This window comes from Pseudophryne corroboree, chromosome 12 (assembly GCF_028390025.1).
Source record: "Pseudophryne corroboree isolate aPseCor3 chromosome 12, aPseCor3.hap2, whole genome shotgun sequence".
Classification (NCBI taxonomy): domain Eukaryota; kingdom Metazoa; phylum Chordata; class Amphibia; order Anura; family Myobatrachidae; genus Pseudophryne; species Pseudophryne corroboree.
In genome coordinates, this window is record NC_086455.1 from 53,903,081 (window position 1) to 54,402,727 (window position 499,647).

Below are 499,647 nucleotides of genomic sequence, written 5' to 3' on the forward strand. Positions count from 1 at the left end.
GTCGTTTTCTCCGTAATGTGACCGGAAACCTCAATTAGTGCACTGTGTCCCCTCGCATGGCTCGCTTCGCTGGGTTACCGTTCCCAATTGTAGTCCACGTGGATCGTAAAGTATGAAAAACTTCAAAAAAATGCAGACATTTTTGAAAAACTGTATGAATACATCAGTTACAGAGGGAAAAGGGCCCTAATTTGCACACCTTAATTAGGTAGTGAGGTGCTACTCTGCTTGAGACTAAGTAAAGTGTACAGAGGGAAAAGGTAGCAGGTGCACTATCTCACACTAGCTTAACCTGTAGTAACCAGAGGCACTTAGCATATTCCTGGCCAGGGCTATGAGCTTACCCACCGCATCAAGGTAGCCTCTCACCTTGATGCGGTGGGTAAGCTCATAGCCCTGGCCAGGAATATGCTAAGTGCCTCTGGTTACTACAGGTTGAGCTAGTGTGAGATAGTGCACCTGCTACCTTTTCCCTCTGTACACTTTACTTAGTCTCAAGCAGAGTAGCACCTCACTACCTAATTAAGGTGTGCAAATTAGGGCCCTTTTCCCTCTGTAACTGATGTATTCATACATTTTTGAATGTAGGAAACACCTTCACCCTAATTTAGCACCCTGCCCCACCCACCACTCTGATTTTAAATAGTCCAACACTCTAGCCTTTACATTTGGAATGAGCACACTGAGGTAAGACTCCTACATTTTGTTTAATATGGCAGTCCATAATGGGGGGAATTCTCTGGGGTGCGGGGCTCCCTGTGCCTACCGTGGCTGGGTGTCCCTGGGGCATCGCAATTTAACACTATTTCATCACTCCATGGCACTTATAGTTTGTTTTATATATATGTAACACCTTCGCATAATTTTCCTTTACTCCTCACATTATTCACACATGCAGCAACAGCTGCTCCTACCTCTTTAACCCTATATGTTTATCACTCCTGCGATGCCCTGGGGTTGTCTGGCTGGGTGGCTCTAGGGTGTCCTACCCCCCGGACCTGAACCCCTATAGTTAGTGTTAGGGACTTACCCAATGAGAGGCTACCTTGATGCGGTGCGTAAGCTCATAGCCCTGGCCAGGAATATGCTAAGTGCCTCTGGTTACTACAGGTTGAGCTAGTGTGAGAAAGTGCACCTGCTACCTTTTCCCTCTGTACATTTTTGAAAAACTCATGTCGACTTTTTTCCATGTTGACCCTTTGTCCATGTTGACATATTTCAGGTGTCGACCTGGAGTCCGGATACCATCCAGATCCCTCCAACTGGATCTGACCTGTTGGATTCCAATAAAAGAAACTAGGGGCCTAGTTCAGAGTTGATCGCAGCAGCAAATTTGTTAGCAGTTGGGCAAAACCATGGGGGTAATTCTGAGTTGATCGCAGCAGGAACTTTGTTAGCTGTTGGGCAAAACCATGTGCACTGCAGGTGGGGCAGATGTAATATGTGCAGAGAGAGATAGATTTGGGTGTGGTGTGTTCAATCTGCAATCTAAATTGCAGTGTAAAAATAAAGCAGCCAGTATTTACTCTGCACAGAAACAAAATAACCCACCCAAATCTAACTCTCACTGCAAATGTTATATCTGCCTCCCCTGCAGTGCACATGGTTTTGCCCAACTGCTAAAAAATTTCCTGCTGCGATCAACTTGGAATTACCCCCCATGTGCACTGCAGCGGGGAAGGGGGGGTGCAGATATAACATGTGCAGAGAGAGTTAGATTTGGGTGGGGTGTGTTCAAACCAGGGCCGTAACTAGGTATATGTGCTGTGTGCCTTGCACACATCGCAGGATGACCTGGGGCGCAACCAGCAGCTATCTATACTAGACAGCGCCGGTGTCTGAGTCAGCTCCGCCTCCCACCTCCCCACGCCGGAGCTCAAAGTGCAGCTGCAGGAAGGCGAGAGTAATGCTTGCCCCCGCCTCATGGACTGAGCCATGGCCCGCGGAGCAACTCTGCCAGCATTATTGCCTGCCCCCCCCCCCTTTCCGGTACCTTACACCAATCTCCTGGCACCTCACACATGCAGGAGGAAGACGGGTGCTGTCTTCCTCCTGCATGTGTGAGGTGCCGGGAGATTGGTGTAAGCAGCAGTACCTCCGGCTGGGAGCTTCTCTGCTCCCTGGTCCGCGGCTGTCTCAGCCCCACTGTGCTCCCCTCCATGGCTACCTCCACGTCCTGCCCGGCTCCTGTGTGAAGATGACCGTGCTGCATAGGGGCTATCTGAAGCCTCCAGGCTGGAGGGGGCCACACAGCTGCTGAGGGAGCTCCGGCCCAAACTGGAAAAAGGAGGTGGTCACCAAACAGGTGTGTGTATGTGTGGGGGTGGGGGGACGACGACACAGGAGGACTATGGGGTTTGAGTAGTTAGAAGAATATGGGGTGAATGCGGGGGACGGGTTCTAGGGGATAAGGCCAGAGGTTATGTGTGTGGTAATAAATGGATGGCTGTGTGCTGCAGGATAGGGCTCCCAGGGGCAGGGCCATAACTATGTGTGTGCCTGAGGGCGCAACTGCCGCATCCCTGTGATTTTACTCAGCGGCATTGTAATGAGTCAAACTGACTCATTACAAGCCACTTGAGCGAGGAGAGGAGCAACCTCGGGGGCAGGGGAGAAGGAGGAGGGGTACTCGGGAGCCGCAGCAGCGCACTGTAATTTGCCTTGTGTAAAAAGGGAGACTCTGTCTGCTGTAATGTGTAAAAAGGGGGGTGCTGTCTGCCGTAATGTGTAAAAAGGGGGACGCTGTCTGCCATAATGTGTAAAAAGGGGACGCTGTCTGCCGTAATGTGTAAAAAGGGGGGCACTGTCTTCCGTAATGTGTAAAAAGGGGGCGCTGTCTGCCGTAATGTGTAAAAGGGGGGAAGCTCCGGTCGCTGTCACATAGTGACTCTTTTCTGTCGTTCCCTGACCGGCGTGTTAGACCAGATGTGCTTTCTTCTGGTCCCCAACATTCTCTTCTCTCCCACTTGCCCCCAATTCTGTTTCCTTTGTTCTTTTTTCTTTCTTCTCTCGGTCAGTTATGTAAAGATGTGTGCCAATAGTTATTTCCGTTTATAATGTTTCTTGTTTGTTTTGTTATAGAGGTGTGGAATCCGGAGGGAGGACATGAGGCGACCCGAAGTGACGAATGTCATGGCTCTTAGGTTATATTCACACAATGTTAAAGGTTTGAACAGTCCTTCCAAACGCACCAAGCTTTTTCTCTCACTTAAGCGGGCCAGGAGTGATATAGGGGGTAATTCTGAGTTGATCGCAACAGAAACTTTGTTAGCAGTTGGGCAAAACCATGTGGACTGCAGGGGAGGCAGATATAACATGTGCAGAGAGAGTTAGATTTGGGTGGGGTGCAGTGTCGGACTAGGGCATGAAGGGCCCACCGGGGGAATGCTGCTGTAGGGGCCCATGCTTAAAGGTGTAGCCAGGTTCCAATGGGGGCGTGGCAAGCCACCCCAGAGGTTTGGCTAACCATTACATGTTCTGTGCCCCTTGGTAAATATATAATAAACCAAATTATTGTGAAGTATAATGTAACATATGTATAATGCATAAATCCAGTGCACTAGGATAATCTGGAACTTGATTCCTAGAGGAGGAGGAGGGACCACAGGCAGTAGGGCCCACCAGTGGTTTCCCCTGTGGGCCAGTCCGACCCTGGTGGGGTGTGTTCAATCTGCAATCTAAATTACAGTGTAAAAATAAAGCAGCCAGTATTTACCCTGCACAGAAACAAAATAACCCACCCAAACCTAACTCTCTCTGCACATGTTATATCTGCCTCCCCTGCAGTGCACATGGGGGGTCATTCTGAGTTGTTCGCTCGTTGACGATTTTCGCAACGGAGCGATTAAGGAAAAAATGCGCATGGTTCGCAGTGCGCATGCGGTTAGTATTTTAACACAAAACTTCGTAGATTTACTCACGCCCGAACGAAGATTTTTCATCGTTGAAGTGATTGTAGTGTGATTGACAGAAAGTGGGTGTTTCTGGGCGGAAACTGGCCGTTTTCTGGGAGTGTGCGGAAAAACGCAGGCGTGTCAGGGAAAAACGCGGGAGTGTCTGGAGAAACGGGGGAGTGGCTGGCCGAACGCTGGGCGTGTGTGTGACGTCAAACCAGGAACGAAACTGACTGAACTGATCGCTATGTGTGAGTAAGTCTCGAGCTACTCAGAAACTGCTAAGAAATTTCTATTCGAATTCTGCTAATCTTTCGTTCGCAATTCTGCTAAGCTAAGATACACTCCCAGAGGGCGGCGGCTTAGCGTGTGCAATGCTGCTAAAAGCAGCTAGCGAGCGAACAACTAGGAATCACCCCCATGGTTTTGCCCAACTGCTAACAAAGTTCCTGCTGAGATCAACTCAGAATTACCCCCATAGTTTTTTTTTACAGGAAACCCATTTTAAGAAATCCCTTCACCCTGACCTAAAATCTAAATCCTACCCACTCACATTCCATGCTTGTGATACCACACGTAAGAAACGGGGTTTCCATTTTGATGGCTGCTCACCTCACATTTCACCTATTAGACAGTCATGTGGACAGGTCAGGTAGATGGCTCATTCTGTTAGGTTCCTGGTGCTCAGAACAAGGGAGATGTTGTGTAATGAGTCCTGAGCACCAGAACGTGACGCTAAAATAAGGTGTGGTGTGGAAATGGGAAGGAAATAGCCCCTAGCACCCTACCTCCGTTGTCTTACCCGTGTTCTCAATTCACGCCTGAATGACTATGGTTTCTTGGGCCCATGGCAGCCGCGTTTGATTGGCGGATTAGGTCTGCCCAACTCCGATGCCCCCGCAGGTCTTAAAGGGAGACAAAGCGTGAACTGAGACAGGGTAATAACAAGGGGACCTCTAACTGAAACAACCAAAGCCAGGGGCTACTGACTAGCCTAAAACTAAATGTATGTGCGGCTTGCCGCCAAAGGAAAAGAACAACCAAAGGAAATGCTGTCCACACGCCGACACAATACTTTTGTGTACCGGCAGTGACAGCATAAGCAGAACCCTCTGCAAAACACCAGTAACTAAATATAACAAAGGAATACAGCGGCCTAGGCCGACGGACGCGGCAAAGCCGCTACTCACAGAACCGGTACAAATACTGGCAAACGGACAGGAACCCCCAATGCTGCCGACACACTCTCAGAACTGGAGGACAGGCAGAATCCCAAATGACAGACCGGTGGACACCAAGAAGCCAGAAACTCGACCAGGCACAGGCAAAGCCACAGGACTTCTGGACAGGAACACTTCAGGGCAGGACACAGGAACCAACACTGGAAGCAGCTAGACAGACACTGCTAGACAGGAGCTCAGGAACTGGCAGGGACTAGCTCAGGACGCAAGAACTCTGGAAGCCTGGAAATATCACCAGCGTCTGTGAATTGCACTGAGCCAGAATATAACAGCGAGTCTTAATTAATTATGTCGTGCAGCTGACCTGCTGCTCAACTGAGAGGTGCAATCAACAGACAGGTGAGGCTGAACACATGGGAACAAGCTGCAATTACACAGACTCACCACCGGTAGCAAACAAGAGTATTCTTAAACCAGAGCAACGGGAAATCCTGGCCTGCAAGACAACTATAAACATAAAATAGGAATGAACCACTACCTGTGGTTCATAACAGTACCCTCTCTTTAAGGGTGAGCTCCGAACACCCCATGACACCCACGGGGAACATAAACAGAAGTGTAACATAAAATACATAACCAAAATGCAAAAATAAGAATTTACTTACCGATAATTCTATTTCTCGTAGTCCGTAGTGGATGCTGGGGACTCCGTAAGGACCATGGGGAATAGCGGCTCCGCAGGAGACTGGGCACAAAAGTAAAGCTTTAGAACTACCTGGTGTGCACTGGCTCCTCCCCCTATGACCCTCCTCCAAGCCTCAGTTAGGATACTGTGCCCGGACGAGCGTACACAATAAGGAAGGATTTTGAATCCCGGGTAAGACTCATACCAGCCACACCAATCACACCGTACAACTCGTGATCTAAACCCAGGTAACGGCATGATAACAGAGGAGCCTCTAGAAAAGATGGCTCACTACAGCAATAACCCGATTTTTTGGTAACAATAACTATGTACCAGTATTGCAGACAATCCGCACTTGGGATGGGCGCCCAGCATCCACTACGGACTACGAGAAATAGAATTATCGGTAAGTAAATTCTTATTTTCTCTAACGTCCTAAGTGGATGCTGGGGACTCCGTAAGGACCATGGGGATTATACCAAAGCTCCCAAACGGGCGGGAGAGTGCGGATGACTCTGCAGCACCAAATGAGAGAACTCCAGGTCCTCCTCAGCCAGGGTATCAATTTTGTAGAATTTTACAAACGTATTTGCTCCTGACCAAGTAGCTGCTCGGCAAAGTTGTAAAGCCGAGACCCCTCGGGCAGCCGCCCAAGATGAGCCCATCTTCCTTGTGGAGTGGGCATTTACAGATTTTTGGCTGTGGCAGGCCTGCCACAGAATGTGCAAGCTGAATTGTACTACAAATCCAACGAGCAATAGTCTGCTTAGAAGCAGGAGCACCCAGCTTGTTGGGTGCATACAGGATAAACAGCGAGTCAGATTTCCTGACTCCAGCCGTCCTGGAAACATATATTTTCAGGGCCCTGACAACGTCTAGCAACTTGGAGTCCTCCAAGTCCCTAGTAGCCGCAGGCACCACAATAGGTTGGTTCAGGTGAAACGCTGAAACCACCTTAGGGAGAAACTGAGGACGAGTCCTCCATTCCGCCCTGTCCGAATGGAAAATCAGATAAGGGCTTTTACAGGATAAAGCCGCCAATTCTGACATGCGCCTGGCCCAGGCCAGGGCCAACAGCATGACCACTTTTCATGTGAGATATTTTAACTCCACAGATTTAAGTGGTTCAAACCAATGTGACTTTTGGAACCCAAAAACTACATTGAGATCCCAAGGTGCCACTGGAGGCACAAAAGGAGGCTGTATATGCAGTACCCCTTTTACAACGTCTGAACTTCAGGGACTGAAGCTAGTTCTTTTTGGAAGAAAATTGACAGGGCCGAAATTTGAACCTTAATGGACCTCAATTTCAGGCCCATAGACACTCCTGTTTGCAGGAAATGTAGGAATCGACCCAGTTGAATTTCCTCCGTCGGGCCTTACTGGCCTCGCACCACGCAACATATTTTCGCCTAATGCGGTGATAATGTTTTGCGGTTACATCCTTCCTGGCTTTGATCAGGATAGGGATGACTTCATCCGGAATGCCTTTTTTCCTTCAGGATCCGGCGTTCAACCGCCATGCCGTCAAACACAGCCGCGGTAAGTCTTGGAACAGACAGGGTCCTTGCTGGAGCAGGTCCCTTCTTAGAGGTAGAGGCCACGGATCCTCCGTGAGCATCTCTTGAAGTTCCGGTTACCAAGTCCTTCTTGGCCAATCCGGAGCCACGAATATAGTGCTTACTCCTCTCCATCTTATCAATCTCAGTACCTTGGGTATGAGAGGCAGATGAGGGAACACATACACTGACTGGTACACCCACGGTGTTACCAGAGCGTCTACAGCTATTGCCTGAGGGTCCCTTGACCTGGCGCAATACCTGTCGAGTTTTTCCCAACGGTTTATAATCCTGTGGAAGACTTCTGGGTGAAGTCCCCACTCTCCCGGGTGGAGGTCGTGTCTGCTGAGGAAGTCTGCTTCCCAGTTGTCCACTCCCGGAATTGCTGACAGTGCTATCACATGATTTTCCGCCCAGCGAAGAATCCTTGCAGCTTCTGCCATTGCCCTCCTGCTTCTTGTGCCACCCTGTCTGTTTACGTGGGTGACTGCCGTGATGTTGTCCGACTGGATCAACACCGGCTGACCTTGAAGCAGAGGTCTTGCTAAGCTTAGAGCATTGTAAATGGCCCTAAGCTTCAGGATATTTATGTGAAGTGATGTCTCCAGGCTTGACCATAAGCCCTGGAAATTCCTTCCCTGTGTGACTGCTCCCCAGCCTCGCAGGCTGGCATCCGTGGTCACCAGGACCCCGTCCTGAATGCCGAATCTGCGGCCCTCTAGAAGATGAGCACTCTGCAACCAACACAGGAGGGACACCCTTATTCTTGGTGACAGGGTTATCCGCTGATGCATCTGAAGATGCGACCCGGACCATTTGTCCAGCAGGTCCCACTGGAAAGTTCTTGCGTGGAATCTGCCGAATGGGATTGCTTCGTAGGAAGCCACCATTTTACCCAGAACCCTTGTGCATTGATGCACTGAGACTTGGCTCGGTTTTAGGAGGTTCCTGACTAGCTCGGATAACTCCCTGGCTTTCTCCTCCGGGAGAAACACCTTTTTCTGGACTGTGTCCAGGATCATCCCTAGGAACAGAAGACGAGTCGTCGGAACCAGCTGCGATTTTGGAATATTGAGAATCCAATCGTGCTGCCGCAACACTACCTGAGATAGTGCTACACCGACCTCCAACTGTTCCCTGGATCTTACCCTTATCAGGGAATCGTCCAAGTAAGGGATAACTAAAATTCCCTTCCTTCGAAGGAATATCATCATTTCGGCCATTACCTTGGTAAAGACCCGGGGTGCCGTGGACCATCCATACGGCAGCGTCTGAACTGATAGTGACAGTTCTGTACCATAAACCTGAGGTACCCTTGGTGAGAAGGGTAAATTTGGACATGAAGGTAAGCATCCTTGATGTCCCGAGACATCATGTAGTCCCCTTCTTCCAGGTTCGCAATCACTGCTCTGAGTGACTCAATCTTGAATTTGAACCTCTGTATGTAAGTGTTCAAAGATTTTAGATTTAGAATCGGTCTCACCGAGCCGTCCTGCTTCGGTACCACAACAGTGTGGAATAATACCCCGTTCCCTGTTGCAGGAGGGGTACCTTGATTATCACCTGCTGGGAATACAGCTTGTGAATGGCTTCCAAAACTGTCTCCCTGTCAGAAGGAGACATCGGTAAAGCCGACTTTAGGAAACGGCGAGGGGGAGACGTCTCGAATTCCAATTTGTACCCCTGAGATATCACCTGAAGGATCCAGGGGTCTACTTGCGAGTGAGCCCACTGCGCGCTGAAATTCATTGAGATGGGCCCCCCACCGTGCCTAATTCTGCTTGTAAAGCCCCAGCGTCATACTGAGGGCTTGGCAGAGGCGGGAGAGGGTTTCTGTTCCTGGGAACTGGCTGATTTCTGCAGCCTTTTTCCTCTCCCTCTGTCACGGGGCAGAAATGAGGAACCTTTTGCCCGCTTGTCCACGAAAAGACTGCGCCTGATAACACGGCGTCTTCTCATGTTGAGAGGCGACCTGGGGTACAAACGTGGATTTCCCAGCTGTTGCCGTGGCCACCAGGTCTGAAAGACCGACCCCAAATAACTCCTCCCCTTAATAAGGCAATACTTCCAAATGCCGTTTGAAATCCGCATCACCTGACCACTGTCGTGTCCATAACCCTCTACTGGTAGAAATGGACAACGCACTTAGACTTGATGCCAGTCGGCAAATATTCCGCTGTGCATCACGCATATATAGAAATGCATCTTTTAAATGCTCTATAGGCAAAAATATACTGTCCCTATCTAGGGTATCAATATTTTCAGTCAGGGAATCCGACCACGCCAACCCAGCACTGCACATCCAGGCTGAGGCGATTGCTGGTCGCAGTATAACACCAGTATGTGTGTAAATACATTTTAGGATACCCTCCTGCTTTCTATCAGCAGGATCCTTAAGTGCGGCCATCTCTGGCGGGAAAGGATATAATGCCAATAACATTTTAGAAATTATCAGTTGTTATCGGGGGAAACCCACGCATCATCACACACCTCATTTAATTTCTCAGATTCAGGAAAACTACAGGTAGTTTTTCCTCACCGAACATAATACCCCTTTTTGGTGGTACTCGTATTATCAGAAATGTGTAAAACATTTTTCGTTGCCTCCATCATGTAACGTGTGGCCCTACTGGAAGTCACATTTGTCTCTTCACCGTCGACACTGGAGTCAGTATCCGTGTCGGCGTCTATATCTGCCATCTGAGGTAACGGGCGCTTTAGAGCCCCTGACGGCCTATGAGACGTCTGGACAGGCACAAGCTGAGTAGCCGGCTGTCTCATGTCAACCACTGTCTTTTATACATAGCTGACACTGTCACGTAATTCCTTCCAACAGTTCATCCACTCAGGTGTCGACCCCCTAGGGGGTGACATCACTATTACAGGCAATCTGCTCCGTCTCCACATCATTTTTCTCCTCATACATGTCGACACAAACGTACCGACATACAGCACACACACAGGGAATGCTCTGATAGAGGACAGGACCCCACTAGCCCTTTGGGGAGACAGAGGGAGAGTTTGCCAGCACACACCAGAGCGCTATATATATACAGGGATAACCTTATATAAGTGTTTTTCCCCTTGTAGCTGCTGTATTTTTAATACTGCGCATAATTAGTGCCCCCCTCTCTTTTTTAACCCTTTCTGTAGTGTAGTGACTGCAGGGGAGAGCCAGGGAGCTTCCCTCCAACGGAGCTGTGAGGGAAAATGGCGCCAGTGTGCTGAGGAGATAGGCTCCGCCCCCTTATCGGCGGCCTTATCTCCCGTTTTTCTATGTATTCTGGCAGGGGTTAAATGCATCCATATAGCCCAGGAGCTATATGTGATGCATTTTTTTTGCCATCCAAGGTGTTTTTATTGCGTCTCAGGGCGCCCCCCCCCCAGCGCCCTGCACCCTCAGTGACCGGAGTGTGAAGTGTGCTGAGAGCAATGGCGCACAGCTGCAGTGCTGTGCGCTACCTTGTTTAAGACAGGACGTCTTCTGCCGCCGATTTTCCGGACCTCTTCTGTCTTCTGGCTCTGTAAGGGGGCCGGCGGCGCGGCTCTGGGACCCATCCATGGCTGGGCCTGTGATCGTCCCTCTGGAGCTAATGTCCAGTAGCCTAAGAAGCCCAATCCACTCTGCACGCAGGTGAGTTCGCTTCTTCTCCCCTTAGTCCCTCGATGCAGTGAGCCTGTTGCCAGCAGGTCTCACTGAAAATAAAAAACCTAAAACTAAACTTTTCACTAAGCAGCTCAGGAGAGCCACCTAGTGTGCACCCTTCTCGTTCGGGCACAAAATCTTAACTGAGGCTTGGAGGAGGGTCATAGGGGGAGGAGCCAGTGCACACCAGGTAGTTCTAAAGCTTTACTTTTGTGCCCAGTCTCCTGCGGAGCCGCTATTCCCCATGGTCCTTACGGAGTCCCCAGCATCCACTTAGGACGTTAGAGAAACAGGAATGAGCCACAGCCGTGGCTCATAACACATTCTTGTTGGGAAACTTAATAACACCCTATGCACCCTGGTAAATATATATGCTCCGAACCAAAGCCAGGCCTCCTTTTTTAGGTCCTTGAACTCCCGTTTGACTAAACTCCGGCAAGGGGAACTCATTGTGGCGGGTGACTTTAACGAAGTCCTTGATGCCTCCCTGGATAGATCATCCCCTTCCTTTCCTCTTCCTTCTACTCCCAAACCTCCATCTTCTCCATCTTTGGCTTTGCTTACTATTTTGAAACAACAGCAACTACTGTATATGACTCTTATAGATTAATGGAACCTCTGACTAGGGACTATACATTTTACTCCTCTGTCCATAATTCCTATTTTAGGATTGATATGATCCTACTCAGCCGGGACCTATCCCCTAAACTTACCTCTACACATATACTCCCTATGATATGGTCCGATCATAGCCCGGTCACTGTTGATCTCCTCTCTATAGTACCTCGTCCCCCTCCTGCCTCGTGGAGGCTAAATGACTCCCTTACATAGCCCAGAACTTGCTGCCCAAATTAAACAATGTCTCAATGACTACTTCTTACTTAATGATCTCCCAGGGATGTCTCCTATTACTTTATGGAAAGCTCATAAGGCTGTTCTACGCGGCCATCTGATCTGTCAGGCCTCCAGGTTAAAAAAATCAAGAGAATCCCACTTCCTCTCTCTCTCTCTACTAGGCTCCAGACTCTTGAGAGACAACATAAACTTTCCCCCACCCCTAGTAACTTAGACCTTTTGCTTAGGGCGAAATCTGAGGCTTCGCTTTTTCTTTCAGAGTGTACAGCAAAGACTCTTCAGAGGCTTAGACAGACTTTCTATGAGAGGGGGGACAAAGCTGATAGCATTCTAGCATCCCGTCTCAGGGCACAGCGCTCCCAGAACAATATTCTGGCTATACATACTGACTCTGGCGAGGTGACATATGCCTCCGATACCATAAATAGGGCATTCCAGGACTACTATACTAAACTCTATAATTTAAATTCTACTACTCTGAGTCCTGGCCCCCCAAATGTTTTGATCTCAGAATTCTTACGGTGAGCTCACCTCCCTAGACTAGAAAAAGGGTGTGTACCTGCGCTGGCTGTATGTATTAAATTAATACATTAAATAAAGACAATAATAATGATAAATAGTAAGAATAACAATAATAATAATGAAAATGGATGGTTTGTTCTATATAAAAAAGTAACAATTTAATCATAACATATCACATAAAGCAATTATTAAAAATAGGGAATTCCTCTTGCCACAAGGTGGTAGTAAAAACTTGGATTAGCTTATCTGGACAGTAATGAGTCAAATGTTATGGTCTCCAATATTAGAATTGTCCATTCCTATAGGCTAGGACAGCCTCCCTCAGAGCATGCTCCTGAGGAAGCTGGATCTTACCAGTGAAACGCGTTGAGCTTTCTTTCATTGGACCTGAGTATATTTGCTTTTTCTGGACTCCGTGCTCCACAGCGGCCTGCAAAAGCCGTGTCCTCCTTGGCACAATTTGGACGCATCTCCCACCACTGGATCTTATCTCTACCTGGATTCACCCCTACAGCTATACAAAGGACTTGTTCCAAGGCTGATGCTTACCAACGAGGGGATCTGGTAAATACATATTAAGTACAGTGAATGCGCTGAGGGAGGCTGTCCTAGCCTATAGGAATGGACAATTCTAATATTGGAGACCATAACATTTGACTCATTACTGTCCAGATAAGCTAATCCAAGTTTTTACTACCACCTTGTGGCAAGAGGAATTCCCTATTTTTAATAATTGCTTTATGTGATATGTTATGATTAAATTGTTACTTTTTTATATAGAACAAACCATCCATTTTCATTATTATTATTGTTATTCTTACTATTTATCATTATTATTGTCTTTATTTAATGTATTAATTTAATACATACAGCCAGCGCAGGTACACACCCTTTTTCTTTTATTGTTTAATCTTGAGGAATTGACCTTCCTCCTACCTGCTGCTGTTGGCCGCGCACCTGTATACTCCTTATTGCACCTCCCTAGACTGTCTGAACTTGCCTCTTCAGAGTTGAATAGCAATATCACGGATGAGGAAATTGCTGCGGTATTGAAGAACCTTAAATCCTCCAAAGCTCCGGGACCTGATGCTTTTCGGCATCATACTATAAGAAATTTGCCTCTGTCTTGATCCCTCATCTTAGAATATTGTTTAATGCAGTACTTCATGGCACCCCGTTCCCCAGCACTATGCTGGAGGCTAGAGTGATAGTAATACACAAGGAAGGCAGAAACCCTCAAGATTGCGCTAACTATAGGCCAATAACCCTATTGAATTTGGATATTAAACTTTACGCCAAAATACTAGCTACTCGTCTTAATAGTGTTCTCCCGGGTCTTATACATTATGATCAGGTAGGATTTATTCCTGGATGTCAGGCCAGGGACAACACTAGAAGAGCGATAGACCTTATACAAATATTGAACCGCAGACTTACGCCATCTATTATGCTCTCGCTCGATGCCGAAAAGGCGTTTGACCGCATCTCATGGCCCTTCTTATTTCAAACCTTGCAGGCGTTTAGTATATCGGCAGAATTCCTAACGGGAGTCTCGGCTCTATATTCCTCCCCCATAGCTAAAGTTCTTACTAATGGGATCCTATCCGTCCCCTTCCCATTGTCTAATGGTACGAGACAGGGTTGCCCTCTCTCCCCCCTGGTGTTTGCCATGGTCATAGAACCCTTGGCTGCTATAAGACTTTCTGACAGGATACAGGGGGTGAAAGTTGTCCCGCAGGAATTTAAGATCTCGCTATTTGCAGACGATGTACTATTATCCCTTACTCAGCCGCAATCCTCTCTTCCAGCCTTGTATCAGATTATACAGTTGTGCTCATAAGTGTACATACCCTAGCAGAATTTGTGATTTTCTGGCCATTTGTCAGAGAATATAAATGATAACTCACAAACTTTTCTTTCACTCATGGTTAGTGGTTGGGTGAAGCCATTTATTGTCAAACAACTGTGTTTACTCTTTTTAAATCATAATGACAACAGAAACTACCCAAATGACCCTGATCAAAAGTTTACATACCCTGGAGATTTTGGCCTGATAACATGTACACAAGTTGACACAAACGGGTTTGAATGGCTACTAAAGGTAACCATCCTCACCTGTGATCTGTTTGCTTATAATCAGTGTGTGTGTGTGTATAAAAGGTCAGTGAGTTTCTGGACTCCTGAAAGACCCTTCCATCTTTCATCCAGTGCTGCAGACGTGTCTCCCACTCACGATGGACCCGTGGATATTTTTATTAGCCTGTCCATTTTCAGATCTAGACCCACTCCTGAATAAATTGTTTTCCCATATTTTGGTGACCGCTAAATCCTTAATTGCTAGGAATTGGAAATCTCCCACTGTGCCTACGATTCCCGCATTGAACAATTATGTTTGGTTTGTCGCTACTATGGAGAAAATTACTTATTTTCTACATGACTGGCCCCACAAATTTTACCTAGTTTGGGGTCCCTGGTTGCTTGCAATGTCTCCTTCCCACTGATTTTCATTTAGTGTAGGTCCTAAAACCTTTGGACTCGCTGAAGATGTCTTCCTTGGGCTCTCCCTCCGGATGTCGTCCTAGCCTCCTGCTATACTTCCTTTTTATAGAAATGTATTGTCCTCCGCTCCATGCTTAGTTATAATTGTGTTATTCATATTGTTACACTGTGTTTTCTACATTCCGTAGCCTACACTGACCCTGTTCTTTTCGTTTATCTTTGTTCTTTCTCCTTTCCCCGCTCTTTTCTGTCTTTTATCTCTCCCTATTTCTCTAATCCCTGTATTGTCCCCTCTTGTGGGACATCTCTGTTTGTCTATTGTTAAAACTGAAAAACACCAAAGCGAATTGTTTGTACCTTGTATTGTTGTTCCTATGTTTGTTTTGAACATTTTTCTCTTTCTCTTTGCACAAATAGAGTTTAAAAAGAAAAAAAGGGGGCGCTGACTGCCGTAATGTGTAAAAAGGGGGCGCTGTCTGCCGTAATGTGTAAAAAGGCTACGCTGTCTGCCGTAATGTGTAAAAAGGGGCTCTACCTGGTGTAGTGGTGCTACTGTGCGGCATAATTTGAATAATGGAGACTACTGTGCACCTTAATATGAACTGGTATTATTTTGTGGCCACACCCCTTCCCCATGAAGCCACGCCCCCATAAAATTATGGACGCGCCCACGGTGAGCACTGCCCGTTTTCACATAACGGGGGGGGGGGGGGGGGGGGTGCTGATGCCGTTTCTTGCACACAGCGCTAAAATGTCTAGTTACGGCACTGGTTCAGACTGAAATCTAAATTGCAGTGTAGAAATAAAGCAGCCAGTATTTACCCTGCACAGAAACAAAATAACCCACCCAAATTTAACTCTCTCTGCAAATGTTATATCTGCTCCCCCCCTGCAGTGCACATGGTTTTGCCCACCTGCAAACAAATTGGCTGCTACGATCAGGTCTGAATTACCCCCTATATTCAGTAGGCATTACCTTAGGGCACAAGGTGTTGCAGGCTTCTGTGTCTTCTGACCATAGTGGCTGCTAGTCTGCATCATTCCTTGTTTCCACCCTTTTTGGCTTTAGGAATGCTTTGGATTCCCCAATCCTTCTCTTGTGTAGACTGTTGGGAGATACAGGGCTATATCGCCCACCTTGGTTAGATCAGAGGTTTTATTCTGCGTTTGGCATGTTGCCTTCTGTCTTTTTATTGATGATGGTCACTATACAATAGCTTTCCTCCTAAATTGTGTTTTTGATTTACCGATTAATAGACCCAGGATTTTTAGGCTCAAAAAACTAAAATTCTTTTTTTTTTTTTTTTTTCAGTCCATGTTTTAGAATTTTATAGGTTTTCAACATTTTCAGTTTAGGAAGTTTTATATGTTGTAAAACAAAACAACGCAACATATGTGTGAAACCCTGTGCCTTTATTACAGATGTGTCCTGCTACTTCCTTGCAGTGGGCGCTCCCATGATATGCTATGCCGAGGGAGGCTGCAATCCATTTGCAGCCGCAGATTTCCTATAGAAGCGAATAGGTTGCAGGTGCGTGCTCTCGTAGACATGAATCTCAGGTGCCGGCAGTCGCAATGCGTATGCTACGCAGCAAGACTAACAGGATGCATATGTATATATGAATTACATATGGACTGCTCATTATGCACATTTCTACAGTATATTTCATCTTTTCGGTTCTAACGGTCAGAATCGGTCATTTTAGGTCCTGTAGAAGTTAAGATCTGTTATTCCCTGGTACATAAAACCTAAAAGGAAACTAACATTTTGTGTAATGGGAAAGGATTAGAACATAAGAATCCTGGGTTTATTGATTATAAGCTATTATCATTCCTGAGAGCATGACCTGCAGATAGAACCTTGTACTCTGTTATATTCACTAATGAAACCCCCTTGTAAACCATCTAATAGAGCACAAACCCCACCATATTTTCTGTTTAATATCTAACATGTGACCCACCACCGTCTGCCGTATAGGGATCTATGGCGACTGGTGTAATAGGGTGAGAGCCGGGGGCTATGATCGCCCGTACAGCAATACGGAGAGAGTGATAATAATCCATGTATTAGTAACCTGCCTTCAGGTATCAGGCGTATAATGGTCTCCAGCACTGCCGCGTTTTATTCTCCTCTCTCACGGACTTGTGTTTTGTTTTTTACTAAATTATATTTTATTGATTAAAACATTTTGTGTTTGATAAAGAGGAATGGCTGAGAGCTGTACTGCATTGTGGTATTTATCTGCTCCTGTAAGAACGTGCGCCAAGCCTCAATACCACCCTGGCGAATGCTCCTTAGAGGAGAGACGGGTGCTCGTACAGTTATTATACTGGAAATTCTTGGTATAATATTGTATTACTGTGTAAAGGGACTCTAACCTCATACCTCATCTGTGGTAATACTGTAATGTGTAATCCAGCGGATACATACAGTAGATGAGATTATTCCTCAGTGCGATCTATGGGCTGACTAGTGGGACCGACCAACCCCCCCCCCCCCCACTAAAGTGCTGCGTGCCTATTCCTGCTCTACAGACCCTGCACAGAAAGTACCCAAATAAGGTCCTGTATTTACAAAGCGTTTCAGGGGGGTCTGCGCACGCTGGTGATTGTAAACTGTTCTACACTCTCTATGTACCCCATCTGTATCACCCCTGTCTGTCTACCCCTCCCCTTTAGAATGTAAGCTCTCACGGGCAGGGCCCTCTTCCCTCATGTGCTTATCCTTTCTTACTTTAATAATCTTCAACTGCACCAATTCCATCAGTCTTCTGCCACCTGATACTTATTCCAGTGTCATCTGCTGATGTAGCTATTTTTATTTACCCTGTACTTGTCCTATACTGTCATCAACAGTAAGTTGCTGTTTTCCTGTTTGATTATTTGTTTATGTACTCTGTAACTGGGCGCTGCGGAACCCTTGTGGCGCCATATAAATAAAGGATAATAATAATAATAATAATAATAATAATAACAACAACAACAACAACATGCTGCCACCCAGTACACATTATTACTGTCTGACCTCTCACTATGTCCAAGCTGCAGCATTTACCATCTTACTGCAAGCCGGGCACTCTATACTAGCGGCCAAACCACCGGAAAACCTGAGCGGCATACTAAGTTCCAGCAACACAGAACTATCAACTGTCCGAAGCTTTTCAACGGTTAAACATGCTAGTCCACTGCATCACCACTCATGGGAGTGCCCAAACTTGAATCACTGCTCCCTAGAGTATCAGAATTTATTTCACGGCACTCCCAGGACAACAGTTTCTTAGTGAGAAATACAGAAATCAATTTAGAAAGAAATATGAAATTAAGTAATTTACTAAATCTAATTGGGTGTTTCCGTGTGGCAACAATGTGAACGCACATAAATTAGCCTCTTTGAGGGCATGTGCCCAGAGTTGCGTCCTTCAAGGGGACACGTTCATTAGATGGAACTCTGGCACCCAGCATGGAGTAGGCACAAATGCCACTACTGGCGACAGCGGCCATGACCACGGAAGGAAAACGCTGGTAGAGCGCGATATGTGACCGGACGCTTCCTATCCCTCACCGACTGCGTCCAGTGGTCATGGAATGGGCTTGGGTCACACGGGACGTGACCAATTATGTGATTCCCGCTAAGCGTTAGTAACCACCTGTTACTGACTCCACCCACTGCTGCCACCACCAGGCTCCTTATTTCCACGGCACCTGGAACGTTTCTGCTCAGGCTTCTACTGCCAGGAACCTGGCAATCCTATTGCTGCTGTGTATGCGTCGACCTGCTACTGGCACACCTCTGAGTTGGCCGACTCCCACTGGTCACTGACCATGCTGCTGCACGGTAGCTGGCAGAAAGTGGAGCTTGGAGACGCTATGGTCTTACCAGGACAGGCGAAAAACGGGGCTGAGTTTGGTATATCCCAAGATGAAACAGTCGTCTTGAGGCAAAAATGTTCATTGCTCAAATTAAGTCCCAAGAAGGACCCTTCCTGTTTCCAGGGCAATAGCATACAATAAGATGTTCACAGCAGGATGAAGGGAGATGGAATGCCCTCTTCTGTGGATTGCAGGCCTCCTCTTATCCCAATTCTACACACCATACCACGTGGGTAAGCCCTCTCTGTTCTCTCTCCGACAAATTAATGCATGTGTCTTGCATGCCCATCTTTAATATCGTCCTCTATGGACTGTGGGGGGTCGTCACTCCCCTTTGCCCGTCACTTCTGGGAGCTTTGGTTGCCACCCAGGAGTTGGTCTGTCTAGGGCTGGTTGAAGTTTCCCAAAGAAAATACTTCCAGGAATCTGCCCAGGGACCCAGCTCACCATCTCTAGCCTGAAAAAGGAGTTCCAGAGATGGGCAACCAAGGTCCCCAATCCGAGTCTTCTGGCTGCAGGTGGTGGTCAGGGGGACCACGCAGCAACAGAGTTCTGGGTTCCCCCTAGAGCACCAGGAAACAAGTACATTTTTACATACATTTTAAACACATTTTTACACATAATTAGCCTGAGCCTGTGTCCTGCTGCAGGCTCTACCAGGCACACACTGCAGCCAGGGTTCAGCTTTCCCTAGCTCAGTGTTATACATACACCCTTAAATTACATTAAAATACATTGTATTTTAACCCTTTTGTACTCTGTGCCTAGGGCTCAGCTCCCCTAACTACCGCCCACAGTGCTCTGAGAGTCTCAGACCTACAACTGCGGCTCAGTGCTCCTTGCTGGAGCGGTTCCCCTGTGCCTGGCAGCCCCCGTCCCTCTAGGGCAGCCTTTTCTGGGGGTTAATTGGCGCTGCAAAGGGAGCCGGCTACTCCGGTGCCCCGTAGGCAGCGGGCAGCCCCCGGAGCTGATCCGGCCTTCAGCACACCACATTGGCCTGCCGACGCCCCCAATACCCCAGTGCGGCGCAACTGAAGCCGGAGGTCCCGGTCTCCCAGCCGCAGCGCCGTGCAGCCTCCTTCATCTGCCACACAGGGAGCCGGATAGCCCGGTATCCCCTGCGGCAGTGCAGCGGCTCCCCCCTCCTCCGGCACAGCATGCCGGGGCTTAACACACATCGCCGCGGCCCCCGGAGAGATCCAGGACCGTGGCGTAACACCATAACACCACGGTTGCGCCTAGATTCTTTTCGTGCAGAGGACCTTTCCCATAACCCCCTGGGTCCATGTCACAACGTTTGTGTGAGAGGACTGGAGGCGGTAACATCACAGGTCATCTCTGAGACGGCGGTGAACATCCGCCATCTTGGAGGAGGCATACCGGGAAGGAGCAGGGCAGTCTGTAACCCCATTGGTGTGAAGCGCTGGGGCTCTGTGTGTACCAGGCTGTCACTTCCTGCCGTGACGTGTTACCGGCGGCGCGTTGATTTCAATCTCCCCAGCTCATGTAGCGGTTATGTAGTATGTGTATGCCGGGGATGTATATACCCAAGCGGTCTCCTGGGCCATGAACGGGAAGCAGAGGACCCTGTTCCAGACATGGGGTGCTGGTGTGGCCCCTGAGTCCAGGAGAGGCGCGCAGGCCCCGACCAAACAGAGTAAAGCGAAGACTGCAAGAAAGGGGAGGGGTGGCAGGTGCCAGGACCCCTCCCTCAGGGCCACCCCCCCAATCCTGCACCCAGCAGCCCCTCAGCATGAGGTGGGGGAAGATGATGATGATGTCATGCTTGTGGCTGTCTATGAAGCTGAGAGAACCTTCCATCAGTCTGTTACCCCTGACAGTCACCATGCCCAAGGCTTGTCTGTGCCCCTGGGCAGCTGCAGCGACCCCCCTGCCTGCCCTCCCCCTGAGGCCACTCACATCCAGAATTTGCCAGGCTTTGACCTGTCTGCTGGCAACATATGGATCTACCCCACCAACTACCCAGTGCGGGGGTACCAGTTCAGCATGGCTCACGCTGCCCTGTTGCACAACACTTTGGTCTGTCTGCCCACGGGCTTGGGCAAGACGTTTATCGCTGCGGTGGTCATGTATAACTTCTACCGGTGGTACCCATCTGGCAAAGTTGTCTTTATGGCCCCTACCAAGCCACTGGTGGCACAGCAGATTGAATCCTGTTTTCGGGTCATGGGGATCCCTCAAAGTCACATGGTGGAGCTGACAGGTAATTTATAGTGGTTCTGGTACACGTCCATATGAATATGCCCAGCTCTTTTTAGACGTGAAACTGTTCCATGTTGAAGTATCTCAGATGTCGGATCACATACTGTAGGTATGAAGGCGCTACTATGACCAATATCCATGATGATACCATGGACATTGGCCGATATGTCCTCAGCTTTTATACTTCACTGATCTGTGCAGTTACATCCCTTTGCTGGTAGATGTCACTTTTACAGACTATATTTTCTGTTTAATTTCATTAATTGGCTTGTACATGCCATCCGGTAGCTTTGATTAAATAAATTGATGTATGTTCCTGCACTCCCTGAAAATCCCCATTTCCCCCTCCCCTTCTGCTGCCAACATCTTGTCCACCACCATTTTTGTTGGTTTGGTTTAAAGTACAACTTTCTTCCTAACAGAGAAGATATTATAAGAGCAGCTTCTGTTGTACTGTAAGTAGGGCAAGTGCTAGGGTGTTCAACGTTCCCCCTTGCAAACAATAAATTTGTGCCTTTCTACACCTTAGATAGGCACAGTGCGCACCAAAGGCGCATGCATCAAAAAGGGGTGTGGTCTCAAAAGGAAGGTGCGTGGCCACACAACAGTACCCCCATTTCAGATTACTCCACAGAGTTGCAAAATCTTATTTACAGTACTCAGCAGGTAGTGCCCGATTCATATTACACCACATAGTAGTGCCCCTTATTCACATTAAACAACACAGTAGGGCCCCTTTATACACAATGTCCACAGTAGCAGTGCCCCATATACACATAATGCTCACAGTATTAATGCCCCATATACACAATGCTCCCAGTAGAAGTGCTGTAGTGCCGCTTACACACACAATGCCCACACTAGTAGTGCTGCTTACATAATGCCCATAGTAGTGCCACTTATACACATAATGACCACAGTAGTAGGGCCCCACCCACACATAATGCCCACAGTAATGCCGCTTACACATTTGGCTTACCACCTCCAGGGAGTGCAAGTTGAAATGCAGGCGCAGGCAGCTGTTCGCAGCCGAATCGGGCAACAGTTGAATTGTTCTGTCGGGCAGGGAAAATAATTGAATTCTGCCTTTATCAGTCTCCGGCATGTCTCCCAGTAGCGTCACCTGTCAAACAATGCGCTACTCTCATACTACTTAGTGTGCGTTATATGGGTGGCGTCGGTATGCTGCCGGGATCCCGGCGTCGGTAAGCTGACCGCCGGTCAGCCATACTACACCCCGTTATATACAGGTAGTGTTGTTCTGAATATGAATGTTTCTGAAAACAGTCAGACTTATGGTGTGTACACACGGTGAGATCCTTGCTATGCCCGACTTTCACTTTGCGATTTCCCCGGAGCCCAGCACCACCGATTTTGACTAACTTTTCTTTTCTTTTCTTTTCTTTTCTTGAGATATGGACTATGTGTGCTTACGATTTTGGCTTATGTGACATTTTGGCTTATGTGAGATGTCATTGACATGTGAGATGAAGTAGATAGTACACCGATCTAGCAAGGATTGACTTGCCTGCACAGTCTATCTTTTCTTGTGATCCCGACCTGGCGGGACCGCGCATCGGGATCGAATCGGGATTGCAAGGTAACTTTCACCTTGCGATCTGCACTAACTTTTCTTGTGATTTTGACTTTCGAAAGAAAAAAAATCTCACTGTGTGTACACACCATTAGGAGAATGGTCTAGAGCAGGCATGTTCAAACTGCGGCCCTCCACCTGTTGAGAAACTACACATCCCAGCATGCCCTGACACAGCTTTAGCATTCTCTGACAGCAAAACTGTGTCAGGGCATGCTGGGATATGTAGTTTCACAACAGCTGGAGGGCCGCAGTTTGGACATGCCTGGTCTAGAGTATCCAACATGTAGCACACCAGCTGTAGTGAAACTACACATCCCAGCATGCTCTGCCACAGTTTTAGCATGGCCTAATAGGAAAATGGTGGTAGGGTATCCTGGGATTTGTAGTTCCACAGGAGCTGTTGCACAGTGTGTTGAATACCCCTGGTCTAGAACACTGCTGTGGCATTGTAACCTCAGCATTGCCACCGGGGTGGGTGCTAGACTCCAGATGCCAGCCAAGTAGAATTAGTCACTGTAGCATAATTTATTGAATTATTTAAAAAAATGTATAATTGTTTTGAGTGAATTTAATTTTTTAAATCCGGAGATTGGCTTGATGTCTTTATTATAAAAATGCTTACTAGGTGTAACAAGTGCCGCCTTATGCTTATCTTTTGCTATATACAGTACGTGTATATACATGCATTCTAATTTTTCTATTTTTTCGTTACCTATCTCAGCGACTGTTTTACAGCAACTCCATCCCGTTTTTTAATGAAGGCAAAGGAAATACTCCATCACACTTTCAGTTCAACCGATCTGCATATTACTTTTCTGCTATATATGCAGTGTATGATAATGTGTCCTCTTATAACGAGAAGTAATTTCCATCTGTTTACAGGCAATATCCATGCCCAAAGCCGTAAAGAAATGTGGCAGAACCACAGAGTTTTCTTCTTAACTCCACAAATCATGGGGAATGATCTGAGCCGTGGTGCCTGTCCTGCTCCTGACATCAAGTGTCTTGTCATAGATGAAGCCCATAAGGCCCTGGGCAATCACGCATATTGTCAGGTAATATATGCTGCTGTTGTGGTAACACCAAGTTTCTGTCACCTGAGTTGTGAGCAAAGAAAAGAAGAGCAGGTAACTGTGCACTTGGGTAAACCCATGCTGCTCTGCAGGTGGGGCAGATATAATGTGCAGAGATTTAGATGTAGGAGAGGGCAGTGGCGGAACTCCCAGAGACAATGGAAGCATTGGACTTGGTGCCAGCTGTCAGGAGTGTGTGTGTGGGTGGGTGGGTGGCACGGAGAGATCTATCTATAATATAGGCGTGGGGGGGGGGGGGGGGGGTCAGGCGTGGGGGCTGGCGCCGAGGAGACAGACGAGGGGGCTTTAGCTGCAGAAACATGGAAGCATAGTTCCCTAATAATCTCGTGCCTATCCTTGTGATATAGTTTTTCTTTTCTCATATAGGGGGTAATTCCAAGTTGATCGCAGCAGGAATTTTGTTAGCAGTTGGGCAAAACCATGTGCACTGCAAAGGAGGCAGATATAACATGTGCAAAAAGAGTTAGATTTGGGTGGGTTATTTTATTTCTGTGCAGGGTAAATACTGGCTGCTTTATTTTTACACTGCAAATTAGATTGCAGATTGAACACACCACACCCAAATCTAACTCTCTCTCTGTACATGTTAAATCTGCCTCCCCTGCAGTGCACATGGTTTTGCCCAATTGCTAACAAACTTACTGCTGCGATCAACTCAGAATTACCCCCATAATCTAGTATTGGTAAAACTGACCCTATAGGTAATTGCACAGTGGGTCACATGCTTGTATCCTTCTAATGCTGCACACAACAGTTCAGTGACTTTGTGGTAGTCTGCTGTTTCCTAAACCGTGCCTGCAAGATACATCACACACTTACTGTCACCCCCATATCTATCTCTCTGCCTTATACCTACATGTCTATTTTCTATCTCATATCTATCTCCCTACCTTATATTTATATATCTATTTTCTACCTCATATCTATCTTTATACCTATCCCTTATATTTCTGATATTTATCTCGTATCTATCTAAGGGCAGACTATAAAATTAATATGATAGTTTTATTTGTGAATGTAAAATTATTCTTTTGCATTAATCTGGTTTTACTCTTTACCCAGGTTGTACGAGAGCTGAGCAATAATACCACACAGTTTAGGATCTTGGCTCTAAGTGCCACTCCAGGAAGTGATATCAAGGTAAACGCTAGCTGATGTAGTGCGTAATGTAGCATGGGATTCTACTACTTTTTTTTTTTTTTTTTTTTTTAAATATATATTCTCTAAGATGATGCAGCCAAAATAAACTCTGGGCTTGTTTTAGGAGAATGGTTCACTAATATGCTGTAACTCGCTACAACCAATAACACGCTTTTTCATTTTGTAAACTGCCCTACGAACATGGCAGAATCTGGTTGGCTGATATTTGTTACAGCACTTGTTATATATAGCACAGTAGTGGTTTATGTTACAGCGTTCCCTACATTCAGGCATCATGTTACAAGTAAAATTACGTACAACTGCATTTAAAGGGGTTGGACACTTCTGACAACAATCACTGTCACTGTGGCTCAGTAATATGTTCCAGTGTCCGATGGAGCTTTATTGAGTGATCGTGTTCATTCTAGCAGCACCCTGCACCTGTCACAGTTCATGCAGTTTCTCTTTCCTGCCTGGGGTGTCGCTTTCGGCTCTGGTGCTTCTATCGCACTCTGGTCTGTATCTCAGAACTAGAAGCACCAGAGTAGAGAACGTCTTCCCAGGCAGGAAAGAGGAACTGGACGTGTTGTGACAGGTGCAGGGTGATAGAATGAACACTAGAGTGAGCAGCAATTTGATTGTGTCCCTACTTCAAATAACAGTAGGTAGCCCATCTCCACCTTGGCTACGTATATTGGCCCTCATTCCGAGTTGTTCGCTCGCAAGGCGATTTTAGCAGTATTGCACACGCTAAGCCGCCGCCTACTGGGAGTGAATCTTAGCTTCTTAAAATTGCGAACGACGTATTCGCAATATTGCGATTACACACCTCGTAGCAGTTTCTGAGTAGCTTCAGACTTACTCGGCATCTGCGATCAGTTCAGTGCTTGTCGTTCCTGGTTTGACGTCACAAACACACCCAGCGTTAGTCCAGACACTCCTCCGTTTCTCCAGCCACTCCCGCGTTTTTTCCGGAAACGGTAGCGTTTTTTCCCACACGCCCATAAAACGGCCTGTTTCCGCCCAGTAACACCCACTTCCTGTCAATCACACTACAATCGCCTGAGCGAAGAAAAAGCCGTGAGTAAAAATCCTTACTTCTTAGCAAATTTACTTGGCGCAGTCGCAGTGCGGACATTGCGCATGCGCACTAAGCGGAAAATCGCTGCGATGCGAAGAAATTTTCAGAGCGAACGACTCGGAATGACCTCCATTGAGTATCCACTTCAAAACCAAACGTACAGTTGTCCATGCAGAGAGTTTGTAGTCTAGGAACATGCTTAGTTTTACAGATAAGTGTAAGATCCCTACATTTTTATTTTGACTTTTTGATGTATTTTTCATTTTAACAATTTTCTTTTTCTGTGCCAAGTCACATATTAGCTGAAGTATTTATTGTGGTCTGGGCTCAGTAGAGGTGTCAGGTAATTATGTGAATTGGATTTTGGGATGGTAGCTTATAGTAGTAAAGTTTTTTTGTTGTTGTTTTTTGTCGTTTTAGTCAGTGCAGCAAGTTATAACAAATCTGCTGATCAGCCGGATAGAGCTGCGGTCTGAGGACTCCCCAGACATTCAGGCCTACTCCCACGATAGGCAGCTGGAGAAGTTTGTTGTGCCACTTGGTGGTGAGCTAGAGGCTGTGCAGAAGTCCTATTTACAGGTAACACATAAACATGTTGTGTATCCACTAGAGATGAGCGGGTTCGGTTTTACTCGGTTTTACTCGGTTCTCAAAACCGAATCTTATTGGCTATCCAAAACACGTGACATCCGTGAGCCAATTAGATGCCGTTTTGAGAACCGAGTAAAACCGAGTAAAACCGAACCCGCTCATCTCTAGTATCCACACTTGTGTTCATTCTCTGATATTTCCTGTGCTACGCTACAGCTTTGGGTTTCTGAGCTTGTGCTGTATCGGTACCTGGATAGTGACAAAGATCTCTAAAGTGCACCGAAGATGCTCTACAGTTCAGAAAATCTTCACATGGAAAGATTATGGAGAACGTTGGGGGAATCCTAGTTAGTGTGAAGCTGGAAATCCTTGTTGAGGGCAGATTATAGAGAAAAGAAGGTAAATCCACGTTAGAGATGTGGCAGCAAGAGGAAGGAAATGTATAGTATGAAGTTTGGAAAACATTGAAGTGTTATAGTACGGTATGGCGAGGTATAAGCAAGTAAGAATAGCATATGGAGGGAGAGAGAACAACAGGGCAAATCATAACCTTGCGAGCTAGAACGGTGGAAAAGTTGTAGCTTCAGATATTGGACGCCAACATGGAGCATATAATTGGATGGTCAGTGAGTGAAGGGTGAATATTAGTGGGGGTGGATGAGAGCAAGTAGGGTGAGTCCTACGATGGGTGGGAGTGAGCAGGCTGTATCGTTCACGGGTGGATGAGAGCAGGGAAAAAGCCTTGTTTCTCTGACGTCCTAGTGGATGCTGGGAACTCCGTAAGGACCATGGGGAATAGCGGCTCCGCAGGAGACTGGGCACAAAAGTAAAGCTTTAGGACTACCTGGTGTGCACTGGCTCCTCCCCCTATGACCCTCCTCCAAGCCTCAGTTAGATTTTTGTGCCCGGCCGAGAAGGGTGCATTTAGGAGGCTCTCCTGAGTTTCTTAGTAAAAGTTTAGTTTTAGGTTTTTTATTTTCAGTGAGACCTGCTGGCAACAGGCTCACTGCATCGAGGGACTAAGGGGAGAAGAAGCGAACCTGCCTGCTTGCAGCCAGCTTGGGCTTCTTGGCTACTGGACACCATTAGCTCCAGAGGGACCGAACACAGGCCCAGCCTCGGAGTCCGGTCCCAGAGCCGCGCCGCCGGCCCCCTTACAGAGCCAGAAGCAAGAAGAGGTCCGGAAAATCGGCGGCAGAAGACATCAGTCTTCACCAAGGTAGCGCACAGCACTGCAGCTGTGCGCCATTGCTCCTCATACACACTTCATACTCCGGTCACTGAGGGTGCAGGGCGCTGGGGGGGGGCGCCCTGAGAAGCAATAAAAACACCTTGGCTGGCTAAAATTACATCACATATAGCTCCAGGGCTATATGGATGTATATTAACCCCTGCCAGATTACAGATAAAAGCGGGAGAAAAGTCAGCCGAGAAGGGGGCGGAGCCTATCTCCTCAGCACACTGGCGCCATTTTCCCTCACAGCCCCGCTGGAAGGACGTCTCCCTGACTCTCCCCTGCAGTCCTGCACTACAGAAAAGGGTTAAAAAGAGAGGGGGGGCACTAATTAGGCGCAGTATAAATAAAATTATCCCTGTATATATATAGCGCTCTGGTGTGTGCTGGCATACTCTCCCTCTGTCTCCCCAAAGTGCTAGTGGGGTCCTGTCCTCTATCAGAGCATTCCCTGTGTGTGTGCTGTGTGTCGGTACGATTGTGTCGACATGTATGAGGAGGAAAATGGTGTGGAGGCGGAGCAATTGCCTGTAATGGAGATGTCACCCCCTAGGGAGTCGACACCTGAGTGGCTGAGCTTATGGAAGGAATTACGTGACAGTGTCAGCTCTTTACAAAAGACAGTAGATGACATGAGACAGCCGGCTACTCAGCTCGTGCCTGTCCAGGCGTCTCAAAAGCCATCAGGGGCTCTAAAACGCCCGTTACCTCAGCTGGCAGATACAGACGCCGACACGGATACTGACTCCAGTGTCGACGATGAAGAGACGAATGTGACTTCCAGTAGGGCCACACGTTACAGGATTGATGCTATGAAAAATGTTTTACATATTTCTGATAATACAAGTACCACTAAAAAGGGTATTATGTGGTGAGAAAAAACTGCCTGTAGTTTTTCCTGCATCTGAGGAATTAAATAAAGTGTGTGATGAAGCGTGGGTTTCCCCCGATAAAAAACTGATAATTCCTAAAAGGTTATTAGCATCATACCCCTTCCCGCCAGAGGTTAGGGCACGTTGGGAAACACCCCATAAGGTGGATAAAGCGCTCACACGTTTGTCTAAACAGGTGGCACTACCGTCTCCTGATACGGCTGCCCTTAAGGAACCTGCTATCAGAAAGCAGGAGAATATCCTAAAATGTATATACACTCACACGGGTGTTATACTGCGACCAACAATCGCCTCAGCCTGGATGTGCAGTGCTGGGGTGGCTAGGTCGGATTCCCTGACTGACAATATTGATACCCTAGATAGGGACAGTATATTACTGACTATAGAGCATTTGAAAGATGCATTTCTATATATGCGTGATGCACAGAGGGATATTTGCCGACTGGCATCAAGAGTAAGTGCGCTGTCCATTTCTGCCAGAAGAGGGTTATGGACGAGGCAGTGGTCAGGTGATGCTGATTCCAAAAGGCATATGGAAGTATTGCCTTATAAAGGGGAGGAGTTATTTGGAGTAGGTCTATCAGACCTGGTGGCCACGGCAACTGCTGGGAAATCCACATTTTTACCCCAGGTAGCCTCTCAACATAAGAAGACGCCGTATTATCAGGCGCAGTCCTTTCGGCCCCATAAGGGCAAGCGGGCAAAAGGCTCCTCATTTCTGCCCCGTGGCAGAGGGAGAGGAAAAAGGCTGCAGCAAATCAGCCAGTTCCCAGGAACAGAAGCCCTCTCCCGTTTCTGCCAAGTCCTCAGCATGACGCTGGGGCTTTACAAGCGGACTCAGGCACTCCCCCTTGCCGTTTCCTAAAGTCTGCTTTAATGACGTCTCCCTCCGACAGGGAGGCGGTATTGGAAGCCATTCACAAGCTGTATTCCCAGCAGGTGATAATCAAGGTACCCCTCCTGCAACAGGGAAAGGGGTATTATTCCACGCTGTTTGTGGTACCGAAGCCGGACGGCTCGGTGAGACCTATTTTAAATCTGAAATCCTTGAACACTTACATACACAGGTTCAAATTCAAGATGGAGTCACTCAGAGCGGTGATTGCGAACTTGGAAGAAGGGGATTATATGGTGTCTTTGGACATCAAGGATGCTTACCTCCATGTCCCAATTTACCCTTCTCACCAAGGGTACCTCAGGTTTTTGGTACAGAACTGTCACTATCAGTTTCAGACGCTGCCGTTTGGTTTGTCCACGGCACCCCGGGTCCTTACCAAGGTAATGGCCGAAATGATGATACTCCTTCGAAGGAAGGGAGTTTTAGTTATCCCGTACTTGGACGATCTCCTGATAAGGGCAAGATCCAGGGAACAATTGGTAGTCGGGGTAGCACTATCTCAAGTAGTGTTGCGGCAGCACGGTTGGATTCTCAATATTCCAAAATCGCAGCTGATCCCGACGACACGTCTTCTATTCCTAGGGATGATCCTGGACACAGTCCAGAAAAAGGTGTTTCTCCCGGAGGAGAAAGCCAGGGAATTATCCGAACTAGTCAGAAACCTCCTAAAGCCAGGCCAAGTGTCAGTGCATCAATGCACAAGGGTCCTGGGAAAAATGGTGGCTTCCTACGAAGCAATCCCATTCGGCAGATTCCACGCAAGAACTTTCCAGTGGGACCTGCTGGACAAATGGTCCGGATCGCATCTTCAGATGCATCAGCGGATAACCCTGTCACCAAAGACAAGGGTGTCTCTCCTGTGGTGGTTGCAGAGTGCTCATCTTCTAGAGGGCCGCAGATTCGGCATTCAGGACTGGGTCCTGGTGACCACGGATGCCAGCCTGCGAGGCTGGGGAGCAGTCACACAGGGAAGAAATTTCCAGGGCTTGTGGTCAAGCCTGGAGACATCACTTCACATAAATATCCTGGAGCTGAGGGCCATTTACAATGCCCTAAGCCAAGCAAGACCTCTGCTTCAAGGTCAGCCGGTGCTGATCCAGTCGGACAACATCACGACAATCGCCCACGTGAACAGACAGGGCGGCACAAGAAGCAGGAGGGCAATGGCAGACGCTGCAAGGATTCTTCGCTGGGCGGAAAATCATGTGATAGCACTGTCAGCAGTGTTCATTCCGGGAGTGGACAACTGGGAAGCAGACTTCCTCAGCAGGCACGACCTCCACCCGGGAGAGTGGAGACTTCACCCAGAAGTCTTCCACATGATTGTAAACCGTTGGAAAGAACCAAAGGTGGACATGATGGCGTCCCGCCTCAACAAAAAATTGGACAGGTATTGCGCCAGGTCAAGGGACCCTCAGGCAATAGCTGTGGACGCTCTGGTAACACCATGGGTGTACCAGTCAGTGTATGTGTTCCCTCCTCTGCCTCTCATACCCAAGGTACTGAGAATTATAAGACGGAGAGGAGTAAGAACTATACTCGTGGCTCCGGATTGGCCAAGAAGGACTTGGTACCCGGAACTTCAAGAGATGCTCACAGGGGACCCGTGGCCTCTACCTCTAAGAAAGGACCTGCTCCAGCAAGGACCCTGTCTGTTCAAGACTTACCGCGCCTGCGTTTGACGGCATGGCGGTTGAACGCCGGATCCTGAAGGAAAAAGGCATTCAGGAAGAAGTCATTCCTACCCTGATCAAAGCCAGGAAGGATGTGACCGCAAAGCATTATCACCGCATTTGGCGGAAATATGTTGCGTGGTGCGAGGCCAGGAAGGCCCCAACGGAGGTATTTCAACTGGGTCGATTCCTGCATTTCCTGCAAACAGGAGTGTCTATGGGCCTAAAATTAGAATCCATTAAGGTTCAGATTTCGGCCCTGTCGATTTTCTTCCAGAAAGAACTGGCTTCAGTTCCTGAAGTTCAGACGTTTGTCAAGGGGGTGCTGCATATACAGCCTCCTTTTGTGCCTCCAGTGGCACCTTGAGATCTCAATGTAGTTTTGGGGTTCCTAAAATCACATTGGTTTGAACCACTTAAATCTGTGGATTTGAAATATCTCACGTGGAAAGTGGTCATGTGTTGGCCCTGGCTTCGGCCAGGCGCGTGTCAGAATTGGCGGCTTTATCCTGTAAAAGCCCTTATCTGATTTTCCATTCGGACAGGGCGGAATTGAGGACTCGTCCTCAGTTTCTCCCTAAGGTGGTGTCAGCGTTTCACCTGAACCAGCCTATTGTGGTGCCTGCGGCTACTAGGGACTTGGAGGACTCCAAGTTGCTGGACGTAGTCAAGGCCCTGAAAATATATGTTTCCAGGACGGCTGGAGTCAGAAAATCTGACTCGCTGTTTATCCTGTATGCACCCAACAAGCTGGGTGCTCCTGCTTCTAAGCAGACTATTGCTCGTTGGATTTGTAGTACAATTCAGCTTGCACATTCTGTGGCAGGCCTGCCACAGCCAAAATCTGTAAAAGCCCATTCCACAAGGAAGGTGGGCTCATCTTGGGCGGCTGCCCGAGGGGTCTCGGCTTTACAACTTTGCAGAGCAGCTACTTGGTCAGGGGCAAACACGTTTGCTAAATTCTACAAATTTGATACCCTGGCTGAGGAGGACCTGGAGTTCTCTCATTCGGTGCTGCAGAGTCATCCGCACTCTCCCGCCCGTTTGGGAGCTTTGGTATAATCCCCATGGTCCTTACGGAGTTCCCAGCATCCACTAGGACGTCAGAGAAAATAAGAATTTACTTACCGATAATTCTATTTCTCGTAGTCCGTAGTGGATGCTGGGCGCCCATCCCAAGTGCGGATTGTCTGCAATACTTGTACATAGTTATTGTTAACTAAATCGGGTTATTGTTGTTGTGAGCCATCTTTCCAGAGGCTCCTCTGTTATCATGCTGTTAACTGGGTTCAGATCACAGGTTGTACGGTGTGATTGGTGTGGCTGGTATGAGTCTTACCCGGGATTCAAAATCCTTCCTTATTGTGTACGCTCGTCCGGGCACAGTATTCTAACTGAGGCTTGGAGGAGGGTCATAGGGGGAGGAGCCAGTGCACACCAGGTAGTCCTAAAGCTTTACTTTTGTGCCCAGTCTCCTGCGGAGCCGCTATTCCCCATGGTCCTTACGGAGTTCCCAGCATCCACTACGGACTACGAGAAATAGAATCATCGGTAAGTAAATTCTTATTTTTTATGGCACAGGGAAATGTGTCCATGTAGCAGGATGAGAGAGAAATGTATAGACGGCGATTGCACATAGTATTTGCCTGGTTCACCTTTCACTTTTTATCTCCTGATCTCTTGGATGTCCCCTGTTTTGTAGTGGAAGGGTTTTGTCTATAATTGGTGTCAGAGCAGCAGAATATATAAATGAGGCCTGATAATGTGGGAATAAGACACCTGTCCTTTCCTGCCATTATGTTACAGCTGTATGAAGGGAGCACTGGGATGATGTGATCTGGAAGGGACTGAGCATTTGCTAATACATGGTTCTGCTCACAATGCCTTAGTGATGTCAGTATCCTGATGCAGGGAGCGTGTGGTGTCCTATACACCACTATACAAAACAGGTTTCCTTTTTGCAGATGCTGTCACTCCATAATTCTCCGTAATCTCACTGTGTGTTTGTATTGTGTCCATGATATAATCTATATGTTCACAAGATATTATTGATAATGTACGATGAGAAACGCTTCTATTACATGAATACTTATTGCTGCACAATACTTGTCCCCACACTCCAGAGGAAGCCTATTACACTTTGGGCAGATTCGGCATATTTCTGTGTTTGATGCCTAGTGGAACAGTTTTTTTTTCACCTGTTTTACTAATTTTTATTTTTTTATTTTTTTTGTGGCTGAAATAATAGTTGTACAATCTAGCTGTGTCCTCTACTGTCAGAGTTTAGTAGGTAAAGTGCTGTTACATCCATGTGATATTAGGAGGGATATTTTTACTATTTTTTTGTACCTTGAATCTGCTGTATCATTAGTTTCCTTTATTCCTGTATTATCCTTCTATTTTCATCAATGGGTCTTATTAAAGTATTGAAAGAGGAGAAGGGTACAATAAACTAATTGGGGAGGGAGAGAATATTCAGGATGGGGGGGGGGGGGGCAGTGCATAGTTATAATTATGAAGATAATTTGTATATTTGTATAGGAGACGCAGGTCTCCATAATTCCTACATCTACGTAGCACATTCTACAGGTGGACAGACGTTGCAGTCACTTATCTTTATTATGCAATGTTTCTTGATCTGTAACGCTGTAGATTACTTATTTCCATTACTACTGTGCTACAACGCATACAAACCCCAGACATTCCTCACTGACAGTTTAATGGCAGATCTTCATTGTGAAACAGGCAAACGGAAAATCCGCTTCTTGGAGAAAATGTATTTTATTATTTTTATTGCTCTTATTATTCCCTAGGGGTCCTCAATTGTACCTCGTCGCTTTTGACATTTTTCTCTTAACTTTCTTCTTATGGTCCTTTATGAAACAATACAGCACAAAACGAGATCTGCTTACTACTTACTTATGCGGACATCCCACTGTCGTTAAGCCATCATTTAGTCTTTTGGGTCAATCCATAGTAAATGGTGCAGAATAAAATGTAATTGGTTGTGTGATCATTTTTTCTAAATTTTATTTTTAGTGAGTGATGTCCCCTGTAAGCTACTATTCAGACATCACCATTACTTTGCTTGTCAAATCTTTGAGTATATAACTATTTCCAAACAAAATGACAGCTCAGAATTTTTTTTTCTTCCCACTGAAATTCAATCCAAAAAATGGACATTTAAAAAAAATCTCAATTAACTGTGGCCTTAAATTTCAGTCATTACAAAGTGAGATAGGGAAATGGTTATTTGACAAGAAATATAACTTGAAATGTGCTGAAAATAATGTTGTTTTTTATCCCAGCTTTCTGCAGCGGGGTACACTGTGTTCCACAGGGAAAATATTGGGGGTCTCGAGTGCGATTCAGGCAAAGCTTTGACTGTCCCAGGATGCATCTACAACTCCACCTCCAGTTTCGAGTGGTGCCTACAGGCAGCAGGTCACCTAACAGGCGGGCTGCACTGTGCAGCCCTGAAAAAGCTTAGAAAACTTCAAGGGCCGCAGCACTGTTATGCAAGGGTGACATTCAGTGCTGCATCTCCGTCACCTCCCAAGCGGCGTCGCATACTTCCGTGGCTCAGATCCCGGGTACTTGCTGCAGGGACGCTTAGGCACACCGTCACAGGTGCTCTCCTGGTTCGCGTGGCTTCTACGAAGGTAGGAGGTAAGAGGGTCCCCCACAAGGGACCCTCTACTAAATCACGTACCTTGTCGCAGTCTAGGGAGATGGACTGCGATGCTGGCGTGGACTCTGCCACCGAGCAAGGACCCCACTATATCTGTCAGGGCATAGAACAGGTCGGGTTTACTATTGCCCCTATTGGTAATGCTCCATAGTACCGGCGGTGAGGCCTAGCATAGGGGAGTCGGCGCTTGGCCTGTTAGGTTCAGGCGTTAAAGGAAGAGCTGCCTGTGACAAAGCCCTGAGCTGCCTGTGACAAAGCCAGACAATACCTGTCTCACATATGCACCGCCGCCTATTACATTCAGGAGGCGTCCTCTGAGGTGGGGGTACTGGCAGCCAAAGCGTCATACGCGTCTTTCTTGGCTCACTGCATACTTTGGTTAAGGTCATGGAAAGTGGATTTGGACTCCAAGAAGACCTTGGAGGTACTCTTTTTTTTTACTAGGGACATTTTATTTGGAGAGGACCTGAATAAAATAATGTCTGAATTAGCAGCTGCTAAGACCTCTTTTTTTCCTCCTACTAATCCTTCCACTCAGAAAGCGAAGACTACCATTTTTCGTTCCTTTTGAGTTCAAGGGAAAGCCAGGGGTCAGTCTTACCCCAGACAATCTCGTGCTCCCAAGATGAAACAGTCCTGGGCAGCCCGTCCGCCTGCTTCGAAACAAGACAAGCCTGCCCCCCCCCCTCACACACACACACACACACACACACACACACACACACACACACACACACACACACACACACACACACACACACACACACACACACACACACACACACACACACACACACACACACACACTCTCTCTCTCTCTTCTACAGTTCGCCCACTTCAGACGCTTGGGTACTGGAAGTTGTATGTCACGGGTAAGCTGTCTTATTCAAGAGATGTCCCCCTCACCAGTTCTGCTCAACGGTATGGCGGCCACTTTTGTATCATGGCGTATGACAATTTTCACTGTTGCGGACTTTTGGGGTAAATGCAATATCTCAGCTCATAAACGTTATAAAAAAGGAGAGTTTTATTTAATCATTCACCTCGGTTCCTGCCCCAGTAAAGCTTTTTTTAAATTCATGCCCACGGGAGTGAACTGTAGCACATGAAGAAACCCCATGCAAACACGGGCAATATGTAACTCCCCTGGGGGTGCCCCAGTCCTGGCTCTGACCAGCATATTGAAGGGGTGGGGTAGATAATGTAAATATACTGAGCACAGATAATCATGTAGCATTGTGTTATTTGTCCATGGACTGCTTTGTTTGCAGATTAGTTTAGGATATTAGTGCCTTGATGAAACAGACACTGCCTTCCATTCTGCCACAGGCTGTCTGGTGGTTGACAATGCAGGACATAAGTGTGACATTCCATCTTAGTAATTACAGGAGACTGTATAGGTACGGACACAGTTGGGGCAGATGTGTTAAGCCTGGAGACTGCATAAGGAAGTGATAAACCAGTGATAAGTGCAAGGTAATAAATGCACCAGCCAATCAGCTCCTACCTGTGAATTTACATATTGGAGCTGATTGGCTGGTGTGTTTATCACCTTGTACTTATCACTAGTTTATCACTTCCTTATGCCTTCTCCAGGTTAATACATCTGCCACAGTGTCTTTTTGACCGTTTACTCCCAGAGTGCTTTGCAGGCACTCTACCTCATAATACAGGCTGCTCCGTTGATACGTATTGGAGAAAGTAAAGAGCAGCGCCGGAGGTAGGGATGGGCGCATTTTAGGTAATTGTCAGGTATCTGGCAAAAAACAACTACCTGGCTAGCTAGGCCTTATTGGTGTATGATTTCCTAGTGTTTTAGAGGTGAGTTGTTAATTATTGTTTTCTTTTCAATAAATGTTCCTTTGCAGTATGGAAAATTATGATTTATTGTTAAAAATAGTAATGGCTTTATGGAGCAGGTTCTTCCAGCCCGTGGAGGTTATACGGTGCAGGCCCACCAAAGCCCTAAAAGCAGTTGCTTTTTATTGAGCCAACGTCAGCCCTGCGCAGTCAGGTGGAAGGAGTTATCACACCTGACAATATGTAGAGTGTCTCTCCCCTGAAACCATTGTTAAACATTCTTTTATTGCAATATCTGTATTTTATCATAGTGCCATTTGATATCCATAAAGTCTCAAACAATTGCAATACTACAAAGTATATTTCTCTTTATTTTAAAGCACAAGAATCATTGGTTTGTACAGATAAAATCATTCACACGTTATCCAAATCTAGATCTCATTTAAAGTACTACTACTAAAATATGTATCTAGCACAGATAAATAACATTTTGCAATATTTTTTTTTTTTTTAGACTACTGTATACGGATGAGTAGGTGTATCATGTCCTGTTTATATTGCAGTGTTAATGTACGCCTGTTATATACCTGTATACGGATGAATAGTTGTATCATGTCCTGTTTATATTGCAGTTGTTGATGTACGTCTGTTATATACCTGTATACGGATGAGTAGGGGTATCATGTCCTGTTTATATTGCAGTGTTAATGTACGTCTGTTATATGCCTATATACGGATGAGTAGATATATCACTCCATGTTTATATTGCAGTTGTTGATGTACGTCTGTTATATACCTGTATACGGATGAGTAGGGGTATCATGCCCTGTTTATATTGCAGTTGTTGATGTACGTCTGTTATATACCTGTATACGGATGAGTAGTTGTATCATGTCCTGTTTATATTGCAGTGTTAATGTACGTCTGTTATATACCTGTATATGGATGAGTAGGGGTATCATGTCCTGTTTATATTGCAGTTGTTGATGTACGTCTGTTATATACCTATATACGGATGAGTAAATGTATCATGTCCTGTTTATATTGCAGTTGTTGATGTACGTCTGTTATATACCTGTATACGGATGAGTAGGGGTATCATGTCCTGTTTATATTGCAGTGTTAATGTACGTCTGTTATATGCCTGTATACGGATGAGTAGATATATCACTCCATGTTTATATTGCAGTTGTTAATGTACGTCTGTTATATGCCTATATACGGATGAGTAGATATATCACTCCATGTTTATATTGCAGTTGTTGATGTACGTCTGTTATATACCTGTATACGGATGAGTAGGGGTATCATGCCCTGTTTATATTGCAGTTGTTGATGTACGTCTGTTATATACCTGTATACGGATGAGTAGTTGTATCATGTCCTGTTTATATTGCAGTGTTAATGTACGTCTGTTATATACCTGTATATGGATGAGTAGGGGTATCATGTCCTGTTTATATTGCAGTTGTTGATGTACGTCTGTTTATACGCCTGTATACGGATGAGTAGATGTATCATGTCCTGTTTATATTGCAGTTGTTGATGTACGTCTGTTATATACCTGTATACGGATGAGTAGGGGTATTATGTCCTGTTTATATTGCAGTTGTTGATGTACGTCTGTTTATACGCCTGTATACGGATGAGTAGGTGTATCATGTCCTGTTTATATTGCAGTTGTTAATGTACGTCTGTTATATGCCTGTATACGGATGAGTAGGTGTATCATGCCCTGTTTATATTGCAGTTGTTAATGTACGTCTGTTATATGCCTGTATACGGATGAGTAGATATATCACTCCATGTTTATATTGCAGTTGTTGATGTACGTCTTTTATATACCTGTATACGGATGAGTAGGGGTATCATGCCCTGTTTATATTGCAGTTGTTGATGTACGTCTGTTATATACCTGTATACGGATGAGTAGATGTATCATGCCCTGTTTATATTGCAGTTGTTGATGTACGTCTGTTTATACGCCTGTATACGGATGAGTAGATGTATCATGTCCTGTTTATATTGCAGTTGTTGATGTACGTCTGTTATATACCTGTATACGGATGAGTAGGTGTATCATGCCCTGTTTATATTGCAGTTGTTAATGTACGTCTGTTATATGCCTGTATACGGATGAGTAGATATATCACTCTTTGTTTATATTGCAGTTGTTGATGTACGTCTGTTATATACCTGTATACGGATGAGTAGGTGTATCATGCCCTGTTTATATTGCAGTGTTAATGTACGTCTGTTATATACCTGTATACGGATGAGTAGATATATCACTCCATGTTTATATTGCAGTTGTTGATGTACGTCTGTTATATACCTGTATACGGATGAGTAGGGGTATCATGCCCTGTTTATATTGCAGTTGTTGATGTACGTCTGTTATAAACCTGTATACGGATGAGTAGATGTATCATGCCCTGTTTATATTGCAGTTGTTGATGTACGTCTGTTTATACGCCTGTATACGGATGAGTAGATGTATCATGTCCTGTTTATATTGCAGTTGTTGATGTACGTCTGTTATATACCTGTATACGGATGAGTAGGGGTATCATGTCCTGTTTATATTGCAGTTGTTGATGTACGTCTGTTTATACGCCTGTATACGGATGAGTAGGGGTATCATGCCCTGTTTATATTGCAGTTGTTAATGTACGTCTGTTATATGCCTGTATACGGATGAGTAGATATATCACTCCATGTTTATATTGCAGTTGTTGATGTACGTCTGTTATATACCTGTATACGGATGAGTAGGGGTATCATGCCCTGTTTATATTGCAGTTGTTAATGTACGTCTGTTATATACCTGTATACGGATGAGTAGGTGTATCATGCCCTGTTTATATTGCAGTGTTAATGTACGTCTGTTATATACCTGTATACGGATGAGTAGATATATCACTCCATGTTTATATTGCAGTTGTTGATGTACGTCTGTTATATACCTGTATACGGATGAGTAGATGTATCATGCCCTGTTTATATTGCAGTGTTAATGTACGTCTGTTATATACCTGTATACGGATGAGTAAATGTATCATGTCCTGTTTATATTGCAGTGTTAATGTACGTCTGTTATATACCTGTATACGGATGAGTAGTTGTATCATGCCCTGTTTATATTGCAGTGTTAATGTACGTCTGTTATATACCTGTATACGGATGAGTAGATGTATCATGTCCTGTTTATATTGCAGTGTTAATGTACGTCTGTTATATACCTGTATACGGATGAGTAGGTGTATCATGTCCTGTTTTATGTTGCAGTTATTGATGTACGTCTATTATACGCCTGTATACGGATGAGTAGGTGTATCATGCCCTGTTTATATTGCAGTGTTAATGTACGTCTGTTATATACCTGTATACGGATGAGTAGATGTATCATGCCCTGTTTATATTGCAGTGTTAATGTACGCCTGTTATATACCTGTATACGGATGAGTAGATGTATCATGCCCTGTTTATATTGCAGTGTTAATGTACGCCTGTTATAGATGTATCATGTCCTGTTTATATTGCAGTGTTAATGTACGTCTGTTATATACCTGTATACGGATGAGTAGATGTATCATGCCCTGTTTATATTGCAGTGTTAATGTACGTGTTATATACCTGTATACGGATGAGTAGGTGTATCATGCCCTGTTTATATTGCAGTGTTAATGTACGCCTGTTATATACCTGTATACGGATGAGTAAATGTATCATGCCCTGTTTATATTGCAGTGTTAATGTACGTCTGTTATATACCTGTATACGGATGAGTAGATGTATCATGCCCTGTTTATATTGCAGTGTTAATGTACGCCTGTTATATACCTGTATACGGATGAGTAAATGTATCATGTCCTGTTTATATTGCAGTTGTTGATGTACGTCTGTTTATATGCCTGTATACGGATGAGTAGGTGTATCATGTCCTGTTTATATTGCAGTTGTTGATGTACGTCTGTTATATACCTGTATACGGATGAGTAGGTGTATCATGTCCTGTTTATATTGCAGTGTTAATGTACGTCTGTTATATACCTGTATACGGTTGAGTAGGTGTATCATGTCCTGTTTATATTGCAGTGTTAATGTACGTCTGTTATCTACCTGTATACGGATGAGTAGGGGTATCATGTCCTGTTTATATTGCAGTTGTTTAATGTACGTCTGTTATATGCCTGTATACGGATGAGTAGATATATCACTCCATGTTTATATTGCAGTTGTTAATGTACGTCTGTTATATACCTGTACACGGATGAGTAGGGGTATCATGCCATGTTTCTATTGCAGTTGTTAATGTACGCCTGTTATATGCCTGTATACGGATGAGTAGGGGTATCATGCCATGTTTCTATTGCAGTTGTTAATGTACGCCTGTGACATTGCTGACTGTATAGCTGTAATAGGAACAAGTATTGTGAAATCACATATTATAGTCACATGTCACCAAGGCCTCCGGACACAGGAACACTAATGCGAGATTAGTTATCAGCATATTTTGTATTGCTCTGGCTGGGCCACCTTGGGGCATCACCACCTTACATTTACTTTTAACACTTATATCACATTGTGTTTGTTTTATATTTATGTCGCTTTTTTCACATATCTCTTACACTTATAACACTGCTCAGCTAAACTTCACATTCTGATACTTTACTGCTGTCCTCCTCTTTTCTTTTATATTCAGCAGCCTCTTTCATTTGCTTAACACTGATCTTTCACTTCTATCCTTTTTCTGTGTGATGCCCTGGGGTGGTTTAGCTGGGGTGGTCTGGGGGTGCTCTGCGTCCCGGAGGTGAACCCCTATAGTGTTAGGGACCTGTCCGATGAGGTCACCGTGAAGCAGGTGGGCAGGCTCATATACTGGCCAATATATGCCAAGAACCTCGAATATTATATTACGGTTATAATAATTTTAATGGTGTATGGTGCACCTGCACCCTTTGTTCCTAAGTTGTAGTACTACAGTACTTAGTCCCAGCAAGGTAGCACATCCCATTATAATAAGCCAGGGTGTGCAGTCCAGGCCCCGTTTCCATATATTTCCAGGAGCACCCTTGTCTCGCTCACCAGTGGTCACACATGGGCTACCAAACAAGGCTGACTTACCATAGAGACGTAGAATCTGACAGCAGATAAGATCGTAGCTCTAATGACTGTATGTAGGAGTTACTCAGCAGGACAAATGGCCTTGTATATAAAATCTGAGGTACAAAATGTTGCAGGTATTCCTTGCCATGGGTGAGCAAAGGTTTTTATCCTATTCCCAGGTGTACAATGGAAGCAGCCATTCTTGTGGCCTGAACCAGTACTTCTGAGGTTACAGCCTAATAATTCTGTAGGACCTAGTGACCCCACCAAGGAATGACGTACTCTAGACCCATGGGTTACTTTATGTGAGGTGTGAATATATTTCTTAGACGTACGTGGTGTAAGTTACTCAACTGACAAAAACAAAATGGCATGCGATAATAGTGATCTAAGGGGAACATGTACTAAGCAGTGATAAGAGCGGACAAGTGGCCCCATCAGCCAATCAGCAGTTCTGTATCATTGTATAGTATGCAAATTATAGATGTTACTTCAGTGCTGATTGGTTGCCATGGGCAACTACTCCACTGGTTCACTCTGCTCTTATCACTGCTTAGTAAGTGTCCCCCTAATACACATGTGGAGAGCCGTACATATCTCAGTGTGTATGCCAAGCCGCTATTTCCACCTTCCCTGAGGCAGGCTTTTGTGTGTTTCCACAGGGCTACATGAGCCTCATTTTTAAGCGCCTTGAATCCTATTGGAGAAAGAGTGCTATATAAATAAAATTATTATTATTATTACTGCAGTAACACGCCTTAACTGTTCTCTTACACCTACGGCAGACTTATCCTTCATTCCCATACCGCCTTTCCAGCCAAAAGTAGTCATCGGATTCAGGTGTGAGCAGGTCTGCAATCACCCAAGAGTGTGAGATCTCTATACAAGCATGTGCGGGGCAACTATGCTCAGTGTACTGTACGCTACACAAACTGTTGTAGCCCTCACTCTCCATCAGCCACATTATGTCTACATGAAAGTGACGGTGGCTTGGGTAAATGGTAACACGCAGATGCTCAGCGCTATAATGAGTGCACTGTTATGCCACAGCGCTGGGTTACAGCTAGTGTTACCGCCGGTAACCCAGCGTGTCTCGGTCTCTGTGACATTACAGTATGTAGGCTTTGCCAGGATACCACATAGGAGTTTATTCCATTTGCCTGCAAGTGGGATGTGTTGCCCTCCTCATCGCCCGATCTCGCACCGGACTCACTAAGTTTTGTTTGCAGCCCCATAGGAAGTTCCGTAAGTGCGGCATATAGCTACGTTTCGTTGCACCACCAGCCGACTGCTGGCTAATTGAATTCCCCCATAGCTGCCTATGTTAAGCCCATGGACGAATCATGCAAATTTACATTACCGGAAGTAGTGACCAGTAAGTCGCCCGAGGGGCTGACAGACTGGACCAATCACATTCTGCACATTCTGCCCTGCCACCGTTTTAGCATTCCCCGATAGCAAAACTGTAGCAGGCCATGCTGGGACTTGTAGTTTCACAACATCTGGAGAGCCACGGGTTGACCAGGCTTGTTTTAGGGCAGTTGATGTGACTTTCATTTGTTTCCATGATATCATCAGCTGATCTGGCCAGTGCTTACACACTGAGCGAACAATCTGCCGGTCACTTATCTAGTCAGAAGGCACCTGTTATTGGCAGAGTAAGGAGTGGACCCAGTGCCTAAACGTGTTGCTGGCCTCATTTTGTTTGTTGACCCAACAGTTATGAGACTGCAGCCTATCTGTTCTCTAAGATCCTGCTCTTTGTGCCTCCAGTACTTAATGAAGATAGTTGTTGCCACATACCGGTTGGCGTTTCTACATGTAGATGATGATTGCACCTTAGCTTCATGCTGCCCAATCTGTTGATTATTTTAGATTGTGTACTCCTTATGTGGCCCCTTCCATGGACACTGTTGGAGCTACATACGTTAGGTCTCACTAGAAACCTGCAGCTTCACAGATAATACAGGGCAGCGATTCAGGAGGAATCTGTAACATCACCAGTACATCCTCATTAATATTGGCTTAGCTTACGTAGGGGACTGTAGCTTCAGGGCTCACTCACACTTAGGGCCGGATTCAATAGCTGCGCTAGTTACTGCGGGCTTGTAGCAGTGGCTGGGGATATTTACTTACAGCCCGCGATAAGCCTTCAGACTGCACTTAACGCAGATTTCTGTACGAGCCTGAGGGAGAGTCAAATAGAAATCTTCGATAAGTTGGAGCTTTGTGCCCTTATCGCAGGTGCCGCAGACACGTTAACCCTATAGCTACAGGCACTTATCCCAGAATCTATGGGTTTAGGTGCGATAGCTGCGGATTCGCTGCACAAGGAAAAGGGCTTGCAATTAAATAGCTTTGAACTAGAGATGAGCGGGTTCGGATTTAACGCCACAATTAACGCCAGTTCGGTTTTATTCTGATTTTTCTTATTGGCTATCCAAAACGCGTGACATCCGTGAGCCAATAAGGTGCCGTTTTGAGAACCGAGTAAAACCGAACCCGCTCACCTCTACTTTGAACATAAAGGCAGAGGTCTCAGACACTTTTCAGCACGTGATAATTGGCTTGGCTAATGAAATCTGGCCCTTGCCCTGGGTAAACTTTGTTTCCATGCACTATTTATGTATTTTACTTTTACCAATAAAATAAATTGCAATAAAATTTCTCTAACGTCCTAGTGGATGCTGGGGACTCCGTCAGGACCATGGGGAATAGCGGCTCCGCAGGAGACAGGGCACAAAAGCAAGCTTTTAGGATCACATGGTGTGTACTGGCTCCTCCCCCTATGACCCTCCTCCAAGCCTCAGTTAGGTTTTTGTGCCCGTCCGAGCAGGGTGCAATCTAGGTGGCTCTCCTAAAGAGCTGCTTAGAAAAAGTTTTTAGGTTTATTATTTTCAGTGAGTCCTGCTGGCAACAGGCTCACTGCATCGAGGGACTTAGGGGAGAGATTTTCAACTCACCTGCGTGCAGGATGGATTGGAGTCTTAGGCTACTGGACATAGCTTCAGAGGGAGTCGGAACACAGGTCACCCTGGGGTTCGTCCCGGAGCCGCGCCGCCGATCCCCCTTACAGATGCTGAAGATCGAGGGTCCGGAAACAGGCGGCAGAAGGCTCTTCAGCCTTCATGAAGGTAGCGCACAGCACTGCAGCTGTGCGCCATTGTTGCTACACACTTCACACTGAACGGTCACGGAGGGTGCAGGGCGCTGCTGGGGGCGCCCTGGGCAGCAATATTTAATACCTTTGATGGCAAAGAATACATCACATATAGCCATTGAGGCTATATGTATGTATTTAACCCAGGCCAGATATCTCAAAACCCGGGAGAAAAGCCCGCCGGATAGGGGGCGGGGCTTATTCTCCTCAGCACACAGCGCCATTTTCCTGCTCAGCTCCGCTGTGAGGAAGGCTCCCAGGACTCTCCCCTGCACTGCACTACAGAAACAGGGTAACAAAGAGAAGGGGGGCATATTTTGGCGATATTTATATATTTAAAGCGCATATAACAAAAACAACACCTTTTAGGGTTGTTTATATACATTTTATAGCGCTTTTGGTGTGTGCTGGCAAACTCTCCCTCTGTCTCCCCAAAGGGCTAGTGGGGTCCTGTCTTCGATAAGAGCATTCCCTGTGTGTCTGCTGTGTGTCGGTACGTGTGTGTCGACATGTATGAGGACGATGTTGGTGTGGAGGCGGAGCAATTGCCGGTAATGGTGATGTCACCCCCTAGGGAGTCGACACCGGAATGGATGGCTTTAATTATGGAATTACGTGATAATGTTAGTACATTACAAAAGTCAGTTGACGAAATGAGACGGCCGGAAAACCAGTTAGTACCTGCTCAGGCGTCTCAGACACCGTCAGGGGCTGTAAAACGTCCCTTACCTCAGTCAGTCGACACAGGTACCGACACAGATGAATCTAGTGTCGACGGTGAAGAAACAAACGTATTTTCCAATAGGGCCACACGTTATATGATCACGGCAATGAAGGAGGCTTTGCAGATCTCTGATACTGCAGGTACCTCAAAAAGGGGTATTATGTGGGGGGTGAAAAAACTACCTGTAGCTTTTCCAGAATCAGAGGAATTGAATGACGTGTGTGATGAAGCGTGGTTTAACCCAGATAGAAAACTGCTAATTTCTAAGAAGTTATTGGCATTATACCCTTTCCCACCAGAGGTTAGGGCGCGCTGGGAAACACCCCCTAGGGTGGATAAAGCGCTCACACGTTTATCAAAACAAGTGGCGTTGCCGTCTCCAGATACGGCCGCCCTCAAGGATCCAGCAGATAGGAGGCTGGAAACTACCCTGAAGAGTATATACACGCATACTGGTGTTATACTCCGACCAGCAATAGCCTCAGCCTGGATGTGCAGTGCTGGGGTAGTGTGGTTGGATTCCCTGACTGAAAATATTGATACCCTGGATAGGGACAGTATTTTATTGACTCTAGAGCAATTAAAGGATGCGTTTCTTTATATGCGAGATGCTCAGAGGGATGTTTGCACTCTGGCATCGAGAGTAAGTGCGATGTCCATATCTGCCAGAAGAAGTTAATGGACGCGACAGTGGTCAGGTGATGCGGATTCCAAAAGGCATATGGAAGTATTGCCATATAAAGGAGAGGAATTATTTGGGGTTGGTCTATCGGATCTGGTGGCCACGGCAACTGCCGGCAAATCCACTTTTTTACCTCAGACCCCCTCCCAACAGAAAAAGACACCGTCTTTTCTGCCGCAGTCCTTTCGCTCCTATAAAAACAAGCGGGCAAAAGGACAGTCTTATCTGCCACGAGGCAGAGGAAAGGGTAAGAGAGGGCAGCAAGCAGCCCCTGCCCAGGACCAGAAGCCCGCCCCGGGTTCTACAAAGCCATCAGCATGACGCTGGGGCTTTACAAGCGGACTCAGGAGCGGTGGGGGGTCGACTAAAGATTTTCAGCAATCAGTGGGCTCGCTCACAGGTGGACCTGTGGATCCTGCAGATAGTATCTCAGGGTTACATGTTGGAATTCGAAAGATCTCCCCCTCGCCGTTTCCTAAAGTCTGCTTTACCAACGTCTCCCTCAGAAAGGGCGACGGTATTGGAAGCCATTCACAAGCTGTATTCTCAGCAGGTGATAGTCAAGGTACCCCTCCTACAACAGGGAAAGGGGTATTATTCCACACTATTTGTGGTACCGAAGCCGGACGGTTCGGTAAGACCTATTCTAAATCTGAAATCCTTGAACCTGTACATACAGAAATTCAAGTTCAAGATGGAGTCACTAAGAGCAGTGATAGCGAATCTGGAAGAAGGGGACTTCATGGTGTCCCTGGACATAAAAGATGCTTATCTGCATGTCCCAATTTACCCCTCACACCAAGGGTATCTCAGGTTCGTGATACAAGACTGTCATTATCAGTTTCAAACGCTGCCGTTTGGTTTGTCCACGGCACCTCGGGTCTTTACCAAGGTAATGACCGAAATGATGGTTCTTCTACGAAGAAAAGGCGTATTAATTATCCCTTACTTGGACGATCTCCTGATAAGGGCAAAGTCCAGAGAACAGCTGGAAGTCGGTGTAGCACTAACCCAAGTAGTGCTTCAACAACACGGGTGGATTCTGAATCTTCCAAAATCTCAATTGTCCCCAACAACACGTCTGCTGTTCCTGGGAATGATTCTGGACACGGTTCAGAAAAAGGTGTTTCTCCCGGAGGAGAAAGCAAGGGAGTTATCCGAACTTGTCAGGAACCTCCTAAAACCAGGAAATGTGTCAGTACATCAATGCACAAGAGTCCTGGGAAAGATGGTGGCTTCTTACGAAGCAATTCCATTCGGCAGATTCCATGCACGAATATATCAGTGGGATCTGCTGGACAAATGGTCCGGATCGCATCTGCACATGCATCAGCGGATAACACTGTCACCAAGGACAAGGTTGTCTCTCCTGTGGTGGTTGCAGAGTGCCCATCTGTTAGAGGGCCGCAGGTTCGGCATACAGGACTGGGTCCTGGTGACTACGGATGCCAGCCTACGGGGCTGGGGAGCAGTCACACAGGGAAGAAACTTCCAGGGTGTATGGTCAAACCTGGAGACGTCTCTTCACATAAATATACTAGAGCTAAGAGCGATCTACAATGCTCTAAGCCTGGCGAAACCGCTGCTTCAGGGTCAGCCGGTGTTGATCCAGTCGGACAACATCACGGCAGTCGCCCACGTAAACAGACAAGGCGGCACGAGAAGCAGAAGAGCAATGACAGAAGCTGCAAGGATTCTTCGCTGGGCGGAAAATCATGTCATAGCACTGTCAGCAGTGTTCATCCCGGGAGTGGACAACTGGGAAGCAGACTTCCTCAGCAGACACGACCTTCACCCGGGAGAGTGGGAACTTCATCCGGAAGTTTTCCACATGATTGTGAACCATTGGGAAAAACCAAAGGTGGACATGATGGCGTCTCGCCTCAACAAAAAAACTGGACAGATATTGCGCCAGGTCAAGAGACCCTCAGGCAATAGCTGTGGACGCTCTGGTAACACCGTGGGTGTACCAGTCAGTGTATGTGTTTCCTCCTCTGCCTCTCATACCAAAGGTACTGAGAATTATACGGAAAAGGGGAGTAAGAACAATACTAGTGGCTCCGGATTGGCCAAGAAGAACTTGGTATCCGGAACTTCAAGAGATGCTCACGGAAGATCCGTGGCCTCTACCTCTAAGAAGGGATCTGCTTCAGCAGGGACCTTGTATGTTCCAAGACTTACCGCGACTGCGTTTGACGGCATGGCGGTTGAACGCCGGATTCTAAAAGAAAAGGGCATTCCAGAGGAAGTTATTCCTACCTTGATTAAAGCTAGGAAGGAAGTGACCGCACAACATTATCACCGCATTTGGAGAAAATATGTTGCGTGGTGTGAGGCCAAGAAGGCCCCAACGGAAGAATTTCAATTGGGTCGATTCCTACATTTCCTGCAGGCAGGATTGTCTATGGGCCTCAAATTGGGGTCTATTAAAGTTCAAATTTCGGCCTTATCAATCTTCTTCCAGAAAGAATTGGCTTCAGTGCCTGAAGTACAAACTTTTGTCAAGGGTGTACTACATATACAACCCCCAATTGTGCATCCAGTGGCACCGTGGGATCTAAACGTAGTTTTGGAATTTCTCAAATCTCATTGGTTTGAGCCTCTCAAATCGGTAGATTTGAAGTATCTTACATGGAAAGTAACCATGCTATTGGCACTGGCTTCAGCCAGGAGAGTTTCAGAGTTGGCGGCTTTATCGTACAAAAGCCCATATCTGATTTTCCATTCGGACAGGGCAGAACTGCGGACACGTCCTCATTTTCTCCCTAAGGTGGTTTCGGCTTTTCACTTGAACCAGCCTATTGTGGTGCCTGCGGCTACTAGCGACTTGGAGGACTCCAAGTTACTGGACGTTGTCAGAGCATTGAAAATATATATTTCAAGGACAGCTGGAGTCAGAAAATCTGACTCGTTGTTTATCTTGTATGCACCCAACAAGATGGGTGCTCCTGCGTCTAAGCAGACGATTGCTCGTTGGATCTGTAGCACAATTCAACTTGCACATTCTGTGGCAGGCCTGCCACAGCCTAAAACTGTAAAAGCCCACTCCACAAGGAAGGTGGGCTCATCTTGGGCGGCTGCCCGAGGGGTCTCGGCATTACAACTTTGCCGAGCAGCTACGTGGTCAGGGGAGAACACGTTTGTAAAATTTTACAAATTTGATACTCTGGCTAAAGAGGACTTGGAGTTCTCTCATTCGGTGCTGCAGAGTCATCCGCACTCTCCCGCCCGTTTGGGAGCTTTGGTATAATCCCCATGGTCCTGACGGAGTCCCCAGCATCCACTAGGACGTTAGAGAAAATAAGAATTTACTTACCGATAATTCTATTTCTCGTAGTCCGTAGTGGATGCTGGGCGCCCATCCCAAGTGCGGATTGTCTGCATTACTTGTACATAGTTATTGTTACAAAAATCGGGTTATTATTGTTGTGAGCCATCTTTTTTAAGAGGCTACTTCTTTGTTATCATACTGTTAACTGGGTTCAGATCACAAGTTGTACGGTGTGATTGGTGTGGCTGGTATGAGTCTTACCCGGGATTCAAGATCCTTCCTTATTGTGTACGCTCGTCCGGGCACAGTACCTAACAGAGGCTTGGAGGAGGGTCATAGGGGGAGGAGCCAGTACACACCATGTGATCCTAAAAGCTTGCTTTTGTGCCCTGTCTCCTGCGGAGCCGCTATTCCCCATGGTCCTGACGGAGTCCCCAGCATCCACTACGGACTACGAGAAATAGAATTATCGGTAAGTAAATTCTTATTTTCTGTTCCGTTGATTCTATTTTCACGTTTTTTTAAAATGTCTTTTGTGTGTATGATACAAAAGAAAATTATGTACCGTGCCTGTGAACCTGCCCCCCCCCCCCCCCCCACCTTTTATTCATTTAGTCAGATCTTAAGTAAAAATTCATATAAAAGCACGAGATGCTATATATATATATATATATATATATATATATATATATATATATATATATATATATATATATATATATATATATATATATATATATATATATATATATAAATGTGGTTATTGTTTAACATTATAATACATTTTATTGTATTAGTGAACATCATTTCAGAATTTAGTAGGTTGTTCATCTGTTTCAAGGATAGTAATGCTGATAAATATGAGATGTGAGCAATGTAAATTGTGCATGTTGTGTAATTCCTGATTCTGGAAGAGATCACCGACTGGTGGGAATAATTATCTGATCGCTCCTGGGCTACAATTTGTTGATTATACACCCATTTAATTTTTATTTACAGTTTCAGTTCTCACGCATTAACTCTTAAGAATCCACACCAATCCACTTAGTGTTTTTATTTTCGAGGTATTAATTTTAAAGCTCATGTTACCTTGATGAGGTTAATCCCTTCCCCCACCCCTACATTAGTGCATATGGGATGTAAAGGTCAAATGTAATCCTTCACATATAATCTTGGGTGATAGCAGAGATGCTTCTTGCTTTCCAAGTCTGCTTGGACTTCTAAAGCTTGCCTATTACCTTAGCACACAACTGCTGTAATTTCACATTTCATTGGTTAATCGACAGACTGCATTGTCATGAGTAATGATCTGACACCACAATATGGCTGCCCGCACATTCTCGTTACCTTACAACCATAAGAGTTTCATGCCTCCTTTTGAATTACTGAATGTGTTAAAATGGGGGAGGGGGGGGGGGGGGGTGGAACAACAACTAGAGGCTAGATTCACTAAGAAGGAAAAAGTGCAGGTGTTGCCTACATCGTTCTAGCTATCCTTTATCTAGTATATTCTAGGGAAAAACTAGAATCTTGTTGCTATGGGCAATAAATCCAAATTTTTCCTTTTTAGACATTTTAGTAAATCTACCCCCTAGTGTTGACTTGTATACAACATACTTTGGATCAAATTAAATAAAAATAATGTTTATGTGCAAATACGTACTTTTCCATACAGGGCCTAATATTTTCTTACATTTTACCAGTTTGCAGACTTACTGAAGCAGACTGCTGATTGGTTAGCTGTAGAGTAGTGTGCTGTGTTGGGAAATCACCCTTTATGTCGGTATAATAGGCAAAACGCTGGGATGGAGGGGGGGGGGGTTCAAGTTGCCCGGAAGCCCCCCTTTCCTCACAGCCTGGCTTGCGGCCACATCATTCAGTATAAAAGGCGTAATGGAGTCTGCTGTGTGTCTCTGGGGATCTGAGTGCTCAATCATTACACCAGAGAGAATCCGGTAAGTGGCTTACCGTGATCATTAGGCCTGCATAAGTTACGGTGTTACACAAACTGCACTTTGTTTGGGGCAGACTATGGGGAGTATCCAACTAACCTCCCCGAAGCGATGCAGTTATCCGCGGTAAATGACTGCGGGTAATCGGTTACACCCCTATAGCTTGTTACATGCTAATTATGCATCTTTCATGGGCATTTGGAAATCACCCTCCAGAAATCCTGCGTTTGCCATGAGTATACAACAGAGACAAATACATTCAGTGCTAGTCCACTTGGGAACCGGTATCCGGTCTTTAGGCCGACAGTAAAAAGGTCAACAGTCAGTAGGTCGACCATTATTGCCCGACATGCATTAGGTTGACATGGTCAAAAAGACGAAATGCCAGTGGTCGACACAGCATATTGTCGACATGAGTATTTTCCAATTATTTTTTCTTTTTTACTTAACCATCCTCGTGGACTACAATTGGTGTCTGAAGTATGGCGAGCTAAGCGGTGCACTAATTGAGGGTCCAAATTGACACCCCAAAAACTGGAGGAAAAAAAAAAAGTGTTGACCATTCTCATGTTGATTTTTTTGGTTGTGTCGAACTTTTGGTGTCGACCTTTTTACAATCTATCTAATGAACCATATCCCTGGGAACAGATGCCATGTTTTATTGTGTAATTGTGTCCATATCCACCGGGGGCAGCATTAGTTGCTACTGAACATCCTCCACCTCTGCTGGCTCATGACCTCTGTAAGAACCAAATCTCGTTCTGTCTGTTGGCTGCCGCTGGGTTTGTATATCCCGCAACAATAAATGTGTCCTGTACACAGAGATCTGGAGACTCGAGCAGCTCGGCCAGCAAGGAAATTTCATGCATTATTGACTCCTCATTGGTTGCTCCGGTAAAAGCTCTGTAAGAAGAGGATATAGTGTCAGTCTCTATATAAGCCTTCATGGTAAACAGGTGGAGATGGAAAAATGGCTGTAACAAATCTTGATAGAATAGCAACCTATACGATCAGTAGAAACCAGTGACATCATGGAGGCTTGAGCCTTGAAGTGCCTCCTATGATAACATGATTAGGAGCTTGGGTTCAGCCTGGAAAATGCTTACTGCACTGTGTGTATGAGAACGGTCCACTCAGGAGGATCATGTATCCACACCACGGAAAAAGAGACCTTAGTTTTGTACTGGATGATGTTGCCATCTGGGATGTGACCATTGTTTATTGTGTAACCTCAAATCCATGCAATTCGTTGTTTGCGTGGATGTAACGATAATGCAGTATTATTACATGAGACATATAACAATATATCCTGTTGTCGTACAGCGGATCATGCAGTGTGTACAGCAATGCAATATTGCTGGGTCACACCATCATTCAGGTGTGGACCCAGTTTAACATTTAAATTGTCATCCGATTCATTGGGAATCCCTGTGAAGTGAAATTAATTCTGATTCTAAGGTTGCAGAATTTACTCTATATGTAGGTGGCAAAATATGGGTTGAGAACTTTTCTGGTTTTACTGTGGCCTTCAAGAAGATGACAACTGTACAGCTGGTAGACAGTGGCCACCATCTGACCATACTTACTGCTATATCCTACCATACTGCTATATCCTACCCTTAGCGATGGTGATTCAGTCTTGCCTTGTTGTTGCACTTACAGCAATATTGCACCAATTGCTGCGTTTCTCTGGCTACAGAGAGTGCTTTATTACTTCAGGTGCTGAATACATGGTGTTGAAGCCGTCTTCAACTATAGTGTGAAGTAACCTTGGCATCTACTTATTTTGTGCACAAGCTGTTTGGTTGCCGCTTTCAGCTCTTTGCTTGTAAACACTTCTTTTGGTGACACCACCTAGGAAAGATAGGGAAGCATTTTTAATGAAAACGAAAGAAAGATAGAGGAAGAAAATGCGCTGTTCACGGCTGCTATGAATGCTGGTGCTTTTCCAGGTAGAAAATGATAGCCGCATTCGGCGTACTCGATCCCTGGTGCAACAGTTTGTAGTAAAAAAGTGAATGCTCCTCACCTGTCATATGAGATTTATTAACACTGAGAGCAGAAAATTCTCCATGCAGCATTCTGCCTTGTGCATTAAGGGCTTGATTCAAAGTTGGACGCAGGTATTGTGTCCCACGAAGATTGCAGATCATTGGGAATCTGCAGGCGCGCAAGGTCCATTCTGCGCATGTGCAGAATAGGACTTGCGTTGTGGCACAGAGTTCCCCTCTGCCACTGCCTGATTAACCGGCAACGGTGTTGAGGGGGCAGGGGGAGGCCTGCATTTCTGAAAATGGGGGCATGTCGCCCTGTTTTCTGGGAGGGCAGAGCCAAGGGTCTGCTGGTCACCACACAGACTTCCTCGCAGCCCCTGCTTCCATTGGCCAGCTGTGCAAGCAGGGGCTTACCCAGCTAGCCATCTGCGTGAAACATTGCGACCGAAGGATCGCAGCTGCATGCAGGAGGCGTCTCTTCTACTGAGACGTCTACTGCGTGTCCCTCCTAGAGATTGTATGGAAATGCTAAGCTGCTTGCTTGAGACATTGAGCTTCCATCCATCAGACTGACGGGCATTTTATCTGACCCTGTAGTTATCACAGGCATACACTGTTAAATCTCTCTCAGTGTAAGTCACATGATATTGGTGCTCCGCCCCTGGGGAGGATACATTTCCCCGTTCCTGCCCATGTGAAGGAACAGGGAAATGTCCGTCGGTCGGCCGCTGCAGGGCATACACTGCCCGATGCGGCCGATATGCCACTTTCAAAATATCGGATCTGAGGGATATGCTGGTCCGTTATGTCTGACCGATTTTGATATTATCGGAACGGTTGCCCGCGTACACGCTGCAAATATCTGGTCGATCTACCGATATCGGCTACGATAGTTGCTTGTATGCCTAGCATTAGCTAAGGAGTGAATAGGATGTGAACATATACAGCAGAAGGTTGACATTAATGTCGACATTGACGGAATCACGACATAGAAAAAGACATTACAACGATGTCGGCATTGTGAATGTCTAACATATATACCGAACCACTTTTAACACTATAAAATTTATGCTACACGATTGGTTATATAATGGGTTCTATGGGGGTCATTCTGAGTTGATCGCTCGCTAGCTACTTTTAGCAGCCGTGCAAACGCATAGTTGCCATCCACGGGGGAGTGTATTTATGCTTTGCAAGTGTGCGAACGCCTTTGCAGCCGAGCGCAGCAAAAACATTTTGTGCAGTTTCAGAGTAGCTCTGGACTTACTCAGCCCTTGCGATCACTTCAGTCTTTTTGGTGGCGGAATTGATGTTGGACACCCACCCTGCAAATGCCTGGACACGCCTGCGTTTTCCCAAACACTCCCAGAAAACGGTCAGTTGACACCCATAAACGCCCTCTCTCTGTCAATCACCTTGCGTTTGGCTGTGCGAATGGTATCTTCGCTAAATCCATCGCCCAGCACGATCCTCTTTGTACCTGTATGACGTGCCTGCGCATTGCGGTGCATACACATTCGCAGTTTTGACGTTTTTTTACCTGATCGCTGCCCTGTGAAAATCGTCAGCGAGCGATCAACTCGGAATGACTCCCTATGTACTAAGCTTTGGAGAGAGATAAAGGTACCAGCCTATCAGCTCCTGTCATTTTTCAAACACAGCCTGTAACAGGGCAGTTAGAGCTGATCGTAGATGTGCGAAAAAAATGTACATCTACGATCAAAATCTCTGACATTCAGGAGGACGCCCAGCACAGGACTAATCCGCCCGCATGCCAGGCCCTACCCACCGTTCCCCCGCAGACGTGCAAAAGCATCGGCACAGCGGCGATGCCATCACACCTGCCGAGTAGCTCCCTGCCTACGCAGCCTAGCTGTGAGGGCAGGCGGCTACCCTCCATGTTCAAGGTCACAGTGGCTGCGTGTGACGTCACGCAGCCGCCCGCAAACGGGACGAACTGTACCCCACCAATGCCGCCGACACGCCCCTCCCGCCCCGCGACCTCCTCTGTCAATCAAAGAGAGGCGATCGCACAAGTGAGATGCAGTTGCAGTGTGTCTTCTGTTAATGCGCACACTTCACCGGACATCAGGCAGCGTACCAGTCTGATTCAGGCCCTAAGCTGGGACTTTATATCTCTCTACTTTATCGCTCATCAAGGCTTAGTAAATAGACCCCATAGTTCTCTGGCTTTTCCATGGTAGCAAAATGGCTAACCATTGGCTGGCTGGATATGTTGTTTGTCCTGATTGCTTGAAGCATGCTACGGCATTCAATATCTATATTTTTTTAAAGTACATATTATGAGAACCCTAACTCTACTCAGGCACATGCAGCCTAAGGGGAAGTATGTGTATAATCGGGGATAAGGCGGTTTTCTTTGAACTGTCTAGTACAGCGTGTGATACTTCAGTATGAATCCGTCACAGAGGTTTCATCAGTCTTATTAGTAGGCAAGATTATACTTGTCTCACCGCGATATTCGTCTGCGCGCCTCTCTGCTTGCTGCTGGTTCCGAGCAACGCTGATTGAAGCACTCCTAAGGGACTAGTGCTGAGTTGGGTGTATGCCTGTTTGCTTAGTATATGACATATACAATATGCAAGTGTGTAAAGAGCGTGCTCACATAAAGTGATGAAACCTATGAAATTCTGTCATTTGTGCCTCCTCACGATGGAGAGTCGGAACCGAAGAGGTAAGAGGCGTGCAAAGACAGACTGCTTGCAGTAAGGGTGTGCTCATGTAGCAACAATATGAGGCAGACTCTCACTGACACATGCCTCAGTAGCCAAGTTTGGATCGACCTCTACATCCCAATGTTGAGAATCCCAACAGGGGAAGGGCAGTGGGGATTCCGGCACCAGGCTTGTGATCCTATTCGGGATGCCTGTGTCAGCATTCTGAGTAGTATCTATTTCGATTGCCAGGATCCTGACTGGATCCCCACTAGCCATATCAATTGTGGCTGCCTCAGGGCTGGTGCAAATACAGGTTAATGAGGATGAGGTTAATGAGAATGCAGCATTAGCTGCGTTCACCTCAGCAGACTTGTTACAATTGGTTGCTTGCATTTCTGCAGGAGTAGGAAGATCATACTGGTTGTATTATAGACAGATTTTTTTTGTTTTGTTTAAACCCCCCCCAACAAAAAACAAAACAAACCCCCCCCCCAAAAAAAAACAACAACAAACCATATAGTAAATCTATATTTAGCCATCAAATGTAAAAAAAAAACAAACAAAATCTCCCCCTACTCTTGTGCGTCTGACCTAGTTGGGGTGTAAGTACGCCTGGCACATACATTACCGGTGCAGACAGCGGGCTCGGCATATGGGCGTAATTCAGTGGCACTGTTCTTACTTGGGCCTTTTTAGAGAATTATTATTTTCACGCACGTGCCTTGAAGTGTTCATGTAAAGAATTAAAATATCCTCTCCAGACATTTGCAGAGTATAATCTTTCTTATGTAAATACAATGAGAGGGGGGGGGGGGGGGGGGGGCGGTTTAGGGTCAAACTGTGGTAACAGAGGGTTATGGTAGGACTACTTTATGTACCAGGACTACTTTATGTACCAGGTGTCGGGATGCCGCTGATGGTACTCTGACCACCAGTATCTCAGGTGCCGAGATCCCGATACCATCCCCTATTTTGCTGGGTCAATAATTACCCCACCTACTTCCGTAGACAGAAATCCTCCGCACATGACCCGTTGTGGGTATTTGAGTGGTTCAGGTTGTGAACCGCTGATGTAATTCATAAACTCTTTATTTGCAGTAAATAAGCACATGAACCAAAATGTTTATACATTACAATAATGTCCATGGTAGTCGACACCCCCAGTCTTGCAGACCGATGTAGAGACAGTGGGTTCTGTACTGCTGGGTACACATTAAATGATGTGCAGACGACACGATGCTCGTCTGGATTTCCTTTCAACCCCCAGAACAAGCGACATAGGGGCAGATGCTGGAGAAGGCATAAGGAAGTGATAAACCAGTGAAAAATGCAAGGTGATAAACGCACCAGCCAATCAGCTCCTAACTGTTAATTTACATATTGGAGCTGATTGGCTGGTGTGTTTATCACCTTGCATTTATCACTGGTTTATCACTTATGCCGTCTCCAGGTTAATACATCTGCCCTATAGTGCATACACACTGTGCAATCTTTCAAACAACTGAACAATATATCTTGCATCCTTTGATCGTTAAGATTGCTGTTGAATATAAGGCGGCAATCGGTTGTTAGGCAGGTTCAGCCTTAGAATGGATTGCCGCTTTGAATTCAGAATCGGTTGTGCTGAAATTCAGCTGCTACTGTGAAATCAACACACATTACCTAGCTCCCTGCAAGTCAGATCTATAATCCATTGTGGGGCATTGGAGGGCACCTGGGATTAGTAGTTTGAATTTTCATTTGCGGGTCGGAAAATGCACTATATATTCTTTCTCTAACGTCCTAGTGGATGCTGGGGACTCCGAAAGGACCATGGGGGATAGCGGCTCCGCAGGAGACTGGGCACAAAAGTAAAAAGCTTTAGGACTACCTGGTGTGCTCTGGCTCCTCCCCCTATGACCCTCCTCCAAGCCTCAGTTAGATTTTTGTGCCCGAACGAGACGGGTGCAGGCTAAGGGGCTCTCCTGAGCTGCTTAGTGTAAAAGTTTAAAGTAGGTTTTTTATTTTCAGTGAGACCTGCTGGCAACAGGCTCACTGCACCGAGGGACTAAGGGGAGAAGAAGCGAACTCACCTGCGTGCAGAGTGGATTGGGCTTCTTAGGCTACTGGACATTAGCTCCAGAGGGACGATCACAGGCCCAGCCATGGATGGGTCCCGGAGCCGCGCCGCCGGCCCCCTTACAGAGCCAGAAGAGTGAAGCGGTCCGGAAAATCGGCGGCAGAAGACGTCCTGTCTTCAATAAGGTAGCGCACAGCACCGCAGCTGTGCGCCATTGCTCTCAGCACACTTCACACTCCGGTCACTGAGGGTGCAGGGCGCTGGGGGGGGCGCCCTGAGACGCAATAAAAAACCTTTTTTTGGCAAAAAATACATCACATATAGCTCCTGGGCTATATGGATGCATTTAACCCCTGCCAATTTTTCCATTAAAAAGCGGGAGAAAGGCTCCGCCCCCTTCTCGGCGGCCTATCTCCTCAGCACACTGGCGCCATTTTTTCCTCACAGCTCCGTTGGAGGAAGGCTCCCTGACTCTCCCCTGCAGTCCTGCACTACAGAAACAGGGTAAAACAAGAGAGGGGGGGCACTAAATTGGCATATTAATATATACAGCAGCTATATTAGGGAAAAACACTTATATAAGGTTATCCCTGTATATATATAGCGCTCTGGTGTGTGCTGGCAAACTCTCTCCCTCTGTCTCCCCAAAGGGCTAGTGGGGTCCTGTCCTCTATCAGAGCATTCCCTGTGTGTGTGCTGTGTGTCGGTACGCTGTGTCGACATGTATGAGGAGGAAAATGGTGTGGAGGCGGAGCAATTGCCTGTGTTAGTGATGTCACCCCCTAGGGAGTCGACACCTGACTGGATGGTCTTATGGAAAGAATTACGTGATAGTGTCGGCACTTTACAAAAGACTGTTGACGACATGAGACAGCCGGCAAATCAGTTAATACCTGTACAGGCGTCTCAAACACCGTCAGGGGCTATAAAACGCCCGTTACCTCAGGTCGATACAGACACTGACACTGACTCCAGTGTCGACGGTGAGGAAACAAACGTATTTTCCAGTAGGGCCACACGTTACATGATCACGGCAATGAAGGAGGTTTTGAACATTTCTGATACTACAAGTACCACAAAAAAGGGTATTATGTGGGGTGTGAAAAAACTACCCGTAATTTTTCCAGAATCAGATGAATTAAATGAGGTGTGTGATGAAGCGTGGGTTTCCCCCGATAAAAAACTGCTAATTTCTAAAAAATTACTGGCATTATACCCTTTCCCGCCAGAGGTTAGGGCACGTTGGGAAACACCCCCTAGAGTGGATAAGGCGCTCACACGCTTATCAAAACAAGTGGCGTTACCGTCTCCTGATACGGCCGCCCTCAAGGAACCAGCTGATAGGAAGCTGGAAAATATCATAAAAAGTATATACACACATACTGGTATTCTACTGCGACCAGCAATCGCCTCAGCCTGGATGTGCAGTGGCTTGGTCGGATTCCCTAACTGAAAATATTGATACCCTGGACAGGGACAATATATTATTGACTATAGAGCATTTAAAGGATGCATTTCTATATATGCGAGATGCACAGAGAGATATTTGCACTCTGGCATCAAGAGTAAGTGCGATGTCCATTTCTGCCAGAAGAGGATTATGGACGCGACAGTGGTCAGGGGATGCGGATTCCAAACGGCATATGGAAGTATTGCCGTATAAAGGGGAGGAGTTATTTGGGGTCGGTCTATCGGACCTGGTGGCCACGGCAACTGCTGGGAAATCCACCTTTTTACCCCAAGTCACCTCGCAGCAGAAAAAGATACCGTCTTTTCAGGCTCAGTCCTTTCGTCCCCATAAGGGCAAGCGGGCAAAAGGCCACTCATATCTGCCCCGGGGCAGAGGAAGGGGAAAAAGACTGCAGCAGACAGCCTCTTCCCACGAACAGAAGCCCTCCCCCGCTTCTGCCAAGTCCTCAGCATGACGCTGGGGCCTTACAAGCGGACTCAGGCACGGTGGGGGCCCGTCTCAAGAATTTCAGCGCGCAGTGGGCTCACTCGCAAGTGGACCCCTGGATCCTGCAGGTAGTATCTCAGGGGTACAAATTGGAATTCGAGACGTCTCCCCCTCGCCGGTTCCTGAAGTCTGCTTTACCAACGTCTCCCCCCGACAGGGAGGCGGTATTGGAAGCCATTCACAAGCTGTATTCCCAGCAAGTGATAATCAAGGTACCCCTCCTACAACAGGGAAAGGGGTATTATTCCACGCTGTTTGTGGTACCGAAGCCGGACGGCTCGGTGAGACCCATTTTAAATCTGAAATCCTTGAACACTTACATAAAAAGGTTCAAGTTCAAGATGGAGTCACTCAGAGCAGTGATAGCGAACCTGGAAGAAGGGGACTATATGGTGTCTCTGGACATCAAGGATGCTTACCTCCATGTCCCAATTTGCCCTTCTCACCAAGGGTACCTCAGGTTTGTGGTACAGAACTGTCAATATCAGTTTCAGACGCTGCCGTTTGGATTGTCCACGGCACCCCGGGTCTTTACCAAGGTAATGGACGAAATGATGATTCTTCTTCGAAGAAAAGGCGTCTTAATTATCCCTTACTTGGACGATCTCCTGATAAGGGCAAGGTCCAGGGAACAGTTAGAGGTCGGAGTAGCACTATCTCAAGTAGTACTACGACAGCACGGGTGGATTCTAAATATTCCAAAATCGCAGCTAATTCCGACGACACGTCTGCTGTTCCTAGGGATGATTCTGGACACAGTCCAGAAAAAGGTGTTTCTCCCGGAGGAGAAAGCCAGGGAGATATCCGAGCTAGTCAGGAACCTCCTAAAACCAGGCCAAGTGTCAGTACATCAATGCACAAGGGTCCTGGGAAAGATGGTGGCTTCTTACGAAGCGATTCCATTCGGCAGATTCCACGCAAGAACTTTTCAGTGGGATCTGCTGGACAAATGGTCCGGATCGCATCTTCAAATGCATCAGCGGATAACCCTGTCTCCAAGGACAAGGGTGTCTCTCCTGTGGTGGTTACAGAGTGCTCATCTCCTAGAGGGCCGCAGATTCGGCATTCAGGATTGGGTCCTGGTGACCACGGATGCCAGCCTGAGGGGCTGGGGAGCAGTCACACAGGGAAGAAATTTCCAGGGCTTGTGGTCAAGCATGGAAACGTCACTTCACATAAATATCCTGGAACTAAGGGCCATTTACAATGCCCTAAGTCAGGCAAGACCTCTGCTTCAGGGTCAGCCGGTGTTGATCCAGTCGGACAACATCACGGCAGTCGCCCACGTAAACAGACAGGGCGGCACAAGAAGCAGGAGGGCAATGACGGAAGTGGCAAGGATTCTTCGCTGGGCGGAAAATCATGTGATAGCACTGTCAGCAGTGTTCATTCCGGGAGTGGACAACTGGGAAGCAGACTTCCTCAGCAGACACGATCTTTACCCGGGGGAGTGGGGACTTCACCCAGAAGTCTTCCACATGATTGTGAACCGTTGGGAAAAACCAAAGGTGGACATGATGGCGTCCCGCCTCAACAAAAAACTGGACAGATATTGCGCCAGGTCAAGGGACCCTCAGGCAATAGCTGTGGACGCTCTGGTAACACCGTGGGTGTACCAGTCAGTGTATGTGTTCCCTCCTCTTCCTCTCATACCAAAAGTACTGAGAATCATAAGAAGGAGAGGAGTAAAGACTATACTCGTGGCTCCGGATTGGCCAAGAAGGACTTGGTACCCGGAAATTCAAGAGATGCTCACGGAAGACCCGTGGCCTCTACCTCTAAGAAAGGACCTGCTCCAGCAGGGACCATGTCTGTTCCAAGACTTACCGCGGCTGCGTTTGACGGCATGGCGGTTGAACGCCGGATCCTGAAGGAAAAAGGCATTCCAGATGAAGTCATCCCTACCCTGATCAAAGCCAGGAAGAATGTAACCGTACAACATTATCACCGTATTTGGCGAAAATATGTTGCGTGGTGCGAGGCCAGGAAGGCCCCTACAGAGGAATTTCAACTGGGTCGATTCCTGCATTTCCTGCAAACAGGACTGTCTATGGGCCTCAAATTAGGGTCCATTAAGGTTCAAATTTCGGCCCTGTCAATATTCTTCCAAAAAGAACTAGCTTCTGTTCCTGAAGTTCAGACGTTTGTCAAGGGAGTACTGCATATACAGCCTCCTTTTGTGCCTCCAGTGGCACCTTGGGATCTCAATGTAGTTTTGGGTTTCCTTAAATCACATTGGTTTGAACCACTCACCACTGTGGACTTAAAATATCTCACATGGAAAGTGGTAATGCTGTTAGCCCTGGCTTCAGCCAGGCGTGTCTCAGAATTGGCGGCTTTATCCTATAAAAGCCCTTACCTAATTTTTCATACGGACAGGGCAGAATTGAGGACTCGTCCTCAATTTCTCCCTAAGGTGGTTTCAGCATTTCACTTAAACCAGCCTATTGTGGTGCCTGCGGCTACTAGGGACTTGGAGGATTCCAAGTTGCTGGACGTAGTCAGGGCCCTGAAAATATATGTTTCCAGGACGGCTGGAGTCAGAAAATCTGACTCGCTGTTTATCCTGTATGCACCCAACAAGTTGGGTGCTCCTGCTTCTAAGCAGACGATTGCTCGTTGGATTTGTAGTACAATTCAACTTGCACATTCTGTGGCAGGCCTGCCACAGCCAAAATCTGTAAAAGCCAATTCCACACGGAAAGTGGGCTCATCTTGGGCGGCTGCCCGAGGGGTCTCGGCTTTACAACTTTGCCGAGCAGCTATTTGGTCAGGGGCAAACACGTTTGCTAAATTCTACAAATTTGATACCCTGGCTGAGGAGGACCTGGAATTCTCTCATTCGGTGCTGCAGAGTCATCCGCACTCTCCCGCCCGTTTGGGAGCTTTGGTATAATCCCCATGGTCCTTTCGGAGTCCCCAGCATCCACTAGGACGTTAGAGAAAATAAGAATTTACTTACCGATAATTCTATTTCTCATAGTCCGTAGTGGATGCTGGGCGCCCATCCCAAGTGCGGATTGTTTGCATTACTTGTACATAGTTATTGTTACAAAAATCGGGTTATTATTCTTGTGAGCCATCTTTTCAGAGGCTCCTCTGTTATCATGCTGTTAACTGGGTTCAGATCACAAGTTGTACGGTGTGATTGGTGTGGCTGGTATGAGTCTTACCCGGGATTCAAAATCCTTCCTTATTGTGTACGCTCGTCCGGGCACAGTATCCTAACTGAGGCTTGGAGGAGGGTCATAGGGGGAGGAGCCAGTGCACACCAGGTAGTCCTAAAGCTTTTTACTTTTGTGCCCAGTCTCCTGCGGAGCCGCTATTCCCATGGTCCTTTCGGAGTCCCCAGCATCCACTACGGACTACGAGAAATAGAATTATCGGTAAGTAAATTCTTATTTTACGAGTGTTCTCCCCAGGATTTTCTGGAGTATGGTGTTGGTGTTGTGGGGGCACCTTATACTCGCGCGCACGTAACGGTGGCGTGGCACTGCTGGTGTCACTATTGGGGACAGGCCGGCCCCCTCGATGTCACTAGTACGGGTGTGCCCAGCCCATCGCATCACTAATGGGGGCGTGGCCAGCACCTATGGCTTCACCCATGCTCTCCTTTGAATGCGCATGGCATCTATTCACAAGACGGCAGCAGGCACCGGGCAGGCTGTTTTAGCAGGGCACGGCAAAAGGGACAGGGCGCATTTTCCCCTTTAAAAATTGGGCGGGGTGTGCTAAAACAGCCTAGCGTGAACACTACTTTACTGTGCCAGTGGACTTTAATAAATCTCTGCACAGTGAGACAGAGCTGGTGCTTGGCCTCTGTACCATTAATTGATTCTGTACCCATGCACCACGATAGGGGGAGAATGCTGAGCGGGGTAATGGTAAATGGAACGCATGTATGAAGAAGTAACTCATATTCGCTTTGATGATATGGTTCATTTTGCAGATTTTCCCCAACCCCAGCAATATAAACTCCGCCCAGAGCTGCAACCCACATTACAGTCTCTGATACGGTTCTACGTAAATGGGGCGGATGTAACATTGTGCAGGAAATAATAAAATTTAATAAAAGTGACGCTGAGGCTGAGCTGTAATTTGTTCCTCATATAGACAGGTACAGACGTGGGTAGGCATTTAGTAGCTGTAGCACATTGTGATTAAATCCTGTGGAGATGACAAGTAAATTCAATATACCACGTCTTTGTAGACCAGACCCAGTTCAATTTTGTAAATAGATGTCCTCTGGCGTTATTGTGCCCTTCCTCATTATCTCTGCGGCAGGGGGGTAGTACAGGTCAAGGCGCTCTCCGGGCGCTTATTACTTATTATTCTTGCAGCCGAGGGTGTTATTGCTCATCCTTATAAGGCCTGAATAGAAGCCCTACATTTCAGGTCACTTAGACCCTTGCCTTATGTGCAGCTCAGTAATTATTTGTAATATGAAAGTGAATTTCAAGATCAGAAAGTGCCTGGGGAGTGAAGAATGTGCTAATTACGTTGCCCTTGTTCTCTTAGGATGGAAAGGACACATGCTGGCCAAATGGGTTTAACTTTATTAGGACTCATTCTTATCTAAAGTGTTATTTAAGAATAAGCTGCACTAAACGCCTGGCCTGGCCTTTGAGTGCTCGTCTTGAAAGGGATTAAGCATCTCTTGTAAAGCAGAGAATACCCAACACGAGAATTAGAATTGCACCTAAATCCTACCCGTGTACTGTACATAAAAGGTCTTGTAAACATATAGCATCCGGCTGTTGTGATTTTTTTTTTTTATGTCAGCGGCCTGCAGAAGGTTTGTGATCTGCTGGAAGAGGGTCATTCTGAGGACTGAGATTGCCACGACTCCTTGGCATGTCAGGCTTCTAAGAATTCTAACAGTAATAATTTAGTTAAGTATGAACATATTAACGTTTGTTCTTAGCAGAAAAAAACAATTCCGCAACATGTTCTACATGATCTCCAGCTGTATAAGTTGCTAAATATACGTAGCACTTGTGCACTGTTTACTGATAACACCTAATATAACTTTGGCTTCTTTGTAATGAAATCTTAAGGCCAGTACTCACTGGCCGATGCGGGAGAGATGTTTGCTGAGCTAACCGCTCAGCACACATCTCTCCCGCCGCTCAGCACAGCGCGGCAGGCCAATCTAGCGATAGCGATGCGCGGGGCTGCGCATCGCTATCGGTGTAGGGGGTACACACGGAGCGATCAGGCTTAAAATCTAAGCAATCTAGTCAGTTTGCTTAGATTTTAAGCAGCGATCGCTCCGTGAGTACCCCCCTTTAGGAGCGTATCCAATTAGCCATGATCGTTGGCAAAGTTATCACACCTGTTGGCCGAAAAAAACTGCTTATCGCAGGTATGCACACTTCCGGTTTTTGGCCTATTCTATTAGAAAATAACGAAAAATGGGTGACCTGTGATGTGTTAACCAGCAAAACGTGCAGGTCAAAATGGAGAAATCGGCCTGTGCCCCCAAAAATGCCTAAGAATTTTTTTAAAACGCCTAAAAAGTTAGAAAAGCAAGCTTTTTTTGTGTAAAATAAATACTCTCATTCAATTTGAGGTACATAAATATGGGTATAAGTATATATTTGGTCCAGTTAAAGGCACTTTTAAAAACCTTGTCAAAATTACTGATTACTCCCACCTGCAAGCCTAAAAACAATTGTTCCACTCATAAAGCACCCCAATATACATGTCCCTACCTTGTACCCCAATTTCAATAATTTTTCACCCCAAAACGGACATCTTATTATTCGTCCTATATAATAAAAGGCTAAGGCTGCTCCTCACCTTATGAGTGCTGGCTAGAGGCCACCCCAAGGACCAAATGACTTATTTGTGTACTGCAGCTGTGAAAGTGATCATGTATGGAGATGTGACGGGCTGCTGCTAATTCATTTTATTAATCTATCTATGTAAAAGGCGAACGCTGCTGTGTGGACGGAACCTGACGGAGCTCTGTTCGGGGTGGACACACACTGTATATGTATGGTGCACCCCCCACAGTATACTGCCCCTATATACACACTGCTCCCCCATACCCCTCCATATAGTGCCCCTTTATACAGGGCACCCCCATCCTCCATATACTGCTCCCGCCATATACTGCATACTCTGCACCCCCTCTGCATATACTGCATACTCTGCACCCCCCTCCTCCTTATACTATGCTGCAAACCCAGGTTTCATGCCATCCTGAAACTCTGCAACAAGTAGCAGCAGTAACCCAAAAAATATGGGTTCAGTATTCTCTTGTAACATTGCTGCTTATAATAATAATAATAATATTGCTGTAAATGTGTACTGCTATAATATATTGGTCATCCCTATCTTCTACATGTACTGTACATATGTGTACTATGTAGAGGGGTGATATGGTGGTGATGCTACCATTAGTACAGTGAAGCATGCATACTGGAGGGTGATTTCACACAGTACATTAACATTATCGGTCAACTTCAGCGTCAGCACCTGGATAGAGGGGCAAAAGCAGAACTTGTACCTGGTGAAGACCATGGTGGGAGGCCATTCCTCAATCACTACGTCCTGATCTGCTGGTTGCGGCGGGTCATCTTGAAGGTGTGTGGGGATATAATACGCCAGAGTCACACTGCGCAGGAGTCCAGTTCGCGCTTCATCTGTGTGCACGGTTGTCAGGATTGGGATGGTCATACCCAGGAATGAGCCTAGGAATAAGGGCACAACCCCGTGTATTGTTTTTATCTTAAACCTTATGATTTGTCCAATATAAATCAAACACCATTAAATAGAAACATTAAATAGAAGTCCAATAGCCTATTTGTTGCACTGTCATTGTTCCTGACTTTAGGAATTTCCTTACAGGTGTACTAAACCACTCCTCTGCCACCTGATGCCACTATCCTTGTGTCTCTTACTATAGGGTACCTATCCTCTAGCCAGCCATTGCATTACATGGCCTCTGAGAGAACGTTGCCTGTATCTAAAGTAGGGCCCAGTGACAACATTGAGATATTGGTGATGTCACTGGTTCCAGGTGATTTGCTGGGCGCTGTTCTCATGTATTCTTTCATCCCACAAAGTGGTTACATCTTGTGTATGAAAGAGACATGGCAACTGTGAAGAGTAAACCTTCTCAATAGGGTTTGTACATTAATGAAGTGATAACTGGACACCTCTTACCTGACGAGTTCTGCTCACAAATGTATCTCATAATCTTCATAAACCCCACGCATATACTCTGCTCATAGCGCTCCTCGTGCACCTTGATACAGGCCCATTTGGCTTTTCCGTATTGTCGTTTCTCGTACAGCACTTCCCCACACTACAAGCAAGGCATCAAGTATTACATGGAAACTGTAGTCAAATGAATAAACCTTCCTACATCTTAAATGAAACCTTAAATATGGGTGATTTATTATTCTAAAGGAGCCTGTCCCCTCCTTCTTTATTGTAGTGTCTTGTGCTTGCCTGATGCTGATATAATGTTATTGGGCATTGTGCTTGCCTGATGCTGATATAATGTTATTGGGGATTGTGCTTGCCTGATGCTGATATAATGTTATTGGGCATTGTGCTTGCCTGATGCTGATATAATGTTTTTGGGCATTGTGCTTGCCTGTTGCTGATATAATGTTATTGGGTATTGTGCTTGCCTGTTGCTGACATGTTATTGGGCATTGTGCTTGCCTGATGCTGATATAATGTTATTGGGCATTGTGCTTGCCTGATGCTGATATAATGTTATTGGGCATTGTGCTTGCCTGTTGCTGATATAATGTTATTGGGCATTGTGCTTGCCTGATACTGATATGTTATTGGGCATTGTGCTTGCCTGATGCTGATATAATGTTGTTATTGGGCATTGTGCTTGCCTGATGCTGATATAATGTATTTGGGCATTGTGCTTGCCTGATGCTGATATAATGTTATTGGGCATTGTGCTTGCCTGTTGCTGATATAATGTTATTGGGCATTGTGCTTGCCTGATGCTGATATAATGTTATTGGGCATTGTGCTTGCCTGTTGCTGATATAATGTTATAGGGCATTGTGCTTGCCTGATACTGATATGTTATTGGGCATTGTGCTTGCCTGATGCTGATATAATGTTGTTATTGGGCATTGTGCTTGCCTGATGCTGATATAATGTATTTGGGCATTGTGCTTGCCTGATGCTGATATAATGTTATTGGGCATTGTGCTTGCCTGTTGCTGATATAATGTTATTGGGCATTGTGCTTGCCTGATGCTGATATAATGTTATTGGGCATTGTGCTTGCCTGTTGCTGATATAATGTTATTGGGCATTGTGCTTGCCTGATGCTGATATAATGTTATTGGGCATTGTGCTTGCCTGTTGCTGATATAATGTTATTGGGCATTGTGCTTGCCTGATACTGATATAATGTTGTTATTGGGCATTGTGCTTGCCTGATGCTGATATAATGTTGTTATTGGGCATTGTGCTTGCCTGATGCTGATATGTTGTTATTGGGCATTGTGCTTGCCTTATGCTGATATAATGTTGTTATTGGGCATTGTGTTTGATTTGGATCCAGCCACAATGGTTTCCACTGGTTTGGTATGAAATGTCAACATGGATGTTACAGTATATCGACATTCACAATGTTGACATAGGGGAAAATTCAGCTGCAGGACCAAGGGTGGCGTATAAACGCTGGCAGTGGCACCGCATCTCGCACCCCTTGCCCATCCATCCGACTTCACACAAAAGTGCTCACTATCCCTGTAGAGGGCTGCCACCAGTTTTGCGCAAGTTTGGGCTGCCGTATAGTGCGGCTATACAATTAATGTTTTCTAACTGATGAAAACGAAATATTGAGGTGTGGTTTAGGGTCATTTTACAGTACTTCTGTGTATGTTGCTGCTGGGAGTTAGAAATGAATGACTTACCTTTTCTTTGCAGCTGAGGAGCAGGTAGGGCACTCTCTGTCGCTCCTCACTTCGGCTGTTCCTTGTTAACTGTTGAATGGGTTCTGCCATCTCTATAATAAAACCAAGATGGATTAGGCATTTGGTATCTGTGGACACACAGATTCATGTCTCACAGAGTCTTAAGGCCAGTACTCACGGCTCGATGCTGGAGAGATGTGTGCTGAGCGAACCGCTCAGCACACATCTCTCCCGGCGCTCAGCACAGCGCGATCTGTGCTGAGCGTGCGGGGGGAGACGGGGGGGCCGCTCACTTCACCCAGCGGGTGAAGTGAGCGACCCGCTAGATTGGCCTGCATGTAGGCCAATCTAGCAGCAGCGATAGCGATGCGCGGGGCTGCGCATCGCTATCGCTGTTAGGGCTCCGTGTGTACCCCCCTTTATACACTCCCCAGAGAACCAATTTAGGGCCTAATTCAGACCTGATTGCAGCAGCAAAAGTGCTAGCTAATAGGCAAACCCATGTGCACTGCAGGGGGGGGGGGGCAGATATATTTGCAGAGAGAGTTAAGGGGGGTACACACGGAGCAACGTTCACTTAATTTCTAAGCAATCTGACTAGAAATTAGGAACACATTGCTCCGTGTGTAGGGTTGCCGGCGACAGTGATGTGCGGTCCCGCGTGTTGCTATCGCTGGTCCTAGATTGGCCTGCATGCTTATTTCACTGCTGGGTGAAATAAGCGGTCCCCCATGTCTTCCCCCCTCGCTCAGCACACATCGGCTGTGCTGAGCGGGGGGCAGAGATGTGTTCTGAGCGGGGGGCAGAGATGTGTGCTGGGCGGGGGCAGAGATGTGTGCTGGGCGGGGGCAGAGATGTGTGCTGAGCGGGGGGCAGAGATGTGTGCTGAGCGGGGGGCAGAGATGTGTGCTGAGCGGGGGGCAGAGATGTGTGCTGAGCGTGAGCGGGGGGCAGAGATGTGTGCTGAGCGGGGGGCAGAGATGTGTGCTGAGCGGGGGGCAGAGATGTGTGCTGAGCGGGGGGCAGAGATGTGTGCTGAGCGGGGGGCAGAGATGTGTGCTGAGCACTTTGCTCAGCACACATCTCCCCTTCTATACGGCCCTTTAGATTTGGGTGGGTTTATTTTTACACTGCAATTTACATTTCAGTTTGAACACACCCCACCCAAATCTAATTCTCTCTGCACATGTTATATCTGCCCCCCCTGCAGTGCACATGGTTTTGCCCATCTGCTAACAAATTTGCTGCTGCGATCAGATCTGAATTAGGCCCCTAATCTGTTGTGGCTAAACATAAATGACAGTGGACAGATCTGCAATTTTCTAGCTACAGGTGGTCTTGTACAACGCATTGGGAAAATATAAACCCTCCTAAATCACCAGAAAAAAAGATTGTATAATGAGTTGTATGATTTAGAGCAGAGGTTCTCAAACTCGGTCCTCAGGACCCCACACAGTGCATGTTTTGCAGGTAACCCAGCAGGTGCACAGGTGTATTAATTACTCACTGACACATTTTTTAAGGTCCACATGTGGAGCTCATTATTTCAATTGTGATTCTGTGAGGAGACCTGCAAAACATGCACTGTGTGGGGTCCTGAGGACCGAGTTTGAGAACCTGTGATTTAGAGTAATAGCCCTACACACTGGGTGATATTACTAAAAGATATGAACGATCTCGTTCATTAATGAACGAGATACCGTTCATATCTTTGAGTGTGGAGGCACCAGCGATGAACGATGCGCGGCCCCGCGCTCGTTCATCGCTGGTGACCCGTCGGCTGTGCATGCAGGCCAATATGGACGATCTCGTCCATATTTGCCTACACTTCTATGGAGCCGTGTGATGGGGGGAGTGAATTAACTTCACTGCCTCCCCACCGCTGGGTCGGCCATATCCGCCGTCGGGCAGCTCGGCGGCGGATCTTTAAATGTGTAGGGCCCATAACTGTGATCTGCCATGATAAGATTGCATGGAGATAGCTGCACATTTAACATGACGTAATTAGTTCCCTAGTTAATTTGATTATACCATTTGTGCACAATCAAGGATATCTTTAAATCCTGGACTGTCAGGTTACCTTGAGGACTGAGTTTGGGAACCCAAGCTCCAGAGAGCAACATCAAAAACTCTATACTACAAATATTTATATATTTTTAGTGATTACACCGTTTTAGGTTTTAGATTGTTGAGTCCAGTGGTTCCCAAACGCGTTCCTCTAGGCACCCAGACGGTCCAGGTTTTAAGAATATCTTTGCTGAGCACAGATACTTAAATCAAAATGACAGAGGTACTAATTAATTCACCTGTGCTTAATCATGGATATCCTTAAAGCCTGGACTGTTTTGGTGGCTTGAGGACCAAGGAGGTGATTTAGATCTGATCGCTGGGCTGCTAATTTTGCTGTCATGCGTTCAGATAGTCGCCGTCTCCAGGGGGAGTGTAAATTTGCTGTGCAAGTGTGCGATCGCATGTGTACGCTGAGCTGCAAAAATCCACTTAGTGCAGTCTCTGACTTACTCCTCCACAGCACAGCACCGATCAGGTATGAGTCAGGCCCCATGTTTGGGAACCACTGGTTTAGTGCATAAGTATTTAGAACATGTCTTTTTGTGTATTTATTAATTCTGAAGGGCTCTTCTCACCAATCTGCTGCTAATGTGGTTTCCAGTCACAAATCCCCAAAATCCTACTAATTAGGTTCTCTAGTTTCCTTTTTTAAAATGTTTGTTATTAGCAATACACATTATTTATGTATTAATAGTAATTTTATAGTGCACATATTCTGCAGCGCTTTACAGACAATATTTGCGCATTCACGTCAGTCCCTGCCCCAGTGGAGCTTGCAATCTATACTCCCATCACTTGCACACACACATACACACTATGGTGGATTTTTGTCGAGAGCAGATTGACCTACCAGTGTATTTTAGGATTGTGAGAGGAAACCCTTGCAAGCAAGTTCTGGGAGAACATACAAACTCCTCACATTATCATCTTGCTAGACTGTGTGAACGTGGCAGGCATCAGAGCTGCGCTACACTGCCAAAGTCGGCGTTCATTTACATGCCTGTCACTCGCTTTGCCAGTACTTGTGTGTGAAAACAATTTCTAAAGGCTCAAAATGCTTTTTTTAGGGCGAAGCTTTTTACTTTGTGTAAGAGAAGGGGTTTGGTTCATCGAGATGATATAAACTTTTAATCAATTGAGCAGTGATTATTACAGTTTAAATTCAAATTTGATTTTAGCTGTTGGAAACTAAGGAGAGCCATGTCACTCTGAATGCTGAATGCCCCCTGTATTCCTTTTTATTGTATTATTACAGTACATCTGCTTTCGACTTTGCTCACAGTGACCAAGGTTTTTTCCTGTTTTGATTTGAGTATTAATATTTTTTTTCTTTGACCTGTGAAGATTTCCTAAACCCCCATACAGTAATTATTTTGTCTCCAGCCACTGCCAGGCACGTCTGAGACCGGCAGCTGGTAATCTCATTGCGATATTCAGGTCATGCTGGCATTAAGTGCTGTCTAATAACCAGTGAATTTCATCTGATTCCGAGAAATTAACAAGTTCCCAAGGCCCTGCTTTTTCCAGGGAGGATCATTTAGTGCAAGCGAACCTAGAACACTGACATTACAAGCTATAAGAACTTTTGTCGCCCGATCACATGTGTGATCAATGTGAAATCAGTCAAATTGGTGCACAAGTGAGTGATGTCACTCTTTCCTCGTAATTCCATGCTCTTTTAATGGTTCAGCCAATTAAAAGGCTGAACCTGCTCTGTGTAGGTGACATTAGTACAACCCAAAGTAAGCATACTTTATTTATCCACATGCTAAGAAGCTTTCAAAACTGGATTGGTATATCAGAACACTTATGGTCCCTACACACTGGCAGATAATACTGAAAGATATGAACGATCTCATTCATTAATGAACGAGATACCATTCATATCTTTCAGTGTGGAGGCACCAGCGATGAACGATGCGCGGCCCCCCGCTCATTCATCGCTGGAGCCCCGTCGCTTGTGCACGCAGGCCAATATGGACGATCTCGTCCATATTTGCCTGCACTGCTATGGAGCCGGGTGACGGGGGGAGTGAAGAAACTTCACTCCCCCCGTCACTGCCCCCGGTTCCGGTATAAAAGATAGATGGTGTCTAGTTAGACAGTCAATAGATAGACACCATATGTTAGACAGACATTATGTCGACAGGGTCAAAAGGTCGCCATGAAAAAGGTCGACAAGTCAAAAGGTTGACATGAAAATGGTCGACATGAAAAAGGTAGACACCATTTTTTTTTGTATTTTTGTGGTTTGTGTGGATAGTTTTGTCATCTGGGACCCCCAATTGTAGAAAGGCATACCCTCGCGTGGCTCCCTTTGCTCGCCACGCTTCGGGCACGGTGGCTCGCTGCGCTCACCACAAGGTTTATAACCAAATCTATGCCGACATGGATAGAGAAAGTATGAAATAGTCCAAAAACATGTTACATAAAAAAAATATATTTGTCTATCTTTTTTTATGTCGACCATTTTCATGTCGACCTTTTGACCCTGTCGACCTAATGTCTGTCTAACATATGGTGTCTATCTATTGACTGTCTAACTAGACACTGTCTATCTATCAAACGGATACCACTGCCCCCCCGCCACCGGGTCGGCCGTATCCGACGTCGGGCAGCTCGGCGGCGGATCTATCAGTGTGTAGGGCTCATTAGTTTCTAACCCTATGTCTGGTCTCCACTTTAAGCACCACTAACTCTAAAGTGCAGGTTGCGAAAGGATGTGGTGGTTCTGACGGTGCTGTCCTAAAGGGTGGAATGCTCTGCTGCCTTTAAATAAAGGTTCCCCCTTTATATAGCATATAGAAAGCCGAAAGGATCCGATCCTTTCACCTTTCTGTATTCTAAAAGTTGTCTTATGTAAAATAATAATCCATGATGTTTGCTTATGCAGGCATGTAACAATGGGGGTAATTCAGACCTGATGGCTAGGCTGCGTTTTCGTACAGCCTGCAGGAGTATCCAGGCGTTTGGAAGGAGGGTTTCTGACGTCAGCTCTGCTCCGATTATCGTAGCGGCTGAGTAAGTCTTGGGCTGTGCAGAGACTTTTGTTTGTGCAGCTCTCTGCACATGCGATGGCACCCCTGCACGGCGAATTCCCCCTCCCCCTGCAGGCGGCAACTACCTGATCGCAGGGATGGAAAAAAAACGCACCCTATCGATCAGGTCTTATGTTCCTACCTTACCAAACTTTACATGTATAGTGGTTGTTTGCAGGGTCATGTGATGAGATTACGGGCAGGAAGCCCAATTTGTATGGCGCCACCTACCAGTTTGTTTTTGAACTGTGGGATGAACCCTCAAAGGAAACTCACACAATCACAAGGAAGAAGCTAAAAATAGATGGGGCCCTGGTCAGAATCAAAGGTGGGAAATACACTTACCCGACCTGTCTGCAGACCGCCGTATCAGCGCCCGGGTGGATGATTCTGGGAAGAATACACATTTACCGATCCGCTGCTTGATGTGTCTGCGCACAACTGGGTGGTCTTTGTCCGCCCAGTTGAGATGTCAGTCACTGGCGATCTCTGCAGTAAGTGTATGGGCAGTCAGATACACATCAGATGCGCCAATATATCTGCAGATATATATGCTGGGCATCGGCTGTGCTGCAGGGCTGACGCAACATGTCCGTAAACACCTGCTGATCCACACACAATATATCGTTCGGTGTGTACGCAGTGTTTGTTATGGCTCCAGTGTTGTGAGGCTGCAATGCTAACCACCGTGCCACAGTTCATTGTCTGAAGTGATAAGGAAAGACTTTTTATTACGCACAAGTTTTAATAAGCTTCCATAAACTCTTCCATGTATATTTGTGATCAGTAATATCAGCTTTTCAGTTTAATGCTTATTCAAATTTGTGATTTCCCGCTTTCAAAATTGTCTAATACTTGTTCCCTGGAGAGGATAGTAAAACTTGCTGTACCGGTTGTGCAGGAGAACGGTATTTGATATCCGGCTGGGGTGTCTGAACTTCTCATCAGCTAGATCTGTACAAATCACCAAGCTCGGGTGGGTTATTGTCTACATTGTATTTCTTTTTTTTTTTTTTGTAAAAAATAAATATATATATGTGTGTGTATGTATGTATGTATGTATAATATATATATATATATATATATATATATATATATATATAATAAAATGGATGTCTGTATGCATGTTCCAGCATAACTCTGGAATGCCTGGAGCAATTTACACCAAACTTGGTACACATATGACTTACAGTCTGGAAAAAAATTACTGTGGGGGTTGGAGGGGGGTGACATATAAAGATCAATAGTTTTGGGTGTCGTGGAGATGAATAGTGACACTCCCGATGCTGATTAAAGGGGGTCATTCCGACCTGATCGCACGCTGCAGTTTTTCGCAGCGGTGCGTTCGGGTCTGAACTGCGCATGCGCCATGACCGCAATGCGCTGGCGCGACACTGACCGGCGACAGGTAACGCCGGGCACCGTGGGACCTTACGAAGAAAGCGATCGCAGCGGCAATTGCAAGGTGATTGACAGCAAGAAGGCGTTTCTGGGTGGCAACTGACCGTTTTTTGGGAGTGCCGTGGAAAACGCAGGCGTGTCCAGGTATTTGCAGGGCGAGGGTCTGACATAAATTCCGGGACCAAATAGGCTGAAGTGATCGCAGTGGCTGAGTAAGTTCAGAGCTACTCAGAAACTGCACAAAAACTTTTTGCACAGCTCCCCTGCACAAGCGATCGCACACTTGCTATGCTAAAATACACTCCCCCATAGGCGGCGACTCCCTGATCGCACGGCTGCAAAAAACTGCTACCATGCGATCAACTCGGAATAACCCCCTAAGTCCAAGTTGAGCCCCATCAGCATGGGAGGTGAGAAGGGGTGAAAACTAAAATGTCCAAAATGAACGACATTAGTGTGAAATCCATTGTTTTCGGGGTTGCTAAGCTGATCGCATTGTGAAAATTGATACGTTCCTTAGACTGGCCGTAAACATATAGGCTATGTATCATCACGCTAAGGGCGGGATGTACCAAGCTGTTCCGCTGCGCTATTAGCCCTCTTACTGCTCTGTTCTCATCTCCACTGTTACATTACTTCTCACCTCTCGGCGCTGCCATTCTGTACCGTTGTTTTCCGCGACAGTAGCCGGTATGAACTAACGGATGCCGCGCTGCTCCTCCGTTGCGGTCACTCAGGGATCACCGTTGTGGATGGAAGCTGTTAGTAGCCGGGCAAAAGTGCACTTACTGAATGAGGGGAGGTTACAGGTCTCGTACGTTATTGCATACGGGTGGTCTTCAGTATGCCGGCTGTCGGGATCCCGGCGCCGGCATACCGACACTTATTCTCCCTCGTGGGGGTCCACGACCCCCCTGGAGGGAGAATAAAATAGCCCACCGTGCCCGCAAGGGGCTCATTTGCGCTCGCCACACTGTCGGTATGCCGGCGGTCGGGCTCCCGGCGCCGGTATGCTGGTCGCCTGGAGCCCGACCGCCGGCAAACCATACTACACCCATTGCATACGGGGCCAGCGAAGGACCAATGGGCAGACTATCGGGGCAGGTAACGTAACAAAAAGATAACGTGATGTGGAAAACAATGGGACTGAATTACAGCGCCGGGAGGTGAGGAGGAATCTAACAGTGGAGATGAGAACGGAGCAGTAAGAGGGCTAATAGCGCTGTGGAACAGCTTAGTACATCCCATTGACCTTAAGTGTTGTGCAAATTTTTTTTACCTGTTTTACCTCAAAGGAGGAGCCCTAAGGAGAGCGAGAAGCTAAGCAATAAGACCTAGGACCCTTTGAAATAGAGTCAGCCTGCAAACCTTACATATTGAACATACAGCGTGCGGACCTTAGCCTGTCGTCCAAGCATTTACAGCACTGAGCAGGGCAGCATAAGAGGCGGGACGGGGCAGAGAAGGAGGCGGATTACTCTCCTCAGCACCAGCATTTTTTACAGCATCAATCCGGGGAAGCCCAGAGGTGCAGCCTGACAAAGATTGGCATTATTCTTTACACTCTGTAGCGAAGCACGGTTATTCATCTAGTGTGTTTGTGTGTGTATCTCTGTGTGTGTGTGTGTATGTATATATGTGTATATGATAACACACCTATCTAATCACACAGCCACAGATTGGACTGATCAGAGGTGGGCACAAGTTGGCTCAGTGCTGTATGTTCAGTGGCAGCGGTTCTGAGACGTTAAGCAGATGCAGTAAATCCACCACCGGCTTCTCAGATCCACTGGACATGTCAGTCGGACATAAGGTTGCTCAGATTGTCTGCCACAACTAATTTGCCGGGTTGGGTTCGCCACACCTCCGAGATGGCGCTGACAGGCCACTCCCAGTCACCGCACCCAAATGCCTGCAGTCTGTCAATTAAACTGATTAACAGCACATCCACTCTGTGGCGCCAAAGCTTGCACAGGCCACAAAGCATTGGTCTTTTGTGATCGCGCATAAACCGCGTCCACCACTGAATCAGGACCATAGACCGCTAACGGAAATCTATTTGATGTATTGTTGGAGGAAATGACTCCAGTAGATGAAGCAGTATCTATTGACTTCTTTACATTTAAAAAAAACTAACAAAAAACAAACAAAATAGAAATGCACTTCTCAATTCATCTGATCACCTACCCCACATGTCCTGTGGGAAACCCAACGTATACAGGGAGACCCTATCCCAGCTTCCCTTGTACCTGTCCTGTATTGCATGGGGTCATTGCTAGTCCTGTGGAGTAACTGCAGACCCGTGCCTGATTTCCTGTAACTAGTTCACATACCTAGTGAAATGTAACTTTATTGCAGCCTCTTCCATTGAGTACCGTCTGCTAATGTGACCTTCAGACCAGAAATGGTTGTGCCCCCCTTACTAGCTCATTTGGCTATGGGGCACCTCTCCATCCTACCAGGCACTTAATACATCTGATCAGAGGACACTACATCCCGTCCAACCGCACTACCCTACTTGAAATTCTTCTATTAATTACAGGTTCTCATGAAGAACTTTTATGTAACCTTTAATAACCTTGTATTTTAGCAGAGGGTGTTATTCACGTAAAAGAAAAGTGATGTACTGTAAGTTGTAATATATCTAATAGTTTACAGCAAGCTGTATAATTATTCCATACAATACACAGGAGGCCGGTAGACGGAAATCCGGCGTCGGAGTCCCAACAAGCGACCAAAATGCCGGCGCTAGAACTCCGACATCACTTGGAATGCCAACGCTGGAATCCCACTGGCAGAACATAAGTATGCCAAAGTTAGGTTTAAGCTGCGCGGGAAAGGGGCAGGGGAATTAGGGTTAAGCTGCGGGTAAAGGGAGGGTTAGGGTTAGGTTGTGGGAAGGAGGGGTTAGGTACCCCCGGGGAGGGTGAGACTTAGGCTGCATGGAAGAAAGGGTTAAGGATAAGGAGGTGGGTTAGGTATAGGCACCACAGGGGAGGGATAGGGTTAGGCTGTGGAGGAGGGGAGGTAGTGTTAGGCTGGGGGGGGCGTTTAGGGGGGAGGGTAAGGTGAACATCGGGATGATGGTGCTGGCTTTTTGATCACGTACAGAGATCACATTCCACCCCTTATTGCTACTATTATAAACAAATGCACTATACTGTAGTTTTGCAGCAGAGTGCATTTGTTTCCATCTCACTCAGCACCGTGGCAGAGAGCGTGTCGTTATAAACCAGTTTCTTGGTGCTGATTCTCTGTTCCGCATCTGTGCTGCGACATCACATGCCGGAAGATTTCCACTATGTGCACTGTGGAATTTCCAGCTTGTGTCCTTCCCGGAAGGGTTACCAAACATGGTGCATGTGAGTGTGATTTGTCTAGTTAATGTTATACCAGTAGTTCTCAAAATCGGTCCTCAGACCCCCAACAGTTCACATTTTGTAGGTCACCTAGCTGGGTACAGGTGTATGACCAGCAGGCACGTTTTAAAGATAGACAGGTGACCTGCAAAACATCAGCTGATCAGTGTTCTGAGGGCCGAGTTTGAGAACCACTGAGTAACGTTGGGTACACACTAGAGCAATCATGGCCCGATATTTAGTTTCTGGAGAAATCGGAACGACATATTGTCCGGAACGTCCAGTGTGCACGCCCAATCTGTGCCCTCCTGCAGTTGCATGCTATATTTTCCGGTCAGTCTTGCTGCACGGCCAACTGGGTCAATGCTGCATGCGGCACTGTGCATTGTAATGAAGGACGGAACGATCCTTCATTACATCCATCTGATGTGTACAGCGGATAAGATATTTTGGCCCGTCGGTTGTCATATTGTCTGGGTTCACATTGTTGTAGTGTGTACAGGCCATTGACTGTAAAATAAAAACCCATTCCCCCTACTCCCCCACCCTGCTCTGTACAGGATTTTGTTGCACAATGAAAGCATCACACTGTAACAGGCATTCTGACATTCTGTGACCATGATCTGTTTGAAAAAACGGCGGCTGGGAACCCGGCCGTCTGTATACCGACAGCGGGATCCCTGCCACCGATGTGCCAGGAGTGCGATGAGTAGTATTAAGCCCCTTGCCGGCTCACTGCGCTCGCCACTCTGCAGTCACGGTGGCTCGCAGTAGGTTATATTCTCCCTCTATGAGAGGGAGAAAAGCCCGTGGCCGCCGGTATTCCGGCTGCGTTTTTTTCACCGCTAGCATTGTGAAGTCCGGGATTCACCGCTAGCATTGTGACGCCCGGGATCCCGAGTAGCGCTATTGTAACCGCTTCCTCTGTGACCATATTGCATAAAAAGGCTGATAAAGGACTGCTGTATCGCATCCAGCGTCACAGGCTCTGGGAGCTCCTGACTCCCTCTTACTGCTTTTGTGCACAGTATAGACTGGTACCTTAAGACTCATTGAGGCAGATGTATTAACCTGGAGAAGGCATAAGGAAGTGATAAACCAGTGATATGTGCAAGGTGATAAAGGCACCAGCCAATCAGCTCCAATATGTAAATTAACAGTTAGGGGTATATGCAATAGCGGGCGAATTGGCAAAATAGGCGAATTCCGGGCCGTTTTCGCCTCCAAAAATCAATTCGCCTATGCAGTGCAGTCATTTTTCGCAAAAAAAACGGCCCGTCAAAATTCGCCTTTTCTCAATTCGCCTTTTTCCGAATTCGCCTTTTCTGCAATGGTACAGATGCTGCAATTCGCCTCCAGCATATTCAATTCAAGTTTGGAAATTCGCCTGCAGTGCTTTTAGACAGCAAATTCGCGATTTTCACTCCGCCACACTTTGGAGGGTGAAAACAAATAAAAAATTTTTAAACATGTTTTTTTTTGTGTTTTTTTTTTTTTAGGAATAGCAGATCTATTTATATTAGAAGGGATTAGGTTTTTTTTTTTTTTTTGGGGGAGGCACAAATATTATTTATATATTTTTTTAAAATAATATTTTTATTGTTTTATTTTTTTTATTGCTGGAACGGTAAAATCCGGGAAAAAAATGGCGTGGGGTCCCCCCTCCAAAGCATAACCAGCCTCGGGCTCATTGAGCTGGTCCTGGTTCTAAAAATGCGGGGAAAAAATTGACAGGGGATCCCCCGTATTTTTAAAACCAGCACCGGGCTCTGCGCCTGATGCTGGTGCCAAAAATACGGGGGACAAAACGAGTAGGGGTCCCCCGTATTTTTAACACCAGCATCGGGCTCCACTAGCTGGACAGATAATGCCACAGCCGGGGGTCACTTTTATACAGTGCCCTGCGGCCGTGGCATCAAATATCCAACTAGTCACCCCTGGCCGGGGAACCCTGGGGGAATGGGGACCCCTTCAATCAAGGGGTCCCCCCCCCCCAGCCACCCAAGGGCCAGGGGTGAAGCCCGAGGCTGTCCCCCCCCCCATCCAATGGGCTGCGGATGGGGGGGCTGATAGCCTTTGTGTTCAAAAAAAAAGATATTGTTTTTTCCATTAGTACTACAAGTCCCAGCAAGCCTCCCCTGCAAGCTGGTACTTGGAGAACCACAAGTACCAGCATGCGGGAGAAAAACGGGCCCGCTGGTACCTGTAGTTCTAATGGAAAAAAAATACCCAAATAAAAACAGGACACAGACACCGTCGACAGTAAAACTTTATTACACACTGCCGACACACACATACTTACCTATGTTCACACGCCGACATCGGTCCTCTTCTCCATGTAGAATCCCGGGGTACCTGAAAATAAAAGATCAATTATACTCACCTCAACAGGCTCCAGAGATAAATCCACGGACTTGGCAAAAAAAGAAAGCGCATTTACCCGCACCAAAAACGGACTGAAAGGTGTCCCATGCTGACACATGGGACACCTATCCACGATTAAGATCTGTCAGTGACAGTTGTCACTGACAGGTCTCTAAGCCAATCAGGAAGCGCAACTTCGTTGCGCTAACCTGATTGGCTGATCGCTGTGACAGCGCATCGCACAGCTCCCTCCATTATATTCAATGGTGGGAACTTAGCGGCTAGCGGTGAGGTCACCCGCCGGTCAGCGGTGACCGGCGGGTGACCCCACCGCTAGCCGCTAAGTTCCCACCATTGAAAGTAATGGAGGGAGCTGTGCGAGGCGCTGTCAGAGTACAGACGGCGTCCAGCCAATCAGATGAGCGCCACGGCAGTAGCGCTTCCTGATTGGCTGAAGGGACATCAGTGACAGGAGTCACGTGATGTCCCGGCATTCGGGGAGAGGGGTCCCATGTGTCAGCATGGGACCCCTTTCGGTCCGCAGGTCCGGTTGTTCGTTTTCTTTTTTTGCCAAGTCCGTGGATTTATCTCTGGAGCCTGTTGAGGTGAGTATAATTGATCTTTTATTTTCAGGTACCCCGGGATTCTACATGGAGAAGAGGACCGATGTCGGCGTGTGAACATAGGTAAGTATGTGTGTGTCGGCAGTGTGTAATAAAGTTTTACTGTCGACGGTGTCTGTGTCCTGTTTTTATTTGGGTATTTTTTTTCCATTAGAACTACAGGTACCAGCGGGCCCGTTTTTCGCCCGCATGCTGGTACTTGTGGTTCTCCAAGTACCAGCTTGCAGGGGAGGCTTGCTGGGACTTGTAGTACTAATGGAAAAAACAATATCTTTTTTTTTGAACACAAAGGCTATCAGCCCCCCCATCCGCAGCCCATTGGATGGGGGGGGACAGCCTCGGGCTTCACCCCTGGCCCTTGGGTGGCTGGGGGGGGGGACCCCTTGATTGAAGGGGTCCCCATTCCCCCAGGGTACCCCGGCCAGGGGTGACTAGTTGGATATTTGATGCCACGGCCGCAGGGCACTGTATAAAAGTGACCCCCGGCTGTGGCATTATCTGTCCAGCTAGTGGAGCCCGATGCTGGTGTTAAAAATACGGGGGACCCCTACTCGTTTTGTCCCCCGTATTTTTGGCACCAGCATCAGGCGCAGAGCCCGGTGCTGGTTTTAAAAATACGGGGGATCCCCTGTCAATTTTTTCCCCGCATTTTTAGAACCAGGACCAGCTCAATGAGCCCGAGGCTGGTTATGCTTTGGAGGGGGGACCCCACGCCATTTTTTTTTCGGGTTTTTCCCCGTTTTTTCCCGTTTTTTAAAATCGCGGTAAAATCCGCAAAATCGGCCGATTTTCGCCCGCGACTCTGGCGAATCCGTTTTTCATTGCATATGGTGAATTCCGGAAGCCACCTTCCGGAATTCACCTGGCGAATTTGGTCGAATTGAAAAAACGGCGATAATTGCCGCGATTTCGCCCGCTATTGCATATACCCCTTAGAATCTGATTGGTTGGTGCCTTTATCACCTTGCACATATCACTGGTTTATCACATCCTTATGTTTTCTCCAGGTTAATACATCTGCCCCATTATTTTTCGGCTTTCCAATGCACTCTGACGCATGAGTGACACACTCAAGCAAATTGGCTAATTATTTGAAAAAGCATTAACTCCCCGTTGCTTTGCTTTACCTTGCACTGACAAGAGATGTATGTAAGAAGCAGGAGCAGATTTTCTCCACCCTTACTGTAATTTACCATGTACATCACTCTTCTGGGACACTGCCTATTGTAACACCGGTACTTTGGTAGATAAAATCTCTTCCAAATTGTACCTAGCGTTACCTCTCTGTACCTTGAGAGTTGTTAGCAAACCACTAATGGGAAAAACCATGCTGCATTGCAGGTTGGGCAGGTGTAACGTGCAGAGAGAGTTAGATTTGGGTGTGGTGTGTTCAAACTGAAATCTAAACTGCAGTGTAGAAATTAAGCAGCCAGTATTTACCCTGCACAGAAACACTATAACCCACCCAAATCTAACTCTCTCTGCACATGTTATATCTGCTCCCCCCCCCCCCCCCCCCCCCCTGCAGTGCAACATGGTTTTGCCCAATTGCTAACTGTTTTGGTTTGCTAAGAACTTGTGGGGATCTGGCCATAGAAGATTGAGAAGCTACAGAAAAGCATTGGAAATACCAGAGGAACAATTGGGCGAAGTAGATAAATTTGTTTACTTTTAAAAAACGTGTGTATGCCCTTATGCCTCTTTACCTTCCTTTTGTGCTTTTTAGTTGTGTATTTTACCTTTTGCTCCAATGGGATATATAGCGCCAGTGTTTTTCCTGCGCCTGGATACAATTCTAACCAGAAAACAACTGTGTGTTGTGTCCCTATGCAATGAATGTAAATCTGCCACTTGGCTAAAATTCACTAAATATAAAAGGGGGAGCACATATTGTGTGTATGTATGTATATGTGTGTGTGTATATATATATATATATATATATATATATATATTTGTGTGTGTGTATATATATATATATATATATATATATATATATATATTTGTGTGTGTGTGTGTGTATATATATATATATATATATATATATATATATATATATATATATATATATATATATATATATAAGCTTCAGAATCAAAATCATTAGAAAATAAGCACAGACGAAGACAAGCTTACGGGGAGATTTATAAAAAGCTTGGAGAGAAATGAAGTACCAATCAATCCGCTCCTAGCTGTCATTTTGCAAACACTGCTTTTAAAAAGACAGGAGCTGATTGGTTGATGTATCAAGCAGTGAAAAGAATATAGGAGTGGGCCAGGGGTTCAGCTTTGAGGAAGCATTTATCAAGAGTACAGTATAAAATGATAGGTCGGTTCTAATTGGTTGCCATGGGCAACATCTTCACTGGTTCACTTCCGCACTGTTTTCACTGCTTGATACATGAATCCCTTTATTATCTTTCTCCACTCTATCTCTCCAAGCCTTGATACATCTCCCACTATTATATTGGCAATGTTGTCCCCTCTCCTTATAAAATTCCTTTATTGGTCACAGTGCTAAGTGCGCTGTAATTCCGGGGCTCAGATAGCTCTTTCCATCCTGCCCTTCTTTTCATATGAAATTCAAAAGTACTGTGGGCTTAATGCAGGGCTAAGAGATTTTCTGCGATTTCCGCAAATCCTCTTATTGTGGCAGCTTACACTTGAAGCAGCCATGGAGAGCGGTGCTGGAGCTTGTAATTCAGTGTGCATGGTTACAGAATGCAAGGTCACTGCACGTACTCCGTTCTCTCCCCCCATTGTGTTATCTGGAGTGGTACAGGAATGATAGGCATGTGTTCCTATGCTGAGAAGTGTCTGATACAGTCGCCACTTTCTCAGAGGGCTCTCCATACAGGTGTTCTCCCAAGACAGGTTCAAGTATTCCCACTACCCAACCTATCAAATCAGTGGGAACTAGTTCTTAATGAATTGATTGACTGCTGTCCTTGGTCGCCTCCTGTGCATTGTACAGCACTTGTTTTCTAGTTCTGTAATTGCGACGATCACCTCTGTTTCCTTTCCAGCTTCACATAGTGTTTAATCTGCCCCTGACCACCTACTACTGTAGTCTAATAGCATTACCATACACCATAGTCCGATTGGGACACATCTCTCAAGCCAGGGAGCCAATGTTCCAGTGTTTCCTGTTGATGTCAGTGGATGCACTTCCCTGCCTGGGAATCCCAGAATTCTCCGACCTCTGAATATTACTTTAGTCTGTCCACCTTTAGATTATAGGCGATGTTGGGAAAATAAGACGTTCATGTGTGCTGTATGGAGTGTATAGTCTTTACGGGGTTCACTACGGCTGGCCGGCGGTCGGGCTCCCGGCGACCAGCATCCCGGCGCCGGGAGCCCGACCGCCGGCTTACCGACAGCGTGGCGAGCGCAAATGAGCCCCTTGCGGGCTCGCTGCGTTCGACACGCTACTGGTACGGTAGCGCGCCACACTATTTTATTCTCCCCCTATGGGGGTCGTGGACCCCCACGAGGGAAAATAAGTGTCGGTATGCCGGCTGTCGGGCTCCCGGCGCCGGTATACTGAGCGCCGGGAGCCCGACTGCCGGCATACAGAAGACCACCCGTCTTTACGATGTTAAATCTCTTGTTAACAGTTTTGTGTGTATTGAGAGATGGAACATCTAAAGTAACAGAGGGGTCTATTTACTAAGCTGTGGATGGCGATAAAGCACCAGCCAACCAGCTCCTGTCATTTTTCAAACCTAGCCTGTGACATGGCAGTTGGATACTGATTGGCTGGTGCTTTATCGCTGTCCACTTTATCTCTGTCCAAGGCTTAGTAAATAGACCCCAGAATCTCTTCTAACACTGGACTCACTGTAATACAGAATCTATCTATCTATCAATAAATATATATCTGGTAAAATGGATCCCCCCCCCCCACACACACACCTTATTTAGCCATGTTTATTGGACAGTCCCGACATGCAGGTGGCACGTGTGTAGCACCAGTGTTTTATTTCAGTGAAGAACGATAAAGTCTGCATTACTTATGTACTTTTCTACAGTGAGAATAAAATGCACAAATCTGATTGGACCAATCGCATAGGTAATTTCACTAGACATGTAACCCTATGTAGACTTGGTGACAATCTGAATGTTTTCATACATTTTATACATTGATTTTAACTTCTATTCTGCGCTTAATACCCCAATGTCTGTAGCCTTCACCACCTGAGACACCTGTTTCCAGCACTGTGACCTTTGTATTTTGTTCTAATCTACAGGGAGTGGGGGAAGGAACAACCAAAGACAAGCGTGCGAGTTTACACAGCCTACAGGAAATGATGGCGAAATAGTTTTCTGTAGTAGTTTTCACTGGATTAGTCAGACATTTATTATCTCTATTAGATTGTAAGCTCCTTTGGGCAGAGCCATCTTTACCTACTGTTTCATGTCATTGTGTGCATTCACCATGTGCCCCCTCCTCCAGGTAGTCACAAACCACAGAAGGGATATAAACTCTTGTAATGTCACATGGGGCTGGTAGACACCTGTGTTTTGCTTTGTTTGCACGTTTTGCAGGTTAAACACTGTAACCCAGACTAATGAATTAATGGCGCTCTCTCCAGCACTGCGCTGTAAGGTGATTACTACATCTAAACTTGCTAGAACACAGCGTAACCTGTTTGTCACAATAGACTGCAAAAAGCAAACCACATGAAAAGCACATAAAAGTGAAACACACATCACTAAAGTAGGTGCAAACCACATGTCTTGTGCTTTGAGCCATTTTCCTAGTGCATGTGTGAACGAGTCCTAGTAAGAGTTTGTGTTTATAAGCGACTGTGATATGTGCCTATTGTATCGTCACTCGTCTGTTAATACAGATCTATCGTTAGTTCCCCCCTGATGACATTGAACCCTGGTCCTTACCATTCGGCACCTCCACTTCATGTCCTCGCCCTACAGTCTGCCAGTAGTTCAGCAGCCGATCTTGTTCGGCATCTTCCATGGGTTCCAACTTCTCCTCGGTGCTCCCGTTACTGTTGTACGCAGAGTCAGAGCCCAAATCATCCGCCATGTTGTCCAGGTCGTCCAACGTGATCATCCCGGCTGCAGCCGGCTCCGGCAACCCGCCGCTCATCCTACACCCTTCACGTTGCATGTTTATCCACAGAACAGGATTCCAAAGCTACAGACAGGACCCAGTGCTATGAATCCAGTCTGCTCTCTCTGTCTGTGTGCTCTCTCTCTCTCTCTCTCTCTCTCTCTCTCTCTCTCTCTCTCTCTCTCTCTCTCTCTCTCTCTCTCTCTCTCTCTCTCTCTCTCTCTCTCTCTCTCTCCAGCCAAGCTTAGAGATTATTTCTGGGGGAAGCAGACGAAGGACTCTCAGCTGTGCCAAGACTATAACCTAGCCCTAGACCGGTAATGCTACTAGCCCTGGGATACAATATCAACGAGACTATTGTATCCAGATTACACTGAACCTTAGCCACAATGCCTGAGCTATATCTTGGATCAGCTGAACTTGTTCAACTTTCCCAGAATGCAGCAGGGCAGAGCAGCCAAACCAATAGTGTCTCAAGCGAAAGTTTGTGTAGTTGTTGTAGTATGTAAGTATTCTAGCACTGGCCTGAATACTGCAACATGACTGGAGCTTCCTCCCTCCCTCCCTTCCGTCCTTCCTGTCACTAGTAGCAGTAATGTGGCAGCGTTCTGTGTTGCTGTGTGTGTGTGTCTCAGCAGCTGCTTTTAAAAGCTGAGCTTAAAGGAGGGTTCGGGAAGCTCTTGAGGGAGGGGTGAGGCAGACACATGCTCCCAGTCAGGTGGAGGAGGCGTGTATTGTCAGCTGCACTTTTAACTCCTCCTGCACCAGATCACTGACTGAGCCTTTAAAGATGCATCTCCTGTGTCTGAGTATTGCACTTGTGTTTATGGGTACAGTAAAGTGTCTCTTTGGAGTATACACTGTATAAATGCACAGTACAAAACACATTTGTCTGGAGTTTCTGCCTTAAGGAAGGTCACCTGGGCACCTTAGAGCTAGGCAGCACCACCCTGTTCTCCGATTACATGTGTGTAACCTGTGCTCACCACTGCGGGCTTGTGTGTAATGGTATACCTACAACTGTCAGCACGGACACGAATTGTTTTATAGCTGTGTAAACTGCCCAGTATCCTTTCCATAGCTGTCAATGATCTAACACTAGGCTGCAGAGTAAATAACCTCTATTGCTTTCCATCGTGAGAATTGCAATCACTAAGCAGAATAAGGTAAACTGTACCGTGCCCTTGTTTGGTATTGAACAACAGGGACCACTCCTAGGACAGATGTTTAAGCCCTTGCACGGTCCCTGGCAGCGGGGAGGGGGGAAGGGGGGGGTGCTTGGTGAGTTTTGCCGCTTTCTCTGACCCAAGCTGTGCGCAGCCGAACGTTAAACGTTATTTTTATAGTAAAATAATTTTCTCTAACGTCCTAGTGGATGCTGGGAACTCCGAAAGGACCATGGGGAATAGCGGGCTCCGAAGGAGGCTGGGCACTCTAGAAAGATTTAGGACTACCTGGTGTGCACTGGCTCCTCCCACTATGACCCTCCTCCAAACCCCAGTTAGATTTTGTGCCCGGCCGAGGTTGGATGCACACTAGGGGCTCTCCTGAGCTCTTAGAAGAAAGATAGTCTTAGGTTTATTATTTTCAGTGAGACCTGCTGGCAACAGGCTCACTGCAGCGAGGGACTAAGGGGAGAAGAAGCGAACTCGCCTGCTTGCAGCCGGATTGGGCTTCTTAGGCTACTGGACACCATTAGCTCCAGAGGGATCGACCGCAGGCCCAGCCTTGATGTTCGGTCCCGGAGCCGCGCCGCCGTCCCCCTTACAGAGCCAGAAGCAAGAAGATGGTCCGGAAAATCGGCGGCATGAAGACATCAGTCTTCACCAAGGTAGCGCACAGCACTGCAGGTGTGCGCCATTGCTCCTCTCACACTTCACACTCCGGTCACTGAGGGTGCAGGGCGCTGGGGGGGGGCGCCCTGAGGCAGCAATAAAAACACCTTGGCTGGCAAAAATACCTCAATATATAGCCCCAGGGGCTATATATGAGGTAAATACCCCTGCCAGATTCCATAAAAAAGCGGGAGAATAGGCCGCGGAAAAGGGGCGGAGCTATCTCCCTCAGCACACTGGGCGCCATTTTCCCTCACAGTTCCGCTGGATGGAAGCTCCCTGGCTCTCCCCTGCAGACTACTCTACAGAAAAGGGTAAAAAAGAAAGAGGGGGGGCATTTAATTTGGCGCAGTATATAGTTATATTAAAAAAGCAGCTATAAGGGACATAACTCAGTTAGTCCCTGCCTTATATAGCGCTCTGGTGTGTGCTGGCATACTCTCACTCTATCCCCCCAAAGGGCTTTTGTGGGTCCTGTCCTCTATATAGAGCATTCCCTGTGTGTGTGGAGTGTGTCGGTACGGCTGTGTCGACATGTTTGATGAGGATAATGAGGTGGAGGCGGAGCAGATGCCTTTAGAAGGGATGTCACCCCCTGGGGGGCAGACACCTGAGTGGATGTGCTTATGGAAAGAAATGAGTGCACGTATAGACTCATTACATAAGAAATTTGACGACATGCCGACTGCGGGACAGCCGAGTTCTCAGCTCGTGCCTGTCCAGGTGTCTCAAAAGTCATCAGGGGCTCTGAAACGCCCGCTATCTCAGATGGCACAAGTAGATGTCGACACGGATACTGACACCAGTGTCGACGACGATGAGTCAAATTTAATGCCCATTAAGGCCATTCACTGCATGATTGAGGCAATGAAAGAGGTGTTAAATATCTCTGATTTACATCCAGGTACCACAAAAAAGGGTATTATGTTTGGGGAGAAAAAACTACCTGTAGTTTTTCCCCCGTCAGATGAATTAAATGAAGTGTGTGAAGAAGCGTGGGCTTCCCCTGATAAGAAATTGGTAATTCCTAAGAAGGTACTAATGGCGTTCCCTTTCCCGCCAGAGGATAGGTTACGTTGGGAAACACCTCCTAGGGTGGATAAAGCGCTCACACGTTTGTCTAAAAAGGTGGCACTACCGTCTCAGGATACGGCCGCCCTTAAGGAACCTGCTGATAGAAAGCAGGAGGCGATCCTGAAGTCTGTATATACACACTCAGGCATTATACTTAGACCAGCTATTGCGTCAGCATGGATGTGCAGTGCTGCCGCTGCGTGGTCGGATAAACTGTCAGAAAATATTGACACACTAGACAGAGACACGATTCTGCTAACAATTGACCATATCAAAGACTCAGTCTTATATATGAGAGATGCACAGAGGGAAGTCTGCCGGCTGGCATCTAAAATAAGTGCATTGTCCATCTCTGGACAGGTGATAATCAAGGTACCCCTACTTCAACAAGGCCGGGGTTACTATTCCACACTATTTGTGGTGCCGAAACCGGACGGTTCGGTGAGACCCATTTTAAATTTGAAATCCTTGAACACATACATAAAAAAATTCAAGTTCAAGATGAAATCGCTCAGGGCGGTTATTGCAAGCCTGGAGGAGGGGGATTACATGGTATCCCTGGACATCAAGGATGCTTACCTGCATGTCCCCATTTACCATCCTCACCAGGAGTACCTCAGATTTGTGGTACAGGATTGCCATTACCAATTCCAGACGCTGCCGTTTGGACTCTCCACGGCACCGAGGGTATTTACCAAGGTTATGGCGGAAATGATGATACTCCTTCGAAAAAAGGGAGTTTTAATTATCCCATACTTGGACGATCTCCTAATAAAGGCACGATCCAAGGAACAGTTGTTAGTGGGAGTGGCACTATCTCAGGAAGTGCTGCGCCAGCACGGCTGGATTCTGAATATCCCAAAGTCACAGCTGGTCCCGACAACACGTCTAATGTTCCTGGGAATGATTCTGGACACAGTCCAGAAAAAAGTGTTTCTCCCGGAGGAGAAAGCCACGGAGTTGTCTTCTCTAGTCAGAGACCTCCTAAAACCAAAACAGGTATCGGTGCATCACTGCACGCGGGTCCTGGGAAAGATGGTAGCTTCTTACGAAGCAATTCCATTCGGCAGATTCCATGCCAGGATTTTTCAGTGGGACCTGTTGGACAAGTGGTCCGGATCGCATCTTCAGATGCATCGCTTGATAACCCTGTCCCCAAGAACCAGGGTGTCTCTTCTGTGGTGGCTGCAGAGTGCTCATCTTTTGGAGGGCCGCAGATTCGGCATACAGGACTGGGTCCTGGTGACCACGGATGCCAGCCTACGAGGCTGGGGGGCAGTCACAAAGGGAAGAAACTTCCAAGGACTATGGTCAAGTCAGGAGACTTCCCTTCACATAAATATTCTGGAACTAAGGGCCATTTACAATGCCCTAAGTCAAGCAAAATCCCTGCTCCTACACCAGCCGGTGCTGATCCAGTCAGACAACATCACGGCAGTCGCCCATGTGAATCGACAGGGCGGCACAAGAAGCAGGATGGCAATGGCAGAAGCCACAAGGATTCTCCGATGGGCGGAAAATCATGTACTAGCACTGTCAGCAGTGTTCATCCCGGGAGTGGACAACTGGGAAGCAGACTTTCTCAGCAGGCACGACCTCCACCCGGGAAAGTGGGGACTTCATCCAGAAGTCTTCCAAATGATTGTAAATCAGTGGGGTCGTCCACAGGTGGACATGATGGCGTCCCGCCTAAACAAAAAACTAGAGAGGTATTGCGCCAGGTCAAGAGACCCTCAGGCGATAGCTGTGGACGCTCTAGTGACACCGTGGGTGTACCAGTCAGTTTATGTGTTCCCTCCTCTACCTCTCATACCAAAGGTATTGAGAATAATAAGAAAGCGAGGTGTAAACACAATTCTCGTGGTTCCGAATTGGCCAAGAAGAGCGTGGTAACCGGAACTTCAAGAGATGATCTCAGAGGACCCGTGGTCTCTGCCGCTCAGACAAGACCTGCTACAGCAGGGGCCCTGTCTGTTCCAAGACTTACCGCGGCTGCGTTTGACGGCATGGCAGTTGAACGCCGGATCCTGAAGGAAAAGGGCATTCCGGAGGAAGTCATTCCTACGCTTATTAAAGCTAGGAAAGAGGTTACAGCAAATCATTATCACCGCATATGGCGGAAGTATGTTGCATGGTGTGAGGCCGAAAAGGCCCCAACAGAGGAATTTCAACTAGGTCGTTTTCTGCATTTCCTGCAAGCAGGAGTTAATATGGGCCTAAAACTAGGCTCCGTTAAAGTACAGATCTCGGCTCTGTCGATTTTCTTTCAAAAAGAACTAGCTTCAGTACCTGAAGTTCAGACATTTGTGAAAGGAGTGCTGCATATTCAGCCCCCATTTGTGCCTCCTGTGGCACCTTGGGATCTCAACGTGATGTTGAGTTTCTTAAAATCACATTGGTTTGAGCCACTAAAAACCGTGGATCTGAAATATCTCACGTGGAAAGTGGTCATGTTATTGGCTTTGGCTTCAGCCAGGCGTGTGTCAGAATTGGCGGCTTTATCATGTAAAAGCCCTTATCTGATTTTCCATATGGATAGGGCAGAATTGAGGACTCGTCCCCAATTTCTCCCAAAGGTGGTGTCAGCGTTTCACCTGAACCAGCCTATTGTGGTTCCTGCGGCTACTAGGGACTTGGAGGACTCCAAGTTGCTAGACGTTGTCAGGGCCCTGAAAATATATGTTTCCAGGACGGCTGGAGTCAGAAAATCTGACTTGCTGTTTATCCTGTATGCACCCAACAAGCTGGGTGCTCCTGCTTCTAAGCAGACTATTGCTCGCTGGATTTGTAGTACAATTCAGCTTGCTCATTCTGTGGCAGGCCTGCCACAGCCAAAATCTGTAAATGCCCATTCCACTAGGAAGGTGGGCTCATCTTGGGCGGCTGCCCGAGGGGTCTCGGCTTTACAACTTTGCCGAGCAGCTACTTGGTCAGGGGCAAACACGTTTGCAAAATTCTACAAATTTGATACCCTGGCTGAGGAGGACCTGGAGTTCTCTCATTCGGTGCTGCAGAGTCATCCGCACTCTCCCGCCCGTTTGGGAGCTTTGGTATAATCCAAATGGTCCTTTCGGAGTTCCCAGCATCCACTAGGACGTTAGAGAAAATAAGAATTTACTCACCGGTAATTCTATTTCTCGTAGTCCGTAGTGGATGCTGGGCGCCCATCCCAAGTGCGGTTTATCTGCAATACTTGTACATAGTTATTGTTAACTAAATCGGGTTATTGTTGAGCCATCTGTTGAGAGGCTCAGTTGTTTCATACTGTTAACTGGGATTCATATCACGAGTTGTACGGTGTGATTGGTGTGGCTGGTATGAGTCTTACCCGGGATTCAAAATCCTTCCTTATTGTGTACGCTCGTCCGGGCACAGTGTCCTAACTGAGGCTTGGAGGAGGGTCATAGTGGGAGGAGCCAGTGCACACCAGGTAGTCCTAAATCTTTCTAGAGTGCCCAGCCTCCTTCTGAGCCCGCTATTCCCTATGGTCCTTTCGGAGTTCCCAGCATCCACTACGGACTACGAGAAATAGAATTACCGGTGAGTAAATTCTTATTTTTTCTCTACATATTTGGAACATGCCATTTTGTATACATGTTCAGCCAGACTCAGAATATAGAGCTTAACAGTCCTATACAAAAGCAGGCATATAGCGGAATAGCCACCGCCTCTGCTTTATCATCCTATTCCATAGTTGCCATTGGTCCTTCATTTCCAGGGACATTCCAAGGGGGAGAAACTGTATATCAGACCTTCTAAAGAGGACAGTTGCCCTTAGCAACCAGCTGCCATGTTATAGAGGGTAACAGATACATCATAGCAGGGATCTAGTTGCTAATGGCTAGACATCTACTTGTCCTTTTTCAAATGTTTGATACCCCCTCCCACCTGATGATGTCCCTGTTTATCAGTACTGACCATAACGTTTCTCTCTTCCATCACATTAGATGTGAATCTTATTATGTAGTCTTAATTGTGAGTATGCAAGATGCCAAGATACACATTACTATAAAATGTAGCAGACATGACAAGCCGCACACCATCACCGTGTAACGTGCTTAAATGCGCCGGCTCGTCCGAAACTTTGCCAACCATGACATGTCTATTTTTAGTACCTTCTGGGCATGCAAAGATTTATTGCAGCAAGATGGCGCCCACTGTGATACAAGCAAATGTTCTCCAAATGTAATATGGAAGCTGGTTTTTGCACGGTTGGAATGGGACATCCAATATAGAACGTGGAATGAATATAGTAATATCCCTATCTATGGGCCTGATTCATATTTGTAAGCAAACCCAGTGGTTTGACATGCTGCCCAGTGTTTGGGGGGCGGCACCCAACGCCGTTTTTCAAAATAACATGATGAGTCCACACAGATTTCCTGGACCCCAGTGTCCGGATCCTATGCTCAAGCCTGAGTAAGCTTTGGCGTACGCAGGCTGGCCGGTGCCTGTAACCATCCCGAATGACGACTGATGGCCGCAATGGTGATCCAAGGCTGTTTCCTCAGACGCAGCACTCAGATCCTCTGTCTCCTACAGACTACTACTGCTGCATTAAAATGTTAGACACGGAATTGTATAATTCCATACAAACATGAATCGTGCCCTTTGTTCCCTAGTGCAACAGTGATATCTCATTTTTGTGGCATCCTGTCTTTTGAGCTGAGTGGATTGAAGTGTAAAGATTTGAGACATAATAGCACATACAGGAATATTTCTAAATTGAGAGCCAACTCACCTGGAGAAACCCCTAAAACTTCCAACTGGCACTACAAGGACCAGCATGACCCCCAAGTGCTGGTCCAGTTCATGCCTATCAGAACAACAATATAAAATGGTTGCTGTTCAATCAATTTAATAATACCTCTCAAGTGCATGAAAGGGAGGGGTTATTCTAAACAAGAAATAAAGAGGTTTTCCCCCAGCACACTACAAATTATCAGCAATAAGATGTGAATACTACATAATAGAACATTCAGATATCTCAGGTGCATATATATGCAAAGGTATGATTAAGCCGCAAGGCCACGTCAAGGCTTCTCTGATACTGGCAGTCCCTAACCCTGCATGACGATAGCACCCACTCTGTTTCATATAAGTGATGGCACAACGAAGCAGAGAATCCCGACAGGGGTTGGTTGAGCATGCTTACCCCACCCTTTCCCCCCAGCAGCCTAACCCTAACCCTCCTTGAGGGTGCCTAATCGCCCCCCTACCAGCATCCAAACCTTAACCCTCCCTTCCCTGCAGCCTAAACCTAACCGCTCCTTTTCTCTTGTTTTATATAACGGATAAAGGTATGCTCTGAAATCTTTTGTATGTCACATGATTTAACATGGCTGTTTACACTGTGGGGTGGAGGAAAGCCAGAATACTCTTCCCCAAGCTGCTGCTGCAACCAGTACCACTCCACCTGTATTGTAGGTAAGCAGCATGTTTTTAGCCTTTCCACGTTGTATCAGCATTTGGCTGCCTTGCTGAGTGCTTTACAGGAGACTACATGAATAAGCAGGAGGACTGAGTGGTTGTGCTTGTAACAGCGGTCACTTTTCACACTTGGGGCAAACTGGGTGGCATTAACACACTACGTTCTATTACTTTTTTATGTTGAATTGACTGTGTACTTAACATGTGGTTTACTTTTGATCTGTGTACTCTGCTTCAGTATTTTGTCAGTATGGTTAGCTTTACTGCTAATGCCAATTTATTTACTGATTATTTTTTTACCTGATAACTTGTATTTATTTTTTATTTTTATTTATTTGATGCATTACCTGAAGCTGGTCTTGCGTGAATGGACAAGGTTGTAAGGGGAAGCAAAAAAAAAAAGAAGAATTTTCCAATAGTGGTGCATGGTCTTTCCACAAATGAACAACACAGGGGCAATTCAATTAAGCGCAATGTTGATTAGCGCTGGGAATGAGTTCCCAGAGCTATTCAATTGTCTGCAATGTGTCAGGGGCTTAGTTGCAGTAAACAGCATGATGTTAGTGCACGCAGTAAGCCTGCAACTAACATAGTCGCAGGTTTAAAGTGCGGAATAGCTCCCTGCACTCATTCCCCGGGCTGTTCACGTGCCTAATTGAATTACCCCCAAAGCATGTTAACTTTTTAAGACTACAAATTACACACTCACCTCAAAACGCAATTCATAGCTACAGAATGTTCTTCTATGTTAGTATTTATATTGATTGTTTGCGTTGATTGTTGATCCGTGCCCTTCTAATACCCCTTTCACATTGCAAAAATAACCCGGTATCGACCCAGCATATTGCCGGGTCGACACGGTTCAGTTTGCGATGTGAAAGGGGCCTTTGAGAATTCTCGGGTCGCCTGACCCTTTAATTTAAAGCTGGTAATAAGAAGGGTTATTCCCGGGTTGAATACCCGGTCATGTGCAGTGTGAATAGGTTGCCGGGTCGATGCGACCTGGTACCCAATCATAGCATAGGGAGAGGCGGCATGGAGAGGAGCTCATCTGCCAGTGCTGCCTCCACCCCTGTTCCCGCTACAAGCTCCGCCCCCCGCCGCTATGGCATATTGCCGGGTCGGAAAGCCAGCAGTGGCAGCACAGAGTCTCCAATGCTGGTACCCACCCGGGAAGGACCCATTTCCAATTCCCAAGTGGGATGCGGCAGTGGAGATGTGAAAGGGGTAATAGGCAAAAGTGTTGATTTGTAAATTAATACAATCGGAAAACAAACCCACAGAGAAAATAATATAGAAATAGACAGCCATTCTATTGTAGGCTGGTGTGAGCATCCGTGGTGTCATTTTATGGACATTGATTTTTGAGTGGGGACCAGTATTAACACACAGAACATGACCTTGGATGTGTGACTGTCAGATCATCTGTAAAGAACTACAGTTTTCTGTATGGTTTGGACAATCCGTTCAGGATGTTACATCTAACATATACTAAGTTTGACATCTGCTAGAACAAGATTTGCTGCCTTGAAATCAGGAAAAAGAAATTTATCCTCTTTTTACAGCAAAAAGAAAAAAAATCATTGATTCTTTAACACTGCAAAGTAGAGCCCTTCATCTTCAAATGTTTTTGAGCAACTCTACAAAGAAATATTCAGTTTCTGGGATTATTTGGAAAGCTTTTAATTTCTCTTCCATAATTGTCATTAACAATGCTTCCTGCTGATTTGTCACTAGATGGTGCACTTCCAATATGCTGTGTTGCTGGCATTTTATCTCTCCAGATGTGTCTGTATGACCGCACTTACTCATTAATAACAAATTTCTACTGTCTTATTGTTATGATTATTATTATATTAAATTAAACTCCACACTGTTGAAGATTTGAGTTTAATTCTGACCAGAGTACAATTTGTGTGGCGTTTGTATGTTCGAAACATAGGGGTCAATTCAATTTGCCGACAGTTGAATAGTGCCAGGAATTAGCTCCCGGTGCTATTCAATACAGCGCCATATGACACTTAATTGTCGGGAAATCCTCTTGCATCCCGGGGGGGAAGAGCAGAAATCCGACAAAAGTGCTGACGTGTGGCCGGCGCAAGGCTGATTCTGTCGGGAATCGGCATCGCGCCGGGCAGTTAAGTCGGAGAATGTCTGTTCTCCCGACAAATCAACCTGTTAAGTCCGGGAGAATGGGCATTCGCCGACTTAACATGAGCAGAATTGAATAGCGACGGGAGCTAGTCCCCGGCGCTATCCAGCTGTCGGCAAATTGATTTGACCCCATAATGTTGATTTCTCCCTGGTGCTGTTGATTTCTCCGTGGTGCTGTTGATTTCTCCCTGGTGCTGTCGACATGTCCTGAATGTTGACATGGTCATAATGTTGACATTGTGGATTATGAAAATGATCATGTCGATATAGCGCTTTTCTAGAGTTAAAATACCTAAGACTGTACTGTCGAAATTCACATTGTCTACATGGATCCACGCCACCAACCGAGTGGGACTAGAACCTTATGGTGAGCACAGCGAGCCACTGGGCCCGATGTGTGGCGAGCGCAGCAAGCCCACGAGGGGACTCGCTGCCAGCATTCCGGAATGCCGCTATTGGTTTAGTGACTGGCGGCATCCTGTCTGCCAGGATATCATATGTATCCCCTTCCGCTGTGCTGCTCGTAATACAAATCTAAGATTTAGCTGCTGAACTTGCTCGTTAATGTTTTTCCACATTGATTATAGGCAGCAGTACAGGGGTTCTGTAGCATTGTTCTACTAGTTGGGGACAGCCACAGGAATGAATTCTAATTGGTTGTCATTGGTTACAGCTCAGATATTCCCCATTGTATTATGTATATGAGCATTATTGTGCTATCACCTGCCACACACAGTGTATTTGTGTATGTTACTATCCGCCAGCTATCACAACGCATGGCCTGCTCGCTCCAATCTTTCCGTTATACTAATATAGATTGCTGGATTGGGAGAGGTGCTTACAGACCATAGATCCGTGTGGCATATTTCCTCACAGTAACAGATAATTGTGTTATACGGTTTGCCAAGAGCCTGTTTACACTACTTAGCTAAGGGTACAGGGTTGCTGTGCGACGGGCATCTTGGTGTAGAAAATACGGAGGCATTAGTTGGCATTTCAATCTGCAGTGGTTCTGCTGAGGCTTGGGGAATTTAGGACTGTCAGATCATGTGTACTGAGAGCAACGTCTTTCATCCCGATCCAAGATGTCCCATTTCGGCAGTGCTGTTCACTGAACCATATGGCCACCTCTGTTCTCCCTGGGTATCACATGTGTTCATGGCTTCAGAGTGCAACAAATGTGGTAATAATCTAAGTTGTGAACAAGGCCTTTTTTGGTTGCAGTATTTCTTTTCCTGCACTTCGTGGCTACAAGTCTGTTGCTATATGTATATATGTATACACAGAGGACAAAAGGCAGCGGCAGTCCAAGACTTGTTTGCAAAAATAAAATGTATTAAAGCTCTCTATATGCCGACGTTTCAGAGACACATCAGCTCTTTTTTAAAGGCAGAGCAATCCAGCAACACAGATAGTAACAGAACATACATATGTTCATCTTTTCTGCTTCTGCGTCTTCACTTACGGTCTTTCTCCATATATATCGTGGTGTGGCTCAGTGTTGCCCCGTTATTACCCACAGCCCTGGTGTAACTGTTCCGTGGTGATGGGACTGGCAGGACTGGTGTGCAGGCATGTAATCATGGAGTTACTTATTTATTTCTGAACAGTTTCTTATATAGCGCAGCATATTCCATTGCGCTTTATGATTGGAAATAACAGTGCTAAAACAAAACTGGGTAATAACAGACAGACATAGGGGGGTATCATATTACGTGCCATTTTTTTCGACTAGTCGAAAAAAACGGCACTCTTTCGACACCGGGTAATCAATTGCGGGTACTTTTGCCCGTTTTTTAATCCATTTTCGCTGATACACCTGGTTTTCGCCAGTGCCGGATATTTCGACTAATTAATATTGAATATCCCCCGAAAGGCCCTGCTTGCAAGCTTACACTCTTTACAAATATACTGTACAGTCTACTACCAAATCTGTCTTGGCTGTTGCCTTGTGGGACATTTTATGGTGGTTGAAAGAATTCAAACTAATCTTAAGACAGTCTGTTATTTCTTGTATAGACTTGTTTATTTATGTATGGGTGGAAGAATCCACTGTTAGGGCTGTAACACACACTCCGGTTTTTCCCGGATGGCAAAAAGCCGGACAAACTTTGTCCGGCTTTTTGCCATCCGGGAGAAACCGGCAGAGTCTGTCACACAGGACGGCTTTGAGCCGTGTATGATGCTGTGCGCATGCGCAGCATTAGACACGGCTTGGGAAAAAAACGTTGTGTGTGAAAGCTCCCCTTCACACACACGGTTTACTGGCTGCAAAGACGGGCAGGCGCCCGCCCGGCAGCCGGACCTTCCAGTGGTGAGACCCGGCTGCAACCCGGCAGCAGGGCCGGGACCGTGCTGTGTGTAAGGACACATTGCGCTGCATGTGTCTTTACATCACGGCAGCGGTTTAAAGCCGGCCGGGTGTTTGCTGGGCGGCGCCAGCCGGCTTGTGTGTTTCGGCCCTTATACTGTGTGTTTATCGGTCTATCCCTGTGTATGTATGTACTGTATGATACATATTTGTGTGTGTGTGTATATGTGTGTGTGTATATATATATATATATATATATATACACACACACTGTACGTACACACACACACACACACACACACACACACACACACACACATTGTGACACAAGCTACTGAATTGTGTGGTTGGATATGGTTTGCAAAAGTTACCATAAATATGCAGTCACTATAAACCTGTAGTCCCGTTAGAATTAATTTGCAGGAACCAGTGAGAGATGATAATGGCATCAGCTGTACTAAACAATATGTCAACATAGCAAAGATGGGGGGGGGGGGCGTGGAAACAGGTTTGTAAAAAAAATGTTTTTAAAACCCCGCTTTTTTGTGTTTAAACCGCTTTTTTTGTGTAAACCAATCTTTTTTGTTTTCTTTTTTTTATTTTATTAATGTTTTAGTGATCATTTTTTTTTTTTTAAATATGTATTAGAAACCTCGACAAACCAGGTTTTACTTCTACATAAGGACTGCATAGTGTGTTCAGGAGCAACAATTAATTGAATACAATCCCTGAACACAATATATCATGTCATCGTTCAAATGACTGCGGTGTGTGTATGCTAGTAATCGTGTTTTCTCTAACGTCCTAGTGGATGCTGGGGACTCCGTAAGGACCATGGGGAATAGACGGGCTCCGCAGGAGACATGGGCACTTTAAGAAAGATTTTAGATTCTGGTGTGCTCTGGCTCCTCCCTCTATGTCCCTCCTCCAGACCTCAGTTTGAATCTGTGCCCGGACGAGCTGGGTGCTTTTCAGTGAGCTCTCCTGAGTTTGCTGAGAGAAAGTATTTTGTTAGGTTTTTTATTTTCAGGGAGCTCTGCTGGCAACAGACTCCCTGCATCGTGGGACTGAGGGGAGAGAAGCAGCCCTACTCTCTGAAGATAGGTCCTGCTTCTTAGGCTACTGGACACCATTAGCTCCAGAGGGATCGTACACAGGATCTCACCCTCGTCGTCCGATCCTAGAGCCGCGCCGCCGTCCCCCTCGCAGAGCCGGAAGACAGAAGCCAAGTGAGCATAAGAAGCAAGAAGACTTCGAAATCGGCGGCAGAAGACTCCAGTCTTCACTGAGGTAACGCACAGCACTGCAGCTGTGCGCCATTGCTCCCACACACTTCACATACTCCGGTCACTGTAAGGGTGCAGGGGGGGGCGCCCTGGGCAGCAATTGGGACCTCTTTGGCAAAAGTTTAGCATACATACAGTTGGGCACTGTATATATGTATGAGCCCCCGCCAAGTAAATGTATACTTAAGCGGGACAGAAGCCTGCCGTCGAGGGGGCGGCGCTTCTTCCTCAGCACTCACCAGCGCCATGTTTTTTCTCCACAGCACCGCTGAGAGGAAGCTCCCCAGCTCTCCCCTGCAGTTACACGGTAGAAGAGGGTAAAAAGAGGGGGGGGGGGGCACATAATTAGGCGCAAAAATCGATATAAACAGCAGCTACTGGGTTAACATTAAGTTACTGTGTTATTCCTGGGTTAATAGCGCTGTGGTGTGTGCTGGCATACTCTCTCTCTGTCTCTCCAAAGGGCCTTGTGGGGGAATTGTATTCAGATGAGCATTCCCTGAGTGTGTGGTGTGTCGGTACGTGTGTGTCGACATGTCCGAGGTAAAAGGCTCCCCTAAGGAGGAGATGGAGCAAATGTGTGTGTGAGGGGTGTCTCCGTCGACAACGCCGACACCTGTTTGGATATGTGTAATTAAGTGCTAAGGTGAATTTATTGCACAAAAGATTAGAGAACACACAGGGAATCTACCCATGTCTGTCCCTATGTCGCAGAGACCTTCAGAGTCTCTCAATGCTCACTATCCAAAATAATAAACACTGATATCGACACAGGGTCTGACTCCAGTGTCGACTACGATAATGCAAAGTTACAGCCAAAATGGCAGGAAAGTATTCAATATATGATTATTGTAATAAAAGATGATTTGCATATCACTGATGACTCATCTGTCCCTGACACAAGGGTACACATGTTTAAGGGGAAGAAAGCTGAGGTAAATTTCCCTCCTCTCATGATGAAATAGAGCGGGAATCTCCAGACAAGAGACTGCAGTTTCCCACAAAGAATTCTCAGGGAGTATCCTTTCCCTACTAGGGCCAGGATACGATGGGAATCTTCCCCTAGGGCAGAGGTTCCCAAACTGTGTGCCGTGGCTCCCTGGGGTGCCTCGGGACACTTGCAGGGGTGCCCTGGGTTGGTGGTCCAGGACCAATTCAAATTATTCATGGTCAATATAATAGGCAAAACCAGTGCTGGTGGCTGCCAGTCATAAAATATGTGGCCAAACAGAAGCAAATCTTGTCCCTCACCACACAACTGACCCTAAGGATGACATATAGACGCGATCTACTTAATGTAATATTTCTTTCTAAATTTCTCAATAAGAAATTTTTGCCTAGGAGTGCCGTGAATAAAATTCTGATATTCTAGGGCGCCGTGATTCAAAAAAGTTTGGAAACTACTGCCCTAGGGTGTCACGTTTGCCCAAAAGGTAGCCCTGACTTAACAGCTATCCTCAGGGATCCTGCAGATAGCGTGCACATTCTGGTACACTACTCAGACCGGCGATTGTGTCGGCATGGGTTTATAGCGCTGTAGCAGCGTGGACAGGTACCTTATCAGCAAAGATTGAGACCCTAGTATGTATATATATATATATATATATATATCTAATCTGTGCAGCCCGGCACTCCACTGATCAAGGGAGAAGATTGCCCCGGTGCCTTCCGTGTGGGATCAAATGATAGAGGAAAATAGCCAGCGGCACTCAGGGTCTTGTTGCGGAGTAGATTGTATTTAAAACATCAATACAAGACCATCAACGTTTCGGGGATTTAAACCCCTTTGTTCTCACATCTTGACAAAGGGGTTTAAATCCCCGAAACGTTGATGGTCTTGTATTGATGTTTTAAATACAATCTACTCCGCAACAAGACCCTGAGTGCCGCTGGTTATTTTCCTCTATATATATATATATATATATATATGTATATATAGAGATATATATATATATATATATATATTAAAGATGCTGTCTTAAGAGATATATATATATAAAACATGCCCAAAGAGACATTAGTCTACTGGGTTCTAGAGTCAACGCTATGTCGATTTCTGCTTGACGTGTCCTGTAGAATATGCAATGGACAGGTGATGCCGACTTAAGAGGCATATGGAAGGCTGAGGATTGTGTGGAGAAGGGATCTCGGACCTGGTCTCCACAGCTATAGCTGGTAATTCTGATCTTTTGCCTTATATTCCTGCACAGCCTAGGAAAGCACGACATTATCAAATGCAGCTTTTCGAACACAAAGAAACAAGAAAGTCCGAGGTGCGTCCTTTCTTGCCAGAGGCAGGGGCAGAGGAAAGAAGCTGCACAACACAGCTAGTTCCCAGGAACAGAAGTCCTCCCCGGCCTCTACAAAATCCACCGCATGTCGCTGGGGCTCCACAGGCGGAGCTAGGCCCGGTGGGGGCACGTCTTCGTGAGTTCAGCCAGAAGTGGGTTCACTCCCTGTTGGATCCCTGGGCAATAGATATTGTGTCTCAGGGATACAAGCTGGACTTTGAGGAGATGCCCCCTCACAGACGGCCCTGCCGGCTTCCCCCCATGAGAGGGAAATAGTGTTAACTGCAATTCACAAATTGTATCTTCAACAGGTGGTGGTCAAGGTTCCCCTCCTTCAACAAGGAGGGGGTTATTATTCGACCATGTTGTAGTCCCGAAACCGGACGGTTCGGTCAGACCCATATTGAATTTAAAATCCCTGAACATATACCAGAAAAGGTTCAAGTTCAAGATGGAATTGCTAAGAGCGGTCATCGCAAGCCTGAAAGGGGGAGATTTTATGGTGTCTCTGGACATAAAGGATGCATACCTTCATGTCCCCATTTATCCACCTCATCAGGCGTACCTCAGATTTGCGGTACAGGATTGTCATTACCAATTTCAGACGTTGCCGTTTGGTCTCTCCACGGCCCCGAGAGTCTTCACCAAGGTGATGGCGGAAATGATGGTGCTCCTGCGGAAGCAAGGTGTCACAATTATCCCATACTTGGACGATCTCCTCATAAAAGCGAGATCAAGAGAGCAGTTGCTGAACAGCGTATCACTTTCTCTGGAAGTGTAACGGCAACACGGCTGGATTCTATATATTCCAAAGTCGCAGTTGGTTCCTACGGCTCATCTGCCTTTCCTAGGCATGATTCTGGACACAGACCAGAAAAGGGTTTATCTCCCGATAGAGAGAGCTCAGGAGCTCATGACACTGGTCAGGAATCTATTAAAACCAAAACAGGTGTCAGTGCATCACTGCACTCGAGTCCTGAGAAGGATGGTGGCATCATACGAGGCCATTCCCTTCGGCAGGTTCCATGCGAGGACCTTCCAATGGGACTTACTGGACAAGTGGTCCGGATCACATCTTCAGATGCATCGGTTAATCACCCTGTCCCCCAGGGCCAGGGTGTCACTCCTGTCGTGGCTGCAGAGTTCTCATCTTCTAGAGGGACGCAGATTCGGAATTCCGGACTGGGTCCTGGTGACCTTGGACGCTAGCCTCCGAGGGTGGGGAGCAGTCACACAGGGAAGAAATTTCCAAGGTCTGTGGTCAAGTCAAGAGACATGCCTTCACATCAACATCCTGGAACTAAGGGCCGTATACAACGTCCTACGTCAAGCGGAGCACTTGCTTGCACTTGCTCAGGTGAACCGCCAAGGCGGCACAAGGAGCAGAGTGGCGATGGCAGAAGCCACCAGAATTCTTCGCTGGGCGGAGAATCACGTAAGCGCTCTGTCAGCAGTGTTCATCCCGGGAGTGGACAACTGGGAAGCAGACTTCCTCAGCAAACACGACCTCCACTCGGGAGAGTGGGGACTTCATCAGGAAGTCTTCACACAGATCACATATCGGTGGGAACTGCCACAGGTGGACATGATGGCATTCCGCCTCAACAAAAAACTACAGAGGTATTGCGCCAGGTCAAGAGACCCTCAGGCAATAGCGGTAGACGCCCTGGTGACACCGTGGGTGTTCCAGTTGGTCTATGTATTTCCTCCTCTTCCTCTCATCCCCAAGGTGCTGAGATGATAAGAAAAGGAGGAGTGAGAACAATCCTCATTGTTCCAGATTGGCCACGAATGACCTGGTATCCAGATCTGCAAGAAATGCTCATAGAGGACCCGTGGCCTCTTCCTCTAAGACAGGACCTGTTGCAACATGGGCCCTGTCTGTTCCAAGTCTTACCGCGGCTGCGTTTGACGGCATGGCGGTTGAACGCCGGATCCTAGCAGAAAAGGGCATTCCGGACGAGGTCATTCCTACGCTGATAAAGGCTAGGAAGGACGTGACAGCTAAACATTATCACCGTATATGGCGAAAATATGTTTCTTGGTGTGATGCCAGGAATGCTCCTACAGAGAAATTCCAGCTAGGCAGTTTCCTTCACTTCCTACAGTCAGGAGTGATTTTGGGCCTAAAATTGGGCTCCATTAAGGTCCAGATTTCAGCCCTATCCATTTTCTTTCAAAAAAGTTGGCTTCTCTACCAGAAGTTCAGACGTTTGTAAAGGGAGTGATGCATATACAGCCTCCTTTTGTGGCACCTTGGGATCTTAACGTGGTGTTAAGTTTCCTGAAATCCCACTGGTTTGAACCACTTAAAACGGTGGAGTTAAAATATCTCACGTGGAAGGTGGTCATGCTATTAGCCTTGGCTTCGGCTAGGCGTGTGTCAGATTTAGCGGCTTTGTCACATAAAAGCCCCTATCTGGTTTTCCATATGGATAGAGCAGAATTGCGGACCCGTCCACAATTTCTGCCAAAAGTGGTGTCATCTTTTCATATGAACCAACCTATTGTGGTGCCTGTGGCTACTCGTGACTAGGAGGATTCTGAGTTACTGGATGTGGTCAGGGCTTTGAAGGTTTCTGTAGCCAGAACGGCTAGAGTCAGGAAAACGGAGTCACTGTTTATCCTGTATGCATCCAACAAGCTGGGTGCTCCTGCTTCAAAGCAAACTATTGCTCGCTGGATCTGTAACACGATTCAGCAGGCTCATTCTGCGGCAGGATTGCCGCTGCCAAAATCAGTTAAAGCCCATTCCACTAGGAAGGTGGGCTCTTCTTGGGCGGCTGCCCGAGGGGTCTCGGCATTACAACTATGCCGAGCTGCTACTTGGTCAGGTTCAAACACTTTTGCGAAGTTCTACAAGTTTGATACCCTGGCTGATGAGGACCTATTGTTAGTTCAATCGGTGCTGCAGAGTCATCCGCACTCTCCCGCCCGTTTGGGAGCTTTGGTATAATCCCCATGGTCCTTACAGAGTCCCCAGCATCCACTAGGACGTTAGAGAAAATAAGATTTTACTTACCGGTAAATCTATTTCTCGTAGTCCGTAGTGGATGCTGGGCGCCCGTCCCAAGTGCGGACTTCTTCTGCAATACTTGTATATAGGCCCTCATTCCGAGTTGTTCGCTCGGTATTTTTCATCGCATCGCAGTGAAAATCCGCTTAGTACGCATGCGCAATGTTCGCACTGCGACTGCGCCAAGTAACTTTACTATGAAGAAAGTATTTTTACTCACGGCTTTTTCTTCGCTCCGGCGATCGTAATGTGATTGACAGGAAATGGGTGTTACTGGGCGGATACACGGCGTTTCAGGGGCGTGTGGCTGAAAACGCTACCGTTTCCGGAAAAAACGCAGGAGTGGCCGGGGAAACGGTGGGAGTGCCTGGGCGAACGCTGGGTGTGTTTGTGACGTCAACCAGGAACGACAAGCACTGAAATGATCGCACAGGCAGAGTAAGTCTGGAGCTACTCTGAAACTGCTAACTCGTTTGTAATCGCAATATTGCGCGTACGTCGGTCGCAATTTTAAGAAGCTAAGATTCACTCCCAGTAGGCGGCGGCTTAGCGTGTGTAACTCTGCTACATTCGCCTTGCGAGCGAACAACTCGGAATGAGGGCCATAGTTATTGCTGCAATAAGGGCTATGTTATTGTTGCATCAGGGTTGAACTGATGCTCTGTTGTTGTTCATACTGTTGACTGGGTAAGTTTATCACAAGTTATACGGTGTGATTGGTGTGGCTGGTATGAGTCTTGCCCTGGATTTCCAAATTTTTTTCCTTGTACTGTCAGCTCTTCCGGTCACAGTTTCTCTAACTGAGGTCTGGAGGAGGGACATAGAGGGAGGAGCCAGAGCACACCAGAATCTAAATTCTTTCTTAAAGTGCCCATGTCTCCTGCGGAGCCCGTCTATTCCCCATGGTCCTTACGGAGTCCCCAGCATCCACTACGGACTACGAGAAATAGATTTACCGGTAAGTAAAATCTTATTTTCTCTGACTATATGATTAAAACCAATTTCATACAGTTTTATTCCCATTACATCTGAATATATGTGGATAGGCTAAACATATTAATGCATACAAAGTACACTCATAGATAGATGAAATTGAAAATTAGAACAAGTTAATGTTAAGCATTAGTCTTACTTATTCTAATTAAATAAATCCGAATAGAAATACAAAATGGAAAATGGAAAAGCACTTTTCAGATAAACACACAGAAAAAGGAGGAGTTAAGCATTAGCATCAGGAATGTTACTGGCATTAAACATTTTGAATAAAATCACAATTTTTTTGTAAACATTTTTTCTTAGTATAATAGGCTTTTTTTTTTAATAAGTCGCGGTGCCGTGCCAGTACTAACAGCATAATAAAAAAAACAGAGTGGTTTTTATAAAGGAAAAAAAACAAACATTTGGTTTAAAACATGGTTTAACCCAACCAACCCTGCAACATACATAATAAAAATTGTAAGCTTGCGAGCAGGGCCTTCCTACCTCTGTGTCTGTCTGTCTTTACCCAGTTTTGTTCTATTACTGTTCTAATTGTAAAGCGCAACGGAATATGCTGCGCTATATAAGAAACTGCTAATAAAGAAATAATATCGACATCAGAGGGGTGGTCTTCAGTTTGCCGGTTGTCTGGATCCCGGCCCACAGTATACCGGCGCCGGAATCCCGACAGAGGGCATACCAACACTTTTTCTCCCTCTTTGGGGTCCACAACCCCCCTGGAGAGAGACGTGGCGTACGTAGCACAGCGAGCCCGCAAGGGGCTCATTTGCACTCACCCAGCTGTCGGTATGCCAGCGGTCGGGATTCTGGCGCCGGTATGCTGGTCGCTGGGAGCCCGGCCGCCGGCATACACTACTACACCCCATCAGAGGGTGACAGGCAGGTTTGCAAACTTGCTTTGCTGTAATTCTCTATGTGTATTGGTGCATTCATTCACAGGGGCGAGGACAGTGACTGGCCAGAATCTCGTTGCTGTACTCTCTGGTTTGTAACTACGACAGATCCTTGTTGCATTGGCGCTGTGTGATAAAAAGTTATCCTAGCCCCTGGTTACAGGGTCACTTTAAATGCGTCACATTGTACTATGTAACGGAGCCGCTGTCTAGCAGATTTACACAGGTAAGAGGCGAGGAAATAGGTTATGTTTACTGGCTCCAGTGGATTTTGTTACCCGCCTGTGTCTGACATGAGTGGATGGTATCAACTCCCCCAAGTCCACATAATCTGTCTTTCAGAAACGCCTTATAAAAATAAACTGTTTAGCAGCCGTTTCCTCTGAGAAGATCTGTAGTTGCCCGTCGGGCCACTACAGCCCGAGACTTAAAGGATTCAGAGGATGCATTTACAGAATTAAATGGTTTTCCAAAAAGTAGATGTGAGTTTACGTAAGAGACGGTCTGCAGCGCTTCCTTTCATTTTATTAAGACAAATCTAATTTTCTAATGTCTCTGTGATGTGAGGTTGGCTAGCATTTCTTACAGGGCTTATATAATGTAAAGACTGCTGGGAGATGTAGATTATATACAGGTGTGAGCCGCACAGCGGTACTTGCCTCTCTTTGTATTACAGGGGTGCGTGACAGTGTCAGTAAGATTGTGCTCAAGTACAGCACATTGGGGCTCATTTATCAACGAGTGATAGAACTCGTTGTGAATGATAAAACTCGTTGTGTATGATAAATAGTGCTCCAGCCAACCAGCTCCCAACTGTCATTTGTTTCAAAAACATGATAGGAGCTGAACACATGAAAGGAGCTCGAGCACCACTTAATAATGCGCAATGAGTTTTATCATTAACAATGAGTTTTATCACTCTCTGATAAATGAGCGACATTGTTGTCTCACACTTCCAGGCTGGGTTGTAAATTACATCATTGCTCCCCAAAATGTATCCAGGGTCCAACGTTCAAGGTCTTCGCTGTTGCATGCCTGCTGACCAGCAATAGCGAAGAGAGTGCGTCAATCATAGGTCTTTTCACACTAGTGATGTGTCGTCCACAGACAACCAACTGCCAGCAGAAGCATTTACTTCTCTTTTCAACAGTATCAAGACCTTTCATATTATACCAAGTGTAAAAGCCCTTTAGTTTGCAGATAACCTAATAGACCACTTACAAATATACAGTGTGTGTGTTTATTGCACAGAAGTTTAATATCCCGTATACCAATGATGGGCAGCTTGTGGCCCTAGGGATTTTTGTGACCATCCTAAACCTTACCTGTGGCCCCCAGCTCCTTCTTATATGGAAACCGAACTTGACAGCAGCTAAGAACCACATGGCCCATCTAGTCTGCCCCATAGAGCTAGATAGATAATAGACGTTAGTCAGATGATGTGACAGCGACACCATACAAGGGACACGTGCTGAGTTTTTCAGGTTCGATCAAATAATTTATTCTGTAGGATGACACGGAGACCAACAGTCGACAATCGCAGAACTTCCTACGCCACTACCAGTAGCTAACAGAATTCACCTCTCTAGCCACCGGCCAACTGGTTCAGTTTCAGACAAATACCCCAGACAAGTTTAAATACATTGGGCTCCTCCCCCTTCACCAGATTAACAGGCAGGTGACACCTCCATCTCGTAATAATATTGCTGTCTGCAATACTCTGTTTCATGTTTGCAACTGTTTGCTATATTTCTTTTCTTCTCACTCAACACAATATACATAATAAATATGATGCCTAAGCAATGAATTCTAAATGCAAATTGACCTTCTGTGAATTCAGCCTTAAACATACTGTATATATCTTGCTGCATCGACTGGGAATACATTGCGAAGTATGTTTTTTGGCGTATTAGTCATTATTTCGTTGTGCACACTGGACTGTCTGCAACTTGTAGGCCCTACCTGTATGTATTGGCTGTACTGTTTTCCATACTGTACCTTTTATAGCATCCTCCAAATAATACAGACACCAGATACTCTAATGAAATACCACTTATGGTGTATACACACGGTGAGATATTTCCTTACGATTTTGACTATATAGTCAAAATCGTAAGAAAAGTTAGTGCAGATCGCAAGGTGAAAGTTCAATGCCGATGCGCGGTCCCACGTGGTCGGCATCGCAAGCCTAGATAGACTGCAGGCTAGTCAATTTTGACTATCTCTATAGAAGAGATAGTCAAATTTGACAGCCAAATTGCACATAGCCAGTATCGCAAGCACATTGATTATGTGCTTGCGATGCCGACCTAGCCCCTGTCGCATAGTGAGAATCGGGCATAGCCCGAATCTCACCGTGTGTATGGGCCTTTAAGATGTGTACACACGGTGAGAGAAATCTGTAAGATTTTGACTATATAGTCAAAATCTTATGAAAAGTTTGTGCATATCTCATGGTGTTAGGCAGCTTGCGATACAGATTCGATCCCGATGCGCGCTCCTGTGGGGTCGGTATCGTAAGGCTAAATAGACTGTGCAGGCAAGTCGATCTTGACTGTCTAGTGTACTATCTAGTACAAAGTATAGTCAAAATCGTACATAGACAAAATCTCAAGCACAGATAGTCAAAATCTGTACAATCTGTGCTATCTGGGCTCTGGGGGAGTTCAAGGGAAATCGCAAAGTCAAAATCGAACATAGCAGGGATCTCACCGTGTATACTCCAATCTGATTGTTATCTGCTATAATACTACAGCATACTTACCGGTCACATGAGCTACTTTAAGGAATTATGGGGCAGATTTATTAAGCCTGGTGAAGTGATAAAGTGTAAGGTGATAAAGTACCAGCCAATCAGCTCCTAACGTCCATGTTACAGTCTGGGTTTGAAAAATGACAGGAGCTGACTGGCTGGTGCCTTATCACCTTCCACTTTATCACTTCATCTGGCTTAATAAATCTACCCCTGTGTTTGGGATCCTGATTATTAACAGTTTCTTTTATAGTGCAGCATATTCAGTTGCGCTGTACAATTTGGAACACACAGTGATAAAACAAAACTGGATAATAACAGTCAGTCATAGAGGTAGGAAGGCCCTGCTTGAAAGCTTACACTCTATATGGAAAAAGGCATTGATCCACAAGGCTAGGTACCTATTGCATAATGATCCAGCCAGATTGCAAAGGTTCTTGGTGGGCTGTGTGATAAAGTGCACAGCAATGCAAGGATCAGTCACTTCACATAGACAAAAACAGAGAATTTTACGGCAGATAAGAATCGCATAGCCCCTTCCAGTCTGCCCTTTAGGCTTAGGGTATTAGGGATAGGGTAGTAGGGTTGGTTCCCCCCTTTACACTGACATTAATAGATGTCCCCAATAGATCTCCACCCCACCCCCACCGGTGAAGTGTTAGGGTTGTTTAGAGGTTTTTCTTTCTTTGTCAGTTTATGTTATCATAGCAAGTAACAATTGTGTTACTTGCCTGCCGATACATTATTACAACTAGAGGTCTTTCCTTAATTAAATGTATTGGTAACATATTATTGAGATTGAGGAAAATGTTCAACCTTTTAGAAGGTTATGGGGCCGCTATTTGACCCATGAAGTTCATCAGGTTGTCCATCACTGATGTAGACAGATTCTTTTTTTGTGTTCTTGAATACATCACATTAGTGCTGTGTAGGTACAGTTATAGCCACAAATGTCCACCTTCCTGACATTTTAGCAGCATTTTCTTTTAAGCCTTGCTATATACATTGTACATGGATGGTAAGTGTAATAAAAAGTTCAGGAGAACAGAACCCTACGGCTAACAGTAACATTATAGTCTTTATTGCTTGTGCGCTGTTAAGGGCCCCATACACTAGAACGATAATGCCCGATTTCATCCAATTATCGGGCATTCGGGCCGATATATCGGGTGAAATCGGGCATTTTGGAGGTGTTTCCGATCCGATGTGGGTTCCCGTGAGAGTCGGATCGGTTCCCCTAGATCAGGGGTGGCCAACCTGTGGCTCTTGAGCCGCATGTGGCTCTTTCTTCCTTTAAATGTGGCTCCCGACACTTGAAGTCACATTACCACAACAGATCTGGTAACCACTGCACTCCAGAAAGACACGCGGAAGCATTATGAGGGCTGTGGACTGTGGAAGCCAGAAACTAGAGATAAAACACCCACCGTCAAACAGAGGATCCTTAAGCCCCTTTCACATTGCCAATGCAGGATCCCACCCGGGAATTAGAAATGTTTTTTCCCGGGTGGGATCCGACATTAGACCCAAACAGGTGGCTTCCCGACCCGGCAATTTGCTGGTTCGGTTGCCATAGCTGCAGGTGGGGCGGCAGCGGGGGTGGAGGCGGCGTTGGGAGATGAGCTCATCTCCGTGCCGCTTCTCCCTATGTAGTAAACGGGTCCCATCGACCCAGGAACCTTTTTACGCTGCCACTGACCCGGTATTCAACCAAGGAATAACACTGCTTCTAACCCGGGTTGAATTATCGGGTCAGGCGACCCAGGAATTCGACCATGGCCCATTCACACTGAACACCAACCCGTGTTGACCCGGGTCGATACCGGGATACTTGTGCGGTGTGAAAGGGGTAATAAGGAGCTGCTACAATGGCATGAGTTGGGGGGGGCTCTGAAGTGACACATGAGGGTGCTAGCAGGAGTGACATGTGGGAAAGCTGGCTGGAGTGACACATGGGAGAGCTGAAGTGTACTATGTGAATCGTCTTTCATTATATTTTATATGGTTCTGGCTTTTTCAATTATTTTACGCTGAAGTGAATTCTTCAATGTATTTTATGTTGGATCTGGCTTTAAAAATGTATTTATGTGGATCTGGCTTTTTCAATGTATTTTATACCAGGGCGTGGCCTAGCGGGCACAAGGCCACACCCCATTTTTGCATGCTCGCCTTCGGCTCTTTGACGTACCTAACAAGATTTTTTGGCTCTTTGTCTCTGGCTGGTTGGCCACCCTTGCCCTAGATCGTTAGTGCTGCACTCGTGATATGTCGGTTCCCGCAGGCATGGCTGGGATCGCATAAGATATATCACATGCAAAATGTACCAAATCGTATGGAATCGTATGGAACCACTCCCGGGAGAGTTCAAGGGAAATCGCCTCCGACTTCAGCCTCAGACATATCGCTGTAGTGTATGGGGCCCTTTACAATGCCTGCTATGTGAATGTAACTACAGAGCACATGAGCTTGCTTCATTAGGTGGGTACAGAAAGACCTACAGTATGTGACTGGTAACATTGTACCAGTGACACCGATTGGTATAACTGCAACGTACTGTAGGCTGATACTAGACGTTTGGTTGCTTTGGGCCACGTTTGTGTTAGTTGCACAGTGTTCTTAAATGTGTCCTTGTGCATTGATTGCAGTCCGGGTAGAGCAGACAATGTTTGTTGTACCTGTTTCTGGTTTTTATTGTGTTTTTGTTTTTTCATTTAAATAGCAGGCAACAAGGGTCTCTGCATGCCCCCCTGAGGCATAATACATAGCCCAGTGTCTCACGTGGCACATTGGCAGTGCACAGAAATGTGATGCGTGCTTGCTTTTGATGGCAGTAGACAGAATCCTCTGATCCAGGGCACTCAAACAAAGTACATCGCGTCTTTTCGCTGGGTACAATCTGTTTTTACATTTTTTTGTCTAAACGTTGTTGACTCTGTTCATTCATCTGGGTGCAGAGTAGAATTATCTCAGACTGAAAACACATTCTCTACTTGCAGCTCGGTGAATTTTAACAAGGAGGAAGGTTTCCATAGAGATCAGTGATCTATGTGAATTATTATTAACTGATATTTATATTGCGACCGTTTATTTTACAGTGCTTTAATCCTTCACACAAATCCTTTTTTTTTTTTTTTTTTAAACACAGTTTACCATAATAATAGCAGTTTATATGGTATAGTTACAACACCGATATTCCGGTACAGTTGGTTCCAGCACTGTGCTTTTTTGATTAACGGTAGTATCAGTGACATCCCGACCCCCCCATCTCCCCTGCAGCCTAATTCTACCCTATCTCCCTCCCTCGCAGCACCTAAACCTACCTGCAGCCCGACCCCTCCACGCAGACCAACTTCCTCCTGCAGCCTACCTAATCCATTAATAGAGGTGCTGAGTAAACGATGTTGTACCTGTATATTGTAGTGATGGACAGCAACTGTTGTACCATCGATTTGTTAGAAAAGCATCAGCGGTTGTAAACCATCAATGTTCGAGCTCCATACCTAGTACACAGTGCTGAACTTTAAACACTTTCAAACTATTTATGATAATTAGAGGCCATGAATCGATAGTCTTGATCGATGCTTAAGATTTTAAGCTACCACGAGCAGGGCCCCTTTCCCTTGTGTGCTTTCCCTCCCCTCATTTATACCATTGTCTCCTCCCCATCACCTACAATGGCTTCAAACCCCTGGTTGCTGCCTCACTACTGCTTATTTCAGCGTCATGTGATGCAGCTATGTTTATAAACCTTGTACTCATCCTTCATGGTCTTGTTCTGTAAATCACTGTTTTTTTATTTATTTTGTTCTTACTGTTCCGGTTTTTGTTCCTTATAAGGCTCTGCGGACCCCTGGTGGCACCATTTAAGTAATGGATAATGACATGGGACAGACATAATCAAAATTATCCATGAAATTAGCTTTCTCAATAATAGATATTAAAATAAATAAATTGGAAAACAACAACAAATATCGGTAATGGAGACTCTAGGCTGGGGTTATTACCGTGTTTCTACTTCCCCTGCAGCTGCCAGGTGTAAACACAGGTGGCAGCACTGGATTTCCCTTGCAGCTGTTCCTCTTTGCAGCCGCCGGGTGGGGTGTGCCCCTGGGCTACCCAATCACTGCTGGCCACACTCATCAGGATACACTGTGGGGGAGAAGCCGTGGCTACCATGAGCAGCGGCTGTTTTGCTTACTTTGCATTCCAGCCGCTCTGCAGCTCCCGGGTGGGGGTGGGGGACGCAGGACTACCCAATTACTGCATCCGAAGGTGCAGAGCGGTCAGGAGGTTGCCCCTGAGATTGGCAGCTGCTGAAAGATTATCTTCCAGCAGGCGCTCAAGGGACATTTCGGACTGGTCATATCAGATGCAACTAAACCAGGCAAGTGGTTAACTAGAGCACAAGACAGGAGTGGGGACTATCCTATGGCCTAATGGCACAGTCCATGGGGTGACTCTCTTATTAACATTTCTTTACATAGTGCTAGTATTTACTGTGGTTATTTGTTAATTAGCAACTCCAATAACTCCCATGTCTAGTCCAATTTGAGCTTTGGAGAAGACTCACCACCGTAGTCACAGAAGTCATTATGGATGATGCATACATTATTTCCAGGCGGAAATAGGAGTGCTGACATGCAGTGTTTCTCACGTACTGCTAGGTGTCGCCACTGAGCTGTGACACTTTTCTATGATATGTAGGATTTTAAAAAAAAGATCATATTTTGTGAAAAAAGTGCTCAAGGACATTCAATTAATTGATAGATGAATTACTCCATGGCCTAAATTTGTGTATAGTAGTACAGGTTGAGTCTCCCTTATCCAAAATGCTTGGGACCAGAGGTATTTTGGATATCGGATTTTTCCGTATTTTGGAATAATTGCATACCATACAGAGATATCATGGTGATGGGACCTAAATCTAAGCACAGAATGCATTTATGTTACATGTACACCTTACACACACAGCCTGAAGGTCATTTAATACAATATTTTTAATAACTCTGTGTATTAAACAAAGTTTGTGTACATTGAGCAGTCAGAAAACAAAGTTTCACTATCTCACTCTCACTCAAAAAATTCCGTATTTCGGAATATTCCGTATTTCGGAATATATGGATATGGGATACTCAACCTGTAGTACATAGTCTCCCCGTGCTTATGTTAGATTACGTATGTGTCCTGTGTGTTTTTCATCTTTCCTTATACAGTCTGCTTGGTCACATGCATTGTGTGCTGATGCATTAGAGACCTCATTTTTTGGCTTGTAATAGACTTATTTTCTGCGCTAATGGTAAATATTATATTATGCACAATGAGGAGCACAAGCTGCAAATACTGCTCTCACAAAGTGTGTTTAGAATCAGTGCTTTTAGCTTAGTAACATCATTATTATTATTATTATCATCATCATCTTTTTTTCCTCTAAACTGGGAGATGGAGGAAACGCTCTGTACACAGACATCTGTACACATGCCATGCCTTGCAAGTATACGAGTTAGGTTCCGGGATGCCTAAACCTAACCCCTTCCCCTGCAGCCTTACTCTCCCAGTGGTGCCTAACCCCCCCCCCCCCCCCCCCTACTTGCAGCCTAAACCTAACCCCTTTTAAGAGAAATAATTACCCAGGGAGCGCAATCAACAATTTAATACAGTTAAAACATATATATAAAAAACACATTAAATACACATGTATGGAAAATGTTAATTAAAACAACAATTAATAAACAGTATTCTGTTCCTCAGTCTCCAGCGGAAACAACAATGATCTCACTATAATTTGAATATCCCTCAGTCCATGTGGTGCTTATATTCAGATATATCAACTTATATTTCTCTTAGGTCCCAGAGGATGCTGGGGTCCATATTAGTACCATGGGGTATAGACGGGTCCACCAGGAGCCATTGGCACTTTAAGAGTTTAACAGTGTGGGCTGACTCCTCCCTCTATGCCCCTCCTACCAGACTCAGTTTAGAAAATGTGCCCGGAGGAGCCGGTCACAGCTAGGGGAGCTCTACAGAGCTTCTTTAGAAAAGTTTATTTTAGAGTTTGTTTTTTTACAGGGAGGCTGCTGGCAACAGCCTCCCTGCATCGAGGGACTGAGGGAGGGAGGGGGAGCAGTGTCTGCGCCACTGTCTCTGCTGACTGGACACTGAGCTCCAGAGGGGATATATTGCTCCCCGCCGGAGGGGAACGCTCACCCCAGCAGCATGCCGCCCCCCCCTTACAGTGCTGAAGTGTGGCGAGTGAGTCATCGGCTCCCTAACAAGCAGGGAGCCGATGTGAAGATGGCGGCTACAGGGTAGGAGCGCAGTGGTACTAGGTGCGGCGCTGTGAGGGGCACCCTGAGCCGGCGCATTAACCCTACACTGACCAGAAAGCCTGTCTGGGTCCGCGGATCTCAGCCAGCACAATATCCTCAGGCCAGTATAATCTTGGAAGAGCAGGAAGACAGTGCCATTAAGGGGGCGGAGCTTCTCAGAGCGGACCCAGCAGCGTTCAGCTTCGTTTTCCTGCCTGCAGACACGCTGCCAAACATGTCTAGAGACTATGTCTGATATGCTGCAGAGGATTTATCTTCTCAGGAAGAATCCCATCCCATGTAATCAGGATTGCACTGTTGTAGCGCAGATCCCAGCTAGAGAACCGGAGTGGTTAACCTCTCTTAGGGGGCTATTTCTCAGATTTCTGAAAGGGTTACAAGGACTGAGCATGCTACTCAGGTATTGCAGTCCTCTATGGCAGTATGGTCAGATACTGCTCCCTCGGGGCCCCCTGTGGTACATTCTCACAAACGTGCTCTTGCCCAGATTATGCAGGATGACACGGATACCGATTCTTACACAGCAGACAGTGATGGGGATGTGTCGAGGGGGTCAGCATCACTTGCTAAGGGGGTGCAGTTGATGATTGAGGCCATTCGGGATTTGTTACATATTTCTGACACACCTCCTGAGCAGGTTGAGGAGACCTTTTTCACGGATAGTAAGAAAGACCTTCTCGGGATCTAAGGAATTAGATGCTATATTTGAAAAAGAAAAGAAAGAGATCACAAAACGGAGACCGTTTGTGATAACCCGGCGCTGTAATAGTGTAAATAGTTATATATTTGAGATGTTTCAGCAGCTAAGCATAAACAACTTGCCAGGTTGCAACGTTAAAATCTAGAGAGAAAAAAAGGAGGGGAGTATGCTTTGCGCTTGAAACAATATATCAAAAATTAGATGTGCAGTCGGACAAAGAAGATAGACTCAGTACAACTTCAAAATGATAATAAAAAAACACTTTTATGGTATCAATTAAAGCAGAGTATGCCACATATAGAATGAATTAAAATAATGACAGTTTTACAATTTGTTAGATAAACTAGACTGAAAATAAAAATAAACATAAGAATAAAAATAAAACAGTTAAATGATTATATTCAAATGGTGATAATAAAAAAATCACAACACTGGCGTCCCAGTGTATTATTTTGGGTTTGTAATTCCCGCAGGGATAATTGACAGTCTCACAGTCTCAGATATTAATATAGTTCTTTAAAGGAAAGGTGCAATCTGTAATTAATGCTCCCGTGCTGGTTCCTGCGTTAGTGTAGAAACAGGGTCCTCATTAAATGAAATACACGAGGAGTAATAATGTGTGCTTTATTTCCTGTTATAATTACAGCTGGTAGTTGCCGTCTTTCCCGGTAAGGTTTTGTTAATTATAAATATAGCAGCAATGTTCAATTTAGATGGATTTAGCCGCCGTGAACAAACTACTGGGAACGGTTGTTAGGCCCCACAGCGGGGGTCACACAGAACTCACCCGACCAGTGTTTGTACAGCCGTGCGGCAATGATGAATCCAGCGTGCGGCAAAAAGCTGTGACCGAAGCTGTCACGGTTATGCTGAGCTGCGGACTGGGTCCTTTCGGCGGGTATCACCAAGTGAGAAGTGTATCGAGAGTGGGCGTCAACGCGTTTCGTCTCCTAGCAACGGAGACTTCCTCAAGACGGATACTTCCCCTCTCTATGATCACAAATATATACCTGTCTGATTGCTTTCATGGCAATCAGTTGTGGTTAATTGATACTTAAAGTTATTATAAACGATTAAACACAAAATAAGAAACATACTGGAGGTTAAATCTTAATGAAGCTTTAGATTATTCATGTCTAGATTAAATTTATAGGTAACCCTTCATCTGTAATAGTGTATTACTCCTCGTGTATTTCATTTAATGAGGACCCTGTTTCTACACTAACGCAGGAACCAGCACGGGAGCATTAATTACAGATTGCACCTTTCCTTTAAAGAACTATATTAATATCTGAGACTGTGAGACTGTCAATTATCCCTGCGGGAATTACAAACCCAAAATAATACACTGGGACGCCAGTGTTGTGATTTTTTTATTATCACCATTTGAATATAATCATTTAACTGTTTTATTTTTATTCTTATGTTTATTTTTATTTTCAGTCTAGTTTATCTAACAAATTGTAAAACTGTCATTATTTTAATTCATTCTATATGTGGCATACTCTGCTTTAATTGATACCATAAAAGTGTTTTTTTATTATCATTTTGAAGTTGTACTGAGTCTATCTTCTTTGTCCGACTGCACATCTAATTTTTGATATATTGTTTCAAGCGCAAAGCATACTCCCCTCCTTTTTTTCTCGCTATATTTGAAAACGCCTGGGAAAACCCGGAGAAAAAATTCCAGATCCCTAAAAGGGTTCTCTTTGCTTTTCCCTTCCCGAAGGATGATAGAAAAAAATGGGAGTCTCCGGCTATAGTTGACGTCTGTCTCTAGGCTGTCAAAACAGGTGGTCTTACCAGTCCCGGGATCTACCGCGTTGAAAGATCCGGCAGATCGCAAAGTGGATGCTACGCTCAAATCCATATACACGGCTTCAGGGGCTATACTGCGGCCTACTACTGCCTGTGCATGGATTTCAAAAGCTATAGCAAAGTGGTCAATCACTCTGCAGGAGGACTTGACTACGATGGATTAAGGTGACGTTGATTTATTTTTATGTAACATACAGGATTCTGCAGGTTAGCTGGTAGAATCCATGAAGGATCTGGGTTCCGTGGCTGCGGGAATCTCCTCCATGTCCGTCTCGGCTCGCAGGGTTCTCTGGCTGCGCCAATGGTCTGCGGACGCGGAATCCAAGAAAAGTGTGGAGAGCCTACCCTATACAGGTCAGGCTCTATTTGGGGAGAAGCTGGATGCGTGGATTGCCACGGCTACCGCGGGTAAGTCTCCTTTTCTCCCCTCAGCTGCACCGGCTACGAAGAATCCTTTTACTCCCAACGCATCCCAGTCCTTTCGGCCCGTGAAGCCTAGAAAGAACAAGCCGTCTCGCACCTTCTTTAGAGGTGGTCGTGCCAAATCCAAAAAGCCTGCTCCCGCAGGTTCCCAGTACCAGAAGCCTACTTCTGGTACCTCGAAGTCCTCAGCATGACGGTGGACCGCAAAGCCTGGAGGAAGGTCAGGTGGGAGCAAGACTCCGGCATTTCAGCCACGTCTGGGTGTCGTCTGGCCTGGACCCCTGGATGCAGGATATTGTGTCCCGGGGGTACAGGCTGGAGTTTCAAACTCTCCCACCTCACAGATTTTTCAAATCGGGCTTGCCGGCTTTGCCGGCAGACAGAGCTATTCTACTGGACGCTATCCGAAAATTTATAGTGTCCGATGTCATTGTTCCAGTTCCACCTCATCAGTTGACCAAAGGTTACTATTCGAACCTTTTTGTGGTTCCGAAGCCGGATGGTTCAGTAAGGCCAATTCTGAACTTGAAATCTTTGAACCCTTATCTCAGGGACTTCAAATTCAAGATGGAGTCTCTGAGGGCAGTAATCTCAGGACTGAAGGAGGGGGAGTTCCTGGTGTCCCTTGACATTAACGGATGCGTACCTCCACATTCCCATTTGGTCGCAGCATCAGGCTTATCTCAGGTTTGCACTGTTAGACGATCACAATCCGTTTCAGGCACTGCCGTTCGGTCTCTCCGCGGCACCGAGGGTCTTCACCAAGGTGATGGCAGAGATGATGGTTCTCCGCAAGCAGGGGGTGAACATAATTCCGTATCTGGACGATCTGCTGATCAAGGCATCGTCCAAGGAGAAGTTTTTAAGATCCGTTGCTCTCACGACGCATCTGCTCAAGGAGCACGGTTGGATTCTGAACCTTCCAAATTCTCATCTGGAGCCGACAAGAAGGCTGTCTTTCCTGGGGATGATCCTCGACACGGAGGTGCAGAGGGTGTTTCTACCGGTGGAGAAAGCGTTGGTGATTCAAACCATGGCTCGGGATGTCTTGAAGCCTGCCAGGGTGTCGGTTCATCAGTTGATCCGCCTTCTGGGGAAGATGGTTGCCTCCCATGAGGCTCTGCAGTAAAGTTTCATGCTCGCTCCTTTCAACTGGATCTCTTGGACCAGTGGTCGGGATCTCACCTACACATGCACCAGAGGATACGTCTGTCTCCGAAAGCCAGGAATTCGCTCCTCTGGTGGCTACAACTACCACACCTTCTGGAGGGCCGAAGGTTCGGAGTCCAGGACTCGATCCTTCTATCCACAGATGCAAGTCTAAGAGGTTGGGGAGCAGTCGCTCAAGGGGAAACCTTCCAAGGAAGGTGGTCGAGTCAGGAGTCCCTTCTTCCAATAAACATTCTGGAGCTAAGGGCCATATACAACAGCCTTCTTCAAGCAGCACACCTTCTACAGGATCGGGCTGTTCAGGTGCAGTCAGACAACGTTACCACAGTGGCCTACATAAACCGACAAGGCGGATCAAAGAGCAGGGCTGCAATGTCGGAGGTGACAAAAATCCTCCTCTGGGCAGAAAGGCACGCTGTAGCGATGTCAGCAATCTTCATTCCGGGAGAAGACAACTGGGAAGCGGACTTCCTCAGCAGACACAATCTCCATCCAGGAGAGTGGGGCCTCCACCCGGAGGTGTTCGAGGAGGTAACCAGTTGGTGGGGGGTTCCTCACATAGACATGATGGCCTCCCGCCTCAACAAGAAGCTGCGGAGGTACTGTTCCAGGTCGAGGGACCCACAGGCAGTGGCGCTGGACGCACTAGTAACACCGTGGGTGTTCACGTCAGTGTATGTATTCCCTCCACTTCCTCTAATTCCAAGAGTTCTACAACTTGTAAAAAGAACAAAAGTTCTGGCAATCCTCATTGCTCCAGACTGGCCAAGGAGGGCTTGGTACGCGGATCTGCTGGATCTACTGCTGGAAGATCCAAGGCCCCTACCTCTTTGAGAGGATCTTCTACTGAAGGGGCCATTCACGTATCAAGACTTACCGCGGCTACATTTGACGGCATGGTGGTTGAGAGACAGATCTTAGCTCGGAAGGGTATTCCGAACAAGGTTATTCCTACCCTGATACAGGCTAGGAAGGGGGTTATGTCTAAAAATTACCATCGAGTTTGGAAACAATTGTGTCTTGGTGTGAATCCAATAAATTTCCTGCGGTGGAGTTTCAACTTGGATGTTTTCTCCTTTTCCTGCAAGCAGGTGTGGATATGGGCTTAAGATTGGGCTCCATCAAGGTCCAGATCTCAGCTTTGTCCATTTTCTTCCAGAAACAATTGGCTGTCCTCCCGGAGGTTCAGACCTTTTTGAAAGGGGTTCTGCACATCCAGCCTCCCTTTGTGGTGCCAACGGCACCATGGGATCTTGATGTGGTGTTGCAGTTCCTGCAATCGGATTGGTTTGAGCCTCTACAGGAGGCTGAAATCAAGTTTCTCACTTGGAAGACGGTAACTTTGTTGGCCTTGGCTTCTGCTCGACGTGTGTCGGAGTTGGCCGCTTTGTCCTGTAAAAGTCCCTATCTGGTCTTCCACGAAGATAGGGCGGAACTCAGGACTCGTCCTCAGTTCCTTCCTAAGGTTGTGTCAGCTTTTCATATCCAACCTATTGTGGTGCCAGTAGCTACTGACTCCTTAATTGCTTCAAAGACCTTGGATGTTGTGAGAACTTTGACGATTTATGTGAAGAGGACTGCTCGTCTCAGGAAATCTCTCTGTTTGTCCTCTATGATCGCCGTGTCCAAAATCGGTTAAGGCCCACTCTATTTGTAAAGTGGGTTCTTCCTGGGTGGCTGCCCGGGGTGTCTCAGCCTTACAGCTTTGCCGAGCTGCTACTTGGTCTGTTTCGAACACGTTTGCTAAGTTTTACAAGTTCGATACTTTGGCCTCTGATGACCTCAAGTTTGGTCAAGCAGTTCTGCAGGAGCCTGCGCGCTCTCCCTCCGGTTCTGGGAGCTTTGGTACATCCCCATGGTACTAATATGGACCCCAGCATCCTCTAGGACGTAAGAGAAAATAGGATTTTAATTACCTACCGGTAAATCCTTTTCTCGTAGTCCGTAGAGGATGCTGGGCGCCCGCCCAGCGCTTCGTTTTCCTGCATTGGTTTTACAGTTCAGTACTGCCTGGTTCCTAGGTAAGTTCTGCGTTATTTACTGTTTCAGTACTGTTTCAGCTGTTGCTGAGTTCTCCGGCCTGTTGGCCGGATTTGCCTTGTTGTGTGAGCTGGTATGAATCTCGCCACTATCTGTGTATTTCCTTCTCTCGAAGTATGTCGTCTCCTCGGGCACAGTTTCTTCTAGGCTGAGTCTGGTAGGAGGGGCATAGAGGGATGAGCCAGCCCACACTGTTAAACTCTTAAAGTGCCAATAGCTCCTGGTGGACCAGTCTATACCCCATGGTACTAATATGGACCCCAGCATCCTCTACGGACTACGAGAAAAGGATTTACCGGTAGGTAATTAAAATCCTATTTTCTCTCCTGGGCCAAGTTTAGTACTCGTATGATCTTTAGCCCATATAATGCACTGAGAGTCCACTTGTAAAAGATACTTGCAGCAGTTACAAAGTGTCTGTTAATGCGGCTTTTAGTTACTATTTGAAAGTTTCCCGGGGAGGCCGTATGTGCACACTGGTAATCACAGTGCTAGGTACAGACCTCGTCCCCGCCGCTGCTGCTCGTTTGTAGTTGATCCCATACACTCGCAGCCGGAGGAGAATCCTTTACTGGCTAAGACCTTCACTGTCAGGTCGGATGCATGCCCCTCTTCCTCTGTGCAGTACGGCGGATTTGGGGATCAGTCACTCAGTGCTGTGAATGCGTCCGCTGGAGAGTCATCTGTATCAAAGTCCAGAATAATTTATCTTCATTCCTTACTCTTTTCTCTGCTATTTTGATCCTCTGACGAAACCGCGGCTTCAAAATAGCTGAGAAACGCGTAAGAAAGAAGCTGCGGCATGACATCCTAGGACACACAACTGCAACATGCATCACCGTTATATTTGAGCGTGCCTTGGCAATATTTCAATCTTGTTCAGTGTGCCGCGAGTTGTAAAAGGTTGAAAATCTCTGATATACATGTATGTAACACCCTTTTACCTGGGATTACTTGGTAATGGTGTGTAGTTGTGGTGTGGCTCACCTTCTAGCTTATCAGTGCCTCCACCCAAACCTTGACTCATAGCTCTCTTGGGGTAATGTCTGGGACCACACGAGACGTGGGGGACCCACTGTACTGCCATTTACTTAGACCGCGACTGTCACAGGGATGGATCACACAGTCACCCTGTCCTATTTATTATTGTGGTACCGTAGGAGAACAAAAAAGAAGAAATGTACGTTACAATAGCCTCTTTTTTTCCCTCTTTAATGTCTGTAAATGGACAATATATCAAACTGTAAATGATGCACACCAATCACAGTTGAGCATATAAACTTCAATAAGCAGTATGAAGAGATAGCAATCTTATTCATGTTTGCATTTCTATATACTCCCTCACTACTGTGCATAGATACTGACAGCATGAAGCTGGGCAGTGATAGAAAGCATTGTCACTGTATGGTAGCACATACACTCTCTGCATTCAGCATAGGCAATATTGATCACAGCTGTGTATAAAGCACTTCACTGGGCTTGTATGTTCTGTCCGCTATCCTGTGAGCATAAAATTGCATGGAAGACTATCAGTTGGCGCTCAGAGTTTCTACCATTGCATAAGATAAAAGGGGATTAGTAGTTCCACAGATATATTGGTAGAAAACACACAAAGCCAGCTGCTCTCATTAGTGATGCTTCCAAAACCTGACTGTACACCTTCCCTACCAATCTTCATCCAAGTGGCAGTCTCGAGGTGCCCAAAGCACATCCGCAGAATGCATACACACGCACACCTTCAGGGATAATCCCCACTATCCCAATCTTCCCATAATAGCAATGTCAGTCACAGCACAAATGCTGACCACTCAGTTCCTAATGGGTATCCTCTGGAACCCACTCCTTTTGGTGTCCCTCTCTGTTTCATGGAGTATCATTCCAGTATCTCTACTCTGACTCTCTCACACTCCTCTCTCTGGAACCTCTAGCCCACCATGGATGATGATGTTTGCACCATTTAGGCTCCACCCCCTTTCCTTGACTTTCCTGTCCAAGACAATTGCATCCTGAGGGCTATAGTGTACGGCCCTGGCTGACGACAGCATTCTAGTTGACTGTTTACTGACAGCATGGCTTTGGGGGGTATCATATGAGATGTTTATCTGGAACCTGTTGGCTAGACAAGTATGAAAAACAGGAGATATTGCTGTATATGAAAAGACCGGATTAAGTGGCCTCTCCTACAGGAACTGTGAGGAGTACTGCTAAACAGTTTAAAGTTTGAAGTGACAGGGGCAGTTTGGCGGTAAAGGCCAATACACACTTGCCAATAAAATTAGCGACGACGCTCATTTTCCCCTCCCTGAGCGACGTCGCATATTTTATCGATGCGCGGCCCCGCGGGTCGGCAATGATCGCCGCTGTCGGTAGTGCATGCATGCAGGATCTGGACTGTCGTCCAGGACCTGCATGCACGGCTGGCGGAGGCGTGACGTCACTGAGCGATATGAACGGTCATATCGCTCAGTGTGTACAGTCGGCCGCCGACCTGCCGGCCCGGGAAGGGAAACATTAGACGACGTCGCTCATAGAGCGACATCGTCTAATGTGTACGGACCTTTAGACAGAAGTCATTTCAATTTTTTTTTTTTTTAGTTATATTTCAATCATGATGCTCCATATTACAGTAGATACCTTAACTGGTAAGTAGTCAATGCTCAACGAACCAAAAAAGGTCCTTCTGGCAAAAGTACACCAAAAAGGATATTCTGCAATATGTATTTTGCGTCCGTTGTCTATCAGTAAGATTATTCATATATATGCAATTTCATCTACAGGTCATAGAAGCAGTTGCTGGACGACTGATACAAACCAAACTATTAATGCGGAAAGAGATTCCCAATCTAACAAAATACCAAGTCATTCTGTCTCGAGATCAGTTCAGAAAAAACCCACCTTCTAATATTGTGGTAAGTGTGCAAAGAGATAATTTTATTTCTAAAGTACAGTCTAGAAAGAGCTGGAAGTGTTCCCCTGGTAGCACAGGAAGTTCAAAGGTGTACAATCCATTAAATACATGTAACTAAAGGTTCTTGATAGTCCTTTTATTTTTGGATTTAATAAACACTATACTTTATAGTGACACTGTGATCTTAGCAATGTTGTACTATTATCACTTACCTTGTCCACATTGACTACAATTTACTAGGGTTTTTTTGTGTTTTGTTATGCCATATCTCCTTGAAAATGTGGTTAATATTCTCTTTTTTTAGTTCTGGTTGCAATTTCTGTAAACATATCACAACATCAATTTATTGAAAAAGTACGTAAAACAGAAGAAGCTAGCAAATGAATTAAATGAATGAAAAAGTTGGCATTTATAACCCGTCCCTCCAAGCAGTAAAAAACAAGAAAATAAAATTAATAAAAAATACTGTGTGTGTATATGTGTATATTTATAAACAATAAAGTGCTCAATAGATGTAGAATTGATAGTTCATGGAATCAGTATGAATAACTTGAAAGCTCCCTTTATAGTTGGGTGGTAGTAAGTAAGCCGGCTGTTGGGCTCCCGGCGCTCAGTATACCGGCGCCGGAATCTCGACACCCGGCATACCGACAACTGTTCTCCCTCTTGGTGGTCCACGACCTCCCTGGAGGGAGAATAAATAGCGTGGTGCGCGTAGCACGCCACCGTGTCCACAGTGGGTGAGCATAGCGAGCCCGCAAGGGGATCATTTGCGCTCGCCCAGCTTCCAGCATGCCTGCGGTCAGGATCCCGGACGCCGGCATAACATAAGACACCCTTATAGTTGACCATGTGTTTCAGGAAATGTTATAGATTCCCACACCTAGTATCTTCTCGTTGGATAAAGGGGGAATTCAATACCGTGGGTGAAAAAGGATGGTAGCCTTGCATTTTAACGACTGGGCTATTCAATTGCAGACCCTTTTTCAACCAAGCACTTTGTTAATGCCCATTAAATTTACGTGTTAACGAGCGTTATTTATGAAAAGTTCATGGATTCGTGTGTTAATATGGTTGCGGCACTCGCTTACCCTTAGTTAGTCCGTTCAGACACGTAAAAAGTCCCAGTAAGTGGTGCTGGTGGGCTCACTTAAGGTCTAAGTGAATACCCTTGGGGATCAATTCGGCACGTGGTAAATTACCGTGGCTAATTGAATCCCCCCTAAATCTTTAACTCTCTAAAGTTTGTGTATAAAGCCTCTGGCTTCACACTTACTATGTCTGGCCATACCCCTGATGAAGTCATATAGACAAAGAGCATAGGGTGATTAACTGCACAAATAACCACCACTAGGGTGACTACTCTGTCAAGAGCTCACGCCCACCAGACAGAAAGCCTATTGTTATCACACCGCAAGTGGGGTCGTTGCATTGTATGAACAATATGTCAGCTATTTATACATACATTTTATTACCAGAAATATGTTAGAATAAACTACATTTGGAAACTATACACCAGGCATGTACAAACTGCGGCCCTCCAGCTGTTGAGAAACTACACATCCCAGCATGCCCTGACACAGCTTTAGCATTCTCTGACAGCAAAACTGTGTCAGGGCATGCTGGGATATGTAGTTTCACAACAGCTGGAGGGCCGCAGTTTGGACATGCCTGCTATACACTGAGGCTTCTGGCCATTTCTTTGGGTGCTTCTGGTATAAGGGTTTCAGTCCAGAATCGTTTTGACTCCAGAGACTTTATACATGAACTTTGTGAATTGTAAATTTTACCCCATCATTATTCTGTCAAGACTCTGTAACCTTCCCTGAAGAATGCGGTCAGTCATAAAGTGATAATTACACCAGATCCATACAGATTCCATGAACTATCAATTCTATGCCTTCCATACACATTTATATTTGTATGATTTTTAGATCTGTTGCTCACAGGAGATCTGCCTGGAGGAGCTTCCAATTTGTTGTTGCAGGAGAAAACTACAGGGAAGAGAGAAAAGAGTGGGTGATTGACATGGTGGGGGAGAGAGAGAGGAAATATGAATAAAGAGATAGATAAAGAGAGCCAATTAGATATGACTGGTAGAGACAGACACAGAGAAAGGGAGAACAAAAAAAAAGTCTCCGCCGGCCACACAACAGTCAGTGACCCACTGAATAACTGGTCATTCATACTGTACTAGCATATTTTTATTTGTTTACTTTTCTTTTTTTATTTTGTGTCCTTTTAAATCTTTAACTTGCTTTATCTATTTTTCTTTTCTTTTTTTCTTTTTTCTTTTTTCTTTCTTTATTTGTTTTCAGGTTACTTTTATTTATTTGGAAAGGGAAGACTGAAAATAAATAAATATATATATATATATATATATATATATATAAATATATATTTTTTTAGTATGAATAACTTTTCTGGCTAAAACAGTAGTAAATCTCATCACAGGTTTAAATTTAGCGACCGGTAAACTGTACAGAATTTTTTACTAGGTTAGCTCACTTCCTACAATGCATCCGGAAAGTATTCACAGCGCTTCACTTCTTCCACATTTTGTTATGTTACAGCCTTATTCCAGAATGGAATAAATAATTTTTTTCCCTCAAAATTCTACACATAATACCCCATAATGACAATGTGAAAAAAGTTTTTTTTTTTTTTTTTTTTTTAGATTTTTGCCAATTTTTTTTTTTTTAAAAGTAGATTTTTATTCAAAAAAGGAAAAGTGGCAGTTACAGAATATAGGAACACAGGTAACAAATTACAGTACGCGAATGAAAGTACAAGCATTTTCTAAAATGTTAGCGATCCATTGTATAGGCAAAATACATATTGTATCAGTACAAAATATTCACAACTTTGTAGATCAATAAACAGTGTACCATGAATCTGCAGTTTGTATGTGTCATCAATTATAAGGTATTTTTATTGATGACCACAACTAAACCAAACTAAATTAACCGCTGCACTAGTGCCAGCAAAACATATAGTATGGTAACAAACAAACAAACAAGCCTAGAAAAGGTAGGGGGGGGGGGGGGGAGGGGGGCACAGATAAGAAATCAAGGCGATCGGCAGAAACAGACTCGGGTGTACAGTCCACAAAGCGTTGATCACATAATTCACAGACCAGATGTGCAGTGGAGTATAAAGGAGCATGAGAGAAGGCACAGGAGTGTTATATGAAGAGAGCAGGGGAGGAATAAACAGATCCTAGCCAGGGGGACCATATTTTTTCAAATTTGTGACTAGCATTATTTTGCATGTAAACATAACGTTCAATCATTCACTAGCGCCTTGAAAGCGGGAAAGGTTGGACTTGTATGTGCCATCCATAGTCGTGCAATACAGACCTTGGCCAAAGTGCATATATTGTGAGTGTACAACTCCTCCCACCGAGATAATGAGTCAGAACCCCCTATCCCCAGAACACACAGCCGTGATGTAAGTGCACACATTGGAATACCAGTATTCTCCAGAACCAAAACCCCTGTACGGGTGGACACTCCCAAAGAAGATGCCAAAAAGTACCAGTAACTGTAGCACACTTAGGACAAATACCAGAACTCTCATTCCACATCTTAACCAACCTAGCCGGGGTCATGTAGGACCTATGTAATATGAAAAACGGAATCTGTTGGAATTTAATAGCCCGTGTAGCAGAGCGTGGGCATTGCAGAGCACAATCCCACTCTTTCTCGTCAATGGGACCCAAATCACCTTCCCACCGCACACAAAGTCTAGAGAACGAGTCAGCATGAAATATAGCTAGGAGGTATAGGTAAGCAACCGAAATTACTTTGGCTTGGCCCAGATTGATAACAAAGGACTTAACAGGATATGAAAGGAGTATAGGTGGAGCGTCCCCAAATTGTGCATGCAATGCATGCCTAAGTTGGAGGAAACCATAGAAATAGGAGTTGGGTAAGTTAAACTCGAATTTCAATTGCTGGAAAGATTTCAGTGTACCGTCGCAATATAGTTGGGATACTGATATTACAGACTTGTGGGACCACACCTGACGTCCACCCAAGGACTGAAGCTCAGGCAGCCAGTGAGAGTACCAGAGGGAAGTATCCAGGTCAAGAGCATCAAATTTAGTTAACACCCGTGGCGCCTGCCAAATCTTGGCAGCCTGAAAAACAATGTGAGGAGAAAACTTAGAAATATTACCACTTAGCGGAACCTGTGTAGGGGAGAGGCCGGGGTACTAACAGTGGATAAATACATTGTGCAAAGAACACTCATCGGTATCCTGTAGCCAGGTTCTCATGTGCACAATCTGAGCAGCGTAATAATACAGTTGCAAATTGGGGAGCGCCAGCCCACCATCCATCCTAGTTCTGGTGAGAGTATTGAACTGAACTCTAGGTCGCCTGTTAGCTCAAACTAGAGAAGACAGGACACTATTTAATTTTCTGAAAAATACAGGGTATATATAAACTGGAGACTGTAAGAGGATATATAGAATCTTGGACAATAGCAACATTTTGATAAGCTTGACCCTGCCGGTAACCATCAGTGGGAGCCTACACCAAGACCTAGATTTGCGAGTAATCACCTGCGTTAATGGATCTAAATTTAATGGAATGAAGTCAAATGGGTCATTAGTAATTTGGATGCCTAGATATTTAAATTGGGTAGTCCAACAGAGAGGTAAAGGGATTTTAGGGACAGCAGGGAGAGGGCCAATCACTGGCATTATAAACGACTTCGCCCAATTGATACAAAGGCCAGAAATGCTACCAAGTTCCTCAGTTACCTGTAGAAGTACAGGCATAGATACAGCGTAGTCCTGCAAAAATAGTAACAGGTCATCTGCATAGAGGGTAACTTTGTCAGATCTAATGCCAGTACTGATCCCTATTATACCTGGGTGTGACCTGACAATGCACGCCAAGGGCTCATTGGCAATGGTGAACAGTGCAGGAGAGAGAGGACAGCCTTGACTAGTACCGCGAGATAAAGAAAAAGAGGAGGAAATACAGGTTGAGTATCCCATATCCAAATATTCCGAAATACAGACTTTTTTGAGTGAGACTGAGATAGTGAAACCTTTGTTTTTTGACGGCTCAATGTACGCAAACTTTGTTTAATGCACAAAGTTATTAAAAATATTGTATTAAATGACCTTCAGGCTGTGTGTATAAGGTGTATATGAAACATAAATGAATTGTGTGAATGTAGATACACTTTGTTCAATGCACAAAGTTACAAAAAATATTGGCTAAAATTACCTTCCGGCTGTGTGTATAAGGTGTATATGTAACATAAATGCATTCTGTGCTTAGACTTGGGTCCCCTCACCATGATATCTCATTATGGTATGCAATTATTCCAAAATACGGAAAAATCCGATATCCAAAATACTTCTGGTCCCAAGCATTTTGGATAAGGGATACTCAACCTGTATAGCCGTTCACCGAGATCCTGGCACTAGGCTGTTGATACAGCAATTTAGTCCAGCGTAAGTAATTCGGGCCGAAACCCATACTGTGCATAACCTCCCAGAGGTAACGCCACTCCACACTGTCAAAAGCTTTGGCCGCATCTAGGGAAACAACAACCGAAGCAGAAGGGAGGTCATGCGGGGCTTGAAGAACAGTGTACAAGCGGCGTAAATTGACAGAAGTGGACATGCCCGGCATAAAGCCAGACTGATCCGGGTGGATTATAGTTTTAATAGTATTAAGCCTAACAGCCAGGATTTTGCCAGTATCTTGGCATCAGTGGTAATAAGAGAAATAGGCCTATAGGAATCCAAGGACCTAGGGTCCTTTCCCAGCTTCGGTATCACAACAATAATAGCCTCAGACATAGAAGGGGGAAATACATTTTCCGTAAAAAGATCAAGGAATAGTTTATGTAACAGGGGAGCGAGAGTATTAATGTGTTGTTTGTATAGTTCAATAGAGAGACCATCGCTGCCAGGGGCTTTACCGCTCGGGAAAGAATTAATTGTCGCTACTACCTCATCCACAGTTATAGGGGCCTCCAGGAAGGTATAGGCCTCGGAGGAGAGTGTAGGTAAGGCAATGGCTGACAGGTAGTGAGACAATTCTTGGTCTGAACATGTTAAGCAGGTCTCTTAAAGTTCTGTATAAAATAGTTTAAAAGCCTGTGCAATATGTGGTGGTTTGGTGACCGGCAGGGCCAACTATCTGCGGAACCGCCTTCCCAGGGCGATCATAATGTAGTAAGTGAGCCAGCAGGCTACCGGGTTTATCCGCTTGCATATACAGATTGGTCCACGTTTATCTTGACCTTTAATAGGATTAACTGAGACTGGCCAATCAGACTTAATCCCCTGCTGTAATGACTTAATCCCCTGCTGTATTGTTCTCTGTATTGTGTTGCAGCTGAGAACAATAGATGAAGGGTTTATGCTAATAAGTCATATTGTGCCTAGGCACAGAAAACTAGTCAAGATAACCGTGGACCCATCTGTATATATTATTAGCACGGAACATAAGGGACCGAGAGTTTTTGTCAGAGAGGTAAGCTAAACCACTCAGATTGGGCCAACAACCAACGTGTTTTAATAGGAGATAAGCCATCTTGTAAGTATTGCAACTCTAGAGTCCGAAAATCAGACTCTAATTCCTGCTCAGTTTTCCTGTGTAGGAGTTTAAGGGCGGCTATTCGTTTAAGGATCGTACCCATCATATAGGCCTTAAATGAATCCCATAGTACAGTGACGTGAGCAGACCCAGTATTAACAGCAAAGTAATCCTCCCACTGTTTCTCCAAAGCAGGGTCAGCGCCCAATTGGGACAATCAGTACCGGCGCAACTTCCAATAGGACTGGCACCTAACATCTAACGACATAAGCAGGGAGGAGTTGTCCGATACTCCCCTCGCCTCATAGTGAACATCAGTAAGCTTGGGTAGAAGGGAAGGAGACACAAGGCCATGTCGATTCTGGAGAAAGAGCCATGCGTCTTACATAAACAGGAGAACTGTTGGAGTGTGGGATGAAGGTATCTCCAATCATCCACCCACCCCAAATTACCGACATAGTCAGCAAATTTTGTGGGACCGCCACTAGGTAAAGGGACAGGGGGAGCCCTCCAGTTATCCAAGGGAACATCTAAGGTACTATTAAAATCCCCTAGGCAAATAACAGAGTTGTGAGGAGAAGAGGCAATAAAGGTAGCAGCCTTTTGCAAAACCTCGTACGTAAAAGGAGGAGGGATGTAAATCGCTAAAATAAAAAAGGGTTGTGAGCATATTTTACAATCAATAAATACATATATACCATAGGGGTCAGAATTAACCAAAAGTAACTCAAATTGAACAGATTTCTTTATCAATACCGAAACTCCTCTAGAAAAGGAAGAATGTGAGGCGTGATAGGCCCAGCCAACCCATGGTCTACGGAGTGATAATAGCCTATTACCTTCTAAATGCGTCTCACTAAGGCATGCAATGTCCGGGTCATACTTCTTAATCATTTTCAAAACTAGGGAACGTTGAATTTTATTATTGATGCCACGAACATTCCAAGCCAGGAATTTCTAATCAGGCATAAGGTCATAAAAAAAAAAATATCCCTAAGTATAATAAGGGTATAGGGCCTCCGCATCAGTCGAGCAGCAGCAATGGCTATAAAGCCATGGGAAAAATAGAGGGACAAGCTACAAACGTCTAAAGCGGAGAGAACGGTACCATAGCGTGGCCGCAAGGGACACTGTAGAATTGTACAAAGTCTGCAAACAGAAAGTGCTATAAAATGCAAAAGAGGACATGGAATACCCAACTCAAAGGGCCCGATAATTAATATCTCAGCTGTAATCAAGTGGCAATGGGTAACGACCCTACCAGAGCATCCCAATTTACTAAAATACAATAGCTGTGCACACCAAAAATATCAAACAGTGGTATACCCATATAGAGAATAAAAAAACAGAAAAATGAAGAAGCAAAAACAAGAAAAAAATACCATAACCATTACCCCCCCACCCCGTATACCTCCCCCAACAGTGGCATACTTGTATCCTGACCTAAACCCTGGAAAAACAAGCTAGTAGCTAACCATAGGAAACGAAGAGGCTATGGATATATAAGACCACCAATGCAAAAGAACTCGCCGGGAACAGTAAACAAACATTAAAAACAAGTACCCGACCCCTGTCATACATGTGAGAGTGACCCAGTGCCTAAATAGCAGACGGAGCACCATATTCCCCATATTTGCAAATAGGGACAACCAACCAGGAGCTAAATGTGAGGTACAGCGATTAAGGCCACACAGAGCAGGTATAGCTATACGGAAAGAAACGAGGATCAGTCCGGAGCCAATTGGCGGCCACTAGGAGCAAAGCGATCCAACCATACAGACGCCTCTCGTGGGGTGTTGAAGAATTTTGTCTCGCCATCTGTGATAACCCGTAGCCTGTACAGAAGTAACATAGAATATGACAAATTAAGTTCACGGAGCCTACGTTTAACCGAAACAAACTGAGCTCTGTCCTTTTGGACGTTGGCAGCAAAATCTGGGAAGGTGGAAATCTGTACCCCATTTCTCGTCAGGGGACCCTGAGTGCGGCTGAGCCTCAGAACAGTGTCTCGGTCCTTATAGTGTAGGAACTTCGCAATAAAGGTGTGAGGGGGTGCGCCAGGTGGTAAAGGACGAGTTGGAATCCTATGAGCACTCTCCACAGCGAAGTAGGGGGTGAAGAAATCTTTGCCATACCTTTCAAGTAGCCAGGATTCCAGAAAGGCTTCTGGAGAGGAACCTTCCTCCCTTTCTGGTAGACCGACAAAACGCACGTTGTTTCTGCGCAGACGCCCCTCCATATCTAGAAGCTTAGTATGCATGTAAGAGACTTGTTGTGATAGGGAAGAAAGATCATATTTTAGCGGGTTATAAGCATCTTCCATTGTAGAAATACATGTCTCCGCTTCGCCAACTCATTCTCGAATGCATTGCACATCTTGTCATAGCAAAGATACGTCACACTGTACTTTTGCAATTTTAGCGGATAACCTCTGTTCTGAGTTTGTAATAGCCTCAAGCACTTGCTGCAGAGATACCTGTGGTGGGGAGGAAATGATAGGAGCAAGGTCTTGCGAGATCTCTGAGTCACACGGTAGCAGACGGACTACTAGCAGCAGGAGGTGCAGGAGCCGGAGTAGCATTCTGCCTTGCAAACTTCTCCAGCTTGGCAGCTGCAGACTGATGGTGATGTTTCACCATGTCTAGCATAGACAGTAAAAGACACTATAAATATGAAACAGGGAATGTGCACTGTGTAAAAGTGCAGAAAAACACTGTTCCTGTGTGCACTGTAGGAATCTGCATATAAAGATGGCCGCCGCTGCCCCAGTCTTAACCCCACCTCCAGTATACAGTGAGCCAGGATCAGGGCGCCGAGAATAGTGCAACAGCGGGGACACCCAACCCCCACTCACCTCTCGTTTCCCTACACTCCCGCTGCTAGCCGCAGCAGAGGATCCATGAAGGGCAGTAGGCTCCATGTAGAGCAGTGCACTCGGGCCAGGGCAGCACCGGAAGGGAAGAGAAGCCGCGGCGTCCCCCGGCCAGCCAGGCCGCACGCACCGGGAACCGCCAGCGGGCAATCCAACAATCGGACAGGGCAGCGGGCAGAATCTCCAGTGGCAGCAGACACTGGGCAACACAGGTGGGCAGAGATTGGAGTGGAAGCCGGCACAGGATAATAAGACAGGATGGGTGTCGTGGCAACGCCCCCCAGATTTTTGCAAATTTATTAAAAATAAAAAACAAATCACAAGTTTTCACAGCCTTTGCCATGAAGCTCAAAATTGAGCTCAGGTGCATCCTGTTTCCACTGATCATCCTTGAGATATTCCTACAGCCTAATTGGAGTCCACTTGTGGTAAATTCAGTTGATTGGAAGTGATTTGGAAAGGCACACACCTGTCTATATAAAGTCCCACACTTGACAGTGCATGTCTGAGCACAAACCAAGCATGAAGTCAAAGGAATTGTCTGTAGACCTCCGAGATAGGATTGTCTCGAGGCACAAATATGGGGAAGGGTACAGAAAAATGTCTGTTGCTTTGAAGGTCCCAATGAGCACAGTTGCCTCCATCATCCGTAAATGGGAGACGTTCGGAACCACCAGGACTCTTCCTAGAGCTGGCCAGCCGTCTTAACTGAGCGATCGGGGGAGAAGGGCCCTAGTCATGGAGGTGACCAAGAGCTGGCCAGCCGTCTTAACTGAGCGATCGGGGGAGAAGGGCCCTAGTCATGGAGGTGACCAAGAACCCAATGGTCACTCTGTCGGAGCTACAGCATTCCTCTGTGGTGAGAGGAGAACCTTCCGGAAGGATAACCATCTCTGCAGCAATCCACCAATCAGGCCTGTATGGTAGAGTGGCCAGATAGAAGCCACTCCTTATTAATAAGCACATGGCAGACTGCATGGATTTTGCCAAACTACCCCTGAAGGACTCTCAGACCATGAGAAACACAATTCTCTGGTCTGATGAGACAAAGATTGAACTTTTTGGCGTGGATGCCAGGCGTCATGTTTGGAGGAAATCAGGCACCGCTCATCACCAGGCTAATACCATCCCTACAGCGAAGCATGGTGGTGGCAGCATCATGCTGTGGGGATGTTTTTCAGCGGCAGGAACTGGTAAACTAGTCAGGATAGAGGTAAAGATGAATGCAGCAATGTACAGAGACATCCTGGATGAAAACCTGCTCCAGAGCGCTATTGACCTCAGACTGGGACGACTGGTCTTTCAGCAGGACAACGACCCTAAGCACACAGCCAAGATATCAAAGGAGTGGCTTCAGGACAACTCTGTGAATGTCCTTGAGTGGTCCTGCCAGAGCCCAGACTTGAATCTGATTGAACATCTCTGGAGAGATCTGAAAATGGCTGTGCCCCGACGCTTCCCGATGGAGCTTGAGAGGTGCTGCAAAGAGGAATGGACAAACTGCCCAAAGATAGATGTGCCAAACTTGTGGCATCACATGCAAAGAGACTTGAGGCTGTAATTGCTGCCAAAGGTGCATCAACAAAGTATTGAGCAAAGGCTGTGTATACTTATGTACATGTGTTTTCTTAGTTTTTTATTCTTGATAAATTTGCAAAAATCTCAAAAAAACTTTTCACATTGTCATTATGGGGTATTGGGGGTCATTCCGAGTTGATCGCACGCTGCCGATTTTCGCAGCGCATCGATCAGGTCATTACTGCGCATGCGTGTGCACTGCAATGCGCACGCGCAGCGTACAGGTACAAACCGCATCGTTGCTGAGCAATGCTTCCAGCTATGAATCCATTTGCACGGGTGATCGCAAGGAGATTGACAGAAAGAGGTAGTTTATGGGTGTCAACTGACCGTTTTCTGGGAGTGGTAGGGAAAATGCAGGTGTGTCCAGGCGTTTGCAGGGCGGGCGTCTGACGTCAATTCCGGGACCGGACAGGCTGAAGTGATCACAAGGGCTGAGTAAGTTCAGATCTACTCTGAAACTGCAAAAAACGTTTTTGTCCCGCTCGGCTGCTCATGCGATCGCACACTTGCAAAGCGAAAATACACCCCCCGTGGGCGGCGACTATGCGTTTGCACGGCTGCAAAAAGTAGCTAGCGAGCGATCAACTCGGAATGAGGGAAAAATGAATTCATTCCATTTTGGAATAAGGCTGTAACATAACTAAATGTGGAAAAAGTGAAGCGCTGTGAATACTTTCCGTTTGCACTGTATATATGTTGCAGATCTTTCAGTATTTAGACAGTAATGCTCTGCAGTTCTCATTGCATTGCTGGACACGTAATTAATCAGTTACAATAAATGCATTTAACGTAAGAAAGGCAATTGCTGTAGATTTAACAAAAGTTTAGAAACTGGCGAAGGGGAATTATACCTGAGTAACATAGTATTAATGGAAGCATTGTAATTTATATAATCGTTATAATGCATTCTGATGTCTGACAGGTTGGGCAGAGCTATGGGGTGTTCTATGTTGAAGAGGCGGGTTCACTACGGCTGGCCGGCGGTCGGGCTCCCGGCGACCAGCATACCGGCGCCGGGAGCCCGACCGCCGGCTTATCGACAGTGTGGCGAGCGCAAATGAGCCCCTTGCGGGATCGCTGCGCTCGCCACGCTACGGGCACGGTGGCGCGCTACGCGCGCCACACTATTTTATTCTCCCTCTATGGGGGTCGTGGACCCCCACGAGGGAAAATAAGTGTCGGTATGCCGGCTGTCGGGCTCCCGGCGCCGGTATACTGAGCGCCGGGAGCCCGACCGCCGGCATACAGAAGACCACCCGAAGAGGCATGTAGTGGAAATGTGTGGGACTTAAGACATGGCAACTTTGACTGATGGATTTAAAGCAGAAACTGCAATAACTGCTAAACCAGATTGAAGTAGCATTTATGTCTATTGCTGCTTTAGGAATAGACGCCTTTGATAAACCAACAAATAGTAAATCCCAGGGATTATATTCTAACAGGACCAATTACTCCTATCTTTGATGCAGCAGACCCTACAGTGTTTATTAAAACTTATGCAAAGCACCCAGTACACAATCAGAAGTGGCAGGGGTTCAGAGAAATTTGAATATTTTAAGATTTAGGCTATAGGTGAAACATTGGAACCTGCCTCCGGTTTATAATTGGTCAAATCCATTTTAGCCTCCAGTTCTAAAATAATAGGCTTTAATTCAGAATCCTGATCTCAGTGCTGTCATAAGTTTCAAGTGTGCCAGTCATGAGGCAACCTGAGGCGTTTGTCAAGAATGCAAGTTCTGTTTTGTATTTTGTACATAATAAAATAAGTCCGTTTTATTCATTAAAGTTTTATCTTGTGGTATTTTCTTTGTTGGTAGATCTAATAATGCTTGGAAAAAAGTAAACACAATTTGCATATATGTGTTTATTAGGATCCGGTATGAAACACCAGCAGACGGGATGCCTGCTGTCAGTATAGCGGCAGCAGCATTCCGTCTTCCGGCAGCAAAGGCCGCTGCGCTCGTCACAAATTCTATTCCTGCTTGGTGGGTGGCGTGGACCAACCAACAGAGTGGGGATTCCGGCGTCGATATCCTGAATGCCGGGATCCCGACAACCGGCATTTTAACGGCATCCCGTTTATTATAGCTTATGTTACAGCTGATGAGGCAGTTTCAGTTGCTGCCTCTGGCAGAAGAATGACTAGCCATTGCTCTGACATTCTGATGAAACGGAAACAATGTAGGGGGGCTCTGTTCTGGTCCTGGTCCCCGGCTGTGAGAATTGCGTGCAATCCTAGTGAAACAGACATAATTATTATTGGAGTCGCCACAGAGGTATTCTAAGCTCCGTGGGTGGCAAATTATGAAGACGCTTGAGGGACCTCATTTCCTGTACTACAGAGAGCCACCTGTAAAGTAGCTCTGAGAACGTTTGGGGGTCAATCCATATGAACTGTTCCAATTATGAACTTTCTGGTTGGTTGACCTTTTTTTTTTTTTTTTTTTTCAACAGTTATCTCCCCTATTTTTTTTAATAGTTCAGACCCACTATTTTGTTTTTGTTTATTACTTCTGATTTTTAAATCCTGACTGATTTTCGTGTTTCTAGGGCATTTACGCAAACATAAATATCAGCACTGGGATGGGGTACAGCATTGGGACAAAAACCATTGTTCCCAGCCAAGTTTGGGCTATATTTGATGCATAGATTACCTTGTTTCACTTTGCTTGTGAAAAAGAGGGCCCAAGGAGAACAAAGTATTTGCAAAAATATTACTTTTCGGGGTGCCATTATCTCCGCTTGGAGAGAAATACAAGTTTTCAGTTTTTTGTGAGAGGTACAGATGTAGCCACGCTCATCTAGCCTGCGGCTCGGCCGCACAGCATGTTTTCCTATGGACGCGTGTACTTGCTCACACGTGTTCTATTCATGGGCACACTTGCTGCACTTGGATTGCCGTGAATATGGCAAACTGCTGTCTGAGATTTGTGTCTTACTGTTTTTATTCGATTTTGAAAATTGCATTATTGAACATCTCATTCCAAGACCATGGACATTAACATGGAGTTAGTCCCCCACTGTTCGGGGAAAACTTCCCACTATATTTTCGTTATGGCTGCAGGAATTCTCATCTATTCAACTGCAGGAGTATTTTGTTAGGTTGGGAACTGATGTTTGGTGATATGGCCTGGAGACCATTCAGTGTTCCAATTCACCCCAAAGGTGTTCAGTGGGGTTGAGGTCAGGACTCTGTGCAAACATCAAACTTGTCCAGCCATTTTATTTGATGGCCCAGGGGCTCTGTCATGCTCTAACAGGAAAGGGTATTTTCACAAGCTTCAGCACACAATGGTCCTCATAGTTTGCATACAAGTCTGAAGGTGGGAGGACTATGGGGGTCATTCCGAGTTGATCGCTAGCTAGTTTTAGCAGCCGTGCAAACGCTATGCCGCCGCCCAATGGGGAGTGTATTTTAGTTTAGCAGAAGTGCGAACGCTTGTGCAGCCGAGCTCTGCAAAAACAGTTTGTGCAGTTTCAGAGTATCTCTGAACCTACTCAGCGCTTGCGATCACTTCAGCCTATCCGTGTCCGAGTTTTATGTCCTACATCTGCCCAGCGAACGCCCAGCCACGCCTGTATTTTTTCAGACACGTCTGCGTTTTTGCAAACACTCCCTGAAAACGGTCAGTTGACACCCAGTAACGCCCCCTTCCTGTCAATCTTCTTGCGGCCGTCAGTGAGACTGAAAACTTTGCTACAACCTGTGCCCAACCACAACAGGCTTTGTACCCGTACGATGCGCGTGCGCATTGCGGCCCATACGCATGCGCAGATATGCCGTTTTTTCACCTGATCGCTGCGCTGCGAAAATCGGCAGCGAGCGATCAACTCGGAATGACCCCCTATGTACATTGCATCCATCTCTGCATCATGCCCAATGTTGGAAGCACACAATTCTCTAGAATGTCAGGGCATGCTGTAGCAGTAAGATTTCCCTTCACTGGAACTAAGGGGCCACTACCAAACCATGAAGAACAGCCCCAGCCCATTATTCCTGCTCCATCAAACTTTATAGTTGGGAGGATTCATTGTTCAAGCTTTACACGTTCTCCTGGCATCCGCCAATCCCAGATTAGTCTGTCAGGCTTCCATATGGTGACCCGTAATTCATCACTCTGGTGAAAAGGCGTCCACCGTTCCAGATTCCAGTGGTGATATCCATAAAACCGCTGCAGCTGCATGGTGATCTAAGGCTTGTGTGCGTCTGCTCGGCCATGCCGACCCATAAATCCATGAAGCACTCGACAAATAGCTAATGCAGCAAAGAAGAAATCTGATGAACTGACTGGTTGGAAAGGCTGAATCATATGACAGTGCCATGTTGTGAGATATTGAGCCGTTCAGTGCAACCCATTCTATTGGTAATGATATTCAGACTAAGGGGTCTATTCATGAAGCAGTAAAAAGTCTTGAGAAGTGAGCCAGTGGAGAAGTTACCCATGGCAACCAATCAGCATTGACGTGACAATTATAATTTGTATACAGGTTGAGTATCCCATATCCAAATATTCCGAAATACGGAATATTCCGAAATACGGACTTTTTTCAGTGAGAGTGAGATAGTGAAACCTTCGTTTTCTGATGGCTCAATGTACACTGACTTTGTTTAATACACAAAGTTATTAAAAATATTGTATTAAATGACCTTCAGGCTGTGTGTATAAGGTGTATATGAAACATAAATGAATTGTGTGAATGTAGACACACTTTGTTTAATGCACAAAACTAGTAAAAATATCGGCTAAAATGACCTTCAGGCTGTGTGTATACGGTGTATATGAAACATAAATGCATTCTGTGCTTAGACTTAGGTCCCATTGCCATGATATCTCATTATGATATGCAATTATTCCAAAATACGGAAAAATCCGATATCCAAAATACCTCTGGTCCCAAGCATTTTGGATAAGGGATACTCAACCTGTACTATAAAATTATACAGAGCAGCTGATTGGTTGCCATGGGCAACTTCTCCACTGGCTCACTTCTTCACACTTTTAACTTCTTCATGAATAGACTATGGCTGTATACTTGATTTTATGTCACTGTTAACAATATGTTGTGGTGAAATGGCTACACATAGTAGACAGATGAAGTGCCAACATTCGTTTGTCTATATGGTGTTTCACTATGAATTGACTGGCTGATTGTTTTAGAAGCCATGATATAACTGCCTCTGCTCTCCCTCCGTATGCGACATGTACACATCAAGCATCAAAGGTGAGTAAACATTAGAGTACTAGATTGAGAATCGTCATGATCTGAGGCATCGACTGCACAATGTATTATTATACACTTATGAGCTAAGCGCTCCTAGATTTGTGGAATTGACACACAGGTCCCAGACTAGGAGATCTGGGACCTAGAGGTGGTGCTATGCTCCATGTTACTTTCTATACAGGGTTATTCAAATGTCTGTGCAGGAAATGGGAAAACTGTGTACTCCAGTAAGGTATGGGTGAGGTGGAATAACATGGCCTCCTTCTTGAATCTAAGTCAGTTCTTTCAAATGGAAAGGGGATCGTGTAACATGTCAAATAACATCAGAATTTGCCGAAAAGTTGCAACACTTTGTTTTTGTTGCAGGTAACTGAAGAGGAGGTCTTTTTTGGGTGTTGGTTGTTAAAATCTGCAGCTATGACACAGAAACTTAGTTCTCCAAACATTAAAATTACCTCAGTTCTCTCCTCTTTTGTCAAAGCCATCTTCAGTTACCTGCAACAAAAAATGTTGTAACTTTTGAACCATAACTGCTGTTTCAAATCTGTTCACAGCAATACAATTGTCAGCAAATTCTGATGTTGTTTGACATGTTACACGACCCCCTTTCCATTTGAAAAAAACTGACTTAGATTCAAGATGGCCGATTTCAAGATGGGGCCCATGTTCGGTACTACCCTATAAGATATCCCACCTCACCCATACCTTACTGAAGTGTTCAGTTTTACCATTTCCTGCACAGTTTTTGAAACAAAAGGGTGTACTGCGACTTTTGAATCACCCTGTATTTATATATGCTACAGAACTATTTTATAACATGATTTTATAACCTATAGAAAGCAGTAAGGTACACACGGTGGGGAGGTTCGGATACGGGCTGCGTAGAACTATAAGTTCTGGGTCATTTGGACTTCTATGGTAACATTTCAAAAAAAATTGCATGTGCTATGTTTTAATACTGCCTGAATGTAATAAAGCTAAAGGCAAGTTCTGTATTGGGGAAACAATTTTCACCTCTGATGAGAAACAGGATTCCATACACGAATATAGAAGTTCCAAATGACTGGTTTATTTCTCCACAGTTTCTAAGACAGGCAGACCTTCGCACAATGTCAGCAGGTTACAGGCAAGTCACAGGTTATAGCACAGGTCACAGAAAGTGACACAAACAGCAGATTCGGGACTCCTAATACTAGCCACCCCCTGGCCTATCACCTAGGCAGCTAATTCACCATCAGGAGACCTTTCTCTGGTGACTGAAACCTTTTTAAAACAAACTGACAGGTGTCTGTAACCATGCCTGCTGCTCCTCAGGCTTATACACCCTAAATACCTGGACTGGATTTTACATCCAGTTGTGCTATACCCATGTCAGATTTTGTGTTTTCCCTGTCACACTTCTCTCTCTCTCTCTCTCTCTCTCTCTCTCTCTCTCTCTCTCTCTCTCTCTATATATATATATATATATATATATATATATGTATATATACAAAATTTATTTAGTTATTTCTGCAGCAGGGTACACTGTGTTCCACAGGGAATACATCCGGGTGTAGAGTTGGATCTTGATCCTAGGCACCAACAAGGGGGGGGGGGGGGGGGGGGCTAGACAGCCCTGAAAAGAGCTTTTTTAGTAGACTTCAAGGGCCGCAGCACTTTCTATGTCATTCTGACTTCATCACCGCCCCTGCAGCGCTGCATGCTCCCACGGCCGGTTCCCGGGTACATGCAGCGGAGGCGCATCGGTTCACAGGCACACCGCCGCTGATGCTCTCCAGGATCGCGTGGCTGCACATCAGGGAGGAGTTAAGAGGGTCCCCCAGGCGGGAGCCGCCGGTAAATCGCTTTCCGGTCACGGTCCCAGGAGACGGACCGCGACGCTGGCATGGACACTGTACTGCACAATATCCACCAGGGCAAGGAGCACAGGTCGGATTTTAAGGAATCTGTATTACATAGGCTTCACAGTACCCGGTGGTGAGGACCAGCAGAGGGGATAAGACGCTTACCTGTAGCCCCTCCCCCAGCTCCAGGAACCATCTAGTGCTGGTGTTCCCGCCCTGGAGCTGCTTTTCACACTCCCTGACTGAGATCTCGGCGCCATTTTCTCACATGGCTGCGTCTGGTCTCCAGGACTGCAGGGCTAAGTCTCATCTGTAAATCCGCCTTCTTCATCAGCGCTGTGATTTTACAGTCACTTAAGTATTCTACATGTCATTTTAGACAGTGTTAGTTAAGAACAAGTGTGCTTCTGCCTGAACATTTAGTACAAGTGTTCTGAGATATACATCCAGTATCTACTGTGCATTGTTATACAGTATCTGTGTATACATATATTTATATGTGATTTTACTAGTCCAGTGCAGTTTTAATGTTTGCCTGAATTAATTTCTGCATTGTAACTGTAAATGAGTGTGCCTGTAGCTGCAGTGTGGATTTCATTAGTGTATCCCACCTATTGCTATCACTGTATTCTGTACCCTTGGGGGCTAGGTGCGTCAGGGTCTCATACATAGTGTTACACAGTATATACTATTTAGTGTGTTTTAATGTGTGTTTCAGTCACATCATACCGATTTAATCCTCTGTTTCTCATACGTCCTAGAGGATGCTGGGGACTCCGTAAGGACCATGGGGTATAGACGGATCCGCAGGAGCTTGGGCACACTATAAAGACGTAAACTGGGTGTGGACTAGCTCCTCCCTCTATGCCACTCCTCCATGCCCCTCCTCCAGACCTCAGTTAGACTTTGTGCCCAGGAGTGATGGGTCACACACTAGGGGAGCTCTCCTGAGTTTCTCTGAAAGACTTATGTTAGGTTTATTATTTTCAGGCAGACCTGCTGGCTACAGGCTCCCTGCATCGTGGGACTGAGGGGAGAGAAGCAGACCTACTTCTTCTTAGTTCAAGGGCTCTGCTTCTCGGCTACTGGACACCATTAGCTCCAGAGGGTTCGATCACTTGGTGCGCCTAGCTGCCTGTTCCCGGAGCCACGCCGTCACCCCCTCACAGAAGCCTGAAGAAAGAAGCCGGGTGAGTATTAGAAGAACAGAAGACTTCAGTAACGGAGGTACACCGGTCGCGCTGCGCTCCATGCTCCCACACAACGGCACTCACAGGGTGCAGGGCGCTGGGGGGGGGGAGTGCCCTGGGCGGCAGGTTACTGTTGTTTTAATTAGACTGGCTTTGAAAACGTGTTCGGTGCCGGGGGCACCGGGTCTCATTCCCCCGCCAGCATGGTAGAGCACGCTACGCGCCATTGACCCCCCGCCGCCGGCGTCCACGGGTGCAGGGCGCTGGGTGGGGCGGAGCGCCCTGAGCAGCAAATTACAGTTTTGTTTTTTTTGCGGGCAAAAGGGTTTTGCGTTGGCGCTGTCGGGGGCTTCGTGTCCCGGACCCCCGCCAGCGCGTGTTAGCGCACTGCGCGCCTTCTCTCCCCCGCCGCTGGCTCCCACAGGTGCAGGGCGCTGGGGTGGGGAAGCGCCCTGAGCAGCATATTGCATTTATTTTTTGTGTTGCGGGCAAACGGTTATGTTGGCGCTGCCGGGGGCTCCGTGTCCCGGACCCCCACCAGCGCGTGTTAGCGCACTCCGCGCCTTCTCTCCCCCGCCGCTGGCTCCCACGGGTCCAGGGCGCTGGGGTGGGGAAGCGCCCTGAGCAGCATATTGCATTTATTTTTTGTGTTACGGGCAAACGGTTATGTTGGCTCTGCCGGGGGCTCCGTGTCCCGGACCCCCGCCAGCGCGTGTTAGCGCACTGCGCGCCTTCTCTCCCCCGCCGCTGGCTCCCACGGGTGCAGGGCGCTGGGGTGGGGAAGCGCCCTGAGCAGCATATTGCATTTATTTTTTGTGTTGCGGGCAAACGGTTATGTTGGCGCTGCCGGGGGCTCCGTATCCCGGGCCCACGCTAGCGCGTGTTAGCGCACTGCGCGCCTTTTCTCCCCCGCCGCCGACTTCCAGGGGTGCAGGGCACCGGGGGGGGGGGGGGGCGCCCTGGGCAGCGTATATAATATGTTGTTAGGAGCCCCCGGCGCGCACGCAATACGCCAGTCATGGCAGCGGTCCCGCGCTGGTGCTCCCACACACCAACGTTTTACCTGGGTGCAGGGCGCAGGGGGGGGCGCCCTGAACGGCAGTTTTAGATAGTGTATCTACACTATATACGAGGCCAGCCAGTATATTGATGATAAGGGGCTGGAGAGCGCCGGGAAGGGGCGGAGCTTAGCCTTCTCAGAGGAGTCAGCGACATTTTCTTCAAGATCCCCTCCAGGACTTGCTGTATAGTAAGATGGAGGGGGGGCACAGTGTTTTTAATGCTATAAGGGTGTCATATAGCATTAAGTTTGATAATGGACGCATATTCCTTGTTGTAATAAATAATTTCCCTGTTTCCCTGTTTGTTTACCCACTATCGGTTGGTCGACATATGTCGGCAGGTGTGAGGGCTTTGTCACGAGCTGCTGTGGGGTAAACTGTCGGCTTCGCCGGTGCATGGCGATACTTGATTCGGGAAATTAAGTAGTAGCAGATTGGTGTTTGTGTGCTTAAAACATTAAACACGATAGGGGAGATACAGTCGTTTGTGGATGCCCTGTCGGCATCAACGCTATTTCCTGGGTAAAAAAATTGTCAGGCTGTTATTGCCTTGTACCTGTATATATATGTGTATTTATAGGTATATGTGGGGGGAGTGTTATCAAAATAGTTTTGTATGCTTCCCTCAGACCCCTCGGGGTTCCAAGATTATTATTATTTTTGCCCGCTTACTATTCCTGGAGGTCGACATTTACTATGTTTCTGTCGAACATAACGTTCCTGGTAGATCCACATCGGGGGCATATCGGTACATGGTCATACACGTTAACAACACATTACTGTCACTAGGGACCTGATAGGTCTGGACACTCCACTTGCGTATAGGTTATATCTATATGTGTGTATATGTAGATATATGTTTATATATGCATGGTTACGATTTATGTGTTTTATTGTGCATTACATGATGTATATCCAGGAATGCTGAAATAATGGTATTCTTATCATGTGCTGGTCGCTCTGTTGATTAAGCTCTAGATTGGCCGTGACGAGTTGGTTTTCGATCCTCTCGAGGAGTCCGAATATTATTCTCTTCACAATGCGGAGAGAAATTTATGACAGTCAACTCCTGGTCGACACAGAGCCCGGTCGCAAAGGATCATACACAGGCAGCTAAGTGAAATTTTATTTCTATACTCTGACCTTATTTGCACTGTATGCACTTGAGGGAGTGTTGTAGTCGGGCAGGCATCCGATAGAATTATCCTACCCAGAGTGGGTAGGCTTGCCTATGTTTATTCTTCCTTGTAACATTACAGCAAGCTGCCACGTGAGAGCAGGAGGTGTGACCGGGAAAATGCGGAGGATGTCTCCGGGAGATGCTGGTGGGAGGTATACAGCTGTTTGGTGTGGCCTCTGTTCAGTCACTCTCGGCGGTTTCCACTGGTAAGTCTAACTTAATGAGTTAGCCTCCTTCACACCGGTTGGTGACGCATTCTTTTGTTGGATGCAGTCGTTTTAACCGGTTCGATACCGTTCGTTATTCCTTTTCTGTGCAGACAGTGGAAGGTGGAAAGGTAAGTGTTCTGCAGCCTTGTTAGGTTCGCAGAAGTGGATGTCGTTTTCTGTTGCCACTACATCCACCACTTGTCGCTGAGTCTATCTGGCTGGTCCCAACTCAAATGACCACTTGTCTACTAAATTTCAGTTAGTCCAGGAATAGACTAGGACCTGTGAGTTATTTATAGAAGTCAAAGGGAGAACATTCTGAGTTACGGTGGTTTCCCCTTACTGTTTTTTCTAATAGAGCTTGCCTTTCCCCTCTGGAAGGGGAGGTAGTGCGCGACGCCATACAGAGGTGCGTCAGGTTCAGGACATTGTCTGGTTGTCCCTGTATAAAGGTGCAAATCGTTGTTTCTCTCTGACTGTTCTTCGGCACAGGGATTGGCTGTTGTTCCCAACGACGCAGATGTCAAAAGTGGGTTTCAGGGTCGATACTGACCGGTTAAGGTACGGTGTTTTTTCCTGTGGAAAGAGGTCTGAGGATCCAGAGTTGGATCGGCTTTGAGGTGACACCTCATCAATATGTTCCGTTAATAAGACAGAAGGGGGCGGCCTAAGAGGCCTTTTTCGGTGAGCAGGTCTAATACCAGAGTGGTTTTCATGGGACCAGTTGGAAATGCGGTCCGGGTCTCGCCTGCACATGAACCGGAATATATTCCAAACGGCCAGGACATCGCTCCTGTGGTGTCTGCTCGGTTCTTTTCTTCTAGAGCAATGAAGGTTAGGGATCCAGATTTAGATCCTGGTGTCCGTGCATACGGATATCCGAATCTGGGGAGCAGTCCGTTGCAAGGGACGTATTTCCAGAGGATTAGGTCAAGTTGGGAAACTTGTCTGCTGTAAGCTTTCTTGAATTAAGAGCTATTTTAGACTAACGTATTCTTTGTGTTCTACCCGTGTTAGTTCTGCCAGACGACTTGTCAGCAGTGGCGTAAGTAAGCCGCTATGGTGGAACAAGGAGCAAAGCGGCAATGGCGGAAGATGCACAGTTTGCAGTTGCGTGGGAAGTCTGGTAAACGCTATATTAGCAGTCTTCGTTCCGGAGGTAAACGACGGAGACATAGATTTCCTCTGCTGACCCGATATCCAGCCGGGAAAAATTCAGTCATCATCGAGAAGCTTTCCCAGACGTGACAAGTCTTTGAGGAGTGTCAAAATTGGACATGTTGGCGTCTCACCTCAACGAGGGGCCTCAAGGAGATGATCAAAGGTTCCGGTGATCCTCTTGAATCCGGTCTAGCCAGCGGGGGTTGGCTATCCAGTTTTTCATGGTTTACTCATAGAAGATTACTGCCCTCTTCCTCTGCGTGAGGTAATGTTACAACAAGATCAGGGCGTGTATCAGGACGTACCGCGGCTGCGTCTGACGGCGGGGCGGTTGAATGCCATCTCCTAAGCCGAACGGGTGTTCCCAGGGAAGTCGTTTCCTCAATTCTTCAGGCCAGGAAAGAACTAACTGCAAAGCGTTACTACCGTAGTTGGTGTAATTATGTGTCTCGGTGTGTATCCAGGAAGGCTCCTAGGGAGGACTTTCAGCTAGGTTGTGCTTATCCATATGTTACAAGCCGGTGTGTAGGCAAGCCTAATAAGTTTCTTTACAAAAATTTCTCTCTTGGAACGTGGTCAGGCTATTGGCTTTGACGTCCGCAAGGCGGGTGTTGGAAATGTGGTGGTTGTGTCTCACAAGAGCCTTGTTTGATCTTTCAGGTAGATAGAGAGGAATTGAGTACTCGGTTGGTAGGTCTACCAAGAGTGGTTTCTGGGTTTCGCTGAAATCGGCCTATTTTGATGCCGGTGGTTACTTAGTCTTTAGCTGATTCAAATTCCCTCGATCTGGCCAGGGATTTGAATATGTAGGTCGTCAATTTGGCTCAGTTTGGAGAAACAGGCTCTGTTTGTCTGGTATGTTCCCAGCATGGTTTGGGAGACTGCGTTATGCAGTCTGTTACACGCTGAATCTGTGAGGCGGTTTGGCATGTTCGTTCTACGGCTGAATTGCCGTCACCGAAGTAGGTGGAGGACCATTCTTTTGGGAAGATGGGTTTTTCTTGGGCGGATGCCCGAGGAGTCTCGGCGGTTCAACTTTGCCGAGCGGATTCTTGGTCGGGATCAAACGCTTTTGCTATGCTCTACAAGTTTGATACCCTGGCTAATGAGGACCTCATGTTTGCTCAATCGGTGCTGCAGAGTCATCCGCACTCTCCCGCCTGTTTTGGAGCTTTGGTATAATCCCCATGGTCCTTACGGAGTCCCCAGCATCCTCTAGGACGTTAGAGAAAATAGGATTTTAGTACCTACTGGTAAATCCTTTTCTCTTAGTCCGTAGAGGATGCTGGGCGCCCGTCCCAGTGCGTACTGTGTCTGCAGTTATTGTTTTTGGTTACACTCTAGTGGTGTTTCTTCTCTGTCAGACTGTTGCGGACCTTGTTCATGCCATGGCATGCGGTGTCTTATTATTGGTTGTGTTGGTACACAGGTAGTGTTACATATTCTCTCAGCATGTGGCTGTGTATTTTTCATGCCGTCGGCTGGTTTTCTATTGAGTTCCACGTTCTGCGTTGTGTTTGTGGTGTGAGCTGGTATGACACTCACCGTGTTTATAAATTCTTTCCTCGAAATGTCCATCTCTCCTGGGCACAGTTTTCTAACTGAGGTCTGGAGGAGGGGCATAGAGGGAGGAGCTAGTCCACACCCAGTTTACGTCTTTATAGTGTGCCCAAGCTCCTGCGGATCCGTCTATACCCCATGGACCTTACGGAGTCCCCAGCATCCTCTACGGACTAAGAGAAAAGGATTTACCGGTAGGTACTAAAATCCTATTTTGTGTCACATAACATAAGGGGGTTATTTGCAGGTATTGTTTTTTTATGGCTATTTTGTACTGTTTAGCTCTGCGACTACATCTACTAACATGTCTGCCACGCAGCGGACGCTTCAGCATCATGCAAGGCGTGTACCATGGATTTACCTGAGGGGGAAGTTATAATTGATGGTTTGTGTACTGAGTGCCGTACATCTCCCAGTCAGCCCACAGCTCTCGTAGTCACTCAGGAGCCACCTTGGCAAGCGTTCTCCAGTATGTTGCATACGCTGGCGTCACGTCTTACGCCCCCTGTGGGACCTCCTGTGCCATTGCAATCACAGATTGTTCCTGTAGTTAATCCACCCTGGACAGACGCTCTGTCTGCCCAGATACAACAATTAAATCAATCTTTGGTGGTACAAAAGCCTACCTCACGCCCCGCTGGGTTCAAGAGGTCATCTAAGCGGGCCACTTCCTCCTCACAATCCACTAACATTTCAGATAATTCTTCTGATGAGGATAGGGAATATACTGATCCGTCAGACACTGAATCAGTTGCTTCTGATGAGGAACCTACAACTCAGGTTGATGTCCCTGACCTAGTGGAGGCTATTAAGGTGATTCTACAAATTGATGATGAGGTAGATCCCACTATTGTGTCTTAGAAACATGATAAGTTTAAACGTCAGAAGGTTGCTAAAGTAGTCTTACCGCATCCTGACCATTTAATTGACATACGTCAGGAATCCTGGTCTTCTCCAGGAAAGAAATTCTTCCCGTCTAAAAAGATGCTAGCTCGTTATCCTATCCCTGCTGAGTTGAGTAACAAATGGGAAAATCCACCGCCGGTAGACTCTCATGTCGCTCGTCTTGTGGTGTCATTTACCCTGCCTGTCACCACTGTCACCTCACTGAAGGAGCCGACGGATAAACGCGTGGAGGGATGCCTGAAGGGGTTCACTACGGCTGGCCGGCGGTCGGGCTCCCGGCGACCAGCATACCGGCGCCGGGAGGCCAACTGCCGGCTTACCAACAGTGTGGCGAGCGCAAATGAGCCCCTTGCGGGCTCGCTGTGCTCGCCACGCTACGGGCACGGTGGCGCGCTACGCGCGCCACACTATTTTATTCTCCCTCTATGGGGGTCGTGGACCCCCACGAGGGAAAATAAGTGTCGGTATGCCGGCTGTCGGGCTCCCGGCGCCGGTATACTGAGCGCCGGGAGCCCGACCGCCGGCATACAGAAGACCACCCGCCTGAAGTCTATTTACTCCCTTACCGGAGCTGTACATAGACCCACTATAGCAGCCTCCTGGGCCGCTAAAGAAATTGAAGCATGGGTTCAGGCATTGGAGGAAGAGCTACCTCAGGATATATCTGACACTGCCAGACAATATCTGTCTCATATTACCACTGCCTCCCACTATATTCAGGAGGCGTCCTCGGAGGCAGGTGTTATGGCGGCCAAGGCGTCTACCACGTCTGTACTGGCTCGCCGTATTCTGTGGTTGAGGTCCTGGAAGGTGGACCTGGACTCCTTTTTAAGGGAGACATCCTCTTTGAGGAGGATCTGAACAAAATTGTGACTGACCTGGCGTCTGCCGTGACTGCGTTTCTCCCAAGTACTAATCCTTCTGCTCCGAAGACGTACCCGAGACAGGCTCATACTTGAAAATCCACTAAGCCCAAATCTAAACAATCCTAGGCTGCCCGTCAGACTGCTTCCAAACAGGACAAGACTGGGCGGGCCTCCTCCTGGGGGATCCCAGGATGGGAGGCCGACTTCTACAATTCGCCCAGGTCTGGTTAAAGACCACTTCAGATGCATGGGTGCGAGAAGTTGTCCCTCACGGGTACGCAGTCTCTTTCAAGAGACGTCCCCCTCACCAGTTCTTCACGACTGTTCTTCCTTCGGATCCGTTGAAAACGCAGGCTCTACACCTGGTTGTACGATCCCTCCTGGACACAGCAGTGGTAGTTCCGGTACCTCTGTCCCAGATAGGCAAAGGATACTATTCGACTCTGTTTCTAGTTCCGACACCCAACGGGTCCTTCCCGCCTATACTCAATCTCAAATCTTTGAACAAATTTGTGAAAGTGTCCAAATTCCGTATGGAAACCCTGCGCTCTATTGTACTGGCCATGGAACCCGAGCACTATATGGTATCCCTGGACATACAGGATGCTTACCTGAATATACCTATTGCCATTTCACATCAGCAATATCTGCAGTTTGCTATTGGCAACCTACATTATCAATTCCAGGCTCTGCCATTTGGATTAGCCACGGCCCCTCGGATTTTCACCAAGGTCATGGCCGTGATGACTGCTCTTCTCCGCCGTCAGGGTGTCAGGTTCCTGCTGTGTCTGGCCAACTTGCTGATCCTGGCGAACTCCCAAGATGTTCTCTCCGTCATCTGAACTGACGGTACAATTCCTGCAAGCCCACGGGTGACTCATCAACTGGAAGATGTCCTCGCTGGTCCCTGCTCGGAGCATGGTGCACCTGGGGGCACTGCTAGACACACACAGCCAAAAACTGTTTCCGTCTCCAGAGAAAGTCCTGAAATTTAAGGACAGGATCAGATGCTTCCTTTCTCGCCCACACTCAGCAATGCAAGTACTAGGCCTCATGGTGTCGGCTTTCGACATGGTAGAGTATGCTCAATTTCATTCCCGCCCTGTGCAGAGGTTAATCCTTTTGAAGTGGGACGGCCTGCCTCTTCGGATCAGGTCTCAAATGATCTCCTTGACTCTGGAGGTCCGTCTGTCTCTGAGCCGGTGGCTACAGGACCGACAGCTGAGCAGGTGCTCTCTCTTCTGGATCCCCGACTGGGTCCTACTGACTACAGATGCCAGCCTGCGGGGTTGGAGCGCTGTGTTGGAGCAGCACTCTCTCCAAGGTCGGTGGACCAAGGAGGAATCTCCCCTCCCGATTAAATATTCTGGAATTGCCTTGACTCTTGCCCTGCCTCTGATACAGAACAGGCCTGTTCAAGTACAATCAGACAACGCCACCATGATGGCATACATAAATCATCAAGGCAGCACTCGAAGCTTCATGGCAATGTTGGAAGTGTCAAAAATCCTTGGACGGAACGCCATCTGCCAGCAATATCGACAGTGTTCATTCCCAGAGTACTCAACTGGGAAGTGGACTTCCTCAGTCGTCAGGACGTTCGCGCCGTAGAGTGGAGCCTTTATCCGGAAGTATTTCAACTCCTAGTGGACAAGTGGGGCCTACCAAATGTGTACCTGATGGCGTCTCGACACAATCACAAGTTTCTGGTCTTCGGATCAAGGACAAGGGATCCTCAAGCAGCTTTCATGGACGCACTGGCAATTCCATGGAACTTTTGGCTGTCATACGTGTTCCCTCCAGTGTCACTCCTGCCCAGGGTACTACAGAAGTTCAAGCAAGAAGGAGGAATACTACTTCTAGTTGCTCCAGCATGGCCCAGACGGCATTGGTTCTAAGACCTGCAGGGTCTATCGATAGAGCATCCTCTTCTACTTCCTCAACGCCCAGACCTCCTCGTTCAGGGCCTTGTGTCTACCTGGACCTGGCCAGGCTGGCTTTGACAGCGTGGCTCTTGAAGCTTCGCTCCTGAGAGCCAAAGGATTCTCAGAGGCAGTTACCCAAACTATGCTGAAGGCCCGAATACTGGCTTCGGCACGGATTTATTATAGGTTCTGGAATTCTTACTTCACCTGATGTGCTACTAAGAATTACTATGCATACAAATTCAGAACTGCCAGACTTTTGGCTTTTCTGCAACAAGGTCTAGACTTAGGCCTTCGTCTGGCCTCCCTCAAGGTTCATATATCTGCCTTGTCGGTATGATTTCAGAGAAAAATTGTATCTATTCCTGACGTTCATACTTTCACTCAGGGTGTTTTACGGATTCAGCCTCCCTATGTCCCTCTTGTGGCTCAGTGGGATCTAACTGTTGTGTTGAATGCCCTACAAGAGTCTCCATTTGAATCTCTGGAGTCTGTGGACCTTAAATATCTTACACTTAAGGTTGTGTTTCTGCTAGCTATTGCCTCTGCTAGGAGGGTGTCTGTCTTAGGCGCTTTGTCCTGTCGTCCACCCTTTCTGATTTTTCACCATGACCGGGCAGTTCTTAGAATTCGCCCCGGTTATTTACCTAAGGTGGTGTCATCTTTCCATCTTAACTAAGAGATTGTGGTTCCGGCTTTTATTTCGTCTGGTTTGTCTTCCAAAGAGCGGTGTTTGGATGTGGTACGGGCTCTTCTTATTTACGTTGAGAGGACTGCCTCGCTCAGGAGATCAGATACCCTTTTTGGTTTTCACAAACGTGGCTGGCCTGCGAATAAGCAAACATTGGCCAGATGGATTAGAATGTTGATTGCACAAGCATATGCACAGGCTGGTCTTCCAGCTGCTGCTGCTATTAAAGCCCATTCTACTCGGTCTGTTGGACCTTTTTGGGCAGCCCGTCGAGGCGCGTCCGCTGGACAATTGTGCAAGGCGGCTACGTGGTCCTCAGTGAACATGTTCATTAGGTTCTATGCCTTTGATACTTCCGCCTCCCAGGATGCTTCCTTTGGATGCCGGGTTCTTGTGCCCGCTACGGTGCGTCCCCTCCCATGAGGAACTGCTTTAGGACATCCCCTATGTATTCCCTGTGAAACACCGTGTACCCCGCTGCAGAAAAGGAGATTTATGGTGGACTTCCCATAGTTAAATCTCTTTCTGCGAGGTACACTGGGTTCCACAGAGCGCCCACCCTGACGCACCTTGCTTCTTTGGGTTTGTATGGCATTAGCCGCTGTTCCCTTCTCCAGTCATGAGAATGTGGTTCTATGTGACTAACATCTGCCGTCTTTTACCTGCTACTGCATTGGACTGCTTAACGAAACAGAGCTCCAGTATCTGGAGGTGGGGTTATAGAGGAAGCGGTGCAAGGCATCCTGGGAACAGTCAAAGCTTTAGCCTGTTGGTAAATCTACCATAAATCTCTCTCTCTCTATAATATATAATATATGTGTGTATATATATATATATATATATATACACACACACACACACACACACACACACACACACACACACACACACACACACACGGCACTCAGAGGCTTTAAATCACAACAAACGTGTATTTGTGCAAATCACGTTTTCTACTGTGTATCTGCAAGGGACGATTTCCCTGGGGAGGGCACCGGAGCAAGACTGTCCTTTGCGTGGACGTTTTGAGTGCCGGAGGATTGGAGACTATACAAGACTTCTTTAGCTTTTGTCCATCATTTGTTTCGGTTATTTTTTGCGACTACTGAACCTACCAGTGATTTTACGAATCTGTCGCTCCAGCTGCAGTGAACACAGCAGCTGTACCTAGCAATCAGTTTGAATCCCCATATAGGCTGATATGACATCACCCACTACAGCGGGATCTCTGTCATTTATCGAACTCAAACAACATCTGGCAGAGACACTTAGTTACAATGAAGCACAAGCCTCGCAGATCCTGTTTGGCACCGACCTCAATGTTCAACCAGAACCACCTTCTACGGAGGAGATCTTCCAAACACTCCTTAAATTGCGGAACAAAGAGACCGATTACCTCCTACATGGCACATCATTATCCGACTATTATCGAGCTAAAATGATTCCACGTGGCTTCAGAATAAGAAACATGCCAACTATCGGCCGCAATAGTGCCGATTTTTGCCATAAATGGATCTCAATCCTCAATAAGTGTAGCTCAGATCTAATGTTATTGGTCATCGACGAGGCCCGCACTATTCTAACCGAGACCAGATCTAAACTTGCGGAGGCTACCCTGAAATTCAAACCTCAACTAGACGATAAGAGACTACAAGCGCAATGGGACCGATTGGAACAACAGTGTAACACCTACAGACAAGATCTTGTAAAATTCAAACAGAAGAAACTCACAACGGTCCAAGCCGATTATGAAGACCAAAGGGTATATCGGTGGTTGAACGGCACAGACCCACCACCCCGCTCTAGATCTCGGATCTCTTGGAAAGATAGAAATCCACCAAATAGGAGAAACAGGTCACAATCCAATAGTGACAGTGATTTTTTAGTCACCGACTCGGAAGACCCCCAGACAACACGGACGGTCCCTTTAGCAAGGGCCACACGTTCAAAAGTCGACATGCGCGACCAGGAAGAACGCGACGTGGGGGCCAAAATCAAAGGATCTTCCAAGCCTCCCATCAACAGAGGGAGGAAGTAACATTTAATTTATCATCCCGTATCTTTTCACCCACTGAATTAAATGTGCTAAACAAAGGTTTATCCTTTGTTCCTACCCACCCCCACCGGGACCTAGATTGGAAGATTGATCTATATGGCCTTCATAGGTCTTTAAAAACCAAAGAATTTTTCCAACACCAACGTGACAATGTGCCCCTTCACCAAACACCGGCAGTGTATAAAAAAACCAAGTTTGATCCTGTCTCGACAAATGCTTCTTTGAAGACATTTAATCGTCTGTTAGATACAGCAGTTACCAAATTCCATGCAGCTCAACCCACTGTTCATACCAACTTGACTCGAGCTGAGCAAAAAGCACTTCAGGATTTGTCGAAGTATCAGGATGTCATCTTCCGCCCCGCCGACAAGGGGGGCGGCATCGTTATACAGGATTCTCAAAAATACATTTCCAACATTGACCTCCTATTACAAGATTCCTCCACGTATCATCGTCTCCCTCAGAATCCCACGGAAGGGTTCAAACGAGACCTGGACTCTGTCCTGTTGGAAGCTCACCAAGCTGGACACCTTGATAAGAAAATATACAATTCATTACTCACTCCTTTTCCCATCACTCCAGTGTTATACACTATCCCTAAACTTCACAAAAACCCGGTGGATCCACCCCCCAGACCAATTATTTCAGCACGGGGGTCACTACTTCAGCCCATTTCACTGTTCCTAGACCAGCTTATCCAACCATACATCATGGATCAGCCGACCTTCCTCAAGGATACCACACAACTCCTCACTAAACTCAATCATTTCACAACAATACCAACTAATATGTTGTTATGCACTCTAGATGTCAAGAATCTTTATACTGTAATTCCACATGATAGCGGCTTAGCCGCCATGGAACTATTCCTGTTCAGACACCATTTTGATGCCATCCCCATTCCTCTGTTTTTGTCTTTGCTGTCAAAAACTTTAAAACAAAATTATTTCCTACACAATGGACAGTACTTCATTCAAACAACTGGGTGCGCGATGGGGTCCTCAGTGGCCCCATCGTTCGCTAATGTATTCATGTTTCTACAAGAGGAGGAATTCTTTTTCTCATCAAGAGAGATAACCAATAAAATAGCATTCTACTCACGGTACATCGATGATTTACTGATCTTTTGGACGGGAACTGAACTTGAATTCATCACCCTCATTGAGCACATCAACTCACGTAAGTCACCCATTAAATTCACGTACCAGACCAGTTTCACAAGTATCAACTATCTGGACGTCACTATTGAAATCAAAAATAATGCCATCCACACTAAATTATTTTCCAAACCTACGGACCGCAACACGCTTTTACACCACAGCAGCTGCCACCCCCCAGCACTCAAACGTGGATTACCCAGATCACAAATGCTTCGTGCAGCAAGAATTTCTAGTGATCGTACCACTCTAGTTACGACCCTGGAACAGATGATCTCAAAATTTGCCCATAGAGGATATAAACTAAGGGAGCTCCAACAGGCTAAGAATGAAGTTCTCCAAATTCCTAGAGAACAATTGTTATATAAAGTTCCTCAAAAGCCATTACAATCCCGGATTCCATTTGTCACCCAGTTTTCCACAGCTAGTATAGTTCTTCCACGCGCCACCAAAGGCCTATGGCCCATTGTGTCTGGAGATAAGGACTTACCCTGTTTCAGAAATACCTCTCTGATGCCTAGTTACAAGAGGGGCCCTAACCTCAGGGACCTATTAGTAAAAACGAACATCACTCCAACCCCTAAGGCTTCGATGCAAGTTAAGAGACCAGGATGCTACCGGTGTGCAGCTTGCACTACCTGCAAATATTTGGAAACAGGCCACATCTTCAACAACCCACACACAGGCAAGCAATTCAAAATCAGACATGTGGTTACCTGCACGACACCATTTATCGTATACATCATCATCTGCCCATGTGGCTTACTATACGTTGGACAGACAATTCGGAATCTCAGGGATAGGATGGCACTGCATAGATCGGCCATTAAGGCATCTCTTATGGGCAAACCTGTGGACCAACCGGTTGCACGTCATTTCAAGTCTCAAGGCCACTCACTTGCCAGCTTGCGATATAAGATCATCGACCACATCCCTAACCCTGTGAGAGGGGGCGACCGTCATACAGCATTATCCAGATGCGAGTCGAAGTGGATTTTCTTGTTGGACACTCTGTCACCAAATGGACTTAACGAAAAATTCACTTGGAATGTGTTCTTGTAAATAATTTACTTGAAAAGTGTTCTTATAACAATATACCTACCAATCTTGATCCTTACCCTTCTCATTCCCCCTTCCCTATCTTTTTCCTCCTTACCCTTCTCCTTCCCCCCCTCCCCCCTGCCCCCCCCCTTCCATCTTTTCCCCTTATTCAAACCAACCTAACCCCCCCCCCCCCCCTTCCCACATAGCTCCCACACCCCACCCCACATTTTCCTTGTCTTCCCCAACTCTGGGTGCTGCAGCCCAGTGGGGACTCATCCTGATCACACCACAGTCTGCTAGCCCATTTGGGCCATTTGCATAATTATCTTGCATGCATTTACACTGGCTGATAACACGGTGTTCCTTTTATGCTATATTTCCTTTGTGCATCTACAGTGGAGCTCCAGTTTTTAACCTCTTAAATGCTTTTAATGTTTTTTCACATTCACTCTCATTGTTCACCCTCTCTGGGTGTCGTACATTCTAGTCTAGCATCACTCTCATTTACATTCTTCCTCGACACGACGGGTCTCCCCGGCGCCTGTGCGCATTCTCGTTGCTTAGCAACGATGACGTCAGCTATGCGTCACTCGGGCGCCGCACCCGGAAGTCCCGAACACGGACGCCGGGAACACCTGTCTCAGCACGTCTTTAAAAGGTGAGTTTTTTCCTTGGTATGTTTGGTTCTCGCTGCTTCTCACTACACGCTCTACATGGGTCACCTTACCTGAAGAAAAGGCTTGCTGCCTTGAAACGTTGTAAGACCTCCATGTTTGTTTGATTGTTTGCACATTTTTTGCTATGCGTTGCACATAAAGTAATTTTCAAAGTCCTTGGAGTGCCGCCTCTGTCCCTTCCAGATATACCTGAGCCACAGGTGGGAAAGGCACGCTACCTATATATATATATATATATATATATATATACACACACACACACACACACACACACACACACACGGCACTCAGAGGCTTTAAATCACAACAAACGTGTATTTGTGCAAATCACGTTTTCTACTGTGTATCTGCAAGGGACGATTTCCCTGGGGAGGGCACCGGAGCAAGACTGTCCTTTGCGTGGACGTTTTGAGTGCCGGAGGATTGGAGAAAAAATAATTATATATATATATATATATATATATATATATATATACACACATACAGTGTGATTTTGAATTTTGGATAAGGGATACTCAACCATATATATATATATATATATATATATAAAGCGAGAGAGCGAGATAGCTATAGATATATAAAATTACCTATGCCTTCAGTTTCTGTTGGTTTATATTTGTAATAAATCATCAACTTACAGTTTTGTTTTTTTCTTCAGGGGGTTCAGATCGGAGTGGTTGAAGGGGACTTTGCGCTCTGTATAAGTTTGTATCACGGCTATGAACTGCTATTACAGATGGGGACACGTTCTCTGTACTACTTTCTGCGATCAATGATGGATGGGTCAAAAGGTAAGTTTACTTTTAGGCAATATATCAGCAATATATTGCTCAATTCTAGCACCACTTTCCCCTGATCGTTAACCCCATGAATTATCATAGGATTCGGATATTGATGATGAGATATGGTCAACCATTAGGTCCAGGAATGCTAAAGCTTCCATCAGTGTGGCTTTTCGGGAAACATTCTTTAAGGTCTATAGTAGATGGTATGTTGTGCCATCTAAATTGCACAAGATGTTCCTTGTGACTTCAAATACCTGCTGGAGACCAATGCGCACAAAGAAGAAAAAGGCTGCGCCTATGGTGCTATTAGTAGAACATAATTGTGGAGAGCTGACAACCAAAGTAATTATAAAAAAAACGTTTTTTATTAAAATAATAACACACCAATAAAACTTTATACACAGTGTATAAGAAATTATGGGTTTATATATACTCTGAAAGAACCGTACATAGTTACAATAAATAAAATATAGTATCCTCAGATCAATTTGTTATTCTAGTATTTGAAATCGTTGAATAAATGCAATAGAAACTGGCAACAATGTTTAAGAGTGTAAAGTTATTGCAACTGCTCACTAAAACTGTATCACTCTAATACAGGCTTTTTCAACCAGTGTGCCGTGGCACACTAGTGTGCCGTGACCAGTTGCAAGGTGTGCCGCGGAGCCAGAGCAGCTTCCTGCACCTTCAGAGTGAACTGTCGGCCTGAGCTCTTCTTAGAGGATCAGTCGTGCTCCGGCCATGACCTATGCCTTGAAAATGATGTGATATCATAGATCACAGCCGCCGCGTCTCACCAGCCAGCCCACCCGCCTGCATACACGTTTTCCAGTTCCCGCCTGCATACACAGCTTTCCTTCCCACCCACATCTACACCTGCCTGACCGCCCACTGCTCAGTATTCGCAGAACTCCACTATGAACAACCCCTGCCACTGAGGGACAGGGAGGAGGACAGCTGATATTTATTTTATTTCTCCTGTGGGGAACAATAGGATTTCAATAGGATTTATGTGGGGAGAATAAGAATTTATTGATTTATGGGGGGAACAATGTGAATAATTCATGTGTGAAGCAATAGGATTTATGTGGGGAGCAATGTGATTGATTTTTCTGTGTAGGCCAATGTATGTGTGGATTTTTTTATTTTTTTTTTACTGTGAGGGCCAATGTGTATGTTTTGTTTTTTTCTGTGGGGAACCGATGGTGTGCCTTGGCAATTTTAAAATATTGTTCGGTGTGCCGCGAGTAAAAAAAGGTTGAAAATCACTGCTCTAATATATAAGTATTGAGTGTCCTGCAAGCTTTCTTATAAAAGCAGAGGTGACTGACACTTGGAAACTCTCACATAATGGAAGTCCCAGCAGCAAATAGATTGGTAAATATGAGGATATATACAGTTACCTCTCTTGGGCTAATGACACCGAGCGTCCTCGGTGAAGTCCACTAGAGCCCGCTGATTATGTTAAAAGAAAGAAACGAGCACAATTGCTCTAGGCTGTGATTGCTCCTGTGTGTTGATTATCCAGGCTCCTCCCACCTACACTCTGATACCGATACTGCTACATTGGTTTGGCTCACTAACGGGGATGCTCCCCGCCACTCATTAGAGGACTCTCCTAATCACCGGAAGCCGCTCCGGCCAGCGTGATCACGCAGCACTCCTCTTTGCTGCCAGCGGCTGTCTGCTCCTGCCCAGAGGACATCTCCGGCGACTCCGGCCAAGGCTAAGGCATAGCTCACCCTTCTGCTGCCAGCGGCTATTTATTCCCGGTAAGAGGATATCCCCGGGTAACAACGGCGGCACCGGTCAGCGCCTCATACAGCGCATCATTCTGCTGCCAGTGGCCGTCACTATTTGCAATTAACGGCGGCGCCGGTCAGCAATATTATACGGCACTTCTAACTACCAGCGTTTGCCGATAACATCTTCCTCTGGGTCATCAGTTGATAATTTCCACCCCTCCATCTAAGCAGGCACATTAAAGGATTTTCACCAGCCTGCAGGGGTTAATTGGAATGCCTGGATAATCAACACACAGGAGCAATTACAGCCTAGAGCAGAGGTTCTCAAACTCGGTCCTCGGGAGCCCACACAGTGCATGTTTTGTAGGTAACCCAGCAGGTGCACAGGTGTATTAATTACTCACTGACACATTTTAAAAGGTCCACAGGCGGAGTTAATTATGTCACATTGATTCTGTGAGGAGACCTGCAAAACATGCACCGTGTGGGCCCCCGAGGACCGAGTTTGAGAACCTGTGGCCTAGAGCAAAAGTGCTCGTTTCATTCTTTCAACATAATCAGCGGGCTCTAGTGGACTTCACCGAGGACGCTCGGTGTCATTAGCCCAAGAGAGGTAACTGTATATATCCTCATATTTACCAATCTATTTGCTGCTGGGACTTCCATTATGTGAGAGTTTCTAAGTGTCAGTCACCTCTGCTTTGATAAGAAAGCTTGCAGGACACTAAATACTTATATATTAGAGTGATACAGTTTTAGTGAGCAGTTACAATAACTTTACACTCTTAAACAATGTTGCCAGTTTCTATTGCATTTATTCAACGATTTTAGATACTAGAATAACAAATTGATCTGAGGATACTATGTTTTATTTATTGTAACTATGTATGGTTCTTTCAGAGTATATATAAACCCATAATTTCTTATACACTGTGTATAAAGTTTTATTGGTGTGTTATTATTTTAATAAAAAATATTTTTTTTTATAATTACTTTGGTTGTCAGCTCTCCACAATTATGTTCTACTAATAGCACCATAGGCGCAGCCTTTTTCTTTTTCTTCTTTGTGAACAATTCTAAGGCACATACACAGTGCCTTATAAGGCAGCGCTTTGGTGCTATTTAAAATAGATTTTTCTTTCAATATAGGCGCTTGAAGCAGATTTTGTCCCAGTCTGGAGACCAATGCGCATTGATACCGTGTCTCTAAAAATCTGGACCAAGTGGGGGTCCATACTTGTAACCCTGCAAAATCTTTAAATCTTTAATAGCAACAAGAAGTTTGGTAACTGCTCTTATCCAATTAGTAATGTCATCCAAGTGCATGAAAGGGAGGGGTTATTCTGAATAAGAAGCACTAGTATCCCCCAACACACTGGATGACATCAGCAACAGGATTTGGTAACTACATGGTGGTAGAAATTACAGAGAAATCGGTTGCATACATTTGCAAAGGTATGGGAAGCCCCCAGGCCAAATACAAGGCGTCTTTGAATACTGGGGGTGCCTAACATTAAGTTTAAGTCCAGGGCGTGACACCCCACAAACAGGCAAGGGACAGACACTCCGGGGCAGCACACCAGTGTGAAGTAACATCTAATTTAACACTTTGTATATCACTTTAATATAATTTTCTACTATTATCACTTTTCATCTGTATCTTCTTTTATGTTTAGCCTCTGCTTCCGAATATTCACTTTCACTTTAACTTTTCACTGGTGTGCTGCCCTGGGGTGTGTGGCACTTGCCGGTTTGTGGGGTATTGTACCCCGGACTTAGACTTAATGCTAGGTACCCCCAGTATTCAGAGACACATTGTAGCTGGCCTGGGGGCTTCCCATGCCTTTGCAAATGTATGCAACTGAGATCTCTGACATTTTTACAACCATATAGTTATCAAATCCTGTTGCTGATGTCATCCAGTGTGCTGGGGGATACAAGTGTTTCTTGTTCAAATCTGAGAACTGGACGTCTCCCATGTTACCGTCATTGGAGGCCCTTCAGGTCCGGGTTTATTTTATAGGCTCAATGGAGTATATTATATGCTTGCAAAGCAATTTCGTGGCCACTTAGTCTGGTTCCCATCGTATCTTTCTCATATGTCCTAGAAGAGGATACTGGGGTCCATTTAGTACTATGGGGGTATAGACTGGTCCACTAGAAGCCATGGGCATTTTAAAAATTTAATAGTGTGGTCTGGGTCTTACCTCTATGCCCCTCCTACCAGACTCAGTTTAGAAAATGTTTCCGAAGGAGCAGGTCACGCTGAAGGAAGCTCCTGAAGAGTTTTCTGCATTTATTTTATATGTTTGTTGTTTTCAGGCAGGGCTGTATGGCACCAGCCTGCCTGCTTTGTGGGACTTGGAGAGGGTAGGGGGGCCAACTTCTTGAAAGGTTAATGGTCCCGTTCCCCGCTGACAGGACACTGAGCTCCTGAGGGACCTTTTCTCAAGCCCATCACGGCGAGCGTACAGTCCCGCAGCACGCCGCCACCCCTAACAGAGCCAGAAGAATGAAGATTGGTGAGTACTGAGCCGGCGTCCCGGCTTGCGGGGCGCCGGCTAGTATGGCAGCATGAGGGTACGGAGGCGCACGGCTTCTACACGGGGCGGAATGCGTCTCTAGACTGTACACAGTACCCAGACTGGCACAACAGCCTTAAAACGGTTCTCTCCATTTTAAGCACAAAAATTACCTCAGCCAGTATAAAAAAAAGCGGGAAGACCGCGTGCCATTGAATCGGCGGGGCTTCACTATGAGAGGATCCAGCAGCTCACCAGCGCCATTTTCCCTCTGCAGTGGATACAGACGCTAACTGACAGGGACGCGCAACTCCTCCAGTGTGACTCCAGATTACCTCAGCGGTACCAGGAGGTCATAGCAGGGGGGAAGCGATTACTAGTGTACTAAGTCCCCTATCTGGGTACTTAGTCTGTGACCCGGCTAAGCTTGGCATTAGCGAAAAGGGCCCGGTGGGGGCTGGCTCCAAACATCTCTGTGTTTCCCTGGAAGGGTCTTTGTGGGTTAATTGTGCTTAACCTTTCCTGTGTGTGTCTGTGCTTTCACATTTACATTATGTCAGGTAAAGAGTATGTGTCTTGTACCGCTGAGTGTTCCTCTTCACAAGGGGGTTCTCTACTGGGTACTCAGGGTTCACAGACTAGCGGGGCTGAAGCGGAATGGGTTAATTCTCTTAAGGAAATGATCTCAACTCTTTCTACAAAATTGTCCCGCAATGAGTAGGAGACGCAATGCTTAAAACAGACTGTGGATGAGTTTATGAACAGTCCCCAGGACAGCATCTCGGTCCGCTACCATTTGTCCGCAAAAGCGATCTCTGGACAATATCCTGCAGTCTGACGCTGACAGGTCAGACATGGAGGAGGGGGGGTGGACTCAGAAGGGAGGATTCAGCTCTGTCACAGGGAATAGAGGCTCTTATAGAGGCTATCAGAGATGTTCTGCATATTCCTGATAAGGTGTCAGAGGAGTGGGAGGAATCTTTTTTTTCAAAGGAATTGAATACCCTGTTTGAAGAACCATGGTTTATTCCTGATAAGATGTTTAAGATCCCTAAAAGGTTGTTCTCATCTTTTTCTTTTCCTCTGGAGGACTGGAAAAAATTTGAAAATCCGCCGATAGTGGACGCATCAGTCTCTAGGCTATCACGTAAAATCGTATTGCCTGTTCCTGGTGCAGCCTCCCTGAAAGACACTGCTGATCATAAAATTGAGACTTCACTCAAATTATTGTACACAGCTGCTGGGGTGGCCCAGAGACCACTATTACATGTGCGTGGATCACACAAGCCATTGCGAAATGTTCAGGTAACTTAATTGAGGGGTTACATTCCTTATCTAGGGGGGATGTTGTTTTACTCCTGCAGCATATACAGGACTCTGCAAACTTTATAGTGGAAGCCATAAAGGAAATAGGAGTGTTTAACGCACGCACCACCGCTATGGCAGTGTCGGCACACAGAGGCTTGCGGCTACGCCAGTTTACTGCTGACGCGGATTACAGAAAAAGCGTGGAAGGCCTACCATTCGCCGGAGAGGCCTTGTTCTTAGATGAATTAGACAAATGGATCTCCATATCTACTGCGGGTAAGTCTACGTATCTTCCTTCCGCAGCCCCCCCAACCAAGAAGTCTCATTCAGCTTCTAAGTTACAGTCCTTTCGGATGGTCAAGTTCAAGGGCAAATCCAGAGGTGCTTCTACGTCCTCCAGCGGCGCAAGTGGTAAACCACACAAACCAGCAACAGCATGTGCTCAGGAACAGAGCTCAGGCTCTGCTTCCTCAAAGACTTCAGCATGATGGTGGACTGCAGTACCTGGAAGGATGTCAGGTGTGACCTCGCCTACAATTCTTCAGTCAAATTCGTGCCAGGATCCCTGGGTCATAGATCTTATTTCCCAGGGCTACAGACTGGAGTTCCAAGAGCTCCCACCTCACAGATTCTTCAAATCGGGCTTGCCAGTTTCACAAGAGGCAAGTATAAATTTACAACATGCCATCCAAAAACTGGTACAGACTCACGTCATTGTTCCAATTCCATCTCATCAGCTAAACAAGGTGTACTATTCCAACTTGTTTGAGGTACTGAAACCGGACGGTTCGGTAAGACCAATTTTGAACCTCAAGTTGTTGAACCCGTACTTACGAGTGTTCAAATTCAAGATGGAGTCTCTGAGAGCGGTGATCTCAGGTCTGGAGAATGGGGAAACCTAGTGTTTCTGGATATCAAGGATGCGTACCTTCACATTCTGATTTGGCTGCCTAATCAGGCTTACCTACGGTTTACATTGCAGAACTGTCACTACCAGTTCCAGGCCCTGCCATTTGGTCTCTCCACGGCACCGCCAGTGCACCAGAGGATCCGTCTGTCGCCAAAAGCAAGGGTCTCCCTTCTGTGTTGGCTACAGACTTCTCACCTTGTTGGGGGTCGGAGTTGAGAATTGGATTCTTTTAACCATAGACACAAGCCTCAGAGGTTGGGGAGCAGTCACTCCGGGGCTGCAGTTTCAAGGAAGATGGTCCAGTCAGGAAGTCCTCCATCCAGTCAGCATTCTGGAACTCAGGGCCATATACAACGCGTTTCTGCAGGCCTCACATCTTCTTCAAGATCAGGCCTTTCAGGTCCAGTCGGACAACGTGACGGCAATAACGTACATAAACAGACAGGGTGGAACGAAAAGCAGAGCAGCAATGTCAGAGGTGTCAAGTATTTTCCTCTGGGCAGAGAGAAACGCTGTGGCGTTGTCAGCAGTATTCATTCCGGGAGTAGACAACTGGGAAGCAGACTTCCTCAGCAGACACGACCTGCACCTGGAGGAGTGGGGCCTTCACCCGGAAGTGTTCAGGTGCTTGACAAGTCGATGCGGATTTCCACAGATCGACCTGATGGCCTCTCATCTCAACAAGAAACTCAAGCGGTATTGTTCCAGGTCAAGAGACACACAGGCAGTTTCAGTAGACGCCATGACGACTCCATGGGTCTATCAGATGGTGTACGTGTTTCCTCCACTTCCTCTGATCCCAAGAATTCCAAAAAGAATAAAAAGGGAAAAGGTTGCAATCAATTTTAATTGCTCCGGACTGGCCAATAAGGGCCTAGTACGCAGACCTTCTGGAGATGCTCTTCGAAGATCCGTGGCCTCTTCGCAAGGATCTTCTGCAACAGGGCCCGTTCGTCTATCTGGATTTACCGCGGCTACGTTAGACGGCATGGAAGTTGAACAGCTGATTCTAGCCAGGAGAGGGATCCTTATCAATGTTATCCCGACAATGATTCAAGCCAGGAAGGGGGTAACGTCTAAGCATTACCATCGTATTTGGAAGAAATACGTCTCTTGGTGTGAGAGCAGAAAATTTTCTGCGGTGGAATTCCATCTAGGATGTTTCCTGCTTTTTCTATAAGCTGGAGTGGATGTGGGCCTGCGTCTGGGCGCCATAAAAGTACAGATTTAGGCCTTGTCCGTTTTCTTTCAGAAAAAAATTGGCTTCTCTCCCTGAGGTCCAGACGTTTTTGAAAGGTGTTCTGCATATTCAACCTCCCTTTGTGCCACACACGACACCTTGGGATCTCGATGTGGTGCTGCTTTTCCTCCAATCGGACTGGTTTGAGCCTTTATAGGAGGTGGACGTAAAATATCGTATGTGGAAAACCGTCACACTGTTGGCCTTGGCTTCAGCAAGACGTGTGTCGGAGCTGGGGGCTTTTTCTCACAAAGTCCCTATTTAATTTTCCATGAGGACAGAGCTGAACTCCGCACTCGTCAGCAATTTCTTCCTAAGGTGGTGTCTGCATTTCACATCAACCAACCTATTGTGGTTCCGGTTGTCACCGACACCTCTTCTACTTCAAAATCTTTGGATGTCGTGATGGCTTTCAAGGTGTATGTGAAAAGAATAGCTCGTCACAGAAAGACGGACTCGCTGTTTGTTATTTATGATCCCAATAAGATTGGGTGTCATGCTTTAAAGCATACAATTACACGCTGGATCATACTTACTATCCAGCATGCTTATTCCACGGCAAGTTTGCAATGTCCAAAATCTGTACAGGCCCACTCTACTAGATCAGTGGGTTCTTCCTGGGTGGCTGCCTGGGGTGTCTCGGCTTTGCAGCTCTGCCGAGTGGCTACTTGGTCGGGTTCGAACACGTTTGCAAAGTTCTACATGTTCGATACTTTGGCCTCTGAGGACCTTCAGTTTGGTCAATCAGTTCTGCAGGAACCTCAGCACTCTCCCACCTGGTTTGGGAGCTTTGGTACATCCCCATGGTACTAAATGGACCCCAGTATCCTCTAAGACGTAAGAGAAAATAGGATTTTAATTACCTACCAGTAAATCCTTTTCTCGCAGTCCGTAGAGGATACTGGGCGCCCGCCCATTGTTTCGATTTTCCTGCACTGTTACTTGGTTAAGTAATTTTGGTTCAGCCATTGCTGCTCCTGTTCCAAGTTTGGTTTGCTTGGCTTTCCTCTTGTTGTGTGTGCTCGTTCAGTGGTTTAAGTCAGCACAGGAGGTCAGCGCTTTCCAAGCAGCCCCTCCCCCAGCGCAGGGCGCCATTCCACTGCGGTCTTCTCACCTTGGTCTGCTCCTCCCTCATCCACAGATACGTTGGGCAGCCACAGCTGAAAGCTTAGCAAGTCTCCAGGAGTGTTGGGCAGAGTATCTCTGTATACCTCACCTCACCGCAGGTTTTATACAGCACTGCATCCTACCAGCCTTCTCCACATGGCTGAGTAGTTGATATCAGTGCCCATTGTAGTAAAAATTATATTTTTGCATTGTATGTGACTTATGCTAGTGCTGCTTCTTGATTTTTCCCCCCTCTTTTCTACAACGTACAATTGGTTTCCCTGTACTTTCTCTCTTAAGTGACCCTTGAATACTGGTGTGTTTTGGGTTTACTCTGCAACACATTACATTGTATTTGTGAAGGCTCTGTCTGTCATATACTGCTCCAGTTACATTACCATATTGTGCGTGTACACTCCTCACAGTCATATTTAGCAAATCTAAGCAGACTGGAGCTCCTGCTCTGGTAGCATGTGGTACCTGTAACATGGAGGTTTTACCTCAGGATATATCACAGGATGGTTAGTGCACAGCTTGACTGATGCCTCCGAGCACGTCGGCTCCCCCAGTGCCAGCACAAGAGCCTCCATTGCCTTATTTTTCTAATCTGCAGCTAAGATTACTAGCCATATTGCTGCCCCACCTGTGGCCCCCCCTATGGGTACACCACAGCCTATACAGCCCCCTATGGGATTCCAGCAGCCATTGCAGCCTGTTTATCAGACTATTGCAGTCCCCACCTGTCCCTTATCCACGGTTGGACTCATTCTCTAACTCTTTACAGGGTTTGGCGGCTTCCTCTGCTGCATTTCAGCAATATAGTACAGTGCCTGGTTGCACTGCCTGCACCTACTGCAGCTAAACGTACCGTGCCTTCCTCACAGTCTACGCCACTATCTGAATCGGAAGAATCCTATGCTCCTGCAGATCAATTGGAGAGTTCTGATGCAGAATCCCCCTCTGTGAAGGAGGAGGCAAACCCCAAATTTCATGTGGCTGAATTGATTAGGGCGGTTAAATTCTCACTTCAATTAGAAGATGCTGATTCAGTCCCTCTGTCTGAGGATACTCTGCGCAAGCAGCAGGAGGTAGTATTAGCGGAGTTTCCACACTCTGATCACTTCTCAAAAGCTAGGAATGAGGCTTGGAAAACTCCTACTAAGATATTTACGGTTCCCAAAAGGCTCAGCTCCTTTTACTTGTTACCCAAAACAGATTGTGCAAAATGGGAAAATCCGCCTTCAGCAGATGCTCATGTGACATATTTAATTTAAAGTTACATCCTCCCTTATCCTGAATGCGTCCTCGTTTAAAGAACTGACGTATAGACAACTGGATGTGTGTCTTAAATCTCTGCACTCCGTGACAGGAACCGCAGCCAGACCGATTACGGCTAAAGCCATAGAAACATGGGGCCTAATTCAGACCTGGTCGCATGCAGGCTATTTTTTGGGGGGGATTTGCTGTGCAGGGCTGCAAACGCTTGTGCAGAGAGCTGCACAAATAAAAGTTTGTGCAGTCTCTGCACAGCTCAGGACTTACTCACCCGCTGCGATGAACCAGGACGGAGCTGACGTCAGGATCCTTCCCTGGAAACGGCCGGGCATGCCTGCATTTGCATGGACACTCCCTGAACACGGTCAGTTGACGCCCCCTGAACGGCCTCTTCCTGTCAATCTGTCACCAGGGAGTGACGCGCAGGCGCACTTCAGACCTGATCGCACCGCTGTGAAAAACGGCAGCGTGCGATCAGGTCTGAATGACCCCCATGGGCTGACAAACTTGAATGCAGTTTCACATCTGAGCCTACCACAGAACAGTTGGCTCTTATTGCCAATATCAGGGATGCAGCTTATTAAATTGGTGAAGCTGCTTTGGATTCTGTTTTGTTATCCTCCAAAGCTTCCACTATTTCCATTGCAGACCACCACATCATGTGGCTCTGTTCATGGAAGACGGGTTCGGACACCAAGAAGGCCCTGGAAGCTCTGCCATATACGGGCGATTACCTATTTGTCCCGGAACTGGACAAAATTGTAGAGAAACTGTCAACCTCCAAGACATTTTGCCTACCTTCAGCGTCTTCAGTGTGGCCTAGGACTTTGTTATTTCGGTCCTTTTGTCGACAGCGCAAGGCCAAAGGTTAGTCCTTTCCACAACTATCTTAGGCAGTCAAGGCCTCCAAACCCAAAACCAAGCAAGCCTGGGTGACTAGACATCCAACTACCAAGCCAGAGGATAAACTCTCAGCCTGAAGGGCTGGACCTGCTCAGTTTTCCCATGCATGGCGTCAAATCACAACAGAAGCCTGGGTTTAAGAAATGGTCTCTCATGGATACGCTCTCTCCTTCCTGAAGCATCCCCTCCTCCCCTGGACAATCCTTTCCTACAACTCCACCGACAAAACACTGGCAAAGCTCAGGCGCTGCAGAGTATAGTTCACGCCTTGCTACGATGGGGTCTCATTATCCCTGTCCCACTGTCTCAACAGGGCCAGGGGTTCTATCCCACACTCTGTAGAGTCCCATTCTAAACTTTTAAAGTTGCTGAACAAATACCTCAAGTTTCTCATGGAAACACTGCGCTCCATTTTCCTAGATATGCAAACTGGTGATTTTATGGTCTCCCTGGATATCCAGGATGCATACCTACATGTCCCTATAGCACCCTGTCATCAGCAATATCTCCGATTTGCTGTCCTGCATCTGCATTTACAATTCTTGGCCCTACCCATCGGCCGGTCCACAGCTTCCTGGGTGTTCACCAAGCTCATGGCGGTGATGGCAGCCCATCTCTTGCGAAAAGGGAATTTAAATTCTCTTACTTTGACAACCTCCTTCTGGCACAAACCCAGGAGGTACTGTACCGTCACTTACAGAAGACAATGTCATTCCTGCGGGATCACGGATGGCTGATCAGTTGTGCCAAATCCGTGCTCATCCTCTCTCAAAGCATCCTCCACCTAGGTGCACTGTTTGATGCCCAAGTACAATGGATCTTCCTCAGGACAAGGTGGCAGCAGTACAGTTGCGTATCCACAATCTACTTCACCAGCAATGGGTCCCAATCCATTCCACGATGCAGATCATAAGTTCCATGGTATCCACCTTCGACATGGTAGAATACGCCCAGTTTCACTCCAGGCCTCTACAGCACCTGATAATCTCCAGATGGAATGGTCTACCACAACTTATTAAATTCCAAACATTAATACTACTGCAGGATGTTTGAGCGTCCCTCTGATAGTGGCTCCAAACATCCAACCTGGACAAGGGATGTCCATTCTGGACCCCTCACTGGACGTTTCTTACCACAGACACCAGTCTCCGGCGGTGGGGAGCTGTCAAAGGCAGTCACTCATTTCAGTGCCGCTAGTCTCTGGCAGAAAGGGATCTCCCGATCAAATCCTGGAACTTCTGACAGTGTACTAGGCCCTTCAAATGGCTCAGGACCTTCTACAGGGTTCTCCAGTACAAATCCTGTCAGACATTGCCACCGCTGTGGCTCTTGTAAATCAACAGGGAGGCCCTTGCAATGTGGCAGCGATGCAGGAAGTAACTTGGATCCTAGTCTGCGCAGCTCTCCATTTTCCGTCCGTCTCTGCATTATTAATTCCGGGAGTTCTTAACAGGGAAGCAGACTTTCTCAGTCTACAGGACGTTCATGCTGGAGAGTGGTCTCTTCATCCAGACGTCCTTCAACTTCTGGTACACAAATGAGGTCTTCTGGACGTGGATCTCATGGCCTCCAGATGCAACCACAAAGTCCCAGTGGACGGGGCGAGGACACGTGATCTGGAAGCGAGCTTTGCGGACGCCTTTACGCTCCCATGGACCTTTCACCTGGCCTCTTTCTCCCCTCCAGTGTCCCTCCTTCCCAGAGTACTTCGCAAATTCAAGGAGGATGACGGCAGACTCATCCTCGTAACTCCGATATGGCCCAGGCGCCACTGGTTCACGGGATCTTCAATGTCTCTCCATAGACAAGCCCTTTCCTCTGCCTCTTTGACCAGACCTGTTCTCTCAAGGGCCCTGCCTACATCCGGACCTTCCTCGCTTGTCTTTGACGGCTTGACTCTTGGGTCATCCCATCTAAGGGACAAAGGCTTTTCCGGGGCGGTGGTTCAGACTGTGTTTCAGGCTTGAAAACCTGCCTCAGCACTATCTCACTGTATCTGGCAGTCTATATCACTGTATCTGGCACTCCTACTTTTAGTGGTGTGCTCATCATAACTACAGTCCTAAAGTTTTGAGGTTCCCTCGGCTGTTAGCCTTCTAACAGGTGGGACTAACTATGTGTCTTCGCCGGGATTCTCTGAAGGTCCAAGTCTCGACCTTGTCTGTTTGGTTCAAGCAGAGACTGGCTCTCTTACCAGATGTGCGTACCTTCCTCCAGACGGTACTCCGGATACAGCTTCCATTCATCCCTCCATTTGTTCGTTGGGAGCTTTCCTTTGTTCTTCAAGCCTTACAACGGACTCATTTTGAACCATCGGACACAGTGGACCTCAAGTGGCTCGCCGCTATAGCTTCAGCCTGCTGAGTCTCTGACTTGGTAGCTTTCTTCTATTGCTATTCCTTTTTGATTTTTCACCTGGACTAAACGTGGATACCTACCTAAAGGTAGTGTATAAATCCCATATCAACGAACCCATTGTGATACCGATCTTACAGGAACCTGGTCCTTCACAAGAGGAAGCCTCGTTGGATGTGGTCAGGATCTATGTGGACCGTACTTGTTCCATTAGGAAAATGAACTCCTTATTCATCCTCTTTGGATTCCACAAGAGGGGCTGGCTTGCCAGTAAGCAAACATTGGCACGTTGGCTCTGCATTACCATCTCATAGGCTTACACACAGGCTGATCTTGCTGTCCCAAATACAGTATCTGCTCACTCTACTAGCTCTTTGGGTCCTTCGTGAGCAGCACGTCGTGGAGCATCTGCTGAACAGTTAAGCAAGGCTGCTTCGTGGTCTTCTACCCACACATTTCTTAGGTTCTATGCCTTTGATATGTTTGCCTCTCAGGATGCAACTTTTGTCTGCAATGTCCTCCTTTCCTCTTAGGAGTGTTCCCTCCCTATTACAACTGTTTTGGGACATCCCAAGGTTAAGCCTGTGGAGACCATGGACCCCGAAGAAGAAAACAAAGAGTTATGGTTAAACATACCTTTGTTAACTCTTTTTCTTCTAGGTCCATGGGGTCCACAGTGCGCCCACCCTGACACACCTAGCTTCAATGGGTTGCCTTTACGGTCAGCAGTTCCCTTCTCTTCTCTGAGAGTGTGATTTCTTGTGTGTACCATTCTTCCTTCTTTCCTCTTTCCTGCTCCTGCTTTGGGCTTGTTAACTAAAACTGAAGTGCCTGAGCATGGAGTCTGGGTATGAGGGGAGTGGAGCCCGGTGCATCCTGGGAGGCTCACATGTTTTGCTGTTCAGTGCCAGTCCTGGTCTCCATCAGCCATACCCAAGGTTAACCCTGTGGATGACATGGACCTCAAAGAAAAATAGTTAACATAGGTAAGTTTTACCATAACTCTTTGTTTTGTTTTTTTTGTTTTTTTAAAAAGGTAAGTTTACTTTTTCTGCCCACTTTTTCTACCCAAGCAGATTCTGAAATCTCATACTGCCCTAAGTGGGTAAACTCTGAACAATGCCTGTCAGAGGTTCCCAAACACTGGCACAGTAACGGTCCAGGTTTTAAGGATAACCAAGCTTGGGCACAGGTAGCTTGTGTTGGATATGAAATGCCGGTGGCATTTTGACAGTGAGAATCCCGACATCAGAGGGGGGTAAATACTCTCTCCTCGGGCCCTAAACCTAACTTCCACTCCGATAACTTTGGGCTCTTGGTGTCCCGGTGCCAGTTTCCTGAGGGGTCTCAAAGTTTTCAGCATCGGTCAAACGACCGCTGGCATCCTGACCGCCAGGATGCCAAACGCATCCCAGTGTCTTAATTAGTACTTCAATCAATTTGATTTAGCCATTTGTGCTCAGCCACGCATATCCTTAAAACCTGAACTATTATGGTGGCTTGAGGATCGCGTTTGGAAACCTGTGGCCTAAGTAGAGTCCAGCCAGCTGACCAAACCCAGTTGCTGTGTCACCAGATCTGTGGCTCATTTGGACATGTGTGGATGACAATGTAAAGCTACAGATGCGTCCTTGGTCATCCATCCTGTGAACTGGTTGCACATGCGACTGTTGCAACTAGCTACGCCTGCGTGCAACCCGTTCACGGGTGTGCATACACCCTTGCAGTCCTAAGGACTGCAGATACTTACGCTAATGGTCATTGGAAAGATGAGCCAGGACTCGTCTGTATCTACTTCTGGTTGGCCAGCGTCTTTGCTTTGTCCGATCTTATCCATTTGGATTGGTTTGTCTATTGATGGTTTAGCATGACTGACTGTGTGGTCACACATGGTATAGTCTTCAAAATATTTGGTTTAAACTTACCATGTTTGGATACCAAATTTGTAGATTTGTGGCCAGCATTGGAAGTGTGTTGAATTCATGCAATGGACAAAAAAAGATAAAAATTAACCAGCGACATCACTGTCAATGCATTCCACTCGATTTGGTTTAATTCCAGGTGAAATTCATTGATAGGTGGGATTGTTTAATGCATTATGGCACCAAAAGGAAATGTTCAAAATTCCAGTTCCAAACGCATGGTACAGTTCTGCAAATTCTGCTCCTTTATATTAGTTGAAACATTCATTTTACAACTCTCTAATCCTGCTTTATTCTTTTCTCTAAAACTCAGCTTTAAAAGTAGTAGTTGATCTCTCCCTTCATCTTTATATCTCAGGGATGACTCGCGCAAGAAATGAGCTTAGCCGAAATGCCGACTTCATGAATCTATATCAGCAACTGGAATCCATGTTTTCTGCTTCTGACGGTACATGATAAATCTGCAGTCTTCTGTTCTTTCAGCTCTCAACGGTTTATCTGTCCCCAAATGTATTAATTAGCACTTTCCAGCTTCTCGTAAAATGCTGCTACCTTCTATACAGATCGAACTGTTGATTGATCTCTTATTTTGTCAACCTTTATGGCCTTTAATGATAAAGGGGGGAGGAGGACTTCACTGCACGGGATCCGGTCTGAAGATCGACAGTGTCTAGGTCGACAATGTTTAGGTCGACAGTCACTAGGTCGACACGGATGGAAGGTCGACAGGGTTTCTAGGTCGACATGTGCTAGGTCGACAGGTCTAAAGGTCGACATGAGTTTCACATTTTTTTTTTCATACTTAACGATCCACGTGGAATACGATTGGAACGGTAAAGTGTGCCGAGCGAAGCGGTAGCGGAGCGAAGGCACCATGCCCGAAGCATGGCCAGCGAAGCGAGCCATGCGAGGGGACGCGGTGCACTAATTTGGGATCCCGGTCACTCTACGAAGAAAACGACACACACAAAAAAAAAAATTCCTCATGTCGACCTTTAGACCTGTCGACCTAGAAACCCTGTCGACCTTCTATCCATGTCGACCTAGTGACTGTCGACCTATAGTGGTCGACCTAAACATTGTCGACCTAGATACTGTCGATAAAACGAACCACACCCCACTGCACACCCTATTTCCAAACATATTAAGAGGTTCTACCATGCTAAAGCTTCTAGTACACACAATTAAAATGGACTATAAACTAAGTTCTTAGCACACATTTGCACAAATATGTGAGCCCATCCACCGCTACCAGATGACTTCATTAGATATCTCCCTAACATCTCTAATACTATCACATTATATACATTTATCCAGATCTTACCTTAAAATAGAGCCCTTATTAATGTGTGGTCCGCAATGTAGGAACCTGTGCTAATTAAAACACCTGTGGCTTTAATGACTCTATTAAAATTACTCACATAAGTAGCCTTTGTTGGGTTAGTTGTGCTAACCATATTGTATATTTCCAGGTGACAAAGGGTGTCATTGTCTAAGCCATTAAGGGGGTTATTCAGTGTTAGCAAGCCAAAAAAGTTAGCAACTGGGCAAAACCATGTTGCACTGCAGGTGGGGCAGATGTAACATGTGCAGAGAGAGTCAGATTTGGGTGAGGTGTGTTCAAACTGAAAATGAAAAAGTATAAAATAAAGTAGCCAGTATTTACCCTGCACAGAAACAATATAACCCACCCAAATCTAATCTGTCTGCACGTTACATCTTCCCCACGTGCAGTAGGGTGCATCAAACGCCCCATGAATTTTTAAAAGTAAGAAAAATGATTTGTCCCCATGCTACATTTTTTAGAATTGTTAAGGATATATTGCATACAAATTTTGAAGAATCTGAGATGATATTTATGTGGCCCACCATGCCCCTGAAGATTAAAGATTTCTATTTATTTCTGTTTTTATTTTTTTATTATTTTATTTCTATTTATGTCTATAAATTTCTATTTATTTTATCTGAAAAAGAAATAATGATTTGATTAATGATTTGTGATTTGGATGGGAACAGCAACGATAGGCCCATGAGGCTTCATGCTGTTCCCTTTCTTTGTTATGACAATTTTTGGGTGTGGAGGTGGACCACCTAAGTCAAATCGTGCATCAAAAAAAATTTTCACAGTTGTTTCTATGCTAAAAAGGTACATTTTAAGAATAGGGACAGCAAGCATTCCGAATGTCGGGGCGTTTGATGCACCCTAACGTGCAGTACAACATGGTTTTGCCCAGTTGCTAACACTTTGGGTTCGCTAACAACTCTGAATAACCCCCTAAGTACATTAAGGGTTTTCGCAAGTTTCAGGGATGGGGTATTTTGTAGAAAATGTTAAACTCTAGGTGCTGTTCATGAATCGTTCAGCTGATGTAGTTGTAAAAACTACAGTAAAACAGTTTAACCACTCTGGGAGATCTGTTTTCCTAGCTGAAATAACTGGTTTGTCCTGATAGGATGATTAAGACACCTGTCCAGTGTGAAAGAGTTACTAGTCTACTCCTTTTCCACCAAAATCCCGGCTCTGTTCCAGGATTTTTTACCTGTCATTTTCCCGGTTTAGACCCCATTTCCACTGCACCCTCGACCAAGTTTTCCTGGGTCACCTCCATTTCCACTGAACCCATGTAAGCCCAGCAAAACCTGTGGTTGTCATTTAAATTGACCTTTATTCAGGCTCATAAAGATGAGGTCACAGAAAGGGTACGAAAGGGAGGGGTAGGGACCAAAGCAGAACAAGTGTAAACAAAGATATAAAATGAAAATATGTTATTAGAATGAAAATAAGTACAAAACGTGCATAAATACCACCATTTTAATGTTCCTTTTAACAAATATTACCACTTGTAAATTGCCAGGTGAAGTAAACTTTTACACTGCCTCGTTTCCATTGATCTGAAGTTATTTTGGATATATAATTTCTCTGACGTCCTAAGTGGATGCTGGGACTCCGTAAGGACCATGGGGAATAGCGGCTCCGCAGGAGACTGGGCACAACTAAAGAAAGCTTTAGGACTACCTGGTGTGCACTGGCTCCTCCCTCTATGACCCTCCTCCAGACCTCAGTTAGAATCTTGTGCCCGGCTGAGCTGGATGCACACTTGGGGCTCTTCTGAGCTCCTAGAAAAGAAAGTATATTTTAGGTTTTTTATTTTCAGTGAGATCTGCTGGCAACAGACTCACTGCTACGAGGGACTAAGGGGAGAAGAAGCGAACCTACCTGCTTGCAGCTAGCTTGGGCTTCTTAGGCTACTGGACACCATTAGCTCCAGAGGGATCGAACACAGGACCCGACCTCGATCGTCCGGTCCCGGAGCCGCGCCGCCGTCCCCCTTGCAGAGCCAGAAGCAAGAAGATGGTCCTGAAAATCGGCGGCAGAAGACTTTGGTCTTCAACAAGGTAGCGCACAGCACTGCAGCTGTGCGCCATTGCTCCTCATGCACACCTCACACTCCGGTCACTGATGGGTGCAGGGCGCTGGGGGGGGGGGCCTGAGCAGCAATATTAACACCTTGGCTGGCAAAAAAAAATCACAATATATAGTCCTAGAGGCTATATATGTGAAAAATACCCCTGCCAGAGATCCATAAAAAAGCGGGAGAAAGTCAGCAGAAAAAGGGGCGGGGCTATCGCCCTCAGCACACTGGCGCCATTTTCTCTTCACAGTGCAGCTGGAAGACAGCTCCCCAGGCTCTCCCCTGTAGTTTTCAGGCTCAAAGGGTTCAAAAGAGAGGGGGGGCACTAAATTTAGGCGCAAAAATTGTGTATTATAGCAGCTATAAGGGAAAAATCACTGTGGGTAGTGTGAATCCCTGTATTATATAGCGCTTTGGTGTGTGCTGGCATACTCTCTCTCTGTCTCCCCAAAGGACTTTGTGGGGTCCTGTCCTCAGTCAGAGCATTCCCTGTGTGTGTGCGGTGTGTCGGTACGGCTGTGTCGACATGTTTGATGAGGAAGGTTACGTGGAAGGCGGAGCAGATGCCGATAAATGTGATGTCGCCCCCTGTGGGGCCGACACCAGAGTGGATGGATAGGTGGAAGGTATTAACCGACAGTGTCAACTCCTTATATAAAAGGCTGGATGACGTAACAGCTGTGGGACAGCCGGCTTCTCAGCCCGCGCCTGCCCAGGCGTCTCAAAGGCCATCATGGGCTCAAAAAAACGCCCGCTACCTCAGATGGCAGACACAGATGTCGACACGGAGTCTGACTCCAGTGTCGACGAGGTTGAGACATATACACAATCCACTAGGAACATCCGTTGCATGATCTCGGCACTGAAAAATGTGTTACACATTTCTGACATTAACCCAAGTACCACAAAAAAGGGGTTTTATGTTTGGGGAGAAAAAGCAGCCAGTGTTTTGTTCCCCCATCAGATGAGTGAATGAAGTGTGTGAAGAAGCGTGGGTTCCCCCGATAAGAAACTGGTAATTTCTAAAAAGTTACTGATGGCGTACCCTTTCCCGCCAGAGGATAGGTCACGCTGGGAGATATCCCCTAGGGTGGATAAGGCGCTCACACGTTTGTCAAAAAAGGTGGCACTGCCGTCTTAGGATACGGCCACTTTGAAGGAGCCTGCTGATAAAAAGCAGGAGGCTATCCTGAAGTCTGTAGATACACACTCAGGTACTATACTGAGACCTGCAATTGCCTCAGCATGGATAGTGCTGCTGCAGCGTGGTCTGTTACCCTGTCAGGACAGGGATACTATTTTGCTAACCATAGAGCATATTAAAGACGTCGTCTTATATATGAGGGATGCACAGAGGGATATTTGCCGGCTGGCATCCAGAATTAATGCAATGTCCATTCTGCCAGGAGGGTATTAGGGACCCGGCAGTGGACAGGTGATGCTGACTTTAAAAGGCACATCTGCCTTATAAGGGTGAGGAATTGTTGGGGATGGTCTCTGGGACCTCGTATCCACAGCGACAGCTGGGAAGAACATTTTTTACCTCAGGTTTCTTCACAGCCTAAGAAAGCACTGTATTATCAGGTACAGTCCTTTCGGCTTCAGAAAAGCAAGCGGGTCAAAGGCGCTTCCTTTCTTCACAGAGACAAGGGAAGAGGGAAAAAGCTGCTCCAGACAGCCAGTTCCCAGGATCAAAAATCTTCCCCCGCTTCCTCTGAGTCCACCGCATGACGCTGGGGCTCCACAGGTGGAGCCAGGTGCGGTGGGGGCGCGTCTCGCGAACTTCAGCGACCAGTGGGCTTGCTCACAGGTGGATCCCTGGGTTCTGCAAGTAGTATCACAGGGATACAAGCTGGAGTTCGAGGCGACTCCCCCTCGCCGTTACCTCAAATAAGCCTTGCCTGCTGCCCTCGGAGAAAGGGGAGGTAGTACTGGCGGCAATTCACAAGCTGTACTTCCAGCAGGTGATAATCAAGGTACCCCTCCTTCAACAAGGCCGGGGTTACTATTCCACAATGTTTGTGGTACCGAAACCAGACGGTTCGGTGAGACCCATTCTAAAATTGAAATCCTTGAACACTTATATACGAAGGTTCAAGTTAAAAATGGAATCGCTCAGGGCGGTTATTGCAAGCCTGGACGAAGGGGATTACATGGTATCACTGGACATCAGGGATGCTTACCTGCATGTCCCCATTTACCCTCCTCACCAGGAGTACCTCAAAATTGTGGTACAGGACTGTCATTACCAATTCCAGACGTTGCCGTTGGTCTGTCCCCGGCACCGAGGGTATTTACCAAGGTAATGGCCGAAATGATGATACTCCTTCAAAAAAAAAAAGGGAGTTATAATTTTCCCTACTTGGACGATCTCCTTATAAAGGCGAGGTCCAGGGAGCAGTTGTTGGTCGGAGTAGCACTATCTCGGGAAGTGCTACAACAGCACGGCTGGATTCTGAATATTCCAAAGTCGCAGCTGGTTCCTACGACGCGTCTACTGTTCCTGGGTATGGTTCTGGACACAGAACAGGAAAAAGTGTTTCTCCAGGAGGAGAAGGCCAAGGAGTTGTCATCTCTAGTCAGAGACCTCCTGAAACAAATACAGGTGTCGGTGCATCAGTGCACGCGAGTCCTGGGACAGATGGTAGCTTCTTACGAAGAAATTCCATTCGGCAGGTTCCATGCAAGGATCTTCCAGTGGGATCTGTTGGACAAGTGGTCCGGGTCGCATCTTCAGATGCATCGGCTGATAACCCTGTCTCCAAGGGCCAGGGTGTCGCTGTTGTGGTGGCTGCAGAGTGCTCATCTTCTAGAGGGCCGCAGTTTCGGCATACAGGACTGGGTCCTGGTGACCATGGATGCCAGCCTTCGAGGCTGGGGGGCAGTCACACAGGGAAGAAACTTCCAAGGACTATGGTCGAGTCAGGAGACTTCCCTACACATAAATATTGTGGAACTAAGGGCCATCTACAATGCCCTAAGTTAGGCTAGACCCCTGCTTCAACACCAGCCGGTGCTGATCCAGTCAGACAACATCACGGCGGTCGCCCATGTATACCAACAGGGCGGCACAAGAAGCAGGATGGCGATGGCAGAAGCCACAAGGATTTTCCGATGGGCGGAAAATCATGTGTTAGCACTGTCAGCAGTGTTCATTTCTGGAGTGGACAACTGGGAAGCAGACTTTCTCAGCTGGCACGACTTCCACCCGGGAGAGTGAGGATTTCATCCAGAAGTCTTCCAAATGATTGTACACCATTGGGAAAGGCCACAGGTGGACATGATGGCGTCCCGCCTCAACAAAAAGCTAAAAAGATATTGCGCCAGGTCAAGGGACCCTCAGGCGATAGCTGTGGACGCTCTGGTGACACCGTGGTTGTACCAGTCGGTTTATGTGTTCCCTCCTCTTCCTCTCATACCCAAGGTACTGAGGATAATAAGAAAAAGAGGAGTAAGAACTATACTCATTGTTCCGGATTGGCCAAGAAGAGCTTGGTACCCGGAACTTCAAGAAATGATCTCAGAGGACCCATTGCCTCTGCCGCTCAGACAGGACCTGCTGCAGCAGGGGCCCTGTCTGTTCCAAGACTTACCGCAGCTGCGTTGACGGTATGGCAGTTGAACACCGGATCCCGAAGGAAAAGGGCATTCCGGAGGAAGTCATTCCTACGCTGATTAAATCTAGGAAAGAAGTGACCGCAAACCATTATCACCGCATTTGGCGAAAATATGTTGCGTGGTGTGAGGCCAGGAAGGACCCAACGGAGGAATTTCAGCTGGGCCGTTTTCTGCGCTTCCTACAGTTAGGGGTGACTATGGGCCTAAAATTGGGTTCCATTAAGGTCCAGATTTCGGCTCTATCGATTTTCTTCCAGAGAGAACTGGCTTCACTACCTGAAGGTCAGACTTTTGTTAAGGTAGTGCTGCATATTCAGCCCCCCTTTTGTGCCTCCAGTGGCACCTTGGGATCTCAACGTGGTGTTGGATTTCCTAAAGTCACATTGGTTTGAGCCACTTAAAACCGTTGAATTAAAATATCTCACGTGGAAAGTGGTCATGCTGTTGGCCTTGGCTTCGGCCAGGCGTGTGTCAGAATTGGCGGCTTTGTCATGTAAAAGCCCTTATCTGATTTTCCATATGGATAGGGCAGGATTGAGGACTCGTCCCCAGTTTCTCCCTAAGGTGGTATCAGCTTTTCATTTGAACCAACCTATCGTGGTGCCTGCAGCTACTAAAGACTTGGAGGCTTTCAAGTTGTTGGACGTAGTCAGGGCCCTGAGAATTTATGTTTCCAGGACAGCTAGTGTCAGGAAAACTGACTCGTTGTTTATCCTGTATGCACCCAACAAGCTCGGTGCTCCTGCTTCAAAGCAGACTATTGCTCGCTGGATCTGTAGTACGATTCAGCTTGCACATTCTGCGGCTGGACTGTCGCATCCTAAATCAGTGAAAGCCCATTCCACGAGGAAGGTGGGCTCTTCTTGGGCGGCTGCCCGAGGGGTCTCGGCTCTACAACTTTGCCGAGCAGCTACTTGGTCGGGGTCAAACACATTTGCTAAATTCTACAAGTTTGACACCCTGGCTGAGGAGGACCTAGAGTTTGCCCATTCGGTGCTGCAGAGTCATCCGCACTCTCCCGCCCGTTTGGGAGCTTTGGTATAATCCCCATGGTCCTTACGGAGTCCCAGCATCCACTTAGGACGTCAGAGAAAATAAGATTTTACTCACCGGTAAATCTATTTCTCGTAGTCCGTAGTGGATGCTGGGCGCCCATCCCAAGTGCGGATTGTCTGCAGTACTTGTATATAGTTATTGTTTAACTAAAGGGTTATTGTTGAGCCATCTGTTGAGAGGCTCAGTTATATTTCATACTGTTAACTGAGTATAGTATCACGTGTTATACGGTGTGATTGGTGTGGCTGGTATGAGTCTTACCCAGGATTCAAAATCCTTCCTTATTGTGTCAGCTCTTCCGGGCACAGTATCCTAACTGAGGTCTGGAGGAGGGTCATAGAGGGAGGAGCCAGTGCACACCAGGTAGTCCTAAAGCTTTCTTTAGTTGTGCCCAGTCTCCTGCGGAGCCGCTATTCCCCATGGTCCTTACGGAGTCCCAGCATCCACTACGGACTACGAGAAATAGATTTACCGGTGAGTAAAATCTTATTTTTCTCTAACATCCTAGAGGATGCTGGGACTCCGTAAGGACCATGGGGATAGACGGGCTCCGCAGGAGACATGGGCACTTTAAGAAAGACTTTAGGCTCTGGGTGTGCACTGGCTCCTCCCTCTATGCCCCTCCTCCAGACCTCAGTTTGATACTGTGCCCAGAGGAGATGGGTGCACTGCAGGGAGCTCTCCTGAGTTTCCTGTAAGAAAGTATTTTGGTTAGGTTTTTTATTTTCAGGGAGCCTGCTGGCAACAGACTCCCTGTGTCACGCACCTCGGGCAGCGGCGACCGCGCTTGTCCCTGCGGGTGGCCTGGTCTGCCCGGCGCCTCTCTTCTCCTGGCGGTCTCCGGCTTCGGCGGCGGGTCGGCGCGTCCCTCCGGCGGCTTCCCGGAAGCAAGGACGCCGCCATCATAAGCGAGGGCAAGGAGGCGGAGCAGGTCTGACGTCACCTGCCTGCTCCGCCAATCAGGCTAGGGCGGGGGATTTAAAACCAGACACCAGGCAGAGATCCGGTGCCTGAGTATCTTCGTTTCTCCTGCGGAAGCTGTGATTCCAGAGCTCCCTCGTCCCTGTGATCTCCTGTGCCTACAAGCATCCTGTGCCTCCAAGCATCCTGTGCCTCCAAGCATCCTGTGCCTCCAAGCACCCCGTGCCTCCAAGCACCTCCTTGCCTCCAAGCACCTCCTTGCCTCCAAGCACCTCCTTGCCTCCAAGCACCTCGTGCCTCCAAGCACCTCGTGCCTCCAAGCACCTCCGTGCCTCCAAGTACCTCCGTGCCTCCAAGCACCTCGTGCCTCCAAACACCTTGGTGTCTCCAAATACCTCTGTGCCTCCAAGCACCTCGTGCCTCCAAACACCTTGGTGCCTCCAAACACCTCTGTGCCTCCAAGCACCTCCGTGCCTCCAATTACCTCGTGCCTCCAAGCATCTCCGTGCCTCCAAGCACCTCGTGCCTCCAAACACCTTGGTGCCTCCAAACACCTTGGTGCCTCCAAACACCTCTGTGCCTCCAAGCACCTCTGTGCCTCCAAGCACCTCTGTGCCTCCAAGCACCTCTGTGCCTCCAAGCACCTCTGTGCCTCCAAGCACCTCCGTGCCTCCAAGCACCTCCGTGCCTCCAAGCACCTCCGTGCCTCCAATTACCTCGTGCCTCCAAGCACCTCCGTGCCTCCAAGCACCTCCCTGCCTCCAAGCACCTCGTGCCTCCAAGCACCTCGTGCCTCCAAACACATCTGTGCCTCCAAGCACCTCGTGCCTCCAAGCACCTCCGTGCCTCCAATTACCTCGTGCCTCCAAGCACCTCTGTGCCTCCAAGCACCCTCGTGCCTCCGAGTGCCTCCCAGCACTCCCAGCACCTCAGTGCCTCCAACACCACAGTGTCTCCAACACCACAGTGCCTTCAATATCTCAGTACCTCAGCCTTCAGTATTTCTACAAGTCTTGTCTTTCAGGAGACCTTCAAGAATTCCTCTGTGCTTCCTGCCTGCCGTCTTAATCCTGCATGAGGAAGACCTACATCCGGCCATCTCTACTGCGACCCAGTAGCGGTTCCTCTTCCCGGTCATCGGAAGAAGCCCCGAGTCCACAACACTCCCAAACCAGGTCAGTGATACCCTGCATCGAGGGACTGAGGAGAGAAAAACAGCCCTACTTCTCTGAGTTTCAAGGTCCTGTTTCTTAGGCTACTGGACACCATTAGCTCCAGAGGGATTGGTACGCAGGTTTCATCCTTGCCGTCCGTCCCAGAGCCGCGCTGCCGTCGTCCTCGCAGAGCCAGAAGATAGAAGCCGGGGGAGTATGAGAAGAAAGAAGACTTCAGAGGCGGCAGAAGACGTCTGATCTTCATTGGGGTAACGCACAGCGGTGAAGCTGTGCGCCATTGCTCCCGTTCACCTCACACACTCCGGTCACTGTAAGAGTGCAGGGCGCAGGGGGGGCGCCCTGGGCAGCAGTATAAACCTCTCCTATGGCAAAAGCATATATATACATGTACAGCTGGGCACTGTACATGTATATAAAGAGCCCCCGCCATGTTTTGATAGATTTTGAGCGGGACAGAAGCCCGCCGCCGAGGGGGCGGGGCTTCTTCCTCAGCACTCACCAGCGCCATTTTCTCCACAGCACAGCGCTGAGAGGAAGCTCCCCGGACTCTCCCCTGCTTACTGACGGTGACAGTGGGTTTTTCAAGAGGGGGGCACATAATTGGCATGTATAAAGTTATAACAGCGCTACTGGGTAAAACATTCTGTGTTTTCTCTAACGTCCTAGTGGATGCTGGGGACTCCGTAAGGACCATGGGGAATAGACGGGCTCCGCAGGAGACATGGGCACTTTAAGAAAGAATTTAGATTCTGGTGTGCTCTGGCTCCTCCCTCTATGCCCCTCCTCCAGACCTCAGTTTGAATCTGTGCCCGGACGAGCTGGGTGCTGTTCAGTGAGCTCTCCTGAGCTTGCTGTAAGAAAGTATTTTGTTAGGTTTTTTTATTTTCAGGGAGCTCTGCTGGCAACAGACTCCCTGCATCGTGGGACTGAGGGGAGAGAAGCAGCCCTACTCTCTGCAGATAGGTCCTGCTTCTTAGGCTACTGGACACCATTAGCTCCAGAGGGATCGTACACAGGATCTCACCCTCGTCGTCCGATCCCAGAGCCGCGCCGCCGTCCCCCTCGCAGAGCCGGAAGACAGAAGCCGGGTGAAAGAAGCAAGAAGACTTCGAAATCGGCGGCAGAAGACTCCAGTCTTCACTGAGGTAGCGCACAGCACTGCAGCTGTGCGCCATTGCTCCCACACACACCCACATACTCCGGTCACTGTAAGCGTGCAGGGCGCAGGGGGGGGGGCGCCCTGGGCAGCAATTTAGGACCTCTTTGGCAAAAGTTTGCATATATACAGTTGGGCACTGTATATATGTGTGAGCCCCCGCCAAAAATTGTATATTAAAGCGGGACAGAAGCCCGCCGCTGAGGGGGTGGGGCTTCTTCCTCAGCACTCACCAGTGCCATTTTTTCTCCACAGCTCCGCTGAGAGGAAGCTCCCCAGGCTCTCCCCTGCAGATACACGGTAGAAGAGGGTAAAAACAGAGGGGGGGGGCACATAATTTGGCGCAAAAAGCAATATAACAGCGGCTACTGGGTTAACATTAAGTTACTGTGTTATTCCTGGGTTATAGCGCTGGGGTGTGTGCTGGCATACTCTCTCTCTGTCTCTCCAAAGGGCCTTGTGGGGGAACGGTCTTCAAAAAGAGCATTCCCTGTGTGTGTGGTGTGTCGGTACGCTTGTGTCGACATGTTTGACGAGGAAGACTATGTGGAAACAGAGCGGGAGCAAATGAATGTGGTGTCTCCGCCGACGGCGCCGACACCTGATTGGATGGATATGTGGAAGGTTTTAAATGATAATGTTAATTCCTTGCATAAAAGGTTGGATAAAGCTGAAACCTTAGGACAGTCAGGGTCTCAGCCCGTGCCTGATCCCATGTCGCAGAGGCCGTCAGGGTCTCAGAAGCGCCCACTATCCCAAATTGTTGACACAGATACCGACATGGATTCTGACTCCAGTGTCGATTACGATGATGCAAAATCCATTGGCTAAATCCATCCGTTATATGATTATAGCAATTAAGGATGTGTTGCACATCACAGAGGAAACCCCAGTCCCTGACAAGAGGGTTCATATGTATGGGGAAAAAAGGCAGGTGGTGACCTTCCCCCCCTTCACACGAGCTAAATGAGTTATGTGAAAAGGCTTGGGAATCTCCAGATAAAAAACTGCAGATTTCCAAACGGATGCTTATGGCGTATCCTTTCTCTCCAACGGACAGGTTACGCTGGGAATCCTCCCGTAGGGTGGACAAAGCTTTAACACGCTTATCCAAGAGGGTAGCCCTGCCGTCACAGGATACGGCCACCCTAAAAGATGCTGCGGATAGAAAGCAAGAGGGTACCCTGAAGTCCATTTATACACATTCAGGTACCTTACTAAGGCCGGCAATTGCGTCGGCCTGGGTGTGTAGTGCTGTAGCAGCATGGACGGATACCTTATCTGAGGAACTTGACACCTTAGACAAGGATACTATATTAATGACCCTGGGGCATATAAAAGACTCTGTCCTATATATGAGAGATGCTCAAAGAGACATTAGCCTACTGGGCTCTAGAATAAATGCAATGTCGATTTCTGCCAGAAGGGTCCTGTGGGCTCGGCAATGGACAGGTGATGCCGACTCAAAAAGGCACATGGAGGTTTTACCATACAAGGGTGAGGAATTGTTTGGGGAGGGTCTCTCGGACCTGGTCTCTACAGCTACTGCTGGAAAGTCAAATTTTTTGCCATATGTTTCCTCACAACCTAAGAAAGCACCGTATTACCAAATGCAGTCCTTTCGATCACAAAAAGGCAAGAAAGTCCGAGGTGCGTCCTTTCTTGCCAGAGGCAGGGGCAGAGGAAGGAAGCTGCACAACGCAGCTAGTTCCCAGGAACAGAAGTCCTCCCCGGCTTCCACTAAATCCGCCGCATGACGCTGGGGCTCCAGCTAGGCCCGGTGGGGGCGCGTCTCCGAAATTTCAGCCACAAGTGGGTTCACTCCCAGGTGGATCCCTGGGCAATAGATATTGTGTCTCAGGGATACAAGCTGGAATTCGAAGAGATGCCCCCTCACCGATACCTCAAATCGGCCCTGCCAGCTTCCCCCTTAGAGTGGGAAATAGTGTTAGCTGCAATTCACAAATTGTATCTTCAACAGGTGGTGCTCAAGGTTCCCCTCCTTCAACAAGGAGGGGGTTATTATTCGACCATGTTTGTGGTACCGAAACTGGACGATTCGGTCAGACCCATATTGAATTTAAAATCCCTGAACATATACCTGAAAAGGTTCAAGTTCAAGATGGAATCGCTCAGAGCGGTCATCGCAAGCCTGGAAGGGGGGGATTTTATGGTGTCTCTGGACATAAAGGATGCATACCTTCATGTCCCCATTTATCCACCTCATCAGGCGTACCTCAGATTTGTGGTACAGGATTGTCATTACCAATTTCAGACGTTGCCGTTTGGTCTCTCCACGGCACCGAGAATATTTACCAAGGTAATGGCGGAAATGATGGTACTCCTGCGAAAGCAAGGGCTCACAATTATCCCATACTTGGACGATGATCTCATAAAGGCGAGGTCCAGAGAGCAGTTGCTGATCAGCGTAGCACGCTCTCTGGAAGTGTTACGACAACACGGCTGGATTCTAAATATTCCAAAGTCGCAGTTGATTCCTACGACTCGTCTGCCCTTCCTGGGCATGATTCTGGACACAGACCAGAAGAGAGTTTATCTCCCGATGGAGAAGGCTCAAAAGCTCATGACACTGGTCAGAAACCTATTGAAACCAAAACAGGTGTCGGTGCACTCGAGTCCTGGGAAAGATGGTGGCATCATACGAGGCCATTCCCTTCGGCAGGTTCCATGCGAGGACCTTTCAATGGGATCTACTGGACAAATGGTCCGGATCACATCTTCAGATGCATCGGTTAATCACCCTAGCCCCCAGGGCCAGGGTGTCTCTCCTGTGGTGGCTGCAGAGTGCTCACCTCCTCAAGGGCCGCAGATTCGGCATTCAGGACTGGGTCCTGGTGACCACGGATGCAAGCCTCCGAGGGTGGGGGGCAGTCACACAGGGAAGAAATTTCCAAGGTCTTTGGTCAAGTCAGGAGACTTGCCTCCACATCAACATCCTGGAACTAAGGGCCATATACAACACCCTACGCCAAGCGGAGTCCCTACTTCGCGACCACCCGGTTCTGATTCAGTCAGACAACATCACCGCAGTGGCTCATGTAAACCGCCAAGGCGGCACAAGGAGCAGGGTGGCGATGGTAGAAGCCACCAGAATTCTTCGCTGGGCGGAGAATCACGTAAGCGCACTGTCAGCAGTTTTCATTCCGGGAGTGGACAACTGGGAAGCAGACTTCCTCAGCAGGCACGACCTCCACCCGCGAGAATGGGGACTTCATCAAGAAGTCTTCGCGCAGGTTGCAAGTCGGTGGGAACTGCCACAGGTGGTCATGATGGCATCCCGCCTCAACAAAAAGCTACCGAAGTATTGCGCCAGGTCAAGAGACCCTCAGGCGATAGCTGTGGACGCACTGGTGACGCCGTGGGTGTTCCAGTCGGTCTATGTATTTCCTCCTCTTCCTCTCATACCCAAGGTGCTGAGAATTCATAAGAAAAAGAGGAGTGATATCAATACTCATTGTTCCGGATTGGCCAAGAAGGACTTGGTACTCAGATCTGCAAGAAATGCTCACAGAGGACCCGTGGCCTCTGCCTCTAAGACAGTACTTGTTGCAACAGGGGCCCTGTCTGTTCCAAGACTTACCGCGGCTGCGTTTGACGGCATGGCAGTTGAACGCCGGATCCTAGCAGAAAAAGGCATTCCGGATGAGGTCATTCCTACGCTGATAAAGGCTAGGAAGGACGTGACGGCTCAACATTATCACCGTATATGGCGAAAATATGTTGCTTGGTGTGAGGCCAGGAATGCCCCTACGGAGTAATTCCAGCTGGGTAGTTTCCTTCACTTCCTACAGTCGGGAGTGACTTTGGGCCTAAAATTGGGTTCCATTAAGGTCCAGATTTCGGCCCTATCCATTTTCTTTCAAAAAGAACTGGCTTCTCTGCCTGAAGTTCAGACGTTTGTAAAGGGAGTGCTGCATATTCAGCCCCCTTTTGTGCCTCCAGTGGCACCTTGGGATCTTAACGTGGTGTTGAGTTTCCTGAAATCACACTGGTTTGAACCACTCAAGACGGTGGAATTGAAATATCTCACGTGGAAGGTGGTCATGCTACTAGCCTTGGCTTCGGCTAGGCGTGTGTCAGAATTGGCGGCTTTGTCACATCAAAGCCCTTATCTGGTTTTCCATGCGGATAGAGCAGAATTACAGACCCACCCACAATTTCTGCCAAAAATGGTTTCATCTTTTCATATAAACCAACCTATTGTGGTGCCTGTGGCTACTACTGACTTGGAGGATTCCGAGTTACTGGATGTGGTCAGGGCTTTGAAGGTTTATGTAGCCAGAAAGGCTAGGGTCAGGAAAACAGAATCTTTGTTTATCCTGTATGCTTCCAACAAGCTTGGGGCGCCTGCTTCAAAGCAGACTATTGCTATAAGTTTGATACCCTGGCTGAGGAGGACCTTGTGTTTGCTCATTCGGTGCTGCAGAGTCATCCGCACTCTCCCGCCCGTTTGGGAGCTTTGGTATAATCCCCATGGTCCTTACGAAGTCCCCAGCATCCACTAGGACGTTAGAGAAAATAAGATTTTACTTACCGGTAAATCTATTTCTCGTAGTCCGTAGTGGATGCTGGGCGCCCGTCCAAAGTGCGGACTTCTTCTGCAATGCTTGTATATAGTTATTGCTTAAATAAGGGTTATGTTATAGTTGCATCAGGGTTGATCTGATGTTCTGTTGTTGTTCATACTGTTAACTGGGTAAGGTTATCACAAATTATACGGTGTGATTGGTGTGGCTGGTATGTATCTTGCCCTGGATTACCAAAATCCTTTCCTTGTACTGTCAGCTCTTCCGGGCACAGTTTCTCTAACTGAGGTCTGGAGGAGGGTCATAGAGGGAGGAGCCAGAGCACACAAGAATCTAAAGTCTTTCTTAAAGTGCCCATGTCTCCTGCGGAGCCCGTCTATTCCCCATGGTCCTTACGGAGTCCCCAGCATCCACTACGGACTACGAGAAATAGATTTACCGGTAAGTAAAATCTTATTTTTTCCTTGGTCATATAGCGCTGGGGTGTGTGCTGCATACTCTATCTCTGTCTCTCCAAAGGGCCTGGTGGGGAACCTGTCTTCAGAAAAGAGCTTCCCTGTGTGTGTGGGGTGTGTCGGTACGCGTGTGTCGACATGTATGAGGTTGAAGGCTCACCTAAGGAGTGTATGAATGCAAGGTCTCCGTCGGCAGCGCCGACACCTGACTGGATGGATATGTGGAATGTCTTAAGTGCTAAGGTGAATTTATTGCACAAAAGATTAGACAAAGCTGAGGCTAGGGAACAGTCAGGAAGTCAAACCATGCCTGTCCCAATGTCGCCGAGTCCTTCGGGGTCTCAGAAGCGCACACTATCCCAAATTGTTGACACAGATACCGACACGGATTCAGACTCCAGTGTCGACTACGATGATGCAAAATTACAGCCAAAAGTGGCTAAGGGTATTCGATATATGATTATTGCAATAAAAGAGTTTTTGCATATCACAGAGGAACCCCCTGTCCCTGACACGAGGGTACACATGTATAAAGAGAAAAAGCCTGAGGTCACCTTTTCACCCTCGTATGAGCTGAACGAATTATGCGAAAAGGCTTGGGAAACCCCAGACAAGAGACTGCAGGTTTCCAAAAGGATTCTTATGGCGTATCCTTTCCCGCAAAAGGATAGGATACGATGGGAATCCTCTCCTAAGGTGGACAAGGCATTGACACGCTTATCAAAAAAGATAGCGCTGCCATCCCAAGATACGGCTACCCTCAAGGATGCTGCTGATCGCAAGCAGGAGGTTACCATGAAGTACATTTACACACATTCTGGTACAATACTTAGACCGGCAATGGCGTCGGCCTGGGTTTGTAGTGCTGTGGCTGCATGGACTGATTCCTTATCAGCGGAGATTGAGACCCTAGATAAGGATACCATTTTAATGACACTAGGGCATATAAAAGATGCTGTATTATATATGAGGGATGCTCAAATAGATGTTTGTTTACTAAGTTCCAGAATAAACGCTATGTCTGTTTCCGCTAGGCAGGTCTTATGGACCCGACAGTGGACGGGGGATGCCGACTCGAAGAGGCATATGGAGTTTTTGCCTTACAAAGGTGAGGAGTTATTTGAAGAAGGCCTCTCGGACCTCGTCTCCACAGCTACGGCAGGTAAATCGAATTTCTTGCCTTATGTTCCCTCACAGCCTAAGAAAGCGCCTCATTATCAAATGCAGTCCTTTTGTTCGAATAAAAGCAAAAAAGTACGTGGATCGTCCTTTCTTGCCAGAGGTAAGGGCAGAGGTAAAAAGCTGCACACAGCTAGTTCCCAGGAACAGAAGTCCTCCCCGGCCTCTGCAAAATCCACCGCATGACGCTGGGGCTCCCCTGAGGGAGTCCGCTACAGTGGGGGCACGTCTTCGACTTTTCAGCCACATCTGGGTTCTCTCACAGGTGGATCCCTGGGCAATAGAAATTGCTTCTCAGGGATACAAGCTGGAAATCGAAGAGGTCCCCCCTCGCCGGTTTTTCAAATCGGCTCTGCCAGCTTCTCCCTCAGAGAGGGAGTTAGTGTTAAATGCAATTCAAAAATTGGATCTTCAACAGTGGTGGTCAAGGTTCCCCTACTGCTACAGGGGAGGGGATATTACTCAACCCTGTTTGTGGTCCCGAAACCGGACGGTTCGGTCAGACCCATTTTGAATTGAAAATCCCTGAACCTATACTTGAAAAAGTTCAAGTTCAAGATGGAGTCGCTCATAGCAGTCATCGCCAGCCTGGAAGGGGGGGATTTTATGGTTTCCCTAGACATAAAGGATGCGTACCTTCATGTTCCAATATTTCCACCTCATTAGGCGTTCCTGAGATTTGCTGTACAGGATTGTCATTACCAATTTCTGACGTTGCCGTTTGGGCTTTCTACGACCCCGAGGATTTTCTCCAAGGTACTGGCGGAAATGATGGTGCTCCTGCGCAAGCGAGGTGTCACAATTATCCCATACTTGGACGATCTCCTCATAAAAGCGAGATCTCGGGAGAAGTTACTGGACAGCGTGTCACTTTCATTGAAGGTGTTACAGCAACACGGCTGGATTCTCAATATCTCGAAGTCGCAGCTGGTTCCTATGACGCGTCTGACCTTCTTGGGCTTGATTCTGGACACAGACCAGAAAAGGGTTTTTCTTCCGACGGAAAAAGGTCAGGAACTTATGACTCTGGTCAGGAACCTATTGAAGCCAAAACAGGTGTCAGTGCATCACTGCACTCGAGTCCTGGGGAAAATGGTGGCATCATACGAAGCCATTCCCTTCGGCAGGTTCCATGCGAGAACCTTTTAATGGGACCTGCTGGACAAGTGGTCCGGGTCACATCTACATATGCATCGGCGGATCACCCTGTCCCCCAGAGGCAGGGTATCTCTCCTGTGGTGGCTGCAGAGTGCTCACCTCCTAGAGGGCCGCAGGTTCGGCATTCAGGACTGGATCCTGGTGACCACGGACGCAAGCCTCCGAGGTTGGGGAGCAGTCGCACAGGGAAGAAATTTTTAAGGTCTTTGGTCAAGTCTAGAGACTTGTCTCCACATCAACATCCTGGAATTGAGGGCCATATACAACGCCCTACGTCAAGCGGAGGCATTACTTCGTGACAAACCAGTTCTGATTCAGTCAGACAATGTCACCGCAGTGGCTCATGTAAACCGCCAAGGCGGCACGAGGAGCAGGGTGGCAATGGCGGAAGCCACCAGGATTCTTCGCTGGGCGGAGAATCATGTCAGCGCACTGTCAGCAGTGTTCATTCCGGGAGTGGACAATTGGGAAGCAGACTTCCTCAGCAGACACGATCTGCATCCATGAGAGTGGGTGCTTCATCAGGAAGTCTTCGAGCAGATCGTAAGTCGGTGGGGACTGCCCCAAATAGACATGATGGCGTCCCGTCTCAACAAAAAGCTAAAAAGGTATTGCGCCAGGTCAAGAGATCCTCAGGCGGTAGCTGTGAACGCCCTGGTGACACCGTGGGTGTACCGGTTGGTCTATGTATTTCCTCCTCTTCCTCTCATACCCAAGGTGTTGGAATAATAAGACAAAGAGGAGTGAGAACAATCCTCATTATTCCAGATTGGCCACGAAGGACCTGGTATCCGGAGCTGCAGGAGTTGCTCACAGAAGATCCGTGGCCTCTTCCTCTAAGACAGGACCTGCTGCAACAGGGGCCCTGTCTATTCCAGGACTTACCGCGGCTGCGTTTGACGGCATGGCGGTTGAACGCCGGATCCTAGCGAAAAAAGGTATTCCGGATGAGGTCATTCCTACACTAATAAAGGCTAGGAAGGACGTGACATCAAAACATTATCACCGAATATGGCGAAAATATGTTCTTGGTGTGAGGCCAGGAATGCTCCTACGGAAGAATTCCAGCTGGGCCATCTCCTTCACTTTACTACAAACTGGAGTGAATTTGGGCCTAAAATTAGGCTCCATTAAGGTTCAGATTTCGGCCCTATCCATTTTCTTTCAGAAGGAATTGGCCTCTATTCCTGAAGTACAGACGTTTGTGAAGGGAGTACTGCATATTCAGCCTCCTTTTGTACCTCCGGTGGCACCTTGGGACCTTAACGTGGTGTTAAGTTTCCTTAAGTCACATTGGTTTGAACCACTCAAAATGGTGGAGTTAAAATATCTCACTTGGAAGGTGGTCATGTTGTTAGCCTTAGCTTCGGCTAGGCGAGTTTCGGAATTAGCAGCTTTATCACATAAAAGCCCCTATCTGGTTTTTCATATGGATAGGGCGGAATTGCGGACTCGTCCTCAATTCCTACCTAAAGTGGTCTCATCCTTTCATATGAACCAGCCTATTGTTGTGCCTGTGGCTACACGTGACTTGGAGGATTTCGAGTCCCTTGATGTGGTCAGGGCTTTGAAGATTTACGTGGCCAGAACGGCTAGGATCAGAAAAACAGAGGCACTGTTTGTCCTGTATGCAGCCAACAAGGTTGGCGGCCCTGCTTCAAAGCAGACTATTGCTCGCTGGATCTGTAATTAGATTCAGCAGGCGCATTCTATGGCAGGATTGCCGTTAACAAAATCGGTTAAGGCCCATTCCACTAGGAAGGTGGGCTCTTCTTGGGCGGCCGCCCGAGGGGTCTCGGCACTACAGCTGTGCCGAGCTGCTACTTGGTCGGGGTCAAACACCTTTGCAAAGTTCTATAAGTTTGATACCCTGGCTGAGGAGGACCTCCTGTTTGCTCAATCGGTGCTGCAGAGTCATCCGCACTCTCCCGCCCGTTTGGGAGCTTTGGTATAATCCCCATGGTCCTTACGGAGTCCCAGCATCCTCTAGGACGTTAGAGAAAATAAGATTTTAAACCTACCGGTAAATCTTTTTCTCGTAGTACGTAGAGGATGCTGGGCGCCCGTCTCAAGTGCGGACTACTTCTGCAAGGCTTGTATATAGTTATTGCGTACATAAGGGTTATGTTATAGTTTCATCGGTGGTGGACCGAGGCTATGTTGGTTTTTCATACTGTTAACTAGATAGTATATCACAAGTTATACTGTGTGGCTGGTATGAATCTTGCCCTTGGATTACCTAAAATCCTTTCCTTGTACTGTCCGTCTCCTCTGGGCACAGTTTCTCTAACTGAGAAGGAGGAGCATAGAGGGAGGAGCCAGTGCACACCCAGAGCCTAAAGTCTTTCATGAAGTGCCCATGTTTCCTGCGGAGCCCGTCTATCCCCATGGTCCTTACGGAGTCCCAGCATCCTCTACGGACTACGAGAAAAAGATTTACCGGTAGGTTTAAAATCTTATTTTTTTTCAACATAAGCTAAATTATTAGTATAGACACTCCTAAATTCCTTGTCAATCATTTCATTATAGCAGCATCATCTGTTTGAATATATAAGCAATTCCATCATCTAATTATTGGGAGGATAAAAACCCTGCTTGATACCCAGGCAGAAATCCTGGGTCAGTAGACCCAGGATTTTCCCCTAGGAGCCATGTCCCTGGTAGACACGGCAATTACCCAGGTTTTTTAGGCAGTGGAAAAAGGGTATTAGGTAAACTGCCTAGGAAGGTAGAAACATCCCTTTAATAGATTAAACGTCCAGATTAAATTGTACAATCTGGTCTTTATTACCGACATTTACTGATAGTTGTCCATATTCTAGGTTTCTTTTTAGCGTGCAACACCTCAGAATTTATTATAAATCTTATTCACTTTGGAGCTCTCTTATCTGTGATGTATTCTACAAGGAACACTGTGCCATCTTTACATCTGTGTATCCCAGACCGCCCCCCACCACCACCACCACCACCATATCGCCTATTCTGATTTATTTTAAAACAAGCAGTTTAAAGGAATTTGTGATGTGGGTTAATCTGAGTCTGCATCCAGTTCTGTCCATAAAGGTTTCGATCTATATATACATACATATTACAACAGTGGTTTTAATATGTATTTATCCTGCTGTAAATCCTCCACCATTGTATCAGCTGTTCCTGGGATTCGGCAGACTAATCTTATCCTAGCCTAACTTTCCATAGGGTGAGGTTTTAAATTTCATCAACTAGGTTTACGATTTGTTCAACCGAGGATCACATCTGGCGTCTTGCAGTTGCAAACATTTTCCAAGTATTTCAAGTATGTTTCAGGGCTGCACAAACATCAAAAATAGGGATACGCCAGAAGCAGTTGTCTTTTAGAGTTAATTATAATGACTACATGCCTCTCTTTTTATTTTGTCTTAGAGGTAGACATATGCATTTTTTGGTGCGTACAGTATCTAACAATCCCAGATGTCACGTAGTGTGGCTAGCAATCCCAGATGTCACATTGTGTGGCTAGCAATCCCAGATGTCACGTAGAGTGGCTTGCAATCCCAGATGTCACGTAGAGTGGCTTGCAATCCCAGATGTCACGTAGTGTGGCTAGCAATCCCAGATGTCACGTAGTGTGGCTAGCAATCCCAGATGTCACGTAGTGTGGCTAGCAATCCCAGATGTCACGTAGTGTGGCTAGCAATCCCAGATGTCACGTAGTGTGGCTAGCAATCCCAGATGTCACGTAGTGTGGCTAGCAATCCCAGATGTCACGTAGAGTGGCTAGCAATCCCAGATGTCACGTAGTGTGGCTAGCAATCCCAGATGTCACGTAGTGTGGCTAGCAATCCCAGATGTCACGTAGTGTGGCTAGCAATCCCAGATGTCACGTAGTGTGGCTAGCAATCCCAGATGTCACGTAGTGTGGCTAGCAATCCCAGATGTCACGTAGTGTGGCTAGCAATCCCAGATGTCACGTAGAGTGGCTAGCAATCCCAGATGTCACATTGTGTGGCTAGCAATCCCAGATGTCACGTAGAGTGGCTAGCAATCCCAGATGTCACGCAGTGTGAGTAGCAGTCCCGAATGTCACATAGAGTGGCACACAATTCTGGATGTCATGTAGCATGGTTAGGCATTCCAAATGTCAGCCCCCCCCCAACAATCCTAGCTGCCATGTAGCCTTCCCAGCAATCCCAGTAGTCATGTAGCATTCAGCAGTCACGTACTGATTCCAGCAATCCCAGCAGATATTCCCAGCCATCCCAAATGCATAGTTATAATTCCATTCATCAAGAAAGCTTTGCCCTATTTTTTAGAATTTACATATATACATAGTGTATATATTCACAAGTTCTTAATTTACTGGTGTCATTTGTACACAGGTTTGCTCTTTGAGATTATTACTCTGCCCCAAGTCGTAGAAGATTTAACATTTGTCATCTTCTTTATATAGGTGCTAATGGCAAACAGCCATTTATCTACAGTCATCCTAAATTAAGGAAGTTGGAAGAAGTTGTTGTCCAACATTTTAAATCTTGGAATAAGCAGGGTAAGTTGGTTATACTGGTGCAGGTCTTTTTATGTAAAACCAGTATAAAATTGCCTTTCATGTATGTTGAGATTAATGTTGCATTTTGATTTGCGCAGTGCATGGATTTTAACCTGTGAGAAAACAGCGAAAGGCTGTCCCACTAATTACCCGGGTCCGTGCTTGCCACCTTTGTCCCATATATTCCTGGAATTAAACCCAGACCCAAGTTATTTGAGGCAGCAGCGCTAACCACTCTCCCACCATGCACATTGTCCCCTGCAGTTTGCAATGTATTAAATTCATAATTTTTTTGACCTTTTAATTCCAAAATATATACCTGTACTTATTTTTATTTTGTTCTCTTGTTACCTCCAGTGGAGTTTGTCAGAATTATAGGTACATCAGTATACCTAAAATCCAATCAAAATCAATTGCCGTTTTTGGATAGCAGATGCCATTAGTGCGGCCTGTATTAGTGATGCTGGCATTTCACACTTGTCTAAAGTCACCATGGCAAAACAGAAATGACTGGCGACCGTTAGGGATTTTTAGCAAACTTTGGGCCTGAGTCCTGCACTGTTGTAACCGTGTATTTTGCCATAGTGGCACCTATGACTTTATGCCAGTGTTTGTATCGGGTGTGGTTCGTTTTATCGACAGTATCTAGGTCGACAATGTTTAGGTCGACCACTATAGGTCGACAGTCACTAGGTCGACATGGATGGAGGGTCGACAGGGTTTCTAGGTCGACATGTGCTAGGTCGACAGGTCTAAAGGTCGACATGAGGATTTTATTTATTTTTTTGTGTCGTTTTCTTCGTAAAGTGACTGGGATCCCAAATTAGTGCACCGCGTCCCCTCGCATGGCTCGCTTCGCTCGCCATGCTTCGGGCATGGTACCTTCGCTCCGCTAACGCTTCGCTCGGCACACTTTACCGTTCCAATCGTAGTCCACGTGGATCGTTAAGTATGAAAAAATCCAAAAAATAAAATAAAAATGTGAAAAACTCATGCCGACCTTTAGACCTGTCGACCTTTCGACCTGTCGATCTAGCACATGCCGACCTAGAAACCCTGTTGACCTTCCATCCATGTCGACCTAGTGACTGTCGACCTATAGTGGTCGACCTAAACATTGTCGACCTAGACACTGTCGATCTTCAGACCGGATCCCTTTGTATCAACCCCATCTCTGACATACAGCCGTACGCCTGAAGGTGCAAGGACCAGGATGACCTTTAGGAGGTGCATGCATGAATCTCTGGACAGGTTGTGCGGGTTTATCGAAAGACCAAACAAAGTGGCATTATGTATTGTATGATTTAAGAGCCCTGTTACCACTCATATCCTTTGTGATTTACTATTATGTCCAGAGTACACACCAAAAATATTCTGTTTATTTTAAATAAGGGAAAGCATATTAGGCTTTTTATCGTTGTCCTGGCTTTTTTTTGGAGCATTTTTGTTTTAGTGCATCAAGTAATTTTTATATTTGAATCAATATTTGGCCAGAGTACACACTTGAGTGAATAAAGTTTCATGTTCAAGCGTCACTCTTTTGATTTCCCTTCCGCCGAAGAAAACCGAACTACATCTTTTAAAATTGGATAGTGTATACTATTAATTCTAAGAGGTCGAAAGGCACTTGAACAACATTCTCCTTTTGTCTGCGCAATGCTTTCAAAGCTGAGTGATTTGTGTAGCCATTATTGAACTACGGATTTTTATCTAGGTCATCTCACAGCGGATAATTTCAAGGAAATCAATTTGTATGATTTGTCCATTGTGTCATGTGAGACGGTTAATTGTACAAAAAGCGCGCTCACTCCTGGCTCCTATTGATTGTTTATGTAGGGCACTTGGGATAGAGTAATTATAATGTTGTTAATTTGTCTTCCTTTTCCCCGTCTATGAACCATCCTATTAAAGTTTGTAAACATACAAACTTACGTCTCATTAACCATCCATCTCCTGTGCTATTTGTTCATTTTTAAAGTGGGTGGAATTCTTAGCGAATTTCTTTGTGAACCTCACAGAAATGAAGACCTTCAGTCTAGCAGCTGCCTGTACAATGGAAAGAGACGTTTTGTGAGCTAGAGCAAAGATCATATACTAAATTTTTTTCTACAGCATGTGCCACTATGTTTTGGAGCTAGCAACGATGTCACATTGCAATCAGAATTACTGCATAGTTTCATGGGAATCCGTATAATATGCCAGCGCTGGGTATCCCGGCGGTCAGAAGACCGACACCGGGAACCCGAAGCTTGGAATGCCGTCAGGAGTGAGTTGGGGCTGTTCTCCTCTCTCCCCTGCCCCCTAACCCTCCCTTCCTGATTCTTAACCCTAATCCCCCCCCCCCATAGTGCCCAAACTTTTTGACAAGGATTTTAAAATGTTAGGTGTTTTTTTTTTGCGCTTTGTTTAGATTTAGTCAGTGAATCTCTATTTTCATTTTAGTCCTGAAATAAAACTTAGTCGACAAATACCTTTATACCCCTTTTCCACCTGAGTACCGGGTCCGATGCAGGGTGTTTTTTCCGGCTACAACCCGTGTCGGCCCTGCCGTTTCCACTGCACTTCGACTCGGGTTATTCCCGAGTCGGATCTGTTTCCACTTAACCCGGGTAAGCTCTGTAAAAGATACTGATGTCACTCGTTACTCGGTTTCCACAGCACAATTACCCGGGTCATTACCGTGTTACCGTGTTCTACCCAGGTAGCTACCCGGGTAGGATTCCAAGGTCACTCAACCCGTGTTAAGCCATTTCCACTTACTAAAAACCCGTGTTGATGCGCGGCCCCGTGCAAAAACACGGGTAAATTTAGCTAGTGGAAAAGGGGTATTCGTCATAATTTTTGTTGACAAAATTAACACTGGTGGCTTGCTCTGCTCCTTTCTCCACAGGTTACTCATCCTAATAGATGTTAGTGGATAGTACATAAAGCAAATGTTGAAAACATGTTAACTATTTTCATGTAGACCTTTTGTTCCAGTCGACCTAATGACTATCAACCTTTACATTGTTGATCTGTCTTCACATTACCAACGCCGGAATCCCAAACGCTGAATAGCCCGCCGGTCGGCATGCCGCCCAACAGGTACTATTCCCACTTCTATGGGTGTCCAAGACACCCATAGAGTGGGAATAGAATCTGTGGCGAGCCCACAAGAGGCTTAATTGCGCTCGCTCCTGTTACCGGCAATCTAAAAGCCAGGATCCTGGCGTCAGAATGGTGACCGGCGGTCTCCCAACCCCTTCCGGATACCTGTATTTTCTCCGGCAGGATCCACAGGTTATCCACAGGATAACAATGGGATAGGATGGAGCGACAGCGGATTGGCACCAAACGATCACAAGCTTTCAGGCCTCCCAGGATGCAACGGGCCCGTCCATATATCCCCGCCCACTGGCTCAGGAAAATCAGTTTTTTGTTTGGTGCGGCAGGAGCCGGACCATGGTCAGAGGGCTGCTGTTCTATGGCAGCCCTAAGCTTTCTTATTTTATTTTTATAGTCTTGCTATGTTTTTGAGCGATCTTTCTTAACAGCGTCTTATACGCATATTGGAAAGAGTCGCTCCACCAACTCTCCGCCGGGTTGCAACAACGCTTACCCATGTGTACAGTGCTGTCTCGGCGGGCGTCTGTGTCGGATATACTAGCAGGTCCAGCAGACGTTACCAGGCTGTGGCCGGAACACGGGGAGAAGGTAAGGCATCGGTTCCCCGTAGTCGGGGAATACGGACACAGCCGCACTGTATTGGAAGGAGACTACCAAACAGTAGCTGACGCGCCGCCACCCCGGGTGCTCCAGCGCTAGGCCTTGGGGATCATAAGGCACCAGGAATAGTATGAGGCTGCAATCCCTAGGGTTGATGTCAGCGGTGGGGAGTTAGACCCTCTCCTGGTCTCCTGGTCGCCCCTCCCACCAGTTCATGACCAGTTTCCGCGAGTCTCCCTCCATGAACTGTTTCCCGCTTCCATCTCAGACGCTACCACGAGGGGCCTCAGTCATAGCATAGGCCGCTGCGTCTGTATTCACTAAGTGCTACCGCGAAGAGACTCGGTCGCAATACAGGCGTATGTATGCACAGTGCAAACACTAAAAGTTCCCGGAGCAGCGGTGTACACTAGTAGCGTCTGGATCCACTCAGCGTTCGCTAACGTATTGATCGATCTTGGAAGTGAGGTGAGTCTCCCTGTATCCCACTCTACTGACTACGGGTTATACAGCACTAAATTTCTATCTACTTTTTGAGTATGAATAGTTAAATTTAAGTGCCTATTGCATATGAGTCTGTGTACATTACTGTGGTTTTCTTCGCATTGCGTCTGAATACGTTAAGATCTGTATAAAACAGAATTCAGTAATATGTACTCCTACATACTTTAAAATGTGTTCATAGTTGATTATGTGCTCATAAGACTAATATATAACATGTGACTGACTGCTAGTGTGATTGTTGACTTTTATATATGTTTGTCAGTTGGTCTTCTGATCCTCAATGCGGGTGCATGGGTCAGATTGATATCACTTTAGGACGATAAAGTGGTTACAGTCACAAATTGTGTAGTACATTGTGAAAGTGCTGATTATTTATCATGTCTAAGAGCGGCAAAAGTGACGAGAGTACAGTAACACCAATACTCATATCATGTTGTCTTGCAAAAACTGTGTTATTCTCTCTGATCTGGTACAAAATGGTTTGCTTTTCAGCATAATACAAGGCAGATCCCTGATCTACGTCAAGTACAGATATATCCCCCTTCGGTGATGTTTGCACAGACCTTGTCCAGTATAGCTAAAAGGTTAATTCCTACAGCGTCAATACCAGGAATAGGGTTCACTATTAACCCATACATGCAGCTCTCTACCTACGCTATTCCCAACAGCTTCTCCAATTAAACAAGCTGATAAACCGAGTGTAAATAAATCATCAACTGCACAGGCTACACATGATGATTCATCAGACGATGAAAGCTCTACATACTCTACTTCGGCATACAAAGAACAGGCAGAGGTATCAGCTCAGTGAATATAGCTGAAATAATGAGAGCAGTAAAGGCCTTTCTGTCCTCAGAGGATCAGCAGAGCCTGTGTTAAAAATAAGGTACCTATGTTTAAATGTTCCAAAAAATAGGTCCTCCTCATGGGGGACCCCAGCAGCTGATACCTGCAAGGGAGGAAATCATGAAAAAGGTTTGGGTTATACCCAATAAGGAATATGGGTTCCCAGTAAATGGGATTCCAAATATCCTTTCTCTGACGTCCTAGTGGATGCTGGGAACTCCGTAAGGACCATGGGGAATAGCGGCTCCGCAGGAGTCTGGGCACATCTAAAGAAAGCTTTAGGATCACCTGGTGTGCACTGGCTCCTCCCCCTATGACCTTCCTCCAAGCCTCAGTTAGATTTCTGTGCCCGACGAGAAGGGTGCACACTAGGGGCTCTCCTGAGCTCTTTGTGAAAGTTTTAGTTTAGGTTTATTATTTTCAGTGAGACCTGCTGGCAACAGGCTCACTGCATCGTGGGACTAAGGGGAGAAGAAACGGACTCACCTGCGTGCAGAGTGGATCGGGTTTCTTAGGCTACTGGACATTAGCTCCAGAGGGACGATCACAGGTTCAGCCTGGATGGGTCCCGGAGCCGCGCCGCCGGCCCCCTTACAGAGCCAGAAGAGCGAAGAGGTCCGGTGAAATCGGCGGCAGAAGACGATCCTGTCTTCAGATAAGGTAGCGCACAGCACCGCAGCTGTGCGCCATTGCTCTCAGCACACTTCACACTCCGGTCACTGAGGGTGCAGGGCGCTGGGGGGGCAGCGCCCTGAGACGCAATAAATCGATAAAAACCTTATATGGCTAAAATAAATGGATCACATATAACTCCTGGGCTATATGGATGCATTTAACCCCTGCCAAAACATACAGAAGAACGGATGATAAGGACGCCGAGAAAGGGGCGGAGCCTATCTCCTCAGCACACTGGCGCCATTTTCCCTCACAGCTCAGTTGGAGGGAAGCTCCCTAGCTCTCCCCTGCAGTCACTACACTACAGAAAGGGGTTAAAAAAGAGAGGGGGGCACAAATTAGGCGCAGTATAAACAATACAGCAGCTATAAAGGGAAAAACACTTATATAAGGTTATCCCTGTATATATATAGCGCTCTGGTGTGTGCTGGCAAACTCTCCCTCTGTCTCCCCAAAGGGCTAGTGGGTCCTGTCCTCTATCAGAGCATTCCCTGTGTGTGTGCTGTGTGTCGGTACGTTTGTGTCGACAGGTATGAGGAGAAAAATGATGTGGAGACGGAGTAGAGTGTCTGTAATAGTGTTGTCACCCCCTAGGGGGTCGACACCTGAGTGGATGTACTGTTGAAATTGCGTGACAGTGTCAGCTTTGTATAAAAGACAGTGGTTGACATGAGACAGCCGGCTACTCAGCTTGTGCATGTCCAGACGTCTCATACAGGGGCTCTAAAGCGCCCGTTACCTCAGATACAGACGCCGACACGGATACTGACTCCTGTGTCGACGGTGAAGAGACAACCGTGATTTCCAATAGGGCCACACATTGCATGATTGAGGCAATGGAAAATGTTTACACTTTTCTGATAATATGAATACCACCAAAAAAAGGGGTATTATGTTTGGTGAGGAAAAACTTCCTGTAGTTTTCCTGAATCTGAAAAATAAAATGAGGTGTGTGATGATGCGTGGGTTTCCCCCCGATAACAATTGATAATTCTAAAAAGTTATTGGCAGTATACCTTTTCCCGCCAGAGGTTAGGGTGCGTTGGGAAACACCCCCTACAGGGGATAAGGCGCTCACACGCTTGTAAGAACAAGGGCTCTACCCTCTCTTGAGATGGCCACCCTTAAGGATCCTGCTGATAAAAAGCAGGAGGGTATCCTAAAATGTATTTACACACATACTGGTGTTATACTGCGACCAGCAATCGCCTCAGCCTGGATGTGCAGTGCTGGGTTGGCGTGGTCGGATTCCCTGACTGGAAATATTGATATCCTAGATAAGGACAGTATATTATTGCCTATAGAGCAATTAAAAGATGCATTTCTATATATGCATGATGCACAGCGGAATATTTGCCGACTGGCATCAAGTATAAGTGCGTTGTATTCTACCAGTAAAGTGGTCAGGGATTCCAAACGGCATTTGGAAGTATTGCCTTAAAAAAGGGGATGTACCCGAGGTCGCCTCTCAAAATAAGACGCCGTATTATCAGGCGCAGTCCTGGTTGGCAAGCGAACAAAAGGGTTCCTCTTTTCTGCTCGTGACAGAGGGAGAGGAAAATGGCTGCAGAGATCAGCCAGTTCCCAGGAACAGAAACCCTTTTCCGCCTCTGCCAACCCTTAGTATGACGCTAGGGCTTTACAAGTTCAGGCACGGTGGGGGCCCGTTCTCAGTGAATTTCAGTGCGCAGTGGGCTCACTCGCAAGTAGACCTCTGGATCCTTCAGGTAATATTTCAGGGGTACAAATTGGAATTCGAGACGTATTCCCCTCGCCGTTTCCAAAAGTCTGTTTTACCGACGTCTCCCGCTGACAGGGAGGCAGTTTTGGAAGCCATTCACAAGCTGTATTCCCAGCAGGTGATAATTAAGGTACCCCTCCTGCAACAGGGAACGGGGTATTATTCCACACTATTGTGGTACCGAAGCCAGACGGCTCGGTGAGACCGATTTTAAAATCTAAAATCTTTGAACACTTACATACAGAGGTTCAAATTCAAAATTGAGTCACTCAGAGCAGTGATTGCAAACCTGGAAGAAGGGGACTACATGATGTCTCGGGACATCAAGGATGCTTACCTTCATGTCAAAATTTACCCTTCTCACCAAGGGTATCTCAGGTTATGGTACAGAACTGTCACTATCAGTTCAGACGCTGCCGTAGGGATGGTCCACGGCACCCCGGGTCTTTACTGAGGTAATGACCGAAATGATGATATTCCTTCGAAGGAAGGGAATTTTAGTTATCCTTTACTTGGACGATTCCCTGATAAGGGTAAGATCCAGGGAACAGTTGGAGATCGGTGTAGCACTATCTCAGGTAGTGTTGCGGCAGCACGATTGGATTCTCAATATTCTAAAATCGCAGCTGGTTCCGACGACTTGTCTTCTGTTCCTAGGGATGATCCTGGACACAGTCCAGAAAGAAGGTGTTTCTCCCGGAGGAGAAAGCCAGGGAGTTATCCGAGCTAGTCAGGAACCTCCTAAAACCGAACCAAGTCTCAGTGCATCAATGCACAAGGGTTCTGGGTAAAAAATGGTGGCTTCCTACGAAGCAATCCCATTCGGCAGATTCCACGCAAGACTTTCCAGTGGAACCTACTGGACAAATGGTCCGGGTCGCATCTTCAGATGCATCAGCGGATAACCCTGTCACCAGGGACAAGGGTATCCCTCCTGTGGTGGTTGCAGAGTGCTCATCTTCTAGAGGGCCGCAGATTCTGCATTCGGGACTGGGTCCTGGTGACCACGGATGCCAGCCTACGAGGCTGGGGAGCAGTCACACAGGGAAGGAATATCCAGGGCTTATGGTCAAGCCTGGAGACATCACTTCACATAAATATCCTGAAGCTAAGGGCCATTTACAATGCTCTAAGCTTAGCAAGACCTCTGCTTCAAGGTCAGCCGGTGTTGATCCAGTTGGACAACGTTACGGCAGTCACCCACGTAAACAGACAGGGTGCCACAAGAAGCAGGAGGGCAATGGCAGAAGCTGCAAGGATTCTTCGCTGGGCGAAAAACCATGTGATAGCACGGTCAGCAGTTTTCATTCCGGGAGTGGACAACTGGGAAGCAGATTTCCTCAGCACGACCTCCACCCGGGAGAGTAGGGACTTCACCCAGAAGTCTTCCACATGGTTATAAACCGTTGGGAAAAACTCGACAGGTATTGCGCCAGGTCAAGGGACCCTCAGGCAATAGCTGTAGATGCTCTGGTAACACCGTGGGTGTACCAAATCAGTGTATGGGTTCCCTCCTCTGCCTCTCATACCCAAGGTACTGAGATTGATAAGATGGAGAGGAGTAAGCGCTATATTAGTGGCTCCGGATTGGCCAAGAAGGACTTGGTTACCGGAACTTCAAGAGATGCTCACGGAGGATCCGTGGCCTCTACCTCTAAGAAGGGACCTGCTCCAGCAAGGACCTTGTCTGTTCCAAGACTTACCGCGGCTGCGTTGACGGCATGGCGGTTGAGCGCCGGATCTTGAAGGAAAAAGGCATTCCGGATGAAGTCATCCCTATCCTGATAAAAGCCAGGAAGGATGTAACCGCAAAACATTATCACCGCATTTGGCGAAAATATGTTGCGTGGTGCGAGGCCAGTAAGGCTCGACGGAGGAAATTCAACTGGGTCGATTCCTACATTTCCTGCAAACAGGAGTATCTATGGGCCTGAAATTGGGGTCCATTAAGGTTCAAATTTCGGCTCTGTCAATTTTCTTCCAAAAAAGAACTAGCTTCAGTCCCTGAAGTTCAGACATTTGTTAAAGGGGTACTGCATATACAGACTCCTTTTGTGCCTTCAGTGGCACTTTGGGATCTCCAGGTGGTTTTTGGGTTCCAAAAGTCACATTGGTTTGACCCACTTAAATCTGTGGAGTTAAAATATCTCACAGAAAAAGTGGTCATGCTGTTGGCTCTGGCCTGGGCCAGGCGCGTGTCAGAATTGGTGGCTTTATCCTGTAAAAGCCCTTATCTGATTTTCCATTCGGACAGGGCGGAATTGAGGACTCGTCCTCAGTTTCTCCCTAAGGTGGTTTCAGCGTTCACCTGAACAAAACCTGTTGTGGTGCCTGCGGCTACTAGGGACTTGGAGGACTCCAAGTTGCTAGACGTTGTCAGGACCCGGAAACTATATGTTTCCAGGACGGCTGGAGTCAGGAAATCTGACTCGCTGTTTATCCTGTATGCACCTAACTAGCTGGGTGCTCCTGCTTCTAAGCAGACGATTGCTCGTTGGATTTGTAGTACAATTCAGCTTGCACATTCTGTGGCAGGCCTGCCACAGCCAAATATCTGTAAATGCCCACTCCACAAGGAAGGGGGGCTCATCTTGGGCAGCTGCCCGAGGGGTCTCGGCTTTACAACTTTGCCGAGCAATTACTTGGTCAGGAGCAAATACGTTTGTAAAATTCTGCAAAATTGATACCCTGGCTGAGGAGGACCGGGTGTTCTCTCATTGGGTGCTGCAGAGTCATCCGCACTCTCCCGCCCGTTTGGGAGCTTTGGTATAATCCCCATGGTCCTTACGGAGTTCCCAGCATCCACTAGGACGTCAGAGAAAATAAGAATTTACTTACCGATAATTCTATTTCTCGTAGTCCGTAGTGGATGCTGGGCGCCCATCCCAAGTGCGGATTGTCTGCAATACTGGTACATAATTATGGTTACCAAAAAAAATTCGGGTTATTGCTGTAGTGAGCCATCTTTTCTAGAGGCTCCTCTATTATCATGCTGTTAACTGGGTTCAGATCACAAGTTGTACAGTGTGATTGGTGTGGCTGGTCTGAGTCTTACCCGGGATTCAAAATCCTTCCTTATTGTGTACGCTCGTCCGGGCACAGTATCCTAACTGAGGCTTGGAGGAGGGTCATAGGGGGAAGAGCCAGTGCACACCAGGTGATCCTAAAGCTTTCTTTAGATGTGCCCAGACTCCTGCGGAGCCGCTATTCCCCATGGTCCTTACGGAGTTCCCAGCATCCACTACGGACTACGAGAAATAGAATTATCGGTAAGTAAATTCTTATTTTTCCAGCTGGGCATTGTTTAAAAGTAGGAAGTGCCTCCTAAAGTAGATACACATATCATTGATAGTGCGAAAATCCATATGGCCTTTGCCATCAACGTTAAAAGAGGGATGATTTTCTGAAAACCATATTGTCTCTGTCTGGGGCAGTCATAAGGCCAGCCATGACTTCACCTTGCAATCTATACTCACACCACACTGGATAGGCCCAATCTCACTAGATCTTGGAAGCTAAGCAGTGTGGGACCTGGTTAGTTCTTGGATGGGAGACCACCTTGGAATACCAGGTGCTGTGTAGGTACACGGGTCTGAGGTACTGGAAGACAGGTTTTCAGAGCCTGCAAGGGAGCAAGAATCCCATATAGCTCATATGGACACTAATGTTCTAGGGCATCAGCATTAACAATAGCTGCTCATAGAGCAGTTTTGCTTACATACATGGAAAGCTGGTTCAGAATCAAAGAAGGTTCTGGAAACTTTGCCTTTGGCTGGAAGTTTCTGTTTGGGAAGGAGTTAACAGATATTCTGGAGTCAGAACATACTCCAAGAAGGTCACGTTTCCTTCCACATATAACCCCAAACCTAGGGGTCCGGTTTCGGCCTTGTCGGTCATAAAGGAACGTAACAGCCCCAATACAATAAGTTTTGTAAGGCAAAGAAGCAAAGGCAACCAGAGGGCCAGCTTACAAACCAGAGGATAAGCCATCAGCATGATGGTGCGGGCCTCCTTCTGGGGGACCCCAAAAGGATAGGGAGCCGACTGCTACCAGATCTGTTTGTAGACTGCTACCAGATCTGTGCAAACAGATGCCTGGGTTCAAGAAGCAGTATCTCTAGGTTATGCTTTCCCTTCTAGAAGCATCCTCCTCGAAGGTTCTTCTATTCCAGTCCGTCTCGGGTTGAGGCGAAGGACAGGGGTTTGCAAGAAGCAGTTCAGAAATTGCTTTTGTCAGGAATAGTCATTCCAGTAACCCCTGCACAATAGGGACAGGCGTTTTTACTCCAACTGGGTTTGTGTTCAGAAGGATCCTTTCACCCCATTCTCAAAATCCCAAACAGATAAGTTTGGGTACCACAGTTCACATGGAGATGTTGCGCTCCGTCGTTTTTGCATGGAGCCATGAGATTACATGGTATCCCTGGATAGTCAGGAGGTTCCTATAGCACTGTTCCATCAGTGTTATCTCAAGGTTCTCCATCCTCCAGCAACATTTTCAGTTTCAGACCTTACCCTTTGGGTTAGCCACAGCCCCCAGAGTATATACCAAAATTATGATGAATATAGCAGCTTATCTCCGCAAGAAGGGGATAAGAAAATTGCCATACCTCGACCGCCTTTTTTATCCTGGCACAATCGCAGGAAAAGCTTCTGTGCTATCTTCAACAGACAGTGACTTGTCTGCAGAGGCACGGGTGGTTCATAAACTGGGAAAAGTCATCTCTGGTTCCGTCACAACGGATGACTCACTGTGGGGCTGTACTGAATTCAAGTCTCCAGAAAATGGATTACCTCGGAACAAGATATCCAAGGTACAAGTACTCAGGAGTTGTTACACAGTCAAACAATATCAATCCATGCAGCTATGCGACTGATGGATTTGATGGTGTCAACAATCGACATGGTGGAGTATGAACAATTCCACTCAAGACCTCGGCAGCGTCTGATTCTGGCCAGATGGAATGGAATACATCAGATAATAAAGAAACAGACTATGGTACTTTCACACAAGGTAAGAAAGTCATCAGCCTGGTGGCTACAGACATCCCATCTAGACAGAGGGAGAACCTTTTTGGATATCAGATGGGGGATCCTGACAACAGATGCCAGTCTTCAGGGCTGGGGAGCAGTGTCCGGAAGATTATGGTTCCAGGGACAATAAGACCACAGAAGACAGTTGCCTGCCAATAAATCTGTTAGAACTTCGGGCCATATACATGGCAATGATTCAGGCAAAGTACACTCTTCAGGGAAGACCAGTCCAGATACGCTCGGACAATTTAACGGCAGAGGCGTACCTCAACCATTGGAGGAACGCGCAGCCAAACAGCAATGAAGATGGTAAGACACATACTAAAGTGGGTAGAACTCCATCTTCCAGCATTGTCCGCAGTATTCGTTCCGGGAGTCCTAAACTGGGAAGCGGACTTTCTCAGTCGAAACGCCATTCAAGCAAGCGAATGGGCTCTACAACCGGAAGTCTTTTAGACTCTGGTAGACAAGTGGGGTTTGCCAGAGATAGATCTCATGGCGTCCCGTCTGAACATCAAAGTGCCCTCATACGGGGCAAGAACAAAGGATCCTGGAGCGATCTTTGTGGACACCTTGTCAGTGAAATGGGATTTTCATATGGTGTATCTGTTTCCTCCGATCATCCTGCTACCAGGTTTGTAAGGAAAATTAAGTAAGCAAAGGGTGCCGTGATTCTAATAGCTCCGGCTTGGCCCAGAAGGCATTGGTACACAGATCTGCAGAGAATGTCCATGGATGCTCCACTTCTGCTCACTCAACGTCCAGATCTACTAATGCAGGGTCCTTGTTATCACAGATATCGGGATCAACTATCGTTGACAGCGTGGCTCTTGAAACCTCTATCCTGAAGTCAAGAGGATTCTCGCTACAGGTAATTTAAGCAATGCTCAGAGCGAGGAAACCTTCCTCCGCTCGCATTTATCACCGAATATGGTAGGCCTATATTCATGGTGCAGTGAAAGAAATATGGATCTGAAATCTTTTCAAGTTTCCAGGGTCTTAGATTTCCTTCAGGCGGGAATGGATAAGGGTTGAAAGGTGGCTTCCTTGAGAGTACAAGTATCAGCATTGACTGTATGGTTCCAAAAGAAAATTGCCAATTACAGATGTGCGTACTTTTTCCAGGGAATTCTGCACATTCAATCTCCTTTTGTTCCTCCTACAGTGCCTTGGGACTTAAGTTTAGTCCTCAAAGCCCTTCAAGTTGCTCCGTTTGAACCACTTAATAAAGTGGATCTTAAATGGTTGACAGCTAAAGTTATCTTTCTACAGACTATGCATCAGCTAGAAGAGTGTCAGATTTTGGAGCGCTGTCATGTTGTTCTCTTTTTCTGATATTTTTTTTTATCCAGATAAAGCAGTTCTCAGAACTAGATCTGGGTATCTTCCTAAGGTGGTGTCTAAATTCCACCTTTAATGAAGAAATTGTAGTCCCGGGTTTCTCAGGTATCGGGACTTTCTGCGGGAGATGCGTCGCGGGACGTAGTCCGAGCATTAAGGATCTACGTGGATCGCACCAGTGCCATCAGAAAGACAGATTCTCTCTTCATTTTCTAAGGAATTCACAAGAGAGGATGGCCTGCTAATAAATAGATGCTGGGTAGAGGGCTTCGAATGACTATTTCGGAAGCATATTCTCAAGCGGATCTCCCTGTTCTGGCTAATGTCTGTGTTCACTCTACTTGTAAGGTAGGTCCTTCATAGGCAGCACTACATGGTGCTTCAGAGAACAGATATATAAGGCAGACACGTAGTTTTCCATTAACACATTCATTAGACATTATGCTTGGATACTTTTGCTTCTCATGACGCTGAATTCGGGCGTAAGGTTCTCCTGTCTAATCAGGAGCGTCCCCACCACTAAAATTGCTTTGGCAAATCCCATTGTTATCCTGTGGATAACCTGTGGACCCTGCCGGAGAAATATACGTTATGGTAAGAACTTACCGTTAATAACGGTATTTCTCCTAAGTCCACAGGTTCCACAGGGATCCCACCCTGACGCATCTGATTTGAGGATCTTGCTACTCACTAACCTCTTCCTTTTTGTACGGAAGGGTGTGCATGTGTGGTGTTCTCGCCTGATTAGGGCTCTACATGATGCTTCTGCCTAGATGCCTTGGAATCCAACTGATTTGCCTGAGCCAGTGGGCGGGGATATATGGATGGGACCGTTGCATCCTGGGAGGCCTGAAAGCTTGTGATTGTTTGGTGCCAATCCGCTGTCGCTCCATCATATCCCATTGTTATCCTGTGGAACCTGTGGACTTAGTAGAAATACCGTTATCAACGGTAAGTTCTTACCATAACGTATATTTGTACCTCGAGGGGGGAATATTCTCTCAAGAGCTGATAAACAGTAGTCTGATTCCCTCGATCAATCCCCTAAATTTCTTGATTCATTGTAATAATTGATGTTATTCTATGGGTTACAATTTCTACATTCGAACGATCCCCACGGTGAAAAATCTGTGTTGGTAGGGAAATATTGGCTGTTCTAGTCACAATAGCTGTTCCCTTGTCTGCTGTACATCTTTATTTTGTCAGTGTATATATCTTACTTAGGTCATCTTCAAGGTTTGTCCACCCCCCCCCCAAAGTAAGCAGCACCAGTTTGTGAAGCCTTTGATTTATAAAGTAACCCCTCCATCTCTGAGCCACCTTGTTTCCTCTAAAGTCCTTTCTACCCAACAATCTCCATAAACCGTAGTTATTTAGGACCTGGTTTTGACTCAGACCTGTCTGTAGATAAGGACGCATCTCTCAGATTTCAGAAAACGCATGTGCCAAAGAAAGACATCAGTGACCACTCATAATCTGAATCAGCCATAAGCTTACCAACGGATAGCGCTACTACAAGCAGAATGAAGTGATCATGCTTTGCGAGAAATGGGCGTTTTTGTACAGCGATTGAGCAACGTCCTTGCACAGGCATGGGACTGTTCCATCTCATGTGAGTGTGTAAGCCGACTCTTTGTTTCAGGAAGTAGGAAGCCACTGCTGTACGGAAAAACGGTCACAGTTGAATACTACTCAGCCCTTTAGTGTAGCATACATATTCTCAACCAGCCTTCACAAATTTAAGCGCACCCTTAAAATATTATTTCTCTTACGTCCTAGAGGATACTGGGAATCCATTTAGTACCATAGGGTATAGATGGGTCCACTTGGAGCCATGGGCACTATAAAAGTTTGATAACGTGTGCTGGCTCCTCCTACCAAACTCAGTTTAGAAAATATGCCCGGTGGCGCCGGTCACATCTCTGGAAGCTCCTGAAGAGTCTTCTGCATTTATTTTTAAAGTTTGTTATTTTCAGGCAGGACTGGATGGCACCAGCCTGCCTGCTTCGTGGGACTTAGGGGGGGAACGGCCCAACCCCACTAAGGGTTAATGCTCCCATTCCTCACTGACAGGACGCTAGCTCCTGAGGAAACTATTGCCAAGCCCCACCACGGCAAGCGTACATTCTCGCAGCATGCCGCCACCCCTAACAGAGCCAGATGAAAGAAGACTGGTGAGTACTAAGCCGGCGTTCCGGTTAGCCGGTCGCCGGTCATTATGGTGGCACAAGGGTACAGAGACGCACGGCTTCTACACGGGGCAAAATGAATCTCCAGACTTAGTACACTGTAGTGTACACAGTACCCAGACTCGCAATACAGGCTTAAAATGGGGCTTACTCCATTTTATCCACTCAGACACATAAAGCCAGTATAAAGAAGAGCGGGAAGACCGAGCGCAATTGACGGGGCGGGGCTTCACTATGAGCGGATCCAGCAGCTCACAGGCGCCGTTTTACCCTACTGCAGCTACACAGATGTGGACTACAGGGACACACAACTCCTCCGGAGGGCCTCCAGATTACCTCAGCGGTACTAGGGGTTCATAGCAGGGTGGAGCTATATACTAGTGTACTGAATCCCTGATCTAGGTACTTAGTCTGCGACCTGGCTAAGCTTGGCTTTAGCGATAAAAGCACCGTGTGCTGATTCTATCTTCTCTGTGTTTCTCGGGAAGGGATCTTTGTGGGTTAATGGTGCATTTAACCTTTTCCCGTGTGTGTGTGCTGTCACTGCTGCAGTATGTCAGGCAAAGAGTATGTTTCATGTAAGGCACAGTGTTCCTCTTCTCCAGGGGGTTCACTAGTGTGTAGTACCCCTTTTCAGGCTTGTGGGCCAGAGCCAGCATGGCTGGACTCCATTAGAGGGTTGATTTCCACCATCTTTACTAAATTATCTTGTAATGAGAGACGCAGTACTTAAAATAGTCTATGGCTGAGTTTATGTAAAAGGACTCGGTACTCAGACCAGCGTTTCAGTCCTCTACCATTTACCGCAAAAATGTACCTTGACCCATATCCAGCATTCTGACTCTGATAATGAAGGGTCAGAAATGGATGAAGGTGAGGTGGACATAAAGGTAGAGGAGGGTACTCTGTCGCAGGGTGTAGAGGCTCTCATAGATTCTATCAGAGAAATCCTAAGTATCTCTAATAAGGTGACCGAGGAGTGTGAGAAATCTTACTTTAATATAAAGAAACAATCCTCAGCCACTTTTCCCGTATCAAAGGAACTAATTGCCCTGTTTGAAGAACCGTGGGCTAATCCAGATAAGAAATGTCAAATTCTTAGGCGGTTATTATCATCTTTTCCTTTTCCTCCTGAGGATAGGCGAAAATGGGAAAATCCACCGATAGCGGATACATCAGTATCCAGGCTCTCACGTAAAATAGTACTACCTTTTCCTGTTGCAGCCACCCTAAAGGATACAGCTGATCGTAAGATTGAGGCTACACTTTGTTCAACTAATTGAGGAACCAACTAGGTTCCTCAATTAGTTGCAATCTTAGACCTGGTATTAACAAACAATGGGGATTTGGTATCAGGTATTATAGTAGGGGAACCCATAGGAAACAGCGACCACAATATGGTCACATTCAATATCAGTTTTCATAAACAGCCCTATACTGGCTCAACTAGGACTCTAAACTTTAGAAAAGCGAATTTTGAAAAGATGAGGGTATTTTTCAGGGATATTGAATTGGAAGGTTTGTTTTTAGGAAAAAATACTACGGAGAAATGGGAGGTACTAAAATTCCTGCTAGCTAAAAATACTCTCAAATTTATTCCTACGAGCAGCAAAAAAAGGAATAAAAATCATAAACCGATGTGACTTAACAAAAAGACAAAGGAACTTATGGGCAAGAAAAGGCGAGCATTTAAAAAATACAAATCTGACGGGGAAGCAGAGTAATTTCAGCACTACAAGGAATGTAACATAATATGCAAAAAGGAAATAAGAGCGGCTAAAGTAGAAACTGAAAAACTAGTAGCAAAGGAAAGCAAAGCGAATCCCCCAAAATTATTTAAATACATTAATAGCAAGAGATTAAAGGAGGAGAGTATAGGCCCTTTAAAAGTTGGGAGTCTTAAGCAAAAATGATAATGACATAGCGGACACACTAAATGAGTTTTTTTCAACAGTATTTACTAGAGAGGACCCAATTCAGGGACTAACACATAATCTCAATAATGAGAATATCCCACTGATAGGTACTTATTTAAGCGAGGAAGTAGTCTGTGACCGATTAAAACATTTAAAGATTAATAAGTCACCAGGTCCCGATGGTATTCACCCAAGGGTTCTAATGGAGCTTCACTCTGAACTTGCAAAACCGCTATTTTTGATCTTTAAGGATTCAGTAATATCAGGTATGGTTCCCAAAGACTGGCGTATAGCGGAAGTAGTGCCTATATTCAAAATGGGAAGTAAAGCTGAACCAGGTAATTATAGACCAGTTAGTCTTACATCTACAGTGGGGAAAGTATTGGAAGGTATTCTAAGAGATAGTATTCAGAAGTTCCTTGAAGTCAATAAGGTCATTAAAAGGAATCAACATGGGTTTATGAAGGACAGATCCTGTCAAACCAACTTACTTGGCTTTTATGAAACAATAAGCGCAAACCTAGATCAGGGTAAAAAGGTGGATGTAATCTTTTTAGATTTTGCCAAAGCATTCGACACTGTACCACACATGAGACTTATCTACAAGCTACAAGAAACAGGGCTAGGAAGCACAATATGCACTTGGGTCAAAAACTGGTTAGATAATAGGGTGCAGCGCGTTGTGGTTAGTGGATCTTTTTCAAATTGGACTGAACTACTAAGTGGTGTGACGCAAGGCTCAGTATTACGACCGCTATTGTTCAATATTTTCATTAACGACTTAACAGAAGGTCTAGAGAGCATGGTGTCAATTTTTGCAGATGATACCAAATTGTGTAAAGTTATAAATGCCGAGGGGGATGCCAAGTCGCTTCAAAACGACTTAGTTAAATTAGAAGCTTGGGCAGCGAAATGGAGAATGTGCTTCAATACAGACAAGTGTAAGGTAATGCACTGTGGTAACAAGAACAAAAATAACACCTACCTACTAAATGGGGTAAAATTAGGGGATTCTGTACTGGAAAAGGACTTAGGTGTCCTCATAGATATCAAACTAAGCCGTAGTACCCAAAGTAGGACTGCAGCAAAGAAGGCTAATAAGATATTAGCATGCATAAAACGGGGAATTGATGCTAGGGACGAGAGTATTATACTCCCGTTATATAAATCACTTGTGAGGCTACACCTTGAATACTGTGTACAATTCTGGGCACCTTACTACAAAAAGGATATCCTGGAGCTAGAAAAGGTTCAGAGGCGGGCGACCAAACTAATTAAGGGTATGGAGACGCTGGTATACAAGGAAAGGCTTGCAAGACTAGGCATGTTTACACTGGAAAAGAGGAGATTAAGAGGGGACATGATCAACATTTACAAATATATAAGGGGACAATATACAGATCTTGCGCAGGACCTTTTTTGGTTAGATCAACACAGAGAACTCGTGGACACTCGCTCAGGTTAGAGGAGAGGAGATTCCGCACAATACGGCGTAAAGGCTTTTTTACGGTAAGGACGATACGTGTTTGGAATTCCCTGCCTGAGGGAGTTGTAATGGCCGACTCAGTCAACACCTTTAAGAATGGGTTAGATAAATTCCTAATGGATAATGATATCCAGGGTTACAGGGCATAGTCACGCACTATGGTTATTATAAAAAAGAGGGGTAAAATGTAACGGCAGTCATCAACTTCAGTCAAAATTTTATACAAAATAATCGTGCATAGGAGACCACAAATAGGTTGAACTTGATGGACAATTGTCTTTTTTCAACCTTAGATACTATGTTACTATGTTAAATCTTTGTATGCAGCTGCAGGGGTGGCCCAGAGACCCACTATAGGATGTGGGTGGATTACTCGAGCCATTGCTAAATGGTCTGGTAATTTATTTGAGGGGTTAGACATCTTACCCCAAGAGGAAATTGTGTTACTCCTGCTGCACAAACAAGACTCTGCAAACTTTATTTTGGAAGCTATTAAAGAGATAGGTTTGCTTAATGAGATAGGTTTGCTTAATGTACGCACTACAGCTATGGCAGTGTCGGCACGCAGGAGATTATGGCTACTTCAGTGGACTGCTGACGCGGACTCCAAAAAAGGTGTGGAAGGCCTTATGTGGCGACAAACTCGACAAGTGGATCTCACGAGCTACTGCGGGTAAGTACACTTATCTACCTTCTGCAGCTCTGCCAGCTAGGAAGGCCTACTCAGGACCCAATTTACAGTCCTTTCAGACTGCCAAGTTTAGGGGCAAGGCCAGAGGTTCTTCTACGGCTGCCAGAGGTGCTAGAGGTAAACCACGCAAACCAGCGACTGCTGGTTCACAGGAACAGAGCTCAGGCACTGCTTCCTCAAAACTTTCCACATGACGGTTGACTGCGATGCCTGGGCCGCAATGTCAGAGGTGTCAAGAATTCTCTGGGCGGAAAAACAAGCCGTAGCATCATTGGCGTTCTTCATTCCAGGAGTAGACAACTGGGAAGCAGACTTCCTCAGCAGACACGACCTGCACCCGGGGGAATGGGGCCTCCATCCAGAGGTGTTCCAGTGGCTTACACATCGGTGGGGGTATCCACAAATCGACATGTTGGCCTCTCTACTCAACAAGAAGCTCAAGCAGTATTGTTCCATGTAGAGGCACCCACAAGCTGTAGCGGTCGACGTCCTGACAACTCTGTGGGTTTACAACAGACAGAGAGGAGGGGGGTGCAAATCCCCACCCCTAAATTCCCTTCCGCACACTGAAAATTACCTGTAACCATCCCTGAACCTATCTGGTAATAAAATTCAGAGAATTAGTCACAAATGTTTGCAAACACATGTTTAGCTGCTGGCCACATCAAGGCTTCTCCGATACAGCAGTCCTAACCTACATAATAGCAGTGCCCACATAGGGCCATGTAATTTGTCACAGTAGGCCTCATGATAAAGGCTATTACTAAAACACTTCCAGACAGAGAGCTAACTTACCCAGGAGCCACCCCCAGGATCTCCCATTGGCACTACAAGGAACAGCATGCCTTCCAAATGCTGCTCCCATTCAATGCCTCTTGCACACAAGCAGACAAACAATTTGGCAGTTGCTCAATCATACCTGGAGATAATTATATATCAGGTGCTGGAAGGGGGAGGGGTCACAGACAAACAACAGACAGAGAGGAGGGGGTGCAAATCCCCACCCCTAAATTCCCTTCCGCACACTGAAAATTACCTGTAACCATCCCTGAACCTATCTGGTAATAAAATTCAGAGAATTAGTTACAAATGTTTGCAAACACATGTTTAGCTGCTGGCCACGTCACGGCTTCTCCGATACAGCAGTCCTAACCTACATAATAGCAGTGCCCACATAGGGCCATGTAATTTGTCACAGTAGGCCTCATGATAAAGGCTATTACTAAAACACTTCCATACAGAGAGCTAACTTACCCAGGAGCCACCCCCAGGATCTCCCATTGGCACTACAAGGAACAGCATGCCTTCCAAATGCTGCTCCCATTCAATGCCTCTTGAATGGGAGCAGCATTTGGAAGGCATGCTGTTCCTTGTAGTGCCAATGGGAGATTCTGGGGGTGGCTCCTGGGTAAGTTAGCTCTCTGTCTGGAAGTGTTTTAGTAATAGCCTTTATCATAAGGCCTACTGTGACAAATTACATGGCCCTATGTGGGCACTGCTATTATGTAGGTTAGGACTGCTGTATCGGAGAAGCCGTGACGTGGCCAGCAGCTAAACATGTGTTTGCAAACATTTGTGACTAATTCTCTGAATTTTATTACCAGATAGGTTCAGGGATGGTTACAGGTAATTTTCAGTGTGCGGAAGGGAATTTAGGGGTGGGGATTTGCACCCCCCTCCTCTCTGTCTGTTGTTTGTCTGTGACCCCTCCCCCTTCCAGCACCTGATATATAATTATCTCCAGGTATGATTGAGCAACTGACAAATTGTTTGTCAACTCTGTGGGTTTACCAGCTTTACCAGCATTCCTCTGCTCTCAAGAGTTCTCAAAAGAATAAAAAGGGAAATAATTCAAGCAATTCTCAATGCTCCGGACTGGCCGAGAAGGGCCTGGTATGCGGATCTTCTCGAGATGCTAATCGAAAATCCGTGGCCTCTTCGGGAGGAGTCTTCTGCAACAGGGCCTGTTGATCTATCAAGACTTACAACGGCTACGTTTGACGGCATGGAAGTTGAACAGCCGATTTCTAACCAGGAGAGGGATTCCTGACAAGGTTATCCTGACTATGGTCCAAGCCAGGATGGGGGTAACGTCAAAGCATTACCGTTGTATCTGGAAGAAATATGTCTCTTGGTGAGAGAGCAGACATTATTCCATGGTGGAATATCATCTGGGACGTTTCCTGCTTTTTCTGCAGCCGGGAGTTGACGTCGGCCTAGGCTCCATAAAAGTTCAGATTTCGGCCTTGTCTCTTTTCTTTTAGAAACAATTGGCTTCTCTCCCTGAGGTCCAGACATTCTTGAAAGGTGTTCTGCACTTCCAACCTCCCTTTGTGCCTCTCACGGCACCTTGGGATCTCAATTTGGTTCTGACATATTTCTCCAATCTGACTGGTTTGAACCATTACAGGAGGTAGATGTAAATTATCTTACGTGGAAGACCATCACACTGTTGGCCTTGGCTTCGGCAAAGCGCGTGTCGGAGTTGGGGGCGTTGTCTCACAAGAGCCCCTACTTGATTTTTCATGAGGACAGAGATGAACTTAGTGTTGAAATATGGACAACAGACTATGGTTTCGTTTATATGCATGTAGTTACCGTACAGGGGCAGCAGATGGCGCTGTATAGTTACAGAGATGTAGTGTTTGTCTGTTGCATATGTTATGTACTTGTTTTGTTTTACCTCACATGTGTTATTCTAGAAGAGTCTCTGAGGGAGAAAGACATAAGCTGATGATACTGAAACCTGTTGTATTGATCCTGCTATTTCAGTACTATATAAAGGAGATATACATCTCAAGTCTCGTTCTGTCTGTATACAAGGTAACTCCTGAGGTAATACTTTATCTAAGGCTCCCCACTGCACACCTATGGTATCGATCCATCGCACTATACCAACAGGTTATGGGCCCAGACTGGAGTCTGTATAAGATAAAGTTTTCAGGAGTGCATCCTAAGCAGCATCCAGATCACGAGTCGCACTGCAAGTCCCAGCAGGCGCAGACAGCAGACTGTGTAACGCACAAGAAACAACCCAGGAGAACCTTGGAAAGAAAACTGTGAGTAAAACAAGTTTAATACCACAGAAGAATAGAGAGATCTATACAAGGAAGGGTTATGGCAAATTACACAGATCTCAGACTAGCTGCAAGCAAGCTTTCTAATGAGAACTATCAAACATGGAAGTTTAAAGTAGAAATGCTATTAACCAGAGATGATTTATGGGATGTTATAAATGCAGACAGACCTGAAGGAGAGGATCAGCAGTGGATTAAGAAGGACAGACAGGCAAGAGCCACTATAAGTTTACTAGTGGAAGATGAACAGCTTATACACATCAGACAAGAGAGTACAGCTAAAGGCATGTGGTGTGCTTTGCAGAGAGTGCATGAAGGAGCAAGTTTGAACAGCAAACTATTCCTATTAAGAAAATTATATCAAATGAGATTTAATAAAGGCAAGACAATGCAAGAACACATCAGTGCACTACTAGAGATAACCATACAGCTCAGGTCAATGGGAGAAGAAATCAAAAGCAACCACATAGCAGCCATCCTCCTTTGCAGTTTACCAGATACATACAGTGCACTAATAAACGCACTAGAAATGAGACCTGAAGCAGAAATCACACCAGACTTTGTGAAGAACAGGCTCATAGAGGAGTATCAACGCAGAAAGGAGCTTACAGAGTGCAATACTGAAAGTGACACAGAGAAAGCACTTAAAATGGCGGACACTAAGCCACACACCAGGGAAACAAGAGCATGTTTCAGATGCAAGAAAGTGGGTCACCTGAAAAGAGATTGCACCATATGGAAGACAGAGCAGCACAAACCACCAGAAAGATTACACAAACAAAGAGCCAAAGCCACACTTACAGATACAGGAGCACACAAGTGGAATGGAACATTTAAAGCGACAGTAAACCAATTATCAGAAAAGTGGTATGTAGACTCAGGAGCGACTAGTCACATGACAAATAACAAGGACTTCTTTACTGAACTTGATTTGAACCATAAAGAAACAATCTACCTAGCAGATGGAACAAATATCATTGCAGAAGGGAAAGGGAATGGTAAATTCCTATGCTCCAAGGGTAATGGCAGCTATACAGAAATACCCGTAACAGATGTGCTATATGTTCCCAAGCTTGAGGGAGCACTGCTATCAGTAAAGAATCTAGTAGAAAAAGGACTTACTGTAAAGTTTCAGAATAATAAGTGTTTTATCCAAAACGGAAGAGAAACACTAGCTACAGCCAGAATAAAAGAACATTTATACTGTCTGGATATCGCAGCACAGCAGGCAAAGCTGAGTACACAGAAACACGCTGACTGTATTCATAAGTGGCATAGAAGATTAGGACACAGACACCCAGATTGCATAAAGGAAATGCAGAAGAGAGACCTAGCCAGGGATCTCAAAGTGTCAGACTGTTCAGAAATGATGAAGTGTCAATGCTGCATAAAAGCGAAAGCGACAAGGATAACAATTCCTAAGAAAAGTGAAAACAGAGCTTCCAGACCACTAGACCTGGTACATAGTGATGTATGCGGACCCATGAAAACGCGAACCGTAGGAGACAAAAGGTATATACTGACATTCATTGACGACTACTCCAGGTTCACAGTCACTTATCTAATAAAAAGTAAAGATGAAGTCTTTGAAAAGCTGCAAGACTACGTGAACATGACCAGAAACAGGTTCAAGAGGAATATGCTAACTCTACGCAGCGACAATGGAGGCGAGTTCACAGGACAGAAAATAGAACGGTACTTAAGAGGACTCGGTATTGAGCATCAGAAGACAGTACCATATACACCAGAGCAAAATGGCGTATCTGAGAGGAAAAACAGATCACTAACAGAAATGATAAGGTGCATGCTTACAGATTCAGGACTACCTGATAAATATTGGGGTGAAGCAGCAGCAACAGCCACCTATCTTCAAAACAGACTACTTTCCAAAGCAGTAAGGAAGACACCATATGAGCTGTGGCACGGTAAGAAACCCAGCTTAAAGCACATTAGAGTTTTTGGATGCAGAGCCTTCGTTTACATTCCTGCTGAAAAACGAAGCAAGTTGCAGAACCGAGCAGAAGAGGGAGTTCTAGTCGGTTATAGTGAACATTCAAAAGGCTACAGAATCTTAAATCCAAGAACTGGAAAAGTAGTTATAAGCAACAGTGTGACATTCATAGAAGAAACACGAGATGATGTCATAACTCCAGTAGACTCTACTGAAGAAGAAGAAAGCACCAAATCCAAAGAAACAGATGATGTAGAGATCACTCAAGAAGTTGAAGTACAACACAAGACAAATACCAGCGACACTCATGAGAGTGCATCCGAGGGGGTGAGACGCTCTTCAAGAGAAAACAAGGGAAAAGCACCTACACGTTTATCTTACAAAGCAAAAGCCATTAACATACAAGAACCTGCATCATGGGAAGAAATTGCAAATTTTTCTGAAAGAGAAGCACAGAAATGGCTAGGAGCCGCAAAAGAAGAAATGGAATCAATGGAAGACAATCAGACATGGACATTGACCAGACTACCATTAGACAAAAAGGCCATAGGATGTAAATGGACTTTTAAGGTCAAGTATGATTCTGAAGGAAAAATAGAAAGATACAAGGCAAGACTGGTTGCTAAAGGATATTCACAGAAATTTGGAGAAGATTATGATGAAACGTTTGCTCCAGTTGTGAAGCACACTACCATTAGAACCTTACTCCTAACAGCAGCCATAAAGGGTATGAAAGTGAAACATTTCGATGTAAAGACGGCTTTCCTACATGGTGAACTAAAGGAAGATATATACATGGAACAACCACCAGGCTTCGTGAATTCTCAGAACCCAGATCATGTATGTAAACTGAACAAGAGTATATATGGTCTTAAACAAGCAGCAAGAGCATGGAATACAAAGATAAATGGAGTTCTGACAGAAAAGGGATTCATCAGAAGCAAAGCAGACCCATGTCTCTATACAAAGTTGATAGAGGGAAGATGGTTCTATATATTAATTTACGTGGACGATTTGCTAGTTTGTTTCGAACAAGAAGGGGACGAAGTTGAATTGCTACAAGAACTAAACAGTCAGTTTGAAACAAAAGACCTCGGCTACATAACGCATTACTTGGGAATGCAAATCTCAAGAGAAGGTGATGGAACATTCACACTAAGTCAAGAAGTGGTATGGTTAATGCAACTACTATCAGACCTAGGAATGCCTCAAGAAGAACCTATCAAGATATATGAGGATAATCAAGGATGCATTGCATTAGCGCAAACAGAAAGAGTGAACCCAAGAACCAAGCACATTGATGTCAAGCATCACTTCCTGAGGGATCTACAGGAACAAGGTCTTATAGAGTTGAACTATTGCCCAACAGAAGATATGACAGCTGATATCATGACTAAGCCTCTTACCAGAGAGAGACATTGGAGACTTACGTCAAAGATGGGTCTAACTGAAGAAACCCAGTCTGTTGAGAAGGGGTGTTGAAATATGGACAACAGACTATGGTTTCGTTTATATGCATGTAGTTACCGTACAGGGGCAGCAGATGGCGCTGTATAGTTACAGAGATGTAGTGTTTGTCTGTTGCATATGTTATGTACTTGTTTTGTTTTACCTCACATGTGTTATTCTAGAAGAGTCTCTGAGGGAGAAAGACATAAGCTGATGATACTGAAACCTGTTGTATTGATCCTGCTATTTCAGTACTATATAAAGGAGATATACATCTCAAGTCTCGTTCTGTCTGTATACAAGGTAACTCCTGAGGTAATACTTTATCTAAGGCTCCCCACTGCACACCTATGGTATCGATCCATCGCACTATACCAACACTTAGGACTCGTCAGCAATTCCTTCCTAAGGTGGTGTCAGCTTTTCACATCAACCAGCCAATTGTGGTCCAGTTGTTACTGACACCTCTGCTACTTCAAAGTCCTTGGACGTTGTAAGGGCTTTGAAGGTTTATGTAAAGCGAACTGCTCGTCACAGGAAATAGGACTTGCTGTTCGTTCTGTATGATGCTAACAAGATTGGGTCCTGCTTCAAAGCAGTCAATTGCTCGCTGGATTAGGCTCACTAACCAGCATGCTTATTCCACGGTAGGCTTGCCGATTCCGAAATCTGTAAAGGCTCACTCTGCTAGGACGGTGGGTTCCTCTTGGGCGGCTACCCGGTTTGTCTCGGCATTACAGCTCTGCCGAGCAGCTACTTGGTCGGGTTCGAACACATTTGCCAAGTTTTACAAGTTTGATACCTTGGCCTCTGAAGACCTTCAGTTTGGTCAGTTAGTTCTGCAGGAACCTCAGCACTCTCTCACCCGGTTTGGGAGCTTTGGTACTTCCCTATGGTACTAAATGTATTCCCAGTATCCCCTAGGACTTAAGAGAAAATAGGATTTTAATTACCTACCGGTAAATCCTTTTCTCGTAGTCCGTAGAGGATACTGGGCGCCTGCCCGGTGCCTCGTTCTTCCTGCATGGTTGCTTGTTTAACTACTGTTGTTTGGTTCAGCTGTTGCTGTTTTTTTTCTAAGTTTGGTTAGCATGTCTTTCCTCTTGTTCTGGTTGTGCTGTTTCGTAATCTCACCACTTTCCTTATCTATATCCTTCTCTCAAAGTATATCCATCTCCTTGGGCACAGTTTCCTAGACTGAGTCTGGTAGGAGGGGCATAGAGGGAGGAGCCAGCACACGTTATCAAACTTCTATAGGGCCCATGGCTTCAAGTGGACCCTTCTATACCTCATGGTACTAAATGGATTCTCAGTATCCCCTACGGACTACGAGAAAAGGATTTACCGGGTAGGTAATTTAAAATCCTTTTTTTTTTTTTTTTTTTTTTGAAGTGTACCATCTCTCTTCTTTATCTATTCTTCTCCAGATGTCCACCATATGGCTTTCCATGGTCTCCCAACAGTTCTTCCCTTCCCATTAATATGTAATCCTTCCGGACAGGACCATACTCCCTCTTCTTACCTAGCACATTCTGTCACCTGTGCTCTGCTTGCTCGCCCCCCTTCAGCGACTCTGGTTGCACATAAATTGGGTACATCTGACGTGAATATTGCTAGCTTCGGAGAGTTGCCCAACCCGTTCCCCGGTCATCTGTACTACTCAGTCTGATGTGATAATTGGAATTCATGCTTTGACATCATGATGTGTATTGTGTTTAAGATCTAATACCCTGCGAACATGAAATGTATTTGTATGTTTACTCTGGCGCTGCGTACATTGTGTGGCGACATATAAATAAAAGATAATAAATTATTACCATGTTCTATATGCGTTACCTTCCATTTTTCAACACTGAGCTTCCTCCGTCGTTTGTCTGACTTGTCAGTAATCTGATTCGTTCTGTTATGACTTTATCCTCCTCTGTGTTATTAGCCTTAAGGTCCATACACACTTAACGATATAATGAGCGACGTCGCTCATTTTCCCCCTCCTTGAGCGACGTCGCTCATTATATCGTTAAGTGTGTATGCCGCCAGCGACGACCGATGCGCGGCCCCGCGGGTCGGCAACGATCGTCGCTGTCGGTAGGGCATGCATGAAGGATGTGGACTGTCGTCCACGACCTTCATGCAGGGCTGGCGGGGGCGTGACGTCACTGAGCGATATGAGCGGTCATATCGCTCAGTGCGTACAGGCGGCCGCCGACCGGCCAGCCAGGGAGGGGGAGACGTTAGACGATGTCGCTCACAGAGCGACATCGTCAAGTGTGTATGGGCCTTTAGAAAGCTTGCATAACATCTGCATATCGTCATCTAACCCCTACACTTTACACGGAATGGTTAATGTCACAGTGGAAATGACTACAGTAGGTACAGTAACAGGACACACAGAATAGCTCCCATATCGTATTAAAAAGTAACAAAAGAATTGTACTGTATAGAAACAAACTTACTGCATACAATCATGTATGTTGTCACAGATGTCATCCTCCAACCTCAAATCTTCACAAGATCCACAGATCCTATAACCAAATGAGCAGGACTCCCATCGTGTAATTGTTCTCAATCAGTTAATTTAAACATGATTAAAAACTGCTGACATGTAAATAAAACCACTAGCACTTGCCTATAATATTCTGAAGGTAGAAGCACCAGTGGTCTCTGCTGGAGTCCAGCTGGGTAATAACTTGGGGATCCAGTCATTGGAAACATTCTCCGAGCAGCAGCATACAACCCCCAAGTAGGACAAACATTGTGCCAGAGGTCATCCTATGCGTTTCGTCCAGTAGACTTTGTCATGTATTTGGCCCCCACCAGACTACTCTCATTTATACACAGTCAATCAATTATTACCATACAAGAAATGTCCACATACATCTTTGCTATATCCCGCCATGTATGGCACGGTTTTCCATGCCATAGACTCAGAGATTTAGCCATGCCCTGTGATTTCTCTGACGTCCTAAGTGGATGCTGGGACTCCGTAAGGACCATGGGGAATAGCGGCTCCGCAGGAGACTGGGCACAACTAAAGAAAGCTTTAGGACTACCTGGTGTGCACTGGCTCCTCCCACTATGACCCTCCTCCAGACCTCAGTTAGAATCTTGTGCCCGGCTGAGCTGGATGCACACTAGGGGCTCTCCTGAGCTCCTAGAGAGAAAGTATATTTTAGGTTTTTTATTTTACAGTGAGATCTCCTGGCAACAGACTCACTGCAGCGAGGGACTAAGGGGAGAAGAAGCGTACCTGCCTAACTGGTGGTAGCTTGGGCTTCTTAGGCTACTGGACACCATTAGCTCCAGAGGGATCGAACACAGGACCCGACCTCGATCGTTCGGTCCCGGAGCCGCACCGCCGGCCCCCTTACAGAGCCAGAAGCAAGAAGTGTTCCGGAAAATCGGCGGCAGAAGACTTCTGTCTTCAACAAGGTAGCGCACAGCACTGCAGCTGTGTGCCATTGCTCCTCATGCACACCTCACACTCCGGTCACTGATGGGTGCAGGGCGCTGGAGAGGGGCGCCCTGAGGGCAATATAATACACCTTGGCTGGCAAATCTACACCATATATAGTCAGGAAGGCTATATAGGTGTAAAAATACCCCTGCCAGAATTCCAGAAAAAGCGGGAGAAGTCCGCCGGAAAAGGGGCGGGGCCATCTCCCTCAGCACACTGGTGCCATTTTTTCTTCACAGTGCAGCTGGAAGACAGCTCCCCAGGCTCTCCCCTGTAGTGTTCAGGCTCAAAGGGTTAAAAAGAGAGGGGGGGCACTAAATTTAGGCGCAATATGTGTATACAAGCAGCTATTGGGGGGAAAAATCACTCAGTTATAGTGTTAATCCCTGCATTATATAGCGCTCTGGTGTGTGCTGGCATACTCTCTCTCTGTCTCCCCAAAGGACTTTGTGGGGTCCTGTCCTCAGTCAGAGCATTCCCTGTGTGTGTGCGGTGTGTCGGTACGGCTGTGTCGACATGTTGGATGAGGAAGGTTACGTGGAGGCAGAGCAGAGGCCGATAAATGGGATGTCGCCCCCTGTGGGGCCGACATCAGAGTGGATGGATGGGTGGAAGGTATTAACCGACAATGTCAACTCCTTACATAAAAGGCTGGATGACGTAACAGCTGTGGGACAGCCGGCTTCTCAGCCCGCGCCTGCCCAGGCGTCTCAAAGGCCATCAGGGGCTCAAAAAACGTCCGTTACCTCAGATGGCAGACACAGATGTCGACGCGGAGTCTGACTCCAGTGTCGACGAGATTGAGACATATACACAATCCACTAGGAACATCTGTTGCATGATCTCGGCAATGAAAAATGTGTTACACATTTCTAACATGAACCCAAGTACCACATAAAAGGGGTTTTATGTTTGGGGAGAAAAAGCAGCCAGTGTTTTGTTCCCCCATCAGATGAGTGAATGAAGTGTGTAAAGAAGCGTGGGTTCCCCCGATAAGAAACTGGTAATTTCTAAAAAGTTTCTGATGGCGTACCCTTTCCCGCCAGGGGATAGGTCACGTTGGGAGATATCCCTTAGGGTGGATAAGGCGCTCACACGTTTGTCAAAAAAGGTGGCACTGCCGTCTTAGGATACGGCCACTTTGAAGGAGCCTGCTGATAAAACGCAGGAGGCTATCCTGAAGTCTGTATATACACACTCAGGTACTATACTGAGACCTGCAATTGCCTCAGCATGAATAGTGCTGCTGCAGCGTGGTCTGATACCCTGTCAATATTAATACCCTAGACAGAGATAATATTTTGCTAACATAGAGCATTTTAAAGACGTCGTCTTATATATGAGGGATGCACAGAGGGATATTTGCCGGCTGGCATCCAGAATTAAGGCAATGTCCATTCTGCCAGGAGGGTATTAGAGACCCGGCAGTGGACAGGTGATGCTGACGTTAAAAGGCACATGGAGATTCTGCCTTATAAGGGTGAGGAATTGTTTGGAGATGGTCTCTGGGACCTCGTATCCACAGCAACAGCTGGGAAGAAAAAATTTTACCTCAGGTTTCCTCACAGCCTAAGAAAGCACAGTATTTTCAGGTACAGTCCTTTCGGCTTCAGAAAAGCAAGCGGGTCAAAGGCGCTTCCTTTCTGCACAGAGATAAGGGAAGAAGGAAAAAGCTGCACCAGACAGCCAGTTCCCAGGATCAAAAATCTTCCCCCGCTTCCTCTGAGTCCACCGCATGATGCTGGGGCTCCACAGGTGGAGACAGGTGCGGTGGGGGCGCGTCTCGGGAACTTCAGGAACCAGTGGGCTTGCCCACAGGTGGATCCCTAGGTTCTGCAAGTAGTATCGCAGGGATACAAGCTGGAGTTCGAGGCGACTCCCCCTCGCCGTTACCTCACATCAGCCTTGCCTGCTGCCCTCGGAGAAAGGGAGGTAGTACTGGCGGCAATTCACAAGCTGTACTTCCAGCAGGTGAAATCAAGGTACCCCTCCTTCAACAAGGCTGGGGTTACTATTCCAAAATGTTTGTGGTACCGAAACCAGACGGTTCGATGAGACCCATTCTAAAATTGAAATCCTTGAACACTTATATATGAAGGTTCAAGTTCAAAATGGAATCGCTCAGGGCGATTATTGCAAGCCTGGAGAATTTCATGGTATCACTGGACATCAAGGATGCTTACCTGCATGTCCCTATTTACCCTCCTCACCAGGAGTACCTCAAAATTGTGGTACAGGTTTGTCATTACCAATTCCAGACGTTGCCGTTGGTCTGTCCCCGGCACCGAGGGTATTTACCAAGGTAATGGCCGAAATAATTTTCCCGTACTTGGACGATCTCCTTATAACGGCGAGGTCCATGGAGCAGTTGTTCATCGGAATAGCACTATCTCGGGAAGTGCTACAACAGCACGGCTGGATTCTGAATATTCCAAAGTCGCAGCTGGTTCCTACAACGCGTCTACTGTTCCTGGGTATGGTTCTGGACACAGAACAAGAAAAAAGGGTTTCTCCCGGAGGAGAATTCCAAGGAGTTGTCGTCTCTAGACAGAGACCTCCTAATACAACTACAGGTGTCGGTGCATCAATGCACGCGAGCCCTGGGAAAGATGGTAGCTTCTTACGAAGAAATTCCATTCGGCAGGTTCCATGCAAGGATCTTCCAGTGGGATCTGTTGGACAAGTGGTCCGGGTCGCATCTTCAGATGCATCGGCGGATAACCCTGTCTCCAAGGGCCAGGGTGTCGCTGTTGTGGTGGCTGCAGAGTGCTCATCTTCTAGAGGGCCGCAGATTCGGCAGACAGGACTGGGTCCTGGTGACCACGGCTGCCAGCCTTCGAGGCTGGGGGGCAGTCACACAGGGAAGAAACTTCCAAGGACTATGGACAAGTCAGGAGACTTCCCTACACATAAATATTCTGGAACTAAGGGCCATTTACAATGCCCTAAGTCAGGCTAGACCCCTGCTTCAACACCGGTCGGTGCTGATCCAGTCAGACAACATCACGGCGGTCGCTCATGTAAACCGACAGTGCGGCACAAGAAGCAGGGTGGAGATGGCAGAAGCCACAAGGATTCTCCGATGGGCGGAAAATCATGTGTTAGCACTGTCAGCAGTGTTCATTCCCGGAGTGGACAACTGGGAAGCAGACTTTCTCAGCAGACACGACCTCCACCCGGGAGAGTGGGGACTTCATCCAGAAGTCTTCCAAATGATTGTACACCGTTGGGAAAGGCCACAGGTGGACATGATGGCGTCCCGCCTCAACAAAAAGCTAAAAAGATATTGCGCCAGGTCAAGGGACCCTCAGGCGATAGCTGTGGACGCTCTGGTAACACCGTGGGTGTACCAGTCGGTGTATGTGTTCCCTTCTCTGCCTCTCATACCCAGGGTAATGAGAATAATAAGAAGGAGAGGAGTAAGAACTATACTCATTGTTCCGGATTGGCCAAGAAGAGCTTGGTACCCAGAACTCCAAAAAAAATGATCTCAGAGGACCCATGGCCTCTGCCGCTCAGACAGGACCTGCTGCAGCAGGGGGCCTGTCTGTTCCAAGACGTACCGCGGCTGCGTTTGACGGCATGGCGGTTGAACGCCGGATCCTGAAGGAAAAGGGCATTCCGGAGGAAGTTATCCCTACGCTAATTAAAGCTAGGAAAGAAGTGAGCGCAAACCATTATCACCGCATATGGCGGAAATATGTTGCGTGCTGTGAGGCCAGGAAGGCCCCAACGGAGGAATTTCAGCTAGGTCGATTTCTGCACTTCCTACAGTCGTGGGTGACTATGGGCCTAAAATTGGGTTCCATTAAGGTCCAGATTTCGGCTCTATCGATTTTCTTCCAAAATAGAACTGGCTTCACTGCCTGAAGTTCAGACTTTTGTTAAGGGAGTGCTGCATAGTCAGCCCCGTTTGTGCCTCCAGTGGCACCGTGGGATCGCAACGTGGTGTTGGATTTCCTGAAGTCGCATTGGGTTGAGCCACTTAAATCCGTGGAGCTAAAATACCTCACGTGGAAAGTGGTCATGCTGTTGGCCTTGGCGTCGGCCAGGCGTGTATCAGAATTGGCGGCTTTATCATGCAAAAGCCCTTATCTGGTTGTTTTTTTTATATGGATAGGGCGGAATTGAGGACTCGTTCCCAATTCCTTCCTAAGGTGGTATCAGTGTTTCATGTGAACCAACCTATTGTGGTGCCTGCGGCTACTTGGGACTTGGAGGATTCCAAGTTACTGGACGTAGTCAGGGCCCTGAAAAATATATGTTTCCAGGACGGCTGGAGTCAGGAAAACTGACTCGCTATTTATCCGATATGCACCCAACAAGCTGGGTGCTCCTGCTTCTAAGCAGGCTATTGCTCGCTGGATCTGTAGCACGATTCAACTTGCACATTCTGCGGCTGGACTGCCGAACCCTAAATCTGTAAAAGCCCATTCCACGAGGAAAGGGGCTCTTCTTGGGCGGCTGCCCGAGGGGTCTCGGCTTTACAATTTTGCCGAGCTGTTACTTGGTCGGGTTCAAACACTTTTGCAAGAGTCTACAAGTTTGATACCCTGGCTGAGGAGGACCTAGAGTTTGCTCATTCGGTGCTGCAGAGTCATCCGCACTCTCCCGCCCGTTTGGGAGCTTTGGTATAATCCCCATGGTCCTTACGGAGTCCCAGCATCCACTTAGGACGTCAGAGAAAATAAAATTTTCCTCACCGGTAAATCTATTTCTCGTAGTCCGTAGTGGATGCTGGGCGCCCATCCCAAGTGCGGATTGTTTGCAATACTTGTATATAGTTATTGCCTAACTAAAGGGTTATTGTTGAGCCATCTGTTGAGAGGCTCAGTTATATTTCATACTGTTAACTGGGTATAGTATCACGAGTTATACGGTGTGATTGGTGTGGCTGGTATGAGTCTTACCCGGGATTCAAAATCCTTCCTTATTGTGTCAGCTCTTCCGGGCACAGTGTCCTAACTGAGGTCTGGAGGAGGGTCATAGTGGGAGGAGCCAGTGCACACCAGGTAGTCCTAAAGCTTTCTTTAGTTGTGCCCAGTCTCCTGCGGAGCCGCTATTCCCCGTGGTCCTTACGGAGTCCCAGCATCCACTACGGACTACGAGAAATAGATTTACCGGTGAGTAAAATCTTATTTTTTCTTAATTTGCTTCTTTAATATGTTACTTTATACATATTCTATTATGGCAAACAAAAATGTTAAAATCCATCCACTCGCTGCTCATGAAAAACTGCTTAGCCGTGTTTTGCATGTAGGGCCAAATTGATCAAAATAGCAATGATGTAAGTGGATACATCTGTACATGTGTTGAATCTTAATGCAGTCATTGTGCACATACACACCTTAAAGTTTGATCAGTGTTGGATATTACTGATGATATTGTCAGTGTTACAAGATCACATATTTATGTAACTTATTCAGTGCATCCTTAACAAAGGAATTTTAAGATACATAAAAAATTACTATTTCTCAATGACATATCAGACAATACATATAAAACAATCTTGTCTCTCACAGAATAATAAAAGCACATAGCCCTGATTATCTGTTTCGAATGCTCTGATTATATATCAGTGTGTCTTCTTTTCTTTTCTGACGTATTACGGCATATGATATATCTACTACAGATGTATTTCTTACAACTAGATAGTACATAAGCACCCTGCCCATTGGGATTCAGATCATAAAGTCTGAAGATAAATAGATCTCCAGGAGTCCCAAACCCTTCTTTTCAGCCACCGTCTGAATCCATGTTCAGGTTTTGCTGTCTTAGATCTTGGGTTAAATCCCCATTTAACTCGCCTGAGCTTTGTCAGTGACCAAGAGCACTGCATCCTGTCCAGCTCTACCCTGTGATCTATCAATCAATCCACAATACCTCAGTGGTTTCTTGGTAACCAATAACCCTCACCTATCCTCGGTATGCGGTTACATTGCCAGGAGGTCAGGATAGCGACGCCGGAATCCCATCCACTGACAATGCTGACAACCGGAATCCCGGCTAATGGGCTATTCCCACTCGTGGGTGTCCGTGGAACTCATAGAGTGGAAATAGAACCTGTGGCGATCGCAGCAAGCCACTGAGCCAGCAAGGGGCTTTGTTGCGCTCATCCCCCTACTGAAATTATGGCGGCCGGGATCCCGATGTTGGTATGCTGACCGCCGGGATCCCAGCCGCCTGCATATCATACTTAACACCTGTCCTTAATATGATTATCCTACTATATTCCTGGACTATGCACCCCTGTTTGGCCCTCATTACTGTCATTCTCCTGGTTGCTATAGGATGTACTGTGCTCCAGTAACGCTACTCCTGAACCGACAGCCTCAGTACCAGACAAATTTATTGGAGTGTGCCAGATCAGGATTAGCCTAGATGATGGTCTTCTCTCTATGCCTACCTCCATATCCTGAAGTCCCATGTTTCTTACTGGACCCCCATAAACTCATCTCTGTCTTCTCTATGCTAGTTATTTGTTTAGATCCATAATATTGGCTTTTCCAGGGGTAATGCACTCACATTCTGAGCAGCATCATTCATCATCTCACTGAATCATTCGTTATTAGGAAGCATGGATATGTCCGCTGATCTATAGTAAACTGAAAAGCGTTCCCTCTCCTTCTCTCTCCTCCCTGCTGGGGTTGAAAGCAAGTCATGAAAATTTGCAAAGAGGGCAGGAGTAGGAAGAATATCAGCATTCTCCGATCCTGTACCTAAAAAGTGGGTAGGCTCACAGGATCAGAGTAGTTGTGTGTGGGGGTGGGTGGGGGGGGGTGGACAGAAGGGCTCTGATGACAGGAATTATGGGCCTAATTCAGAGTTGATCGCAGCAGCAAATTTGTTAGCAGTTGGGCAAAACCGTGTGCACTGCAGGGGGGCAGATATAACATGTACAGAGAGAGATAGATTTGGGTGGGTTGTGTTCAAACTGAAATCTAAATTGCAGTGTAAAAATAAAGCAGCCAGTATTTACCCTTCACAGAAACAAAATAACCCACACAAATCTAACTCTCTCTGCAAATGTTATATCTGCCCCCCCTGCAGTGCACATGGTTTTGCCCAACTGCTAACAAATTTGTTGCTGTAATCAACTTGGAATTACCCCCTATGCTAGGAGGAGAAGAGAGTAGGGGAACAAGGCCCTGACCCTGAGGGCTTGGAGTGTTACCAGGAGGGTGACTTTGGGATCATAAATGAATGTAACCCGTTATTATCTTACTGGGATGATATTCAATGTCCTCCTCGTTTGCAGGTCAGAATACGTCCAGCGAAACACCCAAAGACACTCGAATCATGATATTCTCCTCATTCCGGGATAGCGTCCAGGAGATAGCAGAAATGCTCAACCAGCACCAGCCCACAGTTCGTGTTATGACCTTCATGGGTCATTCATCTACCGGGAAAGGGGTGAAAGGTTTCACTCAGAAGGAACAGCTTGAGGTGAGTGCTGGTCTGTACTCTCCTTTCAGGGACACTCTACTGGTGTTTCTCTTTGTCTATGCGGATAGCGACAGTCATGGCTGTACGGCAAATTCAACTGTCGTATTGAATTCATGTCTAACCGTTCACTAGTATATACCAAGGGAACTACAGTACATCCGGAAAGTATTCACAGCGCTTCACTTTTTCCAAATTTTGTTATGTTACAGCCTTATTTCAAACTGGAATAAATTCATTTTCTGCAGCAGGGTACATTGGTTTCCACAGGGAAACATCAGGGTGTAGAGTGGGTCTTGATTCAGAGGCACCAACAGGTAAAGCTTTAGCTGTCCCAGGATGCATAGGGGCCTCCTCCTTAACACCGGCTCCCAGGCACTGAGAGTTCAGATTGAGTTGGTACCCGCAGCAGCAGGTCACTGAACAGGGGGGCTGCGCTAAGCAGCCCTGTAAGCTTTTAAACAAAAGAAGACTCTTCACATTTCTGACGAGGCTGGTAGCGCTGTATGTCAGTGTGACATTCAGTGCTGCAGCTCCATCACCTCCTAAGCGGCGCCGCAGATTCCCGTTGGCCTGATTCCCGGGTACCTGCGGTGGAGGCGTCCCGACTTAGGCACAGTCGCAGTCTGCTCCCCTGGACCGCGTGGCTGCTACGGGGAGGTAAGAGGGTCTCCTAGGCGGAACCCACCATTAAATCGTGTTCCGTCCGCAGTCAGGGGAGACGGACTGCGGCGCTGGCATTGACACTGTTTCTGGGCAGGGACCCCACTAAACCACCAGGGCAATCGGAGCACATGTTAGGTGTATTAACACCTGTTTAATAAGGCTCCACAGTACATGGGGTGGAAATCCAGCATATGGGAGGCGGCGCTTGACCTGTAGCCCCTCCCCCAGCGCAGGGTGCCATCTCCTTGCAGATTTCCTGCCCTGGAGCTGCCTCACTCTCTCTCACTCCCTCACAGAGGCTCTGGGTGCCATCTTAACAGTATAGATGTAGCAGGTCTCCGGGATTGCAGGGCAAGGTCTTCTATGTAAAGCCGCCTTTGTACAGCGCTGAGACTTTACATTCACTTCCGTATCCTACATGTCTTAGAGACAGCGTTAGTTGAGAAAAGGTGTACAATGCAGAGTATATTGTATGAGTATTCTGCTATATCCTCCGGTCTGTGACAGCGCTGTGACATATACAGTATATACAAGTCCAGTGCAGCTTTATTGTCATAATTTCTGCATTGCATGTGACTGTGTGCCTGTAGCTGCTGTGTGGATTCATTTTCAGTGTTTCCCAGATATAATTGTCACTATATTCTGTACCCTGGGCTAGGTGCGTTTGGGTCTTACAATATAGTTATACACAATGTTTATCTATATATCAATATAAGTATATTTCCACTGTGTTACAGCCATATTATACCCTGTTTTATTCCACAGGTTTTTGCTTTTGTCTGGCTTAATTATCGTACTGTGTTAGCCCATTTGTTGCATATATAATGTCTAACAGAAAGGGCAATAAATCAGTGGAAGCTCCTGCATCATGCAGAGCATGCTCCAAGGATTTATCAGAGGGGGAACTGTTGTATGATGGTCTGTGTACTGCTTGTCATGCACCTCCTAGCCAGTCCGCAGCCCCTGCCATTAGTCAGGAGCCTCCAGGGGCAGCATTCACCACCCTGCTGGGTACTCTAGTGGAGCACCTTGCGCCCCCTATGGGACAGCCTGTGCCATTACCCACACAAATTGTACCCATGGTTAATCCGGTACATTTGCTTAGCCAACCTCAACAACTAAACCAGTCCCTGGTTACACAGAAATCCACCTCCCTGGTCCCTCTAAGTGGGCTACTTCCTCCTCACAGTCTACAAACCTCTCTGGTGTCTCATCTGAAGAGGAGGGGGAACATACGGTCCTGTCAGACACTGAATCCTGTGTTACTGATGAGGATTCTCCCTTACAAATTGATGTCACTGCCCTGGTGGTTGCTTTTAAGCATAGCCTTCAAATCACATATGAGGAGGATTCCACTGCTGTGGCAAAGAAAACTGATAAGTTTAAACAGTAGAAGGTGGTTAAAACTGTTTTACCTCATTCTGATCATTTAGTGGACGTCAGACGGGAACCCTGGTCTTATCCAGGGAAGAAATTCCCTATTCCTAAACTGACCTTGGCTCGCTACCCTCTCCCTGCAGAGTTGTGTAACAAATGGGAGACTACCACAAGTGGATTATCCTGTCACCGGCCAAGCGGTGTCATCCACTCTGCCTGTCACCACTGTCACCTCACTGAGGGAGCCGACAGATAAGCGTGTTCAAGGGTGCCTAAAATCTGTATATTCCCTTACAGGGGCTATTCATAGACCCACTATAGCTGCCTCTTGGGCTGCAAAAGGTATGCCAGACAATACCTGTCTCATATTACCACCGCCTCTTATTACATTCAAGAGGCGTCTTCTGAGGCGGGAGTATTGGCAACCAAGGCGTCAGCTACGTCTGTCCTGGTGCGCCGTATACTGGGGTTGAGGTCGTGGAAAGTGGACCTGGACTCCAAAAAGACTTTGATAGTCCTCCCCTTCACTGGGGATATTTTGTTTGGGGAAAACCTGCAGTACCAGTCAAAAGTTTGGACACACCCTCTCATTCAATGGTTTATATTTAATTATTTTCTACATTGTAGATTAATACTGAAGACATCAAAACTATGAAAGAACACACATGGAATTATGGGGCTCATTCTGAGTTGATCGCACGTAGCAACTTTTTGCTGCCCGTGCGATCAACTAGACGCCGCCAGGGATTGTTTTTTTGCATAGCAAGGCTGCGATCGCTTATGCAGCCCTGCAATGCAAAAATTTTTTGGGTATAACAAGACCAGGGTAAGACTTACTTACCCTGTGCGATGAATCCAGCGTGCCAGGTCCGGGAATTGAAGTCAGACATCCGCCCTCCAAACACCTCGACACGCCTGCGTTCGGATCTTCACGCCCAGAAAACGCTGAGTTGACGCCCCCGGAACACCTTCCTACTTTCAATCTTATTGCAGTCGCCGCTGTGACCGCTTTCTTCGCTAGCGGCGTCGCTGCCCGGCAACGGCCATCGCCGGACAACGACACACCTGCGCAATGCGGGCGCAGGGCATGTGCAGTTCTGACCCGATCGCACGGCTGCGACGAAGCGCAACGTGCGATCGGGTGAGAATGCCCCCTTATGTTGTAAACAAAAAAGTGTTAAAAAAAAAATCTAAATATGTTTTAGATTCCTCAAAGTAGCCCCCTTTTGCTTTGATGACAGGTTTGCACCCTGTTGGCATTTTCTCAATAAGCTTCATGAGGTAGTCTCCTGGAATGGTTTTCCAACAGTCTTGAAGGAGTTCCCAGATGTGCTGAGCACTTGTTGGCTGCTTTTCCTTCACTCTGCAGTCCAACTCATCCCAAACCATCTCAATTCGGTTTAGGTCGGGTGATTGTGGAGGCCAGGTCATCTGACACAGCACTCCATCACTTTCCTTCTTGGTCAAATAGCCCTTACATAGCGTGGAGGTGTGTTTGGGGTCGTTGTCTTGTTGAAAAACAAATGATGGTCCCAGTAAGCGCAAACCAGATGGGATGACAGCGCTGCAGAATGCTGTGGTAGCCATGCTGGTCAAGTGTGCCTTTAATTTTTGAATAAATCACCAACAGTGTCACCAGCAGAGCACCCCCACACCATCACACCTCCTCCTCCATGCTTCACAGTGGGAACCACACATGCAGAAACCATCCGCTCACCTTCTCTGCGTCTCTCAAAGACACGGCGGTTGGAACCAAAAATCTCAAATTTGGACTCATCAGACCAAAGTACAGATTTCCACTGGTCTAGTGTCCATTCCTTGTGTTTCTTGGCCCAAACAATTCTCTTCTTGTTGTTGTTCATCTTCAGTAGTGGCTTCTTCGCAGCAATTCGACCATGAAAGCCTGTTTCGCACAGTCTCCTCTGAACAGTTGATGTTGAGATTTGTCTGCTACTTGAACTCTGTGAAGATTTTATGTGGGCTCTAGTCTGAGGTGCTGTTAAGTACCGGTTTCTGAGGCTGGTAACTCTAATGATCTTATCCTCTGCAGCAGAGGTTACTCTTGGTCTTCCTTTCCTGGGGCGGTCCTCATGAGAGCCAGTTTCATCATAGCGTTTGATGGTTTTTGCAACTGCACTTGAGGATACATTCAAAGTTCTTGACATTTTCCGTATTGACTGACCTTTATGTCTTAAAGTAATGATGGACTGTCGTTTCTCTTTGCTGAGTTCAGTGGTTCGTGCCATAATATGGATTACAACAGTAGTCAACTAGGAGTTTCCACTGTGTACTAACCCTACCTCTGCACAACACAACTGATGGTCTCAAACACATTAAGAAGACAAGTAATTCCACAGATTGACTCTTGACCAGGTGCACCTGTTAATTCAAAACCATTCCAGGAGACTACCTCATGAAACTGCTTGTGAGAGTGTGCAAAGCTGTCATCAAAGTAAAAGGGGGCTACTTTGAGGAATCTAAAATATAAAACATATTTTGATTTGTTTAACACTTTTGTTTACAACATAATTCCATATGTGTTCTTTCATAGTTTTTATGTCTTCAGTATTAATCTACAATGTATAAAATAATTAAAATAAATAAAAACCATTGAATGAGAAGGTGTGTCCAAACTTTTGACTGGTACTGTAAATAAAATTGTGTCAGAACTGGCAGCTGCTAAGACAGCTTTTCTCCCAACTACCAATTCGTATGCACATATGGCAAAGGATACTACTTTTCGCTCCTTTCGGCCTCAAGGGAAAGCAATAAGTCAGAAATACCCGAGACAATTTCGTTCTCCCAAAACCACCAAGCCCAAGACGAAACAGTGTTGAGCAGCCCGTCAGCCTGCTACAAAATATGACAGGCCTGCTACATGACGGGGCGGGCATTCCCTTGGGGGATCCCAGTGTGGAAGGCCGACTTCTACAGTTCACCCAGGCTGGCTCACGACCACTTCAGACGCATGGGAAATTGACACTCACGGGTACGCTGACTCCTTCAAGAGACGTTCCCCTCACCAGTTCTGCACTACTGCTCTCCCTTCGGATCCGTTGAAAGTGCAGGCTCTGCAAACGGTTGTAGGTTCCCTCCTGAGAACAGGAGTGGTTGTGCCGGTACCTCAGTCCCAGAGAGGCAGAGGTTACTACTCAATCCTGTTTCTGGTCTCGAAACCCAATGGGTCTTTCTGGCCTATACTCGACCTCAAATCTCTGAACAAGTCTGTGAGAGTGTCCAAGTTTCGTATGGAAATGCTGCGCTCAATTGTGCTGGCTATGGAACCCGGAGACTATATGGTATCCCTGGATATACAGGATGCTTTTCTGCATATTCCTATTGCCATATCGCATCAGCTGTTCCTGCGGTTTGCTACTGGCAACCTTCATTACCAATTCCAGGCTCTGCCATTTGGACTGGCTACGGCTCCTCGAATCTTCACCAAGGTCATGGACGTGATGACGGCTCACCTTCATCGCCAGGCAATCAGAATCCTCCCATACTTGGATGACATACTGATTCTGGCAAATTCTCATAAAGTCCTCAGTCATCTGCAACTGACTGAATTTCCTGCAAGCCCATGGGTTGCTAATAAATTGGAAGAAGTCCTCGCTGGTTCCAGCTCAGAGAATGGTGCACCTTGGGGCGCTCTAGGACACACACACAGTCAGAGACTGATCCTGTCTCCAGACAAGGTCCTGAAGCTTCAGGATAAGACCACTTTATTCGTCGCCTCGGAGTGTTGATACACTCGGCGATGCAAGTCCTTGGCCTGATGGTGTTGTCCTTCGACATGGTGGAGTACGCTCAATTTCACTCTTGTCCTCTGCAACAGTTGATCCAGTCAAAGTGGGATGGTCTACCTCATTGGATCAGATACCAGATAGTCTCGTTAACTCCAGAGGTTCATCTGTCGCTGTCCTGGTGGCTCCAGGACCAGCAATTGTGCAGGGGCTGTCCATTCTGGATCCCCAACTGGGTCCTACTGACAACGGACGCCAGTCTGCAGGGATGGGGAGCGGTGTTGGAGCAACACTCATTTCAGGGTCGTTGGACCAAATAAGAATATCTCCTCCCTATCAACATTTTGGAGCTGAGGGCAGTGTTCAGTGCACTATCTCTTGCCCTGCCTCTGGTACGGAACAGGCATTTTCAGGTACAGTCAGACAACGCCACCACGGTGGCATACATAAACCATCAAGGCGGCACTTGAAGCTGCATGGCAATGATAGAAGTGTCAAAAATCCTTTGTTGGGCGGAACGCCATCTGCCAGCCATATCGGCAGTGTTCATTCCGGGCGTCCTAAACTGGGAAGCAGACTTCCTCAGTTGCCAGGACGTTCAGTCTGGAGAGTGGAGTCTTCATCCGGAAGTCTTTCAACTCCTGGTGCACAGGTGGGACCAGATGTAGACCTGATGGCGTCTCGTCACAATCAAAAGGTTCCGGTCTTCGGATCACGAACCAGGGATCCTCAGGCAGCGTTAGTGGATGCACTGGCAGTTCTATGGAACTTGTTGCTGTCTTACATATTCCCTCCGGTGTCACTCCTGCCCAGAGTACTGCGAAAGTTCAAGCAAGAGGAGGAATGCTAATTCTAGTCGCTCCAGCGTGGCCCAGACGGCATTGGTTCTCAGACCTGCAGGATCTGTCGACAGAGCGTCCCTTTCTACTACCTCAGCATCAAGACCTCCTTGTACAGGGCCCTTGTCTCTACCCAGACCTGGCCAGACTGGCTTTCACGGCATGGCTTTTGAAGCATCACTCCTGAGGGCCAGAGGATTTACTGAGGTGGTTATTCAAACTATGCTGAAGGCCCGCAAATCAGCCTCTGTTCGGTTTTATTACAGGGTTTGGCATTCTTTTTTCACCTGGTGTGCTGAGAAGAATTATGACACTGGTAGATTTAAAACTTCCAGAATTCTGGCTTTTCTGCAAAGAGGATTGGACTTAGGTCTTCGTCTGGCCTCCCTCAAGGTTCACATATCTGCCTTGTCGGTGTGGTTTTAGTGCAAGATTGTCTCTATACCTGATGTTCATACATTCATTCAGGGTGTTCTCAGGGCCGGATTAACAATGGGGCGGATGGAGCTGCAGCTCCAGGCCCCCCATTTAAAATAGGCCCACAGGCTTCCCTGCAAAGCAGCCGGTGTTTACAGGAAAGAAACACTGTCTGCATTGCTTTGTCCCCACAGTGGCCTGCACTCACCTCTTCACTGGATTGCTGCCGCGATCGGAGCTTAGCTCCGATCAGGCAGCGTTTGGTAACAACACCCAGCACAGCCTGTACCACTGATGCTGCAGCCCGTGCTGGTTCTCCGTTCTCCTAGTGGCTGGGCTTAGGGCTATGCAGCACTTCCTCCTCGTACTGCAAGCCCCGCCCACTTCATGACATCGTGAAAGGGGTGGGGCCAGCACTGCTGCAGTCTTGTTGTCACATGCAATACTGAGGCAGGAAAAGGTAAGGAGAGAGAGAAGTAGCAAGGGAGGGAGAATAAAGAAGGAATGTAGGTAAGACATGAGTACAGGTAAAGAAGAGTAATGTACAGACAGACAGACAGTAAAGTAAGTGATTAAGGTATGTTAGAAAAGAAGTAAGTAAATAAAGATAAATACTCTATGTAAGAGATTAGAAAGGAAGGCAAGCATGTGATGTGAGAGATTCAGTAATCACAAAACATGCACTACAGGCATTTTGTGACCCTGTTTTTAAAAATGTGCAGGTGCTGCAGGATATGCTGTGCAGCCAGTAACATTTCTCGGTGTCTGTCACCGCTAGCAGAGATCTCATCCAATCGCCGCCTGAGACCGACAGCCTCCCCTACCTGCTCACCATCGCACACTGCGCCGCTTTACAATTTATATCAGGTGTTACTATGTGCACGTTCGGGGAGAGCTTGTCAGTGTGACCCGGGCTGCGGTGTCAGCAGATCTGTGCTGGTACTGACAAGGTTCGTGAAGCTGAGCCGGCAGATCACGGTGCTCGGCAGTACTTTCTGCGTGGCGATCTTCTTCCTCTACCTAATGCTGGACTGGGCCATTTAGGCTATGGGAGGGGAGGTTAGGGTTAGGATGCAGGGAAAGAGGTTAGGGACAAGCACTTGGGGAGGTTAGAGTTAGGCTGCAGGGAGGGGACGTTAGGGTTAGGTTGCAGGGAGGGGAGGGGAGGTTAGGGTTAGGCTGCGGTGAGGGGTGGTTAGGGTTAGAATGCGGGGGGGGGGGGTTAGGCTGCGGTGAGGTTAGGGTTAGGCTGCAGGAAGGGGAGGTTATGGTTAGGCTGCAGGGAGGGGAGATTAGGGTTAGGCTGCGGGGAGGGGAGGTTAGGGTTAGGCTATGGGATGAGAGGTTAGGCTGCAGGGAGGGGAGGTTAGGGTTAGGCTATGGGATGAGAGGTTAGGCTGCAGGGAGGGGAGATTAGGGTTAGGCTATGGGAGGGGAGATAAGGGTTAGGCTGCGGGGAGGGGAGGTTAGGGTTAGGCTGCAGGGAGGGGAGGTTAGGGTTAGGCTGCGGGGAGGGGAGGTTAGGGTTTGGCTGCGGGGAGGGGAGGTTAGGTTTAGGCTGCGGGGAGGGAAGGGAAGGGTTGGGGATAGGTTGCGGGATGGGAGGTTAGGGTTAGGCTGCAGGGAGGGGAGGTTAGGGTTAGGCTGCGGGGAGGGAAGGGTTAGGCTGTGGGGAGGGGAGGTTAGGGTTAGGCTGCGGGGAGGGAAGGGTTAGGGTTAGGCTGCGGGAGGGGAGGTTAGGGTAGGCAATGGGGGGAGGTTGGAGAAAGGCTGTAGAAGTGGAGGAGAGGGTTAGGCTGGCGGTACCTATAATTATGGGACACACAGTGACTTGGGACGTCGATGGACACCTTGCACAGGGCAGCACAAAGTCACTGGGTGCAATCCGCACTCCACAGTTTTAACGCACAGGGTTAGGAGCCAGTGTCAGGCGTATCAGCGGTGATAGCAAACGGGATCTCTAAAACGTGGGCCTCTGTCAGGACAGAGAGAGGTAGGAGCCGGACACAGGGGAAGCCTCCTAGTGGTACAGCCTGCCTCCTCCTCTCTCCCCTTCTGCACTCTGCTCTCCCGTCTCCCGCTCACTCACCTTGGTCTGTTTCCTGGTGCCGGTGTCAGGGCTTGGTAGAGCAGGTAGAGGTGCTCTTGTTCGGGCAACATGTCCGCAGTGCCTCTGCTACAAGCACCGTGCAGGGTGATAATGCTGATTTAGATTACCTTATAACCTTCACAATAATGGGTAAGAGACACAGTACGCAATTGGCGTATGGGGTACCGTAAGGGTACGTATTTAGCGTAGCATACGCTAGGCCGTGATCGAGACGCACATGCGTCGCGCTCGCTCACAGCTTAATGCGTGGTGTCGAGCACGCTATAGGCGAGCGACAACCGTAATGCTACGCTATCAGCGTAGCGGACGCTCGAGACCACGAGGAGATCACGAGCGGCGCTGACGCTCACAGGATGACAATCAGTAAACCTTGAATGTAACACACAGAAAGGATATTCTTATACTGTAAACCTTGTACTGAAACACTGTAGCGATATAACGCTGCTTAACCTTGTTAACACTAAAGCTGTTTGAGCGATCGAGACGCTCCTATTACTCTCTGCAATATAATGAACACACGATACCGTGCTAAGGATCCAACACCTTTACTAACAAGCTTTTAGTTATATCGAAAAGGGGTAAAACAGTTACAAGTCATACACTACATACTAACATATAATTCTAACAGAATATCTAGACAGAAATATACAATAACATTACAATCTTAAACTAAACAGAGAGAGAGAGAGAATGTGGCCAATACAGACAAAGAGCGAGATAATCACAGAGAATTACTTACACACACTGGGAACGATCGCAGCGCAGCCTGGTACCAGCTCCGAGTTAATCAATATGAAAACCGTTTGTGGAGAGTGAGGGAGCTGTTCAGGCTGGCTGATCTTATATACACTGAGTACAGTATACTACAAAGGGACCTATAATCTCATTGTTCATTGGACACAGGAATGTCTCCTCGCATCATATAAAAAGGTCATAGGTTAGTTTGAACAGGTGGGCTGTGACTATTTCAAACAGCTCAGGTGGGTGGGAATCTCCGGATTCCCGCCGCATGGATAATGAACTGCAAATATAGAATATGTCCAGAAACTACTAATGGCCATAACTACACGCAGGAGCGATTAATCTTTACCTAACCAACACCGGATTATTGCTATTAAAATACTCTTCGGTTAGGTACCAGACACCACTGTTCAACCTTAATCAGACCCTTTGTACCACGCAAAGAGGGATTCCCAAGTCCGTGAACAAGTCACATTAAACAAACTTACAGTTATTACTAAGGGGAACATTACCAATAAAACCTGCTATATGGATTTATTATCTAACGATTGAGTCGCCCGCTAGACGCACACAAAGTCTACCGTAAATGCACATACCATGCGCTCGAGCGCATGGCCGAGGCGCCATGGGCGGCTGCGAGTATCCGCACGCACGGGAGAGAATGTGCACGTGCAGCAGGCACGCGCATGAGGTGAATATATGGCAACGTGCAGCGTGATATTTTTCTGACTTTGACAAGGGAGACAGCAGCGTGCAGATCCACAGGATAATCAGCCCACATCGCCGCCGCCAGTCAGGATGTGCTGGGGATGGGTCGCCAGTGTTGGGGGAAGCCCCATCTGCCCTGAGTGAAGGTGCCACCCCTGTTCATGGGGAAGGGGGCGAGCAACGCAGCAGGGGGAGAAGGGAACAGCTCCTGCAAGTGACTAGAGAGCGGGTGCCTCACTACTTTTTTTTTATTTTGGTGCACGCAGAGCCGTCCTTCATGTGCTGACGCCAATAGGCAGCTGCCTAATGGAAGCGCCGGCTCTGCTTACTGCAATGTATCCGACCCGCTCTTTAACCTGCACTGTATCCGTCCTGCACTGTACCTGACTCACACTGTGTGACCCACACTGTAACTGACTCAATATTTAACTGTGTGTCCCAATATATTCCGCACTGTACCCAACACAGTATCCAGCAGGTACAGAGCACTGTTTTTATTGTTGGGGAAATTTTGGGAGCTGCTCAACAAAAAGGCTGATTGATCAGTCACTTTACATGGGCACAGAGTGACAGTCATCAGTGGCCCGGGGCCCCCAGGAGGCTGGTATAGATTGTGAATTGAGAATAGGCATGTGCACATGCCTAAAGGCCCATACACACTAGAAGAAATTGTGAACTATATCAGTCCTTGTGAGCTTTATGAGCGATATCGTTCACAATGTAGTCCAGTGTGTATCCAATGAATGATGCGCGCCCCCGCCCTTCATCAGCTAGGGTTTCAGTCTTCTGAACTTGCAGCTCAATTTTGCCTATATCTTGCACGTAAAAGTGTATATCGTTCAGTGTGTACGCGGTGAACGATGAGCGATGGACGATATGAACGATATTCATCATAATAGCCACTCTGTAATGCCAGCCCATTATTTAAATTAGCCACCATTAGTGTCCCGGACGATGCTAGCAATATCGTTCATCGTTCATACCGTTTGAAAAATCATTCAGTGTGTATGCACAATGGGGGTCATTCCGAGTTGTTCGCTCGCAAGCGGATTTTAGCAGTATTGCACACGCTAAGCCGCCGCCTACTGGGAGTGAATCTTAGCATCTTAAAATTGCGAACGATGTATTCGCAATATTGCGATTACACACCTCGTAGCAGTTTCTGAGTAGCTTCAGACTTACTCGGCTTCTGCGATCAGTTCAGTGCTTGTCGTTCCTGGTTTGACGTCACAAACACACCCAGCGTTCGCCCAGACACTCCCCCGTTTCTCCGGCCACTCCTGCGTTTTTTCCGGAAACGGTAGCGTTTTTTCCCACACGCCCATAAAACGGCCTGTTTCCGCCCAGTAACACCCATTTCCTGTCAATCACATTACGATCGCCAGAACGAAGAAAAAGCCGTGAGTAAAGTTCCTAAGTGCATAGCAAATTTACTTGGCGCAGTTGCAGTGCGGACATTGCGCATGCGCATTAAGCGGAAAATCGCTGCGATGCGAAGATTTTTACCGAGCGAACAACTCGGAATGACCCCCAATGTCTTTTATCAAGTATGTTTGGAAGCTGAAGGGAAATCATTCACCAATATCGTTCATTGGTCATATTGTTTAGTGTGTATGGGGCTTAAAAGTCAGCCACCCATGGGCTGATGCACTGTAGTGAGTAAGCAGACACCCAAAGTAGTCCCTCCCATCCCCATCCTCAGGGGCCCACCCCTTCTTACCCCTTATGCTACCTGGACTGCGTCACTGTAAACTTCTCCTCCAGAGCTGCTCTGCACGCAAAGACCAGAGCAAAGATAAAAATAAAAAATTTGTGGGGAGGCAGTGGAGTGTTGTGTATAGTGATGTATTGGGGTGAAGTAGTGCAATTATGCAGTGTGGGGGAGAGAGTGTAGTGATGTAGTGTGGAGAGTTAGTGCTGAGATATAGGGGTCTATTTACTAAGCCTTGGATGGAGATAAAGTACCAGCCAATCAGCTACTAACTGTCATTTTTCAAACCCAGCCTGTGAAATGACAGTTAGGAGCCGATTAGCTGAGAGGTTATCTCCGTCGACTTTATCTCCATCCCAGGCTTAGTAAATAGACACCATAGTGCTGAGATGTAGTGTGGGAAGGTAGCATAGTGATGTAGTGCGGGGAGGTAGTGTAGTATAGTGTTGAGGTGTAGTGTGGGGTGGTAAGTGCAGTGATATAGTGCGGAGGTGTAGTATGGGTAAGTAGTGCAGTGATATACTGTAGTGCGGAGATGTAGTGTGAGGAGGTAGCGTAGTGATGTAGTGTGGGTTGGTAATGCAGTGATATGGTGCAGAGATGTAGTGTGAGGATGTAGCAGAGTGATGTAGTGTGGGGTGGTATTGCAGTGATATGGTGCAGAGATGTAGTGTGGGGAGGTAGCGTAGTGGTATAGTGATGAGATGTAGTTTAGGAAGGTGGTTCAGGGATATAGTATAGGGGTGTAGTGTTGGGAGGTAGTTTGGGTATGTATAGTGCTGGGATGTAAGGTGGGGGGGTAGCGAAGTGATATAGGGGGTCATTCCGAGTTGTTCGCTCGCAAGCTGCTTTTAGCAGCTTTGCACACGCTAAGCCGCCGCCTACTGGGAGTGAATCTTAGCTTCTTAAAATTGCGAACGAAAGATTCGCAATATTGCGATAAGACATCTCTGTGCAGTTTCTGAGTAACTCGAGACTTACTCTGCCAGTGCGATCAGTTCAGTGCTTGTCGTTCCTGGTTTGACGTCACAAACACACCCAGCGTTCGCCCAGACACTCCTCCGTTTCTCCAGCCACTCCCACGTTTTTCCAAGAAACGGTAGCGTTTTTTCACACACTCCCATAAAACGGCCAGTTTCCGCCCAGAAACACCCACTTCCTGTCAATCACACTCCGATCACCAGAACGAAGAAAAAAACGTGAGTAAAATTCCTAACTGCATAGCAAATTTACTTGGCGCAGTCGCAGTGCGGACATTGCGCATGCGCACTAAGCGGAAAATCGCTGCGATGCGAAGAAATTTACAGAGCGAACAACTCGGAATGACCCCCATAATGCAGGCATGTTGTGCAGAGATGTAGGAGTGATATAGTGCAGAGATGTAGTATAGTGAAGATATGTAATGTGGGGAGGTACTGTAGTGCAGTGATGTAGTATGCCACCACACCACCCTGGACACACAGGGAGAACTTCTGTGCGGCGATCACACGCCCGGTGGCGGCACACAATAGGCCCTTTGTAAATTTCAGCTCCAAGCCTATGTGGACCTTAATCTGGCACTGGGTGTTCTACGTATTCAGCCACCCTATGTTACTCCTGTGGCTCCATGGGATCTGTCTGTTGTGCTGAATGCCCTACAAGAGTTTCCCTTTGAACCTCTTGAATCGGTGGACCTTAAATGGCTCACGGGCAGGGTCCTGTTCTTGCTAGCTACTACCTCTGCAAGACGGGTTTCTGACTTAGGCACTTTGTCCTGTCGTCCTCCCTTCCTTATTTTCCACCGTGACCGGGCAGTTCTACGAACTAGACCAGGTTATTTGCCTAAGGTGGTGTCATCATTTCACATTAACCAAGAGATTGTGTTTCCAGCATTTTTCTGTGCGGACTTGTCAACCAAAGATCGTTCTTTGGATGTGGTAAGGGCTCTCCGTGTCTATGTGGAGAGGACTGCCTCTATTAGGCGGTCAGATGCCCTCTTTGTACTGTTTGATTTCCGCAAACGTGGCTGGCCTGCGAACAAGGAAACCTTGGCCAGATGGATTAAAATGGTGATTGCACATGCTTATGTGCAAGCTGGATTACCAGCTCCTGCTGCGATTAAGGCCCATTCTACTCGGTCTGTTGGACCTTCTTGGACGGCCCGCCGTGGCGCGTCCGCAGAACAATTGTGCAAGGTGGCTACGTGGTCCTCAGTGAACATGTTTCTTAGTTTCTATGTCTTTGATACCTTTGCCTCCCAGGATGCCTTGTTTGGACGCCGGATTCTCACATCCGCTGAGGAGCGTACCCTCCCTTGAGGAAGTGCTATAGGACATCCTTGATGTTTCCCTGGGGAAACCAATGTACCCTGCTGCAGAAAAGGAGAGTTATGGTAGACTTACCATGGTTAACACTCTTTCTGCAAAGTACATTGGGTTCCACAGGGCGCCAAACCTGACGCACCTAGCTTTTTGGGGTTTGTATGGCATTAGCCACTAGTACCTTCTGCTGTCGTGAGAATGTGTTCTTGTGTGACTAACATCTGCCTTCTCTCTTGCCTGCTCCTGCATTGGACTGATTATCAAAACTGAGCTCTCAGTGCCTGGAGGCAGGGTTATGGAGGAGGCCTCTATGCATCCTGGGACAGCTAAAGCTTTACCTGTTGGTGCCCCTTGATCAAGATTTACTCTACAACCAGATGTTTCCCTGTGAAACCCAATGTACTTCACAGAAAGAGCGCTAACAATGGTAAGTCTACCATAACACTCCTTTTCCCCCTCAAAATTCTACACACAATACCCTATCATCACAACGTGAAAAAAGTTTTTTTTTGAGATTTTTTGCAAATTTCTTAATAATAAAAAACTAAGAATTATCATTTACATAAGTATTCACAGCCTTTGCTCAATACTTTGTTGATGCACCTTTGGCAGCAATTACAGCCTCAAGTCTCTTTGGATGTGATGCCACAAGCTTGGCACACCTATCTTTGCGCAGTTTTACCCATTCCTCTTTGCAGCACCTTTCAAGCTCCATCTGGTTGTATGGGAAGCGCCGGTGCACAGTAATTTTTATTATTATAATTTATTAACAGTGCCTTATATAGCGCAGCATATTCCGTTGCGCTTTACAATTCGAACAACAGTAATAGAACAAAACTGGGCAAAAACAGACAGACAGACATAGGGGTATATGCAATTGCGGTCGAATTCCCGAAAATGTCGAAAAACGGGACATTTTCGCAAAAAAAAAAAAATTCAACAATGCAATTCAGTACTTTTCGTCAAAAAAAATGGACTTTCCAAATTCGACTTTTTGAAATTCGACATTTGTCAAATTCGACATTTCTGCAATGGTACAAATGCGGCAATTCAACAAAAGTATATTCAATTGAAGATTGTAAATTCGACAACAGTGCTTTTAGACAGTAAATTCGTCATTTTCAATCCGCCACACTTTGCTGGCGGAATCTAATAAAAAAATTTAAAAACATGTTTTTTTTGTGTGTTTTTTTTATTGGTAATAGCATATCTATTTATATTAGAAGGGATTAGGTACTTGGTTTGTCTATTTTAGAGGCACAAGTATTTATATATTTTAAAAAAAAAATATATATATCTTTTTAATAGAATGGTAAAAATGTGAAAAAAAAATGCGTGGGGTCCCCCCTCCTAAGCATAACCAGCCTCGGGCTCTTCGAGCCGGTCCTGGTTCTAAAAATCCGGGGGAAAAACTGACAGGGGATCCCCCGTATTTTTAAAACCAGCACCGGGCTCTGCGCCTGGTGCTGGTGCAAAAAATACGAGGGACAAAAAGAGTAGGGGTCCCACGTATTTTTTACACCAGCATCGGGCTCCACTAGCTGGGTAGATAATGCCACAGTCGGGGGTCACTTTTATACAGCGCCCTGCGGCCGTGGCATTAAATACGCAACTAGTCACCCCTGGCCGGGGTACCCTGGAGGAGTGGGGACCCCTTCAATCAAGGGGTCCCCCCCTCCAGCCACCCAAGGGCCAGGGGTGAAGCCCGAGGCTGCCCCCCCCCCCCATCCAAGGGCTGCGGATGGGGGGCTGATAGCCTTTTGAAAAATGAAAGAATATTGTTTTTTCCAGTAGTACTACAAGTGCCAAGTACGTGGATTATAAAAGACCAGGACACTGGATCAGGTGAGTAAAATTTTATTCACAGGTACCCCGGTTCGTCGGCGACATTGGAGACGTGGCAGTCGGCGGGTCAACATAGGTAAGTATGTATGTGTCGGCATGTATGAAATAAACTTTTACTTTCACGGTGTGTGTGTCCTGTTTTTATTTGGATATTTTTTTTCCAGTAGAACTACAGGTACCAGCGGGCCCGTTTTTCTCCTGCATGCTGGTACTTGTGGTTCTCCAAGTACCAGCTTGCGGGGGAGGCTTGCTGGGACTTGTAGTACTACTGGAAAAACCAATATTCTTTCATTTTTCAAAAGGCTATCAGCCCCCCATCCGCAGCCCTTGGATGGGGGGGACAGCCTCGGGCTTCACCCCTGGCCCTTGGGTGGCTGGAGGGGGGGACCCCTTGATTGAAGGGGTCCCCACTCCTCCAGGGTACCCCGGCCAGGGGTGACTAGTTGCGTATTTAATGCCACGGCCGCAGGGCGCTGTATAAAAGTGACCCCCGGCTGTGGCATTATCTACCCAGCTAGTGGAGCCCGATGCTGGTGTAAAAAATACGGGGGACCCCTACTCTTTTTGTCCCCCGTATTTTTTTGCACCAGGCGCAGAGCCCGGTGCTGGTTTTAAAAATACGGGGAATCCCCTGTCAGTTTTTCCCCCGGATTTTTAGAACCAGGACCGGCTCGAAGAGCCCGAGGCTGGTTATGATTAGGAGGGGGGACCGCACGCAATTTTTTTTCGGGTTTTTTCCCGTTTTTTTTAACATTTTTTTAAAATTTAATAAAAATCCGTCAAATCGGCCGTTTTTCGACAGCGGGACTGTCGAATCCGTTTTTTATTGAATATGTAGAATTCCGGCACCCAACTGCCGGAATTCGACGGTCGAATTGTGTCGAATTAAGAAACGGGTGAAAAATTGCCGCGATTCGCCGGCAATTGCATATACCCCATAGTGGTAGGAAGGCCCTGCTCGCAAGCTTACAATCTATAGGGAAATAGGCATTGATACACAAGGATAGATGCTACCTATTGCATAATGATCGACCAGATTGCTAGGTTCTTAATGGGTTGTATGAAAATTCAAGTTTGGGCTCTGGCTGGGCCACTCAAGGACATTCACAGAGTTGTCCTGAAGCCACTCCTTTGATATCTTGGCTGTGTGCTTAGGGTCGTTGTCCTGTCATCCCAGTCTGAGGTCAAGAGCGCTCTGGAGCAGGTTTTCATCCAGGATGTCTTTGTACATTACTGCATTCATCTTTCCTTCTGTCCTGACCGGTTTCCCAGTTCCTGCCGCTGAAAAACATACCCACAGCATGATGCTGCTACCACCATGCTTCTGGTAATTAAAAGACCAGAAGGATTAATAAATGTGTTAAGGGGGTGCTATATAAGATCTCTGTATGCTGGGGTGCAGATTGGTGTGGCCGGACTGCTTTGGGGTAGCACACTGCAAGGTCTTATTTAGCACCCCCTTAACACATTTATTAATCCTTTTGGTCTTTTAAGTACACCTTCACTAGTATATTATTTTTTGCATACAGATTTTGATTTTCTTTTCTTAGCAGTTATTAACATTTTACCTACTCTCGTTGTGCTGCACTGGGGTAGCTGGCCTTTGCCGATTTACGGGGTTCGGCACCCTAGACCTAGAGTTAGGGACCACCAGCATCAGAGGAGCCTTGTCGGGGCCTGGTGGCTTTATCATGCATTTGCAAATGTATGTAACTAAGACCTCTGGATTTCTAATATATATATATATATATATATATATATATATATATATGTGTGTGTGTGTAATTTTTTTAATGTTTGCCAACTAGTTCTGTGCTTCTTAAACTCAAGTGTCACTTTTGTGCTATTTAGTAAGTATTTCTCTGGCTGGGTCCACAGGATTATCCACAGGATAACATTGGGATATGGTTGAGCGACATTGGAAATGGCACCAACACGGTCACGAGCTTTCTGGCCTCCCAGGATGCATCGGGGCCTCACCATATAGTCCCGCCCACTGACTCAGATCAGTTTTTTGATTGGTGCGGCAGGAAGCCGCATGGTCACAGGGCTGCTGTGAATAAAGCAGCCTCAAGCTTTTATTATTTTATTTTTATAGACTTACTATATTTTTTTGAGCGACTTTTCCTAACAGCGTCTTAAACGCATACTGGAAAGAGTCGCTCCAACAACTCCCCACCGGGTCGCAACAACGCTTACCTTCGCGGTAATAGTGCTGTCTCGACGGGCGTCTGTGTCGGATGTTCTAGCAGGTCCAGCAGACGTAACCAGGCTGTGGCCGGAGCATTGGGGGACGGTAAGTCTATGGATTTCCTCTTACTAGGGGGGTCCGGACACAGCTACACTGATTTGGTGGAGACTACAAACAGTGTGTTGATGCGCCGAACATCTCGAGTGCGACAGCGTTACGCTCCGGGGATCATAGGCGCCAGGACAAGGTAGAGGCCGTGATCCTTAGCGTTTAAGTCAACAGGGGGATTCAGACGCTCTCCTGGCCGTCCCTCCACCGAGTTCATGGCCAGTTTCCGCGCGTCTCTTGTTTCATGAACTGAATGACCTCACTTCCGGCTCAGACGCTACCACGAGGGTACTCGTCGCAGCTTAGATGCTGCGGTTGTGTACACTAGAGATCCCGCCTAGACCGAGTCGCAGGCCTTAGCGTCTGCATACACGTGGAAGTCGCTGAGCCTCCGTGTCCGCAGTGAGCGACTGTGTCCGTTATCAGTTATCAGGAGCGGTAGTGTACATCAGTAGCGTCTGAATCCACTCAGCATCTTACGAGCGCATTTGCTTGGATATGGAAGTGTGGTGAGTCTCCCTGTATCCCGCTCTCCAGAGGAAGGGTATACAGTACTAAAAATTCTCTCTACTTTGTTAGTATGAATTGTTAATTTTTAGTACCTATTGCATATGAGATCTGTATATTACTGTGTTTTCTGCATGTAATGTTGAAAAAGAACCAGTTAAAAACAGAAATACAATTTTCCTACTTATTTATAAGTTGTAATGGGGGTTGTATTCTCATATGACAATGTCTAATGCTTTAACATGTGACTGACTGCTAGTATGAGTGCTGACTTTTCTGTGTAATGTCAGTCCTGTTCTGACCCTCAATTCAGGTGCACTGTGGTCAGATTGATCTCACTTCTATATACTCATATATAGGTGATTTTCAGTCACAAATTGTGTAGTCATTAACAGATTATTACCATGTCTGTGAGCGGCAAAAGTGACGAGGAGAATTTATCAAGCACTCCTACATCCCTAACATGCTTATCTTGTAAGACAGGGTTAATTGGTATGGACCAATTGGTCACTTATGAGGGATTGTGTGCGAACTGTTTTGCTTTTCAGCAAAGTAAGGAACAGGAGTTGGTTCAGCCACCAACGGAGCCACCATGGAATATGTTCACGGACAGGTTAACTCCGGTAGCACCACCTCAAGGGTTAGGTTACACTATTAACCCATACATGCAGCTCCCTTCCTACGGCTTGGTTCCAGTAGCCTCTACAAGTAACCAAGGAACAGGTAAGACTAAGACAGATATGTCTATGTGGCAGACTACACAAGATGATACAACAGATGATGATACAGTATATTCAAATACTCCGTATGATGATCAGTCGCAGAGTTTTAGTTCAGAGGATGTAGCTGAACTTATTAATGCTGTGAAGGCTGTTCTCTCTTTGGAAGAGCCAGCTAAGACAGTGTTAAAATCTAAAGCACCGGTGTTCAAACGAACAAAATCAGTGAGAACTGAATTCCCAGCGTCAGATGAGCTGACGGAAATGATGGATGAGTCTTGGGCGACGCCCAGTAAGAAATATAAGATTCCGAAAAGATGGAATTCTAATTATCCATTTCCAGCTGCGGATTGTTCGAAAAGAGAAGTTCCTCCAAAAGTAGATGCACATGTTCTGCGACTTGTGCATAAATCTACTTTACCACTGTCATCTACCTCACTAAATGATGTCACAGACAGAAGGGTAGATAGCTTTTTGAAAAATGTATTTTCTCTAGTAGGAGCAGTGGTAAGACCTGCTATGGCTTCGGCCTGGATAGCAAAGGCAATGGGCGAATGGATAGAGGAACTAGAGAATGACATCTCCTCTCCTACTACGGAGCAGGAGTATCATTTAAGCCGTTTAAGACAATCTGCCCAATACTTGGAAGAAGCACCAATTGATATGGGTACAGTTGCTTCTAAAGCTTCAGCCTTGACAGTAGCCGCTCGCACAGCAGTTTGGCTACGTACCTGGAAAGCAGATGCGGAATCCAAGAAAGAATTGGAAGCATTGCCTTTCGTTGGTAATATATTGTTTGGGAAACCATTATCTGATATCCTAGAATCAGAGGCTGAATCAAAGAAGGTCAGATTTCCAGCTACTTATAACCCTATGTCCAATGGTTCAAAGTTTCGCTCATTTCGTTGGCAAAGCGAAAGCTAAAGAGGAGTCTAAGCAACCCCAGTTAAAAACCAGGGGTAGGAAGCAGTGGGCTAGCAAAAAGCCAGCTTCCAAGCCTGAACAGAAACCATCAGCCTGAAGAGACGGGCCTCCTGGAGGATTCCAGGGTTGGGGGCCGACTCCTTCATTTTGCACACATATGGCAGCAGTCAACAACAGATGCTTGGGTGCAGAAGGTGGTATCTCGGGGGTATGGGTTCACATTCAGATTCAGCAGGCAGCCTCTTCAAAGATTTTTTTGCACCAGCCCGTCTCGTATAGAGTCGAAGGCCAATGCCCTGCAAGAAGCAGTCCAAAAACTATTGCAGCTTGGTGTGATTGTTCCAGTACCTCCATCACAAAGGTGACAGGGGTTTTACTCCAATCTATTTCTGATCCAGAAGCCAAATGGGTCATATCGACCAATTCTCAATCTAAAAATGTTAAACAAATACATTTGGATCCCGAAGTTCCACATGGAGACGTTACGCTTCATAATGTAACCGGGAGATTACATGGTATCTCTGGATGTACGGGATGCTTACCTTCATGTGCCTATTGCACTGTCTCATCAGTGTTATCTCAGGTTTGCCATCCTCCAGGAACATTTTCAGTTCCAAGCTTTGCCCTTCGGGCTAGCAACAGCACCCAGGGTGTTTACCAAGATCATGGTGGTTATGGCAGCTTGTCTGCGCAAACAGGGGATAAGAATATTCCCATACCTCGACGACCTGTTAATCTTGGCACATTCGCAAGATTTACTTTTGAGCCATCTTCAACAGACAATAGTTTGTTTACAAAGACACGGGTGGCTCATAAATTGGGAAAAGTCGTCTCTGAATCCGTCACAGCGGATGGTTCATTTGGGGGCCATATTGGATTCAGACCTACAGAAAGTTCTCTTACCAGAGAAAAAGATAGTCAAGGTGCAGGTCATGACTCAGGAGGCGTTGCACGCCCAGACAATGTCAGTCCATGCAGCAATGCGACTGTTGGGTCTGATGGTATCAACCTTCGACATGGTGGAATATGCGCAATTCCACTCCAGACCATTGCAGCACCTTATTCTGACCAAATGGAACGGAAATCATCAGACGATAAAAAAGCAGATGATAAAGTTTCCAGCAAACGTAAAAAGGTCTCTAGCATGGTGGCTACAGACAGACCATTTAAACAAGGGGAGACCCTTTTGGATAAAAGATTGGCAAGTCTTGACAACAGAAGCCAGCCTGCAAGGCTGGGGTGCGGTACTCGGAAGCCTGTGGTTCCAGGGAAAATGGGCAGCAAGGGAAAGTCTCCTGCCAATAAATCTGTTGGAAATAAGGGCCATTTACAGGGCTCTAGTTCAGGCGAAGGACAGTCTGCAAGGAAGACCGGTCCAGATCCGTTCAGACAATGCGACAGCAGTAGCGTACCTCAATCATCAGGGAGGAACTCACAGCAAAAGATTGATGGAGGAAGTAACGCCCATTCTAGAATCTCCCAGCATTGTCAGCAGTGTTTGTCCCAGGTGCTCTGAACTGGGAAGTGGATTTTCTCAGTCGACACACCATTCAGGAAACCGAATGAGCATTACACCCAGAAGTGTTTCAGACACTAGTGAACAGATGGGGTCTATCAGAGAAAGATCTCATGGCGTCTCGTCTAAACAACAAAGTTCCAAGGTACGGATCGAAAACAAGGGACCCAGGAGCGGTCCTTGTAGACGCACTGTCAGTAGAATGGAAATTTCATCTGGCGTATCTGTTCCCTCCGATATCTCTATTACCCAGAGTAGTGAGAAAAATAAAGCAAGCGAAGGGAGCAATAATTCTAATAGCTCCAGCTTGGCCAAGGAGGCATTGGTACACAGATCTGCTAAGAATGTCAGTGGAAGCACCGATACTGCTCCCTCAATGTCCAGATCTGTTAATGCAGGGTCCTTGTTGCCACAGTCATCTGGATCGCCTGTCTTTGACTGCATGGCTGTTGAAACCTCTATCTTAGAAGCAAGAGGATTTTCGAAACAAGTAATCCTAACTATGCTCAGAGCAAGAAGGCCTTCAGCTCGTGTGTATCATAGAATATGGCAAGCCTATATTCATTGGTGTACTGGAAAAAAATTTTAATCCAAGATCTTTTAAAGTATCCAGGATTTTGGATTTTCTTCAAGCACGATTGGATAAAGGTTTGAAAGTTGCTTCCTTAAGAGTTCAAGTCTCAGCATTAACTGTTTGGTTTCAGCGAAAGATTGCTGAATTACAGGATGTACGTACTTTCTTTCAGGGAGTTGTACATATTCAACCACTATTTGTTCCTCCTGCAGCTCCTTGGGATTCTAATTTAGTTCTTAAATTTCTCCAGGGTCCTCCGTTTGAACCCCTTAAGAGAGCAGATCTTAAATGGTTAACGGCTAAGTGCTTTTTCTACTGGCAATGGCGTCAGCCAGAAGAGTGTCAGATTTAGGAGCATTATCGTGTAAGTCTCCTTTCCTAAGTTTTTTTCCAGACAGAGCAGTTCTCAGAACGAGATCTGGTTATCTTCCAAAGGTGGTTTCAAAGTTTCACCTGAATGAAGAGATTGTAGTCCCAGCTTTTCAGGTACCGGGACTATCTGCGGGAGAAGCGTCGCTGGACGTAGTCCGAGCTTTTAGAATCTACATAGATCGTACTAGTGCCATCAGAAAAACAGATTCTCTCTTCATCCTCTACGGATTCCATAGAAGAGGATGGCCTGCTAGTAAACAGACGCTGGCGAGATGGCTCCGAATGGTAATATCAGAAGCTTATTCTCATGCAGATCTCCCTACTCCGGCTAATGTCTCTGCACACTCTACACGTAAGGTAGGTCCTTCATGTGCAGCACAACAGGGTGCTTCAGCAGAACAGATATGTAAGGCAGCCACATGGTCTTCCATAAACACATTCATTAGACATTATGCCTTGGATACTTTTGCCTCTCATGACGCAGACTTCGGGCGAAAGGTCCTCCTGTGTAATCAGGAGCGTCCCCACCACTAAAATTGGCTTTGGGAATCCCAATGGCTGTGGATAATCCTGTGGACCCAGCCAGAGAAGTAGACGTTATGGTAAGAACTTACCGTTGATAACATGATTTCTCTTATGTCCACAGGTATCCACAGGGATCCCACCCTGACGCACCTGATTTGAGGATCTTGACAATCATTAAACCTCTTCCTTGTATGGAAGGGTGTGCATGTGTGTTCTTATCGCCTAAACAGGTCTCTACCTTATGCTCCTGCCTAACTCGCTGTGGAAAGAACTGATCTGACTGAGTCAGTGGGCGGGACTATATGGTGAGGCCCCGATGCATCCTGGGAGGCCAGAAAGCTTGTGACCGTGTTGGTGCCATTTCCGCTGTCGCTCAACCATATCCCAATGTTTTCCTGTGGACATAAGAGAAATCACGTTATCAATGGTAAGTTCTTACCATAACGTCTATTTCTCTGACTATGGGGTATATGCAATTAGCAGCGAATCGCGGCAATTTTTCGGCCGTTTTTTAATTCGAGACAATTCGACCGTCTAATTTCTGCAAGTGGGTGCCGAAATTGACCATATTCAATAAAAAACGGATTCGACAGTCCCGCTGACGAAAAACGGCCAATTTGACAGATTTTGTTCCAATTTTTAAAAAACGTGAAAAAACCCGGAAAAAAATTGCGTGGGGTCCCTCCTCCAAAGCATAACCAGCCTCGGGCTCTTCGAGCCGGTCCTGGTTCTAAAAATCCGGGGGGGGAAATGACAGGGGATCCCCCGTATTTTTAAAACCAGCACCGGGCTCTGCGCCTGGTGCTGGTGCAAAAAATACGGGGGACAAAAAGAGTAGGGGTCCCCCGTATTTTTTACACCAGCATCGGGCTCCACTAGCTGGACAGATAATGCCACAGCCGGGGGTCACTTTTATACAGCGCCCTGCGGCCGTGGCATTAAATATCCAACTAGTCACCCCTGGCCGGGGTACCCTGGGGGAGTGGGGACCCCTTAAATCAAGGGTTCCCATCCTCCAGCCACCCAAGGGCCAGGGGTGAAGCCCGAGGCTGTCCCCCCCATCCAAGGGCTGCGGATGGGGGGCTGATAGCCTTGAGAAAATGACAAGAATATTGTTTTTTCCTGTAGTACTACAAGTCCCAGCAAGCCTCCCCCGCAAGCTGGTACTTGGAGAACCACAAGTACCAGCATGCGGGAGAAAAACGGGCCCGCTGGTACCTGTAGTACTACTGGGAAAAAAATACCCAAATAAAAACAGGAGACACACACCTTGAGAGTAAAACTTTATTTCACACCTGCCGACACACACATACTTACCTATGTTGACCCGCCGACTGCCACGTCTCCTGATCCGACGATCCGGGGTACCTGTGAATAAAATTATACTCACCTCAATCCAGTGTCCAGATATAAATCCTCGTACTTGGCAAAAAAAATAAACGAACACCCGGACCAGCGGACTGAAAGGGGTCCCATGTTTACACATGGGATCCCTTTCCCCGAATGCCGGAACCCCACGTGACTCCTGTCACAGAGGTCCCTTCAGCCAATCAGGAAGCGCTACTTCGTTGCACTCACCTGATTGGCTGTATGCGCGTCTGAGCTCAGAAAGCGCATCGCACAGCTCCCTCCATTACTTTCAATGGTGGGAACTTTGCAGTCAGCGGTGGGGTTACCCGCGGTCAGCCGCTGACCGCGGGTGACCTCACCGCTAACCGCAAAGTTCCCACCATTGAGTATAATGGAGAGGCTTTGCGATGCGCTATCTGACAGCTCAGACGTGCAGCCAATCAGCAGAGTGCCAGGACGTTGCGCTCGCTGATTGGCTTAAGAGACCTTTCTGTGACAGCAGTCACGGGGGGGGGTCTCTGCATTCGGGGAAAGGGGTCCCATGTGTAAACATGGGACCCCTTTCAGTCCGGCTTGGTCGGGTGTTCGTTTATTTTTTTTGCCAAGTACGAGGATTTATATCTGGACACTGGATTGAGGTGAGTATAATTTTATTCACAGGTACCCCGGATCGTCGGATCAGGAGACGTGGCAGTCGGCGGGTCAACATAGGTAAGTATGTGTGTGTCGGCAGGTGTGAAATAAAGTTTTACTCTCAAGGTGTGTGTCTCCTGTTTTTATTTGGGTATTTTTTTCCAGTAGTACTACAGGTACCAGCGGGCCTGTTTTTCTCCCGCATGCTGGTACTTGTGGTTCTCCAAGTACCAGCTTGCGGGGGAGGCTTTCTGGGACTTGTAGTGCTACAGCAAAAAACAATATTCTTGTCATTTTCTCAAGGCTATCAGCCCCCCATCCGCAGCCCTTGGATGGGGGGGACAGCCTCGGGCTTCACCCCTGGCCCTTGGGTGGCTGGGGGGGCGGACCCCTTGATTGAAGGGGTCCCCACTCCCCCAGGGTACCCCGGCCAGGGGTGACTAGTTGGATATTTAATGCCACGGCCGCAGGGCGCTGTATAAAAGTGACCCCCGGCTGTGGCATTATCTGTCCAGCTAGTGGAGCCCGATGCTGGTGTAAAAAATACGGGGGACCCCTACTCTTTTTGTCCCCCGTATTTTTTGCACCAGCACCAGGCGCAGAGCCCGGTGCTGGTTTTAAAAATACGGGGGATCCCCTGTCATTTTTCCCCCCGGATTTTTAGAACCAGGACCGGCTCGAAGAGCCCGAGGCTGGTTATACTTTGGAGGGGGGACCCCACGCCATTTTTTTCCGGGATTTTACTATTCCATCTAAAAAAAAAAATATATATATATATATATATATATATATATATATATATATATATATATATATATATATATATATTTTTAAAAATATATAAATAATACTTGTGCCTCCCAAAAAGACAAACCAAATACCTAATCCCTTCTAATATAAATAGATATGCTATTACCAATAAAAAAAAACACCAAAAAAAACATGTTTTAAATTTTTTTTATTAGATTCACCCACCAAAGTGTGGCGGATTGAAAATGACGAATTTACTGTCTAAAAGCACTGTTGTCGAATTTCCAAACTTCAATTGAATATACTTTTGTCGAATTGCCGCATTTGTACCATTGCAGAAATGTCGAATTTGACAAATGTCGAATTTTGAAAGTCCGTTTTTTTTGACGGAAAGTACTGAATTGCATTGTCGAATTTTTTTTTTTTTTTTGGCGAAAAAGTCCAGCTCTTCGACAATTTCGGGAATTTGACCGCAATTGCATTTACCCCTATATGTCTTTAAGTGTATTCGGCAGCAAAACCCCACAGAATGGTCCTCTGGCTGAAACATAGAATTTGACGCAGATAAGAACCACTTGGCCCATCTATCCTGCCCCTTTTTTTTTTTTAACCATATTTTTAGCTCAAACCTTATTTGGTCCTTATTTCTTTGTAAGTATTTTCTTATGTCTATCCCATGCATGTTTAAATTGCTCTACAGTGTTAGACTCTACCACCTCTGATGGGAGGCTATTCCACCTGTCCACTACCCTTTCTGTGAAGTAATTTTTCCCCAAATTTCCCCTGAACCTCTCCCCTTCCAGTCTCGGTGCATGTCCTTGTGTCCTATTGCTTCTCTTCATTTGGAGAATGTTTCCCTCCTGGACTTTGTTAAAACCCTTGATATATTTGTAAGTTTCTATCATGTCCTCCTTTCCCTTCTCTGCTCCAAACTATACATATTGAGATATTTTAGTCTTTCTGGGTATGTTTTGTGATGTAGGCCATGCACCATTTTAGTTACCCTTCTGAAAGGGCCTTTTGGATAGATAAAGGGGAATTGTTTCTTTAGGGTGCGCCTATTTATAAAGATTTTTATAGGTTTATACCTTTTATGTGCATCAAACATATATCAAAAATACAGAAAATATTCAATTTGCTACGACAGATTGTTCATTGAGTACAACCAAATAGAATTTTCTCTATCGTCCTAGTGGATGCTGGGGTTCCTGAAAGGACCATGGGGAATAGCGGCTCCGCAGGAGACAGGGCACAAAAAGTAAAGCTTTAGGATCAGGTGGTGTGCACTGGCTCCTCCCCCTATGACCCTCCTCCAAGCCTCAGTTAGATTTTTGTGCCCGGCCGAGAAGGGTGCAATCTAGGTGGCTCTCCTAAAGAGCTGCTTAGAAAAGTTTAGCTTAGGTTTTTTATTTTACAGTGAGTCCTGCTGGCAACAGGATCACTGCAACGAGGGACTTAGGGGAGAAGAAGTGAACTCACCTGCGTGCAGGATGGATTGGCTTCTTTGGCTACTGGACATTAGCTCCAGAGGGACGATCACAGGTACAGCCTGGATGGTCACCGGAGCCTCGCCGCCGGCCCCCTTGCAGATGCTGAAACGAGAAGAGGTCCAGAATCGGCGGCAGAAGACTCCTCAGTCTTCTTAAGGTAGCGCACAGCACTGCAGCTGTGCGCCATTTCCTCTCAGCACACTTCACACGGCAGTCACTGAGGGTGCAGGGCGCTGGGAGGGGGGCGCCCTGGGAGGCAAATGAAAACCTTTTTTGGCTAAAAATACCTCACATATAGCCTCCGGGGGCTATATGGAGATATTTAACCCCTGCCAGAATCCATTAAAGAGCGGGAGACGAGGCCGCCGAAAAAGGGGCGGGGCCTATCTCCTCAGCACACAGCGCCATTTTCCCTCACAGAAAGGCTGGAGGGAAGGCTCCCAGGCTCTCCCCTGCACTGCACTACAGAAACAGGGTTAAAACAGAGAGGGGGGGCACTAATTTGGCGTTATAAATATATAAAAGATGCTATAAGGGAAAACACTTATATAAGGTTGTCCCTATATAATTATAGCGTTTTTGGTGTGTGCTGGCAAACTCTCCCTCTGTCTCTCCAAAGGGCTAGTGGGTCCTGTCCTCTATCAGAGCATTCCCTGTGTGTGTGCTGTGTGTCGGTACGTGTGTGTCGACATGTATGAGGACGATGTTGGTGAGGAGGCGGAGCAATTGCCTGTAATGGTGATGTCACTCTCTAGGGAGTCGACACCGGAATGGATGGCTTATTTAGGGAATTACGTGATAATGTCAACACGCTGCAAGGTCGGTTGACGACATGAGACGGCCGACAAACAATTAGTACCGGTCCAGACGTCTCAGAAACACCGTCAGGGGTTTTAAAACGCCCGTTTACTTTAGTCGGTCGACACGGACACTGAATCCAGTGTCGACGGTGAATAAACAAACGTATTCCTTATTAGGGCCACACGTTAAGGGCAATGAAGGAGGTGTTACATATTTCTGATACTACAAGTACCACAAAAGAGGGTATTATGTGGGATGTGAAAAAACTACCGTAGTTTTTCCTGAATCAGATAAATTAAATGAAGTGTGTGATGATGCGTGGGTTCCCCCCGATAGAAAATTATGGGCGGTATACCCTTTCCCGCCAGAAGTTAGGGCGCGTTGGGAAACACCCCTTAGGGTGGATAAGGCGCTCACACGCTTATCAAAACAAGTGGCGGTACCGTCTATAGATAGGGCCGTCCTCAAGGAGCCAGCTGACAGGAGGCTGGAAAATATCATAAAAAGTATATACACACATACTGGTGTTATACTGCGACCAGCGATCGCCTCAGCCTGGATGTGCAGAGCTGGGGTGGCTTGGTCGGATTCCCTGACTAAAAATATTGATACCCTTGACAGGGACAGTATTTTATTGACTATAGAGCATTTAAAGGATGCATTTTCTATATATGCGAGATGCACAGAGGGATATTTGCACTCTGGCATCAAGAGTAAGTGCGATGTCCATATCTGCCAGAAGATGTTTATGGACACGACAGTGGTCAGGTGATGCAGATTCCAAACGGCACAAAGGTGTATTGCCGTATAAAGGAAGAGGAGTTATTTGGGGTCGGTCCATCGGACCTGGTGGCCACGGCAACTGCTGGAAAATCCACCGTTTTTACCCTAAGTCACATCTCTGCAGAAAAAGACACCGTCTTTTCAGTCTCAGTCCTTTCGTCCCTATAAGAGTCATATCTGCCCAGGGATAGAGGAAAGGGAAGAAGACTGCAGCAGGCAGCCCATTCCCAGGAACAGAAGCGTTCCACCGCTTCTGCCAAGCTCTCAGCATGACGCTGGGACCGTACAGGACCCCTGGATCCTACATGTAGTATCCCAGGGGTACAGATTGGAATGTCGAGACGTTTCCCCTTCGCAGGCTCCTGAAGTCTGGTTTACCAAGGTCTCCCTCCGACAAGGAGGCAGTATGGGAAACAATTCACAAGCTGTATTCCCAGCAGGTGATAATCAAATTACCCCTCCTACAACAAGAAAAGGGGTATTATTCCACATTATATTGTGGTACTGAAGCCAGAAGGCTAGGTGAGACCTATTCTAAATCTAAAAAAATTTGAACACTTACAAAGGTTCAAATCAAGATGGAGTCACTCAGAGCAGTGATAACGAACCAGGAAGAAGGGGACTATATAGTGTCCCGAGACATCAGGGATGCTTACCTCCATGTCCAAAATTTGCCCTTCTCACTAAGGGTACCTCAGGTTCGTGGTACAGAACTGTCACTATCAGTTTCAGACGCTGCCGTTTGGATTGTCCACGGCACCTCGGGTCTTTACCAAGGTAATGGCCGAAATGATGATTCTTCTTCGAAGAAAAGGCGTCTTAATTATCCCTTACTTGGACGATCTCCTGATAAGGGCAAAGTCCAGGGAACAGTTGGAGGTCGGAGTAGCACTATCTCGGATACTGCTACAACAGCACGGGTGGATTCTAAATATTCCAAAATCGCAGCTGATCCCGACGACAAGTCTGCTGTGCCTAGGGATGATTCTGGACACAGTCCAGAAAAAGGTGTTTTCTCCCGGAAGAGAAAGCCAGGGAGTTATCCGAGCTAGTCAGGAACCTCCTAAAATCAGTGCATCATTGCACAAGGGTCCTGGTAAAGATGGTGACTTCCTACGAAGCAATTCCATTCGGCAGATTTCACGCAAGAATTTTTCAGTGGGATCTGCTGGACAAATGGTCCGGATCGCATCTTCAGATGCATCAGCGGATAACCCTATATCCAAGGACAAGGGTGTCTCTCCTGTGGTGGTTACAGAGTGCTCATCTTCTAGAGGGCCGCAGATTCGGCATTCAGGATTGGATGCTGGTGACCACGGAGGCCAGCCCGAGAGGCTGGGGAGCAGTCACACAAGGAAAAAATTTCCAGGGAGTGTGATCAAGTCTGGAGACTTTTCTCCACATAAATATACTGGAGCTAAGGGTAAATTTATAATACTCTAAGCTTAGCAAGACCTCTGCTTCAAGGTCAGCCGGTATTGATCCAGTGGGAAAAACATCACGGCAGTCGCCCACGTAAATAGACAGGGCGGCACAAGAAGCAGGAGGGCAATGGCAAAAACTGCAAGGACTTTTCGCTGGGCGGAAAATCATGTGATAGCACTGTCAGCAGTGTTTCATTCCGGGAATGGAAACTGGGCAGCAGACTTCCTCAGCAGGCACGACCTCCACCCGGCAGAATGGAAACTTCATCGGGAAGTTTTCCACATGATTGTAAACCGTTGGGAAATACCAAAGGTGGACATGATGGCGTCCCGTCTGAACAAAAAACGGGACAGGTATTGCGCCAGGTTAAGAGACCCTCAGGCAATAGCTGTGGACGTTCTGGTAACACCATGGATGTACCAGTCGGTGTATGTGTTCCATCCTCTGCTTCTCATACCTAAGGTACTGAGACTTATAAGACGTAGAGGAGTAAGAACTATACTCATGGCTCCGGATTGGCCAAGAAGGACTTGGTACCCGGAACTTCAAGAGATGCTCACAGAGGACTTATGGCCTCTGCCGCTAAGAAGGGACTTGTTTCAGCAAGTACCATGTCTGTTCCAAGACTTACCGCAGCTGCGTTTGACGGCATGGCGGTGGAACGCCGGATCCTAAGGGAAAAAGGCATTCCGGAAGAGGTCATTCCTACCCTGGTCAAAGCCAGAAAGGAGGTGACCGCACAACATTATCACCACATGTGGCAAAAATATGTTGCGTGGTGTGAGGCCAGAAAGGCCCCACGAAGAAATGTCAACTCGGTCGATTCCTGCATTTCCTGCAAACAGGAGTGTCTATGGGCCTCAAATTGGGGTCCATTAAGGTTCAAATTTCGGCCCTGTCGATTTTCTTCCAGAAAGAAGTGGCTTCAGTTCCTGAAGTCCAGAAGTTTGTCAAGGGAGTATTGCATATACAACCCCCTTTTGTGCCTCCAGTGGCACTGTGGGATCTCAACGTAGTTCTGGGATTCCTCAAATCACATTGGTTTAAAACCAGTCAAATCTGTGGATTTGAAGCATCTCACATGAAAAGTGACCATGCTCTTGGCCCTGGCCTGGACCAGGCGAGTGTCAAATTGGTGGTTTTTTTCTCAAAAAAGCCCATATCTGGTTGTCCATTTGGACAGGGCAGAGCTGCGGACTCGTCCCCAGTTCTCTCCCTAAGGTGGTGTCAGTGTTTCACCTGAACCAGCTTATTTTGGTGCCTTGCACCTACTAGGGACTTGGAGGACTCCAGGTTGCTAGATGTTGTCAGGGCCCTGTAAATATAGGTTCCAGGACGGCTGGAGTCAGGAAAACTGACTTGCTGTTATCCTGTATGCACCCAACAAACTGGGTGCTCTTGCTTCTAAGCAGACTATTGCTAGTTGGATGTGTAATACAATTCAGCTTGCACATTCTGTGGCAGGCCTGCCACAGCCAAAATATGTAAATGCCCATTCCACAAGGAAGGTGGGCTTATCTTGGGCGGCTGCCCGAGGGGTCTCGGCTTTACAACTTTGCCGAGCGGCTATTTAGTCAGGGGCAAACACGTTGGTAAAATCCTACAAATTTGATACCCTGGCTAAGGAGGACCTGGAGTTCTCTCATTCGGTGCTGCAGAGTCATCCGCACTCTCCCGCCCGTTTGGGAGCTTTGGTATTATCCCAATGGTCCTTTCAGGAACCCCAGCATCCACTAGGACGATAGAGAAAATAAGAATTTACTTACCGATAATTCTATTTCTCGGAGTCCGTAGTGGATGCTGGGCGCCCATCCCAAGTGCGGATTATCTGCAATACTTGTACATAGTTACAAAAATCGGGTTATTATTGTTGTGAGCCATCTTTTCAGAGGCTCCGCTGTTATCATACTGTTAACTGGGTTCAGATCACAGGTTGTACAGTGTGATTGGTGTGGCTGGTATGAGTCTTACCCGGGATTCAAAATCCTTCCTTATTGTGTACGCTCGTCCGGGCACAGTATCCTAACTGAGGCTTGGAGGAGGGTCATAGGGGGAGGAGCCAGTGCACACCACCTGATCCTAAAGCTTTACTTTTTGTGCCCTGTCTCCTGCGGAGCCGCTATTCCCCATGGTCCTTTCAGGAACCCCAGCATCCACTACGGACTCCGAGAAATAGAATTATCGGTAAGTAAATTCTTATTTTTTTGGAGATATACATATATTTATTAAAATACTTCCTTAAAAATTCTCATAACAGTATTGAAACCTTGTAACAACAAGATATTGTGCTAATACAAAGGTACATTTGAGTTTTCAACAGATTCTTAAAGAACAGCTCTTTTCTTTAATTGTGAATCCAGACAATATATCACCCAACGTGTTTCGTCATCAATGACTTCATCAGGGGTGTCTTTTAGAAAAGGGCAAAAACATAAAAAAGGGTTGATTCAATATACAAAGCACACCGTTTTTACACACATATCATAGTTACTTTCACAGTGTTCTATTCAGTTAATTTAATTCACTTTAGAGAATATGTACGTTTGGTTAATTAAAATCCATTGGATCAAAACTAGGCATAAAATGGATTACTTTACATTGTAATCTTTACGGTGTGGTTCATTCCGTACAGAATATATATTTTGTATAATGTTAGAATAGAGAAACTTGAAAGTTTTTCGAAAACATTTTTGACATACTGTAGCTTTACTTTAATGAAGAAGAAGGAAAAAGGCATTAATGAAGAATGGTACAAACTGTATCAACTCTGCTAGGAGGGGAAGAAGAAGAATGGAGATGGTATCCTCCCTTCAGAATGAGTTGCAAAAATGATTTACAAAATGTAATCACATTTTTACAGTAAATTCATATAATACATACAAAGGTTCTAAGTGATGGTAATTTATGAGACCCAATTGTCATAAACTAATAATTGGTCATATTTATATTTGATTTTGTGATAGGTACTTACTCAGTTTTAATGGACTTTCAGCTATTATGTAGTTCTTTCAACTGACCTTTCGTTCAATTTAATATTTATGGCTGATACCTTGATAATAAAAGTTGATTTATAGATTTAAATATTAAAAAGAGAGTAAGGTATGGTAAATTCTAAGTTTCTCATTTGCGTATTGTTTACTTACTTGCTATTTATATGCTTCCTCCTAACCAGATAGTGAATTAGGTGGCTGAATGAAATGTATATATGTGTATGTGTGTGTGTGTATATATATATATATATATATATATATATATATATATATATACGTGTGTGTGTGTGTGTGTGTGTGTGTGTGTGTGTATGTATATATATATATATATATATATATATATATTATATATATATATATATATATATATATGTATATATATATATATATATATATTATATATATATATATATATATATATATATATATATATATATATATATATATAGATGGGGGAAAAGCTTTTCAGCGCTTAACCGCGATACCAAATTATACTAGAATGTAGTCCAGGATATTTATAAATGAACAAAAAAGTCTCCTTTTTCTAGACACTCCCTTTATATTAATCGGGCGTCAGCTCCACCTTAAAGAAAGAAGCATTGGTAAGGTGCTTCATGTGCAATGTAAACAAAAAGAAAGGATAAGGTGGTTTTAAGCGACCAGTGGTGTCTGATGCTAATAGGAGACTCAAATTTAAAAGAAAATATTTTTATTTATTAAATCTAATATGCACCAATAAAAACAAATAAAACAGTAGCCCTAGTTACAAGGGGCTAGAAAAGTTACTAAAAACCGTATATAAAATATAAGTTAGTATAAAATCAATAATACGAACTTAGATAAGACAAGAGAAAAAAACGTCCTAAAAAGTACAAACTTGGACATAAGATCAGCATTAAAAGTATATAAAAAAGTTCTTAGCTTTTAGAGAGGATATGTATCATAGCACCCAACGCGTTTCGTCCTATCTGGACTTCACCCCTTGATGAAGTCCAGATAGGACGAAACGCGTTGGGTGCTATGATACATATCCTCTCTAAAAGCTAAGAACTTTTTTATATACTTTTTATGCTGATCTTATGTCCAAGTTTGTACTTTTTAGGACGTTTTTTTCTCTTGTCTTATCTAAGTTCGTATTATTGATTTTATACTAACTTATATTTTATATACGGTTTTTAGTAACTTTTCTAGCCCCTTGTAACTAGGGCTACTGTTTTATTTGTTTTTATTGGTGCATATTAGATTTAATAAATAAAAATATTTTCTTTTAAATTTGAGTCTCCTATTAGCATCAGACACCACTGGTCGCTTAAAACCACCTTATCCTTTCTTTTTTTTTATATATATATATATATATATATATATATATATATATATATATATATATATATATATATATATAAAATATAGACCTTCAAGTCTTAGTACAAGTACAGCTTGGTGTGCTGGGAGACACCGGGGGTTAATCCCCAATGTATTTCTATCTCTGGCACCTTCCAACAGAAGACTGGGGAAGCCTTCAGGTCACTCATGATGGCCGTGTAATTCACACTTCCAGGGCCATTTATGTTGTGTCCAATAATGCAGCCACTGGCCTTGGCACGCCCAGAAAATGAGCAGGCACACCCGTTTTCTATAATGGCTATCGCCAACCATTCCCCTCCCTCAAACGGTATAGCGGGCACTGCTGCTGTCATTGCAGAAACAGATCTGCACAACTGCAGTAGAGATCCTGCTCATGAACAGATTGAGGAACATCGAGGATGTACGGAAACCATCAGGTTTGTATACAGTACATCTCTGAATTAGGCCCCTACAGTGCGGATTGCATACTGCACATCGATTGCTGGCCTTCATGGCATGGTGAGACTTTACTGTAGAGACCGTACAAACGGCAAACTAGAGCTCTGTCCCAATTATAGGCTTAGGGCTATATTCAATAACTGTCAAAAGCTGCCGTCTTGTCAGAAAGATGGCAGCTTCCGACAGAAGTAGGTCGGAAGGGATTCCGACCTATTCAATAGGGGCTTATTTTTTCCGACAAGTTGGGAATTCCCAACTTGTCGGAAAACACGTGGATCGGCGGAATAGACGCCGATCCACGTACTTCTGTCGGAAAAGGGGCCAAATCCAAAGGTTTTTGCCCCTTTTCCGATAAACTCAATCCGACTTGAAAACAAGTCGGATTGAGGAGAGGGGCAGTGCTGCGGGGGGGAGCAGCATTGATCGGCGGCCGGCGGGGGGAGCTGGCTGCGGGGGGACATGTCTGCGGCAGCAGGGGGAGGCGCTGCAGGGAGAGAGGTGCCTGGCCATCCCCGGCCAGCGCACCTCTCTTCCTGCAGCGCCTCCCCCCGCCGCCGCAGACATGTTAACCCGCTGCCAGCACCTCCCGTGGGCCGCCAATCAATGCTCCCCCCGCCGCCGCAGCACCTCTCTTCCTGCTGCCAGCTCCTCCTGCGGCTCCACACATGTCCCCCACAGCCAGCCCCTCCCGCTCACGGCCGCCGCTCTTTGCTCCCCTGGCCGCTGCTGTCAGCGCATCCGCAGTCGCTGACAGCAGCTGCCTGACAGGGCGGCCAAATCAGACAGTCGGATTTGACCGTCCATTGAATAGGGGTTGTCGGATCTATTCCGACAACTGCATGTCGGAATGGATCCAACTCCTATTAAATATTGCCCTGTATGGAGTAAAACTATTTCAAATGAACCAAACTCCATGCTTTGTTTCCAGCAAATACTTGGTGTTTAAGTTGCCTAAGGGTGCTGCAATTCTGCCCCCAGTAAATTTAGAAGGGGGTGGTGGCTTGTATTGCTTGTTGTTTGCTTGCTTATGTTTGCTGGTGCATTTCACTGCCCATCACCTAGACGCAGTCATTTACCATCAGGTACAGCACTGTTCCTTAGTGATTAGCATTACTGCCTCCCAGCACTTCCCCATCTGTGTGTAGTTTGTATGTCCTACCCATGAATGTGTGGGTTTCTTCCGGGTGCTCTGGTTTCATCCTACACTACATAAACATTCTGGTAGGTTAATTGGATTCTCTCAAATGTTACTCTCGTCTGTGTGCTTGTTTGTTTGGGAATCTAGACTAAGCTACAATGAGCAGGGACTGATATGACGAATAGACAATATTAAAAATAAAGGTTATTATTTAATTATTTAAGGAGATTCTGCAGTCTGTACGGGATGTAGTCACGTTGCCGGCGGCTAGAAATACTGACAGCCGGAATTCTTACAAGGGCTATTCCCAGCCCGCAAGGGGCTTCGCTATGCTTTCCCTGCCAGGATCCCGGTGTCTGTATGATGACCACCGGGATCCCGGCCGCCGGCATACCATTCCCAACCCATCTGTACTGAGAACTTCCTTTCTACCTTTTCCTAGGTGGTGAAGCGGTTCCGGGAGGGAGGGTATAATACTCTGGTCTCCACCTGCGTTGGAGAAGAAGGTCTGGACATCGGCGAGGTGGATCTCATCATTTGCTTTGATGCTCAGAAGAGTCCTATCCGTCTCGTGCAGAGAATGGGACGAACTGGGAGGAAGCGCCAAGGCCGGATAGTAGTCATATTGTGCCAAGGACGGGAGGAGCGGGTATGTTTTCCCATCTCTTTACTCAAAATAATTTTGCACTGATATAGCTGTGTAATGTAGGAATGGTCCTGGGTATTGGGGTGGTAGGATGGAGCAGTGTGGGTAGAGGGGATGTGCTGGACATGGCAGGGTAGAGCTAGGGGGCAGAATGAGGCATATGCCAGGTCCTTGTACTGGTCTACAATAGTGCCATTTTTAGCAATGTTCTCACTTTTTCAAAAACAATGTGTGATCCGGGTTCCCACCTCTCCCCAGCAGAGGTCACCTTAGAAATAGGGGGTTTGTGTGAACCACCAAGACGCTGGTTACGCTGTTAGAAAAGTATCTATAAGCACAGTATATTACCTTGATGTACGATGCTTCTAGGGCTGTTAATGTTTCAAATGACTCCCTCCAGCTAGTGTTCATTAAAATGTTATTCTTGTTCTTTTCCCGGAAAAGTTAAGAATGCTTTTATTATATGAAGTGCATGTGTGTAGCTAAATGAATTGCACTTGTTCACTTATTTCCCCCTCATTCAGCAGTTGGTAGATTGCCCTCATCCAGACACTTGACATTGTTTTATTAGAAAAGGCATCTTCACTCTGTGACCCCTTAAATACGCAGCAGGTACTTGTAACTGGTAAAAGGGAATCGGCAAGACGTAGTCTGTGTACAGACCCGACAGCAAGATGGGAGATGTATTAGCAACACTTATCTCTAGAGGGGACTGCTGTTGTAGCAATTGTACATACAGGAACCCAGCATGGTTTTGATATTGCTTTAACAAAGCATTGAGCTTTTTATATAATGCCATAGCTGGAAAAGCTCACAGTATGAAACAAGTACCTTTTTGTTTTCTTCTTTAAACGCAGTTAATACTTGAAACGCTGATACGTATAATGCTGTCCGAAACGGGATATGGTCATTAGGTCGACACAGCTTAGGTCGACAGTCATTAGGTCGACCACTGAAGGTTGACATGGTCATTAGGTCAAAAGGTTAACATGAGTTTTTCGCAATTTTTTTCTTTTTTTTCTTTTCTTTTTTCTCTTTTCTTTTTTCATACTTAATGATCCATGTGGACTACGATTCGAACGGTAACCTGTGCCGAGCGAAGCGAGTCACCTTGCCAGAAGCATGGCGAGCCATGCGAGGAGACACTGTGCACTAATTGGGGTTCCCTGTCACTTTACGAAGAAAATGGCGCCAAAAACAGTAAAAAAAACAACACATGTCGACCTAATGACCATGTCGACCTATTGTCCCTGTCGACATAATGCATGTCGACCTTCCATGGTTGACCTAATGACTGTTGACCTAAGTTGTGTCTATCCAACGACCCATACCCGGCCGAAACAATGGGCAAGATCGGAGGTTATGGTCTTTACATTTATGACCATTCGTAAAGCAAAATACATACTAAACGTCTCTCCTGTTTAACCGTGTAAAGAAAAGGATGTAACGGCCCCACGTATATATTGAGGTGCCCACATGAAAAGTAGAATCTCCATCCAGTTCATTTTTTCAGCATTAACATTTAATTATATGTGCTGTAACCCACAGTAACTATGATTCACTATTCTAGTACAGTTTAGAAAAAAGAAAATCAAGTCTGCAGCACCAGGTCCAATCAGTCAGTTTTCATAAATGCCCCAGAACAATTTTCTTGCATTTTATAACATTTTAAAGCTATTTAGACAAGGCCGCATAAAGTACAGTGGCTTTCACCTTTGCTTCAGCGCTGTCTGTATTGCCTCTTTCCGCCTATTTGTTTTATATATATATATTAAATTAATTTACAGTAGGGAAAGTTTAAGTTCACAATATGAAATAGTAGTAAGAATGTGCCCTCAGAGTGGGGGTAGGGAACAGTGTCACTGACTCCGATCTAGAGGAGTAATAGTTGTCTATCTTGACATGCCTATTTAATGCTTGGCGCTGATTTATAAACTAGAAGCCACAATACTTAATTCCTTTTAGTTTTTATTTACAGCATGAAGCCAAATTAGGTTAAAAAAAAAAAATCTGTGGTGTTAAACAACATTTTAAATTCAGCTGCTTATATCTCCAAAGGAAACATTATTTAATTATGACATCAGTGCAGCTACCTCCCTGGGTCGGCGCCACCTTACTGCTATAACATAAGACTCCAAACTTCTTTAGTTCATGTGATGGCATTACCTAAAGTTGCTCTCCCAAACCTTGCAAGGAGTTCTGCCTATTTTTGAAGTCCAATAGCAAAAAAATATCAGAATCATTTTTTTTTTTTTAAAACAACCATCATTGAAAAGAGCAAATTCTGCATGCTGAAGGGAGAAAGCAAGATGTAAAGTAAGGCCATTTTTGGCTTGCAATGTTCTGAAAAGATTTTTTTTTCTTCAGTGGCTGTTATATAGCGACAAGAGCTAGAACCCTCTGTTTAGGTGTCCTTGTATAACCTTTGCTGGTGATTTCTGACGTTTGTATATGATTGCTGCAGACTAATATTTGTTTTGCAAATGAAACTGAACGTTAGAAAAAATAAAGTCTCTCACTGCAAGTCTGACGATCCATTTAGACTTTTCTAAATTAATAACAAAAAATTATTTTATTTCGTTGGTCTATGGTGGCTGTGCCACTACCAATTCTTAAAGAAATGATAACCTCATCACCAAGGGGCCACGCACGATAGCCATGCATTATCAGCCACGGGTGGTGTGGGTTTCTTTGTCTTAGGTTCCCAATTCTGAAATGGGGTTTCTTTTCCCTAGGTTCCCAAGCCTAAATTTGAGTTTCTTTATGGTTCTCAAGCCAGAGCTGCTGTTTTAATTCATGGTAACAGAATTTTCATCAACGTTTACCACAGTTGCTGGTTACAGATAATCTGCCACATCTGGCTGGTTGGAATGAAAATCTGCTGATGGATGAGCGCAAATTACAATTGACCATTAGCTTCCAAACACTGGAAAACAAACAAAAACTGTCATTCATACAAATTGGTTAAATCATGGACAGGTTTTGTCCATTTTCCAGTATTTGGGAGTAAATGGTCATTTGTCATTTGCTTTTATCCATTACCAGATTTTCATTCCAACCAGCCAGATCTGTCAGATAATCTGCCAGATAATTGTATAGTGTACAGGGTGATTCAAAAGTCACAGTACACCCTTTTATTTCAAATACTGTGCAGGAAATGGGAAAACTGAATACTCCAGTAAGGTTTGGGTGAGGTGGGCTATCTTTTTAGGGTGTGTACCGAACATGGGTGCCATCTTGAAATCGGCCATCTTGAATCGAAGTCAGTTTTCCCATTTTCTGCATAGTTTTTGAAACAAAGGGATGTACTGCGACTTTTGAATCACCCTGTATTCCTAGCTTTATTAAGAGATCCCAAGTAAATCCATAGAAGGTGAATTCTTTCTATATATCCTACATGCCAATAAGTTCTGGATCTATAACCGCTGGCTTGCATTTCTTTTCTACAGACTTATAACCAGAGCCAAAGTAATAAAAGGAGCATCCATAAGGCCATTGTGGGAAATGACACATTTTTCCAACTTCACCATCAAAGCCCCCGTATGGTACCTGATGGGTTAAACCCCACAGTACACAAGATGTTCATCACACAACCAACCTATGATGTTAAAGAGGTCCCCAAAGACCGACGTTCTAATCTGGTTCACCGTAAATCCTCCTTGTTCTTTAATGGGGAAGGTGAGTCATACTAACAATTGTAGAGCTAGACTTTCTTGTGACATACTGTTTGGGCGCAACAGCACCTTCCTCCTTTATAGTGAATGTTTCCTTTATATTCTGTACTTTCACATTTTAGGAATTGTCCCCTTAGAAACCATTTTCTCTTTCCATTGATCATCATTTGTGGCGTAAATCTGATGTGTTTTTACTAGAGCAGCTATATTATCTTTTAAGAGAACAGAAGTGACTAAAGAAAAATAAACCAGCTGCAGCTCCAACAGTAAAACAGTAATTTGTTTAGGTTTTTTTTATACACACAAAATACCTGTCCACTGTACAGTCTCTTTAAATATGTACAGTAACTATAAATGTTGTAATTTTAATGTACGTTTAACCACTTGCCTGGCATGGTCGCATCAGATGCGACCACACCAGCAAGTGCTTTATCTGACCTGGTTGCACAGAATGCGACCAGTCAGAAACAGTCATTGCAACTGCAGGGAAGAAAAACTTCCCTCTGCTGCTGCTCTAAGAGGGACCGGAAGGTCCCTCTGCCTTCCCACGCCATCCCCAAGTGTTTGCCGTGCTGCCGATCATTGCTGATCGGTCAGCATGGCAGGGACCCCCCACTGAGCAGCTGCAGACAATAGCAGCTGCTGGGGAAGTGTAAATTATGCCCCCACTGTGTACCTTGCAGCTGTCAACTTTTCTCAACAATTCAACTTTTCTCAATTTAGAAAAAGTCTCTATTTTTGTGGAAGTAGAATTACACTGTACCCATATGTTTTTAGAAGATGTACAGTGCATCTGGAAAGTATTCACAGCGCTTCACTTTTTCCACATTGTTATGTTACAGCCTTATTCCAAAATGGAATAAATTTAATTTTTTCCCTCCAAAATTCTACACACAATACCCCATAATGACAACGTGAAAAAAAAGTTTTTTTGAGATTTTTGCAAATTTATCAAAAATAAAAAACTAAGGAAACACATGTACATAAGTATTCACAGCCTTTGCTCAATACTTTGTTGATGCACCTTTGGCAGCAATTACAGCCTCAAGTCTTTTTGAATATGATGCCTCAAGTTTGGCACACCTATCTTTGGCCAGTTTCGTCCATTCCTCTTTGCAGCACCTCTGAAGCTCCATCAGGTTGGATGGGAAGCGTCGGTGCACAGCCATTTTCAGATCTCTCCAGAGATATTCAATCGGATTCAAGTCTGGGCTCTGGCTGGGCCACTTAAGTACATTCACAGAGTTGTCCTGAAACCACTCCTTTGATATCTTGGCTGTGTGCTTAGGGTCGTTGTCCTGCTGAATGAGGAACTGTCGCCCCGGTCTCAGGTCAAGAGCGCTCTGGAGCAGGTTTTCATCCAGGATGTCTCCGTATATTGCTGCATTCATCTTTCCCTTTATCCTGACTAGTCTCCCCAGTTCCTGTCGCTGAAAAACATCCCCACAGCATGATGCTGCCACCACCATGCTTCACTGTAGGGATGGTATTGGCCTGGTGAGCAGTGCCTGGTTTCCTCCAAACATGAAGCCTGGCATTCACGCCAAAGAGTTCAATCTTTGTCTCATCAGACCAGAGAAATTTGTTTCTCATGGTCTGAGAGTCCTTCAGGTGCATTTTGGCAAACTCCAGGCGGGCTGCCATTTGCTTTTTACTAAAGAGTGGTTTCCGTCTGGCCAATCTACCATACAGGCATGATTGGTGGATTGCTGCAGAGATTGTTGTCCTTCTGGAAGGTTCTTTTCTCTCCACAGAGGAATGCTGTAGCTCTGACAGTGACCATCGGGTTCTTGGTCACCACCCTGACTAGGACCCTTCTCCCCCAATCGCTCAGTTTAGATGGCCGGCCAGCTCTAGGAAGAGTCCTGGTGGTTCCGATCGTCTTCCATTTACGGATGATGGAGGCCACTGTGCTCATTGGGACCTTCAAATCGGCAGATATTTTTCTGTACCCTTCCCCAGATTTGTGCCTCGAGACAATCCTGTCTCGGAGATCTACAGACAATTCCTTTGACTTAATGCTTGGTTTGTGCTAAGACATGCACTGTCAAGTGTGGGACCTTTATATAGACAGGTGTGTGCCTTTCCAAGTCATGTCCAATCAACTGAATTTACCACGGGTGGACTCCAATTAAGCTGTAGGAACATCTCAAGGATGATCAGTGGAAACAGGATGCACCTGAGCTCATTTTTGAGCTATATGGCAAAGGCTGTGAATATTTATGTACATGTGATTTGTTAGTTTTTTATTTTTAATAAATTTGCAAAAATCTCAAAAAAACTTGTTCACGTTGTCATTATGAGGTATTGTGCGTAGAATTTTGAGAGAGAAAATGAATTTATTTCATTTTGGAATAAGGCTGTAACATAACAAAATGTGGAAAAAGTGAAGCGCTGTGAATAGTTTCCGGATGCACTGTATACATATACACAATAATGTTCTATTAATACCTTCTGTACACAGCCCCAGACAGCATGCAAGACTGGCCTCTATCACATGCAGAGATTGAGACATGGAAGCGCGAGTATCGGCTGGTGGAGTCAGATGGCATAACAGATGTCACTCTGCCCAAAGCACAGTTTGGAATCTTCAGAGATGCAGACACCAGCCCTGTAAGTAGTGGATTCTACTACGTTGCAGAATATTGCATATGTGCATGACCACAGTGGATTTACAGATTGTTCAGGAGCACTTATTTTATAGTACCCACTTTCATTTTGGCAAGGGGTATCAGGAAACAAAGACGAAGTAGAACCAAACATAATGCATATCCTATCCACAAGACAGGAAGGCCATAATCATCTGTTATTATGAATTAAGGAGGAGGTGATACGAAGGGCAGAATGGAGTGGAATCAAGGGCTCCAGCTTGCCGACACTCATTCACCGTTGGTGACCTGCCCAAAGTAGCAACTACAGTATATCAGGCTCAACTGGGCATTGGTCCTGTAGCTTGGTGCTCGTAGGTCAGTCCATGTGGAAATTGCAGATGTTGGTGTCTAAGCTCTTTTTATATTTAAAATGTATTTAACACTGTTAAGTTTCAGTATATTCTTACAGTACAATTATATACTCATGGTCTTAATACAGATACTTAAATGTGTCAGCTCAGTTGTTACCGGTGGTTAAAATTTCATTTAGGGCAACAACTTTAAAATGGAGTATTATGGCTACGTCATCTCAGAAATATCATTATTTGGATTTATTGTAAACAGATTAATGCTAAAGAATATCATCTAGAATACAGTATACATTTTTATTGTTGGGTACTAAAAATAATAATAATAAAAAGAAAACAACAGATAAAATATTAATTTAAAATAGATGTAAAAATAACGTTGTGCGGGGGGCGTGGCTTGACACAGCATGGTGTAGGCAGCTTCCTGCCAGAGCTCCTGCTAATATCCTGATCTATCTCCTGTTTCCCTGGTGTTCTGTGGCTGAAAATTTCTGCAAGAGTGCAGTTCCCCCCCCTGCTCCTGCAGTGTGAATTTTGGGATCCTCGGTGCCAAGAGTCCTAACTTACTGGCTGGTGAAGTCTGTGACTAGATCCTGAGGCAGACTCTGCTCTCAGTGTGGCTGGTGCTCCTGCTGCAGCTCTGCCCTCACTCAGCTGCTGGGGCCAGTGTGCTCTGCAGAGGTTTTGGTGGCAATATCCTGTGGATTTCTGTGCCCTGTCTCCAGCTTTGTCATAATGTGCAAAATCTACCACAACTCTGTAGCTGGTGAGCAGGATGGCTTTGCTTCTATGTCCTTTTATCCTGATTCGGTGCAGCAGCTCTCAGGGCCCCTTAATGAGACTTTATCTGCACCACTTACTATTAAACTACAGCAGGTGCTTACCGCTGTGGGTTCTTCCGAGCAACAAATTACTAATAAACTGGAGGAGCTGAGGGATGACCTTACGCATATTCACCGTGAACTACGGCTGGTGATGGTGCGTGTGGATCCTCCAGCGGTCTCTGTTTCTTTAGTGGTGATTCCATGGTCCCGCGTGAAGATTCAATCTGCAGTCACACAGAGTCACTTATCTGATGAAGAGGGAGAATGGCGACGTAACATCCTCCAGTTTGCTGGTAGTCCGCGAGAGGGAATGGCTTTCCGCTCTAATATTTATTTGGAACAGTGGTTCGGTGTAACCCGTGGATGGAGGTTTTTGTCCCTAATCCGGTTTTCTTCAGCTGCCACTTGTCCCTATACATTTATTTTGACACAACTGTGTGTGACAGCTGATGGCCCAGTTTATCCTTCTGCCCACTCTCGAGGGACTGTCATTTGGCTGGATTACTTTGCTCCAGGGTGGAGTCATCCTCCGGACTGATTTTGCTCACCTTGGAACTGGGAACCATTTCACTGGCCGCTGAGACCCTTACTGTGCTCTGTTCTGTATACTTATTCTCGTTAGCTACTGCGTAATTTCATATTGTTTGTACATCCTTTCAAAGCTCCAGTTGTGTTATACTGCTATTCTTGTTTCATTCTAAATAATTATTTGCATACAACTAATTATTTTCCAGGAGAATTCTGCTCTAATGATTAAGGCCATTTATTTAGTGTTATTGTCACTTATATAGATATTCGTCTGTTTTCCGGCTCAGTGTATCTAAACCTACTGTGTGTGCATTTTTCACTATTTTGCAGGAGCAACTTCCCATATATCGGTTGTGGTCATTTATTTTAATGCTGCATCCACTTCTGTTTATATTATGTCTGTTCTTTACACTCAGTTATCTTGGTATTTGCATAATACTTTACTATTCTATGGGTATAACCTGCTCTATTTAGTTTATGGTCTTTTATTTAATTGCCCCTTTCATTTACAGTAAATCGTGTGCTTATCCTGTAGCTACAGTTTTGTTGTTCTGCCATTCTCGTGCTCATTATAGCTAAATATTTGCGTGCAACACTTACTTTCCGAGAGAATCCTGTTCTAATTGGTGTATGGCCCTTTATATAGTGTTGCATCAGTATTATGTCTGTTTTCCAGCTCCTTGTATCTTAGAACTTGTGCACTTTTAACCATTTTGTCGGAGAAGCTTGACATACTTAGTCTGTGGTCGTTTGTTTTAGTTCCACAGCCATTTATATTTATATTCTGTCTTTAAGCTCAGCTACCTCAGTATTTGCATACTACTTTACTATTCTGTGGGTATAACCTGCTCCACTTAGTTTATGGCCATTTATTTTAGCTGCCCCTGTCAATTATACAATATACTTATCCTGTGTTATAGGGTTGGGGGGTGGAGGGATGTTAGGCATTTAGGTGTAGTGTAGTTAGGGATGGGGTTCTTATGGGGATCCAGGTATGCCCAAGTTGGGGTTAGGTTATACAGGGTGGGGGGTTCTTGGGAGGTTTGCTTTGGGTGTCTTTATTTTATTTTGTGTATTTGTTTTGTTTGTAGGTTAGGGTATATGGGGTGGGGGGGAATGTGAGGCTTTTTGTTTTGATATTCTGATGGATGTGAGTTATTTATATTTTCATTTATGGTATGTCACCTATGCCCCATTATAAATCTGGTTCTCTCATGTGTACACCCGAATGGCGGCTTCGGGTGGCGATTACGTTATCAGTGTTTGATGTGGGGTATTCTGTATGTCATTGTTTTTACTATATCCTGCTATTGTTCCATTTCTCATGTCCGATGGCTTGGTGGCTAATCTTTATTTTGTCATTTATACACTGTTTATGCCCTCCTGTATTATTCCTCATGTTTGCCTTACAATTCATATGCCTCTTTAATGTCTGGGTGTAACTTTTTAAATTTCTAATAAAAATTACACAATTATAAAAAAAAAAAAAAAAAATAACGCTGTGCTGTTGTATGATTATATTTACTAGGACCCAGTCCCCGGAAATGTGCGCGAGCTCTCCCTGTCAGAGTGGAAATTGTGGCAGAATCGTCCTTTACCAACGCATTCGGTTGATCACTCTGTCCGATGTAAGAATTTCATTGCTGTCATGGACCTGATTGAGCAGATGAGACTGGAGGAGGTGAGTCGGTTTAGTACAACTATACAGTGCATTGGCCATTGATAGTGTTTGCTCAGGGGCGTTTTAAGAGAGGAGGAGGCCCGTGTGCAGCCTTCTGCTTCAGGGGCCCCCTCCTCTCTGACTGATGCACAGCATTTAATACTTACCTCTCCGGAGTCCCCCGGCGGTGCCGTCCTTCTCCGCGGCAGCGGCAATAGAGTCTGAGACCAGGCTCTATTGCACATGCGAAAACCTCTGGGAACACGGCGCAGCGGCCATTTTCCTGAAGATTTTGCTAATGTGCATGTGCGAAACTCCGGAAAAATGGCCGCCGTGCCATCTTTCTGGGGTTTTCAGCAGGCGCAATAGAGTGTGTTCACCCTAGTGTTCAAACTCTATTGCGCTGCCGAAAAGGGGTGGCTTCGACGGGGGACTTCAGAGAGGTAAGTATTAAGCAAATGGGTGCAGTGTGCGCGGGGTGGGCCCCCCTGGACCTGGGGGCCCGTGTGCCTCGCACACACTGCACCCATTATAGAAACGCCAATGTGTTTGCTGTAGCTTTGTCCAGTGTATTAAAGATCCACATTCCTGGCTAGATCATTGTTATAATAGGTGAAAACCCTACTGGCTTTTGCGTATTTAACTTTCTTCTTGGGGGTTCATGGTCTTCACAGGGTTAATCTTGGGTATGATACTGGTGCTGCTGCAATACCTATTATGTTATCACTTTATCTGAATTGGAATAACATGTCAAAATGTGATTTCAAATATGACTAAAATTATACTTGTGATTTCAAATATGAATAAAGTTTTACTCGGGTATTTCTGGTTTTGCTTATTGGCTATCCAAAACGCGTGACATCCGTGATCCAATAAGATGCCGTTTCGAGCCCCGAGTAAATCCGAATAAAACCGAACCCGCACAATAAAATATAATATTCAGTGGATCAGCAGCCGTAATCTTAGATTTCAATGCCACTGTGTATGCATAAGCTGACGAAGACTGGCCAGCATTATGGTAACACACCTGCCCCGTATTTCTGAGCTATTTTGGCAGTCTTATTATTATGATTATTATTTTTGCTTTTTGTTATTTCTCCAAAAACTTTTCTACTGTAAAAACTAAACAAAAAACGGCTTATAAACTTAATCAGGATAATATGTAGACCCCATAGATTTTAACAGTGCTTGCAGCAAGTGTAGTAAAATACTGTGTTTCTGCTTTCTCATTATTGTCTTATTCATGGAAGTTCGCAGAAAGCAGTCAGAACTTACAAAACACATTGTTCTCTGCACTGCTTGACATCGCCTCTGCATTAACGTCCTGTTAAATAGGTGACCGTACGGCGCGGTCTTCTTTCTAGAGCTTCATGACACACCGCAAGTGGGGTCATCTGCTTTTGTTAAGACCATAATAGAATAATGTGTTTTCTCTAACGTCCTTGAGGATGCTGGGACTCCGGAAGGACCATGGGGGATAGACGGGCTCCGCAGGAGATAGGGCACTTTAAGAAAGCTTTGGACTCTGGGTGTGCACTGGCTCCTCCCTCTATGCCCCTCCTCCAAACCTCAGTTTTACACTGTGCCCAGAGCAAGATGGGTGCACTGCAGAGAGCTCTCCAGAGTTCTCTGCCTAGAAGCATTTTTGTTTGGATTTTTTTTTTCTACCTTTTACTACTTTTTCACAGGGAGCACTGCTGACAACAGGCTCCCTGCATCAAGGGACTGAGGAGAGAGGAGCAGACCTTCTTGTCAAAGATTGTCTCTGCTTCCTCGGCTACTGGACACCATTAGCTCCAGAGGGGGTGAACGCAGGTTCTTACTGGGCGTCCACCCCCGGAGCCGCGCCGCCGTTCTCCTCACAGAGCTAGAAGTACAGAAGACAGAAGTCGTCAGGCGGCAGAAGCCTTCAGCTTCACTGAGGTAACGCACAGCACTGCAGCTGTGCGTCATTGCTCCCATACACCTCACATACTCCGGTCACTGTAAGGGTGCAGGGCGCAGGGGGGGGCGCCCTGGGCAGCAATATAAACCTCTGCATGGCAAAAAGACAATATACATGTACAGGTGGGCTCTGTACATGTATATAAAAGAGCCCCCGCCATATTTTACTAAGTTTGAGCGGGACAGAAGCCCGCCGCCGAGGGGGCGGGGCTTCTCCTTCAGCACTCACCAGCGCCATTTTCTCTCCACAGCACTGCTGAGAGGAAGCTCCCCGGACTCTCCCATGCTTACACACGGTGAAAGGGTGCTTAAAAGAGAGGGGGGGCACATAATTGGCGGTTTACATATTATACAGCGCTGCTGGGGAAAAACATTTTGTGTTGGTCTCCAGGGTTATTGCGCTGGGGTGTGTGCTGGCATACTCTCTCTCTGTCTCTCCAAAGGGCTTTGACAGGGATACTGTCTTCAGGAAAGGGGTTCCCTGTGTGTGTGTGAAGTGTGTCGGTACGCGTGTGTCGACATGTTTGACGAGGAAGGCTCGCTTAATGTGGAGGGGGAGTACTTGAATGTCAGGTCACCGTCGGCAACGCCGACACCGGAATGGGTGGATATGCTGAATGTCTTGAATGCAAATGTCAATCTATTGCATAAAAGATTAGACAAGGCAGAAGCTAGGGATCAGTCAGGTAGCCAGTCCATGCCTGTCCCTGGGGCGCCAGGTCCTTCGGGGTCTCAGAAGCTCACCATATCCCAGATCGATGACACAGATACCGACACAGATACTGACTCTAGTGTCGACTATGAAGATGCAAAATTACAGCCAAAGGTGGCTAAGGGTATATACGGTACATGATTATTGCCATTAAAGAGGTTTTGCATATTACTGAGGAACCCCCTGTCCCTGACACGAGGGTACACATGTATAAAGGGAAAAAGCCTGAAGTCACTTTTCCATCCCCATTTGAATTAAGTGACTTGTGCGAAAAGGCTTGGGAATCTCCGGATAGGAGACCACAAGTTCCCAAAAGGATTCTCATGGCGTATCCTTTTCCACAAACTGATAGGATACGCTGGGAATCTTCGCCAAAAGTTGACAAGGCGCTGACACGTTTGTCCAAAAAGGTGGCACTGCCTTCTCAGGATACGGCTTCCCTCAAGGAACCTGCTGATCGTAGGCAGGAAATTACCTTAAAACACATTTACAATCATTCCGGTACTATTGCTCGACCGGCTATGGCGTCGGCCTGGATTTGTAGTGCCGTTGTGGCATGGGCAGATTCCTTATCTACGGAAATTGACACCTTAGATAGGGACGCCATTCAAATGACCATAGAGCATATCAGAGATGCTGCCTTGTATATGAGGGATGCTCAGAGAGACATTTGTTTATTAAGCTCCAGAATAAATGCTATGTCTATTTCTGCTAGGCGGCTCTTGTGGACCCGACAGTGGACGGGAGATGCCGATTCAAAGCGGCATATGGAGTCCTTGCCTTACAAAGGGGTGGAGTTGTTTGGAGACGGCCTCTCGGATCTTGTCTCTACGGCTACGGCTGGTAAGTCAAATTTCTTACCTTATATCCCCCCGCAGCATACAAAAAAGGCACCTCATTATCAAATGCAGTCCTTTCGTTCCAATAAAAACAAGAAGGTACGTGGATCATCCTTTGTTGCCAGAGGGAAAGGCAGGGGAAAAAAGCTGCACACAGCTAGTTCCCAAGAGCAGAAGTCCTCCCCTGCGTCTGCAAAGTCCACCGCATGACGCTGGGGCTTTCCGAGGGGAGGCAGATCTGGTGGGGGCTCGTCTTCGATTTTTCAGCCACGTCTGGGTTCACTCGCAGGTGGATCTCTGGGCATTAGAGATTGTTTCTCAGGGATACAGGCTGGAATTCGAAGACTTGCCTCCTCGCCGATTTTTCAAATCGGCTCTGCCGGCTTCCCGTCAGAGAGGGAGCTAGTGTTGGCAGCAATCCAAAAATTGTATATTCAACAGGTGATTGTCACAGTTCCTCATCTCCAGCAAGGAGAGGGATATTACTCAACCCTGTTTGTGGTCCCGAAACCGGACGGTTCGGTCAGACCCATTTTAAACCTGAAATCTCGGAACCTGTACTTGAAGAGGTTCAAGTTCAAAATGGAATCACTCAGGGCGGTCATCGCCAGCCTGGAGGGGGGGGATTGGATGGTGTCCCTGGACATAAAGGACGCTTACCTTCATGTTCCGACATTCCCCCCGCATCAGGCGTTCCTGAGATATGCAGTGCAGGACTGTCACTACCAATTTCAGAAGTTGCCGTTTGGGCTTTCCACGGCCCCGAGAATTTTCACCAAGGTAATGGCGGAAATGATGGTGCTCCTGCGCAGGCAGGGGGTCACAATTATCCCATACTTGGACGATCTCCTCATAAAGACGAGATCTCGGGAGAGGTTGCTGGACAGCGTGTCTCTGTCCATGAAGACGTTGCAGATACACGGCTGGATTCTCAATATACCGAAGTCCCAGCTAGTCCCTACAACGCGTCTGACCTTTTTTGGGCTGATTCTAGACACAGACCAGAAAAAGGTTTTTCTTCCGATCGAAAAGGTTCAGGAACTCATAGCCATGGTCAGGAACCTATTAAAGCCAAAAAAGGTTTCAGTGCATCATTGCGCGCGGGTCCTGGGGAAGATGGTGGCTTCCTACGAGGCCATCCCTTTCGGCAGGTTCCAGGCGAGGACTTTTCAATGGGACCTCCTTGGACAAGTGGTCCGGGTCCCATTTACAAATGCATCAAAGGATCACCCTGTCTCCCAGGACCAGGGTATCTCTCCTGTGGTGGCTGAACAGTGCTCACCTACTAGAAGGTCGCAGGTTCGGCATTCAGGACTGGGTCCTGGTGACCACGGACGCAAGCCTCCGAGGCTGGGGAGCAGTGACACTGGGAAGAAATTTCCAAGGTCTCTGGTCAAGCCTAGAGTCTTGTCTCCACATCAACGTCCTGGAGTTGAGGGCCATATACAACGCCCTGCGTCAAGCGGAGGAATTGCTTCGGAGAAAACCGGTTCTGATTCAGTCAGACAATGTCACGGCAGTGGCTCATGTAAACCGCCAAGGCGGAACAAGGAGCAGAATGGCCATGGCAGAAGCGACCAGGATTCTACGCTGGGCGGAAGGCCATGTAAGCGCGCTGTCAGCGGTGTTCATCCCGGGGGTGGACAACTGGGAGGCGGACTTCCTCAGCAGGCACGACCTGCATCCGGGAGAGTGGGGACTTCATCAAGAAGTCCTCGCACAGATCACGGATCGTTGGGGACTGCCTCAAATCGACATGATGGCATCCCGTCTCAACAAAAAGCTAAAGCGGTATTGCGCCAGGTCAAGGGACCCTCAGGCGGTAGCGGTAGACGCTCTGGTGACACCTTGGGTGTTCAGATCGGTCTATGTGTTTCCTCCTCTTCCTTTCATACCCAAGGTGTTGAGAATAATACGAAGAAGCAGGGTCAGAACAATACTCATTGTTCCGGATTGGCCACGGAGGTCTCGGTATCCGGAGCTGCAAGAGTTGCTCGCAGGGGATCCGTGGCCTCTTCCTCCAAGGCAGGACCTGCTGCGGCAGGGGCCCTGTCTGTTCCAAGAATTACCGCGGCTGCGTTTGACGGCATGGCGGTTGAACGCCGGATCCTAGCAGAAAAAGGGATTCCGGAGGAAGTCATTCCTACCCTGATCAAGGCTAGGAAAGACGTGACGTTAAAACATTATCACCGTATATGGCGGAAATATGTTTCTTGGTGTGAGGCCAGAGCTGCTCCTACGGAGGAGTTCCATTTGGGCTGTCTACTTCACTTCCTTCAAACAGGAGTGACTTTGGGCCTAAAATTAGGGTCCATAAAGGTCCAGATTTCGGCCTTATCCATTTTCTTTCAAAGAGAATTGGCCTCTATTCCTGAAGTACAGACCTTTGTGAAGGGAGTGCTGCATATTCAACCTCCCTTTGTGCCTCCGGTGGCGCCTTGGGATCTTAACGTGGTGTTACGTTTCCTCAAGTCACCTTGGTTTGAACCACTCAAAACTGTGGAGTTGAAATACCTCACGTGGAAAGTGGTCATGTTGTTGGCGTTAGATTCGGCAAGACGTGTTTCCGAATTGGCGGCTTTATCACATAAAAGCCCATACTTGGTTTTTCACGTGGATAGGGCAGAGTTGAGGACTCGCCCTCACTTTCTGCCAAAAGTGGTCTCATCTTTTCATGTGAACCAACCTATTGTCGTGCCTGTGGCTACACGGGACTTGGAGGATTCCGAGTCCCTGGATGTAGTCAGGGCTTTGAAGATTTATGTGACCAGAATGGCTAGAATCAGGAAGACTGAAGCTTTTTTCGTTCTGTATGCGGCCAACAAGGTTGGCGCTCCTGCTTCAAAGCAGACTATTGCTCGCTGGATCTGTAACACGATTCAGCAGGCACATTCTACGGCAGGATTGCCGTTACCGAAATCGGTTAAGGCCCACTCCACTAGGAAAGTGGGCTCTTCTTGGGCGGCTGCCCGAGGGGTCTCGGCATTACAGTTGTGCCGAGCAGCTACTTGGTCCGGGACAAACACCTTTGCAAAGTTCTATAAGTTTGATACCCTGGCTGAGGAGGACCTCCTGTTTGCTCAGTCGGTGCTGCATAGTCATCCGCACTCTCCCGCCTGTTTGGGAGCTTTGGTATAATCCCCATGGTCCTTACGGAGTCCCAGCATCCTCAAGGACGTTAGAGAAAATAAGATTTAACTTACCGGTAAATCTATTTCTCGTAGTCTGTCGAGGATGCTGGGCGCCCGTCCCAAGTGCGGACTTCTTCTGCAAGACTTGTATATAGTTATTGCTTACATAAGGGTTATGTTATAGTTTTTCGGTGGAACCGTGGCTATGTTGTTGTTCATACTGTTAACTGGGTAAGTTTATCACAAGTTATACGGTGTGATTGGTGTGGCTGGTATGAATCTCGCCCTTAGATTTGCAAAATCCTTCCTCGTACTGTCCATCTCCTCTGGGCACAGTTTCCCTAACTGAGGTCTGGAGGAGGGGCATAGAGGAAGGAGCCAGTGCACACCCAGAGTCCAAAGCTTTCTTAAAGTGCCCTATCTCCTGCGGAGCCCGTCTATCCCCCATGGTCCTTACAAAGTCCCAGCATCCTCTACGGACTACGAGAAATAGATTTACCGGTAAGTAAAATCTTATTTTTCCACTTTTCCCTTCTGAATCTGGCACTTGATTGGCAGAAGAGCTATTCCGACGGGCTCATTATCATGCAGTCACATTCACAAGATAAGGAAATCATTCTGCAATCAGGGTTTAGATGTGTGTCGTTTTAGGGCTGTGTTTGTCTGTTGGATAAAGCTGAAAGGGAGTACTCACGGAGCGATCGCTGCTTAAAATCTAAGCAATCTGACTAGATTGCTTAGATTTTAAGCAGCGATTACTCCGTGTGTACCCCCTACAGCGATAGCGATGCGCAGCCCCGCGCATCGCTATCGCTGGTGCTAGATTGGCCAATCTAGCAGGTCGCTCACTTCACCCGCTGGGTGAATTGAGTGCCCTCCCCCCCGCACGCTCAGCACACATCTCTCCCCAAATCGAGCCGTCTATACAGCCCTTTACTCTGTGTCTCATTATGCATGTATCTGGAGCACATGCTTTACACGTACAGTATGAAAAAGCTGTTTTATGCAGGCAGGATCATACTGCAGGGTATGTTCCATTGTACCCCTTTCCCTTTAGCCAGCATAACAGTGGAGGCTCGCTGTTGGGGCGGTTTGTCATCTTTAAGAATCTCACCCCCTGGTAGTTCAGTAGTGACTGGAAAAAAAAATTTGGGCGTATTCAATGCCTGTCTGATCCTCTCCGACAGAGAGAATCTGACAGGTCAGTATTCAATTAGCGGGCATTTCCAACAGGTTTTGCCCGTTTTCGACAATGCTGATACGACTTTTTTTGAAGTTATCATGCAGTCACATAACAGTGGCGGCTGACTGCATGATAACTTTTTTTGAAGTCAGATCAGCATTGTCGAAAACGGACCAAAAACGTAGGAATTGGCTGCTAATTCGGCAAAACACGTGGATCCGCTGCTAATCCGCCGATACACGTGTTTTCCGACAAGTCGGAAGAACGGCAACTCCATTGAATAGGTCGAATCCTCATTCGACCAAAAAAAGTCAGAAACTCCTGTCTTGACGGCAAATCCGACAGACATTGAATAGACCATTTTGCAAATAAGGAGAAAATAATACTTATTAACTTCTTTTTTTTTTTTTTAATTGGTTAAGCTAATAGCATTAGCCAATTTAAAATGAATGCATATTGCTTAACATTACCACATTATTCAGTCAGGATCTTATAGGTCCAACAAAATGTAATTAAAACGGTCATAAAGCAAGCATTGTTCCATACTTAAAACTTTTAACCATAACCATACAAAAAAGCACACACACAAAAAAAACAGCTTACTGAGCTTTTTTCTTGTAAATATGGTCCAAAAGGTGTACTTAAACACTCTTGGCACTGCAGAGAATGAATCGGTGAACATCAATGAACCTGCAGGCAATGTCGCCATGACCGCACAGCGAAAGTTTGTCATAAACTGTGTATATACATGTCCATTTGCTGGCATGGGGGCAGATGTACGAGGCCTTGGAGAGTGATAAAGTGGAGAGATTAACTATCAGCCAATCAGCTCCTAACTACCATTTTTCAAACACAGCTGGTTACATGGAAGTTAAAAGTGGATTGGCTGGTACTTTATCACCCCCCAAGATTTAGTACATATCACCCATTATCTGTTGGGTTATAACAGCATGCTGAAATGCCCCATTGTGCATGCTTGGGCCTGATTCAGAACTGCACGCACTGCAGATGTTTGTATAGTTGAATGTTCCTAGGCGATGACTGGGAGGTGGTTGAACAGACGCACAGAGATGGTCCGTCTTTTGCACTTGTCGGTGAATGTGGGGAAAAAGCAGGTAAAATGGGGGAATTGGAATTGTTAGCATCAAAGGCTGAGTATGACATTATAGGTATTACGGAAACATGGTGGGACGACTCTCACGACTGGGTTGCTAACTTGGAGTGGTATTCTCTTTTTAGGAGGGACAGGGCTAACAAAAGAGGAGGAGGTGTATGTCTTTATGTTAAACCATCACTTAAACCATACCTAAAAGAGGTTAGCTATGAGGAGACTGGCGATAATGTGGAGTCACTATGGGTAGAACTCTCAAGTGGGGGAATTGATGCAAAAAAACTAGTCATAGGCACGTGCTACAAACAGCTGGATATTAGCATACATGAGGAAGAACAACTATTGCAGCAAATCAAAACGGCTGTGGGATTGGGGGACATCCTTTTCATTGGGGATTTTAATTACCCGGATATAAACTGGAGTCACGATTCATGTGCTAAAGCGAGGGGCAGCAGGTTCTTAAATATGTTTAGGGATCACTACTTGTCTCAATTAGTCGAGGACCCTACTAGGGGTAAAACTACCCTGGATCTAGTAATTACTAATAATGTGGACATTATATCAAACACTAAAGTTGGGGAGACTTTGGGTAACAGTGACCACTATATGATCACATTCGACATCCGTTTCAGGAAACATAGCTACAGGGGTTTCACCAAAACTTTTAACTTTAGGAAGGCTAATTTCAGTATGCCTAGATGTGCACTTAACGACATAGAGTGGGAGGTTCTGTTTAATAACAAGAACACTTCGGAAATGTGGGATGTTTTAAAAGGGTTGCTGGATAGCAATATTCATAACTTTATTCCAATGGGCAGTAAACGCAGGAGTATTAAACTCAAACCGATGTGGCTTAACAAGAAGGTTAAGGCAGAAATTGATTTAAAAAAAGCGGGCTTTCAAAGCATTTAAATCTAATGGAAAGGAGGAGTCTTTCAAGTATTACAAGGAGTGTAATAAGAAAAGCAATAAGAGCAGCTAAAATGGAAAATGAAAAGCAAATCGCTATAGAGAATAAAACCAATCCTAAAAAGTTTTTTAAATACATAAACGGTAAAAGGTTAAAAAATTAGAATATAGGTCCATTAAAAGATGAATTAGGAGAATTGATAAATGATGACGAAATAAAAGCGGAAAAGTATTCACCAGTGAAGAACTGATGGTGGGAGTAGAGCATAACAATTGTGACAGTAATGATTCATGGTTAGATACTTGTTTAAGCGAGGAAGTAGTCCGGGAGAGACTAAGCAAAATTAAGATTAATAAATCACCTGGTCCTGATGGACTTCACCCGAGGGTTCTTATGGAGCTTAGTTCACAACTAGCACGACCCCTATACTTGATTTTCAATAGTTCAATTAGATCAGGCATGGTATCGAAGGATTGGCGTATAGCTGAGGTAGTGCCATTATTTAAAGAGGGATCCAAAAATCTTCCGGTAAACTACAGACCAGTTAGTTTAACATCTATAGTGGGGAAAATATTGGAAGGAATTCTAAGGGACGTCATACAGGAGTATCTAAAGTCCGCTAGGATTATTAGCAAGAACCAGCATGGGTTTGTGAGGGACAGGTCATGTCAGACTAATTTAATTAGCTTCTACGAGGAAGTGAGCAGTAATCTTGATCAAGGAAAAGCAGTGGATGTGGTCTTCCTAGATTTTGCAAAAGCCTTCGATACAGTCCCTCACAGGAGACTGATGATCAAATTAAAGGAGATTGGCCTAGGAAAAACTATTTGCACATGGATAAGCAGCTGGTTGGATAGCAGGGTACAGCGAGTGGGTGTGGTTCGTTTTATCGACAGTGTCTAGGTCGACAATGTTTAGGTCGACCACTATAGGTCGACAGTCACTAGGTCGACATGGATGGAAGGTCGACAGGGTTTCTAGGTCGACATGTGCTAGGTCGACAGGTCTAAAGGTCGACATGAGGTTTTTTTTTTGGTGTCGTTTTCTTCGTAAAGTGACCGGGATCCCAAATTAGTGCACCGCGTCCCCTCGCATGGCTCGCTTCGCTCGCCATGCTTCGGGCATGGTGCCTTCGCTCCGCTACCGCTTCGCTCAGCACACTTTACCGTTCCAATCGTAGTCCACGTGGATCGTTAAGTATGAAAAAATCCAAAATTAAAAAAAAACAAAAAAAAACTCATGTCGACCTTTAGACCTGTCGACCTAGCACATGTCGACCTAGAAACCCTGTCGACCTTCCATCCATGTCGACCTATAGTGGTCGACCTAAACATTGTCGACCTAGACACTGTCGATCTTCAGACCGGATCCCACAGCGAGTAGTGGTCAACGGGAAGTCCTCAACCTGGTCCCCAGTAGTCAGCGGAATACCACAAGGGTCCGTACTCTGACCACTACTGTTCAACATATTTATCAATGACCTAGGAATAGGCCTGGAAAGCACAGTGTCAATCTTTGCAGATGATACTAAACTGTGTAAGGTAATTAATTCAGAATTGGATGTGGAGTCCTTGCAGAATGATCTATCTAAACTTGAACTCTGGGCGTCTAAATGGAAAATGAGGTTCAATACAGACAAATGCAAGGTTATGCATTTTGGGACTAAAAACAAACTTGCATCCTACATATTAAATGGGGAACGCCTAGGGGAAACAGAGTTGGAAAAAGATTTGTGGTTATTCATTGATAATAGGCTTAATAACCGTACACAATGTCAAAACGCAGTAAAGAAGGGAAGTAAGGTGCTAGTGTGCATAAAAAGGGGAATTGAGACAAGGGACTCGGATGTAATCATGCCGCTGTATAAGGCATTGGTACGTCCGCACCTGGAATATTGTGTTCAGTTTTGGGCACCATTGTATAAAAAAGACATCAGTGAACTCGAAAGTGTTCAAAGGTGAGCTACTAAATTGATTAAAGGCCTAGAAGGACTGGACTATAAGGAAAGACTTACTAGGCTGAATATGTATAACCTAGAAAAGAGATGCCTAAAAGGAGATTTTAATAATATCTTCAAATATGTAAAGGGACATCACAAAGAGTTATCAGATTAATTATTTATTAAAAGAACACAGTTTAGGACACGTGGGCACTCGCTGCGACTGGAGGAGAGAAAGTTCCGAACGCAACGAAGGAAAGGGTTCTTCACTGTTAGGGCAATCAGGATGTGGAATTCCCTGCCAGGGAAGGTGGTAATGGCGGACTCTGTAATTGGATTTAAAAAAGGAATGGATACATTTCTGAATGAAAAAGCTATCCAAGGTTATAATACTTAAAATATCAACGTGGTTAATCCGGGGGTAACATGAGTTATAGTAGCTAACTAGTCATAAAACATTATTTAGCAAGTATGTAGAATCATCACAACTTAAAACAGGTTGAACACGATGGGCAATTTGCCTCTATTCAACCTCAAATACTATGTTACTATGTGGTTGCATACACAGATGAGATATCAATCAAACACATAGGAGGCCATACGCTGATGAAGTAAATGCTCCTGCCCTTGGGCTGATGCAAGTTTCGATGATGAGTCGAAAGATCCACCAATCAATATTTACATGCTTAAGCACGCTGAAAGTGGGCAATCCGGTCCTTGTTCATTCGTATGCCCCAATGTACAAAAGAAAAGGTCTTTGTAGTGACATTTGTATAAAATAGCAGATGGGCGCCCGCCGATAGCCATGTCTGCTTCAGAATCAGCCCCTCTGTGTCTATATTGTAGCGTTCTAGACCAGTAGAGATCCTATGCTATGACTAAATCTTTTATTTTGGGTTACATATAAATAATGTATATATGTTGTTGTTTTTTTGTGCTACTTTGCAGAATGGCTGCAACTATGATCTAGAAATGAAATCATACTTACATAAAGAAGATGTTCACCCATCAAAGAAAGGTACTATAAATAGAGAGGTTTCTTCAAACTGTAATTCAAAGCCAACAAAGAAGTTTATGCTCTTCAAAAAACAAAAAAATTGCAAGAATCCAAATTCATTTTCCATGATTGAAAATGATGAAGATTTTAGGTTGGCGTCCAAGACATTTCTGAACACAAAATCATGGTCTGTTGAACCAATAAATACAGTATTTGTGGCTGATGGTTCAGGAAGAGAAGAAGCTGGTGTTGCAGAAGAGGATATAGATGTTGGTGATGACAATCACATGGAAACTGAATGTTATTCGGAGGTCTCTAACAATCCTCCAGATCTGTCAGGAAAGTCGCTAACAAATTTCCAACGTACATTATTGAAGTCTCCAAGTACAAAGGACTTTGGCTACCAAAGTCTTAGCGAAGACACAGCTTCTCTTTTATCCAGTTTGTTTTATACACCTCCTACACATAACTGTCAAGGCATGTTTGCAGATGACTGTATTTATGACCTGAGACACATGATATCACGTGTAAAGAAATTCCTAACATATTCCCCTCCAGCATTGAGTGAACTGGATTCTCTTGGTGACATAGACCTTTCCAAAGGGTATTTACCAATCAAGTTATCTGTATTACCATGTGAACATTCTCAGCGCCACGTTTCAAATGTACAGGAGTCCCACAAGTCTATAAATCAACTGGAATATTTAGACGATGAAATGTGTGCTACCAGGGTAGAAAATTATGAACAAAAGCCACGTGACAATGAAGTTTATGCTTTACCAGACCACGAATATGTTAATAACTGTGAAGTAGAGACGATTGACACCAATGGACCTGATGATGAAGCACAAAATGATCCCCAATGGGATGATATCTTTGATTGTGATGGTGAAGATACTTACATTGAACACCTTGACCCTCCTATAACACACAGTCATGTCCAGAACCACGATCACATTGAAAGTCATGAAACATACATTGAAGGCATTCCTAAGACACACAATCCCTTTACGAACCATGAAAAGATTGAAAATGGTGAAAATGAAAATGTAGCTTATCCTCGTAGTGCGGGCCCTGTCCTTAATCAAAATAAGACAAAGCGTGATGACAAGGACATTGAGGTTCCTCGGGCACAGAGCCCTCTCCAAAACAATGACATGGTAGAAAGCCAAAATCATTCAGAGGAGACTGAACTCAACTCTTTTCCTGAGCACTTAGAGGTCAGCTTTGATTTATTTGAGGATGAAGCATTTGCTGAGATAGACCAATTGAATTTGTATGGGGCAAGCACAGAAAACAAACCCAATAATGGAAAGACTGCTGTGAATTTTAACATGTTTGATCTATCTTTATTAAATGAGGACAGCACAGAACAATCAGAAAACAAGACTTGTTTGAACGTAAATGAGAACAAACAGCACACAGAGGGTAATGATGAGTTTGATGACTCTGGGGAGTTATTTTCTGTCAATTTTGAACTTGGATTTTCTTTTGAGGATGATGATGATGATGCAGAAGTTGGAAACAATGAAGATGGGCTATTGGAGAATGAGTGTGGGGAAGAAACCAAGCACTTCAAGGCTTTGAGTCCTCCCCAGAGGAGTATTATTGGTGGTTGCATTGTGTCTACTCCTGTAACCTTGGGAATTCTAAATCCTACCTTTGAAAGATTATCTGAAAAACAGACTTCTCTGTTTTCACCATTACAGTCCCGGACACCTGAAAAGTCATTATGTTCTTCATCATTTCTAACACCATCAACTAAGAAGTTGAAAAACTGTGAAACGTCTTTCAGTTCTACACATAAAAATGATCTGTATACACACACCACCCCAAAATCTGGAATGAGGACTATCTGTTCACCCACAGTGAATGTTAATCCATATGCTATGGTTGGCCATGCTACAACTATAGGTAAGTTTTTTTTACATATCCATGGTAATATGCAACTTTTATTACTTACAAATATTTATGATTACAGTTATCCAGTAACATCCACACAAGTTATTTAGTAGTTATTTTATTATATCTGTCTTTCTATTTATCTATCTATCTATCTATCTGTCTGTCTGTCTGTCTGTCTGTCTGTCTGTCTGTCTGTCTGTCTGTCTGTCTGTCTGTCTATCTATCAGATATTCTGTACATGTAAGTGATCCCAAGATAAAAATGCTGCATTAAGGCCCTCATTTAGATGTGGTTGGAGTTGCTATCACTTCCTTGGTAGCAGCAGCGATAGCGCTGTACGGTGATGCAGCAGGAGGCGTCTATTACAAGTAGACGCCTTCTGCTTCAGTAGAAATCCGAGCTGCGTCATATGACGCATCATCGGATCACTGTGACAACATTGGATGGCTTGCTGCACCCATGTGGTCGCACAAGCCGTCCATCTCAGATACTTATTAGAGGCCAGGAAATCTCCATCCAACGGTGGAGATCCAGGCCTCTTCCCTCACCCTAACTGGTGGCAACATGCCCCTGTTTTCATAAATGGAGGCCGTTGCTGCCCCCAAAAGGCATTGGACTGTAAATCAATGACATTTTAATGGCATCCTGTGTGGCATGACCTGTGAGCAGTCACGCAGAACGTACTCTGCGCATGTGCAAAGTACCAAACATCGGTACTTAGTGGTATGGGCGCAGGACCAACCATATATAAATGTGAGAGATGTCCCCCTTTTTTTTTTTTTATGAACACCCCCACCCCCCCTCCAGTCAACAAGTTCCTATCCTAACATTGTTAGTAATTTGTTTTACAAAGAACAACGTTAAAAAAAATGGAATTGTGCTGCTGCCTGCAATGTAGAATTTTTCAGTAGTACATTGCTATTGATCTCTCCCTTGAGAAGTCTACCACTTGTCATGGGCTTTTTTGTTTACAAGGGAATGTCACTGAATTATTGGTCTACCACTCTGTATGAGATGACACCGTGGTAGTAGTTTCAACTGGCTACAGAATTTTTTAAAGTCCCACCCAGGGGATTTCCTGAGCTGCCAGCACTAAAGGGTTAATGTATCAAGCAGCTTCTACCTATCATTTTATATGTGCTTGATAAATGCTAAGTCAAAGCTGATTGGTTTCTATGGGAAACCTCCACTGGTCCACTTCTCCACTGTTTTCATTGCCTGATATGTCAGCCACTTACTAACATACTCATGGGTAAGCCACCGAATGGCTGTTGAAATATAGGCGGTTGTAATTGTCTGAGAGCGGCTTCAGCAGAACTCCAGAAGGTTGCTATGGAGACCAGACTTTTGTATCGCTGTTTATTATCCAAAGTGAATTAGGAGTCACTCAGTCTGACTACAGACACTTATATTACAACAGCCACTTAGCAGCTGACGGATGTTAATAAGTGCGTCAAGTCGCTGCTTTACCACTGAGGAATGCCGGCAGTACCTGCGCTTTTTGGATTCTTTTTACTGACCCTTTGGCTTTCTTTTCAATATCTCTAAATAAAAGACCTTCATTTTTAGTGGTCATAATGGTCAGTCTAAAGCCTCGTACACACGGGGAGATGTGCCCTGAGCGATCTAGCACAGACCGCTCAGCACACATCTCGATAAAGTGAGCGCAATGAAGTGAGCGATTTACTAGATTTGTCATGCATACGGAGAGATCCGTGCTTAATTTCTAAGCAATCTAGTCAAATTGCTTAGAATGTAAGTATGGATCTATGTGTGTGTACCCCCCCTTAACTTCCTTTGTTAGTTGACCTTTTCTCGCCATTATTATTGATTGATTGATTTTTCTGCAGTGGGGTACACTGTGTTCCACAGGGAAAACATCAGGTGTAGAGTGGATCTTGATCCAGAGAGGCACCAACAGGCTAAAGCTTTAGGTTGTCCCAGGATGCATTGTGGAACCTCCTCTATAACCCTGCCTCCAGGCACTGTGAGCTTAGTTTCGAGTTGGTGCCTGTAGAAGCAGGTCACTAACAGGAGGGCTGCGCTGGGCAGCCCTGAAGAAAAGCTTTTTTCATAAGACTTCAAGGGACGCAGCACTGATATGTCAGGGTCACATTCAGCGCTGCGTCTACGTCACCTCCCAAGCGGCGTCGCATACACCCGCGGCCTGTTCCCAGGTATTTGCGGCGGAGACGCTACGGCTTTAGGCACACATCGCAGACGCTCTCCTGGTTCGCGTGGCTGCTACGGGGAGGAGGTAAGAGTGTCCCCCAGACGGGACCCGCCATTAAATCGCGCTCCGATCGCATGACTAGGGAGACGGACTGCGACGCTGGCGTGGACACTGTCACTGAGCAGGGACCCCACTATATCTGCCAGGGCATAGGGAGTACAGGTACTAACGCCCCTGTTGATAAGGCTCCATAGTACCGGCAGTAAGGCCCAGCACTGGGGAGGCGTTACTTGACCTGTAGCCCGGCCCAGGGCACCATTTACTGCAGATTTTCCAGCCTTGGAGCTTCCTCACTCTCTCCCTCACTTCCTGACTGAGACGCTGGGCGCCATCTTAGAGTATAGCTGCGGCTGGTCTCTGAGACTGCAGGGCAAGGTCTCCCTTGTAAAGCCACCTGTGTACAGTGCTGTGACTTTACAAACACTTGAGTATTCTACATGTCTCTATATAGACAGTGTCAGCGTTAGTTAAGAAAAAGTGTTACAGGATACATATAAACCAGTTACAGGATATATTGTGCGAGTATTCTGATATATACCTCCGGTCTAGGACCGCACTCTGTTTATATATATATATATATATATATATATATATATATATATTCCGGCACCCTGGTCATTCCAATAGCCGGCACCGGTGCCCTCCTCTGGGGTGCAATCCCCAATTACATGGATGTCCAATACAACAGGCGGCACTCAGAGACTTGTACTTAGCTGTGTACATGCATAAATATCCCGTGGGGTGTGCTTTATTGTGGTGACGTTTCGGGGACTTCTCCCCTTCTTCAGACAAAGCAAAGTGGCAAACAGTGACAATAAATAGACAGTACAACAACGAACTTACCCCCTCCTCGTTTGCGTCAGCGGGTCCCTCTGGCCGCCTTTCTGCAGCGAGCACTTCCGGCCGAGGTGCTCGCTACAGGAAGGCGGCCGGAGGGACCAGGGACCCGCTGACGCAAACGAGGAGGGGGTAAGTTCATTGTTGTACTGTCTATTTATTGTCACTGTTTGCCACTTTGCTTTGTCTGAAGAAGGGGAGAAGTCCCCGAAACGTCACCACAATAAAGCACACCCCACGGGATGTTTATGCATGTACACAGCTAAGTACAAGTCTTTTTTTCTCCGGCAGGCTTCACAGGATAACATTGGGATATGATGAAGCGACAGCGGATTTGCACCAATCGGTCAAAGCTTTTCGGCCTCCCAGCAGGCAACGGGCCCATCCATATATCCTCGCCTCCTGGCTCAGGCAAATCAGTTTTTTGTTTGGTGTGGCAGGAGCCAGACGATGGTCAGAGGATACGTACCTTAGTAAGAGTGGCTACAACAACTCTCCGCCGGGTCGCGACAACACTTACCCACGAGTACAGTGCTGTTTCGGCAGCCGTCTGTGTCGGATATACTAGCAGGTCAAGCAGACATTACCAGGCTGTGGCCGGAGCACGGTAAGGCATCGGTTCCACTTCTAAGGGGAATACGGACAAAGCCGCACTGTTTTGGGAGGTGACTACCAAACAGACGCTAATGCGGCTGCTACCTCGGGTGCACCAGCGCTAGGCCTTAGGGATCATAGGCTCCAGGAATAGTATGAGGCCGCGATCCCTAGGGTTGATGTCAGCAGTGGGGAATTAGACGCTCTCCTGGTCACCCCTCCCCCCGGTTCATGACCAGTTTCCTCCGAGTCTCCTGCCATGAACTGTTTTCCCGCTTCCGTCTGAGATGCTGTATACTAAGGGGACCCAGTCGCAGCATAGGCGGCTGTGTGACTGGTGCGTCTGTGTTCACTATAGGTTCATGGAGCGGCAGTGTACACTAGTAGCGTCTGGATCCACTCAGCGTTCGCAAACATATTGAACGGTCCTGGAAGCGGGGTGAGTCTCTCTGTATCCCATTCTACTGAGTATGGGTAATACAACACTAAGTCTCTATCTACCTTTTGAGTATGAATAGTTAGATAAGTGCCTATTACATATAAGTCTGTATATTATTACTGTTGTTTCTTTTGCTTTGCATCTGAATACGGTAGATCTGTTTAAACTTGATACAGTAATATGTTCTTCTACATACTTGAAACATATTTGTAGTTGATGATGTGCTCACTGACTGCTAGTGTGATTGCTGACTTTACTATATAGCTGTCAATTTTTTTCCATTCCGATCCTCAATGCTGGGGCATAGCAGGTTAGTGGCATATTGTATGTCACTTTAAAAAGCTTAAAGTGATTACAGTCACAAATTGTGTAGTACACTGTGGAAGTTTGTTGATTATTTATCATGTCGAAGAGCGGCAAAGGTGAGGAAGATACTCACAGCAACACCAACAGTCATATCATGTTTGTCTTGCAAAGCTGGGTTAACCTCTCAGGATCTGGCTCAGGATGGTTTGTGTGCAAATAGTTTTAGTTTTCACCAGGGTCAGATTCAGGTGCAGGTTGATCCGCCTTGGGCTATGTTTGCACAGACATTATCCAGTAAAGCTGAACGGATAATTCCAACTCCTGTACCAGGGATAGGTTACACAATTAACCCTTACATGCAGCTTCCCACCTGCGGTTTATCACTTCCAGCAGCAGCCTCTCAAAAGAAACAGGCTGATAAGCCAGTGGTAAGTAAATCTTCATCCTCACAGGCTACACCTGTTTCAGATGAGGACTCATCGGAGGATGAAAGCTCTGTAAACTCTGGTTCAGCATACAAAGAGGAGGAGGAAGGTCTCAGTTCAGTGGATATAGCTGAGTTAATTAAAGCAATGAAAGCCATTCTATCCTTAAGGGGATTCAGCAGAGCCTGTGTTAAAAACCAAGGCACCTGTGTTTAAACGTTCCAAAACAGTTAAGACTGAGTTTCCGGGGTCAGATCAGCTGACGGAAATCATGGAAGAGGCTTGAGCTACGCCCAATAAAAAGTTAAGAATTCCAAGGAAATGGAATTCCAATTATCCTCTTCCAGCTGGGAATTGTTTAGAAAGGGAGGTGGCTCCCAAGGTAGATACGCATGTGATTCGATTAGTGCAAAAATCTACATTACCTCTTCCTTCAACATCATTAAATGATGTCACGGAGAGGAGAGTGAATGGTTTTTAAAAAAAACATTTTTTCCCTGTCTGGGGCAGTCATAAGACCAGCCATGGCTTCAGCTTGGATGGCAAAGGCAGTGGCTGCCTGGACTGATGCATTGGAGGGGGATTTTTCAATGGCATCTAGAGAGCAAAAATCCCACATAGCACATATTAAACAGGCTGTGATGTTCTTGGAAGAAGCAGCCTTGGATATGGGTACTATTGCCTCCAGGGCATCAGCTTCAACAATAGGTGCTCGCAGAGCAGTTTGGCTACGTATGTGGAAAGCTGATTCAGAATCTAAGACTGTTTTGGAGTCTTTTCCTTTTTCTGGAGATATTCTTTTTGGTAAAGAATTGACAGATATTTTGGAGTCAGAAGCAGACTACAAGAAGGTTAAAGCTTCCCTCCACATACAAATTCAAACCTAAAGTTTCAGCTTTTCATTCCTTTCGGTCTCTATGAAAACCTAAAGGAAAAAGTAATGGTAGGCAGCCCCAATACAACAAGTCTGGTAAGACTAAAAAGCATTGGGCTGCCAGAGGACCAGTTGGTAAAACAGAAAATAAGCCATCAGCCTGATGGTGCAGGCCTCCACGTGGGGGATCCCAGAGTGGGGGGCCAACTTCTTCAGTTTGCACAGATCTGGCAACAGTCTACAACAGATGCCTGGGTGCAGGTAGTGGTATCTCTAGGATATGCTTTTGCCTTCAAGAAGCACCCTCCTCGAAGATTTTTTTTGTACCAGTCCATCTCGGGTAGAGACGAAGGCCAGGGCTTTGCAAGAGGCAGTTCAGAAATTGCTTCAGTCAGGAGTAATCATTCCAGTTCCTCCTGCACAACGAGGACAGGGTTTTTGCGGTTTCCAGTTAAGAAGCCAAATGGGTCATTCCATCCCATTTTGAATCTCAAAGTGCTGAACAAATACATTTGGGTACCTCGGTTTTATGACGACTTTACGTTCCATCATTTTGGCCATGGAGCCAGGGGATTATATGGTTTGCCGGTATATCTAGGATGCTTACCTACATGTTCCTATAGCACTGTCCCATCAGTGCTATCTCAGGTTCGCTATCCTCCAACAGCATTTTCAGTTCCAGGCCCTACCACCTTCTGGGTTAGCCACAGCCCCCAGTGTATTTACCAAAATTGTGGTGGTAATGGCATCTTATCTCCGCCAGCAGGGGATAATAATTTTTCCATACCTCGACGATTTTTTAATCCTGGCACAGTCGCAGGAATTGCTTCTATGTCATCTGCAACAGACAATAACGTGTCTGCATAGGCACGGGTGGCTCATAAATTGGGCAAAATCGTCTCTGGTTCCTTCACAGCGGATGACTCACTTGGGGGCTGTACTGGATTCAAGCCTTCAGAGAGTAATTTTACCTCTGAACAAGATATTCAATGTTCAGTCAAGGATTCAGGAGTTGCTTCACAGTCAAAAGGTATCCATTCTCGTAGCAATGCGTGTGATGGTATTGATGGTGTCAACATTCAACATGGTGGAGTATGCACAGTTCCACTCTATGCCTCTGCAGCATCTGATCCTTGCCAAATGGAATGGGTTGCATCAGATGATAAAAACTCAGACTATGGTCCTTACGATGGAAGCAAGAAGGTCATTAGCCTGGTGGCTACAGACATCCCATCTGGACAGGGTAGACCCTTTTGGTTATCAGATTGAGAAATTCTGACAACAGATGCCAGTCTCCAGGGCTGGGGAGCAGTGTCAGGAAGGTTTTGTTTCCAGGGGCAATGGACCAAGGAAGAAGGTTACCTGCCAATAAATATTTTGGAACTTCAGGCCATATACATGGCACTGATTCAAGCAAAGGACATTTTTCGGGGAATTTCAGTTCAGAGCCGCTCTTACAATGCGATGGCAGTTAGCGTACCTCAACCTTCAGGGAGGAACTCGCAGCCAAAAAGCTATGAAGGAGGTAAGTCACACACTAAAGTGGGCAGAACTTCATCATCCAGCCTTGTCAGCAGTGTTCGTTCCAGGAGTCCTAAACTGGGAAGCGGATATTCTTAGTCGACACACCACTCAGGCAAGCGAATGGGCTCTACACCCGGAGGTCTTCCAGACTCTAGTCGACAAGTGTGGGTTGCCAGAGATAGATCTCATGGCGTCCCGTTCGAACAACAAAATTCTTGCATATGGGTCAAGAACAAAGGATCCCAGAGCGATCTTTGTGGATGCCCTGTCGGTGAGATGGGACTTTCATTTGGCCTATGTGTTTCCTCCAATCACATTATTACCCAGGGTGGTGAGAAAGGTAAAGCAAGGAAAGGGTGCTGTGATACTAATAGCTCCAGCTTGGCCCCGAAGACATTGGTACACAGATCTGCAGAGAATCTCGATGGATGCTCCACTCCTGCTCCTTCAACGTCCAGATCTATTGATGCAGGGTCCTTGTTATCACAGACATCTGGATCGACTGTCTTTGACGGCGTGGCTCTTGATACCTCTATCCTGAAGTCAAGAGGTTTCTAACAACAGATAATTCAAACAATGCTCAGAGCAAGGAAACCTTCCTCAGCTCGCATTTATCACCGAATATGGCAAACCTATATTCATTGGTGCAGTGAATGGAAAATGGACCCTAGGTCTTTCAGAGTGTCCTTAGCATTCATATAAAAAAGATATAAGAATATATCAAGGGAGCGCTCCCTTGATATATTCTTATATCTTTTTTTATAGTACATTTATCATTTGACACTCCAGTGATGATAATAATTTTGCACATAGGTATATATATAAAAAAAACTGAGCAGGAAAGGTGGCTGTATAAGCGTTAGGGAATACTTGGTTTGTTTGTTTTTTAGCATTCCTTCAGGCAGGAATGGATAAAGGTTTGAAGGTGGCTTACTTCAGAGTGCAAGTGTCAACATTGACTGTATGATTCCAAAAGAAAACCGTATGTGCGTACTTTTTTCCAAGGAATGCTGCGCATTCAACCTCCTTTTTGTTCCTCCTGCAATGCCTTGGGACTTAAATTTAATCCTAAAGGCCCTTCAAGTTGCCCATTTGAACCACTTACTAAAGTGGATCTTAAATGTTTGAGCCAAGATATTAAAGGAGTGGCTTCAGGACAACTCTGTGAATGTCCTTGAGTGGCCCAGCCAGAGCCCAGATTTGAATCCGATTGAATATCTCTGGAGAGATCTGGAAATGGCTGTGCACCGACGCTTCCCATCCAACCTGATAGAGCTTGAGAGGTGCTGCAAAGAGAAATGGGCGAAACTGCCCAAAGATAGGTGTGCCAAGCTTGTGGCATCATATTCAAAAAGACTTGAGGCTGTGATTGCTGCCAAAGGTGCATCAACATTGAGCAAAGGCTGTGAATACTTGTGTACATGTGATTTCTTAGTTTTTTATTTTTAATAAATTTGCAACAAAAAAAAACTTTTACCGTTGTCATTATAGGGTATTGTGTGTAGAATTTTGAGGGGAAAATGAATGTATTCCATTTTTGGAATAAGGCTGTAACATAACAAAATGTGGAAAAAGTGAAGCGCTGTGAATACTGTACATCTTTAACGGTTTAGGCAGCGTAAGCCAAGAAAGCGCTCAGATGGCAGTTTTTTTTTTTTTTATTTTATTTTGACTTTCTCCACTAAAATCGTCACTACTTGTCTCCCTTTTGTCATAGATTAATGTTTCGTACACCTAAACCTTCCTCGACAACGATTCTTAAGAATTGTGAGAAACCCCTCAAAATCCATCCAGTGGTTTTCGAGATTAGCCCAAACAGACAGACTTCTTCCGGGGACTTTACACTATGTAGAGATTTACACTGGGGTGATGCATAGGAAAAATAAGACATTTGGGTTAGACATATTGGTGGTCATTCCGAGTTGATCGCAGCAGCAATTTTGTTAGCAGTTGGGCAAAACCATGGCCCTCATTCCGAGTTGTTCGCTCGCAAGCTGCTTTTAGCAGCTTTGCACACGCTAAGCCGCCGCCTACTGGGAGTGAATCTTAGCTTATCAAAATTGCGAACGAAAGATTAGCAGAATTGCGAATAGACACTTCAGTTTCTGAGTAGCTCCAGACTTACTCGGCATCTGCGATCAGTTCAGTGCTTGTCGTTCCTGGTTTGACGTCACAAACACACCCAGCGTTCGTCCAGACACTCCTCCGTTTCTTCAGCCACTCCCGCGTTTTTCCCAGAAACGGTAGCGTTTTTTTCGCTCACACCCATAAAACGGCCTGTTTCCGCCCAGAAACACCCACTTCCTGTCAATCACATTACTATCACTAGAACAAAGAAAAAACCTCGTAATGCCGTGAGTAAAATACCTAACTGCATAGCAAATTTACTTGGCGCAGTCGCACTGCGGACATTGTGCATGCGCACTAGCGACTAATCGCTCCGTTGCGAGGAAAAAATAACGAGCGAACAACTCGGAATGACCCCCCATGTCCACTGCAGGGGAGGCAGATATAACATGTGCAGAGAGAGTTAGATTTGGGTGTGGTGTGTTCAATCTGCAATATAAATTGCAGTGTAAAAATAAAGCAGCCAGTATTTACCCTGCACAGAAACAAAATAACCCACCCAAATCTAACTCTCCCTGCACATGTTATATCTGCCCCCCCCCCCCCTGCAGTGGACATTGTTTTGCCCAACTGCTAACAAAATTGCTGCTGCGATCAACTCGGAATGACCACCATTGTGCCTGTTGTAATGAGAGCAATAATCAGTAAGCCTCCCACAGGTCATATACGGAAATCCTATATTAACAGAATATGATCTATTCTACTTTTGTTCTTTTGTTCACACATTTCAAATAATCTTTTGTTTTAAGACACAACTGTTTTGCAACACACACACATACTGCAGTGCAGTGCGGGTCTGCCAGATTCCAGGTAGAAATGATGTCCTGTGGCAGAGGTATTGTTTGCCTAACCGCTGGACACCTGAGCCCAGTGTGTTTAATTGCAGCCGCTCTCGGCAGCATGGCCTTTTCATTCCAAGTGCTATTGTTTGTTCTGGGATGTTTGCCGTCTATCAACAGGTAGCAGCCCCGAGAACGAGGACGTTGTCGTTTTCAGACGGAAAAGAAAATTAACCACCGGCAGTGTCCTTAAGTCACCGGAGGTGAGTGCAGCCAACCTCACACAGCAGTGCGCTGGGAATCTCAGGGATGCAGGCCAGTCATTCAGCAATGTGTTTATTCCAGTCTGCATTCATTTGTTTTTAATTTTGTTTTCCAGACGGCAAGCAGCGAGTGTGATTTTGACTCACCGATGCCTGCTGCTAAGAAACGCAGACATGTGTTTAACACAGTAAGTCTTCTGTCTGTTCAGTGCCGACAATTGTTTGATCTTCACTAGATATCTGACTTTCCACATTTTCTAAAATGTAGACTGGTATCTTATTTTTATTTATTTTTTGCTCAAGTTCTTCTTGAGAGACAAAAATCTTCTGTGTGGCAGATGATGCCATGGCCACATCTGGTGCCCGGTTTTGGTGATATGTGTTCGTGCCGGATGTAGCCCGTCGGTGGACATTCATAATGCAGACACCTTAATGTCTACAGTCATAATGCCAACATAATTAAAAAGTTGACATTCGGGATAGACTGTGGAACAGGAGAATTATGGTTAGGCACTAAGGGGAGGTTATGGTTCTGCTGTGTTTGGGTTAGGCACTAGGGGGCAGTTATGGTTAGAATGTGTTAGGGTTAGGCCCTAGAGGAATGGTTAGTAGTAGGGATAAGGGTTAGGAACTAGGGGGAGGTTATTGTTAGGGGTAGGGATTAGGGTTACGCACTATGGGGAGGTTATGGTTATGCTGTGGAGGGGTATAGGTTAGGGTTAGGCCCTAAAGGAATGGGTAGGGGTTGGAATTAGGGTTATGGATATGGGACGAATACTTACTGGAACGCTGAAGGATCAGCTGACTCTGCCGGAAAAGGAGCCGCTACAAGCGTCAGGAGTAGGTAAATTCCGATGAGCCACCAGAACATTAGTGGCCACATGATGAATATCAGCATGGACAATGCTGGCCATTACAACTGCCGACATACCACAACACACCTGCTCATGCAGGTTTACCTACATTTGTTTAAGATGGATTCAAAGCAGATCTATTCCTGTTAGGGTATTAAGATTAAGGGTGAGGGTTACGGTATTAGTGTTAGGGGTTAGGATTAAGGGTGAGGTTAGGGTATTAGTTTTAAGGTTTAGGGTTAGGGTATGTGGAGGTTTAGCAAGTGTTTGCAGTGTCCAAGCATGGTTCCCTGCAAGCAGTATCCAGTATACGGAAAAAGCAGGTGTTTGAATTGTAGAGGGTGCCAAGCTCTGTTTCCTCAGAGTGGTTTTACAGTAGTAGAGATTTCAGGTTGACGCCTATCCTCCTGTTTAACACACACACACGCAGGCCTACATCTGAGCCAATTGGTTAGCTGCTCAAAGAAGAGCAGCATCTCCCACACAGGTAATAACAATTACAAACAAGCCATGACATCACATTTAAAAGGTTCCCGACATGGATGACAATCCCAGTGCAAGAATCCCGACTGTCTGCATCCCCATGGTAAATATGCTGAGGAGGATTGGGGTTAGGCTGCGGAGGGGGGAGGTAGTAAGCTTTAGGCACTAAAGGTAGGGTTAGGCTGCAAGGAGGGAGGGTTAGTGTTAGGCTGCGGGGAGGGAAAGTTAGGCACTAAGGGGGGAGCGTTAGGGTTAGGCACTAAGGGGGAGGGTTAGGCACTAAGGGGGAGGGTTAATGTTAGGCTGCGGGGAGGGAAAATTAGGCACTAAGGGGGAGGATTAGGCACTAAGGGGGAGGGTTAATGTTAGGCTGCGGGGAGGGAAAGTTAGGGGGAAGAGGGGGAGGGTTAAAATACTTACCTAGTAGGTGTCGGGATTCTGCAAGTCAGGATGCCGCTGTCAATATTCTGACTGCCGGCATCCCAAGCGCAAGGATCCCGATACCATCCCAATTTTTCTCAGTTCCATAGTTGCAGAGATTTCAGGTTGAATGTTCTCCATCTGTTTTCCTCCTGTTTATGTCTTGTGTACGTCTGTAGTTTTCTTTAAATGTAAGTACACTTTAAACAAAAACACTTTAAAAAAAAAAAAAAAAGATTAATTGAGGTCCTAATTAAGTCACCTGTGACCAAGCCTGGATAAACTTAAAACCCGGACCGTTAGGGTGCCTTGAGGACCTCTGGCCTATGCCAAAGGACAAACAGTTAGCAAATTTTCAAGTTGATTTTGGATTTTCCGTGTTGAAAAGTCCCTGTGTCATTCAGCAGCCATATTCCATATTTTATAGTCTGTCTTAAAAATACTTTCAGGTCTGACACTATTCCATCAAATGAAGACTCTTAGGGGGCAATTCAGTTGTTCCTCGGGTGGTCATAACCAGTGGGTGCCCAGTGGAGCAATTCAGTTATTTTGGGCACTCTTTTATTAATGCACCCAAAAGCATCAGGTCCAGCTGCACAAAGTGGCTTAACCCCTCTAAACGAATGACCTTGGCTGCATAAATAGCATGAATGTGGTGATGTGTCCCGCATTGGCTCACATTAGCCTGTGGTGTTGCTCCCTTACAGTTACTGTGTGTGCTATAGCTAAATAAGTTGAACATTTCAGTCATTTGCTAGATGCAAGATTGTGCAGAGACCTATTTCCGGTATCCAATCTCCTTTGCGTTGGGTGATTTGGCTATGCCCTCTGTTACCATTACACTGTATTGTGTATGTAATTATGGAGGACCTAAAACACATTTAGAGCACATCACCATTATCTGCATTAGTCACCATCTGTCAGCTGTGCACAGACGGGAATATAGGTTATTAAGCACAGCCAATGTACAGTGATTGCTAAATACCTTATGATAAGACATGGCTTTTATTCAGTGCCCACGTGGAGAAGGAAGAAACGCATCATTTTATTGTTTCAATAATTAGCTGATGATGTGAGTTTCTGTCTGTGGTTCTATATAGCAGACAAAGCTGGAAGGATTTTAACGGAAGCATTATAGAACACAAAATATATGCAATTTTAGGTTGGGGGGGATAATTTGATTGTCAATGACTCACTGTTCCTTAGCAACAAGCCATCATCATTCTTTGAATAGATATGTTCAGCTGCTTTTCAAGGCTGGTAATGAAAGGCAGCGATGGGCTGTACGTGTCCTTGGATTTGTCCTCCGCCAACGGTCCATTTGCTTTTAATTGTTCAACCAAGTGACCCCCTGACCCACTATTTATATAATGGAATATTTGTTTTAATGTTGATAATTGCAATTTTGCTGTCTCATGTGTTTAGTATATTTGTTAACTGACATCTGACACCCCATTTCATAGGGGATATAGCCAATGGCCACAATACAGACAGCAGAATCCCGACACATTCCGCCGGTAAGTATTAGGCTTAGGGATCAAGTTAGAGTGAGGCTATGGGAGGGGCGGGTTAGGGTTAGGCTGCGGGAAGGATTAGGCTGCATGAGAGGTTAGGGTTAGGCTTCGGGGGATCTGGTCAGAATCCTGGTGGTAGCAATGCCGACACTGCTCCCGACTTGGCTCACAATCCCGGTGCTGGAGTCCCAACCGCTGATATCCCTAATAAGTGTTTGCCGGGATGCCGGAGAGGTGGGAAGGGGAGGTTTAGGCAGGAGGGGGGGGGGGGGTCAAGGTTTAGGTACCCCCAGGGAGGGTTAGGCATTGGGGGAAGGGGGGGTTAGAGTTAGGCTGCAGGCGGGGGAGGGTTCAGTATATGCTGTGGGAAGGGTGGGTTAGGGGGTATTGGGCAAAGGTAAGTATACTTAGTCCCTGTCGGGTGTCACCATCGGGATGCCGTGCAGACGTATCAAACCCAACCTGGTGTGTGTGTGTGCGTGTGTGGGGGGGTGTATCGATAGGCTGCTGGAGGGGTGGGTTAGGGTTAGATTACGGGAGGGGAGGGTTAGACTGCGGGGGGAGGGGTGCTTGATTAAGCTGGCGTAGGGGGAGGTTAGATTTAGGCTAGAGGGTTAGCGTAAGGCTGGGGGGGGGGGACAGGTTAGGGAAAGGGTTACCGTACTTGCCAAAATGTGTCGGAATTTTAACAGTCTGGATGTTGCTATCGGTATTTTGACAGTTGGTATCTTGACTGTCTGGATCCCGTACCCAACCCTTTTAAATATAGTCCATTTCGGATAAAGGTATATGGTGTATACTGTACATTTACCCACAACCACTATAACAGCGGCGGATTTCAACCCCATGGCTGTGTTCCTTGTACCAACACTTTGTCCTGTGAAAACATAGTAATCAGATCAGTTATACGCTGTGCTGGGTCCATGACTACACTGTAGCGACACCATTTCAGGTGTAAAGATCTGTTCATTATTCCAGCATTCTGAGGATACATGGAAACAATAAACACGTGGTTCTGATATCTGGTGTTTGTTATGCTGTATTTATGCCTATGAGTATTTGATTTCCATGCTTATACAGCAGTAAAGATGACAGTAGTACAGTACACATTACGCTATGATGATTGTTTTGTAAGACATTTGTCTATTTGGTCCATTACGTCTTATTTCTGCTGCCAAACCTTCACCAATACTGCCATAGTACTCTTAAGGGTAGATTTACTAAAGAATCGGTTTGGGGGTGGTTTCAACTTTGCATCGATACCAGCGATCGGCTTTCACCTCCATACCTCCGTATTTACTATGATTTGGATGGTGCTTTTAAACACGCAGACGATTGGGTGCTGGTTTAAAATGTCTAAACACCCTAGAAAAGCGCTGTATTTATATGGCCAATTACTAAGTGATGACTCCTAGTACACTTTTAATGAAGGCAGTCATTATGTATGGATAGCTGCGTCAGTAAACAGCACTGAAATAAGTCATGCGGCAGAAAACCGAGGGATTTGGTGCCGTCAAAAGGAGTATTGAAAAGAAGATAGGTTAAGTAAAAGCACATGAGGGAAGAGGACCCTGCTCGTGAGAGCTTACATTCTATGGGGGCAATATTATTTTAGTAATATCTGGCAGTTTCTACGCTACAGTAAAGGATGTCGATGTGCCTTATGGTGATTTCTAAACCGTCATGTTTCTGGTGTTTTTTTGTTTGTTTTTTATAGTTTTATCTTTAGTAATTACATCGGCCTTTAGTAAAACTGATGGTTTTAACAATCCACCTACAGTATTAGTCAGTATAGCCCTTAGTGGTTTAAGCTGCAGACAAGGCAGGTTGGAGAAGGTTCAGTGGATTTGCTCTCTTCGGTTCAGCAAAGTTGTTTTACAGATCTTTTAATGTGATTGGTCAACAATGACCCAACTGTGCTGTCAACATAGCGTGTGTAGCCCTCAAACACGCAGAAAGCTGCCAATCCGTATATAAGATCAGGCGCCAGAAAACTTGGTCTGCCAATAGTCCCGTTAGGCACATTTTGTGGGGTGCGCAGTTTGCATGGGACCATTGCAGATGTGGTCATTTGGCTTCACTAAACAACCACGTCTGCAAAATGTGCTGCTCTGCTGAACATCGATTGCCATGTTGCTCCGCAGGCCATTGGGATGTTGCTACTGTTACTACAATGGAACTGTTCATTGGTTTGAATGAAATGAAAGGGAAGCGCTTTTGTGATTTACAGTGCTTTGTTTCCATTGGCAGATAGATTCGGGTGATGACGATGATGATGATGACCAGTTTAGGGGGCTCCAAAATGAAGCGAGAAACTCTAAGCACACAAAGAAGAAGGTTCGTATAAATAAATGGTGGGAAAACCATTAAATTCATCATCTCAGATCACTGTTACACAGCATACAGAACGCGCCAGCAACATGTGCAGCGCTGACCAAGAAGTAACAGGTGGAAACAAAACGTGTAGAGGCTCCTGCTTTGTGGGCTTACAATCTATGGGTAGAATGGCTAAGAGAAGGCCAAGGTGTGGCATGCAGAGCAATATTTATTTCTCTTATTCAAGGTATAGACAAAAAATGTCAGCATTTATTCATTTATATTATAGGGAACTTCTTCTACAGGTAAATGATACTAGTCGTTAAGCCCACCTCACCCTATATCTCTTAGAGGACATTAACAGCTGGTTTCTGGGACTGAATGGTTGTTTCTGATTACAAAGAGACCATCTCCAATTATACAGAGCCTTTGCTTGTTGCAAACGATGCAGTAAAGGCATCCCCTGTGATGATTATAATAATACTAATTATTAATTTAGTGTTCCAGAGCCAAACACTGCAGTGGCAGTAGTGATGATCACGCAGGGTGCTCCATACCTATTATACTGCCATCCCCTATCTGCACATAGCTGTCACAGCATGACAGGATTAGAGACCTGCATCCGTTACAGCAGACGCCAACCTTCATATATTTATTCATTCACACATAGGGGTCAGATGTTTTCTCCTCCTATCACATGAAATTATACAGAATGATGTATATCGTATCACCACTGTAACTCTGTCTGTCTCTCTATATATATATATATATATATATATAAGAATTTGTAGAAAAGGGCACTCAGTCCAGCCTTGAAAAATATATTTCTCTGACGTCCTAGTGGATGCTGGGACTCCGTCAGGACCATGGGGATTAGCGGCTCCGCAGGAGACAGGGCACAAAAATAAAGCTTTAGGATCAGGTGGTGTGCACTGGCTCCTCCCCCTATGACCCTCCTCCAAGCCTCAGTTAGGTTTTTGTGCCCGTCCGAGCAGGGTGCAATCTAGGTGGCTCTCCTAAAGAGCTGCTTAGAAAAAGTTTTTAGGTTTTTTATTTTCAGTGAGTCCTGCTGGCAACAGGCTCACTGCATCGAGGGACTTAGGGGAGAGAAGTGAACTCACCTGCGTGCAGGATGGATTGGCTTCTTAGGCTACTGGACACCATTAGCTCCAGAGGGATCGAACACAGGCCCAGCCATGGAGTCCGGTCCCGGAGCCGCGCCGCCGACCCCCCTTGCAGATGCCGAAGATTGAAGAGGTCCAGAAACAGGCGGCAGAAGACTTTTCAGTCTTCATGAGGTAGCGCACAGCACTGCAGCTGTGCGCCATTGTTGTCAGCACACTTCACACAGCGGTCACTGAGGGTGCAGGGCGCTGGGGGGGGCGCCCTGGGCAGCAATGTATAATACCTTTCTTATGGCTAAAAATACATCACATATAGCCCTTGAGGCTATATGGATGTATTTAACCCCTGCCAGATCTCACAAACTCCGGGAGAAGAGCCCGCCGAAATAGGGGGCGGGGCTTATTCTCCTCAGCACACAGCGCCATTTTCCTGCTCAGCTCCGCTGTGAGGAAGGCTCCCAGGACTCTCCCCTGCACTGCACTACAGAAACAGGGTAAAACAGAGAGGGGGGGCACTTTTTTTGGCGATATTACTATATTTAAGCTGCTATAAGGATACAACACTTATATAGGGTTGTTCTTATATATATTATAGCGCTTGGGTGTGTGCTGGCAAACTCTCCCTCTGTCTCCCCAAAGGGCTAGTGGGGTCCTGTCTTCAATAGAGCATTCCCTGTGTGTCTGCTGTGTGTCGGTACGTGTGTGTCGACATATATGAGGACGATGTTGGTGTGGAGGCAGAGCAATTGCCGGTAATGGTGATGTCGCCCCCCAGGGAGTCGACACCGGAATGGATGGCTTTGTTTATGGAATTACGTGATAATGTCAGCACATTACAAAAATCAGTTGACGACATGAGACGGCCGGCAAACCAGTTAGTACCTGCCCAGGCGTCTCAGACACCGTCAGGGGCTGTAAAACGCCCTTTACCTCAGTCGGTCGACACAGACCCAGACACGGACACTGAATCTAGTGTCGACGGTGAAGAAACAAACGTATTTTCCAGTAGGGCCACACGTTATATGATCACGGCAATGAAGGAGGCTTTACATATCTCTGATACTGCAAGTACCACAAAAAGGGGTATTATGTGGGGTGTGAAAAAACTACCTGTAGTTTTTCCTGAATCAGAGGAATTGAATGATGTATGTGATGAAGCGTGGGTTAACCCAGATAGAAAAGTGCTAATTTCAAAAAAGTTATTGGCATTATACCCTTTCCCGCCAGAGGTTAGGGCGCGCTGGGAAACACCCCCTAGGGTGGATAAGGCGCTCACACGCTTATCAAAACAAGTGGCGTTACCGTCTCCTGATACGGCCGCCCTCAAGGATCCAGCTGATAGGAGGCTGGAAACTACCCTAAAAAGTATATACACACATACTGGTGTTATACTGCGACCAGCCATCGCCTCAGCCTGGATGTGCAGTGCTGGGGTGGTCTGGTCGGATTCCCTGACTGAAAATATTGATACCCTGGATAGGGACAGTATTTTATTGACTTTAGAGCAATTAAAGGATGCTTTTCTTTATATGCGAGATGCTCAGAGGGATATTTGCACTCTGGCATCGAGAGTAAGTGCGATGTCCATATCTGCCAGAAGAAGTTTATGGACGCGACAGTGGTCAGGTGATGCGGATTCCAAACGGCATATGGAAGTATTGCCGTATAAAGGGGAGGAATTATTTGGCGTGGGTCTATCGGATCTGGTGGCCACGGCAACTGCCGGGAAATCCACCTTTTTACCTCAGACCCCCTCCCAACAGAAAAAGACACCGTCTTTTCAGCCGCAGTCCTTTCGGTCCTATAAGAACAAGCGGGCAAAAGGACAGTCATATCTGCCCCGAGGCAGAGGAAAGGGTAAGAGAAGGCAGCAAGCAGCTCCTTCCCAGGAACAGAAGCCCTCCCCGGGTTCTGCAAAGCCCTCAGCATGACGCTGGGGCTTTACAAGCGGACTCAGGAGCGGTGGGGGGTCGACTCAAGAATTTCAGCGCGCAGTGGGCTTGCTCACAGGTGGACCCCTGGATCCTGCAGGTAGTATCTCAGGGTTACAGGTTGGAATTCGAGAAGTCTCCCCCTCGCCGGTTCCTAAAGTCTGCTTTGCCAACGTCTCCCTCAGACAGGGCGACGGTATTGGAAGCCATTCACAAGCTGGTTTCTCAGCAGGTGATAGTCAAGGTACCCCTCCTACAACAGGGAAAGGGGTATTACTCCACGCTATTTGTGGTACCGAAGCCGGACGGCTCGGTAAGACCTATTCTAAATCTGAAATCTTTGAACCTGTACATACAAAAATTCAAGTTCAAGATGGAGTCACTCAGAGCAGTGATAGCGAATCTGGAAGAAGGGGACTTTATGGTGTCCCTGGACATCAAGGATGCTTACCTGCATGTCCCAATTTGCCCTTCACACCAAGGGTACCTCAGGTTCGTGGTGCAAAACTGTCATTATCAGTTTCAGACGCTGCCGTTTGGATTGTCCACGGCACCTCGGGTCTTTACCAAGGTAATGGCCGAGATGATGTTTCTTCTGCGAAGAAAAGGCGTATTAATTATCCCTTACTTGGACGATCTCCTGATAAGGGCAAGGTCCAGAGAACAGCTGGAAGACGTAGTAGCACTAACCCAAGTAGTGCTGCAACAGCACGGGTGGATTCTGAATTTTCCAAAATCTCAATTGAACCCGACGACACGTCTGCTGTTCCTGGGAATGATTCTGGACACGGTTCAGAAAAAGGTGTTTCTTCCGGAGGAGAAAGCCAGGGAGTTATCCGAACTTGTCAGGAACCTCCTAAAACCAGGAAAAGTGTCTGTGCATCAATGCACAAGAGTCCTGGGAAAGATGGTGGCTTCTTACGAAGCGATTCCATTCGGCAGATTCCACGCACAAACTTTTCAGTGGGATCTGCTGGACAAATGGTCCGGATCGCATCTGCAGATGCATCAGCGGATAACCTTATCGCCACGGACAAGGGTGTCTCTTCTGTGGTGGTTGCAGAGTGCTCATCTGTTAGAGGGCCGCAGATTCGGCATACAGGACTGGGTCCTGGTGACCACGGATGCCAGTCTGAGAGGCTGGGGAGCGGTCACACAGGGAAGAAACTTCCAGGGAGTATGGTCAAGCCTGGAGATGTCTCTTCACATAAATATACTGGAGCTAAGAGCGATTTACAATGCTCTAAGCCTGGCAAAACCCCTGCTTCAGGGTCAGCCGGTGTTGATCCAGTCGGACAACATCACGGCAGTCGCCCACGTAAACAGACAGGGCGGCACAAGAAGCAGGAGAGCAATGGCAGAAGCTGCAAGGATTCTTTGCTGGGCGGAAGATCATGTGATAGCACTGTCAGCAGTGTTCATTCCGGGAGTGGACAACTGGGAAGCAGACTTCCTCAGCAGACACGATCTACACCCGGGAGAGTGGGGACTTCATCCAGAAGTCTTCCACATGATTGTGAACCGTTGGGAAAAACCAAAGGTGGATATGATGGCGTCTCGCCTCAACAAAACACTGGACAGGTATTGCGCCAGGTCAAGAGACCCTCAGGCAATAGCTGTGGACGCTCTGGTAACACCGTGGGTGTTCCAGTCAGTGTATGTGTTTCCTCCTCTGCCTCTCATACCAAAAGTACTGAGAATTATACGGCAAAGGGGAGTAAGAACGATACTCGTGGCTCCGGATTGGCCAAGAAGAACTTGGTACCCGGAACTTCAGGAGATGCTCACGGAAGATCCGTGGCCTCTACCTCTAAGACGGGACCTGCTTCAGCAGGGACCGTGTCTATTCCAAGACTTACCGCGGCTGCGTTTGACGGCATGGCGGTTGAACGCCGAATTCTAAGGGAAAAAGGCATTCCGGAAGAGGTCATTCCTACACTGGTAAAAGCCAGGAAGGAGGTGACTGCACAACATTATCACCGCATTTGGAGAAAATATGTTGCGTGGTGTGAGGCCAGGAAGGCCCCCACGGAGGAATTTCAACTGGGTCGATTCCTACATTTCCTGCAAACAGGATTGTCTATGGGCCTCAAATTGGGGTCCATTAAGGTTCAAATTTCGGCCCTGTCGATTTTCTTCCAGAAAGAATTGGCTTCAGTTCCTGAAGTCCAGACTTTTGTAAAAGGAGTACTACATATACAGCCCCCGGTTGTGCCCCCAGTGGCTCCGTGGGACCTTAATGTAGTTTTGGATTTTCTCAAATCCCATTGGTTTGAGCCACTCAAATCGGTGGATTTGAAATATCTTACGTGGAAAGTAACCATGCTACTGGCCCTGGCTTCAGCCAGGAGAGTATCAGAATTGGCGGCTTTATCGTATAAAAGCCCATATCTGATTTTCCATTCGGACAGGGCAGAACTGCGGACGCGTCCTCAGTTTCTGCCTAAGGTGGTGTCAGCGTTTCACCTGAACCAGCCTATTGTGGTGCCTGCGGCTACTAGCGATTTGGAGGATTCCAAGTTGCTGGACGTTGTCCGGGCATTGAAAATATATATTTCAAGGACGGCTGGAGTCAGAAAATCTGACTCGCTGTTTATACTGTATGCACCCAACAAGTTGGGTGCTCCTGCTTCTAAGCAGACGATTGCTCGTTGGATTTGTAGCACAATTCAACTTGCACATTCTGTGGCAGGCCTGCCACAGCCTAAATCTGTCAAGGCCCATTCCACAAGGAAGGTGGGCTCATCCTGGGCGGCTGCCCGAGGGGTCTCGGCATTACAACTCTGCCGAGCAGCTACGTGGTCGGGGGAGAACACGTTTGTAAAATTCTACAAATTTGATACCCTGGCTAAAGAGGACCTGGAGTTCTCTCATTCGGTGCTGCAGAGTCATCCGCACTCTCCCGCCCGTTTGGGAGCTTTGGTATAATCCCCATGGTCCTGACGGAGTCCCAGCATCCACTAGGACGTCAGAGAAAATAAGATTTTACTTACCGATAAATCTATTTCTCGTAGTCCGTAGTGGATGCTGGGCGCCCATCCCAAGTGCGGATTGTCTGCAATACTTGTACATAGTTATTGTTACAAAAAAATCGGGTTGTTATTGTTGTGAGACGTCTGTTCAGAGGCTCCTACGTTTGTCATACTGTTAACTGGGTTCAGATCACAAGTTGTACGGTGTGATTGGTGTGGCTGGTATGAGTCTTACCCGGGATTCAAAATCCTTCCTTATTGTGTACGCTCGTCCGGGCACAGTATCCTAACTGAGGCTTGGAGGAGGGTCATAGGGGGAGGAGCCAGTGCACACCACCTGATCCTAAAGCTTTATTTTTGTGCCCTGTCTCCTGCGGAGCCGCTAATCCCCATGGTCCTGACGGAGTCCCAGCATCCACTACGGACTACGAGAAATAGATTTATCGGTAAGTAAAATCTTATTATCCTTTTAATATCACCTCTCAATGGGTATTAGAAAATGAACAGCAAATCGCGGTGGCTCAGCATGAAATAACTTGGAATATCATCTCCAAATAACTTGGCGTATCAACGCCTAAATGCCATTTCCAAAACTGCGTTTCATAATCATAGGGGTACATATGGTAACCTAGCTGTCCGTCGACCTCGGTCACTAAATGACCGTTCAAGACCATAACATCATGTCACTGCCACCCCGCCGTAGTGTAGAGCCATCTGTGTGTGAACATCACTAAAACAAGCTTAATATACCCACATAAATGAGTAACAACTTACAGGTGGGTTAGCCGTGAGGTCCACTGTTACCGGCGTGCGTTCCACCCGTCTGCGCATGCGCCGCCATGTATGCAAGTATGCTCACAAGGAGCGGAATCCCTCTGCGTTTCAATGTATCCTTTACTTCCTGGGTATGCGTTCCACATGCCGCTACGTCACTTCCGGTGACGAGCGGTGGGCGCAACACTGTCAGGAGGTTACCTTAGTCCTCACCATGGTTACAGGGCGCCATGAGTGACAGGCTACCGCCCGCACATCACCGCCCCGTCCTCCAGAATGTGACTGCAGAGTATAACCCGCTCGGGTTGCTTTTACCCACAGCGAGCAAAGTAAACAAAATAACACATGCTCACCATAATAACTCACACTGGAGTATTAATTCACAGTAATGATCATTGACAGCGGGTATTGCACAGACGAGGGCCAGTTCAATCACAAATTTGCCAGGGACCGACTAAGCACACACCAATTATAGTTGCTACTGTCTAATAGTTACCAGATATATTCAAATACATAACCGGTTAAAAATGAAGCACTGTGATGTTCACTCACAGATGTATCCACTAGAGCAGTCCATCATCAAATACCGGATACAATATTGACAAACATAAAAAATAATAAAAATATAACACTTACATATACCACATACACAAACAATATACTAATTAGATCACCAGTCAAAACAATACTAAAGTCATGGTCAGTGAGAACCTTATAAGTATCAAAAAGTTATTAGAGAAAGCATTTCATATTGATACTCTCATTTAAACCCCGGGGGGTTTTGGTGTCCAATCTGAAAATCCATCTGGACTCACTTTGAAGGAGTTTTCTTCCACGATCACCACCCCTCGGTAGATTAGGTACATGATCTATGATCATACATTTAAGTGTTGCCAGTTGGTGTCCATTGGTCAAAATATGCAGAGCCACCGGTTTATCACTTTGTTTATTAATCATCGCTTGTCTAATTGAAAGGCGATGATTTGCCGTTCTTTCTCTGAAGGTGGTAATTGTCTTCCCCACGTAATACAGCCCACAAGGGCACATTAAAACATAAATCACGTGGTCCGTGGTGCAGGTGACATGATGTTTAATAGGGATTTTCCTACCAGTGTGGGGGTGGGAGAAAGCTTTACCAGTGAGCATACTGTTACAGGTAGTACACCCCATGCAACGGAAACAGCCATGTTTTTTTGAACGTAACCATGTCTCTTTAGTTTTAATGTTGAAATTCTTCATTGGTTGCATAAGGAGCTGTTTCAGATTTGGTCCACGTGCGAATGACACTAATGGTTTCTTGATTATATTCTTAAATGTGGTGTCTGAGGCGATTATTGGCCAATGTTTTCTAACCGAACTGGCGAATACAGGGGCATTGACATCATACTGAGTTGTAATCACCATCCTGTCAGATATCCGGGGTTTGAGCTTACTTCTCCCTCCAGAAAAGATGTGTCTTGCCCTCTTCAACGCCTTTTTCACCAAACTGGTACCATAACCTCTCTCCTCAAATCTGGTCACCATCTCGGAGAGCTGTTGCTCCCTCAAATCATCCTGTGAATTGTTTCGCATTACACGTAGGAACTGTGAAATCGGGAGTCCATTTTTGAGGGCCCGGGGGTGGTGACTACTAGTCCACTAGTCACCGCCCCCGGGCCCTCAAAAATGGATAATTGAGCTTATTTTGGTGAGTGCTGTACTTTTTTGTTTCTATATATATATATATATATATATATATTTTTTTTTTTTTTCTCTTACGTCCTAGAGGATGCTGGGGACTCCAAAAGGACCATGGGGTATAGACGGGATCCGCAGGAGCTTGGGCACACTAAAAAGACTTTCTCTGGCTGGGTCCACAGGATAACATTGGGATATGGTTGAGCGACAGCGGAAATGACACCAACACGGTCACGAGCTTTCTGGCCTCCCAGGATGCATCGGGGCCTTCACCATATAGTCCCGCCCACTGACTCGGTCAAATCAGTTTTTTGCTTGGTGCGGCAGGTCACAGGTCACATGGTCACAGGGCTGCTGAGAGAGCAGCCTCAAGCTTTTATTATTTTATTTTTATAGACTTACTATATTTTTATTTGAGCAACAACTCCCCACCGGGTCGCAACAACGCTTACCTTCGGGTATTAGTGCTGTCTCGACGGGCGTCTCTGTCGGATGTTCTATCGGGTCCAGTAGACGTAACCAGGCTGTGGTCGGAGCATGGGGAGACGCTGAGTCTATGGCCTTCCTCTTACTAGAGGGGTCAGGACACAGCTACACTGATTTGGTGGAGACTACAAACAGTGTGTTGATGCGCCGAACATCTCGAGTGCGACAGCGTTACGCTCCGGGGATCATAGGCGCCAGGACTAGGAAGAGGCCGCGATCCTCGGAGTTTAAGTCAACAGGGGGATTCAGACGCTCTCCTGGCCGCCCCTCCTCCGAGTTCATGGCCAGTTTCCGCGCGCTTCTCGTTTCATGAACTGAATGACCTCACTTCCGGCTCAGACGCTACCACGAGGGTACTCGGTCGCAGCTTAGACGCTGCGGTTGTGTACACTAGAGATCCCGCCCAGACCGAGTCGCAGGCCTTAGCGTCTGCATACACGTGGAAATCGCTCAGCGTACGTGTCCGTCAGTGAGCGACTGTGTCCGTTATCAGCTATCAAGAGCTGTAGTGTACATCAGAAGCGTCTGAATCCACTCAGCGTCATACGAGCGTATTTGCTTGGATATGGAAGTGTGGCAAGTCTCCTTGTATCCCGCTCTCCGGAGGCAGGGTATACAGTACTAAAAACTCTCTCTACTTCTTAGTATGAATTGTTAATTTTTAGTACCTATTGCATATGAGACCTGTATATTACTGTGTTTTCTGCATGTTATGTTGAAAAAGAACCAGTTAAACAGAAATACAATTTTCCTACTTATGTATAAGTTGTTATGGAGGTTGTATTCTCATATGACAATGTCTAATGCTTTAACATGTGACTGACTGCTAGTATGTGTGCTGACTTTTCTGTGTAATGTCAGTCCTGTTCTAACCCTCAAATTAGGTGCACTGTGGTCAGATTGATGTCACCTCTATATACTGACATATAGGGTGATTTTCAGTCACAAATTGTGTAGTCAATAACAGAATATTACCATGTCTGTGAGCGGCAAAAGTGATGAGGAGAATTTATCAAGCACTCCTACAGCCCTAACATGCTTATCTTGTAAGTCAGGGGTAATTGATATGAATCAATTGGTCACTTATGAGGGTTTGTGTGCAAACTGTTTCGCTTTTCAGCGAAGTAAAAAACAGGAGTTGGTTCAACCACCAACAGAGCCACCATGGAATATGTTCGCAAAGACGCTATCTTCAATAGCGGACAGGTTAACTCCGGTAGCACCACCTCAAGGGTTAGGTTACATTATGAACCCATACATGCAGCTCCCTTCCTATGGCTTGGTTCCAGTAGCCTCTACAAGCAACCAAGGGACAGGTAAGACTAAGACAGATACGTCTATGTGGCAGACTACACAGGATGATACAACGGATGATGATACAATAGATTCGAATACTCCGTATGATGATCAGTCGCAGAGTTTTAGTTCAGAAGATGTAGCTGAACTTATTAATACTGTGAAGGCTGTTCTCTCGTTGGAAGAGCCAGCCAAGACAGTGTTAAAAGCTAAAGCACCTGTATTTAAACTAACAAAATCGGTGAAAGCTGAATTTGATGGATGAGTCTTGGGCGGAGCCCAGTAAAAAGTATAAGATTCCTAAAAGATGGGAGTCTTGTTATCCATTTCCAGCTGTGGACTGTTTGAAAAGAGAAGTTCCTCCAAAAGTAGATGCACATGTTCTGCGACTCGTACATAAATCTGCTTTACCACTGTCATCTACCTCACTAAATGATGTCACAGACAGAAGGGTAGATAGTCTTTTGAAAAATTTATTTTCTCTAGTAGGAGCAGTGGTAAGACCTGCTATGGCTTCGGCCTGGGTAGCAAAGGCAATGGGCAAATGGATAGAGGAACTAGAGAATGACATCCCTTCTCCTACTAGGGAGCAAGAGGATCGTTTTTGCCATTTAAGACAATCTGCCCAGTACTTGGAAGAAGCAGCAATTGTTTTTTTTGCACCAGCCCGTCTCGTATAGAGTCGAAGGCCAATGCCCTGCAAGAAGCAGTCCAAAAATTACTGTAGTCAGGTGTGATTGTCCCAGTACCTCCATCACAAAGGGGACAGGGGTTTTACTCCAATCTGTTTCTAATCCAGAAGCCAAATGGGTCATATCGACCAATTCTCAATCTGAAAATGTTGAACAAATACATATGGATTCCAAAGTTCCACATGGAGACGTTACGCTCCATAATGTTGGCTATGGAACCGGGAGATTACATGGTATCTCTGGATGTACGGGATGCTTACCTACATGTGCCTATAGCACTGTCGCATCAGTGTTACCTCAGGTTTGCCATCCTCCAGGAACATTTTCAGTTCCAAGCTCTGCCCTTCGGGCTAGCTACAGCACCCAGGGTGTTTACCAAGATCATGGTGGTTATGGCAGCTTGTCTGCGCAAACGGGATAAGAATATTCCCATACCTCGACGACCTGTTAATCCTAGCACAATCACAGGATTTACTTTTGAGCCATCTTCAACAGACAATAGTTTGTTTACAGAGACACGGGTGGCTCATAAATTGGGAAAAGTTGTCTCTGAATCCGTCACAGCGGATGGTTCATTTGGGGGCCATATTGGATTCAGACCTACAGAAAGTTCTCTTACCAGAGAAGAAGATAGTCAAGGTGCAGGTCATGGCTCAGGAAGCGTTGCACGCCCAGACAATGTCAGTCCATGCAGCAGTGCGACTGTTGGGTCTGATGGTATCAACCTTCGACATGGTGGAATATGCGCAATTCCACTCCAGACCATTGCAGCACCTTATTCTGACCAAATGGAACGGAAATCATCAGACGATAAAAAAGCAGATGATAAAGATTCCAGTAAATGTAAATAGGTCTGTAGCGTGGTGGCTACAGACAGACCATTTAAACAAGGGGAGACCCTTTTGGATAAAAGAGTGGCAAGTCCTGACAACAGATGCCAGCCTGCAAGGCTGGGGTGCGGTACTCGGAAGCATGTGGTTCCAGGAAAATGGACCGCAAGGGAAAGTCGCCTGCCAATACATCTGTTGGAAATAAGGGCAATTTACTTGGCTCTAGTTCAGGCAAAGGACAGTCTGCAAGGAAGACCAGTCCAGATTCGCTCAGACAATGCGACGGCAGTAGCGTACCTCAATCATCAAGGAGGAACTCACAGCAAGAGACTGATGGAGGAAGTAACTCCCATTCTAAGATGGACAGAACTCCATCTCCCAGCATTGTCAGCAGTGTTTGTCCCAGGTGTACTGAACTGGGAAGCGGATTTTCTCAGTCGACACACCATTCAGGAAACCGAATGGGCACTACACCCAGAAGTGTTTCAGACACTGGTGAACAGATAGGGTCTACCAGAGATAGACCTTATGGCGTCTCGTCTAAACAACAAAGTTCCAAGGTACGGATCGAGAACAAGGGACCCAGGAGCGGTCCTTGTAGATGCACTGTCAGTAGAATGGAGGTTTCAGCTGGCATATCTGTTCCCTCCAATATCTCTGTTACCCAGAGTAGTGAGAAAAATAAAGAAAGCAAAAGGAGCAATAATTCTAATAGCTCCAGCTTGGCCAAGTAGGCATTGGTACACAGATCTACTGAGGATGTCCGTGGAAGCACCGATACTGCTCACTCAACGTCCAGATCTGCTAATGCAGGGTCCTTGTTGTCACAGTCATCTGGATCGCCTGTCTTTGACGGCATGGCTGTTGAAACCTCTATCTTAGAGGCTAAAGGGTTTTCAAATCAAGTAATCCAAACTATGCTTAGAGCAAGAAAGCCTTCTTCGGCCCGTGTGTATCATAGAATATGGTAGGCCTATATTCATTGGTGTACTGAAAAAAATTTCAATCCAAGATCCTTTAAAGTGTCCAGGATTTTGGATTTCCTTCAAGCAGTATTGGATAAAGGTTTGAAAGTTGCTTCCTTGAGATTTCAAGTATCAGCGTTAACTGTATGGTTTAAGCGAAAGATTGTACGTACTTTTTTTCAGGGAGTACTACATATTCAACCTCCATTTGTTCCTCCTGCAGCTCCCTGGGATATGAATTTAGTTCTTAAATTTCTCCAGGGTCCTCTGTTTGAACCACTTAAGAGAGCAGATCTTAAATGGTTAACGGCTAAAGTGCTTTTTCTACTGGCAATGGCTTCAGCCATAAGAGTGTCAGATTTAGGAGCATTATCGTGTAAGTCTCCTTTCCTAAGTTTTTTTCCAGACAGAGCAGTTCTCAGAATGAGATCTAGTTATCTTCCAAAGGTGGTATCAGAGTTTCACCTGAATGAAGAGATTGTAGTCCCAGCTTTTCAGGTATCGGGACTATCTGCGGGAGAAGCGTCGCTGGACGTGGTCCGAGCTTTAAGAATCTACATAGATCGTACTAGTGCCATCAGAAAAACAGATTCTCTCTTCATCCTCTACGGATTCCATAGAAGAGGATGGCCTGCTAGTAAACAGACGCTGGCGAGATGGCTCCGAATGGTAATATCAGAAGCTTATTCTCATGCAGATCTCCCTACTCTGGCTAATGTCTCTGCACACTCTACACGTAAGGTAGGTCCTTCATGGGCAGCACAACAGGGTGCTTCAGCAGAACAGATATGTAAGGCAGCCACATGGTCTTCCATAAACACATTCATTAGACATTATGCCTTGGATACTTTTGCCTCTCATGACGCAGACTTCGGACGAAAGGACCTCCTGTGCAAACCACTAAAATGGCTTTGGAAATCCCAATGTTATCCTGTGGACCCAGCTAGAGAAATATACGTTATGGTAAGAATTTACCGTTGATAACGTGATTTCTCTTATGTCCACAGGGATCCCACCCTGACGTATCTGATTTGAGGATCTTGACAATCACTAAAACCTCTTCCTTCTTGTATGGAAGGGTGTGCATGTGTGTTCTTATCGCCTAAACAGGTCTCTACCTGATGTTCCTGCCTAAAATCGCTGTGGAAAGAACTGATTTGACTGAGTCAGTGGGCGGGACTATATGGTGCTTTTCTTATTATTGGTACAGCGCTGCTGACATATATCAGTGTGGTGTAATATATGGGCGCTGGGGTGTGAGCTGGCATACTTCCTCTGTGTTTCTCTCTCTTGGCTTCCCTGTAGGCTGTCCTCTTTATTGACCAGTGTGTGTGTTGGGTGTCGGTACTTTGTGTCGGCATGTCTGAGGCTGAGTGTTCCTCCCCGGAGGTAGTTACTGGGGGTGCAGATAAGGAGCTGGAAATGGCTCTGTCGACTACTGATTGGGTTGCTATGTTGAATACACTTAGTGCTAATGTTGCTTTGTTGTCTAAGAGGTTGGATAAATCTGATTCTCAGACACAGACATGGAGAAAATCCATGGAGGATGCGTTGGCTCAGGTACAGACCCCCTCTGGGTCACAAGAACGTTCATTTACCCAGATGGTAGATACAGATGCCGACACGGACTCAGATTCCGATGTCGATTTTAATGAGGCTACTTTACACCCAAGGATAGTTAAGAGTATTCAGTACATGATTGTGGCTATTAAAGATGTTTTACATATTTCTGACGAACCTGCAGTTCAGGAAACAAGGATTTGCCTATTTAAAGGGAAAAAATCTGAGGTGACGTTTCACCCCTCTCATGAAATAAATGCTCTTTGTGAAAAAGCTTGGGAGTCGCCGGATAAGAGGTGGCAGATTCCCAAGAGAATTTTTATGGCGTATCCTTTCCCCTCTGATGACAGTGAAAAATGGGGGTCGTCTCCGAATGTCGACAAGGCTCTATCCCGTTTGTCCAAGAAGGTGACGCTTCCGTCCCCTGACACGGCGGCACTCAAGGATCCGGCGGATCGCAAGCTAGAAACGTCTTTGAAGCCCATTTTCGTTAATACGGGTGCATTGCTCAGACCTGCTGTGGCGTCGGTATGGGTGAGTAGTGCTATTGCTAAATGTGCTGATAATTTAGCTTCTGATATGGATACCCTTGATAAAGATAATATTCTTTTGACTCTTGGTTATATCAAGGACGCTGCCGATTACCTAAAGGATGCAGCGAGTGATGTTGGCCTCTTGGGATCAAGAGCCAATGCCATGGCGGTCTCGGCCAGGAGGGCGCTGTGGATCCATCAATGGAATGCTGATGCCGACTCCAAGAAAAATATGGAAGCTCTCCCCTTCAAAGGTAGTGTCTTGTTTGGTGAGGGCCTGGCTGACCTGGTGTCTACCGCTACTGCGGGTAAGTCATCTTTTCTTCCTTATGTTCCCACACAACAGAAAAAGGCACCCCATCAACAGATGCAGTCCTTTCGAGCTAATAAATACAAACGAGGAAAAGGCTCGTCCTTCCTCGCTTCAAAGGGTAGTGGAAGGGGAAAGAAGTTGCCTGCAGGATCAGGCACCCAGGACCAAAAGTCCTCCCCCGCCTCTACCAAGTCCACCGCATGACGCTGGGGCTCCCGTGCGGGAGTCTGGGCCGGTGGGGGGCCGTCTCCGGGACTTCAATCGGGTCTGGGTCCAATCATCCTTGGGTCTTAGACATAGTGTCTCAGGGGTACAGGCTGGAGTTTCAGGAGATGCCCCTCACCGCTTTCTCATTTCGGCCTTGCCAGTGTCTCTTCCGGAAAGAGAGGTGGTAAATGCTGCGATACAAAAGTTGTGTCAACAGAGGGTCATTGTTCCCGTTCCCCCGTTCCAACGGGGGGAAGGGTTCTATTCGAGCCTCTTTGTCGTACCGAAGCCGGACGGTTCGGTCAGACCGATTCTGAACCTAAAATCTCTCAATCCATACTTGAAAACTTTCAAGTTCAAGATGGAATCTCTTCGATCTGTGATCTCCAGCCTAGAAGGGGGAGATTTTATGGCGTCAGTCGACATAAAGGATGCCTACTTACACGTCCCGATATATCCTCCGCATCAGGCCTTCCTGAGATTTGCGGTGCAGGATTGTCATTACCAATTTCAGACGTTGCCGTTTGGGCTTTCCACGGCCCGAGGGTTTTCACCAAGGTCATGGCAGAAATGATGGTACTCCTTCACAAGCAAGGGGTTACAATTATCCCGTACTTGGACGATCTCCTGATAAAGGCGAGGTCCAAGGAACAGTTGTTAAGAAATGTGGATCTTTCCCTGTCTGTTCTGCGACATCACGGTTGGATTCTAAATTTGCCAAAGTCTCTGTTGATCCCGGCCACTCGGCTGCCCTTTCTGGGCATGATTCTAGACACGGAGCTACAGAGAGTGTTTCTTCCGGAAGACAAAGCTCTGGAAATCCAGACAATGGTCAGGGAGCTTCTGAGGCCGACAAGGGTGTCGATTCATCAATGCACTCGGGTTCTAGGGAAGATGGTTGCGGCTTACAAAGCCATTCCGTTTGGCAGGTTTCATGCCCGGGTGTTTCAGTGGGATCTGCTGAACAAATGGTCCGGGTCTCACTTGCACATGCACCGAAAAATAAGTCTATCTTCCAGGGCCAGGATTTCTCTCCTGTGGTGGCTGCAAAGCTCTCCCCTTCTAGAGGGACGCCGATTCGGAATCCAGGACTGGGTCCTGCTGACAACAGATGCAAGTCTCCAAGGCTGGGGCGCAGTCATGCAAGGAAGAAATTTCCAGGGAAAATGGTCAAACCAGGAATCTTGTCTCCACATAAATGTTCTCGAGTTAAGAGCCATTTACAACGGCCTGCTGCAAGCGAAGAACCTTCTTCAGGGTCTTCCTGTCCTGATCCAGTCGGACAACATGACAGCGGGGCGTACGTAAACCGCCAAGGCGGAACAAGGAGCAGGGCGGCTATGGCGGAGGCCACAAGAATCCTTTGCTGGGTGGAACGGCACGTGAGCGCCTTGTCAGCAGTCTTCCTCCCGGGCGTGGACAACTGGGAAGCAGACTTCCTCATCAGACACGATCTCCATCCGGGAGAGTGGGCCCTTCATCAAAAGGTATTTGCAGAAGTGACAAGGCGTTGGGGAATTCCTCTGATAGACATGATGGCGTCTCGCCTCAACAAGACGCTTCCGAGATATTGTTCCAGGTCACGGGACCCCCAAGCCAGTGCAGTGGACGCCCTGGTGACTCCGTGGGTGTTTCAGTCGGTGTATGTGTTCCCTCCGCTTCCTCTCATTCCAAAGGTGCTGAGGATCATACGTCAAACAAGGGTTTAGGCGATTCTCGTCGTTCCAGATTGGTCACGCAGGGCCTGGTATCCGGATCTTCGGGAATTGCTTGTAGAAGATCCTTGGCCGCTTCCTCTAAGAGAGGACCTGTTACTGCAGGGGCCCTGCGTGTTTCCGGACTTACCGCGGCTGCGTTTGACGGCGTGGAAGTTGAGTGCCAAATCTTAGCTCGGAAAGGTATTCCCGAGGAGGTAATCCCCACTCTCCTTAAAGCTAGGAAGGAGGTTACGGCGAAACATTATCACCGTATTTGGAGAAAGTATGTTTCGTGGTGTGAAACCAAAGCAGCTCCTGCGGAGGAGTTTCACTTGGGTCGGTTTTTCCATTTTTTGCAGGCAGGCGTCGATGCAGGCCTGAAATTGGGTTCCATCAAAGTGCATATTTCGGCTTTATAATTTTTCTTTCAGAAAGAATTGCCCGTCCTTCCAGAGGTTAAGACTTTCGTGAAGGGAGTGCTGCATATCCATCCTCCATTTGTGCGCCGTGGGATCTTGAAGTGGTGTTGCAGTTCCTTATGTCTCACTGGTTTGAACCTTTGCGTAAGGTTGAGTTAAAGTTTCTCACTTGGAAAGTGGTTATGCTTTTAGCTCTGGCGTCTGCCAGGCGAGTGTCAGAGTTGGCGGCCTTGTCTCACAAGAGTCCTTATTTTATCTTCCATTCGGATAGAGCGGAATTGAGAACTCGTCAACAATTTCTGCCGAAGGTGATTTCTTCGTTTCACATTAACCAACCTATTGTGGTGCCTGTGGCTACGGATGTTGTGGCGGTTCCAAAGTCTCTTGATGTTGTAAGAGCTTTGAAAATTTACGTCGCCAGAACGGCTCTTACCAGGGAAACAGGCTTTATTTGTCCTGTATGCTTCCAACAAGATTGGAAATCCTGCTTCTAAGCAAACTATTGCACGCTGGATTTGTAGTACGATTCAGCAAGCTCATTCTTCGGCGGGGCTACCGTTGCCGAAGTCAGTAATGGCCCATTCTACCAGGAAGGTGGGCTCTTCTTGGGCGGCTGCCCGAGGGACTCGGCACTTCAGCTTTGCCGAGCAGCTACGTGGTCGGATTCAAACACCTTTGCTAAGTTTTACAAGTTTGATACCCTGGCTGATGAGGACCTCATGTTTGCTCAATCGGTGCTGCAGAGTCGTCCGCACTCTCCCGCCCGGTCTGGATCTTTGGTATAGACCCCATGGTCCTTTTGGAGTCCCCAGCAACCTCTAGAATGTAAGAGAGAATAGGATTTTAATACCTACCGGTAAATCCTTTTCTCCTAGTCCGTAGAGGATGCTGGGTGCCCATCCCAGTGCGGACTGTTACTTGCAGTTGTATTATTACTGGTTATATTTGATTACACGTGGATTGTGTATTGGTTATATTCAGCTTGTTGCTGTTGTTAGTTCATACTGTTATCTGGTTTGCTGCTACTCCGGTCGTACGGTATGTTTGTGGTGTGGGCTGGTATGTTTCTCGCCCTTAGTTTAAACAAAAAATCCTTTCCTCGAAATGTCCATCTCTCCTGCACACAGTTCCTATAACTGAGGTCTGGAGGAGGGGCATAGAGGGAGGAGCCAGTTCACACCCATTCAAAGTCTTCTTGGTGTGCCCAAGCTCCTGCGGATCCTGTCTATACCCCATGGTCCTTTTGGAGCCCCCAGCATCCTCTACGGACTAGGAGAAAAGGATTAACCGGTAGGTATTAAAATCCTATTTTTTTTTCTGCAGCGGGGTACACTGGGGTTCCACAGGGATAACATCGGGGTGTACAGTTGGATCTTGATCCGAGGCACCAACAGGCTAAAAGCTTTGACTGTTCCCAGGATGCATAGCACCGCCTCCTCTATAACCCCGCCTCCATGCACAGGAGCTCAGTTTGTAAGTTGGTGCCTGCAGTGCAGGCAGCTAACAGGGAGGACTGAGCAGCCATGAAAAGAGAGTTTAAGAAGACAGAAGACTTACAGGACCGCAGCATAGGCACTTACAAGTGCTATATGTCATTTTGACATATCATGCTGCGGCTCCCTCACCTCCCCCGGCGGCGCTGTATACTCCCGCGCCCTGGTTGCCGGGTACTTACAGCGGAGGGCTCCGGTTTTCTTTAGGGCACACACTTGCCGCTGCTCTCCGGGATCGCGTGGTCGCATCAAGGGAGGAGGTAAGAGTGTCCCCCAGGCGGGCCCGCTAAAAATTGCGATCCGGCGCGATCTTTAGGAAACGTAACGCTCACTGGCGTGGACACTGTGGCCATACAGGGACCCCACTAGACCACCAGGGCAAGGGCACAGGTCGGATTCTCTAAAAATCAGTTTTGCTAAGGCCCACAGTACCCGGTGGTGAAGTCCAGCAAGGGGATAAGGCTCTGACCTGTAGCCCCTCCCCCAGCCCCAGGTGCCATTTACTGCTAATGTTCCCGCCCTTGAGCTGCATCTCTCTGTCTCCCTCACTCCCTGTCAGCGTTTGGGTGCCATTACACACAACTGCGCTGATTCTGGGACTGCTGGGTGATGTCTCCTCTGTAAAGCCTTCATCATCAGCGCTGTACATTTACAGGACACTTAACTAACACTGTCTAAAGACATGTAGAATACTTAAGAACAAGTGCATACATTCAGGGATATTTTATACAAGTACCCTGGGATTTACATCCAGTCTCAACTGTGCATTGTTATGTCTATATATCTACATAGCTTTACTTAATAGTACAGTTACTTAGTATTGCTAGTCCAGTGCAGTTTTATTGTTATTTGTGATAATTTCTGCATTGTACATGTGACTGTGTGTGTGCCAATAGCTGCTGTGTGATTTCCATTCCGTGTATCTCACATATACTGCTATCCCTATCTATATTCTGTACCCTGAGGGGCTAAGTGCGTCAGGGTTATCATATAATATAGTGTTTCACAGGATATACTACTCTATAATACTATATGGTATTTTTCTCTGTGTATTTCCGTTACCATATACCTCTTAAATCCTCCGTGTGTGCTCTGCTTGTAGTCACACTATACTTTTGTCAGGTACTTTGTCTGCTTGTATTGTACTGATTTGCCCTACAGTTATGCTTTCATATAATGTCAGCTCAACAGGGTGATAATTCTATGCCTGATCCTGCTTCATGCAGTGCTAATGCCGTGGATGTCTCAGAGGAAAACATTGCAGCTCAGGGTTCAGGTGCTGGGGGTTTTATACCCCTCAGTCATTTTACAGCAACGGGGGCAACTCATGACCCGCTGTGGGCTACTTTTTATAATTTACTGACTACGCTGGTAACTAGACTTGCACCCCCTATGGGACCTCCTGTGCCATTACAGCCACATATTGTCCCTGCAGTTAATCCATCATGGGCAGATACTCTGTCCTCTCAGTTACAGCAATTAAATCAGTCTTTGACTAAACAAAATCCTAACCCTCGCCCACCTAAGACCAAGGGGTCATCTAAGCGGCCCATTATTTCCTCACAATCCACACATGTTTCAGATACTTCATCTGATGAAGATGTCGCATATACTGACCCCTCAGACCGTGATGCAGATGCATCTGATGGGGAATCTATAACTCAAGTGGATTTTCCTGACCTCTTGCAGGCCATCAGGCTGATTCTTCAGATTGATGATGATGAAGAACCCCCAGGTACCTCTAAGAAACCAGATAAATTCAAGCGTCAGAAGGTTACTATATTAGTTTTGCCACATTCTGACCACTTAGTGAACATACGTCAGGAATCCTGGGAAATTCCAGGAAAGAAATTCTCCCTATGAAGATGCTAGCTCGTTATCCCCTCGCTGCAGAGTTAAGTAAAAATTGTGAAACACTGCCACTGGTGGACTCACAAGTCGCACGTATGGTGGTATCATCTGCTCTGCCTGTCACTACAGTCACCTCTCTGAAGGAACTGATGGATAAGCGTGTGGAGGTTTGCTTGAAGTCTTTTTACACTCTTGCTGGAGCTGTACACAGGCCTACTATTGCGGCCTCTTGGGCTGCTAAGGCTATAGAGGCCTGGGCTCAGCAAATTGAAGCGGAACTACCGTCTGATTTTCCTGATAATGCTAGACAGTGTCTTTCATACATTATTACAGCCTCTCATTATATTCAGGAGGCGGCATCTGATGCAGGTATCCTGGCGGCCAAAGCGTCTACTACGTCTATTCTGGCTCGCCGGATCCTCTGGTTGCGGTCCTGGTCTGTAGATCTGGACTCTAAACAGACCTTGGAGGTGATCCCTTTTAAGGGAAACATACTTTTTGGGGAACACCTCAATAAGATTGTTGCTGATTTAGCATCTGCTAAGACTGCATGTCTACCTAGTACTACACCTTCAACTCCGAAGGCTAAGAGGTACTTCCTTTCATTCCTTTCGACCTCCAGGTAAAGCAAAGGGTCAGGCGTACCCGAAACAGGCTTGCACTGCCAAATACACTAAGCCCAAACCTAAACGTGCCTGGGCTGCCTGTCAGCCTGCTTCCAAAACAGACAAGCTGCTGCATGACAGGGCGGGCCTCCCCCTGTGGAATCCCAGAGTGGGAGTCCGACTTCAACAATTTGCTCAGGTATGGTTACAGACCACTTCGGACGCCTGGGTAAGAGAAGTCGTCGCTCACGGATACGCCATCTCTTTCAAGAAACGTCCCCCTCGCCAGTGTTGCTTGACAAACGTCCCTACGGCTCTGGTAAAAGCAAAGACTCTCCATCTGGTGGTACAATCCCTCCTGGACATGGGAGTGATAGTGCCGGTGCTGTTCCAAAGCCGAATGATTCTTCCCGGCCCATTCTCAATCTCAAGTCCTTGAACAAATTTGTGAAGGTTTACAAATTCCGTATGGAAACTATTCGCTCTGTTGTTCTGGCTTTGGAGCCCAAGGACTATATGGTATCCCTGGACATACAGGATGCTTACTTGCATATTCCTATTGAAGTATTGCATCAGCAATACCTGCGGTTTGCTATTGGCAACCTACATTTTCGATTCCAGGCCTTACCTTTCGGTCTGACCACGGCTCCAAGAATTTTCACCAAGATCATGGCCGTCATGACAGCTCTACTCCTCCGTCAAGGTATCCGGATCCTGCCGTATCTGGACGATTTGTTGATCCTGGCGAACTCTCTAGAGGTTCTCCTCTGTCATCTGAAACTGATGGTCCAATTCCTGCAAGCCACGGGTGGCTCATCAACTGGAAGAAATCTTCCCTGGTCCCTGCTCAGAGCATGGTGCACCTGTGAGCACTATTGGACACCCACAACCAGCGGTTGTTTTTGTCTCCGGAGAAGGTCCTGAAACTTCAGGACTAGATAAGATGCTTCCTCTCACCCACGTGTGTCGATACACTCGGCGATGCATATACTAGGCCTCATGGTGTTGGCTTTCAACATGGTAGAGTACGCTCAATTTCATTCCCGCCCTCTGCAGAGGTTGATACTCTCCAGGTGGTACGGCCTGCCTCACCGGATCAGGATTCACATGATCTCCTTGACTCCGGAGGTCCGCTTGTCAACTGAGCTGATGGCTACAGGACCAGAAACTGAGCAGAGGTCGTCCCTTCTGGATCTCCAACTGGGTCCTTCTGACAACAGATGCCAGTCTGAGGGGCTGGGGCACGGTATTGGAGCAACACTCTCTTCAGGGTCGATGGACCAGGGAGGAATCTCTCCTCCCGATAAACATTCTGGAATTGTGGGCAGTGTTCAATGCGTTGACACTAGCCCTACCTCTAGTACAGAACAGGCCTGTTCAAGTACAGTCAGACAACGCCACCACGGTGGCGTACATAAATCATCAAGGCGGGACTCGAAGCCGCATGGCAATGATGGAAGTATCAAAAATCCTTTGTTGGGTGTAATGCCATCTGCCAGCCATATCGGCAGTGTTCATTCTGGGAGACCTCAACTGGGAAGCGGACTTCCTCAGTTGTCAGGACGTACACGCCGGAGAGTGGAGTCTTCATCCGGAAGTCTTTCAACTCCTAGAGGACATGTGGGGCCTACCAGATGTAGACCTGATGGCGTCTCGAAACAATCACAAGGTTCCAGTCTTCAGAGCAAGGACAAGAGATCCTCAAGCAGCGTTCGTGGATGCACTGGCAATTCCATGGAACTTTCGACTGCCGTACGTGTTCCCTCCGGTGTCACTTCTGCCCCGGGTGATAAAGAAGTTCAAGTAAGAAGGAGGAATACTACTTCTATTCGCTCCAGCCTAGCCAGACGGCATTGGTTCTCAGTCCTGCAAGGTCTCTCGATAGAGCATCCTCTTCTACCTCCTCAACGCCCAGACCTCCTCGTTCGGGGGACCCTTGTATCTACCAGGATTTGGCCCGGCTGGCTTTGATGGCGTGGCTCTTGAAGCTTCCGTACTGAGGGCCAAAGGATTTTCTGAGGCGGTCATTCAGACTATGTTGAAGGCCCGTAAACCGGCGTCTGCTCGGATTTATCATAGGGTCTGGAATTCTTACTTCGCCTGGTGTGCGACTAACCATTATGACGCATACAAGTTCAGTACTGCCAAGCTTTTGGCTTTCCTTCAACAGGGCTGGACTTAGGCCTTCATCTGGCCTCCTTCAATGTTCATATTTCTGCCTTGTCGATATGGTTTTAGAGAAAAATTGCGACTTTGCCTGATGTTCATACATTCACTCAGGGTGTTTTACGGATTCAAGCTCCGTATGTCCCGCCTGTGGCTCCTTGGGATTTGTCGGTTGTTCTGGACATCTTACAAGAGTCTCTGTTTGAACCTCTCGAGTCTGTGGACCTTAAGTGACTTACTCTTAAGGTCTTGTTCTTGCTGGCTATTGCCTCCGCTAGACAGGTTTCAGACTTGGGTGCCTTGTCCTGTCGGTCACCCTTTCTGATTTTTCACCGTGACCGGGCGGTTCTTAGAACTCGTCCTGGTTATTTGCCTAAGGTGGTGTCGTCTTTCCACCTTAACCAGGAGATTGTGGTTCCGGCATTTACCTCTCCAGGTTTATCCTCCAAAGAGCGGTCTTTGGATGTGGTACGGGCTCTCCGTATTTATGTGAAGAGAACAGCTTCTCTTAGGAGATCTGATTCCCTCTTTGTCCTTTTTGGTTTTCACAAACGTGGCTGGCCTACTAATAAGCAGACCTTGGACAGATAGATTAGAATGGTGATTGCACATGCCTATGTACAGGCTGGCCTTCCAGCTCCTGGTACCATCAAAACCCATTCTACTCGGTCTGTTGGACCTTCTTGGGCGGCCCGCCGTGGTGCGACCCTTGAACAATTGTGCAAGGCGGCTACGTGGTCCTCCGTGAACACGTTCATAACGTTCTATGCCTTCGATACTTCCGCCTCCCAGGATGCCTCCTTTGGACGCCGGGTTCTTGTGCCTGCTACAGTGCGTCCCCTCCCGTGAGGAACGGCTTTAGGACATCCCGATGTTATCCCTGTGGTACCCCCAATGTACCCCGCTGCAGAAAAGGAGATTTATGGTAAGAACTTACCTTTGTTAAATCTTTTTCTGTGAGGTACACTGGGTTCCACAGGGCGCCCACCCTGACACACTTAGCTTCTTTGGGTTTGTATTGCATTAGCAGCTGGTACCTTCTCCTGTTGTGAGAATGTAGTGTATGTGGCTACTAACGGTTGTCGTCTCTTTTACCTGCTACTGCATTGGACTGGTTAACAAAACTGAGTGCCTGTGCACGGAGGCGGGGTTATAGAGGAGGCAGCGCTATGCATCCTGGGAACAGTCAAAGCTTTTAGCCTGTTGGTGCCTCGGATCAAGATCCAACTCTACACCCCGATGTTATCCCTGTGGAATCCAGTGTAGCTCGCAGAAAGATTTAACAAAAGGTAAGTTCTTACCATAAATCTCCTTATACATCTCCTATATAATAGCCCAGATCTGTGACTTTGTGCTTCATTTGCTAACACTGGGCGGAGTCAGAACACTGGGCGGAGTTAGTCAAATGAGTCACAGATCTGGGCAAATCTAGAGGAGACTTGAAGCAGGAGCAGATGGTATGGGCATGGCACAGGCAGGGGTGCATACCTCCCAACTTTCTTCAGGCAGGAGGGACACACACACAGCAAAAAGGGGGCATGGTCAACGGGAAAGGGGGCGTGGCTTTGCGGGTGGACCCGCAATCGCGAGCCACGCCCCTGTTTTCGTCAGTGAGGGGGCATGCCCAGCGCTCTGAGCTGCTGGCATGCCCCCAGCGGCGGATTATGAGTCCGGGGGGCCCAGGGCACTTGAGACAGGAACCCTATCTCATTGCTGTGCCTGCTGTGGGTTTGGGGGCATGGCCTAATTGCGGCCCTCGTGGCCACGCCCCCTTATGCAAATTCAGAGATTTTTTATTTTTTTTATGGGATTTTGGCCCCTCAGCTAGGGGTAAATCCAGAGGGGGTGGTTGCTCCCCCTTACACACCCGCACAGGCAGAAAACAGCAGGGAGGCTGCTGCCTCCCTGCAACACCACAGACCTGCCTACACGCAGCAGCGTGTGCTGACTGGAACACAATGCTGTTGCTGGCAGGACGGGGGAGCTTCAGAGCTGGGACAGAGCTACTGCAGCTGGGGGCCCCCCTAAAACTGTGAGGCCCGGGGTACGTACCCCCTGGGCCCACCCTTAATCCGTACCCCCTGATGCCCCCTCTCCCTCTGTCTCCACTAAATAGACGCTGTGTGCATGCTAAGCAGAACAGCGAGTACAGGAGCTTCCCAACTGCCCCCCCTACCCCACCGCGGGACACTGCGGCCCGCGGGTGGGACAGACCCAAAAAAATGGGACTGTCCCGCGAAAATCGGGACAGTTGGAAGGTATAGGGGGGTGTGAGGGGGTATGCCATACAGACAGACGGGCACCGGCTCACTGTGTACTTGACCCCCCACATCAGCATACTCGGCAGGATCTCCCTGACGCAGATGAGCGTCACTTTCTGGCACACTCCACGCTTCTTAGCTGCAGTTTTGTGGGGCACCTGCCGCTGTGCAGGTTCCGTACTGCCTCTGTTATCTCCAGCCCCGGCAACCCCACCGCTAGCTGCAGTGCTGCCGCCCGCAGTGAGGTGCGCCCAGCTCCTTCACACACTTTAGCCGGCGGGCAGCGCTGTAGAAGCCCACGCTGCTTGCAGGCTCAAACCCCCTCCTCCATCCAGCCGCAGTGTCTCCTGGGGGCTAACCAGTCACTCCCAGTCTCCCCTTACCACAGTGCCCGGCAGCCGCGAGGTCCGCGCCGCGTGCATGCTATGACCCCTTCCTCCCTCCAGCCGCAGCGTCTCCTGGGGGCTATAACCAGTCACTCCCAGTCTCCCCTTACCACAGTGCCCGGCAGCCACGCGAGGTCCGCGGTGTGTGACTGAGGAGTGGGGGGGAGGGATGCGGACGGGCAGAGGAAGCAGGACTCCAGCCTGAGAGAGCCAACCATGCCAAGTCTCCACCAGCAGCAGATCCCAACAGTTAGAGTGGAACAGCAGCAGCCAGCAGCAGTGACTCCGGTAAGACGCATCTGTCTGTCACCACTGTTTTGTCCCTAATACCAATCTCTCCCGTGCCCTGTGTTCTGTCTTGGCCCTGTCACCCCTATCCTGGCCCTGTCAACCAAATCCTGACCCTGTCAACCAAATCCTGGTCCTGCTGCCCCTGTCCTCGCCCCGTCGCCCCTGTCCTGGCCCCGTTGCCCCTGTCCTGGCCCCGTCACGGCCATGTTACTGCATACCCTCCAACTACCTTTATGGCAGGTACAGTACTCGCAGCGCCTCCAGACCCCTCCCCAATGCACCACACCTCCGCACCTTCCCCTCCACCACATGCGACACTCCACCCCTCCCCCACACGCTGTGCCTCCAGACCCCCTACACCACCAGCGGCTCCCACTCCCCTACCACCCACAGCACCTCCAGACCCCCTCCACCATCCACCCCCCATATATGTCTCCCCCCACACCTGCCCCCCTCCACCCACAGCATCTGCAGACACCCTCCTCCATTCGCGGTCCCCCCCTCACCCACCCACGGCACCTCCGCACCTGCCCCTCCACCACCTGCAGCGCCTCCGGACCCCCTTCCCCGTCCGCCGCACCTGCCTCTCCCCCACCGCGGTGCCTCCGGACCCCCTACCCCACCCCCGGCACCCCCACCCCTTCCCATCCCACAGCACCTCCGGAACCCTTCACCCTTCCCTGCACCTGCCCCTCCTCGTGGCACCCTTGCCCCTCCCCCACCTGCAGTGCCTCCGGACCCCTCCCCCATCTACAGCCCCCGCTCTTCTGTCTCTCCCCCACCCGCAGCACGTCCCAACCCTTCCCCATCCGGGCCCCCCCCCCCCCCCCCGCATCTGCCCCCCTCCACCTGCAGCATCTACAGACACCCTCCCCCATCCGCAGCCCCCCCCCCCCCCCCCACCCGCTCATTCTGTACATTGTGCCCTGCAGGTGCTGTTCATGCCGTCGCAAGGGGCTGCGCCTCCTTCACCATCGCACGCCCTTTCATTGTGCAATATTTAACCACTAACAAAGGAATGCAGGTAATACTCCATATAATACAAATATTCAACCCCATATAGGCATGCAAGGGTTAAAGGGGCGTAGCCCCTTGCAACGGTGTGAAGAGTGACCGTAGGGCGCGATGAAGCACCTAGTATAATATATCTGTTTAAATGACTCATATTAAGCTTTATGAAAAAAAGGAACAAAGGAAAGTCTCCTGTGCTGCACAGTGGCTCTGTGTGCGTTGCCTGCTAAGGGCAAAGTAACTACTCTTCCATCTCAGTGACTGTAACATTACAATTAGTAGTGTACAGATTCTCACAAATACCAGTGTACCAGATCAAATACACAGTGTGATAAGTGTACAGGTCTGTTTGCATGTGTAGCAGGACTTCACCGCTCTTGGCCTACTTACTGTTCCCAGTACATTGTGTTTTACATCTGCTAAAATGGCAGAGAGAATTATATGAATCTTAAATAGGGACTGTAGATTTGAAGGTTATGTAAAATATTAAATGAATTCCAGCACCAAATTTTTAATTTATATTTTAGGCCTCTTTATTTTGACTGCTGCTCTGTGTTAGCAATCTGAAAGTATGAAACTTTGTTTCCTTTAGAGGAGTGTTTGCTACTACAGTTTTCGTGTATCCGTCACATCCCTTCTCTGTGCTGCTGGGGACCCAGCTTCTTCCACTGCATAACTCAGGCTGTGGCTTCCTGCGGCCTCCATTCCCCTCCTCACACCATGTCACTGCCCGTCACCTGCAGCCTTATCCTCACTGACACATCACTCATCTCCTGATAAACTCTATGCTGATGGGGACCCCGCTCCTTCCACTATTTAACCTTTAGTCTGTTGCTTCCTGCTGCCTCCATTCATTTCCTTGCATCAAGTCACTGCCTCTGTCACATACAGCCCTGTCTTCACTAACACATCACTCCTTTCCTGATATACTCTGTGCTGCTGGTAGACTCTGCTGCTCCCACTATTTAATTTTCAGTCTGTGGCAAAAGTATGTTGCAGGATAGAAAACCTTTGTATAAAATACAGATAAACAGTATCCGTGTTAACCAGTTTAAGAACCTGTTTAATATAAAGGATTTTGAAAACCTCTACTTAGTAGCAACTTGAGAAGCTGGTATGTAATGATATAGATAGATTTTCAAAACTTATGCTTGATGTCAGATACTCCCATGTGTCACATTTTGATGGTGAAGACTGTAAGCCGTTCATTCCTGATCCAGCTGATTTTAATGTAATCCTAAAATATGATAAATTGTAATAGAATTGCTAGGCCTTACACAAACATACGTGTTACTGTGTTGGGTGATAGTAAGAACTAATGATATTTCATGTAAAGATTTCATCATTTAGGGGTGGGGGTACCTACTGATTGCATCATAGACATTTTGTAAAAAACGGGTGTAGTACGGTATGCCGGCGCTCGGACTCCCGGCGACCAGCATACCGCGCCACACTATTTTATTCTCCCTCCAGGGGGATCGTGGACCCCCACGAGGGAGAATAGCTATCGGTATGCCGGGTGTCGGGATTCTGGCGCCGGTATACTGTGCGCCGGGATCCCGACATCCGGCATACTGAAGACCACCCGTAAAAAACACCTTCCCACAGTGCTGGGTCATGGGCTCAGGAACCCTGATGGATCCAGGGTTACTCACCAGCTCCCGTGGTCGTCTTAGGCACATGGCATGGAGAAGCCCAGACAGAAATAGCTTTGGACAAGTCAGAGTTAGTGGGGTGAGGGAACCTCTTTGTACTGTATATTTCTCTAACGTCCTAGTGGATGCTGGGGACTCCGAAAGGACCATGGGGAATAGCGGGTCCGCAGGAGACTGGGCACAAAGTAAAAGCTTTAGGACTAGCTGATGTGCACTGGCTCCTCCCCCTATGACCCTCCTCCAAGCCTCAGTTAAGATTTTGTGCCCGAACGAGAAGGGTGCAATCTAGGTGGCTCTCCTGAGCTGCTTAGAGTAAAAGTTTAAATAGGTTTTTTTATTTTCAGTGAGACCTGCTGGCAACAGGCTCACTGCATCGAGGGACTAAGGGGAGAAGAAGCGAACTCACCTGCGTGCAGAGTGGATTGGGCTTCTTAGGCTACTGGACATTAGCTCCAGAGGGACGATCACAGGCCCAGCCATGGATGGGTCCCGGAGCCGCGCCGCCGTCCCCCTTACAGAGCCAGAAGAGTGAAGAGGTCCGGAAAATCGGCGGCAGAAGACGTCCTGTCTTCAATAAGGTAGCGCACAGCACCGCAGCTGTGCGCCATTGCTCTCAGCACACTTCACACTCCGGTCACTGAGGGTGCAGGGCGCTGGGGGGGGGCGCCCTGGGACGCAATGAAAATACCTTAAATGGCTAAAAATACATCACATATAGCTCCTGGGCTATATGGATGTATTTAACCCCTGCCAGTTTTCCACAAAAAAGCGGGAGAAAGGCCGCCGAAAAAGGGGCGGAGCCTATCTCCTCAGCACACAAGCGCCATTTTTTCCTCACAGCTCCGTTGGAGGAAGGCTCCCTGACTCTCCCCTGCAGTCCTGCACTACAGAAACAGGGTAAAACAAGAGAGGGGGGGCACTAAATTGGCATATTAATATATACAGCAGCTATATTAGGGAAAAACACTTATATAAGGTTATCCCTATATATATATATATATATATATATAGCGCTCTGGTGTGTGCTGGCAAACTCTCCCTCTGTCTCCCCAAAGGGCTAGTGGGGTCCTGTCCTCTGTCAGAGCATTCCCCGTGTGTGTGCTGTGTGTCGGTACGCTGTGTCGACATGTATGAGGAGGAAAATGGTGTGGAGGCGGAGCAATTGCCTGTGTTAGGTAGTCGACACCTGACTGGATGGTCTTATGGAAAGAATTACGTGATAGTGTCGGCACTTTACAAAAGACTGTTGACGACATGAGACAGCCGGCAAATCAGTTAATACCTGTACAGGCGTCTCAAACACCGTCAGGGGCTATAAAACGCCCGTTACCTCAGGTCGATACAGACACTGACACGGACACTGACTCCAGTGTCGACGGTGAGGAAACAAACGTATTTTCCAGTAGGGCCACACGTTACATGATCACGGCAATGAAGGAGGTTTTGAACATTTCTGATACTACAAGTACCACAAAAAAGGGTATTATGTGGGGTGTGAAAAAACTACCCGTAGTTTTTCCTGAATCAGATGAATTAAATGAGGTGTGTGATGAAGCGTGGGTTTCCCCCGATAAAAAACTGCTAATTTCTAAAAAATTATTGGCATTATACCCTTTCCCGCCAGAGGTTAGGGCGCGTTGGGAAACACCCCCTAGCGTAGATAAGGCGCTCACACGCTTATCAAAACAAGTGGCGTTACCGTCTCCTGATACGGCCGCCCTCAAGGAACCAGCTGATAGGAAGCTGGAAAATATCCTTAAAAGTATATACACACATACTGGTATTATACTGCGACCAGCAATCGCCTCAGCCTGGATGTGCAGTGCTGGGGTGGCTTGGTCGGATTCCCTGACTGAAAATATTGATACCCTGGACAGGGACAATATATTATTGACTATAGAGCATTTAAAGGATGCATTTCTATATATGCGAGATGCACAGAGGGATATTTGCACTCTGGCATCAAGAGTAAGTGCGATGTCCATTTCTGCCAGAAGAGGATTATGGACGCGACAGTGGTCAGGGGATGCGGATTCCAAACGGCATATGGAAGTATTGCCGTATAAAGGGGAGGAGTTATTTGGGGTCGGTCTATCGGACCTGGTGGCCACGGCAACGGCTGGAAAATCCACCTTTTTACCCCAAGTCACCTCGCAGCAGAAAAAGATACCGTCTTTTCAGGCTCAGTCCTTTCGTCCCCATAAGGGCAAGCGGGCAAAAGGCCACTCATATCTGCCCCGGGGCAGAGGAAGGGGAAAAAGACTGCAGCAAACAGCCTCTTCCCACGAAAAGAAGCCCTCCCCCGCTTCTGCCAAGTCCTCAGCATGACGCTGGGGCCTTACAAGCGGACTCAGGCACGGTGGGGGCCCGTCTCAAGAATTTCAGCGCGCAGTGGGCTCACTCGCAAGTGGACCCCTGGATCCTGCAGGTAGTATCTCAGGGGTACAAATTGGAATTCGAGACGTCTCCCCCTCGCCGGTTCCTGAAGTCTGCTTTACCAACGTCTCCCCCCGACAGGGAGGCGGTATTGGAAGCCATTCACAAGCTGTATTCCCAGCAGGTGATAATCAAGGTACCCCTCCTACAACAGGGAAAGGGGTATTATTCCACGCTGTTTGTGGTACCGAAGCCGGACGGCTCGGTGAGACCCATTTTAAATCTGAAATCCTTGAACACTTACATAAAAAGGTTCAAGTTCAAGATGGAGTCACTCAGAGCAGTGATAGCGAACCTGGAAGAAGGGGACTATATGGTGTCTCTGGACATCAAGGATGCTTACCTCCATGTCCCAATTTGCCCTTCTCACCAAGGGTACCTCAGGTTTGTGGTACAGAACTGTCACTATCAGTTTCAGACGCTGCCGTTTGGATTGTCCACGGCACCCCGGGTCTTTACCAAGGTAATGGCCGAAATGATGATTCTTCTTCGAAGAAAAGGCGTCTTAATTATCCCTTACTTGGACGATCTCCTGATAAGGGCAAGGTCCAGAGAACAGTTAGAGGTCGGAGTAGCACTATCTCAAGTAGTACTACGACAGCACGGATGGATTCTAAATATTCCAAAATCGCAGCTGATTCCGACGACACGTCTGCTGTTCCTAGGGATGATTCTGGACACAGTACAGAAAAAGGTGTTTCTCCCGGAGGAGAAAGCCAAGGAGTTATCCGACCTAGTCAGGAACCTCCTAAGACCAGGCCAAGTGTCAGTACATCAATGCACAAGGGTCCTGGGAAAGATGGTGGCTTCTTACGAAGCGATTCCATTCGGCAGATTCCACGCAAGAACTTTTCAGTGGGATCTGCTGGACAAATGGTCCGGATCGCATCTTCAAATGCATCAGCGGATAACCCTGTCTCCAAGGACAAGGGTGTCTCTCCTGTGGTGGTTACAGAGTGCTCATCTCCTAGAGGGCCGCAGATTCGGCATTCAGGATTGGGTCCTGGTGACCACGGATGCCAGCCTGAGAGGCTGGGGAGCAGTCACACAGGGAAGAAATTTCCAGGGCTTGTGGTCAAGCATGGAAACGTCACTTCACATAAATATCCTGGAACTAAGGGCCATTTACAATGCCCTAAGTCAGGCAAGACCTCTGCTTCAGGGTCAGCCGGTGTTGATCCAGTCGGACAACATCACGGCAGTCGCCCACGTAAACAGACAGGGCGGCACAAGAAGCAGGAGGGCAATGATGGAAGTGGCAAGGATTCTTCGCTGGGCGGAGAATCATGTGATAGCACTGTCAGCAGTGTTCATTCCGGGAGTGGACAACTGGGAAGCAGACTTCCTCAGCAGACACGATCTTCACCCGGGGGAGTGGGGACTTCACCCAGAAGTCTTCCACATGATTGTGAACCGTTGGGAAAAACCAAAGGTGGACATGATGGCGTCCCGCCTCAACAAAAAACTGGACAGATATTGCGCCAGGTCAAGGGACCCTCAGGCAATAGCTGTGGACGCTCTGGTAACACCGTGGGTGTACCAGTCAGTGTATGTGTTCCCTCCTCTTCCTCTCATACCAAAAGTACTGAGAATCATAAGAAGGAGAGGAGTAAAGACTATACTCGTGGCTCCGGATTGGCCAAGAAGGACTTGGTACCCGGAAATTCAAGAGATGCTCACGGAAGACCCGTGGCCTCTACCTCTAAGAAAGGACCTGCTCCAGCAGGGACCATGTCTGTTCCAAGACTTACCGCGGCTGCGTTTGATGGCATGGCGGTTGAACGCCGGATCCTGAAGGAAAAAGGCATTCCGGATGAAGTCATCCCTACCCTGATCAAAGCCAGGAAGGATGTAACCATACAACATTATCACCGTATTTGGCGAAAATATGTTGCGTGGTGCGAGGTCAGGAAGGCCCCTACAGAGGAATTTCAACTGGGTCGTTTCCTGCATTTCCTGCAAACAGGACTGTCTATGGGCCTCAAATTAGGGTCCATTAAGGTTCAAATTTCGGCCCTGTCAATATTCTTCCAAAAAGAACTGGCTTCTGTTCCTGAAGTTCAGACGTTTGTCAAGGGAGTACTGCATATACAGCCTCCTTTTGTGCCTCCAGTGGCACCTTGGGATCTCAATGTAGTTTTGGGATTCCTAAAATCACATTGGTTTGAACCACTCACCACTGTGGACTTAAAATATCTCACATGGAAAGTGGTAATGCTGTTAGCCCTGGCTTCAGCCAGGCGTGTCTCAGAATTGGCGGCTTTATCCTATAAAAGCCCTTACCTAATTTTTCATACGTACAGGGCAGAATTGAGGACTCGTCCTCAATTTCTCCCTAAGGTGGTTTCAGCATTTCACTTAAACCAGCCTATTGTGGTGCCTGCGGCTACTAGAGACTTGGAGGATTCCAAGTTGCTGGACGTAGTCAGGGCCCTGAAAATATATGTTTCCAGGACGGCTGGAGTCAGGAAATCTGATTCGATGTTTATCCTGTATGCACCCAACAAGCTTGGTGCTCCTGCTTCTAAGCAGACGATTGCTCGTTGGATTTGTAGTACAATTCAGCTTGCACATTCTGTGGCAGGCCTGCCACAGCCAAAATCTGTAAAAGCCCATTCCACACGGAAAGTGGGCTCATCTTGGGCGGCTGCCCGAGGGGTCTCGGCTTTACAACTTTGCCGAGCAGCTACTTGGTCAGGGGCAAACACGTTTGCTAAATTCTACAAATTTGATACCCTGGCTGAGGAGGACCTGGAGTTCTCTCATTCGGTGCTGCAGAGTCATCCGCACTCTCCCGCCCGTTTGGGAGCTTTGGTATAATCCCCATGGTCCTTTCGGAGTCCCCAGCATCCACTAGGACGTTAGAGAAACTAAGATTTTACTTACCGATAATTCTATTTCTCATAGTCCGTAGTGGATGCTGGGCGCCCATCCCAAGTGCGGATTGTCTGCATTACTTGTACATAGTTATTGTTACAAAAATCGGGTTATTGTTGTTGTGAGCCATCTTTTCAGAGGCTCCTTCTGTTATCATGCTGTTAACTGGGTTCAGATCACAAGTTGTACGGTGTGATTGGTGTGGCTGGTATGAGTCTTACCCGGGATTCAAAATCCTTCCTTATTGTGTACGCTCGTCCGGGCACAGTATCCTAACTGAGGCTTGGAGGAGGGTCATAGGGGGAGGAGCCAGTGCACACCAGCTAGTCCTAAAGCTTTTACTTTGTGCCCAGTCTCCTGCGGAGCCGCTATTCCCCATGGTCCTTTCGGAGTCCCCAGCATCCACTACGGACTATGAGAAATAGAATTATCGGTAAGTAAATTCTTATTTTTAGGCTGTTTATCGAATGTCACATAATAGATGTATGTTGCTGTCTGTTGCTGCAGCATTCAGCCAGACAGTTTCTAGACGATGAGGCCGAGTTGTCTTCTGAAGAAGCAGAGTTTGTGTCAGCTGATGAGAGCGTTGACTCAGAAAATGGGCAAAACACTTCCCTCGTGGAATTTCTCAATGACAACACTCAGCTGTCTCAAGGTCTGAATGGTAAGTGACACATGGGGATGGCATGTCACATTTGGACAGGAGAATGCAGTACACTGGGGGGGGGGGGGGGGGGAGTGCAGTTAGCTAGGGGGGGAATGCTGGTTTGCTATGGGATAGGAATAGTGGTATGTTGAGGGTGGGGGGGGGGATGGTGGTTTGGTGTAGGGGTGAGAATGGCAGGTTGCTGTATGACAGTTTGCTGTGGGGGATGGGGCAGTAGTTTGCTGTTGAGGGATGGCAGAGAATGGCGATTCACTGTTGGGGGGAGAATAACGGTTTGCTTTGAGGGAGGAATGGTGGTTTGCTGTGGTGGTGGGGGGGAATGGCAGTTTGCTGTGGGGTGAATGGCAGATTGTTGTTGCGGGGATAGCGGTTTGCTGTTGGGGGGTGGATGTCTGTTTGCTATGGGGAGGTGGAATGATGGTTTGCTGTTGGGGGGGGAGAATGACTGTTTTCTGTGTGTGGCGGGGGTATGACTGCTGTGGGGGGTAGAAATGGCAATTTGCTGTTGGGGAGTGGCGGTTTGCTGTTGTGGGGAAAATGTCTGTTTTCTGTGGGGGGGAAGAATGGTGGTTTGCTGTATTTTAGTATTCTTTCTTCAAGGTCTGTTATTGATCAAACCCACAAGATAAACAGTACACCTTGACACAATACTTTTCTCAGTTGATTGTTTATTACCCACAGAATATAACCAATTGTTCATATATGAGTGCATTATCCTTATCCATTACACTGAATACTGCCAATATATACACCTTCATCCCTTGCAGATGGGTTTAGGAGCATAGGACTGAGCGCAGTACAATTCCTATTTATAGATTTACTTACGTAGGTGGTCACCTATATAGTACGGCCGCTTGTCCGAACCATAAGGGACTTTGTGCGCAGATAAAAAAAAACATTTTTTGTGCAACCATTTACATCTTCACTTTGCACTTTATGACTAGTATTAAGAAGAAAACTCACACATGTTGTTATCCACTGTGATACAGAGAACATTATCCTCTTATATCTTCCACTGCTCTTTTCAGAATGCTCTATTCGGAATAGATGATTTTTGTATTCTGTTTGTTAGACTCTGAGATGCACGGAGTATACCTGAAGTCTGTACGCAGCCCAGCAGTGGGAAACAGATATAAACTGGAATACAAGAAACGCAGTATGGCAGTCTTCTCCCAGGTGGGTGTTTCAGGTCATGGGAAAATCCCTTCGTAATTTAGAATATACATCCTTCTGGGATAGCTATATGTATAGGTTTGATTATTCAAAAACAGTATTTGTTTGTCTGTTCAAAACGGACATTGATTGGAAGAGTCTGCTTAGCATACGTTATGCTGAAGTTCAATTAACTCACAGTTCTTAATCTGTAATAGCAAAATGTGATTCCAGGGACAGCAAGAGCTGGATTAAGCATCTCTGCCTGTGCCTCACGTACACTTGACTGATTGGTTGGCTAGCATTGTCCAATAAAAGAGCTGTATTGTTCACACGGGAGTTACTTAGAGCTCATAATAGTCAATTACCTTTTTATTTTTTTTGTTTTGTTTTAATTTTAGGTATATTATTTTTGTTGTGATGTCACTGACTCCTGGTGGTTGCTTCCACTATCTGCAGGATATTGGGACATGATCAACCAAATTGTAAACATCATACATTTTTAGAATGACTTCTATATCATCACCTCGGTTTTGGTGGCCATAAAGGCTTAAGAGGCTGCTCCAAGCTCTGACTCTTCTTTATTTCGCTTAGATTCCAGAACAGGATGAGAGCTACATGGAGGACAGTTTCTGTGTGGAAGAGGACAATGAGGCAGAAGAGAATGAAGAGTTGTCCAGCACAGAGGAGGTTCAAGTGGACTTCAACCTCCTCCAGCAGGACAGCTTTGTTGAAGGGAGGAGGCAGTATTGTACCAGACGTAGGTTGAAGCTCAAAGGAGCTCAACACAAACAAACCAAAGTCGGGCACCCAGCAAAAAAGAAGAGACGGATTATCATTCACAGTGACTCTAGTGATGAAGAAACGGGAATGAAAGTCAAATCACCGCCTCCAAAGTTATCAAATTTGTCCTGTTACTCCAGACCGCCATCGGGGAACAAAGATCTATCATCCGAAAAGAAGGACACATTAGATGTTCCGCTGCAAGACCGGTGTCAAGTGAGGATTAATCTCCAGGCTTCTCTCTCAGACCAGCTTGATTTTCAGTCAGAAAGTAAATCTTCTCTTAATATACATAGACCCAAAACACCGAATGGGATTATACATTATCCGGACAAGGTATATACTAGATATAATCAATATACACACAATGTTAAAACTGATCTCACATACTGAAACAATTTTGTCCAATCAGAGCAGCCGTTGCACCATGTTATCAGTTTGGGCTTCAAACAGTGGAATTATAGTTAAAACTTACACATGCAGACACAAAGTGCAAATAATCGATAACCTGTTACGGGTTGGGTATGATATAGTTGCGTTGATAGTCTCGACGATCATAATAGTGGCAGCATAATCTTGACGTCAAAATCCCGACAAATTTTGGTGAATGTGCTTACCCTAACAGTTCCCTTTGGCAAACTGACCCCAACGATCAAGGAAAAAATATGGTCTGCATCTTGGGGGTAATTCCAAGTTGATCGCAGAAGGAATTTTTTTAGCAATTGGGCAAAACCATGTGCACTGCAGGGGAGACAGATTTAACATGTGCAGAAAGAGTTAGATTTGGGTGGGTTATTTTGTTTCTGTGCAGGGTAAATACTGGCTGCTTTATTTTTACACTACAAATTAGATTGCAGATTGAACACACCCCACCCAAATCTAACTCTCTCTGCACATGTTAAATCTGTCTCCCCTGCAGTGCACATGGTTTTGCCCAATTGCTAAAAAAATTCCTGCTGCGATCAACTTGGAATTACCCCCCTTATTTTAGAAATAGGGTTTAATTTCTCATTATTACATGTTCTCACCTGTCACTTGATAACATTGTCACCTTATCTGCAATTATACTGTATGTCTTCTCCTTGTGCTTTTACTAAGCTGCATGCATTCATCTCGCCTGTAGCTGGAAGATAGCACTACAAATCTCCCTTCTGACTCAGCGTGGATGGATTCCGGGGCAGTAAACATTCCCAGATCCAGCTTAACTAGCACAGCCCTGTGCATCCTCGCAGACAGCCGGGAGATCTCATCTGGGCCAGAGGTCATCTCTTTCCTAAAGACCGGTCATGGGGTCAGAGTGGACATTTGTTCTCTGGGAGGCTGCGACTACATCGTCAGCAACCGCTTGTGTGTGGAAAGGAAATCTCAGTCTGAATTCTCAAACATCACCAACAGGAGCAAACTGGTGGAACGGATCCAGCATTTACACAGCATGTGTGACAGGATTTGTCTGATAGTGGAGAAGGACAGAGTAAGACCAGGTATGTAAACTTACTATATCACAGTCTGATATATGGGATGGTGGTGGTCACTAGATACTGAGGATGTTGTATAGTCCAGTATATGAGGGGATGGTGGTGATCATTAGATACTGAAGATGTAGTATAGTCTAGTATTGAGGGGGTGGTGGTCACTAGGTACTGAGGATGTAGTATAGTCCAGTATATGAGGGGATGGTGGTGATCATTAGATACTGAAGATGTAGTATAGTCTAGTATTGAGGGGGTGGTGGTCACTAGGTACTGAGGATGTAGTATAGTCCAGTATATGAGGGGATGGTGGTGGTCACTAGGTACTGAAGATGTAGTATATTCTAGTATTGAGGGGGTGGTGGTCACTAGGTACTGAGGATGTAGTATAGTCCAGTATATGAGGGGATGGTGGTGGTCACTAGGTACTGAAGATGTAGTATAGTCTAGTATTGAGGGGGTGGTGGTCACTAGGTACTGAGGATGTAGTATAGTCCAGTATATGAGGGGATGGTGGTGGTCACTAGGTACTGAAGATGTAGTATATTCTAGTATTGAGGGGGTGGTGGTCACTAGGTACTGAAGATGTAGTATAGTCTAGTATTGAGGGGGTGGTGGTCACTAGGTACTGAGGATGTAGTATAGTCCAGTATATGAGGGGATGGTGGTGGTCACTAGGTACTGAAGATGTAGTATATTCTAGTATTGAGGGGGTGGTGGTCACTAGGTACTGAGGATGTAGTATAGTCCAGTATATGAGGGGATGGTGGTGGTCACTAGGTACTGAAGATGTAGTATATTCTAGTATTGAGGGGGTGGTGGTCACTAGGTACTGAGGATGTAGTATAGTCCAGTATATGAGGGGATGGTGGTGGTCACTAGGTACTGAAGATGTAGTATAGTCTAGTATTGAGCGGGTGGTGGTCACTAGGTACTGAGGATGTAGTATAGTCCAGTATTGAGGGGATGGTGGTGGTCACTAGGTACTGAGGATGTAGTATAGTCCAGTAGCTGGGTCACTGCTCTGTGTAAAAGGTGCTCGTTACCCTGGTAACTACCTGGGAAGGACCCAGGTAGCCTGTGGTGTAACGGGTGACGGTCACACTAAATTCCTGTGGAGAGCAGGCATACAGGCACTTGGAGATGTTGTCATCTTCAGGAGCATGCACAAAGTGCTGTAATGTGGTACAGGCACTGGGTCTAGGTGTAATGTGGGTACTTGCTTGGCAGGTACAAATTCTGCAATCTGTGTAAAGCTCTGACGTGTTCCTAGTGTAAATACCAGGTTAGATAGGACTTACTGTGCAGTAACAGGTTGTATAGTTGCATTTTTAAAAAAATGGTGAGAAGGCCTCAAATCTCAGGCGCTAACACAAACATACAAAGAGATGGTATATACAATATGTCCCAAGGTGAGCCCAATAGTTGTGTTAATCCTCTTACAATCTCTTCCAAGCTTTTTCTTCATTCATAGTATCATATAGGTGGGGGGGGGGGGGGGGGGGGACACAGAGAACAAATGTATATCACAGTCTTAAGGAAAGTCCAAATTATTAATCACACCCTTTGTGACGTTGGAAAGAATATATGAAGGTGTTGGAATACCAAGAGTACCCTGACTCACACTCTATAATCTGATGTTGTACATATCTTTTCCAGGAAGGTAAAGCTTCTAAGCACCCACTAGATAGTTCTCAACAAGTGTAAACAAACCCAAATAGTAAATGGCCGTAGCCCACTCACTGATAAATCAGGAATAGTCGGGAATAGTAAGTGTATCCTACTGAAGGTGGGTGCAGATGGTGTAAAGCACATAAAGGTTTCTTTCATGCATCAATCCAAGATATATCTTTTTATGTACTCTCACATCAAACATACAGCGCTTCCCTTTTTCCACATTTTGTTATGTTACAGCCTTATTCCTAAATGGAATACATTAATTTTTTCCCTCAAAACTACACACAATGCCCCATAATGACAATGTGAAAAAAGTGTGTTTTAGATTTTTGTAAATTTATTAAAAGTAAAAAACTAAGAAATCACATGTACATAAGTATTCACAGCCTTTGCCATGAAGCTCAAAATTGAGCACAGGTGTATCCTGTTCCGCTGATCATCCTTGAGATGTTCCTACAGCTTAATTGGAGTCCACCTGTGGTAAATTCAATTGATTGGACATGATTTGGAAAGGCACACACCTGTCCCACACTTGACAGTGCATGTCTGAGCATAAACCAAGCATGAAGTCAAAGGAATTGTCTGTAGACCTCCGACGGAAAGGACCCGACAGCACTCTACATACTTGCCTACCTGACCCTCTCCATGAGGGAGAAAATGCTCTGTTCCTGGACTTCCTGGTAATGTATGATTGCCATCACCTGTGGTGAAACACCTTTCTTATCAATTAACTAGCTCACCACAGGTGATGGCAATCATACATTACCAGGAAAGTCCAGGAACAGAGCATTTTCTCCCTCATGGAGAGGGTCAGGTAGGCAAGTATGACTCTATTCAATGCCGGGCCAAACCCGACAGGTTTTTTAAAAGTCGGATTGACATTGTCAGAAATAGGGCTAAATCCTGTCGGGTTTGGCCCTGCTTCCACAAATACACGCGGCTCGGTGGCTGAATATTCCGACAAGTCGGATTTCCCGACTTGTCGGGAAAACCGTGCCCGGATTGAGTAGGTCGGAACCCCTTCTGACCTATTCCAGACGGAAACTGCTGTCTTTCTGCCAAGACAGCAGTTTCCGACTCTAATTGAATACGGCCCTATGTGTCTATCTGTAATGATCTCTCCTATTACATAGGCCCCCTTATGTTCAAAGAGGCATGGCTAATTACTGGCAGGACTTACGGCATCAATAATTTCAGATAGATGACTGTACTAACATTTATATTGTGGAGAGCATGTTGGGACTTGTAGTCACACAACATCGGCAGAGCCAATGCTTGGCTATGCCTGGTTGGTATTGCTGGGCCTTCATTTACCACAATGTGGGTTGCCTACTGTTGCACAGAACAGCAAGGTGGGGAATTGCAGTAGGTATTAGATCAGGACCTAATGTTGAAGAGCACTGACCTGCAGTGCGGAGGGCGATAGGAAGTATAAAGAACAGATCTTTGCTACCTGACTGCAGATAGAAGCATGCATGTCATATTTAGGATTTTTTTCTATTACCTATTCACAGGAGACACCTCACGGCTGTTTCAGAGAACAAAGTACTACGACACCATGTTGTCCTCTTTAACCAGTGCAGGAGTGCAGGTTCTCTTCAGCTCCAGTCAGGAGGAGACGGCAGGGTTGCTGAAAGATCTGGCCTCGTTGGAGAGGAGAAAGAACAGTGGAATATCCGTGCCCGTCCATGTGACCGGTCACAAGCAGGAAGCACTGACCTTTTATCTATCCATTCCTAACCTCAGCCACATCACAGCCCTAAACCTGTGTCATCACTTCAGCTCTGTCAGACACATGGCAAACAGGTAAATCACTGCCCCCGCCATTATGGCTATATTACTCAACAACTTTAATTGCACGTAGCAGATGGCACCAATGCGTTAGCCGACTCCATTATTCATGGGTCAAAATTACTTAAGCAACATCTCTCATAGATGAGACCACGTCCTAGTGAATTGATACGCTGGCATGTACTAGATGTAGGCAAAGGTGATGGTTAAGCCTGAAAACTTTGTTGTTGTCAAATTTGAGGAGGGATGAATTAATGTTTTCTAATTCTAGCTGTGTGGTTATTCTGTACCTTGCTACAGTACTTACAGTTATATCCTCATACACCAAACCTCCATACACCATGTGGTATGGATGAGCGTACCAACATTTTATTTATGTTTGAATCTTATTTGCACTGTAGTAAAACACCACTCTGCCTGTACCAGAAACACCAGGCTGCGACTCTAACCACAGGAATTAGATATACAGGGCACAGAACTGTGGTTGAGAAACCAGATGTACTATTAAGCACCGAGATGTACCCAGCATAACAATCTTTACTAATATTTTTGCAGCTCTGTCGACGTTATTGCCAGCAGGGGAAAAGTGAGTCGGCAGAAGGCTGAAGAAATCTATCGCTACCTGCGTTATCCATTCGATCCACAGATGCTGCCATCCAGTGAAAGACGGAAGTAGAGTCTCATATAATCACTGAATAGACTATTTTTGGGTTATTGTTGGTTGGTTTTCCTAATTCTATAAAGGGGGAAATCTTATTGCAGTGCAATTCTTTCCAACCCTTTGTATGTCTTTAGCCTATGCACTTTATAATGTGTTTTTGTATAATATGTAAATAAATGTTTGAAACAAATATTCTAATTTGTATGTAAATCATGCTTTACACATGTAACCAGGCCAATGTGAGTGATTCTACGGTCTGTTTTCTACAGTAGAGAAGAGTCTTTAGTATTCTGCAATATCAGACTAAGAATACTATCTTTGTTATACAGTGAAGTTACTGCTATAATGAATCGTGCATTATGTATTTCTTATATTCTTTTTAAGGAGCAATTCTTTTATCACTTGCTGCTGGTAGTGGTTTGTTGTATATGTTTGTTTTTTTGTCACTCACACAATGGTGGAGCTGCTAATTCACAGATGTGTGCTCATTGGAATACACACATGCAGTCTATACAACTGCAGGTCTAAGCAGAAGACAAAGCTGCTTGGATGAGGTAAGAGTGGTGTTGATTGGAGGGAGGTGACAGAGCAGTATGGATGGGGGGACAGAAATGTGTGGATAGGGGGAAGACTAAGCACCATTGATGGGGGGGGGGGACAAGGCAACACAGACTGGTGGAAAACAGTGGTGCAGATGGGGGGAGGTAAGACAGAGTGATGCAGTTTCATGTGTGTGTCAGGTGCCACGCATGTATGTGTGCATTGCCGCGCGTGTACATGTGTGGTGGTACCATGTGTGTTAAATGCTACGTGTGTGTCAGGTGCTGCGTGTGTGTGTGTTTCAGGTACTGGATGTTTATATTAGTGTGTCTTGTGCCGTGTGTGTGTTTGTCAGTTGCTGCGCCTGTATATGTATGTATGTGAGGTTTCATGTATGTGTGTGTGTGGCAGTTGCTGCATGTGTACATGCATGTTTGTGAGGTGCCTCACATGTACATACATATGAGAGATACTGGGCGTGTACATAATTGTGTGTGGTGCCACAGTGCGTGTACATGTGTGAGGTGCCATGTGTGTTAAATGCTACGTGTGTTTCCGGTGCTGCATGTTTATGTTAGTGTGTCTGATGCTGCGTGTGCATCAGTTGCCATGTGTATGTCAGTTGCTGTATGTGTACGTGTGTGTGTGTGTGAGGTGCTATGCATGTATGTGTGTCTGTGAAGTGCCGTACATGTGTGTGGTGCCACAGCACATGTACACGTGTGAAGTGCCACGTGTGTATACCTGCATGTGTGTGAAGTGCCACGTGTGTATACCTGCATGTGTGTGAAGTGCCACGTGTGTATACCTGCATGTGTGTGTCAGGTGCGTGTTTATATTATTGTGTCTCATGCTATGTGTGTACAGGTCCCCAGACCTGGGGGGAAAGGGAGAGACGCCCTATCCAGCCCACACACCTTTCCCCTTCTTCCCATCCCAGCTCTCTCTGTAAAATACAGCTCTGCACCCAGAGTGAGGGAAAGACCAGGTGGCTGATCACTGCACTCTTTTTGATTACGCGTTTGGTCTCCTGTTTCTTCCAGTGCTATGTTCCTGCAGCACAGCCCTCCCTGTTGTTGTGCCAGAGACGCAGCACTTCCTTCCCCTGGCAGAGAGAGCCTGAGGCAGAGACATGCCCTTCCCAGAGCTGGGCTACCCTCAGTACCTTGGCGCTGGCCAGGCGGCAGTCTACGGCGGGAACAGACAGGGAGTTCTGGCCACGACAGTAGCCAGATCAGGGAGGGGGCCTGCAGGGTCAGAGCTGGGCAGCACTTCCCCTGCTGCTGTTACCTCTATGCTGGGCATGTACACCAGTCCCTACAGCACTCACAACTACAGCGCCTTCCTGCCCTAGACCACCAATCTCACAATCTTCTCTCAGATGGTAAGTGGCAGCCTTTGCCTCGCTCGCACTCATTTCTATGTTTCAGGTGATTGTCTCCTTCCTTTTTCATCTACACATTGACGGGTGAGAAACAGTAGCTGTACATATAATGGCCGGGTCAATTTTCCCTAGGGGGTGGCCAGGCCGAAACAGGCATATCGTATTGCTTCAAAGTCTGCCATATTTGTACACCCATTTGAAGCTACTCTAAGTACACCGCTTGCAGGCAGCTAATGAGCATAAGCAACAAATTGAAATGCCCTATCTTTAGAATGGGGCATATTTGACTAAATTTAAAAAAATACTAAAGTTTCTGAAAAACCTTAACCCCAAAAGGCACTACACTAGGACAAATTCTTATCTAATAAAACAAACTTTGATTCTTAATTTGTCCTCTACCCTGAGTTATGCCTTCCCAAAAATCTCCCCATAGACAATATTAGAAATCTGTCAAATTAGCCAAACAGGAAGTAGCAGGAAAAACAAAAACCTGACAGTTTAAACTTTAGATCACTCCCAATTACTCATTTTTTAATTTTGGCATGCAGCACTGGGCAACAGTTGTACATGTCAATGCCAAATTTCAGCTCAGTACAATCCAATGACTTTTGATGTGTAGCCCCTCAAACACCATGCCCCCATCTCAGAAGTTCCCTATGGGAAAAATAGTTTGTTCGATTCAGCCCTAATATAAGGCTACGACCGTACCTAAAAATATAAATATATATTATAATCTATAATAAAAGGCTAAAGTTGCTCCTGATAAATATTTCAGATATGTTGGTGCTACTTTGTAACCTAAAGTTTATATATATATATATATATATATACACACACATTTTTATTTTATTTTTATTTCATTAACACTTTGAGGTATATCAGTGTAACCCAGCATTCTTCTACTTGGCAAGGATCTGCTTTTATCTATCCATTTGGAACGCCGGTGTAGCTAAAAACCATCTATTGAGTCAATTTATCGCAATCAGAGATACCTGCTCGTCTGACCAATGAAATAGTGCAAGATAAGCCCATTACTTTTTCCACTTCCAGAGTAAGTGTAATTTTACCTAAGTTACAGGAGCTGCTCAGGGGAAAACTAAGGTGGACTGTTACATATGTATTGTACACAGTCACCTCCGTACAGATAGGATCACACAGATATAACCTAAAGGGGGGTACTCACGGAGCAATCACTGCTTAAAATCTAAGCAATCTGACTAGATTACTTAGATTTTAAGCATGATCGCTCCGTGTGTTCTCCTCACAGCGATAGCTACACGCATCGCAATCTAGCAGATCGCTCATTTCACCCCCCAGTTCGCTCAGCACACATCTCTCCAACATCGGCCAGCGAGTACTGGCCTTTAGAGCTAGTCAGTGAAAGGTATAATACATGGACCTAAGTCACAAAATGGAGATGTTTAAGTAACTGACGATCTGGCCCTAATCATGGGAGAAGGTGCATTGTAGCGGGAAGGAACAGATAGGATGGTCCCACTCATGGGATAACAATGTAGCTGGTCTACAGTATACTATTAAATAGGAAACTATGGAAACCAGGGTAGCTTTTACATTCAAAGTACCATCAAACTGAAAAGAAGTGGGTATATTACATGGTAGTGCGATGTAGTTCTCAAAAACATTCTAACGAGCCTGGAGAAGTGATAAGTGGAAGGTGATAATTCACCAGTTATCTCTTAACTGTCATTTTTCAGACCCTGAATTAGTGGCTGGTGCATTATCACCTTCCACTTAGCATTTCTCCAGGCTTAATATATCATCCCGTGGGAATAGTGGGTATACAAAGCTATACACCTTGCAGGAGGAATTGGTTAGTTTACATACAGTACACTCGCGACCTGGATTCTTTGACTGATAACTACCTATTTACCTGTACCTATTGAACTGGAACTATTCCATTGTGATAGATGTATTTAGGTTTTCTCTAACGTCCTAGTGGATGCTGGGGACTCCGTAAGGACCATGGGGAATAGACGGGCTCCACAGGAGACAGGGCACTTTAAGAAAGAATTTGGATACTGGTGTGCTCTGGCTCCTCCCTCTATGTCCCTCCTCCAGACCTCAGTTTGAATCTGTGCCCGGACGAGCTGGGTGCTACTTAGTGAGCTCTCCTGAGCTTGCTATAAGAAAGTATTTTGTTAGGTTTTTTATTTTCAGGGAGATCTGCTGGCAACAGACTCTCTGCAGCGTGGGACTGAGGGGAGAGAAGCAGCCCTACTCACTGAAGATAGGTCCTGCTTCTTAGGCTACTGGACACCATTAGCTCCAGAGGGATTGTACACAGGACCTCACCCTTTGTCGTCCGATCCCAGAGCAGCGCCGCTGCCCCCCTCGCAGAGCCGGAAGACAGAAGCCGGTGAATGAAGCAAGACGACTTCGAAATCGGCAGCAGAAGACTCCAGTCTTCACTGAGGTAGCGCACTGCACTGCAGCTGTGCGCCATTGCTCCCACATTAAACCCACATACTCCAGTCACTGTAGGGCGCAGGGGGGGGTGCCCTGGGCAGCAATTATAGACCTCTTGGCAAAAGTTGGGCATATATACAGTTGGGCGCTGTATATATGCATGAGCCCCCGCCATAATTTTTCACAGAAACACGGGACAGAAGCCCGCCGCTGAGGGGGCGGGGCTTCTTCCTCAGCACTCACCAGCGCCATTTTCTCTCCACAGCTCCGTTGAGAGGAAGCTCCCCAGGCTCTCCCCTGCAGAAACACGGTAGAAGAGGGTAAAAAGAGAGGGGGGGCGCACATAAATTAAGCGTAAAAACATTATATACAGCAGCTACTGGGTTAACACTAAGTTACTGTATGATTCCTGGGACATATAGCGCTGGGGTGTGTGCTGGCATACTGTCTCTCCAAAAGGCCTTGTGGGGGAACTGTCTTCAAAAAGAGCATCCCGTGTGTGTGTGGTGTGTCGGTACGCTTGTGTCGACATGTTTGACGATTAAGGCTATGTGGAAGCAGAGCGGGAGCAAATGAATGTGGGGTCGGCACAGACACCTGATTGGATGGATATGTGGAAGGTTTTAAATGATAATGTTAATTCCTTGCATAAAAGGTTGGATAAAGCTGAAACCTTAGGACAGTCGGGGTCTCAGCCCATGCCTGATCCTATGTCGCAGAGGCAGTCAGGGTCTCAGAAGCGCCCACTATCCCAAATTGTTGACACGGATTCTGACTCCAGTGTCGATGGCGATGATGCAAAGTTACAGCCTAAATTGGCTAAAGCCATCCGTTATATGATTATAGCAATTAAGGATGTGTTGCACATCACAGAAGAAACCCCAGTCCCTGACAAGAGGGTTCATATGTATGGGGGGAAAAAAGGCAGGTGGTGACCTTTCCCCCCTCACATGAACTAAATGAGTTATGTGAAAAGGCTTGGGAATCTCCAGATAAAAAACTGCAGATTTCCAAACGGATGCTTATGGCGTATCCTTTCCCGCCAACGGACAGGTTACGCTGGGAATCCTCCCCTAGGGTGGACAAAGCTCTCACACGCTTATCCAAAAGGGTAGCCCTGCCGTCACAGGATACCACCACCCTAAAAGATGCTGCGGATAGAAAGCAAGAGGGTACCCTGAAGTCCATTTATATACATTCAGGTACCTTACTAAGGCCGGCAATTGCGTCGGCATGGGTGTGTAGTGCTGTAGTAGCATGGACAGATACCTTATCTGAGGAACTTGATACCTTAGACAAGGATACTATATTAATGACCCTGGGGCATATAAAAGACGCTGTCCTATATATGAGAGATGCTCAAAGAGACATTAGCCTGCTGGGCTCTAGAATAAATGCAATGTCGATTTCTGCCAGAAGGGTCCTGTGGACTCAGCAATGGACAGGCGATGCAGACTCAAAAAGGCACATGGAGGTTTTACCTTACAAAAGGTGAGGAGTTGTTTGGGGAAGGTCTCTCGGACCTGGTCTCCACAGCTACTGCTGGAAAGTCAAATTTTTTGCCATATGTTCCCTCACAGCCTAAGAAAGCACCGTATTACCAAATGCAGTCCTTTCGATCACAAAAAGGCAAGAAAGTCCGAGGTGCGTCCTTTCTTGGCAGGGGCAGAGGAAAGAAGCTGCATAACACAGCTAGTTCCCAGGAACAGAAGTCCTCCCCGGCTTCCACTAAATCCACCGCATGACGCTGGGGCTCCACAGGCGGAGCTAGGCCCGGTGTGGGCACGTCTCCGAAATTTTAGCCACAAGTGGGTTCACTCCCAGGTGGATTCCTGGGCAATAGATATTGTGTCTCAGGGATGCAAGCTGGAATTCGAAGAGATGCCCCCTCACCGATACCTCAAATCGGCCCTGCCAGCTTCCCCCTTAGAGGGAAATAGTGTTAGCTGCAATTCACAAATTGTATCTTCAGCAGGTGGTGGTCAAGGTTCCCCTCCTTCAACAAGGAAAGGGTTATTATTCGACCATGTTTGTGGTACCAAAACCGGACGGTTCGGTCAGACCCATATTAAATTTAAAATCCCTGAACATATACCTGAAAAGGTTCAAGTTCAAGATGAAATCGCTCAGAGCGGTCATCGCAAGCCTGGAAGGGGGAGATTTTATGGTGTCTCTGGACATAAAGGATGCATACCTTCATGTCCCCATTTATCCACCTCATCAGGCATACCTCAGATTTGTGGTACAGGATTGTCATTACCAATTCCAGACGTTGCCGTTTGGTCTCTCCACGGCACCGAGAATATTTACCAAGGTAATGGCGGAAATGATGGTGCTCCTGCGAAAGTAAGGGGTCACAATTATCCCATACTTGGACGATCTCCTCATAAAGGCGAGGTCCAGAGAGCAGTTGCTGATCAGCGTTGCACGCTCTCGGGAAGCGTTACAACAGCACGGCTGGATTCTAAATATTCCAAAGTCGCAGTTGATTCCTACGACTCGTCTGCCCTTCCTGGGCATGATTCTGGACACAGACCAGAAGAGGGTCTATCTCCCGAAGGAGAAGGCTCAGGAGCTCATGACACTGGTCAGAGACCTATTAAAACCAAAACAGGTGTCGGTGCATCACTGCACGCAAGTCCTGGGAAAGATGGTGGCATCATACGAGGCCATTCCCTTCGGCAGGTTCCATGTGAGGACCTTTCAATGGGATCTGTTGGACAAGTGGTCCAGATCACATCTACAGATGCATCGGCTGATCACCCTATCCCCCAGGGTGTCTCTCCTGTGGCGGCTGCAGAGTGCTCACCTTCTCGAGGACCGCAGATTCGGCATTCAGGACTGGATCCTGGTGACCACGGATGCAAGCCTCCGAGGGTGGGGGGCAGTCACACAGGGAAGAAATTTCCTAGGTCTGTGGTCAAGTCAGGAGACTTGCCTTCACATCAATATCCTGGAACTAAGGGCCATATACAATGCCCTAAGTCAAGCGGAGACCCTGCTTCGCGACCAATCGGTGCTGATTCAGTCAGACATCACCGCAGTGGCTCATGTAAACCGCCAAGGCGGCACAAGGAGTGTGAAGCCACCAGAATTCTTCGCTGGGCGGAGAATCACGTAAGAGCACTGTCAGCAGTGTTCATTCCGGGAGTGGACAACTGGGAAGCAGACTTCCTCAGCAGGCACGACCTCCACCCGGGAGAGTGGGGACTTCATCAAGAAGTCTTCACGCAGATTGCAAGGCGGTGGGAACTGCCACAGGTGGACATGATGGCATCCCGCCTCAACAAAAAGCTACAGAGATATTGCGCCAGGTCAAGAGACCCTCAGGCGATAGCTGTAGACGCACTAGTGACACCGTGGGTGTTCTAGTCGGTTTATGTATTTCCTCCTCTTCCTCTCATACCAAAGGTGCTAAGAATCATAAGAAAAAGAGGAGTGAGAACAATACTCATTGTTCCAGATTGACCAAGAAGGATTTGGTATCCGGATCTGCAAGAAATGCTCACAGAGGACCCATGGCCTCTGCCTCTAAGACAGGACTTGTTGCAACAGGGGCCCTGTCTGTTCCAAGACTTACCGCGGCTGCGTTTGACGGCATGGCGGTTGAACGCCGGATCCTAGCAGAAAAAGGCATTCTGGATGAGGTTATTCCTACGCTGATTAAGGCTAGGAAGGACGTGACGGCTAAACATTATCACCGTATATGGCGAAAATATGTTGCTTGGTGTGAGGTCAGGAATGCCCCTACGGAGGAATTCCAGCTGGGCTGTTTCCTTCACTCCCTACAGTCGGGAGTGACTTTGGGACTGAAATTGGGTTCCATTAAGGTCCAGATTTCGGCTCTATCCATTTTCTTTCAAAAAGAACTGGCTTCTCTTCCTGAAGTCCAGACGTTTGTAAAAGGAGTGCTGCATATTCAGCCCCATTTTGTGCCTCCAGTGGCGCCTTGGGATCTTAACGTGGTGTTGAGTTTCCTGAAATCACACTGGTTTGAACCACTCAAAAGCGTGGAGTTAAAATTTCTCACGTGTAAGGTGGTCATGCTATTGGCCTTGGCTTCAGCTAAGCGTGTCAGAATTAGCAGCTTTGTCACATAAAAGCCCCTATCTGGTTTTCTATATGGACAGGGCAGAATTGCGGACCCGTCCACAATTTCTGCCAAAAGTGGTGTCATCCTTTCATATGAACCAACCTATTGTGGTGCCTGTGGCTACTCGTGACTTGATGGATTCCGAGTTACTAGATGTAGTCTGGCCTTTGAAGGTTTATGTAGCCAAAACGGCTAGAGTCAGGAAAACTGAATCGCTGTTTATCCTGTATGCATCCAACAAGCTGGGTGCTCCTGCTTCAAAGCAAACTTGCTCGCTGGATCTGTGACACGATTCAGCAGGCTCATTCTGCGGCTGGATTGCCGCTTCCAAAATCAGTAAAAGCCCACTCCACAAGGAAGGTAGGCTCTTCTTGGGCGGCTGCCCGAGGGGTCTCGGCATTACAGCTTTGCCGAGCAGCTACTTAGTCAGGTTCAAACACTTTTGCAAAGTTTTACAAGTTTGATACCCTGGCTGAGGAGGACCTTGTGTTTGCTCATTCGGTGCTGCAGAGTCATCCACACTCTCCCGCCCATTTGGGAGCTTTGGTATAATCCCCATGGTCCTTACGGAGTCCCCAGCATCCACTAGGACGTTAGAGAAAATAAGATTTTACTTACCGGTAAATCTATTTCTCGTAGTCCGTAGTGGATGCTGGGCGCCCGTCCCAAGTGCGGACTTCTTCTGCAATACTTGTATATAGTTATTGCTTAAATAAGGGTTATGTTTGGTTGCATCAGGGTTGATCTGATGCTCCGTTGTTGTTCATACTGTTAACTGGGTAAGTTTATTACGAGTAATACGGTGTGATTGGTGTGACTGGTATGAGTCTTGCCCTGGATTCCAAAATCCTTTCCTTGTACTGTCAGCTCTTCCGGGCACAGTTTCTCTAACTGAGGTCTGGAGGAGGGACATAGAGGGAGGAGCCAGAGCACACCAGTATCCAAATTCTTTCTTAAAGTGCCCTTTCTCCTGCAGAGCCCGTCTATTCCCCATGGTCCTTACAGAGTCCCCAGCATCCACTACGGTCTACAAGAAATAGATTTACCGTTAAGTAAAATCTTATTTCTCTGACGTCCTAGTGGATGCTGGGAACTCCGTAAGGACCATGGGGGGGATAGCGGCTCCGCAGGAGACAGGGCACATCTAAAGAAAGCTTTAGGATCACCTGGTGTGCACTGGCTCCTCCCCCTATGACCCTCCTCCAAGCCTCAGATTTTCTGTGCCCGACGAGAAGGGTGCACACTAGGGGCTCTCCTGAGCTCTTTGTGAAAGTTTTAGTTTAGGTTTATTATTTTCAGTGAGACCTGCTGGCAACAGGCTCACTGCATCGAGAAGAAGCGAACTCACCTGCGTGCAGAGTGGATTGGGCTTCTTAGGCTACTGGACATTAGCTCCAGAGGGACGATCACAGGTTCAGCCTGGATGGGTCACCGGAGCCGCGCCGCCGGCCCCCTTACAGAGCCAGAAGAGCGAAGAGTTCCGGAAAAATCGGTGGCAGAAGACTTTCCTGTCTTAAGATAAAGGTAGGCGCACAGCACCGCAGCTGTGCGCCATTGCTCTCAGCACACTTCACACTCCGGTCACTGAGGGTGCAGGGCGCTGGGGGGGCAGCGCCCTGAGACGCAATAAATCGATAGAAAACCTTTTATGGCTAAAATAAATGCATCACATATAACTCCTGGGCTATATGGATGCATTTAACCCCTGCCAAAACATACAAGAAAACGGATGATAAGGACGCCGAGAAAGGGGCGGAGCCTATCTCCTCAGCACACTGGCGCCATTTTCCCTCACAGCTCAGTTGGAGGGAAGCTCCCTGGCTCTCCCCTGCAGTCACTACACTACAGAAAGGGGTTAAAAAAGAGAGGGGGGCACAAATTAGGCGCAGTATAAACAATACAGCAGCTATAAAGGGAAAAACACTTATATAAGGTTATCCCTGTATATATATAGCGCTCTGGTGTGTGCTGGCAAACTCTCCCTCTGTCTCCCCAAAGGGCTAGTGGGGTCCTGTCCTCTATCAGAGCATTCCCTGTGTGTGTGCTGTGTGTCGGTACGTTTGTGTCGACATGTATGAGGAGAAAAATGATGAGGAGACGGAGTAGAGTGTCTGTAATAGTGTTGTCACCCCCTGGGGGGTCGACACCTGAGTGGATGTACTGTTGAAATTGCGTGACAGTGTCAGCTTTGTATAAAAGACAGTGGTTGACATGAGACAGCCGGCTACTCAGCTTGTGCATGTCCAGACGTCTCATACAGGGGCTCTAAAGCGCCCGTTACCTCAGATACAGACGCCGACACGGATACTGACTCCTGTGTCGACGGTGAAGAGACAACAGTGATTTCCAATAGGGCCACACATTGCATGATTGAGGCAATGGAAAAAGTTTACACTCTTCTGATAATATAAATACCACCAAAAAAAGGGGTATTATGTTTGGTGAGGAAAAACTTCCTGTAGTTTTCCTGAATCTGAGAAATAAAATGAGGTGTGTGATGATGCGTGGGTTTCCCCCCGATAACAATTGATAATTTCTAAAAAGTTATTGGCAGTATACCTTTTCCCGCCAGAGGTTAGGGTGCGTTGGGAAACACCCCCTAGGGGGGATAAGGCGCTCACACGCTTGTAAGAACAAGGGCTCTACCCTCTCTGGAGATGGCCGCCCTTAGGGATCCTGCTGATAGAAAGCAGGAGGGTATCCTAAAATGTATTTACACACATACTGGTGTTATACTGCGACCAGCAATCGCCTCAGCCTGGATGTGCAGTGCTGGGTTGGCGTGGTCGGATTCCCTGACTGGAAATTTGATATCCTAGATAAGGACAGTATATTATTGCCTATAGAGCAATTAAAAGATGCATTTCTATATATGCATGATGCACAGCGGAATATTTGCCGACTGGCATCAAGTATAAGTGCGTTGTCCAATTATACCAGTAAAGTGGTCAGGTGATGCAGATTCCAAACGGCATTTGGAAGTATTGCCTTAACAAAAAAGGGGATGTACCCCAGGTCGCCTCTCAAAATAAGACGCCGTATTATCAGGCGCAGTCCTGGTTGGCAAGCGGACAAAAGGGTTCCTCTTTTCTGCTCGTGACAGAGGGAGAGGAAAACGGCTGCAGAGATCAGCCAGTTCCAAGGAACAGAAACTCTTTTCCGCCTCTGCCAAGCCCTCAGTATGACGCTAGGGCTTTACAAGTTCAGGCACGGTGGGGTCCCGTTCTCAATGAATTTCAGTGCGCAGTGGGCTCACTCGCAAGTAGACCCCTGGATCCTTCAGGTAATATTTCAGGGGTACAAATTGGAATTCGAGACGTATCCCCCTCGCCGTTTCCAAAGGTCTGTTTTACCGACGTCTCCCGCTGACAGGGAGGCAGTTTTGGAAACCATTCACAAGCTGTATTCCCAGCAGGTGATAATCAAGATACCCCTCCTGCAACAGGGAACGGGGTATTATTCCACACTATTGTGGTACCGAAGCCAGACGGCTCGGTGAGACCGAATTTAAAATCTAAAATCTTTGAACACTTGCATACAGAGGTTCAAATTCAAAATTGAGTCACTCAGAGCAGTGATTGCAAACCTGGAAGAAGGGGACTACATGATGTCTCGGGACATCAAGGATGCTTACCTTCATGTCAAAATTTACCCTTCTCACCAAGGGTATTTCAGGTTATGGTACAGAACTGTCACTATCAGTTCGGACGCTGCCGTAGGGATGGTCCACGGCACCCCGGGTCTTTACCAAGGTAATGGCCGAAATGATATCCCTTCGAAGGAAGGAAATTTTAGTTATCCCTTACTTGGACGATTCCCTGATAAGGGTAAGATCCAGGGAACACTTGGAAGTCGGTGTAGCACTATCTCAGGTAGTGTTGCGGCAGCACGATTGGATTCTCAATATTCCAAAATCGCAGCTGGTTCCGACGACTTGTCTTCTGTTCCTAGGGATGATCCTGGACACAGTCCAGAAAGAAGGTGTTTCTCCCGGAGGAGAAAGCCAGGGAGTTATCCGAGCTAGTCAGGAACCTCCTAAAACCGAACCAAGTCTCAGTGCATCAATGCACAAGGGTTCTGGGTAAAAATGGTGGCTTCCTACGAAGCAATCCCATTCGGCAGATTCCACGCAAGACTTTCCAGTGGAACCTACTGGACAAATGGTCCGGGTCGCATCTTCAGATGCTTCAGCGGATAACCCTGTCACCGGGGACAAGGGTATCCCTCCTGTGGTGGTTGCAGAGTGCTCATCTTCTAGAGGGCCGCAGATTCGGCATTCGGGACTGGGTCCTGGTGGCCACGGATGCCAGCCTGCGAGGCTGGGGAGCAGTCACACAGGGAAGGAATTTCCAGGGCTTATGGTCAAGCCTGGAGACATCTCTTCATATAAACATTCTGGAACTAAGGGCCATTTACAATGCCCTAAGTCAAGCGAAACCCCTGCTTCAGGGTCAGGCGGTATTGATCCAATCGGACAACATCACGTCAGTCGCCCACGTAAACAGACAGGGCGGCACGGGAAGCAGGGGGGCAATGGCAGAAGCTGCAAGGATTCTTCGCTGGGCGGAAGATCATGTGATAGCACTGTCAGCAGTGTTCATTCCGGGAGTGGACAACTGGGAAGCAGACTTCCTCAGCAGACACGATCTACACCCGGGAGAGTGGGGACTTCATCCAGAAGTCTTCCACATGATTGTGAACCGTTGGGAAAAACCAATGGTGGATATGATGGCGTCCCGCCTCAACAAAAAACTGGACAGGTATTGCGCCAGGTCAAGAGACCCTCAGGCAATAGCTGTGGACGCTCTGGTAACACCGTGGGTGTTCCAGTCAGTGTATGTGTTCCCTCCTCTGCCTCTCATACCAAAAGTACTGAGAATTATACGGCAAAGGGGAGTAAGAACGATACTCGTGGCTCCGGATTGGCCAAGAAGAACTTGGTATCCGGAACTTCAAGAGATGCTCACGGACGAACCGTGGCCTCTACCTCTAAGAAAGGACCTGCTCCAGCAGGGGCCTTGTTTGTTCCAAGACTTACCGCGGCTGCGTTTGACGGCTTGGTGGTTGAACGCCGGATCCTGAAGGAAAAAGGCATTCCAGATGAAGTCATCCCTACCCTGGTCAAGGCCAGGAAGGACGTAACCGCAAAACATTATCACCGCATTTGGCGAAAATATGTTGCGTGGTGGGAGGCCAAGAAGGCCCCTACAGAGGAATTTCAACTGGGTCGTTTCCTCCATTTCCTGCAAACAGGACTGTCTATGGGCCTAAAATTAGGGTCCATTAAGGTTCAATTTTCGGCCCTGTCGATTTTCTTCCAAAAGGAACTGGCTTCAGTGCCTGAAGTTCAGACATTTGTAAAAGGGGTACTGAATATACAGCCTCCTTTTGTGCCTCCAGTGGCACCTTGGGATCTCAATGTTGTGTTGAGTTTCCTAAAGTCACATTGGTTTGAACCACTCACCACTGTGGACTTAAAATATCTCACATGGAAGGTGACGATGCTGTTAGCCCTGGCTTCAGCCAGGCGTGTGTCAGAATTGGCGGCTTTATCATATAAAAGCCCTTATTTAATATTTCATTCTGACAGGGCAGAATTGAGGACTTGTCCTCAATTTCTACCTAAGGTGGTTTCTGCATTTCACATGAAGCAACCTATTGTGGTACCTGCGGCTACTAAGGACTTGGAGGATTCCAAGTTGCTTGACGTGGTCAGGGCCCTGTAAATATATGTTTCCAGGACGGCTGGAGTCAGAAAATCTGACTCGCTGTTTATCCTGTATGCACCCAACAAACTGGGTGCTCCTGCTTCTAAGCAGACGATTGCTCGTTGGATTTGTAGTACAATTCAGCTTGCACATTCCGTGGCAGGCCTGCCACAGCCAAAAATCTTAAAATGCCCACTCCACAAGGAAGGTGGGCTCATCTTGGGCAGCTGCCCGAGGGGTCTCGGCTTTACAACTTTGCCGAGCAGTTACTTGGTCAGGAGCAAATACGTTTGTAAAATTCTACAAATTTGATACCCTGGCTGAGGAGGACCTGGAGTTCTCTCATTCGGTGCTGCAGAGTCATCCGCACTCTCCCGCCCGTTTGGGAGCTTTGGTATAATCCCCATGGTCCTTACGGAGTTCCCAGCATCCACTAGGACGTCAGAGAAAATAAGAATTTACTTACCGATAATTCTATTTCTCGTAGTCCGTAGTGGATGCTGGGCGCCCATCCCAAGTGCGGATTGTCTGCAATACTGGTACATAATTATTGTTACCAAAAAATTCGGGTTATTGTTGTAGTGAGCCATCTTTTATAGAGGCTTCTCTATTATCATGCTGTTAACTGGGTTCAGATCACAAGTTGTACAGTGTGATTGGTGTGGCTGGTATGAGTCTTACCCGGGATTCAAAATCCTTCCTTATTGTGTACGCTCGTCCGGGCACAGTATCCTAACTGAGGCTTGGAGGAGGGTCATAGGGGGAGGAGCCAGTGCACACCAGGTGATCCTAAAGCTTTCTTTAGATGTGCCCTGTCTCCTGCGGAGCCGCTATCCCCCCCCATGGTCCTTACGGAGTTCCCAGCATCCACTACGGACTACGAGAAATAGAATTATCGGTAAGTAAATTCTTATTTTTTTTTAATGCTTTTCATTTAATCATCCATAGTGATGATTAAAAAAAAATAGATAGATAGATAGATAGATAGATAGATATATATCTATCTATCTATCTCATTATAGAAGGAGATTTATGGTGAGTCTTACCATGGTTAAATCCCTTTCTGCGAGGTACACTGGATTCCACAGGGAATAACATCAGGGTGTAAAGTTGGATCTTCATCCAAGGCACCAACAGGCTAAAAGCTTTGACTGTTCCCAGGATGCACTGCCTCCTCTAACCCCACCTCCGTGCACAGGAGCTCAGTTTTGTTAACCAGTCCATTGCAGTAGCAGGTAAAGAGACCGTAAATGTTAGTCACATAGAACCACGTTCTCACGACCGGAGAAGGGACTAGCGGCTCATGCCATACAAACACAAAGAAGCAGAGTGAGTCAGTGTGGGCGCCCTGTGGAATCCAGTGTACCTCGCCAAAAGATTTAACAAAAGGTAAGTCTACCATAAATCTCCTTTTCTGCAACGGGGTACACTGGGATTCCACAGGGATAACATCAGAGATATCCTAAAACAACTTTAACCACCTTCTGAAGCTTGAATTTATCAGGCTTTTTTGACACAGTAGTGGGATCTGCTTCATCATCAATCTGGAGAACCATTTTGATAGCTACCATTAAGTCAGGGACATCAACCTGAGTTACAGGCTCTCTGTCAGAGGCCGCTGAGACAGTCTGTTGCATCAGTATAAGCCCCATCCTCATCCGAAGTATCCAAAACATGAGTGGATTGGTAGGAGGAAACCACAAGCTTGGAGTGCCCCCTGGCCCCAGAGGGCTGAAGTGTAGGCTTCTGTTTGCCCAGATACAGATTTTGAATAAATCTTTGGTTAGAGTGTCCGCCCAAGGCGGATTTGCTACAGAGACAGTTTGTGGCTGTAATGGCACAGGTAGTCCCACAGGGGGCGCAAGATGTGTTACCAATGTATTTAACATACAGGAGAAGGCAGCCCAGGGTGGCTGATTGGCCACAGGAGCTACAGGTGGAGTGGGAGAGGTATGGGCCTCAGCAGCAGTTTTCCCTCCTGCAAATCCGTGGGATCAGCACTGCCTGAGGCAGTAGCGTTCACGGAATTCCCTGTTTTGTGTCCTGCTTTTTTTAGCACATAAATCAGAGAATTAAGTTGCCACGGGGTGACTGAAATACACTGAGCTGTATAGACTGTAGTAATATATAGACCCTGACGCACTTATCCTTTCAGGGCACAGAATATAGTGATAGTAAGGGTGTGATACACTAAATGAAAAACACAGCAGCTATAGGCACATTCAGTCACAAACACGATGCAGATATAAAGTACACAACAATACTGCAGCACTGGACAGGCAAATTACATATGACAATAGATATGTATATGCAGAGAGATAACAATGCACAATAATACTGGATGTATATCACAATAATTGTACCACCTATTCTGTTATTACACTTGTTCTTAACCAACGCTGTCTAAACGACATGTAGAATACTCAAGTGACTGTAAGAGCACAGCACTGTGGCAGGCGGCTTTACAGAGGAGACATCAGCCCAGTAATCCCATTGAGAGCAGCCCTTGCTATAGAAATGGCACCAGATCGCTGCAGGGATTGAGGAAGAAAGTGAAAGAAGCTCCAGGACAGGAACACCTGGGAGGAGAGGGCTACAGGTCAGCGCCTTATCCCCTCACGCTGGACTTCACCACCGGTACTTATGGAACCTTTATCAAAAAAGTTTTTCAAGAAAACCGACCTGCGCTCCAGCTGCCCTGGTGGATATAGTGGGGTCCCCGAGCTGTAAAGTGTCCACGCCAGCCACGTGGTCCATCTCCTGGAGACCGCGGTTTAGCCTGGCGGGTTGCACCTGGGGGACCCTCATACCTCCTCCCAGTGTCCTGCAGCCACGCAATCCTGGAGATGTGCAACGGCGGTGCGCCAGAATACCAGTGCCTCTCCGCTGTAAGTACCCGGGAACCAGGCTGCGGGAGTATACAGGGCCGCAGTGGGGAGGTGATTGAGCCGCAGCACAGTATGTCCCCTGGACATAAAGTGCTGCAGCCCATGAAGTATCTTCAGTAAAGCTTTATTCTTTTCTTCAGGGCTGCCTAACGCAGCCCACCCCTGTTAGTGACCTGCTATGCAGACACCAACTTTAAAACCGAGCTCCGGTGCACAGAGGTGGGGTTCTAGAGGATTCAGTGCGGTGCATCCTGGGAACAGTCAAAGCTTTTAGGCTGTTGGCGCCTCGGATCAAGATCCTACTCTACACCCTGATGTTATTCCCTGTGGGAGCACAGTGTACCCTGCTGCAGAAACAGTATTTTTTATTCTAGTACTCCTGTTTTTTTTTTTATTCCTGTATCATTTTGTGTGTCCATCATAATATCAGTTTCCATTTTTTTTCCCCCACTGTGTGTGGACTGGCAACCACAAAAAACCAGCTGCTCAGATGTATTTCTACTTATAACATTTTTCTGTTATCCACACTTCATCCAATTAGTACCACAGTCATCTTTTTGAGGATATGCTTTATTTTCTACACACTCACTTTACAATATTTCTATTTCTTTTTTTTTTTTTTTTCTTTTTTTTTTTTTTAGGAATTATGTATAATTTATTTTTAGAGCTAGGTCTGCACAGTGAGACACAGGTTAAATCAAATGCCACGGCCTGAGTAAAAGGCCATTTACTGTTAGTCTCCCCTATAATCAGGTAGGCATCCGTACAAAAATAGAATATATATTTACAGGTTTTATACACAAATCATTTTTCCTCAGAGACATCTGAGAAATAATAATCCTTTTCCTCCTCGTTATCAGACATCTCTGGGGCAACTTTTTCGAAGAGCTTCCTAATAAATGTCGGCTTTGCAATGTCTATAATAATGACAGGAAAACATATGTACAAGTTATTACCATTGTAGTCTGCCCCAAGAATGTTGACCAGAGCCCTGTGGCGTCAGACTTTAATAACAAATGGACATGGGGAGGGGGGTTTACTTATCACCAAGAAGAAGGTGCCATTAGTGTATCATTTAGTACTAGCGCCCCCTTCTGGTCTGTGATCAAACCCTCTTTGGGCAGTTATTAAGCATTTACACATTATGGTCTGTCATTGTATGGGTTCTGCAAGGGCGAGTGTGACTAGTATGCAGTGCTTGGACCATTCCTTACTAGGGCTTCCCAGATTCCTTCTGAAATCCTGCTCCCCCAATTTATGAAGCGTTGCAGCTGGTGAAGGCTACCCAAAGTAACTATTGCTGGGGTTCTCTTGCAATAGAAAAGCTAGTTAACGCAGCAGCAATATCTGTACCATGGGCTATCCTGTGCTATTTTACCATCACAGGATACACAAAAGCAAAAATAGTTTAATATAAAAATACTATACTTTCAATTACCAAAAGAAAAATCTGCTACTAGCAGCCTGCGACCAAGCTACCAGAGGGCAGATAGGACCTAGACAGGCAGGCGATGCAGTACACTCCCTACTAACTGCCAGGCAGTACTGCCAGGAAACTGCATTTTTTTTTTTTATTAGCAGAAAAGAGGATGTATTCCTGCAATGTTAAATAGAGCCCTCTGGTGTCTTATAGGTGTGGGGTCAGAAATCCTACCAGAGAGGTTCTTTTCACAGCCCAATTGCCTGTAACCAATGGCAGCTCCCAGTTACCAGGGGCTGGCGGGGCAGGGTGCATTGTGCCCCTTTTGCAAGGCAAGCTTGCCCACAGCTTAGCTTGCCTTGCAAAAGGGGCACAATGCACTAATTGGAGTTCCCGTCATTTTACGGAGAAAACGACAAAAAAAAAAAAAAAAAAATTATATATATATATATATATATATATATATATATATATATATATATATATATATATATATATATATATATATATTATATATATATATAAATAAAAATAATAATGTTAGGATAACTTGTGTTGACCTGTTCCAGGTTGACCTAGACACTCAACCTTTTTCAGGTCATCCCAATGATCCACACCGTTCTTTCACTTGTGATTCACTGAGAAGACCTGGAAAATATGCCCTGTTAGCAGTCCCAGAAGAGCAGGCTTTGAGAAAACTCGTCCTATGGTGCCTGTGTAAGCCAATATTACATGAGAATTAAAAAAAAAAAAAAAAATTGCATGTATGGAACCCCAATGATGAGCAGTAAAATATATTTAGCACTATACATACGTGATTAACTATAATTACCTTTGTTTGGAAATTGCATTCGAAGGGTGGATTTTTGATGATAAAAGTCCCTCTATAATTCAAGAAACAATAACACATGGCAGAGTGTTATTAAACAGAAATAATGGTGGGGACTGTACTCTATTAGATGGTTTACTGGTGGGTTTCATTAGTGAATTTAAAAGTACAAGCCTCTCCATCTGCAGGTCTTCCCCCAGGAATGATACCAGCTTATCCAGTAAATCACTTGGGAGGAAAAACTATTGTATGGTGAGCATCAAGAAAAAGGAACAGAACATCTGATCTAACCAAGGTCGGCAGTAAAGCCCTGTATCTCCCAACAATCTACAGCAGAGATTCTCAAACTGTGTGCCGTGGCTCCCTGGGGTGCCTTGAGACACTTTCAGGGGTGCCCCGGGTTGGTGGTCCAGGACCAATTACAATTTATTCATGGTCAATATAATAGGCAAATCCAGTGCTGGTGGCTGCCAGTCTTTAAATATGTGGCCAAACAGAAGCAAATCTAGTCCCTCACCACACAACTGACCCTAAGGATGACATATAAACATGATCTACTTAATGTAGTATTTCTAAATTTCTCAATAAGAAATTTTTGGCCTAGGGGTGCCGTGAAAAAAAAATCTGATATTCTAGGGCGCCGTGATTCAAAAAAGTTTGGAAAACCACTGATCTACACAAAAGGATTGGGTAATCCATAGCATTCCTAAGGTCAAAAAGGGTGGAAACAAGGAATGATGCAGACCAGCAGCCACTATGCTCAGAAGACAAAGAACAGTGGGGCAGATGTATTAACCTGGATAAGGCATAAGGAAGTGATAAACCAGTGATATGTGTAAGGTGATACACACACCAGCCAATCAGCTCCTAACTGTTAATTTACATATTGGAGCTGATTGGCTGGTGCCTTCATCACCTTGCACATATCACTGGTTTATCACTTCCTTATGCCTTATCCAGGTTAATACATCTGCCCCCTTGTACACAAGCCTACTGACACCCTCATCCCCTGAATCAAGTGGCAGCAGTATTGCAAAACAGTAGAACAACTTCCACAGCCAAAGAGTATAAACGTAAACTCCTGAGACTATGATGGGGAAGGGAAAAAATTTACTGAGCAAAAAGATTTAAAAAAAAAAAAAAAGAGACCGCGCCTCAGGGAAATATTCAGCAACCAGTCACAGTAGTAACTTGTCTTGGTGAAACACAAGAAACAACAGCTTGCACAGAAAAAAACAAATGCTCATATATAGTCTGGCGAAGGCAGTACCCATGAGGACGGCAGCCTAACAAGAGGGATAATGGATCAAACACATACTGATAGGTTTGACTTTTGGCAATAAACGTTTTTAACATCTGTATGTCTCCACGTGATAGGGAATAGAGTGTAAGCTTCTCTGGGGTCGGGACTGATGTGAATGACTAAAATCTCTGAAGCACTGTAATATGTCTACTATTTAAATAACAGATGTATATACATCCGATAATAGCAAGATTTTTGTGCTTCTTGCACAATCCCGTCTCCAAGTTGATGGTCCGTTATCCTGGACAGCACATAAAAGAAACTACTCAGAAGTGGTGTGAGGGCATTTAGTCTCCCCCATGATTGCCAAGAAAGGCATTTAAATGGTATGTACAAAAACCCTGCTTTTTCATTCATCCATGGGGGACACGCGGGACGTCCCACAGCTGTCCTTCAAGGTAGTTTGCTTTGCACGGTGTAAGAGTGCAGACATCCTTGGACTCAAATGCATCAAATCTATAATAATTTTGTAAATCTACACAGAAGACCAGGTAGATGTCCTGCACAACTGATCAGTGGACGCTCTCATCAAACTGCAATTTGCTCTGTAACCTAAGCTGGAATGGGTATGCCCAAAGAAATGTAGGCTTGGTGAATGACCTCCTTAACCCATCGAGCAATGGTCTGCTTGGTAGATGACCAGCCTCATTTGCTGCAAATCCTAGGATAACAAGATTGCCTGACTTGTGCACTTCTGTGGTACGCCGACTATCTAGCCTTAGGGCTCAGAGTACATCTAACAAGTCAACAGAGACTCCTCTTTTCTGATGCACAGCCTGAACCACAATACGCTGATTAATGTGAAATTTAGATACAACAGTCCGCACAAAATCTGGTGATCTACAAGGCAAAACAACAAGTTCAAAAACCCATCTCACTGGCACTATAGCCAGGAAAAGCACCTTTACTACCAAGGAATTGTCGTTCCACAAAATCAATTGGCTCAAAGTATTAGACAGCAAGGTAATCTGGGGTGGTGAAAAGGAGCATGAGAGAGAAGGTCCAGCCCTAATGCAAACAGAGGAATGTTCAGCATCCCCAGAAAATTGCAATACCAGTCCCTCCTGGGACAATATTGTGCCACAAGAAAGATTTTGGCCTTCGCTTGCTATATCCTATTTAGAACACATGGCAACATTGGTGGCAGTGGGAAGATGTGCTGTAAATTAGACAAATTTCAGCCGGCCACCATGGCAATGACTGCTGGGACCTTCATCCTAGAGCAATAGTTTTGAACTTTGAGAGTTTTGGCAAAACTTCATCATGTGGAGGTCTGGTATTCCCCATTGATCCAGAAGCAGCCAAAACGTCTCTGGATAAAGAACTTTCTGCTGGGTGAAGATCTTGGCTGCTCCAGAATCCGCCTCTTAATTTTGTATCCCTGGTATAAAATTCTACAGAGATGGATGTCACATGCTGAGATCGAACACATGGATAGAAAGGGTCTACTCTACTCGATTGCAATTGGATCTCTCCAGAGATTAATTAGCGCTATACAAATCTTGCGCTCTAGTTTCCACTATCAAAACTGGAGATGCAATAGGCGTGAATGAGAAAAAAAGTCTTATTCCACATCTCCATGCAGTAGCCTCTATATACAATATACCTGATCACATGTCAGTCGATGACACACCACCAGTAGCCTATATGCACAGCATGTTTGGCTCCTAGTCCATATACTGTACAGGTTAAGTTTTTGTTCAGCCCAGTGACATCCACAGGGCATGACCCACACGAGAGACTGCCTCCATGTAGTGCATGTAACAGAATCAGCATAAAAATGTACAGTACTGGCCATTCACCTGCAATTCCCACAATTAATTCCCTAAATCCAAACCCTACTTCTCTAACTTTAAATAGACAATGTCAAAGCGATTAGGTTGAGCTATAAAGCAAACAGGTTAACACGTCCAATGATAGGAGCAGACAGACCATTCTTTCTGTAAGAGGAACATCTCCACTAACATACTCTAGCCAAAACATACCGATCGCTTCTTCAGCTTGTCCCAGCACATGATCTTGTCCCACTTGTGGCTCTTCTGAAGTCTGTACACATACTTATCATTCTCATCCCTGTGTGAAGAAATCCATCACTTAATTAGCAAGTAAAACTACATTTTACATTTATAATATGAAAAGCCTACTATACCAAATATGAAATTGATGAGAAAAATATAAAATGGTGTACACTTTAGCGAGTGTCTAGCATGTGGTATAGAGCAGTCTCAGAGGATGATGCATCTCTATCACATAACTGGTTCAAGCAAGCTTCAAGGGTGTAGTCCGAACATAGGGGTTAATTCAGAGTTGATCGCAGCAGCAAATTTGTTAGCAGTTGGGCAAAGTCATGTGCACTGCAGGTGTGGCAGATATAATATTTGCCGAGACTGATTTGGGTGGGATATTTTGTGCAGGATAAATACTGGATGCTTTATTTTTACACTGCAATTTAGATTTCAGTTTGAACACACCCCACCCAAATCTAACTCTCTCTGCACATGTTATATCTGCCCCCCCTGCAGTGCACATGATTTTGCCCAACTGCTAACAAATTTGCTGCTGCGATCAACTCTGAATTAGGCCCATACCCAATACCTTATTATGACAAGTTTTTGTCGGTGTCTATCAAAGCTACTTTGGAATCATGGTACAAGTGACCATTGCACAAGCCTCCCACCACTGCTCCCCATCACTAGGCTTACCATACTATCCCTTTAAACTGGGACACAAGAATTACACAGGTTCTGTGACTGGGTTGCTTCAAGCTTGCATTCCACCTGGTTTTAATCAGCCACAGAACCTGTGTAATTCAAGAGAGTGTCCTGATTTAAAGGGATAGTATGGTAAGCCTACTCTTCACCTCCTGCTGATCACATTCAGTGCTGGACAGTAAGGATTACAGGTGAAACGCAGAAAATTTGAATATCGTGCAAGACTTCATTTATTTTGGTAATTCAACTTAAAAAAGGTGAAACTAATATTATAGCATTACATCTTATATAATTACATATTCTATCATTACATGCAAAGTGAGATATTTCAAGCCGTTATTTATTTGTTATAATTTTGAGGATTGCGGCTTACAGTTTAAGAAAACCCCAAATCCAAAATCTCAGAAAACTAGATTACATAAAATAAGCAAAAAATAATAATTGTAAAATACAGAAAATGTCGGCCCTCTGAAAAGTATAATCATGCATATGTACTCAGAATCCAGGCAGTAATTCATGCAAAAGGGGCCCCAAGTACTATCAGCCTGTGGCACTGCTGTGGTGTTATGGAAGACCAGGATGCTTTAATAGCAGCCTTCAGCTCTTTTGCATTGTTCGGTTTCATGTCTCATCTTTCTCTTGACAATGCCCCATAGATTTTCTATGGGGTTCAGGTCAGGCGAGTTTGCTGGCCAATCCAGCACAGTAACCCCAAGGTCACTGAACCAGGTTTTGGTACTTTTGGCAGTGTGGGCAGGTGCCAAGTCCTGCTGGAAAATGAAGTCAGCATCTCCATAAAGCTCGTCTGCTGAAGGAAGCATGAAGTTCTCTAAAATGTCTTGGTAGACGGCTGTGTTGGCTTTGGACTTAAATCACAGTGGACCAACACAGCAGATGACATGGTTTCCCAAATCAACACAGACTGTGGAAACTTTACACTGGACTTCAAGTATCTTGGATTGTGTGCCTCTCCATTCTTCCTCCATACTCTGGGACCTTTGTTTCCAAATGAGATGCAAAATTTGCTCTCATCAGAAGAGAGGACTTAGAACCACTGAGCAACAGACCAGTGGTTTTATTCTGGTCAGGAAAAGGCCATTCAAAAGTGTGGTGGGAGCTTCACAAGGAATGGACTGAGGCTTGAGTTCGTGCATCAAGAGCCACCACACACAGACAGATTCTGGACATGGGTTTCAAATGTCGTATTCCTCTTGTCAAGCCGCTCCTGAACAAACATAAGAAGCATTTTACCTGGGCTAAAGATGAAAAGAATCTATGGGGCATTGCCAAGAGAAAGATGAGACATGAGACCGAACAATGCAAAATAGCTGAAGGCTGCTATTGAAGCATTGTGGTCTTCCATAACACCTCTTCAGTGCCACATGCCGATAGAATCCATGCCATATTGAGGCAGTAATTCACGCAAAACCAAGTACTGAGTACATATGCATGATTATACTTTTCAGAGGGCCGACATTTCTGTAAGCCACAATCAAAATTATAACAAATAAATACTTGAAATCTCACTTTGCATGTAATGAGTCTATATAAAATACATTAATTTCACCTTTCAAGCTCTATTACTGAAATAAATGAAGTTTTGCACTATATTCACCTGTACATGCAGTTTCAGTTGTGGCCTCACATGTTAATGGGTTCCAACATTCCGGGGGAAAGATATTCACACTCAGGAGTCCGAGCAATCGGGAAGACAGGAGGAGATGTAGGCGTTGTTGGGCTTTGCTCAGGCAGTTGGAAGTCAAATTCTTGACTGCTGGCACTCATAGTTGGCAGCTAAGTGTACAAAATAAAAACAGAAGGGGGTATAGAACTCCAAAAGGATAAGAAAGATTGCATACGTTTCAACTAGAAAGAAAACTAAAACCAGATGGTAGATGAAAAATAGGATTTTGGTACTTACCAGGTAAATCCTTTTCTTTGAATCCATAGGGGGCACTGGAGTTACTCTTGGGGATATGGACGGCTTCCATAGGAACAAGGCACTGAATAGTTAAATTTAGAACTCTACTCCCCTCCATATCCCAGAGTACCTCAGTGTTTTTTACTGAGCCGAACAGGAGCTATAGAGAGGTTGACAATGAAGAATTACATATAACATAATGGACAACAATAAAGTTGACACATAACGTGACCGACAACTAAACAGTTGGCACTATAACCGCTAGAGCTTGAAACTTTGAACCAGTCGGTGAGAATGTGTTACCATAAGATCCTCTGAACTTACCACAAACCAGGTAAAACTGCTCTGGGTGGGCGTCCAGTGCCCCCTATGGATTCAAAGAAAAAGATTTACCTGGTAAGTACCAAAATCCTATTTTCTTTTTCATCCACTAGGGGTCACTGGAGTTACTTTTGGGACGTACCAATGTTTCCCCCGTGGGCGGGAGAGCTGTTTGGCACCTGTAGCACTAGGCGGCCAAAGCTAGATACTGATGCCGCAAACGTATCAAACTTATAAAAGCGCACAAACGTGTACACTGATGACCATGTAACCGCCCGGCAAAGCTGCGTCGTAGAAGCTCCACGACCAGCTGCCCACGAAGTTCCCACAGAATGTGTGTAATGAGCTGTTACTGATGTAGGCGGCTGTAACCTAGCATGAAGGTAAGCCTGACGAATGGTCAGTTTAATCCATCTGGATAAAGTCTGCTTAGAAGCTGGCCAACCCAACCTGGCAGCATCATAGAGAACAAACAACATATCCATCTTCCGAACTGTAGACGTTCGGGATACATAAACACGTGACGCGCGTACCACATCCAAGGTTCCAGAATTTCTTGTCAACACAGGAACTACTATTGGTTGATTGTGAAATGACGACACTACCTTTGGTAAGAAAGTGGAATTCGTCCGAAGTTCCGCTCTGTCATCATGAAACACCAAATACGGTGGCTTGCACGACAAGGCACCCAAATCTGAAACACGCCTTGCTGAAGCTAAGGCTAGTAGAAAAATTGTTTTCCAAGTGAGAAACTTAATATCCACTTGTTGTAAGGGTTCAAAATAAGAAGACTAAGAAATCTAAAACCAGATTCAAGTCCCATGGCGCTGTAGGTGGAATGAATGCAGGCTGTATTCTGAGGACTCCTTGCAAAAAAGTGTGTACCGACGGCAATAGAGCCAATCGTCTTTGAAAGTAAATTGACAACGCAGATATCTGCACCTTTAGTGTAGATAAACGCAGTCCTCCATCTAACCCCGTCTGAAGAAATAACAAAAAACGGGATAACTTGAAAGATGAAGTCGGAAACTTCCGATCTTCACACCAAGCAATATAGACACGCCAAATTCTGTAATAATGAGCTGCTGTAACCGGCTTCCTAGCTCGTAACATGGTTGGTATCACAGATTCTGGAATGCCCTCTCTTCTTAAGAGGGCGATCTCAACAGCCACCCCGTCAAACGCAACCGCGCTAAATCGGGGTAAAGAAACGGACCCTGTTGTAACTGGTCCGGACGTAGTGGGAGCGGCCAAGGATCATCTGCAAGTAGCCCGCGGAGGTCCGAGAACCAAGCCCTCCGAGGCCAATGAGGCGCCACTAGTATTACTGTGACGGACTCTCTTTTGATCCGTTTTAGCAACAGAGGGAGCAGCAGAAACGGTGGAAACAGATACACGAGGCTGTACGGCCACGCGATGGTGAGAGCATCCACCGCCACTGCCTTTGGATCTCGCGTTCTGGACACATACTGGGGGGTTTGGTGATTGTGGCGAGATGCCATCAGATCCACTTGAGGGTAACCCCACCTTTGGACCAACATGTGAAACACTTCTGGATTTAATTCCCATTCTCCTGGATGAAAATCCCGACGTCTGAGATAATCCGCCTCCCAGTTATCCACTCCCGGAATGAACACTGCCGACAATATCACTTGGTGTCGCTCGGCCCAATTGAGGATTCGAGCTACTTCCCGCATTGCCATGCGGCTTCTCGTTCCTCCTTGTTTGTTGATGTATGCGACTGCCGTCGCATTGTCTGACTGCACCTGAACAGTCTGAGACCGAAGCATGTGCACTGCTTGTCGTAGCGCATTGTAGATTGCCCGGAGTTCCAGTACATTTATAGACAGCAATCTTTCGTGATCCGTCCAGAGACCCAGGAGCTGACAATTTTGAATTACAGCTCTCCAACCTCTGAGGCTCGCGTCAGTCGTTAGAATTATCCAATTCCAGGCGCCGAACAGTTTCCCTGCGGTTAGATTGTGTACTTTGAGCCACCAGAGTAGAGACACTCTGGCCCGTGGTGACAACCTCACCCTGTGGTGAATCTGCAGATGCGAGCCCAACCACTGTGCGAGCACATCCAGTTGAAAAGGACGCGAGTGGAATCTCCAGAACTGAAGTGTTTCGAAAGCCGCCACCATTGTGCCTAAGAGGCGAATGCACAAATGTACAGAGACTGTGCGTGGCCTGAGCACTAATTGAACCAGATGACGAATGACCTGCACTTTCTGTTCTGGTAGGTAAATTCTTTGATTTACCGTATCGAAAATCATACCTAGGAATTGAAGTCGTTGAGACGGAATCAGATGTGATTTCTTGAAATTGACAATCCAACCGTGCTGAACCAGTACATTGTACGTTAGCAACGCATGTTGGAGGAGCATCTGGTGAGACGGAGCTTTGATGAGCAGATCGTCCAAGTACGGAACTATTATAACTCCCAGGGATCTGAGATGAGCTATCATCACAGACATCACCTTGGTGAATACCCAAGGTGCTGACGAGAGGCCAAACGGTAGAGCCTGAAACGGATAATGGTTTTGCCGTATTGCAAACCGTAAAAACCTCTGATGAGGTGGCCAAATCGGAATTTGTAAGTACACATCCTTGAGATCCAGTGCAATCATGAATTCCTATGGCTATAAACCTGCAATTACTGACTGCAGAGATTCCATCTTGAATCTGTAGTAAGTGACGTACCAATTGAGACCCTTTAAGTTCAATATTGGCCTGACCGAGCCATCCGGCTTTGGTACCACAAACAGACTGGAATAATAACCCTGACCTTGTTGGTGTACAGGGACCGGAATCAAAACTGCTGCATCCAGCAGGGACTGAATGGCAATTTGCAGAACCGCCCTCCTGTCGTCCGACAGAGGCAGTCCTGTCTTGAAAAACCGCAGTGGCGGGAGACATTCGAACTCTATTTTGTAACCTTTTAACACTAAATTGCGGATCCACCCATCTGTGGACGTCTGGAGCCATGCCAACTGGAGCGTCTGAAGGCGTGCTCCCACTATTGGAGATCCGAAATGGGCTGGGAGCCCGTCATGCCACTGGCTTGTCAGTGACCTTAGGGTCCTGACGACTGGTGTTGGTTTGTTGGAAACCACGTCCACGACCTCGTCTACCAGGCGTGGCTGTTCCTCTGCCACGCCCGCGAAAGGACTGAGGTCTAAAGTATTTGAAGGCCGGTCCAGAGTATCTCCGTCTAGGTACTGTTGGAGGCACTGGTAAGAAAACAGATTTTCCTCCCGTGGCCTCCGAAATCCATTTGTCCAATTCAGGACCAAACAACTTCTCGCCACCGTAAGGTAACGCCTCTATACCTTTTTTGACCTCCGCCTGCCAAGACCGCAGCCAGAGTGCTCGTCGTGCTGTAACTAGCGAGGATGAAAGGCGAGAAGTGAGCTGACAGACGTCAGTAGAGGCTGTACATAGATAATCAGCAGCTTCCCAGATTTTATCAGCGAGAAGTATAAGGTGATCGTCACGTAAGGCAGACTTGAGTTCTGTTATCCATACCATTAGCGCCTTAGTTACCCAAATGCCAACCAACCCAGGTCTAAGCAACACTCCTGCTGCTGTATACATGGACTTTAGCATAGCTTCTATTTTACGGTCAGACGGGTCTTTGAGCGTAGTAGCAGTTGGTACTGGTATGGTTAATTTCTTTGTAAGTTTAGACACAGACGAATCCACCACTGGCGGATTCTCCCATGTAGCTGTCACAGACTCTGGAAACGGGTAACTAGACTTAAATCTGTGAGGTATAGAAAACAGTTTATCCGGATTCTTTCGTGTTTCTAATAACATCTTATTAAGAGATTCCGAAACAGGAAAACACATTGGAGTTCTCTGTCGTTTAGTAAAGACGACCTCATCATTTGTCATCGGCTCCTCAGTTTCTGTAAACTTCAGAGACTGACGCACCGCTCTGATGAGATTATCAACGCCCGGGCTGTCAAAATCGTCAGTATCTGACTGCTGGTCTACTTCGCCCTCCTCACCGTCATCTTGCGGAAAGAGGTCTGGCATAGAATCGTCAGAATGCAACATAGCAGAAACTGGTAAATCATAACACAAATGAAATTTATCCTCTCTCCCCAAAGTGGACTTGGACTTTTGGCAAGGCTGAGACCCCTCCGGTAGTTCTAGCGGTCTCACCTTAGACTCAGATCTTGCCGCTTCCCGCTCTTGACGAGCGGCGGCCAATTCTGATTGCAATCCAGCCATAACCTGTGTTAGCATAGCCCATGGAGGGTCCAGGGATGAAACTGGCTTTTTAACCGGAGCCGAACTTGTATTCGTAGCTGAATCCACAAAACATACTGTACATGTGGTAGATCCATCTGGCAACACATTCTTACAGACATGGCAGGAAACTGCTTTTTTTGTTTTTGCTGGTGCCTTACTCATTATGCAGACAGACAACACAAAATACAAAGACAGACAACTTGCACGACTCAATAAAACCGTACTATATATATATATATATATATATATATATATATATATATATATATATGTACTATATATATATATAAAATATATATATATATATATATATATATATATATATATATATATATATATATATATATATATATATATATTATATTATCTGGCCATGTGCAGTGCACGCCAGTCTATATGAAATCTGATCCCAAATTCCCACTAACACGTCTGGAATCACAATAGGAAAAACAGCATGGTTAAAATGGCCCCCCCATGCTTACAGTATAAACAGAGTACAGATTATAACCTTCCAATCAGACATAATCAGAGCATTTCCTGTTGAAAAAAAGGCTTAATAGCCTCTTTATCTAAAAACCCATGCAGCGTTCTGCTGCTGCTATGGGACACTCTCTCCTAATGTGTGTGCTCCCCCCCCCCCGTACTCCGTGTACTCTATTACACGGAGCCGGGGATTACCTGCGGGGAGCTGCTGGAGGGAGCCGGAGAGCGGGAGCCGGGGAGCGTGCTGCCTAGAGCCGTCGGCGGCTCAGCACAGTGAATGCGGCCGGCGCGGCTCTATGAACGGGAGGCAGCACAGCTGTGTCAGGTAGCGGCGGCGGGCCATCACGCGACGGTGTCCTGGAAGCGGCAGAGCGCTCACAATCATACAGTGTCCCCACACAGCGGGGCGGCAGCGTGAGCTGACCGCCCCGTCCCCACATACCTGGACGCCTTGTAGTGAGGGCTGCGACGGGGCTTCTTCTGCAAGCTCCGTCCAGCTTCTCCTACAGGATCCTGCACGTGGCTGTGAGGGAGCTCTTTTTAGAGAGGCCCGACACGCCAGTAGCTGCTTGTTAAGCAGCATCCACTATCCCGGACCCTCGCCTATTGGAAGGGATGTGGAAAATGTTCAAACGAAAAATAAAAATATTCAAAGAAGTGTGTATAATCCACACAAGCCTTGTTGCTACAATGAGCACAGAAAAAAAACACTGAGGTACTCTGGGATATGGAGGGGAGTAGAGTTCTAAATGTAACTATTCAGTGCATTGTTCCTATGGAAGCCGTCCATATCCCCAAGAGTAACTCCAGTGACCCCTAGTGGATGAAAAATAAATTATGATTTTTTTGTTGCAGTAAAAAAAAAAAAAAATTCTCCAGTTGCATTTTGGAACAGTAGAACATTGTGTGTATAGAGGTGGTACAAGGAGCTTTGAACTTAATACTAAACAAAAACTGGGTTCAACCCGCTGTATACCAGGTCACTTATTTCTACTAAAGCCTCAGAAAGATGAGTGAAAAAACAGCAAGACAAAATCAGACAGAATGCTATGGAATCTGAGAAGAGTAACACAAAATCCTATTTCTCCTTCACGGTCCACAGGATCTACCTGGATTTGTCGGTGAAGTCAGAGGAACGAGTACCAAACTGTTAAAGCTTTTGAGCTCCCGGGATCGGTCCAGCCCCCTTATAACCTCATCTCCTGGCTCAGGGAATTCCATTTGTTTGGTGCGGTAGGAGCCAGACCACTGCAGCCACAAGCTTTTATAATATTATATAGGTTGTGTTTTTTGGGGGGCGGAGCAGCTCTTTCTATGCGTCTTAAATGCATAAAGGAAAGTCACTCCAACAACTTCCCGCCAGTGTCGCAACAGTTACCTTTGTGTAAAACACTGCTGTCTCGGCAGATGCCAGCTGGATGTACTAGCAAGTCCACACGGACTATCCCAGGCTGCGGCCAGAGCATGGGGAGAAGGTAAGGCGTCTGTTTCTGATATCAGTAAGGCTGCGTTGTACGAGTCTTAAACCGTCTCGGGGAGAGACTACCGGACAGTCGCTGGTGTGGTCATCCACCTCAGTTGTACCAGCACTAGATCTCATGGCCCCCAAATGAACCATTCGCTGTGACGGATTCAGAGACGACTTTTCCCAGTTTATGAGCCACCCGTATCTCTGTAAACAAACTACTGTCTGTTAAAGATGGCTCAAAAGTAACTCCTACGAATGTGCTAGGATTAACAGGTCGAGGTATGGAAATATTCTTATCCCCTGCTTGCGGAGATAAGCTGCCATAACCACCATAATTTTGGTAAACACCCTGGGTGCTGATGCTAGCCCGAAGGGCAAGGCTTGGAACTGAAAATGTTCCTGGAGGATGGCAAACCTGAGGTAACACTGATGCGACCGTGCTATAGGTACATGTAGGTAAGCATCCTGTATATCCAGAGATACCATGTAATCTCCCGGTTCCATAGCCAACATTATGGAGCGTAATGTCTCCATGTGGAACCTTGGAATCCAAAATCTATTTGTTTAACATTTTGAGATTGAGAATTGGTCGAAATGACCCATTTGGCTTCTGAATCAAAAATAGATTGGAGTAAAACCCCTGTCCCCTTTGTGATGGAGGTACTGGGACAATCACACCTGACTGCAGTAATGTTTGGACTGCTTCTTGCAGGGCATTGGCCTTCGACTCTATACGAGATGGGCTGGTGCAAAAAAAAAATCTTTGAGGAGGTTGCCTCCTGAATGAGATCCATACCCGTGAGATACCATCTTCTGCACCCAAGCATCTGTTGTCGACTGTTGCCATATGTGTGCAAAATGAAGAAGTCGGCACCCAACCCTGGAGTCCTCCAGGCGGAGGCCCGTCTCTTCAGGCTAATGGTTTCTGTTCAGGCTTGGAAGCTGGCTTTCTACTAGCCCATTGCTTCTTACCCCTGGCTGATCTATTGAACTTGGGTTGCTTAGACTCCTCTTTAGCTTTCGCTTTGCCATCGAAATGGCCGAAACTTTGAACCCTTATAGGCCCTACACACTTGGCGATATTCTGAAAGATATGAACGATCTCGTTCATAAATGAACGAGAACTCGTTCATATCTTTCAGTGTGGAGACTTAAGCGATGAACGATGCGCGTCCCCGCGCTCGTTCATCGCTGGTCTCCCGTCGGCTGTGCATGCAGGCCAATATGGACGATCTCGTCCATATTTGCCTGCACTTCAATGCAGCCGGGTGACGTGGGGAGTGAAGAAACTTCACTCCCCCCGTCACTGCCCCCCCCCGCCGCCGGGTTGCTCGTCGGCCGTATCGGCCGTCGGGCACCTCGGCGGCACATCGCCAAGTGAGTAGGGCCCTTTAGTCTTCGGGTTATAACTAGCCAGAAATCTGACCTTCGATTCAGCTTCCAATTCTAGAATATCAGACAATTGTTTTCCAAACAATTTACACTGCTCAAAAAAATAAAGGGAACACTAAAATAACACATCCTAGATCTGAATGAAATATTATTAAATACTTTGTTCTTTACATAGTTGAATGTGCGGACAAAATCACACAAATTATCAATGGAAATCAAATTTATTAACCCATGGAGGTCTGGATTTGGAGTCACACTCAAAATTAAAGTGGAAAAACACACTATAGGCTGATCCAACTTTAATGTAATGTCCTTAAAACAAGTCAAAATGAGGCTCAGTAGTGTGTGTGGCCTCCACGTGCCTGTATGACCTCCCTACAACGCCTGGGCATGCTCCTGCTGAGGCGGCGGATGGTCTCCTGAGGGATCTCCTCCCAGACCTGGACTAAAGCATCCGCCAACTCCTGGACAGTCTGTGGTGCAACGTGGCGTTGGTGGATGGAGCGAGACATGATGTCCCAGATGTGCTCAATTGGATTCAGGTCTGGGGAACGGGCGGGCCAGTCCATAGCATCAATGCCTTCGTCTTGCAGGAACTGCTGACACTACAGCCACATGAGGTCTCGCATGGTCTTGCATTAGGAGGAACCCAGGGCCAACAGCACCAGCATATGGTCTCACAAGGGGTCTGAGGATCTCATCTCGGTACCTAATTGCAGTCAGGCTACCTCTGGCGAGCACATGGAGGGCTGTGCGGCCCCCCCAAAGAAATGCCACCCCAAACCATTACTGACCCACTGCCAAACCGGTCATGCTGGAGGATGTTGCAGGCAGCAGAACATTCTCCTTGGCGTCTCCAGACTCTGTCACGTGCTCAGTGAGAGCCTGCTTTCATCTGCCAATCTTGGTGTTTTCTGGCAAATGCCAAACGTCCTGCACGGTGTTGGACTGTAAGCACAACCCCCACCTGTGGATGTCGGGCCCTCATACCACCCTCATGGAGTCTGTTTCTGATCATTTGAGTAGACACATGCACATTTGAGGCTTGCTGGAGGTCATTTTGCAGGGCTCTGGCAGTGCTCCTCCTGTTCCTCCTTGCACAAAGGCGGAGGCAGCGGTCCTGCTGCTGGGTTGTTGCCCTCCTACGGCCTCCTCCACGTCTCCTGATGTACTGGCCTGTCTCCTGGTAGCGCCTCCATGCTCTGGATACTACGCTGACACACACAGCAAACCTTCTTGCCACAGCTCGCATTGATGTGCCATCCTGGATGAGCTGCACTACCTGAGCCACTTGTGTGGGTTGTAGACTCCGTCTCATGCTACCACTTGTTGCCATATGGGTAATTGTCTGCACTTAGTATAATATTAGGCTAATAGATGTTGTCTGAATCAAAATATAATTCATTATAAATAGGCGATGTTACCATAGTGGACAGTATACTGGATATATATATATTGTAAGGTATAACTTAAATAGGTTTGAATGTATTAGTCTTATGTTTTGAGAATTTAGTAGCATGTATTTCTGTGTGTTTTACTGCAAGATTATGGGTCATTATGTAAGAGACAGGTTTTCTCTGTGTAAGCCATATAGCCAGAATACACAATACATTGAGCATTACACAAATTCATCCCTTCCATGCCATTATTCATATCTGTATTAATCAAAGGATTAATGTCTGATCTGCGCTATACCAAGTACAATTAAATCAAAGTTTACATGATATGTAGATATATGTATACTGTATACTTGATTCACACACAGCAAATAAATAATTATAACTTGGTGGATAAAGTCAATAGGTCACCTAGCTCAGGTCTCATAATATGCAAACAGTTACTGGTATGAACAGGGTGCATTGGAATTCACAATCAAAGATCTTCATACCTTTAGAAAGTATATCAACCAGCTGGCCTATTGTCCAGTTATACTGCTGGCCAGAGGCAATGATAATATAGGATCAAACCCACTATAAACAGGTCACAATCATTTATGCTAACACCCTAGGGCCTAGGCGAAATAGATCGTTTACACATCCATACAAAGGTAGATCTCTGATGGATAAAGAAATACCAAATTTTATGATCCCAAATTCCCTACATGCTCACCACCGTGGGACGGAGTTAGCAGAGAACGTTTTATTACACTTTGGAATCTGTCAAAACCTATAATTATGTACTTCATTGGAAACTGTGGGGATTTACTAGTTTTGAATTGGTAGAATATAGGATAAAAAGCAGCAGACTTTTTAGTTAGGAGGGAGGAAGAAAGGAGGAAGGAGAAGGAAGGAAGTCAGTCAGGAGGAGATGTCATGGAGAACATGCAGAAGGAATGATTCTTGGGATTGCAATCTTTAACTTGCAAGTATAAAATATGATAGTAATTGAAACTGTTTGTGAAACTTATGTCATGTTGTTTTATGTTATGTAACGAAGGAAGCATAGCATAGCTTAATATAATAATTAGTATATATATCACTACTGTGTATATCTTATTCTGTACGATTTGATCTGCCTGTAAATAAAGAATCATATAAAAAGAGCGGTAATATTCAAGCTTGAACTCTCTTTAAGGAATCTTAACTTCATAATTTCATAAGTCATATATATAAGGACTGCATCTATTTATCAGTTTGTAAGCCTGACATAATATATTTGCAGATATATATGATAACGCATATTAATTAAAATATATCCATATATTAATAACCATATATGTTATATTAAATATTAATATTCATAAATATGATTCCATAAAGCAATATTGGCGACCACGAATTGGACTTGTTATTACTGAATCTGATTATCTGATTTATAATATTTATGAGGAGTAGCAAATGCTATAAGCTGGCTACCAAATCTACAGAATCACGGTGGGGATGTATCTATGAAAATTTATTACCATTGTGTAATGTCAATTTTGTATTCTGTATAACCTAGGATAAATGTGTTAGTGCAATATACGTTATTTTAACTAACATAATATCTATTAGGAAGCAGCACCAATGGCTGTAAGCCTGCTGGCAAAGTACAAGATCACAGTGGAATAGGTTACAAATGAGAATAAAGAATTTAAAGGCCTAGAATAGAAAATGTGCACAGTGGAAATGAGTATTTCCAAATAAATGTATAAATGTACCAGGTATTAGAGTTTAACCTTAAGACACCGGTCAATCTTAAGGAGAGGATACCTTCAGTACTAAAAACAAAGAATATATAAATTTAGCATTGTAATGTTAAATATGCAAAAAGTTGCAGCAGCATTAGGAAAAATGCGCAGAACTGCGGCTTTAGAAGCCAAACAGAAATGTAAAGAAGGATCAGGTTCACGTCTTCGTAAGGCGTGCCTGACCATTAATGCAAAAATGCATTCATTATTTAAGTCCCTTAAACAGAAAAATAAACAAAAAAAGTTTGGGGCAGAAGCAAAAAGCCTGGCAGATTGTAAGCAAACTGTCATGACCTCTCAGGAGGAGATAAAAGGAAGTACAAGGGAGAATATTGTAGATGTAGGTGAGACTCAGGACAGCATTGTCCATGTGCAGCACACAGAGTCTGCTATGGTCACACAGACCACCAGCAGAACAGCCTCTTTGGTAAATGAAGAAAGTAGCAATGTGCAGGATGTGTCTATCATCAGACAGCACATTAATGTAAAGGAGGTAGCAGCAATAGGAGATGTCCCCTATACTGTTTCTACTAAAGGGGAAGATTATTGTAACTCAGATTATGAGTATTCTGCTGAATACACTCTCAGAGTTCCCAATGTAAATGAAGAATTTGTTATGCCCTTAGGCAAAGGTGAATTGTCAGCAGATTTAAACACTGATAGCTGCAGTACAGTGCACACAGGGGTGGAGAAGTTCCCCATGGTGAAAACTCCCATGGCAACCAGAGTTGCAAACCTTGAAATGTATTCACCTGGAAACATGTTTAAAGGGAAAATCCATGAAATTAATTCAGGAATGCATGTTTACAAACAAAGTTCCCAAACTTTTGTAACCCCCACACAACACTCAGAGAAATCTAGTGATGGTGCAAATGTTTGCATGCTCTCAGAGAGACCACATGCAGAGTGTCATTCTGCAAACCACACACCAATTAACAATGACAAAAAGGATCACCAGGATGAAAATGTTTTTATGCCCTGGTGCCATAACCATTTTATTACAGGTGTGGAAAGACAGAAAGCCCTGGCACCTGCAATACATATTTGGCAAAGTCTAACAAGTTTCTCTCCCCACAAAAGTAGTTTTTTTCAGAAGCTCCAAGATTCTTCCAAACTAAGGAGCCACACCAAGCAGCAAACACTATGGTTGGAGACAGTCTGGGACCAGGCTGCGTCACAAGGGAGTATGGTCACAAGTGAATACGGTAGTATCATTCCTTTACTTGTTAGATCCAATGTAGCCATTGTTTGCTTTGATGTTCAAACAGCCACAGTTTCCAAATTAAACCTGCATCATATCTGCAGCGACAATTGTGCTGCCATTGACACACAAGGTGACAGGAAAGATTGGCACAGGCCAGAAACAATTGTTTGTTTGTTATTCAATCTTTAAAGACACATTTGTAAATTCTGTACCTGATAACATGCAGCAGATAGGACAGAATGCATAGCAAATACGGTATGTTAAATCACTGTATAAATATCTGTGATATTCATTGTATGTCTTTTTGTTTGATTCATAGTAATCCTGGCAACCTGTATACAGAATGGTACAAGACTCCAAAAAGACTCCAATTTACAAGGGAAAAGGTCTTCATTAACCCTTTCATCGCTGCTATCCAGCAAAATCTACATAGCATCCCTAAAGACTGATATATGGACAAATCCTCAAGGAGTTTTCCAGTTTCACAAGAAAGGGGAAGGTTTTCATTAACCCTTTCATCACAAGTAATCATTACTTGTCTTTCAAACTACATGTACACACCCACAACAGTGTACAGCACATCTCATCACTGTGATTATACAGAACTGCCTCATCCCTTCATATACCTTAATCAAATATATATATATATATATATATATATATATATATATTATATCATTGTATTATATACCTTGTAAATATTTTTTTTTTTTTTATATTACACAGTAGATACTACCTATGCTTCCTTCGTAAAAGCTTCAAAAGTAATTAAATATCTAATACAGGATGGTATACCGCGTTTTAACAAAGCCATTCCTAAATGATATTTAATACCTGTTTGAAGCAAAATTATATTCATTTATTGTATTGATAGGATGTTACTATATACACATCAAAAGCATTTTAAATAATTATTAGCCAAAATATAGGTAGGATAGAAAACGCCTTTATATGGGTTAAACTGGTATAGGGTTATTTAAGATTGAGATGTATAAATAGGTTCAAGGTAGAATAAGGAGACTTAAGACTGCATGGTAATTTATTCAGTGAGGAAATACAGAACAGAGTAGGTGTACTACTCACAGCCATTTGTGGTACTATTGCCCGAAGACAATTAAGACCTACTATTAACAAGCAAGGAAAGAAAGAAAGAAACAAAGAAAGAAAGAAAGAAAGAAAGAAAGAAAGAAAGAAAGAAAGAAAGAAAGAGGAAAAAAAAAAGACTGTTTCATATATGCCTGTTCTATTCAAAATCGCAACCTGTTTGTGCAAAAGCAATATGGACACTTGTCACAACTGCGGCATTGGAAAAACATTTAAAGGACGCACAAAGCTAAAGACCATTACTGAGGGTCGTCACAAGTACTGAATGTTCAAGACACAGCACTCGACGTACACAGCCCTCTGCCTCAAACAGCGAAATGGCAAGCAAAGGAGCAGCTGCTATGAAGAATTCTACTTCAACTGCCTCCATAATGCAAACGCAAGGCGTCTCCAATTGCAAGCAAACCACGCAGATGACAGTCTTATCCCAGTAAATTGCTACAGCCAAGAACAGCACAAAATGTCCACACGTACTGATCCAGATACAAGAAAAAGGTCTACAATTGGGCTATGGTATTCCAAATGTCTGTAGAAATTAGTTTTCCTCATGAATACTGAATAAAAACCTCAGTCTTGTCTGCTTTAGTTAAAAAGTAGAATAAGGTTAGGTAAGCTAAGAATTTTTAGAGATTTTTAAAATCACAATGGTTATTATTATTACACTTATGGTTTATATTATGGTTACAATGAAAGTTATGTTTGAAGGAATATTTTGAAATGTATTTGGAAGCAATTACGCTAGTTTAATGTGTGGCCAATCAAAATAATTTCTCATGGCCACAAGGGGGCGACTGTTGCCATATGGGTAATTGTCTGCACTTAGTATAATATTAGGCTAATAGATGTTGTCTGAATCAAAATATAATTCATTATAAATAGGCGATGTTACCATAGTGGACAGTATACTGGATATATATATATTGTAAGGTATAACTTAAATAGGTTTGAATGTATTAGTCTTATGTTTTGAGAATTTAGTAGCATGTATTTCTGTGTGTTTTACTGCAAGATTATGGGTCATTATGTAAGAGACAGGTTTTCTCTGTGTAAGCCATATAGCCAGAATACACAATACATTGAGCATTACACAAATTCATCCCTTCCATGCCATTATTCATATCTGTATTAATCAAAGGATTAATGTCTGATCTGCGCTATACCAAGTACAATTAAATCAAAGTTTACATGATATGTAGATATATGTATACTGTATACTTGATTCACACACAGCAAATAAATAATTATAACTTGGTGGATAAAGTCAATAGGTCACCTAGCTCAGGTCTCATAATATGCAAACAGTTACTGGTATGAACAGGGTGCATTGGAATTCACAATCAAAGATCTTCATACCTTTAGAAAGTATATCAACCAGCTGGCCTATTGTCCAGTTATACTGCTGGCCAGAGGCAATGATAATATAGGATCAAACCCACTATAAACAGGTCACAATCATTTATGCTAACACCCTAGGGCCTAGGCGAAATAGATCGTTTACACATCCATACAAAGGTAGATCTCTGATGGATAAAGAAATACCAAATTTTATGATCCCAAATTCCCTACATGCTCACCACCGTGGGACGGAGTTAGCAGAGAACGTTTTATTACACTTTGGAATCTGTCAAAACCTATAATTATGTACTTCATTGGAAACTGTGGGGATTTACTAGTTTTGAATTGGTAGAATATAGGATAAAAAGCAGCAGACTTTTTAGTTAGGAGGGAGGAAGAAAGGAGGAAGGAGAAGGAAGGAAGTCAGTCAGGAGGAGATGTCATGGAGAACATGCAGAAGGAATGATTCTTGGGATTGCAATCTTTAACTTGCAAGTATAAAATATGATAGTAATTGAAACTGTTTGTGAAACTTATGTCATGTTGTTTTATGTTATGTAACGAAGGAAGCATAGCATAGCTTAATATAATAATTAGTATATATATCACTACTGTGTATATCTTATTCTGTACGATTTGATCTGCCTGTAAATAAAGAATCATATAAAAAGAGCGGTAATATTCAAGCTTGAACTCTCTTTAAGGAATCTTAACTTCATAATTTCATAAGTCATATATATAAGGACTGCATCTATTTATCAGTTTGTAAGCCTGACATAATATATTTGCAGATATATATGATAACGCATATTAATTAAAATATATCCATATATTAATAACCATATATGTTATATTAAATATTAATATTCATAAATATGATTCCATAAAGCAATACACTATAGAGTGAGTGAGAGCACCGCCAGCTTTCAAAAGTGACCAAAACATCAGCCAGAAAGCATAGGAGCCGAGAAGTGGTCTGTGGTCACCACCTGCAGAACAACTCCTTTATTGGGGGTGTCTTGCTAATTGCCTATAATTTCCACCTGTTGTCTATTCCATTTGCACAACAGCATGTGAAATTGATTGTCAATCAGTGTTGCTTCCTAAGTGGACAGTTTGATTTCACAGAAGTGTGATTGACTTGGAGTTACATTGTGTTGTTTAAGTGTTCCCTTTATTTTTTTGAGCAGTGTATTACCAATGAAAGGTAATGCCTCCAATTCTTTCTTGGATTCAGCATCTGCTTTCCAAGTACATAGCCAAACTGCTCTACGAGCAGCTACTGTCAAGGCTGATGCTATAGAAGCAAATCGTACCCATATCAATTGCTGCTTCTTCCAAATATTGGGCAGCTTGTCTTAAACGGCTTAAATGATACTCATGCTCCCTATTAGGAGGAGAGACCATTCTCTAGTTCCTCTATCCATTTGCCCATTGCCTTTGCTATCCAGGCCGAAGCCATAGCAGGTCTTACCACTGCTCCTGAGAGAGAAAATATATTTTTCAAGAAGCTATCTACCCTTCTGTGTAACATCATTTAGGGAGGTAGATGACAGTGGTAAAGCAGATTTATGCACAAGTCGCAGTACATGTGCATCTACTTTCGGAGGAACTTCTCTTTTCGAACAATCCGCAGCTGGAAATGGATAATAAGAATCCCACTTTTTCGGAATCTTATACTTTTTACTGGGCGTCGCCCAAGATTCTGCCATCATTTCCGTCAGATCATCTGATGCTGGGAATTCAGTTTTAACTGTCTTTATTAGTTTAAAACACAGGTGCTTTAGATTTTGATACTGTTTTGGCTGATTCCTCCAAAGAGAGATCAGCCTTCATAGCATCAATAAGTTCAGCTACATCCTCTGAACTAAAACTCTGCGACTGATCCTCATACAGAGTATTTGAATATACTGTATCATCTGTTGTATCATAGACGCATCTGTCTTAGTCTTACCTGTCCCTTGGTTACTTGTAGAGGCTACTGGAACCAAACCATAGGAAGGCGGGAGCTGCATGTAGGGGTTAATAGTGTAACCTATCCCCTGGGGTGGTGCTGCCTTAGTTAACCTGTCTGCTATTGAAGACAAAGTCTGTACGAACATACTCCATGGTGGCTCTGCTTGTTGAACCAATTCCTGTTTTTTACTTTGCTGAAAAGCAAAACAGTTTGAACATAACCCCTCATAAGTGACCAACTGGCCTATACCAATTTACCATGTTTTACAAGATAAACATGTTAGGGATGTAGGAGTGCCTGATAAATTCTCCTCGTCACTTTTGCCGCTCACAGACATGGTAATATTCTGTTTAGGACTACACAATTTGTGACTGAAAATCACCTATATATAGATATATAGAAGTGAGATCAATCTGACCACAACCGTGCACCTGAATTGAGGTTCAGAACAGGACTGACAACATAAAAAAGTTAGCGCACATACTAGCAGTCAGTCACATGTTAAAGCATTAAACATTGTCATATGAGAATACAATCACCATCATAACAACTTACAAGTATGAAAATTGTATTTCTGTTTAACTGTTTTTTTCCCAAACATAACATGCAGAAACAGTAATATACAGGTCTCATATGCAATATGTACCAAAATTAACAATTCATACTAACAAGTAGAGAATTTTTAGTACTGTATAGCCCTTCCTCCATAGAGGGGGATACAGGGAAACTCACCACACTTCCATATCCATCAAATACGCTCGCAAGACGCTGAGTGGATTCAGACGCTACTGGTGTACACTGCCGTTCTGATAACTGATGAAAGACACGGACGCTCACTAACGGACACGGACGCTCAGTAAATGCCACGTGTATGCAGACGCTAAGGCCTGCGACTCGGTCCGGCAATCTCTAGTGTACACAACCACAGCGTCTAAGCTGCGACAGAGTACCCTCGTGGTAGCATCTGAGACGGAAGGGAGGTCATTCAGTTCATGGACGGGAGACGCACGGAAACTGGTCATGAACTTGGGGAAGGGGTGGCCAGGAGAGCGTCTAATTCCCCCCCCCCCCCCCCCCCGTTGACTTAAACTCTAAGCATCGCGGCCTCAACCTAATCCTGGCGCCTATGATCCCTGGAGCGTAGCGCTGTCGCACCTAAGAGTGTTCGGAGCATCAACACACTGTTTGTAGTATCCACCAATACAGTGTAGCTGTGTCCGGAAACCCTAGCAAGAGGAACCAGCCTGGTTACGTCTGCTGGACCTGCTAGAACATCCGACACAGACACCCGTCGAGACAGCACTGTACCGCGAAGGTAAGCACTGTTGCGACCCGGTGGGGAGTTGTTGGAGCGACTCTTTCTAGTATGCGTTTAAGACGCTATTAAGAAAAGTCACTCAAAAAACATAGTAAGACTATAAAAATAAAATAAAAGCTTCAGGCTGCTTTACTAACAGCAGCCTGTGACCATGGTCCGGCTCCTGCCGCACCAAACAAAAAACTGATTTGATTGAGTCAGTGGGCGGGATTATATGGTGAAGCCCCGATGCATCCCGAGAGGCCAGAAAGCTCGTGACCGTTTGGTGCCATTTCCGCTGTCGCTCCGGCATATCCCAATGTTATCTTGTGGATAACCTGTGGACCCAGCCAGAGAAAGTGGGGACTGTCACATTGATGATTAGTATTATACTGTTGTGTGAATATTGTTACAATGTCCTCTAATGGCAAGGGTTAGAAGGAAGCTCCTACATTAATATCATGTTTATCCTGCAAAGCTGGGTTAACCTCCCCAGAACCTGGTACAAGATGAGTTATGTGTAAAACTGTTAGTTTCAATGAAAACTTCAAATTTCTTAATCAGTCAGCCTTAAGCCAGGTACTTGTTCAAGACCTCCTTGGGAATCTTATGAACAGGTTTTATCCAATACAGTGGATCGTCTAGTGGTTCCAGCTACATTGCCAGGTATGGGGTACCCACAGAACCCTTACATGCATCATCCCCCCTGGGTTATGTCACACCCAGTCGAAGATTTAGCTCAGACCACGGCTACCTTTCAGCAAATGCAGGCAGACAGGCCCAGGGACCTGAAAATTGATAGACATGGAGCACCAGCCTAAGTCTACAGCAGGCATGTTCAAACTGCGGCCCTCCAGCTGTTGTGAAACTACATATCCCAGCATGCCCTGACACAGTTTTGCTGTCAGAGAATGCTAAAGCTGTGTCAGGGCAGCTGGGATGTGTAGTTTCTCAACAGCTGGAGGGCCGCAGTTTGGACATGCCTGGTCTACAGTTTTCAGATGAAGCTGGATCCTCTCACTCTGAATCTGCATCAAGAGAACAGAACAGGAGCACCTTTCCTCATTAGGGGATCAGTACGAAATTCTGGCGGTCAGAATCCAGACTGGCACAATCCCGACAGGGGGGGCGAGCGCAATGCAGCCCCTTGCGGGCACGGTGCCTCACTACGCTCGGCACACTAATTTGTTCACCCTCTATGGGTGTCGTGGGCACCCACAGAGGGAGAATATGTCGGGATTGTGCCGATCGGGATTCAGCGACGGTATTCTGACCGCCGGGATCTTGACCGCATCCCCTCAGTAGATATATCCTACTTAATTCATGAAGTTAAATCAATTAGATAGAAGAGAGGCTGTCTTTAAATGTCCAAGAACAGTAAAAAGCAGAATTTCCTAACTCAGATCAGCTGTTGGAAATCATGCAAGAGGCATAAATAACACCCAGTGAGAAATGTAAGATTCCTAAGAAATGGGGTTCTTATTATCCTCTCCCATCTGTGGACTGTTTAAAAAGGGAAGTACCTCCCAAAGCAGATGTGATCTTAGTTCGACTGGTGCGAAAATATACGTTATGGTAAGAACTTACCGTTGATAATGGTATTTCTCCTACATGCACAGGAGAACATTGGGATATGATGAAGCGACAGCGGATTTGCACCAATCGGTCAAAGCTTTTTGGCCTCCCAGCATCTATATTGGGATTTCTCAAAGCAATTTAGTGGTGGGGACGCTCCTGATTGGACAGGAGAATCCGTCGCCCGAATTCAGAGTCATGAGAGGCAAAAGGTATCCATGGCATGTCTAATGAATGTGTTAATGGAAGACCATGTGGCTGCCTTACATATCTGTTCTGCTGAAGCACCACGTTGTGCTGCCCATGATGGACCTACCTTACGAGTAGAATGAACAGAGACATTAGCCAGAACCGAAAGATCCGCTTGAGAATATGCTTCTGAAATGGTCATCCGAAGCCACCTTGCCAGTGTCTGCTTATCAGCAGGCCATCCTCTCTTGTGAAATCTGTAGAGAATGAAGAGAGAATCTATCTTTCTGATGGCACTGGTACAATCCACATAGATCCTTAAAGTCACGGACCACGTCCAGCAATGCATCTCCTGCAGAAAGGCCTGGTATCTGGAAAGCCGGGACTACATTTTCTTTGTTAAGGTAGAATTCAGACACCTTGGGAAGATACCCAGATCTAGTTCTGAGAAATAAGGAACGACATGACAATGCCCCTAAATCTGATACTCTAGCTGACGCCATGGCCAGTAGAAAAGAGAACTTTAGCTGTCAACCATTTAAGATCAACTTTATTAAGTGGTTCAAATGGGGCAACTTGAAGGGCCTTTAGGACTAAATTGAAGTCCCAAGGCACTGTAGGAGGAATAAAAGGAGGTGGAATGCGCAGCATTCCCTGGAAAACAGTACGCACATCATGTAAGGTGGCAATTTTCTTTTGGAACCATACAGTCTATGCTGACACTTGCACTCTCAAGGAAACCACCTTCAAACCTTTATCCATTCCTGCCTGAAGGAATGCCAAGACCCTGGAAACTCTGAAAGACTTGGTCCATATTCCGTTCATTGCACCAATGAATATAGGTTTGCATATTCGGTGATAAATGCAAGCTGAGGAAGGTTTCCTTGCTCTGAGCATTTTTTATTTTTTTATTACCTGTTGCGAGAATCTTCTTGACTTCAGGATAGAGATTTCAAGATCTAGATGTCTGTGATAACAAGGACCCTGCATCAGTAGATCTGGACGTTGAGGGAGCAGGAGTGGGGCATCCATCGACATTCTCTGCAGATCTGTGTACCAATGCCTCCTGGGCCAAGCCGGAGCTATTAGTATCACGGCACCCTTTCCTTGCTTTATCTTTCTCACCGCCCTGGGTAATAGGGCGATTGGAGGAAACATAAGTCAGATGAATCTCACTGACAGGGCATCCACAAAGAACGCTCAGTGATCCTTTGTTCGTGACCCGTATGCGAGAACTTTGTTGATCTGACGGGACGCCATGAGATCTATCCACTTGTCTACTAGGGTCTGGATTACCTCAGGGTGTAGAGCCCATTCGCTTGTCTAAATGGCGTGTCAACTGCGAAAATCTGCTTCCCAGTGTAGGACTCCCGGAACGAACACTGCGGACAAGGCTGGATGATGAAGGTCTGCCCACTTTAGTATGCAACTTACCTCCTTCATCGCTTTTCGGCTGCAAGTTCCTCCCTGATGGTTGAGGTACGCTACTGCCGTCGCATTGTCCGAGCGGATCTGAACTGGTTTTTCCCGAAGAATGTCCTTTGCATGAAAATCGGTGCCATGTATATGGCCCGAAGTTCCAAAATATTTATGGGCAGGCAACCTTCCTTGGTCCATTTCCCCTGGAAACACAACCTTCCCGACACTGGCATCTGTTGTCAGAATTTCCCAATCTGATATCCAAAAAGGGTCTCCTCTTGTCCAGATGGGATGTCTGTAGCCAAAAGGCTAATGACCTTCTTACTTCTATCGTAAGAACCATAGTCTGCATTTTTATCATCTGATGCAACCCATCCCATTTGGCAAGATTCAGATGCTGCAGAGGCCTAGAGTGGAACTGTGCATACTCCAACATGTCGAACGTTGAGACCATCATTTCCATCACACGCGTTGCTGCGTGAATGGATACCTTTTGACTGTGCAGCAAGTCCTGAATCCTTGACTGAACTTTGTTCAGAGGCAAGATTACTCTCTGAAGACTTGAATCCAGTACAGCCCCCAAGCGAGTCTTCCGCTGTGACGGAACCAGAGACGATTTTGCCCAATTTATGAGCCACTCGTGCCTTTGCAGACACGTTATTGCCTTTTGCATATAACAAACGCAATTCCTGCGACTGTGCCAGGATTAAAAGATTGTCGAGGTATGGAAAAATTCTTAACCCCTGCTGGCGGAGATAAGTTGCCATTACCACTATAACCTTGCTAAATACTCGAGGCTGTGGCTAACCCAAAAGGAAGGGCCTGGAACTAAAAATGCTGGTGAATAGCCAACCTGAGAAAGCACTGATGGGACAGTGCTATAGGAACATGTAGGTAAGCATCCTGTATATCCAGGGATACCATATAATCCCCTGGCTCAATGGCCAAAATGATGGAACGTAAAGTTTCCATATGAAACCGAGGTACTCAAATGTACTTGTTCAGCACTTTGAGACTGAGAATGGGCCGAAATGACCAATTTGGTTTCTGAACTATAAACAGGTTGGAGTAAAAACCCTGTCCTCATTGCGCAGGAGGAACTGGAATGACTACTCCTGACTGAAGCAATTTCTGAACTGCCTCTTGCTGAGCCCTGGCCTTCGTCTCTACCCGAGATGGGCTGGTACAAAAAATACTTTGAGGAGGGTGCTTCTTGAAGGCAAAAGCATATCCTAGAGATACCGCCTGCTGCACCCAGACATCTGTTGTGGACTGCTGCCAGATCTGTGCAAACTGAAGAAGTCGGCCCCCTACCCTGGTATCCCCCAGGTGGAGGCCCGCACCATCAGGCTTATGGCTTATCTGTTTTACCACCCGGTCCTCTTGTAGCCCAATGCTTTTTAGTCTTACCAGACTTGTTGTATTGGGACTACCTGCCATCACTTTTTCCTTTAGCTTTTCCTTGAGACCGAAAGGGCTGAAAAGCCAGAACTTTAGGTTTGAAATTGTATGTGGAAGGAAACTTTACCTTCTTGGAGTCTGCTTCGGACTCCAAAATATCCATCAATTCTTTACCAAAAAAAATATCTCCAGAAAAAGGCAAAGATTCCAAAACCTTATTAGATTCTGAATCAGCTTTCCATGTACGTAGCCAAACTGCTCTGCGAGCAGCAATAGTTGAAGCTAATGTCCTAGAGGCAATAGTACCCATATCCAATGCGGCTTCTTCCAAGAACATTGCAGCCTGTTTTATAAGTGCTATGTGGAATTTTTGCTCTCTAGATGCTATTGAAAATCCCCCTCCAATGCATCAGCCCAGGAAGCCACTGCCTTTGCCATCCAAGCTGAAGCCATGATGGCTGGCCTTATGACTGCCCCAGACAGGGGGAAAAAAACTACCTTTGCCTTCAACATCTTTAAATTATGTCACGGATAGGAATGTAGATTTTTGCACTAATCGAATCACATGTGTATCTACTTTAGGAGCCACCTTCCTTTTTAAACAATCCCGAGCTGGAAGAGGATAATTGGAATTCCATTTCTTAGGAATTCTAATCTTATTGGGCGTAGCCCAAGCTTCTTCCATGATTTCCGTCAGCTGATCTGACCCTGGAAACTCATTCTTCACTGTTCTGGGACATTTAAAACACAGGTGCCTTGGTTTTTAACACAGGCTCTGCCGAATCCTCTAAGGCAGTGGTTTCCAAACTTTTTGAATCATGGCGCCCTAGAATATCAGAATTTTTTTCATGGCACCTCTAGGCCAAAAATTTCTTATTGAGAAATTTAGAAAGAAATACTACATTAAGTAGATCGCGTTTATATGTCATCCTTAGGGTCAGTTGTGTGGTGAGGGACAAGATTTGCTTCTGTTTGGCCACATTTTTGACTGGCAGCCACAAGCACTGGTTTTGCCTATTATATTGACCATGAATAATTTGAATTGGTCCTGGAACACCAACCCAGGGCACCCCTGCAAGTGTCCTGAGGCACCCCAGGGAGCCACGGTACACAGTTTGGGAACCTCTGCTCTAAGGAAAGAATGGCCGTCATTGCTTTAATTAACTCCGCTATATCCACTGAGCTGAGACCTTCCTCCTCCTCTTCGTATGCAGAAGCAGAGTATATTGAGCTTTCATCCTCCGATGAATCCTCATCTGAAACATGTGTAGCCTGTGGGGATGAAGATTTACTTACCACTGGCTTATCAGCCGTTTCTTTTGAGAGGCTGCTGCTGGAAGTGACACAACACAGCTGGGAAGCTGCATGTAAGGGTTAATCATGTAACCTATCCCTGGTACAGGAGTTAGAGGAATTATCCGTTCAGCTATGCTGGATAATGTCTGTGCAAACATAGCCTAAGGTGGATCAACCTGCACCTGAACCGGCTTTGTATTTTTTAAGAGACCCTGGTGAAAACTAAAACAATTTGCACACAAACCATCCTGAACCAGATCTTGAGAGGCTAACACAGCTTTGTAAGACAAACATGATATGAGTGTTGGTGTTACTGTATCTTCCTCACCTTTGCCGCTCTTAGACATGATAAATAATCAACACTTCCACAGTGTACTACACAATTTGTGACTTTTATCACTTTAAGCTTCTTAAAGTGACATCCAATCCAACCCATGCACCAGCATTGAGGATCATAATAGGAAAAAGAAAAAGAAACAACCGACAGAATATATAGTAAAGTCAGCAATCGCACTAGCAGTCAGTCACATGTTATACATTAGTATAATAAGCAATAAGAGCACATAATCATCAACAACTATATTTTAAGTATGTAGGAGAACATTACTGAATCATATTTAAAACAGATCTACCGTATTCTGACGCATAGCGAAAGAAACCGTAATAGTATACAGACTCCTATGCAATAGGCACTTACCTAACTATTCGTACTCAAAAAGTTAGTGCTGTATTACCCGTACTGAGTAGAGTGGGATACAGGGAGACTCGCCTCGCTTCCAGGACCAATCAATACGTTAGCGAACGCAGAGTGGATCCAGGCGCTACTAGTGTACACTGCCGCTCCATGAACCTACAGTGAACACAGATGCTCAGTGAACACAGACGCACCAGTCACACAGCTGCCTATGCTGCAACTGGGTCCCCTTCGTGTACAGCATCTGAGACGGAAGCAGGAAACAGTTCATGGCGGAGGACTCTGAGGAAACTGGTCATGATTCAGGGGAGGGGCAATCAGGAGAGCGTCTGGCTCCCCACTGCTGACATCAACCCTAGGGATTGCGGCCTCATACTATTCGTGGAACCTCTGATCCCTAAGGCCTAGTGCACCAGAGGTGGCAGCCGCGTTAGCAACGGTTTGGTAGTCTCCTCCCAAAACAGTGTGGCTGTCTCCATATTCTAAGCGGAACCAATGCCTTACCTTCTCCCTGTGCTCCGGCCACAGCCTGGTAACGTCTGCTGGACCTGCTAGTATATCAGACACAGACGCCCGCCGAAACAGCACTGTACTCATGGGTGAGCGTTGTCCCAACACAGTGGAGAGTTGTTGAAGCGACCTATAAGACGCTTTTTAGAAAGAACACTCAAGAAACAAAAAATAGTAAGACTATAAAAATAAAAGAAAGCTTAGGGTTGCTAAACACCAGCAGCCCTCTGACCATGGTCTGGCTCCTGCTGCACCAAGCAAAAAAAAATGATTTGCCCGAGCCATGAGGCGGGGATATATGGACGAATGCTGGGAGGCCGAAAAGTTTTGACCGATTGGTGCAAATCTGCTGTCGCTTCATCATATCCCAATGTTATCGTGTGGATAACCTGTGGACCCTGCTGGAGAAATCTACTGTACATTACCTCTGCCTTCAACATCATTAAATGTTGTAATGGACAGAAAATTGATTGTTCTTTTAAAACGGTATTCTCCTTAACAGGGCAATTAAAAGTCCAGCAAAGGCCACAGCTTGGGTGGCTAAAGCAGTGGCAGGCCTTGGAAAATTATTTCTGAGTTCCAGCAAAAAACAGTTATCCCATATAGCAAATATAAAAGCAGGCAGCTGCTTTTAAAATCGAAGAAGCAGCAATGGATGTGTGTATAGTAACTTCTTAAGCATCAGCTTCCTCAGTAGCAGCTCGGAGAACTGTTTGGTTATGTTCATGGGAGGCGGACTCCAAATCCAAAAAAGTACTGGAATCCCTGCCTTTTGGTCAGAAATATTCTGTTTGGTATCGTATTAGACAATATTCTTGTGTCTGAAGCAGACTTAAAAAAATTTGTTTCCAAAAATAAAAATAGGTTTCCTTAGACAAGCTAAATCCAGATCATCTGCTTTCCGGTCCAAGGTAAAAGCAAAAGGAGAGGTTTATAGCAAACGGTCTCAGATAAATCTGGTAGGACTAAGACCAAACAGGCTTCGTGAACCAGACACCCAGCTTCTAAACCAGTAGATAAGCAGTCGGCCTGATGGCATGGGCCTCCACCTGGGGGACCCCGGGGTGGGAGTGATAAAGCTAAATATTTATCTTTATATAAAACACTTTGAGAGGTCTAAGAACACTGTACGCTATCTACGTAAGAAGTACCGTAAGGGTACGCAAGTTGCGTAACGATCGCTCAACCGTAGTCGAGACGCTCAAGCGTCACGTTCGCTTACGGCCCAGAGATCACAGGCAGGCACGCTATTGGCTGCCGACTAACGTAATGATTCGCTATATCGTAGCGGACGCTCGGGACCACGAGGAGATCACCAGCGGTGCAGACGCTTATAACGTTAAACCTTTATATCTATACCTTTAACAACGAAATATACAGTAAACCTTAGTGTGGTGACAGAGTGTAAGTGCAACCTGGTGTAACTTGATTAACTACAAAGCTGCTTGAGCGTCACCGACGCTCAGGGAATACTTAACACTATAAGAAATACACAGATACCTGGGCTTAGGGTCCAAAACCTATTATATGTATTATGACTATTATACTTGCAAAAGAATCACAGTACAAAGCATACACTACAATATAACATAGACTAACTAACCAGATAACTACACAGGAAATACAATACAATACAATTAAGGGAAAAATACGGGAAAAATAGAAGAGAGAGAGAGAGAGAGAGAGAGAGAGAGAGAGAGAGAGAAATGGCTCACAATAACATCAAGACAATATGATTGCGGAGAAGCACTTACGCACAAGGGGAAACGATCGCATGCGCCTCGATATCCAGCTCCCGATTATCAGCAATGAGAACCGTTGAAGAGAGTGAACTGGATATGGTCGGCCTGCCTATTTATGCCCCACACACAATACAATTCAATGGTCCCTACAATCTCATTGTTCATTGGACACAGGAATTCGGCTTCGCATTATAACAAAAGGTCATAGGTTGATTCATACAGGTGGGCTGTGACTGTTTCCAACTGTCCAGGTGGGTGGGATACTGGGTTTCCCGCCGCATGACTAAGTAAGAACAAATAATAGTAAATGGACATAAACTTCTTATGTCCATAACTATTCGCACGAGCGATTAATCCGCTCCAAACCAACACCGGAATATTGCTATTTAAATACTCTTCCGATGGGTACCAAACACTACTGTATGACCCCTGTTAGACCCTTCGTACAATACAAAGAGGGATCTCTCTGTTCAGGAACATGCTATGTTAACTAAACTTTCAGTATCTATCAAAGGGACCATGATCTACAAAATACATTATTAGTGAAAATATGTAACGAATGAGTCGCACGCTACGATTACATAAACTCTACCGTAAATACGCATACCGTGCGCCTGCGGGTATGCGCACACACGGGAGAGCGTACGCATGCGCAGCACGGACCTGTGTGAGGTGCAAATATGGCAGTGTGTGTAGAGATATTTTTCTGACTTTGACAGTCCACCCTTTGGCAGTCAACAATAACTGCCACTTCCTGAAAACATTTCAAAAAGAGAAAAATATATGTTAGGGGTTAATACATTTACATGGTTGGGTAAGGGAGGAGAGGAGATGGTAGGAAAAGGGTATGACCTAGTGAGATAGCGGAAGCATGTGTGCATGGATCCATATTTGGGGGGTCATGTATCATCGTGCCGTACGTGTTTTAAATCAAGCTTCGAGGTATTGCGAAGTATACATTTGAATTCCTTCTTATCCCGTGGTACGGGTCTGTGGATGGGCTGTCAAACTTTACCGAGCTCTTTTCGGCTGTGGTTGCAACAAAATGGGGGTGCACATTTTAGTTGATGATACATGAATGGGGGAATATGTGATTGCTGATATCTGTGCCTGTATTCCCTATCGACTATGTGTGTCATTACCTGAGGGTTGTAGAAATGAAGAAAAGACATAATTACGGTAAATGCGGTGGTATTCTATGTCAGGTAAATGAACATTCGTCGATTGAGGTCTTGTTTGGTGTCTGTTGATTGCAGTCTTCTTTGTGCTTTTGCTCATAAGGTGCGAGCAAAGCTGTCAATGTCCATAGATTTACAAAAGTGTTGGGCTAGCGTAATTTTAAAATTTCTAGGGAAACTGGGGATCCATGGCATAGTTCATCAAAAATCTGTGTATCAGGTTGTCAAACTTCTTCTTTAATCCCTCTGTTGTCTGTATATCGGCTCATCAAATTCCTCGTCCAAGTGGGTCTTGTTACCTTGGAGGAAACGGAAAAACAGGTGAAAGAAACGGACCGTAGAAATCGCATTTTCATCACATCATTGTTTCTACATTTGGGTCATAAATCAAGTCCAGGTTAATTACAGTTTCCTCACTCCTTAAACTCATTACCTTTGTACGATGTGTGCACTTCATTAAAGTCTGACCGCATCTAAATATCAATCCAATCGATATGACAACACCTAAGATACATAGGAGAAACTTCCCAACATCCATTATGACTCCTTGAGCCCAGTCTCCTAAACCGGAGAACCAATTTCGCGGGTTCAACCATGACACCCAACCAGTCAGCTCATTACCTACAGCAGCAAGAGTGAGATTGTGTTTTCGGCGAAATTCCCACTTCAATTGGAGAATATCGTCCATCTTTTGGTCTATGACCTCGACCGGATCCTCGGTGCTATTCGTGATATACGTGCAACACTTCACGCCATACTGTGTTGCCAGTGTGACACAATATCCGCCTGTCACTGCTGTGAGGTAATTGAGAACCATTCTATGCTGTACCAGTTCTGTTTTGTAAGCCTGAAGTTCTCTTCCAGTATACCTAAACGTGTCATCATACATTTCAGTGATATTGTCTAACAAATTTGCGAGCGCCGATATGTATTTATAATTCAGCACTCCTCTAGCGGTGCGGGTGAAATCTAACGCGATTAAGAATTGAATCCCGGTGGATTCACTTATCAGATCAGAGGCCGGATGCTCTGTCTTCTCTATCAGGTGCCTTTTAACAACGTGCTCGTAATGGGTGTGAGTATAAGGAGCTTGGGCACCACGGTGTATGTCTTTCATTTTGTCATGTGATACAGTCATTACTTCAGGCAGTACTTTTCCAATATAACACAATCCTTCAGAGTTTGGGGCAAGCCACTTGTACGCCTTTCTCCCGCATATGAAATAAGCATCATCGGGGAGAACATATGGGACGGAGTAGGACATAACCATATTACACACCTTCCATGTAAAATCTCCTAACCCTAATTCTTCCATCTGCTTAGTACACGTATCAGGTTGTACGATATGTGCACAGTATCCTGGTGATACCTCTCCAACTCTAGTAATCCTATTTCCTAAGGTATACCTATACCGGAAAGATTTTCCTCTACTGGCTATGTGGCGTACAAGCTCTGTATCTGTAGGCATTCTATCTGTTCTATGCGAAAAGGTCATGGTTTGGTTGCTCCATGACACTTCCCAATTTCCTGGCTTTCGGGGATTGGAGATGTTGAAACATAATAGGGACCTATCCACGTGGTATTGGTGGAGCTTTAAACTAGGAGGACTGGAGATATTAAACCTCCGGTCCACCGGTCTCCCACCATTTAACTCAAGTACCTCCCCTATCGTTAAAGGAAATGGTACTAGCCCTGATTTGCTATGACCCTGAGGTACTTGAGAGCATACCCAACAATCTGTTTTGTTTAACACACTACCTACTAAGGAGTGATAGTCACTCAATGGATGCCGGTCCATATGGATATTAAAACTGGATTGGCATTTCTTAATGCACCCATCCTCAATGACATTGTTACAGAGCCTACAGATACAGTTTTCTTCAGCTAACAATCCGTCGCAATTTCTTCTATGGTCAATGCTATCGGATCGTTTTCTGATACTCGCCTTTGCTTGTTGGTTAGGTTGATCTTGGAAAACTACGCCTCCATCTTTATCATCAGAACCCATTCCAGAACCTCTCTCGACCTCCATGGTACTCTCGCCGGAACAGACTGCTCTGGTCAACATCATGGTTAACAGGAAAATCCAGATCACAGTCTCTTGGGGCAAGTCCATCTTATAGGAGGAAACGGAGAAAAATGAGAAGGGGGAAAAAGAAATTTTAGGGAGAGGGGATGGGAAGTGGAGAAAAACAATAAAAGGGAGTGGGGAGTCGACAACAGCTCTTGGTCTTGAGATTTTCACGGCTCAGGTGCCGCCTCAGTCCTCCTGGAACAGACACTCCAGTGATACAACCTCTACCGTCTGTTCCTTATCACGGGACTTCTCTGGATCAGCAACCTTCTTGCAGTGGGATGAATGAACCCAAGTCTCTCTCTCAGCAACCTTCAATGCTGTAGTGCTAGTCAATAAGACCTGGTATGGTCCTTCCCATCTGTCAATAAGGCAACCTGAGCGTAGAAAATTCCGTATCATCACATAATCCCCAGGTTCAATGTCATGACAATTACTATCTGGTAAATCAGGAATCACCAACTTCAGATTATCATTTTGATTCCTTAACTGTTTACTCATGTTAATCAAGTATTTTACAGTTACTTCATTGTTACACTTCAAATCATCCTGAGGGTTAATCATAACATGCGGTTGTCGACCAAACAAGATTTCAAAGGGAGACAGATTAAGAGGGGACCTGGGAGTGGTTCTGATGCTGTACAGTACCATGGGTAAAGCTTCTGGCCATGTCAATCCTGTCTCTGCCATCACTTTACTCAGTTTATTTTTAATAGTGCTGTTCACTCTTTCCACTTTCGCACTCGCCTGTGGACGGTACGGAGTGTGCAGCTTGCTATCAATTCCCATCAACTTACACATTCCTTGAAAGACATCACCTGTAAAATGGGTACCCCTATCACTTTCGATTATTCTAGGGATACCATATCTACATACAAATTCCTGCACAATTTTCTTAGCAGTAAACATAGCGGTATTTGTAGCCGCAGGAAATGCTTCGACCCAATTTGAGAAAACATCTATACAGACAAGTACATATTTCAAATTCCGACAAGGGGGTAATTGTATGAAGTCAATCTGTATAACCTGGAAAGGGCCGCCGGCAGGTGGGATATGGGATGGTTCTGTAGGTATTGCCTTTCCAATATTCTTTCTCAAACAGGTAAGGCATGACATTGCTCTTTTACTCGCATGAGAGGAGAATCCTGGGGCGCACCAATATGCTCTTACCAATTTGCACATCCCTTCCTTGCCTAGATGAGTCAGCCCGTGAGCTGCTTCAGCCAGACATAGAAGATATGCTCTGGGGGCCACTGGTTTACCATGTCCATCCGTCCAGAGTCCTGAGGACTCCTGGCCATATCCCTTTGCCTTCCAGACTGCCTTTTCCTGTGTGGAACACAAATTCTGCATTTCACACAACTTTTGTGTGTTGATGGTATTAAATACCATCAGTTGTGTTGTGTCTGTCTGTCTGGGGGTAGCAGCTGCTAACTCAGCAGCTTCGTCTGCTCGGCTGTTACCAAGTGATACTGGGTCCTGGCTATATGTATGTGCTTTACATTTGATAACAGCTACTCTGTCGGGTTCCTGTATCGCTGTTAGAAGCCTTTTTATGTGAGCTGCATGTGCTACCGGTGTACCAGCTGCCGTCATGAAATTTCTGAGGTGCCATAGGGCTCCGAAATCATGAACTACCCCGAAGGCGTATCTAGAATCGGTGTAGATATTGGCTGACTTACCCTTAGCCAATTCACATGCTCTGGTTAGGGCGACCAGTTCAGCAACCTGGGCTGAGTGAGGTGGGCCTAGCGGTTCCGCTTCTATGGTGTCTTGGTCATCTACGACTGCGTATCCAGTACACAAGTCTCCCGAGTCTGACTGTCTATGACAACTACCGTCCGTGTAGAACGTGAGTTCTGCATCTTCCAGTGGGTTGTCACTGATGTCAGGCCTTGCGGTAAAATTTTGGGTCAAATATTCCATACAATCATGTGTATCTTCCTTTGTATTAAATCCTCCTTCCCCATCACTCTCACCTTCCACCCTTTGTGCCTGACCAGGCACACCTGGGAGATATGTTGCAGGATTTAATGCACTGCATCTCCTTATGGTGATGTTTACGGGGGCCATTAGGGCCAATTCCCATCTTGTAAACCTCGCTGATGATACGTGTCTGGTTTGGGCAGAATTCAATAAGGCTGACACTGCATGTGGCGTATGGATTGTGAGGTTGTGGCCTAGCACGACATCTTCGCTTTTTGTCACTAGCAATGCTATCGCAGCAACGCTTCGCAAGCATGTGGGGAGGGATCGCGCTACCGTGTCTAGCTGAGCGCTGTAGTATGCAACTGGCCTGCTGGCATCACCGTGCTTTTGGGTTAGTACGCCTGCCGCGCAACCAGCACTTTCTGTTCCGTATAGTTCAAAGGGTTTCCCATAGTCTGGCATACCTAGTGCTGGTGCCTGCGTTAGGCACTGTTTAAGTCTCTCAAATGCTGTTTCGGACTCGTCTGTATGCGAAATCCTATCAGGTTTGTTTGAGGAGACCATTTCCTGCAAAGGTAACGCTAAAATGGAAAACCCTGGGATCCAATTACGGCAATACCCACACATTCCTAAAAACGTTCTGATCTGTTGCTGGGTTTGTGGCAGAGTCATGTCTCTAATTGCTTGGATTCTATCAGCGGTCAGGTGTCTCAGTCCTTGTGTTAGACAGTGTCCCAAATATTTTACCTTAGTTTGGCATAATTGTAACTTGTCTTTGGAAACCTTGTGTCCTGTGTCTGAAAGATGAAACAGGAGCTGTTTCGTATCCTTCAGGGATGCTTCCAGTGAATCTGAACACAGCAGTAAATCGTCCACATACTGTATCAATACTGATCCACTCTCTGGTTGGAAAGACAGTAAACAATCATGCAAAGCCTGAGAAAATATACTTGGACTATCTATGAAACCTTGGGGTAATCGAGTCCACGTGTATTGGACTCCTCTGTATGTGAATGCGAATAAATATTGGCTGTCAGGGTGCAGAGGTACCGAAAAGAAAGCGGAGCAGAGGTCAATGACAGTGAAAAATTTGGCAGTGGGAGGGATTTGCATTAGGATGACAGCTGGATTTGGCACTACGGGGAACTGACTCTCCTATTTTGTTAATCCCCCTTAGATCCTGCACTAGTCTGTAACCCCTCCCCCCACTCTTTTTAACAGGGAAGATGGGACTATTGGCAGTGCTGGACGTTCTTACCAGAATGCCCTGTTGTAGCAAGCGCTCTATTACTGGGTAAACTCCTAACTCCACCTCTGGCTTCAGAGGGTACTGTGGGATTTTTGGAGCTATCCTACCATCTTTTACTTGTACAACTACTGGAGCTACGTTTGCCATTAATCCAGTGTCCTGTCCGTCTTTTGTCCAAAGTGACTCTGGTATCTGAGATGTCATCTCTTCTACTTGGGATGGATTCCTATTTGTCATAATGGTATGCGACATTAATTTTGATGGGGAGTCTAACATGTCTCGCACTTCCTGAGCGTGATTCTCAGGTATGTCCAAGAATACACCTTCAGGAGTACAATAAATGACGCACCCCATTTTACACAGTAAGTCTCTTCCCAGGAGATTAGTTGGTGCCGATGCAGCCAGCAAAAAGGAATGCTTGGTATGCAAAGGCCCTATTGTAATCTCGGCTGGTTTGCTAACAGGGTAGTGCTGGACTACTCCTGTTACTCCCATGGCTGGAATTGTCCTACCAGTGGTTCTCATGCCCACTGTCGAATTTATCACTGACTTGGCCGCCCCTGTGTCTACAAGAAAGTTTAATGATTTACCAGCTACATTAATTGCAATTTCGGGTTCACTTCCAAGGCTTGCAATCAATTTTACTGGCTGCAGATTACAGGTATGGCCACACCCCTATTGGGTATGGTGACCTCCCTGAATCCCGCTGGCAGCAACTACTTGTGAGGGAGATAGCTGGGAACTACCAGAGGCATGCCAGTCTCTGTTCGGGGGATATCTTTTTGTTTCCCCTGTATGTGGCTCATAACTCCGTCTCTGTGGACCCTGATCCCAATGTCGTGTGTCGTTGTCTAGGGGGTTGGTAAGACTTTTGTCGATTTCTTGATCTACAGTCTCGTGCAAAGTGTCCCTGTTTGTGACAAAAATAACATGTTACCACAGTTGACTTACCCACAGGGTTTGGTGATATTACCACAGGCTGCTTTGTGGTCAGGGCCTGTATACTTACTGACATTAACTTATCACCTTGTGACTCCCTGTGTCTGGTGATGTTCCGGTCGTGATCAATAGCAGCCTCTCTCAAAGTGGCCACTGACAGACCTCGCCAACATGGTTGCGTGGTCTGTACCCTTGCCTTTAATGCTTCCTTTAAACCATCCATTAGTACAGATACTGCTACTTCTTGATGGTTTGCATTGGTCTTAATGTCCTCTATACCAGTGTACTTTGCCATTTCTAATAGTGCCCGGTGAAAATATTCTGCTGCCGTTTCTGACTCCTTTTGTTTAATGGAGAATATTTTGTTCCATTTAACAACGGCTGGGAAATACTCCTTTAACTGTAAATTTATCCTTTTTACGTTATCTTTGTTGTACACATCTGTAAGAGGTACATCCTGATCTAATCCACAGTCAACTAAGAATTGAGCTGTGTCGACATTGGAGGGTAAACAAGCTCTTAGCAATATCTGCCAATCTTTATTATTGGGCTCTAAAGTGTTTCCTAGGTCCCTGATGTATTTTTGGCTAGCAACTAAATCTTTTCTAGGGTCAGGGAATTCAGACACTATGGTCCTCAATTCCATTCGGGTAAACGGGCAATACATGGCAATGTTCCTAACGGGTGTGGCTCCTGACGTGTCTGTTTTCCCATTGGGAACTACTATTACCTTAACAGGATTTACTCTAACAACCTCATTCTGTGTAGATTCTACAGCCTGTGGTGAAATTGTTTCAGCATAATGTATGGTGCCGTACTTACCCGTTGACACGACCTCACCTATCCCTCCGCTAGGGGCCTTTGTTACTAATCTCGGGGGTGGAGCAGTTCCTACTGTGGTTTCCGATATGGTGGCCGCTAGAGAGAGCGCTGAAATTGTTGCCGAATCGTCTTCTTGATCACACTCCTGAGGAAAGTTCAAAACAGGGTACAACTTGCACGGGTTAATACTTGCATGGGTTAATGGTTCAACATTATCTTTAACATTTACATGGTTACTAAGTGATTGTGTGTTACACCTTAGTGCGTCTTTCTCCGCAATCAACTTCTCTCCCGCTATATATGGTGGCGGTGGGGCCGTGGCTATCAGTTTCCTGACCGACCCAGATCCCGCCGCCTGAGCCAAACCTCTCTGTATCTCACCTTCCTGTTGCCACAACTGCAAATAATCATAATGCTTGATTCGTCTCTTTGCTGATTTTATGAGACATATCCTCCTCCTTAAATTTTGTAACACTTCTGGGCTGAAGCTACCTATTCTTGGGAATTTCTCCCCGTCATGTACCGTCATTCTCTCCCATTCATCACATAAAACCTCTGTGTGACTTCCATATTTCTCACACATTACGTATCTGGCCGATCCTACTGGTCGGTTTACAGAGTCAACCCGAACCGAGGTTGATCGCCCCCTTCCTGAACAACTGGCCCCCATAATCTGCAGATGTTGCTTGCTCTACCTCTGATCTCTATATCAGGGTCTTCAGCGAACCCTTACAGAAAACCAAAATATTCACGATAGGCAGACGGTGAAGTTTACCGAGCACCCCACTCGCTCGCCCACGCCGACCAATGCGACCTGATCACACAGATATGGTGCTGGCGCACTCGACCCAGGGCACCTATTAACCTTTGTTTACTTGAAAAATGCGAGTGTGATCCGAAGAGCACTACCCTTTCCAGTAAAGGTGGGGTTGTCAGATAGTTCCTGAGTGACCAGCGAACTTCCCTTTTTGAAAAAATAAAAAATTACACAAATCACGTTAGAATGTACAAATAGCGTTTGTGACCCCTTTACTCTAATGGTACTAGGTCAGATTACTAACTACTGTACAAAATTACGTGCGGTCCAATCGTTCAGCACACAAGCAACTAAGCTTATGTACGGAAAGACCAATGGAATCGAAAATTGCGGCTGCGAATTCCTTCAGCGAGAGCTTGTATGGCCTATATGGGTGTTGCACCAACCCTTTTCGGTGTTGTGCCTGTGGACTGTATAGCGGACTTCCTTGTTTACTGTACCTGGACCTGCTGGTCTACTATGACCTCCTGGTCTTGTTCTATACGACCTCCTGGTCTGACCTCCTGGTCTTGTTTTATACGACCTCCTGGTCCGCTATACTCTAATGCTCAAATTGTATGTTTAACTAAGGATGCCTCCCTAGCCACCGTGCATGTCACTTACACGTATGTTCCTCACGAGTACTCGGTGATTTCTTTTGGTTCAACCTCCAAGTTATATAAACTTATGCAATACAAAAACACTCACTCATCACATGTACACTTTTGTTTCTATTTCTATTTCTGCGCAGAAATTTTTCTTTAGACCAGATGTGTTACCAATTAGGAGCAGGATCTGTTAATTTAAATTTCGGACACCAAAAATAGACTTGCGTTATTTCTCGCCTCGCGTTATTTACCGCTTTGCTTTATTTATCGCTTTGCGTTAAAAAAAAATCAACTTATCGTGACTTGAGCTACGTGGGCGTAACCGGACGCTCCGTTGCGTAATATACGCTGCGTGCGTCGGCCTTTGGATTGCGTACGCAAGTCTTTGTTAGGGACACGTGCACGCAAAGCAAAGATCCACCGTAACACAATTTATACTTTTATCAATGTAGATGATCCTTGATCATCTACCACACACCACACTGACTTCGCCTTATCTCCCAGGCAAAACTGTGTGTTTGTCTATATTTTAACTTTATTACCTCTATTCTTAAATTATGAAATAACAGCAAATCTCTTTTAGCACTTTTATCAACTATAAAACTGGCAGACAGGAGAGTGATATACGAAAATACACAAATGAAAAAGGAATGCAGATATATATGTGTGCGTGTGTACGCAAGATAGAAAAATAAACAGTTTTAAAAGACACTAGCGTTTTGCTCTTACCTCCGGTTCCCGGATTCCTTCAGCACCCTTTACCTAAGCGAAGCAGACGCTTATCCCGTCAGCACTACGAGGGATACAACCTCCCGCCCTTTGCTGAGGGATAATGTCTGCTGATCTACCTAGTGCAGATATGTGAAGGACTGGACGAGCCCCCAATTGATAAAGCTAAATATTTATCTTTATATAAAACACTTTAAGAGGTCTAAGAACACTGTACGCTATCTACGTAAGAAGTACCGTAAGGGTACGCAAGTTGCGTAACGATCGCTCAACCGTAGTCGAGACGCTCAAGCGTCACGTTCGCTTACGGCCCAGAGATCACAGGCAGGCACGCTATTGGCTGCCGACTAACGTAATGATTCGCTATATCGTAGCGGACGCTCGGGACCACGAGGAGATCACCAGCGGTGCAGACGCTTATAACGTTAAACCTTTATATCTATACCTTTAACAACGAAATATACAGTAAACCTTAGTGTGGTGACAGAGTGTAAGTGCAACCTGGTGTAACTTGATTAACTACAAAGCTGCTTGAGCGTCACCGACGCTCAGGGAATACTTAACACTATAAGAAATACACAGATACCTGGGCTTAGGGTCCAAAACCTATTATATGTATTATGACTATTATACTTGCAAAAGAATCACAGTACAAAGCATACACTACAATATAACATAGACTAACTAACCAGATAACTACACAGGAAATACAATACAATTAAGGGAAAAATACGGGAAAAATAGAAGAAAGAAAGAAAGAAAGAAAGAAAGAAAGAAAGAAAGAAAGAAAGAAAGAAAGAAAGAAAGAAAGAAAGAAAGAAAGAAAGAAAGAAAGAAAGAAAGAAAGAAAGAAAGAAAGAAAGAAAGAAAGAAAGAAAGAAAGAAAGAAAGAAAGAAAGAAAGAAAGAAAGAAAGAAAGAAAGAAAGAAAGAAAGAAAGAAAGAAAGAAAGAAAGAAAGAAAGAAAGAAAGAAAGAAAGAAAGAAAGAAAGAAAGAAAGAAAGAAAGAAAGAAAGAAAGAAAGAAAGAAAGAAAGAAAGAAAGAGAGAGAGAGAGAGAGAGAAATGGCTCACAATAACATCAAGACAATATGATTGCGGAGAAACACTTACGCACAAGGGGAAACGATCGCATGCGCCTCGATATCCAGCTCCCGATTATCAGCAATGAGAACCGTTGAAGAGAGTGAACTGGATATGGTCGGCCTGCCTATTTATGCCCCACACACAATACAATTCAATGGTCCCTACAATCTCATTGTTCATTGGACACAGGAATTCGGCTTCGCATTATAACAAAAGGTCATAGGTTGATTCATACAGGTGGGCTGTGACTGTTTCCAACTGTCCAGGTGGGTGGGATACTGGGTTTCCCGCCGCATGACTAAGTAAGAACAAATAATAGTAAATGGACATAAACTTATGTCCATAACTATTCGCACGAGCGATTAATCCGCTCCAAACCAACACCGGAATATTGCTATTTAAATACTCTTCCGATGGGTACCAAACACTACTGTATGACCCCTGTTAGACCCTTCGTACAATACAAAGAGGGATCTCTCTGTTCAGGAACATGCTATGTTAACTAAACTTTCAGTATCTATCAAAGGGACCATGATCTACAAAATACATTATTAGTGAAAATATGTAACGAATGAGTCGCACGCTACGATTACATAAACTCTACCGTAAATACGCATACCAAGCGCCTGCGGGTGCCCGCGACTGTGAGTATGCGCACACACGGGAGAGCGTACGCATGCGCAGCACGGACCTGTGTGAGGTGCAAATATGGCAGTGTGTGTAGAGATATTTTTCTGACTTTGACAGGAGGCAGACTTCAATTTGCATAGGTCTGGCAGCAGTCCACCACAGATACCTGAGTGCAAGAAGCGGTGTCTCAGTTATGCTTTCTCCTTCAAGAAACGCCCCCCTCAAATTAATTTTGTACCAGCCCATCTCCTGTGGAAACAAAAGGCCAGGGACCTACAAGATGCAATTCAGAAAAGTTACTACAATCAGGAGTGATAGCACCTGTTCCCTGAGCACAGCGAGGACTAGGATTTCTATTCCAACCTTTTTCTAGTTCAGAAACCAAATGGGTCTCACCGATCCATTCTCAATCTCGAAGCTCTGAACAAATATGTTTAGATGCCTCGATTCCATATAGAAACTTTACGAACCATTATCCTGGCAATGGAGCCGGGGGATTTCATGGTGTCCCTGGATATTCAGGATGCTTAATTACATGTACCAATAGCACCCTCATCCTCCAGCAACATTATCAGTTTCAGGCTCTGCCCTTTGGACTGGCTACAGCGACAAGTGTATTTACAAAAATTATGGTGGTGATGGCAGCTCACCTTCATCAGGGAATAAAGATTTTCTCTGATCTAGAGTACTTGCTAATCCTGGCCCATTTCTAGGAAACTCTTCACTGCCATCTACAAGTGACAATAGCTTGCCTACAGGCTCACGGCTGGCTCATAAATTCAGCAAAGTCTTCCTTAGTACCGTAACAATGCATGACACACCTAAGGGCTATATTGGATACCAGTCTTCAGAAAAAGTCTTCCTACCACTGGACAAAATATCCACAATACAGATGAGACTTCAGGGGATTGCTACAGTCGGAGAGTATCCATCCATGCAGCAATGAGAGTTCTTGGATCAATGGTTGCGACATGGTAGAATATGCTCAATTCCATTTGGAGAGAATCGGATGTTAAAGGGTTCTTGAATGGAACAGCATCAGATGATAACTCAGACAATAATTCTTCCACAGGGAGTGCATCGGTCATTTGCCTGGTTGTTACAGATGTCCAATCTGGACAGAGGTCGGCCCTTCTGGATTTCATACTGGGTGGTTCTGACAGATGCCAGTCTCCAAGGCTAGGTTGTCGTAACAGAACAGTGCTCTCTCCAGATGCACTGGACCAAGGAAGAAAGTTGTCTGCCAATCAATGTTCTGGAACTGTGAGCCGTCTACATGGCACTTGTCCAGGCAAAGGAAATTCTTCACAGCAAACAGATTCCGATTCAGTCGGACAATGCCACGGCAGTAGCGTACCTCAATCACCAAGGATGCACTCGCAGTCTAATGGCAATAGAGGAAGTAAGCCACACGTTAAAATTGGCAGAACTTCCAGCCGTGTCCACAGTATTCATACTGGGAGTCCTAAATTGGAAAGCGTACTCTCTCTGCCAGCACGACATTCATGCAAGCAAATGGGACTTGGACCCAGAAGTCTTTCAGTATAGTGGGGACTGCCGGAAGTGTACCTCATGGCCTCCCGTCAGAACAAAGTACCCACATAGGGGTCAAGAACAAAAGGATCTCGAAAGAGATTTTCGTGGATGCCCTATCAGTGAAATGGGAATTTCATCTTGCATATAGGTTTTTCCACCAGTCTCCCTGTTGCCCAGGGTGATACGAAAATTCAAACAGGAAAGGGGCGCTGTGATACTAATAGCTCGGATGTGGCCCAGACAAAATGGATACACAGATCTGCAGAGGCTGTCCGTAGATACTCCATTCCTTCTGTGTCAACATCCATATCTACTAATCCAGGGTCCCCGTATCTACAAACACCTGGACCGACCTTCTTTGACGGAGTGGCTCTTGAAACATCCAACTTAAAGGCAAAAGCTTTTTCCACAAGAGGTAATTCAAACGATGCTTAAAGCAAGGAAACCATCCTCGGCTCGCATCTATTACTGGGTACGGCATGTGTAGTTTCAATGGAGCGTTGCCAGAAAAAAAAATATATATATATGACCCAAGGACTTTCAGAGTTTCCAGAATTCTAGCATTCCTTCAAGGAGAAATGGACAAAGGTTTAGCTTCTTTGAAGGTACAAGTGTCAGCATTAACTGTATGGTTCCAAAAGAAAATTGCAAACATACAGGATATTCACACTTTTTTCCCCCCCAAGGAATGCTTCACGTTCAACCTCTTTTTGTACCCCCTATAGTTCCCTGGGACCTAGGGCTAGTTCTCAGGGCGTTTCAAGCGGCCCCATTTAAAAACACTGCATCATCTGGCTCTCAAATGGTTGACAGCTAAAGTTATTTTTCTTCTGGCAATTGCTTCAGCTAGAAGAGTATCAGATTTAGGGGCACTGTTGTGTCACCCTCCATTTCAGTTATTTCACCCAGACAGAGTGGCTGTCCGAACCAAATCTGGATACCTTCCTAAAGTGGTTTCTAAATTCTACCTTAAGAAATAGTAGTTCCGGCTTTTCAGGTACCAGACCTTTCTGTGAGATGCATCATTGGACGTAGGGCCCAATTCAGTAAGGATAGCAATTTCTGCTAATTAGCAGAATTTGCTATCCTTTTCCTAGCATGCTGGGGGCCACCCATTGCTGGGCAAAGCTGGCCAGCATGCTGACCACCGCCTTTCCCCCCTTCAACAAGCAGAAATTGCAATAATATCCCAATTCCGGCTTGTTAGCAGAAACAAAGGGACTGCTCACGCCCTCGATACGCCCCCGTTCACCCCATGCAACACTGTCTCCTCCCTGGGAACGGAGCATTGCCCGCCCCATTGACAGACAGAGAATCACATTTTCTGCACCCCCAAGCCCCGCAGAAATTGCAGGTGCAAGACGGGCGCTGCGCATGCGCCCACGGGCCCATCGTAAAAATTCCGGTTGGATCAAGATTTGCGATCCAACCTGAATTAGACCCGTAGTTTGTGTTCTAAGGATCTACGTGGATTGTACCAGTGCCATCAGAAGGACAGACGCTCCCTTTGTTCTATATGGATTTCATAAGAGAGAATGGCCAGCCAATAAGCAAACACTGGCTAGATGTCATCGGGTGACTATCTCAGAAGTCTACACTCAAGCTTATTTCCCTATCCCGGATAATGTCTCTGCTCACTCTACCCATTTGGTAGGTCCTGGAAGCCAATCGTGGTGCCTCAGCTGAGCAACTCTAAGGCAGCCACATGGTCATCAATTAACACATTCATTAGACATTATGCCTTTGATACCTTTGCCTCTCAGGATGCTGCATTTGAGCGAAGGAGTCTCCTGTCCAATCAGGAGCGTCCCCTCCCTTAGTTGCTGCTTTGGGACATCCAAAGGTAGATCCTGTGGACCCTGAAGGAGAAAACAGAAGTTATGGTAGACTTACCGTTGATAACTTTCTCTGAAATCCACAGTATTCACAGGGAACCCACCCCGATACACCTAATTTGAGAATCTTTATACTTACATCTGGTATGGAAGTGTCTGTATATTCTTCTCACCTGAATAGGTCTTCCTTCTCCATAAGCTTGCTCCTGCCTTGAGCTTTGTAACAAACTGAATTTCGAGCCAGGTTTATAGGGAGGCTGGACCGCTGCATCCTGGAAGCTCACAATGCTTTAACTGTTTAGTGCCCGTTCCTGACACCACCGACGATTTCACTTGAACTCCGCTGGAGCCCAGAAGCACCGATATGGTCTATACTTTGTACTAGAGTGTACACAATATAGTCAAAATTGCCTTGCCTGCACAATCTATTTTTTCTTGCGATACCGATCCCGATGAAAACAAGTCGGATTGAGGTGAGGAGATGAGCAGTGCTGCGGGCGGCTGGGGGAACAGAGATCGGCGGCTGGCGGGACGAGCCGACAGTGGGGGAGTGGGACATGTCTGTGGCGGCCAGGGGAGGCGCTGCAGGGGGAGAGGTGACTGGCTGGGGCACCTCTTGATTGGAGGACCATATACAGTAGACTATGTGAACAATATATTGTTTAATCGTCATTATCGTCCATATCTGTTAAAACAAAAATCGTCTAGTGTGTATGGCCCTTTAGATTTGGGTGGGTTATTTTGTTTCTGTGCAGGGTAAGTACTGGCTGCTTTATTTTTACACTAATTTAGATTTCAGTTTGAACACACCCCACCCACATCTAACTCTCTCTGCACATGTTATATCTGCCCTCCCTGCAGTGCACATGGTTTTGCCTAACTGCTAACAAAACCACGTGCACTGCAGGGGCAGATATAATATTTGCAGAGAGAGTTAAGGCCCATACACACTAGAAGACATGACCAATGTGGAAGATGAACAATTTCCCTTGAACTTCCCAGAACCCTGACAAACGAAATGGAGTGTACACACTAAACAATTTTTCAAACAATTTGGAAGACGAAATATATCTTTGGAATTGGCACTTTTTTTATTTATTTTTTATTTTAATATTGGGGAGGCATTTCTGGGTGTGTGGGCAGGGCTGTAGAAGGGGGAACCAATTAAGTTTTTCACCCACTGCCCCACCAATTTAATAAAAAATTTGTTATAATGTGTGAATGTGTAATACATACAGGGTTGGACTGGCCCACAGGGGAAGCCACCGGTGGGCCCCACTGCCTGGGGGCCCACCTCATGCTCTAAGGATCAGGTTCCAGACTGTGCACATGTTACTTTATACTGGACTACAGTGTACTTTCTACAGTGCATTGCAGTTATTAATCTGGTACATTATGCACGCAGCAGCTGAATTTACTGATTTTAATGAAGGGGTCGAGATTTTGCACTTTCTAATTGTTAGTCAAACCAATATGGTGGCAAGCCACACCCATAAACATGGGACCCTACCACTGTGGGCCCCTCATGCCCCAGTCCGACACTACACACAGATGCGGCAGCACAACCATTCAATGATAAATATCAGACCTGGTGCCCTCCGTAGGATACCCTTCGCTCGGGTACAACAATATGCAATCGATCGGTGGCACTCAAATGAAACAGCACACCACGCCGGGTATGTTTTGTTCATATGTTTGTAAATCCAGTCATCAGGACACAGACATGCGAGTTCACTGCTGTGCTGTTTTATTCCATCACCAAATCCAGACACACTGCACACTGGACCACCCACTTCCCAGCATCCCCCTGGTCCTAGGGACCATCACTGAAAATTCAGGCTTACACATATTAGTAAGGGAGTGTCTACAAATATTAAAGCATTCTAATACACTAACATCACATCCTCTTTTCTTTAAAGATCAGCCCTGTACGCTTCAATGCAACAATTAACGTCATATTAAGAACATCATCTAACACGTTTCAATGAGTCTCAGGTCTGCGTATTTCCCTTTTGGGTCTTTCAAAAACAGTCCGTTTCATTGACCATGTTGGACCTTTCTAGAAACGTCGTTTGTTCACCATTATCAGGATCATCATACATGTCAGATGAAGGGTATTCTTCAGTCATGTCTTCATTATGGTTAGGTTGAGATCTTAATTCCACCCGATTTCTTCTTACTTCCGTTCCACGCTCTGTACATATAGTATAAGATCTTGGTGCTACTTGTGCTTGCACAAGTCCTTTCTGCACCCAAATACCTTTCTCGTGATCTCTGAGACGGACTTGGTCACCCGATTTTAGATCAGATAAGCTTTTTGTTCGCCTGTCATGGAACAGTTTGTTTCGCCTGTTGCTGTTCCTTACTCAGTCTGCCCAACGCTGAATTATGTGTATTAAGCAGTTCATCATGTATCGGGAGATTTGCTCTAATCCTCCTTCCCATCAGCATTTGTGCAGGAGAAAGTCCACTCTGTAAAGGTGTACTGCAGTAGATTAAAAGACTTTAATCTGCTTTACCTTCTTGAGCTTTTTTCATGAGACTCTTTACAGTTTTTATTGAACTTTTCACCAACCCATTTGACCGTGGATAGTGGGGACTTGACGTAGTATGGACAAACTCACACTCATCAGCAAATTGTCTAAATTCAGTACTGGAAAACTGAGGACCATTGTCAGTGAACACTTCCATAGGAACACCATGCCTTGCAAAGATTGACTTCATGCAACGGATTACGACTTTACTAGTAGTTGTATGTAGTGTCTTCACCTCAGGGTAGTTAGAGTAATAATCAGTCACGACAATGTATGTTTTCCCATTACAATCAAACAAATCTGCGCCAACTTTCTGGTACGGTCTCTCTGGCTTTGCGTGAGGACTCAGTGGCTCAACTTGTTGTTTCGATCTATACGCAAGACATAATTCACATGTAGCTGTAGTCTGTGCTATGTCTTGGTTCATTCTTGGCAAATACATAACTTCACGCGCTCTCCGCGTACATTTTTCTTCTCCTAAGTGGCCTTCATGTATCTTGCACAGCATAGTTTTTCTTAGTCGTGCAGGTATGACAAACCCATTGCCTTTGTAAATATTACCATCGACAACTGTAAGGTCACTGCGGTACATCCAATAATCATGGATAGACAGCGGACACGCATGTTTTTCTGCTGGCCAACCTTTCAGAATGATATCTTTCAACACTTTCATTGTGTCATCTGTCTCAGTTTCTTTCCTACTCTGTTCTTGTCTTGCAAGAGACACTGGTAGAGAAGCTACAATCAAATTAACATAGGCTTCTATCTCTTCATCCATCAGACTTTTGGAACCTTCACTTTTGTCCACAGCACGAGAAAGTGTATCAGCAATGTACATGTATTTGCCGGGACAGTACAGCAAGTGTACATCATATTTCTGTAGTCTGATAAGCATTCGTTGAATTCTCATGGGACAGTCATGTAATGATTTAGTCATGATAGCTACCAATGGCTTGTGGTCAGTTTCCACTGTAAATGTTTGACCATAGACAAACTGATGAAATCGCTCACATGCATATGTGATCGCTAGAAGTTCTTTTCTATCTGAGCATACCTTCTTTCAGCACTTGTCAGTGCTCTTGATGCATAGATTACTGGCTGCCATGTATCCTCATGTTTGTGTAACAGCACTGAGCCTAGGCCAAATTGTGAAGCTTCTGCTGAAATTCTTATTCTTTTCGCATGATCAAATAATTTTAGCACTGGTTGCTCTGTAATGATCCGTTTCAAGTTTTGCCAACTTTCTTCTTGTTCAAGTGACCACATCCACTCGTTATCTTTGTCCAACAACCATCTAAGAGAGGCTGTTCGTTCAGAGAGTTGAGAAATAAACTTTCCTAAGTAATCATTCCTAGGAATCTTCTGACGTTGTCTTTGTTGTTAGGACGTTCCATGTTCACTATGGCTGATATTTTCCTTGGGTATGGATTTACACCTTGATCCGAGACCACGTCGCCCATAAAGGTAAGTGTATTCACGCCAAATTCACATTTGTCCTTGTTTAGCTTTAGATTCACTTTCTTGACAAGTTCCATTACTTGTCTCAATCTAGAATCATGTTCTTCCTTTGTAGATCCCCAGACAATGATGTCATCCATCATTGTTTCAACACCTGGAATATGTTCAAAAAGCATGTGCATCTTTTTGTGATATACTTCTGGAGCAGACAATATTCCATATGGTAGTCGACGAAATCTGTATCCACCTTCTGGTGTATTAAATGTACAAAGCTTTGAGCTGGCCTCATCTAGCTTCATTTGCTAGAATCCTGAAGATGTGTCCAGTTTACTGAACCATTTTGCTCCAGCAAATTGCGACATGATTTCATCTCTGGTTGGTAGTTTGAAATGTTCTCGTTTAATAGCTTTGTTTAAATCTCTGGGGTCAAGACATATTCTGAGTTGTCCATTTTTCTTTTCAACAATTACTAAGGAGCTTACCCATTCAGTAGGCTCATCAACTTTCTGTATCACACCCAAGGCTTCCATGCGATTTAACTCTTGTTTCAGTTTCTCTCAGCGCAAATGGCACTTTTCTACAGGGGTGTATCACTGAAGAAACTTGCGTGTCTATATTTATTTTATGCTCTCCAGGCAAACAGACCTTCAAACAAGTCTCTGTATTCTGTAATCATTGATTTGTAGTCATCTTCTACTTGTGAAGTCGCCTTAAAAACTTTTAGCAAGCTTAGTTTCTCACAGGAAATAAATCCTAGAATCGGTTGCACATTTTTATCCACAATCAGTAGAGATGTTTTAAACTGTTGTCCCTTATATTTCAGTGTCACAAAGCATGTACCTTTCACAGGAATTTCCTCCCTAGTGTACCCTGTAACTTTCACTTTGGCTGGGTGAATTTTAGTTTTTACTCTAAAAGTCTTATAGTCTTGAAACGATATTCACCTGCGCGCCAGTATCAAGCTTAAAAGGGAATGACAATCTCGTTCACAGTTAAAGGGACAATCCATTCTTTCTTATCTGCACTGCAGAGTTCAATGCAATCCACAAAGAATTCCTCTGTTTGTTTAACAGCATGCACATTGGTTGTTTCACTTTTCATTTTACAGCATTTGGCAAAGTGATTAAGTCTACCACATTTCATGCAGGTTTTACCATAAGCAGGGCACATTTTAGGATTGTGAGCATTTCCACATCTACCACACGTTTCCTTGTTAGACTGTGGCTTAGACTGCTTCATTCTTGAGAATGAAGGTTTGCTTGGCTCTGTTTTCTGCACTACATGTACAGCACCAGCTTCCTTGTGTAACTTTTTGGCTTGAAATCTAGTTATTTCTGCAGATCTGCACATAGTCACTGCCTTTTCTAGTGTTAGGTCTTGCTCTCTCAGCAATCTCTCTCCGAGTCCATTATCAGGTATTCCACAGACAATACGATCTCTAATCAGTGAATCCTTTAAATCACAAACTCACAGGTTTTACTGAATGATTGCAGCTCTGTAACATACTGATCAAATCCATCTCCAGACTTCTGATCACGTGAAAAACGTATATCTTTCATGTGCCACATTTTGAAGATTACTTTGTGCCAAGGAAATTTTTTGCATTGTAGAAGATAGCACCATATTCTGCCACTCAAACTGAAAACTATTATAAATGTCCAGCACATCCTCTCCTATCACATGGAGGAAAATGGATGCCTTAGTTTTGTCAGCCTCTGTATCAGCTCCACATGCCAAGATATATATTAAACCAGAGGGTCTCAAACTCGGTCCTCGGGGGCACACACAGTGCATGTTTTGCAGGTCTCCTCACAGAATCGCAAGTGAAATAATTAGCTCCACCTGTGGACCTTTTAAAATGTGTCTGAGTAATTAATACACCTGTGCACCTGCTGGGTTACCTGCAAAACATGCACTGTGTGTGCCCCCGAGGACAGAGTTTGAGAACCTCTGTATTAAACCTTTGCTTAAATCTTTTCCAGTTTTCAGACAAAGTTACCAGACATCAGCATGCCAGTTGGAGGAGCCAGTTTATCCATGGTTACTCACCATTTGAAGAGAGGAGCACACGGCAGGCTTTGCAGACACTATGACAGACTTAGACTGCTGCAGGATTCTTTCACACTCTGAGAGCACTAGCAGTCCAAGTTACACTTCGGACACCATGTTTTGTTCATATGTTTGTAAATCCAGTCATCAGGACACCGAGACATTTGAGTTCACTGCTGTGCTGTTTTATTCCATCACCAACTTCAGACACACTGCACACTGGACCACCCACTTCCCAGCATCCCCCTGGGTCCTAGGGACCATCACTGAAAATTCAGTCTTACACATTAGTAAGGGAGTGTCTACAAATATTAAGCATTCTAATACACGAACATCACAGGGTACGGTCAATGTTTCGTTAACTATAGAGTCAATGTGAAAAGTAGCACTCACATTAGAATTACACACCCACTGGGGTGCATGATCGAGAGACAGGGGGGGTACATTTACTAAAGCAGTGATAAGAGCGGAGATGTGAGCCAGTGGAGAAGTTGCCCATGGCAACCAATCAGCACTGAAGTAACATTTATAATTTGCATACTATAAAATGATATGGAGCTGCTGATTGGTTGATGGGGAAATGTCTCCACTGGCTCACTTCTCCGCTCTTATCACTGCTTAGTAAATGTTCCAGAGTTCCAAAACATATGGCCTGCAAGGAACGCACTCAGACTTCTCCAAAGTGAAAAGATTCTTTTATCCCAACCTCACATATTTAAACAGGGTCACGGTTGACGTTTCATTTCCCATCAGAACTTTTCAAGACCAGATTTTCAGGCTGCCATACCCCTGCACACGCCCTGCAACCATAAGTACCTGTGGAGCAGTCACACCAATCAATTATTGGTCACAACATGTATTATATACCTAGACCACAAACTCTAATCAACCCAAACATTGCTGCTTAGCCAAGACTTAAAATGAACAATCGCTGGAATCACACAGCCAGTGGTGGAACGCACAAACCCTCCCGTCATCGCGCAACCAGGCAACAGACGGTGGGCCTATGCACTCGCTGCTCTGTCACAATTCTCCAAACAGACACTATGCTGTACTTATTCACATACCTGAGCCAAATCAGCGTCATTTGCCTGCTCATATATAGTACCATTACACATACTGTTGCCTAGCAACAAACGTCACTTCCTACACCAGTGGGCTTGGTTGGCATTTTAAGTCACCTAGCAACAAGGTAGTATTACCAAAATTTGTGCATCAAAGATTTACATGTGGACCACCATGATTAACATACTGTGGCCGGAGGGACTCCAGCCACGAGGGAAATGGCCGCCTGCAGCACTGAAGGGGTTAACCCCTAGTGCCCGGCGCCATTTTTACAGACAATGGGCGCTTGGCGCCAGATTTGAAAATGTATGGGGCGCTAGGCGCCATGTTGTATTAAATGTCTAAATTGTATTCTTTGAATGTGCCATGGTCTCCGGAGGGGTCCGGGACCACGGCACATTCAAAGAATACAATTTAGACATTTAATACAACATGGCACCTAGCACCGCATACATTTTCAAATCTGGCGCCAAGCGCCCATTGTCTGTAAAAATGGCGCCGGGCACTAGGGGTTAACCCCTTCAGTGCTGCAGGCGGCCATTTCCCTCGTGGCTGGGGTCCCTCCGGACACACTCCTCCCCCCCCCCATTCAAGCGGGTCAACCAGGGACCCATGTCCCAACGATTTGGGTCCTGGTCCCGCAGTCCGTTGGGGTGAAGGGGACGCTACCTGGGGGGTGTAGGCTCTGGCCTAGACAGTTCATCCATAGTGTAGTGGGCCTCTCTTCGTGGGTGCACAATGTTCAAATAGTCCACCTGAAGTCCAAGTTCAAGGCTCCACCACAAAAGTCTGTCCAATTCCCCCAAGGTAGGTTGCAGCCACCTAACAGGTAGGTGGTAAGTCACCACGGTGGGGGGCCGGTTACAAACAAGTGCCACCCACGGTGTCCCAACTGTGGCATACCCCACCTCCCACAATAGCAGTATACTGCTCAACCAGGCCACAGGGTGCTCCTGCCCATAAGGCTCTTTCTGGCTCTGTACAGCTCCCAGTCCGTGCAGTGGCGCAATAGTTCGTAACACACAGTCCTGGTCAAGAATGTGCGCCATCAGCACTGGAGCGGGTACCCGAGCCTCCTTCAATGACTGGAATGCCAACTCGCAAGCGGGTGCAAAGTCCACTGACTTGGGAATGCCCTTCCTAGCCATCTCTGTCAAGGGGTTCACTACAGGACTAAAGTCAATGACATGTCCGTAGGGCCTTACAGGTTCTAAGGTCAGTACCGGTCTGGGTGATGTGGGTCGGGGACAGCCTCTGGTTGCCTCCACCCCCTCTGGGTTGGGCCTACCCCTGTCTCCTCCCACATGGTGCCCCAGGCACTGCACCTCCGTCATACCTATCTGGCAACTATCTGCCCTAACTGTCAGACCTGCCCTCCAATCCTCCTCCGTCGACCTATGACTCGGGAAACCTACCCGGTCACCTAGGCCTACTCTTCCCTCCTCGTCCGCTACCTGTGCCACAGTGATGGCGGCCAGACCACCAGCCTCTGGATCCTGTGTGGCATCCACTACAGGGAGGCTGCGTGTCTTCCCCGATCTACTGCGCACAGGCAGGGGACCTGCTATGTCCACAGCAACTTGCTGCAAGGGTTCTCCTATGGGCAGAGGCCCAGAGACAACACAACCGCTGGAGTGCCCCGGCTGCCAACGCATGGCACCAGCCTTACAGTTGGTCTGGACGTCATCCGACATTCCAGACCAGGGTAAGCTCTGTGTCAGGCACTTCAGGGTACGGTCTGTCTCCGGGTTACTGTCCAAAGGGGTTTCACTGGCAACCGACACCGGTTGCGCAGGAACTTTCCCTGAGGGGACCAGTTGGACACATTCCTTATCTGGTCTATCCCCTCCCACTTTCCTGGCTACCCTGTACCTTAACCCTTCCCGCCAGGGCAAACTTCCTGCCCCAACCCTGTCAAGGCCGCTGCCAGAGTGGCACCTCATGCCTTTCGGGGATGGGTCAGAGAGTTGAGCCTCCCTAAACTCCTGCCTGTGGCCCTCAATCTCTCCTAAATTGGGACACTCTACAGGGGGATCTAGGTGGGGACTACTAGGGTCAGTCTGGTAGGGGTCAGTCATGGAAAAGTCAGTGTGGTTTCTCATACTCACCGCCGGAGTTGGCAAACCACTTGGGTCAGGAGCATCATTGGGCACCCCCACAGGATCACACGAGCTGGAACAGACATCCTCTGCGTTGCTAGGGGACGTAGGCATACCAGAGGCAAAAGGCATGCGGGGTCGATGTACTGATCTAGCCGCTGTAATCTTTTCCTCTGGGCTGGTTGATGCTGTGGTTGGCTGTGCTGGCAGTTGTCTAGCAGCTGTAGTCTTTTCCTCTGGGCTGGGCTGTGCTGGAGTAGCCGATGTCAACGGTGGGTTTGGAACTTGACTCCGGGGAATGGCGCCAACAAACATAGTGACGATCCCACCACCCAGATCATTTCCTAGGACCACATCAGTTGGGAGACCATCCATGACGGCAACTTCTCGCAACTCTGGTCCAGCTCCCCAGTCCAGGTAGACTCTTGCCATGGGAACCGCTTTTTCTGTTCCTTCTGCCAGGGTGATCGTGGCAGTGCGACCCTGCAATACTGCAGCAGGATCTATAAGGTGGGGGCTCACCACAGTGATTGAGGCCCCAGAGTCTCTTAGGCCTTCTCCCTGCAGGGGTCCCACGTGGACTGGCTGCAGGTGCCTCCACATGTTGTGTAGGGGCTGTTTGGCCATGCAGGTGACTCTCTCCGCAGAGTGCACCTGTCTCTCGCCACACTCCATCGGACTGACTGGAGGGGGAACAGTCTCTGTAGGCTCATCTCCTCTCGTCAAACAAGCGATCCGGGCTCCAGCACTCGGATTTGGGGCACGAGTCTGGGGTGCTTGGGATGCAGGACAGTTCATCCTCAGATGTCCGATTTTCCCACAGCCGTAGCACTTCTTCTCCAGTCGTGGCACCGATGATCTCTGATCAGTTGCAGGGACGCTGCGGTGCGGTTGCTGGCCAAGAGCACCTGGGTTGGAAGATGCTTGTCTTTGGGGTTGATGAGCTGAAGAGGGTGGTCCCCTTGGTGGTACAGTCTGTTGGAGCTGGCTGCTGGCGGGGCGCTTTTGCCCCCGTGGCCGAATTGCCACATATTTGTCGGCTAATTGGGCAGCCATTTTTAAAGCTGGGTGGCTCCCGATCTAGCACCCACTCCTTCACTTCTTGGGCGCACCTGCGGTAGAACTGCTCCCTGCAGATCAGGTCGATCAGTGCGTCCCATGTAGTGGCTTCCGAATCCTTCACCCACTTCACCACGTACTGCCGCAGCTGGGTGGCGAACTGCTCATGGGTGCTGCTAGGATTCTTGGGCAAGTCTCTGAACTTCTTCCTGTAAGACTCTGGAGTGATGAAGAATCGCTGGAGGAGGGCCTTCGCGACTTCATCGTAGTTCCCACAGTCCTCCGTCGCCACTCCTCGATAGGCCTCCAAGGCCTCTCCATGCAGAGTGGGCACAAGGTGTCTGACCCACTCTGACTTGGGTAGATCGTGTAGTTTGCAAGTCCTTTCAAAAACTTGTAAATGTCCATCAATGTCCCCATCACGGTCTGCAAACTTGGCAAACTGAATACGTCCTGATCTGTGTACAACAGCTGACAACGGCTCCCGGGGTACCACGGCCTGTGGTGCCCGCTCATCACGCCACATCTGGATGATGATCAAGCGCTCTTGCTCCGTTGCCCTTTCCCCCAATTCCGCTAGCCGATCTGCTAGGGTATCCGGTCCGCCCCCCCTGGAACGTTGGGATCCTGGCCCTGCTAGGGATTGCTGGGAAACATTGCTGCTGTGAGAGAGGGCGGGGCTTGTGGTTCTCACCGGTTACTTACGAAGGTCCACTGTTGGGCCGTCCTCTGCGACGCTGACGCCGTCAGTGCTTTCCACCTCCGCCCGATGAGACTCCTCCCAGCTCCTGAGCGCCGCCTGCATGACGCTCCTGGACGCGTTGGAAGGGATTTCCACACCCTTCCCCTGGCATACGATCTCCAGATCCTCCTTGGACATTCCGCCGAATTCCGCCATCTTGTGCGTTCTCCTGCGCTGCAGTCACTCCTCTCCTGAGTAACTCGGCTTCTCCAATCGGGTGATGAAAAGCCGCCTGGGATTATCCCACCACTATGCCACCAATGGTCCCGGACCCCTCCGGAGACCACGGCAGTGAGGACAGCCCCCGGCGCGCTCAGCAGTGTGTGCGCGCCGGGGGAGAGGAGGCAGCCGCTGACCGCCGGAGTCCGGGAGCTCCGCTCCCGGCAGCGGTCAGTGTAGCCCCGGGCGCACTGGAGTGTGCGCGCCGGGGAGAAGGGTGAGCGCTGCGGCTGGGAGCTCGGCTCCCGCTGCAGTGCTCTCTGTGAGAGCCGCCGCTGGGGGCCGGGAGCTCTGCTCCCAGCGCCTCAGCCCAGCACGGGTGGCCAGCCGCAGCAGCCGGGACGGACGTCCCGGGCTGCTAGCCGGCGAGGGGGGTGCGCTGCAGCCCGGCTCCCCGCCGGACGCTGCAGCGAGGCCACAAGTCAGCACCGCTCACGGGGGACCGGGCTAGCCGGCTCCCTAGCGGTGTGGGGGAAATTAGGTTGGCAAGCAGGCTGATGAGCGCTGGGGTCCGGGAGCTACGCTCCCGGCGCCTCAGCGCTGCAACAGAGCCAGAGTCACGGCGGCCGGGACAAGTGTCCCGGGCCGCCGGGCTTCAGTACAGGGGGGTGCGCCGCTGCGTGCGGCGGGGCCACAAAAGTAGTGCCACACTGGGGGGACAGGGAGAGCCAGCTCCCTGGACCCCAGTGGCAGGCAGACAGGCTGGAGGGTGGGGGAAGCCAGCCCCATACCTCCAGCACACAGAGAGCCCTAGCAGCCAGGCTGCAGGGCTAGTACACAGTAGTTACAGAACGAAACATTGTGTAAAATAATGACATACAGTGTGTTGTAAGGCACTGCAGTGCCTGAGTATGTAGAGTCTGTGCAAGGCACAGGCTCAGTGTATATTTAAAGGGAAATGTACAGTGTGATTTAAAATGTAATGTATTTAAAGATAAATTGCACTTACTTGATTGTGTGTCCCAGGAGGGGGGAATCCATAGCTGTGCAGGCTGATGGATTCTCCCAGACCTTTTCCCCAAAAAACGGAATGTTTTTCCATCCAGCCTCACATTTCCAAGAGGCACAGGGAGAGAGAGAGAGAGAAGCAGCTTAGCTATGAAACAAGCTGAGTGGTTTCTTGGAGCTCCATGGAGATCAGCCGTAGTGCCAAGAAACCTGGACCGGGGAGCCAGGCTGCCCAGCTCTGGAGCCCAAATCCAGGCTGCAGGCAGTGAGAGGGGTCCCGGGCAGGTTTCTGGAAGTCAGTTTAGGAGGGAAAAACTTCCCCCCAGCCAGACTGAACGGCACCGGGGAGTATCCCGACTCTCCCAGATGGGAGAGTCCAAGGAGACCGACCACTCCCCACTGTCCATAGGGAACAATGTTAGGTGTGCATGAGACCAGAGCATGCACAGCTCATGGGTAAACATTGATTGGTTGTGCACCACAGGGCGGGCTTACCCCCTGTGGTAAGGGGTCTTGGAGAGGGATAAAAGAAGGGCAGTTGGCCCATAGGAGTGTGTAATTGTAACATCTTCTTCTGCTGAAAACATCTTGATTGTATGCTGTTGCCCCTAGCAATAGGGAGGAGCCTTTTTAAAGGTTATTTGAGCAATAAACACCTTTGCCTCAAGAAGACTGCTTTATCTTGTGACCTACCGGGTTAGGCCAAACCTAGCCCCGTTCTCCGGCTGTCCAGGGAAGCACCTGACGTCTCCAAGCTCCGCCTTCCGCCAGCTACCGGTAGAGGCCTAGCAAGTGGCTAGTGGGGATTCGTCAGCACCACACAGCTGTGGTAAGGCAGTGCGTCGGCACATACAGAGCAGAACCGTGGTTCCAAACGCCACGGCAGGTTAGGAGTTTGGTGGTGGCAGCGAGAACCCGCCCACAACGCAGTGGGTGGAGTCAGTACCAGGCGGTTACTGACGGTAAGCGGGAATCCCCAATGTGGTCAGGCCTCGTGCGGCTTGACCTTCCATTTTGTGCGCAGTCGACGGGACGCGAAAGCGGCGAGTGCTTACGTACGGTACCGTCCTGTCACACATACCAATCAATGTTAGAGCATAAAGTATATGTAATATATCAAATTTGGAACTGCGTACTGACTCCAACCACGGTATGTATAAATCCACAGTGCTAACTCATATCACATGGAGGCAAATAACAATCACCCCCCTAGAACATGCGTCTTTTATAAGAGGTTACCCCAACAAATTAAAAACCAGTGAAAAACATAAAAATCGATTGTGTACCCCATGTGTACATGTCAAAACACACACACGGGAAACACAATATTAAAACGGATATACTATAACAATAAATAATGCAAAAAATGAATACAGGATCAGAGGATGTTGAGAGTGACACACTCAGCTGTGTGACACTCCTGCACTGTCAAAAATCAATTAGAAAAAGAAATTAACTCCAAAAAAAAAATAAAAAAAAAAAAATTATAATTATATATATATATATATATATATATATATATATATATATATATATATATATATATATATATATATATATATATATATATATATATATATATATATATATATATATATATATATATATATATATATATATATATCTCCCCAGGAGAAACAGATCACAAGAACATATGTAGCGGATTCTGCTCATTCAGACATTTTGGTGACATGGTGCAGAGAAAGTGTATCCAGTATGCCTCACGTTTCAGCAGGAGTCTATCCCCATCACCACCCCTGGGTAGGGGGGGAAATCCAATCAATCATCATGCATCGTAAGGTAGAAAGTTGATGCTTCTGCTGCAAGAAGTGCGCTGCTACCAGTTTAATCAGTCTTACCAGTAGAAGATGCCAAATGGATGGAGGGAGGATCTGTGCCGAGTCATCCTCTCACAGAAGGTCTGGACTGTCTTACCGACATACATCTTACCACAAGGACAGGCCAAGTAAGAGATGACATGATCCATCATGCATGTTAGATGGTGTCGCAATCGGATCTTTGTTCCATGCAGCGGATGACAGAAGAATTGTCTAGTAACTATGGACCTGGACGTGGTACATTGTAGACACCAACTGGCGTATAGATCCAGTGGTACTGGCGTATAAATTCCAGTCCAGTGGTGCAGCCGTATAAGTCCAGTGATCCTGCCATATAGGTCCCGTCCAGTGATATACGGCAGTACCACAGGACCTATACATCCAGTGGTACTGGCGTACGTGTCCAGTCCAATAATACTGGCATATAGGTCCAGTCCAGTGATATATGGCACTACCACTGGACCTATACATCCAGTGGTACTGGCGTATAAGTCCAGTGGTACAACCGTATAATTCCAGACCAGTGATACAAGCGTACAAGTCCAGTGGTACTGTCCTGTGCGGTATATTATTTACTCCATTTAAAAAGGGGTTATTAATATTTAATCCAAATAAATTTGACAGGGTTTGCCTTGTGTAGTGTAGGGATACGCTGTACTGTGTCGCATATTGTGTTAAGTAACTCCAGAAAAATGGAGAACAAAAATGAAGGATAAAATAGGGAAAGATCAAGAACCACTTCCTCCTAGTACTGAAGCTGCTGCCACTAGTCATGAACGATGAAAGGCCATCAATGTCATCTGCCAAGGCTGATGCCCAATTGACAGAGGGCATGTAAAATCCAAAAAGTCAAAGTTCAGTAAAAAGACCCAAAAAAATAAATTTAAATGGTCTGAGAAACGTAAACTTGCCAATATGCCATTTAAGACATGGAGTGGCAAGGAATGGCTAAGGCCCTGGCCTATGTTCATGACTAGTGGTTCAGCTTCACATGACGATGGAAGCCCTCATCCTCCCGCTCGAAAAATTATAAAAAAGAGTTAAGCTGGAAAAAGCACAGCAAAGAACTGTGCGTTCTAAGATGGTATCACAAACTACCCAAGGAGAGTCCAAGTGTGTGTGTGTGTGTGTGTGTCAGCGGTTGCGATGCCTGACCTTCCCAACACTGGATGGTAAGAGGTGGCTCCTTCCACCATTTGCACGCCCTCTGCAAGTGCTGGAAGGAGCACCCACAGTCCAGTTCCTGATATTCAAATTGAAGATGTCACTGTTGAAGTAACCAGGATGAGGATATGGGTGTTGCTTGCGCTGAGAAGGAAGTTGTCGATAAGGATTCTGATGGTTGTGGTTTTTTAAAATTAGGCACTGGGGGAGACAGTTGTTGTCCATGGGATGAATAAGCCCATTGTGATGCCTGGGCAAAATACCCCCAAAAAAAAAGCCACCTCTTCGGCGTGGAATTATTTCTCCACAAATCCGGACAACAGGTGTCAAGCAGTGTGTTGCCTCTGTCAATCCGTAATAGGTAGGGGTAAGGACGTTAACCACCTAGGAACATCCTCCCTTATACGTCACCTGTTGCGCATTCATCAGAAGTCAGTGTCAAGTTGTGCAACTTTTGGTAAGAGCATAAGCAGTCCACTGACCCCTAAATCCCTTCTTCCTCTTGTACCCAAGCTCCAGCAAGCCACACCACCAACTCCCTGAACTTCCTCCTCAGTCAGGAACGACAGTAGTCCTGCAGGCCATGACAATGGCAAGACTGAGGCGACCTCTTCTAACCGGGATTCCTCCGGAGGATTCTTGAGTGGTGCGCCTATTGCTGCTGGGAGTTGATAGTCATCCCAGTTGGAAGATCACTTGTACTACTTCAACTAAGCAATTGACTGTCCAACAGTCCTTTGCGAGGAAGATTAAATATGACAGCAGTCATCCTGTTGCAAAGCGGATAACTGAGGCCTTGACAGCTATGTTGCTGTTACACATGCGTCCGGTATCCACCATTAGTTCAGTGGGACTTATTTAATTGATGGAGGTAGTGTCCCCCCGGTACCAAATCCCATCTAGTTTCCACTTCACTAGGAAGGAGATACCAAGAATGTACAGAGATGTCAGGGGGGGGGGGGGGGAGAAAAAAAAGTGTACTCCGTGTTCTAAAAAATGCAATTATAACACGGACATGTGGACAAGTGGAACAGGGCAGACTAAGGACTATATGACCGACAGCCCACTGGGTAGATGTACTGCCTCCCGCAGCAACGGCACCAGTAGCAGCATCTCGCAAACACCAACTCATTCCTAGGCAGGTTACGCTATATATATCACTGCTTTCCGTAAGAGGCACACTGCCGACAACCTCTTATGGAAACTGAGGGACATTGCACATTGGCTTACCCCAATTGGACTCTCCTGGGGATTTGGGATATCGGACAATGCCACCAATATTGTGCATGCATTACATCTGGGCAAACTCCAGCACATCCCGTGTTTTGCACATACAATTAATTTGGTGGTGCAGAATTTTTTTAAAAATGACAGGGGTGTTTAGGAGATTCTGCCAGTGGCCCGCAATTTTTCAGGCCACTTTAGACATTATGCCACCACGTGCTGAAGACTGGAATGCCAGCAAACACTCCTGAACCTGCCCTGTCATCACCTGAAGCAAGAGGTGGAATTCAACTCTATATCCTTCAGAGGATAGAGGAGCAGCAAAAGGCCATTCAAGCCTATACATCCACCTACGATATAGGCAAAGGAGGGGGAATGCACCAGACTCAAGCGCAGTGGAGAATGATTTCAGTCTTGTGCAAGGTTCTCCAACCCTTCGAACTTGCCACACGTGAGGTCAGCTCAGACACTGCCAGCTTGAGTCAGGTCATTCCCCGCAGGCTTTTGCGGAAGCAGCTGGAGAAATTTAAGGAGGAGCTAAGACGGAGCGATTCGGCTAAGAATGTGGGACTTGTGGATGGAGCCCTTCATTCGCTTTGCCAGGATTCAAGGGTGGTCAATCTGTTGAAATCAGAGCACTACATTTTGGCCACTGTGCTCGATCCTAGGTTTAAAGCCTACATTGTATCTTTCCAGCAGACACAAGTGTGCAGAGGTTCAAAGACCTGCTGGTGAGAAAATAGTCAACTCAAGCGGAACGTGGCCCATCAACAGTGTCTCCTTCATTTTCTCCCGCAACTGGGGCTGCAAGGAAAAGGATAAAATTTCCTAGCCCACCAGCTGGCGATGATGCAGGGCAGTCAGGAGCGAGTGCCAACATCTGGTCCGGACTGAAGGACCTGCCAACGATTACTGACATGTCTACTGCATATGATTCTGGTCACCATTGAAAGAATGGTGGAGGATTATATAAGTGACAGCATCCAAGTAGGCATATCAAACAGTCCGTATGTATACTGGCAGGAAAAAGAGGCAATTTGGATGCCCTTGCACAAACTGGCTTTATTTTACCTAAGTTGCCACCCCCTCCCCCCCTCCAGTGTGCACTCCGAAAGAGTGTTTAGTGCAGCCGGTAACCTTGTCAGCGATCGTCATAGGAGGTTACTGCCACAAAATGTGGAGAAGATGTTAATCAAAATGAATTATAAATTCCTCCAGGAAGACCTTGACCAGTAATTGCCTCCAGAAGATACACAGGGACCTGTGATGGTGGATTCCAGTGGGGACGAATACATACTCGGAGTCAGAGATACACACTGAAAGGGGTGAGGAATTGGAGGATGAGATCAACATCTTGCCTTTGTAGAGCCAGTTTGTGCAAGGAGAGATTGATTGGTTTGTTTGGGCCCCCACCAAAAAAGCAGCACTAATATCAGCCACAGTTGTGTGGCAGACCCTGTCGCTGAAATTCTTAGTTTGTTAAAGTGTGCATGTCCTGTTTATACAACATAAGGGTGGGCCCAAGGACAATTCCATCTTGCGCTGTTTGGGGACTAGTTTTTTTTTTTTTTTTTTAAAGTGCCATCCTGTCTGACACAGACGTACAACTCCAGGGGTACTGCTGTATAAGTCCAGTGGTGGTGTCTTGTGCTGTATATTATTTACTCCAAATAATAAGGGTTGTACACACACACACACACACACACACACACACACTACTTATACTATCCAAATCATTTTTACAGGGTTTGCCCTGTGTGGTGTAGGGGTATGCTCGCCTGTGCAGATTATTATAATAGCTCCAAGTAAAAGGGTTATTATCCAAATAAATTTTACAGGCTTTACAGTGTGTGGTTTAGGGGTACGCTTTCCTGTGCCACCAATATTGTGCGTGTATTACATCTAGACATATTCCAGCACATCCCATGTTTGTGCCACACACTGTCAGACTGGGGCAAGAAGGGCCCACCGGGGAAATGCAGTGTTAGGGGCCCATGCTTATGGATGTGGCCAGGCAATAGTGGAGGTGTGGCCAACCACCACAGAGGCCCACCTAACCGCGAGTGCATGGGCTGGTCCCATAGTCCTGTGCCGTATAAGGTAACATATGTATAATGAAGGGATACAGCCTGGAACCTAAACCCTAGAGGAGGAGGTGGGCCCATTGGTGGTTTCCCCTGTTCCCCTGTGGGCCAGTCCGACCCTGGCCGCACACTTGTGTCGCTTAGCTTAGTCATATAGCTACCTCATTGCACCATGTGCTGTTTAGGGCCTATTTTTTACATCTGGCTTCCTGTCTGACACTGCAGTGCCACTCCTAGATGGGCCAGGTGTTTGTGCCGCGCACTTGTGTCGCTTTGCTAGTCATACAGCCACCTCGGTGCAACCTTTTGGCCTAAAAACAATATTGTGAGGTGTTCAGAATAGACTGGAAATGAAGGTTATTGAGGTTAATAATACCGTTGGATCAAAATGACCCCCAAATTGTGATTTTAGCTGTGTTTTTCAAAAATCATCCAGGTCTAAAACCAAAACACGCAAGTGTGGTTTTGGCAAAGCCAATCCAGATCCAAAACACGAAAAGTGCCCACCGCACATCTGATTGTAAGTGCTGCCATGGAGCATTACAATGAAATATACTTAAAGTAACACACACAGGTCAGACAGGTCAGAACTTTGTAGGCCCCACAGCAACATTTTGAAGTGGTCCCTTTCCCAATGCTTCAAGACAGACCTTTCTGCAGCAGTTCATTTTATGCCCCATACATTTTCTTAACCATAGTAGTGCTCTAGTTCACATTATGTGTCACTGTAAAGCTGCCAGTATATACATTGTGCAACACATGACATAGTGGCCCCAGTACATATGCCACATTACAGTTCCTCCACTTCACTGTGCCACAGCATAGTGCCCCCAGTACATATGCCACATTACAGTGTTTCCGCATCACTGTGCCACAGCATAGTGTCCCCAGGTCATATTATATAACATAATGCCCTGGAGTTCATTTTATACCACATTACAATAAGCAGGTCTAGGGTCATACCTAGATATAATGCATGCTCCAAGGCAAAAGTTTGTAAGGACCCCTGTGTACCACCAATAGCGAAAGAGTATTTAACACATGTAACATTGGCAGCTACACCCTTGGTCATGTGTTCAAATCCCACCATAGCCTTAACTTTACAGTTTCTATATTCTCCCCATGATTGTGTGGGTTTGCTCCGAGCCTTCTAGTTTCCTCACACAAACCAGAAATATACTTTCAAATTAACTAGATCCTGACAAAATGAACCCTATTGTGTTGGGTCTACATGCATATATGGCAGACTGAATGGGACAAGTGGTTCTTACCTGCAGTCACATTCTAGGTTCCTACGTTGTTATAGAATATGCTGCTATTCTAATAGGCACTGACTTTATTCCACTGGCTCATTGATATTTCAGGTGCATCTGCTTGTGACAGACCTGGGATATGGATTTAAAAAACAAACAAAAACAAAACAAAAAAAAAACAAAAAAAAAAAAAAACTGGTCCACAGGTTATTGGTCCTAATTCTGAGTTGATCGCAGCAGCAAATTTGTTAGCAGTTGGACAAAACCATGTGCACTGCAGGGAGGACAGATAAAACGTGCAGAGAGAGTTAGATTTGGGTGTGGTGTGTTCAAACTGAAATCTAAATTGCAGTGTAAAAATAAAGCAGCCAGTATTTACCCTGCACAGAAACAATATAACCCACCCAAATCTAACTCTGCACATTTTATATCTGCCCCCCCCCCCCCCCTGCAGTGCACATGGTTTTGCCCAATTGCTAACAAACTTGCTGCTGCGATCAACTTGGAATTACCCCCATTGTGCAGAAGTGTGGCAACCAAGCAGAAAATAACCCTGTAGCACAGGACACTTGCCAACAGGTACAAACTGCTGTTCTCCTGAATATCCCACATAGCCACTATTAGTTACATTTTCAGAATAAACGAATCGGTGCCATGTACCCTCATTGCCTGAATTCAGCACAAGCAAATGTAATAGATAATTAGAGGGGAGCTTTGGGAGCAGAACATTTTGTTCCAGGTGGAGGGTTAGGTGTAGCACAGCAAGTAATAGCAAACATCTGACTAGTCGCTATGGGTAACAGCGCTTTCCTGTGGAAACATTCAGTTATGAAAATTAGCGCACAGAGAACAGAAATACATTTGCATAATGTAATGGCTGTAACTGCTGCAGTCACATTGCTGTTTCTTACCTTCACTTTCATACTCTGGAACATCGTATCGCTGAACAGATCGTCATGGTCATCCTTCTCCATTTGATCCAAAAATTCCCGCATTTGCCGCTTTCTTTTTAGAGTCCCCACATTTGCTGTGATTTCTACAGTCTCCTTTTCTTTACTGTTTGCTATGAGACAGAAATCACACCTGTGACACTTACACGCGGACAGCAGTATGAGAATTGTGTAAGTATGTAAAGAAATGGTTTTGTGTCACCTAGATGGTTCAACAGCATGTGTCCTATAAGTGATGTATTACACAGACCTGGGAGAAGGGAAAATTGATGGCCCTGGATTCATGAAACTAGATAAAATGCTGTTATCCAGACTTCAGCAATAAAAAAAATAAAAATTATTAATCGGCAAATATTCATTCTCTAACCACCAGACTAGGTCATGCGAGTTTCACCCCCAGGGAGTAGTGGAATGTTGTGTACATCTGGGCTAGCTCCCCCTCACCTATCCATTTTAAAGACCATGTATGATCCCTTAAATGTCCAGCACTGAGCTAAAGAACAAAAAAGGTGGGAGGGAGGAGTGTAGTTGTGAAAGTATAATTGCACTTGTTCCTCAGTGTTGCGTGTTCATTCTTTTGAGGGGACTCCACCACACAAGCTGAACCATCTTAAAGTCCCCCTACATCGGAAGATTTTGATTAAGTGGTGGGCTTCTGAAATATTTTCCTTTGGTTTTCCAAGACTTATGTACTGTACTTTGTCCACATTTCTAAGATTATATTTTTTTATATCATACCTTGGATTATTTTGTTTGAATTAAAAGATAATTTTAGCGTATTCTCCATGTCTCTTGGTGAATCCGTGTAAGGTCAATGCTATGTGCGAGTGTGAAATTAATAATTCTGGATGCAGATAGCAGCAAAGGACTGTCTTGTGTCCATATATTGATGTTTTGGGTTCCTTTGCTGGTGGCAGTTACCGGGTTTTCATTAAACCAGATGTGCTGAGGTAACCATAAATCACTAGTGGTGATTCTCAGATTGACATATCTGGAGAATCGGCCAGCCAGTCATGACAACACCCAATTAATGTTATGTCCTCAGTCTGACCATGCTGCATAGAGGCATTAGTGCAACATTTAAGTTATGTACATTTATAGGATAATTAACAATCAGAAGACATCTGCATTAGATTTCCTTTTATTATTATGCATATTCTTTGTCTGGGAGATAGCTTAAATCAATATTGTGGGGATATAGTGCCTAAAGCACAAAAGTGCCATCATACAATATATAAAAGTGGAATTATATTAAATAATGGAACATATTTATGGAAATTAATGCAAAGGATTCCAAGCAGTCAGTATTGTTCCAAGTGCCCATTTGTCTCATCTTTTGTTCATAGTTTCTGCAAGACTTATAGTGCAGTTTTTAATTACTGATCTTCACACAAGAACAAGCAAAACGTGATAAGTAAAGACATGTTTATCAGTCAATTAAAATAGACTAAAGGTGCTGCAACAAGTAAACTTATAAACTCCAATACCACTTGGGTCAATATCCATTTAAAAAAATAAAAAAAATTAAATGGAGTTCAGTTGTGCATGCACAAAAGTAAAATGACTCAAGAATCTAAAAGTTGCCCAGACACACAAGGATGGACAGGTCAGTGGGGATCCCTACCCATTACAGCTGAACCACCACTCAACAGCACTCCTATAAATTCTGGTAGAGACTTGGGGTGGAAGCAGGGACCACAATGACTCCAACCTGGTAAGTGCATTTTCCTACCATTGCAGGACATGCCAGCTACACCCAGCAATTAAGTTTTGCTCACTTTGTGCATGCACAACGGACTTTATATGGCTTATGGACACTGGCCTGGAATTGTAATATGGAGTTTATAAATAGAATTTTGGTTACCTACCAGCAAATCCTTTTCTCGTAGTCCGTAGAGGATGCTGGGGTCCATATTAGTACCATGGGGTATAGACAGGTCCGCCAGGAGCCATTGGCACTTTAAGAGTTTAACAGTGTGGGCTGGCTCCTCCCTCTATGCCGCTACTACCAGACTGTCTAGAAACTGTGCCCGAGGAGACTACATACTTTGAGAGAAGGAAATACACAGATAGTGGTGAGATTCATACCAGCTCACACAAGGCAAATTCGACCAACATGCCGGAAAACTCAGCAACAGCTGAAACAGTGAAGAATGCAAAACTTACCTAGGAACCAGGCAGTACTGAACCAAAGAACCACTGCAGGACAAAGCAGCACTGGGCGGACGCCCAGCATCCTACGGACTACGAGAAAAGGATTTAACCAGTAGGTAACCAAAAATCCTATTTTCTCTTACGTCCTACAGGATGCTGGGGTCCATATTAGTACCATGCGGGGGAGAGAATGTACCAAAGCTCCCAGAACAGGAGAGAGCGCAAGCAGGCTCCTGCAAGACTGCTTGACCAAACTTCAGGTCCTCAGAGGCCAAAGTATTTAACTTGTACAACTTAGCAAACGTGTTCAATCCAGACCAAGTAGCTGCTCTGCAAACGTGTACAGCTGAGACACCCCAGGGAGCCGCCCAGGAAGAACCCACCTTTCGAGTAGAGTGGGCTTTACCAGACTTTGGACACTGCAATCCTGCTGTAGAATATGCATGCTGGATGGTGAACCTGATCCAGCAGGAAATCTACTGCTTAGAAGCAGGATACCCAATTTTCTTGGGATCGTACAGGACAAACAGAGTTAGATTTTCTGTGACGTGCCATCCTCTTCACATAAATCTTCAAAGCCATCACAACATCCAAGGCCTTTGAAGCAATTAAGGAGGAGGAGTGGTGCCAGTTGCGACTGACAATAGGTTGGTTGATATGAAATGCTGACACACCCTTAGGACGGAACTGTTGACGAGTCCCGAGTCCCGCCCTATCTTCATGGAAGACCAGATAGGGACTTTTACAGGACAAAGCCCCCCAATTCCGACACGTCGAGCCGAAGCCAACAAAGTTACCGGCTTCCACGTGATAAACTTAATTTCAGCCTCCTGTAGAGGCTCAAACCAATCCGATTGCAGGAACTGTAACACCACATCAAGATCTCAGGGAGCCGTTGGCACCACAAAGGGAGGCTGGATGTGCAGAACCATTTTCAAAAAAGGTCTGAACCTCAGGGGAGGACAGACAATTGTATCTGGAAGAAAATGGACAAAGCTGAGATCTGGACCTTGATGGAACCCAATCTCAGGCCCATATCTACACCTGCTTGCAGGAAAAGGAGAAACCGTCCAAGTTGAAACTCCACCGCAGGATATTTCTTGGATTCACACCAAATTCGAAGGTAATGTTTAGACATTACCCCCTTCCTAGCCTGTATTAGGGTAGGAATAACCTCGCTTGGAATACCCTTCCAAGCTAAGATCTGGCGCTCAACCGCCATGCCGTCAAACGTAGCAGTGGTAAGTCTTGATAAGTGAACTGCCCCTGCAGTAGAAGATCCTCCCAAAGAGGTAGAGGCCTTGGATCTTCCAGCCATAGATCCAGCAGATCCGTGTACCAAGCCCTCCTTGGCCAGTCTGGAGCAATGAGGTATGCCAGAACCTTTGTTCTTTTTACAAGTTGTAGAACTCTTGGAATTGGAGGGAATACATACACCGACATGAACACCCACAGCATTACCACTGCCTGTGGGTCCCTCGACCTGGACCAGTAACCTCCGCAGCTTCTTGTTGAGGCGGGAGGCCATCATGTCTAGGTGAGGAGCCCCCCCCCCCCCACCCCCCACCAACCAGTTACCTCCTCGAACACCTCCGGGAGGAGGCCCCACTCTCCTGGATGGAGATCGTGGCTGCTGAGGAAGTCTGCTTCCCAGTTGTCTACTCCCAGAATGAAGACTGCTGACATCGCTACAATGTGCCTTTCTGTCCAGAGGAGGATTTTTGTCACCTCTGATATTACAGCCCTGCTCTTCGTTCCGCCTTGTCGGTTTATGTAAGCCACTGTGGTCATGTTGTCTGACTGCACCTGAACAGCCCGACCCTGTAGGAAGTGTGCTGCTTGAAGAAGGCAGTTGTATATGGCTCCTAGCTCCAGGATGTTTATCGGAAGGATGGACTCCTGACTCGACCATCTTCCTTGGAAGGTCTCCCCTTGAGCGACTGCTCCCCAACCTCTTAGACTTGCATCCGTGGTTAGAAGGATCCAGTCCTGAACTCCAAACCTTTGGCCCTCCAGAAGGTATGGTAGTTGTAGCCACCAGAGGAGCGAATTCCTTGCTTTCGGAGACAGACGTATCCTCTGGTGCATGTGTAGGTAAGATCCCGACCACTGGTCCAAGAGATCCAGTTGAAAGGATCGAGCATGAAACCTGCTGTACTGCAGAGCCTCGTAGGAGGCAACGATCTTCCCCAGAAGGCGGATGCACTGATGAACCGACACCCTGGCAGGCTTCAAGACATCCCGGACCATGGTTTGAATCACCAATGCTTTCTCCACCGGTAGAAACACCCTCTGCACCTCAGTGTCGAGGATCATCCCCAGGAAAGACAGCCTCCTTGTCGGCTCCATATGAGACTTTAGAAGGTTCAGAATCCAACCGTGCTCCTTGAGCAGATGCGTCGTGAGAGCAATGGATCTTAACTTCTCCTTGGATGACGCCTTGATCAGCCGATCTTCCAGATATGGAATTATGGGGGTAATTCCAAGTTGATCGCAGCAGGACATTTTTTAGCAGTTGGGCAAAACCATGTGCCCTGCAGGGGAGGCAGATATAACATTTGCAGAGAGAGTTAGATTTGGGTGGGTTATTTTGTTTTTGTGCAGGGTAAATACTGGCTGCTTTATTTTTACACTGCGGTTTAGATTGCAGATTGAACACACCACACCCAAATCTAACTCTCTCGGCACATGCTATATCTGCCTGCCCTGCAGTGCACATGGTTTTGCCCAACTGCTAAAAAATGTCCTGTTGCGATCAACTTGGAATTACCCCCTATGTTCACCCCCTGCTTGCGGAGAACCATCATCTTTGCTATCACCTTGGTGAAGACCCTCAATTCCATGGAGAGACCGAATGGCAGCGCCTGACACTGAGTGATCATCTAACAGTGCAAACCTGAGATAAGCCTGATGCGGTGACCAAATGGGAATGTGGAGGTACCCATCCTTGATGTCCAGGGACACCAGGAACTCCCCCTCAGTCAGTCCTGAAATAACTGCCCTGAGAAAGACTCCATCTTGAATTTGAAGTCCCTGAGATAAGGGTTCAAAGATTTCAAGTTCAGAATTGGCCTTACTGAACCATACGGCTTCAGTACCACAAAAAAAAGGTTTGAATAGTAACCCTTGTTCAACTGATGAGGTGGAACTGGAACAATGACCTCAGACACTATCAATTTTCGGATAGCGTCCAGTAGAATAGCTCTGTCTGCCGGCAAGCCTGATTTGAAGTATCGGTGAGGTGGGAGAGTTTGCAACTCCAGCCTGTACCCCCGGGACACAATATCCTGTAGCCAGGGGTCCAGGCCAGACGTGGCTGAAATGCCAGAGTTTTGCTCCCACCCGACCTTCTTCCAGGCTTTGTGGTCCACCATCATGCTGAGGACTTTGAGGTACTAGAAGCAGGCTTCTGGTCCTGGGAACCTGCGGGAGCAGGCTTTTTAGATTTGGCACGACCACTTCTAAAGAAGGTGTGTGAGAGCCAGTGGCGGAACTGTGGGAGGCAATGGAGTCGGCTGCCGCCGGGCTCCTGACCTGCAGGGGGCACTTCTCCATTGCCTCCCACCCGACAATCCATCGCCACGAGTGGACGGAGGAGCCGTGGACACGGCAGCAGCAGCAGCTGCCTCCTCGTATCTATGCACAGAGACGAGAGCTCAGCTGACAGCTGGCTGCAGCTAGGGGGAGCTCTAGCGCACAGCTGCTCACAGAACTTCCAACAGAGCTGGCCGGCTGAAGCTCTCTCTTCCTCCGTCCTGGGGATAGCAACAGGTAGGCACTGGCACCACCTGCCTCCAGCTGCTGCATTGTGTGTGTGTGGTGTGAGAGTGTGTGTGTGGTGTGAGAGTGTGAGTGTGTGTATCTTTAATAAATGTTGGCAGCACTGCGTTTATGCGTGCGAATTGTTTTAAGTGAAAGTGGCGTGCGTGTTTTAAGTGAAAGTGGCGTGCGTGTTTTAAGTGAAAGTGGCGTGCGTGTATACATACATACATACATGTGGTGGGGGGCACCAACATTTTATCATGCCTCCGGGCGACTGGGGCGAACTTACGCCACTGGAGAGAGCTTGTTCTTTCTAGGCCTAGCGGGCCGTAAGGACTGACGTGTTGGGAGCAAAAGGCTTCTTCGTAGCCGGTGCAGCTGACGGGAGAAAAAGGAGAGAGACTTACCCGCGGTAGCCATGGCAATCCATGCATCCAGCGCCTCCCCAAACAAAGCCTGACCTGTATAGGGTAGGCTCTCCACACTTTTCCTGGATTCCACATCCGCAGACCATTGGCACAGTCAGAGACCCCTGCGAGCCAAGACGGACATGGAGAAGATCCCCGCAGCCATGGAACCCAGGCCCTTCATGGATTCTACCAGGAACCCTGCAGAATCCTATACGTTACGTAAAAATAAATCAACGTCACCTTTATCCAACGTAGTCAAGTCCTCCTGCAGAGTGACTGACCACCTTGCTATAGCTTTTGAAATCCATGCACAGGCAATAGTAGGCTGCAGTATAGCTCCTGAAGCCGTGTATATGGACTTGAGCGTAGCATCCACTTTGCAATCTGCCGGGTCTTTCAACGTAGTAGATCCCGGGACTGGTAAAACCACCTGTTTTGACAGCCTAGAGCAGTGATTTTCAACTCGCGGCACACCTACAAGACTTTAAAAATTGCCAAGGCACACCATCAGTGCCCCACGGGATAAAACCCCCCACACACTGGCTCCCACAGCACTAAAACTAATTTATAATAATGCCACACACTGTCCCCTAAAGTAATTCAATCCCACACTGCCTCCCCAACTAATTTCACCTGCAATTTAACCTGGTCACTATTCCTTATTTTTTATAACTGTATAATGCAGATGGAGTCATCAGAACCACATCTAAAAGTTCCCACCAGCAGTACAAAATTGCCACTTCATATATGCACAACTCCATATTGCATAAACATTGTCCCCCACAGTAATTCCACTCACTTCACCCCCCCAAAATAATTCCATGCAATGTCTGCCCCCACCCCACAGTAATCCCACACATACATAAATATATATTTTATAATCTATAGCTGTTAAATCTTTCCCAGTGGTGGGAGAAGTGAGGAGCACTGAGGGGGATGGACCTGCATGGAGCAGCAGTGGGTGGGCCGTGCGTGACCTATGACTCACCATAGGTCACGGGTGGCTAGCGGAAGTGCATAGCACTGCCGAACTGGCTACTGATTGCAGTAGCAGCTGTGCTGGCATCTCTGGCGGGTGGCGCAGGTCTCTTGCAGGCAGCAGCACACCTGGCAACCGCTCGCGGCACACTAGTGTGCCGTGGCACAGCGGTTGAAAAACACTGGCCTAGAGACAGAGGCGTCAACTATAGGCGGGGACTCCCATTTTTTTCTATCATCTTCCGGGAAGCCTGTAGCCGCCATCTTCACATCAGCTCCCTGCTTGTTAGGGAGCCGATGACTCACTCGACAAACTTCAGCTCTGTAAACATGCTGCCGGGGTGAGCATTCCCCTGCGGCGGGGAGTGATCTATCCCCTCTGGAGCTCAGTATCCAGTCAGCAGAGACAGTGGCTCAGACCCCGCAAGGCAGACACTGCTCCCCCCTCAATGCAGGGAGGCTGTTGGTAGCAGCCTCCCTGTGAAAAAAACAAAACAAATAACCTAAAATAAAAAAATAAAAAACACTTTTCTAGAGAAGCTCTGTAGAACTCCCCTAGCTGTGACTGGCTCCTCCGGGCACATTTTCTAAACAGTCTGGTAGGAGGGGCATAGAGGGAGGAGCCAGACCACACCATTAAACTCTTAGAGTGGACCAGTCTATACCCCATGGTACTAATATGGACCCCAGTATCCCCTAGGACGCAAGAGAAAGTTTACTTTTCCCAGCACCTTAGTCTATTTGAATGGATTAATAAGTAATGAGTTTGAATACTTATCACTCACATTTCCTTGCAGCACCGGTTTTTATTGTACTTTATTGACATCTCTTCAGGTATTTGTAGCTAGCGCCCATTAGGGTAGTGAGTGGAGTTTCCAATATTGAGTTTGACAAGAAGAAAATGTTGCTCTGTTAGTGTCAGCCAAAAACCAGGTTGGGAGCAAATGGTCACCTTCCATTTCATGTATCGAATGGGAGTAAAAGGCAAAGACAGGACAGTCCTGAGTGTTCTGCGTATACAGCATTGTGCTTCGTTTGAGACTTTATATCAAGTCTACTGCAACATTTCTATAACAAAGTCCCCAGAACACTGAGCAACTTTGGGTGCAGCTACAATGCAATAAAAAAGCTCTAAAGCAGGGGTGGCCAACCAGTCAGTGACAAAGAGCCAAAAAACCTTGTTATGTACGTCAAAGAGCCGACATCGAGCCGATGGCGCACATGCAAAAATGTGGCCTTGTGCCTGCTAGACCACGCCCCTGGTATAAAAAACATTGAAAAAGCCAGAACGACATAATAAATTTTTTTTTAAGCCAGATCCATTAAAAAAAGCCACTTTCACATAAAATTGAAAAAGCCAGATTCACATAATAAATTTCAGCTCCTACATGTGTCACTCCAGCCAACACCCTCCTATGTCATTCCAGCCAGCTGCTCCATGTCACTCCAGCCAGCTGCCCCATGTGTCACTCCAGCCAACATCCTCCTGTCACTCCAGCCAGCTCTTCCATGCATCACTACTGCCAAGACCCTGCTGCGTCACTCCAGCCAGTTCTCCCATGTGTCACTCCTGCCAAGACCCTCCTGTCACTCCAGCCAGCTCCCCCATGTGTCACTACTTCCAGCACCCTCCTGCATCACTCCTGCCAGGACCCTCCTGTGTCTCTACAGCCAGCTCTCCCATGTGTCACTCCTGCCAAGACCCTCCTGTCACTCCAGCCAGCTCTCCCATGTGTCACTCCTGCTTGCACCCTCCTATGTCACTCCAACCAGCTCCCCCGTGTCACTCCAGCCAGCTCTCCCATGTGTCACTCCTGCTTGCACCCTCCTATGTCACTCCAACCAGCTCCCCCGTGTCACTCCAGCCAGCTCTCCCATGTGTCACTCCTGCTTGCACCCTCCTATGTCACTCCAGCCAGCTGCCCCATGTGTCACTCCAGCCAACATCCTCCTGTCACTCCAGCCAGCTCTTCCATGCATCACTACTGCCAAGACCCTGCTGCGTCACTCCAGCCAGTTCTCCCATGTGTCACTCCTGCCAAGACCCTCCTGTCACTCCAGCCAGCTCCCCCATGTGTCACTTCCAGCACCCTCCTGCATCACTCCTGCCAGGACCCTCCTGTGTCTCTACAGCCAGCTCTCCCATGTGTCACTCCTGCCAAGACCCTCCTGTCACTCCAGCCAGCTCTCCCATGTGTCACTCCTGCTTGCACCCTCCTATGTCACTCCAGCCAGCTCCCCCGTGTCACTCCAGCCAGCTCTCCCATGTGTCACTCCTGCTTGCACCCTCCTATGTCACTCCAGCCAGCTCCCCCGTGTCACTCCAGCCAGCTCCCCCATGTGTCACTCCTGCTTGGACCCTCCTATGTCACTCCAGCCAGCTCTCCCATGTGTCACTCCTGCTTGCACCCTCCTATGTCTCCTATGTCACTCCAGCCAGCTCCCCCGTGTCACTCCAGCCAGCTCCCCCGTGTCACTCCAGCCAGCTCCCCCGTGTGTAACTACTGCCAAGACCCTGCTGTCACTCCAGCCAGCTCTTCCATGTGTCACTACTTCCAGCACCCTCCCGCATCACTCCTGCCAGGACCCTGCTGTGTCTCTACAGCCAGCTCTCCCATGTGTCACTCCTGCCAAGACCCTCCCGTCACTCCAGCCAGCTCCCCTGTGTCACTCCAGCCAGCTCTCCCATGTGTAACTACTGCCAAGACCCTGCTGTCACTCCAGCCAACACCCTCCTGTCACTCCAGCCAGCTCTCCCATGTGTCACTACTTCCAGCACCCTCTCGCGTCACTCTAGCACACCATCATGCATCACTACAGCCCCCCCTCCCCCCCCCACCCCCCACCAACTCATGCCATTGCAGCAGTCCCTAATGTGTCCTCTGTTTGCTTGTGGGCATCTCACCTCTAGTATCAAACTCCTTCAGTTTTCAGTCCCTGTAGTGCTGCTGCGTGTGTCTGGCTGGAGTGCAGCGGTTTCTGTATCCGTTGTGGTCACATGTTTTAGAGTGTTGGGAGCCACATTTAAAGAAAGAAAGCCACATGCGGCTCAAGAGCCACAGGTTGGCCACCGCTGCTCTAAAGTATGAAAGTACAAAATCTTAGAATCACCAGTGACGAGGTGTCTAAGTAACCCTACATGACCCCTAAAAGGTGAGGTGTAGGAGGATACAGCTACACAAAATAAGTTTCCTGAATTTGACAGATTAGGGGAGATGTACAAGCTCTTCTAAAGTGACCCTGCCCGGGCTGCCCCTAGTACCCAATCAGTTCCTAGCTATTATTTTATAGAATGTACTTGATAAAAAGGTTACATTTCTACAATTTTGCCATTTAGATTTGAATGGCATACAGATACAGTCTCTTGCTATACCAACCATGAAGGACAGTTTAAACTGTACTCGAAAAGGTGTCAGATGTAACCACACACTAGATAATTAAGCTGTGAAAAGAAATACAATAGTACACACTGACATTCAGTGGACTGCAACATGTACTGCACCTACTGTAGGAACTTTATAATAGGAAAGGTCAGATACTTGAGCCCTGGACAGCTCCGTTTTGTCGTTTATATTCTTACTTTCTAGCTTCATTTTGGCAGCATCCGCTTTCTTCTTGGCAGAATTCACTTTCTTCTTGGCTTGTGCTTTTGATCCCTTTGTCTGCTGTCTCTCCATATATTTCTCCTGGCAATGCGGTGCAGATCTGCTCCCTACAGCCATTGCAACATCCTGCCAAAATCCTCTCTTGTATGGTGGTAATGGAGGCTGCCCTGTAAAGCCAAAAAATTATCAAAGTTCAGTCTCACTTCCTATCTCCACCCCACTTACTGCTCTCACTGACTGCTGTTGCTTTGTGTGTACAAAATATTCAAAAACTAAGGGGGGAGAATTGAATATCCCTGTATCTTACAGGCATCTGCAAAATTCAATGTTTTAAAGTGGCAAGTGTACAACTTTGTTTTGCTTTTTAAATGATTGCCATTTTAAAACATTGGTCCCCTTACGTTTTATCAAATCCTGGATTTTATGCATCCTTAGCTGGTTAGCACCATAAAGTAAATTTCAAATAAAAAATAAAATAAAAAAAACCCACACACAACCTAACCTTGTTAATGTTCTTCGAGGTCCATAGGAATGACCTTGGGTATGATGGTGGAGACCAGGAAAAGGGCACCAAACAGTTAAACTCCCAAAATGCACTGGTCCTCCCTCATACCCCACCGAAAGCTCAGGCTCCTCAGTTTGTTAACAAGCCCAAGGCAGGAGCTGGATAGGAGAGAAGGAAGAAATGGTACACAGGAAACTCATAAGCAGGAAACAGGAACTGGTGACTGAGAAGTGTAACCCATCAAAGCTAGGTTCATCAGGGTGGGTGCCCTATGGATCCTATGTACCTCAAAAGAAAGTTAACAAAAAAGGTATTACACAAGTTATTTTCTTCTTTGGTGTCCATAGGCATGACTTTGGGCATGTCCCAAAGCAGTTGAACTAGGGGAGGGGGACACTCCTAAGCCAAGAGGAGAACATTGCATCCAAATGAGGCATCTTGAGAGGCAAACTTATCAAAGGCATAGAACCTAAGAATCCAGAAGGCCACATGGCTGCCTTGCATAGGCTTTCAGCAGACATGCCATGACGAGCTGCCCACAAAGGTTCCACAGAGATATGGAATGAGCAGAAAACTAGCCTGTGAGATAGTCATGCGAAGCCACCTGGTCAGAGTCTGTTAACGGGCCAGCCTCACTTGTGGAATCCATACAGGACAAAGTGAATCAGTTTTCCTGATGAAACTAGTATGGTCCATGTAGATTTGAAGAGCACGGATCACATCCAAGGAGGCCTCTCCTACTGCGAGGTCTGTTGACTGGAAGGCCGGAACCACTATTTCTTCATCAAGATGGAAGCTGGATACCTTGGGGAGACAACACGGTTTGGTCCGCAGGACTGCTCCATCCTAATGAAATATTAAAAACGGAGAGCAGCAGGAAAGCACTCCCAAGTCTAACCTCACCCATACTGCCGAGGCTATAGCAGAAACAAAAAAAAAAAAACAAACAAAAAAAAAAAAAAAAGTCTTTGCAGTTAACCATTTTAGGTCAATGTCCACAACAGTGACTTCTGGAAATCCATAAAACCAGATGATCATAGTGTTGAGCACACCACTAAGTATTTATGCCATATTCTAATAGATATGGGCTGAAAAAGGTTTCCTCACCCAGCGCATTATCTGAATGACAGACTGGGAGATCCTTTTGGAACTTAAGAGGGATGACTCAAGAGCGGTCTAGCAAAGGCAGGCGAGCTAGGTCTGGGTGTAGACAGGACCCCGAGACAAGAGGTCTTGTCTTAGAGGGAAAATCTATGGATAGACAGGAGATCCATGAACCAATGGCACCTGGGCCAGTCTAGAATCAAGATCATGGTGCCACCTTCCTGCTTGAATTTGCAAAGGACCCTGGGAAGAAGGGATGCTGGAGGTAAGAGGCATGCCAGACAGAAAGACCATTTGACTGTCATAGTATTCACGAAGGTTGCTTCTGGATCCCTGGTCCTGGACCCATACACTGGCAGCTTGTAGTTGTGTCTGGAGGCCATGAGGTACACTTCCTTAAGACTGCATTTGTCCACAAGAAGCTGAAAGACTTCTGGATTTAGAAAACACTCCGGCATGCACATCCTGGCGACTGAGGAAGACTGCGGGGAAGATGAGGCAGAGGGTAGGAAAGCTGTTTTAGATGCAGCAAGAGTAGTTACAATCTTGTCCAGCTCAGGCCCAAAAGAATCTCCCCTGTATAAGGGTGTGCTACAAGAGCTTTCTTAGAATGCACGTCAGCTTTCCATGAATGAAGCCAAATAATGTGGTGGGCCACCACTGATATATTCCAGGAAATATACATTATAGTAAGAACTTACCGTTGATAATGGTATTTCTCTTAAGTCCACAGGTTCCACAAGATAACATTGTGATATGATGAAGCAACAGCGGATTTGCAATAATCTGTCAAAGCTTTTTGGCCTCCCAGCATGCAACGGGCCTGTCCATATATCCCCACTTCCTGGCTCAGGTAAATCAGCTGTATTCCTAAAGCACAAGGCAGGAGCATCATAGATAGCCCTATTCAGGCGAGAAGAACACACATACACACCCTTCTGTATACAAGGAGGAAAAGGTTAGTGAGTAAAAGGATCCTCAAATCATGTTCATCAGGGTGGGATCCCTGTGGACTTAGGAGAAATACCATTATCAATGGTAAGTTATTACCATAACATTTCTCCGGCAGGATCCACAGGATAACATTGGTATTTCCCAAAGCAATTTAGTGGTGGGGACACTCCTGATTGGACAGGAGAATCCTTCGCCCGAATTCGGCGTCCTGAGAGGCAAAGGTATTCTCGGCATAATGTCTAATGAATGTGTTAATGGAAGACCATGTGGCTGCCTTACATATCTGTTCTGCTAAAGCACCACGTTGTGCTGCCCATGAAGGACCTAACTTATGAGTGAGCAGAGACATTAGCTGGAATAGGGGAGATCCGCTTGAGAATATGCTTCCGAAATAGTCATCCGAAGCCACCTCACCAGTGTCTGCTCATCAGCAGGCCATCCTCTTGTGAAATCAGTAGAGAATGAAGAGAGATCTGTCTTTCTGATGGCACTGGCACAATCCACGTAGATCCTTAAAGGTATGGAGTAGATCCAATGATGCATCTCCCGCAGAAAGGCCCAGGCCCCTGGAAGGCCGGGACTACAATTTCTTCATTAAGGTGGAATTTAGACACCACCTTAGGAAGATACCCAGATTTAGTTCTGAGAACTGCTCTATCTGGATTAAAATAAATAAAATGGAGGATGACAATGCCTCTAAATCTGAAACTCTAGCTGAAGCAATGGCCAGTAGAAAGTACGCACATCCTGTAAGTTAGCAATCTGTTACAGTCCAGTAGGAATGGAGCATCCATTGAAATCCTCTGCAGATCTGTGTACCAATGTCTTCTGGGCCAAGCTGGAGCTATTAGAATCACGGCACCCCTTCCTTGTTTTGCCTCTCTCATCACCCTGGGTAATAGGGCGATTGGTGGAAACACATAGGCCAGATGAAAGTCCGATCTCACCGACAGGACATCCACAAAGATCGCTTTAAGATCCTTTGTTCTTGATCCGTATGCAGGAACTTTGATGTTCTGACGGGACACCATGAGATTTATCTCTGGCAACCCCGACTTGCCTATCAGGGTTTGGAAGACCTCGGGGTGTAAAGCCCATTAGTTTGCATGACTGCATAGTCTGATTTTATTGTCTGATGAAAACCATTCCATTTGGTAAGGATCAGATGTTGCAAAGGCCACTAGTGAAACGGAGCATACTCTACCATGTCGTATGTTGACACCATCAATCCCATCACATGTATTGCTGCATGAATGGATACCTTTCGACTTTGTAGCAGCGCCTTAATCTTTGACTGAACCTTGAATCATTTTGTTCAGAGGCAAGTTTACTCTCTGAAGGCTCAAATCCAATATAGCCCCCAAGTGCATCATCCACTGTGATGGAACCAGAGATGACTTTGCCCAATTTATGAGCCAACCGTGCTTCTTCAGACAATAACTTGCCTGCAGAAGACACAGAAGCAATTCCTGAGACTAATCTCTTGGCACAGAGGTATGGAAAAATTCTTATCCACTGCTGGCAGAGATAAGCTGCCATTACCACCATAATCTTGGTGAATACTATGGGGGCTGTGTCCAATCCAAAGTAAAGGGCCTGGAACTGAAAATGCTGTTGAGGATAGGGAACCTGAGATAGCGCTGATGGGACAGTGCTATAGAAACAAGTAGGTAAGCATCCTGGATATACAGGGATATCATGAATTCCCTGGCTCCATGGCCAAAATGGTGTAAAGTCTCCATATGAAATAGAGGCACTCAAATGTACTTGTGCAGCACTTTGAGATGGAGTATGGGCCGGAACGACCCATTTGGCTTCTGGTCTAGAAACAGGTTGGAGTAAAAACCCTGTCCTCGTGGTGCAGGAGGAACTGGAATGACTACTCCTGACGGACGCAATTTCTGAACTGCCTCTTGCAAAGCCATGGCCTTTGTTTCTACCAAAGACAGTCTGGTACAAAAAAAAAAAAAAAAACAACCAAACACACACCTTTGAGGTGGGTGTTTCTTGAAAGCAAATGCATAACTGCGAGATACCGCTTCTTGCACACAGGCATCTGTTGGTAGACTGCGGCCAAATCTGTGCAAACTGAAGTCAGCCTCCCACCCTGGGATCCCTCAGGTGGAGGACTGCACCAGCAAGCTGATGGCTTATCTTCCGATTTGGAAGCCGGTCCTTTGGTAGCCCAATGCTTTTTTGGTCTTAACAGACTTGTTGTATTGGGACTGTTTGCCATCACCTTTTCCTTGAGACCGAAAAGCTGGAAATTTAGACTTGAATTTGTGTGGAAGGAAACTTCACTTTCTTGGAGTCTGCTTCAGACTCCAAATTACTGGTTAATTAGGCAAAGACTCCAAAACCTTTTTGGATTCTGAGTCAGCTTCCCATGTACGTAGCCAAACTGCTCTGCGAGCTGCTTCTGCTGTAGCGGATGCCCGAGAGGCAATTGTAGCCATATCCAAGGCTGCTTCATCTTAAAACCATTGCCGCCTTTTTGATATGTGCAATATGGGATATTTGCTCTCTAGATGCCATTGAAAGATCCTCCTCCAATGCATCAGCCCAGGCAGCCACTGCTTTTGCCATCCAGGATGAAGCCATGGATGGTTCTTAGGATGATTGCCCCAGACAAGAAAATATTTTAGAAAACCCATCAACTCTCCTATCCATGACATCATTTAAGAATATTGAAGGTAGAAGTAATAGATTTTCGCACTAATTGGGTGACATGTGTATCTACTTTGGGAGCCACCTCCCTTTTTAAACAGTCCACAGCCATAAGAGGATAACTGGAATTCCATTTCCTTGGAATTCTAAACTTAATGGGCGTAACCCAAGCCTCTTAATTTCTGTCAGCTGTTCTGTCCCAGGACTCAGTCCTAACTGTTTTGGAACATTTAAACACAGGTGCCTTAGAGGAAGCAGCAGAGCCTGTGGTAAAATCTAAGGATAGAATGGCTTTCATTGCATTAATTAGCTCAGATATGTCAGCTGAGCCGAGACCTTCCTCATCTCCATATGCAGAACCGGAGTGTAATGAGTCTTCATCCTCCAACAAATCCTCATATGAAACCTGTGTAGATGTTGTTTAGTGTCTATGTGATTTACTTACCACCAGCCTTTTAGCCTGTTTTTGTTGAGATGATGCTTCACCTGTTGTAATAAACCCCAGGTGGAATGCTGCATGTAAGGGTTAATAGTGTAACCTATCCCTGGTACAGAAGTTTGAATTATCCGCTCAGCTATACTGGATAATGCCTGTGCAAAAGTATCCCATAGGGTATCCACTTGCACCTGTGTCTACCTTGGATTTTTCAAGAGACTTTGGTGAAAGCTAAAACGATTTACACACAAACCATTCTGAACCAGATCCTGAGGAGTTAACCCAGCTTTGCAAGACAAACATGATAGGAGTGTTATTGCTGCTGTGAGTGTATTTTCCTCACCCTTGATACTCTTAGACATGATAAATAATCACACACTTGTACAGTGTAAACTACACAATTGGTGACCTATCACTTTAAAATTTTGTTAACGTGACATACAATCCGACCCTACCGTGCTTTGTACCAGTACTGAGGATTGGAATAGACAGAAAAACTGACAGAATTATAGTAAAGTCAGCAATCACACTAGCAATCAGTCACAGGTTATACATTAGTATAATAAGCAATGAGCACATACTCAACTACAAATACATTTCAAGGGCCACCAGGGTAGCTTCTGACTCGCCACTGCTGAAATGAACCCTAGGGATCGTGGCTTCGTACTACCCCCCTGGAGCCTATGATGCCTAGGGCCTAGCGCTGGAACATCCTAGGTGGAAGCCGCGTTGGCGCCTGTTTAGTAGTCTCCTCCCAAAACGGTGCGGCTGTGTCAGTGTTCCTCTTGACCATGGTCCAGCTCCTGCTGCACCAAACAAAAAACTGATTTGTCTGAGGCAGGGATATATGGACGTGCCTGTTGCATGCTGGGAGACCAAAAGCTTCGACCGTTTGGTGCAAATCCGTTGTCACATCATCATATCCCAATGTTATCCTGTGGACCCTGCCAGAGAAAACAGGAAAGACACACAGGAGGCGCTGCAGAGAAGCATATCAGAGAACCAATGCAATAGTTAAAAAACAAAGTAAAAGAATGAATAAAATGATATAAATACACATAAGTAACATTAATGCATAGCTATACAAATAGACGAATCATACTGACCATGCTTACTTTTATACATGGTAAGTAAAAGGGAAACTCAAATAAATGAGTGGACCTTATATTCACTGCATACATTCAAAGCGCGGTTCCTCCAGCTAATAAGATTCAAATGCCGGGTTAATTAGATTTATCTCAAACTACCAGCAGTCAGAGATAGGTGCCAGTGTGTCCCAATGGACTAGATGTTATAGGCCCTACACACTGGGCGATTTGACTGCAAGATATGAACGATCGCGTTCATTAATGAACGAGATAATGTTCATATCGTGCAGTGTGGAGGCACCAGCGATGAACGATGCGCGGCCCCGCACTCGTTTGTCACTTGTGCCCTGTCGGCTGTGCATGCAGGCCAATATGGACGATCTCGTCCATATTTGCCTGCAGTTCTATGGAGCTGTGTGACAGGGGGAGTGAAGTAACTTTACTCCCCCCGTCACCGCCCCCCCCCCCCGCCGTCGGGTCGCCCTTATCCGCCGTTGGGCAGCTCGGCGGCGGATCTTTAAATGTGTAGGGCCCTTTAGTCTTTGCACAGTTGGTAACTCACCAGCCCCGTCTGTCAAAGCTCAGTAGGAAAGAGACAGTGGAGCAAACCCTCCCATGTGCAGAGCGTGGCACTTAGATGGAGAGTGGCAGTAGAGCTTGCCCGTACCCGAGCCTACGGGGCCCGTGAATCTGCTGGAGTCCACTCATTCAGCACTCTGTCAAAGCTGTGTTTGTAGACCTGTGGGCAGCATATTAACCAGGGCTTGTGTGGCGCAAAAAAAAAAAAAAAAGTGAAGTTCACCCGGCCAGGATATTTTCTCTCACGTTGTCACTAGTAGGTACAAGTAGCGTGCAGTGACAGCGGATGGCAGCAGTAGTATAGCAAGTGTATTCAGTGGCAGAAACTGGTCCAGTAAAAGTCCATTTAATTCAATGCATTTCTCTGCTTGTTGCAGCTTTTTCAAGATACCGCACCAGTCTCTGCCACGGAATACATTTGCTGTACCACTGGGGAGTTGGCTATGGGATCCCGGCGGTCAGCATACAGACGCTGGGATTCCGGCCGCCAGAATGCTGCGCTCGCCACAGATTCTATTCCTACTCTATGGGTGTCGTGGACACCCTTCAGTGGGAATAGCCCCCGCTTGCAGACACTGGAATCCTGACCGCTGACAATGCCGACAGCCGGAATCCTGGCTTTGACGGCGGTCGTGACTCTGGCATCGGTATTCTGACCACCGGGATCTGGAGTGCCGGCAATGTAACTGGATCCCCTACTCCTGCCGGGTGTGGTATTGAAAGTCGACAGTAACTAGGTCGACAATGTCTAGGTCGACCACTATTGGTCGACAGTAACTAGGTCGACAGGGTGTCTAGGTCGACATGTTCTAGGTCGACATGAGTTTTTAATGTTATTTTGGTGTCGTTTTCTTCGTAGAGTGACCGGGAACCCCAATTAGTGCCATGCTTCGGGCATGGTGCCTTCACTCCACTACCGCTTCGCTCGGCACAGATTACCGTTCCAATCGTAGTCCACGTGGATCGTTAAGTATGAAAAGGTTCAAAAAAAGAAAAGAAAAAAAAAATTGTGAAAACTCATGTCGACCTTTTGACCTAGAACATGTCGACCTAAAGACCCTGTCGACCAATAGTGGTCAACCTAGTTACTGTCGACTTTCAATCCGGGTCCCACTGCTGCCATCACTACACAATTTGAGTTTTCGAATGTTAAGCTGGGTATACAATGTAGCCATGTCAGCCAGAATTGCCATTTTGGAACGACAAATCATCTACATCGCTTAGTGTGTACAGTGGTTGCGCGCTCCCGCTGGTCGCCCCTGCTGCACATCAAACCTAACAATATGGTGCACCTCGCCTAGTGTGTACGGCAAACCAAACACACACTAAGTCAGTCACCTTCTTGCCATTCAAAGTAAATTTAAAGGGGCTCCTAACAATGGTTCTAGTGTGTACAGGAGAGACGATACATTGTATATGACCAAACGATGCAACATATCCTTCTGTTGTTGCCATGACTGCAGGGTGTGTTCAGTTTCGCTTGTTCTGGTCTCAAGTGAAATAGTAAAGTTGGAATGGTTGCTGGTCATTCCAGGGCGTATACAAATAAGATCCTTTACATAGGCGAAAGGGAACTATAAGTCTTTTCTGGGGCACACTTTGTTTAAAAATTCAAATACAAAATTTAATAATTCAGTTAAAAAAAATAATAATACATCACTGCACAGTGCAACAAATATAGTCCAATAAAATATACAAAATGAAGCAGGCTGTCATTGATCCTAAAATGTATTAGTGTAAAAATATGCAGTATCAAAAATACCTTAACAAAGAAGTCTCTCAGAGGTAAATTACCTCATTCAATAACATTGAGAGATAAGGCTTCTCTGTACCACACCCCACAAACTAAAAGGTGCCTTTAGTTTGTGGGGTGTGATCCAGAGATATATTAGAGATATTTAGATGCCAGGTACTCTCACCAGATATCCAGAGTTATAAGTGACGTGGCAGCAGAGGGAAATGCAGCTGTAGCAGGGTCTGTATGCTTCAGGTCTCCAGCATTACATATGGGGCAGCAGAAGAGGGAGAGCACAGCTGTGTGGCAAGAGCTTCCAAAGTCTTTGAGTCTCTGTGGAGGGAGAAACCGATGGTCCGGATTCAAAGACCTTGCCTAGTTTCTCTATTGTGTAAGGCAATTGTTCTGCATCCCAGGTGTATAGCAGTTGTATCATCCTTTCAAAATCTAGTGGTAATCATGCTCTGCAAGTGTAGTTTAATGAGCAAGGGTTGCAGGTGTGTGGTAAACTTAACCCATTGGCTAATCAGCATAAAACTTGTTTATAAAGTTCACATTAGTTGTACTAAATACATATTATAATTTATAACCTTATCTAATTAAAATGCAGAAGAAAAAAAACAAGAACGTTTTACATTTATATATATTCCACATAAAAACCATGGCATCGCTGGTAACTATCCTGCTCTATACAGGCATACACAAGGCAAAAGACAGATATATCAAATGACCTCATTGACCCATAGCTAATCCCATGGTATAGCGGTTAGAGCTACAAACCAACATACTGTTCATGGCAGTAGGGGTACAAGTCCTACCACTTCCACTGTACTTCTTTAGTTTTTAATTTTTGTATAATTATTTAATTATACAGGGGTAGATCATACTTGTCTACCTGACCCTCTCCATGAGGGAGAAAATGCTCTGTTCCTGGACTTTCCTGGTAATGTATGATTGCCATCACCTGTGGTGAGCTAGTTGATTGATAAGAAAGGTGTTTCACCACAGGTGATGGCAATCATACATTACCAGGAGAGTCCAGGAACAGAGCATTTTCTCCCTCATGGAGAGGGGCAGGTAGGCAAGTATGGGGTAGATTTATTATTCTTCTTTATGGGGTAATGTGGTATCTGCACATGTTATGTGCCACAGATAGCGCTTCCCCTGATGTATGATGCCGGCGATGCGCTATTGTAAGCTGGGACGGTATCCTGCCACAGCCTTTTTGGTGCCTCTATCTCAGGCATTCCCAACCACGGTCCTCAAGGAACACCAACAGTGCAGGTTTTAGTGATATCCAGGCTGCAGCACAGATGGTTAAATCAAAATAACTGAGGTACTAATTAAGTCATCTGTGCTGAAGCCTGGATATCACTAAAACCTGCACTGTTGGTGTGCCTTGAGGACCGTGGTTGGGAATGCCTGCTCTATCTGTTAGATAGAGCAGCGATGAGCTACCTTACTTATGAACGTTCGGTGTGGCCGAACGTTTGTCTCTTCACCCTTCACTCTCTTCGCCGGCTGGACCCGGCCCTGCGGCTCTCTTAGCAGTTCCTCTTTTTTTTTTTTTTGCTATGTCAAATAACTTTATTGCGCTACTGCACACTACAATGTTTGGCGTCCTCACCATCATTCAGCGCATGTGCCAGCCTAATTCCTGACCTGCACGCTGGGAGTTACTGGACGGCGCAGGTGCGGAAGAAGTCACTGCAGCCGAAGCAGACGCCCATTATGGGAGGACGCACATCACCAGAAGGGTGTGATAACGCACTCCCATAAAGAACAAGGCAGGGATAGTAAATTCACCGGAAAAGATGTCTCGCTTCACCATGATAATGCAGTGACCCTGCTTATAAAGAACCTTATGTTCATTTTAATAAATCTAACCTTCACCCTTTTAGCTTTTAATAGTAATATTTTTTCTCACCACATAATTATCATTTGAAGATACTGTATGTTTAGTAGAACCACATCTGACAGTATACTCAACGATATTCTTTTTAAGAAGCACCCATGCAGTGTCCAACAAATGAGAGTACAATGCTCTAGCTCTCAGGGGTAGATTTATTAAACTACCTTTTTCGTTCCTTATAGTCATGGAGCCGCTTCAAAGCATTATCGTGGTGAAGCGGGATCGGTATGAAATACCTTCAATCAAAATCCCGACGGTCGAAATCCCGTCAGCAATTGACCGACGGTCAAAATCCCGACATGGACAAAATACAAACATGTAAAATGCTGACAGGTCAAAATACCGACATGCGTTTTTCATTGTTTTTTTGTGTGTGTATGTCGACATACGTCGCATGGCTCAATGCACTCGCCATGCTTTGGGCACGGTGCCTCGCTGCGCTCGGCACATTATTATATCCCCTTCCTGGTACACTGGGATGGTAAAGTATAAACAAGTCGGTTTCAATGAAAAAATCATGAAAAACTAATGTTGGCATTTTGACCTGTCGGCATTTTACATGTCGGTATTTTGACCTTGTCAGTATTTTAAATGTCGGTATTTTGTCCATGTCAGGATTTCGATTGGAGGTAAATTGACTGCATCCCGGTGAAGCGGATCTTCTCTTCAGGAGCATTTATTAAGGATGCCTTTTTCTTTATGGGAGCGCGTTATCTCCCCCTTCTGGTGATACGCGTCCCCAATAACGTCCGTCCTCTTTGGCTGCAGTATTTACTTCCGCGCCTGCGCCGTCCAGTAACTCCTACCATGCCTTTCGGAAGTTATGCTGGTTGTAGTGTTTGTAGGGAGGAACTGCTTGGAGACCCGCTGCGCCTGATCTGGGAGGCGAAGATGAACAGGGTAGGAGTGACTAACATTCAGGCACACCGAATGTTCATAAGTTAGAAAGCTTATCAGTGTTCTATCTAACAGACAGAGGCAGTGTCGGACTGGGGCATGAAGGGCCCACCGGGGGAATGCTGCTATAGGGGCCCATGCTTAAAGGTGTCTTCGTCCACTCCCAGCCAGCACCACCTCCACATATCAGCAGCCCAGGAGTGCCTCAACCAGTAGCGGATCATGGTACGGGCACACAGTACTTTTGCCCGGAGCGCCGCCTTCCGGAGGGCGCCACCGCCAGATCCGCTACTAGTGATGCCCCCCACCTCCACCCGTGCCGGTACTGCTATGCGGTGCACGATGCACCACACGGCATTGTGGAACGGCACATAGACACTAGGGGTCATGATTGACCCCTAGTGTCTATGCGTTTCTATGGGAGAGACGTCATGACATCTCTCCCATAGATCAGAGGAGTGGCGCCAGCGGGCAGAGATGGAGACAGAGGGCAGCAGCGGTCGGGAATCTGGAACGGGGATGGTAAGTATTAATTTTTTTATTTTTATTTAAAAGCCACACAAACGGGGGCAATACTATTGGGAGCACATTGACCACGCCCCCGTTATGAAGCCATGCCCCTATTTTCGCCCGGGGCGCCACAAGGGCTAGAACCGGCCCTGGCCTCAACCATGTGTTATATTGTACTGACCCGTCCCAGCCAGGAGCTGCTCTGTCATCAGCTGGATCACAGGTGGGTCACTGATCAGCTCACCGCTCTCTGTGTCTCTGTATGTGTGTGTGGGGGAGAAGGGGGTAACCCATGCCATTGTCCCACAGGGAGAGACAAAAAGTCGGGACTCTCTCTGCTCTTCACTGGGAAGGGGGGAGGGGTATGAGGCTTTTTGTTTTGACTGACTCCCATGCAGAGAGGCTGGGCCTGATGAGGTGTCAGGTCACAGTGTCTATTCAGGGCCTGGTTAACAGTGGGGGAGGGGGATTGAAGTGCAGCTCCAGGCCCCCTTATGAAGTTAGGCCCATAGCGCATTGTTCCTCTGAAGATAGTACTAACAGGAAAATAAATACCCATCGCCACTACCCACCTAGTCAGAAACACTGTATCTGTATAAATTGAAATCACGGTGTGCAGTGGTCCTGCAGAGATTGCGTTAAGGTGCATACACACTTGCCGATAAAATGAGCAACGTCACTCATTTTCACCCTTCCTGAGCGATGTCACTCACTTTCTCGGCAAGTGTGTATACCGCCGCTGCCGAACAGTGATGCGCGGCCCAGGAGCTGCCTGCATGTGCCAGCCGCTGTGTGACGTCACTGAGCGATATGGTCGTCATATCGCTCAGTGTGTACGCCCTGCCGCCGGCCGTCCCCGGGAGGAGAAAACACTAGGCGACGTCGCTCATAGAGCACATCGCCTAGTGTGTACCCACCTTAAGTCTGCCTCTGCGCCATGTGATGTAACATAGTAACATAGTATCTAAGGTTGAAAAAAGACAATTGTCCATCGGGTTCAACCTATTTGTGGTCTCCTATGCACGATTATTTTGTATAAAATTTTGACTGAAGTTGCTGACTGCCGTTCCGATTAACCCCTCTTTTTTATAATAACCATAGTGCGTGACTATGCCCCGTAACCCTGGATATCCTTATCCATTAGGAATTTATCTAACCCATTCTTAAAGGTGTTGACTGAGTTGGCCATTACAACTCCCTCAGGCAGGGAATTCCAAACACGTATCGTCCTTACCGTAAAAAAGCCTTTACGCCGTATTGTGTGGAATCTCCTCTCCTCTAACCTGAGCGAGTGTCCACAAGTTCTCTGTGTTGATCTAACCAAAAGCAGGTCCTGCGCAAGATCTGTATATTGTCCCCTTATATATTTGTAAATGTTGATCATGTCCCCTCTTAATCTCCTCTTTTCCAATGTAAACATGCCTAGTCTTGCAAGCCTTTCCTCGTATTCCAGTGTCTCCATACCCTTAATTAGTTTGGTCGCCCGCCTTTGAACCTTTTCTAGCTCCAGGATATCCTTTTTGTAGTAAGGTGCCCAGAATTGTACACAGTATTCAAGGTGTGGCCTCACAAGTGAATTATATAATGGGAGTATAATACTCTCGTCCCTAGCATCAATTCTCCGTTTTATGCATGCTAATATCTTATTAGCCTTCTTTGCTGCAGTCCTACTTTGGGTACTACTGCTTAGTTTGCTATCTATGAGGACACCTAAGTCCTTTTCCAGTACAGAATCCCCTAATTTTACCCCATTTAGTAGGTAGGTGTTATTTTTGTTCTTGTTACCACAGTGCATTACCTTACACTTGTCTGTATTGAAGCGCATTCTCCATTTCGCTGCCCAAGCTTCTAATTTAACTAAGTCATTCTGAAGCGACTCAGCATCGCCCTCCGCATTTATAACTTTACACAATTTGGTATTATATACAGTAGGCACCACTGGGTACAGGGCCCCATGTGGTCGCTGTCAAGGTCTAACTCATCCGTTAGTTGCCACCTGTCCTATTTCCAGAAACTGCCTGAATGCAAGAGTGCCTACAAACGAAAGCTGTGAGAGAAGACCCACCAAGAGTGTGACACTGGAGGAGGAGCCGAGAAGACAGAGGAACACATGAAGAGGTACTGTAAGGGGAGTGAACTACTGGGCTGGAGTAGAACAAAACATACAAAGGAGGGAGGATACAGATGAGGAGAGGGGGTACAATAATGGACACAGATGAGGAAGAGGAGAATGGGGATGGGAGCACAATAATTGGACACAGATGAGTAGGAGGAGAATACAATAATGGATAAAGGTGAGGTAAATGGGGAGGGAGACACAACACAGATGGACTCCATCTACCACTTTGGCTGTGATTAAACCACGGACCCCAGTTGTATTGGAACTTACAGCAAAACATTCGTCCCAGCAAAACAGCACTGCTATTGGATCAGCAAAACCAACAGCGGAGAACTAAGATGTTAAGCTGTATATGTTTTGGAACTAGGGGGAATAAGTGGAGAAAGGATTTTCATTTGGAAAGCCACAGTGGGTGAGATACAACTTTACACGCATGTAAAATTTTGATCACAAGCCGTGCACAGCTGTGAATCACATGACTTTTTCAGTTCTATCATCACTGAAATTCTAGGAGCCTCTGCAATAAGGACAGTGATACATTGTATTGGACTTGAGACTACATGTTGCAATAAGAGCATAAGAAAAGAAGTATCACGTTTCCAAGTCATACTAACAAATCTATATTAATAATATCATGAATAGGTCTTAACAGTATATTCATTTATGTGTGATTATGTTTTTTATGAGTAAATAAATATGCTTTTTTAACTTAATATACACGACTGTTTAGAGTGTTTTATATGGATTTATTATATATTTATAAATACAAATAATTATTTGTTAGTGGAGTAGCGCATCCCCAAACATTTTTCTTTGTTCTAACTCGATTTAATTGAGGTTCGCAATTACCTCAACAGGGGGAACCAGCAGCATACACTAATAAATAATTAAATTGAAAAAGATATAACTCCACCAGCAGGTCAGCGCACATTGTGGTTATTTGTTTTTGTTTCTTGTGTGTAATTCAAACAATGCTCAGAGCAAAGAAACCTTCCTCAGATCGCATTTATCACCGAATATGGCAAACCTATAGTCATTGGTGCAGTGAACAGAAAATGGACCCTAAGTCTTCAGAGTATCCAGGGTCTTAGCATTCCTTCAGGCAGGAATGGATAAAGGTTTGAAGGTGGCTTACTTCAGAGTGCAAGTGTTAGCATTCATTGACTGTATGGTTCCAAAAGAAAACAGGATGTGCATACATTTTTCCAGGAAAGGCTGCGCATTCAACCTCCTTTTGTTCCTCCTACAGTGCCTTGGGACTTAAGTCTAGTCCTGAAAGCCCTTCAAATTTCCCCATTTGAACCACTTAATAAAGTGGATCTTAAATGGTTGATAGCTAAAGTTCCCTTTCTACTGGCTATGGCGTCAGCTAGAAGAGTTTAGATTTAGGGGCTTTATCATGTCATTCCCCATTTCTTATTTTTTATCCAGATAAAGCAGTTCTAAGAACTAGGGGGGTAATTCCAAGTTGATCGCAGCAGGATTTTTGATAGCAACTGGGCAAAACCATGTGCACTGCAGGGGAGGCAGATATAACATGTGCAGAAAGAGTTAGATTTGGGTGGGTTATATTGTTTCTGTGCAGAGTAAATACTGGCTGCTTTATTTTTACACTGCAATTTAGATTGCAGATTGAACACACCCCACCCAAATCTATCTCTCTCTGCACATGTTATATCTGCCCCCTCTGCAGTGCACATGGTTTTGTCCAGTTGCTAACAAAAATCCTGCTGCGATCAACTTGGAATTACCCCCTAGGTCTGGGTATCTTCCGAAGGTGGTGTCTAAATTCCACCATAACGAAGAAATTGTAGTCCCAGCTTTCCAGGTACTGGGCCTTTCTGCGGGAGGTACATCGCTGGACGTGGTCTGTGCATTAAGGATCTATGTAGATGCACCTGATTTGAGGATCCTTTTACTCAGTAACCTCTTCCTTCTTGTACGGAAGGGTGTGCATGTGTGTTCTTATCGCCTGATTAGGGCTATGTATGATCCTCCTGCCTTGAGCTTTGGAATACAACTGATTTGCCTGAGCCAGGAGGCGGGGATATATGGACGGGCCCGTTGCATGCTGGGAAGCCGGAAAGCTTTGACTGATTGGTGCAAATCCGCTGTCGCTTCATCATATCCCATTGTTATCCTGTGGACTTAGGAGAAATACTGTTATCAACGGTAAGTTCTTACCATAACATATATTTTTCTATCTTTTGTACTTGTATTGGGATCTAATCATAAGGTGTGTACACACGGTGAGATAGATCTGTAAGATTTTGACTATATAATCAAAATCTTAAGAAAAGTTAGTGCACATCTCAAGGTATTAGGCAGCTTGTGATACAGATTCGATCCCTATGCGCACTCCCGTGGGGTCGATGTCACAAGGCTAGATAGACTGTGCAGGCAAGTCAATCTTTACTATCTAGTATAAAGTATAGTCAAACTTGGCACTTGGTCAAAATCGTACATAGACAAAATCTCAAGCACAGATAGTAAAAATCTGTACTATCTGAGCTCTGGGGGCATTGAAGGGAAACCACATAGTCAAAATTGGGCATAGCAAGGATCTCACCGTGTGTACACACCTATAGGCATGCACACGGGGTATGCCTGGTGTGCACAGACACACCTTATTGTAGGAGCTGCCAGTGGTGCAAGTATGCAGGTACCACCTGCTACACACTTGCCACCTGTGAGCCATGTTTACCGTGGCCTCTCACCTTGGCAAGGTTGATGGTGTGGCTGTGAGACTCAGGCAGGAGATGGTGTGGCTGAGAGATGCAGGGAGCAGATGATGGCGTGGCTGAGAGATGCAGGGAGCAGATGATGGCGTGGCTGAGAGATGCAGGTAGATGATGATGTGGCTAAGAAGCGGAGGCGGGAGATGATTGTGTGGTTGAGGCACGAGTCTGGTTGAACCTCTGTTGTATGATGGCAGCATTGGTTATACTCCTCCCTGGTCAAATGGTGTCTGACCAGGGAGGATACATTTCTTCAGAGATTCTCCGTTGTGAGAAACCACCATATAGGTAAGGTGTATATGGATTAGAAAGGAATGCCATTAGGTGGAGCTAGGCACACCCCTCTGATGGTGCATCCACTCATAAAATGTGCTGCGAACGCCTATGGATATGTTTTTTGCATATCATTAACCTTCATCATTGTTTTCTTCTTTTTTTTTTACGTATAGTCACTTTGTAATATTTTTACATGGGTTCCTTGGTTACTGACAGCTTTTGATTACAACAGCCTGACATTTGGCGCGCTCCAGTGAGGCTTTCCCTGTTTCTTCCGTGTCCGGGTTCCCTGTGATACGTGCCACAGGTTTCTTTTGCTATCTCATTGTTCTCAGGTGTTGATGATGTCTAGCAGTATTTAGATGAGTGTCTTTCTGTGATCAAATTGTTCCCTGTTGTCACAATGGAAAGAATGTTGGGGATAGTCAGGATGGAGCTACTGTATGTACATGATGACAACCCAAAGTCTTTGTTGTCCCACAGCCCATTGTGTGCTGCTAGTGTATCCGGAATTGTTGGTGACCCTTAGCAGTGTGTTAGAAATATGTTGGGCGCTCCTGGACGATTACAGGGGTTTGGCTAATCAGATGCAGATGTAGCGTAGTATGGCAATAGAATGACATGGGTGTGTTGCTGAAAGTGGATGCATACAGAGGTGCTGAATCGCTCACATTGGAGGTCATACTCAGACGGATGAGCTGCAAGTGTCAGTTGTGTGAGTGACGTACAACGCGGGATTGCTGCATCTGTAGACAGTGTGCGTCTCAGCCCTGCATATTTGGACCCCTGGATGTACACCAGATAAGGGCAGACGGCTGTCCACCAGCTAAGGACTATGTAGCAGCATTGGCATAACGTCTCAGCACAATTGCTGCAAAAGACCCAGAAATTTCCCTGGATGGTATGCTACCACAATCCGCCCCTGTTTATCAACACATAAATATCATTTGAGAATATATTTAATAAATACCACTTCCAGCATTAATGTATACCGAACGAATATCCTGTATATTCCCTTTAAGTTTCACCTCTAACGACACATAAGAGTGCTGTACTCTAGCACTCACTGTCCAGCTAAAGAGGGAGCTCTCATATATATTTCAGACCAGCACCTTTAATACTCTCTCTCGCTATAATATAATATATTGGCCGGCGCCCTCCGCGAGCCAACCGTGGCTCGTGGGGCGCCGGCCAATCACAGGCAGGCACGGTGAGCCAATCGCCGCGTCATAGGCTCCGTCCCCGGCGAGTGACATCAGACGCCACCGGGAGCAGAAGAAGACGGGAGGCTGCAGTGAAGAGTCGGGTGGCGCCAGGAAGAGGACATTGCAGAGGGAGTTCCTGAGGCCGTGGAAGAGGCCAGAAAATGCCGGGCTCCTGGGAGATGATGTCCAGCAGCTGATGGATGCTGAGAAGAGGTGGCGGCGCCGCTGCTGGCCAGGACGGGCCAGCGGCAGAAGAGTGCGGCTGAGGATCCGGAGAGGCCACCAGGGGAGGAATGCATAAGAGCTAACGAAGCTCCCCCCTGGTGCCTCTCCCAAAGGACAGGTTGGCCCTCGGTGAGGGCGCCCATCACCCCCCCCCCCCCCCCCCCCATTCTCTCCTCTCTAGACCACCAGGGATCAGGCACAGTCAGTCCATAGGCCTGGGGCGCAGCAGGCGGGCACTAGGGCCGTGGCATAATAGCAGGCATTAGGCCTGAGCCATATTAGAGGGCATTAGGCCCTAGTTCAGTTTAGCGGCCGCTAGGGATATAAGGTGACCCTGGGCATTAGGCCCAGGTCACCCAACAGGCCCCAAGTTAGGCGGGCGCTAAGCCCGAGGGTAGAGTCAGGCCTCTGGCCTGGGTGCAGATAGGGGGTGCTAGGCCCAGTCAGTAAGTGGTCCCCCAGGTGAATAATGGTGGTACTGGGCACTAGGCCCAGGCCACTCCAACTTGACTAACCAAAGGCCTGAGCCCCATATAAGTAAGTGTACTGGAGGTGGGTAGGCTGTACGGCGCCCACCCCCCAGAGAGCAGGTAGGGATTTAAAGGGACAGCACCGTTTAACCTTGTACTGTGATATTTGTGATGGATGGTGTTTCCGTGCAGGGCCAAGGTTGTCTATAGTTTGTTTAGTTTTGTTGCACCACACACACACAGAGCTAGTTTGAGGGCTCTGCCGTTATAGTTAGTGTAGTGGTGTTCCTATATATGTATAACACAAGAAAAAGAGAGGAGACTTTTTTGGTGCACTCTTGAAGGAATAGTAAAGAATAAGTATAATGAAAAGATTAAAACATAATTAATATTTTAATGTAATATATTAAAGGTTATGGTAAAATATACGTTATGATAAGAACTTACCATTGATAACGGTATTTCTCCTAAGTCCAATGGATAACAATAGGATATGATGAAGCGACAGCGGATTTGCACCAATCGGTCAAAGGTTTTCCGGCCTCTCAGCATGCAACGGGCCTGTCCATATATCCCCGCCTCCTTGCTCAGGCAAATCAGTTGTATTCCAAAGCTGAAGGCAGGAGCATCATAGAGAGCCCTAATCAGGCGATAAGAACACACATGCACACCTTCCGTACAAGGAGGAAGAGGTTAGTGAGTGAAAGGATCCTCAAATCAGGTACGTCAGTGTGGGATCCCTGTGGACTTAGGAATTATACCGTAATCAACGGTAAGTTCTTACCATAACGAATATTTCTCTGGCAGGGTCCACAGGATAACAATGGGATTTCCCAAAGCAATTTAGTGATGGGGACGCTCCTGATTGGACAGGAGAATCCTTTGCCCGAATTCAGCGTCCTGAGAGGCAAAGGTATCAAAGGCATAATGTCTAATGAATGTGTTAATGGAAGACCATGTGGTTGCCTTACGTATTTATTCTAGCTGAAGCAATAACCAGTAGAAAGAGAACTGTAGCTGTCAACCATTTTAGTGGTTCAAATGTGGCAACTTGAAGTGCCTTTAGGACCAACTTAAATCCCAAGGTACTGTAGGTGGAACAAAAGGAGGTTGAATCTGCAGCATTCCCTGGAAAAAAGTGTGCACATCAGGTAGGAGAGCAATTTCCCTTTTGGAACCAAATAGTCAATGCTGACACTTGTTCTTACCTACAGCACCTGGTATTCCCAGGTAGTTTCCCATCCAAGTACTAACCATGCCCAACATTGCTTAACTTCCAAGATCAGATGAGATGAGATTGGGCATGTCCAGTGTGGTGTACTTGTAGATTCCCCTCAAGGAGCCACCCACAGTCCTTAGTCCATTCCTACCTAAAGGAATGCTAAGAGTCTGAAATTCTGAAACCTAAGGTCAAATTTCCAGTCACTGCACCAGTGAATATAGGCTTGCCATATTCGATAATAATGCGAGTTAAGGAAGGTTTCCTTACTCCAAGCATTTTTTTTTTAATTACACCTGTTGTGAGATCCTCTTGCTTTCAGGATGGAAGTCTCAAGAGACACGCCATCAAAGACAGTTGATACAAGTGCTTGCAATAGCAAAGACCCTGAGCCAGTAGATCTGGATGTTAAGGGAGTAGGAATGGAGCATCCATAGACATCCTCTGCAGAACTGTGCAACACTGCCTTCTGGACCAAGCCGGAGCTATTACTATCATGGCACCCTTACCTTGTCTTACCTTTCGCATCACCCTGGGTCACAGGGCGATTGGTGGACACACATAGGCCAGACGAAAATCCTATCTCACTGACAGGTCATCTATTACGGTCGCTCTGGGATACTTTGTTCTTGACCCGTATGCGGAAACTTTGTTGTTCTGACAGGACGCCATGAGATCCATCTCCAGTAACCCCCATTGTCTACCAGACTATGTAAGACCTTCGGGTGTAACGCTCATTCGTGCATAAGGCTGGATAGTGAAGTTCTGCCCACCTTAACGTGCAACTTACATTGTGTTTTGGGTGCGAGTTCCTCCCTGATGGTTGAGGTACGCTACTGCCAATGCATTGTCCGAGTGGATTTGAACTGGTTTCCCCTGAAGGATGTTCTTTGCCTGAATTAGTGCCATTTATATATGGCCTGAAGTTCCAATCTATTTATTGTCAGGCAACTTTCTTCCTTGGTCCACTGCCGCTGGAAGCAACTCCTTCCCGACACTGCTCCCCAGCCCTGAAGGCTGGCATCCATTGTCAGAGTTTCACAATCTGATATCCAAAGGAGTCTCCCTTTTTCCAGATAGGATGTCTATAGCCACCAGGCTATTGATCTCCTTACTTCCAGAGGAAGGACTATAATCTGCATTTCTGATGAAAACCATTCCACTTGAAAGGATCAGACGTTGCAGATGTATCGAGTGGAACGGAGTATACTCCATCATGTTGAATATCTACATCAATCCCATCCCACGCATTGCTGAATTTTGGATATTTTATTCAGAGGTAAAATTACTCTCTGAATACCCGAATCCAACACAGCCCCCGAGTCATCTGTTGTGACGGAACCAGAAACGACTTTGCCCAATTTATGAGCCAATCGTGTCACTGCAAACAAGCTGTTGTCTGTTGCAGACGATACTGAAGCCATTCCTGAGATTGTGCCAGTATTAATAAGTCCTTGCAGTATGGAAAAATCCTTATCCACTGCTGACGGAGATAAGTTGCCATTGCCACCATAATTTTGGTGAATGATCCGAGAGCTGTGGCCAGTTCAAACGGTAGGACCTGAACTGAAAAATGTTGCTGGAGGATAGCAACCTAAGATAGCGCTGATGAGACAGTGCTATAAGAACATGTAGGTAAGCCTCCTGGATGTCCAGGAATACCATACAAACCTCCAGCACCATGGCCAAAATAATGGAACATAAAGTCTCCATATGAACCAGAGGCACCCAAATGTATTAGTTCAGCACTTTGAGATTGAGTATGGGCTGGAACGACCCATTTGGCTTCTGGACTAAAACCAGGTTGCAATATATACGTTATGGTAAGAACTTTATTGTTGATAACTGTATTTCTCCTATGTCCACAGGTTTCCACAGGATAACAATGGGATATGATGGAGCGACAGCAGATTGGCACCACACGATCACAAGCTTTCAGTCCTCCCAGGATGCTACGGGCCCGTCTATATTCCACAGCATTTAGGTAGGAGCATTATGTAGAACCCTGTTCAGGCGAGAACACCACACATGCACACCCTTCCATGCAAGAGGGAAGAGTTTAGTGAGTATAAAGATCCTCAAATCAGGTGCGTCAGGGTGGGATCCCTGTGGACATAGGAGAAATACCATTATCAACGGTAAGTTCTGACCATAACGTATATTTCTCCAGCAGGGTCCACAGGATAACAATGGGATTTCCCAAATAAATTTTTAGTGGTGGGGACGCTCCCGATTAGACAGGAGTACCTTACGCCCGAATCCAGCGTCACGAGAGGCAAAAGTATCCAAGGCATAATGTCTAATGAATGTGTTAATTGAAGACCATGTGGCTGCCTTACATATCTGTTCTGCTGAAGCACCATGTTGTACTGCCCATGAAGGACCTACCTTACGCGTAGAGTGAGCAGAGACACTAGCCAGAACAGGGATATCAGCTTGAGAATATGCTTCTGAAATAGTCATTCGAAGCCATATTGCTAGCATCTGTTTAGTAGCAGGACATCCTCTCTTGTGAAATCCGTAGAGAATGAAGAGAGAATCTGTCTTTCTGATGGTACTGGTACGATCCACGTAGATTCTTAATGCACGGACTACGTCCAGCGACGCTTCTCCCGCGGAAAGTCCTGATACCTGAAAAGCCGGGACTACAATTTCTTAGTTAAGGTGAAATTTAGATACCACCTTAGGAAGATAACCAGACTTAGTTCTGAGAACTGCTTTATCTGGATAAAAAAATCAGAAACGGAGATTTACATGACAGCGCTCCTAAATCTGACACTCCTAGCTGATGCCATAGTCAGTAGAAAGAGAACTTTAGCTGTCAACCATCTAAGATCCACTTTATTAAGTGGTTCAAACGGAGCACCTTGAAGGGCTTTGAGAACCAGCGAACCAGACTTAAATCCCAAGGCACTGCAGGAGGAACAAAGGCGGTTGAATGCGCAGCATTCCCTGGAAAAAAGTATGCACATCCTGTAAATTGGCAATTTTCTTTTGAAACCATACAGTCAATGCTGATACTTGTCCTCTCAAGGAAGCCACCTTCAAACCCTTACCCATTCCTGCCTGAAAGTAATCTAAGACCCTGGATACTCTGAAAGATTTTGGGTCCATACTTCTTTCACTGCACCAATGAACATAGGCTTGCCATATTCAGTGATAATTACGAGCTGAGAAGAGTTTCCTTGCTTTGAGCATAGTTTGAATTACCTGTTGTGAGAATCCTCTTGACTTCAGGATACAGATTTCAACAGCCACACCATCAAAGACAGTCGATTCAGATGCCTGTTATAACAAGGACCCTGCATCAGTAGATCTGGACGTTGAGGGAGCAGAATTGGAGCATCCATCGACATCCTCTGCAGATCTATGTACCAATGCCTTCTGGGCCAAGCTCGAGCTATTAGAGTCACGGAACCCTTTGCTTGCTTTATTTTCCTCACCACCCTGGGTAACAGGCTGATCGGAGGAAACAGATAAGCCAGATGAAAGTCCCATTTCACAGACAAGGCATCCACAAAGATCGCTCCGGGATCCCTTGTTCTTGACCCGAATGCGGGCACTTTGTTGTTCAGACCGGATGCCATGAGATCTATCTCTGGCAACCCCTATTTGTCTACTAGAGTCTGAAAAACCTCTGGGTGTAGAGCCCATTCGCTTGCTTTAATGGTGTGTCGACTGAGAAAGTCCGCTTCCCAGTTTAGGACTCCCGGAACAAACACTGCGGACAAGGCTGGAAGATGGAGTTCTGCCCACCTTAGAATGTGACTTACCTCCTTCATTGCTTTTTGGCTGTGAGTTCCTCCCTGATGGTTGAGGTACGCTACTGCCATTGCATTGTCCAAGCGGATTTGGACTGGTTTTCCTTGCAGAATGTCCTTTGCCTAAATCAGTGCCATGTATATGGCCCGAAGTTCCAACAGGTTTATTGGCAGGCAACTTTCTTCTATGGTCCACTGTCCTTGGAACCATAATTTTCTGGACACTGCTCCCCAGCCCTGAAGACTGGCATCCGTGGTCAGGAACTCCCGAACTGATATCCAAAAGGGTCTCACCTTGTTTAGATGGGATGTCCTTTTTACCTTTACTGGAAGTACCATCGTCTGTTTCTTTATTGTCTGATGTACTCCATTCCATCTGGCCAGAATCAGACGCTAGAGAGGTCTTGAGTGGAATTGTGCATACTCCACCATGTCGAATGTTGACACTATCAAACCCATTACTCGCATTGCTGCGTGAATTTATATTGTTTGACTGTAACAACTCCTGAATCATTAACTGCACCTTGGATATCTTGTTCGAGGTAAAAATATTTTCTGCAGACTTGAATTCAATACAGCCCCCAAGTGGATCATCCGTTGTGACGGAATCAGAGATGACTTTGCCCAATTTATGAGCCATCTGTGCTTTAGTAGACAAGTTATTGTCTGTTGGAGATGGCTCAAGAGCAATTCCTGGGATTGTGCCAGGATTAAAAGATCGTCGAGGTATGGAAAAATTCTTATCACCTGCTTGCAGAGATAAACTGCCATAATCACCATAATCTTGGTAAATAGTCTGGAGGCTGTGGCTAACCCAAAGGGTAAGGCCTGGAACTGAAAATGTTGCTGGAGGATAGCAAACCTGAGGTAACACTGATGAGACAATGCTATAGGAACATGCAGGTAAGCATCCTGTATATCCAGAGATACCATGTAATCCCCTGGTTCCATGGCCAAAACTATGGAGCGTAACGTCTCCATGTGGACCCGTGGTACCCAAATGTAGTTAACATTTTGAGATTGAGAATGGGCTGAAACAACCCATTTGGCTTCTGAACCAAAAACAGGTTGGAGTAAAAACCTGTCCCTGTTGTGCAGGGGGTACTGGAACAATTACTCCTGACTGAAGCAATTTCTGAACTGCTTCTTGCAAGGCTCTGGGCTTCGCCTCTATTCGAGACGGACTGGTGCAGGAGAACCTTCGAGGAGGCTGCTTCTTGAAAGGGAAATCATAACCCAGAGATACTGCTTCTTGCACCCAAGCATCTGTTGTCGAAAGCTGCCATATGTGTGCAAACTGAAGAAGTCGGCTCCCTACCCTGGGGTCCCCCAGACGGAGGCCCGCACCATCAGGCTGATGGCTTATGTTCTGGTTTGGAAGTTAGCCCTCTAGTGGCCCATTGCTTCTTTGCCTTACCAAACTTCTTGTATTGGGGCTTAGAATCACTTTTACCTTTTGTTTTTCCTTGCGACTGAAATGGCCGAAAAACCGAACCCCTAGGCCTGTGGTTATAATTGGCCGGAAATCTGACCTTCTTGGATTCTGCTTCTGGCTCCAGAATATCTGCAAATTCCTTACCAAACAGAACATTCCCAACAAAAGGCAGAGATTCCAGAACCTTCTTAGATTCTGAAACAGGTTTCCATGTACGTAGCCAAATTGCTCTGCGAGCAGCTACTGTTAAGGCTGACGCTTTGGAAGCAATAGTACCCATATCTATTGCCGCTTCTTCTAAGAATACCGCAGCCTGCTTCATGTGAGCTATATGGGATTCCTGCTCCCTAGTAGGTGCCGAAAGCCCGTCTTCCAGTACATCAGCCCATTCAGTTACCGCCTTTGCCATCCAAGCTGAAGCCATAGCTGGCCTTATGACTGGCCATGACAGAGAAAATATGGTTTTCAAAAACCCATCCACTCTTCTGTCTGTAACATCACTTTTTAAACAGTCCCCAGTTGGAAAAGGGTAATAGGAATCCCATTTTTTTGTAATTCTATATTTTTTATTGGGTGTCGCCCAAGCTTCTTCCATGATTTCCGTCAGCTGATCTGACCCTGAAAACTCGACCCTAACTGTTTTGGGTCGTTTAAACACAGGTGCCTTAGTTTTTAACACCGGCTCTGCTGAATCCTCTAGGGATAGAATAGCCTTCATTGCTCCAGTTAATTCAGCTATATCCTCTGAGCTGATTACTTCAGAATATGAAGAACAGGTAGAAGGTGAGTATATAGAGCTATCATCATCTGATATATCATCCTGTGAATTTGATGATATATTTATACTCGGTTTATCAGCTTGTTTCCTTGGAGAAGCTGTTGGGGCTATTCCGTAAGAAGGGAGCTGCATGTATGGGTTAATAGTGTACCCTACTTCTGGTACTGAAGCTGTAGGGATTACCCGTTCAGCTATACTGGACAAGGTCTGTGCAAACATAGCCCAAGGTGGATCTACCTGCCGTTGAACAGGGATCTGCCTTGCAATCTGCTGAAACACAAAACAATTTGTACATAACCTATCATGTGCCAGATCCTGAGAGGGTAATCCCACATTGCAGGACAAACATGTTATGAGTGTTGGTGTTAATGTTAGTGTAACCTCATCACTTTTGCTGCTCTTAGACATGATAAATAATCAGCTTTTCACAGTGTACTACACAATTTGTGACTGTAATCACTTTACTATATTAAATTGATATTAATCTGACCCCATCCCATGCACCAGCATTGAGGCTCAGAAGAAACCACTGACAAACATATATAAAGTCAGCAATCACACTAGCAGTCAGTCACATGTTATATATTAGTCATATGAGCATATTATCAACTACAAACACATTTCAAAGTATGTAGGAGTACATATTACTGAATTCTGTTTTATACATATCTTTAACGTATTCAGACGCATTGCAAAGAAAACCACAGTAATGTACACAGACTCATATGCAATAGGCACTAAACTTAACTATTCATACTGACAAAAGTAGATAGAAATTTAGTGCAGTATAACCCGTACTCAGAGTGGGATACAGGGAGACTCACCCCACTTCCAAGATCGATCAATAAGTCAGCGAACGCTGAGTGGATCCAGACGCTACTGGTGTACACTGCCACTCCGGGAACTCTTAGTGAACACAGACGCACTGGTCATACAGACGCCTGTACTGCGACCGGGTCTCCTTACAGTAGCGCTTAGTGTACACAGACGCAGCGGCTCCGCTGCGACCGAGACCCCTCGTGGTAGCGTCTGAGACGGAAGTGAAGCAATCAGTTCATGGCGGGAGACCGGCGTAAACTGGTCATGAACTGGGGGGAGGGGCGACCAGGAGAGCGTCTAACTTCCCACCGCTGACATCAACCCTAGGGATCGCAGCCTCATACTAATCCTGATGCCTTATGATCCCTAAGGACTAGCGCTGGAGCACCCATGATGGCGGCGTGCCAGCTACTGTTTGGTAGTCTCCTCCCAATAAAGTGCGGCTTTGTCCGTTATTCCCCTTCTAAGTGGAACCGATGCCTTACCTTCTCCCCATGCTCTGGCCACAGCCTGGTAACGTCTGCTGGACCTGCTAGTATATCTGACACAGACGCCCGTCGAGACAGCACTTGTACCGTGGGTAAGCGTTGTTGCGACCCGGCGGAGAGATGTTGGAGAGACTCTTTCCAATATGCGTGTAAGACGCTGTTAGGAAAGATCACTCAGAAAACATAGTAAGACTATAAAAATAAAATAAGAAAGCTTAGGGCTGCCAAAAACAGCAGCCCTGTGACCATGGTCCGGCTCCTGCCGCACCAAACAAAAAACTGATTTGACTGAGCCAGTGGGTGGGGATATATGGACGGGCCCATTGCATCCTAGGAGGACTGAAAGCATGTGATAGTTTGGTGCCAAACCGCTGTCGCTCCATCATATCCCATTGTTATCCTGTGGATAACCTGTGGACCCTGCCGGAGAAAAACCCTGTCATCGTTGTGCAGGAGAAACTGGATTATTCTTCCTGACTGAAGCAACTGCTGAACTGCCTCTTGCAAAGCCCTGGCCTTCGTTTCCACTGAAGACGGGCTGGTACAAAAAAAACATTTGAGGAGGGTGTTCTTTGAAAGCACATGCATAACCGTGAAATACCACTTCTTGCCCCCAAGCATCTGTGGCAGACTGCTACCAAATCTTCACTGAAGAAGTTGGCCTCCCACCTTGTGGTTCCACAGATGGAGGCCTGCACCATCAGGCTGATATCCTATATTCTGACTTGGAGCCAGTCCTTTGGTAGTCCAAAGCTTTTTAGTCTTACCAGACTTGTTGGATTGGAACTGTTTGCCATCACCCTTTTTTTTTTTGATTGTGGAAGGAAACTTCACTTTCCTGGAGTATGCTTCTGACTCCATATACTGTTTAATTCTTTACCAAAAAGAATATAGTTAGTAAACAAGGCAGGGTCATTCCTGGATTCTGAGTCAGCTTCACTGTACGTAGGCAAACCGCTCTCTGCAAGCTGCTGAAGCTGATGCCTGAGAGGCAACTGTACCCATAACCAAGACTGCTTCTTCCCTGTTTGATATGTGCAATATGTTTTTTTTTGCTCTGTAGATGTCATTGAAAGATCCTCCTCCAATGCATCAGCCCAGGCTTCCACTGCTTTTGCCATCCAGGCTGAAGCCACGGCTGGTCATATGATTACCCAAGACAAGGAAAACCTGTGTTGGTTTTTTTTGTAAGAAAACCATCAACTCTCCTATCCTTTATTGATGTTGAAGGCAGAGGTAATGTAGATTTTCGCACCAATCTATTGACATGTGTATTAACTTTGGGAGCCTCCTCCCTTTTTAAACAGTCCCTAGCCATGAGGATAATGGGAATTCCATTTATTTGGAATTCTAAACTTCTTACTGGGCATAACCCAGGCCTCTTGCATAATTTCCATCATCTGTTCTGACCCAGGAAACTCAGTCCTAACTGTTTTGGGACGTTTAAGCACAGGTGCCTTAGATTTCAACAAAGGCTCTGCTCTCTAAGGATAGAACGGCTTTCATAGCACTAATTAGCTGAGGTATGTCCACTGAGCTGAGGCCTTCCTCATCTCTGTATGCAGACCCGGAGTGCGATGAGTCCTCCTCTGAAACATGTAGACAGTGAAGATGTTATTTCATGTCTATGTGATTTACTTGCCACTGGCCTTTCAGCCTGTTTCTGGTGAGAGGCTGCCACTTCCCCTGCTGGATGTATTAACCCAAGGTGGAATACTGCATGTAAGGGTTAATGGTGTAACCTATCCCTGGTATAGAAGCTGGCATTATCCGCTCAGCTATAATGGATGTTTGTGCAAAAGTAGCACATGGAGGTTCAACTTGAACCTGTGCCTGCCTTAGATTATTCAAGAGGCTTTGGTGAAAGCTAAAACAGTTTGCACACAATCCATTTTGAACCAGAACCTGAGAGGTTAACTCAGCTTTGCAAAACATGATGAGTGTTGGTACTGTTGTGGAGAGTGTATTTTCCTAACCCTTGTCGCTCTTAGACATGATAAATAAATCACACACCTGCACAGTGTTAACTATACAATTTGTGACTGTAATCACTTTAAAATTTGTTAAAGTGACCTACAATCTGACCCCACCCTGCTTTACACCAGCATTGAGGATCAGATTACACAGAAAACTGACAGAATTATAGTAAAGTCAGCAATCACACTAGCAATCAGTCACAGGTTATACATTAGTATAATAAGCAACATAATCAACTACAAATACATTTCAAGTATGTAGGAGAACATATTACTGCATTAAATTTAAAGGAGTTTTTTAAACATATTCACACATCAAGAGAAAACAGCAGCCATAATTATCAAACTCATATGCATCAGGCACTTATCCAACTATTCGTACTCAAAGGTAGATAGAGACTTAGGGGGACATTTACTAAGAAGTGATAAGAGCGGAGAAGTGAGCCAGTGGAGAAGTTGCCCCATCAACCAACCAATCAGCAGCTCTGTATAATTTTATAGTATGCAAAGTATAGCTGTTACTTCAGTGCTGATTGGTTGCCATAGGCAACTTCTCCGCTCTTATCCCTGCATAGTAAATGTCCCACTTAATACTGTATCACATGACTCAGGAGAGTGGGATACAGGGAGAAATTATCCTGCTTCCAGGATCGATCAAATACGTTAGCGAACGCTGAGTGGATCCACACACTACTAGTGTATACACTAGCCCCGTGAACCTACAATGAACACGGACGGACCAGTCACACAGCCATCTAAGCTGCGACTGTGTCCTTTTGGATACACAGGAGTCTGAGACGGAAGCGGGAACTCCGTTCATGGCGGGAGACTGAGGAAACTGGTCATGAACCGGGGGGGGGATGATGACCAAGGAAGCGTCTTACGCCCCACTACTGACAACCCCAGGGATCATGGCCTCATACTACCCCTGGAGCCTATGATCCCTGAGGCCTAGCGCTGGACCACCTGCAGTGGCAGCCGCGTCAGCAACTGTTCGGTAGTCTCCTCCCGAAACAGTGCGGCTGTGTCCTTGTTTCCCTACTAAGCGTAACCGATGCCTTACCTTCTCCCCGTGCTCCAGCCACAGCCTGGTAACGTCTGCTGGACTTGCTAGTACATCCTACACAGACGCCTGCCAAAACAGCACTGTATGTGTGGGTAAGCACTGTGGCGACCCAGCGGAGAGCTGTTATATGTACCTTGGAAAGAGTCACTCTAAGACACTTTTTAGGAAGGTCGCTCAGAAAAAAAAAAAAATAGTAAGTATTAAAAATAAGATTTTACTTACCGGTAAATCTATTTCTCGTAGTCCGTAGTGGATGCTGGGGACTCCGTAAGGACCATGGGGAATAAACGGGCTCCGCAGGAGACATGGGCACTTTCAGAAAGAATTAGGTCTACTGGTGTGCTCTGGCTCCTCCCTCTATGTCCCTCCTCCAAACCTCAGTTAAAGAAACTGTGCCCGGAAGAGCTGACAGTACAAGGAAAGGATTTTGGGAATCCAGGGTAAGACTCATACCAGCCACACCAATCACACCGTATAACTTGTGATAACTTTACCCAGTTAACAGTATGAACAATAACAGAGCATCAGATAAACCCTGATGCAACTATAACATAACCCTTATTTAAGCAATAACTATATACAAGTATTGCAGAAGAAGTCCGCACTTGGGACGGGCGCCCAGCATCCACTACGGACTACAAGAAATAGATTTATCGGTAAGTAAAATCTTATTTTCTCTAACGTCCTAGTGGATGTTGGGGACTCCGTAAGGACCATGGGGATTATACCAAAGCTCCCAAACGGGCGGGAGAGTGCGGATGACTCTGCAGCACCGATTGAGTAAACGATAGGTCCTCCTCAGCCAGGGTATCAAACTTGTAGAACCTTGCAAACGTGTTTGAACCTGACCAAGTAGCAGCTCGGCATAGTTGTAATGCCGAGACCCCTCGGGCAGCCGCCCAAGAAGAGCCCACCTTCCTAGTGGAATGGTCTTTCACCGATTTTGGCTGCGGCAATCCAGCCACAGAATGAGCCTGCTGGATCGTGTTACAGATCCAGCGAGCAATAGTCTGCTTTGAAGCAGGAGCACCAAGCTTGTTAGATGCATACAGGACAAACAGTGACTCCGTTTTCCTGACTCTAGCCGTTCTGGCTACATAAATTTTCAAAGCCCTGACTACATCTAGTAACTCGGAATCCTCCAAATCACGAGTAGCCACAGGCACCACAATAGGTTGGTTCATATGAAAGGATGAGACCACTTTTGGCAGAAATTGTGGACGTGTCCTCAATTCCGCTCTATCCATATGGAAAACCAGATATGGGCTTTTATGAGACAAAGCCGCTAATTCTGACACGCGCTTAGCCGAAGCCAAGGCTAATAGCATGACCACCTTCCACGTGAGATATTTCAACTCCACTGTTTTAAGTGGTTCAAACCAGTGCGATTTCAGGAAACTTAACACCACGTTAGGATCCCAAGGTGCCACTGGAGGCACAAAAGGAGGCTGAATATGCAGTACTCCCTTCACAAACGTCTGAACTTCTGGCAGAGAAGCCAACTCCTTTTGAAAGAAAATGGAAAGGGCCGAAATCTGGACCTTAATTGAGCCTAACTTCAGGCCCAAATCCACTCCCGACTGAAGGAAGTGAAGGAACCGGCCCAGCTGAAACTCCTCCGTAGGAGCATTGCTGGCCTCACACCAAGAAACATATTTTCGCCATATCCGGTGATAATGTTTAGCTGTCACGTCCTTCCTAGTCTTTATCAGCGTAGGAATGACCTCCTCCGGAATACCCTTTTCTGCTAGGATCCGGCGTTCAACCGCCATGCCGTCAAACACAGAGAGACAGGGTCCCTGTTGCAACAGGTCCTATTTTAGAGGAAGAGGTCACGGATCTTCTGTGAGCAATTCTTGCAGATCTGGATACCAAGTCCTTCGTGGCCAATCTGGAACAATGAGAATTGTTCTTACTCCTCTTTTTCTTATTATCCTCAGTACCTTGGGAATGAGAGGAAGAGGAGGAAATACATAGACCGACTGGAACACCTACGGTGTCACCAAGGCGTCTACAGCTACTGCCTGAGGGTCCCTTGACCTGGCGCAATAGCTCTGTAGCTTTTTGTTGAGGCGTGACGCCATCATGTCTATCTGTGGCAGTTCCCACCGACTTGTAATCTGTGTGAAGACTTCTTGATGAAGTCCCCACTCTCCCGGGTGTAGGTCGTGTCTGCTGAGGAAGTCTGCTTCCCAGTTGTCCACTCGCGGGATGAACACTGCTGACAGTGCGCTTACGTGAGTCTCCGCCCAGCGAAGAATCATGGTGGCTTCTGCCATCGCCACTCTGCTCCTTGTGCCGCCTTGGCGGTTTACACGAGCCACTGCGGTTAGGTTGTCTGACTGAATCAGAACCGGTTGGTCGCGAAGTAGAGACTCCGCTTGACGTAGGGCGTTGTATATGGCCCTTAGTTCCAGGATGTTGATGTGAAGGCAAGTCTCCTGACTTGACCACAGGCCTTGGAAATTTCTTCCCTGTGTGACTGCACCCCACCCCCGGAGGCTTGCATCCGTGGTCACCAGGACCCAGTCCTGAATGCCGAATCTGCGGCCCTCTAGAAGGTGAGCACTCTGCAGCCACCACAGGAGAGACACCCTGGCCCTGGGGGATAGGGTGATTAACCGATGCATCTGAAGATGTGATCCGGACCATTTGTCCAGGAGATCCCATTGAAAGGTCCTCGCGTGGAACCTGCCGAATGGAATGGCCTCGTATGATGCCACCATCTTTCCCAGGACTCGTGTGCAGTGATGCACAGACACCTTTTTTGGTTTTAACAGGTCTCTGACCAGTGTCATGAGTTCCTGAGCCTTCTCCCTCGGGAGATAAACCTTCCTCTGGTCTGTGTCCAGAATCATGCCCAGGAAAGGGAGACGAGTCGTAGGAATCAACTGCGACTTTGGGATATTTAGAATCCAGCCGTGCTGTCCCAACACCTCCAGAGAGCGTGCTACGCTGATCAGTAACTGCTCTCTTGACCTCGCTTTTATGAGGAGATCGTCCAAGTATGGGATAATTGTGACCCCTTGCTTCCGCAGGAGTACCATCATTTCTGCCATTACCTTGGTAAATATTCTCGGTGCCGTGGAGAGACCAAACGGCAACGTCTGAAATTGGTAATGACAATCCTGTACCACAAATCTGAGGTACGCCTGATGAGGCGGATAAATGGGGACATGAAGGTATGCATCCTTTATGTCCAGAGACACCATAAAATCCCCCTCTTCCAGGCTTGCAATGACCGCTCTGAGCGATTCCATCTTGAACTTGAACCTTTTCGGTATATGTTCAGGGATTTTAAATTCAATATGGGTCTGACCGAACCGTCCGGTTTCGGTACTACAAACATGGTCGAATAATAACCCTTTCCTTGTTGAAGGAGGGGAACTTTGACCACCACCTGTTGAAGATAAAATTTGTGAATTGCCGCTAACACTATTTCCCTCTCTAAAGGGGAAGCTGGCAGGGCCGATTTTAGGTAACGGTGAGGGGGCATCTCTTCGAATTCCAGCTTGTATCCCTGAGACACAATTTCTATTGCCCAGGGATCCAACTGGGAGTGAACCCACTTGTGGCTGAAGTTTCGGAGACGCGCCCCCACTGGACCTAGCTCCGCCTGTGGAGCCCCAGCGTCATGCGGTGGATTTAGTGGAAGCCGGGGAGGACTTCTGTTCTTGGGAACTAGCTGTGTTGTGCAGTTTTCTTCCTCTGCCCCTGCCAAGAAAGGACACCCCTCGGACTTTCTTGCCTCTTTGTGATCGAAAGGACTGCATTTGGTAATACGGTGCTTTCTTAGGCTGTGAGGAAACATATGGCAAAAAATTTGACTTTCCAGCCACAGCTGTGGAGATCAGGTCCGAGAGACCCTCCCCAAACAATTCCTCACCCTTGTAGGGTAAAACCTCCATGTGCCTTTTGAGTCGGCATCACCTGTCCATTGCCGAGTCCACAGGACCCTTCTGGCAGAAATCGACATTGCATTTATTCTAGAGCCCAGTAGGCTAGTGTCTCTTTGAGCATCTCTCATATATAGGACAGCGTCTTTTATATGCCCCAGGGTTATTAATATAGTATCCTTGTCTAAGGTATCCAGTTCCTCAGACAAGGTGTCAGTCCATGCTGCTACAGCACTACATACCCAGGCCGATGCTATCGCTGGCCTGAGTAAGGTACCTGAATGTGTATAAATGGACTTCAGGGTACCCTCCTGCTTTCTATCCGCAGCATCTTTGAGGGTAGCCGTATCCTGTGACGGCAGGACTACCCTCTTGGATAAGCGTGTTAAAGCTTTGTCCACCCTAGGGACGGATTCCCAGCGTAACCTGTCTGTTGGCAGGAAAGGATACGCCATAAGCATCCGTTTGGAAATCTGCAGTTTATCTGGAGATTCCCAAACCTTTTCACATAACTCATTTAGCTCATGTGAAGGGGGAAAGGTCACCACTTGCCTTTTTTCCCCGTACATATGAACCCTCTTGTCAGGGACTGGGGTTTCCTCTGTGATGTGCAACACATCCTTAATTGCTATAATCATATAACGGATGGCTTTAGCCAATTTAGGCTGTAACTTTGCATCATCGTAATCGACACTGGAGTCAGAATCCATGTCGGTATCTGTGTCAACAATTTGGGATAGTGGGCGCTTCTGAGAGCCTGACGGCCTCTGCGACATAGGATCAGGCACGGGTTGAGACCCTGACTGTCCTGAGGCTTCTGCTTTGTCTAACCTTTTATGTAAGGAATTAACATTATCATTTAAAACCTTCCACATATCCATCCAATCAGGTGTCGGTGCAGTCGGCGGAGACACCTCATTCATTTGCTCCCGCTCTGTTTCCACATAGCCTTCGTCAAACATGTCGACACAAGCGTACCGACACACCACACACACAGGGGATGCTCTTTTTTGAAGACAGTTCCTCCACAAGGCCCTTTGGAGAGACAGAGAGTATGCCAGCACACACCCCAGCGCTATAAAACCCAGGAATCACACAGTAACTTAGTGTTAACCCAGTAGCCGCTGTAATAATGATTTTTGCGCCTAATTATGTACCCCCCCTCTCTTTTTCACCCTCTTCTACCGTGTATCTGCAGAGGAGAGCCTGGGGAGCTTCCTCTCAGCGGAGCTGTGGAGAAAAAAATGGCGCTGGTGAGTGCTGAGGAATAAGCCCCGCCCCCTCAGCAGCGGGCTTCTGTCCCGCGTTTTTACACAATATTATAGCGGGAGCTCATACATATATACAGTGCCCAACTGTATATATGTCTACTTTTTGCCAAGAGGTCCTAATTGCTGCCCAGGGCGCCCCCCACCCTACAGTGACCGGAGTATGTGGGTGTAGTGTGGGAGCAATGGCGCACAGCTGCAGTGCTGTGCGCTACCTCAGTGAAGACTGGTTCTGCCGCCGATTTCGAAGTCTTCTTGCTTCTTTCACCGGCTTCTGTCTTCCGGCTCTGCGAAGGGGACTGCTGCGCGGCTCCGGGATCGGACGACAAAGGGTGAGATCCTGTGTACGATCCCTCTGGAGCTAATGGTGTCCAGTAGCCTAAGAAGCAGGACCTATCTTCAGAGAGTAGGGCTGCTTCTCTCCCCTCTGTCCCACGATGCAGGGAGTCTGTTGCCAGCAGAGCTCCCTGAAAATAAAAAACCTAACAAAATACTTTCTTATAGCAAGCTCAGTAGAGCTCACTAAACAGCACCCAGCTCGTCCGGGCACAGATTCAAACTGAGGTCTGGAGAAGGGACATAGAGGGAGGAGCCAGAGCACACCAGAATACAAATTCTTTCTTAAAGTGCCCATGTCTCCTGCGGAGCCCGTCTATTCCCCATGGTCCTTACGGAGTCCCCAGCATCCACTAGGACGTTCGAGAAATAAAATAAAAAACGCTTGTGGCTGCTAAAAAACAGCAGCCCACTGACCATGGTCCTGCTGCTCCAAACAAAAAACTGATTTGTCTGAGCCAGGAGACGGGGATATATGGATGTTGCATGTTGGGAGGCCGAAAGCTTTGACAGATTGGTGCAAATCCGTTGTTGCGTCATCATATCCCAATGTTATCCTGTGGACCCTGCCGGAGAAATATTCTCACCTATTACACACGCAAGAACATATAAAATTAATATGGGCAGTAAATGATATTATCCAAGATAGTTCTCGTGTCAATGCCCTAAATTTGGGGAGTCACAGTACAAGTCTTGAATTGGACTAAGCTCAATACAATTCGATAGGTTTAGATAAAAATGGATTGTACCTCCTGGTAAATAGTGACTGGGGTGACTGAAAAGGAAATTGAGCTAAAGTGTGATTCTGCTGTCAAAGTTAGACTGGAGTATTTGTGGCTGACCTACTACACCAGGTATTCCCTGGGGGTCTCCCACCAGGTACTGGCCCGGCCCTCTACTGTATGGCTTCCAAGATCGGACGAGATTGGGCATACACAGTTAGGTATGATAGTAGGTCACGGACATCCAAATAAGCACATCTCCTGAATCGTCGATGAGAGTTCACGAAAAAGAATTTAGATGAGAAAAAGTGTAGTTGATCTGCTTTTAGACATTAGCCAGTGGGTAGTGTCCCACCAGTTGAGGAACTCCCGTGGTAGACCGGGTTCACTGAATCACCAATGACAATCCAGAAATTAAGATCAAAGGTAAGTGTCCAGAAAGTTATTAAAACATATTTATTAAGACATGGGTTTAAGTGCAGTATAGTCATTCACTAATTTAACAGATCAAAATTGCTGTTTAAGGTTGTAACATGTGCATATCAACACAGAGAATGCAACAACCTGTTTATGCAATGTATCATATCAAAGTTGCAATTTTGTCTGGCTGTTTATATATACAAAGTGCAGCCATTTGGTTAATCTCAGATAACAAACCATCCATGTTTGTAATAAGTGTTAAAGATCCCAAAAGTAAATGTATAGCGAGATCATGCAAAATACCAGACTAATATAAATAGTTCAATATATGGTCACTCATGAGTTATCCAGTCTCGTACAAGTAATACAAAAAAGAGTGGGAGATATGGTTACTAGTTAATGTAGTATCATAGTATTACAGAGTATCATACTAGTATTCACAAATTCCCTAGTTACAACCCAGATGACACACTTGTCATAATGAAATGCAGCACTAATTTGTAAGTAATAAAATACAATACAGATTATGTGCCCAGGTGGGCTACATAAAAAATATAAAGACAAGGGTATATGGCAGCATATAGGGGGTCATTCCGAGTTGATCGCTCGTTAGCAGTTTTTAGCAGCCGTGCAAACACTATGCCGCCTCCCTCTGGGAGTGTATTTTAGCTTAGCAGAAGTGCGAACGAAAGGATCGCAGAGAGGCTACAAAATAATTTTGTGCAGTTTCAGAGTAGCTTCAGACCTACTCAGCACTTGCGATCACTTCAGACTGTTCAGTTCCTGTTTTGACGTCACGAACACTCCTTGCGTTCGCCCAGCCACGCCTGGGGTTTTTTTTTTTTTTTTAACTGGCACGCCTGCGTTTTTCCGAACACTCTCTGAAAACGGTCAGTTGACACCCAGAAACACCCTCTTCCTGTCAATCACTCTGCGGCCAGCAGTGCGACTGAAAAGCTTCGCTAGACCTTTTGTGAAACTATATCGTTCGTTGTAATAGTACAAAGCGCATGCGCATTAGAGACTTTTTTGAGTGATCGTTGCGCAGCAAACGAAAGCTGCTAGCGAACAACTCGGAATGACTCCCCCTGGTTAACACTCCTGATGTGGAGTTGTCAGGGACTGAAATGGAATCAGTGTCTTTGAGGATGTGGTAGTAAAAGCAGCGATTCCAGTGCCGTGTATATCACAATCAAAGTGAGCACGAGGGAGCCTCCTACCAATCACAAATAGGGCCACCGTTCAAGCCTCAATGTGGAGGGTAGAACACAGACACACAATCTGTATTTTATTACTTACAAATTAGTCACTTGTGGTTATTTAGTACTCCTGGGCCACATATGTTCTATGTGCATCATATTAGCGCAGTTTCCATTTTTTTCCTGACAGTTTGTGTGTGGGGACTGCTACCAACAAAAAAAAGCTCCTCAGATTTATTTACATTTATAACTTAGATTTTTTTTTAATTATTATTATCCATACTATATATCCATCATCGCCAGGAACAATCCTTTATTTTCTAGAAACTGTAAATTACAATGTTCACTTTACACATTTTAAAGATGGGTCTGCACAACGAGGCACAGGACAGATAAAATGTTGCAGCCCGAGTAAAAGGCCATTTACCGTTACAGTCTCCTCTACAACCAGGTAGAGAATCCGTACAAAAATATAATTTGCATTTACATAAAAGGTTAATAAAAAAATAAATTAAAAAAATTCATTTTTCCTCATCAGAGGCATCTGAAAAATAATAATCTTTTTCCTCCTCGTCATCGGACGTCTCTGGATTATCCTTTTTGAAGAGTTTCCCAATCAATGACTCATCTGTAGCGTCTATAATGACAGGGAAACATATGTACAAGTTACTATGATTTCACCAGAGCCCGGTGGTGTTAGATTTTATTAACTTCTGAATGAATTTATATGGGGGAGAGTCACCACCGAGAGGCAGATTCTAAATCAGTTTGTCATTTAGCACCAGCGTCCCCTTCTGGTCTGTGATATCATCCTCTTTGGGCAATTAAAAAGCATTTATGCATTATGGACATTATGCTATGGAATTCTACAAGGGCGAGTAGTCCAAGCACCCCACACTAACATATTTAGAGAAAAACACTCCTTACTAAAGTTCCCAGATTGTTTCCGAAATGCTGCTCCCCTAATTTATGAAGCTTTGCAGCTGGTGATAGCTCTCAGCAGTAACTATGGCTGGAGTACATGTAACATGGGCTATCCTGTGCTACTGCCATCTCAGGATACACAAAAGCAAATTATTATTAACAGTTTCTTATATAGCACAGAAAATTTTGTTTCGCTTTACAACTGGACGCAATGATAAGGCAAAAACTGGGTAATAACAGTCAGAGGTAGGAGTGCCCTGCTTGCAATCTTAAGGCCCATATAGATGGGCCGATGTGGGGAGAGATGTGTGCTGAGCGAACCGCTCCGCACACATCTCTCCCGCCGCTCAGCACAGCGCGATCTGTGCCGAGCGTGCGGGGGGAGACGGTGGGCCGCTCACTTCACCCGCCGAGCGTGCGGGGGGAGACGGTGGGCCGCTCACTTCACCCAGCGGGTGAAGTGAGCGACCCGCTAGATTGGCCTGCATGCAGGCCAATCTAGCAGCAGCGATAGCGATGGCTATAGCTGAGGGGGCTACACACGGAGCGATCATGCTGATATTCTAAGCAATCTAGTCAGATTGCTTAGAATATCGCTCCGTGAGTACCCCCCTTTACACTCTATGGGGAAAAAGGCATTGATACACAAGGAAAGGTGCTATCTAGTGCATAGTTGTCCACCAGATAGCAAAGGTTCTTGGTGGACTGCATGACATCACATCAATGATGAACCAGGGTCAGGAGGAAGGGGAAAAAGTGAAGAAAGAGAAAATATGTGAGGGATATGTGTGGACTGTACTGTGGTGATATAATTGGATAGGAAAGCTTATATGAAGGTAATGCGAGTGGTTCTGGAATTTGATAAGATTGTCTGAATAGGTGAGTTTTCAGGGAATGCTTGAAGGTTTGGGAGACTAGAGGAGAGTCTTATTGTACGTGGTAGGGCAATTCCAGAGTCCTGTGAATTACAGAAAGTCCTGTAATCGTGCATGGGAGCAAGTAAGGATAAGAGACATAGATCTTGTGAAAAGTGAAGGGGACGGGTTCGGAGATATTTTGAGATAGGAGATGTATGTTGGTGTCGTATGGTTAATAGCCTTGTGTGTGAGTAAAAGTATATTATATTGAATACGGTAGAATACAGGTAACCAATGGAGGGACGGACACAGTGAGAGTCTGCAGACGATGAACGTCTAGGAAGGAAAATTAGCCTCGCAGCTGCATTCAGCAAATGGTTCAATATCAAAATAATTTACTTTCAATTAGAAAAATGAATCTGCTACTAGCAGCCTGAGACCAAGCTTCCAGAGGGCAGAGAGGACCTAGACAGGTCGGCGATGCAGTACACTCCCTGCTCATTATTGCCAGGGAGCGGCACTTTTTCCCCCTTTCTTCTTTTTCTTAATTAGATGAAAAAGAGAGGTTGTATTCCTGCAATGTTATACAGAGCCCTCTGGTGTCTTCCAGGAAACCCTACCAGAGAGGTGTTCCTTTTACAGCCCAATAGCCCATAACCCATGGCAGCTCAGTGAGGAAGCAGTAACCAGCAATAGTGTTGTCTATTAACAACGCTAAGTAGATCCAGATTTACACGTTGGGTTTTTAGCACTAGATTGACTGTGCTTAATAAGTGCCCATGTTCAGATAATGTCACTTTTATTCACACAGCCAATTAGATAATGTGCCTGTTTTTCCAGATCTGTCATTTTACATTAGATTCTGAGGCTACTTTAGTGAGAATACGCCTTGTACTTTTATGGAAGAAAAAGGGATACCTGGGTTTACTGGTGAATGACCATGGAGGGTCACCGGACTTGCTAGCAGCTGGACACAAAACAAGTGGGGACTCCACAGCTACAGCACTGACCCCTACCTCACTGTAGTAATAAGGGCTGCAGCACATATAATATTAGGTCGATATCCAAGGTACAGTCTATAGAGGATTGGGCACTATGAAGCCTCTCACAGGGGGAAGCTCTCAATGGCCTAAAATAGCAGCTCCTTGGGTAGGATATAAGGTATTTGACAACTTACATTACCCAGCAGAAGAGGGCACTGACTGAACGTAATAACCTCACAAGTGTGGTCATTCTACAGGCAGTAACCGCACCACAGCTGTACAAACTAGCATGGAGTACCATCTCTTTCCAGTCTAGCCATTTTATTCTCCCCTGTACAGCTCTATAGTTTCATTGTCTGCCCTACCTCTAAATTGTATTACTGACTAGTCAACTGAGTGATTACAGGTAAAGAGCAACATCTGCCATATTCTGTCCCTATCTGCAGCTCACGTGTATTATGGACACAGGTCGTGGCAGTTATTTCACTTGTGATTCTGTTAGAAGACCTGGAAAACATGCCCTGTTAGCAGTCCCAGAAGGTCAGGCTTTAAGAAACCCTGCCCCATGGTGCCTGTGTAAGCCAACATTACATGAGAAAAATAAATAAATATATACAACATTTGCATGTATGTAACCCCAATTATAAGCAGTATAATACATCTGACACTATACATACTGTGATTATAATTACCTTTGTTTGGTAATGGCATTCGAAAGGTGGGTTTCTCATGATAAAAGTCCCTCTATAAAATAATTATAAATAAAAAAAATAAAATAAAAATAAATAATAAACACATGGCAGCATGTTAAATATTAAACAGAAAAAATGGTGGGGTTTGTACTCTATTAGATGGTTTACAAGTGGGTTTCATTAGTGAATATAACAGAGTACAAGGCTCTATCTGCAGGTCATGCTCTAAGGAATAATACTAGCTTATAATGAGTAACACAACTTAGTGGGAAAGATATTGTATGGTGACCATCATCAATAAAAAGACAGAAGGCAATAAGCCAAACGCAGAATAAAACCTCTGATCTAACCAAGGTGGGCGATAAAGCCCTTCGGCCCATAATTTATCAAGCTTTGGAAAGTGATACCAACAAAATCAATTCCGAAGTCATTTTTCAAACACAGCCTGTAACATGGCAGTTAGGAGCTGACTGGCTGGTACTTTATCACTGTGCTATTTATCACTCTCCAAGGCTTGATAAATCTTGGCCACATCTCCCATCAATCTACACAAGAGAAGGATTGGGGAATCCAAAGAAGTCAAGCTAATTTGTACATAGAAGTCAATTGTTTCTG

At 46.2% G+C, this 499,647-nt stretch overlaps 4 protein-coding genes and 3 pseudogenes across 10 annotated transcripts in view; 2 read left to right on the forward strand and 5 right to left on the reverse strand.

The window, feature by feature from the left end:
- The first annotated feature begins 20,062 nt into the window (after positions 1-20,062).
- Positions 20,063-357,919, forward strand: FANCM (FA complementation group M). Its single transcript, XM_063947525.1, has 23 exons — positions 20,063-20,934; positions 23,413-23,585; positions 24,687-24,764; positions 26,266-26,424; positions 126,339-126,470; positions 160,897-161,029; positions 176,669-176,758; positions 199,418-199,513; positions 236,831-237,018; positions 274,514-274,720; positions 278,167-278,395; positions 280,856-281,004; positions 284,231-284,383; positions 297,080-299,042; positions 309,352-309,434; positions 309,551-309,622; positions 314,956-315,042; positions 350,037-350,193; positions 351,269-351,372; positions 351,943-352,467; positions 353,255-353,612; positions 356,792-357,083; positions 357,624-357,919. Exons 1-23 carry the CDS (start codon positions 20,277-20,279, stop codon positions 357,742-357,744), a joined length of 6,207 nt encoding a protein of 2,068 aa, XP_063803595.1. The 5' UTR covers positions 20,063-20,276; the 3' UTR covers positions 357,745-357,919.
- LOC134980627 (heme-binding protein 2-like) lies at positions 50,611-87,174 on the reverse strand. Its single transcript, XM_063947524.1, has 5 exons — positions 86,869-87,174; positions 69,118-69,209; positions 67,385-67,526; positions 66,726-66,909; positions 50,611-52,426 (listed from the first exon to the last, which is right to left on the reverse strand). Exons 1-5 carry the CDS (start codon positions 87,098-87,100, stop codon positions 52,255-52,257), a joined length of 822 nt encoding a protein of 273 aa, XP_063803594.1. The 5' UTR covers positions 87,101-87,174; the 3' UTR covers positions 50,611-52,254.
- Positions 210,449-210,569, forward strand: LOC134981735 (5S ribosomal RNA; annotated as a pseudogene).
- A 17,402-nt stretch (positions 357,920-375,321) lies between the features above and the next one.
- Positions 375,322-466,283, reverse strand: LOC134980045 (mis18-binding protein 1-like). Of its 2 annotated transcripts, none has more exons than XM_063946658.1 (7): positions 466,026-466,283; positions 456,749-456,940; positions 445,826-445,977; positions 382,678-382,826; positions 380,307-380,394; positions 377,022-377,073; positions 375,322-375,686 (listed from the first exon to the last, which is right to left on the reverse strand). In XM_063946658.1, exons 2-7 carry the CDS (start codon positions 456,888-456,890, stop codon positions 375,574-375,576), a joined length of 696 nt encoding a protein of 231 aa, XP_063802728.1. In that variant the 5' UTR covers positions 456,891-456,940; positions 466,026-466,283; the 3' UTR covers positions 375,322-375,573. The 2 variants fall into 2 exon arrangements, with proteins under 2 accessions (XP_063802728.1, XP_063802729.1); XM_063946659.1 differs by lacking the exon at positions 466,026-466,283 and adding an exon at positions 463,069-463,355.
- Positions 466,284-477,398: 11,115 nt separating this feature from the next.
- LOC134981713 (5S ribosomal RNA) lies at positions 477,399-477,522 on the reverse strand (annotated as a pseudogene).
- A 16,552-nt stretch (positions 477,523-494,074) lies between these two features.
- LOC134981721 (5S ribosomal RNA) lies at positions 494,075-494,192 on the reverse strand (annotated as a pseudogene).
- A 192-nt stretch (positions 494,193-494,384) lies between these two features.
- LOC134980629 (mis18-binding protein 1-like) overlaps positions 494,385-499,647 on the reverse strand; it is a 142,888-nt gene continuing 137,625 nt past the window's right edge. For all 6 annotated transcript variants that reach the window (XM_063947531.1, XM_063947530.1, XM_063947527.1 and 3 more), the window contains 2 exons: positions 499,033-499,084; positions 494,385-496,213 (listed from right to left, as the gene is read on the reverse strand). In XM_063947531.1, the coding sequence (XP_063803601.1) occupies positions 496,098-496,213; positions 499,033-499,084 (168 nt within the window). In that variant the 3' untranslated portion in view covers positions 494,385-496,097. The remainder of the gene's footprint in view (positions 496,214-499,032; positions 499,085-499,647) is intronic.

Excerpts from the sequence above, each read along its gene's own strand:
- FANCM (XM_063947525.1), top strand. The coding sequence starts at position 20,277 with ATGAACGGGAAGCAGAGGACCCTGTTCCAGACATGGGGTGCTGGTGTG. Across the intron at positions 274,721-278,166 it reads GCCAAGGACGGGAGGAGCGG|ACTTATAACCAGAGCCAAAG; the intron begins GTATGTTTTCCC and ends TCTTTTCTACAG. Across the intron at positions 352,468-353,254 it reads TTATACATTATCCGGACAAG|CTGGAAGATAGCACTACAAA; the intron begins GTATATACTAGA and ends TCTCGCCTGTAG.
- LOC134980045 (XM_063946658.1), bottom strand. The coding sequence starts at position 456,890 with ATGGCTGTAGGGAGCAGATCTGCACCGCATTGCCAGGAGAAATATATG. Across the intron at positions 382,827-445,825 it reads TCCAGAGTATGAAAGTGAAG|CTGCCAACTATGAGTGCCAG; the intron begins GTAAGAAACAGC and ends TTGTACACTTAG. Across the intron at positions 377,074-380,306 it reads ACAAGCTGAAGAAGCGATCG|AGGGACTTTTATCATCAAAA; the intron begins GTATGTTTTGGC and ends CTTGAATTATAG.
- LOC134980627 (XM_063947524.1), bottom strand. The coding sequence starts at position 87,100 with ATGCAACGTGAAGGGTGTAGGATGAGCGGCGGGTTGCCGGAGCCGGCT. Across the intron at positions 69,210-86,868 it reads TGAAGTGGAGGTGCCGAATG|AGATGGCAGAACCCATTCAA; the intron begins GTAAGGACCAGG and ends GTTTTATTATAG. Across the intron at positions 67,527-69,117 it reads TCCTCAGCTGCAAAGAAAAG|TGTGGGGAAGTGCTGTACGA; the intron begins GTAAGTCATTCA and ends CCTTGCTTGTAG.